General features: G+C 42.8%; 5 protein-coding genes and 2 long non-coding RNA genes across 29 annotated transcripts; 5 read left to right on the forward strand and 2 right to left on the reverse strand.

Moving 5' to 3' along the window:
- Positions 1-654: 654 nt before the first annotated feature.
- ADD3 (adducin 3) lies at positions 655-169,789 on the forward strand. 12 transcript variants are annotated; one of them, XM_039547929.1, is made up of 18 exons: positions 655-824; positions 17,328-17,439; positions 70,139-70,184; positions 100,889-100,990; positions 127,058-127,281; positions 136,833-136,971; positions 140,272-140,423; positions 140,576-140,656; positions 142,196-142,345; positions 143,412-143,555; positions 143,645-143,743; positions 145,237-145,419; positions 148,379-148,636; positions 149,922-150,041; positions 151,630-151,719; positions 158,803-158,926; positions 167,479-167,574; positions 168,456-169,789. In XM_039547929.1, exons 5-18 carry the CDS (start codon positions 127,087-127,089, stop codon positions 168,752-168,754), a joined length of 2,130 nt encoding a protein of 709 aa, XP_039403863.1. In that variant the 5' UTR covers positions 655-824; positions 17,328-17,439; positions 70,139-70,184; positions 100,889-100,990; positions 127,058-127,086; the 3' UTR covers positions 168,755-169,789. The 12 variants fall into 12 exon arrangements, with proteins under 12 accessions (XP_039403863.1, XP_039403865.1, XP_039403867.1 ...); XM_039547931.1 differs by lacking the exon at positions 100,889-100,990; XM_039547933.1 differs by lacking the exon at positions 17,328-17,439.
- Positions 169,790-176,921: 7,132 nt separating this feature from the next.
- Positions 176,922-241,474, reverse strand: LOC120409435. Of its 7 annotated transcripts, none has more exons than XM_039547532.1 (6): positions 241,303-241,474; positions 240,972-241,016; positions 230,832-230,955; positions 220,497-220,650; positions 219,536-219,606; positions 176,922-177,415 (listed from the first exon to the last, which is right to left on the reverse strand). In XM_039547532.1, the coding sequence occupies exons 1-6, from the start codon at positions 241,457-241,459 to the stop codon at positions 177,310-177,312; spliced, it is 657 nt and encodes a 218-aa protein (XP_039403466.1). In that variant the 5' UTR covers positions 241,460-241,474; the 3' UTR covers positions 176,922-177,309. The 7 variants fall into 7 exon arrangements, 5 of the variants coding, with proteins under 5 accessions (XP_039403466.1, XP_039403468.1, XP_039403469.1 ...); XM_039547534.1 differs by lacking the exon at positions 176,922-177,415 and adding an exon at positions 195,196-195,229; XM_039547533.1 differs by lacking the exon at positions 176,922-177,415 and adding an exon at positions 218,304-218,565.
- Positions 185,405-187,632, forward strand: LOC120409436. Its single transcript, XR_005601299.1, has 3 exons — positions 185,405-185,598; positions 187,254-187,347; positions 187,448-187,632. It is a non-coding gene; the product is annotated as an uncharacterized LOC120409436 (long non-coding RNA).
- On the forward strand, positions 221,799-304,746 carry MXI1 (MAX interactor 1, dimerization protein). Of its 4 annotated transcripts, none has more exons than XM_039547529.1 (7): positions 221,799-221,975; positions 225,592-225,756; positions 242,909-243,041; positions 267,124-267,153; positions 298,907-299,021; positions 300,184-300,355; positions 302,841-304,746. In XM_039547529.1, exons 2-7 carry the CDS (start codon positions 225,606-225,608, stop codon positions 303,002-303,004), a joined length of 765 nt encoding a protein of 254 aa, XP_039403463.1. In that variant the 5' UTR covers positions 221,799-221,975; positions 225,592-225,605; the 3' UTR covers positions 303,005-304,746. The 4 variants fall into 4 exon arrangements, with proteins under 4 accessions (XP_039403463.1, XP_039403462.1, XP_039403464.1 ...); XM_039547530.1 differs by lacking the exons at positions 221,799-221,975; positions 225,592-225,756 and adding exons at positions 241,231-241,327; positions 241,861-242,179; XM_039547527.1 differs by lacking the exons at positions 221,799-221,975; positions 225,592-225,756 and adding exons at positions 241,422-241,574; positions 241,861-242,179.
- Positions 304,747-318,695: 13,949 nt separating this feature from the next.
- Positions 318,696-335,844, reverse strand: SMNDC1 (survival motor neuron domain containing 1). Of its 3 annotated transcripts, none has more exons than XM_039481989.1 (6): positions 335,682-335,844; positions 333,576-333,695; positions 327,225-327,367; positions 325,172-325,333; positions 322,260-322,413; positions 318,696-320,483 (listed from the first exon to the last, which is right to left on the reverse strand). In XM_039481989.1, exons 2-6 carry the CDS (start codon positions 333,693-333,695, stop codon positions 320,346-320,348), a joined length of 717 nt encoding a protein of 238 aa, XP_039337923.1. In that variant the 5' UTR covers positions 335,682-335,844; the 3' UTR covers positions 318,696-320,345. The 3 variants fall into 3 exon arrangements, with proteins under 3 accessions (XP_039337923.1, XP_039337925.1, XP_039337924.1); XM_039481991.1 differs by lacking the exon at positions 335,682-335,844 and adding an exon at positions 334,211-334,318; XM_039481990.1 differs by lacking the exon at positions 335,682-335,844 and adding an exon at positions 334,179-334,317.
- On the forward strand, positions 329,577-334,338 carry LOC120369090. The gene is made up of 3 exons (XR_005582924.1): positions 329,577-329,714; positions 329,913-330,050; positions 334,232-334,338. It is a non-coding gene; the product is annotated as an uncharacterized LOC120369090 (long non-coding RNA).
- Positions 335,845-505,676: 169,832 nt separating the features above from the next.
- DUSP5 (dual specificity phosphatase 5) lies at positions 505,677-520,883 on the forward strand. Its single transcript, XM_039482549.1, has 4 exons — positions 505,677-506,366; positions 511,719-511,861; positions 515,124-515,343; positions 519,248-520,883. Exons 1-4 carry the CDS (start codon positions 505,973-505,975, stop codon positions 519,646-519,648), a joined length of 1,158 nt encoding a protein of 385 aa, XP_039338483.1. The 5' UTR covers positions 505,677-505,972; the 3' UTR covers positions 519,649-520,883.
- The last annotated feature ends 21,447 nt before the right edge of the window (positions 520,884-542,330 follow it).

Below are 542,330 nucleotides of genomic sequence, written 5' to 3' on the forward strand. Positions count from 1 at the left end.
TGGTCAGATGAGATATTTCCACAAGCTAAAGCTTTCTGTGTCCAGACGAGGGCAGGGGAGAAATCAGAGGACAGCCACAAAGGGTCTGATCCTCTGAGAGACGAAACACTCTCAGAAGATGCTCAGCATCCTGCATAATGGAGCCCGAAGTTTAGAAGGCTCTTGGGAATGCAGATGAGGTTGCATGAACACGCTGTGCAATCAGATTAAGCTCTGTACTATATATTGTACACACAGACACTTAGGCTTTTGTTTGTTTGCCCTCTTCCTCAGCATCTGCAGCACTGGCACTCCCATTGTTATGCTCTGCCCTGCTTTACTCTACTACCCATTGAATTAATGACCCAAATTGCCCATCTAGCGCCTTCCCATTTCTTTTATTATTTAATTATTTGAGGCTAGTATAAAAAAACAAAAACAAACTAGGAGTCACATAATACAGACCCAGATCATCTAGGAAACTAACAGTAAAAGTTACTGAATTTAAAGCAGAGAGATGAGTTTTATTGTTAGTAGTTGTCGTGGCAACCTGATGTGCTGGAGAGTAATTCATGCTGGGCGCACATTGTTACAGACTCTGACAAGTTCAAGGCTGGTGACTTGCTGCTAAATCTTGTTGCCACGGCAATGCAACATAAGGCTAGAGCCTAGTGAAGTGAATACCATTGACAGCTCATGCCAGCAGGATCTAGCTGATTAAAAGGGAACTCTTTAAAAAAAGAAAAGGGTGTCACCTAAAGAGATTAACAGTAGAAGAGGGGAAAGGGGGACACGGAGATGGGGAAAAGAAACCAAAGAAACGGTGGGTTAATGACAAGAAACAGGTAAAGAGAAACGTTTGTTTTAGAGGAAATGTTACTGTTTGTAATGCTCCAGCCAGTCATACTTATGAAAAACTTGCAATGTACACTGTGAGGATGCAGAAATTCCGATCTCTTTACTCAGTTTTTATTCTTTTTTTACTTGATGTGAATGAGAGTTCTAACTGAGTAGGTGTGTTAGGATTTGTCTCATGGCATTTTTAACAGGGAAAAAAATGTATCCTTAGTCTAGTTCTCCCATGACATGGGTAGTTTTGGCTTGTCTAGTCCACTCCATGGAACAGTTTAGTTAACTTTCAATTCCAAGTTAATTTCCAGTCTTTTTACCGTACTTAATGGCAAAATATCAGCTAGAAAATGTTAATGCTTGAAAGCTGGTCAAATCCTCATAATTCATTAAATGTTGACAATCTGTTTAGGACAGAGTAGGAGAAAAGAGCTCTGTCCCAGGCAAAGTAGATAAGCAATAAACAACAACTCAGAAGCAACATACATTAATCTCATCTAGTAGTATGAGACTTTACTGTATAAAATCTAGAGCTAAGATAGCAAGAAATAGGTGTTTCAGAAATACCTGAAATAAATAGTCATGTCAATCGATCATGTTGTCTTGTTTTTTAAATCTGTGATGTATAGCATAATGTGACTTATATGGGTGACAAAGAAGGTATTTGTTTGGCTCTGACTTACATCCCGTGTATCATAGATTTTCATGGCAAGTCAAGGGAACAAAGTGACACTACCATAGTTTTTTGCTCAGGAACATTTCGGCTAAATTCTGACATCAGAGTCATGTGTGCATCTTGCACTGAAATTATAATGGGATATTGTGTATCTGAGGACAGCATTTGGCCCACTCTCAGTATTTGTTTTCCTGGATTTTGCAGTGCATTGTGGGCAACTTGTCAAGTTTGCAAGCATTTTGTGCTTTTTAAAAACTGGCTGGAGAAAACAGGAAATGGGAAGAAGCTTGCCAATTGCGATGAAGGTTTTTATGTAAGATCACGAACTTAGTTGACACAGGTTCATCTCTAGTTGTTCATTTTAAAGAGGCCCTTCATAAAGCTATCACTAATATTTAAATATTGAAATCTTATCTATGAACCAGAGGTTCCTAAACTGTGATCCATGAAGCATTTGCTGGTGAACTGCGAACAGCTGACTAGTCACATGCTACTGGCTCTCCCTTTTCCAGCTGTTAACTTAGAAGGGTTAGAAGGGACCGCAAGGGTCATTTAGTCTAACCTGCTGCCAAGATGCAGAATTTGTTGTGTCTGAACTATCTAAGACAGATGGCTATCCAGCCTCCTTTTGAAACGCTCCAGTGAAGGAGTTTCCACAACCTCCCTAGGCGTCTGTGCCATTGTCCTACAGTTCTTACAGTTAGGCAGTTTTTCCTGAGATTTAATTTAAATCTGCTCTGCTGTAGTTTGAACCCATTGCCTCTTGTCCTGCCCTCTGTGGCAAGAGAGAACAACTTTTCTCCATCTTTTTTATGAAAACCTTTCAGGTATTTGAAGACCGCTATCATGTCTCCCCTTAATCTCCTCTTTCCCAATCAAAGCATATCCAGTTCCTTTGCTCATATGGCTTGCATTCCATCTCTTTGATCATCTTTATCACTTGTCTCTGGATCCTTTCCAGTTTCTCCACATTCTTTCTATACATTGGTGACCAAAATTGGACACAGTACTCCAGCTGAGGCCTATCCAGTGCTGAGTAGAGCGATAATACCACCCCCAATGACTTGCATGCTACGCCTCCATTAATGCAACCTAAAATTACATTTGCTTCTTTTGCATCAGCATCACATATCTGACTCCTGTTGAGGCTGTAATCCACCACAACTCCCAGATCCTTCTCAGCAGTGCCGCTGCCAAGGCATTCTGTATTAGTGCATTTGGTTTTTCTTCCCTAAGTGTAGCAACTTACATTTGTCTTTGCTGAATTTCATTTTGTTGACTATAGTCCAGTTCTCCAAAATTATCAAGATCCCTCTGAATTTTAGTTCTATCCTCAAAGTGTTGGCAACTCCCCCAGCTTTGTCATCTGCAAATTTGATCAGTATGCTCTCTATTCCTACATCCAGGTCCTTAATAAAGATGTTAACACCCGGCCCAGAACAGATCCTTGTGGAAGCCCACTTGAGACCTCCTTCCAATCTGACATCATTCCATTAATAGTTACTATTTGTTTGCAGTGGTTTAACCAATCGTGTATCCACTTAATGGAAGTTCCACCAAGCTCGCCTTTCCCCAGCTTACTTAGCTTTCTTTACTGCAAGGAATGACATTCTGATACAACATAGTCTGTTCTTTCCTACTACTACATTTCTATGTAAGTGATGGCTGTAGTTGCCACAGGAATGTTATGTGATTGTAAATGGGAGAGAAGGTGGTTCAAGAGAATGCCATTATTAGGATGTGGTCCACTCTACAACGAAATTTGAGAACCCCTGTATTATTAACATTTTCTTTGATTATTAAAGCAGAAATAAAACTCTATTTTTAGTCTCTGTTGAATTTCTGTACTGGTGGTGTCACTAATGGCATCCCTTCTTCCTTATTTCTCCAGAAGAAGGTTTCAAAGTATCACTGAAGATCTTTACTTGACTGAGGGTAGGATATTCAAAAGCACTCAGCAAGCATTGACCTAACTCTCTGCTCACACTGAAGTTAATGGTAAAACTCTCATTGACTTCAATGGGAGCAGAGCTATGCCAAATCTGAGTGCTTTTGAACATCCCATCCCGAAAGCCTTATCATTCTAGCACCGGGGTTCCTAACGTGGTGCCCGCGGGTGCCATGGCGCCCGCCGGGGCGTCTAAGTGCGTTCGCGTACTGGCCAGCAGACGAGCATCCACCAAAATGCCACCAAAATTCGGCAGCATTTCGGCGGCGACGCCTCTGGATGCTGCTGCTTGTCGGCAGCATTTCAACGGATGCTCGTCCGCCGCCACTGTCCTCCGTGGCTCGTCATCTGGCGCCCGCCAGATGAAAAACGTTGGGGACCACTGCTCTAGCATAAAAGGTGCATTTTTATAAAGGTTTGCCTCGAGCAGGGAATATTTGTTTAAATACAACAGCCCTCTCTACACTAGAATTCTGAAATGTGTTAGTTAAACTAAAGCATGTAATCTACTGTTTTAAAAGTTCATCCTAGTGTGGGCAGTCCCTCAGCTGGATAGCATTATAGTTGAAAGATGGGAAATTTAGTTAGTATTTATAATATTTTTTTCCTGAGCGTTTAATTTTGATGCTCTTTTTTCTCACATGTAAATGCCCTCAGGCTGTGATGATAGTGAAAGGAACGGCATAGTGACTACACAATACTCTCTTCTACAAAAATGTTTGTGTAATTAGTCATGGAGGCTGTTTTTTCAATTAGAAAAATTGTCTTACAATTTTTTTAAACAAAATTTCCTCTTCTGATTGAAGACATTTTGAAAGATAAATGCACCAATGCCCAATGCACTAAAATTTGGATGCCCATTAGGGCATGTGTTTTAAAGTTTAACAAGTCCAAAGTGTTTCTGTGCAGTAGTGGATTCATACTTTAATTCCCCCATAAGGTCCCCCTTACCTGTTTTTCTTTATGGCCTCTGTGGAATGTAGCAAATGGTTATAGGGGAATTACTAGATCTTGGCAAGACTTGTTAACACATTAGCAAAGACTTGTTAGGGACCAAGACATCAATTTCAAGCTATTTTCTCTGACACCTCATGGCATGTACGGTAGCTTTTCAGGCCTGTGTCAACAGAACCTCTTTGACTGACACAAATGAAAGCCACATACAAAGAAAAACAGCTATGAGAATACAGTTTTTAGGACTGACTGCTAGGGAGCTTTTAAAGAAAACTGAGGCATCACAAATGTTAGAAAACTCAATGACAAATCAATCATAACATCCAAATCTAGTGCAGGATAATGGGACAGAAGAGTACAAGAAGTGTCAGACAAGAGTATCAGGTACTGCATTACGACTTGAAAGTTTTTCTTTATATTAAATCAGTATGGGCATCAGATGCTCAGTACCTCTGAAAATCAGCACATAGGTGTCTCAGAATGTGAACCCAAGTCAGTGGACAAGTTTTAGCTAAATGACTTGCCTATGGTCACATAGGAAGTCTGTGGCAGAGGTAGAAATAGAATCCAAGTTTCCCACACCTATTCCAGTTTTTCAGTTCAAAACTATCATTCCAGTACCACTGTAAATTTGAGAGTGAGCATCATATCTGCAGCTGGATTTGTTTGCTAGGCATCTGGTTGCATAGCATGGAAATACTTTTGCTAGCATGTTTTGAACTACTGATAACAATGTCATAGGTGAAGTGTCCATGCGCTGAAATAGGAGTAATCACCTTTGTGTACATAGGTCCTGATTCTCCATTCTAGGGTGACCAGATGAGAGACGTGAAATATCGGGACACAGTGGGAGGGAGGAGGGGTTGCCAGCAAAGCAACAAAAACCAAGAGCCGGCGGCAGAGGAAAAAACAAAAGCAAAAAAAAACAAAAAAAAACCACCAAGAGCCGCCGGAGCATAGGAAAAATTGGTGGGGGCTGAGCACCCACCGGCAGCTCCACGCCCCGCCCCTCCCACCTCCGCACCAGCTCGCCTTCGCTCTGCCTCCACCTCCCCTGAACTGGCTGCTGTGTCCTGCTTCTCCCCCTCCCTCCAGTGCTTGAGTCACCAAACAGCTGATTAGCACAAGCCTAGGAGGGAGGGATGAGGAGAGGGAATGCCGCGTGCTTGGGGAAGAGGTGGGGCCAGGGCAGGGATTTGGTGAGGGATCCAATGGGGGAGGGAGGGGCGGAGTCGGGGTGGGGTCAGGGTGGAGTTACGGTGTGGGGGCGCGAGCCCCCTCCACCTGTGCGCCGGAGGGCAAAATATCAGGGCAATTTGCGTCCCGACCAAAAATTGGTCGGGACATGGGACAAGCAAATAAATATTGGGACAGTCCCGATAAAATCGGGACATCAGGTCACCCTACTCCATTCACATGGGTGTAAATCAGGAGTCGCTCTATTAAAATGTCAAAGGAGTTGCACTGGTGAAAGTGAGAGGAGAATCATTTCCATCGGCGGCAGACCATGAAGCAGATTCATCGCCGTGCTGGTGAAGGAAGAAAGGGCAGTTCCCCGAGGGGAAAAGGGGGCTATTGGGGCAAGCTGTGCAGGTGAGGGCAGCCTTGAGAGTTGCCCAAACTTATGCCCGTGTCCCAGTGGTTCCTATGGGACACTGCAGGGATACAGAATTACTAGGACACAGGACCTCCCCACCCAGGCCTACTCCTGTCCCCCCTCTGCCTCTCCCTCCTTCAGCCTGCCCTCCTCTCCCTTAGAATGGCCACTGCACCAATTGGAAGGGCCTCTGCAGAGATGGAGTAGAACCACTAGAACTGGCTGCGTGCCTGATGGGATCAGGGGCCCTGTTACACAAAGAATTTACTAGGGAGGGTGGGTGTGTGTGTGGGGGGGGAATGCAGTCCCTTTCTGGTCACTTTGCACCATTTTTGCAGTACAGGGGTGAATTTCCCCTTTCCCATTATTCTACCATAGCAATATTATTCTATGGCACACAATCCAAGCTAGCATTCCAGGACACCTGGACCATCTCTTTGAACCTCACAACTTGGTACAGAGTGAAGTGCAGCTGAGAGAGACTAAGCAGTTTTTTTACCCAGAAATGCAGTTTGTTGTGAGCAGCAGCAATGCTTCTTCAGACACCAGGTGTGGCTGGAAAAACCAGTTCTAGATAAGAGTATCAGGCAGACATTCAAAAATTCCCAGTGGACTAAGAGCCCCTTTGCTGGCCTGCATCCTGGCTGCTTTACACTATTCTGTTGTTGTCAAGGGGGAGGAAACCAACCAGAACTTCCCCTCCTTACACCAGGAGCGTGACCCCTCCTTACACCAGAAGTGTGCAAAGTCCCTAACATGCAAAGAGGAAGCTGAGCTGCAAAGTCTGGATCTGGAATCAGATCTAGCCTTTCAGAAAGTTCAGGAAGGAGTTTGGATCTGGGGTTCTGGGTTGGCTCATTATAGATAAGGGACCAGCTGTAAAAATCCAAACTTACTCCAATTTTCCCGTACCCACTGAAAACCCACTGCATGTTTCTTATGTCACTTCACAATTGTGTCCTGCTGTACGTTCTTAGTTGTATTTGTGTAGCTACTGCAGGGGTGAAAGTAACTTACAGGACTTACCGGTACTGCGGCAGTCCTGAAAGGGGCGTGGCCTCATCCAGAAGAGGTGTGGCCTCAACTGGAAGAGGCGGTGCCTCTCAAGATTTAAAGGCCCTGGGGCACGGCTGTGGCTGGGAGCCCCCAGGGTCTTTAAATCAACCCGGGGCTCCCAGCTGAAGAGGTGGCTGGGAGCCTCCAGGGCTCAGGGGCAAATTAAAGGGCCCAGGGCTCCGGCCGCCAAAGAGCTCTGGGCCCTTTAAATCCTCCCCGCAGCTCCAGCTGCCGGAGCCGTAGGCGGGATTTAAAGGGCTCTGGGCTGCCTGCAGCCACGGGAGCTCTGAGCCCTTTAAATCCGGCCCCAGCCCGGCTGCCGGAACCACAGGCGGGATTCAAAGGGCTCTGGGCTGCCCGCAGCTGCAGGAGCTCTGAGCCCTTTAAATCCAGCCCCAGCCCAGCCGCCCGAGCCGCAGGCGGGATTTAAAGGGCTCTGGGCTGCCCGCTGCGGCGGGGAGCCCAAAGCCCTTTAAATCCCCGCCGTGGAAGCCGGAGCGGTCCGGCACGGTGTACTGGCTCTTGCCGGTACACCGTACCAGACCATACCAGCTTACTTTCACCTCTGAGCTACTGAAGCCTAACCTCTCTTCACAACGCTATCTAATTTCTGTTCTAAGGAGTGGCAGCATAAACTGCAGTCTTGTACAGTACCATTTGGTGTCACCCTACTTCACACTTTTGGCACCAGGAACTATACCCAGGTCCCAGTTCAGCAAGGTATTGAAATCCCATTGGGACTACTCACATCCTTTAAGTTAGGCACATGCTTAAGTAACACTGAATCCAGACTTAAATGTTTAAATATTGATAAGTGCAAGTGTAGAAGGAAGGAGAACAATTTAAACAAAGATACACAAATAGACCAGTTCTAACTGGCTGATTGATAATCCTCTGGATACATGCAACAAGGCCACAATAAAATTCACTTTCCTGCTGAGAAAAATAAAGGTCATCACCTCTTGGGAAACAAGCATTCATGATCAAAGAATCTCTGTAAAGTAAGCAAGCAAACAAAAAAAATGGTGTGTATATAAATAGATATACACAATACTCATGGATTTATGTGACATGTTGCATATGTTCATGCCAGTCCATTCCTGTGTGTGGAAACTGAGGGTGAAACCCTGGCCACAGTGAAATGAATGGGAGTTTTGCTATTGGCTTTAATGGAACCAAGATTCCCACCTCAGAGATTATCAAAGACAAGCTTCTTTTGAAGCCTGCTAAGTATCCACTAGCTCGACCTTTATCACTAATCAAATCAACAGTAAATATATGCACATTTTCTATTTTAATCTAGGACTTTAACATTTTTCTAGATAGGTTACAAAACTATAATAGGCCAGATGCTCGCTGATGTCAATCAGTGTAGTTCCCTTGAAATCAATGGAACTATGCCGATATTTACTATCTCTTCACCTCCCTTCTTTAGATAAACATCAGGAAATTCTGGATTTTCCTGCAAAAATCAGTGTTTGTTTCTCTGTACGTTTTTGCCACCTCCCCCACTACACTGAAATTATGGGTTTTTTTAAACTTTTGTCAGATGATGTGTTTTGTAGCATACAAATTATTCACTTTAATACTGTAATTATTGTTATGGGAGGTGTTTAATTCCCCCCTCCCCCTCTGCCACCCATGTCTTATGTATTCTACTCAGTTAAATGGCTGCATCAGTTATGTCCGGTGGGTGGATTTGCGTGTCTCCTCCAAATGGGAGCTGTGCAGCTCATTTGAGTTACAGCATCTTTGGAGCTGGATTAGGATCATTGTTCTACTCCCAATGAGGGAAAGGATTAAGTCTGAGCATGGTTACTACACATTTTAAAAAATTACTTGGACTTGCTGGACAAAGCAGAGCAAAGCATTTTAACTGCACGCATGCACACATACACCTTAACCATTGATTTGCTCCGCTGGAGTTTCCCTCTCCCAGCCCCTTAAATTGCCTGTTTGTGGCCGCATTACCCTCCTCTTCCTACTGCCTGAGAGCAAAATGAAGACGTCACTCAAGGAGATCCCAACATCACTTAAAAGTTATTCACTGTGGGCTTGATCCTTCAAAATGCTGAATGCTCTGGCTCTAATTCAGTAAAAAAGTTAAGTGCAAGTATGTGATCACGCCCATTGACTTCCTGAGAATGACTTTGGATGGTTATCTGAGTACGTGCGCAGTGACTCCTAAAATCTGGACCTATATTAATCTGAGCACGTGCTTAAGTTATTGCTGTGACGCAGCCAGGGTGCTTGGCACCTAGCAAGACTGAGACCTATTGGTCTGATCCTGCACCTCATAGAATTTTAATGACAAATCTGACTTTGGCGGTACAGGTTTGAACTCTAACTAGCTGAGAAGGAATTCACCCCTGACATTGACATTCACTGGACACATACTCAGTTAAACCCATCAAAAGTCTGTCTGGAGATATAGGGCCCTTGAAACTGTGATGAGCTAATGATCCTAGGTTGTGATTAGTAGATTGTAAAGGAAACCGCACTGGGGACCCCTGTGCTAAACATTCCTGTGCCCCTTCATGCTTCAGCCAACATTCCAGAGGACATGCTTCCATGCTGATGATGCTTTTTAAAAAAATAGAGCATTAGTTAAATTTGTGACTGAACTCCTTGGGGGAGAATTGTATGTCCCCTGCTCTGTTTTACCCACATTCTGCCATATATGTCAGGTTATAGTAGTCTCGGATGATGACTCAGCACATGTTTATTTTAAGAACACTTTCACGGCAGATTTGACCAAACACAAAGAAGGTACCAATGTGAGATTTCTAAACTTAGCTACAACACTCAACCCAAGGCTTAAGAATCTGAAGTGCCTTTCAAAATCTGATCGGGATGGAGTGTGGAGCATGCTTTCAGAAGTCTTAAAAGAACAACACTCCGATGCAGAAACTACAGAACCCAAATCACAAAAAAAAAAAAAAAAGTATGTCAGTCTGCTTTGTTTTGGATCATTATCGAGCAAAACCCGTCATCAGCATGGACACATGTCCTCTGGAATGGTGGTTGAAGCATGAAGGGCATATGAATCTTTAGCACGTCTGGCACATAAATATCTTGTGATGCTGGTTACAACCGTGCCATGTGAACGCCTGTTCTCACTTTCAGGTGACATTGTAAATAAGAAGCGGACAGCATTATCTCCTGCAAAATGTAACCAAACTTGTTTGTCTGAGCGATTGGCTGAAGTAGGACTGAGTGGACTTGTAGGATCTACAGTTTTACATCGTTTTCTTTTTGAATGCCGTTATTTTTTATACATAATTCTACATTTGTAAGTTCAACTTTCATGATAAAGAGATTGCACCACAGTACTTGTATTAGGTGAATTGAAAAATACTATTTCTTTAGGTTTTTACTGTGAAAATATTTGTAATAAAAAATAAATATTAAGTGAGCACTGTACACTTTGTATTCTGTGCTGCAATTGAAATCAATATATTTGAAAATGTAGAAAACATCCAAAAATAATTAAATAGATGGTATTCCATTATTGTTTAAGAGCACAATTAATCACGATTAATTTTTTTAATCACACGATTAATCACTATTAATCTTTTCAATCACTTGACAGCCCTATTCCAGAGTTAGCAAACCTGACTGCACTAGAATCATAGAATATCAGGGTTGGAAGGGACCTCAGGAGGTCATCTAGTCCAACCCCTACTCAAAGCAGGACCAATCCCCAACTAAATCATCCCAGCCAGGGCTTTGTCAAGCCCGACCTTAAAAACCTCTAAGGACAGAGATTCCACCACCTCCCTAGGTAACCCATTTGAGTGCTTCACCACCCTCCTAGTGAAAAAGTTTTTCCTAATATCCAACCTAAACCTCCCCCACTGCAACTTGAGACCATTGCTCCTTGTTCTGTCATCTGCTACCACTGAGAACAGTCTAGATCCATCCCCTTTGGAGCCCCCTTTCAGGTAGTTGAAAGCAGCTATCAAATCCCCCTTCATTCTTCTCTTCTGCAGACTAAACAATCCCAGTTCCCTCAGCCTCTCCTCATAAGGCATGTGTTCCAGCCCCCTAATCATTTTTGTTGCCCTCTGCTGGACTCTTTCCAATTTTTCCACATCCTTCTTGTAGTGTGGGGCCCAAAACTGGACACAGTACTCCAGATGAGGCCTCACCAATGTCGAATAGAGGGGAATGATCACGTCCCTCAATCTGCTGGCAATGCCCCTGCTTATACAGCCCAAAATGCCGTTAGCCTTCTTGGCAACAAGAGCACACTGTAGACTCATATCCAGCTTCTCATCCACGGTAACCCCTAGGTCTTTTTCTGCATAACTGCTGCCTAGCCGCTCGGTCCCTCGTCTGTAGCAGTGCATGGGATTCTTCCATCCTAAATCTCCCTAGAGGGGAGTCTTACCGCTACAGAAGGCAGATGGTGATTTCAGCTGTCTCCTATGTTGAGTTTCTACAGGAGGCAGGATTAATTTACAGCAAACTCCAATACAAGCATGCTAGTATGAACCTCCTCATAGAGCCACTTAATCAACATACATTCCACTGCCCTGCTCATGACCTTTTGCACCATAGACTTCCCATGGGCACCCTGCTCCCCAGGTGCAGTACTAAATATGGCACACCCTTATTATGGGTGTTGCCTTTGTTCAGAATCATAGATCTCTTTCGATAGGTAACTGCTAAAATGGTTTACTGTTCAACTGATATGAACTTTTGACTGAGTGTACATGTGCTGTGTTCATCAGTGTGGATTCCTGGATGCAAAAAGATGTATTGTGCTCCTAATACATTTATTGAATAATCTGAATCCAGGATTAGAGTTGCCTTTAAAAATGTACTTTAAAAATGAATTTTTTTTGCCAAAAATAACTACTATTTTGCTTGCATTATTAGAACAACAGGATGTTCTGTCCTGCCCTGAAGGGACAAAGAGGAAATGAGAACTATGTTTTTCTTACATGATCTGAGATACTATTCTTTTGGGCCAGTGCTGTGAACTAGTGGTACTGCTTTGAGAAAGACACAGGCTTGATTTTTTTTTTCAAATCTTGGTATTTTACTCCCTACGGGTCTGTTTCTGATTCTGCTCATACTGATGTTACACCAGCATAACTCTTTTTGACATCGGAAGGATTGCTCCTCATTTACACCAGGGTAAATCAGATCCTAATTAAGACAGGAGGCATGGGAAGCACTGTAGAGGCAACATGCTATATTCTTCCTTGAAGAGAATACAGAATAGCTGTTTCAAATTTATAAAATGCAATTGATAGACGACAGTGGAAGCAAGGGGGCATCCTTCCTGTCCTCTTTATCCATAGGAAGGAGTCTGTGGAAATGTGAAAGTAATGATTTGTACATTTGTGGTCTGTTATACTGAAGTTTGACAGGAAACACTTAGGACTTGATCTGGGAAAAAGTAAATCAGCTCTCTATGGTATTTAAATAGACCCCCTTAATGTAGTATCTGAACCCCTCACAGTCCTTAGTGTATTTATCTTCACCACAGCTACGTCTCCCCAAAAGCCCAGGAAGAAATCTGGGCTCTGCAGGAGCGGGGAAAGGGAGAGCTTGAGCAGCAAATTCCAGAGTCAAAGGGCCTTTACCAGAAATAGCCACTATTTTTCTTTTAAACCAAGAAGACTCCAGATAAAGGAGAAGCCATAGATCTCAGCTGTGGCAATGTATGATGGGGAGAGAGGCAATCCCTCAAGTAACCAAGCCCTTAACCATTTAGTTTTATAAATTAAACCCAGCACCATGAATTCCACGTTGAAGCCTGTTGGAAACCAGAGCAGTGTGTAATATGCTCTGAGTGCGAAACTTCATTTAATAAGTGATCTACCAAATGCAGCACTAGCTGTGATTTCGGAATGACTTCCACACAGAGCCCATCCATAGCGCATTACAGCAATCTGGTCTCAAAGTGATAAAGGCATGGATCATTCTGGCAAGATCTCACGCTGGACAATAGTGGTTGTATACTTCTCAGCTATAGCTATTGCTGGTGCTTGGGTGTCTAGTACTCCGCATCCAGGAAACGTAATTCGGATTTGGCTAAAAGAACATGCAGTGGTTTGTAGAAGCTCAGTGTTCACCTGAGAGACATCTCTCACATCCCCTTGACGGTGGCTGCCTTTATATGACCATTAGTAATGACGTCAGGAGAGGGATCATGCTTGGGGAGCTGTTGAGGTCATTTGTGCAGAGAAAACACACAGCACCGTCACTGTTTGACAGTTTGCCATACGGCTGTTGAAGCTGTAATGACTTCAAAAGAAACCAGAAAACAGAAGAGATGGATTGAGGACACAGTGCCCTTGATTGGGAAAAAAAGGCACCCAAAAAACCTGATAGTAATTTCTTTTTAATTGTACTAGAGTAATTCTGCAAGAATGTCCCCTGAGCTGCCTCCTACACCACAGCTGTGTGAGGAATTATCCAGCTCTTTGCTGAAGTAACTCTTTACAAAAATCCATGTAGGTCATTAAAGTGCTAATTTTTTTTATATGAATCTCTGAGTAATGCTCTGATTATCTCTCCATGGGGAATGAAGAACTCAACATGAGATCTATGCCACTCCCTCCTTTTTTCCTGGAGCACTCTCCAGACTGGCTTGGCATAAAGCAGAGAAGCAAATATATGTGACCTGGCCAAGTTTCTAATGAATAGCTCAGCTAAGTCCACTGATTAGACGCATGGCCTTGTACAGTGTGAAAGGGTTTCAGCACCACATAAAGTGGCAGATTATTCCTAAGAAAGGTGAATACTGTAATTGCCTTTTGGATTTTTTTAAAATACATTTTGCTGAATACAGAAAATGTGCCAGGAAAGAATGTCACTGACAGCAAAAAAAATAAAAATAAAAAGGAGAAATGGGAGTTAACTCCCAAGGAAGTCTTACAGCTGTATTTATTTCTGACTATATTATCACTGGACTCTGTGATGATATGCTGCTATCTCAGTCTACAATGGTTTTGATTTGTTTCACTTGTCAAGGTTTTTGAACTTTGAGTCTGAACCTCAAAGAAGATCACTTCTGGGTGGAAGACTCTATTACCAGTTCCTTTTATTCTGGATCAAGCTGTTGCATTTCCCACACAAAGTCTAAACAACTATTTTTCCTGGTATAATACATCCCTTCTATCCTCCAACTGGACAGAGATAGCTATAAAAGATGTCTATTTACTGCATCACCCAAAGGATGCATTGCATAACATGGAACTTGCTAAACTAGAATGGGTCAAGTTTAGCTAATCTGTGTTGCCCTGTGACAAATCCTTATATGGAAGGAGCAAAACCTCCATAACATAACTAACTGTGAAATACTATACCATGCAGGGAAAGTTTCTTCTTGGGCTCTGCTTATAATCAGCCTATGTCCTGAATAATTAGCATTGGTCATCCCTGTAACTTTGTTCCCCAACTAATATAACTGCAGAAGCTATCTTATGCACAAGAGATGCAATTTTGTCCTACAGTAAAAACCCAAGCAAGGACCTCCACAATACTAAAACCCTGCTGTGGGGCTGCCTACATGTGAGAGGGATGCCTCTGAAAATCAGTTCTGGGGGACTTGATCAAGGTCACACAGGAAGTCTATGTCTCAGCCTGTAATATAATCTGATTCCCAGCCTGCTGCTTTAATCACAAAACCATCCTTATACTCATAACCATGATTGAACTTTTGCATTTCTCAAGTTTTTCATGGTCAAAGTTGGAATTTTAATATTTTATGAACATAGGAATTTGCAGTTGATTTATTTTATTTTTAAAGACAAAATAAAAAGGGAGGAAATAAATGTGCAAGATGCGGTGATATGATTTTGCACAATTCCATAAATTTTACACTGCATTACTCTATGAGTATGCAAAACCCCTCACTACTTCAAAAGTGTACAGAACAGCAGGTGAGCTCTATATTGTATACATATATATATATTTACAGTCCATGCCAAAAGTTGATTTTACTTGCTTGTAACTTTAACATATGTAAATGTTTTATATTAATTTTTAAATATATAAAGTTATTTTAAACATTTCAAACTTCTCTCTGTATATTCATTGTATTTATATGCCCCATTAATGCAGTATCTTAGCATCCCATTGAGATCTAGCCACATGTGAAATTAGAAGTTTTTGTCTTTCATCCTACAGTTTTGTATGTGAGTAATTTTACACATGAACTGTCCCATTGATTTCAAGGGGCACTTGTGCATGTTTGCAAGAATGAGACCTTTAAGAGCAGCTATTTTTATGTCCCATATATAAAAGTCTCATTTTTTAAAAACATGAAGAGTATATATTTTCCACCGCTCAAAATGGCTGGTGGATATTGCTCAAACTTTCAAAAAACAAAACAAAACAAAAATTTAGTTTGAGAGACATCATAGACAATTTCAGCCCCAAACTAGAATTTTGAGAAAGTTATAAGCAACTGAAAATGGGGTTATAGTAAAGGCTAAATTACCATTTCAACTACAGAGCCTTTTCTATAATGAAAACATTCACATATGATGCACATTGCTTATACATTTAACCACTCTGTCTGTTTTGTGTGCCTCCCCATAATGTCACCACTTTTGGTGCCAGAGCCTTCCCCTCTGCAGCTCATTCCATTTGGAACAGCCTTCGGCTGTCTTTCAGCTTCATCAACTCTCTATCTCGTTTCAAATTTCATCTCAAAACTTTTCTCCCTATGCCTCTTAATGTCTTTCTCTCTTTACTATTGTGTAACACAGTGTTTCTCAAAGACCAGTCCATGGACCGGTGCTGGTGGGTGCTAGCTTCCTTACTGGTCCCAGAGATTTCCCTGACACAGTTTAGGAAGGCAGCAAGTGAGACTCTGGTATCAAAAGGCTGAGAAACACTGTAACATATTGCAGATCACATGTATATTACGTAGGTAACTATTTTTATTATTAAATCTATAATTGCTTATGTCCATAAGTGAGGCCTTACCAAATTCACGACTGTGAAAAATGAGTCACAGACCATGAAATCTAGCTATCGAAGGGGGCGGGGCGGGTCGCAGTATTGCCACCCTTACTTCTGTGCTGCCTTTAGAGCTAGGTAGCCAGAGAGTGGCAGCTGCCAGCCAGGCGCCCAGCTCTGAAGGCAGCACTGCCGCCAGCAGCAGCTCAGAAGTGGGAGTGGCATAGTATGGGAGGGGTCATCACTTTGGGGGGCCCTGGGCCAGCCTTATGAGTGGGCAATGTGGGCAAGAGCCCAGGATGCCTTGGTGGGGGGGGTACCATGGTCATCCCCCACACACACAGCTAAGGGTCCTTTAACCCCTGAGCACTTTCCCTGGAGCCAGGGAGGGGCAGGGCTGGGGCGCCCCGGCCATGGGCTCTGTCCATGCACTGGGCTCCAGCTGCTAGTCCTGGCTGGACTGGGAAGGGACAGGACTTCCTCTTCCCCTGAATGGGTTACACGCACATCCGGGAATTCCTCCCAGCGGCACCACCACAAGCAACAATGCAGAAGTGAGAGTGACAATATCATGTCATGCGATGCCACCCTTACTTCTGTGCTGCTGCTGCCGCCTTCAGAGCTGGGCTCCCGGCCAGCTGCCGCTATTCTCTAGCCGCCCAGCTCTGAAGGCAGCACCTCCATCAGTAGCAGCGCAGAGGTAAGGGTGGCAATACTGCAACCCCCTTATAATAGCCTTGCAACCCCCCCACAACCTGCTTTTGGGTCAGGACCCCCTCGGTTACCACATCGTGATATTTCAGATTTAAATATCTGAAACCATGAAATTTAAGATTTTTAAAGTTCCATGACTGTGAAATTTATCAAAATGGACTGTGAATGTGGTAGGGCCCTACCCATAAGGCAATTCATTCATATGGAAGATGCTACATATTATTGTTTATTGTTATTCCCTGGAACTGCATTGCACTGTCACTATTCTTTACCCATACACAGTATTTAACAAGTAAAGATGGCAAGGAACATATTCAGGCAGCATATATGGCAGTTTATAACATTGATCTGAAGAGCAGCAAAGATTCTTTTGAAAGTAGCTTTTCATTGAGTCATGGTCAATCTTTTACTCAATTACTCGCTTAATATTAACCTTGACCTCCTCTGTTTATGCCATTTTCCCAGTCCAACTTCCTACCGCTTCCCTATTTTGGGAAGAGGCGATGGGGGGGGGGGGGGCGAGCGGAGGAGAATCATGTCTCTTTAAGAAAAATGCTTCTTTGCTCCTGCCAGCGCCTAGTGGTAATATAGAGCCTCTCTAGTAAGTAACACACTTTACTATCCTCCAGCTTTGGAGCTGCTGCAGTGTGTCTGTGCAGCACTGCAGAATCCCCACCTAGAGAAGAAAAAAATACACACACACGGACATTGGTCAAACAGGAAGCCCAGGGCGGCCGTTTGGTAAGTACACTAGCAAATCTTGTATCCATTTCTTAAACAAATATGTAAAAGGTGGGACGGAGGGGGGATGGGAAAGGTTGTTCACACACATTTGAAATAGATTATGCTGCATGCTGTTTTCTGCCGCTCTCCCTGTGTCTCTCAACTGCTGGAGAGACAACTCCCCCTTGTCTGCCCTCAAGGCACTTTTTGCTGTGTTAATCAGCATAAACTTTCATGCAATAAGGAATTTGGGAAGAGGGAGATTTTTTTTTTAAAAGAGAGAAATATCCAGCTTTTTCCTCCGATCGCAGAGCCAAACATGGCAAGTCAAACGACATAATGCCATCATGTGGCTGGCAAAATCTCCATGTCCTAAAGCATCAAAAGGATGTGCTGATTTTTTTCCTTCAATTTTCTGAAATAATCTGGGCGTGAAGGAGAGAATAAAGGGGAGTTGAGCTCTATCTACACTCCCAGATTTTAGGGTGAGCAATCGGAGGGGCGGGGAAGGGGGAGAGAGAGAAGAGAAACTGGGGGAAGATCGGTGTGCCAGGACAAGCCTTACGCTTTCCTCCACCCCCCAAAATACAAGAGGGTTGGGGGAGTTTGCACCATCCTGTGAGGAAGGATGGAGCGAGTAGTGAGTGCTGGGGGAAGGAAGTATGGGTGTGCCGGTGTCTGTGTGAGTGGTAGCTGTGCAATGGGGAGATGGAAAGAGTTGTATATGGAGGAAATGGAGTGCAGTGTGTGTGAGCAATAAAATAGCGAACGTTATTTAGGGCGCAGGGGAGAAATGGATTGAATTTGGGGGAAGGCAGAAAGGTGCCTGGGGACATCATTCGAATTGTGGGCAGAGGCTGGACGGTGCCTGGGTCAAATGGGTTGAATTTGGAGACGGGAAATGAAGTTTGTATAGGGGAAATGAAATTAGATGGGCTGGGGGGATTGATTTAATATACGGAGCTAGAGTGTGAATCGGCGAAATGGAGAGAATTTAAGCGAATTGATGTCAGGGTGAAAGCTGGATTGAGGAACTGGAGAAAATGGGATAACAGTGGAGTTTTTAGGGGGCATGGAGTAAGCGCTAGGAATAAAATGGGTTGGGGTAATTGAAGGCGGTGTGCAATGAGGGGTAGGAATTAATTGGGTGGGAGTAACTGCAAGGGTTGCGGGGGGAGGGAGGGTTAGGAATTAACTGGGTGGGGGTAGCTGCAAGGCCAGGGGAAAGGAGGGGTAGGAATTGACATAGGGGTAATGGAATTAAGTGAGTGGTATGGGTAATGCAGGGGATGGAGAGGCAATAGAGGGGTAGGAATTAACTGGTGGTAGGGCAATGGAGAGGCAAGAATTAATAGGGGCATAGGGGCACTGCAGGGGTGGAGAGGGCCTGGAGGGGCCATGCAGTAACTGGGGGGGCAATGCAGGGGTGGAGGGGTTCAGGCAATGCAGGGGCTCGGGGGAAAATGCAGGGGTGGAGGGGTTCAGGCAATGCAGGGACTCGGGGGCAATGCAGACGTGGAGGGGTTCAGGGGCAATGCAGGGGCTCAGGGGGCAATGCAGGCGTGGAGAGGTTCAGGGGGCAATGCAGGGGCTCAGGGGGCAATGCAGGCGTGGAGGGGTTCAGGCAATGCAGGGGCTCGGGGGGCAATGCAGGCGTGGAGGGGTTCAGGCAATGCAGGGGCTCGGGGGGCAGGAAGAGCAGTGTAGTGGTGGTGAAGGGATTGGGGCAATGCCGGTGCAGGGCGGGGGGAGCTGGAAGAGCAATGCAGGGGTTGGGGCAATGTGGGGACTGGAGGAGCAATGCAGGGGGTGGAGGACCTGGAATTAACTGATGTTAAGGGCAATGCAGGGGCTGGCGAGCCTGGGTGTGGGGGGGGAGCAGGAATTAACTGGTGGTAAGGGCAGTGCAGGGGGTGGAGGTGCTGGGGAGGCGATGGAGGAGCAGGAATTAACTGGTAGTAAGGGCAGTGCAGGGGCTGGAGGTGGTGGGGAGGCGATGGAGGAGCAGGAGTTCACTGGTGGTAAGGGCAGTGCAGGGGCTGGAGGTGCTGGGGAGGCGATGGAGGAGCAGGAGTTCACTGGTGGTAAGGGCAGTGCAGGGGCTGGAGGTGGTGGGGCGATGGAGGAGCAGGAGTTCACTGGTGGTAAGGGCAGTGCAGGGGCTGGAGGTGCTGGGGAGGCGATGGAGGAGCAGGAGTTCACTGGTGGTAAGGGCAGTGCAGGGGCTGGAGGTGGTGGGGCGATGGAGGAGCAGGAGTTCACTGGTGGTAAGGGCAGTGCAGGGGCTGGAGGTGCTGGGGCGATGGCGAGGTAAGAATTAACGGTGGTGGAGGGGTTGGGGCAATGCACGGGGGCTGGAGGGCCTGGGGTGGGGCAATGGAGGAGCAGGAGTTCACTGGTGGTAAGGGCAGTGCAGGGGCTGGAGGTGCTGGGGCGATGGAGGAGCAGGAGTTCACTGGTGGTAAGGGCAGTGCAGGGGCTGGAGGTGCTGGGGAGGCGATGGAGGAGCAGGAGTTCACTGGTGGTAAGGGCAGTGCAGGGGCTGGAGGTGCTGGGGAGGCGATGGAGGAGCAGGAGTTCACTGGTGGTAAGGGCAGTGCAGGGGCTGGAGGTGCTGGGGAGGCGATGGAGGAGCAGGAGTTCACTGGTGGTAAGGGCAGTGCAGGGGCTGGAGGCGGTGGGGCGATGGCGAGGTAAGAATTAACGGTGGTGGAGGGGTTGGGGCAATGCACGGGGGCTGGAGGGCCTGGGGTGGGGCAATGGAGGAGTAGGATTAATGAGGGGCAGGGGTAATGCCGCTGGCTCAGGGAAGGACGTGCGGCCACTAGGAAGCCGCTCGCCACAAGGCTGTGGAGGGGCGAAGGCTCCAGCGATCTGCGGTGGGTGGGGAAGCCTGTGAGGGGTCAAAATTATCGGGCTGGGTAGGAGCCAGCGGGGCGTGGGGGGGGGGAGAAGAGGCGGGAGCGAGGGGCGGAGCAGCCCCGCCCCGCAGGCTCCGTCATTGCAGAGCCCCCGCCTCCCTGCTCCCCTGCCGCCGGCCGACGACAACAGACAGCCCCTGCGCGCCCCCGCCCCGCCTCGCTCATGCGCGCCCCTCCCCCCCAGCCCGGCCCGGGGCGCTGAGCCGGGAGAGATTCAAACTCGGCCGAACGTTGGCGGCGCCCGCTGCGGGGAGAGAGGGGCGGGCGCGAGCGCGAGCCAGCGAGCCAATGGGGGTGGGGCCGCTGCCAGATAGGGAGCCGCCAGCGCGGGCTGCGGGAGGAGGAGCCCAGGTGTCCCTTCCTGCCACATCCGGAGCTGAGCCGCCCCGCCCCCGAGGTGCGCTGTAGCCGAGCAGCGGCGGGGGACGCACAAAGGCGGGCGCGCTCGCTCCTGAGGTAAACAAACGTCTCTCTCCTCCCCCTGTTCCTGGGGGGCAATTCAAGACCCCCTCCCCCGCTGGGCTGGCTGGCCGGCCGGGGCGCCATGTAACCCCTCTCCCCGCCCCCCAGCGCATAGACGTATTTCCCTGGGGGATGCTCCCGCTGCTGGGCTCTGTGTGGGGCGCCGTTGGGAGGGAGTCACTGGGGTAGCGGGGGGGCGGGATGAGGGCTGCTGCTGCACTATCACCGCCCCGTGCTTATCCCTCCCCCATCGGCGGGGGCGTTCACGTTGTTACACGCCCCGCGTGGGAGACGCTGTGCCCACGCTCTGTGGAGCTGGCGGGGGGGGGGGTTGCCTGGGAAGCCTGTGGGGCTGGGGGGAGCGTTTCAAGGGGGGCGCCTAGGGAGGCACTCACATTGGTACATCCCACCACGTGGGACATGCTTCCCCCCCAGTTAGCTCTATGGGGTGTTTGCCTGGGCAATCAGCAGGGCTGGGGTGCGGCTTTCATAGTGTGAACCGGTGAGGTGTGATTTATTGGGCGTCGCATGTGGAGATCCCCTTCACGAGGGTGTGAGTCAAACTCTGCCTGTCTCTTTTCCATCATTCAGTCCTGGGAGCTGGTTGCTAAAATCCAGCTGGGCTGTGTGTCCTGGGTGTATTTTGTGTTTTGTTGGGGTGGATGCTTGGGTGAGAAGGATGTCTTTTGGAGGGGGGAGAGGAGAGAAGTGGGGCTTTATGGCTCATCAAAATTTAGTTCAAAACTTTGGCTCACAACCCCACTTGGTTCAAAATTAATGTGAACAAGGATGGTTTGTTTGTGGGTATTCATCTTCGGGTGGGTGGGATTGTTTCTGGGGCTGTTGCAAGATGTTGCAATTTGAATGAGGAAATCCTAAATAAAAAGGAGATATCTAAATGTCTGAAACATACCTAACAAGCTTCCTTTGCATTCCTTTATAAAATAATCTAACCTCTGTTTCCTTCCTGTTTCTTCCCAATTGAGTATTATGTTTGGATAGATCTTATGCAAGCATGTTGTGTTTACATGTATATGTGCACCTTGTTGGGCTTGGGGCTATGTAAATAAGTGGATTGAAGGGATTACTTGATGCCAACAGTATTTAGGGAAAAAGAGCATATCACTGTGACTTGACTGATCTAAGTTCCCTTGCAGCCTTTGTAATTATAAAACCTTTGCTCGCTGTATTGCTTCCATTGAGGCACCTTGTAAGTATAAGAACCTAGTAGTTGCCCATGGCCATAGCCATCACTTTCACAGGTGTGAATGAATCATTTTCCATCCATATTCAGAAAAAGTAGCGATATTCACGTTGGTCCCTTGCCCATTCTTGTTAGGCTGAGTAATATGCTAGAGGTTGAAATGCAGTTGTTACTTTCATAGATATGAGTGCTACAGGGCTAATGTGGTACTTTATCTCAGTGAGGGAGTTTTCCCAGACAGGAGCTGCCGATGGAAGTGTCTTTCTCTCTTCACTGCAATGCTGTTCCAAAAAAAAGTTTAGGATTTAAATAAAATGTCATCTGTGTTCAGGAAAAAATGTGGTCTCAATATTTTGAGAGGCTTTGGTGACCCCTTTCACATAGCAAGCCTCGGAGTGTGACCCCCTCCATAAATTAAAAACACTTTTTTATATATTTAACACCATTATAACTGCTGGAGGCAAAGTGGGGTTTGGGGTGGAGGTTGACAGCTCGCGACCCCCTATGTAATAACCTCATGACCCCCTGAGGGGTTCCGACCCTCAGTTTGAGAACCCCTGCTTTAAACTATAAAATATTATCTTGAAAATAACTATAGAGATGGGTAACTTTGGAGAACTTCTAGGTCTGTATCTAGGAGAAGCTTTTCTAAACCTATGTGAGTAGTAGTTCTTATTACTTAAACTTAGCAGCGACTTTTTCAATGGCATGGATACAGAGATCTTAAAAATTCTGTTCTATTATATATAGGTTCTAATACTCATCACCATAGTATCTGAATGCCTTCCAGTAGTGCATTAAGTGTGACTAACATCTGTCATGTATGGTTCATTCTCTCTCATCCCCTCCCCAGGGGGAGAACTGTGTGTGTAGAGCAGTGTTTTGGTAGGGTTTGGAGTCTCATTTATTTTAAACAGAGAAGGAAAGGTCAAAGTATGCCTGACATTTGGAGTGCAAAGTCGCAAGGTTTATGATGGTCCTTAGTTCCTGTAGGGGTTTGTTCCACAGTCTCAGCTTGGACCCCAAGAAAGCTCTGTCTCCTCCAGGCCAGAAGTTTCACTGTGCCTGAGGAGTGGGTATGTCCGCCAGGGTCTTCATTGCAGCGCTCTAGGCAATCTCTTTTAAATATGTTGGGACCACCAGCCCATTGAGTACCTTTGAATATAAATACGGAGACTTGAACTTGACCAGAGATTCTATGGGAAGCTACTCTAGAGCACTCCTAAAGTAGGAACTGAATTGGCCAGCTGTGGGTGTGTATCTTCAACCAAGGGAGACTGAATAGTTTACAACTATGGTGCAAAATGTTTTCTTCTGCCTACTAGCATCATGTTGTCATATTCAGCTCCATCTTCTACCAGCTCTTTCTTCATCTGTGATCTGATCTTGTCCAAGCACTGGACTATCTTGGTGGTAGTGCTAAGGTTGTGTGGGGTGAAAGAAAGGTAGAGCTGTGTGTAATCCACTTAGTGCTGGTACTGTAGTTTATGGCATTTTACCTGTTCTTCTAGTGGCAGGATATAAATGTTGAATAGGACTGGGGAGAGAATTGATCCGTGTGGGACTTGACAAGTGAAGGGTCTAGTGGCAGAGGCATAGTGACCCATCATGATTCTTGGATTTAAATTATTTTAGTGTATTCTGCTGGACCTCTGCCACCTCTCTTAAGTAGGACAGCTGTTTCTTACAGTCAACAGTGTTGAGTGCTGTAGAAAGGTCCAGGAGGATGAAAATGGATGGCTGCCCATCATCCATTAACAGCAGGAGATGAGCCTTCAGTGCCACTAAAGCTGTTTCTCTCCCATGTCCTCGCCTGAATCCAGATTTGTGCCAGTTCTATGATATTGACTTCAACTAGCTGAGCTTGTAGTTGGCCTTTGGCTTGATCCTCTGAGCTTGCTCAGAAATTAGTTTGATTCCGGGCAGTAGCTAGCTAGAACTGATGTCTCTGTATGGGTTTCTTCAGTGTTTGTCATGCTATTGCATGTTTGAAGGAGGAAGGGAAGATTGTTTCCCTAAATGAGGCATTGGCTATTTCAGCCACAAGTGCCACTGATTGCTCTTGACTTTCCCCTTTTAGGGGAGGGGTCGGCAACCTTTCAGAAGTGGTGTGCCGAGTCTTCATTTATTCACTCTAATTTAAGGTTTCACGTGCCAGTAATACATTTTAATGTTTTTAGAAGATCTCTTTCTATAAGTCTATAATATAGAACTAAACTATTGTTGTATGTAAAGTAAATAAGGCTTTTAAAATGTTTAAGAAGCTTCATTTAAAATTAAATTAAAATGCAGAGCTCCCCGGACTGGTGGCCAGGACCCGGGCAGTGTGAGTGCCACTGAAAATCAGCTTGTGTGCCACCTTCGGCGCCCATGCCATAGGTGGCCTACCCCTGTTTTAGGGTATTCACAGGTCTTGGGTTGAGACGCCTTTATTGTGTCCAATATTTCATGAGGAATATGAGAATGCAGACAAGTTGGTTGCTGGCTGGTAGGCTGAGTGGAGCCATGCTGTTTGAAAAGCCTTCCTGTGTGTGTGATCTGTTCAGTGAAGTAGGATGACAGATTCTGTTGTGGGCCATAGGCACTCAGGTTTCGTGAACTGGTTTATCATCCTAGGATAGCTCCATAGGTGGGATTTGGCAGCTTCAGTGGAGTGATAGGAAGGTTATGTTGACTGCTGTAATACAGCCTCAGCATAGGCTTCCAGAAATGTATATTTCAACCTGTCTGTTTCAGCCTTTGATTTCAGTCCTTGAGTTTCTGACCCTCTCTCTTCACCTGGTGCAGGGTGTCAGAAAACCAAGGAGATCTATGTGGGAAATGGTGAGGGAGGGGCTGTTTTGGGGGCCAGTGTATTGATGGTTGAGGCTAGTGTAAATAATAAATAATTCACTAAATCCTTAATTCTTTGTCCTACAAGGAAAGTTCTCCCTGTCCTTTAGCATGCTTTGGAATTTGATGAGTGGCTAAGAGCCTTCACGGTCTAATCCGAGTCATTGGTCTTGTTGCCTGTTTGCTCAGAGAGCTCTGACTACTGTTTTTAATGAGGTGATAGGGTGATGAGTCCAAGACAGCGTCCCCTGTTGACATTTAATCCAAAAACCAGGTCCAGACTGTACTGGCTATGTTGGCTGGAGCAGAGGTAACCCATGAAAGTTATAGGAAGGAAGCTGAGTCAGTGAATTGCTGGGTTTTTGCATCTGCAGTATTGTTGGGGTGAACGTTGAAATCTCCGAGGATGATAAGCCTGGGATATTACCTTGTCAGCTATGGACATGAATCAATGAGCCCCTTTGTGAACCCTTTAGTCTTTGGTGTTCTGTAAATGAGCACAAAATCTTAGCTATGGTTCTGTTGTTCAATGGATACATTTAAATTAACTTTTCTTACCTGAGGCACCTCTTTTGGATGTTTGACGAGAAGATGAATGCGGTGATTCTTGCCTTTTCTGAGTCAGTGATAGGCTGAGCAGCCCAATACTACTCAATAGTCATGAACTAGCACAATGATTCTAGCCTTGAATTGCAAATGATGCAGGGAAAACCTTTTTAAATCCAGATGTAGTTGCTGATTTTTTTTTAAATTTCATTAGTGATTTTTTCCCCTCATTTTCATTTTGTTTAAAAAAAAGCTTTTATCTTAACCTACCCAGCCATGACTCATTTCCATTGAATCCAGCCTTTAAATGTATGTGTGACTCACCTGCTGGTGCACCCTCTGTTGGCTGGGCATGGTGTAGCATGCTCTCCTCCTTTAGCATACCCTGCTGACAGCCCTTCCAGCCCTGCGGTGGTCTGCTGCTTCTTGCAAGTTGGCCTTCTCTCTGGATGTCACAGAGTTCCACCCCTCCTAGCATACCAATAGTCCGACAAATAGTAGTCTGTCAGCTTCACATTGGCCCTTCAGTCTGAGTCCGGGCTCACTAGTTCCTTACCCCCATGGTACTGGGGTGGGGGTGGTTTTCGCTCAACCTTTCTTGGTAGGGGAACCCAGGGTTTCCCTCTCGACTGCCTATCTAAGGTTCCCTGGACAAGAAGACAGTGAATGCCTGACTACACCAACCCCATCTGCCTCTCTGGACCACTTTCTACTTTGCTGTTTCTTGGACTTTTGCCTTAGCCTGTTTGTGGGCTCCCTATATGCTCTGTGTATGCCTCTTCCAGAGCTTCTTAGCATTTTCTGCTATCCAGCTGGTTCTGTTGGAGGGCTGTTTTCTCCACTCATCTCACAAGACAGCCCCTACGCAGCAGGAGTCTTCTGCTCCCTGTATGTCCTTCCACCAGTATAAAGAATCCTGGGGGTAACTGAGCGAGGCTGATTGTGGCCACAAGCTCTCATTAACCTCTTCAGGCCTAGTGTGAGGTTGGTACACCCCATCACAAGACTGTTCAGTTTTGTGTAGCAGGAAACGACAGGTTAAGATAGTGCCTTATATCCCAAGATACACTACAAATTACAGATATATAGGAATCTTTTCAGATACCAGTGAAATATAACCACTGCTGGAGGGAAATACTGCAGCTATTTAACATTCTCCAACACCACTACATAACAGCATAGAGCAGAAAATTGAGAAATCTATCCATTTGAAGTTACAATGGAAATTAGGGTCCCACGCCTACAAACTGACCAAGTGGCCAGACTTCAGTTTTGTCTTTCTAATTCCTGGAAAAGTACATTTTAACTCTAATCAGTCAAATGTAAAGGCAATATAGACAGTGTGCATAGTGATGCATATTATTATTTATACGGCCAACCAGGTCTGGGACCTATTGTACTAAATGCTGTACAGATTTATGGTAAATGACTGTCCCTGCCCCCAAAAAGTTTACAATCTAAATGCGGTTGTATGCGTATTTTCCTTTATAAATGGTATGGTCACTGCCTTATAACTCTCAAAGTTGTACTCTTTTGGTTCAAATTTGGTATGCTTGCTCTTTAGCAGGAAGGGGTTCTTTTAAGTTTAATCAAAAACAGTCAAGCCCTTTTCAATATAAAGTAATCCAGAAAATGCTTATTTTCTTTGCAGAAAAATACTTTTGAATTTAACAGCCCTATCATATCAGTGGAAGTTCATAAACGTGACATTTGGTAGTGATATAATCCTTAAAATGTAGATTTGCCTTTTGTTGGTCTAAGGATGATTTTGCCAGATTATAAAGGGCATAGAAATGTTACTTCATATATATTAATTGTTACTCTTAATATTTGACATAATTCAGTCTCCCAAAGTTTCTTGGCAGTGTGTATACATATGTATATTAATGCACAAAATATGATGTGTAAGGTTGCTCTAGGCATAACATGCCTAACACACAACCACCAAAGCAAAGAAATAAGAAAAAGTTTTAAGGCATCTAACATGACATAATTTACTCCTCCAGCCAGACTCTCACTTTAACACTAGAATAACCATCATGCAACATGAACAATAAACTGCAGCTGTAACTCTGTTATAGTAGGGATGCCAGCCTTCCAGCATCCCGTATCCCAGACTGCCTACCACCATAAACAGCCAGTTTTCTCCCCTGTTTTGCGCTCTTCTGGAAAATCACACTTGCACATATTTGGGAAGGGGATGGAAAGCTGGCATTCTTACTTGGGCAGAGTTCAGGTATGTTCTAGTGGTGACTGCTCTCATGGAGCTCCTGGTCTCTGACAAACCAACTGTTACTTCAGTGGGGACCATGGGCACTTTGAAATTGTTTAGTGGGCTCAGGAGCCAGCAGAGGATCTTGGTGAAGCTGTTTAACCCATTCAGTAGTACATCTTCTAATCCAGTTGAATGGTTTCCCCTAGATCCTGGTCTTCAGCAAAACAGCTGCTGTGTTGAAGAACCTGGTCTCATGGACTGAAACGATTCAGATAGTTCAGGAACACTACTGAACTCACTGAACAGTTTCACTGAGCTCCTGGACAATGATGAGCCAACAGCAGCTGCTTCATAGAAGATCTACGTTGTTGTAAATCATAATCTCCCTCAGCTAAGTGTGACACAAACCAAGTTGTGATGTAAAAACCTAATTATTTTGTTAATTTATTACATTACCCCAGAGAATCCAACAAATTCTCACAATGTACATTTTTTTTAATGCTTTACAGTTTGCGATTTTTTTTAAATTAGTGGGGTTCAAAAATTTTGAGACTCAGGATGTGAGCTTCTAGGAGGCCAGTTTTTAATTGACTAGAATGCAAACCAATTGTTTAAAAAAAAAAAACCTTCAGAAAATGCAAGCTTTACTCAGAGATAGTGGTGGAAATTTGGGGGCAGATATTCTGTGATTATTTTTTTTCATACAAAGAGCTTGAACTTCTGCTTTAAATGCAAAACTGAACATAAGCTTAAATAAGGTGATGTGTTGGCACTGCTATAACAGGAAAAAAAATTCTGAATAGATGATGATTTGGTATAATGAGGTCTTTGATGGTTCTTCCCACAGGGAGGACCTGACCATGTCCAGTTGTCTCCAGTGGGTGATCCCAGCATAAGCTCAATTTACCAAAAGGGGGCGGAGGCAGGGGTGGCTCTGCCCTTGGTAGGCCTCCTTAAGTTTCTCCAGATAGGTGATCAAAATGAAAGTCACAAGCACTAATGTATTCAGGGATACTCCCTCCCTGTGACTCCAGCAAGGAGGGGGCACAGTGAGTCTACAGTGCTGCCTACAATTCAGCTCCAACATGGTGGGAGATGGAGTGGGTTGTTGAAGTTGCTCTGGCTGGGTCTCTGAGTCAGGGTCAGTGTCCGTTTTATCCTGGTAGTCTGTTGTACTGTCCTCGGAGTCTGGGTGAAGGTCTCATGGGTAGGAGTTCCCTCCACAGCTTCAGGAGTCTCTCCTGCGGTCTGCTGCTTAAGACAGTTTTGCTCTCTTTCCCGTGACTACTGCTTCCTCCCATTTAAAGGCCTCTTCCCTATCATAAAAGATTGACAGGGCTGGGAGGCAAGGTGAGCTCTACCACCAGGGCCTCTCTGGCACCTTTTGTGTCCAGTGGGATCTATATACCCCATCACACTTGGGATTCTGTTGGATGCACATGTGTTAATAAAGTAGACTGAAATTTCAGGTTGAATGGGTATTATAGTGGTGCCCAGAAATTAGTATAGTCCAGTCAAGATTGAAGGTTCCATTGCATTTGGTGCTATACAAACACATACTAAAAGATAGTTATTGTCCCCAAAGAGCTTGCAGTCCATCAAAACCATGCTGCACAGTTCTAGAAGCAGATGTGATTCTTTGGGATTTCATATAGCAAGAATCCTCAAATGCATCTTTAGACTTGAGTATATACACACATAGAGACAATGTTCTTCTAGTGATTTAAAATCTGTCATTTTCCTAAATCCTGCAGGATGGAATTGAGAAAGTTCACTGTCTACAATATTTGCCTGTCTAACTGCAGAAGATATACTCTCCAAAGGTGATTCTAAAATAAAATTATCATGCAGAAATTTATGCTGTCTTCTATTCTTCATTATGTAATCTCTGCCACCATCAAAAATTTAAAATGATTTTTAGGGTATGAAAGAGTATATCTTTTCCATTTGATGGATATTATGGTGAATACAAGTTAGAATTCTTACTGGCCTGCTGATGGTATGGATTGAATATTTAAAACTTGTTAGTCTTTTATACTTGATGCATGGCTGGCTTGGCATTCAAAGAAGGTATTCATATTCTATGTTCAGTATCTTTAAAAGACTGAAAGAGCGCAGTTAAAATGCTTTGCAGATCTCTCCAACTAAACACGTATTTGGAACAAAGAAAATTCAGTTTGTAAGACTGAAGACCAAATGTGTAAAGTACATCATTCTAGTAAAATGTTCATTATTTTTTTTGTAATAAAAAAAGGACTCGAGCAACTGATTACGAAAAACTATTTCCAGATGTTATATATTTTCTTCTGCAATAATGGGCAGTGCCGTGCTTTGAAAAACAATTGGTAAGAGACAGATCAAAGTACTCCTATAGCCAGCAAAACATGTTTTGTGAGTTTTTTTCTTAGCAACATAATCAAACATCAAATAATAAACTAAACATTTGAGGGAGGGGAGCAGGGAGGAATCAGCGAGTATATCAGTTTTTTATTTTGTTTTTGACATTCGTAACTTCATTTATATTATCTTCAATGCATTTATGTTGCTGGGCTCCAGATAACATGATGAAGGGATACCTTTTGAAATAAAAGGCATGCTGTATAGATCCCAAATAAAAGCTTCCTGGTGAGGTTTTGCAGTATGTGGGGATATTGTTGTGTATTTAAATAGTGTTCTATGATGTTGTGTACCTGAACACAGCAATATAGTGCTAGTATGAGAGAACCATGAATGAAAACTGACTAGAAATAATATTTGAAACTAAACAGTGTGGCTTTCTTGTCCAAGCAGAATGAAGCGCAAATTATAAACAGCATAAAGTAATTTCATTTTTTCAAAGTCTTAAGGTTTTGGTGTTGCACTATTCAGATCTAAGAATCTTCCTGTATCCTTAAACAGGTGGCATAGTGGGAACGTGGATTCCATTTTTACATCCATTATCTTCTGAGCCAACATACTTGGAAAAACTGAAATATTTGATTCTGTTCTTCTCTTCCCACTTAATATTGACGTTTTTGTTGTGCTTTGCTTAAAGCTATGGTACTACTATAAATATTGGTCTGCTACTAATTAAAGTAATTTAATCACTAGAGGAACTTAAATTCATTGTCAGGTAATATCTGATCTAGTTCATAAGAGAAAATATAGCCTGCAGCTTTGCATATATGTGTTATGACACCATTCATTTTCCAAACTGGCAATACTGGTTGCCCTAAGTCTGTAGTACTACTTACGCAATAATCCACCTGTGTAATATAAATCTAATGTTGGTGCCATTCCCAGAGGTTAAATTGAATTTCACTGACTCCCATTTCTACCTGTGCCAACAAAGGTTTTGTTTAAGTATACACGCAAACAATAAGGCTCTTTTATACAAGGTGACCTTTGGTATATTTTGGCTTCAGATATCACTGGGACATGTTGTAAAGATTTTAGTTACAGCTCCCACTTAACTGTACCATGCCAGTGGTTAGCTGTCAAAACTAGTTTGAAGAAGAAAGTAAAATAAGTTTTATTTGCCTGTTAAGGTTATGTAGAGGTCATTTGTTAGGAGTTTATTCTCCCTATAATATACATGCAGCTCCCATTGATGCTAATGGTTACAACATGAAATATACTTGACCAGGTTCATAATTACAGAAAATAAATGAGTTCAAAGTACAGAACTATCAGGTGCAATATTTGTATATCTATCTTCTTTTTAGACTGATCTGCTTATTGATTAACGTGGGGCAATGTGTATGATGCCTATATTTTAAATGAAAAACTGTCAAGGGTGACGTAGCACAAAATGCAACACTTCCATTCCCATCTCTAACTCCCTTTCCTTTCCCCCATTGTCCCCCAGTAAAAGAAACTAAACAACATTAATCCTATTAATTTTTGTTCCAGAAACTTATTTGCTCTCAGGAACAGAATGGGCAAAGAGAAACTTGAAAATAAGATTCACAATGTCAGTAACCCAGAACTTTTTTTTTAAGTTGTCCATTTTAATTCTGGAATTTCAGCAGCGCTAAAGTCCTTTCACTGAAAGAGCTGTTAAAGGTTTTTGTATCATCATTGGAGCCGGAAAGGTTTATTTTACCAGTTTATTTTAAAAAATATTGATTCTACCAATCCTTAGACTATACCTTTAAAGTTGCTACTCCATGTCCCCCATCCTGAAATCAGATACACACAAGCACAAGGGTCTGCCTGCATAGATAAGATTGTAGGACTGGGATCATAGTTTGTGAATATAAGAATGTATAGAGATCAGTTGGTTAACTGTAATAAAGATTAAGCCATTTTTGTGAACCCCCCCATAATAAGAAAACAGTCATTGCTGCATGCAGTTTGGTAGATTTTCAGTTAAGAAGGGCTTCCAATAGTGGAAAAGCCTGGCCACTTACATGAGGCTTTGAGATGTAATATGGCAGCTGTTTGGTTAAAGTTGTTCTTGGTACAGGATGCTGACAGGCTGTTTTGGTAGTGGTAGCACTTTTTAGTGGGTCCATGTGGATGAAAGAACCCCCCCCCCCCACACCATGCAGAGGCAGTTTAATTGATTTCCCCATAGTTTGAAAATGCAGCATGGTGACAGGTTTATCAGATTAGTTAGTTTGGGACAAATGTGACACTGGTGAATCTATGAAGGTTTGAGATTACTAGAGGAAAATCCACAAGGAGACACATGGCAGCTTTGAGGAGGCTGAAAGAGAGATGGCACTCTCTTGCAGAGTTTGAAAAGCCAATTCTGCTGTCTGAGTTTTTCAGGGCTTGGAGAGGAGAGTCCATTCCCTTGGAGCACTGGGAATTTAGGGGGAAAGTTTTTGAGAGAAGTTTTGGTGGGCAAAAGGAGATTCAGGGACTGAAGAACCTATATGTATTAGCACCAATGTGGGCAGAAGATAAGGAGTGGTAAAGCTGCCATATCTATAGTAGTAAGTGAAAGCATGTGAACTGGCTTTATTATAGTCCTTTAGCAGTTGTATCTTTTAATGGTTGTCTTTTTGCTTTGAAGTTTTCTGTATTTCTAAAGGACTTGAACCAGGAATAGGATCTGAAATATATTTTATGTTTATTCTGGAAAATGTTTGGTTTACTTTGCTTCTCTTCCTCCCCTCTTCCCCCCCCTCCCCCCCGAATTGGAAAGAGAGTGAAGTCTTTCAATAGAAAATGAGCTACAGTAAACTTTCTCCAGGGTAAGAACACCATCCTCAGTGGAGAAGTCCATCAGAAGTTTTGTAACTGTGTACCATTCATTCAAGTCTGTCTATACAGGATCTTCCTTCATCCTGATTAGTATGAGGGCAGGTAAAAGCACCAGAAAGTGGCAGTAAAAAAATCAGTCCCTTCTTACTATGAAATACTGTAGAAGAGAAGTGTGTTCATTACTTTCATAAAACTGTATAGCTTGTTAGTGATCCTGTATTTCTTGAAAATTCTGCCTGAGTAGATGGCAGAATCAGACCCTCATCTGACTGGTACTTTGCGTGCTTGATATCTTCATTTACGTGTTTGTCTTGAAATTTTGTGTCTGGTTACAGCCTGCTGACATTTGCTGCAGTGACACTTCAGAATATATTTGTGTTTGGAAGATGATGCTGAGAGATATTGAGCTATCACATGTAGATGAGCAGATTAGTAGCTTGCATTAGAACTCCATCAGACAGTTCAAATTGCACAGGAGTTAAATTGACATGGAAATTATAAATATACATTTTCAGATTCCTTTCCTAACAGATTGCCTAATTCTAGTGAAGAGCCTGGATACCAGAAGTTGTGGTTTGCAGTGGGGATGGTCATTGTCAACACTTTCTACAGTTCTGGATGATGCAATTGTGAGAAGTTAGGATTTAAAGTTTTTGACTATTATCACTGGTATTGAAATTTGCTTTTTTCATAAGTAGATGCAATTCCACTCAAGTAGTAAGTTAATAGAGCACAGTGAGTCAAACCTTGCTCTAAAGAAACTTAAGCTCCTGTAAAGATTTATGCATGTACTTATCTTTTAAGGAAGCGAGTAGTCCCATTGAACCCACGTCTTGGCAGGATCAGGATTATTATCTTTTGCTCATTTTAAAGTATGTATAATTAGAAAATATAAACAGTTTTGAGACTGGAAATCCAGTGTAAAAAGAAATGGTAAGAATGATCTGCCTCCTTTCCATCTTCCCTCCAGCTTGGAAAATGAAAATTAATGAAGCTGGTTTTACATCATTTATAATTTGATTTAACTATCAGGTTCTTCGTGCAATTTTTTGGTTGCAAATACTGCAGCAGAATGTTTTAAGAATTGTTTACATCAGATTTTTTTTAAGTCGTGGAATCATTTCTATCATTCTTGCATTTAATAGTAGCTTGTTCTTGCCTAAGTTAAAGGTAGGGCCAATTTTAAGTTGATCATATCCCTCAAGGTTTTTAGAAGTTGTCAAATTTGTCTTTGTTTAGAAGGATATGGACATCATGATTTTTTTTTTTAAAGTATGATTGTGCCCTTTAAATAGTATTTTCTTTTATTTGTAGAGGTATTCTGCACCTCCTGATCATAAGGATCTTTTCACAAAGGGAGAAACAGACTTCACAGGTGACACTGCCTGTGTCAAGTGTGCAAAGTAAAACTTGAAAAATAGAAGGAAAAATTTCTCATAACTCCTTTCAATTATACTAATATTTTATGATACTTGTAACTAATAGGTACAAAATTTTTAGACAGATATGTGATTATTTTTTTCAAGTTGATACTGTCTCTCTTGGGGGGAGGGATAGCTTAGTGGTTTGAGCATTGGGCTGCTAAACTCAGGATTGTGAGTTCAATCCTTGAGGAGGCCACTTAGGGATCTGGGGCAAAAATTGGTCCTGCTAGTGAAGGCAGGGGCTGGACTCAATGACCTTTTAAGGTCCCTTCCAGTTCTAGGGGATTGGTATATCTCCTATTATTATTATTATTTTATTATTTATTATTATTATAATATTAAAGTTCTGGGTTTTATACTACTGTTAGTAATTGGATTGCCCTATTAACAAATGTGGGTTTACTCATAAAATATATTACTTGCTAACTCAAACATTGGAAAATGAAAGATCTTAAGGGGAAAAATATTTGCTGGCCTCTATTTTCTTGTCCAGGCTTTCACCATTTGTCCTGATTGCTGTGGAATGGAATTAAATATATAATTTAGATAGTTTCATAACCTTAGGGTGTTTATTTAGAGAACCTTTACTTTTTAAGTGCAGACTCTGTTCAGTATTTAGTTGCTTTGTCATAACATTTGTCAGTTAAACAGTACTGCATGAGCAGTGAACGGCAGGTTGATTTTTAGGATGGGTTCAAATCCTAAGCATTTATGTAGAGCAACCAAATATAGTAATGATGATGAGCACATTACTTCCCTTTTTATAGAAAAGGTGCAGTTACCAAATTTCTGCATTCTGCAAGAGGATCTCAAAACATTTTTTAATAAAGAGGTGAAGTCACTTGCCCACACAGAATCTGTGGCAGAGCTAGGAATAGCATCTAAGTTTCCTAACTGCCATCAGGCCATTTTAAATTTCAATTTGAGTAGTTGCTGTGGGAAAACGGGGGGGCGGGGGGGGGGGAAGTGTCTGCTAAATGCTAGCAGTCAAAAGTGGGAGCAGTCAAAGTTGCGGGATGGTCATGTCACTATTCCATGTAGTTCAGTTGTTTCCTCTCTCCAGAAGTTGGATGCAACTCTTAACAGAGTATGGATAAGACTATTATTCATTATTTAAACATCAAGGATCTGCTATAATTTAGAGCCATAAAAATGTTAACTATTACCCAAGGCAAACAGAATATAATTACACAAATTGGAATTGGTTCAAGACACCGGGGTTAACATGTTGGCTCTTGCAAAACATTCTGCGACTAAGGTAGCAGCTGCTCTTTTGAAATGGGCATAACTCATTTCTCAATCATACTGGACAAAACCCATTTCAGAGTAGTAACTGAACCATTCCCAGAAATGCAAGTTTTGGGGCTGGAATTTAAATGTTGTGTTGGACCACTGATCTCACGGAAATCACAAGCCAACTACCTAGAAGTAGTTATTTGAAGTGGTGAATGAGTTTTGTCCTCAGTAAGCATGGAGAATTAGTTTCGTCTTCTGATCTAGTTCATTCACATTTCTGAGACAGTGATTGGGAGTTGCAAATAGGAAAGGTAGACTTCCTGTTCTAGACAATGAACAAAAGGCAGGTGGAAGATCTAGTTATTCATGTTCTAGAAAACCTAATAAACTTCCACTGGAGTGCAAAGGACTGTGAAGCTCTCCTAGTGCCATCAAACTGAGATTTGGCAAATATTAGCAGTACTGTTATAGTCTATCTTCTCTAGCCAGTCTTTTATATGCTGTTTAATAAAATATAAGAAGTACAAGTTGCAAGATAGTTGCATATGCAGTGCATGTACTCCTCAGTACTGGAAATGTAATCTCATAGATAAGGGTAAGGTAGCAGGTGGTTCTGTATTCTGTCCTTCTGTTGTGGCCAGCAGTGATAGCAGTTCATGTGCACAGGGCCACAGACTACATACTGGGCCAAATATCTTTTTTTTCCCACAGAACCCAGTTTGCTTAAAAGTGTGTTTCCCAGCTCTGTGGAGGCACCAGTGGATGCCCCTCTTGAGCAGCATGTAGCTTCCTGTTACGTGAGGAAGTGAAGATTAAATTAAATATATGGAGATATACCTATCTCATGGAACTGGAAGGGATCTTGAAAGGTCATAGAGTCCAGTCCCCTGCCTTCACTATAATGGACAAAGACTTACAGAGCTACCAAGATGCAACAGAGTTTCACTACAGCAATAGTTAGCCTGTGCTTCTCACAAATGAATGTGTGCAACAGAGAGGAAAGAGGACATGATGCTGTGTATTGCTCAATAAAGAATAAAAACAAATCTACAAAAGGAAAAATAAATTACGTACACTGGTAAAGACAGGTAGTAAAATAAGAAAGCTAAGAATGGGCTATTTCAGTAAGAAAATTTACCAAGGCAATCAATTATTTAGTTAGACTGTACAGTCTTCAGTGTAGTTACTTAAGGAATATGTCTAAAATAAATACTGGTTCAGTCAAACAAAAGATGCTTTAGTTAAATGGACTATTGCTTTGTCTTAAAAATAACAGCTCTGTCCATGTCAGCACATTTTACAGCTTGGGACAATCTGCTACTGACTTCTAAGGGCAAGAGCTGAAAATTGTTTTATGTTCTGTCATGTGTATTACCTACAGTAATCATGCACTTGTTTTCTGTTGGTAAGCATTTGGCACTAGTTGAGTCAAAAAGGCAGATTTTGAAAAGTCAGACACTGTTGACCCACAGTAGGTGAAATATGCCAAGAACTTGACTAGATTGATACAGATGTGGCCTAAAAGAAAACAAGGAAATGCCAAGTTATAAACTTAATACAGTGACTTAATACACTTTTTTTTTACATGTTGCCTTTTTTACATTAAATGAAAAAAGTTGATTTTAATAGTCATTTTCTTTATGGTTAGGTGTAAGAATTACTTGCCTTCTTGAAAGCATAATACTGAGAGGAAGAGAGCATAATAAAATACAAGTTTAAAAAGCAAATTTATTGCATGTTAACTAGCTAATTAACTTTAACACAGTGAGCCACAGTTGACTTATTTTTATAAAGTGAGGTAAGCTGAAACACCTTTCTAAAACCCAATTGCTTAAAAGGTCAACAATTCTTAGTGGTGGAGTGTTGCTTTGTACAAAGATACTGTAGATCTATAACCATCAAATACCTTTAAACTACAATTGACAATATTTTATTCATCTTGCATGCTAGAGGATTTCAATTTTTGAAGGTGTTTGGTGTTTCATAAGCAAGGGGAAGACTTAGAGGAGTATTTATCATTTTACACAAAGAAGACTACTTTCCTTTTTGAGATGTTTTCTTTGATAAAATACTCGTATTTGTATATAACTGGATGGTAACAAGGTATAACCTTTTTAGATGGAAGTCACTGCCATTGTTTTCAACTAAAATTGCATTTTTAAAGAAGTCTGGACACTCTACTAAGACAAGTATCAGAGGGGTAGCCATGTTAGTCTGGATCTGTAAAAGCAGCAAAGAATCCTGTGGCACCTTATAGACTAACTTATGCTCCAAAACGTCTGTTAGTCTATAAGGTGCCACAGGATTCTTTGCTGCTTCTACTAAGACAGCAGTTTTTTGCTTTGGTTACTAGACTGAATGTAGCCCTGGGGATGTTGATAGAGCCAAGTTTTAGGGTGGAAGTTCCATTTGCAATGGAAGGTCACCCAATCAAACAGTACAATACTCTCCAATAAATATGAGAAACGCACATACTTTGTATCAAATCAGTAAAATATATTGATAGAAAGTTGTGTGAAACAGGAGGCCAGCATTAGCAGCAGAAAGCCTGCCAAACAGTCAGTGGGTCCAGTGGATGATTGAGGCACTAAAGGAGTGCTCAAGGAAGACAAGGCCATTGCAGGGAAACTAAATTATTTTATTTTATTTTTGGTGTGTGTGTGGGAAATCAGTTTTCACTGCAGAGGATATGGGGGAGATCCCCACACCTGAGCCATGCTTTTTATGTGTCACAGCTGAACTGTTCCAGACTGAGGTGCCAATAGTGTAGGATTGGAACAAACTGATGAAAAGTAATAAGTCACAAGGATCAGGTGGTGGTCACCCATGAGTTCTGAAGGAACTCTAATATGAAATTGCACAACTATTATGTAACCTATAATTTAAATCAGTCTCTGTACCAGATGACTAGAGGATAGCTAACATCATGCCAATTTTTAAAAAAGGTTCCAGAAGCAATCCTGGTGATTACAGGATAGGAAGCCTAACTTGAGTTTCAGGCAAATTGGTAGAAACTGTAGTAAAAATAGAATTATCAGACAGATAGATGAACACAATATGTTGGAAGATTCAACATGGTTTTTGTAAAGGGAAATCATACCTCCCCAATTTGTTAGAATTCTTTGAGGGAGTATATGTGGGCTTTCAGAGAGCCTTTGACAAGGTCCTTCACCAAAGACTCTTAAGCAAAATAAGGAGTCTTAAGATTAAGAGGCAAGGTCCTCTCATGGATCAGTAACTAATTAAAGATAGGAGACACAGGGTAGGAATGAATGGTTAGTTTTGACAATAGAGAGAAGTAAATAGCAGGGTCCCCAAGGATCTGAATGCTACTTATTTGTAATACAACATGGTTGGTGGGAAACCCCAAACTGACTAATATTCTCCATGTTGAACATTAAACTGTTAAATACAAACCACTTTCAACTTAAGTAACCAAGAAATGTTGAACTTCACAACTCTAATATATGCCAAGCACTTATGATTATCTGGCATCTTTGCCACTCTGTAAGTGGATTCACATTTATTTGATCTTATGTGTGGTTTGTTCTCTGTTGCTTTCCATGGTCTTCCCCCACCCTACTGGTCTTCTTGATGGTGGCTATAGTACAGACATAATGTGGGTAGTGATGTTGCCTGAGCTGCTGTTTTTCTTATGGCCATATGTTTATCTTTCTACTAGGGTGTGGGTGGTGGTAGAGGGGGGAGGGTAACAGTAGATAACAAATTTTCTCTAGGCACACTTAGTGTACTGTTTTTAAAATAAAATATGTTAAATATTTATAAATAACTCTTCTGCATGAAAATTATTTGCTTTTCAAATTAAATTTTGATATCTGTGTAATAGTACTGTTAAAGGGGTGACTGGCCCCTTTAAAGAGAATCAGGGCCCAGTCTCTCTTCTCAAGGCCCACCTGGGCGTAACGTACAGCTCAGGTGGCTACTCAATGGTTAATTGGTAAACACGTACCCTGGACTTAAGAAGAAGATTGCCTACCTTAACCAACCCTAAGGTACTTTCAGGGAGAAGGTGTTTCTAGAGAAAAGGCTCTTAAAGACGGAAGGTGTTGGTGCCATAGGGTAGTGGTCCCCAAACTTTTGATGTCACATCCCTCCTTACTCATAATGTAATCTGGACTTGTTTTTTCAAATTGCCATACTTAACTGGTATTTATTTATGATCTTCTTGCTTTGTTCCTGAAATTTTGGGCTTACATGTCACATTTTTCTATCAAGCGGTAGTGTATTAAGGTCACTACTATGGAGTAGCTTTTTATTATCAAAAGTAGTTTTTCTTCTTGCCCAATGCAAATAGAATGATTACCTGCTGTTGGACTTTCCAGTAGTTTATTTTTAGATATTCATTGACTTTGCTTTAAGTGTAGATTAAAACTGAAAGCGGTGCCAGTGCCTGCAGTAAGTTATTGGGGGAAGTCCAGTGGCAGCCAAATCTAGCATTACTCCCATCAGTTTATGTGGCATCATTGTATCATGTCTTTGATGCTTGTTCATTATACTCTAATTTCCATCTTACTTGGGAAGTCTCTACCATGTAGATACCCAAGGAGCAGTAAATTCAACAGAAGGCATTCAAACTACAGTAATACCTCAGTTACGAACACCTTCAAAATGTAGGTTGTTCGAAACTCTGAAATGTTCATAACTCTGAACAAAACTTTATGGTTGTTCTTTTAAAAGTTTACAGCTGAACATTGATTTAATACAGATTTGAAATTTTACTATGCAGAAGAAAAATGCTGCCTTTTAACCATCTTAATTTAAATGAAACAAGCACAGAAACTAATAATAGGAGATATACCAATCTCCTAGAACTGGAAGGGACCTCGAAAGGTCATTGAGTCCAGCCCCCTGCCTTCACTAGCAGGACCAATTTTTGCCCCAGATCCCTGAGCGGCCCCCTCAAGGATTGAACTCACAACTCTGGGTTTAGCAGGCCAATGCTCACACCACTGAGCTATCCCTCCCCCCACAGTTTCCTTACCTTGTCAAATCTTTTTTAAACTTTCCCTTTATTTTTTTAGTAGTTTGCGTTTAACACAGTACTGTATTGTATTTGCTTTTTTATTTTGTCTTTGCTGCTGCCTGATTGTGTACTTCCTGTTCCAAATGAGGTGTGTGGTTGACTGATCAGTTCGTAACTCTGGTGAGATTCTGTTGTTGTCACAATGATTGCATATAATTGAAACCAGCCTACAGGATATGGCTATGTCTGGAGTCTTCATAAACTTACTCCCAGCATTCCATTTGCACTGGACAAGAAGAAATTCTATATTCTGGAATAGCATTGTCTAGGAGTTCAGTTGCAATAGATTCCTGCTTTATCTCTTGTTTGTTATAGATGTCAATAAGCCATTAAATCATCTCTTCCACTGTAGTACACAATATCATATTCCAGTGCATGTTTTAAGATAAGCGTAGAAACATATAAATCATACTTCAGGGTGTAAACAGATTGTGGAAAGGATCAGTAAAGGGGTGTTGGGGTTTTTTTTGGTTTGCTTTTCCCTTATGTAAAAGCACTGCATTCCACAGTAGGCTAAATGTAATCCCTTCCCTTCCCTCACCACCTTCCTCTGAAGCATGAGATTGGCCACTGGTGGATGAAGGAGGGTGGATCGGTTGTCTTTGTTGAAATGTTCTTGTGGCATTGCAGGAAAACTTGACTTGCTAAAGTGAATGATGTGTATCTTCAGCCTCTGTGGTGGGGAAAAGTCAATTCCCAAGAGAACTTTTGAGACAAAGATTTTATGGGCCTAAGCGGCTATGAACTGGGATGGAGTTCAGCTAGATTTGAGTAGAGGATGTATGAATTTTAGAAGCACAGTAAGGCTGTTATAGTTAAAATCACTGGTGCCTATCTGTTCATGTCTTTCTAATGTCCTTTAAATACCATCCAGAATTTCCTTTTGGGTACAACATTTCTCATGTTTAGTCTTAATCCAAAAGAGGCTTTTGTGTGCATGTTTCAATAAAAACAAGTGTAGTGTCTTTGTTGTAAAATGTATACATTCAAATCCCAGATCCATCCTCTGCACAGAAGCCTCAGTGATTTCCATCACTGAAAATTCTAGCCAGTGGCTTTACTGATTCCCCCTCCCTTTTTTTGTGGGTGGGTTCGTGTCAAACTCTATAACTGCCTGCCCTGAAGTTGAAACTTGGAATGACTCAGTCCTGCAATGAGCACTGTGCAAGTGTGTGATTCTGTCTACATGGAAATCACTATAGGATGTGGGTCTGAGTTAAAAGAAGGCAGTATGGGGATAGGTAGGGAGGGGAGGGTAAGTATGAAGACATGTGGGTCGCTTATGGTAGTGCCTGTGCTGATGGTTACACAGATTTTATAGCTTTTTAACTGTTTTTTAAATTTGTAGTTCGCCTCTTAAATTGTGGTGTGATCCTGAAAAGAATAAATTAACTCATTTGAGTAGTGATTCAAATTGACAGATACTCTTAAATGTTTGCAGGATCTTGCCCTCTGCTAACAGTCAACGTGAACCTGTTCTCTGGGCATAAATTAAATGAATATGCTATTGGCGCAAACAAGAATCGGCTTTTATTTAGCTTTTAATTAACTTGGTTAAAGTGGTGCTGTATACTCTGCACATCTTGATTACAAATTGGTTTGTAAAAATGGATTTCTCAGTCTTTCACTTGTAGGAAGATGATGAGGTGTGTTCATTGTGCTTGTGGTCCAAGCATTTTGGGCTGGGATCCAGAATTCCTGAGCATGACCATGTCTTTCTTTGGCCAAGTCTTTTTCTTATGTCTCTGTGCAGCACCTTGCATAGTGGTGCCCTCATCCTTGATTTGGAGTCCTAGCCCCTACCATCAGAACAATAGTAAGTTACTAAAATCCTGTGTCTATATCCTTGTTTAGTATAATTCAGATCAGTATAATACTTAACTACCTTGCATAGATGTTGAGGATTGATTAACATGCCCTCTGTGTGTGTAAGATTAGTATTATTTAAATGCTGAATTATATTTGTTTTCTCAAAAGAAAAAGCTGCAATGATTTAAATAGAATCTGCCAGTGCTCAGTAGCTTTGCACATCAGAGTACCCTTAGTTACATGTCTAACTTTATTGGGGCCAGGGATTTCACCCTAGGTGCCCAAAGTACGATAGTAGTGATGCCATTGGTGTTAATGTAGCCTTGGTTTAACCCCTAAATTTCAAATGTGACCTGTGTCAATCTGATCCATTCCTTTGATTAAAAGAAGTAATCCTCTAAACTAGAAGTAAGCAAGCAAATCAAAGTTTGAGCTAGACGTACAGTCACTCTTCAGCGCAGGAATCAGTCCTTCTTGCGTACCTGGAAAGCATCTAGCAAATTGGGGATACTACTATAAACAAACAATAATTGCTAATACCCATTTCTTGTTGGGCTTTATGTCTCTGAATGAAAATGTATCATCATTGAATTAAACCAGAATTAATGTTTAGTCATTATAGAGCCAGTATTTGGGCAAAGTCACTAGCCTGCATCAGATGTCCCGGCTGCCCTATGTGTTTTTTTTTTTTTTTTTTTTTGAAAAACTTAAGGCTTGAATAACTGCATTGTTAAGGATTAGCATTATACTGCCTGAACAGTCTGCCTCCAGTTTAAGTAACTCTTGTTTTACAGACCTGAGACACATGCTTCCCTCAGCTCCTCCAGTGAGATTTTTCTGATTTGTTTTTTTTTGTTCTAATGTAAATTCTGCTTCTGAAAGCACATCTAAAATCAGTTCTCCTAGTCATGATTAAAATTAATATGATTCCACCACTAAAACAAAGAATTCTTTAAAATATATAGTTATACATCTACTGGCTCTAATTTTGAAATATTCTCAAAACTAGGCTGTTGAACGTCCCATCTTGAACTTTCTATTTACCTAGAAAATTTCTTGTGGGATGAAGAGGTCTTTTTAGGACCATAGCAGTGGGGATCTTAGAAAAGAGGATGCCCAGTAGGGAAAAGAATTCCCTACACAAATAGAAGAAAATTCTCTGGTAATGATCATATTCAACAATACAGGGTCCAAGTTAGGTTAGTGTGTGTCTATTTAAAAAAAAAATTGTGTGTGGTGTGACTTGAATCATTGTTAGCCTTTCAAATATAAGACTGACCTTACTCCAACTAATTTTTCTTCTAATTATTTTAATATTGGCCTTTTCTTCCTGGTGCTCATAAAAGTAGTTTTTATGTAATTAAATTATTTAAAACATTTGCTTTGATCCTTTATAGCATGCTCTTAGTGATTCACTTTAAAAAGGTTACTTGATTTACTACTTTAAAGGCTCAAATAAAATATAATTGCTCTTGTTTTAACTGCTAAATTAAGTGATGTAGTTGTGGCAATTTACTGACTTATCTGCAATTATCTTAATCAAGTTAATAGAATAAATACTGGGCCAAGGCAGTAACCTCAAGAATACAACAACCTTCTCTTTTTTTTTTTCATTAAGCATTTAAAACTGTCTAATCCAATTTGGAAGTGCCCTGGTTTCAGATAAGGATAACAATCTTAAATATTAAGTACCTGGATATCAAATATAGTGAAAGCCTTCTATTTTTAACTGTTAAACCCTATATACAATCTTACTCTGCTGTCTCTTCTAGCATGATGTCAAGGCATAATATAATTAATTTATCAAACTTTATGAATGTTATTTGAAAATAATTGCTGCAAAAATTGTTGATTGGTCTGTTAATGTTTGCTAATTACTGTATAATATTAGAACATTGTTTAAAATCAATTTCAGAAAGAATGTTTATGTAATAGTTTCCTGTAAGAAAGATTAATAGGGACAGGTTAGCCATTTTTAGGACTGGTCTGGTTTTTTTAATGTTGTTTCATAATCCAGAATTCAGAAGAAGAGAGTAAACGAAGATCATATTTTGAGTTATTTAGTTTATCAATTAATCAAATATTTTCAGCTAATGTTAATCAACTTTTATCATAATGTTCTTATCTACAGCTAGCAAATGAAGTTTCATCATGTGCTTAAGATTTACTGTTGGCTTTTTTCATGATCACTGATGATAACTGGACATAAGTTTTTAAGGGTTACAAGATTTCTTACTTTCTATGTTTAATTAGAAAGATTTCTGTAGGAAGGGCCTTTCTAGACTGTTACTTCAAGGTTTTAAATCCTTTAGTTATTTTTTAATTTAAAAACAGAGACTTATTTTAAGAAAAAAATTTTAAATATTCCATTAAATAGTATGGAGATAAAATAAATAAATATTTATTTAAAAAAAATCCATTTTGACCTTTGTTTCCATATAGACTGAAACATCTCCTTGTCGTAGTTGATGATCTGAACTGCAATAGAATGCCACTTCTGAAATACATGCTTAGCTTTTCATAGGATGGTGTTTACTTCACCATTTACATGCTCTTTGGACTGATATATGAAATGGCTGTTTCTTTGACTTGACTTTAGTTGCAGGAAATTCACTGTATTTTTATGTTTAAGAAAGAATTAAAGAAGAGATGGGGAAGAGTGAAGGGATTATATTGAGTGAATGTTTTGTAAACACTGGATATAGGATGTAGACCACATTTGTAGTAATGTTCTTAGAAATCAATCCTATTTTAAATCAAATTCTCTGCCAACAGCATCTGGCTGTACTTTATATAAAAGTGTTTTTTTTTGTTTTGTGGGGAAAAAAGCAAACCATGTGACACAATCACTTTTATCTGACTGAAGTTTACAATAATACTTCTGCATTTATTTATGCAGCACCACAAGATGAAATAGGTTATCATCTGAACATCTCAAAGTGCTTTATAGTGGTGAGCAAGTAGTATATCCATTTTACGGATGAGCAATCTGAGACACATTATGCCTTTGCAAAGCGACATTCAGTTAGTTCAATGGTTCTCAAACTTTTGTACTGTTGATGCCTTTTCCCACAGCAAGCCTTTGAGCACTTTTAAAATATATATAACACAATTATAAATGCTGGAGGCAAAGCGGGGTTTGGGGTGGAGGCTGACAGCTCACAACCCCCTCATGTAATAACCTTGCAACCCCCTGAGGGGTCCTGACCCCCAGTTTGAGAACCCCTGAGTTAGTGGCAGATTTGGAAGCAGAACCCAGATACCCGAACAACTAGACCAAGTGAAACAAGTTCTGAAGTAGCTAGTGCAGTGCTAAGAAGATGCACAAAGTGTCATGTGGCCTTAAACAGTAATCTTTCCAATGGCAAATATTTGTGATAACTTTTTAGGATTTACAATAAGCCCCTGGTTTATTACTCATTAGAGTTGGGGGCAGTTTCAGAGGCTGTAATCTGTTTTTAAAGAGATGTAGGTTGCAGAACAGTACCTCAAGTGGATTGATGTACCAGGTTAAATATTTAATCTTAGTTTTTTCCCATTTTTATTCTGTGTAGTTTGCAGTTTGACAGCACTCTAGACAGTGAGAGATTTCTCCTAATCCACAGATCCTGGAGCAACACAAACAGTTTGTGAGGAGACCCAGAGCTCCTTCACCCTTTGAGACTGAAGCAGGTGGCAGCAGCAGGGGGAGAGGGGAGAAAGTAAGTCGCATACATCACAGGAAGGATTCCTGTGGCAAAAGTCACATGACTGTGATGGAACCAGGGAAAAACATGTAGATATCTGTCATTGTAGTGTTTGTCAGCACTACACTTCTTCAAGATTGACTATCTCTACCTTCTTAGCATACAAAACATGAGCAGGTCATTGTGTGGTATGGATTGGAGCCAAATCTTTTCCAACTTGAGAGTAGATGATATACATTAGAGGAGAAACCTGTGAGTGGAATAAAAAGTCAGGGAACATACAAGATTTGACTTCTGTTTTTTTTTTCTACATGAGCCTCTCTAGTAGGAAAGGGGCTGAGGGAAGTGGGCTGTGGCATTAGGAAGAGCAGTGAAACTTTTCCAAATATATGATTTGTGGGGATCCAAAGAAAAGAACACTTCTAGATCCACAGAGGCTGGAATTGCTCTTGTGTGAGGTTCTACGTGCTGCTTCCTTGCTTTTGGCAAGAAAGAGTTATCCTGCTATTGATACTGGAGGGAAAACATGAGGAATTAATACAGCTCCAAGCTGTGGTGTTCTTGACTAGATTGTCATGCAGGCATTACAGAGAAAACTCACTTCAAAAATAGCCAGTCTTGTTCAAGCCTGGCCTCTAAAGGCACATCTACACTGGAGTGTAAGACCCTGTAGCATGACCACAGTGGACTCAGGTCAGCTAACTTGAGCTTATGGGGCTCAGGCTATGGGAGAGAGGGAAACTGCAGTTTAGAAGCTCGGGCTGGAGCTAGGGCTCTAGGACTCTTTCCCCCCTTGTGGGGTCCCAGAACTCGGACTCCAGCATGAACCAGAATGCCTGAACAGTAGTTTTACAGCCCTGCAGCTTGAGTGCTGCGATCCTGAGCTAGCTGACCAGGACCAGCTGTGGGTGTTCAGTTGCTGTGTAGATGTACTCTGGAACACCATGGAGATTCTACAGAGGGCCTTTTGTGGTGTGCCGAAGGGCTATGTATGGGGAAGGGGGACTGTACAATAGAGCTGGCACTTGCATTCCCCCAGGAAGTCACAATCCTCATGTAGAAGTTTTCCATCATATGTGCCCAGAATGGGCAATCTGTAACTTGACTTCTAGATGTCATATCTTCTTATAGTTGAGTGTCCTTCTTTCCACTTCTAGTTTTTTGTATATTAAAATCTAATCAAGGATGCTGGTAATATGTAATGTTGCACAAAGGAGTGTGGAACAGTTCAATTTTAGCTAACTGGGTCAACTACTCAAAAAGAATACCATATGGCAACTTCTTTTCATCCAGTGTTGGAGAACAGACTTATCTGTTTGTATGGGGGTTTTACGTACAATATTTGCATGGTTTTAGTCCATATATTTCAATCACTGCCATGTATGTGTTAGACCCAGCAACATTTGGTATCCAGAAAATAACTTTAATAGATTGTCCAGTTATCAGTCAGATGGAAACAATGTGATTCTTTTGAATACATACTCATTTCACACATTTGGCTAGCCAGAGATTTTCAGCCAAGTGCCAGCTTTTTTTGGGAGTGGCCACCCTTTAAAATCCTTTGAGACTCCATCCAACTGGCAAGTCCGCATTACTGAGTAAATTACTGGACAGCTGAACTCTACTGCTCACCCTGTGAATTCTTGAAATGTATAGAGATCTGTGAATCCAAACAAGGAGAACAAATGTAAATATCTTTTTAAAAGTGATGTTTGTTAGAGCATTTCAAGTTAATTGTTGTGTGTTTTAAGAGAGACTTGGCAGGGCTGTTAGGCCTAATATTAGCCTTTCCAGTTTTTACTTGGTTTGTGGGTACGTGCCCATTATGCTGTCTCTTGGTTTCGTTTTCCATTCTTACAGGTTCAGGTGTCATTGAAATGTACAAAAATTATGCTGTCCAAGCACTTTGGAGACCAGGAGTGTTGTATAATTCAGTGTTCACAAGAATGAAGCAAGTAGGGTGGAGGGATGGTCAGGCTTTATAAAAATGCCCACATTTGCCAAGAAACACACTGCCTCAGGTGACTGAACAGGTCATCATTGCTGAGAGGATAGGATTTTTATTTTGGAAAATGATGGTACTAAAAAAGTAAGTGACATTTTGGGCTTATTGACATTACATTTCAATAGTACACACAACTACTGCAGTTTTATCCCCTCTAGAACCAAATATTTTTGATGGGGAAGCATGTATAATAATAACTTAAAAGATCAGTGAGCTCTAGACTCAAATCACAGTTGCCAACTTTTTCGTGGTGGTGGTGGTGTTATCCTTTGTGACCGAAGATGGTGTTGATTTATGTCTTGTGAGTGCAGTTGCAGCTAAAAAGGCTACTGGATGAGCGGCAGTCTTTGCTGTGTGAGGAGCATAGGTAGCTCGATGCCTAGGAAGAGATTACAGCAGTGGTGGGCAACCTGCAGCCCATCAGGGTAATCTGATTGCAGGTCATGAGACATTTTGCTGATGCTGACTGTCCGCAGGCACGCCCCACCTCCGCCCCGCTGCTCTCAGTGGCTGTGGTTGAACCTCAGACTTTCTTCATACCTTTTGCTTCCTCTTGAGTTTTACTGCAGGAGACCTACGAGTTAGGTCTTGATGATAATTGCCAGGATTTCTCAAGTAGCATTATTTTTATTAAATCTAATAATGCCTCAAATGTGTGAGGAAGATGCTTGTTTGAATAAATGTTTCAGTTTGAGGATAAAATCTTCCAAATAGATACAAGATCCACAGTACTGCAAGAAGACTTGTCCTATCATGAACCTGCAAACACTGTACAAGAACCAAAAGACAATGCATCTGACTGCTTCTCAGGAGAGTGATTGACCAATCAGTTAATGCATCATTATACAGCACAAATCTAGGGTACCAATGAACATGTAGTAATATCTTTGTTTACATCTCTGAAACTGCACTGAAGAGCCAAATACTGCTAAAAATAAACTGCAGTTATTTTTAAATTAGAAAAAGATATTCAAGGTTAGAATGAATTGTTAATTATTTACTTGTCTGGTAGTTGAATACATTTTGGTAGTGGTGAATTAGTTCTGTCCCAAATTTCAAAACACCTGTGTGTGCACACTTTCACGTGCCCGGTTTGATGCACAAATTGCCTGATGTGATAGTATAATGCATTTAAAGAACCTGTATTTTAAAGCAACATCCCAGAAAGGTACAAAAACACTAAATATTGAACATGGGCGTACATGCCAGCCGTATGAGTGGTTTATTTTTATTTTAAATACAGTACAAATATTATATAAATGTTGTATGTGGGAGCTCCTGTTTTTTTCACTGCTGGTATTGCAGTGGTAGTGATTTGTTTGCCTAGATCAGCTGGATTGAAGCATTTGTGTGGATTTTGTGGTGGAGGTACCCAAGGAATTTGAAGTTAATGACATAGCTATCCAGGGACTTCCAAGTTACACAGGCTTCTGGAACAGATTTCCTATGGACTTATGTGGTCACTTTGTGCAGAACTGTCTGCTTAATGAGTGCAGGGTTTCTTCAAATATTGGTTCAAAGGGGATCAAAACTTTAAGCAGTAGATCCTGGTAGCAGAAGTTCAAAATATCTTTAGAGGGATTGCTATCGGGGCAGAGGAGAGACATTGCATGGGTTGATTCTTCTTAACCTGCAAAGGTCAGGAGGGTGTGCTTCAGCCCTCTTTCCCCACAAATTAGGCATCAATCCACCTTTCTTAGAAAAGGAACATAGGCACCCCTACAAATCCCTAGTACTATTATGAGGCTTTGTTTCACCACAGGCAATCACAAGGATGTGATCTTGTTAAATACTGTTTCTCCTGATACTTGATTTAGCATATTTCACTACAGAAAGTATTTTTTTGAGTGTTAGATGTATTCTGCAAAGCAGGGCTTTAGCTTATTACTAGAACAAGTAGATTTGATAGCCTTTTGTTTATATTTTCTATAATTAAGGCCCTATCAAATTCACAGTCCATTATGGTCAATTTCCCAGCCACAGGATTTGAAAATTGGTAATTTTCATGCTTTCAGATGTTTAAATCTGAAATTTAACAGTGTTGTAACTGTGGGGGTTCCGACCCAAAAGGGGAGAGTGTGTGTGTGTGTGGAGGGGGAGGGCAGTTGCAAACCTGTTTTAGGGGGTCATGGGATTGCCACCCTCACGTCTCTGCTGTCTTCAGAGCTGGACTGTGAACACAGCAACCGCGGAGCTTCTTGCAGCCCCAGGAGGTTCCTGGAGGTGAGTCTGAGGTCCATCCCCTGCACAGCTGCTCTTGCGGGAGAGAAGTCCTATCCTTCCCCAGCCCAGCTGGAGCTAGGAGCCCCCTTGGCTGGGGTGCTCCTAGCAGCAGGAGGAGATCGGACTCACTGCCACAAGACTCTTCCAGCTGCAGGAATTTCTGGGGCTGCTGCACAGTCCCAGAGCATCTTGCAGCAGGGGAAGGCTTCCGGAGGTGGATCTGATCTCCGTCCAAGAGCGGCTGTGCAAGGGATGGGTAAGTCCAGTCCCTCCCCAGCCCATGTGGAGCTAGAAGCCCTCTGACTGGGGCACTCCTAGCAGCATGGGGAGATCGGATTTTACAGGGAAGGGCTTATTTCACGGTCCATGACGCATTTTTCACTGCCGTGAAATTGGTAGGACCCTGTGTATAATCCAGGCAGCCTGTGAAACCACCGCTTTATGTATATCGTTTGTAGTGATTCCATAGCTTCTTAAAGTTTTGGGAGAATTTTAATCCCTCTGATAATTTGCAAATAGGAATTACAAAAGGACTGATCCAAATTGCTTCATCATCTATAGTGGGTTTTGTTGTAATAATTATAGATGATGAAGCAATTTGGATCTGTCCTTTTGCCTCAATGTGGCCACATCAGCTAGACAAAACTCTGCAAAGTCATTGTGTTTGCACTGAACTGGGCACTAAACCTGTTTTCATAACCAGTTAGGAAGTTGTGCACTTCTGCTCTTGTGATAGTTGTTTATGGCCTTTTTTCCCTTTGTATTTAATCTGACTCAGGATTGAATTCATTATCTCTCTACTCCCCTTATTAATATTTCTCATTCTCAGGAATTGATTATTGAGATTGTTACAATAAAGAAAGATATACATACTGGCTCCACTATACCTAGAATAGCGTCTGTAATTATGTGAATAATTTTAGAATTGAGTTTCTTTAACTTTTTTTATAATGTATTTCTTAATTTTCAGAGAAAAACAGACAAACTCAGGTATACAAGTCAATAAAAAGACTAACGATAAACACAACACCCAGTTACAAATAATCGTTGCTTCATATCTAGTTCTTCAGTGGCCTATGTATTTCCATTTGTGAGCTGTGTTGCCCTTTCTATTGAGCTGTGGAACTTCCTTAAAAAATTTGTCCTCTAAGAGGTGCATCTGAGATTCTGTGCATGGGTGATATCATTGCCTGACTTCATCTAAGAGTGTGCAACGCCCAAGCACCTCATCTTTTTCTGCCACCACAGAGAGAACAGAACTCACTTCCATGGCCTCAGGTTAGATTTTTCCTTCATATAGCTTATTTTTTCTTATAAATAGTGTGGAGTACTGTAGGATAGTTTAGCATACATAGCATCCTCTTGTCCTAGAAGCCTTCAGCCCCTCACTGGAAAAAGGTTGGGCCTGAGCCCTATTATGCACCTTCTGCTCATCAATCATGCTGGAGACCAACACCTGCATCAGGTACCTTCGATGACTGGTAGAGATCTGCTCAGTAATCCAGTGTGCGTTTTCTGTGCCTTTGCTCACTATGCTAGGAAGGAAGACAAGCCTGGAGCCTCAAGTGTATCTGGCTTCTCACTATCTACAGCTTGTTACTGTGACTGTTCCATAGAGTACCAAGGCAGACTCTATGCCAAGGGCCTGTGACACAAGCCTCAAAACACATTTTGGCACTCCAACCTTTTTGCTGCCTTCTGTCATGGGCCTAAGACAGGCATCTCTTTGGCTTTGTACTGGGAGTGAATCCTTTACCTGGCACCACTGGGGTTAGCCAACCTATAGTGGCACCAAAGACCAAACCAACGCCAGCTATTCCAGCTTCAATAGCCTTAGGAAGGGCCCGTACTAGCACCTATTCCTTATTTGGCACCATTGCCCTAGGTGCTGACTCTGGATCTATCATCTGGCACCAGCACTTCTGTCTCAGTACCACAAGTCCACCCAGCTGCCTGTAAGGGTAAAAGGAAGGCGGAGAATCCTAGAAATGTAGGGTTGGAAGGGACTGTGCTCTGAGGCAGGATCAGGTAATAATAATAAAAAAAAAAGGTAATAATTGGAGATATAACCAATCTCCTAGTACTGGAAGGGACCTTGAAAGGTCATTGAGTCCAGCCCCCTGCCTTCACTAGCAGGACCAATTTTTGCCCCAGATCCCTAAGTGGCCCCCTCAAGGATTGAACTCACAACCCTGGGTTTAGCAGGCCAATGCTCAAACCACTGAGCTATCCCTCCCCCCAAGGTATACTTAGAAAAAGCAGTAGATCTCCACACAAGAAGGGGAATAAGAAAAAGATGCGACAGCCACTTCTCCTTTGTACTCTCTTGACCCATGAAGGTCTCAAAGACCATCAGCATAACAGTCATGCTCCTCCACATTTCTCTAGAGGTAGATGTCTTGGCACTGACTAAAGGGATCTGAGCTGGTAAGAAGTCCAATAAGACTATCAATCTCTCTGTGCCTGAGTTGGGGTCCACTGACAAAGCTGTTGGTCACCCCACACTATGCTTATCTATGAGCCTGAACTGACTTCTCTGGCCCCAATCCAGAACTGCCTTGAGGTACTTTCAGAGATGAAACTAGAGGGTCTCCCAACCTGACCTTGAAATCCTAATCCTCTTCCCTCACCTCAGATTCACTCGTCATGGAAGGATGTTATGCTGGGCCCTCTTCAGCTCTTCATGTTGCCTTACAAGATTCCATGGAAAACCCTGCTAGAGTCTGCAAGACCAGCTCTGGCATTGACACTAATACCCCTTCCAGCACTATGTCCTCCTTTGGTAACCATGCCTTTACAGGCACCTATTCCTTACCTGATTACCACAGAAGACTGTCTTCACTCCATTTCCATTGCAGTATTATGGCTCCATTAGAACCTTTTCAGCCAATCTTCTGCTACCTCACTTCCCCTATCCTTGGTCTGAAGGAGCTTTAAGACTTTAGGAATGGGTGCAGCAGTTTGCCAGGTGATGATGCCCTATAGACTGGCTATGCCCCTTCAAAGTCAGTGCCTCAAACATATAATATCATAGATATGATACTGCATCAACACATTTATTTATTTAGGCCCTCGTTTTTAGTGGGCTTGCCACTACTCTCAGGCAGCCACACAGTGGGGAGTAGGTGATGCAACCTAGTGGTCAGAACAGGAGTCTGTCCTAGTGATCGGAGCAGAACCAGAGGGCAGAACTGGAGACGTGATTAGGAGACAAGCCAGTGGTCAGAGTCAGGAGTTGTGAGGAAGATAGGGACTAAAGATGGAGATGAAGCAGGCATTGGTTGGAGCAAGGGTCAGTGCAGGAAGCATGTCTGGAACACATTTGTAGGGATGAACGCATTGAGCAGCCACAGTTCTGCTGTTGCTATAAGGCTTAAATAGTGATCCATTGGCCCTCTTGTCCAGTCAGGGAGCAGAGTCATGTAGTGAGCATTTATTGGGCCCAGACAAGCTCATTGGGTTGCTAAGTGACTGTGCCCAGAGCCAACTGAGTTCCTGATAATTTCTTAGGGGATGATTGGCCCCTAAAGAGAAACCTACCATAGGTCTGCTTTCAGTCAAGTTAGAATGTGAAAAGTACTATTGTTCTTCCCTGCCCCTCTTCCAGCCCAGGAGCAGATTTGAGCCTTTAGGATAATCTTCAAAGTAAATCAAGCGTATAATTCAGTAATTTTGGATTAGACAAGGTTTGTTTATGTATTCAAATTGGACTCAAAAGAAAGAGGTAATACAAATCTGTTTATTTTTTTCGTTAGCTAGGTAGTCAGTGAACAATAAACAAATCATCTTAAGCCTTTAGCGTCTCAAATATATGCTGTTGAAACACTTGTCTTCTTGGAGCACTTCATCATTGATTTTTTTTTTTTTAAATCTATACACACAATGATTGTCAAGTACTTTGAAAAAACTAAATACTGTACTATAAGTGCTAAGTATTAGTCATATTGTCAGGATGTATACTGTAAGTGTACTTACATAGCTTCATCAAAGCTACTTTACCCAGAAATTACTATAAGACATTGGTATTTCTATTTAAAATTTATCTTGTAAAATGTTTTACGGTCATTTCACGGCAATGAAATAGAGACCACACACAGAAGACATTAATATGTACTGCTGGACTGATCTCATTGTATGTTTTTTTGTATTTTTACTTTACTATTTTAATTTTTTTAATTGGGCATAGAGGTCGGGATTGGGATGGAGGGAGTGGGTGAAAGAGTTAGTAGGGTGAGAGAATAGAAAGAGGGATAGTCCCAGCTCATCACCTGCCTAGCCACCTGCAGGCAGGTTTTGTAAACATAGCAGAGGTGAGCATTTTCCCTCGTGCTTTAACACCAGTGTAAGCATGAAGGTATTTAAGAGAGAAGCTGACTAGTGCTCTGTAAATGCTGGCACAGTTGGCAGAGTGAAGCAAGCTTTGACTTTGCAACTGGATCAAATAGATAAGCTATTAGATCAGCTAGGGTGTGAGGCTAATTTATGAAGAACCTTAAGGAGCTTGTGTTTGATGTAGTGGTAGGGGAGCAAAAAAAACACCATCAAAGTGCTTGGTGTTGTCAAGATAAAAAAGACAGGAAGCAAGATTTGGCAGCAGCATTTTGAATGGACTTGAGGGGAACAAAGTTGCAGTAATAAAGGTTCGGAAGGAGGAGGTTGTGCTCCTCAAGATGTGAAATGATTTTATGAGTTTCAACTGTGTGTACAGACAAAAGGTCAGATTTCAGTTATGCTGTGTAGGAAGAAGTGGAAAGATTTACACATAGTCTGTATTGTGAGTCTAGAGAGAGGGCTGAGTCAAATGTGTCCAAGTTATAGGCTTGAGTGTTTAGTAAAATGGCTGTTATCCACAGTGATGGAGAAAAGGAGTATTAGAGAATGGAAGCTTGGGGAATGGAGAATGAGAATTAAATTTTGACCATGTTGAGTTTGCGATAACTACGGACATGCCTTTTTAATGGCAGAGAGGTAGGTCAAAGTACTGGATTAGATGCATGAGGCAGCTCATCGCTAGGGAAGTAGATTTGTGAGTTGGCTTAAAGATGGTAGTCAAAGCTATACTTGTGGATAAAAGTACCAAGAGATAAGAGGGGAGCCAAGGACAGAGCTACTGGCGACATCTATAGAAACAGGGAGTTAGGACTATGACTTACCAGATAAAACACTGAAGGAATAAGAGCATGAAGTCATGAAAGCCAACATGTCAGGATTTCAAGAATCATTGACCACTTCAAAAGCTGCCAAGTGGTCTCAGATTGAGAATGGAATTTGGAAATGAAAAGGGTAGAAGAGAGATTGTATGGTAGTTTGAGGCTGAGGCATTGAAGGATTATGTGTGTGTTGGGGGGTTATTGGGGGGATGGTGGTTGTTTTTAGATGTGGGGAGAATACAGAATGCTTGTACTGAGAGAGGAAAGAACCGGTTGTGAGAGGCTCAATAGAAAAGTGAGATGGGGTGAGAGTATGGGTATGGAAGGCTAGGAGATGTGCAGTCAGAGGAGGAGAGAAGTCAGGACGTCTCTGTATTAGTGACGGGGCTGTTTTGACCATTTTTCAGCAGAAATTAAAACCAGAAAATTGTTGGTTCCTGAAAATCTGGCAGCATTGCGTAAAGGGAGTTAGAAAAATTAGTACTGGGATGCTTCCAAATTTGTTTGGAAGTTTACTTTAAACTTGAGAGCCAAAAGGATTAGTTAGTGTTTGTATAGCACTTAGAAGATGTAAAATACTATATGAGGTGGTCTCTGTGCTCCCAATTTTACTTATTTAAATCTGGATAAATATTTGAAGGTATTTGTTTAAACTTAGTATTTATGTATCTATGGTGTCCCTAGCCTCTGTTTGTCAGAGGATGGAGATGGATGGCAGGAGAGAGATCACTTGATCATTGCCTGTTAGGTTCACTCCCTCTGGGGCACCTGGCATTGACCACTGTCGGTAGACAGGATACTGGGCTAGATGGACCTTTGGTCTGACCCGGTATGGCCGTTCTTATATTTATATTGATTTATTTCCCCTTAAACTAGAATAAAAGGACACTCAACCAATGCTCTGGGAGCCACTGACAATCGTTACAAAAATACACTAATAGAAGTTGGTATATTGCATATCTAACACTTGTCATCTAGGGATCTCAAACCACTTGACAAATATTAATGAATTAAGCCTGACCAACCCGCCCCCCCAAATCAGTATTAATCTAATTTTACACATGGGGAAACTGAGGCATGTGATATTCAAATGATTTGGCCAAGGTCACATAGAAGGTCTGAGAGGTGCAACTAGTATCCATTTTCTTAAGTTCCAGTGCTGTCCTGTTCACACACAGGCCTTTTCAGTCAGTCCCTTTACTGAATTCATACTGTATTTATACTCAAGAACTGTATTAGTTTGGTGTAATAATGCATTATTACAGAATCTTGCATCAGAACATTTACAAAATCTAAGTCATTTTATTGTCCTAGATTTATAGATTGAGTCCTCACTTTCATGCCTAATAATGTATAGTGAAAATTATTGAGCTCAGAACACATATATCAGTAAATTTGGCTGCTTTTAGAAATGTAGCAACTTGAAACATTTTCAATATTTAGAGTCTGATTATAAGCTTGACAACTTATATCAGTAATATTTAATTAAAACACTGGAAAAGGTTCATTTTGATGCAGACTATCCCCATGAAGATACATGGTTTCTTGCAAGACCTTCCAAAATTTCCTTCTTATATTTTGGAAACTTTTTTTGCATCAGCCACTTACTGCACACTTTGTCGTCATAGTGATGTTTCATTACAATGGTCTTTTTTTATAAAAAGTGTGGAATTAACAAATTTAAGATGAAACCTTTTATTCTTTTACTTCAAGATAACTTATCAAAATACATCCACTACCTACTTTCCATTTTCTAATGTATGTTTAATTCAGACTTATTCTACAACGTTATCGTCTTTCTGTAGCCCATTACATAGGAAAAATTCAGTTGTATCCAAGAAAATAGTCAACTTGTATGACAGGCACAGTGTATGTTAGAAGATTCTGCCTCAGTGCATGATTGTACTGTGCATCTCTAGAAATTACTGTTTTTTTCTGAATCCATAGAACCTTTTTCAGTGAAATCATATGCATTTGAACAACTTAGATTCAGTTCATTTTTTGACCAAACTCTTAGGATGTGACAGCTTTAGTAAATGTTTGAGATAAATCTTCAAGTATTATGTTCAAAATGAGATAATCTGTTAATGTTTATGATCAAAACATTTTAACTGTTTGTTTGTTTTTAACAAGTTTTTAAACAGAGATAGAAAAAATAATCTCTAGCAAGTTTTAAAAACTGTTCAGTATCCTTCTATAATTTTTATCTCTCTAAGGGCGAAATTGTGTGGTCTGTAATTAGGAAAAACTTCCACTGATTGCAATGGAAGCTTGGCCTGAGTAAGAATTACAAGATTTTGCTTAAGTATATGTTCAAAATGGCAAGAAACTATAACCTGGTGCAGTGGCTCAGTAGAGGAAAATAGTGGGGGATGAATTGAAATGAAACCAGCAAGTCGTTTTTGTGTAGTTTTCCATTATCCAGCCCTCATTACAAAAATATGTGGTGTATTCTAAATACTGCCTTGTTTTAAAGCCTGCATATTTTGTGTAATCTAAAACTGAGTAATCCTCTGTATGGCATTGTCAACAAAATGAGATTGAAAAGCTTTAGTAAATGCTTTTCCTAAGATATTGGTATTAATCGTAAGACTGTTAAGAAGAGAGGTTATAATCACAGTTGCCAATTTTCACGCAGTAAATAAGCACCCTGACTTCCACAATAAGCCAAAAATCAAGCTAATCCCATTTCAAAACAAAGCCAAAACAAGCCAATCCCTAAGAACCCCAACACTCTGTGACTAGATCCCTCCAGCGTGCAGTCTGGGACTGTGGTGGATCCACTGTGCACCCCTGACTCTCTCCCTGCTTGACACCCACCCCAGCTCCTGCTTGCCAGGAGCTGATTTAAAAAAAATAAAATAAAAGATACTAGCCAATAAGCAACTCACAATCCAATTAAGCCAAAAACAAGCCCAATTTCTGCGTTTTTTTTTTTCCGTGGATTTGACATGTCTGGTTATAATCAGTGGGTTTTATATCCGTGTACAGTGCTTTTGCTGATTAGGTGGTGCTTTGTTACCTTAACTATATAGGAAAATAACCAGAAAAGTACTGATGATACTTTGGTTTGGCATTAGATATCTTAATAGCTATATTCTGTTAAAGTGTCTCTTGCATTTATTACTAGCTTGGGACCTGTGGTCTGCAGAACAGACACTTGTTGTGGGTCTCCCTCCCACCCCCCTCACGCACTAGTAATGGAATCGGTCCATGCCTCTCCTCCGTTACTGCATAGTTGGCTCAGTAGAGGAGGTTGGACTGAAAGGGGAGCTGGAGGCAGAACTGGAGAAGGGGGAGGAGCTGGGGCTAGAGGCGCAGCTGGCCTGGGGGTAAAGGGGGGGGGGGGGTTAGAGCTGGGACTGGGGGCGGAACTTTACTCTGTCCCCACTCAGTGGTTCCAGAGTTTAGGGACCACTGCACTAGTGTGTCTTGATGATCCATATTTTAATAAAAAAGGTTCCAAACCTTCTAAAGTTTACCAGCTATGTGTGTAACGCAAAACTAACTACTGCCCCTCAATTCCTAGGGCTGCAGAACAGAGATCTTCGCTTTCCTCAGTAAATTTCCCTGTCTAACTCTAGTAAAGCTGTCAAGTGCCTGGGAAAATAGTAAAATATCAAGGGACGGTAAATAGAAAACGAAAGGTAAAAGTGGACAGAAAAAATGGAGTCTTCTCCCGGGAAATTGTAATCTTCAGGGGCCCTATCAGACGTGATATGTGTTCTCCTCTTACTCTGGAGATCCAGGTTTGGGCTTTTTGCTTCTTAAGCAGCTGTGTCATTAAAAAAATGTTGAGAAGGCTGGGAATCAAATGCTCAGCTCTGGCATGCTGTACTCCTTTACAGGGTGAAATGTTGTCAGTCTGTGCTTGTGATTTCTCCCTCTGCACCCACAGACGCTTTCTGCCTGCCTCTCTCCTCGGCTAATAGAATGCCTTGCAGTTGTTCTGGCATGGTGTCCCCCTGCACCACCTTAGTTAAGCAGTAGTTTAAAAACCACAATGTAACCCTATATCTGAAGGAATCCCATCAGGCCCCTACCCTCTGGTGTGAAACATAATAGCTCTACCTATTGTAATATCAAAAGATCTAGGAGAAAACACACTACAGAAAGCTTTTGAAGTTTGACAATTGGAATCTTAAACCAGAATATTACATGCTGATAAAAATTTAGTAAATTTTAAATAGGGTGAATATACTTTTTTTAAGTCAATGCTGTTAGAGTACAATACATGTTCTTTTGACAGAAGTAAAGAGCAAGAAATCCAGAAGTTTAAACAAATTTCTGAATGTTCAGTTTTCCTTTTAATAACCTCTAGCAAACTGCATCTCCTATTTCACCATTATTGCATATATGGAATGAATGCTTTTCCTGTTATCCAGCAAATTAGTATACAGTGCATCTTTTCATTTGTAATAGTAATCTTTGTCTTCCCAGGCATCATCAGAGCATAAGTTTCTCCCTAATCATACATCTCTATGCTGATATAACGCGACCCGATATAACACGAATTTGGATGTAAAGCAGTGTTCCGGGTGGGGTGGGGGGGACTGTGCATGCCAGTGGATCAAAACAAGTTCAATATAACGCAGTTTCACCTATAATGCGGTAAGATTTTTTTGGCTCCCAAGGACAGCCTTATATCAAGGTAGAGGTGTATTTTAAACTCTATGTGGAAGAACATCAGAGCTGCACTTTCATTTGGTTTTTGGAGAGAGTCAGGAAGAATTCTTCCCTATCCCTGAACACTGCTAAATGGGTAATACAAAAATTTCATATAGGAGGTTTTAACATTTCCTTTGGCTATCAATTAAACTCACACTCTTTAATTAGATTGGGAGCCAAAACACTTTCATACAACTTACTTTTAGGTAGAAATAGTATTTTTTTGTCGTCCTTTTCTGGCAAATAATAGCTATATAATTGCATGCACGCACACCCTCACCTCCAGTCTCTTTCCTTCTGAGACTTGTTTGAATCCCTTCCTGGCAACTTTTCTCCTCTTATTCTGTTTCCATCTGTTTTCCATTCTGTAACCCTGTGCCCTCTCTTGTCCTGCAGGTGTGGGGGAGTGAATATTGTATATTTGCAGTCGTGTCAAGCTTTGGCACAAAGAAGCACTGCAAATCTGTAACAACAAATGTATGTTAAAATACAAACAATATATCTTTCCCCCAGCTGTTCCCTGTTTCAATCCTGATGATGCTCCCATTTGACCCCAATTTACATTCCCTCACTTTCTTCCCATGTCAGAACCAGCACTGAGTGTCATCCTTCTAGTGTAGGGGTGGCCAAACTGTGGCTCTTTCATAGTTAAAATGCAGCTTGTGGATACCCCCTCACCCCCCCCCCCCAGTCTCTACTAGTAGACTCTGGGGGTGGGAGGGGAGCTTGGGACCTCTGCCTTGTGGTGGGGTAGGGCTTCTGCCTAGCGGTGATGGCGGGGGGGGGGGGGTTCACATGGCTTCAGCCCTGTGGGGCGTGCCTGTTGGGGCTTCAGCTGGAGTGAGGCTGAAGCCCAGGGCCCTGGCAGGTGTGTGCCGGCTCTCAAACTTCTAAAGATTGTCCTGTGTGGCTCAGAGGGCAATAAGTTTGGCCACCCGTGGATGACAGCTGGTTGAAACTCCCTTTATTATTTTCAGTGACATGTATTAATTAGCTTCTAAAAAGATGTCTATTGAACCGTGTAAGGCACTCCCTATACCAGTCCTCTTTACTGTTTTTGAAGTGGGGGCCACTTTGGCAAAAAACCATCAATGTGAGAGCCACATCAACGCGACACAGACGGTTGAACACTAAGTTCTTTGTTGGTTGATATGGTAATATTACCATTATTGGTAATATTGCTTGGGGTGCAGGATGGGGCATGGAGGGTTGGCTCTGAGAGGGGGCTTAGGGATGGGGCAGGAGATATGGGGGGTTAGCTCTGGGAGGGGCTCAGGACTGTGGGAGGGGCTTGGGGTTCAGGAGGGAGTATGGGGGTTAGCTCTGGGAGGGCTCCGGGCTGGGGCAGGGGCTTGGAATGCAGGAGGAGGTATGGGAGGCTAGCGGCAAGTTGGATGGTGGAAGAGCTATTCAGAACCTGCCTTTGGGCAGCCCTCGCCCCATGCTGCTCCTGGAAGGGGTCAATGCGCCCCTGCAGTCCCGGGGGGGGGAAGGGGGTGGGGCGGGGCGGGGCCTGGGGTTTTGCACGCTGCCCCTGCAACTCCCATTGGCCACAGTTTCCCATTCCTGGCCAATGGGAGCTGCGGGAGCAGTGCTTGCAGGCAGGAGCTGCGCACAGAGACCTCTGCTCCCCCCTTACTCCCTGAGGCCGTGGGGGAGGGGTGTGTGTGTGTGTGCTGGCCCCTTCTGGGAGCGGCATGGGGCTAGGATAGGCAGGGAGCCTGCCTTAGCTGCAGCCCTGCTGCCACCCCACTGCGCCACCGGAGAGTGCGATCAACAGGGAGCCGCACTTAGGGTCCATGGGAGACATCACTGGCTCACAGGCCTTGCAATGAGGAACACTGCCCAATACCCTGGTGGCAGCTGACTTGCCTTTCCTCTAAAACGTTTTTATCCCTTGTGTCCTAGTACAGGTATGAGAAATCAGGAGGCTAACCTAGTGTCAAGTCCCCCTGCCCCAACATAAGAACGGACATACTGGGTGAGACCGAAGGTCCATCCAGCCCAGTATCTTGTCTACCGACAGTGGCCAATGCCAGGTGCTCCAGAAGGACTGAACCTAACAGGTGATGATCAAGTGATCTCTCTCCTGCCATCCATCTCCACCCTCTGACAAATAGAGGCTAGAGACACCATTCCTTACCCATTCTGGCTAATCCAGTTCTCTTTTAAACCCTGTTATAGTCCTAGCCTTCACAACCTCCTCAGGCAAGGAGTTCCACAGGTTGACTGTGCGCTGTGTGAAGAACTTCCTTTTATTTGTTTTAAAGCTGCTGCCCATTAATTTCATTTGGTGGCCCCTAGTTCTTATATTATGGGAACAAGTAAATAACTTTTTCCTTATTCATTTTATCCACACCACTCATGATTTTATATACCTCTATTATATCCCCCCTTAGTCTCCTCTTTTCCAAGCTGAAAAGTCCTAGCCTCTTCAATCTCTCCTCATACGAGACCCATTCCAAACCCCTAATCATTTTAGTTTCCCTTTTCTGTACTTTTTATAATGCCAGTATATCTTTTTTGAGATGAGAAGACCACATCTATACGCAGTATTCAAGATGTGGGCGTACCATGGATTTATATAAGAGCAATAAGATATTCTCAGTCTTATTCTCTATCCCTTTTTGAATGATTCCTAACATCCTTTTTGCTTTTTTGACTGCCGCTGCACACTGTGTGCACGTCTTCAGAGAACTATCCACGATGACTCCAAGATCTGTTTCCTGATTAGTTGTAGCTAAATTAGCCCCCATCATATTGTATGTATAGTTGGGGTTATCTTTTCCAATATGCATTGCTTTACATTTATCCACATTACATTTCATTTGCCATTTTGTTGACCAGTCACTTAGGCCTGGTCTACACTGTGGGGGGGATCGACCTAAGATGAGCAACTTCAGCTACGAGAATAGCGTAGCTGAAGTCGATGTATCTTAGGTTGACTTACCTCGCGTCCTCACGGCGCAGGGTTGACTGCCACCGCTCCCCCATTGACTCCGCTTTCGCCTCTCGCCACAGTGGAGTACAGGAGTCAACGGCAGAGCGATTGGTGATCTATTGATAAATCGATCCCCGATAGTTGGATCACTACCCACCAATCCAGCGGGCAGTGTAGACATACCCTTAGTTTTATGAGATCTTTTTGAAGTTCTTCACAGTCTGCCTTGGTCTTAACTATCTTGAACAGTTTAGTATCATCTGCAGACTTTGCCACCTCACTGTTTATCCCTCTCTCCAGATCATTTATGAATACGTTGAATAGGATTGGTCCTAGGACTGACCCTTGGGGAACACCACTAAGTTACCTTTCTCCATTCTGAAAATTTACCATTTATTCCTATCCTTTGTTCCCTGTCTTTTAACCAGTTCTCAATCCATGAAAGGATCTTCCCTCTTATCCCATGACAACTTAATTTACATAAGAGCCTTTGGTGAGGGACCTTGTCAAAGGCTTTCTGGAAATCTAAGTACACTATGTCCACTGGATCCCCCTTGTCCACATGTTTGCTGACCCCTTCAAAGAACTCTAATAGATTAGTAAGACATGATTTCCCTTTACAGAAACCATGTTGACTTCTGCCCAACAATTTGTTCTTCTATGTGTCTGACAATTTTATTCTTTATTATTGTTTCAACTAATTTGCCCAGTACTGATGTTAGACTTACCGTCTGTAATCGTCAGGTTCACCCTTTTTAAATATTGGCGTTACATTAGCTATCTTCCAGTCATTAAACAAAGAACAAACATTCAGCTATCACCCAGCCCTCAAAAACTATATACATGTGTGATGTTCTTTGTGCCCAGGAGGTAGTGTTTGCTAATGTGGTGAGTTTGCAGATAGCCTGAGAGTATAGCTCTTTGAATTCTGAGACCTAATGACAAGTTCAGTAGCAACAATACTACTCTTTTGCTGTCAATCACTGTCAAACATCAAGATAATGATCTTATCCATTGTAGGATGCATTGGAGATATTTGTATGAGAGTGGTGGAGCAGCTAGCTACTGTTGCATTCTGCTGGAATGGAAAACGAGGAAATCAAGTCTCCCCCCCCCCCCCCCAAAAAAAAAAAAACCCTCTCACCCACTTACTAGAAGGAAAGGAGAAAAACATCATCTCACCTATATCATAAATCTCATTTACCTCTTGGGGGGCCAAAAGCCCCATCTGCCCCTACCAAGTTGCCAAAATCTTCAACTTCCTCCTGATGGCTTCTATAATGTTGACAAAATGTCCACAAAATTTGCTGCAAACAAAAAAATTTAGGAGAGCCTAAATAAATAAAATTAATATTAAAAATAATGCAAGTGAGACTGTATTAATGGTGGGTGCCACTTTTTATACTTATTTCAGTAACAATCTATTTTTCATTCAGTGATTCTATTACAGAATTTCATAGAATATCAGGGTTGGAAGGGACCTCAGGAGGTCATCTAGTCCAACCCCCTGCTCAAAGCAGGACCAATTCCCAACTAAATCATCCCAGCTAGGGCTTTGTCAAGCCTGACCTTAAAAACCTCTAAGGACAGAGATTCCACCACCTCCCTAGGTAACCCATTCCAGTGCTTCACCACTCTGAGTGGAAAAAGTTTTTCCTAGTATCCAACCTAAACCTCCCCCACTGCAACTTGAGACCATTACTCCTTGTTCTATCATCGGGTACCACTGAGAACAGTCTAGATCCATCCTCTTTGGAACCTCCTTTCAGGTAGTTGAAAGCAGCTATCAAATCCCCCTTCATTCTTCTCTTCTGCAGACTAAACAATCCTAGTTCCCTCAGCCTCTCCTCATAAGTCATGTGCTCCAGCCCCCTAATCATTTTTGTTGCCCTCTGCTGGACTCTTTCCAATTTTTCCACATCCTTCTTGTAGTGTGGGGCCTAAAACTAGACACAGTACTCCAGATGAGGCCTCACCAATGTCGAATAGAGGGGAATGATCACATCCCTCAATCTGCTGGCAATGCCCCTACGTATACAGCCCAAAATGCCTTTAGCCTTCTTGGCAACAAGGGCACACTGTTGACTCATATCCAACTTCTCGTCCACTGTAACCCCTATGTCCTTTGCTGCAGAACTGCTGCCTAGCCATTCGGTCCCTAGTCTGTAACAGTGAATGGGATTCTTCTGTCCTAAGTGCAGGACTCTGCACTTGTCCTTGTTGAACCTCATCAGGTTCCTTTTGGCCCAGTCCTCTAGTTTGTCTAGGTTCCTCTGTATCCTATCCCTACCCTCCAGCATATCTACCACTCCTCCTAGTTTAGTGTCCTCTGCAAACTTGCTGAGGATGCAGTCCACGCCATCCTCCAGATCATTAATGAAGATATTGAACAAAACTGGCCCCAGGACCAACCCTTGGGGCACTCCACTTGAAACCAGCTGCCAACTAGACATGGAACCATTGATCACTACCCGTTGAGCCCGACGATCTAGCCAGCTTTCTATCCACCTTATAGTCCAATTATCCAGCCCATACTACTTTAACTTGCTGGCAAGAATACTGTGGGAGACCGTGTCAAAAGCTTTGCTAAAGTCAAGGAATAACACATCCACTGCTTTCCCTTCATCCACAGAGCTAGTTATCTCCTCATAGAAGGCAATTACGTTAGTTAGGCATGACTTGCCCTTGGTGAATCCATGCTGACTGTTCCTGATCACTTTCCTCTCCTCTGAGTGCTTCAGAATTGATTCCTTGAGGACCTGCACCATGATTTTTCCAGGACTGAGGTGAGGCTGACTGGCCTGTAGTTCCCTGGATCCTCCTTCTCTTTTTTTAAAGATGAGCACTACATTAGCCTTTTTCCAGTCATCCGGGACCTCCCCCTTTCGCCATGAGTTTTCAAAGATAATGGCCTTTAGCACCCTTGGATGCAGCGCATCCGGCCCCTCGTTTTCCATTCTGTCTGTGAAGGGGCTAGGAATGGAAGAGGATGGAACCTTGTTGGGTTGTTGTCAGTTGTTTCCAATGAAGAAATATTTCCTTGGTGTAGTTGTTTGCATTTCTGTGGTCAGTGGTATAAGGAAATACCACGTTGTAAAAATTTCCAATTGTTTCCTCAAGGGTTCTTCTCAATTGCACAATCCTTTGATGTTTTTGTTTGTAAAAAAAGAAGAAATTAGTTTTTAGCTCATTACTTTGAAACTCAGAATTCTGTAATGTCTACAGGTTTTATGTTTGATTTTGTAACCCAATGTCAGGAATCAAACCAGAGGTAATGTGTCTCTTTATACTGATCAGCCATTAAATGCCAGTGGCTGTAGGATTTCTCCCCTCCCCCCAAATGTTTCTCTGTGAGATATTTCCTTGTGCCCCTGAATATCTGGCATCATGACGACTCATCATGGTTGCCAGATGAAACTCTAGAGAACTAGGCAGTGTTGCTTTGCCCAGTTTTTATGGGAGAGGTCACTAGAATAGCAACCTCTGTTGCATAAATATTATTCATCAGGAGGAACAGGCTCTTTGACCAACAAATCCTTTCTTGCCATTGAGTGAAGTACTTCATAAAAAATTTCATTTACAGGCTTATTTTTCATTTCCACACAGTGCTAATTTTCAATAATGAATTCTTAAATCTACTCCTATTAGAATTGTCTGTATGAGTTTTGAATGAAAGTCTGACATTTCTTGCCCAACTTTGATGTGGATGGTGTCTTTCACAAATCAACTGACATTTAAACGTGCATTCAAGTTTAGGCGTTAAGTCCACTGGTGATCCAGTGAATGTGGAGGAAAATATCATAAGTCTGCCAAAAGTCAGTGGCTTGCTTAAGAGAAAATGAAAATATTTAAAGATATTTGCTTAAACTTAGGTCTTATCTCACAATTTCTTCAGATCTTGAATCATTTTTATGGCTCTTTCCTGCACCCTCACCAGTTTTTCAAAATCCTTTTCCAAATCTCCCTACTCTTACCCTTGTTTATGTATCCAAGGATCATATTAGCCTTTTTTTGCCACAGTATTGCACTGAGAGCTCTCATTCTTGTCTGCTGTGATCCTTAACTTCTTTTCAGAGTCACTGTTCTCCAAGATACAATTTCCCGATGCTGCAGGAAGTTCCTGCATTCTTAGTTTGATGTGTAATTTTTCATTTGACTATATTAAAACACATTTTGTTGGAATGGACCCCCCTTACTAAGTGAACCTGATTTCTAGGTGACTGTCCTGTCTTCATAATTATTTACAACTATGTCAATCTTTGTGTCTTGTGCAAATTTTACCAGCAGTGATTTTTATATTTACTTCCAGATCATTGATTAAAATGTTGAATAGCACTGAGCCTAGTACCAATCTCTGTGGAATCCCAATAGAAACACCCACACTTGCTGATGCTGATGGTTCCCTATTGACTACTACTTTTTGAGATCTGTCAGTTAGCCAGTTCTTATGTTTTAACATGTCTTATGAGCTAGTGTAATACTAATTTTTAAATATGAATGTTGTGTAGTCCTAAATCAAATACCTTACCAAAGTCTTAAGTCTTCTACATCTGCTCAATTACTGTTTCCACCAAATTTATAATCTCATCAAAGAATGAAATCAGGCTTATTTGACGAGACCTATTTTCTGTAAAACCACGTTGACTGGCATTAATTATATTCTTTATTAGTTGAATATCATATCAGTTTTCCTATTATTTTGTCCATGATTGATGCTAGGCTAACTGGCCTATAATTACTTAGATCATGCTGATTGCCCTTTTATGAAGAGTGCCACATTAGGACTCTTCCAGTCTTCTGGAATTTCCTTAGTATTCTAAAACTTATTAAAATTTAACATCAATAGGCCAGAGATCTCCTCTTCTAACTCTTTTAGGACTCTTGGGTACAATTTATCCAGGCCTGATTTTAAAAATATTTTTAAAAGTGTATCACTAGTAAGGTATTTTATATCCTCAGTTACTAATGGACCAGTGAGAGTACTTCATTATCCTGGCAAGAGGAATACATCATTCTGCCTCATTCCAAATACAAAACAGATATTTATTGAACAAACATTGAAGCCACAGTTAGCTGTATCAGTAGAAACTGCATCTTATAGTGGCTTTTCCTGTCTGCTTTGGGGGTTTGCCCTGATGCAGCCATACCAATGGCTGGCCAACAATTTGTGAAGTCCCCCCACTGTAAATGAGGTCTGAATTTAGAAGCAGGTGAGTAACTATACATTGAAGTAGCACTCTGTTGTGTCTTTGGCAATGTGAAGTGATCAGAGAAGAGTGAATTATACTCACTCTTAGGCTAGACGGTGACCTGATAGTTTTTATACAATTTCCTATAATATAGACTGCTCTTTTTAGCATTACATTTCTCACTTGTCAGTCTTACAAGTAGAAAGAGAATAGATGAAGTTTTAAAATGACTTGCTATGAGATATGCTGTCGGTCCCAATATATAAACGTTACAAAAAAAAGTCACATTTATTTATTCAGAATCTTGCTGTGTCATTAAGTATGAAGGCAAGGAATTGGTTTTATCCAGCTGAATAATTGTGGAAAACCTATTTGATTACGCACGTAATAATTGAATTTCATAATTATTTAATCACATGTCCTTTTTTAAAAAAAATATTGTTATGCTCTTGGAATAACATGTTAATAGTAAGCTTTACCTGACTCTGTGTACATAGGGTTTTTTTATATATGTACTTAAATTTTGCTTTCCTGGAAGACCAACTCTTAATACAACTAAAATTATTAGAGAACATTGGACTGACCAAGAAGTAGTAATGGTGGGGTTAGGGCTGTCTAATACAGTTGAAAAACAGTGATGCAAGAAATGTGTGTAGCATACCATTGTAGAGATAAAAATAATATTCTGGGAGTACTCTAGCCAATTTGTGAAACAGTATGAAGGAAAAACTGGTCATGGCTGGAATAGGTTGTGTCAGCCTTATGAATAAAAATTCCATGGTTAATGAGAAATGTATATACCTGGATTGCTCTGTACAAACAGAGCATACTGGTTTCATAATGGTAAACTCTTTTATATTGCTAAGTTTGAATCCTATAGATGTGCTCTTGCTGTTTTGTGGGGTTTTTGGTTTGTTTTTCTTTTCCTTCCCCTTCTCTCCTCTCCCCTTCCCCACCCCCACTGTAATCTGTTATATATGGCATGACTTCAGAATGTGAAGAATGGTTTTGATTTGTTGGGAAAATGGTAGAAATACTCTTTGGTTTTTTGCCCCCGATGTGTTGCGTACAGAAGAAGAGATTTTTACTGTGGAAAATAGTTCATGCCAGAGAGAACAAACACAGGGATTTTTTGGGGTACTTTTTTTCATACATTTTATTTAGGCATTTCACTTTCACATGAAAAGGTTAATTGGAGGCAAAGGGGAACTTAATAGCATCTAGGCTGCCTTGAAGGGCTGGGTTGAAAAGAGGCAGAAGTTTCTTTATGAACTTTGACACTAGTACAGTACTTACGAAGTGGGCACACTTCAAAGAGATGTTCCTCCTTCTCTTGTGTCCCACCCAGATTATGGTCTGCTCACTCAGCTACATCTCAGAGGCAGCAGGGCTACTTTTTTTGTTGTGCTGAAAGAAGAGTATGGATCAGATTTACTTAAAATGGCGGTGACACTTTTAAGTATCTAATATTTTTATTGAATTTTGGATTCAGAATTGTGAGAATTTGGCAGAATGGCAGGATTCATGTACTAACACGTTCCTGACTAGATACTTATCAACTTTCCCCCATTTTAAGGGCTCCCCTTTTCCATGACTGATGCGGTATAATTAGAGCCTTACAAATCTGCGAGTATCTGTATCTGCGGATGAGGATATCCACGGACCATGTTTACAGATTGCGGATTGGATGTGGATATGGATTTTGTATCCATGCAGGGTTGTATGTATAATTCATTCATTCATTCATTCATTCATTCATTCATTCATTCTAAATCTACATACATCTCAAATTTCCTAGTGAGCTTTTACATAAATATTTTGAAGAGTTCAAGAAACCTTTTGATAGTCTTGCTGTTTTTAGATACATATTTAGAAGTAAGTATACAGTATGCTGAAAGGTGACACAACACAGTTCCAACAATACAGAAACCCTCACAGGAGACAATGATCCTTTTGTTTCACTTTACAGGTTAACTACATTAATAGAGCAAGGAGAATTGTGAAAAACATCCCAGGTAATTAAATGTTTTAAATTCTATAGCAATGTGTTCTTGGAGGCAGTTTAATATGATGGTCTTGACAGTATTGGCTAAAAATTATGGAGATTTATTTTAAACACCTGAAAAATTATTAAAATTGCTTTAAAGTGACAATGTGATACATTTTACGCCTCTGCCTATCGAACTCACTCATATTCTCTTGTTATATAATAAAATACTATGGTAGGAAGCAATCTTGCATTGTCTGGGGATGGACTAGATGATCTAAACACATCATATAATACTCTTATGGCACCTTTTTATATTTGAGGATCTCACAGTGCTATATAAACAATAATTAAACCTCACAACACCACACTTAATAGGAAAGTATTACCCATTTATAAAAATAGGATAACATAAGTCACAGAGCTTAAGTGTCAGAACGCTTAGCAAGTGTTTTGACCATGATGTCTCACTTTGCTAAATTGAAATAATTACTATAGTCAGCTTTAGTATGTGTTAAATTCTGCTATCTATTGTATTCATCTTGAGTTCTTTTCCAAGAGAGTCTTTAGGCAGCGGAATCTGAGCAGTTGCCTGTGTTTTAGATACAGGGTGGCTGTTGCCATTTATACCTTCATCCCCTCACAGCCTGATTTATTTGCTGCCTCCTGGAAAGCTGCCCTAGGGAGATGGTATGTCATGGGTTTTCATTTTCAGGCTGGTAGGCAGCAAATACTCTAGCAGTGTAGTGGATAGTGACTCTTCCTTTCCCTAAAACCTTGTTTCCACTGAAGGTGCTTCTAATTTTAGATGCCCTAGATCAGTGGTCACCAACCGGTCAATTGTGATTGACTTGTTGACCCTAGAGGATCTCCCAGTAGATCACAATTTCCAGTGGCACAGTGTGGCTGCCACTAAGGCAGACTCCCTGCCTACCCCAGCCCCATGCCACTCTCGAAAGCGGCCAGTGCGGGTGGGGGAGAGGTCTCCCTCTGCACACTGTTCCTGCCTTCAAGCACTGTCCCCACAGCTCCCATTGGCTGGGAGAACTACGGGGAGGGTGCTTGTAGAGAGGGGCCATGTGTCGCTCCCCCGGCCCCCAGGGGCTGCTGGGACGCGTTGGCCCCTTCCAGGAGTGGTGTGGGGCTGGGGTAGGCAGGAAGCCTGCCTTAGCCTCACTGCGCCCACAGCTAACCAGGAGCCGCTGGAGGTAGGTGCTGCCTGGTGGGAGGCCACACCCCAACCCCCATCCCTGAGCCCTCTCCCAGAGCCAGTACTCTATACCCCTCCTGAACTTTCAGCCCTGAATCCCTTTCCAGAGCCAGCACCCCGTACCCCCTCCTGCACCCCAACCCCCAGCCCTGAATCCCCTTGCAGAGCCAGCACCCTGTACCCCCTCCTGCATCCCAACCTGCTGCCCCAGCCCTGAATTCCTTTCCAGAGCCAGCACCCCGTACCCCCTCCTGCATCCCAACCTGCTGCCCCAGCCCTGAATCCCTTTCCAGAGCCAGCACCCCGTACCCCCTCCTGCATCCCAACCTGCTGCCCCAGCCCTGAATCCCTTTCCAGAGCCAGCACCCTGTACCCCCTCCTGCACCCCAACCCCGCCCTGAATCCCCTTGCAGAGCAGCACCCTGTACCCACTCCCGCTGCCCCAGCCCAGAGCCCCCTCTTGTACCCCAACTCCCTCCTAGAGCTTGCACCCCTCACCACCTCCCACACTATGAACCCCTCGACCCCAGCCCAGAGCCCACACCCCCTGCCGAACCCCATCCCCCTGCCCCAGCCTAGTGAGTGAGGGAGAGCGAGTGACTGAGAGATTGGGGGGTGGGTGGGAGGATGGCGTGAGTGGGGCAGGGCTTTGGAGAAGGGGCAGCGTAGATCCTGGGTTGCCCTTAGATTCAAAAAGTGATCTTGGGTGTAAAAAAGTTGGATATCACTGCCCTAGATGAAATAAGCCAAAACACTTCATTATCTGTCTTATGTCCCGATGCTTAATGTGCTGGTAAACCAGCTACTTTAGAATATATCTTGCTGTAGGGCCTATCTACAGCTGTACTCTTAGCTCGCTACTCTTGCTTTGTTACTCGGTCACCTGTGCCTTGAACAGCCCGCTTTTGGTTTGCTACATGTCTTTGTTCTCAATATTCCAACTCTTTCCTGCCATCGCTTGCTATGTTATGTTTAATTTAGAACGTGAGCTCCTCTGGGCAGCTTATCATATGCTTCTGTGCATAGAATGCAAATCTGTATGCAATGACTTACCTGTCCTTCCTAAGCTTTGTCTCCAATAGGAGTACCATGCCTGTTCATGGAGAGATTGTAAAACTCAGAATTTTAATTATTAAAAAATGTTTTTGGATGATGGATGACTATTTGATTTCATTAAAAGTACCAATAGTGATGAAAGCTCTTCTTAAAAAAAACAAACAAAAAAATCTCCTTCACTAAGAATACCTGAAATTGTGACTTAGTAATGATAAGAGAGGCATTATTGTTGAGCTTCATGCTGTATGTAATAGTTTTTGGATAAGTATCTAGATTTCAGCTATACAGATTGTTGATGCAGATCATACAACATCAGCTTCATGTATGTATGTAAAAGAACCTTATTTACATATAAATAATTTTGTCTAGCATGAGTAATTGGTTTCCATGGGATTTACTTTGGTGACCAGCCTTCAACTCAGTACAACTGGTATATCTGAAGTGAGTTGGATATTTGGATTAGCTATGTTTTAGGATGTATGTTTCTTGCCTGCTAAAGTGACATCAAACCAAAGTTGTTGTTTTTTTCATACGTTTGGATGGGATGGGGTGGTAGGGAACTCCCAATCCTCACTATTTCTCTTCATTATTTAGTAATCTTGAGTTTAGAGTCTCCTTAATTAACAAGCTTCTATACCATTGCTAAAACATGATTTGACATCTAATTTCCCCATTTTCCTGCTTTCCACCTCTTAGATCTCAGTTCTTGCTATAGTGTGGAGAGTAACAGTATTAATACTTTGTTCCTGCCTTTTGCTTTCCCCCCCCCCCCCCCCATCAAAAGGTGTGTCTCTCTGGAACAGTTTCTCCAATGTACAGGAAATCCACATGAAAAGGCAGACAATCTTATGGGGCTTATATGTACGGACTATGCCCAGACTCCTGATCTCTTGGTGAGTGTCTTCACCGAGGCTAGAGGTTACACAAAGATTCCCTTGTAAGTCACTTGTGCAGACTTAAGAAGTCAGAGGAGAAAATCTTCCCCAGAGCTGGGGAAAGCGTTAAGCCCACTATCAATAATATGCTTTCCCACTTCTGGAAGCAATAGAAGTATATAGACTCTGTTTTGAAGTAATTCCTGCTGTCTCTTCCACTTTTCTTGATAAATTCGAACCTTCTGAGATGCCTGAGGTTGTCAGAAATGCAAGTCCTTTTCCTTAGAATTTAAGGGCCTCTGATTCCCAGCACTCCCTTCAATTCACTCTGGAAATTACCTCTTGCACAGCCTCCCGGTATGATAAGAAGCTGGCAGGAGATCATATAAAGGAATTATTACATCACTGAAAAGAAAGATACAAGTGAACCTCAACCTCACCAGCAATGGAAAAATTCAGATGAAGGAGAGATTTCTGTCTCCTTGCCTAATATGGAGGAAAGGTATTGCTCCAGAGGCTTTTTACCCCAGGAGACCGTCCCTAACAGTGCAAAACCCTGTCAGATTCTTTTCCTGACACTTCTGCCTCCCATGCTCGTCTCTCAAAAAGACTTTAAAAGAGATTTCCCATATTGCAGAGGAAGACCAGACATGGCCTTTCCTACTTGCCCTGCAATTGAAGCATTGATAAGTAACATGTGTCTGGCTCCAAACAACAAGCTTTTCCCTTTTCCAGCCATTTAAAAAAAACACAGTCCAGCTGAAAAGTTTGAAAAGGAGAAAATGTAGGGTTAGTGTTTCTCCTGTGTGATTGATCAATTGTTTTTTGCATAATATAGCTCAACATTAGTTATTCTTTTCTGTCTGCTGTAGAGATAGTATCCGTAATCAAGTGAAGGAGTTCACTATGGCTTTCTTCCTGGTTCATGGACATGGTTAGAAAATTTAAGTCAGTTTCTCTTTTCTGTAGTGTAGAGGCTGTTTCTTTTGGGAAATTTCACAAAGCTACATTGTGGAATGCCTGTGAGAGACTACATACTTTACATTGCTTAGAATTGCTGATAACCATTTATTCTTTATATTTTCAATGTATTGTATCTTTGGGACTGTAAATGAAAAGCGGATAAGAATATCTTCTAACAATTTAAGGGGAAAAACTAATAGTAACCCTCTTCTGGGAGGAGAGGTGGCCATTACAATATGAGCAAAGATAGGCTATAATATTTGATATTCAAGCAAGTTTGAAAAGAGCTCTTAAAATTTACAGGAGATAGGCACCCAACTTATTAATGTAGGGAAACTGTGTTCTATACAATGGTAAATGAAATGAGAACTGTTCTGCAGGTATTGTAATGGAACAGGGTAAAGATTAATCTACCTTCTAAAACAAATTAGATGGGCAAACATCAGTATTCCCAAAGAGAATACTGTCTGCAATGCCACAACTAGTAGGTTCATACAAGGTGTTTAAACTTGATATTAGAGGAGAAAGGGTAGGGAATACCTTGTTGATTGGGATAGTCAGAGGTAGACATATAGCAGATCACTTGATACTAGAGGGAAACCTTTGACATGCTGTAGTGATACAGGGTAGACAAGGTCTCTGATAGCCTGAGGGTGAAAAGTGAACACTGTATTTTTCTTTCTTTTTTCTGGTATGATAGGTTAGGGAGCCTAAAAACTATATGCATATTTGTGCCATCTCATTTTGTTTAACTTTTTTTCTAATTATTTTCTTTAATGCTACTGGCTCATAGACTTTTCAGGATATTCATTCAGTGCCTCACAAAAAGGAAATGATGTTTCAGCATCTGAGGAGACTTAATAAAAGCGAGTCTGGAAACTAAACCCACTGAGGGTCTCTGAAGGTGGTCCTGTACCATAAAATGTAAGAGCAGAGTTCACTTAAGAGGCAAAGCTGGCAATGCACATATCCCAAAAACGGTTAGGGGATTTCTCCAGTTCATTCAATAAACCCAGTCCAGAATATCTCCTCTAATTTCAAATGTGGTGGGAGAGCAGATTGCGTCAATCTTTTGTTCTGTTCTGTTTTTGGAACAGGCAGTGGGCAAATTGCATAGCAGAGTGATAACATGGAAGATCATTTGGGCCTGTGTTGTCCAGATTTATTACATGATTTCAGAAGGAATTGTCAAGAATTGGGACTAAACAGAGTATTGTCCATAGTTTCTCAACCCAATTCATTAGAATTCAATGTCTGACTATTCACATCCCACAAACTGCAATCTCTTTCCTACACGCTTTCTTTCCTGGATTTTTTTTTCTACAGTCCATAGAAAGGAGAATTCAACAGCCTTAAACTACCTTTGAAGTAGTGTCAGTGGGCCCTTTGTCCAAAAGTCTCAGGAGTCTACTCTAGTTTATTATCCCAGTTATATCAGTGATTACTTTTATTAGATTAAACTTTTAGAGTGGTGAGTCTCATAATGTACCTTGTATATAATCAAGCACACCTTGGAGCTTAATAAATGCTCCCAATTATAGATTTAAAATTGCTGCATGACTCTCTTGTGAAGGAAAAGATGAAAATGGAGTTGGCAAGAACAATTGCATAAGTATTTTCACAGTTCACCAATACCAGAAAGTTCCTGTAGGCTGAATACTTTCTGTATGTGCTAATAGAATGATGTACTCATGAGTTTCTGAGGTTTTTTTGGTTGTACCCTGCCATTAGTATTTTTCTCCACCCTGAAGATCATAACAGAAAAGTAGTTGCGGTGGTATCGGCATGAGACAGTGGACATGCCCTCCTTGCAAAGATGGCTGTCATAGCTTCAGTGGAGCTCCTCCTTTTGGACACATACCAGGCCGCTCTGTTTGGATCCCAACACACTGGACCCTGTGCTTTACAACTGTGCAGAGTCCAGGCACTGCCTCTGGTTTTGGGTTTTTATGTAGTCTCAGGGGGCAGATTTTCTTTCAAACACCCTCTTATGAGAGCTGAGACTCCATGGTTCGACTAACTAACTAGTGTCTACTTCCCCAGAATCCCCACTCGTTTCAGCATACCCTATCCCAAAGCTCTGACCGTATGGGCACTTCAATTTCCAATTGACCTCTTGAGGGACATGTGATTGTTGAAGCAAACAGGCGCAGACTTAAAAAAATAAATAAAAAAAAAATTCTGATACAAATTGCTCTTTAACATAGATATCGCACGAGAGTTTACAGATCTAAGTAATGTTGCAGAAATTTCGCATGTTGTCTACACTGGTTATTTGGGAGTCTTCCACCAGTAAAACTGGCAGTGTGGGAGACTGTGTGACTTAGTCTGATAATGAATTGGCCCTTTAAAAGAAAGGAGGAATTTTTTAAAATATGTTGATGTAATAAAAGACTCATCTTAGGAACTTAGGTGGTGAGCAGGAAGATGGATTCAGAGAAAGAAAAAACCCTTTTTGTACTGCTACCTTTCGGTCAAGAGGATAGAGTATAAATCTTCCATTCTGGGTTGTTACTCTGAAATGCCATTACAGATAATAATTCTTTTCTCACCATAGTTACATCCTGTGTTCGTACAATTTCTTCTTTGTAGTTTGAAAAGATGGAATTGTTACAATGCTGTAAGGACAAACTGTTTTTGTGGTGAGATCTTCTATGGAAAAGGAGAGACCAATATTTTCACTTATTAGATTAGTTTCCTGTTCAGCTGAAGAAATTATTCTGTAACTTAGCCCATATTTGCTAGAATGATCACAGACGTATCCTGTGGTGTGCATGGAAATGATTTTATATCTCTCATCCACCCACCCAGTTTTCTGTGCTGATTGTGCTAATGTGTTGAACTGTACTATTTACTATAGCAAACTATGTCAAAGGATTGGAGCTCATATTGTGCAAGAATGACATTCACATACACCATAGAAACAAAAGCAGTGTAGGCTTTGTTAAAAATGCATTTCAACATTTCTCCATTATGTGCAAAAAATAAGAAATGCCCCCTTTTTAAAAATACAATACTGACTAATGTGTAAACTGATTTTATTCTATTAGGAATGTGAAAAATTGGAAAATGTATATTTTGCATCCTCAATACCCCAATTTTATGTAGAAAGGAGGAAGCCTTTAATTAGACAACACATTAGAAAAGCTTCAGAGGAGACACTCTTTAATATTTTTATTACTAATTGAAGGAGCCACTTTAGAGGCAGGATGGGTCACCTTTTAAAGAACCCACCAGTTCGATTCCCACACTGATTCCAAATTCCTACTACGAGAGAGTGAGACTCTTCTAGCAATTGTCCTTCCTTCAAGGAATGTCAGATCAAAAGGTTCTGGGAACAACAGGTCCAGGTTTGAGAACTCAACAGGGTATTCCATTTTTAGTATGGCCAGTGTCCACTTGTTCCTCATTATAGCCAAAGCCTCTGTTCAAAAACAAGATGTATCCCCTGTGAGAAAGCAGGAACGGGAGAGGAGGAGGAGATTGCTAAAATGAAATGGTCCGAATGTGTTGTTCTGGAATCTTCTATGAGCTGCTTCATGTTGGGACTTACTGAACCAAAAGAGTGATAGAGGAATGGGGTGCCTTCCTTTAAATTCTTGGAAGTGAGGGAGGGCTTCTCCAAAGGCAGGCTGCCTTTTAGGCAAAGAACTGTCAGATTTATACATCCCCATTCGTTTCCAGTATGTTCTCTTTGTGGTTGTAGGTATTATAATATAGAAGATGAATTTGTGTCTGTCAGTGCTGTTTCACTAAACTGTAAGGGTGTTCTGACTTTTCTCCCTTACCTTTTTGGAGGCACGTCTCATGGTTTTAAATTAATCAAACGTTGATATTACTCTTCTTGCTAGCATCTGGAGAGTGTTGAAGAGTGTTTTTCCCCCTCCTCTTTCTAAAACCCTATCGTGGAAGCAGTTTTCTGGCAGCAGATAAACTTCCATATCACGTTCACTGTCAGATTCCTGGTCTATGAGATAAAGCAGTTTCATGCTAGGCAAAAGGAGGAGGATGACATTAATGTAAAGCTTCTCATTGACTTGTGGGTCAGAAAAACTAGGCTGTTATTTCAAGATGGAATTATGCAGATGTGAGCTGTGCTTGTTATAGTGGGGAAAAGTTCTGGATTTTCACCAAACAGAAAATTGTTAATGCTTTTTCAGGTAAATACTAGTGGTTTGTTCAAGGTTAGTAACACAGATGTGTGTTCTCTTATTCATGTAATTATGAAACCATGAAGAGAAACTCTTAAGAAGCAAAGGATAAAGGATAACTTAGTTGCAGCAGTTCCTTATTTACATACTGAACATTGTTTCCAACCATTTCTAAATAACAGTGCAATGTATGTAGAAAATGCTGATTCGGAGCTCTAGGCTGGAACATGTTAACTTGTTAACATGGCTGATTGCTTAATTTTGCCCTTTGGAGAAAGTATTTGCATTTTAAATATGTATTGTGTTTTAACTAAAATTATGATAATTATCTAAATTGGGTGAAAAATGGACCCAAGTGTATTACCACCACACTATATTTTGATTTAAAAATTGCTTAGTGGTTTTACTGTCTGGGAAGCAATTATTTTATGTTTGATTACAGTACTTACAAAACAAATCTGTATCAGTAGAAACGAAACTGCAACTTAATGTGCAATAGCACAGTGCTATGATATTGGACTGGGGATTGTTTTTTCAACCTATAACTCAGTCTGGTTTATTCAGTCTTATAATTGACAGAATGTGGTGAATGAAAAATAATTGTTTAAAAATGACTTTTTTCCAAGGTATTGTCATAAGCCTTAATTAAAGCTTTCCATTAAATAGGCTGTTAGTCTGTATTCTTAGGCTTTTTTTCCTCCATACCTATTGACATGTCGCTACTAGTGATGACCTCCTTAGCAAATGTTGATATTTAGAAAGGAAGTTTTACAAACATACAGCTTTTTGTTTCCTTTTGTCAAAACAGATTTATCAGTAACAGTTATGCAATTTTCATAAAATGAGGATTTGTGTTTTTACTGCTGGCCAATAGCTGTGTGTGGAGAAAAGTTTGTGTTTAACTTTACTAAAAGTGGAATTAGCTTAAATATTTGTTTTAGTTAAATATCTTGGCCTGTGAGCCTAAAATGATGTCATTTTTGTAAGCATTGTTCAGTAGATTAAGTCACTTACCGCTGGATGCCTCTCAGTTCTTGGTTTTCTGTAGCATTGGTTTACAGACTTTCTCTAGCTTTGTTTCAGTATTCCAGTGGTGTATTTATTCACTTTTTGGATTAGAATAATATATCAATCGTGTGGGGTGATATGGAGGATCTGGTGTTGTTGCAGCGTATGATCTTAAGGCTGCCGTAACTTTTTTTTAAAGGAAAAAAGACACTAACCTATTACGTATTTCAGAAACACTTGAGTAAATGTGAGTATAATCACGTATGCCTTGTCTACATTCCAGAATCGCCTCATTTCCACAATTAGTGGCCGGCAATCGTTGTTGCTGCATCAGTGCTGACACTCAATATAGAAAAGAATGTGCAGGGGTTGTGTTGATCAGCTCAGTTGCACTGTATTTGAAATAAACTCTGATTGGCTCAATTGGTGTAAGCTTCAGCTTGCCCTTGTTTATACTTCAGCGTGAACGCTGGTGCAGCTACACAAATTGCTGGCTATTGAGTGCTTAATCAAGTCTATTCCCAAGTTCTCCTACGAGTGATTGTGCAGGAATACATTCCACTTCAGGTGTATGAGTGCCAAGTACAATTGACTAGGAGACTTCTGCCGGCAGTACTACCAGGTGGCACGTGTGCCTCTGCTCTCCTAGTGCATTGAGCCAGTGTCATAAAATGGGCATCTCTACCACCTCCCTCTCTTCCTTCTCACTACCCGGGGTGAGAGTCAGAGCTTCCCATAGCTATTTGCTTCAGTTAGCCAATGTGTTCTGAAAAACTTTGTATCTACTTTAGATCGTTTTTAATGTTTTAGTTAATTAGTTTAGTATTCTGTGTAGATATCTAGGGATTTACTATTTAAAAACAAACAAAAAACAAACAAACCAGGTTTCAAGCAGTGTGCTATGTTCAGGGTGGTTGTTGTCATGGACAGGCAAAACAGCTATTTAAACTACCTAGGGGAAGAACATGTGAGGTACAAATTGTATATTTGTCCATCCTTTCCTACCAGAACAAAAAAGCAGAGGGCCTGCCACCTAAAAGTTCGCCTAATAAAGGAAACCTTGTATCCCGCATCAGAACTGGATCCTGAATGTGAGGTGACAGAAGATGACTGATTTCAAACCAACAAAAAATGCCCCTTCAGCTGCCTACAACTCGAAGTGCAAGCCAGGAGAAAAACTTTGCTCTTCCTCCTCACAGTTGACCTTCTTAAAACACCCTAAAGCTTTCCAATGCTGATAAACATTCAAAATCTCTGTTTTCACCAAGCCAGCCTTCCAGTAATTCCTCTGCTACCAGTTCGAAGCATTGTAAACACAAACATGTACTGGCTGTGTCAGAGGCAGCACTGTTAACTCTGGCTCCTCCGAAGCTGATGAGTCTGGTGCCTTTATCTTTACCAGGCCCTTCTTCATCTGTACAGCCAATCCAGATCATCTTGGCATTGTCAGCACTACTAGCTCCACTGGAGCTGCATGCACTGATAGTACAGCACTTGTATATCTCGGTACCTTCATCCCCTTGAGTTGTCTTGTCTGCAAGGGATCTCGTGTCTCCATTTACCAGGTTCTCCATTACTGCTGCATCCAGCTCCAATATTGACTGGTACAAGGTCTTCGGCACCATCAACACCCTTGATGTTGTCAGTACAGTTGACACTGGTGTTTTCAGTACAGTTGATGCACCCAATACCCTTGGTGCAGATACTTCTGGCACTGCCAGTGTTTTCCCCATACCCGACTCATCAGGCACTGTCAGCTCTGCCAGTGTGATCAGCACCACTGAAGTCTTCAGTGTTGTCAGTGCAGTTGGCTTCAACGCTGAGAGTAGTGATTACCTCATTGGCCTTCAGATCTCCTTGTTCTATACTATATACTTACCCGAGGATGGCTCCCCATCAAAACCCTCACATACAGGAACAGCCCCTCTGTTTCCTAAGAAATTCTAACTTTCCTCTTCAGACTTGGAACTTGAGGGACACATGTTGTAGGAGCAGGATTTTATAATGTCCCATAAGAATTAATGTATGATTTGATTTCATCCTGTCAGCCACCCTTTTTGAATAGCAGAAAGGAATGACAGACCAGAACAATCCTTATGACTGATTATGGTCACCGTTTTGTTTTAGGATAAGTTATAATGTCTACTATGGTTTCCTGTATGTATTACAAATCTAGTTAAATGCACATTTTTGTTTTGTTTTAAAGTTTTAGTAAGTAAGAGACAGGATCTTGTATTGTATCTCTGTTAAGGAGATTAGAGGAATGTTGAGGGCCTGAAGCCCCAGCGTGAATTGTTCTAGTTATAAGATTTAGCAAGGCTTGATTTACAATGTATTCTGCTAAATATACAATACTACTGTCTGTATACCTTTGAAGGTTTCTGTAAGAGATTTTGTGTGAATGAGGAATGCATGCATCAGGAAAGTGTGCAAGCCATCACAAATATCCAAATGGTCAAGAAGAAGTAGGAAACTTGGAAAGACCAGAAGACAATCAGAAAACATCCATTGTATCCAATGCTAAACACGTTCTCAGCATTGACGACCTCAGAGGTGAGGCAGGCACCCCCGAAGGCAAGACAACAAATAGGAGATAACGATGGAAAGCCCGACAATAACCATCAAATGATAACGCCACTTAAGGACTAATGATTACAGGATGACATTGCAAAATGCATGGACTCAAATGGGAATTTACAACTATAAAGCTGGGGTGTTTTGTTATGGAACTCTGGGTTCAGTCCTGTAAAGCCTTGGAGCATCGGATCGACCGACAAGAGCCCAGCTCCACACTTGTGCTCAATCTAACTGGCCATTAGATTGACTCGAGCTACAACAGACTGGTAACTATAAACATCACTGGTGTGTGTGTGTGTGTGAGACACTAAAAAGCATATGCTAACTGTTGTATTCTCAATAAATGCTGTGTATTTGCCTTCTCCTGAAAAGATCCCGTGTGCTTTGTATGAGTATAACAGTCTGAACTACGGGCTCTCACCTGTGATCCACCCTATTCCATTTTTCATAAGGATAAGATTCAACCAAGGCCTCACCCAGCCTTTCTGCCAAAAGTGATGTCCTGCTTCCATGTAAGCCAGGATATCTTCCTGCCGGTTTTCTACCCCAAACCGCATGCTGACCTTCGGGAACAGCATCTCCATTCCCTGGATGTTAGAAGGGCACTCACTTTCTATATAGACCAAACAAAGCTCTTCCGTAAAACAACCCAGTTATTTGTTGCCATCGCGGAGCGAATGAAAGGCACTCCAGTTTCCTCTCAGCAAATACCTTCATGGATCACCAGGTCACGGGATTTATTCGTGCATGCTACAGCTTGGTAAATGTCCCTCTGCTTGCTGTCATGGCTCACTCCACGAGGGCTCAGGCATCGTCAGCTGCTTTTCTGGTGCACATTCCGCTCCAGGAAATCTGCAGAGCCGCCACGTGGGCCTCCGTTCACACCTTTACATCCCACTGTGCCATCATTCAGCACTCTCAGGACGATGCGGCCTTTGGCAGAGCGATCCTCCAATCTGTGGTTCCTTGACTCTGACCCCACTTCCACGGTAAGGCTTGGGAGTCACCTAACTGGAATTCATATGAGCAATCACTCGAAGAAAAAATGATTACTTACCTTTCTGTAACTGTTCTTCAAGATGTGTTGCTCATATCTATTCCATTCCCCCCCCACCTGTCGGAGTAGCCGGCAAGAAGGAACTGAAGGGGGGTCGGGCCGGCAGGATCTTATATAGATCACCATATCGGCTCCACTCCAGGGGGCTCCCCAGCCGGCCTGACGGGTAACTGCTAGGGAGAAGTTTCCGACTTCCGTGCACGCGGCATGCGTACACACCTAACTGGAATAGATATGAGCAACACACCTTTCTGTAACTGTTGTTCTTCGAGATGAGTAACCGTTTTTCCCTTTGGCTTACTGGACCTAAGGTCTAACAGTCTTCAGGGTGCAGTGCAAGACAAATTTGTTTGTAACATTTTAGTGTTTTGTTGTCCTCGTTTTATTGAATTTAATGTTTTCTTTGACTCTGTAAACAAGTACCTCACTGCTATGGTTATAGAAGTTTACAAAATAAATAAAATAGATCGTTTGTGGTCCCAAATCCATTTACATATGTACAAGCTTTAAAATTACAAAATTACAATTACAAAAAATAAATAAATTTAAAGGAATTTAAAGGCCTTTTACCATTCCAAACAATTTCTGTTTTTCCTGCAGCTACTAATGACCTCACTACATTAAAGCAGGGAGGTTAATGACACTATTGGTTCTTTCAGAGGGAGCATGAATCCCTGAATCCCTCCAGGTTTGGCTAAGTAGATGGAACTGATTTTCAAATACTTGGTTGTAAATGTTTTTGCATTTAAGGCTTTGTGTCTCATTGAACTTGATTCTTGCACAATTTTTAAAGTGTTAAGTGTTTCATATCACTGTTCTGTAGATGAAAACAGCAGCTGCAAACACTTTGAGAAAGTTGAGAAACTCTGAGAAAGTTGTGTATGATACATATGCAAATTTTATAGTTCATCACTGTCTTTTAACTTTTAGTCTTGCTGACTCTGCAGGAGAAGAGCTCTATAAGGCTGTACATAAATGGAGGCTATAAATTCATGGTGATGGTTTAAAAATTCTCTGCAACAGAGTTGTGGATTAACGCTTAAAACCCAGAGTATATTTTCCAGTAGCTTTTAATGGTTTAAAATTATGTCCTATATTGGGGTCTCTTTGATAATTTCTTCTTAAATCCATGTAAAACAACTGTTAAAATAATATTGCATTTGTCTTAAACTGATAGAAATAATAGAAATTCAGAATAAGCGCTGAAGTGGTTTCTCCTCTTTTGTTGTTTTGTCCACAGCCAGTATTGTAGTTAAGATGCTGAACAATCTGACCTGTTCTCAGGTCCCCTGATGTGGGAAAAGATCAGTTACAATATCTGCTCTCACTGAGGCAATTGTAATTGCATGCTTAACCCTGAGTTCTCTAGTTCTTTTTTTCAGCCCCTTAGTATTATTTGATTATAGTTCTTTGAATATGTTTTGGGGGTTTATAATGTGAACAGAAACTGAACTATTCTTTCATAGGCTTTAAAACAAACTACAAAGGTTCTATTTTTGTTCCCCTCCCAGTGTCATCTTTCCATGTGCGCAGAGTTTCCATTTGACTTGATTACTTGTAACTGAGGGTCAAATTGGATAAGTAGTATTTGCTTTCTGTACCATAATGTGTCTATGTGCCCTAGAAGCCATGTAATGCAAAGTTGATATTTAGAAGCAAATACAAACTGTCATTAAAGTGTGTATTTAGAGACTTCAGGAGTGCACCATATTTGGCAGGTAGCTGATGATTGCTCTGAAGACCATCAGTCTTTTGGATTTTTTTAAAAAGATATTTCTTCTAAAAGGGGATTGTTTAACGCTGTAGATCAGCAGTTCCCCAAATGTGGTCCACAAAACACTTGTTAGTAGACAGCTTGCTGGTTACATGATGCTGTATTTTCTATATAAGTGGTTGAAGTAGTTACTGGAGGCTGGGTGTTAAGTTGCTTATGGCAGAAAAATAGTTTTAGAAAGTAAAAAGAAGTCTTCTAGACAATCTCTCCAAAATGTAGTCCATCCTATGAAAATGTTTGAGACTTCCTTCTGTAGACGATAATGGTTGCCTGGGCACAACAGCTCTAATCATTTACTACGTGGGGAGGTTTATCACACAGATATGCAAGATCATAATCATACTTTGGAGCAGTTAGTGTGCCATTGTGCTGTCATATATTCACTGAGACTATGCATTATAATGTCCTGTAGTTAGCTGGGTGTCTGTCTTTTTTAAAATTATATTCTAAAATTCATATGACAAGGTGTATCTGACATTTCAGGTTTATTCTCTTAATCTTTAGAGGATATACTTACTGTTGAATGTAGTTATTCACTAATTAGCCAGGCTGTGGTCCATAAACAATTTTGTATTTAATTAAGATGGAATGACCATAATTAAAAGAGACTATAAGAAATAGTTGCCTGAAATGAATTGTTACTCTATTTGGGTGTATTTATCTTCCCCAGCCCCACCCAGGATCAATTCTTCCATAAGCTCCGAGCTGACATGGGTGAAGGCTCCTTCAGTATTGCTACAGCTTTGATGCAGGAGATTTTAGCTAGTAATTCACCATATCATACTTGGTCAGTATTAGTGAAGAGTGTGACGTGGTTAGTACGTAGACACACATAATTAACCTTTTGGCCAAGTTTGAACTTTCTAGGCGCTTCACCCATGATGACATGTTGCATCTGGAGTGTGACTTCTTTTGGGCTCTCTTAGTGAGGCTGCAAGACAAATGTTCAGCAGCAGTTTAAGACCTACAGTATTCCAAATAAAATGAATAAAGCATGAGTCTTTCTCTTCCCACTATAAACTGAGCCTAACTTTATCCAATGTGCTCATAGTTTATCGGGTCTTTGCAAAGCGTCTTCCTAATAAATTCAACATGCTACTTCAAGACTGTGTCTAGGTTAAAACATTTGGAATAGGCTGTTGTAATTTGTTTTCCTCTACTTGAGAGATTATAATTATGGAATGAAAGAAGATAAGATATGTGTTTGTGAAATACAAGATTTCAGCAATGAAGAAAACAGCTGATGAAAGCAAGAGCTAGCCCTATATCCAATCCCATGTACTTTATTTACATAGTATCTTTCTTCAAAAGATCAATAAGGCTATTTGCTAGGAGTTTATTTTTAAAGTTAATTATCTTACTAAGTAGCTGGAAATTGTATTTCATTAATGTATATAAAGCAGGATATACCAATAGCATACAAAGAAATTTATAACAGTGAGGAAAGACTATATAGAAAAGGACTGTTTTAAGCTGTCAGGTTTTTCATTGGCAAAAGACATGTTTGACCAAAATCATCCACTAGGCTTCAGTGGAGTTACACTCTGCATCAACTTAGCCCTTTCTCTTACTATATACAATACTATATACAATACAACTTAGCCCTTTCTCTTACTTATTGTAACTACAGAATTTGCTACTTTGAAGCAAAGAGATATTTGTAGATGGATATTATAGATTGGCATACTTTCTAAACAATTCATTGACTGCACAAGGCATTCTGTAATTTATGTATTCATATTCAATATGGGGGCTGATGGAGTATTTTCCATGAATCCTGGAGCTAGAACCAAAAAGACCTAACTATGATTAAGGCTACGTTTTAGTCATGGGTATTTTTAGTAAAAGTCAGGGACTTGTCACGGGCAGTAAACAAAAATTAATGGCCCATGACAAGTCCACGACTTGTACTATATACCCCTGACTAAATCTTGGGTGGGGGCACAGCCCGGAGGTCCCACGGGTGCTCTGGGTGGGGATGGCTTGGGGAGTGCTGCAGGTGCTCTGGGGGTGGGCAGTGGCGCACAGCCCGAGATCCCAGCTGGTGCTGGGGGCATGGGGGTTGGTGGGGCTGGCAGGGTCCCTACCTGGCTCCTCGTGGCTCCCCCCAGGCAGAGGTGTGGCCAGATGGGTCTGCACGCTGCCTATGCCCTGAGCACCAAGTCCACAGCCCCCATTGGCCAGGAACCGCAGCCAATGGGAGCTGCGGGGGTGGTGGTTGCGGGTGGAGCCATCTGCTAGGAGCTGAGGGAGAGACATGTCACCACTTCTGGGGAGCCCCCCTGAGGTAAGCGCCGCCCAGAGCCCCAACCCCTTTCCCACCCAAACTCCTGCTGTAACTGGGGAAGGGGAGCGCAGGGGCTGCCTGAGCTGCAGAAGTCACAAAGGTCCCGGAAAGTCCCAGAATCCGTGACTTCTGTGATCTCATGAATAACAATGATGTAATAAGTTAAAAGGAGCTGTTCTTAAACATAGTTTCAGTCAATGTCTAAACTTCATTTTAATATGTGTCAAATTTTAACATATGGACTAGCCAGTAATTTGAACAAGATTCTTTTATTTCTTTATATGCCATGAGAGATATAAGAGGCATTTAAGTGGTGCATAGGCCTTGGGTGGGCTCTCTGCATAGGGAAGAATTTCACGCTAAAGGAGGAAGGGGTAGGAAATCTATAGGTGATAATTAGGGCCCTACCAAATTCAGAGTCCATTTTGGTCAATTTCAGTCATAGGATTTTAAAAATAATAAATTTTATGATTTCAGCTATGTAAATCTGAAATTTCACAATATTGTAATTGTAGGGGTCCTGACCCAAAAAAGTAGGTAGGGGTGTGTGTGTGTGTGTGTGTGTGTGTGGGGAGAGGAGTCTCAAGGTTATTGTAGAGGGGGTTGCTGAATTGCTACCCCTAATTCTTCACAGCTGCTGGTGGTGGTGCTGCCTTCAGAGCTGAGCAGCGGAGAGCGGCGGCTGCTGGCTGGGAGCCCAGCTCTGAAGGCAGAGCCGCTGCCAGCAACTGCACAGAAGTAAAGATGGCATGGTATGGTATTGTCACCCTTACTTCTGCACTGCTGCTGGCGGGGCGCTGCCTTCAGAACTAGGCGCCCCGCCAACAGCTGCCAGCCGCCCAGCTCTGAAGACAGCACAGAAGTGAGTGTGGCAATACTGTGAGTCACCACCCCCCTAAAGTAATCTTGTGACCCCTGCAACTCCCTTTTGCATCAGGACCCCCAATTTGAGAAATGCTGGCCTCCCCTGTGAAATCTGTATATTATAGGGTAAAAAGAACAGATTTCACGAAGGGAGACCAGATTTCACAGTCCATGATGCGTTTGTCATGGCCATGTATTTGGTAGGGCCCTAGTGATATTACATGATTACTCAGTAAGACACATACATCTTGATGGTGCCACTGAATTTTTGCCACTTCTTTGCAGGTTTTAACTCTTGCTATGAAATGCATACTATACCACTATCTTTATTTTTACCATATAACTGTTTTCATATTATACTGCATGCTATTTAAAAAAAAAAAAAACTTTTTAGTGCAAGATTGAGGTTGAAAAATTAAAGAACTCACACCTAAGGCAACTCCACCACCTTGTGAGTAATTACAGTAAGTCCTCACTTAAAGTCGTCCCACTGTTTCATCATTATGTTCTCTAATGGATCAGCAACCTACTCGTTTAAAGTCAGGCAATGTTCCGTTACAAGGTTTGTTTGGCTAGCCCCATTCCGCCCGCCCGGCACTTCTGCTGGGGAGCGGGGTCGGGGTGCACGGCAAGCCCCCGGCAGGAGCACCGGGCGGGTGGAATGGGGCAAGCTCCCATGCCCTGACCCCCCCCCCCTCCCCGGCTGGAATGCCGGGCGAGTAAAGTGGGGTAAGCCCCTGCACCCCGACCCCGCTCCCCAGCAGAAGTGGCGGGCGGAATGGGGCAAGCCAAACAACCTTGTAACGGAACATTGCCCGACTTTAAATGAGTATATTCTCTAATGGAGCAGGGCAAGCCCCTGTGCCCCGAACCCAATACACCCCTGCCTCAACTAAGCTTCACAGACCTCACTGGGGAGTCCAGTATTAAATTGTTGGTTTAAAATTATTTAAAACATATACTGTATATGTATATAATGTCTTTTGTCTGGCAAAAAACAATTTCCCTGGAACCAAGACCCCCCAACCCCAATTTACATTAATTCTTATGGGGAAATTGGATTCGCTTAACATCGTTTCGCTTAAAGTAGTATTTTTCAGGAACCAAACAACGACTTTAAGCGAGGAGTTACTGTACAGGAATTTAAAACTTTGGTTAAGCCTTTTTGGAAATCTGGGATATTGTAACTTTTGATAATGCTTAACCTGGGCACAGCTGGGGAACCATTGAAAGACTTGCCAGAAACAGACAGGAGTGGAGGAGCTTCGTTTCTGCCCTAAACTCCAGAGACATAATGGTAACATGATGATGATGATGATGATGACAACTTCAGAGTTCCCTCAATGTTTGCATAGCTACTTTTGACTTCGTATTTTGGTATTTCTGATCAGTCTAGCATTTGTTTGCATTACAAAACTTCCAGTGCACAGAACTAGTAACCCAGTTTCTTTCAGACCCAGTTTGTGCTTTAGAGTTTAGATTTCATTGTGATCTGTCAAACCAGTCTGAACGCAATTAGTACCACTGCTATTAAGTTAGGCATGTGGAACATATGGGAAACAAGGGTCTTAAAGTTTATTTTTACATACACAACTCAAAAATGGCCGTAATTTTTAACCTGTCCAAAAAAAATTATCTGGCGGGACTGACCCGAAGCATAGAAAAAAATCATCTCCAAAGGAATTTATTTAAGAAGATTATGAGCAAATTAAAACAGTGGAGGTGGGACCAGTGGCATGCAATGGATCTTGCTACTCATTAACTGTGGGGCCACTCCTGCTGTAATATAGTGAGATCATTTGTGATTACAGGTATTGAATAATTTAAAGATAGATTAAATGTTGCTCTCATTCACCTACTATTTTTTGACTGATTTGGCTTTAAGGGGATGAGAAGGGAAGGTGATATAAACAATTCATTCTTTTTCTGTTCCCCACCCCATCCCAAGTCAGTTATGTAGACTGATTAGATCCCATGAGAGACTGTAAACGATTGAAAGTTTAAATGATTTTGAAGTTTCCCAAGCTAAGGTAGCCCTCCACTCTCTTGAGTGTTTGAGACAGTGTCAGTTGTCTGGAAGCACATGTCTGAATTGTACAAAAACTCCCATATAGAAATGTACTCTTTTAACATAGAATAAATTTTGTATTAATTAAAGTGAAAGTGTATTTTTTATGTTACATTCTTTGTTTCCTCTGGCACAGACACAATGATACAGGCTATACAATTTCTAACAATGGACATCTTTGTCATTTGTATTTGGCTGGTCTGATTATCATATAAAGTACTATCCTCATGGTGAGTCCTAAGGTCACTTGAAACTGCTTGTAACCTTATTTTTAGGTTATTCCCTGTCCCACTTCTGCAGAACATATTCTCAAACCCACTGGCACACCCAGATGTAGTTTACCTAACTATGAATCCAGTAAAACATACAAGCTAGTACCTATTGACATTTTAAAATTAAAGGGCACTTCTCTCAAATTGAGAGAGCACATTTTGACAATTACTTCTTACTGCTTGGCATTGCCCCTTGAAATTGTGAAAATGAAGTATTTTCTTCCTGCCAACAGTTTGTTCTAGGCCTTCTTCTCATGAGTAATAGCACAGTGTGTACCTCTCCTGAACTCTGAGAACCCAGGTTATTAAATGAAAAGGTACACTACGTTTAGAGCATAGTGAATTTGTTCCAATGGGACAAAGTATTGTTTACTGTGTATAACATGGCTGTGTATGCTAACCAAGAGAACCTGCATTTTCATGGTGAAAGTTCTGGTTCCACGTAAACTTCTGTACTGTAATGAGATGTCCTGGAATCGACCAGTTTGGCAATGAGCTATAAAATACTAATGTCTTGGCTGAATTTAACATGCCATGGACATGTGGATTCCTGAGAATGTTGCACCTTGTCTTTGCCAGTAAATCACAATAGTGTCCATTCTAGACACTTAATCTGACTTTGCTGGCAATTTTCCATTCTTATCTGGGGGAATGGAAGGAAAGGGATGGGATAACTTTATCTTAATGTAGATATGCAATATGTTGGCAAGCTGTAAAGAAAATCAGATCTGGATTTCATTTCTTCAACTTTGTGTGATCTAGTGCACATTCCTAACGTGTTACAAACAGCTTGTGTCTCTGAAAGTGCAATATCAGTTTTCAGTGGCAAAAGTCCCTAAAGGAAACAGGCTGATTCTTCTATGTGCAAACAGCTGGGCGGTTGTGGATGGAATTAATTGCTGATATATACTGACTGTGTGGGTTTTTTGTGTTTTTCCTTCTCTTGTCATTTCCTTTGCAGCTGTGAAAGGCAAGTTTTTTAGACTTTGAAAACAAGAGACTTTTTTTTCAGCAGTAATAATTCAAGATTACTGAAATTATATATTTATTTGGCTAGAAATTCAACATACAAACATCTCTCCTGAACTCTCAGAACTCATGCTATTAAATAAAAACTGTAATGCAAAAACTCTAGCCAAGATTTTCAAAGCTACCTAGTGACTTTTGGGTGCCCATCTTGAAAAACCTTAAAGAGGTTTGACTTGCAGAGGGTGAGCACTCAACACTTTCTTATAATAAGACAGCTTTAGGATGTCTTGAGTTGGGCATCCAAAATTAGTAATTAGTTTTTGAAAATCATGCCCCTACATTTGTAGCTTTGAAGCAGTAATAGCAATGGGATGACCCTATTACATTCAGATATGATAGTCACACAAGTTTAATTGTTTAAAGTCAGGAATGCTCTGCACTCAGAGAGCAGCCGGGGGATTTTAATATTATCATGGGATCGGAAAGCCGCACATTATCAACAACATTGCGTGACAAACCAAAGGCTTGTCAACCCTCTCTCAACAGATCACAAATCAAAAAGTGGATTCAAAAGCAGCTTCCAAACACTGAAGGTGTGAGAATCTGTGACGTGCTGATTTCGTGTTAAAATTCAGTGGAAAAATCTGATATGTATTGTAAGGACAATATTTTGCTAGTTTCCACCCTGTAACTCCCAAAAACACTTTTCCCACTGTCTATAAAATTGTTTAAATTAATCTTGCAACAGAGGGATTTTTAGGCGTAGTCTACATTACAAAGGCTTGCCAGTATGGGCTTATTCTTGTTTCCCAAATGAAATAAGCTATACTGGCAAAAACATTTTTCATGGTAAAATTGCATCTATGATAGAATACCTAGTGTAGATGCACTGTAGTGCTGGTATGAAATGTAATTCTTTTTTTTTAAATTACCCCCTCCCTCAACTGACATTTCTGTTCAGAAAATAGTTTCTAGTGTAGATCTGGTCTTATGAATCTGAATAACTTTTAAGCTTTATAAGCATTTCACATTAGAATATGTCCCCAGCTGTTTGTGTTGAGTAGCGCCTTGTACCACAGGAGGTCCCATTGGGACTGCTTGAAGTGTGAGGTACTCCTTACTGTGAGTAGGGGTGGCAGAATTTGGATCAAAATGTTTTTAAGATTGTGGAAAATTACAGTAGGATTAAGAATGTCCAGGTTAGTAACAGTAAATAGAATAAACCTTTTTTTAAAAGTCGCAGCAAAGTGAATTATCTGTGCAAAGTTAAAGTCCTTATGTAAAACAAGCTTATGTACAGATACAGAATTATTTTATTTTAAACATGCATATATTTTTGAGCCTGCTGTAGTGGATATCTCATGTTAAGTACTTTTTTGGCAGGTAATAAGAGTTATGGAAACAATTAAAATTCTTACGCAACATTGGATCACTTGTTTATTTGGAAGAGTGGGTGGTGTTTGGGAAATAAAGAACAGTTCTTTGCTTTAAAACAAAAATTGTTTGCTTTGGAATAATATGTATCTGGGGAGTTTTCACCAGAAAGCTTTGCCTTTTTTTTGTCTTGTTTTATGTGTTCTTTTTTTATAAACTCCTATCAGACAATCCTGAAAATAAAGAATAGTTTGATTTATTATGTATATTTTGTGTGATAAATACAAATACTGTATGTTGCTTTACTGGTAAGTATTAACATATAAAAGAACTACTGTATTTATTTTAGTTGCTGGTAACATGTTTGTGTTCCTGTTGACTTGAAGGCGCTACAAAATTTTGCAGACAAGATGAAATTTTCATTGCAGCGAAGGGCATGTGAAACCTGCAAAGGCCCAACTTAGAAATGGACCAATTTCTGTGCAACCTTCTTGTCAATCCTTTCCCAGGCAGTTTTTTCTTCTAATGCCCTACCTGCCTAACTTAAAGGTTTAAAGGTGGGGAAATGCACTTCTCTTAAGAATTGATGGCGGTTATGAGCAAAAGCCCACATTTTTAGAAGGGGAATTTTCCAGTGTCCTGGTGTGCTTGCAGCTGAATGTTCCTGTAGATCACATCAATACTTGGTAGCATTATTTGCCTGCCAAGCTTGCAGATGAATTTGTATTCTGAGAGTCTTGTAGTAGTGGGTTCTTCTCCTGAAAGTGCTCCACCCTTGCTTTTTTGCATATACTTTGGATAGCTTGAAAAATCATCATAAAGGTCATCTTTAGGGCAAGGTTTCTTCAGAATTGCCACACTACATGATATCAGTTTAAACTGCAGCTCTATTATATTTTTGTATTTTTTTTAAGCAATGGGATGTCTGTTGCAATGTGCTTCCGTATTAAAAAAAAACATAGGTAGTATACATTTGTTAATTCTATGGCAACTGTAAACCACACAAATGATTAAGACTGTAGTTGGGAGGAGTCTGTGGCTTTGTATCTCAGTAAACTCGGTTTCTCTATGCAAGAAAGTGGCTCTGAAAGAGAGAACTGTTTTCAGTTAGTAGAGGTGAAGCTCATGTTTTGGGGGGGGGAAAAATAGAACATTGTAAACATTTTACTGACTGCTAAGTATAAAATGCTAGTATCTTTTTAATCAAGTACTTAATTACAGTTTAATTACTTGATCCAATATAGACATTTTGTACATACTTCAGATTGCTCTGTTTGTAATTTACCAGAATTAGCAGACTGACAACTCCCATGATCTGGCAACACTGAAGCTTGAGACATTGTGGCATGAACTTTGTGTAAGAGTGGGTTCATTCAATAAAAAATAAAAGGAGCATTTAAAGAGCCTTTTATTCCTGCCATAAAGATGCTTTTGTGCTGTTGCTGCTGTGTATTTCACAGGGCAGTTGGGAAGGGATGCAGCAGAAAGTTGTTTGAAGCATATTTTGATTCTCTTCTATTTCAAACCTTTTTGTTTCATCCTCGATGTAGTTAGGTGAATGGTGAGTTGAATTTTTGTATCTGAATTATTATTTTCCCCATGCAGTCAGTATTCAGTTAATCTGTTTACCTCTTCTGCTAAGATTTTTTTCTCTATTGTTACTGTTCATTGTGGGGGGGTTGGGAACATGGCGCCTGCTTGTGCTTCCATTTCAATCAATGGAAGCTTTTACTTCAGTAGGAGCTAGATGGGGTTCTTGTTTCGGAGTACATTAAGATGTGTATTTCCACACTATATGTTCAGAAAAGGATTTAGTTGTGATATGATACAGTGATGAGTTATTGAAGCTACCTTTAAGATTTACAGTTGAACGATTATAAATAGATGGATGTGTTTAAAACTGAGTAAAACCAGAATATATCATGAATTAAATCAAAATTACATAGTACATGGCACTATAAATAGGGACTTATCAGAGGGGTATGTTTTGATTTAAAACTATAAGAGAAAGTTATATGTAAGGAGGGTTTTTTAATAGCCTTGAGTGTTGTAAGTAATATCATGCATTTATATTTCCTTAGTTCTTGGGTCATGAGCAGATTCTAAAAACAATTTTTTTAATGTCTTTTAAACTAGATTTTCTTGTAAAACTGCATTTAAAATTTACATATTTCTTTGCAAAAATATATTTTAAAAGTATTTCCTACAGGCAAATCTTGTTTCACCATCTGGAGATAGGTTTTACTTTTTATATTGCATTTTTTAAACTTTAACTTTTATGAAGTCAGTCATATAAAGCTGAGCCTGGAGTTTGATACTCAGTTTTGGCATAGTTGTTTAGCATTGTTTCCACAGTCTAGCACTCTAATCCATTTCCTTGCCTCATTGAGCACCGAAAGTGACATAAATTGACATAACTAGACTTTGCTGATTGGTGCTGAGGAAGCAGCCTGAGAGGTGAACTTTACCCTACCATCCTGCCAATACATTTACATGGTTACAGAAGCAGGAATTTACATGTCATGAAGTTTGCTGTGGGGTGAATCAATTTTTTAAAATAGACAGTGTGTGTGCATTTGTAATTGTAACTTGTAGGATTGCCTGAAAGCCCAGAGTTTCACCATTTGGTTTGATTAGCCATAATTTCATCACAAAACAAAAGCTGCATAGGAGTGTCTTCGCTACCCAAAGGTCTGAGGTTCTAAACTGCAGTGTAGGTAGAGGACACTGATTTGGAATCTTCTGTGAAAGAATTTTCTCTGTTATAGTTACCTTTACTCCTGGGGAAATTCTCCGCCAAAAGATTACAAATTCTACTCACGATATTTTAAAATGCTGCATATTTTTTTTTGTCAAAAAACACAATATAATCATGTGCAGTTGGGGCTCCTGCTGTCAACCCCGGGTGGAAAAAACAGAAAAAGGAAGAATTTTGGTGGAAATAATAAATTCGGGGAGGGGGGGAGAGAAGAAATTTGCAGGAAACACTAATTCTGTGCAAATTCTGTACAGCTCAGTGATGCAGAATTCCAGCAAGAGTATTATCTTGCAAAAAGTTTGCTTTCTTTAGAAGTCCATGCTACATCTCAGGCATGGTGCAGTTTACTTACGCAATCTCCTGGAGTTTATTCTGCCATTAATTGCATTTTCCTCATTCTCATTAAAACTAATGAGTCATGTGTGCATACCAATGGGAGGACAAACCCTTAAAAATGTTTCTGGTAAATTTGATGGAGACAGAGCACATTATTACTATATTATGGCAGAGAGTCAGATGTCTTGTTAGCAGGATGTTAATTATCTTTAAAGTTCTTGTTAATTGGAAGAGAGTATATGATTTGTAACAAGCAACTTTTTTGATCTTATCATAGTTACTATACTGTTGGATTAATTTGTCTGTTTAGGTATTTATTCCATGCCCTGCATCATGTCTGAGCACTTACCTACAGCATATGTTACTTGTAATTTATTACAGAAGCAATGTTACCTACTAAAAAGGCACACCATGAATGAATGAATAAATGCTCTTTAGTACCAATAATTTCACTAACTTTGATGCCCTCTAATATTTTAACTTCCTATAAAGGATAGCTGACGATCGTATAGAAATAATTTTAGGCTGAGAATGATTGTCACTAAATTCTAGAAATAGTCAGGTCTGAGCTTAATCCTGAGATGTAATAATATACAGAGGATAACTATCAAAATGCATCCCCAATTATATGTTAATTAGGGCTGTCAAGCGATAATTTTTTTTAATTGCAATTAATTGCACTGTTAAACAATACTAGAATAGCATTTATTTAAGTATTTTTGGATGTTTTCTACATTTTCAAATATATTGATTTCAGTTTCAACACAGAACAAAGTACAGTGCTCACTTTATATTTCTGATTACAAATATTTGTGCTGAAAAAAACAAAAGAAATAGTATTTTTCAATTCACCTCATACAGGTACTGTAATGCAATCTCCTTATCGTGAAAGTTGAACTTATAAAGTAGAATCATGTACAAAAATAACTGCACTCAAAACAATATAAAACTTTAGAGCCTACAAATTCACTCATTCCTACTTCTTGTTCAGCCAGTCACTCAGACAGACAAGTTTGTTTACATTTGCAGGTGATATAATGCTGCCCGCTTCTTATTTACAATGTCACCTGAAAGTGAGAACAGGCGTTCGCATGGCACTATTGTAACTGGCATGGCAAGTTATTTACGTGCCTGATGCACTAAAGATTTATATGTCCCTTCATGCTTCAACCTCCCTTCCAGGGGACATGCATCCATGCTGATGACGGGTTCTGCTCGATAACGATCCAAAGCAGTGCAGACTGACACATGTTCACTTTCATCTCTGAGTCACATTGCCACCAGCAGAAGGTTGATATTCATCATCATTATTATTATTATTATTATTATTTGGTGGTTTGGGTTCTGTAGTTTCTGCATCGAAGTGTTGCTAAGACTTCCAAAAGCATGCTCCATACCTTGTCCCTCTCAGACTTTGGAAGGCACTTCAGGTTCTTAAACCTTGGGTCAAGTGCTGTAGCTATCTTTAGAAATTTCACACTGGTCTTTTCTTTGCATTTTGTCAGACTTGCAATGAAAGTGTTCTTAAAATGAACAACATGTGCCCGGTCATCATCTGAGACTGCTATAATATGAAATATATGGCAGAATGTGGGTAAAACACAGAGCAGGAGACATACAATTCTCCCTCAAGAAGTTCAGTCAGAATTTAATTAACACACTTTTTTTAACAAGCGTCATCAGCATGGAAGCATGTCCTCTGGAATGGTGGCTGAAGCATGAAAGATGCTGAACATTCATATGCAATCTGACACGTAAATACCTTGGAATGCTTGCTACAAAAGTGCCATGTGAACGCCTGTTCTCACTTTCAGGTGACATTGTAAATAAGAAGCTGGCAGCATTATATTCTGTAAAATGTAAAAAAAAAAAAATAAAAAAAAAATTGATTGTCTTATTTCAGAGTAGCAGCCGTGTTAGTCTGTATCCGCAAAAAGAACAGGAGTACTTGTGGCACCTTAGAGACTAACAAATTTATTTGAGCATAAGCTTTCGTGGGCTACAACCCACTTCATTGGATGCATGCAGTGGAAAGTACAGTAGGAAGATAGACAGACAGACAGACAGACAGACACACACACACACACACACACACACACACACACACACACACACAGAGCATTAAACAATGGGTGTTACCATACACACACTAACAAGAGTGATCAGTTAAGGTGAGATATTATCAGCAGGAGAGAAGAAAACGTTTTGTAGTGGTAATCAAAGTGGTCCATTTGCAGCAGTTGACAAGAAGTTGTGAGGAACTGTGTGTGTGTGGGGGGGAAATAAACATGGGGAAATAGTTTTACTTTGTGTAATGACCCATCCACTCCCAGTCTTTATTCAAGCCTAATTTAATGGTGTCCATTTTGCAAATTATTTCCAATTCAGCAGTCTCTCTTTGGAGTCTGTTTTTGAAGGTTTTTTTTTGTTGTAATATTGCGACTTTTAGGTCTGTAATCAAGTGACCAGGGAGTTTGAAGTGGTGTTCGACTGGTTTTTTAATGTTACAATTCTTGATGTCTGATTTGTGTCCATTTATTCTGTCTGGTTTGGCCAATGTACATGGCAGAGGGACATTGCTGGCACATGATGGCATATATCACATTGGTAGATGTGCAGGTGAACGGGCCTCTGATAATGTGGCTGATGTGATTAGGTCCTATGATGGTGTCCCCTGAATAGTATGTGGACAGAGTTGGCAACAGGCTTTGTTGCAAGGATAGATTCCTAGGTTAGTGTTTTTGTTGTGTGGTCTGTGGTTGCTGGTGAGTATTTGCTTCAGGTTTGGGGGCGGTCTGTAAGCAGCTCACCTTAACTGATCACTCTCGTTAGTGTGTATGGTAACACCCATTGTTTCATGTTCTGTGTTTGTGTTTATATATTATCCTACTGTATTTTCTACTGCATGCATCTGATGAAGTGGGCTGTAGCCCATGAAAGCTTATGCTCAGATAAATTTGTTAGTATCTATGGTGCCACAAGTACTCCTGTTCTTGATTTTCTTAGTCCTATTTCTTCAATCACTGAGTGAACTTGTAGGCTCTAAAGTTTTACTTTGTTTTGAGTGCAGTTATGTAACAAAAAAAAAATCTACATTTGTAAGTTGCACTTTCACAATAAAGAGGTCGCATTACAGTACTTGTATGAGGTAAATTGAAATACTATTTTATCATTTTTACAGTGTAAATATTTGTAATAAAAATATGAAGTGAGCACTGTACACTTTGTAATTGAAATTAATATACACCTCTACCCTAATATAATGCAAATTCGGATATAATGCGGTAAAGCAGTGCTCCAGGGGGGCAAGGCTGCACACTCCGGTGGATCAAAGCAAGTTCAATATAATGCGGTTTCACCTATAACGCGGTAAGATTTTTTGACTCCCGAGGACAGCATTATTTCGAGGTAGAGGTATATTTGAAAATGTAGGAAAACATCCAAAAATATTTAACAAATTTCAGTTGGTATTGTTTAACAGTGCAATTACAACTGCAATAATTGCAATTTTTTTAATTACAATTTTGAGTTAATTGCATGAGTTAACTGCGATTAATCGACAGCCCTAATAACTTCTTTCAGGATTGGTAGCATAACTGTAGTTGAATGGTAAGTCATGCAGAATACAATGCAATTTGCATCTTGAGCTGCAGTATCCATAGACTACATATTTTGTTTAATAAACAAAAAACATGATTTCTTTGTCATTCTGCAATCACAGAAGAGAGCTGCCACTCCTTCTGTGAAGCAGATATCTTTGCTGGAGTCCTGTGACACACAGTGGGAATTCACTTCCTGTCAGGAAATGCTCTTTTTTCAATGTTTTATCTTGCGGAGACAACCAAGAGTGAACAATAGGCTATTAAAGTATTAGAACAAGTGTCATAACTAACCCAATATGTACTACTTTCTGAGTATTATCCTGAAAGAAAGCATTGGCTAGTCTTCAGAATTAATTCAGTAATCAGTAGCAATAGTGTGTAACAGCCTTAACAATTGTTTTTCAAATATTAAGCAAAAACTTAGTTTTGTGTTGAACTTTGAGAGCTTCCTGTCATAGTTTCCTGTAGTAAAAATGATAAAAATAACTTAGTAATTCAAGAGTATTGGCAAAGAAAAGGTTTTTTTTTTTCCCTTTTTGACAATCTAAATTCATCATTTTTTAAAATAAAACACACTAACTGTTTTATGGAATTCTCATTGCATTTTGAAGAATGACACTGACTACATAAATGGTGTAATGAGATTTCATTTTTGGTATCGATACGTAATTGAGTACATTTAATACTGAAATCAGAATCTCTTCTAATTACCAGCCCCTCAAATTCCACCTGGGACCAGAAAGTCAAGCTGAATTCTTTCCATCTCATGCACCATTACCAGCAATGAAGAGTCTACAAGGCTAATTACTCTTACACTTTTTACCCTGAAGAAGTCACATAATCTTTAATGACGTTGCACAGACACAAATGAGTGGAATTTAGTAAACAACGCTGATGATGCACCAAAAGGAAAAGAGTTCAGCTTGCTCTGCCTATGCAGCCTCACAAGGGGTAAAATGTAGTGAAAGCACATTTTAGTCCAGGGGTAGGCAACCTATGGTACGCATGCCAAAGGCAGCACATGAGCTGATTTTCAGTAGCATTCACACTGCCTGGGTCCTGGCCACCGGTCCAGGGGGCTCTGCATTAAAATTAAATTAAAAATGAAGCCTCTTAAACATTTTAAAAACCTTACTTACTTTTAAATACAACAATAGTTTAGTTATATATTACAGACTTATAGAAAGAGACTTTCTAAAAATGTTAAAATGTATGACTGTCATGCAAAACCTTAAATTAGAGTAAATAAATGAAGACTTGGCACACCACTTCTGAAAGGTTGCCAACCCCTGTTTTAGTCAATACAATAAAGAGACAGGGACTCCACATTATACCCATGTGAAGTAGATCTCTTGAATAAAAAGATGTCATTTTTATATAGATGCTTTCTTCAGGGTAGAACTGCTCTTTAAAGACATTTAAAGTTGAAGCTTGTTTCACATTACAATCTCAGTTTACACATAGACACTTACCCTTAACTAACAACAACAAAAATAATCCTCCTGAAATTTCATACCACATCTCCTTCCAGGGTAGAATTTTTCTGCCTGCATTGTGGTGGAATGAACAGATCTAATCCATGAGTAATGTCCAGACCAGTGGATGCCTTCCATTATGAGAAATAAAAATTAAGGTAAGGAGACTAGTTTTCTGTCTTACATTGTGTGTGTTTGGCATACACATAATAAAAAAATTTGTTGATCTTCTTTTTTTGCAAATATTTAATATTGTGGGATTGCTAGATGTAGTTTGGGTTACTATCCACATACTAATACTAAGTTGCTCACTTAGGCCCTAATCCAAAGTCCATTGAAGTAAGTGGGAGGTGTTTCACTGACTTCTATGGGCTGTTAGAGATCAGTTCTGAAATGCTGGGACTTTCCCAATTGTCTTCATGGGGAGCAAAATCAGGCTCTTGATGCAAGAAAAGGTATTTAAAAGTCACTGTGTACATCATCTTCAATTCAGTATGGGCATATAAAACAAATCTATAGCTGTAGCTAAACCATGAGATACAGTGTGTCATGCCTCTGCTCTATTGGGCATAGTGGAGGTCATTCTAATTTTATTAGGTGGTTGGCACTGGTTGTGGGCCTTTTTCACAAAGGAATTTCTGTTCAAAATATAATGTAACGAGTACATTCATATGTTAGCAGCAGATTCCCATGGAAACTTTGTAAACTGATGGTAACAGACAGAAGCAAAGGTCTTACTATTGTGGGAGACCGTCTATATTTTCTGTACATCTTTCATAGTAATTTTCTGTTGTGCTATTCTAATTCTGCATAATCTTAAGACTTTTTTTATGATTTTCTTTAGAGAAGGGGCACTAACATGCTTTTTGAATGCATGGATGATGGATTTATTGTCATTATTGCAAAATAAGGACTATCTTTCAGTTTCTTGCTTAAGACCTCTCTTGGGTATAATACATAAAGTATCATAGAATCTCAAGCTTTGAACTGGTTACCTTCATGTTTAGAAGCTATAATTTAGCAAGATACAGCCAGAAACCTTAGAAATACTTGTAGTTCAGTAGGTAGCTGATCTTGTTTGAGGACTGGTCCCTATATACATTCCACTCATGGATATGTATGTGCTCCATGCACCTGAGACTGGAGATTTATAGCAAGTAGTGTCTGTTGGCCCATACATAAGCAGTTGCTCTCCTCGTGCTTCAAAATAAGAGCATAAAGGGTCACATGGACCAATGCCTCTCTGGTTCCTTCTTACCACCGCATGGCCTGAGCTGGAATTTGCTGCATCTACTATGATCGTCTTCTACTTCTATACTTGTAAATACATATTGTAAGTAGTTTTTAGTAAGTGTAGACTTTATGTTTTAGTGTTGTTATAGTTAACATAGCTTAGTCTTCTTGCCTCAGGAAGTTTCTCCCCATGAAGGAGGACTATGCCAAGATTCCTGGGGTTTAAGAACTGTCTTGTGCCCCTGTTCTTTCTCTGTCAGTAACAAACACCAGTGCTGCCTTTATTGCCTTGGGGAGGTTCATATTGCCACCAAGTATAGCATTTGCTGTTCCTCTGTAACATACCAGGTGTGATACAGCGGGGCCAGAGGGCAGCAGGAGAGTGATAGATGAGTGGTATATAAGCCCTAGGATCATCAGAACCTTATTCCTTGTGGACTAAGGAGAGATTACTACAGGGTAATTAGAGCACCTGGAGCCAATTAAGGCCCCTCCTGAGACCTAATAAAAAACCCCTGTTTCAGTCAGACCAGGAGAGGAAGGAGAGTTGACTAGAGTTGGAGGAGTACTGTTGTTAACTGGAGTACCAGGGGATGGGAAACCTTCTCCAAGCAGAAAGAGGGTAAGCAGTCCGCAATTCTGAAGGGGCTGGGACCTAGAGTAGCGGGTGGACCCGGGGCCCTTCCCCACTCCTCTCCCTCCCCCACCGGGGGCAAGGGGTGGCACTCCAACCCACCACACTAACGAAAAGCACGGGACCCACCACAGTAGCGTTGGCCATTTGCGACACAGCGTACAATCCAGACTAAAGAGCAGCTGTGTCACCTCTGCCCTGAAACCTGGGATTCTTTACAATGCCTTGCTGAAGGAGCTCCCGCCTGTGCTGTTCACAAACATCCTTCCAGCATGCAAGCCATATCCTGTGTGTAACTGCAGCCTGCCAGCTACACTTGTTATGCTCTGGCTCTTACCAGCCTTGGTTGGACCCGCAACACACTCCCAGTCTTAAGTTCTCCCCACCCCAGAAATGTATGTCCTATATCACCTAGCCCTCTCCTGGACAATAGAAGCTGTATTAGGTACATTTATTTCTTTAATAGAAATAATATGCACACAACTTGCCACCCCAAATGGAGTTTCCCAGACACTTCAGTTTAAACACCATTGAAGGAAATAGCTGAGCAGGCGGATACCTTGTTTAATGTCCTGTCAGCCTCTACCCTGGCCTGTGTCGCACTACCAGTGCATGACAGTATCCTCAAAATTGCCACGGCCCTCTGGCAAACTCCTTCATCCATCCCTCCCTCCCATCTTGAAAAGGGCTGAAAAGAAATACTTTGTCCCAACCAAAGGGTTTGAGTACCTTTACACCCACACTCCCCATGGCTCACTGTGGTCTCTGCAGCCAATGAAAAAGATAAACAAGGGCATACCAGCTCAACTCCCAAAAATAGAGGCCAAAAAATTGGACCTGTTTCTGTTAATCTCCTAGGGAGATAAATTTCGACTTATGATGCTCCCTCCGTAAGTTCAAGAGTCCCTCCCACAGGGTTTTCCCCAGGAATTCAGCACGCTGGTGGAAGAGGGCATCACGGAGGCTCAGTATTCCCTCCAAATGGTATGGGACACAGCTGACTCAGTGGCTAGGGTGGTTGCGTGGGCAGTGATTGAGGTGCAGCTCCTGACTTCAGACCACCAGCCTCTCCCAAGATATGCAGACCTCAATCCAAGACCTCCCATTCAATGGGATCAGTCTTTTTTCAGAGCAGATGGATGCGAGGCTGCATGGGTTAAGACATTAGGGCCACCCTTTGCATGTTGGGCATGTATACGCCACAAGTCTGCAAGAAAGCAGTTCTGGCTGCCGCCGAGGCCTTGGCAGTCTCGTCCAGGGTCTGCAAGGAGAAGGGACAGGGATGTTAGTTTCAGCTGCCGCTGCCCTTCCTCCTCCCACTCAACTGTGCAGCCTGGCCCAGCAATGCACCCTGGGGGCCAGAAGCACTCATTTTGAGCAACACCCCAGTCATCTCCCAGGATCCACCCTGTTCTTTTCTCAGCTGTCTTCATCCCTACCGTTTGGCCTGGTTGCAGGTCACCTTGGACCACTGAGTGCTGGAGGCTTTTAAGAGAAGGTTAGACAAACACCTATTGGGGTGGTCTAGATAACACTTAGTCCTGCCATGAGTGCAGGGGACTGAACTAGAGGACCTCTCGAGGTCCTTTCCAGTCCTATGATTCTGTTCTATGATCCGAACATATTCATCCCCTGGACAGTAAGAGGGCACACTCTACGAGATCATAAGCAACTTCACCAGTAGCTGTTTGAGATGTTCCAATACTGGTGGACTGGTAAGGTGGCTACCTGGAGTTCCATCCACATCTTTATGAAGAATTACTCTCTGGACCAGGCTTCCTCGGCACATGCAGCTGTGGGAACAGCAGTGTTAGACATTCACGCCAACTACATTCTCGCACCCTCCTCCTATTTGAATACTACTTACCAATCACCAACATGAGGAATTACACATAGGGGCCTCTACTCAAACAAGAAATGGAGGTTAATTACCTGCAATTGAAGGTTTTTCAATATGTGTGGTCCCTATTTGTGTCTTTCTATCCACCCTTCTTCCCCTCTGTTTTGGATCCTATCTGATTTGCTGTAAAAGAAGGAACTGGAGAGGCATTAGTCTATGCCACCCTTTATTTCCTTGGTTTGGAGCATAAGAGAAGCCAATGCAGATGTGCGGACCAACAGATACTACTTGCTACAAATCTCACTTGGGTGCATGGAGTGCATGTGTACCCATATGTGGAATACAGATAGTAACCACACATCTTTAAGAACCTCCAGTTACAGGTAAGTAACCATTTCTAGTAATCGCCTGTTACACTCCCACTTGTATACTCCCTATTTTGTTCAACACTACAGTCAATCCAAGTAGGATTAACTCTTCTAGATCAACGCCCAATGGCAATTGTTGGGAGTTTTGGGTGCTTGTCATCCTTCAGTCTTAGGCCCTTAGAAAGTTGAGCAGCTATGCTGTTTACTACAAATATCAGTTGTACAACTACTTTTCATTTGCTAAGGGCTTGGCTACACTCAAAACTTCAAAGTGCTGCCGCGGCAGCACTTTGAAGTGTGAGTGTGGCTGCAGCGCCAGCACTGGGGGAGAGCTCTCCCAGCGCTGCACGTACTCTGCCTCCCTGTGGGGATTAGCTTGCAGTGCTGGGAGCCGCGCACCCAGTGGTGCGGCACTGTTTACACTGGCGCTTTACAGCGCTGTATCTTGCAGTGCTCGGGGGTGTGAAAAAAAACACCCCTGAGCAAGAAACTTGCAGCGCTGTAAAGCGCCAGTGTAGCCAAGGCTTAAGATTGTCCCTACCAGCCTTAAATTTGTTGTACAGATTTTAATTCCTTCATATATTCCTGTAAAACACCTTCTTGCATTAAATTTATGAAACTTTCCCTGCACAAGCACAAAATCTATTAGATAATCTTTATCGTAACAATGATACAACCTCTTAGCCATTTTAACGAGATATTTAGGTATTTGAAACGCGTTTGGCAGCTGTCCATGTTTGAAAATTTAGCCCAGCATCCTTTGTCGTATGTCAGACTTTATTGCAGTTTCTTGAAGAGCCTTGTAAAAACATGTACTACTTTATTTCCACTGAAAAATATTTTTCTTGTTTAGGATCAGTCTATAAAAAAATGATTTCACAAATGGTCCTTATTTTAAGCAAAAAGTATCCCACATTTACAAGTACCCTGTGGTACAGATTGTTGAAAACGAATATTAGAGATTCAGGAATTAAAGAAAAACATTTGTAATGATTCCTTGAAAAGAATTAGGAAATGGAGGGTTTTTTTTGTTTGTTTTTTGTGTGTTTTTTTTTTTTTTGAGAGAGAGAGAGAAACATTTAGTTCTCCCGTAAATTATTATGGACTAAATTCTGCCTTCAGATGTGTGCACATCTACCATTTACTTCAGTCCAAATTACAGGAATCGGAGAACTGTGCATGGCTTGTTGGATCATACGTTAAAATCTAATGTGTTGCATAGGGGCTCAATAACAAACTAGTTATCTTGGAGGCAGGGTTGTTTGGGGTTTTTTTTGTTTTGTTTCTCTTCCCACCCCTCCCCCTTCCTACAATATTTAGCAGAAAAATATTGTGGAAAGTAGTATTCTTGGATGGATATTTTTGGATGGATCGGTTTTGGAAACTTGGGCTGAACTCTGAAGAGAAATTCCATTACTTTACTCATTAAATTTCTTGATCAGACTTGCAAAATTGCTTTTTTGATGTAAATTGCCCGGGTATGTATCCAATTTTTTAATCCGTCTCAAAGAAATGGACAACTTAAACCATTTCTAGTTTTTAAATGGATTTAAATTAACTGGAAGACATTGCACTTCAATTTGGAAATGATAGTGTTTTGAGGCTATTTTTCCTGGTTATGTCTCAAACCTCTTCTGTATATGAAGAAGGTTCTTTGTGATCTATAGATAAATAACTTCTTTAAAGCTTGCAACATATTTGCAGTTGTGCTATTATGCTTTACAAAAGGTCCACCAAGATTTTGTATAATCAGTTACATAAATAGAAATACCACAGTGACAGATGCCTTAGAAATACCTGAGATATATTATCTATAGGTGATATTTTCTGTGTCACTCTTTTTATTAAGAACTTCTAACTTAACATAGCTATTAGCTGATACACTGTTGGGCCATTAGAAGGCCAAAAGACTACCCAATAGCCCTGGGTATTCTCTGTGATGGAGTTAGGGAGAATGGGTGTCTTTGCCCTCATCTCTAGTTATTTTTAATGAATTCCCTTTCTGTCTCTTCTTCCAGTCCTTTGGATGATTGTTTAAGATGAGGGACACTGCACCTTAGCCTAATAAACTTTCATATGGCTTTAGTATTGGTCAGCAGCGCTACATAGTGGCTTCAGGAATCACACCTGAATGCATTCTCTATGACCAATCATCTGCCTTGTGGAAGGTTATGACAATTTGCAGACCGTATGTATGCAGTTTGCACTAACAGTCCAGACCAGACACAATGTTATGTGTATCCCAGAGCAACACTTCTCTCCTGCCAACAAAATTAAGTCTAGCTGCACATAAAACTGTTGCCAGAATGCCATTTCTTTTTATATATTAATGAGCGAAAAGAAGTTGGAGCTTGAGAATATAATGTGTATATACCCTGTAATTCTACCTCTTCCTCATGAAAATAGGCTAGACTGAAAATTGTTTTGAATGCTCTCTTTATGTACAAATATTTTGAGGGTTGTATACATTATCCTCACCAGCATACCTGATATAGGTCACTTCATGAACCTGCAAAGCAATAAAAGCCTTTTCTACTTTCCAAATACCTTACGTTTCATCAGGCTTTCGGGGGATAAAGATCTATTCTAAGTCTATTAATTAGAATTAATACAAAAATGAATGACTCAAATACACTGCAAACTTATCAGCAAGTGCCATGCAACTTAATGGTATGCCTACACTTGTGATGCAAGGGTTTTGTGTATGATGTTTGGAGTGTGTTTTATATTTGGTTTCTGGCTTTTGAGGTTAAATTGAAAATGCATGGAAAAATATCGGTCAGTCCACATAGAGTGGAATTTAACAGGCTTCTTCTCATCTGTGTGGCTCCTTTGTAATCCCAATCTTGATCAGTTTTGAGTAACTTCTAGCTAAGAAGGTGAATAAAACTGATGAGACAGGTAGAAATCTGGATGGTGCAACTACTACAATTTAAAAAAAACCCAAAAACCTGATAACGTTAGCTATTTCTTTCCAATATACATTCATTTGTATCCAAACTCAAAGTACCGCCCAGTGATCAAAACCGACAATTGTAAACTCCCATTCCCATCCCAAAAATACAAACACAATGAATTGCCAAGCTAGGGACATACAGTTTCAAACTAACACCACCAATGAACCAACATCCATACTCCTTCCAACAGTCTTTAGCTTAATCCGTAAACCAGATTCTCTTTACAGGTTGTTCTTTGGAGTAAAAAGTATTTTTTAAAAGCATACAGTGCACCCTCATTATTATGAAAGAAAAGCCTATGGCTTCCTTGATTTGATGTGACTGCAGTCTCCCAAAATGCTTATGGGGCCTGTTATAAATGTGGCTTCTAATTTGGGGTGTTTTTTCCCCTAATAAAGAGACAACAAATATCTTTGGCAGGCATCTGTCACCATCTATTCTACATACTGTAAATGGTCTAATTTTTTTTGCATGTTCTTAGGCTAAGGTGGACATCTCTAATTCTATGAAAAAGTAAAAGCAATGTTAGATTTTTCCAGAAGTACAAAAAACAGATGCATTAATAGAATAATAGAGTAACAGAGAAAAGATCAAGCATGCTTTCTTCTTCTGTAAAGCAGACAGTGGTATGTGCCCTCGAGCTTTGATGACAGAGCAATGTTTTCCTCCTTTATGCTGCAGCTTAGAGGTGGGCAAACTTTTTGGCCTGAGGGCCATATTGGGGTTCAAAACTGTATGGAGGGCCAGGTAGGGAAGGCTGTGCCCCCCAAACAGCCTGGCCCTGCCCCCTATCTGACCCCTCCCACGTTCTGCCCCATGACTGCCCCCCTCAGAACTCCTCCAACCATCCAGCCCCCACCCTGCTTCTTGTCTCCTGACAGCCCCTCCCCCAGAACCCCTGCCCCTAACCACCCCCAGGACCCCACCCCCTATCCAACCCCACCCTGCTCCCTGTCCCCTGACTGCCCTGACCCCTATTCACACCCCTGCCCCCTGACAGGCCCCCTGGGACCCCACCCCTATCCCAGGGGTAGGCAACCTATGGCCTGTGTTCCGAATGCAGCATGCGAGCTGATTTTCAGTGGCACTCACACTGCCGGGGTCCTGGCCACCGGTCCGGAGGGCTCTGCATTTTAATTTAATTTTAAATTAAGCTTCTTACACATTTTTAAAACCTTATTTATTTTACATACAACAGTAGTTTAGTTATATATTATAGACTTATAGAAAGAGACCTTCTAAAACATTAAAATGTATTACCGGCACGCGAAACCTTAAATGAAGACTCGGCACACCACTTCTGAAAGGTTGCTGACCCCTGCCCTATCCAATCCCCTCTGTTCCCCCCTACAAACCTCCTTTTAATGTGCTTGATTTGCGTTTCCTTGTGGAGAGACTGTGAAAAATCCTGGAATATAAATGCAGTTAGTTCACTGCATGTAGTAAAGGGTACCCATTTGTGCCACCCTGGCTTTTAGGAGGATAATTATATCCCTAACACATGGTACAGGCTTCCCTTCAGCTGTGTAGACATGCTTCTGTTTGTTTTTCCTTTAAATTGAATAAGTTCAGGTGAGAGAGAAGACAGTTTACATCACAGGAAAAAGGTTTGTGAAGTCAACCTAGTTTTGCATCCTGAAAAACATTTGAAATCCCTGCAATGTCCACAGTGTTTTGCTTAGGCTTTGGCTACACTTGCATTTCAAAGCGCTGCCGCGGCAGCGCTCCCGCGGCAGCGCTTTGAAGCGCTAAGTGTAGTCAAAGCCCCAGCGCTGGGAGAAAACTCTCCCAGCGCTGTCCGTACTCCAGCTCCCTGTGGGGAATAACGGACAGCGCTGGGAGCCGCGCTCCCAGCGCTGGGGCTTTGACTACACTGGCGCTTTGTAGCGCCGCAATTTGCAGCGCTGCAGAGGGTGTGTTTTCACACCCTGCTGCAGCGCTGCAAATTTGCAAGTGTAGCCAAGCCCTTAGTGTATCAGGCATGTAGCTCATGTGGTATGCTATTTGTGTGGCTCATTTCAGAACATCTTTTGTTTTGCCCAGACATGAGGGAGAATTACAAGAGAAAACAAGATACGGTAATTCATGAATCTCGCTGGAAAGCAATAGTAACTTTCACCTGTAGTGTTTTAAAATGCCTGAGGAGGACAATATTATTACTTTCCCTCCTTATAGCTGATTGATTGTCTCACTCATTGTTTGTGTTCTAGCAAGGCTTCTAACAGTAAGCCTTCAGCAGTTGTTCAGAATTCAGAGATACGTGTGCTCATTGGTTTGGGCTACTGATCATTCTGTATTCTCCATTCACTACACTGGCTGCCTCTAAACTGATAATTTGACTTTAAATTGCCTTCCTTAAGAACTAGGTTAAATGATCTTCTATTATTGAGGCTTATGAGATTCCAGAACACCCATTCAACTCTTAGTAGTATTTACATTTGTAATCACTTCAGTGGAAGGCGTTGCCCCGGGGAAGAAACCAGGTCAAGCCCTCTAGTACAATGCATCAGTAGCTCAAAACTTTGGGATTCATATGTACATTTATGTAAGTAGAACTTGATCCAGAACAAGAAAAGGTGAGGCTTTCTTAAGGCATCCTGTGTTGCTTCTGAACTTACTAGTTAAAGGGTTTTTTGTTTTTTTGCTCTTAAATGATTTGAGGAAACCTTAGGAGGTGTGAATCGACCACAGAAGAGGTAGTTTGTGCACTACCATCAACCCTCAGGGATTCCACTGAGGAAGACAAATTTAATCTGCAATAGAAGGCTCAGTAGTACTAGGAGTCTACTGGTGAAAGATGGCTCTTCCCTTTCCGGCAGTGCAGCCATGAACAAGAGCACTTGTGAGTACTTTGAGCAACTACAAAACCCTCTGAGTGGCAGGTTTCAGAGTGGTAGCCATGTTAGTATGTATCAGCAAAAACGAGGAGTCCTTGTGGCACCTTGGAGACTAACAAATTCATTTGGGCATAAGCTTTCGTGAGCTAGAACCCATGTTGCCCTAGGAGAAGCAAGCCAACCACTTGCTCAGTCAAGAGAAATACATTACACACCAGAATGTTGTTACTCCTACTTACCTAACGTTTTTGTTCTCTTTTATTGAGAAGGTAGCACAATGTTGTTCACTGAATTCAACTGGCACAGGCTTAGGAATTTTATATTTTAATGTCATATTTGTGTGACTTTTTGTCTTTTAAACAGGATGCTTCTGTTTACGTAGTGAAGCAAGATGTTTTGAACTATGAAGTTATGTCAGTGGTTTTTGAGCAGTTATTAAATGTCAGCATGTCCACTATAAATCTTGTCTACTATGGTTTGCAACTTACCTATCAAAATCCCATTCTGTGTCTAAAAATGCATCCCAGTTTCAACAGTGTCTTCTAAAGATCATAGAAATGTAGGTCTGGAAGGAATCTTAAGAAGTCGTCAAGTTCAACCTCCTGCTCTGACATAGGACCGGATAAACCTAGACCATCCCTTACCAGTGTCTGTCCAACCATTTTTTAAAAACCTCCAGTGTTGGGTATTTCACAACCTCCCTTGGAAGTCTATACCAGATCTTAACTACCCTTATAGTTAGAAAGATTTTCCTAATATCCCTTGATGCAGGTTTAGCCCCTTACTTTCCTGATGTTGTCCTTCCCCACTAAGTACAGGGCCTATGCTTTCTTTTGGCATGTTGATCAATATAAAAAGTATATATGCAAAAAAAATGGGTTTTAAGTTTTTGTTTCCTCCTTTCTGCTGTCTCTGGAAGGAACATTTCTCAGCCCAGTAGAAGGCTAGTGTAAATGCTATGAGGCAGAGAGTTCCAAATGATCTACTCTGAAGGGATGTGTGGGGGTGGGCAAAGGTCACTGGATCTGCTTTGTAAAAATCTGCTGTCAGGGAATCTACATGTAGGAGCACAAAAGGACTCAACAGTGCATCTCTACATCCTGCACTCAGGTGGGGCATTGATTCAGTTCCCCTCAACCCGCACTGAGTTCCTTCCTCCAAACCTGTTTTTTCTGACTGTGCTTGGAGGAGTAAGCTGCATCTCTATAGAAGCAATGGAGAGCATATTGATTAGAAAGGTTCTACAACACATCACCAAATCTCCTTGGGTTCAGTGAGGGTTGTTCATTGCCCTCCTGGAAAATTCTTCACCACCTTGTCTGCTAAATTCTTGAAACACTCCAACGCATAAATAGATTTAAGTTCCATTAGGGCAAATATCCATTTTTACAAAATATTTATGTATTAACATGATTACGGTTTTTCAGTTGGTGTTTTAAATTAGTAATTTGTGTTAAAATATGTATTTACAAATACAGTAGTTGGTAATGTTAAAAAATATGTAGAATAAAATGCTTCACTCCAATATAGAGAACAAGTCCAAGTTCACCTGCACCGCTCCAAACTAACCATTGGCTTGTGTATGGGGATAGGTGGTGGTGCCAGCACTGGAAGTGGCATTCAATCACCATGAAATAGTTGTGCCCCTAAGGGAAGCTACAGGGTTTGGATCCAATAGCCCAAAAGTAATGTTTTGAACTACAGTTACAAACCTTGAGTCATCCTTAAGTCACCTTTCCTTTTCTTATTAGTATGAGTTAAGGACATATAATTAATCATTTTTACCTTAAAATGTCTTAGCTTTTGGCTAGTTCAGTCAAAATGTAATGTTTTTAAATATACAATTATTTTGTATATCATATGTAATTCAGCTTCACAAGATGCTCAAATATATTTATATTTGCAGAAACATGTTCCAATACCTCTTTGCAAAAGAATGTGACATTTTACCAGCTTAAATTTAGATTTTTCATGAATTTTCTTCATATTTAAAATTTATAATACAGCAGTATTCAGAGGTCCCCCTCAAGACTGGAGACCCATTGTATGGAGTGCTGTATAAATACACATGAAGACACAATCCCTTTCCTGAAGAATTTATTATCTATGACTTGTTGCAATTTTATCTTTGTTACAGATCTCCAGTTACAAATGACCCTTGTAGAATACACTGCTGGTTGGGTTTCCAAATCCTTTCTTCGGGAACATTTAAACAGTTGAGTTCTATCTCTAAACTGTCAATAGGTGGCAGTGTTTAAAAAAGCATTAGTGTTACCTTTAGTTGGGGCATGAGGTTGCTAAACTGGTAACTGTTAAAGGTTAGTATTGCTACTATGTTATGAAGCCAAGATGTTCCAGAGGTTTGGGCTATAAAAAGAACTGGCCGCATATTGCAGTGTGCAAGATCAGTTGTTCATGTAAACATTTGTAAAATGAACCAGTTGCTTCATGTCTGTCATTTGGATTGCCCAACCGTCACAACTTTTGACCCTTCATTAAACCAAAGGAGCAGCTGTTTCTGCCATGATGTTTCTAATGATAATCAAGGCCACCATAAAATCAAAGACTTCTGATGTGATGTGGAATCAAATAGAAACTTCCCTAAAACTGGAAGGAATGCATCCAAGTAATGAAGTAGAAGAACTTGTATAGTTGCATCCGACGAAGTGGGTATTCACCCACGAAAGCTCATGCTGCAAAACGTCTGTTAGTCTATAAGGTGCCACAGGATTCTTTGCTGCTTGTATAGATTGTCTATTGTATCCTTCCCAGTTCAAAATGGTGCCTTTTTAGGGGGACATATGAAAATCTGTAGGATGTTTGATTAACTACTATAATAAATGCAATCTTTTCAGCATGCCAACTGTGCACATTCACATGAATATTAAAACCCTCTCTTCTGCTACAGAGTGGACTTTGGGGTGAGCCTGAAAAACTTGATATTGCAAGAGGCTGTTAGGAGGCCAGAAGGTACTAGAGAGGATATATTTGTAAAACAGAATTCTTGGCTTCTAAGAATGATCTTCATAATTAAAACCAAATGTATGGTAAAACTTGTTTCTTGCGCTTGTCATAGTTGTATCTCGGTGCAATCTTAGATACATTTCACTGCCCATAAGGAAGGGAAATTGTTCTGTGACCGTTTACAGATAGAACTGCGAAGAGAGATAACAATGAATTATGTTCTGTTCAAAGTTGAATTAAAGTATATAACTGTCTATCAAGGTAATTTTAGCTACATTCAATTATATAATGCAGCTTGTCAGGTTAAAAATAGTACTTTTAAAAAGACTTATCTTTTAAATATTTTATAGATGCAGAATGAAATTAGTGAAAGAATAAGATAACTCAGAGTTGGGTCCAAGAACCTTCTCAAACTAGATCAAGTTCAAAATCTTGGGCTGGATCTTATGTCGGCCTGTCTTTCCCGCTTTCCCTTTTTGCTGATGCTTGCTTTGCTATTTCACTCAGTTTGGACAATGAAAATAAATTAGGTCATGAGAACCAAAAATTGAAACTTTTACAATGCTGCAATGTTTGTGTTGCCAAGACTGCATCAGAATCCTTAAAACCAAACAAAGAAAAACAGCTTTTTATTAAAATGTGAGTTTTTAAAAATGTTTAAGATCTTTCTATTGGTTTGTTTTAAAAAGTTTTTCTAAAATGTACGTTTGGGGATAGAACTACCTGACATTGTTCCGAGACTACTTCAGCTTTGACTTACATAAAATAAAAATCACAGAAGTTGTATGATCTATAATAGAGGATACATAAGAAACCCATTTTCTCCTCTGCAGATTTGAATACATCTATTATTAAACCAGTGACAATCCATCAAAATAGCAATAAGTCATTTTGGGGAAAAAATTAAGGAAACTTGAACATTAATATTCAGTAAATTACTTACGTAGATCATAGACAAATTCTGTATGTGAAATATTAAATCACAGTACTTCTGTTGCAGGGATCTCAGTGCATTTACAGGGATGGGTAAGTAGTAGTATCCCCATTTACAGATGAGAAAACCCAGGCATTGAGAGGCTAAATAGATTGCCCAAGGTCATGCAGAAAATCCACCACAGCCAGAGTAGATCCCAGCTCTTGTGAATCAGGTCCCTATTCAGGAAGGTTCTTAAGCATGTGAATAATCCTATTGAAACAAATGAGATGCTTACTCACATGCTTGAAGTTATTCCCATGCTTAAGTATCTTCCTTGCGCAGAGCTGTCTGCTCTTCCATGCTGCCTTAAAATGGTAATGTACTATAAATGTGCTTATTGTAATAAAATATTTCTTCAATCATATTGGATTTATTTTTATTCTGTAAAATATAATACCTAGGACTTAACATAGTGTTAGTAAAATGATCTTCTTTAATGTTTATTGGGTTTTAATGATCGAAACCATTTATATATATATATATATATAGTATGTATGTGAGATTTTGATTCCATTCTGTACAAAATCAAGTAGTTAGGTTATCTAAATGCCTGCTGGAAATGGTGCAAGAGAATTCTGCATGAAAACAAATGGCACTGCTGACACATCACTTCTTTGCTTAACCTGTCAACAGTTTCATAAAGCAGAGGGAGTAGACTTCAGCACTCCTAAAAATGGTGCTGGAAACTAATATCGGAAGACTTAACCATTTGATTAATGGACATTTTGTAGCAATTCATGCCACAGTGTTAATGTCAGATTCTTTTGAATGCTTTTGTTTGCTTAGCAGAGTAAACTTGGGAGTTTAGCTGTTCAGTATTTGTGCCTGAGCAGATTTCTCTTCACACCGCCATAGTGTGTCCACCTCTTTTCCCAAGCTATCCCAAAGTCATCTCCATGCTTTATTCTGCATTTAAAATAATAATCTTGTGTTGACATCAGTGTTGTATAGAAATGAATGATAGAAATCTAGTATTAGGATTTCACTGCACAATCACCTACAGTAGGGAAGAAAAGAGGCTTAGTAAGAGGAAAATGTTTAAAAAATTATGTAAGTCACAAAGAGAAATTGGCACTCAATAAAAGTGTACTAAAAACTATGTTATGCTGTGAACTTGAAAGTATATATAGGTATATCTCCAATTATATCTCCTAGAACTGGAAGTGACCTTGAAAGGTCATTGAGTCCAGCCCCCTGCCTTCACTAGCAGGACCAATTTTTGCCCCAGATCCCTAAGTGGCCTCCTCAAGGATTGAACTCACAACCCTGGGTTTAGCAGGCCCATGCTCAAACCACTGAGCTGTCCTCTCCCCCCATGGGGATGAGGGCATCAAGAAGAACAGAAGAAAATGGTTCAATAGAATAGTAGCAGTGTTGTATGCATTATTGCAAATTACCGTTCTAAATAAAGTTTTTGTAATTTAGAATAAATTGTTTACCTTTTCAGATGCTTTTAAGCTTTTAGAGAGATGCATTTGAAAATTTGCATTCAAAACAACACTGTGGTATATAAAGCAATTACATAGCAACAATCACCTTAGCATCTAAGCACTGACATTAATAATGACATGCAGCTTAGAGTGCAGTCTCCATATACAAATTACCTTCAAATTATTTTTTTTTTCTTGTAGTATCCACTATGTGCCAGGTGCTTTCCAAAAAGAAAAAGGCAAAGTCCCTGCCGAAAAGAGAAAATATTCCTTTTTAAAAAAGATAAAATTTGAAAGGGAAACAACAAACTAGTGAGGTAGCCATGTGGTGACTGGCCACTTCTTGTTAACATACAGTTTTAACAACCCAATTTGTTTAGTGTTTAATAGGTCATCCTTGAATTACAATGGCATGGTGAAAGGGTCATTGTGGTAGAGGGAGCAACAAAGTTCAGTAGCAACAAAGAAGGCATAGAGATGTTTGTTGGAGTGGACAGATGATCTGTTAAAATAACAGGAGTACTTGTGGCACCTTAGAGACTAACAAATTTATTTGAGCATAAGCTTTCGTGGGCTACAGCCCACTTCATCGGACGCATAGAATGGAACATATAGTGAGGAGATATATGCATACAGAGAACATGAAAAGGTGAGAGTTGCCCAACCAACTCTAAGGCTTTGGCTACACTTGCATTTCAAAGCGCTGCCGCGGCAGCGCTCCCGCGGCAGCGCTTTGAAGCGCTAAGTGTAGTCAAAGCCCCAGCGCTGGGAGAAAACTCTCCCAGCGCTGTCCGTACTCCAGCTCCCTGTGGGGAATAACGGACAGCGCTGGGAGCCGCGCTCCCAGCGCTGGGGCTTTGACTACACTGGCGCTTTGTAGCGCCGCAATTTGCAGCGCTGCAGAGGGTGTGTTTTCACACCCTGCTGCAGCGCTGCAAATTTGCAAGTGTAGCCAAGCCCTAAGAGGCTAATTCATTAAGATGAACTGTTGTCAGCAGGAGAAAAAAAACTTTTGTAGTGATAATTAAGATAGCCCATTTAAGACAGTTTGACAAGATACTTAACATGGGGGAAATAGATTCAATGTATGTAATGGCTCAGCCGTTCCCCGTCTCTATTTAAGCCTAAATTGATAGTATCTAGTTTGCATACTTGATCTGTTGTGGCTTGAATCTTGGAACTTTCCCTTCCCCTCCTCTGATATTATCCACGCTCACCCATTTCTCACCACAAGACTACATTTTTCCACTTGTCTTTTCACTGCACAAATACCTGTTTTACTTCAGTATGCTTATGCATTTCAGCTTTCCTTCCTCTTACTCTTCTTCATCTCTGCAGTAATTTTGCCTATATGACTGTTTGTTCTAATCTCCTAAGTGTTTTATATAAGAACATAAGAAGGTCAGATCAATCATACATCTAGCCCAGTATCCTGTCTTCTGACAGTGACCAATACCAGGTGTTTCAGAGGGAATAAACAGAACAGGGCAATTATCAACTGATCCATTCCCTGTCATCCACTCCAGCTTCTGGCAGTTGCAGGTTTAGGATATCCAGAGCATGGACCCACATCCATGATCATCGTGGCTAATACCCTTTGATGGAGCTATCCTCCATGAACTTATCTAATTCTTTTTGAACCCACTTATACTTTTGGCTTTCACAGCATCCTTGAGTTCCACAGGTTGACTGTGTATTGTGTGAAGTACTTCCCTTTGTTTGTTTTAAACCTGTTGCCTGTTAATTTCATTGGGTGACGCGGGTTCTTATGTGAAGGGGTAAATAACACTTTCTCCACACTATTTGTGATATTGTAGACCTCTATCATATTCCCCTCCTTAGTAGTTTCTTTTCCAAGCTGAACAGTCCCAGTTTATAGACCTCTAATCATGTTTGTTGCCCTTCTCTGTACAGTACCTTTTCTAATTCTGTATTTTTTAGATGGATTCCCCAGAACTGCACACAATACTCAAGGTGTGGGTGCATCACCGATTTATATAATGGCATTATGATTAGGGCTGTTGATTAATTGCAGTTAACTCATGTGATTAACTCAAAAGAATTAATTGTGATTAATCGCAGTTTTAATTGCATTGTTAAACAACGACTTGCATCTGAAGAAGTGGGTATTCACCCACGAAAGCTCATGCTGCAGAACGTCTGTTAGTCTATAAGGTGCCACAGAATTCTTTGTTGCTTTTACAGATCCAGACTAACACGGCTACCCCTCTGATACTTAAACAATAGAATACCAATTGAAATGTATTAAATATTTTGGATGGTTTTTCTACATTTTCAAATATATTGATTTCAGTTACAACACGTTACAAAATGTATAGTACTCACTTTATATTATTTTTATTACAAATATTTGCAGGAGTTTGCATGGCACTGTTGTAGCCGGCATCAGAAGATATTTACCTGTCAAATGTGCTAAAGAGTCATATGTCTCTTCATGCTTCAACCACCATTCCAGAGGACAAGCGTTCATGCTGATTACGGGTTTTGCTCGATAAGGATCCAAAGCAGAGCAGACCGATGTGTGGTCATTTTCATCATCTGAGTCAGATGCCACCAGCAGGTTGATTTTTTTTTTTTTCCGGTGTTCAGGTTCTGTAGTTTCTGCATCGGAGTGTTACTCCTTTAAGACTTCTGAAAGTATGCTCCCCATCCCGTCCCGATCAGATTTTAGAAGGCACTTCAGATTCTTAAACCTTGGGTTGAGTTCTGTAGCTATTTTTAGAAATCTCACATTGGTACCCTCTTTGCGTTTTGTCAAATCTGCTGTGAAAGTGTTCTTAAAATAAACGTGCTGGGTCATCATCCGAGACTGCTTAACATGAAATATATGGCAGAATGTGGGTAAAACAGAACAGGAGACATACAATTCTTCCCCAAGGAGTTTTATCACAAATTTAATTAATGCACAATGTTTTTAACGAGCGCCATCAGCGTGGAAGCATGTCCTCTGGAACAGTGGCCGAAGCATGAAGGGGCATACTAATGTTTAGTATATCTGGCACATAAATACTTTGCAACGCCAGCTACAAAAGTGCCATGTGAACACCTGTTCTCACTTTCAGGTGACATTGTAAATAAGAAGCAGGCAGCAGTATCTCCCGTTAATGTAAATAAACTTGTTTGTCTTAGAGATTGGCTGAACAAGAAGTAGGACTTAGTGGACTTGTAGGCTCTGAAGTTTTACATTGTTTTGTTTCTGAGTGCAGTTATATAACACAAACTACATTTGTAAGTGACTTTTTCACAATAAAGAGATTGCACCACACTACTTGTATGAGGTGAATTGAAAAATAGGATTTTCTTTTATCATTTTTACAGTGCAAATATTTGTAATAAAAAATAATATAAAGTGAGCACTGTACACTTTGTATTCTACGTTGTAATAGAAATCAACATATTTGAAAATGTAGAAGAACATCCAAAAATATTTAATACATTTCAATTGGTGTTCTATTAACAGTGCGATTAATCGCAATTAATTTTTTTGTGTTAATCAAAATAGATAATATTTTCAAATCAGAAAGTTATGGTCATCTACAGAACCGTAGCAATGTGCTAGAAAAACCAAGAAAACATTTTCATGAAATATGTCATGGATTTTTGCCTTCACAGAAGACTATTTTTATTTTTCTACCTTAGTCTTCCTCTTAAGAACCCATTCAACAAGAGTTGTCACCATTGGTATAAGCTTTCATACAGCACTGCAATTTTATTCTTTGTCACATGAAAGGATGACCCCAACTTCCATAATAGTCTTGGCATATGTAGCCTACTGTGCATGGTCGCCTCCCCTCTTTTAATTTGAAATGTTCAAATATCATTTATGGCTAGCTTGCTGAGCACATTGTACAAGTCAGCATGTTAGCTGTTTTTCAATTCAGTGGGAGTTGTGTTGCTAAATCCCCGTGTGCTGCACTGAAAATGTGGCCTAGCAATAGCTGCACCTGCAATGGATTGTTGCTGTTGCTGAGGTAAAGTGACAGGCACTGGATCCACCATAGAGTGTCTCCCTCAAAAGACTAAGAATTTTACACCCTCAATTAAAGGGGCAGATATCCTCATATCCACTAAAGTCAGTTCAGTGTCATCTGGCTTGAACCACAACTAGTCTTTGTCTGTGCCCCAGTTTCAACCAGACACTGAGTAAGTCATTCAGTCTAGCCTCTAAAGTAAATTTACTTAAGTTACTGTTCTTGTTTTCAGGGTAGGTTGTCCTGCTAGTTATAATGAAGACAGATGATTTGATTGTTCTTTACTGTAAAGTAACAATGGTTCAAATACTTAACACAAAAATACAGTTCTCCAGGTCCAATTTTTATTAATTCTCTCATTACTTAAAAAAAAAGGGTAAACTGTCATACAGTGTCTGGTCTGTTTTAAAGTGGAGTCTCAGAGGTGAAGAAAATTATTCCATCAGCTCAGTTGGTCTAAGTGGAAAAGAACTATAGGAGATGGATCAAATATGCAGCACTATATTAAGCTATTCTGTTAAGTCCCAGTCATTAGTTTGCCTCTATTTACCTGTATACCAAAATCTGGTTTTATATATTTTCTGCAAAATATTCATGGAATTATGTTGGTCTGTATTGACTATATATTGGCTAAACCAGATGATATACTTTTGAACAAATGATAACCTCCCTCTAATATTTCATAGATCTCTCCAATTCCACAAATGATTTGGTAAAGAGATGATGCTTGGCCATGTAATTTATTCATCTTGTTGATGTACAAGAGATTTGGTGGTGGCAGAACAGACCAGCTGTAACATGAGAGAAATCACATCACCTGACTGTTGGAGAGAGGTTTAGTTCTCAGTTAATTTTTTTTCTCTTGGTCAGGAAATCAAAGACTTACTGAATTCTGTACCTTTGCTTAATTAGATTTTGTTATGCTCTGAAACAAAGCTAATTATAAGGCATACATCACCATTATGGTTAATAATCAGTCAGATTGGATGTTAATTCAAAGCACTTTCAAAAGAAATCCAAAAGTTTCAGTAATAGCAGTGGTTAATTTGGGGTACTGAAAAATTTCAGAGTGGGATTTGTGCTGCATCGAGAAAGTGAAGGTGCCTGATGGTAATGAACAGTTTGATTCAGAAACTTGTTCTACTAGTATCCTAAAAGGAAAACAGGCTTCATTCAGAGTGGTAGCCATGTTAGTCTGTATCAGCAAAAACAACGAAGAGTCCTTGTGGCACCTTGGAGACTAACAGATTAATTTGGGCATAAGCTTTTGTGGGCCAAAACCCACTTCATCAGATGCATGGAGTGGAAAATAAAGTAGGTAGATAGATATATCTCAGAGAGAGAGCATGTGCGCGTGCGTGTGCGCGCGTTATCCCCTAGGCCATGCTGAGGGATAGCTCAGTGGTTTGCGCATTGGCCTGCTAAACCCAGAGTTGTGAGTTCAGTCCTTGAGGGAGCCTGTCATAGGTTTGTTCCCCACTTTGAACTTTAGCGTCCAAAAGGTGGGGACCTGCATGTACCCTTCTAAGCTTAAATCCTAGCTTAGATCTGATAGCTCTGCTACCAACCAAAAATATAGTGTTTTGGTACACTTTCCATTCCTCCCAAACCTTCCCTGGGAAATCCAAGACCCAAACCTCTTGGGTCTTAACACAAAGGGAAATAAACCATTCCCCCACCTTCCCCCCCTCCCAGACTTTCCCTCCCTCGGTCGTCTGGAGAGACTACCTTGATTCAACCTCCTTGAATCTAAACCAAAGAAGGATTCACCTTCCCCCCTCCTCTGTTCCCCCCACCTATCCCTGGTGAGTCAGACTAATCCCCTGGGGTCTCAATCAGGTTCTTAAAAAGAAAGGCTTTTATTAAAAGAAAGAAAAGAAAAGAAAAACTAACTCTGTAACACCAGGATGGAAAAATATTACAGGGTCTAGCTATAAAAAACTAAAGGAACCCCTCCCCCCCCCCCCAGCATAAGTACAAGTTACAGCAAAGAGGTAAAATATCCTTCCAGCAAAATACACATTTGCAAATACAGAAAACAAATAAAAGACTAATCCGCCTTTTAATTAATACTCACTATATTGAATAGAAGAGACTATTTTAGGAAGCTTGGAGAGCCTGGATGTACATCTGGCCCCTCTTAGATCCGAGAGAGAACGGACAACAACGCAAACGGACTGGCCTGTCTCCCAAAGTCTGAAAGTGTGGGGGATCATCCTTCAGGATATGTTGTAGATCCTTGATGTGCTGGAGAGGTTTTAGTTGGGGAGTGAAGGTGATGGCTAGTGGCGTTCAGTTATTTTCTTTGGGTATGGCTACACTTACAAATCGGCAGCGCTGGTAGTTGCAGCGCTGGTCGTCCAGCTGTGCAGGGCCAGCGCTGGTGTGTGGCCACACTCACAGCTACCAGCGCTGCAGTGTGGCCACATTTGTAGCATTTGCAGCGCTGTTGGGAGTGATGAATTATGGGCAGCTATCCCAGCATTCAAGTGGCAGCAACGTGCTTTTCAAAAGAGGGGGGTGTGGGGCAGTGTGACAGGGACGGGGCGGGAGAGAGAGAGAGAGTGGATTTTTGGAACCGACACTGGGCAAAATCAGAAAATTTTCCCACCCCCTTACTGTTAACTGCAAACAACCTGCATCCAACATACTCTTTCCCCCCTCTGCCCCCTCCCCCCGTTTCTCTCAAGCAAAGCAAACACTCAACCCCTGTAGGGGTTATCTCATTTCATTGTTGACAGTAGTTACAGATTAATGACAGCAAACAGGAGCTATGTTTGAAGCAGCTCCCCGTGCGTGCACAGAGCCCGGAGCTCCGAATTGACAACAAAACAAAGAGAGGCTGCATAACAAAACAAAGGGAATAATTTAGTTAAAAGCATTCTGGGATACTCCTTATACCCTGGAGGCCAATAACAGCGCTGGTGAGTGTCCACACTTGATGACCAGCGCTGCAGAACCAGCGCTGCAACCCTTATACCCCAAGCAGACCTGGGTGTACGGCCAGCGCTGCAGCCAGGGAGTTGCAGCGCTGGTTGTGCCCTGCAAGTGTGGACAGGGTGTAATTGCAGCGCTGGAAAGCCTCTACCAGCGCTGCAACTTGCAAGTGTAGCCAAGCCCAATAGGTGAGTTCTGGGTACTCTTTCAGCTCTGTCAATCTGTTTCTTCACTTCAGCAGGTGGGTATTGTAGTTTTAAGAACTCTTGCTAGAGATCCTGTAGGTGTTTGTCTCTGTCTGAGGGATTGGAGCAAATGCAGTTGTATCTTAGAGCTTGGCTGTAGACAATGGATTGAATTATGAGGTCTGGATGAAAGCTGGAGGCATATAGGTAAGGATAGCAGTCAGGGGCTTGTTCATCTGCACATCTGCCAATATATATGCCAGCAGTGCCCCTCTGCCATGTACATTGGCCAAACCAGATAGTCTCTCCACAAAAGAATAAATGGACACAAATCAGACGTCAAAAAGTATAACATTCAAAAACCAGTCGGAAAACACTTCAGCCTCCCTGGACACTCAATTACAGACCTAAAAGTGGCAATTCTTCAACAAAAAAACTTCAAAAACAGACTTCAACGAGAAACTGCAGAACTGGAATTAATTTGCAAACTAGACACCATCAAATTAGAACTCAATAAAGACTGGGAGTGGATGGGTCATTTAAAAAACTAAAAACTATTTCCACAGGCCAATTTTCCCCCCTGCTGTTACTCACACCTTCTCGTCAACTGTTTGAAATGGGCCACCCTGATTACCACTACAAAAGTTATTTTTTTTCCCCTCCTGCTGATAATAGCCCACTTTAATTGAATGGTCTCATTAGAATTGGTATGGCAACCCACATATTTTCATGTACTCTGTGTGTGTGTGTGTGTGTGTGTGGATCTTCCTACTGTATTTTCCACTCCATGCATCTGATGAAGTGAGTTTTAGCCCACGAAAGCTTATGCCCAAATCAATTTGTTAGTCTCTAAGGTGCCACAAGTACTCCTCGTTGTTCTTACATTTCAGTGTATAGTATATAGAGCAGGATAAACAAGTCATTGTCTGTATGAAATTTGAGTTTGCGCTGACTTCGCTATTGCTTTTTATGTAGCCTGTTGTAAAACGAGGTAAATATCTAGATGAGCCGATGTACCCCATTTATCCACCCAACTTAGGCTGCATAGCATGAACAGGAAACAGACTAGCTAACACTATTCTGAAAGATACTTAACTCCACTTTCCTTATTTTCTGACCACCAGTGGAAGAGTCAGGAACCAATAGCAGCACAGCAACTGAGCAACTGACCTTGCTGCTCGTTGGGTTAAGGACCCTTATATAAGCTCAGAGAGAGGGAACCCCCTCATGCAGCTTGCCCAGTGGGTCATGTATCTTGGGTCTGGGTTTCCTGCAAGTCCCCAACTTTTGTATCCTTTTGCTAAAGGGAAGAGGATGAGGCAGTTGTAAGGATCTAAAAACCATGCATGTTTGTCAGTGTGTCTGTCTTCACTTTTTTATTCAAGATGGGAAAAGAGGAACTGCTGCTTTCTATTTCTAAAGCATCTGTCAAACTGGATAATATAGGAGCCTTGCCTTTTGCCACTGGAAGATAGCCATCTCTGTGGGTGGAATGTGGGAGTTGCTTAAGAGTGCAAAGCAACTTCACACAAGTTTAGGACAAGGTATGAAATCAGTTGTACGGTGCAGTTTAAAATGCAAGCAGAATGTAATTTTCCCAAATGTCTATTTGGGTAAATTATAAAATACTGAGATTAACATGCCTACTCTGTGAAAAATGCCATGGAATATTCAATAATCACAGGTGTTCATGCCTTCAATTTTATATCCATGTGAAAAATGGCACCTCCAGTACCATATGGAGAGTATTAGTCTGTTAGTGACTCAGAAGGAAGATTGACAACTATTAAGTCACAAATGACATGTCATGCAGCTGCCTGTGTTTGAAGTCTCCCATGTAAGTTATGGCCCGAAATGATATGCTGCAGGCACTGTACACAGACAGTGCATATGTCTAGTTGGAGTTCCAAGGTTTAAATGTTACAGCCTTATTGACTAGGCAACATATTAGAGAGAGAGAGAGAGAGAGAGAGAGAGAGGAAGAGGAGTGAAGAAAAAAGTGAAGTTTCCTGCAATTAGAAAATATCTCTTGGGAAATCTAGGTATTGCCAGTCACACATTTGATTCTTTTCTTTTTACAGATGACTAGGCTTTACTGTCACCACAAGCATGTATTGTAAAGTAACAGACTAGAACTAATTATATCTCATAGACCTTTTAAAATGTTAAAGTATGACTTGTGTGCTCAATTTTTTTCTGAGACCAGCCAAGTGGATTAGCAGCAGAGCAACAATTTGCTACTTGGTTACCAGGGTGCAGGAGCATTTTAGGAAATCTAATTCTTGTGGATAGTGCAGCTCATGGGAACAAAAAAGCAAGTACAGAGTGAGAGTTATAGTTTGCCACTCTTTTTCAGGATGGGCTGTTGCGAGCCAATTAACAGAATAGCTTTGGAGGTGATCTCTGAGGCTAGTTTGCTGAACTCATCCTTTGGCCAACCATTTTGGATCTGTAGTAAAAAGAAAAAATACAAGGGAGCAGATCCTCAGCTGAGTGTGTGTATAGAGAGTCTGATGTAAATCTGTTGTAGTTAACTTTGTGTTGTGGAAGGGATTAAACTCGTATTTTGAGAGGGAGCCTACTGTGTATTTTTTTAATCCTCTATTTATCTAGCACAAATATAATACATAAGGATTTTTAGAAATATTAGTTTCTTTTCCTGAACGAGAGGACAGGGAAGCTGAAATGGGATGAATACCTAGCTCATTGTAAGCCAGTTTGTGCCCTTGCACTTGTCACAAGTCCCAACATCCCTCTATTTCAGTAATCTCAATCATGAAATCTGGAGTTATTTCTTCAGAAATAACACAAAACTGAATAAAATCATCATCACCAATAAAACATCACTGAGTACTCTACTCTCCAGCTTGAAGAATAAGATTCCTGAATTTGTGTCTGAATCTGGATCTCCATGAGTGGTGATTCAGATTTCTGCTTAAAACCAGTTCTACAGCATTTTCACAGATACTCTTATGAACCTTTTAAAATCATATTTTAAAATCAAGCTTACATGAAGTTTTTTCCCAATACAATTTATCAAATTTCAGCTTGGGCAACAAAGTATCTTATAAAAACACACAAGTGGAGGAAAATTAGCACTGTGTATTTATTTTTAGTGAATATTAAAGCTGCAGTCCTGGGGAATTGATCACATGATCTCTTCCCCTCCCTCCCAGCTTCTTCAGTTTTTGATTATAGTCTTCTCAGGGTTGAGGCACCATCTGGAGGGCTGTAGAGATCTGCTGGGAATCTTTAATGCGAACAGAGCTTAATCTTCCCTCTGAAGTTACAAGACGGCTTGGAAATGCTGTAATTGAGAAATTCCCTTACTTCCTTAGTTAAAGTTAAGCAGTGAGCTATGAGTGTGTAGTTATTTTGTATACAAAGGGTCCAATATTGTAATAAGATTTAGCCGAAGTTCATTGTGTCAGAAAGTGGAATTACACAGGATGGTGGGCTGGAGGCCAGAGAGTGAATGAATTTTTATAAAATGTTGAGGGGGAGATCTGTCAAAGTGCATTATGCACATTCCCAACATTAACACTTGTTTTGTTGAAATGACTGGTGCTTTTTAAAAATTTGAATCAGAATAATTGAGGATTATAAAATCATAACTGACTGCTTTAAAGGCTTTAAATAAATAAATGGTTGTGTTATGTAACTTCTGTTTTGTGTGTTAATTTTTTTGGTACACAGCTCCTCCCACCCCTGACCCCCCAGTTGCTGATTGTGAAGTTGCTGCATTTTAAGCAATGGTCATTTGTCTTCCTGCTGGGGAGGAGAGAGGATTGTATTTGTCCAGTTTTGTAAGGACTATTTGATGTCCTGTTTTTAAATGGCATTAATTCTCTCCTGCCCTCTTATTGTTCCAGGTGACGAGCATAATCTGCAGCATTGAAGTATGAGTGCTGATGCCAGTCAGGGGGTGATCACCACCCCTCCTCCTCCCAGCATGCCTCACAAAGAGAGGTATTTTGACCGCATCAATGAAAATGACCCAGAGTACATCCGTGAGAGAAACATGTCTCCTGATCTGAGACAAGACTTCAACATGATGGAGCAAAGGAAGAGGGTCACTCAGATACTGCAGAGTCCTGTGAGTAGGATTAAGGAAACAAGATTTTTTCCCCCCTTTCCAGAGATTAACTCAAAAACAAAACAGCACAAAAAAAAACTTCTAGCTGTGATGCAGTCTGAGGAAATATCTCAGGCCATGAAATTTTTCATAAGAACAACCAAATACTTTTTGTTTGCATAGTGTTAGTGTATGAACAAACTGCCCATTATTGGTTTTCAAATGATGTTTTCATGGTGTAATGCTTCATTAAACAAGTACAAAAGTAGCTAGCTGGTGACAAGACACTTGATTAAAACTTAGAAGCAGGGAAGAGAGTGATAGTCACTAGCCAAATGTGAACAAAGACATTTACACACACATCTGCATTACAATTCTATTTTGAATATTTGACTTACCAGTTGCATCAGCAACACTTTTACCTTAAATAAATAACATTTTTTAAATTGTGCTTTCGAGGTGAGTTTAAAAGCGAAATTGTTCTTTGGGTACTTGGAAGGAGTAATATGCAGACTTTATAACACTCGCATTCATGTGCACCTCATGTAAATTCAGCACTTGTACAACTGGGCATACAGGTCTGTTAATTCCATCAGAAGTCCTGGTGAAAACAAATGACTCCATAGTCTTGGAGTTAGTCTTAATTTATGTACTATTTGGCATTAACCTGGTGAGTACTCTTGAAAATCCATGACATGTCTGAAAATAGCAGTGGTGCCAAATATATTCTGAAGCAATTTTTCTCTTTTGAATCTGTTTTGTTTTCAAATTTTCTTTTCTCGTCTGTTTTTCTATAATTAGGGGGAGGGATTTAATTTCTTGACCTTTTTCCATGCATAATGAGATTGCAAACAGCTGTTAGTAATCACCATTTTATAGACACTCATGAATAATAGGATTGTTCACTAAAATGTTACCTTGGAGTGCCTTTCAGATTCTGCTTTAGGGTGACCAGCCGTCCTGATTTTATAGGGATAGTCCAGATATTTGGGGCTTTTTCTTACATAGGTGCCTGTTTATGCCCCCCCCCCCCACCCCTCTGTCCCGATTTTTCACATTTGCTATCTGGTCACCCTATTGTGCATATAGATTTGAATCTATGTGTGCAAACCCCATGACTCAGGAATTTATTATGTTCAAGTAACTTTGTGCAACTTTAGTTTTGCAACCAAACTATTCAGTATTCAGGAAATACACTAAGAGAGTAATGCATAATCATACGTTGTTAGAAAAATAATTCGGTTCTCAGAGATAATGATTGGACTCTGACCTATACTACTAAACCATTCACAAACAAGGGGAAGTGCATATCCCAAATTCTTAAACAATCAGAACAAACTCACCAAATTTTCAGCTGGCTGAGAGGGATAAAATGAGATGCAATAAATTACACTGGGCCAATATGGTTTCTTACACAGTGTTCTTATATTAATTTAAATGCAAAAAAAGTGCTGAATCTCATAGGCACTAACCTTAGCCTTAATGGATGAAAAATTGTTTGCCCAATTTGCCAAATGTAATCGACTCCTGTTTGTTGTGATCACACTACTTTAGATATGCAAGGTCAGCCTGAGGATTTAGGAAGGGTTCGGGAGATAGTACTCCCAAGTTTAGCTGACTTGTTTAATAGAAAATTGGAAGACACAAGAACCTAGAGGTTACTATCTGCTTCCTGCTGTGGGAGAAGCTGAGCCCACAGCTGGAGCCAGGAACCATTTATAGATGCCAGTATTTTAAAGTTGGCCAAATAAGCTAGGCGCTGGGGCTGCTAGGCCTTGAGATGCTGAAGAAGAAAACTACACTGTGTGTGATGAATGTCTGACAATCTAGTCAAAAATGAGAAGCTATGCTTGACCTACAGACATCTGTCAGACCTGAATCCCCTTTCCTTGCTTCCCTGTTTCATTGTTGAAATGGGGAATATTTAGATATCTCTGCTACAATTCCTTCTCTGATGGAATAAACAATTGTTAATATAGTGTCCAGAGGAGAGAATGTCCTTAAAGCAAATCTCTTCACAGATTTAGGGACAGTGACAGAATTAAGTTTCTCCATGGCTATATCAAGTGGATTACTTGAGATTTAGCTTCAGTTTCTTTTGGGTCAGAAATGAAAACGAATTGGTCCCTTCTGAATGTGTTGTCGCAAAAATACCAGAAAGCTTCTGTCCTATTGCCAGTCTGCTCAGTATAGGTCCAAGGTTGGAATGACCTGGGTATTGCAGGTGATGTTTTTGAGATACACTGGAAGTTACCTTATGCAAGAAGCTTGCAAGAGCATGCCTTTATTTTGTCTGTCTGGTGTCTCTAGGTTATTCCTTTTTGTGGGTACTAAATTCTTTTTAGGAATTTAGAAAAATGAGAAAAATATATATTATATATATATTTTTTTTAAAAAGGCTTTTTTGCTGGTAAAGTTTTAAGCCAATTCTAGCATGTCAAGCAATTAAAATATATTCAGGTTAGAGAAATATAGTCTTTAACTATGAAGCGAAATATAGTCTTTAAAATATAAAGCTTACGTGCGCAGGATTGGGTTGTCCAGACATCCCTGCTCTTTCTGAGGGAGGAATTTTGGATTGCAACATAAAGGTGAAAGGATGATAATCTAGGTCGTGCTGGTAGAATCTCCTATGCAAAACACTACAAAGTACTGGGGAGCTCAGTTATTCAGATTTTATCTTCAGAACCAAGAAATCTCTTACTGCTTCTAATTGGAGAATCCAATTAATTTAGTAAGAAAACAAATTAGAAAATGTTTCAGAATCTGCTAAGGATGTACGTTTTTTGGGAATGATGCAGTCACCACCACAATGTTTTGTCCAACACCTGATATATAGGGACTCAAATTTTAATAGGAGTCTTTGGATGCCATTGAAGTGGAAGTATTAATAAAAGGGGCCTATCCGGTTGTCATCTTCTCAGAGGCTTTTTTCTTCTTGGCATATCATTAATTCTCAGACAAAGATAATCATTTTATACTGCAGGTTTATGCCAATGTTTGACAGAGGCTAGAAACCTGTAGAAAAGAGTGACTCATGACATTCATTGGCGAAGGTGCAATGTGCCCAGCCATTGAATGGCATCATCAGCCAGGTGGAGAACTGGTAGCCCACCGCTGAAAATAAGTCAGTGGGCACTCGACAGTGATATGCAATGTAGTCTGAAGTTGACCACAGCTGCATCGTGGGTCATTAGAAAAACCCCATTTAAAGAGACTGGCCACACAGTTGCCCTGTCCTGTTCAAAACTAGTTCAGAGATGACTACAGGTGCCTTGGCCGATCAAAACCTGGTGGACAGATGGTTGGGCCAGTGATGAGAGAGTGATTAATGACTGTCGTTGACCATTCATTGCACCAGGCAGATTCCAGCGTCATGTCCTGTGGTGGCATAAATGACCATAAAGGACTTCTAGTAGTCAGGCGAGCTGACGGGTGGTCAAAGAGGTCTGATATGACATTACTTGACATGTTAACCTATGCCATTCCTGCCTGGTGAAAGACACACCAGATATTCAGCATTTCCTTTGAAGCGCTCTGTATGTGTTCTTGATGCATTATTGCCTGAGTGGTATTAACAACACTAACATTGGATGCAGCCAGCCTCACTAGCTGCAATCTGATATTCAATTTCCAGTTCCTAAGTAAAACAACTGAAGCTACTGAAAAGCCATCTTTATTACACCTGCCTTTTCTCAATGTCCTGCACCCATCCTGATCCAGTTTTAGATCAGGAGATAGCACAGAAACGGATTGATTATGCTTCTGAATGATCTCTACTTGGCCATGGACAATGAAGAAACATCCTTCCTTATTCTGCAGGATCTTCACAGCAGGTGATGCTGTTTTATTTCTGGACTGCAGGAATGAACAGCAGTTTTCTGAGATAGAAGCTGAGATGTAGAAGAATATAGCTCTTCTCCATTCTCTTCCCCCATTCTAGTCAATAGATATGTCAAACCTCTAATGGAGACCGTGGGACACCAATGGCTTAAATATGCAGTTGACACACAGCAAAGTATCAGATGTCAACACTGTTCCCCCCAGACTAAAGAAACTAAGTAGTGTAGAACATACTGACTCACAAGGGTGCTGTTAGTATATTGCTCCAACTACTGTGTTGGCTAGCGGTTACATATTGGATTGGGTGTAAAGTCTTGGTATTTGATTTTGAGAACTCTCAAATAGACTGAACCCAGGATATCTCAGAAACCACTTCTCCCTCCATGGTAGCTGCAATCCTGAGAAACAATAGAATTCTCAATGGCCAGGTTGATACTAGTGAGAGCTGAATTCAGAGTCTTCTAACACACAGCTGTGGAACTCCCTGCCACAAGAATTAGAAACGATCAGAAAAGTGGCCACCTTAAGAAAAAAAATGCAAAACACAGCTCCTTTCCACTAATAAACAGTTTAAAATTTTCTTCCCATTCTTAAAGTAAGGGAGTTCAGAAAATTGTAGCTTTGTGTAGGTAACCTATTTGGAGTGATGTAAAATTCTAAGATTCTTTTGTGACAATCATGAAATAAACATATATGCAACTATGTAGGAAGGCTAGCATGCTGCGGTTGGCATTCTCAGATCAAAATTATTAATCCATATTTGCTAAAGATTGACACTTATTGATGCTACATGGAAAAATGTTTGGAAAGTTGGAAGGTTGAAATTAAGCTAGGTGGTCATCTAGAACCCCCAGAACAATGAAAGCTCCTTAACAAGCTTCCACTACTTTACATTGCTTTAAAATGGAGAACATCTGCAAAGTTGTAGACCAGGAAATAGGATCATAGTATCCTTAGGAGACGTTTCAAACTACTTGATAACTGTTTAATTATGGTTTACAACTCAGAGGTTTTCGGGTACAAGTGGTGACAGTATAAGCCATCTGCACTCCATAAGAATATTTAAGGCCTTGAATGTTACCCGCTGCCACCTATTTGAAAGTCATAAGAAAGTTACGATCAGCTAGGTCTCAGTCCCCTACTAGCACCTCACTGTACTACTGACAAACTCTTAATCTAAAACTGTTTGAATGTATTCCAACAGTACCCACAAGATTACCATTGTAAGGTTCAAATAATCTCTGTGTCATTAATTATAAAACTGCCAGGACACTGTGCTTGTTTGAAACTGCATCTTTATACCTAAACAGATTTTGTTGCTTTGTGTTGTATGTGACACCCGCTCTCTTCTATATTACATTAAACACAAAAAAAAGTTGGGGAAAAAAAGGCTTTTGAAGCTGAAGAGTCAAGTACTCATAAATTAGGGAAATCCAGACTCAAGGTTGCCTGTAGAAGATTAATTTGATCCCCTTGTGCACATGCATTATAATTACAGGATTGCGCACTATTTTTCCCATAACACACCTGCTTCATTCAAATTTTTTTTCATTCAGTCTGTTGCCTCAAGCCTTATTTAATGCACATCATCCAGCTTCTGCACTGAATACAAAATGTATTCATTTTCTTTTGGGTGTTTCTGTGGCGCTCTCATAATATTTTCACAAACAATAATGAATTCATCTTCACAACACACCTGTAAGAGTAGGTGGTATTAATGTCTGCATTTTACAATTGAGAAACTGAGGCACAGAGATTAAGGCTAAAATTTTGGGACCCCAACTTGAAACACCTAGGGTTTTCAGTCTATATAACATCTTTATTGTATAATGGAGTATACTGTGTGTTTTACATCACTGTGTTTGAAGAAAAGCTGAAAATTTGAAGCCAGTACTGACTACGGGAGCTAAGATAGGTGGAATGTATGTGTTTATGTATTTGGAGAGAGTTGGTCTTGTGTTGAGATGACATGAAGTATTTTAAATACTTCAGGCTTATTATAAAATGTTACCCCGATGATCTAGTTGAGATCATTGCAGAGACCAGAACTAGAGGATATTTTAAAATTAGTATTATACAAAGGTTGTGAGGAATAAATGGAATGAGTGGATTTCCAGGTGAGGTGATGAGAATAGTAGTAGTATTGTATGTAAGCATAACATTGTAGGAGTGTATGCAATTTAATAAATTAAAGGGGTTTTGTGTTTAGGAGTAGCCGAAAGCTGCTATTGTAGTCAGTCAAGATTTTGCTGATCTGTTTGCTTTTCTCTTAGACATGGGGGATTTTTTTGTTGTTGTTGCTGTTTTAAACCAACACAAGACATTTGTTTGTGGGATTTTGCTTTAATTTTATATTGGATACAAAGAGCAATTATCAAAACATTCCAGATCTGAAGGGCTTGCAGCCTGATTCTGGTCCTATGCTACTGTTATATAACTAATCCAGTTTTAGCCCATCTGTTCTGCAAGGGCCTTTCTTTCTCACATGTGTAAAAGTGAAAAACCTGTTTTTCCTCTCTCTTGTTGTGTGCTTGTATCCTTCTCTCCCTGCCAGCATTGTGGCCAAGGAATGGAGGCAGAAATGGCAGTCCCATCCACCAGCCAGTCAGCCCCAAAATGCAGGACAAGCAGTTTTATTTGATAAAGAACAATGTCTAGCTCTTTAAAGTAACTGATCAGGAAAGCCTTGGTAATTCTGTAGCAAGCATTATCCAATCTGTCTTTGGGCCCTGCCGCTGCCTCAGTTTACTTTCTGTCTTGAATCAAACCACCACACCTGGTGTTTTCACAATATTATTCACCTTATGGATTTGGTTTGTTATCATAAAATAGTAATCAAAACCTTCCAGCCTTCTTCCCTGGGTTCAGTTAGACCTCTCAGTTGATAATGGGCTTCAGCATCCAAACAGCCCTACTTCTAGGCTCAAAGGTCTTTCAAGTCCTGCCAGGGCTTCCCTTTGCTTACAGCCCTCCCACCAGGCTCACAGTCCTTCATAACTCTTCTAGCTGGGGCTTCTCATCCAGGAGGCTCCTGCTTTCTGTAGGTCCCTCAGCTGAAGCGTATCTCTCTACAGGCTCCCATTCTTAGGTCTCTCTCCCAAAACCTTTGCCTAGGACCTCTGAAGAATTGTCTGCTGAAAAGAAGACAGGGCAGATGACCTGGCTTCTAGTCACATGCTCCCATCACATAGCTCTTGGTGTCATTCCTTTCACCTGGGGAGGCAGGCTAAATTTGGCACAGGTAACGATAAGCCCCAGTCCCCTTGCAAGGGGTGACTTACTATGTGATAGTCCCATGTTGAGAACTGCAGAGACACTCCTATGGATGCCTCAGAAGCTCAAAATTTAAATCTAAGGAAGCAGTCACCTGGACTGGTGCCGCATGAACCTAAGGGGAGTAATCCACAGACATGTATGTCTTGCAGAAACAAGAACTACAGGTACCCAACTACCTTTTCTAGAGGCATTTACACCAAGGTGGTATAGAGGGAAATGCTCATATTCCTGTCCTGCCACATGTCTATGCACATGCAACACAAAATTGCACTGCCTTTTTTTGCTGCCATGTCATGTTACAAACATATCTAATTTGTTGTCCACCATTAGCTCTTATGCCTCTTTCAACAGTGAATTGTAGTTTTACATTTATTTTTCACTAGCTATACTAGTTTGATGTTTTTTGAACATAATATTTCAAAATAGATCATGAATGGTCTATAATGTACTCATGAATTAAAACATTATAATAGATAACTGAAACAGGCAAAAAAAAAAGCCACTTGCGCTCCACTCCTGCATAGGCAAACATTTTCATCTGCAGGGATCCAATTGCAAGATGCCCCAGTCAGTAATATTGGGCTAGGGCTTATGGGAATTTGTGCAATAAAAAGACAAAAATGTTATCAGGGTCTCATAAGAAGTATGCACTCAAAGAAGGAAAAAAAAGCTACCTACCTTTTGTAACTGTTGTTCTTCGAGATGTGTTGCTCATGTCCATTCCATCTCCTCCCACTCTGTCGGAGATGTTGGCAAGAAGGAACTTAGAGGGCGTAGGGCCGGCAGCACCTGATCTACCATGGCATGAGGGCACCATAGCCAGCCCTACAGATACCGCTACAGCAAAAGTTTCCGACAGCTGTGTATGTGTGCGCGCACACACCTAGAATGGAATGGACATGAGCAACACATCTCGAACAACAGTTATGAAAGGTAGGTAACCGTTTTTATGTGATAAAATTATGCCTTTCATTTTAGACAGAGTCAAGAACGATCAGAAATAGCACAATTTTTTTGAATTTATAGAATCTTTATCTTAAAATATATGGCACACCACCCCCAATTAAAAAAATACTGTAAATTCACAACAGTGGTGGGATCACATGAGAGTCTGAAGGTAATGAAGATATCCATAAATATGTATGGAAAAACTTAGTTGAATGAATCATTACAAGCTTGAATGTGCATGACACACAGCAACTTCTAGTTTACTAAAAAAGACGTGCTTTTTGATATTGTGCATTTTGTACTTGACTGTGAAAATCACATGCACACAATCACCTCTATTTCACAAGTTGTAATGAAGATGTACTTTCTTCAGCTGCCCACTCTGGCTTTTACCTATTCTGAGATTTCTTGAAATTAACAGTGATTCAGTTTTTTAAGGACACTTTCATTGAATAATAAAACAAGAAATGAATTAAAGGATTATCACAAATCTGTTGCCACAAGGATAAGCAGTAGTAAGTGTGAAATATACTATTTCCAGCACCAGACAGCAAATTTTAGACAGACAACACCAAAGTGAAAATAACCCCTCTGTACTTCAAAACAGAATGGAAACTACACCAATGAGGTATAAAACAGACTTATGTCAGTATAACTGTGTTTCCCACGAGCATGGAAACTCCAAACTCCAGAGCAAAGCAATTATACTGACCGAACTCCTGGTGTAGACATAGCTGCCACCTCTCAGGGAGGTGGCATATCTATGCTGACAGGAGAAGCTCTCCCATCCACATAGGTAGCATCTTCACTAAGTACTACAGCAGCTCAGCTGCATCACTGCAGCTGTGCCTTTGCAATGCTTTGTGTAGACAAGCCCTTAATCTGACCATTCTATATCTGAAGCAGTTTAATGAGGAACAAAATGAAGATACAGTAAATTTAAGCGTGGAAGAGGGGTTGTAACATTGCTGATGGTTTTTAAAATGAGTTTTAATATAAGGGCTATGGGTTTACCAGAATATTACATATTTTGAGACCTACTGTACTGAAATTATTATGATTGCTCTCATCAAGTTAGTATTGGTAGGTGTTTTCTTCCACTGTTTTTTAAGCTTCTTTCAAATAAATCAGTTAGATAAAATTGCCTCTTGTCCCTAAAGTAACTATATTTTAATAGATTGCCATTCTTGAGTTCATGAACTGCTGAATAGGCTCATAGTTCTGAACTTTTAAGCCATCTCTCTGGTGAATAGCATGTTCCTGCCCAGGGATGATCTTGTGGCGAAAGCAAAGAACTGGAAGATCTAGGTTCCTTTTTCAGCTGTGCCACAGACTTCCTCTGTGACGGTTAAAGTTTTTCAAAGTGATGAGCAACTAAAATAGGATCTTATACTGGGAAGTGTTGGTTAACCTTAATAGGTATTGATACCTATACCCTGCATATAATAATGATCTCACTACTATTGAGGAAAGTTTATCCGAGTGATTCTCAAATGTTTCTGCAGGCCTTCCGAGAAGACCTGGAATGTCTTATTCAAGAACAGATGAAGAAGGGCCGTAACCCAACTGGACTGCTTGCATTGCAACAGATTGCCGATTACATCATGGCAAGCTCTTTTGCAGGTTTCTCTTCATCTCCACTGAGTAAGTGAACAATGTGTATAATTGCCAATATTTTTCTAAAATTCTGTCTCTGTTTTACCAGGTGCTGGGACCTCATCCTTTCAACAGAATTTTTGCCATGTTTTTTTTAATCTGTAAAGCAATACAGATTGGGGTCTTTAATTTTACTCTTACATTTTCTCCCTCTAATATTTGGTATCAGAAAAGTAATAATTTCTAGAAACTGCTAATAGTCAATAAGTTTTGCAACTTATTGCAGCAAAACTAATATCCAATCTCATTATCATTTTACTATGATTCACATAAATAGTAACGACAACTAACCTAATAACTTGGCAGCAATTTACTGTAGCACACTTGCCTTTAAATTTTGATAGGAAGGAGGAACCTGTTCAAATGCATGATTAGATGTTACTTTCATGCTCCTGGCAGCTGTGTGTTTAGTAAATAGCAAAGTGTAGTTATATTTAAAAAAAAAAAAAAAATTCTTGACAGGATCATGCAGTCAAATTACAGCCTTCACAGAAAAAGTCCTATGGCTAATTTCCAAAGACTTTAATCATTGAACCCTTATTAAAAAATCATATTAGTGTTAAACGTTCATAAGAATGTCTGAGTGTAATAGACAAATCTGTCTTGCTAGACTGTTCTCTGCATTGCCTGCAGACTTAAAGGTGCAAATGGGATAGCCACCTTCATGAAGTGATTTAAGATGTATGGTCGAGAACATAAGAATGAGGGTGCTTGTTAGACAAAAATTAAAAGAAGCTAAATGCCTGCAAGCAGCAGGAGGACTATGTAAAAACACCTTAATAGAGGCTCAGATTAAATGTGTACCCCAAAATCCGAAGAGACAATAAGACGGCCAAAAGAATGCCACCGTGGCTAAACAGAATGGAGGCTGTTACAGGCAAAAAGCGATCCTTTAAAACTTGAAGTCAGATCCTAGTAAGTATAACAAGAAGGTCCACAAATTCTGGGATGTTAAGTATAAACGAATTTGAGAAGCAACTCGCTAAAGACAAAATAACTATTAGTAAGAATATTTTAAGTACATTTAGAAGCAAGAAGCCTGCCAAACAGGCAGTGGGACCACAGGACACCTAAAGTGTTAAAGGTTCATTGAAGGAAGACAAGACCATTGCAGAGAAACTAAATGAATATTGTGTCTTCACTGCAGAGGATGTGGGGGAGATACTTAATCAGAGCTATCCTTTTTGGGTGACAAATCTGAAGTATTGTCCCACATTGAAGTGTCAGTAGAGAAGCTGCAGACAAATGCAAAAAACCTCCAGGGCCTCTGCCCTTCTGACCCAGGGGGAAATTCCTTGCCAACCCCAAATACGGTGACCATTCAGACCCTGGGCATGTGGGCAAGAGTTACAGGGGGATCTCACAAAACTGGGTGACTGGGGGCAACAAAATAGCACATTGATAAATGCAAAATAATGCACGTAGGCAAAAATAATTCCAACTACATGTATATAATGATGGGTTCTACATTAGCTGCCACCACTCAAGAAAGATCTTGGAGTCGTCATGGATAGTTCTCTGAAAATTTCTGCTCAATGCGCAGCAGTAGTCAAAAAGGTTAACAGTACTTTAGGAATTTATAAGAAAAGGGATTGAAAGTATAATGCCACTACATAAATCCAGGGTGCACCCACACCTTGAATACTGTCTCGTTCCTGTCCCCCATCTCAAAAAGGATATAGTGGAATTGGGAAAGGTTCAGATAGTCAACAAAGATGACCACCAGTATGGAACAGCTTCCATATGAGAAGAAACTAAAAAGACTAGGGTTGTTCAACTTAGAGAAGAGATGATAGAGGGGGGAATATGATCGAGTTCTATAAAACCAGGAATGGTATGGAATAAGTGAATACAGAAGTGTGTTTTACCCTTTCCCACAATACAAAAAGCAGGGGTTACCCAGTGACATTAATAGGCAGCAGGTTTAATACAAAGAAGAGGAAGTACTTTTTACACAGAGCACAATTAATCTGTGAAAACTCATTGCCATGAAACTTTGTGATGGCCAAAAATATGGTTGAGTTCAAAAAAGAACTGGATAAGTTCATGGAGGATAGGTCTATTGGTGGCTATTTGCCAAGATGATCAGAGATGGAACCCCATGCTCAGATGACCCTAAACATCTGACTTCCAGAAGCAGGGGGTAGAAGACTGGTGGATCACTCCAACTGCCATGTTCTGTACACTCCCCCTGAAGCTTTGGTACTGGCCGCTGTCAGAGACAGGATACTGAACTAGATGGACCATCAACCTGATCATGTGTGGCCGTTCTTATGTGTTGTGTTCTTAGGGGCCTGATTTTCAGCATTGTGAGCAGTTGCATCTCCCACTGAAATCCAGTGCGAGCTGATAATACTCAACACTTCTATTGTGTGACTTTGGACAAGTCACTTAAGGTCCAATTTACAAAGTGAGTGGCAGAAAGGAAAATAGAACCCAAATCTCCTGACTCCCAGTCCTGTGGACTATCCACTAAACTAGATGTTCTCAAACTATTGTCCTTGAACCATTTGTTAGTGGATTCTGGAAAGGTGGCTGGTCATAAGGTACTAACTCTTCTTGTTTCTATCTGTTAAATCATATTAAAACATAGTATTTAATGTATTTTTAACTTTCCTAATAGTAACTTCCTATGTATTCAGATGTTGTAGTTGCCATAGGCATATTATGTGTTTGTGAAGGGGAGAAGGAGTGGTCTTCACAGTCATAAATGAGCTAGGAGGTGCTCCTTGATATAATTTCCCTATTAAAATATGTTCTGTGCTATTAAACAGTTCTACTGCAAAAGTTCTCCGTTCTTATATCCTTCCTCATGACATCTCTAGAACTAACTACAGTGACTCAGAATGAGAAATCTAATCAAATGGCTATTCAAGTCTGCAGAGCCCTGTAGGAGTGTTATCAAACAGCCTGTAAATGTAGCTTAGCTCACCAGTACAGGAGGTCTTAAAACACTGGAATCTGTCCAGAAGCACATTATCTTGACACACAGGATAGTTCAAATCTGAGTGGTGCTTCAAAGTAATCCTCTATCACTAATTCATCCTTCCTTTCTTCTCTCAAAATTTGGAGACTTTCATATTTTAGGGTATGGCGTCTAGGGCCTTATATTATAAAGGTTGCTAAGGCAGTCCTAGAAAACTTTACACCTCTGCTGCAAGCCTAGTCTAATGCTATTATCTTTTGGCCAAAGCTGAGATTCTATACTACAAATTTAAGTGTACTGCTTTTGGAGAATCACAGAGAATTTAATTGTCCTATTTGCCACCTATTTTTTTTTTCTTTCAGGCCTTGGAATGGTTACACCCATCAATGACCTACCTGGAATAGATACCACTTCATTTGTTAAGGGAGAAAAACTTACTCGTTGTAAGTTAGCCAGCCTGTACAGGTTGGCTGACTTGTTTGGATGGGCACACTTAGCAAATTCCTACATCACAGTGAGTATTTTTAAGAGTAAAAATGATTACTTGCTTCTGTGTGTTTTCACCTGTATGTTTAAAATTAAACCATACAAAATTAGAATTAATTTTCCAAATGTTATTCAAGTAAATTCAATAATAAATCAGAAATCATTTTTTCTCCTTTGCAGGTAAGAGTAAGCAAAGAACAGGACCACATTCTAATCATTCCAAGAGGTCTGTCTTTTTCTGAAGCTTCAGCCTCCAATTTGGTATGTGCTTCACTTACACTAATAATAATCACTGAAGCTTAGATTGTTTTCTTTAGTTTTGCAGCTGATGAAGTAGGATAGTGGCACCAGGTTTTTGTTTACCCATTCTGAAATTCATATAAAATCATCTAGTGAACAGCAGATTAATTTTTGGGATTATAAAATCCTGTGCTCCTGAACACTTCTGTCCAGATTTCCGATCCACTTTCACTGCTTTGGTTCCACTAAAGCTTTAATGTTGTCCAGCAAGCTTTTTGCATTTTAGCTGGGCTCCCACCTGATCCACAAAAGCAAGTCAAATAGAATTTGTCAGCTACTTTATTAGTATAACAGCAACCTCTTATGAGTAATCCATAGTGCTTTGATCTTCAAAGCACTTTGCATGCATCAATCCACATGACATCCTTGTCAGGAGTGAGGCATGTATTATTATCCCCATTTCACAGTTGGAAAACTGGGAAACAGCAAAGTTAAGTAATTTGTCCAAGAACAAAAAGGTAATTGGTATAAGGGCTCTCTTAATTCAGTGTCTAGACTACCAAATTAGGCATCTCATGGTATGAAAGAACTGTGAAAAGTTTGTTACCCAAATCGTCATATCTACTGGTGAGTCTTGCTGACAATTATTGGAAGGGAACAGAAGGTAGGTAGCACAATATGGTCAACTTCCAAAAGCAGAGCCAAAAATATAACCATGAGAACTGGATCTTGTATGCTGCTTTTCTTGCCTCTGTTACTCGTTTCTCTCCCCTCCCCCTCGCCTCCTCCCTAACAGTTTGGGGATTTTTTTTATTTTCATGACTCATTTAAAATGCTTTAATGGCAGTTCTGAGATTGAATCTTTGTTTTCACATTAAGTTGAATTAAATTTTCAAGTTCAAATATGAGAAAATAGGAGGTGTAATTTATAATATAACACACAGTACATTAATAGTTTGTAAAAATATGTAGTTCATCTGAAATGTTCAGTTTTAGCATCTATTGCTCTTAACCATTTTAGTTTGAGAATTTATTATCTGTATGATAAATATATATATGCTGGTTGTGCTTTGAACAGAAGCTTGTTATTTAAGGCTTTCACACAGGCTTTCTACTCCAATTGACTCTGCTTGGTGTGCTACACTACCATCTCTTCCTTTAGCTAAGGGGCAGCCAGATCAAAGAGGAATTTCTTTCTGTTTATCAGGATCTGGCCTTTTTCATGGCTATTTCCACCATCTGGCAAGATCTTTAACAGCAGGAGGATTTGTATACTTAGTCCTGGCTTCCCTAATACTTCTAACTGTTATTTTACTGAATGTGGTAAAAAGAAAATCTTAGTTTGTTTAGGAAAGATCAAACTAAGCACAAGTTTAAGATCAAATATGATAGCTGCTAAATTGATTGTTTCCTCTCCCCCTCCCTCCCGTGATGGTACCTACTGAACTATACGGTTTTTTGTTTTGTTTTGGGGGTGGGGGGCAGTTCAGTTGATTCATGGCCACTTAGTCATGGCCAACTTACAGTAGTTCCATGAGTTTCCTTTGTTTGATTTTCCAGGTTAAATTAAATATCTTGGGAGATGTAGTTGACCAGGGGAGTACCAATCTGAGCATCGATAATGCAGGATTCAGTCCACATGCTGCCATCTACTCCACGCGCCCTGATGTCAGATGTGTGATACACATACACACCCCTGCAACTGCAGCTGTAAGTCTGTACCGTTCCTAACGTGGCCTAAAGAAGAAACCGTTTCAAAATATGAAATATATTAAGATGTATATTATGAATGTAGATCTAGTATGTATGGATCAAACTCTCCTCTCCACAGTTTTATACTTATGTAACTCCACTGACTTCAGTTCAGTTACTCTTGACTTTCACCAGTTTAAGGGGCTTATTCTTCGAGATCCTGAGTGATCCGAGGGTACTGAGCACTTTGCTGGAATGAGCCATTCATAAAATGAGGATCGGACCACCTCAGTCATAGTGAAGGAAGAATATGTACAATTTAGGCCAACGCTTATTTTAAATCATCTCAGTACTACATAATGTATTCTAAGTCATGATGTAGATGACACTAATTGCATTTTTAAGAGGTTATATTATAACACTATTCTGGGTATCTCTCAAAGTTATAGCTAAACTAGAAGTTCAAAAAAGGGCAAAAATGAGTAAGAGGCTGGACTGAACTAACAAATAAAAGAAACAAGGAGATAAATCTGTATAGAATGGCTAGAGATGAGAAAAGGAAGACATGACTGTGTACCAATATTTGAAGAGTGTAAACATCAGGAAGGAAGAAAAATTGTTGAGGGTTGATGTAGAGTGATGGGAATGAAGTGAGGAAAAGATGCATTAATATCAGTTGCCAGGGAAAGCTTGCTTATGGTGCCATCTATTATGTGGCATAGTCCCCCAGGTGAAGTGGTAGCAGTGCTCTCACCATATTTTAAACTGGATAAAGCACTAGAACAGTATCTACTCCATATTGAGACTCCTCTTATCTAGCCAGCATATAGCCAAGACTTCACTTTCATTTAAGAATATAGGTGAGACCGAGTGGTCGTGATCCACAGGTAGAGAACCCATGTACTGGAAAAATTCTATAGGGAATAATCTACCACTAATATGGTGAATTTCTGGATGACCTAATAGTTTAGTTATAACTTTGGAAGCTTAACCAGGAAACGTGTGGAACAGGGCACTTTGTACAGAACTCTGGTTTAAATGTTTGTTTTCAGAATCTTAAAAGGGATCAATTTTCTTGAAACAGGTTTCATCTATGAAGTGTGGTATCCTTCCAATCTCTCAGGAGGCTTTGATTCTGGGAGATGTTGCTTACTACAATTACCAAGGATCTCTTGATGAACAGGAAGAGAGAATTCAGCTTCAGAAGGTTCTTGGGCCCAGTTGCAAGGTAGTCAGCCTTTATTCATGTTTTTCATTAATCATTTGCATGTACTGTACCAGTTTCTACCATTTAACATGAGTGTTTTCATTCACTAGGTTCTGGTCTTGAGAAATCATGGTGTGGTAGCCTTAGGAGAGACATTAGAGGAGGCCTTTCACTATATTTTCAATGTGCAGCTTGCCTGTGAAATACAGGTAAGAGAGATGCTTTGTCATTATTTAATTTCTGAAGGAAATACTTATGCCATAACGAGTTATTGCAATGGATAGACCTGACTCCATAGGGAGGAAGCTCCATTATTGCAAGGTATTCTACAGAACCTCTGCTATTAGACACAATATTTGACTACAATAGGTGGATCAAATCTGTACCGCCGGACACTTTTGAACAGACACCAAAATCTTTTTATTTACTTATCATTATTATTTTTTTATTTTCTTCTTTGGAATCTTAGCTTTGCAATACCTTGACCAAGAAATTTGGACCTTGACAAAAAATAGACTACCCTGGTGTAGAAGTTCTGTGGGCTAAAGAGGAGACTTGTTTCTATTATAGCGTGAAATTCAAAGCATTTTTCTGTTTACTTCCTTCTATGTGCACAGTTAGCAATATCAAAACCACTCTGGGTCTGAACGTTAGTTTAGGCATCATGTGTTGGCTTTGCTGTAGAGCACATTGTCTTCACTTGAATCAGTTTATCCCATAGGATAGTATCATTCATTAGAAAGTCGTCCTATTGCAGTGCAGCATTGCAACGTGATACCATTTCATGAAAGTTATTTTGGGAGCCATTAATGCTTTGCCAACTAATCTGTTGAAAGCCAGTCAATCTGGGGGGAAATGTAGATGGATCTGTAATATTACAGGGCAAATCTGGAGTCCCTCTTCTCTAAACACAGATTATCCATGTGAAACTGTAACAGTGCTTTCCACAGTGGACAGAGTAAACTTCAGGAGCCTGTGTCCAGGGGTGCATACTTCTACACCCTACAGAGCATAGATCCATGAACGTTCCCCACAGGCTGAACACAGTGACTGGTAGAGGAGCAGGAAGGAAACAGATCCATCACTCCTTACCCTGCATAGAAATAGGACACAAAGTCTGTGGATACCACTAGATCCTCTGTGGTCTGATTGAAGAATTCCTTCCCCCCCTCCACCCTCTGTCCTTGTGGAGATTCATAGCGCCCAACTCAATTATTCAAGCTCAGTGTTGGGATGAGAAAAAGAGGATTTTCCACTAAGAACACAAAGTGGAGGAGAATGGTGTATTACAAAATAAATTAAGCAGAATCCAGAAATCACTTGTTAGTGTCTTAAGTAATTCATCAGACATACAGTTGCCTTTCTCTCCAATGGTAGGGTACATCTGTATCAAGATTAAAGATATTTCTCTGTCTTCTATAGCTAAAAGTACATTGAGCATGTAATAAATAATTGAAGTTTATTGCATTTACTCCTTTTAGAGCCATAATTATTAACTGATACTGACATTCATACAATAGGAATCATTCTCTGCATGTCTTAATGTAGTTGTCATCATTGTAGTGAGAAGAAAAGTAACCTGAAAATATAATTGCAGCAAATTTTATGTTTACAGTTTTCCCTTAAATTCAGACAAGCTGAGAATTCTACACCCAAAAAATTATCTATAAAGAAACAAATTACTGTGTGTATATTGTTGCAGGTTCATGCATTAGCTGGCGCAGGTGGAATAGACAATCTTCTTGTACTAGACCTGCAGAAGTACAAGCCTTTCACACACACTGTGGTAGCAGCTGGAGGAGTTGGAGTTAATATGGGCTCCCAACAAAAATGGAAAGTTGGGGAGCAAGAGTTTGAAGCTCTCATGAGAATGCTAGACAACCTGGTAGGTACACAATTATAACAATACAAATGAAACCCTTGAGAGTTTGAGTGCCTTTTACTCAACTCTTTGTGGGATTAGGCCATAAGTAAAGGAATTGTCTGTCTGATTTTCTTTATAAACTTGAAAATGAAATGTGTAAATGAAAAGTAGTTTTTATTGAATATTTAATATCTCCTGTATCTGAACATTTGACTTAGTATAGAATATTTAAAGAAAAGAAAAATCTTTCCATATCTGAGGCCTAACACAGCAGAATAGTGAGAGCTGGTTAAGCTAAAATTTCTGTCAGGACATTGTCACAAAGGTTTATCGTTTCTCTGTATAAAGCTGTATCACTACAACATACATTTTCTAATCATCACCTTAGTAAATATACTTGGAAGCTTTCATTTTTATTTTGTTATGAATTGTAGTGTTTGTTTCTATCTTCGATCAGGTTTTATCTCTTTAATTTTTATGGACTTGGAAGAAATGACGTTCAGTACTAATTGTTGTTCAATGGCCTCCGCATGTCCATGAGATGGCCATCATGGCTCTTGCTCTCCGGGTTCTCTAGCGAGGCGCAATCTTCCATGCAGGATCTCCTGTTTGATGGGAAAGCTCTGTTCACAGAGGAAACAGATACAAGGCTGCATGGCATGAAGGACTCTTGCATGAGCCTCCAGACACTAGTCTCTATGTCCCGGCTCTGGCAAAACCTAAGTTCAAGCCACAGCAGACTCCGACCCCGGCCGCTCTCCCGAAGTACGAGGCCGCCCATAAGAAGCAACAGGACTATAAGAGACACCCTCACAGGCAGCCTCAGCCTGCCCCCCAGCCTGTACCCTCCAAGGGCAAACAGGCGGGGAAAAGGCAATTTTTTGACAGGACGCGTGGGGGCAACCCGCCAGTCCTCATCAGGGATCCAACCCCAATAAAGCTTCCCTTCTCCAACCGATTGTATGCTTTCCTTCCAGAATGGTCTCGGCTCACTTCGGACCGATGGGTCCTCGACACCATCTCCTGGGGTTAGACCATCCAGTTTACCTCCTCCCCACCCAACCACCCCCCGCCCCGTCCCTCCTGGGGGACCCCTCACACGAAGCTCTGCTCAAGCAGGAGATGGGGTGGCTCCTAGGACTAGGAGCAATAGAGGTGGTGCCTGAGGAGTTCATGGGCAAGGGGTACTACTCCCATTATTTCCTTATCCCGAAGGCCAAAGGGGGTCTCGGGTCCATACTGGACCTACAGGGTCTGAACCAGCACGTGGGGAAGCTCAAGTTCCGCATGGTCTCCCTGGCCTCCATCATCCCCTCCCTGGATCCCAGGGACCGTTACACTGCCCTCGATCTACAGGATGCGTGCTTCCATATCCACATATTCGAGGGGCACAGGCGCTTCCATTTTGTGGTGGGACAGAATCATTACCAATTTGTGGTCCTCCTATTTGGGCAGTCCACTGCCCCCAGGGTGTTTACAAAATGCATGTCGGTGGCAAGGGGGTACAGATATTTCCTTATCTGGATGATTGGCTTGTCAAGGGCACCTCCCGGTCGCAGGTGAGGGATCACGTGGCGCTCCTCCTGTACACGTGCACCACCTTGGGCATACTGGTAAACAACACCAAGTCCACGTTAGTCCCGGTCCAACGTATAGAGTTTATCGGGGCACTCCTGGACGTAGTGTCGGCCAGGGCCTCTCTCCCGCCAGACAGGTTCGAGACCCTGAAAGGTCTCATCAACTCAGTCACAAGGTTCCCGGCGACAACAGCCAGGGTTTACCTGCAGCTCTTGGGTCATATGTCGGCATGGATGTACATGGTCCATCACGCCAGTCTGAGGATGAGGCCCCTCCAGCTCTGGTTGGCCTTGAATTTCTCCCAGGCTATGGACAGGATGGACAAGGTCCTCACCATGCCAGACGCTGTGGTTACCTCCCTGTGACGGTAGTCCACCCCGAACAACGTGCTCCAGCGGGTCCCGTTCAGGGACAGGGCCCCATTCCTGTTATGAGCTGGTGTGCATTCCTCAGCCACCCATTGTGAGGGCACACTCAACCCGGGCACAGGCCTTGTCGGCTGCCTTCGTGGCCCACATCCCCATCCAGGACATTTGTAGGGCTGCCATGTGGTCATCAGTTCACACGTTCACCTCGCACTATGCGATCGTCTTCCAAACCAGGGATGACACTGGGTTTGGCAGGGCTGTCCTCCGTCCTGGGAACTTGTGAACTCCTACCCACCTCCAACAGATATAGCTTGGAATCACCTGTTGTGGAATACACATGAGCAATCACTCGAGGAAGAAAAACCAGTTACCTTTTCCATAACTGGTGTTCTTCAAGATGTGTTGCTCATGTCTATTCCATGCCCCACCCTCCTTCCCCTCTGTTGGAGTTGTCTGGCAAGAAGGAACTGAGGGTGGGGGGAGCACGCAGCTCCCCTTATACCGTGCCAGGCAGGTGCCACTCCAGGCGCTCCCCCCTACGGGTACTGCTAGGGGAAAAACTTCCGGCACCGGTGCACGTGGCGAGCACTCACACCTATTGTGGAATAGACATGAGCAACACAGCTCAAAGAATACCAGTTAGGAAAAGGTAACTTTTTTTCCATCAGAAGGGAAAAGTTACCTTTGTTGGCTCTTGAATGGAGGAAGGAATTGACCATTGTAAACTTCCACAGATTATTCTTAATCCTTCCGGATTGCACTGTTCATAAGTGGAAGTGGAAAGACTGTCAAATATGTGAAAAACTGCAGTTATGTGAAATTTTGATTGTCTGCTATGATGCTGACTGTAAAGGTTTTTTTATAAATCAATACATGGAAAAATAGTTTGAAGACGGATACCCCAAACCTCTTACTTGGATGAGTGCAGATAGTTCATTTAATACATACACAGGGGTAAAAACTTGCCATAATTTCTTATTGTTTGGGGATTATTGGTTGATTTATTTTATTTTTTTTTCTTCTGAACTCCTCAGGGATACAGAACTGGCTATGCTTATAGGCATCCTCTTGTCAGAGAAAAACCCAGGCACAAGAGTGACGTTGAGATCCCAGCCACTGTGACTGCCTTTTCTTTCGAAGATGATACAGTTCCACTTTCCCCCCTCAAATTCCTAGCACAAAGACAACAGCGAGAGAAGACAAGATGGCTGAACTCTCCAAATACATACTTGAAAGTGAATGTGCCTGAAGAGTCTTGGAATGGAGAGACTAGTCCCAGAACTAAGATAACGGTAGGAAGCTATTTTTGGTAGTTGGCTTGTTCTTACTCTACCTGAGAGAAAGTGAATTATACAGAGTTTATAGCACTAAATCTGGCCCACTTCCAAAATCCTTTTTAGCTGGATTATCTAATTAGTTAAAAGCTAGCAAACAAGAAGACAGGCTTGTCTGAGATTGAACATGGGAATAGCTGCCGCACTGATATGCCCTTTCTGTTTGGGGGAATTTTGGTGATAGAAACAGAGAGAGCTTTGTTATCCAGTCTTTGATGGATTTCCTCTTCCTTATTGGTTCTTGTAATAGGAGCTTTTTTGTTGTTGTTGTACTGCATCTAGCATGCTAAGAATTACCCATGCATCAACTGTAGTGTCTCATTCCCCCTCCCCCACATGTTGGGGCCTCTCTATCCCCACAGGAGCGCTATCTTTTTCCAAGCTAAATCAATCCCTCCATGTTTGTTGAGTCTAGGTCACTGTCACGATCTTTGGTCAAAGACAACTGATCAGGACTTTCTTTAGAGCCCATAAACGCCACCTGTTAACATATGTCTTTGAATGATGTGCAGGACTTCCTTCTCCCAGGACTAAGTATGTTGCTTCCACCACATTCCCAACCAGCTAGGGGAGAGATTAGGTCTCTTGCAAAGTGGTGCCTAGTAGAGGTATCCCATTTGCTATACACCTGATCCCAGTTGCATAAAACATAGATTAAAAGCAGCAGCACCACCTGGTGGTAGTTAACCAATTTCTCTGTTCCTTTAGTTTGGTAGATATATCAATGGCAGGCTTATGTTTAAAATTTGCTTAAAAAGGAAAAATCCCAATACAAAACCTGCAATTAGCAGAGGTAGGAAATTACAGTACAAATAGAGTAAGAGGAAGAGAGAACCAATTCTGGAGCCATTAGATGCTGCATTAATGGAATAAAAAGTTCAGTGTTCTTTATCCCTTTTATACAGGATTTTTGGTAAAAGCAATCCTTTCTAAACGTAATCATGTTAATATCATGTTGTAGCTCTGTATCATTTTTCAAGTGAGCTTTTCAATTTTTCAGTCATTTAGTTAAACCTGCCTTGTGTGGATATTATGAGGTAAGTATTGCATACATTTACAAGTTTGTAAGCTGGGGCACAGAACGGTTTAATAAATTGGCAATGATCTCTTAGTGAGTGACTAGCAGAGCTGCAGACAGAACCTAGGAGTCCTTGCTCCTCCTCCTAACCACTAAACCATGCTCTTTGCAATGGCCACATTCTCCCCCTTTTTTTCGCCTAACATCTAAACATTTTTCTTTAAGTGGATGAAAGCTGAAGACTCCTCCAAGATTAGTGGAGGAACTCCAATCAAAATTGAAGATCCTAACCAATTTGTGCCTCTAAATACAAACCCAAGTGACGTGTTAGAAAAGAGGAATAAGGTAGGAAAGGATTAATGAACAAATCTGTAACAATACCTTGAATTGTTTACAGGTACCAAATATATATTCTAAGTCAGCAGTCAAGTGATCATTAGAAACAGTAATAAAATGGTTTACTGAAAATATCCTGGCTTTACCAAAATGTCTTTTTTTTTAATTCCACATGCTGTTGGAATTGAATAATAAAACTGGTAGCACCTTGATTATAATACTTCGTTGGATGATCAGCAGTTACTCTGAGAATGACAAATCAGAGATGGCCCCAAACTGTAACACTTGGCTTAGCATAAAACTTAGGCCTGGTCTACACTGGGGTGGGGGGTCGAACTAAGGTACGCGACTTCAGCTACGCGAATAGCGTAGCTGAAGTCGAACTACCTTAGTTTGAACTTCTTACCTGTCCAGACGCCGCGGGATCGAAGTCCGCGGCTCCCCCGTCAACTCCGCCACCGCCGTTCGCAGTGGTGGAGTTCCGGAGTCGACAGGAGCGCGTTCGGAGTTCGAACTATCGCGTCTAGATTAGATGCGATAGTTCGAACTCCGAGAAGTCGAACGCTACGCGTCGACCCGGCAGGTAAGTATAGACCTACCCTGAGTGGAAGTTTGTATCTAGAGCTGAACTGAACAGCTCTGAGCCATCTCTCATTTTGTAGGTGCCCTTTCTCAAAAAACTGCAGAAATACTCATTAAAATGTTGCATAGGTAGTTTCTGGGAATTAATATTTATTTTAAATGTACGTAACTAATAAATACCATGAATGTGAAAAGCAGCCATTTTCAGAAAGCTGACCATACTCCACCCCAGGCATGATTATTTTGCTAGACATGTAATGCTGTTTCTGTGAAATTATGGGATTTACTTAGAGTCTTTTAGGGGTTAAAGGGCCATATTACCATCCCTGAGGACTGAATATGATTCAGAAGGAGCAACTCCCTTCCTCAAAAAGGATAAATAAAACAATGCCCTGTAATCACCCAGACACTGATTTATACTACTGTTATCAGTCCCAGACACTAAGCTTGCTCTTCCCAGGCAGATTCACAAGCCTTGCTGTCTCAAAAAGAGAGGGGCAGGAGTCCTAGGGTGGTTTTTTGTTTGTTTTTTTAATTAGTTAAATATTGACAGTGTGCATCATTGCCATGTAGATAGGGCTGCTGGTTGAGGAAAGCAGCAAATTATTCAAGTGGGGCAAATTCTATCAATACTTCTGTTACCACACGTTGTATTGACCCATTGGCAACTGAGCCTGTGTGATTCTACCTCACAAGGGAGGAAGGCAGATTCAGATGGCGTGCAGTCACTGTGCAGAGCTCACCTCCACCAGGGTCCCATACATGGTGACTCACAATGGGTGCAGGTGGCTGGGGTTGGGACCAGGGTGAATCTTTAGCGGTGCCAAAGTGGTGTCATAGGATCATTAGGTAGTGTGAAGTCAGAGGCAGGGGGCACCTTATCCCAGAGTAGAGCAGTACAAAGTCCAGTGCTCCATTGCCCAATACATTGGTCATACAAAGTTGATGGTGGGAAAGGGGTTTGCTATATAAGGACAATAGATGCTTTAAATAACATTTGTCTTTTTCCGTACAGATTCGTGAGCAAAACAGATATGACTTAAAGACAGCAGGACCACAGTCTCAATTACTTGCTGGGATTGTTGTGGATAAAAAGCCTAGTCCAGTAAGTGTACATCATGACTTGGGTTTAATTCACTGCCTTAAATGGGTTCTATCAATCTTTCTTTCAGACTTGAAGGTTTGGTCTTTTCTTTTTAAATGTTTTTTGTTAAATGGACATGAAAATACTATATCTAACCTGGGAGAGATTTTTGTCATTCGCAATACAAGTTTTTATCTACAATGTTTAAAAAAAAAAAAATCTGGGGGGCTTCTAGTTACTCAGGGTTTGTCTACACCTAAAACACTACAGCAGCACTGCAGCAATGCTGCTGAGGTGCTACAGTGTAGACTCTCACTACAGCAACAGGAGAGGTTAATCCTCTTCCCCGAGAGGTGGTAGCTAGGTCAATGGAGAACTACTCATAGCTCCTAATAGGACTGTGAAACTCATTGCCATAGGACATCATTCAGGCCAAGAATTTAGCAAGATTCAGATAGGGATTGCACACTTGTATAGCTAAAAAGAGTATGCAATGTTGTTCTAGCTAATGCTAACGAGAAGAGTTTTTGGAAAGGCCTGGTCTACACTGGGGGGGGATCGATCTAAGATACACAACTTCAGCTACAAGAATAGCATAGCTGAAGTTGACGTATCTTAGATCAACTTAGATTGACTTACTTTGTGTCCTTGCAGCGTGGGATCAATGGCTGCTGCTCCCCTGTCAACTCCGCTTCCACCTCTCGCCCTAGTGGAGTTCCAAGGTTGACAGGGTGTGCGCTCGGGGATCGATGTATCGCATCTAGACGAGACACGATACATCAATCCCTGATAGATGAATCACTGCCCGCCAATCCGGCGGGTAGTGCAGACATACCCGAAGAGAGAGAGAAACTCATGTTTCAGGATCGAAGACTGTCCCTAACTACTAGTGATTAGGATGAATCCTTCATGTGGTGACAGTGTGGTGGGGTCCCCAGCATACAACTGGGACTGTGGAGCCCTCTGTCCCACCAACCTGGGGTATCCCTCTCACCCTGTGATGTTGGTAAGCTACAAACCTCTGGCAGGCACTGCACTCTCACAGACTCCCACAGGCAGGGACACACCCAACTGAGTTACATGAATGCTTCTCCCAGTCACTCATGAACCAACCAATAGAGAGGCTCCAGCCAATTCTCCCCAGCCTCACTGCTCCCCACAACTCACCACCTGGAAACACATCTGGAGAATAAAGACTTGGAACTGGGGAGAGTGGTCCCAGGCTGGAAGGCAGTTCCAGCCTGTGTATTGAAGATCTGTGACCCATTTATACCATTTGTCAGGGAGCGGCACTGCTTGATTCAAATCCTTCTTAGTTTGTAGAACTCAGACTGTGAATTTATTTTATTTCTTAGGTAACCAGCTTTGATCTCTGTGCTTGCTACTTATAATCACTTAAAATGTCTTTCTGTAGTTAATAAATCTGTTCTATATTTTACCTAAAACAGTGTGTTTTGGTTGAAGTGCTTGGGAAATCTCAGGTCAGTTTAGAAAGGCTAGTGTGTGCCCTCTCCATATCGAGGGAGGGGCAGACTGGGTAATGAACTTACACTGGCCAGGGTTCTGACCAGTGCAAGGCTGGCGATCTGTGGGGGAATTGGCTGGAGCCTCTATTGTTGGTTCATGAGTGGTTGGCAAAGTGTTCATGTAATTCAGTTGGGTATGTCACTGCCTGTGGAGGTCTGTGTAAACGCAGAATCTGTCAGAGGTTTGTAGCTTGGCAACAGCATCACAGAATGAGAGGGATACTCCAGGTTGTGGGGACGGAGAGCTCAGTGGTCCCACAGTCCAAGTTGCACCCTGGGCCCCATCAGACACATTGCCCCACGATGGCCTACTTTAGGGTTTCTTCAACCTCCTCTGAAGCATCTGGTGTTGGACCCTGTCAGAGAGAGACTATTGGACTACATGGAATGCATGGCAATTCCTATGTCCTTATGAATTCAAACTAATTTCACGGGGAGGTTCTGAATGACAGAAAGCTTCAACATCTTGTTCTTTTTCCTCTCTCAATTCATTTACTTTACAGGGCTAATCAGTTTACTCATGATGACAAAGAATAACCCCCTTTATTCCTAGGGGAATTCTTCCGCAGATTTCTTGGCTGCCCTGCAGAAAAATGGGGAAGCAAAGAAATCCGTGGGGAACATACGCCCCTTCTGCAGCAGTATCCATTTGGTGTTCAGCTTCTTACTGCCTTCTCTTTGGACATGGGACCCCCTCATATTCTTGCTACTCATACATACCTGTCAGAAGCTCAACACTAGTAACCAGTCTAGATGGAGGGGCTACTTAACAGCAATGTGGCAGTAAAGCGCAGCAGGCCAGGATCCAGACTCGAGGACTCCTTTGCAGAAATAGGTCCAAATCTCTTCCTCAGTGAGTGAATAACTTTTACTGATGCTACTTGTAAGAGCTCACATGATCTACATAAACAGTGAGATGGAAGACTAACATTAAATACACTTGTACTATAACCAAGTGCATAGATAGTGTGAGCAGATTATATATATATATATATATATATATATATATATATATATATATATATATATATATATATATATATATATAATTTATTTTGCATGGTCACTTTTCACTTCATCAAAACAGTAGAGATGCGTAGCTCTCCATTTGTCTGGGTACGATGATTTTGTTTCGTGGGTGATAGTTTTCTTTTCACTTTTTATAACTAAATTTATAAACCAATCAGACCCAGAAATAGAAAGCTGTCGTACATATCCGTAATTTAGTATCCTATTAACCATATTTGTAGCTAGTAGCAATGTGATAAATTACAACATTGGCCTAATTTATATAAAATTAGCCACACTAGAAGTCCTCACAATTTTGTTTCAGTTGTTCCCAAAATACATATAATAGATACAGTTACAATAAAAACTATTTATGGAATCTCCATCATTAGGGATTTTTAAGAGCAGGTTGGACAAACACCTGTCAGGGATGGTCTAGATAATACTTAGTCCTGCCATGAGTGCAGTGGACTGGACTAGATGACCTCTCAAGGTCCCTTCCAGTTCTGTGATTCTGTTCTATGATTCTATTTGCAACAATGTATATGATTAAGGATTTGTAAATGTGTGATTCTAGTTTGTTCTTGCTACTTCTTATTTTTGTATATGTATTGTATATTTATATTTTAATCTCTGAAAATTGTTGTTAAAAATTAAATGCAAAAAAGGACCAAATGTTTACGAATAGTGAGGTATTGCCATGAGGTTGGACAAGATGGTCTTAATCATTCTTTTCCACTGTAACGTCTGTGATAACAAAAAGAGTGTGAGATTAAAATGAGTAAGACTCACGTCATCGTATACAACTGTAGTAAAGAAATTTCACGAATCATAGAACATTAGGGTTGGAAGAGACCTCAGGAGGTCATCTAGTCCATCCCCCTGCTCAAAACAGGACTAACCCCAACTAAATCATCCCAGCCAGGGCTTTGTCAAGCCAGGCCTTAAAAACTTCCTAAGGATGGAGATTCCACCACCTCCCTAGGTAACCCATTTCAGAGCTTCACCACCCTCCTAATGAAATAGTTTTTTCTAATATCCAACCTAAACCTCCTTCGCTGCAACTTGACAGAACAAGAAGCAATGGTCTCATCTGCCACCACTGATAACAGCCTAGCTCCATCCTCTTTGGAACCTCCCTTCAGGTAGTTGAAGGCTACTGTCAAATCCCCCCCCACACACACACACACACTCTTCTCTTCTGCAGACTAAATAAGCCCAGTTTCCTCAGCCTCTCCTTGTAAGTCATGTGCCCCAGCCCCCTAACCATTTTCATTGCCCTATGCTGGACTCTCTCCAATTTGTCCACATCCTTTCTCTAGTGGGGGGGGGGCCCAAAACTGGACTCAGTACTTCAGATGTGGCCACACCAGTGTCGAATAGAGGGGAATAATCACTTCCCTGGGTCTGCTGGCAATGCTCCTACTAATGCAGCTCAGTATGTCATTAGCCTTCTTGACAACAAGGGCACACTGTTGACTCATATCTAGCTTCTCATCCACTGGAATCCTCAGGTCTTTTTCTGCAGAACTGCCGCTTAGCCAATCGGTCCCCAGACTGTAGCAGTGCATTGGATTCTTCCATCCTAAGTGCAGGACTCTGCACTTTGTCCTTGTTGAACCTCATCAGATTTCTTTTGGCCCAATCCTCCAATTTGTCTAGGTCACTCTGGACCTATCCCTACCCTCCAGCTTATCTACCTCTCCCCCCAGCTTAGTGTCATCTGCGAACTTGCTGAGGGTGCAATCCATCCTATCATCCAGATCATTAATGAAGATGTTGAACAAAACCGGCCCCTGGACCGACCCCTGGGACACTCCACTTGATACTGGCTGCCAACTAGACATCAAGCCATTGATCACTAGCCGTTGAACCCAACGATCTATCCAGCTTTCTATCCACCTTCTAATCCATTAATCTAATCCATACTTTAACTTGCTGGCAAGAATTCTGTGGGAAACCGTATCAAAAGCTTTGCTAAAGTCAAGATATATCCCATCCACCATTTTTCCCCATATCCACAGACCCAGTTTTCTCATCATAGAAGGTAATCAGGTGGTCAGGCATGATTTTCCCTTAGTGAATCCATGTTGACTGTTCCTGATCACCTTCCTCTCCTCCAAGTGCTTCAAAATGGATTCCTTGAGGACCTGCTCCATGATTTTTCCAGGGACTGAGGTGAGGCTGTGACCGGTCTGTAGTTCCCCAGATTCTCCTTCTTCCCTTTTTTAAAGATGGGCACTATATTTGCCTTTTTTAAATCGTCCAGGATCTCCGCCAATCACCAGGAATTTTCAAAGATAATGGCCAGTGGCTCTGCAATCACATCAGCCAACACCCTCAGATGCATTACATCTGGACCCATGGACGTGTGCATTTCCAGCTTTTCTAAATAGTCCTTAACCAGTTCTTTCACCAATGAGATGAACTTTGTCAATAAAATCAGATACTACTTTTCTCCACTATCTATAGTAATGCATTTGTAAATAAGATAATTAATTTAGAACCATGCATCAATTGACCATGTTTAGGAGCAAGAAAGATTTCCAGTTCTGTAGTGATAATTTCTTACCTCCTTGCACATACCTCTGATTTTTCTTCAGCACAATTGTATTTATTTCTGAATTATACAGATAGCCGTAATTATGCATAATTTTGCATGCCTTGGTAGATAAACATAGAAAATCCTCTTATTCTGACAATGATCTCGTCTCATTTTTTGAGAGTGCAGCTGTCCCACAATGTTTGGGGTTATTCCTATTTCCTCACTTTTGTTACTTATACTCTTGAAATGGTACTCCTTTTTTTTCTTCTTTTGTTATGTAGTGTAAGTTAATGTCATCTTATTTACTTGAACACTGTTTTCAGAACAAAACAACCACTCAGTTTCTCTATCTCTTATTTCATAAAATGGAACTTGAGAGCAGTTTGCTTGCTGTAGAACAATCATAAACTGAAAGAATAAAATTATATTGAAGTGTAGATGGAGGAATTATGCACATCTTATTGTAGGAATTGTAATAAGCAAGGTCTGAATAACTCAGACTCCATATTCCTGTAAATTACTGATGTAAATCTAGCCTGGGTTGATAGTGAAGTCCTGCTATTTTGATCGCTGTCAAGTGGCCAGTGTAAAATAAGTTAGTCTTGATTAAGCTTTCTGTGTAGAGAGAGGTCCCCATTTCATTGGTGCTTTTGTTAGAATTCTCAGCAGAATGAGCAAAAATTAACTAGATAAAGAGTTATCACTCTTAGAAGTGGACCCTACAGAAGAGAGTTTGGGCACTGTGGTGAGAAAGGAAGAAGGAAGCTTACAAAGCTTCATTGTCTATAGGCAGGGGTCAGCAACCTTTCAGAAGTCGTGTGCCAAGTCTTCATTTATTCACTCTAATTTAAGGTTCCGCGTGCCAGTAATACATTTTAACGTTTTTAGAAGGTCTCTTTCTATAAGTCTATAATATATAACTAAACTATTGTTGTATGTAAAGTAAATAAGGTTTTTAAAATGTTTAAGAAGCTTCATTTAAAATTAAAATGCAGAGTCCCACCAGACCGGTGGCCAGGACCCAGGCAGTGTGAATGCCACTGAAAATCAGCTCGTGTGCCGCCTTCAACACACGTGCCATAGGTTGCCTACCCTGGTCTATAGGTGTTCTGTAGATTAGAATTTTGCGTGAGATTTTCAAACATGCATACATGATGGAGGAGTACAAGTTCCTGAAAGTCAGTGCAACTTAGTCTTGAGTCACTTGGCATTTTTGAAAATCTCACCCTTAGCATCCAGTCGCTATCAGACATTTTTCTCAAGCATTAAAATTCACTTTTTTAAAAATGAATTATGAGATTTTAGATAAATCCATTGATTGAAATGGACAAAATGGCCTTTTCAAAAGAGCATAGATATTTGGACAACAGTTCACCAAAGCACTTATGTATGTGCTTAAGTGCTTTAATAAATTGGCACCTTGGTGGCTAATCTGAGATCTTATACAATAAGCCACTGGTTCTCAAACTTTTATACTGGTAACCCCTTTCACATAGCAAGCCTCTGAGTACAACCCCCGCCTCTACCCCCCCCCCCCCGCCTTATAAATTAAAAACACTTTTTAATATATTTAACACCATTATAAATGCTGTAGGCAAAGTGGGGTTTGTGATGGAGGCTGACAGCTCGCAACCCCTTGAGGGGTCCTGACCCCCAGTTTGAGAACCTCTGCAATAAGCAATCAATTAATGCCTGTTGCCACTTTATATCAACAACAATAGATAAGTCACTTTACGTCTCACCTAGTAGTTACTTGAAGTAAATCACCACAAGTAAACTTTCTGATTATTTGAAAATAATACCCAAACCCACAGTATTTAAATAAGCAAATGTTTATAATATGCTTGGAAGCAAATGCTTATTAATTGAGGCAATTCCAATTTTATTATTTGTTTTTGTATTCCTTCCATCCATAAAGCTCTCTTTCTTGTAGGTCTGTTGTCCCCAAACCTTGGGGAAAGAAAGGAACTGAAATTGTAAATATTTTCTGTTACTTACTGTGTCTGATTTTTTTTCTTTTTCCAGCCCATGCAGTTTGAGGAAGATGAGCATGCACCACCAGCCCCTCCCAATCCATTCAGTGATCTTACAGAAAAGGAACTGGACGAGTACAAGAAGACAATTGAGCGCAAGCAACAAGGAGTGGAAGGTCAGTGGTCTAAACTGCCCAACAGGGGTTAAGTTTGAGGTGAATGCTTCTTAGAACCTATTCTGAAATAATTAACCACATATGAAGTGGTTGAGATTTTTAATAGTAATTAGAACATGAGAACATAAGAACAGCCATACTGGGTCAAACCAAAGGTCCATCTTGCCCAGTATCCAGTCTTCCGACAGTGGTAAATGCCAGGTGTCCCAGAGGGAATAAACAGAACAGGTAATCATTAAGTGATCCTTGCACTGTTGCCCATTCCCAGCTTCTGGCAAAATTAAATCATGGTTGTTTGTTTAAAAAAATCTACTGTAATCAGTAGATTAAACATATCATATGCAAAATCAGAAATGAGAAGCATATTCATCTTATTGCATATGTACTGAATCTCATTACTCCCTTTCTAATGTCAGGTCTCTTGGATGTGTTGTATTGGAAGCATTTTCTTTATTGAACTGAGGAAGCTGGTGATATTAAAATGTGATATTCTTTACTATTCTAAAGAAGAGAGTTGCTAGGGAATTATAGTGTAGTAAACGTATCCAAAAGAGAGAGAACATTTCATAGAATAATTCCAAAGCAGCTGAAATATTACACTCTATTGGTGTCATATTTCTTTGACAGGTTTATTTGCAATAGTCATGCTGTCCTATTTAATTAGGGCAGCTAACAGTCAGAGTATGTTTAAAGATTCCCCAGCCAAACAAACCACAAGTTAAACTAGAATATGGCTGTCGTTAACTGAAGTGCTATTACTAACGATAATGAAAGGGCACTACATCAACAGGAATTAATCTAAACACTCATACTTAAATATTCTGAGTATTATTATTACAATTGGTTTATTATTTGTATTGTGGTCTCACCAAGGAGCTCTAATCATGGGCCAGAACCCCATTGTGCTAGGCGCTGTACAAACACAGAGCAAAAAAGACAGTCCTGTTGCAAAGAGCTTACAGTCTAAGATGACAACCGATTGATACAGACAAACTGGGAGTACAAGGAAACGATGAGTCAGTATTGGTCAGCATGATAGGCCACTGTTTCAGTACACCACCAGCCTAATCATTATCAAGTTTGGGGGGGTTGGTTTTTGGGTGTTTGTTTTTTTGAAGACATCACAGCAGAGGAGGGATTTGAGGATACTGAGTGGGTATTTATGGAGAGCTTCTCCCAGTTGTGAGGTGCAGCATGGGAGAAAGCACAGAGGTGCTTGTTTGAAATTTTAACCCGTGGGCAATGGAGACTGACCGGAGGCAGGAGTTGACCCCTCAATTAGTGACTGAGAGGTGATCAGTTGGGTGGCATAGTGTCGAAAGAGCCTTGAAGGTGAGTACAAGTCGCTTATGTTTGATTGAATAGAGAAGGGGGACCCAGAGGAGGAATGCAAAGAGAGGCGATGATATGTTTAAAGCCACAAGCTAGGGAAATGATCTCTGCAGCACCAGTCTGAATGGATATGAGTGGTGGTGTTTTTGTTAAGAAGGCTTAAAATAAAACAACTAACCCTGCTGGAAACTGCTTCCCTGGATTCTGTGAGAGCTCAGACAGAATTACCCCAGGGAGTGAGCTGGCTCAGTAAGATCAAACCTTTATCTGGTAGGAGGAGGGCACTCTAAAATAGACCTCAATCATTTACAGGGACCAAGGACAGAGCCCTTCGAAAGTGGGAGTGGGAATGAGAAATTAGGGAGGTAGGAGGAGAACCAAGAAAGGAGAGAGTCACAGAAGCCCAGGGGAGGACAAGATTAGTGTCAATGGCAGCTTGACAGGTCAATGAGGATGGAGTACTGGTTGCGAAGATTTGACTAGGGAGTGGTCATTAGAGACTTGGTGAGAGCAGTTTCAGTGGAGTGCAAGGGATGGTGAACAGATTGGAGAAGGTCTAGGGTGGAACTGGAGGAGAGGAACAAACATACATACAAATTATATCCAGAAAATATATGAAAAATCTCCGATCTTACAGTCTGCATTGAAAGCTTTGTGCATCATAAGGCAAATAAGGCGTGTCTGTCTGAATGAATTTCCAAGGGGGTTAGCTAAAGCTTTTCAGTGGTATGTTAGACACTCAACATAATAAGAAAAAAACATTCTATAATATACTTGAAAGATTCATTTCACTCTGGAAACTAATTTATCATTATTGTTGTTAATTGATATGTCTCAACAATGGAAAATTTGAAATAGTACTTTTATTTAAAAGGCTCAGCAACCAAGTTCATTTGGATTATTGTAAATTTCCAAAAGGTCAGTCCCTGCCATTAACAAAGCAGCTTTAACATGGCATCTGTGCTAGACTCAAACTGACAGCTGATGGTGGGGGTGTGGCAGGACAAAGCGGGTGTATTAATTCTTGTGAACACCGACCCAGTTCTGCTCCCACTGAAGTCAGTGTCAAAACTCTCAGCTTCAGTGGGAGCAGGAACAGCCCCTAAAACTAATATTGAGACTTGAAATTTGAAGTTAAGCTTTAGAAAGGAAAAACTTATAATAATTTAATATAGCAGGTCAGTTAATTGCTAATTTTTATCTGAACAATTCTCTTGTATTAATCTGACAATAAAAGGACAATTAAACTAAAACACAATTTTAGAAGCAAATATGATATGGTCTGGTATAAATAGAACATTCTATGTGTGGAGTTTGGCTATACCTATTTGTTACCGGCTATGACACTGGAATTGACTAACTCCTAGTGACTTTTGAAATACAAAGTTGTGGGGTTTTGTCCACTTTAACTGTAGACATCAAAATAAAAGATGGAAAAGGCCAACTAGATTCTGTCTCCCTGCAAATGCAAGATCGTTGCATGTGCTTAGACACTCTTTCTGTAATGCATAAAAATTCATCTGAAAAATCAAATTCAAATGACCTAAAAGACCAATAATAGACACTGCTGCATCAAAAATATAGACTTATAGAAAGAGACCTTCTAAAAACGTTAAAATGTATGACTGGCACGCGAAACCTTAAATTAGAGTGAATGAATGAAGACTCACCACACCACTTCTGAATGGTTGCCGACCCCTGGTCTGTACTGATGGCAGCCAAATCTCAGAGCAACAAACTATGTGCTAATTGTTCCTTGTTATCTGACTGCAACAGGACAGATGCAATTCATAGGGGAAAGTAGCAGAATTCTTTTCTCTAGTCAGATTCTTGGTGCAAGTCCAATATTCATGATCATTATTGTTTAACTGTTCTCTTCAAAGTAGTTAGAGAAGAGTAAGTAGTTCTTATTAATTAGCTAAATTGTGGAATTCAGTTTCAGAGATTAAGATCCTGATCAAACATTGAAGTCCTCCTATGGAGAGAGGCCCGTGGGAGGTCATAAGGGATTACAAAGGAATAGCTGTATGCAGTGTTGTTGTAGCCTTGTGGGTCCCAGAATATTAGAGACACCAGGTGGGTGAGGTAGTATCTTTTACTGGACCAACTTCTGTTGGTGAGAAGACAAGTTTGTGTATCTCACCAACAGAAGTTGGTCCAGTAAAAAAGATTACCTCACTCACCTTGTGTCTTTTATAGAAATGGCTGATTCACTGGCCACCTTTGCCTGCTTGACATAAGAAGAAATTAACCCTTATGTTAATAGCAACGGTACACCAATTGCCCAGGACTGTTGTGATCTCCCCTCCCTCTCCCCCCCCCCTCCACACACACTTTTTGTTTGGTGCTTTGATACCCAAGTTACATAGGCTATATTTATGCTATTTATAAGGTGCCTATACTGGCGTAGAAGGACCATCAACATCTAAATCTATTGACAGTTGGGAAAGTATATACATTTTTCTAGATTATAATTATTCTTGCAGACAGAGAGGCTGCCTAGGTATTACTTAATCTTGTATTCCATTGTCATTGCAACTAATTCTACTTACTCTTACAATTTGTGGTACACGCAGAAACCCTGGTTTAATAACTTAATTATCCATCTCCATTTATTTTGCTGTGTACTGCATATAGTTAAGTGTAGTTTTATAAAAGCCCATTGAAATGAATGACAGAGTTGTTATAAATTTACCACAAAACCACAAATTTCAATTTAGAACTGCAGTTCTTTGGATCAGATACTGTCCAGCCAGTAAATTATTTCAAGAAAATTGTGTGGTTCAGCACTAGATGCTCAAGAGAACCACTAATTGCTTGCATCATTTTTGGTGCCTTTTCCAAGCATTTTAAATCTTTCATTATAAGGCTTTTGTATTTTTGCACATTTTCCTTTTAATCTGAAATAGTGGAAATGTTTTTCACTTAAAAAAAGTACCTGTACAGTATGAATCTTTGCTTTTGATTTAAATATGGGACAACCTCCCTTAGTTGAAGTAGTTGGTTGATTGTAAAACCATTGTCATCAGTCTGTACTAGAGCTCCACTAGTTCAGCCCTACTGGATTTGCCCTTAGGGGAGGACCTTTCTACAACAGGAAGAGTCACCTCTGGTGGAGCACATTTCAGTACAGCGTGGCAGTGGTAGAGTAGTGGCAGCTATTGCTAGGTTTAACATTAAAGGAGAGTTTTAACAGTGAAGAGGAATTAAAACTAAAAACTTGTTTTCTCAAATTTTGCTATTTCCCTAGCTAATCATTTCTACTTCTCCACCCTGATTGACTCCCATGGCCATTGTCCTAGCCACCTGTTCTCCACCTTTGACTCCATCTCCCCACTTCCCACCCTGCACTTTTTCTCTGCAAAATACCTTGTTAACCTCTTTTAAGAGGAAATTGACAGGTTCCAGCATTACCTCCTGCATCCCCACTTACCACCCTTCCATCCCATCCTATAACGTGCTCTCTTCCACCTCCCCTCCCAGTGACCCACAAGTTTCTCATCTGTTCTCCTCTTCTAACCCTTCCATGGGCCTCAATGAGCTCATCCCATCTCTGGATCTTACCTCCGCTCCCATTCTCTCCTTTACCCTTCTCCTCAGCATCTATCCCATTGCAATGCACGCATGCCTGAGTCTCTTCCATCCTTATCTCCACTTGCCTATACTGTACAACTACTGCCCCATCTGGATTCTCCCTTTTATCTCTAAACTGACTGTGTCGTGTACAATCACTATCTGAAGTTCTTCACCAATCCAGCTTCTACCTTGCACTCCAATTCAGTGTCTCTCACCAAGCCTCTAATGACCTTTTCCTGGCCAAAGCAGATACAATATTCAATCTTCAATCTTCACTCTCCTCAGACTGTCCGCTGCCTTCAACCAAGTTAACCATTCTTGAAATTGTATCCTCCCTCAGCTTTCATGACTGTCCTCTCCTGGTTCTCCTACCTTTAATTGCTTCTTCTGCATTTTATTAGGAGGATTTTCTTCATTCCCTACCAACCTTCTGTGGGAGTTCCACAGGGCTCTATTCTTGGCCCCCTCCTCTGCAGCTTGTCTCTGGGCAATCTCATTTGTAAATGACATTAACTATCAGCTCTCAGCTGACAACTCATGTATACCTATCCAGTCCTGTCCGGTCCTTTCTGTATACACTAAAATCACTGATTCAGATGTCTCCTTGTGGAAGTCCAGTTATCTTAAGATAGAGGTGGCCAAAACAGAGCTCTTAATCTTCCTCCCATTGTCTCCCCTCCTCTCTGTCACTGTGGAAAACCTCCTTATCTCTGTCACACAGGCCTATAGGTGTTGTCTTCAGCTCAACCATCTCTCTGGATCGTCACATCCAGGTAGTGTTAAAATGCTGCTAGTTCTTCCTGCTTAACATCTCTAAGGCCTGATCTACACTGGGGGGGATTACAGGAGTCAACCAGAGAACGTTCGGGGGTTGATTTATCGTGTCTAGACTATATGCGATACATCGACCTCCGCTGGATCGATCGCTCCCTGCCAATCTGGCGGGTAGCATAGACATATCCTAAGCTATGACCTTTGATGTCCATCCACACAGCTACATCTCTTGTCCAGGCCCTGATTATCTCACGTCTCATCCAGGGCCGCTCAGAGGATTCCGGGGGCCCGGGGTCTTCGGCGGCAGGGGGCCCTTCCGTTCCGGGACCCGCTGCCGAAGTGCCCCGAAGACCCGCGGCGGGGACCCCCCCCGCCGCCGAATTACCGCCAAAGCGGGACCCGCCACCGAAGTGCAGCCTGGTCTTCGGCGGTAATTCTGCGGCAGGGGGGCCCCCGCCACGGGTCTTCGGGGCACTTCGGCGGCGGGTCCCGGAAGGGAACGGCCCCCCGCCGCCGAATTGCCGCCGAAGACCGAGCTGATCTTCGGCGGCGGGTCCCGCTCCGTCTTCGGTGGTAATTCGCCAACGGGGGGTCCTTCCGCCCCGGAGCGGAAGGACCCCCCGCCAGCGAAGACCAGGAGCGAAGAAGCTCCTGCGCCCGGCCCCACAAAACTTTTCCGGGGCCCCCAGAGCGAGTGAGGGACCCCGCTCCAGGGGCCCCGAAAAACTCTCGTGGGGGCCCCTGTGGGGCTCGGGGCCTGGGGCAAATTGCCCCTCTTGTTCCCCCCCCCCCCCCGGGCGGCCCTGGTCTCATCTACTGCAACCTATTCCTCTCTAGCCTTGATAGATGCAATCTTTCCCCACTTAGATCCCTTCATAACACTGTTGCAAAGATAATTTTCCTGGGTTGTTGCTTTTGACCATGTCACGCCTCTCTTTGCATTTCTTCAATGGTTGCCCCTTCTCCACTGCATCAGACACAAACTACTCATCTTCACTTTTAAGGCCCTTCATGCCCGATCTCCACTCTACCTCTTGTATGCTTTTGAGATGTCAGATTGCCTCCACTCTGCCAATGGTTCCAGCCTTCAGCACCCTTTTGTTAAACTTTCAAACAAGCACCGTTGTGCTTTCTCCCTCGGTACCCTCATGCATGGGAGGTCCTTGTAAATATCCTCATTGCCCACCTTTAAATCCCTCCTTAAAACTCCTTTGCCATGATCCCTACCAAAAAAACCCAACCCAATCCTGACTCTGTTGGTTAGCTAGTGTAATGAGACCTCAGTTTTTCATGCTAACCAGTGTTTCCTTGTGCTCTCCCAGTCTCTCTTGTCTCTGCTTATACTGAGGGCTTATCTAGATGAACAGTAAATTTAAGGTAAGATGGGGTGTAAATCTACCACACGTTAGTGAGCCAGTCACTAACAGTCCCTCTGGATGGACCCTGTTACCACACATTAAAATTTCCCTAGTGTGCTTTGATCTACTCTGCTTTGAAACATGACTAGGTCAGTGTGCACTAGGGAACCTTTAGTGCACAGTAGCAGGATCTATAGGGACAGTTAGTATTCAGCACACTACAAACCTTTAAGTTCTGTGGGGCAGGAACTGTCTTTTGTAATGTGTTTGTACAGCTCCTAACACAATGGAACCTTCACCCACAATCGGGGCCCCTAGGCACTACTGCAATGTAAATAATAATAATAATAAAAAACCAATGTGGAGTTAATTGGGTTGACAAACTGGAAAACAGTAAGTGGGTGACCTTATTGAACTTTGATTTATTGCATTATGGTCATACTGCCATTGTTATGTTGGGGCAGGATAGCACATCTTGAAACCTTGCCATGCTATAGTTCTTACTCTCACATGATAACAGCAAGTTGCAACCATCCTGGGAAAACTTAAAAATGATTGCTCTTTGAGAACTGTAGAATTTTATCTTAGTTGATTTTACTTTGTATAGGAACTAAAGCACCAGAAGACTTGCACAACAATGGAAGTCAAAAAAATACAGTAACATGTTCATTTTGTACTGTCTTCTGATACTGTGTATTGCAGATAGGAATAGTTGATCCTTTGAAAGGAGAGATATGTCACCATAAATTGGGAAACATACCAAGAAATAAAATTTTAAACATTTACAGGTAGATTTTTTTTCCCATCAATACAGATGATAGGAACAGAAAGTGAAAGCCTTTGAACCCTCATTTATCAAAAATAATATTCTTAAATGGTATAGTTTTCTGTTTGCTATAAACTTGGCAATATCATTGGCAATGTCTTAACTCTGAAATGCCAGTATTTTAAAGCACACCTTTGTAATTTCTTATTTTCAAAAGCTTAAAGATTCAAAGGTAAAAACATTTTCAGTAATCTTTCCTATATCCCCAAGATTTTCATCCACCTCAGTTAAAAGCATTTTATAACTTTTTTATATTGCTACTCCTTATCAGAATTACTAATTCAGTATTGCTTAACAATAGCATTTTAATGCATTCTCCTGCACTAATACTGCGTGGTTGACTTTCATAGTTTAGACTTTTTAAGGGTATGAATAGTATCATGATTTCTTGTATGTCACATAGTTAATGGTGAGATGAAGCCACATATGCATGGGCTGCCTGCTCCCTTGTGTTCAGCCTTGTTTTTAATTATTTATATAGAAGAGCTAACATCTGATAATTGTTAATGGATGATGACTGTAATAACTTCCTAATAATGTGTTTAAGCTATTGTATGTTAACTTCTTGACAACATTAGCATGAACAGTTCAATGTTAGCAGAGCTGTAAATATTGTATGTACTAACACTGATAATCTTGCTCATTTTTATTTTTGCATGGCTACTAATTCAAATCTTGTCCTGCAGATGCTGAACAGGAATTAGTCTCAGATGATGGTTCATCTGTGTCACAAATTCAGTCACAAACACAGTCCCCGCAAAATGTCCCTGAAAAATTAGAAGGTATTAAATATAACTTCCTATAAAACGCAAAGAGCTCTAATAACCTGGGTCACTGATTGTTTCATTATATCCTTTAAGGAAGGTGCAGTATAGCCTGCTTTCAGTATTTTAGAAACTGGAATTTAAGTATTTCAGTACGAGATTCTTGCTTCTTACAACCAGTGAGTTCATGAAGCCTGCATCTTTCCAGACTTTACTCAGTTTAAATGAAAAATTGGAATTGATAAGACACATTCTCAAAGTCAGGTGGTCAAAAACTGACCTAGTTAACTATAGTGTCATGGGTGAGTCCGTCTTAGTCATCACTGAATTATTTTCCCCAATAAACATTTTTCCTGTTGTGAAATCCACACAATAAAATCACACATTAATAAAATGGGAGGCAAGTATGTTGTCTATTGCTCCCTGTAACGTAGCTATTATATTTTTTTGTATAATAATGTTCCAGAAGAGAGCCTCTGTTAATACATAACCAACAGAAACAATACAGCATAGTTTTAAAGGTTTGTATTCTGAAAGTTACCCTGCATAGTGGGTGCATCTCCATATGTTGGCCTAGTGCAGGCACAAATAATTCTAACTGCACTTTCGGCTGTTTAGTCTTCTAAGTACTTGACTTACCTGGGATACGAATGGGCTGAGAAATGGACCCCGTGTCCTTTAATGAAATTTGCACACTATTACTGTTGTTTCATTTGACAAAAACACACTAAAGAGCACAGAAGACGGGAAAAACCCACATCTGAGCACCTTAAATTTTGCAGCAGTTCATATCTGAATCCAAACCCAAACTTCATATTCCAGGCCCATTTCTGATTTTTTTGCATAGTCATTGCTCACAAAAATAAGAATAATAATAGTGGAACTCTCCATTTTCATAGAAAACCATGAAGATATGTATGCCCAGAATGCTAACCTCATCTCCACAGAGGTACCTGTTGTGGTGGTGAATGGCAAGGAAGATATGCATGACGTGGAAGAAGATCTCACCCTGCGGGTCAGTCAGTTAACCACTAGTACTGTGGAGAGCGTAGAGATTACAATTAAAACTTCTGAAAAGATTGAAGAGACCCTGTCCCCTGAGGGCTCCCCTTCCAAATCTCCATCAAAGAAGAAGAAGAAATTCCGCACTCCATCTTTTCTGAAAAAGAACAAAAAGAAGGAAAAGGTGGAAGCATAACTGCAGCTCTGTTGCTAAGAGAAGGCATTGCACATTTTAAAAACCACATTTAAGTCTAACATTAACAAAGTAGTGTTAGGGGTGTGCAGTAAACTGGACCTTAACCTATGAACAGAACTGGAAAAGGTTTTACTAAAAACAATCTTATGTTAAATAAGAAACTAATTCATCTCTCACTTAGTGTCCAAAATTACCAAGGGTTTGAAACATTCAATAGTTTCACATAGAGCTACACTGGCAGGTGCTTTAATACTATCGTAGTGAGATCAGATACCATTGTAGTACATTGTTGTGGCAAGTTACACTTGGAGTATTTTGCAGACCTTAAAATCTTCAGCACAGTTGAAGTCTCTAATAGAGTTACTGTTGAGTGATTGTATGAATTTTCATTTTTAAACTGCTGCCTCACTTGGTAATCATATAATACTTTTTTGTATTGTGATTCAGACCATATATTTTGTTTCTGTACCCTGCTTCAGTGGGTGCATATTAACAGCACACCTTTAAATCTTTTAAGGTTAGATTATATAGAATATTATACACTGGCACATATTAGAAGAAAAACTGTAAGAGAAATTTTATTTGGAATTATACAAAATGTGTAAGAAGTCCATTCATCAAAACTTTTTTGCCAAATATTTCATTTTAGTGAAATATAATTTTTGAATACTTCTTTTTTATTAGTTGGAAAAAAAACCCTTATTTTTCAATAAAGGGGATTTTATACACTTAACATAACTTAGTTAAACTATGGCAAAACAAAATAAGATTTTATATGTTGAAATGTTTGTATACCATTTAGTATAAAAGTATTATACGCATGTAAACCAAGCGTCTAACAATAGAGTGTATTTAAGGATGCTTGGTTTAGAGTATACTTAAATATAATTCAGGAATCCAGGGACTCAGCTATCAAAGGATTAAAGCATATAAAATTAAACTGGATTCATGTTTAAATCTTACTGTGTTTTTTCCCTCATGGCATTGCTAATGAATGAAGAAAAATAATCTCTTAACAAAACCAAATGAAGGAAACAAAACTGTTAAAAGGGAAAGTGAAATAGTAAGAAAATAGAATGATGCAAAGAAAGTATAAGTTTGGTGATTATTTTTTATTAAATATATGATATGGATTGTGAGGTATTTTTATTAAATCAGCAAAATCACATTTCCATATTAGAAGTTAAAATAACTTACATGGTTTCACATGGAGATCTACTCTTCTTTCTCATTTTCATTTGAATTTTAAAAGGGTCTTATTAATCTGTGTTGTATCCTTCAGACAAACCCAGAACAAAGTAGATCTTAGTGCCATGAGTAGTGGCAGTAGTGCCGCTTACTCTTTTTTGCTGATATTTTCATTTTTGCTTTTTACTGTATTGTAAAAAACAAGCTAAACATAGAAATTAACAAGGTTTTTTTCTTCTCAAATTTGTCACAGTACATCAGTTATTGCAGTAGCAAATAAATTTAAAAGATCAGTGTGATTCCCAGATTGCCAGTTGAAATATATACAATATATAGATTAAGTATGGCTGGAGAGTGGTTTGGCATGCAAAAATGTTGATTATAGCATGTTCTGGGGCTGGTTAGCTTTGACCGTGTAAGTGTGACAATGCAATGTTGGAATGGATCCTGGAAATGATATTCTAGTTATCACTAAATACTGGAAACAGTGTTTTTAATCTTAGTGGAAACTTCCAGTTGCTTAACTTGGGGTTTGTTTGTTTTTTTTTAAGTTCTACATTATTTGTGTTGTATTACAACATATGTAGAAACAGTAACCTGTGAACTATGCTTTTCATAACTTTTTTTAAAAAAATATCTAAATGAATGCAATGTGCATAAATATTTTTTAAAATGCAACCATGAACTATTTGCACCTTTTGCTAATGCCTCTATTTACTTGCTTTGGCATAAAGAATGAGCCAGCCAACTCTGTGTCCTGTGGAAAATATATAAATGTTATCTGAAATTGCTCATAGATGTAATGCTAATTAATGTTAAATCACAAATAAACAGTATTTTAAATAGATGGATTTTGCACTACAGTCTTTCATTATGTGTTCATTTGCCTGTCAAATGTCATTTTATTTTTGTATGTTACTATAAAGATTACATAAGACAGTGGGTTTTCAAACTGCGGGTCGTGACCCAGTACTGGGTCACAGAATGTAAGGCACTGGGTCATGGTGGCTCTGGTCAGCACTGCCAACCTGGCCTTAAAAGTCCCATTGGCGGTGCTGCCCAGCTAAGGCAGACTAGTCCCTACCTGTTCTGGACACCGCGCTGCGGCCTGGAAGCAATCAGCCCCCATGCCTAGGAGCCGTACCTGCTGCTATGTGCCCCTACCCTAGCCCTGAGCCTCCCCCAAACACGGAGCCCCTTCCTATACCCCAAATTGCTCATCTCTGGCCCCACCCTAGAGCCTGCACCCCCAGCCCAGAGCCTTGATACGCTCCCGCACCCCAACCCTCTGCCCCAGCCCAGAGCCGCCTTCCACACCCTGAACCCTTTATTCCAGGTCCCACCCTGCAGCCCTCACCCCCGCACCCCAACCCTCTGTTCCAGTGCTGAGCCCCTCCCACACCCCAAACCCCTCATCCCCAACTCCATTAAGCATCAACAATTTTCTTCAGCTGGGTCGCCAGAAAAAAGTTTGAAAACCACTGACCTAATTCTAAGGGAAAACTGCCTTAATTATGACTTCAACTCTTCTCCCAGCCTGCCCCTTAAAACCTGCAAGGAAATAACGTGGGCTTTAGAGATTTGGCTAATGTTTCTGTCATTGATTTGTAGGCCACATTGCGGGGAAAAGTACAGTTTTGCCACCAAGACACAGGACTGGTCGCCAGAGTTCTCTTTCCAGCTGTGCCACAAACTTCCTTTCTTTCTCGGGCAAGTCACTCCATCCCTGTGTTCTCATTTCCTTCTCTACAAAACGAGCTTAATAATACTGACCTCACAAGTGTGGTGTGAAGTCCTTGAATGGAAAGTGATCTATAAGTGTACAGTATTCCTGTTTGTTAGGTTATATAGAAATATCTTACATAAATTAGCTTCCCTTCTTTTATGAAACAAAGTAACAAAGAAGGCCATTGCCTACAGTTCTTCATACATAGTGATCTGTGTCATGTTCCAGCAACCTACAGCTTACCTCAAAATCTCTGCCAAGTTGCCAGAGTTCAAGTGCTTTTTATGGCCTGGGCTGCTGTAGAGAGCTGATGAATGGTGTTGAAACTTCCTGTAGCAGACTGTCTTCCACAAATCTGCCTTTGACACTTTCTTTCCATGAAGGCCAAATCCAGGCTCTTCGTAGTTCCAGTGATCGTTCCATGAACTATATCGATCTCAGTCTAGCAGATAAATTGCTGCAGAGTCACAGATCTTAGATTGGGTATCCATACCTGTCATCTTATTATTTATCTCTTGTGCTCAGTCATGTATAAAGACAAAAGAAGGCATGAAATCTGCCCCAAATAGCTTATTCTCTAAATGCTTTTGTTGGTTACTAGGAATCTCCCTTTGTTTCAGGATGTCCATGAACTATGGTCCCTACCTATCTTGTTATCTAGAGCCAAATTCTTCCACAGAGTTACAAAAGAGTACAATTCTGTGACCCTGAACATATAAAATAAGGCAAGTGTAAGTCAGGCACAGAGGATGTGCAGTCCACAACAGTGTTGGTAGGAAGCTAGGAACGCTGAAAAACCCAGGTTGGACAGACTGGTAGGAAAGCTGTTTGTTGGCTCAGCAGACAGCAGAACCAAAGCAATAAGAGAAAAAAGTAACCTTGCCAGCTGTTCAAATCACCATATGCAGGAGCCCTACAGAGGATATCACAGACAGTGCAGCATCACCATAGGGCCTAACATGTGCAATGGAACATGTTTTTAACATATCGAGTACTATTAAATGAATATTGTCAATACTGAAAATCTTGTAACCTTCTTACATGTTAAGTGCTCAAACTATATTGAACTGTTTTACATCCTCCTATTAAATGCTTTTTGATACCATGGCAGGATTGCATTAGTAGAATTTTCCCCTTAGCTGCCCTCTTTACGGCTGGCTTCCCATCACGTGCTACTCTCTCAGAATGTAAGTGCAGTTAGATGCCTTTTTGCACTGCTGCAGATTCCCAGGCCTGTGCAATCAAACTTCATTTCCATCAATTTCTTACCCCAGATGTTTGGTTTATACTTAAACTAGTATGTGTCTTTGACCTTACATTTGTATTTTTTCTTAAAATGTGGGTGCTCATTTTGAGGAGCTATAAAAAAAAACAAATTGGAATCATCAGAGAACCAATGTCAATCAACCTGGAAATACTCCCTTCCTCATGAGGACTTCAGCGGTTTGACTGTGTGAGTATCACTGAGTACACATCACTGCAGCTATGAAATTATAAACCATAATCATGTTTCATGTGTGTTCATCAGATGGGATTTTGGCCTGTACAGAAGGGAAAAGGCTGAAGCTCATTGAATGATCTTCCACGAATTGTATGGAGCCAGAAATCAGTCAGAAGACCAGTCATGAAGGATCTGTAGCCTGTGCCCTTTGAACCAGGAAACTTGAATGAATAAAGCCTATAGTAATTGGTCTCTGAAGTGGCTTTGTTTGCTCTTTCACCTTGATAAGGTATGTAATTCAGTTTAAGTTTCATACCATAATTCCTTAAATAATTTCCATTTAAAATTTTATGGGTCTTACTCAACTTGTCACACGTACAAGAGTTTTGTGCGTTCTGTCTCATGATGTTCAAAATATATTAACATGTGCAATTAAGAATTTAAATAGAGTACTGCATATCCAATGACTTGCAATACAAAAATTTTCCCATTGATTTCAGTGGCAGTGAAATCAAGCCCAGACAGAAGTTATTTTAGATGAGTGTGCATCAGTGTTGCTGTTGCAGTAGATTAGAGCCTTTCACCACTGGAGACTTTAAATCCTGGCTTAAATTGTAAGTGAAAGGTCTCATCTTTGTCTCCATATTTCATATCTACCACAGACTTTGGCAGAATGGACCGTCTCTGCCTAAGGGTCGTGCAGAGAAGTCTGCCATGTGCCAGCCTCCCTAGAAAACACTTCTCAGCCCCTCAATTTCTTGAGCACTAAAAACCAGGTGTGACTGATGTTAGTCATACTACTTAATGTACTACTGGAAAGCGCTCGGATACGATCATAAGAGTTGGTATAAGAACCTATGTAGATTATTGCACACAAACTGTTATAAGAACACTAATAAGATTGCAAAATTAAGTAATCAAAAGTTAGGAATGCTTTTGCAAGCTACACACACACACACACACACACACACACACACACACACACACACACACACACACACACACACACACACACACACACACACACCCCTTGTGCATGCACATTATGACAGTCTTTAATTCCATGATCACATTAATTTTTTTCACAGGACCCCTGCTTCCTTCAGTACACAGGAGGGACCTGCTCTGGGGATGAATTACGGTTATGTGGTGAAAAAAGCTGTTTTCTGACCCCTGCCTTGTTTGCTGCAGAAGCTGGAAGGTGTGTAGTGATTGAGGCAGGGGACTGCAGGAAGAGAGAAAGTGATCTCATAGTTAAAGTAGTTAAATGCTGCCTTGGAAAACTGTGTTCTGTCCCTGCCGTTGCCAGCATTCAGTCACTGGACACTTGATGTTGGACAAGTCACTGGATACCTGAATCGATATGCAGAGGTCAGGTTTGTTGTGTGCGCTCTACACTTCTGCTGCAACTGAAGTCAACGGGAGCTGTGCTTTGAATAGACTAAGTGCTATGTAATGCTAAGTACTCTGAAAAATCAGGCCCTTGGTGTTTCAAATTGGGCACCCAAAATGAGTGGAAACTTTTGACCTTACTCTTGCTGTCTCTCTTCTTCCCTTCTGTAAAAAGGGGATAACATCACCTCATCTCCCAGGGATGCTGGAAAGATAAGTTCATATTTGTGAAGCACTCATGTACTGTAAACAATGAGCATGACAGAAAAGCCCCTAAGGAAACTTAATATAATTCTGTTTTATGCTCTGAATGAGGCACAGATCCTGTGGAAAAAATAGTATGGGATTAAAGACTATCATGATGTATAGGCAGTGCCTGTAATTATCCTGTCTAACGTAACTTTGGTGGTTGTTCTTCTCCATAGGATGTCTAACCCTTTTAAAAAATCCTTCTATACTCTTGACCTCAATAATATCTTGACAGTGAGTTCCACAGGTGAATTATGTTGTGTAAAATGTTTTCTTTTCAGTTTTAAATGTGTTGCCTATAGTTGGACTGTTCCTTTTTTCTTATACTGTCCAATTTACTTTTCTGTAACTATAATTATTTCATATACTTCTATCATGTCCTTCCTTATTAGTCTCCTCTCTAAACTAAACACTCGTAATCTAACCCTGAATTTCCATAGGAAGAGACTATCTTTGGAACTGAGACCAAACTATAGCACAGTGTCTTGTAGCTGAACATGCAAATGGCCATTAGGTGGCATCTGTCAACTTTCACTTTTGAGACATTTGTTCTACATTATTTGAAAGCCATTAGCAAACAGCCTTCAAAGAAAGTATTTTGGTGGAGATTGTGTGGGCATGATTCCAGCTGCGTGGCAGAGAGATGAAAGCAGACATCTGGCTACAGAACTGATTTCATTATCAGTTCAGTTAAAAACCCTGAAATGGAATGTGGACTCTGGGAAGTGAGCTCCATCTTTTTTTATTCAGTTTTTCAGACGATTTCCTCACTTTTCCAACCAGCAACAGGTGCAAAAATGTAGATATGAATATTCTTAAAATTGTACCTTCTGGAACAGAGGATTATATAAGTCTCGTATTCAACTTCCTGCCTTCCAGGAACTTTCCTCCCATCAAAAAACCAAAACATGCCAATATCACCAAAACCAAACCGGTACACGAAATGCTTCTGTTTTGCAATGACTTGAGTTTTTATGATTCTGATGATCCTGTTGGATTGCAATCCAGTGTGTCAGTGTCTTGGCTCACTGGTTCATGAGCTACAAATCATATGTGCACTGCAGTGTACTACCAGTGCTGGTACAGACTCCATCCTTCAGATGTGATGTTAAACCAGCGCAAAATGACCATGAGGTGTGAGCACAGGCACAAAATGTCTTCACATACTATTACTAAGATTTTTAGCATGACAAGAACCCTATTGGGTGTTAGTTGGAAGGTGCATGGTGCATCTTCCAGGTTGGTTGGTTTGTGTAAAAAAAAAAAATATTGCCTTCCATCTTTTTTTAAACTATTGCTTTTGAATTCCAAGTATGCCTTTATGCTTATTTCATGGGACAGAGTAAATGGTAATTCACAACTAGCCTTCAGAGGCCATTCATTAATGTATGCATTTCCTCCTACATGTCTCATTTTCATGCTACTTTGTTCTACTTCAGATTATGTCTACACTACAAGAGCTAATCTGCTGGGCAATCTTGCTACATCACAGTAGTGCCACCACAGGGTTCAGTTTTTTGTCTTTCTTTTCTGGGATGGGACCTACCCATGTTTCTGACTCAGGTGCTGCACCTTGAATTTTAGCAAGGCTGTAGCATAATTCAGTGAGAAGATCCCCCTTCTCACAGCCCAAAGATCAAATCATATTTTAAACATGTCAGGCCACTATTCTGTTGTAACCAGGGGCCTCAATATGGTGGTAGTTATAGTTTAGGTATGACTGGAGAAATCCAGTCACTCTACTAGCCAAAGTGAGGAGAATGACCTTAATCACTTGTATTAATATTTCTAAGAACCTATCACCATATGCAAGTGACGTTCCTGAATTAATCACAAGGCACCTGCCCTCTCCATGCTTACATCCCGCTTAGGGCTGGTCCACACTAAGAAGCGGGGTCGAACTAGGGTACGCAAATTCAGCTACGTGAATAGCGTAGCTGAATTCGAAGTACCCTAGTTCGAACTACTCACCCGTCCAGACGCCGCGGAATCGAAGTCCGCGGCTCCAAGGTCGACTCCGCCACCGCCTTTTGCAGTGGTGGAGTACCGGAGTCGACCGCGGCTCTTCCGGAGTTCGAACTATCGTGTCCAGATTAGACACGATAGTTCAAACTCCGAGAAGTCGAACTCACCGCGTTGACCCGGCTGGTAAGTGTAGACTAGCCCTTAGACTCACTTCTGCTGTGCTGCCTATACTGAATCTTGTTGGTCTGTATATAAAATACCTTTTATTGTTCCCTTGCCCTGATTTCTGCCTGCTTGTCTCTGTCCTTAGATTTTGGGCTCCTTAGGGTGAGGGGTGTTCCTTGGGATCTGGAAAGTACCAGGTATGTTGCGGGCATTGTCTCAAGCAAATAATAAATAGGATTCCCATGTTTGTGTCACTAGCTGGTGAAAGTCCTTATGAGAGAAAGATGATGGACAAGGCAATGGCTGCTCCAGATACTCTCCAGAAGTGGGGAAATTGTACATTTTAACAACCTGTCAATAACCTTTCAAAGCAAGTCAAAGTGGATCAGTCAGACACCTTTTTCACTTGGGATTCAATTATAAATGAAATCAAGTTAGAGGAGAACAATGGCTGGAAGTCAGAACTTTCTTCTTGGCCAGTCTTGCTCGGAATTTTCTTCTTCTTTTCCCAGTAGGCTTCAGACCTGTATCAAAACTGGAGAAGGAAAATCAAAACCGAGAGAGAGAGTCATTTTTATTCTCTTTTGGATTTTATGCTTATACATGAACTACATCACTTTCTGTAGTATGAATGTGCTTTTTTAAATCAAACCACATGATGCCCAAATCTATTGGTGCACGCAAGCTTTTGCTTATAGTTTTTTTTCTTTCAGGCTACAGTACATTTCCCTGGCACAATCCTAGGTTTTATTTAATATAGGCTTTGATAGTACAACCTGTTAAATAAATGAGGTCACTGTAACAGCTTGCAGAGCTAGATGACTCAGGAGTGAGTGTACAGTTGCTGAAATCAGCAGAGGCAGGCACCATAGAGATAAGGTGCTGTTTACCCTGGTGCTCAACTGTCAGTCGTAATCGCAAGTAGTCTGTCCCAGCAAGATAACACTATGGAAAAATGCATCTATTCTTCCTCACTGCTCCAAATATAGATTTTCTCCCCCTACCTGCCAGATACCACCTGATCTGTTGTCAAAACCAACAGTTTCTCCAAACGTTATTTGCTCGTGAAGTGAAAGCAAAGGTCAGAGACGACTGACCGTATCAGAGACCAATAAACTTCTCAGAGCTAAGCTTTCTGAGTCCTCATCCTTGTCAAACAATACTCAGGGAGAGAGACTTCCACAAGCCAATGGGTGAAAATAACAAAGTGGATGGTTTGCTTTTAACCAAGCTGACCAAATATTTACTCAAACAAAAATGTATTTTAACCCATGTTAACACCCAGACCACTGAGGCTCTCTGCTCTTCCCTTCTGAACCACGTGGTTCCTGTTTGTTAGGGGACTAGATGGACCCAAAGGGTTGATAACACAATATGGAGTCTTTCGTTTCCCCGTTACGAGTTTTGAATCCAGCTCAGGTTAGTAGTGATTGAAAACTGTGACTATGTGAACTACGTTAAATGAGCTGATGGCTTCGGTTCCTAGTGGATAATCTACCCACATCAAAAAACCAGCTCCTTTGTCTTTGATGGATACTTGGTTGCCAGTTTCAGCAGAAATGCCAAGGAATGAATGGACCAAGGATTTCCAGGTCAGGAATGTGGCATACAGAAGCACTGGGGCAGTATGGGGAAGCTACCCACTCCCATAGCTGTATTGTGAATAAATTAAAGCCTCAAAGCTGTAGTGCTGTTGACTTGGCAATTTCTCAAATGGGGGCGGGGGAAGTGTCACTTAAACTTCTGATGAGAGAGCTCATATTTTCTGATGCGTCTGTTCTTCAGAGCTTTACCTTAATGCTCCAGCCCCAAGGACAAGGGCATTACGCCGTCCCCATTTTAGCCAGTGGTTCACCTCAGTAGAAAGGTGAAATTATGTCCTGGAGGAGGTAGCTTATAAGAGAGTTTGAACCCATAGATTTCCTCCCCTCACCCTGCCACATCTCAGTTATTTGTTGCCATTTCATCCAGTGATCCGTCAGTTGCGCAGTACTGAATCTGCATGGCTGGACACAATACCTGCTGTCAGTGGTAGCGGAAGCATCAGCTGGAGAAGAGCCAGTGCCCATTCATGCATCTAATTCATGATTGCATGCAGACACCACAGTCATTGGCTAAACTGCACACTTGCTGCTTGAGGAAGAGAACTCATGAGTTTCAGCTTGATGGAGTAAACACTCCTTTGTGCCTCTGTGGCAGAATGCACCCCTGTGTTCACACCCTACACGCTATTGTAATAATCTTTGTACAAAATATGCCTTGTAAGGTACAATTGGAAAATTCGTAACTTACTGGTCAATAATAAACATTATATGTAAAGTTATGAACATAAGCTGAAATCATGACTGAAGTGTGTTCTGACGGGCTGGATCACAGAAACCCTCTTGGGCGCTGCCACCCAATGTGCCCAGACTACTTCTATGCCTGCCTTCCCTGCCAGCTCGGGACCCCAGCACCCTGTCCTGCTGAGCCAGACACGCTCGTCTGCTCCAACACAGACCCAGGGTCTGAATTACTTGCCCCAAAGCTGCAGGTTTACCTGAAAACAGCCCACAGAAGTGCGCTTGTCTTTAGCACTCAGATGCCCAGCTCCCAATGGGGTCTAAACCCAAATAAATCCGTTTTACCCTGTATAAAGCTTATACGGGGTAAACTCATAAATTGTTCGCCCTCTATAACACTGATAGAGATACACAGTTGTTTGCTCCCCCAGGTATTAACACATACTCTGGGTTAATAAGTAAAAATTGATTTTATTAAATACAGAAAGTAGGATTTCAGTGGTTCCAAGTAGTAACAGACAGAACAAAGTCACCAAGCAAAATAAAATAAAATGGGCAAATCTATGTCTAATCAGACTGAATACAGATAAGCTCACCCTCAGAGATGCTTCAGTAAGTTTTTTCCTCAGACTGGACACCTTCCAGGCCTGGGCACAATTCTTTCCCTTGGTACAGCTCTTGTCCCAGCTCAGGTGGTAGCTAGGGGGATTCTTCGTGATGGCTCCTCTCCTCCCTTTGTTCTGTTCCACCCCTTTATACATCTCTTGCATAAGGCAGGAATCCCCTGTCCCTCTCTGGGTTCCCACCCGCTCCCTCTCAATGGAAAGCCACCAGGTTAAAGATGAATTCCAGTTCAGGTGACATCACATGTCACTGCAAGACTTCATGGCCCACTTGCCAGCACAAACCTATACAGGAAGACTTACAGGTAAAACACACCTATCTGCAGACAATTGTCCTGGTTAATGGGAGTCATCAAGATTCCAAACCACCATTAATGGCCCACACTTTGCATAATAACAATAGGCCCTCAGTTATATTTCATATTTCTAGTTTCAGATACAAGAGTGGTACATTTATACAAATAGGATGATCACTCAGTAGATTATAAGCTTTGTAATGATACCTTACAAGAGACCTTTTACATGAAGCATATTCCAGTTACATTATATTCACTCATTAGCATATTTTTATAAAATTATATAGACTGCAACGTCACATGTGTTCCCCAGACAAGTTTGGGGAATGAGTAAATCTGTTGCTCAAAAAAAAAAAAAAAAAGGTTGATGCCCCAGCCAGGTGTTACCAATGCTGATGGTCCATCACCTATCAAGTGGCCATTCTTTGGCCAGGAAGCGGGACAGGAACAAACAGATCTGCATCTTAGCAAACAACAGCATAAACCTCTCCCCCACCAGACTCCTTGTCTCCTTGCTCAGCTGGAAAGAACTTTATCTGGGGGTCACTCTCAGGACAATGCATTTCAAAGGGTGACTGAACTATAAAAGTGAGGGGCAAAAACACGCCAAGTTATCTTTCCGTACCCATCTCTCTCTCTCTTTTCACCTAAGAAGAAAAAAAACAACTGTTGGACTTTGGAAACAGATCCTGGCCTCAGAGTTTGGTCAGCAGTGTACTGAAAATATGTGGTAAGGGATTTCATCTTGAACCAAGTCTGGGTTAAGTTCAGGAAACGTTTTATCTTTATTTATAGATAATGGCACAGAGTACACTTATAAAGTTTGCGGATGCTACCAAGCTGGGAGGGGTTGCGAGTGATTTGGAGGATAGGAGTAAAATTCAAACCGCTTTGGACAAACAGGAGAAATTATCTGAAGTAAATAGGATGAAATTCAATAAGGACAAATGCGAAGTCCTCCGCTTGGGAAAAAACAATCAGTTGCACACATACAAAATGGGAAATGACTGCCTGGGAAGGAGCACTCCGGAAAGGGAGCTGGGGGTTATAGTGGATCACAAGCTAAATACGAGTCATCAGTGTCACAATGTTGCAAAAAAAGCAAACATCCGTCTGGGATGTATAAGCAGGAGTGTTGTAAGCAAGACATGAGAAATAATTCTTCCACACTACTCTGCGCTGATTAGGCCTCAACTGGAGTATTGTGTCCAGTTCTGGGAGTCACAATTCAGGAAAGATGTGGATAAATTGGAGAAAGTCCAGAGAAGAGCAACAAAAATGATTAAAGGTCTAGAAAACATGACCTATGAGGGAAGATTGAAAATATTGGTTTGTTTAGTCTGGAGAAAAGAGGACTATGGGGAGGACCAAGGTTACAAAGAGGAGGGAGAAAAAATGTTCTCCTTAACCTCTGAGGATCGGACAAGAAGCAATGGGCTTAAATTGCAGCAAGGGATGTTTAGGTTGGACATTAGGAAAAACTTCCTGTCAAGGTGGTTAAGCACTGGCATAAATTTGCCTAGGGAGGTTGTGGAATCTCCATCACTGGGGATTTTTAAGAGCAGGTTAGACAAATGCTGTCAACAGGGCCAGTGCAAGGATATTTTGCGCCCTAGATGAAACTTCCACCTTGTGTCCCCCCTCCGATGTCCAGCCCCCACCTTCCTACAGCCAAGTTCCCCCCAGGGGCCCAGATGTTCACAAAGAGCAAGGGGTATGGGGGGGAGCTGCAAAGAGGGGGGTCATATGGGGGCTCTTCCAGGGGGTGAAGGTGGCAGAGAGGGGGGGTGCATGGGATTGTTGCAGGGGGTGGAGGGGGCAGGAATGTAGTGACAGGGAAGAGATTGCACGGAGACAAAAGGGGCTCCTTACAGGGGGTGCAGTGGCAGGGAGGGAGTGGCACAAGGGAGAAGTGAGCCGGAGGAGGTTGTTGCAAGGGGCTGGCAGGCGGGGGGGGTGTCTGTGCCTAGGGTTGTTGCAGGGGGGTGAAGGTGGCAGGGAGGGGTTTGCACAAGGGAGGAGTGGACAGGAGGGAGATGGTAGGCAGGGGCGGGGTCCCGAGGTTGATGCAGGGGTGAAGGTGACCGTGGCTGGCTCGGGGGTTGCCAGGTGGAGGTTGTCCGAAGGCAAAAGTGGCAGGACAGGGTGGATTGTTGAGGCGGTGGGTGCACGGGAGATAAGGTAGCTGGTCAGTGGGTGTTGGAGGGGGTGGTGCTGGCTGGGGGAGGGGTGCCCAGGTTGCTCCCACATACACCATTCCCCAGCCCACCCCCCGGCGCTCCGCGGGCCCGTGCGGCTCCCTGCAGCCCGGCTAGGTACCTTGCAGGCGGAATAGACACCCAGCTTCTCCACCCGAAGAGCAGAGTGCAGCTGCGCCTTCTTCCGCGGGCCGAGCCGGCCTCCCCGCCGCCCCGGGGCTCTCAGCGGTGGCACAGGCAGCCAGCCCCCCCACACCCGAGCCTGCTGCCCCCTCTATATCTAACCCTCACCCTCACCCCAACCCCCCATCTCATTACACTAGGGCAGGCAGACTACACAGGCCTGCCTACACTCGAAAAATGTGTTGTCAGCTCTGATGACATCACTGTAATTCAGTGACATTGTGTGTCAGATATTCCTTCCCTGTGCAAACCATGCACATGCAGTGTCTGCCAAGGCACTTCAGGAAACTGGCTCTGCAAAAGCTGCTGCCTCAGGACTGCTCTTTATTTGTATTTATTTATTTATTTTTATATACATTGCTTCTCCTCAGACTGAAAGTTAAGAGAAAAAATATTTTTTTCTTTTTAATTGTATGAGAACTGTGTGTATCAATACAAAAAAAAAAGAGAGAGAGAAATTAGGGGCTGAATTAGCAGCTGGCATGCAAACAAAAGCTTTTCACTCCAGTTGCTTCTAGGCCCGACAGTTTTCACAGTTGACATGTGAGTGTCTCTTCAAACCGACTACATTTTTTTCACCATTAAAATGCTGCCAGAGTTTCTGAGCAGGTTTTTGTGATTCTAATACTGGGTGCAGTCAATGGCTAAACAGTTAAGGCCGGATTCTGCCCCTCATTTACACCAGTGTGCTGTAAATCCAGAGTAACCCCGTTAAAGCCAGTGGAGTTACTCTGCCTGTACACCAATGGAACTGAGAGCAGCGTTTAGCTCCCGGTTCGTTGGCTGTTTCTTGATTAGTTCTTTCACTTTGGACTCATGTTTGAAACCTCAGACTCTGACCTAGATCTCAAACTCCTGCTGTACCAACGTTATTGCATGAAAATGCCCTTGGACTCTGCTGAGCTAGTATTTTGCTAAACTCCAGCAGGAGTTTTTGTTTGAAAGTCTTAAGGGCTTTAATAAGTGGATTTGTTGGCCTAAACTGTGTGCATGTGAGGCACATGATATTCTGCTCTTGAACTATTGCTGTGCATTGGCACACAGCTAGCACTGATTGGGTGTGAGGAGAGATTCACCCCCATCCTCTTCATTGTTTCATTGTCTTCCTAGTTTTTAAGTGCATGTTATAAGTCAAGGGGATCTAGGTAGTAAAGGGATGCAAGGGAGATGGGTCAACTGCTCTGAGGTGTAATTCCCAGGTCTGCCATAGGCTACCAGTGTCACTTAATCTCCCGATCTGTAAAATGGGGATAATGATTAATATTTGTGTTACTCACATCTGGAGGCCCTACCAAGATTCCTCTATTTTTTCTAGGAGCTCTATGAACGCTCTGTAAGAGACCATCTCTGCCACAAAGAGTTGACAATCTAAATAGACAGGCTAGTGGGTGGGGTGAGCCTATTTCACTCTCCTGTATCTGCAGGGGCAAGAGGAATAAAAGCTAGTTTGTGTCACCTGACCCAAGGTGAGCCAAGAAAGTGCCTTTACATAGTCACCTTGCTGAATACAACCTCCCTTTAAATGCCTGATTTTTGCATACCTCTCTGGAGTCTCTTAGAAGTGGAAAATGCAGAATGCACTGAAATGGTTGCCGTAATAAGGGCCAAACTAAAGCAGATGCTCCCAGCACTTGCCAACTCACTGCTGTTGCATCCATGCACTTCACAATATCCCACACGCTCAGGATAGGCTCCTTAAGCCTCCCAAACAAATGAGATCACTGCAACAGCAGATCGCTGCCTTTCACCCAGTCCTTCTAGCGTCAGAGATCATAACCCCTTTGCTTCATAAGAGGCCCACAATGGGCCTTTTCATAAAATATAGGAAGTCAGTGACAGAGAATAAGCAAAACACAAACAGTTTGGGTTGCGTTTACGGTTTGAAGGTCTCATGAGGATCAGGTTTCACAGCTAAAGTTCTGGTGAGTGAGCCCCACTTGGGGCTAGGGAAAGGGTGATTGTTGTGGATGGCTGATTTTCTATTTCCAATGTATTGAGACCAGCTAATTGACAGTTAGTAAACATGCCCAAAGAACCTTGGGCCCTGTGTGTGGATGAGGGGCAGGGGGGTATCGCTAAAGGAGCAGATGGCACTCTGCCATGTTCTGTATGAGTGGCTCTGTATCTTGTCTAGCTATCTACATTAACCTTGCAGCAAAGTGCAGCCTTTACATCCAAACAAAGACTGCATATGAAGGGGAGAGGAGTGGGAGGAGGATGCTACTCTGAACTTTGTGGCAGCCAGATGCAGGTGAAGGCACATGTACGTGGTGGGCATTAGCAAGCTATGAGCAAAAATTCCTTTTTTAAACTCTGGCCCAAAAGAAAATCCTGCAGGTTGGCTTCTGGGTCTGTCTCTTGGGGGAGCATACTTTGGCTTGGATACGTATCTGGTATCTCATCTCTGCTCTTCTTTTCTCAAGAGTGCTACTGGACTTTTTTCAGGCCTACGTTTGTAGTGCTCTTTATTTTCTCCCTGCTGTCCCCCTAAGAAAGGCCGAAAGTTCTAATGACAGCGCCAGGGCTAGCTCTTGAACGTCATGCACGTTCATGTTTAGCACAGTGAGGTGTAAAAGAGAGCCGGGGGCTTTTAATTCCCATGCCAACTGCCACTGCCATGGCTGCTGAATCTGTTACTATTCTAGGAGAGATTTCAAAAAGCTCTAAGGGATTTAGGACCACAGACCCCATTGACAATGAACAGGACTTGTCCTCCTAATTTCCTTAAGTATTTTTAAAAATCCCACCTCTAAACTATAATAATAATAATTAATAATAATAAATACCAAATTTCTTATATAGTTCTTTAGACAGGGCTGGGACTATAGCTGAGGTCACTCTAATTTGCATGTTGTTCTATTGGCTGAAGTAAGTATCAAGAGGGTGACAGCACTGTATGTGTGTTAAGAGTTTTTTCATTGGCAGATGAACTGTCACTGCTCTTTAAAAGTTCCACACCCACATGCTACCTTTGCAGCTTTTCCTTGTGACAAAGCTCAGAAGGGAGTTCCATTCCAAAGGGACAGATCACGTTCATTGGAGCAGGACTCCAACTGAGCAAGGTGAATACCTCCCTCAGGAATAAGGGGGGAAGCATCAGTTGGGGGATATGAGACACCCACACCCACCCCTGCAGGTATCTCCCCTTTGTTCCCCTGCTTCCATTTAATTATGTATTCAAAATTAATTAAATTGTCAATGAGGAAAAAAATTAAGGCACCTAAACAACCTTAACTCTGCCTTGTAGTGATACTATGCAATAGCTATATTATTATGATTAAGCATTTTATTGTCTGCAAGCCCATATTAGATTAAACTGACTTTTGAAGCAAGACCAGGGTTCATTTTTCTCTATTTCTCTCCTGGTGTCACTGCAGGGTAGATTTAAAGGTGTTTGGGTGCCTTACATGAGTATTTCCTCCACCTGTAAAATCAGGCATCCTTAGTACCATGAACCCAATCATATGGACCTTAGAGAGAGAGAAATTACAGCTAATACATTTTAGAAAACTCTAGAAAGGATCTATGCTGCAAAACATCTGTTAGTCTATAAGGTGCCACAGGATTCTTTGCTGCAACCACATTATTGGGATTTTAATGTTCAGTATCTCATGATTTGCCAGGGCTAGGAATACAGACAGATTCCTACTTCCTTGTCCGTGATATCTGTTTGTAGCTAAAATGGATCATGGAGTTTTTAGCGTGGCACTTAATCATCAAGGACTGTTGCCCACCCAGTACCACCAGGTAGTGTAATTTGGATGAAAATAAAGATACGTGTTTCTGGCAGGTTGACTTTTCTGCAGTAGTGGTAGCTGTTTGGAAGCATAGAGTACAAGTGATACCCCAGGCAAATAATAAATGTCCCTTATCACATGGCTCTGAACTTTCTCATGTGAGAATCCTTTCACATAACATGGTGTATATATGTAAATGTTGGCAGTGTGTGCAAATATAGCCTTTTGCCCAAGGATCTCAATACTTTTGTAAAAGTTGGTACATGTATTATCTCCATTTTATGGATGGGAAAAACTGGGCGATGGAGAAATGAAGTGACTTGCCCAAATTCAAGCAGCAAGACAGAGAAGTTCGAAATAAAAACCCCAGAAACTTTAAATCCCAATTCTGAGCTCTAATGCCAGTAAATTACATTGCTTTTGTGTTGTACAATAAAATATATTGTATGTTAAATCTTAACTACTCTCCTGTATGTGGGTATACAACAATTTCTCACATAGACAATTATGTCTTACACATTTAATTGTAAGCCACTGACACTGAAAGCCTCCTTTCCCCGACTGTTTTTTATTTTCAGCTGTAAAATAAAATTAGAGTCGGGGCACAGATTTTTTTTTTTTTTGTTCAAGCAGTGTAGGACGATATTGTGCAAATACTTACAGATGAAATTCATAGATAAATAGATTAATAGATTCCAAGGCCAAAGGGACCATTGTGATCATCTAGTCTGACGTCGTGTATAACACAGGCCATAGAACTCCCCATAGATAATTCCTGGAGCGCATATTTTGAAAAACATCCAGTCTTGATTTAAAAATTGACAGTGATGAATCCATCATGACCCTTGGTAAATTGTTCCAGTGGTTAAGTACTCTCACTGCTAAAAATGTAGGCCTTATTTCCAGCCTGATTTTGAATCTTAAGCAGAAGTATGAATCACTATCTGAAATTATAAAGCTACTGAAATGTAAGAGTAATAACCATTCATTTCTAGCCCTCTACTCTTCTCTCTTCTGGTATATTCTCAAAATAATTTCATTCTCCTTCATCTAGACTAGTCGATCCTTCCTGGATTTGATGAATCTGGTTACATCCTGACATTACCTGAAAGGAGCAACTTGGGAGACGTTGTTCTGCGTGTGTTCGGGTAATTTGAGAAGCGAACCTATCTTTACTCAAGTGGCTTCTGATAGCCAGATGCTACTTGGGGCTTACTTAAGCTGTACTGAATGTGCATTAATTCCTAGGCTGTAGGTTCCTTTATGATTGAGAGATCCTGACTGTCCAGTATGAGGATGGAAACCATGAAGAGCTTTGCATGCTGACTAGTTCTGTGCCATCAGGACAGCACAGCACCATGCATACCATTTAGTACTGAAAGAGCAGCTATATGTTTTGTTTTCATTGAATCTTTATTAAAATTCAGCAAGTACCACAATGCAGTTTCTTTCTTTTCTGTTATGTTTTTAAACAAACAGGGTGTGGGAAGGAGGGAAATGTACTTGTCAGTTGTCCTACATCAGCCCTTTTTAGATTTAAATGCAATTCACAGCTAGTAACGAAGTCTGATTGTTCTTGTCCTTTCCTTTCAGTCTTGTCCCCCACCATATAACTTAAACTGGAGAGACAGTGGCTTTTAAATTCTGCCAAAATCCTAGTTATTGTCTGAGTGGTGAAGTGGAAATGTTAATTTGATTATTTATATTATAAATCGTGTGTAAATGAATACTGTAGTCTAGATAATTTAAAAAACGTTTCCCATGCCATAATAATTACATTACATACAATATATTATATGGCCCCCACCCACAAACATGTATATGGATGGAGCAGAGGGGTTGTGCACATGTTCGTGTGTGTATATATAGTGATAACTTCTTGCTAAATGGGAAATTGGATGTTAGCAAGAGACAGCAAGCAAAGCAGGCTAATAAAAGAGAGAAAATTTTTGCCCAAGGAACCAGTCTGTTTTACAAAGGGGATCAGCACCTTTAATCTGCATGACAATAATCTTGTCTGAGCTCTCCCTTGACCCTGCTGAGTTTGTGAGAGTATCCCAAGCACTTGCGGACACAGTGCAGTGCATTTCAGCTGTGGATCCCAATACATCTGCAGCCCCCTACCATCTGCACTCATTGTCTGCTCTGCGACCTCACCGCGCATGCATGGCTAAGCTAACGAGTTCTCACTTTGTGCTAAATCACATGTGTTGGCTTTAAAGGAGACCACAGTACAAATGGCCCTTTTGAATGAGCACCTTTTTAAAATGAAATTTTCTTTACAGCTGTGAATCGAGCTGACAGCCCGACAGAAATATATCGCTTTTAGATGGAACCTGTTTAGGAATGGGCAAGAAACAGTAAGATAGATCACAGTCGAGGATCAGAATTTTTTTTGTTTTGCCAATGACACGGAGATGCTGTTTTGGGGTTAATGAGTGGGGAATTAGTTTTGAAAATTGTTCTATTTCTGCTTGGGAAATGTCTAGAGAGACAAAGTGGGGGAGGGAATATCTTTTATTGTATCTACTTCTCTTGGAGAGAAAGACAAGCTTTCGAGCTTACACAGAACTCTTCCTCGGGTCAGAGTACGCTCCAAAGCTTGTGCCTCTCACCAACAGAAGTTGTATTACCTCACCCACCTGGTCTCTAATATCCAGGGACTGACTCGGCTACAACAGCACTGTGTACAACATGGAAAAGGTCTGTCACTTCTGTACTGTTCGGGGCCATCTTTCTGTTATAGTAAATCCTCTTGGTCAATTCACTCTCTGCTCAAAGCTTAGTCTTAGAACAGACTTGTATAATCTTCATAGTTAACCATATTAATGCCACTTTTTCTAACATTGTCCGAAGTCCATCCTGAATGTCGGTGTCCTAAAACGACTAGGATTCATCTTCATAGATTGTAAAGATCTCTCAGAGTAGCGTTCTGAGCGAGGGACCATCTTTTTGTTGTTTGTCTGTCCAGTGTACTGGTCCATGGCTGAAGCCCCGGCCCTACTGCAGTACAAGTAATAAGTAGGAATAATAGCATGGTCTAGTGACTTGAACACAGAGCGGGAATCAGGTTCTAACTTTCCTGTGCCATTAACTGTATGAGGATTTGGGCAAGTCACTCATGGCATTGCCTCCACTAGGACTGGGACTGGGCTTTGAATGTGTGTGTGCATTTTGCTACCTGGATATCGTGACTAATACTGTAAATCCTGGTCCCGCAGTCACATTCACATGTGGTTAATGGGTGGGGAATTACTTTTGAAAATCGTTTTACTTCTGTTTGGTGTAGTGGTTCAGTGGTCATCCCTCTCCGTCAGGCTCAGAGGGAGGCCACTCCACTTCACTATGTCAAACCGCAAGCAGTCAATTAGCAGGCATGGGCTCTGGCCCTCAGGTCAGGCAGAGTAGCACACAGTCTATTGTCCAGCCTCTGGCTTGGGCAAACAGCAATTGACAGTCTAGGGGTTCTGGCCCTCTGGGTGGGGCAAAGCAACAAGCAATCCTGAGGTGCAGACTTCGGGCTGAATCAGACAGCAAACACAGTCTGGGGCTTTGACCTTCTGGCAACAAGCCATAAAAAAGGCACAGGCCTTCCAGCCTAGGGTGACCAGACCACCTCCCCAGGGATGGGGTTAGTGATAGGGGGACCTGGGCCCACCCTATTCCACCGGGTCCCAGTCCAGGGCCCTAACAGTGGTGGGTGCTACCATCAGTGGGGAAGTCATTGGAACATGTTGACTCATTTCCCAGCAACACCACTGGACTAATGACTGGTTCCCCTGGGCCACTTCTGACCCCCCTTCCTTGGTGTGGCTCCATAATTTTTGGGTCCTCAGACTTCTTGGAGTAAACGGTAGACGGAAGTCCCAGCAACTCCATTCCACACTAGGTCTCCTCCAGGGGCAGGGTGCTGCACAGCTCGGTCCCTGGTCTGGAGTTCCGCAGCGAGGCAGAGATATCTGCCTCCTTCCCTGGCTCCAGCCCAACTGAGCTGGAGGACCCGCCTCTTATACGTCCTGTCCTGCCCCTTTGCTTCTGTTGCAGTGGGCGGGACTATCTTGGCTCCACCCACCAAGGGCTGTGGAGTGGTTACTCCCCATCAAGATTGGAGGGAGGCTACTGTGCCTCTCTACACTTGGAAAATGTCTAGATCAGGGGTTCTCACAACAATTTTTTTGGTGGCCTCAGAATGCGGCCGCCATCTCTTGCTGGTGGCCGCTCTGATAATTTTTCCTAAAATACTTAATTAGCTTTAGAAAAACAAATAAATATGCACCTATCCATGTCCAAATCATTGTAATTAATTTCATCATCATCATGTCCCTATTACACTTCTGGCATTTAGGGCAGTGACAAAGCTCCTCCACTCCTGTCTGTTTCTGGCAAGTCTTTCAATGCTTCCCCAGCTGTGCCCCAGGTTTTTCAGCTTGTCTTCCACAGCTCTTCACCATGTTGTTTTCAGGCGGCCTCGTTTTCGCTTGCCTTCAGGTGTCCATCCTGTTGCTACTCTGGTGATGGAATCAGTTTCCATCTGAAGCACATGACTGATCCAGCTCCACCTTTAATATTGCCTCCCCATCACCAGTACGGATAGAGGATCCTGATCTCACCAATGTAGAAACATTCACATACTTGAGCAGCACCATCAGCCAGGATGGTGGAACAAGCCAGGACATCCGTAACAAAATCAAGACAGCCAGGAACATCTTCAGGAGCTTAAATACAGTCTGGAAATCATCAAAATACAACACCAAAACCAAACTCAAGATTTATCAGAGCTGCGTACTTTCAACACTACTTTATAGTGCAGAATGCTGGGGAATGAGGAAGTATGACGTGTCCAAACTGTCTTCATTCCATACAACCTGCCTCAGAAAAATCCTCCGTATCTTTTGACCCAGAACAATTTCAAACCAAGATCTTTTGACACCGTGCAGCCAAGAGGATCTGAGCACCATCATTGTAATTTATTTATGCAGGATTTTTTTTGCAGCCTCAATAATAAAAATAATGTACAGTTGTGTCTATTCTTTCCTGGACCGAAACAGAATAGAAACACAAATAAGGTGCTTTGTATGTTCTTGACTTTTGCTTTTTTTTTTGGTTGCTTTTTTTCCCCAAGATGTGCTAGTTACTAAGTCTGCTGTGAAAAGCAATATTAACAAACGTACACATATATCACTTTTCACAGCAGACTTACTCAGCCCTGGCAAGCAGGGCTGGCTCCAGACCCCAGCGCGCCAAGCGCGCACTTGGGGCGGCATTTTGCCGGGAGGGCGGCAGGCGGTTCCGGCGGACCTTCCGCAGTCATGCCTGCGGGAGGTCCACCGGAGCCGCGGGACGAGCACTTCTGGCGGACCTTCCGCAGGCATGACTGCAGAGGGTCTGCTGGTCCTGCGGCTCCGGTGGACCTCCCGCAGGCACGCCCGCGGATGCTCCACTGGAGCCGCGGGACCAGCGGACCCTCCGCAGGCACGTCTGCAAGAGGTCCCCCGGAGCCGCGGGACCGCCGTGCCGCCGTGCTTGGGGCGGCCAAATTCCTAGAGTCGCCCCTGCTGGCAAGCCCTGGATGGGGAGGTGGATATGGAAGCAGCGGGGGACAGGGGCACTGGACGGGGAGGAGGGTGACCTTGGGGCCAGAGCCTGCCACCGTACGGCCAGGGAATGGAGCCTGCCACCCGCCACCCAACGGCTGAAGCCTGACCCCACCAGCCCTGGGAAGGTGGGGAACCCACTGGCTGCCTGCTCCTCCAGCTTTTGTCTCCAGAGATGGGCAGGGCCCAACCCCTGCTGGCAGCCCTAGGGGAGGAGGCTGTTGCTCCCACCCTCCACTCCCTGCCCCACATCACAGCCCAGGAGGCTGTGGCTGCAAGAAAAGTCCCTGGTGGCCACATTTGAGAAATGCTGGCTAGAGAGACTAAGTGAGTGAGGTAATATTGTGCTGAGTTCCATCACAGTGATTTCTCTGCAAGAATTGATTAGCTGGTGGTACCACCTAAAGCAAAGCTGCCGCCTCTGATAAAAGCAGTCCATGCTCTCATTTGGATACAACTGATGCTATCAGTGTTTTCTATGTACAAGGCATATTCTTAAGGGAAAACAACAAAACAAGAAAGAACAAAAGTAAATGTCCAGAAATAAAGGACAGAGTGTGCATCTCCTCTGTAAAAGGCTGTACCTGAACTGAACACAAAATGGCATTTGCCTCCAGCAGGCTTCTAGAAATGTAAAGGTCCAGTATGCAAAACAATTTCATAACAAATACATAGACCACATACACCACAAAACTCTCTGCAGAGGAAGCACAGAACCTTGCAATCCAGTCTAGACACGTAAGTGAATTAGATATCTATTTGCAAGTTTTAGACCATCAACCTACATTGTTCCATTACTAATTTGTGATCTTAAACAGTTTTTGAATTTTTTTTGTAATGTTTGCCTTTTGTGTCTAATGAAATCTGCAAATGAGGCTCCACTCACTGATTATCCCAGTTCAGGGAATTTTTGAGAGAGAAAAGTAGTTCTTGCTAGTGTTCAGTGACTTTGAGCCAAGATCTGTGATCTGTAATCAAGCAAAACTTTGACTGACTGCCAAATATGACTCAGGGATGAGCTGGGTGAATAACTGATTTTTTTCAAGTTCCTGGCAGTTTCAAAAATTAAAAAAAGTCTATTTTGGGTCAAACCAAAATGTGTGTGTGTTTTTATTTTTTGGTAAACTGGAGAATTCAGGTCAAACAATGTTTTGTTTCCATTTTGAGGTTTTGGGCATTTTTATGTTTAATAAAATTGAAGAATATTTCACAAGTCATCTTGAATCAAAAAAATTAAAATGCTTTGTTTTGAAACTGTCAAAATGAAATTTTTAGGCTCTTTTCAGAATTTTTTTTTAGATTTGTTTTTACCAAAACAATTTGACGAAATTGGCATGAATCTGCAAACTATGGGGGTCAACCCAAATCTGGATATTTAATCCCAATAAAAATGTTTTGCCAAAAAATTTCATCCAACTCTATCCCAGAGACATTGTCAGTAGGGGCAATTTTCAGGAAATGTAGTATCAGTGCAGCTCTGCTGGTGATAGCAATGGTGGGAGAGCTAGTGTAGACACGATGCCAGCAAATTTTGTTCAGATCCGTTCTTTGTAGATGATCTGGTTGTAAAACACCTGTGCCACGTTAGCAGTTCTACTGCTGGACTGATGGGAAATTATTACAAAATTGTCAGTGCAGACACAGTTATAGTGTCTCATAGCTGAGAAACTGAGGCCCTGACTGAAAATGTGTTTTAGTCCCGCAGAGGTTAAGCATATGCTTAAATACTTTGCTGAATATGGACCTGAGTAAATACAGAAAAAAGTGGGTGAAGCTAAACTGTATGATTCTACTCAAACGTATAAAATCCGTCTTAAAATAAAACTATTTGGAGATGTTTATCTCCAGTATCTCTAGAACATAGGCTTAAATCTGGCCCATTACTGTATGATGGAATTTCAAGACATCTTCTCCATGTGCTGCTGGAGCTACATTGCCCTAAAGGTGTGTCTCCATCCTCCCCCCATGTGATGCTTATTGCATTGTTTGGGAGTTAGTTTTCAAGTTGGGTAGTTTTGTTGTCATTACTGCCAGTTATAGATCTCCTGGATAAATCACGAGGAAAAATCTTGTAAGGAACAACCTCCTGAAGCCAGACATGATTTTTTTTTGTCCATCTTCTGTCTATTTTCCACCCTTTTTAAATATGCTTCCCCTCTAATATATTTTGGCAGTCATGCTTAGAAGATCTAGGACCAAATTCTGATGTGTTAGTATCTTTCACAGTGCAATTATCATCGTAGTATCTGAACACTAACCATAGGTACTTGCCAGAAAACAGGCAAGCCCTGAGTGGCATAGGGTTGGGTTTTTTTGTTTGTTTTTGGCAGGAGTGTGTGTAAATGGATTTGGGAGTGGGTTGTATGCTCAAGGAGCTTTTAAGCTTACATCACCTGACCCAGGAATAGCTATTATGCCCTGCTTCCAGATATGTGCTCTTGGAGGAATCTTCTGTATGGAGAACATGAACAATGAGCAGTCACTGACCAGACTACAGATACACAGTAAGGATAACTTTGCAGTATACATCTGTGTCCGCTTTGGGAGCACGGGCCAAACTATGTCCAGTAGACTTAACTTTCCAAACTAATTTTTTAGCTGGATTTTAAAAGGGCAAATTCATCAGACCCATGGTTTGGGTCTGGCCAGCTTTTCATTTGCCAGCCAAGCCCACAAAGACAATTCTCCCTGCCTTAACTCAAATTTCTGAAGCACACAACTGGCTTAATACCCGGAAAATTTAAATTAAACGTGGCAGCATCCCATAAGAAGAGAGAAGAAATTCTGGTATGCATGGAGCATTCCTCCATGTTAGTCTGTGTCCAGCATCTGATTAAAGACCTTTGTGTTGTGTGGACTCAGCCATGCTCTCACTGAGGCATTTGAGTGTGTTATTTTTTGACAGCTGCCTCTAATTTGATAGATGTGATTAAGGGATTGATTTTAGGATTAGCCATCATTACTTCTCTGGCCTAAAGAGAATTACAATACTCCTTAACTCTCTTTGTTAACCAAAAGGCTGTCAAAGTTGTAGCTAATTTAGCCCTTTATTCCTGCTATCTGTCTTCAGCAACCTAAAAGGACATTTCTACTGGCCAGCCAGCTGCATAGACTTAGGAGCTTGGATCTAACAATCTCACACATTTTCTGGGCAGACAGAGATAATGTCGGTTTCTTGACAACTCCTTTTATCCCATTACTCCGCCGTTGTGTTGCATCTATTTTCTGTCTGTATGAATTACCTTGATAGCCTAGTTAATTCTGTGTACTATTTGCATTCACTTGGTTACAATTGCTGGAGCAATTATTTAAAAAGAATAGTAAAATTAGGACATTTTTTCACCTTCTAGAATTCTTGGTTAATTCATCAAGCTGCATCTTTGCAGCTCCCACTTCATATTATTTCCATCAGGTTTCTCATCTCCATCAGCTGTTACTATTGTTTAAAAAGAAATTTGTTTTTTGCATAAGATTTAAAAAAAAAACCACCTCTGATATTTTCAATGCTGCATTTAAGAAAATAAAATTAATGCCCTGGGTGATTAGGGCCTGGTATTACAACCTTTCCTCACTTATGCTCCAATTAGCAACATGTTTAAGCATGTGCTCAACTTTAAGCTTGTTGTTGACCTGACGGAAGTAAATGGCACTACTCACATGCTTAAAGTTAAATATGTATTTAAGTACTTTGCTAGACTGAGGCCTTGAGTCCTGATTCAAAAAGCATTTAAGCAAATGCATAAGTCCATTGCTATTCAGCAGAATACTTAAAAACATACACCTCTACCTCGATATAACGTGACCTGATATAACACGAATTCGGATATAACACAGTAAAGCAGCGCTCCGGGGAGGCAGGGCTGTGTGCTCCGGCAGATCAAAGCAAGTTCAATATAACCTGGTTTCACCTATAATGCAGTAAGATTTTTTTGGCTCCCGAGGACAGCATTATATCGGGGTAGAGATGTACTTAAAGTTAAGCATGTGCTTAAGTCTCTTTGATTTAGAGACCATTTCTTAATTGATAAATATTTTGTTATATAAGAAAGTCCTGCTGTTCTCTTGTATTCACCATCTAATCTAATTTTTATTCTTGTTGATATGTTATCTCTAAATTACAGTCATGGGTTGAGTGTGGTCTAGTAGCTAAAATACAGAACCTAATCCCAACCTAATCCCGTAGTGTAGACATACCTAAGGTTTCATCCAGCTCATAATAATATATTTTTAAGATCTAATTATTCCTGCTCCAGCTCAGCTTGGTTCTGGTCTTGGGCGATCTGTACTTGTCTGTTAACCCCTTTTTATATTTCCTATCTCAGATATGTTTCAGTCAAGTAACTTTTTTCTGTATTCTCACCACGTTTGTTACAGCTGGAATAGCTCATGTCAGTCTGTTGAAGAGGTAATTTTCCTTTCTCTGAGTTACCTGCTGCCTGTTCCTCTAAGACACTTGCCTTTCAGATGCTCGATTGTGTTGTATGTGGGTGAAAATCCGGCACCACTAAGGGCATAGGAGTCTTTGTTGTTATCAATTTGTGTTAGGGTAAGGAGGATGGTTTTGTGGCTAAGGCACTGGACTGAGACTCAGGAGACCTGAGTTCAGTTTCCTGTGCAGTCACAGACTTCTTGTGTGACCTTGAGCAAGTCATTTAGTCTCTCTGTGCCTCAGTTCTGCATGTGTACAGTGAAGATAATGGCCCTGCCCTACCTCACAGGGACTTTGAGGACAAAAGCTACTAATAATTAGAAGAGGCTTTGATACCATAGTAAAGGAGGACATGTGGGTACCTAGACAGATAGGACGAGACCCTAAGTGCAGGGAACCCAAGTACAAGGCTGGATGGTTTTTTAATATAAGCCATGCAGTGTAAGAACTCTTTTAAGCAAACCCATGAACGGAAGCCAGAGCCCAGGACAGAGATTCTTATCACATTTTTCATCATTTATGGTTTGTTAGAATTTTTTTTCCTACTCCCCATTGTTTGCAATGACTCTCAGGGAGGCTTAAAAATAAACGCTATTTCCCCACTGGCTTTGTTCTCTTCCATTTTGGCAAGCCTTGATTTCCTGCTCTTCTAGAACAGCCTGAGACAAAAGCGACCCTTTTTCTTTGTTTATTTACTTCCTCCCTGTGTTCAAACATCATTTGGTAACATCACCTCACCTCTGGGAAAAGGGTTTAATAAGTAGCTGCTGCTGCAGTACTAGCAGAGGGTACACAAGAGCATAACATTATTTTCATAAGGGCCTACATAAATTAACCTTTTGTTTTCGGGGTGTGTGTGTGTGTTTTAATAAATATTAATGAATGAGTGGTGGATTTTACCATGCATGGGTGACATTAAAATGAAAATGCGAGATTATGGTGCAGAATAGCCTAGGGCACCTAGATGATTCTGGGGCACTGGGTTGGAAGAAAAAGGATACCTCTACACAGCAATCAAAGACCCACAGCACCAAGTCTGAGCCTGGGTCAGCTGATTCTGGTTTCTGGGGCTCCGGCCACAGGGTAGACCCTGCAGCTGAGCCTAAACCTGTACATCTTCACTGCAATTTTTAGCCCCGCAGGTCAGCTGACCTGGGTGCTGGGGATACATCTACACAGCCATTAAACACCTAGAGCTGGCCTGGACCAGCTGACTTGGGCTCACGGGGCTGTAAAATTACTGTGTAGATGCTTGGGCTCTGAGGCCCCATGAGGCAGGAAGATCCCAGACCCAGGCTCCAGCTTGAGCCTATATGTCTACACAGCAGTTTTTAGCCCCATAGCCTGAGCCTCAGGAGCCTGAGTCAGCTGATCTGGGCCAGCCACGGCCCTGCCACAGATGATTTATTCCAGCATAGACATCCCTGGAGGATCAGTGTTGTGGGTATAGCTATATCCTAAGAGATCTGTAACCTGGCTCTGCCACTGACCAGCTGTGTGACCTTGGCCAAGTCAGCTCCCCTCTTTATGCGTCTGTTTCCATCTCTGTACAATGGGGATAAACTATACTTACGCTTCATTTATAAACCGCTTAGATCTCTGGGATGGAAAGTGCTATGGAAGAACTAAATATTTGCAATTATTCTGTAGATCAAATTATGTCCCTTTCTAAATGAACCCTAAAATATACACAGACAGTTGTTTTAAACCAGATGACTCGTCAATGAATTTCAGCAGCAAAACCTCTTGCGTTTGATTTGTTTTAAGGCTTATTTTGATGTTGATATCTAAAGTTATTTAAAGTGACACTGACTAACAACTTAGAATGTGTAAATATTTAAGGAATATTAAAATCCATACAGTTATCTGTGCAACCATGTTTACCTCTATATCCGTATTGGATGTGTGGCTTCTACCTTGTTACTCATGGTGGCATTATATAAAGTTAGGATGTAAAAACATGTTCACTGAAAAGGGAAGGGCATAGGCACATGAAGCTTTTTATACTGCAGGGCATTTCACGCTGCAAGGAGGGATTAATTTTTAACTACCTGGCCCTTATTTATAACATCTGCCTACAGTCCAGCTAACCGTGTGATGGGAACCAGGTCTGGGAAGGTGAAATTCGCCCTACAGCCTATGACAGGGAGTGGGGTGACAGCTGCTATTTTATCCTATGGTCACAGCCCCTCCTCAGTCAGAGCCCTCCATCCTCCCCAGCCTGAGCCAGTTGCATGTGATGTTAGAGCCACTGGATTCAATATCCACCCACCCCAATGTCACTATCTCAGAACCTGCCCCAAAGATCCCAGAGGGTAGAGTCCCCCCCGGCCCCAAGACATGGGCACAGCTACTCCTCTCAGTCCCCATCTCTGGAGAGGTCAAACATGGGTTATAAGTGGGAAGAGAACCTCCCATGATTATCTCTGGCTACTCTGCATCCCAGGAAACCTTCCCAAGTTTCCCCTGAAGTTGTACACTAGTTCAACTTTTCACAAGGGATTGCCTGCCTCTCATGTGACCTTATTCAGTTTAACACTCTCTTCTCCCCTTCCCATTCTGCCAGGACAGACTCCAATGCTTCGGGGCCTAGTGACATTCAGGACCCTTCCCTCTGGAGACCTGACCCACAAAGCAAAGAATCATGAGTGCTGTTTAGCTCAGTCTGTGCTTTGTTGCGTGTCTGTAATTCAGAAGAAGTGGAAGGATTTGCTGAAGACAGAGTATGCCCCTTATGCATAAGAATCTAAGAGGGAGTATAAAGACTTAAAACCAGAGGGAGCAGCAGGTGTTTGTGCATGATGGCAAACTTCAGGCAGGTGACGCAAAGCCAGCCAAACCTCCAGCAAGGCCAGTGCTTAGACAGAGGAACCCAACTTACTTTGACTGTTGTAATCTCCATATATAATGAAACCATCCTTCCATAAGCCACCTTGTGCTGCTGCCCAATCCACTAATCAACCACTGGGTTTCTAACGACCTGATTATTCCTGCTACCTTCTTGCCATTTTGCTTTTATGAATTTAGTTTGAGTTTAGCTAGCTGGCCAGCTGAGCCCCTACCCCACTTGTTAAGCAGCCCTCCTTTGCCTTTTAAAGAGCTGAGTGTCTCGCAAATGCAATGATTAATAACATGATTGAACACCCAGTGGATATTCTGTATGTGACTAATAGAAGCCAAGGCACGTGTCATTCATGCTCTCTGCAAGTGACATGGCTTTCCTTTTCTCCAGGATATTAGCTTAAAGATTAATCTTTATAAAAAGCAAATACATTTTAGTGAGGGTGAAAAATATACTTTACACATTGGAATTTACCTGTCTGGACTAGATGCATAGAATTGGTTAAATTATAGAGTCTTGGTCCTGATATGTTTATCATACTGTCACTTAGTTGCATTTTGACAAGCCAAGTTAATTAATCACACTCAACCTGACTGAAAGGTCACCTGCAAAATCAAACAAAAATTGGGTTGGGTATCTTTTATGTGCCTCTTTATGGTCCATAAAGAAGGACCAGGGAAGATTTTTGTTTGTATGTTCTATTTTTAACCCGGATTGTTTTGAGGTTTTTTTCCTGCTTACAACATAAGAACGGCCATTCTGGATCAGACCAAAGGTCCATGTAGCCAAGTATCCTGTCTTTCAACAGGGCTAGTGCCAGGGGCCCCAAAGGGAATGAACAGAGCAGGTAACCATCAAGTGATCCATCCGCTGTTGCCCATTCCCAGCTTCTGGCAAACTGAGAGAAAAGGGACACCATCCTTGCCCATCCTGGCTGACAGCCATTGATGGACCTATCCTCCATGAATTTATCTAGTTCTTTTTTTGAACTATGTTATAGTCTTGGCCTTCACAATATCCTCTGACAAAGAGTTCCACAGGTTAACTGTGTGTTGTATGAAGAAAAATTTCTAGGGCTGTTGATTAGTTGCACTTAACTCATGTGATTAATTAAAAAAAAGAATCACGATTAATCACACTATTAAACAATAGAATACCAATTGAAATTTATTAAATATTTTGGATTTTTTTCTACATTTTCAAATATATTGATTTCTATTACAACACAGGATACAAAGTATACAGTGCTCACTTTATATTATTTTTATTACAAATATTTGCACTGTAAAAATGAAAAACAAAAGAAATAGTATTTTTCAATTCACCTCATACAAGTAGTGTAGTGAAAATGTAACTTACAAATGTAGTTCTTTGTTACATAACTGCACTCAAAAACAAAACAATGTAAAACTTTAGAGCCTACAAGTCCACTCAGTCCTACTTCTTGTTCAGCCAATCTCTAAGACAAACAAGTTTGTTTATATTATCTGAGATACTGCTGCCTGCTTCTTATTTACAATGTCACCTGAAAGTGAGAACAGGTGTTCACATGGCACTTTTGTAGCTGGCATTGCAAGGTATTTGCATGCCAGATATGCTAAACATTCATATGCCCCTTCGTGCTTTGGCCACCAATCCAGAGGACATGCTTCCATGCTGTTGATGCTTGTTAAAAAAAATAGTGTGTTAATTAAATTTGCGACTGAACTCCTTGGGGTAGAATTGTATGTCTCCTGTTCTGTTTTACCCACATTCTGCCATATATTTCATGTTATAGCAGGCTCGGATGATGACTCAGCACATGTTCGTTTTAAGAACACTTTCACAGCAGATTTGACAAAATTCGAAGAAGGTACCAATGTGAGATTTCTAAAAATAGCTACAGCACTCGACCCAAGGTTTAAGAATCTGGAGTGCCTTCCAAAATGTGATCGGAACGGGGTGTGGAGTATGCTTTCAAAAGTCTTAAAAGAGCAACACTCTGATGCAGAAACTACAGAACCTGAACCACAAAAAAAAAAAAATCAACCTGGTGTTGGCATCTGATTCAGATGATGAAAATGAACATACGTCGGTCCACTCTGCTTTGGATTGTTATCGAGCAAAACCTGTCATCAGCATGGACTCATGTCCTCTGGAATGGTGGTTGAAGCATGAAGGGACATATGAATCTTTAGCGCATCTAGCACGTAAATATCTTGTGATGCCGACTACAACAGTGCCATGTGAATCCCTGTTCTCACATTCAGGTAATCTTGTAAACAAGAAGCGGACAGCATTATCTCCTGCAAATTGTAACCAAACTTGTTTGTCTGAGCAATTGGCTGAAGTAGGACTGAAGTAGGCTGAAGTAGGATTTGTAGGCTCTAAAGTTTTACATTGTTTTATTTTTGAATGCCGTTATTTTTGTGTACATAAATCTACATTTGTAATTTCAACTTTCATGATAGAGATTGCACTACAGTACTTGTATTAGATGAGTTGAAAAATACTATTTCTTTTTTTACTGTGAAAATATTTGTAATCAAAAAAATAGTGAGCACTGTACACTTTATATTCTGTGTTGTAATTGAAATCAATATATTTGAAAATGTAGAAAACATCCAAAATATTTAAATAAATGGTATTCTATTATTGTTTAAGAGCACGTGATTAACTTTTTAATAGTTTGACAGCCTTTTGTTTGTTTTAAACCTGCTGCCTATTCATTTTATTTGTTGACCCCTAGTTCTTGTGTTATGAGAAGGAGTAAATAACACTTCCTTATCTACTTTCTCCACACCAGTCATGATTTTATAGACCTCTATCATATCCCCCCTTAGTCGTCTCTTTTCCAAGCTGAAAAGTCCCAATCTTATTAATCTCTCCTCATATGGAAGCTGTTCCAGGCCCCTAATAATTTTTGTTGCCCTTTCCTGAACCTTTTCTAATTCTAATATATCTTTTTTGAGAAGGGGTGACCACATCTGCACACAGTATTCAAGATGTGGATGTACCGTGGATTTATATAGCAGCAATATGATATTGTCTGTCTTATCTATCCCTTTCTTAATGATTCCCAGTATTCTTGATTCTTCTATTAGAAATTCAGAGCTTCTTTACCCTGAAATATTCTATGGACCACCAGAGAACTGTTAGGAGTATGACAGCGCAGAACTAAAGTGTGAAATCAGTTTAATTGAGACAGGAGATAATTTTTAGTCAGGATCTTTAGAATTCTTGGGGTTTGCTGCTTGTACACTCCTGTTTAACGCAGTTGCCCAAATAACTCTTGAAACAAATATTTTTGCTAAAGAATCAACACTTTGGTCCCTTCAGCCAATGGAGCTTTTAATCCACATCTTTGAAACTACCCCTACTCCCTCCCAAGTCCTACAACAAAAGCAGGGAAGAATAGGCTTGACATTCCTTATATTGCTAAGGTGAAAAATATGCCCTTCGTATGTGATAAAGTAACAATACATAAATAATGTAATAAAAAATCCCGTTTTTTCTTCCCTTTTGCGGATCTTTGCTAAAGAGGATAAACTGAATTATACAGCTATAGGGTCAGATATTGAGCTGGTGTAAATCAGTATCACTATGGCAACTGAAATGGAGCTACACCAATTTACAGCAGCTGAGGATCTTTACCATAATTTTTGTTTAAAAGTTTTTCTTCCGGTGTTACAAGTTCTTTCCTACAACTCTCAGAAACATCTGAAGATGTGATGTCAATACAGTGGTGTCCCACCCTTGTCTGGAGCCACTAACTACAAAGGACTCTAGAATTAGACAGAAACGATTCTCTGCTCTGGTAGCTGTTTGTGTAAACCTTGCTTATCACTACGATCTGGCCAGCAATGTTAAATTACACTCAGTGTAATGTATAGTTAGGCGCAGACAATTAAATACCAGTGAAACTGGTATCCCAGCCAACAGGGCTAAGGAGAAGCAGCCATAATCCACGTGGCATCTGGGAGAGACAGGCAGAAAATATTAACCTTCTTACTTATGGCTTTTCTCTCAACTCCATTTTATCTCTGTCTGTCTGTCTTGTCTTGCCAGCATTGTCTGCACGGCAAAACTTAAAACCCTACTGAGCACGACTGCCAGTAAGTGATCTGGCTGAATTGCTACTGAGCATGCTAAAGACGCAGGTAGAGACACAGAGAAACTGTGTTCAGCTATTGTGCTGAAACCCAAATTCTAAACATGGTCCTTCCTCATCCCCACTCAAAGCCTGACTGCACTCAGGACCAGTTTATGTAAACCAAAGGTTGACAACACAATTAGTGGTCCCTTAATTTTACAGTCCAGACAAGTCCTCTGGCTTTGATTGGTTTCTAGCATGAAAAGCCCACTGGGCTCCTCATCCCATCCCACTAAAAGTCTGAGTGCCAAGGAATGATAAAACTAGGACTAAAGGGTCTGATCCAGTGTCCACTGAAGTTAGTGGGACTGTTTTCAGTGAGATTGGATCAGAGCAAGAGCACAAGCAGAGTTGCACTCCTACTGAAGTCAATGGAAAAGTTTTGTAAGGCACGTCCTATCAGTGATCAGAGTCCACACATGAGGTTTGATTGCTAGGAGGTCCAATCCAAGGGCATGGGGCAGCGAGGCGGCTGGTAGGGTTAGGTGTGGCAGCAACATAAGGTCAGGAGTGGTGACAAGGCACGGTCAGGTGGGTCTGAGTAGCAACTAGTGGGAATTTGCTTGTTGCTCAGACAAGTCCAGAAAGGAAGAAGGAAGTTTATATATAACCACTAGCCAATCAGGGTCAAGACTATGTGGCCAATCAGGAAGTGAATTGCAGAGCCCTGGACGCTGACCTAGCCAAGGAATTTGCTGGTAATCCAATGTGTCGGGTGTCACAATGGCCACTGTTGCTTCCCAAAAATGCGGTGGGCCTGGGTTTGAGACCAGGGTCCTGACAGGTTTCCATTGACTTCAACAGATGCTGGCCTTTAAGCCTTAGTTGATTTTCATTGGGAGTGCCAAACTCATTTAGGCCCTCTGGAAAATCCTAGACCTAAAGCCATTTCCTGCATGAAAGTTCTCTACATTATTAGTTCTATGGTTTCAGACCCAGATACTCTGTGGGCATCAGGAATTTAGTTGTGTTGTAAACTAATCAAGAATTGAGACCATCCATGATCGTTCGCCTCCTGTTGGAGCCAGGGTTTATCATTGGGCTGAACTTTCACATAAGAAAGGGATGTGAAGGCAAGCGTGTCCAGTATTTCCCCAAGTATGATTTCCAAATGCATGCAATGCAGTCTCCTCTTCACCAAGCCCCAACCTATGTCACGTTCAAGTCCCTCCTTAAGATTCACTTCATGTCTCCCCATTACCCATAAGAAGAGAACTGTGCCAAATATTTTAAGACATCAAAACCCTCCTGTGAGTTTTCTTCTCGGCTTCCCAGTAAATCCCATCTTCTCCATATCTTTTAGACCGTGAACTCTTTGGAGCAGGGACTGTCCCACTCTGGGTCCTCTACAGTGCTGAATATTTTACTGGTGCTTGACAAATGCCGAAGGACTGGAGTCATGTATTCTCGGAGGCTGGTTTGTGCACAGGGTGAATTGGAGCTCTTCTAAATGACATAGTTTAGACTGGGCGCTAATGAGCCAGGCTGATTTAGGCATGTTACCTGTATAAGTGGTGTTTACAATCAGACAAGCATGATGGGTTATATAAACCCCACATTGAGCCTGAGGGCATTAAAAGGCAATGCTGGGTCTCCGGGCCTGCCAAGCATGCTCTGACTGGAAAAGCAGGTTAAAAGGGATCTCAGAAGCCCAGACAAAGGGTAGTGGACAGGGTGCAGGAAAGAGGAGTCCTCCTCCAGGAAACCAGACAGAAGATTGAGCCTGAGAGGGGACTATAGAGCAGATAAGGCCTACAAGCAGTTCCGTCTCTCACCACCACCCCTTTTGAGGCCCTGCTCCTTTAGACTTTTGTGTGGTTTGTTGAGAGACTGCTTGTTTGGCCATGCCCCAAACTGAAGGGACCTAATGGTAGGAAGTAACCCAGGGAAGTGAACTTGGACTTGCTGCATGGAAGACCCAGCCAGTATTGCTTCTGACAGGTCCCTGGGCTGAAACTGGGTGTAGAGGGAGGGCCTGGGTCCCCCTACAACACCACTTAAGAGCCCAGGTCCAGATGCTGGTGGAAAACTGAAGATTCCTGGCTTAAGGCCAGGAACAGGCACCATTACCATCCTGAGAGAGGGGCGCATGCCAGAAGTCGGGTGTGCTAACCACGAGGCTACCCGGCCTTCTAAACCCCCTATCACAATGAGGTTGGCTAGAAAGTGTGCTCTAGTGGCTGAAACAAGGATAAGGTAACAGAATTCTTAAGTCTTAGTCCTGTCTCTGCCACTGATTTTCTGTCAGGCCTTGGCTAAGTCACTTCTCTGCATCTCAGTTCATCAATCTATAAAACAGGGGGAACCATTTGGATCCATCTCTACCGTAGGTCTTTGGAGGTTTAATGCATTAGTGTTTATGAAGTACTTTGCAAGTCTTGAACGAAAGTGCACAAGATATGCATAGAAAGTTACATGAGCTATCAAATAGTGAATAATTCTTAGCAAATAATGTATTCCAATTCTGTCTGTTTACAAATTGTCCATAACCAGCTGCTGATTTTCTCAAATTGATGTGTTATTGCTAGTTAATGTGACTGACTTGCCCCTGGCCCAGAGAGTGTTCATGAGCAAATTGTTGTTAAAGTCCAGTGTTTGAATTATAAGCCATGCTGGTTGAGCCTGACCTATGTGCTCCTTAGTGCTGACTCCAGTTCACATATTCAAAATTCACTTTCTGTGGATAGTTACTTAAAATTCACCACCTCCATGTACATTTCATGCCTGCAAACTCATTCACTAGGAGAATTACAGAAAGTGAACGCAAAAAGGGGGCACAAGTGTATCCAGAGCGAATTCTGCTTTTTATTTCCAATATGCATGGAAAACATTTTTCAGGTACTTGTCCAGTTCTGCTACCAAGTGCTCATACAAAACCCACATCCCACTTCAGAACATCTTCCACAGAACCAACTCTGCATCTTCTGGAGAGGCCCCTACACCAAGGTTATATCCCACGAGGAGACTTCTGATTCCCAGTCTGTGGTCACTTTATGCCAGCGAAGCTGATGCAAAGTGGCCACACCCCTGGATGCTGTACCTCCATCTGTCACGTTATGATGATATTTGCCTATTCCATTGGATGCTGTGAGACTCAGTGCACTATAAAGTGTTTTGAGATCCTTGGAAGAAAAGTTGCTATAAGTCACTGAACCGTATTTTATATAACAACATATGAGCCCACCACCATGTTTCAGGCCCTTTGGTGGCCTCTGTGGGAGACATCAAGCCTGCTGCGAAGGTCTGGATCTATAGAACCACGGTTGCATCAATGCTATCATACAGCAGTGAAACGTGGGCATGGAGGAAGGTGAAGAACACCAGATTGTTTTTATCATCTTCCTCAGCTGCTTCATATTAAATGGAAGGACAAGATCAGAAATGAGGATTTTTGTAGCCAAACCCACCTCCATCAGCACTCGCTCAGTTTCAGTGGCTTTCTTGGTACAGGCATATTACTAGGATGAAAGACCAATGAATTCCAAAGCATGTCTAACAAGGAATGCGGCTCCATGGCCGGTGAGCGGGGATGTGTTCACCAAAATAAAATTCCAAATGATGGACATTAGATGGTCTGGCTGGATTTTCAGTTTTAAGGACCTAACCAGAGATCGACCTGCATGGCATTTGATCTGCCAGGAGGCTATGTCCCTTTGGGATTTGCCAAGATGATGAGCTACATAATCTGAAGTAACCAGACATAAGCAAAATAGTATCCAAACCCTGCTGAACTTTGAGGGTTCTGATTAAATATACCTCGGATCTGAAGTATCCCTTGTTTCACCCGTCTCTACAAATAACTTCAGCTTGGGTAGATGGGGACACATTAAAATACAGTATCATGGGCCTGATCCTGCTATTACTGAAGCTGTGTTTCTTTGCTGTTCCCCAGCAGGTGCTGATAAATACTTTATCCCCTTTGGGTCTGAAGATGCCACTTGTGTAATGAGAGGAGATCCAATTACAGGGTTATCCAATTTACCTTCCCAAAAGTAAGTCCTGTTGAAAATGACATAGGAGGGCTGCCTGCTGCTGTGACCAGTTCCTTGCATAAAGTAAGATCTTGGGAAGATATTTGTGTGGGGGTTTTCTTCATTGTGTATTCCCACAGCTTGGACCCCAGTGTGCTCTGAAATAGCAGGGAGCTACAGACACGTCATGTGGCAGCAGGGAGCGTGTCCTCTCTGATCACTAATGAGCAAGGAGCCTCTCACAACCATTACCACTTGCACCCAATGCTCCAGGGAAGGACTATATATTGGCTGTTGGGGATACAGAAAGGAGAGGAACTGCCTAGCCCTGTGCTGAATCCACAACTGGGCCTATCTTGACATTATCCTTTAAAGTGAGCTCTGGTCCCTGTGTTGTGTTTCTGCCACCTCAGTCTCCTAGCTTGCAGGGCCAAACCCAGACCCTGGCTCAGAACACTGCAAACTGTGGAGAAGTGTAGACTCGGATCTGAACCGCACAGCTGGCAAATGAGCAGAACACCCAGAACTCTCCGCTTCAGTGCTGCCACAAGAAACACTTGTTAAATTGGAGCAGGGTTTTCCGAGGCCAGGTAGGTAACCACACATATTCCTTTATCTTACTAACACCGCTCTGAGCCAGGAATGAGGTCAGTTTTGGGGGCAGAGTTCAGTTCCATAAAGAAACAGAAGCTTCCAGACTTATGGCCTGCCAAGCACAGAGCATTTGTATGACGTGAATTAGTCTCTTCCTTGTCCTTCATAACTGGTAACTGTGGAACATTGGGCCGTAAGGTCTCTGGCCAGTATATTATCAGGCTTCCCCTAATGGTACTTTCCACACCTTGATTGAGGTGGCTTATTTAGCAATATTATCATTATTATTTGACTTCCCGGAGCATCTAGAGGCCTCCAGTCAGGATCAGGGCCCCACTGTGTTGGATGACGTTGAACAAATAAAACAGTCCCTCCCCCAGAGAGTTCAGTCTCAGAACTCACGGCCGCCTTCTTCATCTTGAAATCTCAAAGGCCTCTGTTGTCTGGAGAGACAGAGGCCATTTTATGTTTAAAATTGGCGTAATGTGCCGCACCATTTAGGTCCTTGCTGAGCTGGACAATCTCCTGTGCTGTCCAGCTGTTGCTCACGAAATAAGGAGGAGCAGCAGTGCAGGTCAGGGAAGGAGGAGCTACATTTCAAAATTCACTTAAAAGCAATATCAAAAAACCTGGAAAGGCTTTGATCTTGCTAAATATTCCCTTTGTTCTGTCATTTGGCAATTCCTGTGTGCTTCAAAGGTAAGATAACAATCCGCTCTCTGTACTCTTCCCTGAGCTGTGGTCATAAACTCACCCCTGAAATACAGTTTAAATAACCCAGAGCCCTACAATCTTCAAATCAAGTAATGAAGATCTTCCCACTGTTCTTTTTGTTAGATTAATAAAAGGCTACACATTTCCTCAAGGCTCTCTCCTTGTGGTTCTTTCTCCCTGTGATGTAGCATTCGCTGTGCAAAGACGTACTGGGACATTTCCATCAGTAAATAACAACAAAGACATTTTGCTGCCTCTAGCCATAGACAGCACTGGCTTGGGCCTAGCTCATGCTGTCCACTTACTTAACGGTAACAGTGCAGCATAGGGGAGACAGAGTAACACCTCTGCTTTAGCGTGGATTATACCTTTAACAAAATAATAGTGGATCGCTCAGCCTGGAGGTACTCTGGGGAATGGTAGCTAAATCCAATGAGGAAGGAGTGTTATCTAGTGGCAAATGCAGGGGACTGCAGATCGGGGAATCTACCACATTCCCCGTGCGTGAAATTCAGCCACCAGGCAGGGGACCCCAGCACAAGACCTATGTTTAACCCCTCTTTTGAGGACCTAAGTGATGTATGAGCCTTGTGTTGGCCCTCTGCATGGGGTGAATGTCTCTCTGTATGACCTTGGGCAAAACACTTAACCCTGTGGTGAAATCGGTGTGTGAAGTTGTTTGTGGGCGCGTATACAGGAATGTGAACACTAGTAAAGAGACAGGTGATTTCCTTAATCAGGGAGGCAGCGTGGCTTAGCAGATAGGGCATTGAACCAAGCCTCAGGAGATCTGGGTTTGGTTCCCAGCTTTATCACTGGGTGAGCATGGCCAAGTCCCTTCTCTGCACCTCATTGTCCCTGTCTGTTACACAGGGATGTGTCCGACGTCCTTTGTAAAGTGCTTTGAGTTCCAGTACTATAAGTAAGCCTTGTTATTTTAAACGAAAGCTGCCAGAGAAATGTGTGTTGTTTTATTAGTATTTGATTGAAATAGAAACTTTTCATTAAATCTTGTATTTCCCATGGCTGTTCTTTCCTCTCTGAGAAAGAAAACAAGCCAAACAAAGCGGCCTCACCAATGTTAGATAAGAGGGGTTTAGCGGGAAACGCTGGTAAGAAATGAAGGAAATTAATACGCAACAATAATTACACTGTAAGGCTTCCAATTTGTATTTCAATATGTCATTTACATAATAACAAAGCGGAACCATTTGGTAGCTAATGACACAGGCTGATCTCAAGGTTTTGTTTTCTTGTAAGTTCCTTTCAATGGAAGCACTTTGATGTCTGTCAGCAACACACGCTCTTTTTGAGACAGTCTCCTATTTAGTTATTGACACTGTGTCCAAGGGCTGTTTTCCCCCTTCTCATGCTTAGATATTGACAATATGTCTAAGAACTCTCTTTTCCCCCCTCCTCTCGTCTCTTCTCTATTCCCAAGGCCAAACTTGTGAGCCAATAATGGTAACTGGGCCAGAAATGTAAAAATTTGAGTCTAGGTACCTCATTGGGCACGATCCTGTGTGGTGCTGTTACTGAGAGCAGACGATTTCTCAGCCCTTTGCCCCTCTGTTGGACCCTGTGCTGCAATATTGTTTCATGGGTGCAGCTTAGGAATCAGAAAACATGAATGCTGTTCCCAGCTCTGCCACTGACTGATCTGCCACGTGACAAGTAAAAATCACATGACCTCTCTGTGCCTCGGTTTCCCCATATGTACAGTGGGGATAATATTTGATTTGGTAAAGCACTTCAGGATCTTTGCATAAAAAGTGCTCGGAGCATTAGGTGCTGTTATTGGCCCAAATCCTGAGGTCCTTTCTCGCTTTGTATTCAGTACTTACTCAGACATAGTTCCCTTTGATTTGAATGGGAGTTAGTAATGATGACTGCCTTATTCAGACTGTTACTTGCTCGCTGTAAAGTCAACAGGGCAAGCACACAGCTTAAAGAACAGTTGCACTTAAAAACGGTTTTTAAAAAAGAATAGAGGCTGATGAAAATGTGGGGAGACAGGTTACTTCCTGAATATCTGGTGGGGATACCCTCGCTTAGTTCTTGCATCTCAGCAGTAACTCTCTCCCATAGGCTCCTGCAATCTTTCTTATGGGATCAGGCATTGAGGAAATCTATGCTGTCAAAGGAGATAACTGAATTCCTAGCTCAGGATGGCTGCGGTATCTTCCTGACTACAGAAAGAACAACTGATGTTGAAACTTGGATGGCCAAACTATGGGCCACATGAGTCATGGAAAACCTGATCAACTCGGAAAGTCTACATGAGGGAGACAACCTCAAACTACTGTTAAAATTAAGGAAACACAAACCATGCCCCGTCATTTTACTGAAGCCTTTACCCCTTGGAAAGACTTTTAATTGTTGTTGTTTGGTTGATTGATTGTATGTTTGTTGTGTGTTTGTTGGATTCCTACTGACTTTATAACATGAGCTTGAAAAACAGATGCAATGCAGAGAGATGGGTAAGCTCTCAGGGGCAGGAACTCTTTGCATGTGTACCGTGCCTAGTACAAAAGGGACTTTAAGCATGGTGCGGGGGTTCCAAGAATTACAGTACCTAAAAAACAGGAAACAATACGAACGGATAAACTAGCAGGTGAATATGCTTTCACATTAACTATGCTCCTGTCATAAATGCAACCCACCACCAATAAACTCCTGCCACAACTAGAAAAACAAAACACACATGAACAGCAAGATGAGACCATCTGGATTACTCAAACTATATGCATACAATTTGAGGGGAAAATCTCTAGGTTGTGGTTCTTTTTCTGTTTTGGGGTTTAATTTGTTTGGTTTTTTGCACAATCCTTGTGCCAGAGTTCATGTGCCCGATTTCAGATTTCTAGTGACAACCAACACAAACTGATGGGTGACCCTTTCTGATTTTTGTTTGATCAAGCTGGATACAGAGCAAATACAGCTCCTGCATAGGTTCTAAATAGCATAGCCAGCCATGTGCACTAAGGGATGTTTGTAAACCCTGCCCAGTGCCAAAACATCAGTTGTATATGATGTTAACAGCAGAGCATTGCTGGGATTGTCTAAGTATGTTTTCTTCTGAGAGAACTGCTGCCTTTTCTTTCTATAGATTGTTTTTCTTCCCATCATCACCAACTACCTCAGAGAGAGACAAGGTCCAGTCTGCCTCGAATTAGGGACTGAAAGAATGAATGAGTCACTTAAGTTTTATATGTGGATCCTCAATTATGAGAGGTCAATGTGAAAAGAAATAGCTTGGGCCAAATTCATCACTCATTCAGTGGAGTTACACCAAAGATTCATCAAAGAATCCTGTGGCACCTTATAGACTAACAGACGTTTTGCAGCATGACTTGCATCCGAAGAAGTGGGTATTCACCCACGAAAGCTCATGCTGCAAAACGTCTGTTAGTCTATAAGGTGCCACAGGATTCTTTGCTGCTTCTACAGAACCAGACTAACACGGCTACCCCTCTGATACTTGACACCAAAGATTCATGTGGCCCCTTGATGCTGACTTCGTCTTTGGGCTGTGGTGAGGCAGTGCATGTTTCTGCCTCAGTTTCTCCATCTGTAAATTGGGCAGAACTAATTGTGAGGATGTTACGTAAAGCTTGTAAATGCTTTGAAGGTGAAACGTACTGAACAAGAGTGATTTCAAATCCTAATAGTACGCTCTACTCCCTTTTCTCTACGGATCAGGCACCATTGTACAAACTCTATCATACTGTATCAAGGTCCAGGCCTCTAGCTCTTACTCATATGAGTTGTCCCTTTAAAACGTGTGTGTGTGTGTGTGTGTGTAAAGGGTGTGGTTTCAGACCTAGCACTGTATATAAAAATAGCTGGGTTAATCATTTTAGCAGCAGCTGACACAACACTGCAGTCACCAGGGCTCCACGCTACTCCTTTAGTCATAAAGGAAACTTGGTTTAAGAGGTTGGCACAGAGTCTCAGTCATCATGGAACTCCAACCAGGAGGCGATTTGATATGAAATCAGTTGGGGTGGTCAGGTAGTCAAAATCAGAAAAGGCTCTGGAAATGAGTATCTACCTCTGGGGTAAAAGCCATTCCTTCCACACTTTCACCTGACAACCTAATTGTGTTCCAAATGATTTCCTTGTGCATTGTAAAGCCTCCAGGAACGCCTCTTTTAATAACCCCTTTGCTACTGGCTCTTCAGTCACTTATCTGTTGCTGGTGCTCCCTGGGAATCAATTGAAATTGGTTATTTGGATCCATGGCAGCCCATGGAAGGTTAGAGTGAAGGGTGGGCAAGTTACACCTTGTACCACTCAGTATCTATATTACGGTGTATGCAAAACCTTAATATATCATGCACAGGATGATACATAAAGCAGGAAAACTCTTCTACATTCCAATAAAAATTCAAAAATTCACTGCAAGGCATTTTTTCCAAACTATAGCAATTCCTGAAAGTGTTACTTAAAATTTTATGAATGCCCAACCATATTTGAAGGGGCAAATTCAGAGCTAACGCTGGCTTATCTTACTCACCCGAGCAGGTCCCTTGTCTTCAGTGGGACAACTCGGATGAGTAAGGCAACTGGACTGGCTCTAAGGCAGTGCTGGATGCAGTGTGTGTTTTTTCTTCCTTCTCTGCCTGCTAAGGAATGAATTCTGCTCCCATTAGAATTAATGTGAGTGGTAGGTGTAAATCTGATGGCATAATTTGGCTCTTAGATGCATGGATGCCACAGTGATTGGGCTTGATATAAGAACTCAAGTACATTGTATGCAAAATTGCTTGCTGAAAATAGTCTGGGTTCTTTCTGCACTGATAATGCCAAATGACCACCTCTTTAGCAGCCAGCCTAGACTTGTTTTTAGACAGTGGATCAATCAATGTATTCCTAAGAGTGGTGTAAAATTCACATTTCAGTGGCTAGAGAACTAGATCCTCCATTTGGCCCATCCCACCAGGGACATGATCTCAGGACTTTTGATGTGTCATTCCATCTACCTAAAAAGATAGCTGATCCCATCTGTGCCATGCAGAGCCACCCAGACCTGTCTGGAATATCCAGCAGCTAATCCATCCATGGAAAAGATGTACCTCTCCCCTGCTGGTGCATAACAGCATGAGGCTTCAGTTGTGCTTTCCCTTTAAGGATGGAAAGAGGCACGTTGTTGTTTATTATCTATATTTCAGTAGTGCCTAGCAACTCCAATCAAGGATCAGAGCCCAAAGGTGCTAGGCACGGAGGACCAGTAATAAAGATAACAGTACCTGAGTCTAGCGAAAATACCGTCTAGGTGTCAGGACAAAAGTGAGACAAATGGGGGTGGGGAATTAAGTAAATGAGGTAGCCATAAAAAGAATTTATCATAAAAGAAGAAGTCAGTTTGCCACATGCTTTACCTGTGCCAGACAGGAGTGGGTTTGGGGGCATCACAACAGAGGTAAGTTTCAAGGAGAGATTTAAAACATACTGAGGTTGCAGCTTTACCGATACTGCTGGGGAGTTTCCCCCATGTGCAGGAGTGTTAGAGGGAGAAGTGGACAGGTGAGCAATTGAAGCTGCCCTCTGTCAGAGTGAAGGCAGAGCTTGGTATCTCAATAAGCTAGTACATATAGGTTGGGTAGGGCTAAATGCAGGCCTTGAAAGCATAACCAATGAGGGAACACACAGTGTGGAGTGAGGTGGTCAGTACAAAGAGCAGGGAAACTGAACGTACCAACAGCCTTTTGAATGGACCTGAGGGGAACAAAGTGGCTGGTTACAAGGCTAAATAAGAGATTGCAGTAGTTAAGGGGAACAGGACAAAGGCCTGAACAAGAGCCTTGGCAGTCCATATAGACAAGGCTAACGCTGAGAAATGTTACACAGATTGAAGGGGCAAGACTTGGATGTGGGCTGGACGTGTGGGTAAAGGGCCATGTCCAAGATGGCACCTGAGTAACTGGGAGGATGGTAGTGAGGGAGGGATGGAGAAGGAAAGGCCTAGGGGGATGGGGATCAAAATCTCAGTTTTTGTCCCTGATGAACTTAAGTTTCCAGCTGGCCATTCCCACAGACGTCAGCTGTATCACGGTTTAAGACCACACAATTTCAGAGTTAACATGACAACCAACATTTGTGGGCTCCACTTCTGGTTTTTGGAGACAACCCCTGGTAAGTTTTGAACTGCACATAAATCACTCAAACCAAGAACAACTTAAGGTTTCACGTACAACTACGATGGGATGAAAATGAAAGTAATATAGCCCAGCATCAAATTCATCTGTGCCACAAATCGTATTGGATGGTTGAACGTGTCAGTATGAGGAGGGGGGTACTTTGAAAGTATTTCTTAGGGGCAATTAAACAGAGGAAAGACTAATTACTCTTGCAGGACAACTCAATTCATTGGACTGTAGGTATGCTACAAACCACTCAGAGTTTCATGTCAATCACCTGCCTCGGGCTAGTAGACTCGGCCAGATGCCAGGACTACTCACCCAAGTGAGGACTAATCTCATGAGTAAGGGCTGCAGGAACAGACCCCATCAACTTTACAAGCAAAAAATCCAAAAGGCCCAGGGGTTTAGGTGAAAAAGACCTGTCCATTCACCTCTAGGGCTGCAGTTCAAGTTCACCCAGCATTGAGATTCTAATCATTTGCATTACATTAACACTCTCCATAGTGTGCATTGTCACAATTTGGAGTACGAGGGTGATCTTTCTCTGCTCTTCAAAATGCCCAGGAATGAGTCATGATGGAGAATAAATTACCTGTCACTCCCTGAAAAGACGTTTCCTCCAGACAATGGGCTGAGGTCAGTGTTGTGGCAGAGTGGAGGAAAGCTGATGGAGGGGCGGGGGGCGAGGAGGCAAACTTAATTTTCCAGGACTTTATGTGCTTGTAAGTTATTTTTGAAAGCACTGACATTCCTATGGTGAGAAAAGAATGTAAATCATATGCGCTAGAGTGAAATGCTTTTGTGCAAGTTGAAGATCGTCTCGTGACATAGGACCAGATCTGGTGTAAAGTTGCTGCCACATCCTTGCAGTCAATGGAGTTGTGCCCACTTCTGCCTGGGCTGCATTTGCCCCAGAAAGAAAAGAAAATGAAAGAACTCCTATATCATTTTGAATGAGTCATTGGCAACTATACCTGATCTAAAGACTTCATTGAGTTTTGGATCAGGCCCTCAAAACCCATTATTGCATGAAGTTCTAAAAATCACCCAAATTCCGTTTAATTTCTTTAAAAAAAAATTTTTTTTTTCTTTTTTCCATTGGAATCAGAAAAGAGCTTGCAAAAGAAGTTCCTGATGTCACCAAGTATCCAAGGTGAGGAGACTGTTATTCGCTTTACCCAGAAATGCCTATGAGTGACATTTTGAGCATTAAAGAAAAGAGAAAATAGCATTGATGTGAGCTTGTAGGGTCCTAAAAAATAAGGATACAAGAAACTACAAAGGAAAACCACGGCGTGCCAATAAAATAAAGTTTCAGGAGTATCAGGTAACGGAACAGTTGTTTTGTCATCTATAGATGAAATTCATTGCTGTGCAGAGGGCTTATACACCACTTAAGTACCACTTAAATCATATTTTGAGGGCTTAAGCAGGATTGAATTGGCCTGTATTGGCCCGCTGTACAGTATTACTCAAATCTTGTCTACACTGTGAATTTCAGCCACTGATGTAACTTCATGAGGGAAACCCCCAAGTGTCAACAAGGAAAGCTGTGATTGGTCCTCGTGAATTTATTCCTGCCTGCTACCAAGATAAATTCCACCAGTGCAAATCCTGCCATCCCTTGCTGACACTTGGGTATTGGCACAAGTGGAAATGAGCCACATTAGTGGGTGGCAATCGATTGTTGGATTTGGGGCAGAGTTCCACTGTAGTTAAGGCTTAAGGGGGGGGTGGGGGTGGGGGTGTGGGTGTGTGTGTGTCACTGAGCAACTTTTAATAGCAAATTTCCAAAGGGACCTTTAAAATCCCACTTGCTAACTCTTCTGCCAAGTGGCTGCCTGTGCAAAATGTAAAAAGAATGAGGAGTCCTTGTGGCATCTTAAAGGCTAACAAATTTATTTAAGCATGAGATTTCGTGGGCTATAACCCACTTCATTGGATGCATGCAGTATTCCTACAGTATTTTCCACTGCATGCATCCGATGAAGTGGGTTTTAGCCCACAAAAGCTTATGCTTAAATAAATTTGTTAGTCTCTAAGGTGCCACAAGGACTCCTGGTTTTGCTGATACAGACTAACACGGCTACCCCTCTGAAACCTGTGCAAAATGTGTGGGTTCAGCTTTAGAGGCTGAGTTGGAAATGTATCCCTAAAGGTTTTGGAAGAAATTGAATGAATACCTTTTAGAAGAAAAGTACATGATGATAGTGCTGCTCTTTTATGTGTTTCCCTGGTTAGAGGTGGAAAATATTTGGGTTTTATCTGTGCTTTTTTGAAAAAAGAGAAAACAGCATTGATGTAAACTTGTAAAAATATTCTCTCTATACCTCTTATTAACTCTAAATAAATCACCTATTTACTGTTTGTTCCTACTTTATGTTCAGCAGCCTTTCCAGATTAACAAGGGAAATAAGAATATCATTAATAATATCATTTTCCCATAAGTAAACCACTACTGCTGTGGTAGCGTTAGTAGAATAGACTGTGTCACCAAGATGTAATGTGGGCTGGGCTGCACAGGGTTAAAGGGCCAGCATGGTCCTGAGTATCTTGGAAATTCCCACTCTCTTTGTGCACCACCATGACTCAAGACATCAGTCGTGGCACTGCTGATAATAATAGTCTCTAGGGGCCCATGGACAGGGTGCCCTCAGTGGACGGCCCTTGACTCTGGAATTCATTTCTTCCACTGGTCTGTCAGAGCCCAAGTCTGTTGTCATTTAGGGCACAGTGTAAGTTTCATCTGCTCCTGGTCCCATTATAATCAATAAGCGTTTTGCCATCGACTTCAGTAGAGCCATGATTTGGCCCTCAATGTCTTGTGGGAAGGGGGTGTGAGATTATTTAGACCCCAATCCAGCAATCCGCTCTGTGCCTGTGTGGACCTGCACTGAGATCAAATGGGACTTCATGTGGGCACAGGGGTCTGCTTAACATGCAGCAACAGGCAGGTTAAGGGCCATAGTCTGGCAGTTCTATGAGCCAGAGTGTCATGTGTCATCCATGTTCAGTACAGTGGTAAGCACAATTGGATTTCAGCAAAAGATGAGGCTAACAATGAAGGATGTGGGATGGAGACTGAGACCCAGAATCTCAAAGATATTGAGAGGCTTAGCTGCGATGAAATCAATGGGAGCTGAGGATCCAGGCCTGAGTTCATTTAGTGTGACATTGCCAATGAACACTGTGTCTAGACAGTAAATTTTTGTATACATGCTCAGAACCTCTTGTTAGAAACAGAAAAATAAAATAAAGACATCGATCAATTTGGAAATGGAAAGGCAGAAGCTACAGTGTAACCAAGTCCCAGAAAAGAAATGCTTATCCTGGCTATTGTTCTTAGCAAATAATAACAATGCTTTCAACCTGCTGTAGAGTCAGCTAAGGTCACTCTCCCCCTACTTTCCGTGTTGAAGTGGTATGGGCCATATATGCAGGGTCTCCTACATGCACAGATCAGTTCTTTGGGGTAGGGACCATCTTTTTGCTCTGTGTTTGTACTGTGCCTAGCACAGTGGGGTCCTGGTGCATGACTAGATGTGCTTGCAATACAAATAATAATAATGGGAGCATGATCAGGCCATGCACTTAAAGGTCAAGTGAATTTCTGATCCCTTTAGGAGTCACTATACTTCTGTCACAGATTGATGTTGGTAAATCATCAGAGTGAAGTTTATTTCAAAATAATAGTAGCAGTAATAATACTCTATCACCACATGAATACTAATGTATAGAAAAACATGGAAATAGATGTCACAGCAACCCAAACCAATTCTTTTTTTCATCTTAATATTATCACTATTCCATGGAGTGAAATGTCTGCCATTGACAGATGGTCAGTATAATCATCACTAGAAAAACAGGTCCATCCTTCAAAAAGGGCAGCAACAGACTTTTAAAGGCAGGTGAAATTTTTAAAAAGGATTAGAATGGGATTATCCCTGTGAGAGAGAGAACAGGTGCATCAAAGATCCTCTGCTGACAGAAAATCCACAGTCATTTTTAATTACATACTTTAAAATATTCCCTTCAAAGTCTGCGATTTGTGTTTCAGACCAGCAATTTACACCCAAGATGGCATCAGTGAGGATCAGGAAGTTAGAATGGCTGCCAGAAAAACAAGTGAATATTCCTAAGTGGAATACTTTGCATGCTTGCTTTCATTCTTTGAATGAAAAATACTACAAAGGTCTGGAAGCTAAGAGTGGGGAGAGCTTTCCACTATTCCAACTAGAAAACAGGCTCAAGTGTAGCCCCCGCCTTCTATTTTTTTTACAGAGCTCAGACACCAGCGCTGCTGCCTGGCCCTCCGTGAAGAAATTATTTTAAAAAATACAAATGTTTGTTCTGAATGTTCGTGCCCAGTGAACAAACACCACCACATCTATCACTGCTATTGCACTGAATAGAGCTTTATGCATGCATTTGTTGAACTGGATTAAAAACATCTGTGGTACAACTACAGATGTTGGGAAAGATCCTCAGGTGGAGTTAGGTCAGTTTACCCCAGCCACTGACCTGGCCCAATATTTTTGCTCAAATTGATGGCTTTGTTTTCATTTGCTATGCATGATTATGCAGTAGGATATGAAAAAACAAAACCACAGAACAGTAAAGCATGCCATTCAAAATCAATATAGGCACACAATAATCCTTGGGTTTCTAGATCTCGTGGTGTCTGCTAGATTTGCACTTAAGAACATATTGTCCTGTACTATTAAACTTTCTAAACTGGCTAGAGTTATAACAAAGACACTTTATGTTGTTGTTTTATTTATTGTGACTCTCCCCTGGAAACTTACCACTTACGTGATATGTTCCAAAAATATTGAGCTTGGTTCCCTTTCCACTTACACTGCTGTAAATTGGGTGCAACCAATTTTAATTGATGTGCAGAGGAGTAAAACTGACCTTGCTGAGAGGAGAGACAGGCCCTCTGATCTTAATCTCTGATCTTCAGTTATATAGGAGCACGCTCCCCTCTGTAGCACAATACGGAGGGAAACAGATGGGCACAAGTTGTTGCTCAAAGGGACCCGGAATCTCCAGCACAGATAAGTAATGGCGAAGCAATATGCTCTCTGAACAGGATATGTTCCAGTTAGGCAGCAGAGCAAATGCTCTGTCAACACAGTATTGCCAGCTCTCACGATCTTATTGTGGGTCTCACAATATTGGGTGTTTTTCTGAGCATCCCAGCTGCTGGAGTCAAGGGAATGCATGCAAATCTCAGCTTTCATTTTAGAAAGAAGGAAGTTTCTAGCCTCCATTGCTGTGGAGAAAGACTTGAAAACAGGGTCCTGGTGAGAGCTCAGAAACTAAAAGGCAAATAAAAGGAGCCCAACATTTATTATTTTTTAAAATGTCATGATTTTAAAGCCAATCTTGTGATTGTGGGGGCCTGACTCATGATTTTTAAACACATGATGTTAGCAGTGCTGTAACACTTCGTGCCTTAACAATTGTTTGCATCTGTGTTGTGGTTATAGTGTTTATGTCTTCAAACAACAGTATCTTTTCCCCCAACTTGTATCTTTCTGCTTTCTTGCACAGTGCCCCCATGCCTGTAACACACTCCTGATGTCCGTGTGCTACATGCCTACTCCTTTCTCCTCCAGATCATTCTCCCCACATGCTCTTTCTGTTGAGTCTTCCCATGATTACTCCAATGGTACAAACATATATGCATTTTTTTATGCTTCAGTCCCTCTATGTCAGAGTGCCCCAGAATCTTTACCATTCAGCCCCATTTTTATCAAAGCAGATGGGCTCAGGCCTAATTTCCCCATGCCCTGGGCACACAGTTTTCCTATGGGTCAGCTGTTAATGAAGCACTAGACAGCTAAGGTATATGCAGCTGTAGCAGACTTACCCACACAGGTCCCAAGAGGCTGGATAAGTTTGTCTCTATGCTGAGTTTAGCCAGGTGTGGAGGGACTGAGCCAAACTGGAGCTGGAGGGTGACCAAGGAATCCTTCCCCCAGGGGAGCAGTGTTCCACTGGCGGGTACAGGCTGGGGAGGGTAGCTGAATGGGGGTACAAAGTAACAGGCTTTTAAGGGGGGGTCCCTCATCCCCAGCCCATCCCACTATTTGGTCCCCCCCCTCCAGTCTGATCCCCTTGACGACCCCAACCCCCATCAGCCCATCCCCACCACTGGGTTTTCTCTGCCTGGTGGCCAACCCCTGCATTCATGCCCCCTGTTGGCAAGGCCCCAGGGTTACCCATTGGCACTGCCATCACCCACCCACAATACATGCTGGTCAGTATCAGCACCACAGCGATGCCTCCAACATCCAGGCAGAGTCCCTGCAGGGGAATCCCTGCTCACTCCCTGCACCCTGGCTGGGTATCAAGGAGAGACTGCAGGTGGAGCCAAGTCAGGTGCACAGGGGAGTCCAAAATCCTAAGAAGCCATTGGCATTTTCTTTTTTTCCAGGTGGTAAATACAAAGGACAGAGAAGAGTTATGGGTCCTTGCAGACACTGCCCACAGCGGAGAAAAACCTGCTCTATATAATGACCTGTGTCTGATCTGTTGTCTTTGGTTTGTCTCTTAGATGATAAACTTCTTGGGGCAAGGACCAGGTGTATATAATGCTGATGATAGTGTTGGTGCTCAGTAGTTACTTTTAATAAATACAGCCTTAAATCTTCAAGAGTGACTAGTGATTTTGGGCACTTCCATTTTTGTGTGCCCTGCTTCAGATACCTTAAAAGGGTTCTACTTTCAAAAAGTGCTGAGCATCCACCATCTGATAGTCGGAGCCCTTCAAGGTGTCTCCAGTTGGGTTCCCAAACACTGAGGCACCCATAGTCCCCTACTTGTTGTTGAAAAAATATGCCTCACAATCCAAGTTTCTTGAGGGACATCTGGACCCTTTGCATAATCTGAAATTTGCATGAACAAAATGCGTTTTCTCTAGGAACTTGGGGATGAACTTTTTGGGGGATAATTGGAGTTTGGATCATTTTGTTTTCCCTGTCATAACTTCCATGAATCACAGCAAAAATTGGACTGTGGTCAGATGAGATGTAGGAGAGCCAGGGTCACAATTATTATGGTTCTTTCTTCACACCTGTGGATGTTACATTGGGAAAAGCAGTGTAAATTAATGATCCCTGAGTCAGCACTGATTCACCCAACATGCCTTTAAAATCCCAGTGGAGGGGGAAGCTCAGGTGAATGCAGAGAACCAACAGCTGTGATGAAGGTGGGAGTGGGCTTGTGATCTGCTGTAAAAGGTCTGAGGCTTTCTGCTGTGGATCTTCACAAATGTTCTTGCCTTCTACGGAGAGAGGGCCCAAGATTTATAAGTTCTATGATTTCAAATGAATAGAATATTTTCCTGGTAGGTACTTTTCCTTTGCTGTGTTCCCTTTAATCCTCCTTCAGTGATGGAAAACTCATTTACTGAGTTTGAACAACTATAGTAAAATTCCTTAATATGAAGTTGTCTTCAGATTTACTAGTGTGTTGTATTCTTCTGTGTGCTGCTGAGTCTTAGGCTGATGTTGATAGTGCTGGATCCGAATGGCAATAGTCTGATTCCCTCTTACTATTCAATTCATGCTGTGGTTGGAAAGCAATAGTCTCTGTGACTGATGTATTAATGTGACTGTTTTTCAGGGCATGTTTGTAAAACAGGGACTGGGTCTTATCTCAGTCAGTGCAGCTAATAAAAACTACATTTTAAAAACCCTTGGCATGTTCAAGTGGGTTTAATGACACCTCAAATGCAAATTCACCTCTCATGTCTCGGTGGATGACTCACATCTACCTCTCCATTCTGGACCAGTCTCCATCTGTCCAAATTAAAATCTCAGCCTGTCTCTCTGACAACTCCTTGTGGGTGTCCAACTGCCAGCTCAAGCTAACCATGGCTAAAACAGAGCTCTTAATTTTTCTACCCTAGCCCTGCCTGCTCCCTCTTCTCAGTCACTATGGACAATACCACCATCTTCCCTGTTCCTCTAGCTCATAACCGCGGGTGTCATCTTTGACTCAAACCTCTCTCTAGATCCTCACATGCAAACTGGGTCTAAATCTTATGGATTCTTCCTGCATAACATGAATGATAATTGGGAGTAATTTAAGAGCATCCTACTAGATACTCCAAAAGCCCAAATCCCACAACTGGTTATAAGCTGATCTGGTTTAGAGGGGAAGTGAAGGCAGCTACAAAAAATTAAAAGAATATATAACAAAAGGAAGAAGGGAGAAGTTGATAGTCATGAACATAAATCTGATGTTGCAGGAAATTGATAAGGGAAGCAAAGGAACACACGAAGAAATCTATGGCTAGCAGAGCTAAGGACAATAAAAGGGAGTTTTTAAAATATATTAGGAACAAAAAGAATCCTAACAATGGTATTGGTCCACTACTAGATGGAAATGGTAGAATTATTAATAATAATGCGGAAAATGCAAAAGTGTTCAATAAATATTTCTGTTCTGCACTTGGGGGAAAACATTATGTAGTCTCATCTAATGGTAATACATGTTAAACAGAAGGTACTAAAGTTAGACATGTTTAAATCAGAGGTCCAGATAACTTGCATCCAAGAGTTTTTGAAGAGTTGGCTGAAGAGCTTGGTAGACCACTAATCTTGATTTTCAATACATCTTGGAGCACTGGGGAAGTTCCAAAAGACTGGGTGAAAGGTAATGTTGTGCCAATTTTTAAAAAGGATAAACAGGATGACTCTCCTAATTAGAGATCTGTCAGCCTGACATTGATCTCAGGGAAGATAATGGAGCAGCTAATAAGGGACTTGATTAGTAAAGAATTAAAGGAGGGTAATTGGTGCATCATTGTTTCCTTGTGGTCCCCTGCCTGTCTGTATCCACCTTTTGTCTTATACTTAGTCTCTGCCCTAAGGAACTCCCAATCTATCTTTTTGTTCTGTGTTTGTACAGCATCCTGCACAATGGGACCCGGGTCTATGACTGGGGTTCCTGGGGCTACCACAATACAAATAATAAAATAGGGTAAATATTATGCATAAATTTATAGAAATGAGATTGGAGAGACACATTAGATCACAGATCTAGTGTCTACTGCCATTGCGCAACCTTTATTGTATATACTAGTCTCCAGTGCTTTGTCCACTTGTGTATGGCCCTTCAATGACACTGTAGTGTTCTGCATAGCCATTACTATGTAGTAATAGCAAATCTTTTAAAAACTAACTCCCTTAGTCTCTCAGCAAGGTACTTAAACATATGCCTAACTTTAAGCACATTACTTCAATGGAACTTCTGGCATGTGTAAAGTTAGGCATGTTCCTAAGTACCTTGCCTAATCAGCCTGAATTATCAGGGGGCAGGTTTCAGTTAACTGGATAGCTCTACAGCTGTCAGTAGTGTCACTGGGTGCATAAGTGTTTGAATGATTGTGTCTTGAGAGGGGTTGAGTCTGATCTTGGCTGCTGAGCACCTAAAAAGCAGGCCTTAAATTGGACACCCAAAAATGGAGGCACCCAAGATCACTAATCGCTTTGCAAATGTAGGCCAAGCTGTTTTAGTGTGCTTCTGTACAACCCTTTTCCCCCCACTTAACAAGTGTGGTCTCAGTTTAGTCTCTAGGTGATGTTTGTCTGTAAAACCCAACATAAAACTATGAGAATAAAAGTAGCATCTAATCAGTGGAGCCCAAATCTGGAACAGCAGGTGTGTTACTGCCCAGAACTAAGCTGTGTTAGCAGAGGTATCAATGAAAGAAAGAAGGGAGGTGCCACTTGCACACTGCCTATCTGTTCTATACTTCAGTCAGTTTCGCAAACAATTTTTTCAGGTTGCTTCAAGATTAAAAATAGTACAATGGAGAGGGCACATATGGAAACATTGAAAGCTAAGAATCCTTTTGCTTACAAAGCACACCCTAACATGCTTCTCCCACTATTCTAACATTCTTCTCACTATAAATTATTATAACATGCTTCTCACACTATATAAATCATTATTAATCTTTAGTTTTATTGTGATAGCACAAAGAAGCCACTGATGGATTGGAGCTGTATTGTGCTAGCCACCATACAAACACCATTCGAGTGCGGGCAGCTCTGGGATGGAAAATACACAGTTGGTATGTAGTACAGTAACAGGATACTGGAGGTGCCAGCTGAGACCAGAGTACCAGTGTGCTGAACACTGTATAAAGACATAGTAAGAGTCAGTCCCTGCTCCAAAAGCCAAGACAAAGGCGGTAACCTTAGTATCCATACAAAGAGCAGAAGCAACTGGGAGGGTCTGGTTTTTGTAGGTTTCATCAGAATGTATAAAGTGCTGTATATAGCTGGCCCAGTGGGGAAAATATTTCTTCTCTTTATTATAACTGTATGAGATGGTAGCTGAAAACCTCAGGGGTTTATATAGTGAAACGTTATCAATTGGCAGAACAAACAACTTTGCAGTTGAAAAGTGAAGCCAGAATATGTAGGACTGAGAAAAAGGATGAGGCAGCAGTTTTAGTCTTCCATAGTCAAACTACAAGATATTCTAAATTCACCCCATCCCAACATCTCCCACCCCCCTCAAAAAATAGCTGTTTTGATTGGAAGCAGGATTAACATTGTGTAGTCTAACCTGAATTTACAGGGCCTGATGATGTACTTACTATCTGCCCAGGCAAAATGTCCATGAACTTAAATGGCGAGTGAAGAGCAGTTTAAATTAAAATAAAACCAAGTCACCCTTTCCATTCCCCTTTATTGTTTAGAACTCAACTAGCACTAGGACCACAGCGGAATCTCAAAGTCAGGAGGTTCCTTGATTCATTCAATCTCTCTCTCTCTCTCTCTCTCTCTCTCTCGCACACACACAAACTGCAACAAGGGCAGAGGAACAAGAGAAGTCGAGGAAAGAGCTTTAAATCTTAAAGTTTGAATTTCCAAAAGCAATGGGGAAACGTGGCCGGCCGAGGAAAGAACTGAAATGCGAGGGTGATGTTTTGGATCCTTCTTTAGGTCAGCAGCAAGAAATGCTAGCAGTAGATATGTCCAGGTGCCCATTCAGTGACATTTTCAGCAGTAGTGGGGACTCCATGGAAAAGATCAACACTTTCCTGCAGAATGTGCAGATCTTGCTAGAAGCAGCCAGCTACTTGGAGAAAATCGAGAAGGAGAATAAAAGTAAGTTTTGGTTTGGTTCCCTCCCCCCTTCTGTTTTTCCTTAAAGAGGAAAAAGGCAGGAATGTTTGATGACAACAGAAAATGCGTATGAAGATGTAACAAAGAGAGAGAGCTACTTGGGCTCTGATTGCCAGACGAGACTAAACTGTTAGTTTCATGACAACCACCAGACAGTGATATTCGGAGAGGGGCCGTGGGACCAACCATTTAAAAATGCACCGAGTTTCTTCATTTAAAATCATGTGCTTAGGCTAAAGTTGATTTGGTGGTTCGGTTTTTTTTAGTTGTTTTTTAAGAGACCCAAGAATAGTGGCCCACAATATTATGTGTATCTATATCGAGAGAAGCATGTTTTCATCCCAACCATAGTCCGATAAATACAAAGACAAGTGTAAAATGCATCAAAAATGGACTAAACTAGTCTTTGAACAGAGGGGTCCAGTTTGAAGCAAACTTTATGATCAAGCAGGGAGCCAAATTATAAACAGTTCGAGAGCTTAATTAAATATCTTGTGCATATTTCAACTCTCCCCTAAAGCTAAGCGAACGTTTTTATTTTCCTTTTCCAGATTTTTTTCAAAGCAGTCTGATCCGAATAACAAATTAATATGGGGGGGGGGGGAATAATTATATGTAGTAAGGGATTTCCACCGCTACCACCTTGGGTAGTACTCGTCAGCAAAAAATAAATAATCCAGAACGATTCACATGTTTGCAACGTCTCTGAGCACAACTAATAGACAATAACAGCAGGAAATAAATAGCCTGGCTGGTGTTTAATCTAGCCTCACAACACTGAAGGTCAGCGAAGGAAGAAAATAAATGATCAGATGCACCGTGTCAGCCTCCGCAATAAAAAAAAAAAAACCCTAATCCAAACCTTAGCTCCCTTCCGAATTAAGTTGTTGATCTGTATTTAAGGGGGGGAATTGTTTGGTTTGGGGAAATGTTCCTTAGATAAAGTGTCGTCGTCGTCGTCCCCCCCGAAAAATGATTTTTTCGTATTTCAATCGCAATTAAATCAGCCAAGCCTTTGTTGATCGCAGTCTCTTTTATAGTGGAGTGGGGGAAGTGTGTGTGTAAATAGAGGATTGTTTCCTAAAAGGATGGTGTAATAGGGCTTTTTAAGAAGAGGGGTATCAATGGAATCAATGGAAGCTTGATGCTGGAATCAATCAATGGAATCAATGTTAGCTAATGCCTTGGCATCAATGGAAGTAGTTCTTGGGGGGGAGGGGAAGTGCATACAAAAGCAGTTTCGTCTCCCAAAACAAGGGGTCATATATTGATCCAGGGCCGTTTCCCCAGTTTAGGGGAGTCACTAAACTGGGGAAGGATAGTGTAGTTAACTGAGGGGCACGTCCTTGTTTTCCTTTCTCTCTCCCCTACGCATGGGGACAGTCACGTAGGCAAGAAGCAAAACTAGCCAGGTTGCCAGCAGAAAAACGTGCGAGGTGGATGTCGCTATAAAGGACTTGGCTAGAGCGAGGTTAATCACTTTATTGGTCACCTCATTTCATTAGCGCAGGTGGTAGTGCAAGTAACTAGAATAACTGGATCAGACCTGCCTCCCAGTCTCTGAATCAGGGCAAATTGCATGCAGTTCTCTACAACACACATTAAATATCCACCCAGACACTTATTTTTGACCCTGTTTTAATTATTCCTCTTTCTTCATTTTGTTATGACTGTCAAAGCATAATGGGAGAGGCACAGACTGAAGAAGGATCGATACATTTGTGCAGCTAGGCTCCAGAAATATGGACTTGAGATACAATTGAAGCGACAGAATCCCCTCTGATGATATTCCTTCTCTGGTCTCTGTCTCTCTTTCTGGCATACCATGCAAAATATTGCTACAGCCGCTGTCTGCTGAGAGATCTGGTGCATCTCCTGAAGGGCTGTATGAATTATCTAGTATTATGCATTTGAAATATTAAAATGTTAAACTGCAGCCAGAAAATTCCACCTCCATCCCTAATACCTCTCTGGAGGGGGGAGAAGGTAGATCTCTGCAGATAAAGCCTGTATTAAAGAATTAAATGTATTCTGCATGCTATGGGGAAATGGCTTGCTTAACATCCTAATATGTGGCTTAAGTTTTCAAAAAATACTTTTTTATAAAAAGGAGCCATTCTTTTAAAAGGGGGCATTGTTGAATTAATAATTTTTAAAAATACACACAAAAATCCCCTCTGTATTTACAACTGCAATCAGTACCTATGATTTAAGAAAACCCAAAGCAACTACCCTTTGTGTCAATAATGCCTCAGATGATGAAAAGAGAGCAAATTGTTTTTTTCTGTGGTTGGTTCACTCTTTGCTCTGTTTGCTCAGGTTGGACATTAAATGAGGCTGGCCAGTTTCACTGCTTGCTCCTGATGCACTAGCCCGGTACAGCAAATGTTTGGGGTTGCAAGGCTCCCAGGGAAATGTTTTCATCTACACCGAAGTCTAGGGTCACTGAAACATATGTGTATATATTTTTTCTAAGCTGGAGGGTTTATTATTTTTTAAAAAGACATAAACATTGGGCCTCCACTACTTGACTGTGTCCTTTCTTGTCCTACTCCTTTCCCAAAGTTTATTTTGAGGCTACAATCCATCCTGCTGCTGCCGCCCCAGGTGTACTCTATCTCCCTGCCTGTATCACACAGCCTGCTCCCCTCATCAGTTGATCATAGGCTCCTCCTCCCAATAGGAGCCACATGGTTTCCACATGGAGACAAACTCCTCTCATCTGACTGGACATGACCGAAATTAGCAGGCGTGGTTCAGGCTAGCCTTTCTGCCAATGGGAAGCGCCTGTGTCCTCCCTGACGTCACGCGTTGCTGAGCCTGGTGTTTAGGGGGTGGCACTAGCAGCAGAGCAGGATACTTGCTGGAAGTATCGGAGCGTAACTATGTTAATCTGTATCCACAAAAACAAGGAGTCTGGTAGCACCTTAAAGCCTAACAGACTTATCTGGGCATAAGGTGCCACGGGACTCCTTGTAGTTTTTGCTGGGAGTTGTAGTCAGATGTCACAGTCGCTGCTTAAAGTGGTAGGCACAATCCTGGACATTATACTGCTAAGTTAAAGTTGGCTTTGTTGTCAGAAGGGAATGATGGGTGCCTGCCGAGGTGTATCCCAGCCCCATCTTGTTCTGTACAGCGCGTTGGGACCGTCATGATCTACTTGGGCCTTCATAATAGTACAAAACAGGCGACGAAATGCCTTTTGTGGTACAGCTGGCCTGCGTCCTTTTATGCTGCTTGTGCAACAAATCGTGTTTATACACCCTTTGTGTGTGTGCAAATGGTTCTTCCTCAAATGCACGCTGTTCTTGTACTTCCGTTGGATGCGTTTTAGGGGGAGGGGAGAGTGAACCAGTTACGATTTTTCGCAGAGAGAGAAAAATAGAGCACCCATCTGGTTGGAGTCTTTTTCCTCTCTCGTCAGATATGATCAGGAGAGCCATTTAGGGAGGGCAGAGGGAGGGGGCACCTGCCCCATCCTCCCCCTGAATTTCGTACCACATTTGGGTGAAGTTTGCAGGAGTGAAGATGCTGCCCCTCCCCTCCGCCCTCCTGCGCGCCGTCTGCAGCAGCTCTCCCCTCCCCCGCCGCCGCTGCTGGCTAAGCAGCTCTGACCAGGAGACTGCCTCCTGATCTGCTGTGTAGCGTTGGTGTCCCCCTCCCCGTACCCAGTCTCCGCTGGGGTGGGGAGACAGGGAGCCTATCTGTGCTGGTTGCTGCCTGAGGCTCATGAGTGGGTGTTGGAGGGGCTGCTATACTGAACAAGCCTTCAGACTCCTGAGAACTCAGCTTAAAGAGACAGTGCACTGACACACTCAGACACGTACACAATCTGCTTCACACATCCCTCCACTCTCTCTTTCACATATAGTCTCTCTGATACTCTATACACACACACACACACTGTTGTTACTTGGTACTATCTGTCAAAATGCACAATGCAATTTATTCTCTGTAACAGTATTCTTTCAAAGTTCGTTAAGGATTACAGTACTGTTATTTTTCTGACTGGTGTGTGCATTTCATAATTTTATTTCTATATTATGTTTAAATTTAATTCTTTGAATAGTCAGTTCTAAAATGCCTAACCTGTCCTGGATGGAGTAATTATTATTACTTTTATTACCATATTGTGCTTTGTTGTTCATTATTTAAAATGGTACAATCAAATAACAGTATCTTTCTAAAATGTAAATTGAGCTTGTAATCACCTTAGCAGTACCAGTTTAAAAAAAAAATAGCTAGTAAACACATAACTTTAGACACTGTGCAGGTGGTTGCTTATTTTCAAATTGTAGATGTAGTTATATCTGTAAAATAACTTAAAATTCATACAAAAATAAATGTGGTTCCAAGTCTGATACTAATAGTAATGATGGAATCAAATGTTAGTGAGTCACATGCATGATTGTGATTGGTAAACATACATGCCAAAATAATTAATAAATTTCCATTCTTAATAAAAGAGGAAAAAACCTTAGAATCACAGAATTATGTTAAAATTAAATAAATATGTTTTTAGTGGAATGAAAAACAGTTGATTAAAATAGAGTATATAATGGCAGTAATGGAGTGTGTCTGTTAGAGAAAGTAAGCAGATTTTATTTATTTCTACTAAAGCTAATATACAAAGTATCAAACTTAGGTTTCTGATATCTGTAGTAATGATCCAAAACTGGTATCTCAAGGCTTAGGAATATCTTGCTATATTATCTCCTGATTGTTCTAAATTTACATATGAATTTAAAATATGGCTTTAATTGGTGTTTATATATATTTTCCTTTCCTTATATAGGAATTAGATACAATGCTCCTGTCCGTTAATTTCTAAGTTGTTATCGGGAAAAAAACTACAGTTTTTGGGTGTCTAAGTAGCCCTTGGAATCATGGTTAAAGTTGCCCGCCTCCACTCGAGTGGTGCGCCTGGACATGATCATCATTTTAAGACTCAAAACTAAAGTTTTTCCCCTCTTTACAAAATCTGCTGTGCTTTCCGTTTGTTTTAATTTTGTGAAGCCATTACAATGCTTGTGAATGGAACTATACAAATGAATTACCGTATATCTTCGTTGAGAAGACTGCTCTTATTAGTGGTCACTGTCATTGAGCAGCTGCACATTTGCCATGCAGTTTTTAATATAGGATGCCATTGTTTAGTAGGCACAGTTTTATCCATATAAGCTGCAAAAGAAAATGATCATGTTTCAGAGAAGCTGCCTTTCTATCAAAGCCCCAGGGGGCATCAATTGAAAGCTGCAGCTTCTAAGTGCTAAAATATGGTTTTGCTAATAATAAATGAAAGAACAAAGTGCATATTCATATTTTAAATAGATAAAATCACTTCTTTCTTTACATGTCTCTACAAATGACAAAACATCTGGATATATAAACAATCTAGATATCAAATAGAAAAACCTACACAGTACCTTGCAAGAACAGTTTCCTTATGTAAAAAACCCTGACCATGACTATTATGCTGCTTTTTTAAAAATAACAACAAAAAAACCAGGATCTATCTTAAAGGGATACTGTCAACATTACATATTTTTTAAACAGAGATTTCCTTTCTCTTGTGGCTCATAAAACCTAGTGGTTTGGGTGTTTTTTGTTCCCCCCCCCTTTTTTTTTTTTTTGGTAATTCTTATCAATTTCCTTGTTTAGTTTCTGCATTTCACTCGGCTGGGAACATGAAAATGGACAGGTCAGTTTCCCTCTCTCAAGCACCAGCTTGACACAAAACTGGAGGACATAGGTTGGAGGAAATCTGATAGGGAATATTTATATCCAGACAAAAAACAAACACAAACCAACAACCAAAGGAAAAAAATCCTCTGTTTTCATTGAAATTTTCCATAATATTAATAATCATGAAAATATTTCTACCACTAGTAGTAGGTTTTGCAAAAACTTTCCATTTTTTATATTTAAAATATTTAAATTTCAGGCCTAAACTCCCTTTCAACAAATGGTTCATTATTGAAGAACTGCAACAACCTTGTGCTGTATTCTATTTGCAGTTCAAAATACGACTGTCATAATACAGCTGGATTGTGCAGTTAGTGTGTTGCTCTCAAACAAAGAAAAATGCTACCTGAATTAGGAGATGAACTCTCAGCATTACAGGCCCTAGTATACTAAAGAAGGGGTGTAGCAGGAAGAGATGTATCTAAAACTATATTCTCAGTCTTATTGGACAGGAATTTATGGTCTCAACTCATATTATTGCACCAAAATGATCCTATGCTCTTTAGCCTGCCAAAGCAGGAACTATTACTCTGTGCACCCTTTGCTGATCAGCTGACAAAGGCGTTGGTGATGTCTGCTCATGTATCTTCACAGCCTATACACACCAACCAGCAATAGCATAGGTGAAAAGTGCAGAAAGTGTGATGCTAATGATGGATATTGCAGCAAAACTCAAGGTAATGAACATTAACATATCTCCCCTTCCCTGCATTATGCTGATGTCACTGGACCTCTTCCACTCTTTTTGACCAAATTGTTATTTAATGGTTATATTATGCTAGCCTCTAAAGGACAACTAGGTCATAGCCCAATTGTGCTAGGTGCTGTACAAACATATAGAGTGACAGTCCCTGCCCCCAAAGAGCCCACCCACTAAAAGATTAGGCACAGCAGATGGTTGAGACAAACAAACAGACCAGAGTGAGTGAAGGAGATAGGATAACAAAAAATAATAGGAATTCTTAGCCAGTTGGGAGCAGTAATCACAACTCACCATCTACCTAGCTGTTATCAGGTGGCAGTTTTCTCTGTGTTATTGCAGAGGTGCATTTTGAGGGGTGCATGAAGGAGGGTAAGGTGGTGGCTTTATGGATTTTGCTGGGAATTTTTCTCATGTGGAAGGGGAGAAAGTGTGATGGTGCTTTGTGGGAGAGGTGGAGAGGCAGGTGATGGAGGCTGGCATCATGGGCAGAGTGAAGGGCAGGAGTTAACCTCACAATAAGATAACAGGGCAGATAAGAGAGGCACTACACTGTGAAGGGCTTTGAAAGTAATAAGACAAGGACAAGAAGTTTGCATCTGCAGTGGAAGAAGGGAAGCCAATGGAGGGAGTTTAATAGAGGGTAGCATGCTCAGAGCGCGAGCCAGGAAGATGACCTCAGCAGTAGCAAGATCAAGTTTGCCAGCTATTCTTCTCTGTCATCATCTTCTCTGCCTGACATACCAAGCTAATTGGTGCTTAACTAATCATTACATGGACTTAAAACACTGTCACAAACTTTCTTCACAGGGGATTAATAATTCAAGGGTATGGAGCCTTTCACCTGTAGGACAGGTTGGTCCTATGCTAGCAGTTCAGTGGCCTATGAGAAATGAGTTGATGGTTTCTCTGCAGTTCCTCCTAGACATGTTTATAATCCCAGACACCATCACCATGGTTGTGATTAATAGCCGAGGAGTCAAGGATCAAATGGGCCATGTGGAGACGGTACTGCCTGTTTATTCCCACTGATGATCTTTTCAGGTCAGAGATGAGGTGTCCATGGAGCAGTACTGAGATGTTGGCATCACCACTACCTGAGCTGCACATGTCCTGGGGCTAACCAGAGAGCTCCACGGTACAGCACCTGTCACCAGCATTAGAATCCCTTCCAGTAGTTAAATTCACTTTACCTTATCAGAGATCTTAACTCTCCACAAAACAATGTGCATGAGGCAGCCATATCAGAGTGTGCTACTGCTTCATTAGAAAGATCTGTTTATCCATTAAAACACTGTATTTGAACTAGTGAATATAATTGAGCTGTTGTTTTCCAACTGGGCTTCGGGAAATGAGTCACACTGCTGACTGGCTGTTTGGCATAGTTCTCACTATACCACCACCAAAAACTCAGGACCAACACATCTCGGTATGGGTTTCAAGATGACCTGTTCCTAGAAAAAAAACAGGAGTACTTGTGGCACCTTAAAGACTAACAAATACTCCTGTTTTTTTTGCGGATACAGACTAACACGGCTGCTACTCTGAAACCTGTTCCTAGAAAGTTAACCCTGGTTTGAAAGGGGCAGAAACCTTCTGTGAAAAATGCCAATGGCTATTTTCAGAAATCAAAGGTCTGCTGAGGGCAATCCTGTTGGCATATTGTAAACTCTGGAACTCTATGTTAAAGACAATGACAACTGGAAATAAATTGCAGCACCCAAAAGTGGCTGAAGGATTGAGGCAATAACTGCTCTGGATTGTGGAATAAAAAGACCGTTAGAAGGACATAGATCATTTTAATTCACTCTATGTTCAACAACATGGGCCCAGCTCTGCACTAGCATGTATACATGGGACTCCTCCTGGTGTCAATAGGAGTCGCACAAGCATGCAATGACCTCATTTGATGTAATGTCCACATATGTAATAGGTACAGAACACAGTATATACTATGCTTATTACACAAATGGCTACCTGTTGCCCAGCTCCTTTTCAAAGGCTTGAGTGCAAGTGAACACTTTTTTGGGACACTAACGTCCTTGTTTGGATGCCTAGCAGAGGTATTCATTCATGGGACAGTTGACTTTATCCTCTGGCAGAAAATAACTACAACTTACTATAAGCCTAGCTTTCAGTTGCTAGCTATGTTTACTGACCTTGCATGCTGGGAATGGCTAACGAGTAACCTTAGAATTGTCCCTAGCTATTGAACAGCAATTTAAGGTGGAGGAAAATTGATCCTTGAAGGTGAATCAACACCATCTTTTTAATGCAACTCCTCCCACTGGCTGTTACTCCTTTTATCATAAAGAGGTAATGATGCAAATACGTATTGCCAAGCTGTACTTAGCAAAGACAGAATTTTTAACTTCACTGTGTGCACAACTCCCACTGAATCAATGAGAGCTTTACATATGGATCAAGGGCAGTGAATGTGGTCTTAGAACTTAAAGCAATATAGTCAATGGAGTAGTACAGAGCTCTTCTTCCAGCCAGCTAGGAAGGAGTCTCCATTCATTCCTCCCAGATTTTGATCTGGCCACAGTGATTTATGCATTGGTCACCTCCAGGTTGGATTACAGTGCCTCGCTCTGCCTGGGCCTTGTAACAAAGTTCATGAGGAGGCTACAGCAAGAGAAATACAACAGGGCACTCAAAGGTAAAATCCTAAACCAAGAAGACCACTGCAAATTGATACTTCTCAATGTTAAAGCATTTTGAGAACCTCTAAAGAAATGCCTTATTTACTCATATTCAGAGAGGTTAGCTTCCTTGCATCTTACATTAGGCTTTCTCTTCTTGGATATAACATCCTTTTTTAAGCAAGATCCTGCTCTTACCTAGCTTTGCAGTTGGATCAATCAAGGCACAAGTCAATCAAGTGACTTGACCAAAGTCATGAGGTGAGTCATGGACTCATCTTGGAATAGAATAACCTGTGGAGGAGTGCAAGTCTGAAAGCAAAGCATCCTTCTCCAAACTACCTGAAAGTGGCAGCTGAAAAGCATATCTGGCTTTGGGGGTTTACTTACTGACCTGCTGTGAGATGTCTTATTGACACTTTGGCCTGGATCCTCAAAGGTATTTATGCTCCTAACTTCCACAGAAATCAACCTTTGAGGAGCTGAGCCTTTCTGCCTTTTCCAGTCAAGCTGTACAGAATTAGATTTCATGTTTAGGTCCAACAGCGTTGTTTTTTTACCTCTTTACAACTGCAGCCTGTTGGAGGGACAGAGTATCACAAGTAGTGTAACTCAGAGGAGACTCAATCCTCTTCTGAGAGGGAGTTCAAACAGATCTGGTGAAGGTGTTTGTGTCATGCCTTGCAAGAGAATGTTCAAGAGTGGAAACACAAACCATATTTTAAGGGCACCGTAAGTCCTTTCTTGAATGCACTGCAACAACTAGAGGGGTGCAGGTAGCAGGCTGTGCTTGGAAAGTCCTCCAGTCAGGTGAGAGAAATTCTGCCTCATGCAGTGTTCAAAGCTATCAATAAAAGAGTGGTGACTGTGTAGTTATGGTCCTCACTGGCATGCAGGAGAATTGGATGTTAGTCCTCCTGGCCTCTTCTTCCACAGGCTACCAAGAGCTGTAAGTGCTACAGAGCTAAGCCCCTCAAACATTTTGTGTTCAAGCCCTATTGATCACCGGTGACCCTTCTGGATTCTGTCCACTCCTCCTTGGTCACAAGGATGGTGGTTCTAATATAATGCTTCAAAGGCAGGATTAAAAATTGCAAAGGACTGGTAGGAGCTCCAAATATTACCCCTTTACTCCTGCAGAATATGTATTGTTAAAATACAGCGGAATAGTTGTATGTTAGCTATGGCAAATGAGAGATGTACATATATAATGTTGCCATTTCTGTGGTCTTTCTGGAGATTGCAATAACTATGGGGAGAGAAAGGGTTAATAAAATAAAAAAATATTCAGGGCAGGGATGGAACACCAGTTGATTTTAATAAAAAAATAATAGCCCATGTTTAAGATTTATTTCAGGTTTGCAAAGTACTGTATTTTCTAGGGCCTGGGGTCTAGTGGTTAGAGCCAGGGATCGGGTATCAAGCTTCATGAGTTTTATTCCTGATTCCATTACTGGCTGAGTGTGTGACCTTCAATAAATCATGTAACCCTTCTGTGCCTCAGTTTACCCATCTGTAAAACGGGGAGAAGAAAATCTAAAGCCATGGGATCTTTTGAAGCTTAATTAATTACTTATTGTAAAGCACTAAGAGAGTCCCTCATGGAAGGTGCTACATTAGGTCAAAGTATTAAGTATTATTACTATAAACTACATCTATTCTATTTGATTAAAATAGTAAAGCAGTGTTTCAGATGTAAATATTAACTGATTCCTGCACTGCAGATTTCTTCTTGGATTTAAATTGTTGCTAAGGAGGCGGGGAAAGGCCACCAGGGAGATGAACAAATCCATTATTAAGGCTGGAAATGGAGGGCTGCCGAAGTGCCATTTAATAAAATGTAAAAAAACCCTTTCTAAAGGGTGAAGCTGCAGAACACAATGAAAGTGAATCACAGCTGCCAGAGGAGATGCCAAGCAGCAAGCACTTATAACTAGAAAACTGTACTTATAGATCATCCTGAGCAACTAAATTAAATGATCTCACTGTCCCCTAAAATACCCTTTCCTCTTCCCCTCCCCAGCTTTGCATATGTATTGCTTGATTACATTTTAATTTGACTTTGGATTTTTAGTTGGTATCAATGTATGTGACATCAAGCAGCCCTAACCCTCTCAAGGAAGCTGCCTCTTGTCATTCATTTCCCACCCACATTTGTCTCCATCTTGTACATATCTGGCATTTTGTAGACTGACCCTACCCACAGTAGAGCTTGAGATGACAGCTGAAATACTCTTCAAATGCTGCTGTAACACAGCTTGCTTACTTCTCGAATGCTCCTCATTCTGAAGGATGTCCTGTGTTTTTAGCCCCAAATTTACCTTTACCATGCACAGATCTTCTGTGGTCTTTCTCTCAGGTTAATTTTAAGTTATTAGCATTAGAAATACTGTCTCATGACACTACTGCACTCTTTTGTTTCTCTTATTTCGTCTTTGCTCCCACTTTATGGAACATGGATTTCAAGTGATTTAGAGAGAAGTTTGTGTCCACACATGCCACACTACCCCCTTTGCAACCCATCACTGGCTCCCCATTTTAATTCAACAGTGTCCTCTTAGAGGCACTGTAAGTCCCACCTTGGGCAATCTGAAAAGCTGCTCAGCATGAATGATGATAAAGGCCTGATTCCTGCAATCAGACCAGTGTAGGACGACTCCTGCACTTGTATGGAACCCTAATGAATTTTGCATAGATATAGGAATCCAGATTAATGGAACAGATTTCAGGATCAGGGCCACAGAAGGTGAAACTGGGCGTGTTATTTGTTTCTTAAGGGTCCTACCAGCAACCAGCTGAAGTGATCAGAGGAGCTCTGGGGGCACAAAACCAATGCAAAATGGTATGGGAAAAATTCTCCTAGATATGTTTAGACAACCAAGAATCAAGATGCTGAATTATCTGATACAGTGAGATACTTTTTTAAAAAAGAGTAATATTATTTAAAAAGTCCTGATTTTGGTCATGCAGTAGAGGGTCATAGTACAAGACCATAATAAAGAGTTAGATCATTGAGGTCATATGCTTGTGAGATCGAGGATGTAATCACCTGATGGAGGAACCCTATAAGATATTGAATTGATACTACATTTGACCTGAGGCAAAAAAACTATTTCAAAGTCATTTAACAGAGAAACAACAGAGCCCTTTCCCCTTTAGATTTTGCTAGACTTATTTGGAGGTTAGGGAACAATATGATAAGTAAAACGTGGCACTGCCTAGCTCAGGAATGTTGATGGGTGAAGAACATTTTGCTAACTCTCATGATATTTGCTGTTTTTGTTATAGCCCCAGCTCCTGGAGTCAGGTGATGATGTGAGAATCTCAGATTTCATTTAAAAAATGAAAGGCTTCCTGGTTGTGGAGGAAAGCTTGAAAATGTAACTTAGATGCATCCTAAAGACTCAGAAAGCAAATGAAAATAAGTCATTAAAAAACAACATGATTTTTACACCATTCTAATTGGGGGGGGGAAGTGTCAGAGTGATGACTTTTGGATGTTTGGGGTTGGCAATACTGCATCTGCTCTGTGCCATGTCTCTCATTTTGGGTCTTTGTTCAACTTCTAAGGCTGGTGTCATACGTTCAGTCATTAGCAGGTTTCAAGCTCCAGCATAGTAACCTTAAAAGATGCTGACAGAGTTTCAAGTCCTGCACGCTTACCATGATCATTTGTCACTGTTTACAGAAAAGGAAACACTAAAATATATATTTTTAAGTGCACTGAGTATAATAGAGAATGGGCTGCAGAGCCTGTGCAGCAGTGACTCTCTCCGTGGTCTGTTTCACACTGCTATTTAGCATTTGTATAGCGCTTCAAATGTACAAAACACTGTAATATCGTTATGTAGTGCTACTTTGCTCTTCCGTGTCACCTTTTATACATGGATCTCAAAGAACTTTACACACATCAAAGAACTAAGCCTCTCAGAGCTCTATGTGGTAGGTAAGGGCCCTTGCCTATTTTACAAATGGGAATGAGGGACGGAGCAACCAGTTTACCAATGTCATGCAGCAAGCCAGTCGTATCAGAGCTGTGGCTAGAACCCTGATATCCTGACACACAGACACGTGGGCTAAACTTGTTCTGTATCTAAGTAGCAGGGAAGCTGAAGGGTATGAAGAAAAGGGCTATTAAAAAACACCAACAACAATAAAAAACAACCCTGACGGGGTCCTGCATCTTTGGTTCAGATCTAAATTCCTCTTATTATAAAACACTAGATCAACCACTCTTGGCCTGACTCTTCATTGTCTTGTACCTTGCAGTATTTCAGAGCTGCCCAAAGCAGATGTAAAATGCTACCATTCTGATTTAGTAGCATTCTGAACCCACTTTGTACACTCTGCTTTAGTGGTGTTATAGCAGTTGGCCTACTAATGTGCAACACTTGGAGTGTTTTTAAAGGCAGGGACATGGTTGCCTGAAAGTCAGTCCTGTCTGGTGTTTGTCATGTGGCCTATGTGAAATGAATTGGTGATTCTTAGTCAAATTTTGCAATGCACAAGAAGAGCTATGTTCCGTTCCTTGCTCTAACAGAGGCTCCCTGTGTGACGTGTCATGTAAGCCTCTACCTCGCGAGCTGCTTCGTTTCAGCATAACCCTGTGTCTGCGTGGATCCCTACTAGGCTCTGCCCATTCAGAGCGGTTTGAAGGATCAGTCTTAGCCCTGGTCTACACTACGTGTTTAGGTCGAATTTAGCAGCGTTAGATCGATTTAACCCTGCACCCATCCACACGACAAAGCCATTTTTGTCGACTTAAAGGACTCTTAAATTGATTTCTGTACTCCTCCCTGACGAGGGGATTAGCGCTGACATCTAACCTGCTGGGTCGAATTTGGGGTAGTGTGGATGCTATTAGGTGGTATTGGCCTCCGGGAGCTATCTCAGAGTGCTCCATTGACCGCTCTGGACAGTACTCTTAACTCAGATGCACTGGCCAGGTAGACAGGAAAAGCCCCATGAACTTTCGAATTTCATTTCCTCTTTGGCCACCGTGGCACGCTGATCAGCACAGGTGACCATGCAGAGCTTATCAGCACAGGTGTCCATGGAGTCCCAGAATCGCAAAAGAGCTCCAGCATGGACCAAACCGGAGGTATTGGATCTGATTGCTGTATGGGGAGATGAATCCGTGATATCAGAACTCCATTCTAAAAGACGAAATGATTGAGTGCAGCCAGACACCAGGGCGGTTAGAAGAGCGCAGCAGGGTGCGCTGTGCATCAGAGAAGCTTTGAAAACTAGTTTAATAACTGGCCAGACTACGGTGTGAAAGTTCTGTTTGTTTCTTCTTGATGAAAACCTGCCCCCTTGGTTCACTCTACTTTCCTGTAAGCCAACTGCCCCCCCCCACTTTGATCTCCGCTTGTCATTGTTTCAAATTCATGCATTCTTTATTAATTCATCACACAAATTAGGGGATAACTGTCAAGGTAGCCCGGGAGGGGTGGGGGAGGAAGGAAGCAGAGGGGTGGGGTAGTTGTAGGGGCACCCCCTAGAATGGCATGCAGCTCATCATAGAAGCGGGATATCTGGGGCTCTGACCCGGAACTGCTGTTTGCCTCTCTAGTTCTTTGGTAGGCTTGCCTGATATTCCAGGCAGGGCTGAATCACCAAAAGTCAACGCTAGTCTCGGTACTGTGGACGCACTCCGCCCACTTAATGGTCTTAAGTGGGGACACACACAATTGACGGTATCAAATCGATTTCTAAAAAAATCGACATATTAAATCGACCTAATTTCATAGTGTAGACATACCCTAAAACACTTTGAGCCTCAGTGTCCTATCTGTACATCCCTTCTCCTACCCTGTGGCCCTCTTGTCTATTTAGAATATACACTAAATGGATTAATTTATTTGGGCATAAGCTTTTGTGGGTAAAACCCCCCCTTCTTCAGATGCCACCGGACTCCTCACTGTTTTTGTGGATACAGACTAACACGGCTACCCCTCTGATGCTAAAGAGACGGAAGATCTCTTACTTGGTGTATGCTGCACTGCCAACTCCATTCATGCACCAGACTCCCCCACCCCTATGACACTTGATTAAAAATCACAAATGTTTTACAAAATAAGTGGTGGGGGGGGGGATTTATTTACCTTTTAGCTTTGAGGGCCCATTTTCAAACTCTTCTCTTCCTCCTCCTGCAGAAGGGCCAGATGCTTTTATTTTTTAAATTAAAAAAAGGCAAATTGTGATTCTCACATAATCCCAGGACTCCAGGAGCTGATGCTTTAAGAAAACCAGTCAGCCCGGCCGGAGTCAGCCCCGCCCTTCCGCACACAGCCCCTAGCGCGCCAGGCAGCTAAACAATGCACTGTAGGGAGAAGGAGGTTTTACCTTCTCGCCCGCCTCGAAGCGGGGCTGCCTGAGGCCCGTCCGTGGGGTGGCCCTGCCGGGGTGGGCCCGCTCCACTGGCACCGGACTAACCTGGGATTAAAGCACGCGACGGCCGGTAAGGGGCAGCGCGCGCCAGCCTCCCCTCGGCAGGCGCGGGAATGCGCAGCCCGGCCAACGGCCGCCCGCGCGGGTCTGACTCCGCCCCGAAAGGCTGGGGAGAGGCGGGAAGAGACACGCTTCCCACCATGCATCGCGGCGCCCTCCGCTGCGGGGAGGAGGCGGCCGGGAACTACATTTCCCAGGCGGCTGTGGGACAGAGGGGGCCGTGTGTCCCCTCCCCCTCCCGTGGTCGCTCGCCGGAGGTAAACAAACTGTGAGAGGCCGCCGGACGCCGCTGCAGGGCTCTGCTGCGGGGCGCCGAGGGGACGGGTCAGGGCGAGGGCTTGGAGCAGAGATGTAGGCGCAGCACCGGGGCGGGGGCAGGACCAAGTCTAGAGAGGGGGCAGAGTGGGGGGCAGGAGCAGGGCTAGGGAGGGCAGAGAGTGGGGGGAGGGGCAGCGTGTGGGGCAGGAGCAGGGGGGCAGTGTGTGTGGGGGAGGGGTATCTGGCTGTTTGATTCTCTATTATTACACGTTGTTCCTGCCCCAGTGGATCTCTGGAGGCAGCGGGAGACGGACTGTCCCCCCCCAAATCCTGTGTGGCTCCCTCGTCCTTCCCTCCCTGATAGAGGCGCATCCTGGGGACGCTGTCATTGATGTGAAGAGTCCAGATCTCGGGGAGAGAAGGAGCTCTGCCACCGCTCCCCTTGGCAGCTCCGGCTGCCTCGGGTGGGGGTTTGGGGTGTGGTGGTTCAGTGGCTGCAACCCCCCTCCCCAAGCCACCTACCTGGGGGCCATGGAGCGGGTGCAGATGATCAACATCCAGCGGCTGCTGGAGGCGGCAGAGTATCTGGAGCGAAGGGAGAGAGGTAATGGGGGGAGGGATGCTGGGGTGACAGCTTCCCAGTGGAAGGAGTGTGGTTGGGGTGAGAAGGGAGGGAGGGTTGTGGTGAGAGAATCCTATGTATGGAGGGGAAGCACCCTGGGGATTGGTGGTGAGAGATCCCCATAGAGGAAGGGAGATTGAAGAGGTGGGGATAGGAGTGAGGGGCTTCCATGGATGTTGGGGTTGGAGATCCCTGTAGAGGAGGAACACTGGGGGGAGAGAGAGAGAGAGACAATTGAAGGGGTGGAGATTGGTGTGAACGGTTCTTGGGGATTGGGGTGAGCTCCCCACAGAGAGAGAGGGGGGAAGGTCTGGGGCTGCCGAGAGCCTGAAAACACAATGGAAATGCCTATTTTACACTGTGTCCCGGTCACACAGCTTGAGCGAGGACCAAAGAACCAAGCTGCCCAGGCCACTATGTCAGCTTTCAGTATTTTCTGGGATCTGGGGTCCTCTCCCGGGTTTACAGGGGCTTAAACCGCCTCCCCTGGTACTGGGTTAATAGTCCCCATCTCCCACAACGACATGGCTCAGTCTAACCCCTTTCTCCCACAGAGTTCTGCCTCCCTCCTGCTTATAGCAGGTCACTTGTTCCCCCTCCATCCCCCGCACTGGGTTATTTCATGCCTCTGGTCTTTCTTCCTTAGGTCATTGGGTTCAAGTAAATGAACCTTTCTTCACTGCTTTCTCTCATCTGTTGCTTTTTGTGCAGAGTGTGAGCATGGCTATGCCTCAACCTTCCCCTTGTTACCAAGCCCTGGACTGCAGGATCCAAAGCCAATGCGGAGGCTGAGCCGGGTGAGGAAACACAGCAGCGGGGGCAGCAGTACAAGCACGGCCAACAGGTACCACACTGGGAGGCAGGGATGGGAAGTCATGGGGTGCAATGAAACCCAGGGCTGGGGGAAAAAGGGGAGATGAGATGAAAGCCCCTGGCTGGAGACAGTGCCTGCTACCGAGAGGTACCCTGCTGGAAAACTGGGGGGAGTCTCAGCACAGGGGGATCCAGAGCTGGTTGCTGCTATGCTGGGGACCTGATGCTGGGAGCAGAGGAGGCACAGAGGGGCTGTAGGTGGCTTGGCACTGCCACCTGATTCCACATCACAAACTTGAAGCAGGAAAGAGAGGGATCATAGTGAGATCTTGGGCAGGGACAGCAATACTAGTATGGCCAATAGGTGTCCCCTCTTTCTTCTCTTATGCTTTATGCTACCTTCCCATCTCAGAAGTTTGCTGCATTTCAGCAGGTAGATAGCAAGTGTAGCACTTTGGGATTGTAATAAATGTCAGCCAAAGGAAGGAAACGGCATCCCCAAAATGGATCTGGATATTTACTAAATCAGCATCTTGTAAAATGACAGAGTGGCGTAACTGGCTTCTATACATGACACACTAAACTAGATACTAGAAAATCTCTGGCTGTCTTTCACCCAGATTCCTGGCTCTCAGAAAGTTGGAGTTTCAGTCCCATTTCCATAAGGAGCTCCCTGCTTTCTGACTGCCAATCACAGAATTTGAGTTTAGGATTTTTTTTTTATAGGAAACCATGTTGTGTTTGTTGCTGGCCTAGTAAATTTAGGAGAGAGAACCAGCAGCAGCTCTAACATGTTGCCTCTGATTCCTTTCTGCCACCTTCTCTTCCTTCCAGCTGAGATTTAATGCCTCTTCTGTTACTTTCTCTCATCCCTGAGAGGGTGGACCATTTTCACTGGGACCTCTTGGGTTGAAGATGCTACAGAAATGTAAAGAATTATTATTAAAACAGGAAACTTCCAAACTAGCTATATATTCTTCAAACAGAACTCAGCCTTACTACAACGACGCTTACATGATATGTAAAATGAAGGAAAGCTCTTCAAGGGATAGAGCTTTCCGTAGAGCATGACAAAGGGGTGGTAGATTAGAGTGCTCTTGTGTATTCTCTTCTATTTTCCCCACTCCACTTTCCACATACTTGGTAATAATGTGGCTGGGAGTAGTGTTGGAACTACTTGCTACAGAGAAAGTTTCCTCATCAGGATCAGCATCATCCTGGACTGTTTCCTGTGGTTGAGAGAGGAGTATGTTTTAGTTTGCTGCATTGCATAGTTGCATGATCTTTTCCCTGTTGATTTCAGAGCAGTTCTGTTCATGTTTTTCTGCCCATTGATCCCAATCCCAGATCTACGGTAACTACTGTGTGTGCAGGAAAATTTATTGTGAGTGCAGCATTAAGATCTGTTTTCTACCTGGCATAGGATGGGTGAGTGGAGCCCGAAAGTTTCCCCTCAGTTTTTTCCTCTTGCACCACTTTCCTTCTAAGGCCTTTGTTATGGCGACCTTGCCTCTGACGAGGGGGGCTAGAAGTAGATCCCTTGGGAACTTCTTAGCACCAGTGTCTGCATCTTCTATAGAGTTATGAAAAGCACTCCCTCCCCCGGGGGGTCTGAATGCGCTGAGTACCCTGCCAGTACAGAGCCCTGATATGCAGCCTCATGTGGTAGCATATGATATTAGACCAGTATGCTAGTGGGTAGGACATGTACAAAATAAAAATCTTCGAGGCCACAAGAAAATAGAGACAATGTTTTGTAACCTTATTTAATACCTCCTTTGTATGCTTAGTACAGAGGGTATAGGCTTTTTTTTTTTTTTTTTTTTTGGTTGTGGTATTAACATGAAGTATGTTGGCGCTCTTTGATTTTTGTAAAGCTGTTGCATGCATGAGAGCTTGTCATGAACTGGCTAGGGTATGTGTCTAACAGTGCCCTCTACTGGATGGAATTGGACCTGCTTAACTGTATGTCATAGGCCTTATACTGCTGATGGATAGGCTTGGCAGAATTTGATATTTTTTTATAATTAAGATGAATAATAGCCATGTTTATTTTTAAGCATTTTTTTCAAAGTTTATCTAGTCAGATTTTCACAGTTGCACAAAATTATGGGTTTTAAGCATTTTTTAATTTTTATCAATTACAGTTTTCACAGTTGCAGGAAATTATGGCAGTTCAGACAGTTGGGCGGCAGAGAATATTTAATGACAGCAGATGTTGAGATACAAAATGTTAAAGCTTTATAACCATTAAAACACAAATTGTCAAGATCATATGTCAAAATATATAAATTAAATAGCCTTAAATCAAACTAAAGCACCATATTCCTTATTTTGCCTGTAGGTAAATTTCAGTGATCATTGCTGGAAATATTTTTTTCATCAGTTTGTCTGTGTATGGTGAAATCCACATTTATCAATTTAAAAATCTAGTCCTTCCAAGCCGACTTATAGATAATGGAGATTCACTTTTAGCTCAAGTCATAGCCAGCCAGTGCTTCTGGAATGAGATGATCAGAGTTCTGAATGGCTATGATGTGCAGTATGGTGACAACTGTGCAGTTCTAGGGGACCCCAGATTTTCTAGAATCTGTATTGCATGGCTTTGTGAATGCAGCATGAGCACTAGTTAAAATAGGGTCCATTGAGTCCCTTTCTGTTAAAATCAAAGGGTCACTTCAGTAGTCTGTGTCGAGTAACTGTCTAGTCAAGTTGTCTAAGCTTTGGTATTCAAAACCTGGTACTGGTTTATGGGTTAAAACTGAAGTTCTGTGGTGGTAGTTTTTGTTTTAAAGATTACACATCTCATGAGAAAAATAATCTATTTATTGTAACAAAAATATGGGAAGTCCTGTAGGTGAATGCAAAGTGTTACATTTTGAAATCTAATGTACAATTGACAAAAAGTTCTCTCAAGCACCTCTAATGAAATACACTGAATTTGTTTTGCTTACTTTGTGTGTCTTTAAATTGGGACACTTTGGTTCATTTAGAAAAAAACGTGCAGGGCTAGATGGCTACAGATCCTGGATGTTCTTGTTTTCATTGGAGAAAAAATACATATAGTTAAAATCCAAACATTTTCCTGGAGCATCTGCAACCCAGACATCGCAGCTATTTCTTTCCAGCATGTTCCATCCTGTCATGGCACAGTTACTAGAGAAACACAGAAGAATGTAGAGCCAGCCTATAGGAGTGGTGATGCAGTCTCTCTCTTTTTTTAAAAATGTGCAAGTTCTTCCAAAGTGTGAGAGAGTTTTTTAATGTTCCACCTCAAATGTAAATAAAATAATGAAGAAAAACATTCTCTCTATATATAATGAAACAAAAAAGGGAACAAACAAAGGTGAGATTCTGTGGCCTCCTGAGCCACTTCCAGTGGCAAATGTGAGGGGACAGTGACATCATTTAGAGTTTGGGGCACTGCATTAGCATTGCAGCTGTATAGCTATCTGGCTGTGGTGGCAATGGGAGTTGTTGGACCTGAAAGACATGAAGTCCTTTTTTAGATGATAATATATGAACAACCCGATTCAAAGCCCATTTCAGTTAGTGGAGTTCCTCCCCTAATTGAAGTGTGTTTTGTTTCCACCCCATTGTGTGGAAAGCCCCTTGTGGTCGACATGAAGCAGTGATGTTCCTGGAATTCAGTAGTTTATTTCTGAATTGCCCTGCTTGTCTAAGGTGTGTCTTATGTGGTACTATGTGCTGTGCAGAATACCACTTTCAGTGTGTTGCCTCTCTTCCCAACTTTGGCTCTGATCCTGTAGTTGATGGTACACAGGCAGATTACTGTGGCTGTGGGGCAGTCCCTCTAAAGTTAATGTTTCTTGGAGGATTGGGGCCTATGTCTATTTTGAATAGGTATTTTAAAGGTTGTCTTGGATCAGTGACTTGTAATACACCTCTACCCCAATATAACGTGACCCGATATAATACGAATTCGGATACAATGTGGTAAAGCAGTGCTCTAGGAGGGCGGTGCTGCGCACTCCAGCAGATCAAAGCAAGTTTAATATAATGCGGTTTCACCTATAACGCGGTAAGATTCTTTTGGCTCCTGAGGACAGAGTTATTTTGGGGTAGAGGTGTATATAATAATATCCCACTACTCAAACATCTAGACACATGATTAGTTTTACTTGCATAGTTAGTCCTGTTAAATTCAATGAGACTACTCGCGTGCTTAAAGTTAAGCACCTGTGTAAGTATCTGCAGGTGAGGCTCTCTGTGCTGCAGAACCTATAACAAGGGAGAAGTTTAAAAACAAAGTGCCATGATGCTTAACTCTTTCCTTTGCTTTAGTTAAATCCCCAGCATTTTTTAACATGGAGGGTTTTTTTTACACATTCTTAACAAGATTAGGTTGATTTCAAGTTCTCTATGAAGGTGAAAAATAGTAATTTTTCATGTTCGCATGCAGTGTCATTTATATAATTTACCATGTGTTAGGAAGCAAACATTTGTGGGACAACAGTTGATTTCTGAGAACTTGTAAGAGGAGAGTGAAATACACCATTGGAGGTTATATTTGTATTTATGTGTCAGGAGGTTACTGTCTTTGGTATTACTGGGAGCTACTTTTGTGGATCCTCCACATCTCAGTGAAAGTGATTATACCCTGATTATGTGAAAGGTATGTTATACTTAAGGCCTGACATGTCTGACTTTTATTTATAAATTTTGAAGAATAATATCAAAGGTTTTTTTAATCAATTTAAATTGTGATATGAACAGGAAATAAAGTAAGCATGGATGCTAACTGGGATTTTACCAAAATGTAATCAGTTTAATGACGTTAAGACTTATTACAGATCAGAAATTAAATTATAATATTTGATCACCATCATCATTTATATTTGTTTTGTGATTTCCGAAGCACGCTGCAAAGCCTTAGGTATCTTGGAGACATTTAGGGGCTGATACAGTGAGGTGCCTCATATCATATATATCATGTATATTGCCTCTAATCCATGGTACACCCACATCTTGAATACTGCGTGCAGATGTGGTCATCACATCTCAAAAAGGATACAGTAACTCCTCACTTAAAGTCGACTGGTTAACATTGTTTCATTGTTACACTGCTGATTAATTAGAGAACATGCTTGTTTAAAGTTGTGCAGTGCTCCCTTATAACATCGTTTGGCAGCTGCCTGCTTTTCCACTGCTTGCAAGAATTGCAGCCCGTTGGAGCTAGCTGGTGGGGGCTTGGAACCAGGTTGGACCGGCAGCCCCCCTATCAGCTCCCCTAAATTCCCTGTGCAGCAGCCACCCAGCAGGCTATCAGTTGCTGGGTAGTTCAGGGAGCCTGCTGGTAGCAGCTGCTGTCTCAACTTGCTGATCTACTTAAAAACATCTGTTAGTCTATAAGGTGCCACAGGATTCTTTGCTGCTTCTACAGAACCAGACTAACACGGCTACCCCTCTGATACTTAAAAAGGCAGTGTACTTTGAGTGGGGTCAGTGTACTTAAAGGGGCAATGCACATCTCTCTGTGACACACACGGTGTGTGTCTCTGACTGCCATGCTGTCTCCCCTCCCTCCATTCCTGCTGCCTTGTAGAGTGTGAACCTACATTAATAACAATGTGTTAACCCTTGAGGGCTCAGCAGTTCTCTTTCATCATTTAGTAGTAAGGCATTCCCTAGAAAATAATATCCCACCCTCTTCCACCCTCTGACTTCACCACCTCAACCAAGCTTCACAATCATCATCACTGTGTACCAGTATTAAATTGTTTGTTTAAAACTTATGTATATGTGTGTGTGTGTGTGTATATATATATAAAAATTGTGTGTGTGTATTATATATTAAAATATAGTCTTTTGTCTGGTGAAAAAATTTCCCTGGAACCTAACCCCCCCCACATTTACATTAATTCTTATGGGCAAATTGGATTCACTTAACATCGTTTCTCTTAAAGTTGCATTTTTCAGGAACGTAACTACAACGTTAAGCAAGGAGTTACTGTATATTGAAATTGGAAAAGGTTCAGAAAAGGGCAACAAAAATTACTAGGCGGTATGGAACAGCTTCTGTATGAGGAGAGATTTAAAAGATTGAGACTTTTCATCTTGGAAAAGAGACGACTAAGGGGGGATATGATCGAGGTCTATAAAATCATGGTGTGGAGAAAGTAAATAAGGAAGAACTAGGGGTCACCAAATGAAATTAATAGGCATCAGGTTTAAAACAAACAAAAGGAAATATTTTTTCCAGGGTGGATTTGATTTAAATCCTCAATACATATTCTTCACAACTCAGAGATAGATGTAGGTTTCATTTTTAGAAGGTACACACTGGACATTTTTAAAGTGATTTTGAAAACTTTTCAGATTAGCTTTACAGCTATATCATAAAATGAATGATTGTTTGGTTATTTCACTTACCAAAGGTAATTGAAGCAGATATTTATGAAGTCATTGGGAAGTGAACTATCTCCAGTTCAACAGCTTAATCATTAATATTTGGAGGATTTTCTTGCCATGCTGTATTAGGAGGAGAACATCACCAGACAGGCATTTAAATTGTTTTATTTAACTATTTCTCACCTCCATATATCTATTTATTTAAAACATTTTTGCTGTTAACAAGCATGTTTTCTCTGGAGACACAAATCCACAGTTTGAAAACTGCGAAACTAAGCATCTCTGATGGTATCTTCTAGACTAAGCACTGAGTCCCATTGGGTAGATAGAAAGATTAACCTAAATAATCTATACAGGAGCCCCTAGAACCCCATAGGATTGGGTCCCTAATCCATGAACTATTGGAACTCATTTACAAAACTTTTCTTAAACATTACATGAATATATTGTCTCATACTATAGAATTAGAAATTATAATCCCTATTCCATGATGAGATATCTTTCAGCTATAATGTGTCTTAATTAAAACTATCTTTAGATAGGGTTTTTCCCCTCAAAAAGCATTTTATCAAAAACATCTGATTTAAATAAAAAAAATCTGATTTTTTTTTAAATCATTGATTTTTATCCACACAACGCACACAATCCAATTTATCCCTGATTTTTTCACACAACGCACAATCAACCTGTGGAACTCCTTGCCAGAGGATGTTGTGAAGGCCAAGACTATAACAGGGTTCAAAAAAAGAACTAGATAAATTCCTGGATAATAGGTCCATCAATGGCTATGAGTCAGGATGGGCAGGGATGGTGTCCCTAGCCTCAGTTTACCAGAAGCTGGGAATGGGCGACAAGGAATGGATCACTTGATGATTACCTGTTCTGTTTGTTCCCTCTGGAGCACCTGGCATTGACCACTGTCAGAAGAGAGGATACTGGTCTGACCCAGTATGGCTGTTCTCATGTTCTTACCTGTTCTGCTTATGATCTGAAATGAGTTTGTTGTAGTACTTGACTCTCCATGTACAAGGAGAGGATCTGAGACCACTGTCACAGGAGGTCACTTTTTCTTTTGTCTCACAACCTTCGCATGGTCCCCTTAATTTCCAAGCTCTGTTAGAAACAAAGAAGCTGATCCTGCAAATGGGAGCCAGGTGGATACTCTGGTTTCCCACTACAAACAGATCCCTTTGCAGGATCAGGGAAGAAAATCATGATTTGTCAAATAGAAAAGGACCAGACTGTTAGGAAAAGCAGCCTTCTGTTTAAGGCTTCTAAGACAGTATGGTAGGCTCTAAAGAGAACAGCCAAATGTTTACAAGGGCTTTTCTTTAAGCAAATTATTTTGAATCTTCTATTCCGAGAATGGGTTGTTGATTTCCCCCATCCTCCCCTTTCCCTGATGTAGTTCAACTTGGCCAGACTGGTGTAAATTTCGCCTCTGACTCTGACATGATCAAGGAGAGAAGATCTAAGTTTTCAGTATTGGAGGTGAATTCACTCTCTGGTGGAACCAACTGCATGTTAGTACAGGAGTGTGGGTGTCCTCCAGAAAATGTTTTGCGCTATAATACAGTAATATGGCACCACTAGTGTACATATCTCTGTACAGTAGGTGAATGTGCACAATGGGCCAAGTGATTCCTTCCTGTAATACCATTGGCTTTGACAGACTTACACTGGGGATTTTGGTGGCTGATCTCAATGGATTAACAAGTGTGAATGTCTTCAGAATCTGGTCTTTGAGGCCTTGTCTACCTGGTGATTTCCCCTCATTTCATGTGGTTGCCATCAATACAAACTGCAGGTGTAGACATTTACATTGCTAGAGTGCTTGAAACCAGGGTAAGTTCCACAGATGCAAGTTGTTGCTTTCCTTGTCTACACTTGGGATTTGCACAAGTGGCTGCAGCCTGATAGCTGACATTGGAGATAATTCCCAGTATAGACAAGGTCTCATACACGATTTGTTCTGAGCAGAGTTTAGTGTTGTTATTCTATTATCTACAATTGTCATGTAAATGGGAAAAATACATAAAATGAGAGAAGGCCCAGTAAAAGTCATTCGGGAATGTAAATCACAGTACAGAAAAAGTAAATAGACCTGTTATAGGTGAGATTAGGCTGGATTTAGTAGGGTTTCCAATTGCGAGACTTGTGATATCCTATATCATCTTGTTCATTTTACAACCCACCATGTGGGAGAATCCTGCAGAGTTTCAATGAGTGCTCTTCTGGTTGTGCTTTATTATTAATATGCACCATAAGTGTACACAGCCTGTACAATAGATGAGCTATTCCAAACACGCAATGGGCCAAATTCTTCCTTGCTGTAATTCCATTGGTTTGAACAGAGTGACACCAGGAATGAATCTAACTAACTTAGTGCTTTACCCTGCGGTTCAGGAGCCCTTAGAAGCTGATGCACACTGTTACCAGCACCATAGGAAAAACACTACTGTGCAGTAACACAGCAGGGATATTGTTGACTCTGTGCCTAATTGTCATTTATACTAAGGCACTTAAGTGGGTGTAATATCATTTAAGGCTCCTGCACACTAATGTAGTATAAAGGGGCCCTAATGTAAATAAGAATCTGGCTCATATGTTTGGTTTGTGTATATAATTCATAGCGCTGTGCCTACCTTCTATAAATTATTCTTCTCTGTGGCCAAAGGCCCATTAACCCACTAGGAACTTAGGTATGTTGGTCATTTTAGCAAAACATCCCGTGCTTACTCTAGAAGTGGCACCACGCAGCAGGTGCCATAGCAAAACTGTTAGCAGACAAGACTCGGGCATTCTTAGCACCATGTTCTCTAGCCCTGCTCGTGGTTAGAGGAGCATGTTAAAACCACTAGTGGCCAATTACATTGCTTACACTGGGGAAGCTGCACTGGTGCTAGAGCAGGGGTGAGCAAACTACGGCCCAGGGGCTGCATCTGACCCTCCAGACATTTTAATCTGGCCCTTGAGCTCCTGCCAGGGATCAGGATCGGGGGCTTGCCCTGCTCTGCGCAGCTCCTGGAAGCAGCGGCATGTCCTTCCTCTGGCTCCTACGCATAGAGGCAGCCAGGGGGCTCTGCCTGCTGCCCCTGCCCCAAGTGCCGCCCCCGCAGTTCCCATTGGCTGGGAACCACGGCCAATGGGTGTTGCAGGGGTGGCACCTGCAGATGGGGCAGTGTGCAGAGCTGCCTGGTGGCATCTCTGTGTAGGAGCCAGAGGTGGGACATACCGCTGCTTCTGGGAGCTGCTTGAGGTAAGCATCCCCCAGAGCCTGCATTTCTGACCCCCTCCCGTGTCCCAACCCCCTGCCCCAGCCCTGATCCCCCTCCCGCCCTCTGAACCCCTAAGTCCCAGCCTGGAGCACCCTCCTGCACCCTCAAACCCTCATCCCCAGCCCCACCCCAGAGCCCACACCCCCAGCCGGAGGTCTCACCCCTGCACCCCAACCCCCAATTTTGGGAGCATTCATGGCTTGCCGTACAATTTCCATACTCAGATGTGGCCCTCAGGCCAAAAAGTTTGCCCACCCCTCTGCTAGAGCAATGGCGGATTTCAGTAAGTGTTTGTTAGCTTCGTGGCTTTTTTATATCCAGCACCTGCCGCTGTGAAGAATTAGTGCTCTGGGACAATGGAACTGATATTTTGGCTAGCCTATGTTGTTAGTTTCTGAATTCCTCTTTGTCTGTTTTCTCATGTTTCCACAAATAAGTATATATTGTGTACAGCACACAGTAGATTCCGTAGTTTTAATTAGTATTCCTTGTTCGTCAGTTTTTTGTCTCGCCCTCATTTCACCCCTGCTGTGTCTACTTCTGTCTGAAGTGCTTTGTCCACAGCTCGAGTTTGTGTTAACTCCGTTTTGCTGTCTCTGAAGTTTAAACTTTTGCTTTAGCACAGACTTGGTTGATACCTCTAGAGTTGGCTCCACTGGCTGCCATGACTCTTAATGGTTTTATCCTTTTCCTCGTTATTGAAGGCAGTGAAGAGAAGCGAGTGTACTTGCTTTACCTTTGGCTCCTAGTTGAGCTTTAAGATCTGATTCTTTGCTGGCCTGAGCTTCCAGTCCATTTTTTCATATCAAGCTGCTGAGCTAATTGTCTTGTTTTTTGGAGTTGCCACTGTTCGTTATCTACCAGGCCCGCCTGACAAACTTGTGCCTAAATTCAAAGACTAGCTTCTTTTTTTTTTTTTAAAATCTTTCTGGGAAACGTGACTCCTCCTTCTCACTGCCTTTGAGCCAACAATGTGTTTTTGTTGTTGGCTATTTTGGACTCTCTCTTGATTGGAAATTGGAGGTTTTCAGGGCTGTGCACTTGGCTGGCCTTTGCCCAGATCTTGAGACACTCTCCTGTTGATCTTGTAGGGAACAGTCATGCATTTTCCATCCCTCTGGATATTTTCCCAACTCTTATTTCTGTGGTTTCTCCTCTACATCCATTCTTTGGTTCTAGTTTGATTTTCATAGATATTTTGTTTCAGTCTATGTTGTTTTACCATTCTAGGTTGAATTAATCTGGATGATTTTAAACATGATCTTAATCTGTTGTTTTGTATCATGCTTTCTTCTTACGAAGCTGGCATGGACCGAGCTTTAGAATGTTGCTCTTTCTGCCACATTGATTAAAGTTGCTCTATAAGATTCTCCCCACCCCACCCTTTTTTTTTTTAAGTAATGCTAGGCCAAATTCCTCTGTTATGCCATTGTAAATCTGCAGTAACTGAAAGCAGAATATACGTGTTTCTTTGCCTTCATTTTCTATAGGTCTCCTGAGCACTCCTGTAGATAGTGCTAAGGCCTAGGAGTCAGAAGACTTGGGTTCTATTCCTGACTTTGTCATTGGCCTCTGGTGTGACTTTAAGCACATCTGTGCTTTTGTTTCCCCAACTGTAAAGTGAGGATGATGATAGGTATCCTTCTTTGTGATGTGCTCTGAGATCTAGAGTTGTAGATAACATAATGGCTAAATAGTTCCAATGAGACAGGCAGCTCACAGTTCTGAGCAGAAATGGAAAAAATCTTGTCTGATTGGAACAAAGTTGTTTTTAACCAAGTGGCATTTTGAATCAAATAGCCCCATTTCCAGCTCTCTCTCAGGGGAAATCGCCCTTGTTTGGGGGAACTTCCCAAGGTAAGAAGCAGTTCTCGCAGTTTGAGCATGGTGAAATATGTTTTTCATTGCAGTGGACGTTTCTGAGGCTATTTCTGGACGTGACTGGGAGTCTTGAGTGCCATTCCTGACTCTGCCACTAACTTGTTGTGAGACCTTAGGCAAGTCATTTAACATCTGCAGATCCTGCCATCTAGAAAATGAGGACAATTGGTAAAATTTTCAGAAGTACCAGTCCCATTTTCAGAAGTGACTTATGCACTTAGGAGCCAGAGGGCTCATCTACACAAACATTTAGTTCCAGCAAAGTGGGGTGTAAATCTACCCCGCACTAGCCTATTGCTCTCTAAGGGTCTGTGTGTACCCAGCTGCCATGTACTAAAGTTCCCTGGTGTATTTTGATCTACCCTGCTTTGAACCTATTGGTTCAGGCCTTAAGTTGGTTTCCAGTGCGCTTGAATATTCAACAGCCAAAAGAAAAACTTGGTTGCTGTTTCATGACTATTAGGCTTGAATGGTCCAAAATATTTGGATTATTTGGCTAAGGCTGGTAATTACTTTATTTCTGCAAATCTTGAGGTCTCTGATCTGTTTTCATTTTACTTTGTCTAGCCAGGAGTCTTTGACACAAGACACTAGAATTGTTGATCATAAAAATCCTTAGACATTATTTAGCTTCTGTGGTTTGGCTTTCAAGATTTACCGTTCAAATGATTGAGGTCCATCCTTTCTGCTCATTTGTTTCAGTATGTGAGCAGAATCCTCTTTAGTTGTGATTTAGGAGGATTCCACTGAGTTCTGTTCTTGGATACTTATTGCTTTTGTACTCACACCCTGTCAGGGATTTTAATAAAGCCATGACGATGCTGCTGCCCATGTCATAGATAAACAGAGCCTCTTAGCTTCTGGAACTGGCAGTTTGATACCTTTCAGCAACACTAAATTCACTTAAAAATGAAACCAACCATAGCTAAAGACTTACTTTTGCTACCTACTTCTAGACTTGTTTTGGTTTGCTTGTTTTTAATCTTTCTGTTTATCATATAGTGAAGTTTCGTTGTGTGATTAGTGTAGTGTACACTTACACAAGCTGATCTCATCCTTCTGTAGGAGGCTCCCAGTAGAGATCTGGAAAGGGAGTGTGTGACAATGTTAGGAATGTGCAGGAGAGATGTTTATCTCTAGTATTGACCATTGGACTGGAGGATGACAGAGATGTCTTGACCTCTTCTGAATATATTGTAGGTGAGGCTAGTAGCACTGCCTATTTTAAGGTTGCCTGATATTTCCCATTCTAAAACCTTGTTTTCAGTTACGTGTAACTTTGCCAAACTTTAACTATTTGAAATAAAATTGTCTGTACTGGTTGTCTTTGTCAAGCTGAATTTTTCTTGAAAGTTTCAGCCAAATGGTTCAGCGGTTTCCAAGAATAAGGCTAAAGAAAAATGTTGTTTTGCCCCTCCCCCCATTTTTTTTTTTTAAATTTTCTTAGGACCATTTTTTGAGAAGCATTAATACCCCCATGCTTTGCAGCATGGACTTGAAATTAGTCAGGGTATGGCCTTAATGTTGGAGGTATCTTTTCTTGTTCCTGTGAAAATCTGTTCAAATTTGGCAAATTTATAAGACTTAAAGTTTCAGTTCACACATGCTCAGTTGAGACTTGCAAGAGCTTTGCTGCCCAAACTTTGAAGATTCTGTTTTCACTGAACGTGTTCTAGCCCCTCATTGCTCTTGCGACTCGAGTTCACATGCACCACCCCCCACAGAGCACCGAAGCATGCATCATCCCAGGGCTATGCGATAAATCCAGATTTTCCTATAATTGCTGTTATGACTTTAGCCAAGATGGTCAGGGATGCAAACCCCACGCTCGGGGTGACCCTAAGCCAGCCAGAAGCTGAGAGGGGGAGATCATTCTAACTGCCCTGTTCTGTATACTCCCCACTGTCAGAGACAGGATAGTGAGCTAGATGGGCCGTTGGACTGATCCAGCAGTTAAGATCTTATGTTCTGGTTCTGTATGGCCAAATCCTGCCCTTTCCCCGTAGCCCAGGTAGAATGGAGTGTCTCTTTTACAGATATTGAGGGCAAGATTCTAGGATCAGCACCCTTTATCTGGAGCCCTGCATCCCAGTGTGTAAGCTTGTAATGGATTGGTTACATTGCCATACATACCATCTCTCCTGTTAGTGCTGAGTATAAGATGATGCAGCATCACCGCAGCTTTGGCCTGTGACCCCTTGGGATACCCTGGCTTCTGTGCTAAAAACGGGGCTTGAAATATCCTTTAATTCTATAAAGCTGGGATCCAATGTTACTACAGGCCTTTAAAATAAAGTCAGTGGAGTTCCTAGCTGTGATTTGTGGTATGCTTTGTCCCAGAAGGACACTGTTTAAAGTGTCTGTCTGAAGACTTTGCTATCCTGTTCCCTATTGAGGGTCTCTTCCCCATTGTCTGTCTTTCCCCTGATTAGTAGCTGAGACCATCTGCATGGCCATTGCTTCTTTTGCAAGTACGAGTAAATGGTAACAGATGCCAGTGACTCTGTGTCCCCTGCTCTGCTTCTCTGTTGGAGACTGAGAATGTGAACTCTGGAAGGGGACTCGTTTGGTCCTGGGAAAAAGGCTTTGATCACTGCCTTGGAAGGATTCTGATGTCAGTCTAAGAGTAACAAAGGAACCAGCCAGAACTTGGGGCCACATTAATGTGGTGCAACTCCAGTGACGTGAACCCTAGCCTATTCTGCCTTCTCAGTTTAGTCTCTTGTAGAAAAACATTTTCTTCAGATACCAAGGCCAGCACATCTGTGGGGATTGGAAAATAATGTTGGATGAAAATGCTGAATAAGAAAAGAACCTATGGCTGTTACGCTACCCACCAGAAGGTGTTCGGGTTCACTAATAAATAAAGTTGAGCTGGGACTGTAGTATGTGGCATTTGTGACTTTGGACTGTGATTTTTTTCCAAAGAACTTTTAGATCCACAAATCTCATAGAAATTCAGTGGGAATTGGGCAGCTGACTCCCTGAAGCTTCTTTGAAACTCCTAGTCATGAGCTTCTCCAGCTTAACCAAAGATTTGGTTGTTTCATGCACAGGCTGTATTATTAGTATGATTTGCATTACTGTAGCACCTAAAGGCCCCAGCCAAGATCAGGACCCCATTGTGCTAGGCGATGTACAGATCCATGGTAATAGATAGTCATATGAACGGCCATACTGGGTCAGACCAAAGGTCCATCTAGCCCAGTATCCTGTCTACCGATAGTGGCCAATATCAGGTGTCCCAGAGGGAATGAACAGAACAAGTAATCATCAAGTGATCCAGTCCCTGTCACTCGTTCCCACGATTGTTAGTTTATGGCACAAAATATTAGATCAGTTTTCAAAGTCATGGTTGCCTGGTTGCACTCTCTCTGTATGTCCAAGGGAGATACTTAGATTGCAAGCTCCTAAGGGCAAGGGTGGGGTCTTGTTTTATCTGTGCACAGAGCCTAGCGCAACAGGGCTCTAAATCCCCCTGATTATGGCCTCTAGGCACTACTGCTATACAAACAGTAAATGGTAAGACAGAGGTTAAAAAGTCCTATCTAAAACATGGAATTTGTGAGGACATGCAGTGTGTCTTCATGGATCGTCTAGCCAGCAAGCTCTCTTACATCCCCCACATACTGCACCAAGCATTTTATCATCTGATATAAGAGGGCTAGCATACTATATTAATGAACTGCTTCTAATCTAAGACAAACTCACTGCATCTTAGCTGTTGGAAGGAAAGGGGGATGGAAGATGAGGGTAACATTTATAGGAAGTGCACAGGGCCTGATCCCGAACCTGCTGAAGTTAATAGGAACCCTTCTTTTGACTGTAATGGGCTTTGGATCAGGCCCATGTTTTCATAGACTAGTTATGAGTTTGATCCACTGCCTTTGGAAGCCAATGGAAAGATTCTCATTGACTTCACTGGGCATTAGTTCAGGATCTGTGTACACAACTAGGTGACTCTGGATCAATTAATTTAAAAAAATAGAGACAATAAAATAACCATTGAACGTTCCAACTTTCCATCTGCCTAGCCACTGTCAGTTGGCACCTTTCCAGCAGAAGTAAGTTTGAGGAGAGATCTGAAGTAGAAGGGGTCAGCATTTGATGTACTAGTTCTGAGAAGATGATCCATGCTCACAGGGTAGCATGGCAGGGTGCGTTGGAGGAGTAGATACACAGGTGATCAAAGGTTACAGTAGTTGGCAGAGCCAAGGGGTGGCGCAGTAGAATACCAGCAGGGATAAGCATTTGGGGGGTAAGTTGTGAAAGGCTGTAAAACTAAGAACAAGAATCTTATATTTGATGTTCTAGAGAAGGGACATAGGTGGAGGGACATAAAGAGGTGAGGGTGATGTGGTCAGAATGACAGGTCACTGGCAAGACAGATAGGGCATACAGGCAGTTCCAGTATCTATCAATATTATATTATGGGATTTCCTAAACTCAGTCAAGGTAACTATATTATGGGCTAGAAAAATATCTTTCATTATAAGCCTCCTCATGGTAAAGGGAGGGATGAGTAGATTTTTGTCGGGGTTGCTGAGCAAGGACCATCTTTTGTGTTTGTACAGCACCTAGCACATCTGGTCCTGGACCATTGTGTTCTTAAGTGCTACAGTAATACAAATAATAATGCGAATTTTGCAAAGCTGAGCTATATACTTTATTTCTTCTAACAGCCCAAAATTGCTCCCTGAGGATGAAATTCCCTCTACTGTGAAGGCACAGTAGAAAGCTAGTTGTATGACCTAAACCTCATGGCAGAGCTGTGTGTGGGGCTTAGGGTAGAGTGGTGGCACAGTGAACCTTTAACCCCCCATAAGCTGCGGAGGTAGTCTCCTTGCCACAGCAGAGTAGTCTAGGTTGAAGGTCCGTGCTTATACAGATTCAGAGCCCTAAATTTCCCCATAGGAGAGTCAGCTATTCCATGGGATAATCTCTGTCACAGCCACATAGCCTGCCTGTGGATTGGATCTGTGGGCAAATTCTATCTTCTCTACCCTAACCTTGCTTTGTTCACTGCATAAAACCTAATTCCTCAGTTTGTGTATTAGAAGTGACTTTTTGCCCAGAAGGACTAGAATTTTGCATTCGTGTATTTTGTTTAAACTATTATACTCAGAGGATTGCAGCCATTACTGTAATTTCTGCTCCTGTGAGAAGCTGGGATGTGATGCTGTTCAAATGGAGATGCAACATGTATAAAGAAATCCCCGTGATTTGTAATGAATTCCCAGGAAAGCAATAAAGCTGCTATACTATCAAGCATTTCTTGCTGTACATCGGTGGGTGTTGAAAGCTTCTCCCTTTCACCAACAGAAGTTGGTCCAATAAAAGATATTACCTCACCCACCTTGTCTGTTGGTGTTAACCTTAGGCATTCATGAGACTGCTGATTTGAAGGGAGTTAATAGGCATTTACTTTTCCAGGTTAATTTCCTATGCCATGAGAAAACATATTTTATTTAAATAAAACAACTGGGCTAAGCCGATGTATTATTTACTGCGTCTCACTCTTAGAGAGAATTTGGTGTAGCTTAATATTTCAATAACACATTATTAGAAAAGGTCTGGGATGACAAAGTTGTTTATAGGAGTGTAGTAGCTTATTGTGTATTAAACTATAGTGGATTATTATTGTCCTTGTTTTGCATGTTTTCTATATGGACATAATGCTTTATTATTTTTTGCATCCAGCTGCAGACATCTATATGATGAAGGCTTTGGGATGCTCTTATTTCAGTCTCCATTTCTGGTTTCATATTAAAAACAAACATTGTGGGGAACTGGCTAACTGCTCCTTTATTTCTGTCATATAGTTTCCTGAACTTCTCGTGCTTTAATCTTTTAAAGATAACTCCTGATCTCTTCATGAGTTGTTTCCAAAATATCTTACATTGGGTCCTGTTGTATTAATTTGATGGAATATATAGGCTAAAGGTGTTAACATAACCCAGTCAGTGTCCAACATTAAACTTTATTAAACTTTATTAAACTAGGTCTGGGGTTTGGTATACAGAGACCTCAGCCTACTTAGTACTAAGGTGCAAACACCATTTAAAAATCCTTTTAACCTTTAATTAAAGACACAGAAAAGAAGGAAAAACAGTTAAAGCATTTGAAATGTTAAGTATTAAATAAGACTTTCATTTGAACAACATCGTGTTTTCCTTTAGCTGTAGACAATTTTAGTTAGGAAAAAAAACCCTGTTGTTTGACTGTCTTGTAGATGGTATCAAAGATGGTAATAACTGTCCTTTTTGGGGAAAAAATAAGTTATAACTCCAGTGTCTTGTATTTAACTGTGATACTCTTTGTACTTTTCCCATATCCTGGGACCATCACGGCTACAACAACACTGCATACATGAAGAGGTTGGCATACTGGGGAGCCATCCTAGTAGTCATGGCTGTTCCCATGGTTTGGACAATGTGTTTTTGTTTAATGTAAAATTGTTATGGATGAGTTTGGCGATGTGCTTGCGGTGGATATCTGTCCACTGGGCTGTCCACTGTCTTGTAATATTTGAGGCAGGCAGCTATGCTATCATTGTGAGTGATGTTGGTGTATAGGGAGGTGACATCAATAGTGGCAAAGATGGCGGTCTGAGGGAGGTTGTTAGTGTTGCGGAATTTGTTGATGAAGTCACTTGTATCTTGGAGGAAGTTAGCCCTTTGTGTGTTGAGTGGTTTGAGGATGGTTTCTAAGAGACCCTATATTTTATGATGGGTCTGCCTGGCTTCCCTTGTTTGTATATCTTGGGAAATATGTAGACGGTCCTGGGGTGGGTTCGTAGAGGATGAGTTTGTTGCATTTCTCTTGGAGTTGTTTGGGGAAGGATTTGATATCCTTAAATTCCTGGGTAAATTGTGGGGTGGGGTCGTCTTTGAGTTCTTTATAGTAGGTGGTGTCAGAGAGTTGTCGGTTGGCCTCATTAACATAGTCATAATGGATGAGGACTACTGTGGTGTTCCCCCTTTTGTCATCTGGTGGTTAGGTTACAGGGACAGTATAGCTGTCCCCTTAGTGGTGGAGCGATTGTCACAGATGTGATGTTTAAGGGTTTCACGGTCAGTTGGTGTAACGTTCAATAGCATGGTTTCGTCCGCAGTTAGAGTGTATTAAAGATAGTAATAACTGTCATCCCAGGTGGTGGTTGGGATTCAGCTGGAGCCAGTAGGGGTGGCGATGTCATCTGGGTCACACTCTCTCTAGCCCATTTGGGCCATGAGATCTCTCAGAATCAGGAAGATGAAGTCCTGGGGTTCCAGGATATGGTGGGGGATGGCAACCATGAAGGTAAAGCTCGCTCCAGTAGCTTCTGTCCTTTCAGTCTTTGTTTTGTTCTTTCATTCTTTCCCCACAAAATTTTTCTTTTAAGTACCCAAAAAGGGAGTCATGGGTGGAATAACCTATTATTTTGTTCGCCAGTTAGGCCTAATACCTGGCATACCAATTTTGGCTTATTAACTTCCAGCTCCATGCCTCCTATTTTTAAGAAACATACAACACAGTCCTTGAATCATATCAGTGTGGCCTTTTTGTTTAGACTAATTCAGTTATTCTGTCTCTTTTGTACCTTTTGCCATTAACATTTGTTGTTATAGGTTATTTTGACATTTTATGAACTTACACATACTCTTTAGAGTTGAGCTCATAATTAGAGTAAATTTGTAAGCCCAATTATCACAAGTCCTTCCATTTATGTGACACTTTATTAAATTTAAAGGCACACTGCCAATTTTTTTCCCAATAAATGATTAATGTATAAAACAAATCACCTTTCTGATTGAGCCCACTTTGAATAGGATGTCCTGGATTTTTAAATTTTAATGGGCTTTTTCTCCTCACCTGCTGATGCTTAGAAAGGTCTTTTTGAGCAGGGGATATAGCACAGGTTGAGAAAAACAATAGCAACCATGCTCGGGCCCTCCCCTTTCTCTCTCTGATCCTGCCTCTTCAGTTTCAGCTTTGCTCAACTACTGGTAAACACCCTCCGGCATAGCCTGGGTGACAGCATGTATGTGAGCTCCCTCAGATCGGTGCATGAGAGTGATGTCCTAGTGCGGGAGGCACACAGTACAACAGACCATCAACAACAGTGAAACTGACTGTATACAAAGTACTGCCAAATATAGAAGTAAAACAAAAATTCGAGAGAAATATGGCTAATCTCATTGGTGTAACTTTAGGACTACTTGCAACAATTTACAAAATGTTCAGATTTTCAAGTGGATGGTATCTCATGTACCCATGTTGTTGGATCAGAAAGTTGATGATGATCTATAATTCTGAATATTTAATCGTCAAAGTAAAAAGCAGTCAATAGCTTGGTTTATGTCCAGATTCTGGTTGATATTAATCAGAAGAGAAATGAAGATTTTTTTTTTTTAAGTAAAAGTAGCAGTCAGTTTAGACTGAATATTTTGTGGCTGATTTTTGTCGGTTATTTTTTTTTAAGTTGTTAGAAAATTTAATATTAACAGACATGGTCATGAATTTTATTTTTTCCATTTCAATGGCAATGGTGTCTGTCTTAAATCCAAATAAATCTTTGTAATATTTGCAACCCAAAGATAGAAAAATCATGCCAGATGCAGAAAGTGAAACTGACTATAAAGAGAAGAGAAACTGCCTTTTCTATTTTTATTGTCCAGTCCAAGTAAATATAAAAATGCAAGCGAGTCTAAATGATAACGAGGATATCAGACTTTTGAAAAATGTTTGTAGTTAACTTAAATGTAGCTGGTGCTAATAGCACAGGTAACAACTTGGCAGGATCCATTTATGTTTGCTGAGCTTCTTTTGTTCGAATTCATCTGTGCTGGGAAAGTTTTTGCAGGCGATATGGTTAAAAGTCACAGCATAAATTTCCTGACTTGATGAAAAGACTGTGACCTCTCAGAATTGTGTTGTTCATTGGAAAGAAGATAGGTAATAAAGAGTTTCCTGTGTGAGAGGAATCGCAGGAACCTGCTGTTTTAATTTTGTTCACAGCGGTGAGCCAAACTTTGTTCTTTCTGTGCTGGCCTTGATAATTGGCGCAGTATAATATAGGAATTCAATTCATTGCATATCTTTGGCTTTATAACTGTTAATGGAATAGCCAGGAAGAATGCAAAGTCTCCTGCAGAAACATACAGTAAATAAAACTTGTAACATGTTCCAAAGAATTTGGGGTCAGATTTTAAAGGGGCCTTGACCCAGTCTCTGGGAGATTGTTTTTTGCAAATCGTTAATGAGCACTGTCATTTGATGTGTAAATGATAGAATTTACAGTCCAGTTGTATGAGCAGATGAGATTTGCTGGTTTAAATTATCACTTGCATAAAAAAAGAGTGCAAGCCACTTCACTCTCACTCACCCAACAAGTAATCGGGCTTCATGTAGGTGAAGTACAGGGGACTCAAATGGTGTGAGAGCCCCTTTACCTAGGGCCAGGGCACAGGGCTGGAGTGCAGTTGCTCTAGTCTGTGAAGTAATTGGCAGACTTATGCCCTCTGTGTCAGTTACAGAACCTGCTAGGGTCACTGTATCCACGTAATTATGAATCTGTCAGCTCCTTGTCTGTCCTAAATAGTGCTGCTCTCTAAGCCAGCCTACACTGGGCTGGCACAGAGACCCCTCCAAGGCAGAAGTTTAAGTAGTATGGGCAGCTGCCACTTAGACTTGCACTAACTGTACACATGCAGGTGACTTGCATATCTACAGTCACACATGACCAAGTGGAGGCCACATTTTGAAACTTGGTCCTTAGTGTTTAGGTTTATCAGCTGTCAGAAGATGCATGTAAAAATAAAATAAAAAATGTGTACACAAGATCCAGCATTAGTTGCTCATTTAACCAGGAGAATAAAAAGTTGCTTCTTTTCTTTCACTTTGAGGGTGACCCCTTTTTAGGGCTTTGCATGATGGGGAAATTAAAACAGTTACTGTGGGAGCTTGTCTAGCTTTAGGAGTCTGTGTAGTATACTGTGCCTTTAAAGGTACATCTGCACTTCGAGCTGGCGGCACAGGCGCCAGCTTCTAATTTTCCCCCAGAGGTACTCAACCTCCGCTCCACCCCATACCCCGCCCTCACTCCACCCCTTCCCCTAAGCACCCACCCCTGCTCTGCCTCTTCCCACCCCTACTCCACCCCTGGCCCTGCCCCACTCCACCCTTTTCCCCCAAGGCCTCACCCCCACTCCACTCCACTTTGCCTCTTCCTCGCCTCTTTTCGCCCCCTCCCCCAAGCGTGCCCTGTCCCTGCTCCTCTCCCTCCTTCCCAGTGCCTCCTGCACGCCGCCAAACAGTTGTTTTGCAGCATGCAGAAGGTGCTGGGAGGGATGGGGAGGAGGTGGTCGGTGGCTGCCGGTGGGGAGGCGGCAGGGGAGCTGGCTGCTGGTGGGTGCTAAGCACCTGCTAATTTTCTCTGTGGGTGCTCCAGTCCTGGAGCATTGAACAAGCCAGCCTGCTAAAAGTAGAGTGTAGCTGCACCAATGCAAGTGGGCATGTGCTCGTCAGGTTAGTGCAGGTGTATCTCCTCAAACTGGAATTTACCCCTCCAGATTGAAATGCAGATACACCCTGAGAGACCTGTGTCCAATACCAAATCAGGCACATTCCACTGACATGCCTTAAAGATTTTGTCCATCTATTTATAGGCTGTAATCTTCAGGGCTTGTTTCTGTAAAATTGTTTTATTTCTCAAATGTCTACAGGTTTAGTTATGGTCTTTATTGAACTCCTAACACCCATTCAGCACTTTTTTTCCCTCCTTTTTTGGGAAGCACCTAATTACTAGAGGGTTTCCTGTGGAGCTGTGAACCTTCATTCAGTTCCCTAACTGGAGAATTGTCTGCAGGATTCTCCAGATGGGGGATAGAGGATAATCTTCTCAGAGCTCCGGAAGAAATGTGATGCCAAATTACAGAAAATAGATCCTTTTTATTAAGCTCTTGGCTCATTTATTCCTATTTTAAGATGACCTTGTATTAAAGGGACATGTTAGATTAAAATTTGTATATTTTAAAATAAAATTACGTGGGCCGTTAATAACAGATCATAAACACTTATGAAAAGACACTAATATGTAAGGCCGTGAAAAAAACACCCCCGTGAGCAACATAAATTTCGCCGGCATAAGTGGTAGTTTGCACAGTGCTATGTCAGCAGGAGAGCTTCTCCCACTGACCTAGTTATTGCTGCTCATTAGAGATGGTTTAATTATATCGACGGGAGATCTCTATGGCTACACGAGAGATCTTGCAGCAGCACAGCTGCATCAGTACAGCTGTGCCTCTGTAAGATCTCAAGTGTACACATCACCTAACTTTGTCTATTCACATTGTCATCACACAGACAGTGAAAATAGATTAGTCGATTTCCATTTTGTTTCTACTCGCTTTAATTTTCCAATTGTGAGGGCAGGTCTACACTACGGGGGAAAATCGATATAAGATACGTAACTTCAGCTACGTGAATAACGTAGCTGAAGTCGAAGTATCTTATATTGAATTACCTACCGTCCTCATGGCGCGGGATCGATGTCCACGGCTCCCCATGTCGACTCCGCTACCGCTGTTTGGGTTGGTGGAGTTACGGAGTCGACAGGAGCGCATTCGGGGATCGATATATTGCGTCTAGATGAGCCGCGATATATCGATCCCCAAGAAATCAATTGCTACCTGCCGATACGGTGGATAGTGAAGACGTACCCAGAGTTATTGTTTGAATAGCAGTGGTGTGCTTGATGGTATACAGGTATAAAGACAAGAACACACATTTTCAGATGTTTTTAGTGATGTAAGTGTGAGGCTAAGTACCTTTTTAGGGTACAGATGCTCTACTGTGAGTCTTGTGAGGGTGCTGGTATCCCCAGTTGTGAGAGGTGCTGGCGGTGAGCTGGGGAACCATATTTGAATCCCACAGGCACTGCCTCAACCCCGTAGTGCTTGCAAGCATGGTAGAGGAAGCATTCCTCTACCCCTGTCCCTGTATATACATCCCACCTCCACATACCCAAATGCTGGGCAAATTTTTGGCTCTGGCAGCAAGTGGGAAAGATATTGCTAGTGACCCTTTGGATGATTTGTCCAATGTTGCTTTACAGAGCAACTTGCATCTGAAGATCTCAAAATATTTTAGGAACATGAATGAAGTCTTATAATAGCCCTGTATGGTAGGTTGTATCAATATTCCCATTTGACAGATGGGCAAACTGAGGTACAGAGAGGTTAAGTGACTCAACTGTGATCACACATGGAGTCAGTGGCAAAGCCAGGAATTGAGTCCAGGGCTCCTGACTCCCAGTCCTCTGCTCTCACCATTGTCTCAATTCTGGGTTTTGGACGTTTTTAAATATCTCATGTAAATTTACAGTAATGCATCTGAGAACAGCAGGTAAATATAGACCTAGCATGGGAAGTGTGTCTCACAGCAAGAGAGAGTGGAGAGTTATGGCCGAATATTTTAATATATACGAATAGTTGACTATATGCTGAGTTGTACTGTTGGAAATGTTTATGGCTTGCAGCAGTTGGATTACTGTGCTGTGAGGCTGAAGGGAGCTAATCCAAATTTTTGTTTGTCTTCCAGGTCTACACACAACGAACTAGAGAAGAACCGGTAAGTAGCTAATGAGCTGAATTCTAATAAATACAAAGCCCAGTCAATGTAACATGCTTTAACATTACACATGCAGGTGTGATTTCATCAGCTCAGACAGCTGGGGATTTCCACCCTGCACCAGGTAGGTTTAAAGTCCAGGCAAAGACTCTAAAAGATTTGAAAAAGAAACCTCCCCACCCCCCCACCCCCTCAAAAAAGGCAAGAAGTGACCCAGTTTTGCAACTAATCTATATGCAGAGTAAATACTGTTCCTCTTCTCCTGACACTGAAATCTGATTGGGTCATTGTCCCTACATGAGGTTGCTAAGGTATCTGGTTTCTCGGGCACTGGTTAATACATGTTACCATGAACTGAAGGGCAGTGCTTTGCTTCTCCCCCCACCACTTTCTTGGCAGGACTGTAATACTCTCTACAGCATAAAGAAAATGCCATTGTTTAGTGGATCTGAAGTCTGGCTAACAATGCTCCTGTGGAGTCTTGCTCTCGTAACCTGTTTTAGGACAGAGCCTGTTTATCCTTGAGTCGGAGTTTTAGCAAGCCCTGCAGTTTTGTTACTTGGCTAGCTCTGCTATATGACTCAACCCTTTTGTAACAGGAGTTAAAGTAAGATAAATACCATTGAGACGATGGGAGTTAGTTCACACGCAGATCAGATTATAGCATTGCAGTCAGGATGCTATAGTTAAGGTTGTGTCGGGGTTTCCATTATAAATTAATCTTGGTTTTTTGTCAGTTGGATCAGAAAGTGTCTTCTAGGCTAGCTGCTCCTGTCCTGTGGAAAAACCCACATGGTAGGTTACTTTGAGTGTACAGACGAGTTCTCGTTGCTGCATCTTCCCTTTGGTTCATGGGGGAGGGCATGGGGGTGAGGTATGGTTAATCTAGGAAACTCCAGCCCAAGTTTGTGTCGCAACCAGACCTATAGAGATGACATCCCCCCACCTTCTTGGGTCCCTTGTAGGGCCACCTCACAGTACATACTGCCCTTGTTTCCTTCCCCTCTCTTTATCTACAGAATTAATTTTCTTTGTTCTGTAAATCACACGCTGGTTTCCTGTGGTTTCACTCAAAACTTCCTTATTGCCCACTATTCCACCTTTGTAGGGCATGATCTTTGTCACCCCCGTTCTGCTATGCCCATAGTTACACTCCGTATTCCCCATCTCCCCTAGGATGAAAGCTACCACCATAATAAAATCAGTCTTTTCTGAAAACCTACTAATAGTGTTTCAACTGTTTCCCTAGTCAGTGCAGATCAGGGCTGCTCGTGTTAGAAACTCAAGCCCCATGGTTTTCCTCTTTTAGAGAGAGAACCATTGAAGAATGGCCTTGTGGACTAGTGCACATAAGCAAACTCTGAGCAGGCCCTCCTATATGTAGCTGCCACCATGCTTTGTATGTCTCTTGTCTGCGGTGCTTTGTATGTCTCTTGTCTGCGGTGCTTTGTACATCTCCTGTCTGTGGTATTTTCAGTTCCTGTGAGAACCTTCTGAACTCATGAGAGAGCCTATTCCCCTAGAAGTTGACACTGAGCTAGCAATGGGCCACTTTTTAATACTGTCGTAATCTATGGTGGAAGATGCAGTGATGGGCAAGTTAAAGGACACATGGATCGAGAACACCCATTTTAAATATTAGTGGCATGTAAATTGTCACGAGGAATGAAAACTGGTGCATGTTTATTTAGGGGCTCCTAGTTTCTCATTCAGGTAATGTTTTTATTCAGTGACATACATATAACTGGGTATCCTTTAGATAGCTACAGATATAGAAAAACTAATTAGCAGCTGTCATTGCGTCCCAGTATATATTACTGAGAATAGGACAATGAGTTTCATGCTGGAAATATATATTTCTGGGCTCCAAAGCAATGGTTTCTGAGAGAAGAGGCTCACTTCCAGTGTAGATTTTCAACACATTCTATTTGCTGTGTCTAAGTTTGTCATGTCACTACCTCCAGACTTAGCTATGGCAAAGGTAAATGCCCTGGTACTAATATCTTTGTTGCTGACAGTTGCTATTTTTTTTCCTGTTATTACAGATTATTCCTTTTGAATCTCAGTGTTCTCTCCCATTATTGATACATACTATAATTTTCAAAATTGTCCACTATTAGGTCCCTTACTCAGGTTCTCTGTCTAGCATGTGGTTAAATTTTACTTTAACCCATTCAGCAATTAAACAGAGTTGCTTTCAAGTGCGGACAGGAGTACTGGCTGAAAAAAAGAAAACATTTACTAATCCTTGCATTTAAATACACTGTTTTTCTCTAGCTCAATTTTTGCAGGGCTGAGGACATTAGACTATATCTGGATTATAGTCTTGTTCCTCTTTGATGTCTGAAAGCATTTGAATGTTAAAAGCATAATGAAAATATTTGAGCTAGGAATGTACGTTACTTTATTCTGGAAGGGTGAATGGTCCAAAAATACCACAGAGATTTGATAAGGAGGCTGTGGATTTGGTACCCAAATAAATAACACTGATGCTCAAGTGACCTTTGCCTTCCTAATGTTCTTTGATTTGGGTTTCTTACGTAAAGTGATTGCACTGAAGTTTGTCAGGGTGGTGGTGGTTTTTTATTTACAAAAGATTAACGTTAATTTGTAGTTACCTGTCTTTAATACTCATGTTGGAAATATTTGTGTTTGTGTGTTTTTATTTAATGAGTGAGTATTTTTGTTTCTCTTTGAGATGAGTCATATCTTGCATATAAAGTGGAAACCAGTTACTGTTTCTTATCTGCAGCAAGGTTCAGCCAATAGAAGAGTACATCTTACCCTCAGATTATTCAGTGGTAAGGTTTAAAAGCTGTAGAGAGCATGCAGCGATGGTAATCTTATGGTATAGTTCAGGGGTAGGCAACCTATGGCACGCGAAAGCAGCACGCGAGCTGATTTTCATTTGCACTCACACTGCCCAGATCCTGGCCACTGGTCTGGAAGGGCTCTGCATTTTAATTTAATTTTAAATGAAGCTTCTTAAGCATTTTAAGAAACCTTCTTTACTTTACATACAACAATAGTTTAGTTATATATTATAGACTTATAGAAAGCAACCTTCTAAAAAAGTTAAAATGTATTACTGGCATGGGAAACCTTAAATCAGAGTGAATAAATGAAGACTTGGCACACCACTTCTGAAAGGTTGCCAACCCCTGGTATAGTTGTTTTGGGCTTCTGTAATATATCTGGGTCTTAGGTGGCTAGGAAACTTAAAGAATCCCTGTCTTTAACTATATGTAGGGCTGTCAAACAATTAAAAAAATTATTTGTGCAATTAAACAATAATTGAATACCGTTTATTTAAATATATTTTTGGATGTTTTCTATATTTTCAAATATTTCAATTACAACACAGAATACAAAGTGTACAGTGCTCATGTTATGTTTATCTTTATTACAAATATATGCACTGTAAAAAAACAAAAGAAATAGTATATTTCAATTCACCTAATACATGTACTGTAGTGCAGTGTCTTTATAATGAAAGTTGAACTTACAGATGTACAATTATGTACAAAAAATAACTGCATTGTTTTATTTTTTAATGTAAAACTTTAGGACCTACAAGTCCGTTCAGTCCTACTTCAGCCAATGCTGCCCACTTCTTGTTTACAGTGTCGCCTGAAAGTGAGACCAAGTGTTCTCATGTCACTGCCGTAGCCGGCATCACAAGATATTTATATGCCAGATGTGCTAAATATTCATATGTCCCTTCATGCTTCAACCACCATTCCAGAAGACATGCGTCCATGCTGATGACGGGTTCTGCTCGATAACGATCCAAAGCAGAGCTTACTGGTGCATGTTCATTTTCATCATCTGAGTCAGATGCCACCAGCAGAAGGTGGATTTTCTTTTTTTGGCTGTTCGGGTTCTGTCATTTCTGCATCGTAGTGTTGCTCTTTTAAGACTTCTGAAAGCATGCTCCACACCTCATCCCTCTCAGATTTTGGAAGGCACTTCAGATTCTTAAACCTTGGGTCGAGTGCTGTAGCTTAATTGGAGTTCAAGAAATTAATAATACATAATCAAATCCTAAATTCCAAATGTATGAGGCCTTGAGTCAGGAAATACTATAGAACGTGCACAATACCAAGCATTTTGATTTCAGTGGGACACACATATATGTTTAAGTGTGTTTTTGATTGGAGATGTTTTCCTGAATTAGAGCCAGAGTAAAGAGCTCAGGAATTGGCCCCCAGGCTGTCAAATAGTGAAGAGTATTTAAAATAACTAGTCCACTTCCAAAAGGCTGTGCAATGGAAGTGTGAAGAGATTCCCAGTGAAAGCATGTTGATGTCAAAAGAAGCATCCCCTTTAAAGAAATAAGAATGCATAGGTTGTTATTTTAGAAGCACACTTTAGTTCCTTTATTTTTTCCCCTAAAATTCTGGCCCCTGAGGAAAGCTTGGTCATTTGCAGAATAGAAAACTGTTGAAAAGCTGACTGTTGAGCTTTGAAGTTTATTAGGATCCAGTTGTGAAAGTACGTTCTCTGTTTCTCAGACTTAAATATAAAAAATAAACTAGATTTGCTTAGTAGTAAGTCTAATGTTATAAAGACAGCAGGTGTAACTGACGTTCTACGTTTTAAACATTCTAGTCTCTCGAGTTATTGGAAGGATGTGGTTGCTGTGGTATAAACGAACGATTCATGGCTGTGAGATGACTTCCTTGCTTTTTTGTAAAGTGGCAATTTTGGTAAACCAACATGGTGTTATCATTATCTGTTGGAACATCTATGTCCTCATCTGTATAGAGCAGTGGTTCTCAAGCTTTTTTTTTCACGGACCACTTGAAAGTAGCTGAGGGTCTCAGCGGACCGCTTAATGATCTTTCCAGATGTTGTTTGTATCATTAGCTAACTATTGTAAAGCGTGTTGGATAAAAGCGCTATATAAAGAAAACCTTAATAATCATTTTTGTGTTCTACAAATTAATTTTTTTAATCTCGATTAATTTTTTTGAGTTAATCGTATGAGTTAACTGCGATTTAATCAACAGTCCTAGGTACAACAAATACCCAGAGAGTAAAACTGAGAAAGTGAATGGGGAAGGAATTGTTAACCATACTTTGAGTTAAATAGCTGGTAGCAAAAATAAACATCTGACAAACGGGGAAGAAAATACATTTTGGTGAAACATTCAGTAACCCCACCCCTTTAAATTGAGGCCTTCTGAAAGGTTCTGCACCAGTTCTCTGATCTTCCAAGGAGACTTCCATTAAAAATGGGGAAGGTGAGATTTGATGTCACTGATGCTTTAAAAGTTAAAAGTAAGCAAAAACATGAGCGCGCGTGTGCTCTCTCTCTCTCTCTGGGGAACCTTTCAGGAGTTTATTATACATCATCAAGGACAAGGAGCAAATAAAGCTATTGACTAGGAGATTCCTGATTTTGGCTCCTCTTTCCTGAGCTCTTGCACAGCTGCTTCCATCTCCTTACTGAATAATGCACAGAACTTGGGAGCTAGAGATGTAACCTAGAGCACCTGCCTATGGCTACAGTTCTCCCAAATCCTAGATGGAATCTTTGTGATTAGTTTTCCAAAACAGTAATTGTAGAGACCTGGCTTAGATTGCTTCAGGTCACCATCCAGAGATACCGAGCCCAGACTGTCAAGTCAAGGCAAATATGTAGAAAGAAAAGTTACCACCACTTCCTTAGCACTCCTATGAGGAATTGGTGTAGAAAATATATTAATTCCTCTTTTGTGTCCCAAAAGTGAGCCCACACATTTGGAGGAAACCTGCAGTTCTAAAGCAGGAACCTCCTATGGATTGACTTCTTGCATTCAAAGCGCTCTAGATATAATTTCTGCTGCAGTCAATAGAAGTATGAAATGGTGGCTTGCTGTTTGTTCATTGTCTTAAGGGGCCTAGGAGAGGCCTGGGAGCTGTGTAGAGAAAAGTGGAAGACATAATCTGTACCTAGATGGTATCTAACCTGGAATGCACCACAGCCAGCTCTGGATCAAGAATCTTGAATCTCTGCCGAAACTTGAATCTTCAAGTTTCCATTTCAGCATGTTGCTAAGACTTTATTTTAGGATGACTCCTGTCTTTGCTACATTTATGGATGGGCCTAAAAATGAAGACCAAGGCCAAATTCGTCGATGGTGAACCCTCACAGAACTTGGTAGCATTACACTAGGGAAGTATTTGTCCCTAGATACACAGATGAGCAATCTGCTTTCCAAGTGTAGTTTTGCAAGCACGCAAATAATACAGGAAGGCAGGCTTCTCTTCTGGCTCTCCCAAATCTGTCTCCAGAGGCTTCCCAGGCTTTTTCCTCTATATAGCTTGAAGTGCTGTTTGTTGAAGTGTTGAGAATCAGAGATTCTGATGCAATGACTTGCCATGTTCAAGTGAGTAACATTACTCATGGGTCCATAAGCAGCATTAGCTAAAAACCACACGGGGAACTCCTGCCTCAGAGAAGATGAAGTAATGAACATAATTTCTGAAATGGGCTACCAGTTAACTACAACTTTAAGGGCTTTGTACACTCTGACAGGAGTTAGAATTGCCTGCTACTGTTTATAATAAGAGCAGCACAGAACAAAAATGCCAGGGGAAATTGTAATATCTCTAATGCAGCTACCCCACATGTATGTGATAACAAGGGGATTTAATTTAGAATAGAAAATGTAGGCAAGAAAGTTTTCTCTCCTTTTGTTTTATTCTATCAGAAGTGCTTATATGGCTTCCATCACCATAGTGTCTGAGCACCTGACAATCTTTCAATTGATCTTCACCACACTGCTGTGAGATAGGCAGTGCTATTATCCCCATTGTACAGATGGAGAACGGGAGCACAGAGACACTTAGGCTATGTCTATACTTAAAATACTACAGCTGCAGTGCTGCAACTGTGGGTTCTTTGTCGCTGTAGTAAATCTACCACCCCAAGAGATTGTAGCTAGGTCAGTGGAACAATTCTTCTTTTGACCTAGCACTGTCTACATGGGGACTTAGGTCAGCTTAATTATATCTCTTGGGTGTAGATTTCTCACATCTGTGAGTGATGTAGCTGGGTTGATCTAATTTTCCAGTGTAGACCAGCCCCTAAGTGACTAAATCGAGGTTGCACAGGAAGTCTGTGGTGGATCAGAGGTTGAGCTCTCATGTCCCAGGCTAGCACGCTTACCATAACTGAACCTTTTCCTTTTCTCTTTGTTACATATCTCTCACCACCACCACTGCTCCTCCCTCTTTAAAACATTCTCCTTTCCTCATTATTTTCCTTCTCGTTCTCTTCCTGTACGAGGAGAGACTAAAAAGATTAGGGTTAGCTTAGAAAAGAGATGGCTAAGAGAAGGGGATGTGAGGGAGATCTATAAATCATAAATGGTTTGGAAAAAGTGAATACAGAAGTGTTGTTAACTCATTCCCACAATACAAACACCAGGGTCACCCAGTGAAATTAATAGGCAGCAGGTTTAATACAAACAAGAGGAAGTAGTTTTTCCACGCACTCAGTTAACCTGTGGACCTCATTGCCGTGGGATGTTGTGATGGTCCAGAGGATAACTGGATTCTGTTAGTCTTTAAGGTGCCACAGGACTCATTGTTGCTGGATTCAGAAAAGAACTAGATAAGTTCATGGAGAATCAGTCCATCGATGGCTATTATCCAGGATGGTCAGGGATGCAGCCCATTTCTTGAGGCGACCCTAAACCCCAGCTGTGAGGGGAAGACAGGGCGGATCACACCAACTACCCTGTTCTGCACACTCTGCCTAAATCTCTGTTACTGCCCGCTGTCAGAGACAGGATAGTGGGCTAGATGGACCACTAATCTGACCCAGTATGACAGTTCTTATGTTCCTCCTTCGTCTCTGTCTGTCCCCTGAGTCCCCTTTCCTCCTTCACTACCAGGGGCCACAGGGCTACAATTGACCCAAAGACTCCCCCATCTTCGTGCTTCCTGAGTAGTCCTCCATCCTATGTGCCTATTTTAGCTGTTCCTGGCCATGAGTGGACACCGCTTCTTTTCCTGGCTGAGAACGAGTATGAAGCCTCTGGGTCTAGATGCTAGAGCTGAGCTGGCCCTCTTATTAGGGGGCCAAAGAGTTGGGTGGTTTATGCATCCCGTGAGCTGTGGTATCTAAGCAAACTCTCCCTGTAACTGAGATTCTTGGAATAGTGCAGGAGAGGGGAGTAACCTCCCCTTAACATTATTTTAGTCTAGTTGAGGTTGTTTGGCTGTGAATAGCTCTGTCCTTCCCTGATCTTTGTCTCTCCATATCACCACCTGCAACTCTTCCTTGCACAAAAGCGGTTTGCACAGCTGTGGGCAAACAGACCCTACGGGTTGACTCCCAAACAACACATGCGACAACAGTAAAACAATTAAATGGGCAATGTGCAGCTAGGGGTCAGGAATTCTCCTCCCATCCCTTAGTGCCGAGGAGACCGCCTGCAGCATTAGCAAGGGCAACTATCCGATAACACAGGCCATACCTATACCAGTGCCACATCCCCACCTGGCGTTCAGCAGAGTGTGATAGGGAAGGCTGATGGCTCTGTAACTGCCTGTCTGAGATTTTATTTGTCATGTATTATCACTTACCCAGTGCTCTTTATCTTCAAAGCACTTAATAAATCCTCATGATGCCCCTGGGAGGTTGGTATTGTCCTTTTTTTTACAGAAGGGAAGCTAAGGCACAGATGTGGTGAGAGTTGCCCAAGCCTGTGGACAGTGTTAGTTTCAGAGCCTGGATAAAACTCGGGACATCCTGGATCCCAGTGTTGTGTGTAGACCCATGTGTGTCTTCCAATGTGTGTTGAGTTTAAAATATTTGTGGCAGCCTTTCAAGCATGGCCTGTATCAAGTAGTTTACGCTGCCTGAAATTCACTATGATTGTAAATAAGTTTGTTTTTCACCTGTTAATTATTTATCTTTGAGAGAAAATACATAAAACAGCATGCATTATTTTTAAAAAAATGCTCTTGCAGGCATCAGATGACTTTGCTGTTACTCTGCCCAGGAATCTAGGTTGAGGACCTAGCTTCTTGAGAGAGGGGCTGTGGTGAATGGGGAAAGTTGCGAGACTAGCTTTAGCACATACGCTTTTCCGGAGGTGGGGGGTTTATAACCAACTTATAACTGACTGTGTAATGCAACCCTGTGGCAGGACACTTGGATTGATAAATCAATAGAAGTAAAGTTAGATAGCAAACACACTAAAAGCACCAATGGAAACAGGACAGAAGCTTGAAATACAGTGTTGCCTTCGTAGAAATAGCTGCTGTGAATTGTATCTTTGGGTTAACACAAGTTCCACTTCTTCTAATAAATGCATTTTCTTATAAGTTGCTATGTTACTTACTATAATTGTAGGTAATAAACATTTGCATTGAATCTAGATATTAATGTAAAGTCAAGTAGAACCTACTATCTGTGTGTTTAGACCTATTATTGATCTAGGGTGGGCTTTTCAGAGCACCTAAGTCACTTAGGATACATCTACACTGCAAAAAACAACAAACAAACAAAAAACCACTTGGCTATGACGCAGGCTTGCAGGGCTCATGCTAGAGGGCTGAAAACAGCACTGTAGATGTTATGGCTCGGGTTGGCACCCAGGCTGTGAGACCCTCCCCTCTCCCTGGGTTTCAGAGCCCAGGCAAGAATATCTACATTGCTGCTTTTAACCTTGTAGCATGAGCCCTGCAAGCCCAAGTCAGACGACTGGGCTCTGAGACTTGCTGCTGTGCCTCTTTTCTTGCAATGTAGAAGCACCCTCAGGAGTACGCATTCCACTGACTTCTGACTGTCACAGGGATTTATGCTGCTAAATCACGTAGGCACTTCTGAAAACTACATGCCTGTTATTTATACAGCACCATAGTTATGCCTGATCCTTCTCAGACCGCAGACGCGATTCCTGCCCCAAGAGCTTACAAACTAGCATGGGCAAGGAAGGACATGACATGAGAGAGAACATTGGTCTGGGGGGCCATAAAAAGGGAAAGGGAGTGGCTTGTATTCTGATGTGTGTTTTAAAATGTGCTTATATTTAAAGTAGCCATGTCCTGTATGTTCAGGAATACCTTTTTCTGCTGTTCTTTTTAACTGCACAATTCTTCCTAATGGGAATATGCCTTAATTTAAGCCAGCGGTTCTCGACCAGGGTATGTATACCCCTGGGGGTACACAGAGATCTTCTAGGGCAGGCAGGGGTGGGCAAACTGTTTGGCCTGAGGGCCACATCGGGGTTCCAAAACTGTATGGAGGGCCGGGTAGAGAAGGCTGTGCCTCCCCAAACAGCCTGGCTCCCGCTCCCAATCCTCCCCCTGACAGCCCCTGACCCTAACTGCCTTCCCGGGACCCCACCCCCTATCCAACCCTCCCTGTTCCCTGACTGCCCAAACCCCTATCCATACCCCCTCCCCCTGACAGGCCCCCTGGGACTCCCACGCCTATCCAACTCCCACTGTTACCCCACCCCAGGCCGCCCCCCCCCGAACCTCCGCCCCATCCAACCGCTCCCTACTCTTATCCAACACCCCCGCTTCCCCCCTTTACCATGCTGCTTAGAGCAGCAGGACTGGCAGCCACGCTGCCTGGCCAGATGTGGCCCGCAGGCCATAGTTTGCCCACCTCTGTTCTAGGGGGTACATCCACTCATCTAGATTAGACTTCCTCAACCTGGGGGTCATGGGATGGGTTTTTGGGGGGGTCGCAAGTGCAGGGCCAGCATTAGGGGGTGTCAAGCAGAGCAATTGCCTGGGGCCCCATGCCACGGGGGCCCCACAAAGCTAAGTTACATGCTTCAGCCCCAGCCAGTGGGGCTCAGGCCTCAGCCCCGGGTGGCAGGGTTTGGGCTTCAGACTCCTGAAAGGGGTACAGTACTCTGGAAAGGTTGAAAACCACTGATTTAAGCCTCTGTCCAGTGAAGTATTGAATGGTTTTCTTGTATAATGTATGTATATAGCACTTTGTTTCATCTGTAGATCTCATAGCATTTTACAGAGGTAGAGATTGTTACCTCCCAGAAAATGGATACAGATCAGGGGAAAGTGAGGCAGAAAAGGTCCCAACATTACACTGTGACTCAGTGGCAGAAGCTGGGGATGGAACCCAGATCTACATGTCTTATCTTACTGCCTTCCCATCCCCAATCTCTGAGTTGGTGGGATGTGGCCATGTTGGGAGAGGACACTGTTGGTGTAAGGAAGGGGGTGTGCTAATTCTGAGGGGGAATGCGACCAGTGTTTTGTGGGGGTGAAGAAGAACAGAAGTCTGTGCCAACCTGACTGGCTGGTTGGGGAAGGGGAAGAGTACTGATACCTGTAAGGACTAACCCAGGTCTGATTTAAGTTTCTGAAGGTGTGGGGGGAGTTTGGGGAGATGTTCAGCTATGGGCTGAGAGGTAGGAAAGGGAGAAGACAACAGGAGGCGCTTTGGAAGCTAGCATGCCTCCACAAGGGGAATTTGTAAGTTACTCAGAACTTGGAACAGCTGTAACTAAGCAACCACTATGTTTTGCAGCTCTACCAAGGCCCTAGAGCAGTGCTCTTTGAGGCTCTCTAGGCAGCCAGACCTCTCCTTTGATGCATAATCGTATTTACTTTCCCTTCCCCGCACTCGCAAATACAGATATGTTGTGGTAGGGAGATTGCTTGGCTCTCCTAGCAACATGGCACTTGGGAGACTGATGGATGGTACATTCTGCACTACCTCCTCCCAGGAGAGACATTTCCACACTGCTTAAATACCCAGCGCATTGAGTCCTTTGCTCTGCGTAATACACTGGGGTTGGCTCAATAGTGAGTGTGGTTACTAGCCAGTTCCTACGTGGGGACTGCCGAGTCTCTGAATTTCAGGAAGGAGTGAGTTTGAAGAAGGAAAGGTAGGAAATTAATATAGTTCATTGAAAAAAGGTTATCTGGTCTCTTGGGTCTTTTAGTGCTTTCTCTTGCTAACTGTGACTTGCTCCCTGCAGAATATTTACTTGTGCTTTGTCCAGTCTGGTTTTAAATGTTTTTAGTGATGGCACTTCTTCTGCTTTCCTGCTCTTCCACAATCCAAGAAGATCTCAGAAAATATAATTATTTTCCACTGTTTCAGTAGCACCTTGAGGCCCAGCGGACCCATTGTGCTGGGTTTATTGTACATCGGTAAACTACTGGTGGCCTGCAGAAAACTTGCTGGTGGTTTGTAGAGAGCTGGCCGGTCACATGGTGCTGGCTCTCCTTTGCTTCCAGCTGTTAAATTGCATTAAAAGAAGCTTAAAAATACACAAAATACTTTGATGTAACCAATTTCTGCTCTTCCCCTGGGGACATTGTGCAATCACAGATGGGACGGGGAGTTGGTCTATGTGATCATGAATGGGAGCAACTGGAGAGGGACATTCAGACACTGATGACGTCATCAGTGTCCAACTGCTTTTTTCGGTTTCTACTCTAGATGTTTTTTCCTCTGTGCTGATTGGGTGTTTGCTCCAACTCAGAGTTTCTTCACTTCAGTTTCACTCTATCTAGCTCCCCACTCCAGTGTCCCCTCTCTTCCTTGGTCTCTCTTTAGCTAATCCCATCCCAGCAAAATCCCACCCAGAAAATTTAAAATCCTGGCACTAATGTGATGTTCACAAACCATCCCAGTGTTCAGTTTGCTTGTGTGTCATATCCCTTCCACACAAAGCTTTGTCTGCCTTGTCTGTTTAGGTTGTGAGCTTTTAAGGGCAGGGATTTTCTCTTAAAAGCTGCATCTAGCATAAGGCCTTGAAAATCTCCTCTCCCCCACCCCCCTTACTTCAATCTCCCTACTCCCATTCATGCATCATTGCTTTCCAGCTGTGGGAGGATCAGGTGGAACTCCCTTTCCAAAGTAATCATTTGCCTCTCCCTCAGTCAGTTGGTGGGGTCACAGCTGAGTGATGCAAAACTGTCCTTTACTTTCCAGAGTCTCAGCAGGCTGCCTTTGTAGCACTTGCAGATCCTGTAAACTAGATGGAGAAAGGGAGGCTCTGGATTGAGCTGGATTTTAAAGTTTGCACAATGGTTCAGTGAGAGAATGGCTTTAGCATTGCTGGTTATCAGGCTAAAAATCAACCTTCCGTATGTCTTTCGTACCTTAAGAGGAAAGGTCTGAATGTTGAGCAAATTTAATTACCTTTGAAGGATGAGTGTGAATGTTCATTTAGACACTGAAGATGGTTCACAAAACACAACATCCACCCCCTGCTCCTTCCCCTCCCCACGCCTCCCTTGATGCCTGAAGAAGTAGGAATCCAGATCAGAAGAACAGTTTGTCCCTGTAGGATATTCTGGGTAATATGACCCTCTTAGGAAATGTGCAGTGACTGTGCTCTCCAGCGTGACCCTTTCTAAACTTTTCTTGGCTTGGAAAAGCAGCTTACAGGCTTGATGTTTGCTGGATAAAGCACATATGGGGATACATTTCGGCAAAAGGATTTCAGGAGGGAGGGCAGCCTCTATTTGCTGTGATATGATTTCACAAAGCCTTGATAAGGTCCTCTTGAGTCACACACTCAAGTTGGGGTTTTGTTGATGGAAAGTTTTTTTCCCAGAGATCTGTGGGAAAACTTAGTATTGTGGGCGTAGGAGGGCTTAAGCTGTGGGCTGAGCAGGGTTGTGAATAATCAGCACTTGCTAAAGCAGCAAGCTTTCTGAAAATGCACAAAGCAGAAGCAGTGGATTTCCATAAACCTTCCATACCGGAGTCATTGGTGTTTAGACTGTGCTATCCAGGAGTGCTGCCTAGTGACTCATCCCTAAATCATTCTGGGTAGCCAGATTGGATTTTCCAGTTTTTAAAGAATAAAATAAAGAGCATTTGTTAAAACAATTCAGGGATTTAAAATGAAGATAATGTCAGTGTTGCCAAGTCTCACATATTTATCTTAAGTCTGATATTTGCTGCTTTTATTAAAGATCCAGTGCCTTAAGTGAGAAACTCTGCTTTCATATTTAAAAGAAAAAAAAAAAGTTTCTTGCTCTCATGGCTTCAGAGAAAAGCATAAACACATGACCCAAAACCCAGAAGGAAACTAAAAAGATCCCCACATCTATTATTTTCAAAAACCATGTGACTCTCTAAGCCAATCTGATCATTTGAGATGGAGATGACTCATTATTTTTTGGACAAAAGGGGTTGGCATTAATGCAGGGAAGACTGGTAGTTTAAAGAAGAAAAGCTCTGTAAATACTTATGGTTGCTGGGTCAGCAAAATCAGCCTGATCGTGCAGTCCAGACTGATCCCTTGGACTTCAGTATAAATTAAGTATAGCCTGCAAGAAGAGGTTTTTCAGAGGTTGGTATAGTTGTGTGTGTGTTTTTATAGTGTTAATTGGATTCGATCTGTTAAAACTCATGCACACCCAGTGCTGGTTATTAACCTGGTGTGTGAATACTGAATTAAATAATTAACACTTCAAACCATGCATCTCTCTCTTGGTGCTTTATACATGGCCACCATCACTGTACTGTCTGAGCATCTGACAGACATTAATGGATTAAGCTTCACAGCATTGTTGTGAGGTAGGGAATTTGTATTAGCTGCATTTTACAGATGGGGAACTGAGGGACACAAAGGCTAAATGACTTGCCCAAGGTCCCATAGGCAGTCTATGGCATAGCTGGGAATTGAACCCAGTCCCCATTCCACTAGATCATGCTTCCTTCCTAGACATGCAGTTAGCTGAAAATTCTGCTCTTTGGAGTTGCCACTTTACATGGCCTAAAAACACATCAGAATGCAGCCAAACAGGTCAGACTTTTGCTGGGAAAGGCTATAAATCTCCACTCAGAGATTAGTTATTTGTTTTTCATGATGGTAAGCCGCACATCAAACTGAATTAAAAGCCATTCCTGACTGGATGACTTTCAATCAAAATTCCTTAATGGCATTTTAAAAAAAAAAAAAAAAATCAGAGAGTTAGTTGATACATGCAGGGAGTGGGTGTAGTGTAGGCAGTGCATGGAAATGGTAGTGTATGGAGAGTCATTTTTGTGTTCCAAATTAACAACACTACTTGGAGATTCTCCTGAGCAGTACAGAAGTATGTAATGTGCTTTGCCAGTGCCTTACTTGTACAGGGTGGGTGTAATATGTAATGCATTGTTATTGAAGATAGTACTGTAGTTGTAATTTATGTGGCTTTGTTTGATAAGTTCTACCCCAGAGTTTGATACTGAACAAGTAGAAACAGACGTAAGGACCACATGTTACAGCTCCTTTTTTTATTTTGTCCCCTCTCCAAAGTCGTCTCCTGATTTATTCCCAGATTGAATCCTGACCCTTCCATTACAGGATGGGTACTGAGCAAGTGAGCACGTGGCAGCTAATCCTTCCACAAATGTTAGTGGTGTGGACTACAGCTGTCCTTGTTCTTTAGAAATTAGAACCGTGGCCTTTCGCTGTATCACTTACTGAGACAAGGGCCTTGAGTAACCTTATACAGCAGATCTAGGGTTCAACTAGCACGAATCTGTTCTTAATAAAGTGACTCCTTGAATCACATGGGAAGGATTGTTGAGCTGAAAAAACAAAGTCAACACAACTGATATTAATTTCCCATCAATACATTTGCTTTGCTTGTTGCCCAAGAAAATGATTCCCAGATGGTCAGTTTCACGTATTTCCATTGTTCCGAGGCTGGAGCAATGGTAGGAGGCAGCCTTAGTCCTATTCCTTTGGCAGGTCAAAGGTGCAGAAGAAGATGGGTGTTAAATAAGATAGAGCTTTACTTAGATCCACATAGTTCCTGACTTTCTTGGTGGCAAATTCAGCTCTTTGGAGTACTGATCCCATTTGCACCAGCACCCAGATCTGAAGCTGGCTCCCACGGAATAACAAATAAGTAATGTGCATTTTTTGATCCACTGGGCCAGATTCTGTTCTCGGTCACAGGGGTTTCTATCAAAGGCATTACACACTTTGGCACTAGGTCCTGATCTCCTGTACAAGTGGTGCGATGTACACTACTTTGCCACTGATGTGTCTTTTTTTTTTTCTGTTTGGCTTCCCCTGTTGTATAATATGCACAGTAACTTAACATCAGCACTGAACATGGCACCCAGTGTGAGGAATTTCCAGATTCTTAAAATAAAGTATCAGTATTATTTCACTGATTTAATTCATCTACAGAAATCCATAGCTAATAGGAGATAATAGTATTAGGGTCTCTTTAAATCCCTTTGCCCAATTACAATGCTGTTTTTCAACCACACGTTTGCTATATTTATGGTGCTTTTCTCTTAATTGGTAACCTTTTTTTTTTTTTGCTCCTGGGATGGCTCACAGCTACAAGATTAGATTACATGCACTGCTTCGTCTGTTCCAGATGCATGCCCTCTGTAGCTGAATGGTACAGTAGATATTTGATGGCTACCTAAATATTTCTGACAGTGTGAAGAGGCGTTGGATTAAGAGCACATGCTTTCCTTGTGGTATAAAACCCTGTATGTAAACCAGGGGTTCTCAAACTTCACAAAAATTATTACACGATCCTAGGGGGGGAGGGGCTGAAGCCTTAGCCTGCCCAAGCACCGCCGCCACAGGCGGGGGGGAATAAAGCCAAAGCCCAAGCCTCATGCGCCAGGCAGAGGGGGAAGGGGAGGTATGTGTCAAAGCCAAAACCCCACAGCGTCAGCCCCAGGCAGGGGCCTGTAACCTGAGCCCCACCACCCAGGGCTAAAGCCCTCAGGCTTTGGCCCCAGGCGATGGGGCTTGGGCTTTGGCCCTGGGTTCCAGCAAGTCTAACGCCAGCCCTGGTGACCCCATTAAAACAGGATTGCGACCCACAGTTTGAGAACCGATGGTGTAAACAGACTTTCCCAGCTGCCGCATTTGTAGTTATTTTGATCAAACAATTGTGATTTTTTTTCATCCCCCCAATTGAAGATGACCAAATATGGTTTCATAAAAGAAGGGGTAAATCTTGAGTCTCATATTAATGAGCATTAACAACATCTTGGCTTTCAAAGTTGTTGATTAGCTTTGTAATTTAGAGAATCGCGCAACTTTTTTTTCCCTCATGTTTGTGTATATTACAGACATTGACTCTTAATACAAGGTCATTATATAACTGTGATACTCTGCATATTCCTTACCTGTAATTTTACAAAACAGGAAATATATTTGAAAATATAAATACACCCAAATAATTGGCTGATAGCATCCTTTATTCTTTCATCAGCAGTCACATATCTATTCTAGAGCAAGTCCTTGCTGCTTAAATTGATTTTAACAATAATATTATTTTAAAAGTCTGAAATTATGTTTGTGTTGTGTGTGCTTTGCTTCTGGCATGTGTAGTGTGTGTTTTCTATATGTCTATGCATAAAACACCAGGATCCATTTGATAATATTTTTAAGAAAATGAGACTCTAACTAGAAATACTGTGTGTGAGAATACTGTGAGAATACAGGATGATAAGCTGAGAAGTGTTGTGGGTTTTGTAGATTTTGCAATGTTTGGGCTTTTTTAGTATGGCTGAGTAAGCGTGCTCCGGAAAGTGACTAATAGCATTGACTTGAATCAGTTATGATACGCACAGGTGCTGTTCGAGCCTCTCCACAGATCACCAATAATAATGTGTTTCAATTCTGAGAGGCAACATGCCTCTTCCAGTCCCAGGCTCCTTTCAAAGAGACTGCTGGTTGTACCAAGCTAGTGGCCTCTTCCTTGCCCAAATTGGCAGCCACCCCACAGAGCTCATCACCCAAGATTTTCAGAAGCAACTAGTGATTCTAGGTGCCACCTTAAAGGAGCCTGATTTGCAGAGGACTGGGGCTCAGCACTCTCTGAAAATCAGGTCTCTTTAAAGGCTCTCCCCAAACAGGCACCCAAAATCACTAGCTGCTTCTGAAAATCTTGGCCACTGTCACTTGGGACCTCATTGAGGCAGTAAAGTTGCATGTCCAGAGGTGACAGAATGGTTTGTTAATGAATGTCAGTTCATCTTTGCTCAGATTTGGCAGCGTTTTGTAGAATTGCACAGATGCCTTGCTGGGCAGTTGGTGGAGGAGAGGTGTAAATTCCTGCCGTTTGTGAGTGTTTGTTATGCTTTGCAACTAACAGCACTGAGTGCATCCTGAGGAGAGTGATTATAATGGGATTAGCAAGAATGAGGGTATAAAACAGAGTTGGCTATTTAAAGAGTGCTCCTCTTTTTTTAACGTAAAGGCAGAATTTTATTAGTCTAATCTTGGCTTTGTAATTAACGTGGTTAGTGTCCATATTGCCTTTTAATGCTTGCTTTGCAAGATGGTTTGTTTTTAAGGATAAAGACCTCTACAGCATATAAAGCAGCCATATGCCTGGATGTAACTGTATCATAGTTCCAGAATCTTGCTGGAAAATGTTTGCGTTATCAGAGGAGTGCATGACCAAGGATTAGTGCCACATTGTCTTATCTAGGATTTACCAATATGAACCATACCAGCAGGAACTGGGCCTTGTTTTCAGGTCAGAAAAACAATATGATGTAGTGAGCATTTAGAGCCAATGATCACTATAGGGTTTAGTATACTGTAATAGGCAGCTGAGCCTAAAAGGAACTTGTAACATCATGTATTGCACCACACCACCATACAATAAAGTTCAGTTAATCAGAGTAAGTGATTAAAACACTCGGCGGCTGACGGCCAAAATCATCATTAGTAGACCCTCAATATACAATTTTAGGAAAACATTTAGCCAGTGATGAGCTGCCAAAATATTAACAACCAGTTCCCTCCTCCCCCCCCGGGGGGGGTCGTGCCCCATCCAACCCCTCATGTTCCTTGACACCTCCCCCCCCGGGGACCCCTGACCCATCCCCCCTTCCCTGTCCCCTGACTGCCCCTTGTCGCCCCACCCAACCCCTCCTCTCATTCTCGATGGCCCCCCAGGACCCCTACCCCATCCAACCACCCCTTCTCTCTGTCCCTGAGTGCCCCCACCACCTCATCCAACCCTGCTCTTTCCTGACTGCTCCCCGGGACCCTTGCCCCCATTCATTCACCCTGTTCCCTGCCCTCTGACCGCCTGACCCCTATCCACCCCCCCCCACAACCCACTCCCTCCCTGCCCCCTTACCACACTGCCTGGGGCCGGGACCAGGTCCACTCTGCCAGGACCATGACCAGCGCTGCGGGGCCCGACACCCCGGGCCGGCACCGGGGCCGAGCCGCTCAGCCGCGGGGCCCGACTCCCCGGGCCGGCACCGGAGCTGGTGCCGCTCGGCCGGAGCCGCGGGGCCCGACTCCCCGGGCCGGCACCGGAGCTGGTGCCGCTCGGCCGGAGCCGCGGGGCCCGACTCCCCGGGCCGGCACCGGAGCTGGTGCCGCGGGTCCCGAGCTGGGCTGGGTCGGAGCCGCTCAGCCGGGACCAGACCTAGCCGGGGGTGCTTGGCCGGGACCGGGCTGGGGAGCTTGGCCGGGGCCAGGGGAAGCCGCTCAAGTGGAGCTGGACTGTGCCACGCGCGCCATCCGCCCCGCCCGGCTTACCTGCCTGCTCCTCGTTTCAGGCTTCCCGCGAACATCTGATTCGCAGGAAGCAGGGGAGCGGGAGGAGAAGGAGGGCGGAGCGTTCAGGGGAGAGGGGGAGGTGAGCTGGGGCCGGGGCTGGGCAGACAGCTGCCCGAGCTTTGTTAAATTTAAAAACTTTTTAGAACCTGGTTGTCCTGGAACAACCAGTTCTAAAAAGGCTTCTAAATTTAACAACCGGTTTGCGCGAACCGCTGCAAACCGGCTGGAGCTCACCACTGCATTTAGCTTTGGTATTAATAGACTCCACTCCAGAATGTCCACTATAATGTGCTGTTTTTCTCCAAAGCCTTCCAGGGATGTCCAAATTCCACTGCGTCCAAAGAGAAGAGGAAGCACTCTTGGGGGACATGGGGGAGCGAAACTAAACCTTATAGCTAGGCAAAAATTTTCAGCAGCAGTTTTTTTTCAGCAAAAGATGCAAGATTTGGTGACCCTGAAACGTTTCCAAAATTCATGCAAACTTCACTGAATTTGGTTTAAAAAAAAAAATCTAAATGCAAATCAGAAAAAAAATAAATCAGGTTTTGGGAGTTTTTTTATTCAAAACAATATTTTGCTTCAAAAATGTCCTTTGCTTTTTAATAACATTAATCAAAAGGTTTTTCAATGGTCAAAACAAAATGTTTAGGCCCAAAACAAATTTTGTTTAAAATTTTTTGAATGATCTGTGAACCAAAAAATCCATTATTTATACACCTGTAACACTAAGCATTAACAATTTTATACTAGAACTGAATGGAAAAAAGTGTTTTGTTTTTGTTTTTTTAAAGTCACTAACTTCTTTGAGTCTTCTCCTTTCTAGATGCCCACTTGCACTGAGCTATTCACCTTCTGTTTGTGAAATGTGCAAAAATACCTGGCCTTCTCTAGTGAGTTGAAACTAAATTTAAGTTTCACATCGTTGTCTCTAAAGAGAAATCAAGTATAGTAAAAAGCATCAGTGGTCATATTACTGCAGGTAGAGAGATTCATTCTGGGATAGGGCACCTCACTTTAGGATTGTCTTTTATTATTTATATCATTTTTGCCCCATCTTGTGAGTTTATTATGAGTCTTGCAATTTTTTTGATGTATTTTCTGCAAGCCTCAGCTGCTGGAATCCTGAGATTGCATGAGAATTTCAGCTTTTATTTAAGTGTCAGATCTTCTTGGCTATGAAGAAATTATGTTGCCAGAATCAGAATCCACAAGGCAAATAAAAATATCCCTTAATGTATTTGAAAACAGTCTCATGTTCTTTAAGTTAATACCATGGCTTTTGGGCAGGGCCGCCCAGAGGGGGGGGCAAGTGGGGCAATTTGCCCCAGGCCTGCGAGCCCTAGCCTGGCAGCGATCTGGGTCTTCGGCTGGCATTTCGGCAGTGGGGGCCCTTCAGTGCTGCCGAAGACGCAGAGTGACTGAAGGGCCCCCCGTCGCCGAAATGCCCCGCGAGCACTGGCCCGGGTCTTCAGCAGCAGGGGGCCCTTCAGTGCTGCCGAAGACATGGAGCGACTGAAGGGCCCCCCGCCGCCAAAATGCCGCCGAAGACCTGGACCACCGCCGGGTGAGTACAAGCGCCGCAGCTCCCCCGCTTTTCCCCAGGCCCCTGAATCCTCTGGGCGGCCCTGCTTTTGGGTCCTGACTCACAATTTTTGAACAGTTGGGACTGGTAGTGCTGTTGTTCTATGCTAGAACTGAGAAGCCTCTACTAAGATCTAGGCACTGCATGTACACATGGTAAGAGTCAGACCCTACCTTGAAGAGTTTCCAGTCAAATAGACAGGACAGACAAAGTGTGGGATGGAAACAGAAATGCCAGGAGATGATGTGACTTGCCCAAATCACCCAGCAGGTCAGTGGTAGAGCTGCAAATAGAAGCCAGGTCTCCTGACTCCTGTCCACTGGACTGTGCTGCTCCTCGCCCTGGTGCTGTCTCCTGAGCAAAGCAGCACAGGCTCAACCCAGAGAGCAAAGCAGTCTTTGATCTCAGACATATGGGTGCCAGAGCCCTCCGGAGGAAGGTAGGCAGGCCTGGCACAGGACTATTGAGTTTGGTTTGGGGACTGTTTCTTTGATTTACTATGAGGAGGACTGTTGGGCTGTCTTGGACAGGCTTACGGGGCCTAACGAGACTGTTGCAGAAAACCCAGGCCCAGGGGCAGTGTAGGGAATTGCCTTGATAAACGTCCTGGACATTTGTACCCTACTCAGGTCTGCCCTGGGGTTTGTCTTGGACCCTGAAAATCATGGTCACATGGGTATAAAAACATGTGATACCAGACTAGGGTTGCTAACCGTCCAGGATTGTCCTGGAGTCTCCAGGAATTAAAGACTAATCTTTAATTAAAGATTATGTTGTGTGATGAAACCTCCAGAATACATCCAACCAAAATTGGCAACCCTATACCAGACAGATCTTCGAGTTGAGGAGAGACCTGCATGAGAATGGATAGAATGTGCATTGTTTCCTAAAATGTACTAATAGATTGTTATTACTATTGGTATTTCGGTAATATCTGGAAGTCCTAACTGAACTCAGGGCTCTGTACAAATAGAAATCTCCCTGGTAGGCTTAATGTTACTCCTAAAAAATAAGAGGGAAGTCACAAGGCCTGACTTTCATCGACTGGCCACTTCTTTTGCACTTAGCTTTACCCTGTCCCTGAGATGCAGTTACAGTCAGGGATGTACTCATCTACATTGATTATTTGTGCATGCAAATGAGGTCTGGTTAAGACCAGGCTGAAAATTTGGCCCATGGAGCTGTTTTATTTGTGTCCGGTTTAGTTTTTGTTTTTGTACAACAACAAAAAGCTTTTATAAAACATAAGACCAGCTGTTTTATTTGTGTCCGGTTTAGTTTTTGTTTTTGTACAACAACAAAAAGCTTTTATAAAACATAAGACCAGCAGATATATAGCTATCTATATATAGATATATACAATTTGCACACTCTCCTGGGGAGTTTGCAACCCAAACACATAGCACCACTGTTCATAATGCATGGGAGCCAGTAAGTGAAACTGACTCGAAACAGAAGTGAAATTGACTAAGTCTGTCTTCCTTGTCCCTGTTTGAGTGAAACACAGAAGATAAACAGTCATTGTGAATAGTGAGAAGTAAATGAGGGTTTTTTAAAATCTTTTCTTTTGGTTTAAAAGATCTAGTAACACAGGTGAGGATTTTTTTGTTTTGTTTAAGTATATCCTTTGGAACCAGAGTCTCTTTTAAAAATATATATCAAATGTAGGGTAACGTGCCAGCAGCCATCATGTGGAATTGTGTGTGTGGAGTTACTGAAAACTGGCTGTACGCCATGGAAGCTTTACTGTGCATGGCTCAAGGGCTTGGAGCAATTACATAACACTCTGCAGCAAAGAAAATACAGGCCCCAGCACTTGACTGCCTTCAATTTCTGATTTAGTTACTTGGCAAAATCTTAGATTTCTTCTTTCTTCTGCTAAAGGATGAATCATCCAATAAATAGGAGCTCTGAAACTGCACCAGCCGATAGGTGTTAGGTTGTTGGGGCTGTAGCGGGAGGGATAGTTCTCTTTTGGGTTAGAGGCAAGAGTAGAGGAAAAACATTGTCATGTGATGGCTATAAAAGATAAGTAGGCATATGACCTGTGAATTGTTTACAGAAAGAAACTCTGTTTCCCCCGTCCCCAGTTTATGCCTATGCTTCTCGGTACTTCTTCCCGAAATCATTGTCTCCTGATGAATTATTGATACGAGGTCACTTCCATTTTCCTGGAATTGTTTTCTTTAAACAGTGATCTCTCTTTGAATTTTTTAAACAAGCTGGTAACTGTGAAATCCAAGGAAAGTTGCTGGTTTTGAATTTCAGGGTTAAATTAGACCCAACTTATTTATAAGAGGGGGGATAAAATTAATTTTTCACTTCCACATGGAGAGCCTCCTTTTTTTTTTTAAGGAGCAAGCTCCTGATTCAACCTCAAAAAGACTTAAGCATGTGCTTAATGTGAAGAATGAACTAAACTGCTTTGTTGAAGTAGGGCGTTAGGGATCTAGGAACTGACTTTTTCGTTTATCCCTGTTGTCTAATTCTTATCAAAAGAAAATGCAATGCAATCCAATCCAATCCAATTTGGAAATACTTTGCTTTCTAGAAAGTTACTCCTTTGCTGGCCCCTTTCCTTCCATGAGTGAGATGTGGTTTTTCCATGGAGGTTTGCCTGTAGCCTATTCCAGGTCTCTCTGTTTATTGCAAGAGTTTAGATCCTGGTTTAGCAAAGCATAGAAGCATATGCTTAACTTAAAGCATGAGTAGTCCCATTGACTTCAATGATACTGCCTGCAGACTTAGAGTTAAGCATGTGCTTAAGTGCTTTTGCAGGATCAGGGCCTTAATGGAGGAGAATTTTATTCTGTTCATTTCAGGTCTCGTCCCGCCCCCCCCCCCCCATCTGTAATGAAAAGGAAAAAATGAGCACAAGTAAAGGCGAGTGTATCTACAGTAAGGGCCTGACCTGTCTCCCAGAGAATTCAAAGGGAGTCTTTTTGTTGACTTCAGTGGGAGTTCAATCAGGCCCAACTCCAGGAGCTCATCACAGGGATGTAGATGCCTGATATAGCAGGTTGCCTCGCTTGTCCATATCACATCTGCACCGACACTCTGGTTTTGATGGAACCGTCCACATGTACCAGTGCATTCTGGGGTTTCTGAAGCACCTGCCCTCATAGCGTCCAGTAGCTTTCAGAGTGATTTCCAAATGGGAGGCATGGAGTTAGATGTAGCTGACCTGATGTATCTGCAGCACTTACGGCTTCCAGGCCATGCCAGGGGGAAGCTATTACCATCTGCGTCAGAGCCCCGCTGAAGACCTCGTGTTAAAAGTCCAAGCCTGGCTCTTGTGGGTGGAGTTGTACAGGGGTTGCAAGTAAAAGATTTTCTTGCAGCCCATTTTTGACTAGCTTAGACTAGGCTGAAAGCTGGGTCTGCAGGTTCCAAGGTGAAATTCAGGGGCAAGCCTGATGTGTCATCCACCTGCCCCATCCCTGCCAAGTGTCTGCCATGACTAGTCCATTTGAAATATTCTCTTCCGGTTCCCGCAGAGGGAAGCCTCCTTTTCCCTTGCAGTGGATGCTGCCATTGTGTTTACCCCTGTAAGGGCAGGGTCATGGGCCATGTCTCAGCAGACTTGTAGCCTACCCGTGGGGAAGGAGGATTGTTCTCTAGTGCCCACATGCTTTTCTGTCTGCATGCACAGAGCTGGAGCAGGGTGGAGGTGAATAACAGGAGCATTTCTGATCCTGGCTGCCTGCTCTCTGGGTGGAGTGGGGAGTTCCCTTGTGTTTGGCCCTCAGTCCCTCATGTATTTGTGTGGGACAAACTGGTCTCACTGATCTTCCCTGAGGGGCTTTTTGCAGAGTGCCAGCTGTCGAATTCTATCCCCCACCCCTCGGGGTATCAGCAAACACACCCATTCCCTGAAACCTGGAGACTTGTGCCCCCAAATCTCTGTCCCACACTGCGGTCTGGGTCAGGGGAGGAGGGAGAAATGACAGAGCAGTTCTTGTGGCAGGACTTGGACGCATCTTGTACAGCAGGATGACTGAAGCTATGAAGCAAACACACAAATAAATATATGCTTCCCACCAGAGCTTTATGTAATCAGAGACAGTGATGTCACTGGTAACTGCAAAGAGCAGGCTCTGAAATTACAGCCCTCAGCAGAAGGGCGAGCGCTCTCTTAGCGTCTGGAGGGGGTCGCTTAGAATGCGGGCTGACTTGTCAGCAAAGCAGGGGGTAGGGGGTTACCCTGAGGGTTTAGTGCTTGGAGAGGAGGGGGTGAAATACCAATCCAAATGCAATCAGCCTTGAGGGTGAAACTCTCCCTGCCTTTGTGAAAGCCACTTAACGAAGGGGGAAGGAATGGGACTACGTGCGCATGCACACTGCTACCCCTGTATTGCAGCCCCTCTGTGGTTAATACTCCCTCCAGTAGGCTGCAGTAACATATATGCAGGGCTTTGGAGCTTGACTGGATTTGTTCCTTGGCCCCTCCTCTTCCTCCTATCCAGAAATCTCTGCACCGGATAGTTTGGGGCGATTGCATATCTCCCCACTAGTGCCAGCCCCTCCAAGCTGGGGTGAATTTCACTCTTAATGAGTCTGAGAGAGGCACTATCCTCTGACTCTGGCATTCCCACTCCAGCAGCACATCCCAGGCCAGGCTCTTGATACTTGAGCCCCAGCTATTCCATTATTCGCTTTCTTTGCACGTAACAGTTGCACAAGAGTACCACAGTGGGCCAGCTTCAGCCCTGATGTAGTCGAGTGCAGCTCCTCTGAACACAGCAACAGTAGAGTCTGTTGAATTTAGTGGAGTTGGACTGTCTTCTGCCAGGGCTGAATTTGACCCAACATATCGAAAGGGAAAAGCTAAGGCAAGCAGCCCCCCCTCTGTGGGCTGTAGCTCTAACCAGGCCAGTGTTTCCAGCCTGCCAAGTAAGAGGCAATGTTGCCCTGTGCTTTTTCCTCAGCCCTCCCCGGCGTCGTGGGTTTTGTGTCTCCAGCCAGACAAATCCAAACCACCCACTGGCTGTCGCAGTGTGAGACAAGCCATTGCACCCTGTGGGCCTTCCCGGGTCCCCCAGAATAGACTGGAATGAAGGGGAGAGGGCCAGCTGGTTAAGGAAGAGTAGAAAGTCCCCTCCCTCTCATACTCATGTATTCATCTTGTCACAGGGTCAGGGCTTTTGCATGTCTATTACCACGTCTCATGCTCAGAGAGCAGAAACCTCTGTGGTAGCCCTGTTTTCTGAAGCATCTTTCCTTCCTAGGGACGGGAGTGACTATGAAGATCCTGCCCCCACTTCTCCACTTTTACCTGTCACTCCTGCAATGAGTGCACATGTGCTCAGATCTACTTTGAAACTGGCAGTCCCTAAAAGCTGATTCATCTCCATCTTCTAATGCCCTAAGGATTCCCTCTGATTGTAAATTAATTCTCCCTTTATAAAGCTATAATGCTTCTAGACTTGTTTTTTCCAGTTATTAGCATGATCCAGTGGTCTAAATGGAAAGTCGTGTGGCTTTCTTGTGTGATGTTTGGGCAGTGTTGGTATTTTCGCTAAGTGCCAGGGAGCCTGAAGCTATGTTAAAGCCACCTTACAATAAAGCACCAGGTAGATTAAGGGGAAGGAGACGCATAACTTTGTCTAGACTATGGGATTATAACTGCCAAGGTAAAACTCCAGGACTTTTTGATAAGGGACTGTAGATTGGACAGTGACACCTGTAAACTCTGTTTGACCAGCTGAGATAAAATTCCTTGTCAGTTTCCTGCTTTGATAAAAGTTGGGCTTTGATAGAAGCTGATTTCTGTGTTTTATTTAGCCTCCCATCAATGCATCAGAGCTGCTTTCACATTTTGTCTCTTAATTAACATCAGTGATCAGCTTGACTTCAGCCCACAGAAGCCAAAAATACTTAACAGGTTACGCACCTGCCAGCATTTGGAAGCTGAAATGCAAGATATTTGGGGAGAAAAACAGACACGTTCTTTAAACCCCATTAAAAGGTGCTGGGTTAGGAGAGGTGGGCTAGAGTGGGAGAAGTGGTGAATACTTGGTTGAATAAGTGGGAACAATTGGCCTGTTGAGACTAAGGGCTTGTCTACATAGGGGCAGCTGCACAGTGTAACTTAAATCAGTTTTTAAGTTGATTTAGGCCTTGTCCACATGCACAAACTGTAGTGCTTTAACTGTGCTAGTATGTAGTGCAACCCACTCATGTGATGCAGCAATATAGGTATTTAGGTGCTTTACACCAAGATTACTGTTCCCATAGGAAAGAGGGGAATAAACTATGCTGGTATTAGCAATGTTTTACCAGTATAAGCGCATCTATACTAGGAGTTGTACTGGTTTAACTTTCAGTTCTTCTGGTACAAAACCTGTGTGTCGACCAAGCCGGAGTTAAATTGGAGCAAACCAATGTGAGGCTGCTCTTATGTTGATATAAGAGTTCAGTTAAACCTGTTCCTAACTGACTCAAGTTAAAGCAGAAGAAGCCAGTTTTAAAAAGACCTGTGAACCTTTTGCACCAGTTTGAGTCTGTTGCTTTACATTCACACCCTCTACATTATCCAAGTGTAACTTTTTTCATGTGGACAGGTCTTCAGACTGCTTTATCCCACATAAGACCTTGTAAAGGTCTCCAAACAGCAGTTGCTTTCATTTGTGTTCCACCGTTCTTAGGCAGAAAGAAATTAAAAAGTTGGCATCTGAGTGTCCATGGCTTTGAGATTTTTTACATTGCTTAATTTTGTGTAATTCTTTTTTTCCCCCTGCTAACAGCCATGGTATATCCGTGCCAAGGCCTGTTTGAGAGCTCCTGAAATTCACTGGTTATTGAGAAGCCAAACATTAATATCCTGTTCCCAGCCGTCAGCGGTATCTGGTATTAAGGCAGTTGCCTGGCACATGTTCTAAGTTTGTGTGTCTACACTCTTCACTGGTTCCTAGCACAGTTCTACAGTGTTTTCCTAGGTTCACCCTGGCAATAAAAAAAAAAAAAGATGGGGCGGGGGGTTAGAACACAAACTTCCCCAGGCGTGGTAAGGAACGATGCATAGCACAGAGTTTGTGTGGCAACCTGGACAGGCCCACCTGTGCGTACTAAGCTGTGGTGGGAAAACCATCTAGAACATCCTTGTTCTGGGACAGTGACCTCAGGTTTCTGTTAGGAATGGAACTGGAGGTGGTAGCAGTTGGTGTTACCTCAATTTTGATAACTCCACATACAGTCCCCACCAAGATTGGGGCCTATTTGTGCTAGGCTCTGTACAGAGACATAAGGCGAGAGAGGCTGGATGTAAACTACAAAGGTTTTCCTGCATAGCTATGTCAGCACACTCCCCCCACACACCACCACGTAGATGCAGCTTATACCAACAAAGGAGTCATTTTGTTGGTATAGCTTATGTCGTTTGCGGAGATGGTTTACCTATAATAGCAAAATAACTCCTTTTGCTGGTATTATCTGTATCTCCATGAGGGGCCTTTGTTGGTATAGGTGTACTGGAAAGGCCTTTGACATGTAGACTAGCCCATAGTCCCTGGCCAGAAGAGCTTACAGTCTGAATAGATAAAGATGAGTAAAGGATGGGAGAAAGGAAGTAGTATTATCCCTGTGGGAAACCACAGAGAGACCTGCCTTCACTGCCTTGTTAGCTTAAGGTCTGACTTGAGTGTTGCCCCTAACCTGATTCCCATCCACACATGCACATCTCTCATTGGTGCTTTAACCTCAACCTAGCTGTCCTGTTGGGGGGATGGACTGAAGCTCAAGTGCTGCTGATGTTGGAGCTAGTACTGCAGTGAGGACGTGGCTACTAGGTGCTGCTAATGCAAACACTCTGCAGCTCCAGGGTCATTTTGTAGTGGGCTCATTCTCAGTTGAACTAGGCTCACTTGAGAGGAGTTAATTCAAGTGTAGATAACTCAAGCTAACAGTACAGTGAAGACAAGGAGGAATCAACTCTGTCTCCCCTGAGTCCAAGTCCAGTGCCTTAGTTACATAAAGAACAGGAGTACTTGTGGCACCTTAGAGACTAACAAATGTATTTGAGCATAAGCTTTCGTGGGCTACAGCTCACTTCATTGGCTGCATAGTATGGAACCTATAGTAAGGAGATATATATACACATACAGAGAACATGAAAAGGCGTTATAAAGCCACCCTTCCTTTCTGGTGCAGTGGTGAACTGCTATGAGAGAGGCCATTCTGAGCTTTTCCAGCTGTAACAGGAAATGGCAGTGGTTGACAACTCCTGAGAGGCTGGTATCTTGCAAAATGTCCAGCCCAGTTTTGTGGGCTCATAAACAATTTGCAGGAGCTTCAGGTCAGAATTTAGACTTTTGGATGCCAAACTAAACCAAAGTCCAGTTCCCAACCTGTTCATGTCAGGATTCTGGACGAAGGTAAGCAGGACTAGTGGCAGGAGTTCAGAAGCCAAGGGTCAGGGCCAGGCATGTAGTCAAGAGTTAAGCTGAGGAATCAGGCTGAGGGTCAGTACCATGTATCAGGATCAGTGTTGACTTTCCAGGGGTCAGTCGGGAGTCCAGATACAACTTGGAGCCGAGGTCAATACTGGGAGCTCAGAGGCAGAGATGCGGGGCTGTCATGGTAGCTATCTGGGGATCCACATTGTTGCCTGAACACTTCCTGGTCCACCCCATAGACTTGTGTAGGGGATTGCTAAGACAACTGTCAGTCAGTTTAGCTCGAGGTGGAACTTCCTGTGGTGGTACAACCTCTGTGGGTCGCTGGAACAGTCAGGTGAGGTTACAGATGGTGGCAGTGTGAGCTGCCTGCAGGCCCAGCTTCAAGCCCCGCCGATCCTTACATTGCAGGTTTGCCCAGCATTGGGTTGAAACGTCCTTGTAATGTGCTTAGCAGAGCACCTGTTGCTGACCATGCCCAGAGCTGTTTATCTACACGAAATGGCTGTCAACTGAAATTGGTTTTCCCAAGTAGTGAAAGCTCTTAGTCAGCAATAAAGATTCAATGCCAGCGGGTTTCATTGTAGAAAAAGCTGAGCGGGAGGGTGACATTGACATGGTTTGGTTTTTTTATGTTTATGACACTTTTAAAATCAAATCTCTTAATAAATATTTCATTAAAAACACACATTCCTCAGCCAAAGCCCAAATTTCAGCCCTGAGGCAGTTACTGCAGCTGAATTATAGACCTTTTGTAAGAGGTTTTTATAATGGAAACACTGACAAACCCATAACTATAGTGGTGCTAGTGGGTGCTGCTCTTGTACTGACAGTTCATCAGCTAAACCCCTGACCCTTCTACCCTTAATCATCCTTGCTTGTCAGTGACATAATTGTATGATTACAGACTCCTCTCCTCATCCCTTTCAAACTGCGAACAATAGTGAATTTCAAATACAAAATGTAAATGAACCGTCCAAACTAATTTGTTTTTCTGCATTCAGATGGACTGAGTTTAGATTCTGTCCCTTTGTGTCTGAACAGGGCTGGTAAAGGCTTTCAAGAACCTTTGCACTGGGATACCTTGAGTATAGACTGATCGTCTGATGTCATTGTGCTATTGATTGGGATTACAAATTCAGACATAAATCATTAATGTAGGGTCTGGAAAAAAATAACTTTACGGTTTTCCATAAATCTACTGTTAATTCCTGAATACATAATACAGCATGGGAGAAAACAGAACTCGTTTTACTGCAGTATGAGTGGGGTTATACTTTGAGATTGCTCTCTGAGCAGTTTCCCATATTTAAAAAACAAAACAAAAAACTACAGTGTTCTGTAATAATGGTCCAAAACAAAATAGTCACAGTAGTACTGTACTGTTCGGGGTTGTTATAGTAGAATAAATTGCCTAAGGAGGTTGTGGAATCTCCATCTGTGGAGATATTTAAGAGTAGGTTAGATAAATGTCTATCAGGGATGGTCTAGACAGTATTTGGTCCTGCCATGAGGGCAGGGGACTGGACTCGATGACCTCTCGAGGTCACTTCCAGTCCTAGAATCTATGAATCTATGAATTTAGTGCAAGGGCTGGAAGCAGAAATAGGCAAAGGGTCTCTGCTCCCAGAGAACCTGTGTTGACAGCAAGATTTCAAACACTGGGCTAGGAAATATGCAGCCCTGTGTTCCTTGCAGCCAGAATGCCCAAAGAGTACGGATCTGACCCTTTAATGAGTGTGATGTGTAATTCAGTCACTTTGTGGTAAGGAGTTTGCTGCAGTCAGTTAGGCTTCCTTTTTGCCTGATGTGGCTGGAAAAAGAGGAAGATGGGCAGTGAATGTTACATAGCTCAATATATAAAGTTAGGTTTTTTCCTTAACCAGTAATGTGCTAGTGTGTAACACCATTCGACACTTGAAAGTGCCTTGATATAAAACTCTACACAGTGTAGTAGACTGCAAATAGCTGGCAGCTTGAAGTTATGTGAAACCAAGCAGACTACCATTGCCTCAGTGCGTTTTTTCTCCCCAAAGTTCATCCAGCCGAGACAGGTTATCAGGTGTGAGCACAAGGAAATAAAACTGTCTGTCAGAGGTTAGCAATAGGGCTAATGTTGTTGAGTGACTAGTGTTTGCAGTGTAAACATTTAATGGCAGGGCATAAGGTATCTGAGGGAAACAGGATGATGCTGGAAAATCGAGCCTGCCTGGGGAGAAAATGAGTTTGATTTTTGTCCTTTATAAGGCTGCAGCTCCTAATCAATGTCTCTCCCCCTCCAGACGTGCTCACCTACGCCTGTGCTTAGAACGTTTAAAGGTTCTGATACCACTAGGACCAGACTGCACCCGGCACACAACGCTTGGGCTGCTTAACAAAGCCAAAGCACACATCAAGGTAAGCACCGCTTTTCCCAGGCTTCCCAGACGCTTTCCATCTGGGCTGTTTCTAACTGCACCAATCACTCACCCACTGTCCAGAGGTAAATCTGCTCTCACTGAGACTAATACCTCTCAAATGCATTGCTCCTTCGGTTAAATCATCCATCATTATTACAACATGGGTTGTTCGGAGAGTCCATAATAAACTCTGTTAACTCTGGAAATGATTGATTAGGGGAGCAGGGAACCTGTTCTGTGTTGTGATTGGGGGAAGACAGTAGCAGATCTTGCTCTTTTTTTTAAAGTAGAAACACATCTAATGTGATTGAAGGGCTGCAGTTTGATGGAAAATGTAACTTCTGTCACTCCTGTGCATTACCCCTGCTGACAAATCAGTATAGGCCTCTAGAGTGAAACAGGGTTGACGTCTTATTGTTTCCATAGTCTTTCATCTGTGGTTCTCCCAGCTTCCCAAAGCCCTTCGTAGATTGCTTCTGGCAAAGTAAAGTGTAAAAAGAAAATCCAGTCTTGTAGGGATCAAGAATATACCTAAATCCTTTGTTGCAGCTCCGGGTTGGTAAGGGAGGGAGCCCTGCTTAAAGGGAAGTGTTAGCCTGAAATGACCCCCATCTTATGCAAATGGTTGGCCATCCGGAAACAAAGAACATTGGTCTGGTAGATTTCCCTGCTGTGATCAAAGGAGTCTGTAGCAGGTTACATAAATTGCTATTTAAATGGGAAACTGCTTCTGAGAAGTACCTACTAAACCAAGCAACAAGAAAGCCAAACATCCCAGGATAAATTTTTGTGTTACAAGTGATCATAACAAATACAGAATCTGTTTGATTAAGGGAATTGAGGCCCCCTGGTGGATGAACTCAGTGATGCAGTTTATTGGTTAATTTCATGTTTATAAAGAACAACAATTTTAAAAAAATCCTGTATTCATTCTCCCCCCCAAAATCCTCCTTGTACAAATATGTAAGATCTAGCAAAGGTGTAAACCAACAAAGACACAAGTAGACTTCATTTCTACTAGTGACTGAAGGGCAGTGTGGTCCGATACTTATCCGAGCATAAATCCTTTCAGAACATGGGAAAATCTGAAGTAAAGTATATGGCTGTGCTGTAGAAAACAAGAATTAAAGTCATAATCAAGTCATATTTTGTCATGTCAGAAACTTGAGGAGGCTGAGAGGAGAAGCCAACACCAGCTTGAAAACCTGGAACGAGAACAAAGATTCTTAAAGAGAAGGCTGGAACAACTGCAGGGTCCTCAGGAGATAGAACGAATACGAATGGACAGCATTGGCTCAACCATTTCCTCTGATCGCTCGGATTCAGAGCGAGGTAGGTGTTCTAATGCATCCAGCTTAATTAAAATACTTTTTTGAAAAGATCTGCTATAGCTCAAACAGGAATTAATTAGGGAAGTCTTATGGCCTGTGTTATACAGGAGGTCAGATGAGATGACCACAGTGGGCCCTTCTAACCTTAGAATCTGTGGATCTACAAAAAGGGATGCATCAGGATAAACACTGACCTCTCCTGAAAATTTGAGAGAGCGGTCACTGATTCCTTCCTTCCATTGTGCTCTTCCTGTTACTTGCCTCTTTGCTTTGCCATTGAATGGGTCTCTGTATTTGTCGAGCAAAAGATGTGTGCTTTGTCATGTCATTCTGCCTCAGTTGTTGGTCAGTCTTGCTTAAGTTGAGGAAAGGGGTCGTGATTGTGGATTCAGGTGATTCTTGTGGCATTTGAACTTGACCGCTGTATTTGAACAGTAGTCTGAAGTCAGAATGCAAAAGCTTTGTTTTAAAAACAATGATCCATGATCCCAAGTCAGTAACCAGACACAGGCTTCAAAATATAAACATGGATTGTGCTCCTCCTCTTTATAATGTAAAAAGAAGGCCTAGAAGGAAGTTTCAAAAATCAGGGTTCCATTTTCTTCTTGTTCCTGCTATTTCTGAGTTAAGGACTTGTCTTTCCCATTTTATTGGACAATTCCTCTGAAGGATTTGCATATGAAGCAAGTGCTTTCTCCTCCCTACACTGAAGAGAGGAGGGAGGGGAGGAATGTTGAATCTTTCACAGAGATTGTTTTTCTCCCAACTGTGTGTCAAGTGTTAGAGTTAAATATGTTTTTAACAAAACCATAAAGTTTTACTCAACCACTTGCTTGGTATCTGTGATGATATAATCCTACTAGTGCTCTAACTGGACATAAAAGTCTCTCTCAGGAAAAAAAAAAGGCAGAGAAGACTTGGAGGTGTGATGTTAAGATGAAGCAGAATTATTTAAAAAAAAATCTGGTTTCCTTTACATATCATAAATAAGGCTAAGATTTTGTCAGGGTTATTTTTAGTAAAAGTCATGGACAGGTCACAGACAACAAACAAAAATTCAGGGAGCCTATGACCTGTCTGTGACTTTTACTAAAAATAACCGTACAAGCCATGTGGCAGAGATGCACAGCCCTGGCTGCAACCCCCGCTGCAGAGCAAGAGCACACGGCCCACCTGGGGCCCCCATAGCGGGGCTATGTGGGGAGCATAGCCACGGCTCCTGCCCCAGCCATGGCTCCAGCCCTGCGGGAAGCTGAAGCTGAAGACATCACGGAGGTCCGGTAAAGTCACGGAATGTGCGACTTCCATGACCTCCGTTCCTAAATCATAGCCTTAGCCATAAAGAACCAACAAAGAGCACAGAGATTGTCCATCTATTTGTTAGTGATCTGTGAGCTTCACTGTTTTACCAATATTTTTCATTTATTTTTTAGTGGTTTAGTTGTTTTTAAGGTCTGTGGATAAAATTTTCAAAAGCATTTCAGTGACTTGGGAGCCTCAGTCTTATTGACTTTGATGGCCCAAAGTCACCGAAGTGCTGTTCAACATGGTACCCTGTGTCCCTATAGAAACACACTACAGTGCCCTATATAGCTCCTGTCTCAGCTATCACAACCGTAAGGTGTCCCCCGGTGCTGCTGTTTGTCACTGTAGTCTCCGAAAGACCCAGATCTGTGTTGCGCTAAACACTGTGCAAACACAGAAAGTGACAGCCCCTGACCTGGAAGAGCTTATCATCATCTTGGTATCTGAGTTGCAGAGGACATTGAAAGTAGTCCGTTCTCATGGTGATAAAGTCAATCCAAGCTTGGGGGAATGCTCAGGCCTGCAGAACCAGGGTGGCAATGATGGCAAAGTAGCTAGACTCCACGCAGGGAGGGCTGAACGCTGTGGTGCTGCTTAACACAGGTTCTTCCACAGCCCTGCAGAGCAGAGCCACTGACTAATGATGAATCCAAACTCTGCTGAGTTCTTCATCTTAAGAACATAAGACTGTCCATACTGGATCAGCAATGGTCCATCTCATCCAGTATCCTGTCTTCAGACAGTGGCCATAACCAGATGCTTCAGAGGGAATGAACAGAACAGGGCAATTCATCCCCTGTCATCCAGTTCCAGCTTCTGGCAGTGAGAGGTTTAGGGACACCCAGAGCATGGGGTTATGTCCCTGGCCATCTGGCTAACAGCCATTCATGGACCTATTCACCATGAATGTGTCTAATTCTTTTTTTGAACCCAGTTCGTAGCTTGGGAGTTTGGGGTTGGCTGGCAGCAAAAAAGTTTAGTAATGCCTTTGAAACACATTGAGACAGCATCCTCCTTGCTGAAACAGGCACTCTGCCCCTCCCCCCATTTGGAAACCATTGTGAATTGTACTGTGTGATGCTTATTTTATACCTGGAGTGTTGATCATTTGTGGATTGTAGAGTTCAAGGCGTAGCTGCCTGCGATGACACTAACCTGCGTGTGTGTCGTTTTCTTTGCAGAGGAGATTGAAGTGGATGTTGAAAGCACAGAGTTCTCCCATGGAGAAGTGGACGATATCAGCACAACCAGCATCAGTGACATTGATGATCACAGCAGCTTGCAGAGTATTGGAAGTGACGAGGGTTATTCCAGCGCCAGCGTCAAACTCTCGTTCGCTTCCTAGAACAAAGTGAGACAACAACGCAGGGCAGATTATTCCACTGGAGTAATCTGAGTTCAGACTGGGTTCTAGATGCAGTATCCTCTTTTAGAAATGACACGTCAACAGCTAGACCGGAACAGACCTATATATATGTACCCCTTGGGCAATAGGAGGCCTCCATAGGAACCCATGTATGTCCATTGGGTCATGTTGCAAAATCCTGGTTTCCCCTAGTGTAGTGAGACTGAACCCTGGCCCTTCTGAAGTCAGTGACAAAACTTCAGTTGGCTTCAGTGAGACCTGGATTTGGCCCTTACATGATGAATTACTTTGCTTTGACTTTGTTTATTTGAAAGAGGATACTGGAGATTCAGCCCCCTCTCTCTTTCAATTTGTCATGAGATCTGAGAAATGTCCAGGTTTTCTCATACTGCATTCAGATAGAACAACTTGGTTTAGACCCTTCTGGAACTTTCCTGGTCCTGAAATGAGACTGTCCTAATATTTGATCACCATCAGGCATTATAGTAACATAGCAGGAAGTCACAGCAGCTTGGCCATGAAGACGTATCTCACAACCTATGAATAATAATAGGTGTTCAGTTCATGCCCAGAGAGAGAGGCAACAGTGAAGATTGTTCAGGAGAAATCACCATTCAGCTCAACGTTCTATTGGACATAATTTAAAGCAAGTACCTTTATCACACTGCTAGCACTAGGGTACTAAACTGTAATCTACCAGCACGTGGCGGGCTGCGTTGTGGAGTCCAACAGCACTGCTCCCCTGGAGAGAGAGAGAGAGAGAGAGAGAGAGAGACACACACACACACACTCGCGCTCTCTCTCTCTCTGACAGAAAGAAACCACCATGTGGAAAGTCATGCCCAGATACTGAGCCACTATGACCTTTTTTATTTAAAGATCTTTTGATAAACGTTTGTAAATGTGTTGGGAGTAAAAACACTCCAAATGTGACACGTCTTTTTAGATGTCTTTTATACTGGATTAACGCCACTGAAAAGGTATCTGTTTTGATGCAGCACTTGACCTGATGAAACACAAAAATGCTCTTTGCTGTGCACAAAACAAACAAGGTCTGTGCTGGCTTGGAAAGGTCAGGGTTGCTGGGTTTTTTGGTTTCCTTTTTTTTAGTCATTCCCCTTGCAAACTTTGAAGGCACCTGATCCCCTACAGTAGTCACAGTTCAATAGTTAACATAGTTAAGCTCAGCACTTGTCTCATCTTAATGTAACATTTGGCCTGCGCACATCCCCGTGCGTATCCGCTATCTCACCTGTGCAGGTGCTGTTGCTATTGAGAGCTATTGTATCGAATATTTTATAATTTTCTTGGAGGTGAGATTTCTAACCTGCACTTTGAGGGCTTTGCTTTCTTGTTTTGTCTTTTTTTTTTTTTTTTTAATGGTGAGAATTATATTTTTGTTTTCCAAGTTAAAAACCTTCTTACAGAGACCTCACCAATGGCATTGTTTGAAATTTTGTATACCTTTAAGTAATTTAACTGCCCCCTCATTACTAAGGAAAAAAAATAAAAGGAAAAAATGCTTTATAAAATTCGTAACTTATTGCTGATTTGAATGGGTTGTTAATTTCAGTCCTGTTTTTATTTTATTGTTTTTAGGTAGGGCTGGGCAAAAAAAAAAAAAAAAAAAATGAAGACAGCCTTATTTAGCAGTGCAGTAGAATTGTGTTTATATGTTAGAATATGGTCCCACATTAAAGTAGCACTTTAACACCATTAAACATTTCTGGATCTGAAATGAATTGTGTTCCTCCGTCTTGGTTGCTCATATGACTTTAGCATACACATGTTCATTCTTGTGGTCGTCTTGTGCCTGGAGGGGAAAAAAGTGTATTCCCCTTTAATCCTGTGAAAAGAAGATCCTGAATCATTCTAATGTAGATTTTGTCTAATTTCTGTAAATTGCATGTGTTTGAACATTCCTATGTTACCAGATCCCCCTGTGATATGACGTCATACAGTATGAGAGACAAAATCCCTCTTCATGGAGTGGAGGAATAATCTTTCCATGCTTTGATGGCTGTCCTCAGCAGCAATACAAACCGGCCAGTTAATGGAGTTATTCCTTTAGCTGAATTGGTTGGGGATTCTTTGTTTTATTTTCAGGCTGCATATCATGGAATTGATCCTTGATAACAATTCTAGAACCTGTATGTAGGCAGCTATGGATTGTTACATGTAGTTATCAGCTTAAGTTAATGGGGCTACTCACATTAGTAAGAAGAAATCAAGTGAGTAAAGATTGAAGGATCACGTGTGAACTGATAATCATTGACTGAGCCTCTACAACTACCAATTTTTGCCCATACTAGAATGATCAACAGCTGGAATTTATACCTGACACTGTTCAAATGAGCTCTGATAGCCACCATTTTGTGGCAGTCTCACTGCAGCAATGAAATGGTGGAAAAGAACTTAACACAGAGAGGCTGATCTCCAGTTACTATCGGTGGAATCTTGTGGTGTTCAGCTTCTTTGGAGATGAGTCCCACCATTCACGATCACTAGGGAACTCCAGCCATCCTGGACAACCCCACCTTCTGGTTCTTCTTCTTTTGGCTGTGTATTTTTTGGATCAAAAAGTACACGTGGGCGATGGTAAAAAGGTTGCTTGGCAAAAAAAATCACATTTGAGAAATATGAAAGTTAGAGAACTTTACGAAAAAAATTAAAATAGATAAAGGAAGAAAATCAGTGTTGGGCAGTCGTAGCAGAACAGGGCTATCCCAGAGTTGTGTTTTTGGAACCAATTTTTCTGAAAGGCTTTCCAGTAAAGCCACCCATTTGTATGCCTTTTGGGATCACTTTGATATTGACTGTCATCTTTAGGAGTGCAGTCAAGGGTCTTGAAATGTCTGGAAATTTCAATTCCAAATACTGCAGCTGGAAGGGAGGGAAATGTAATCCAGTTGGTAGCTTCCATCTACCCTGTCTTACTTGCCGATCCATTGGGTGGGTCACTTATCAGTGTCCTAGTAGAGAGAGCCTTTAAAGGACAAACACAATTATCCTACAAACCTTTATAATAGTAGTTAATGACAAAAGTTGGCTGCTTATTGGTGATTGGGTCCCTTCTGGGGATTTCATTGTATCAGTTCCTTTCACACCTCTGGACATTAGTGGAAGATCTGCTATGTGAGATAAATGTTTCCACAGCTGCTTTGTGATGTTGGTTCAATCTCTTTTTCATTGCTTTAATACTGTATTGTTAGCACTAGCTTTTCTTTATAGGTTCTTCTAAAAACTAAACTAACGTTAGTTATTTTGTTTTGTTGTTCTAGCCTTTTGCATCAGAATGTCCAAGATAGCAAATTGGCCCAGAGAAGCCACCGTAAATGATTGAGCAGATCATAATAGCTAATTGGCCTATACTATGTAAATCAGATTAGATGACGGTCCCTTCTGGTTATAAAACATAAAAATCAAATTAATCGTCCCCTTTGTGATAAGCCAGAATAGTCTAATGTTTTGGATGTGCTTGAAGATCACCACCAGCCTTAAAAAAATCAGTTGCTGTTAAATTCCCTTCTGTCTTTTCAAACTGAGTCAGCAGCTTGAGATGTAAATCCAAGGAAGCATGTCTGATCTTGTTTTCCCCAGGAATTTAAATTAGGGGGGTGTTTGAATTTACGGGGGCGGGTGTGTCAGGGATGATAAGGGGTGAATCCATGAGGGTGAAGCTGGGCTGTATGGCACCATAGTAAAAACTGAAAATTGTTTCATTACCATTTTATTAGATTTAAGTCATGTTTTAAAATCATCACACAAATTAAAGTTGGCTACTCAAGCCTTCTATGAAGCACTACATCTACATCCTTCTTGGTTTCTTGTTATAATTTTGCACAACTCTGGTAATGAACTTCTTGAATGCAATGCGTTCATCTTTGGTGGCTTCTCATGTGTCCGGTACTTCCAGTCCTTCAATTGATATGCTCATTAGTTCATTCATAGGATCAGGCAGAAGGTGACTTCGTTCTGAACACAAAATTCTATTCAATAATGAAAAAGAATGCTCAACTGTAGCTGTTGTGACCGGGAGTAGCAAGAGATGAATTCCTATTTCTTTCATCCCAGGAAACATAGCATAAAAATTGGGTTGAAGTTGAAGTCAAATCTTCATTCATTCATCATATGATATTCCATTCTGTGTTCAAATTCTCTCTTCTGTCCTGAGCATATCACTCCACTCAACTGTTTGTGTTTTATAGGACAAGGATCTGTAAAAGTGACATAGAGGTTGAGTAGAATCTAGAAGTCGCTATTGTAGATTTTTAAGAATCAAGTCTGTGTACTTTTTCAGTTGTCAACAAACACTTCTTGTCCTCTTCACTTAAGGATTCAATATAAATGCCTTCATTAGTCAACTTCTGGACTGAAGTCTTTGCTTCTTCCAGTACTTTTTCAATGGATAGCTCTCTGATTGATCCAAATGTAGCTTCTATTGTCTGACAAAGATCTACTATTTTTGTAGCAGATGCCTGGATGGCATTGTTTAATGACCCAAGTGGTTTCAACAGTAGACTTACGAGAGAGAACGAACGTAGTAGTGAAAGTAATCCACCAGCCTCGCTACTTAGATCCATCCCATCTTGGTAGATACTTTCCAAAGCCAGTGATAACGGCTGGAGTAATTTTAAGACACCAGCCAAGGATCATTCATGAGAATGCCAGAGGATTTTCCCAGGTTGGACTAATTTGAACTTCAGTACCAGTGTATCTTCTATATTTTCCAAGATACTCAGTCTTTATATAGAATATAATGAAGACATTACATTTATAGCTTTTTTAAATGTCTTTTGAAGAGTCTGCAGCTTGTACTAGCAGTAGTTGGAATAGATGGCCTCTGCAATGTGTATAGGAGAGATTAGGGTTACACTTTTCTCTGAGCAAAGTTTGTACTCCACCATGTCTTTCAGAGAAGGTTGCAGCTCCATCAAATGAACAAGCAGCCATCTGTTTGGGGTCCAATTGACAAGCATTTAACTCTAAGATGTGGGTTGTCACAGATTCTTCTATAACTTGAACATCTAGAAATGCATCTACTGGCCTACCACTGATATCAAGATAACGTACACAATGCCTTAATAATTGATGCCTATTTGCATCAGTGCATTCATCAGCCATGTATGCAAATTTTTTGAATGTGGTGAGAGAGTTCTTCACTTTTTCAACTGTTGAGTCTTTCACTGTTGCACCACATGCTTCTAGCCAGTCAGCTGAGTTTCTTGCAGAAAGATAGCATTTGCTGGTCTTGTTCGTTGTGAAGTTGAACACTGGTTCTGAACAAGTGACAATGCACTTAACCACACACTAAAAACTGGAGGCCAATGTTATCTCTTGCTTAAATAGAAAGTATGATGCCACAGCCATGTTTGTTTGCATGAACGGTGTTGTGTCTCCAGCATTCTTAACAGCCTCATTAACACTCACTGGTGTTGTCCTTGGTCAGTGGAGACTCAGAGTTCAGAGGTGCTTTCTCCTGAATTGACCTCCCAGGTAGGGGCAAGAAGGCTTCTTGCTCGTTCCTCCAGCTGCTCACTGTTCACTCTAGCCACTGTTGTTCGTTGTGCCACCGTTCACTCCATCGCTCTCTTACCAATGGCCCTGCACCGTCACCTTCTGCTGCCATCTGCCACTGTGACCTCTGTGAGTTGGTCTCTTGAGGTTCCACCCAGCTCTCAGTGATTTCAGCTGAGCTCTAAGTGGGGGAACCTCGCTGTTAGTGCAGACTGGGCTGTCTCTTCCACAGAAACCACTGTCCGCTTAGACCTGATTATCAGTGATTTTAGCTGTAGTCACGTAACAAAACAAAAGACTATCTATGGAGTTTAATCAGCTCTGTCTTTAAACAGTGGAGAGGGACAGGTCAAATCGTACTTGTGCTTGATGGTCCTCCTGAGTCACAACACCTGATCCCACCCTCTCTCTTGATGCCCTCAATCAGCACAGGCTAAGTACAGTTCTACTGCCCTTTACTCATACAATAAGAATAACAATATTTCATTACACCCCACAAAAGTAATTTGTAACCCAACCCCAGCCAAAATCTATCACTTGGGGAACACATCTGTTTTCTGGATACCTAGGTAGATTAGGTGTGACTGTAAATATAATCTGGTCCTGAAGCCTTTTCCCCAGCTCATCACTAGCTGTCAGGGAGAGCTCATTTATACCCTGCTTACAAATCATAATTTGAAATTATTAGGTTGGCCAACATCACCAAAATGAATGCACTGACATTGTCATAAAAAACAACAGCTGTATAAGGAAGCTAGTCTATGTTCATACTTTTCAAATCTATTATAATTTTTCAGATACACATATTTTATCATACACTGTATATGCTTTTAAAGTGTGTATTAATGTTTCAATTGCCATTCAAACTTCCCAACAATCACTAAATTGGCAACACTGCATGTAACTAGTTCACAAAACGGGGTGGGGGGGGGAGGGTGTGTAGAGAAATCCCTGGTTCCACCAAAGCACTTAGCTCGAACAGAACTAGCAAAGCAAGTCAAAATTATGCATCTACTTCTCCCCATTCTTCAGAACTGAGAAATGCCCCCCAAAGCTTTTGATTTTCGTACCTACTCATGTACTATTCTGCTATTACTGAGAGAGCAGTAATTTCTTCAGCTGGCTTATGTAATGCAGTTCTTCCTGAAAGGCTCCCATTTGCTGTCTTAAGACACTTCATCCAAAGCTGAAACATTTGAGCCTTTAATATTACCCGTCTGTGCTAGCACACTTGGATGGAACTCCATGACTAGTTACTGTCCCCTGAGAATCCACTATGTCAACATAAGTCTGGGATCAAGGCTTTTATGTGTGTTGACATCCTGATTTTTTTCCCCTCTGTCTAGTTTTCTTCATTTTAGAAATCAGATCCAACCCCTGAAAGAGCAGGATTGTTCTTTGTGCAAGCAGCTCTTTTTTCCAAAAAAAAAAAAAAGAGTGATTGGAGGACATTTCAGATATTATCTACACACTTAGAAGCATAGAGGAAGATGCAGGAATTTTGACGGGTCCATATAGTTTCCATAGGTTTGTTAACCAATATGGTTAAGTCCAGTTGAGAAGCTACAGAAAATCCATTCCGGAATGAATTTCTGCAACATAAACCTCCTTATGGCATTGTCTTAACTCTGTCCCAAAGGTACTTTCCACCCCAGAACACCACTTTTAGTTATACCCACTCTCCCTTTGAGAGTTGGGTAATTGAGGCCCTGAGCCTGGAAAACTCCAGAGTTTCAGTGCCCAAGACTGTAACTTGGGTACATGCAGCTCCTTCCAAAGAGTTTATGTGAATGATAATCGCCACATGGCAAATTATTAAGGCATGTTGGTCAAGTATAATCTTAGTTTATGGCTAGAGGTTCTTTCCTCATTGGAGCATCAGATGAGGGTGACCTTTGACGCTACTGAAACATGTATAAGTGAGAGAGGATGCAGCAGAGTAAGATACTTTTACTCTTGGGCTTAGAAGATGTTGTCAGACATGTATGTCTTGAGGTATTTGAATTACAATAAGATGAGCAGGAAAGTCTCATTAGATGAGCTCTTGCCTAACAAAAAAGTTGATAATGAAGCTACATTTACTTCCTTCAGACTTACTTCAAAACCTTCTGTGCTTTCCATGCCTTAGAGTTCAAGGATCTGTGTGTCTAGGTGAGGATGTATCTCTGATGCATGTGGTTCAGTGTTGCCTTTTGAGCTGGTGGTGCATCCATTTGTGATCAGGAATTCTTAAATTGTAGATTAGTAGCTTGGATTGGGACTTATGCAATTTTGTTCATTCCTGAGAGGTCAGGCACCAAATGGTTTGGTATGTCTGCAGGGGAATCCATGGAGTCAAGTGAAGGTGCAGCTTTGACTAGAAGATGTCATTTATGCTATAGGCCCCCTTTCTTATGATGCCAATCACATAGTCCCTTATTGTCCCTATAAACAACTGCATCATTATCTCGTTTCTTCTAAAGCCTTATCTTAGTCCCTTAGAAGCAGGGAGTGAAACTCTCATCAACTTTAGTGGGAACAGAATTGAGTCCTTTTTATCCAAAGCACTTTATTCCCACTTTAATCCATTTAGCGGCAATATCAGCTTTCTGCTTACCACCACATGGCAGACACGTTTCCTTTTCCTCTATCTAAACTTGCCTATTCTCATCACATAGTTTGTGACGCAAAGTGCTATCTCTTTGGTCCTCATAAAATTGATGAGCCGTCCTCCTTGATGTTTTTCCAGGCTTGTTTCCTACATAAGGTTATTTTTTGTTGTGGCAGTTACTTGGGCTTGTAGATTCCGTGAACCACACAGTCTCTAGTGCAAGCTCCAAATCCATCCTCTAGTAAGTTTTACATAAATAAGGTGGCTTTCCTTTAATCATCCCATCCGTATTACCCTCCACATATGCTGCTTCCCCCAGAAGCTCGTCCTGGTGAGTCCTCTACACATAAATTAGGTCTCTAAAAGGTACTTGTGCTACAGAAAAACCCATTAAAAAGACTCATAGACTTTAAGGTCAGAAGGGACCATTATGATCATCTAGTCTGACCTCCTGCACAATGCAGGCCACAGAATCCCACCCATCCACCTCTATAACAAACCCCTAACCTATGTCTGACCATCCAGTATTTTCCTTCTTTTGACACCAATATATTACATCATGTCATCTTGTGTCCGAGAATGAGGTGCGGGGGTGGCTGGCTTGCTGCATTTGGTATGGTTACTCTTTGGAGGACGGTCATTTGAAAGCCCATTCCATTGACAGAAGGTAGCCTCAAAGTGATCTATCTTATGAGACCTGTAGGTCGGGAAATATGGGGTTAACTTCCATTTTTGTAACCAAATTTTATCCTAGACATTCGTGTGCAGAGGAATTTAGTTCTGACCTTCTTGTTTGGCAAGGTCTGCTTCTGAGCTGCAAGCTCCAGCAACTTCTTGTCTGGTCTTTTCTTAGGTTGCTTGCTGCGCTGTATGCATAGACTTCATTTGTGCTGCTCATTCTTTGAACTACCTTAGGACCTGGGCTGCTCCTACTGAAATGAATGGGAGTTTTCAAAATTAAATTAGTGGGAGCAGGATAGGCCCGTAGTTACTTGCTCTAAGTTGATAATATTTTTGTCAGGATCATAACTTTTGTTATGTTTGAGTTCCAGTATTTCCCTGGCACCAGGCCACAGTGAGGGGAAACTCCCTCTCCTTGAAACCTGGGAGTAGCTGCAGTCCCCAGGGGTGATCTCCTGACCCCATAGAAGTCAACGGCAAGGGGACCAGGATTTCACCCCAAGAGTAGAGATGTACATGAGAAGATCACCATTAAAAGAATAAGTAGGCTGCTTACTTGAAGCTAATACAATGACTTTGATCCAGATTTCTGTGCACACCTCCCCTTGAAAAACGGGCTTTGCCGTGTCTTACTAGTGGGACAGAGAGATTGAGGTTCTGAGGTAGCATAGAGGGGTGTCTACACAGCAAAGAAAAACCCACAGTGCCGAGTCTCAGAGCCCAACTCACTTTTCTTGGGCTGTGGGGCTAAAAATAGCAGAGTGAATGTTCGGGCTTAGGCTGGAGCCTGGGCTCCGAAATCCTTCCCCCTCATTGGGTTTCAGAGCGCAGGCTCCAGCCTGTGTGGGAATATCGACACTGCCGTTTTTAGCCCCACAGCGCAAGCCCGAGTCAGTTGACTTGGGCTCTGAGACGGTGCTGTGGGTTTTTTCTTTGCAGTGTAGGAACTGTAGACATAGGGTATATTAAGTTTGCTCCCTCAGGTGGAGAGTTCTAGAAATGTTGACCTGGGGCCAGACAGTGTGCATCTTGTGTGCTGGAAGGCTGTGATAACTAGGACCCTACCAAATTCACAGCCATGGAAAACGCATCACGGACAGTGAAATCTGGTCTTTTGTGCGCTTTTACCCTATATTGAACAGATTTCACGGGGGAGACCAGCATTTCTCAAATTGGGAGTCCTGACCCAAATTGGAGTTGAGAGGGGGAGTCGCAGTATTGCCACCCTTACTTCTGCATTGCCTTCAGAGCTGGCTGGCTGGAGAACAGCGGCTATTAGCCAGGTGCCCAGCTCTGAAGGCAGCGCCCCGCCAGCAGCAACACATAAGTAAGAATGGCAATACCATACTATGCCATTCTTACTGCTGCTGGTGACGATTCTACCTTCAGAGCTGGGCTCCCGGCCAGCAGCCGCCGCAGCAGCAGCAGCATCAGCAGTGCAGAAATAAGGATAGCAGTACCGCAACCCCCTCCCTACAATAACCTTGTGACACCCCCCACACACACACACGCACAATTCCTTTTTGGGTCAGGACTCCTACAATTACAACACCATGACATTTCAGATTTAAATAGCTGAAATCATGAAATTTACAATTTTTAAAATTGTATGTCTGTGAAATTGACCAAAATTGACTGTGAAGTTGGTAGGGCCCTACTGATAACCCTACCAGTGCTCTTTTTTCTTTTTTTGATAGCACAGTAGAGAGAGCCCAACACACATAATCAAAAAAAAGCTCTGAGACACTCAAACAACTCTGCTGAGCAACTTCTGATAAACTCGGACAAATAGGTTGCTATGGAAAAGCTCCGGTGATCTTTGTTCTTGTATATTGCAATATCTTGCATGCTCTGTGAAACATAGCTGGTAGGATGAATTTCATGTTTATGAGCCTGTACATTGTCCTTTTCTGACCACATCTTTCTCAGTTGGCGCCTAGAATTCTACACCCTTCTGATGGGTGGATGGAGCCAGGTGACTGCTGATTCCCTACTGCTGTAGGAAACAGGATTGATGGGATGTGAGGGGGGCCAGCAGACATCGAAAGCATTCTGGTTTTGAAAACATTGTTCAATGAATTATCATTTTACAAGAACGGGACCTTCCTGTTTTAGGGAGGGATGTACCTCAGGTTCCTGCATCAGAAATTAATCTTTTTCACCTACCTACCCTTTGGTGCTTCCAGTTAGGAGTCTGTCTTTATACTTCTCTTTTGCTGTCATTTAAGAGCACTCCTCTTGACTTTCTTGGTACCACATAATGGTGGAAAAGTTCCTTAATCTGTTTGTTCCACTGCAGATGAACATCATGTTTGCTAAAAGGAGGTTGCATGGTCTAGTGGATTGAGCACGTCACTGACTCTTTTGATCTTGGGTGAATCACTTAACCTGTGCCTCAGTTTCCTGATCTGTAAATATAGATAATATTGGCCTGCATCGCAGTCATGTGGTGAAAATTAAGATAATTTTTGTACAGTGCTTTGAACATATAAAGTACTACTCGGGGGGGCGGGGAGGAGCGAGCGCTAAATGTTACTTAGTCTGTTCAGCTAGTCAGGTGACATTGATTGGTGTCAGCATATTTCTAGGTGATTTAGAATCCATACTGCGAAACATCCGGTAGCTATTATGGGTTTGTGAAGTGTACTCGGAAATGCTGGAACAATACAGAGTAAGTGGATCAAAAATCAAGGAAGCACAGTAGAAGAGAAGAGTAAGAACTGATGAGTCCCATTAGTTCAAACTCTAGGGGCAGTAGTGGTGTGGAGTTTAAAGCATACGGTTATATGGAACTTCCCTTCTTCAAGCCCTAGTTTATTGACCTAGAGGACACGTTCCCATTTCCCAGTACATCTGACCAAGCAAAGGACCCAAGATGACAACATGGCTATCTTCAGACCAACCAGATCTTGTGTTCTTCTCTGTTAAAAGAAATGTTACTGAGACAGAAGAGCCATTTTTCTAAATGCACAATAGGCCAAATTCATCCCTTCTATAACACACCATGGAGATTAACATTACAGCAGGGATGGATTTGGCCCAGCCAGATAATTGTGACCTCCAAGAACATTTGCAGACTCTCCCATTTAGCTGTAAAGGAGATGAAAGCCAAAGAATGGACAATAGAAGCTGATCTTCATAGTTGTTTTAACGTCACGATCATGGTTTCAGCTTCCACACAGACTTAATGGTAATAGATCATGTAGAGAACATGCTTTGGGATAGTAGTATTCTAGCAAGCAACTCATAGCATTCACTGTGGTTATATTTAGAAAAGTTTCCATTTAACCCTCTCCTCAAAACAGTAAGTTTCTGAAGTCCCCCCCCCCCCCAAATTTGTTTTGGGTGTAAGTTTCCAAACTTGATTTCTCCCTACCGGTGGCGTGGTGGTCAGATGGTTGTTTTGAGGGTCTTTGTTTTTTGGAAGTTTTGAGAAAAATCCCTCCAGCTCCTCCAAAGTGATGTGAGGGTGCAAAAATATACACTTATTGCCTTGTAAAAAGAAACATTTGAACCACACTTTAACAGGGTTGCAGCAAAAGCACTGCGAATTTGAAACTTAGCATGGGCAGTCTCACTGAGGAGTAGCGCCTTTGCTGAGTCTGGGAAGAGGAAGCAATTTTTAGACCAAAGTGTTTGAAAAATTATTTCCAAGCATGTTCCATCAACAACAGTTTTCGTAGAGCTTTGCACCTCCTCTGATAAAACATTCTCTCCGCCTAACTTGACCAAGTGATCATCGTAAGGTAGGTTAAATATTGAGCTTTAGCTATGTGCTAGTGTCCCGTTATAAAATGACACACCATCTCCATGGGTTTAGTTTTGTGTTGATGTTTTTACACTAAAAATACATTGCTTAAGCAGATCTCTTGTTAACAGCAGGATGACAGAAATTCATATAATTTAGCATATTACACAGAACACGATGGCAATATTGAGTTTAAACTAACCCATTTAGAGATTAAATAAAATATTTTTATAAACAGGTATAAGAATGGCCGTAATGGGTCAGACCAATGGTCTATCTAGCGCAATATCCTGTCTTCTGACAGTAGCCACTGCCAGATGCTTCAGAGGGAGTGAACAGAACAGGGCAATTTGAGCAATCCATCCCATCATCCAGTCCCAGCTTCTAGCAGTCAAAAGTATGCAAAGAGCAATATGAGCACCAAGTTATCTATATTCTAGCATGACTTGTTTGAAGGGAAAGAGAAACCCTATTGTCCTATACTTACTTACTATTTCAGTGATCGAGACAAGTGAGTTAGTTTCACAAGATATTTCTAACCATCTAAGTGCCGAATACAACTGGTTGAGAAATGTCAATGACCAATAAACATTTGCCATCTTTTTCCAGCCAGCTCTAGTGCTGAATAGTAGTAAACTTAATTATAAGCTGAACAAGGTCCTTCCTTGTATTTACAGACCTCTAAGTCAAGTGACAATCAAACTTTGGCATAGTTAGAAAACAAAGTAACGGATGCGTATCTGGACCATAAAATTTACAAAGCCAATATGATTCCCCTAGGGCCTCCGTGCTTTGTTCTCGATATTTGAAGCATCTGACAAAAATACTTTTTATTTTTAAAAATCTAGCTGACGTGAGGATAGTATTGTCCTCTACAGAATTTAAATTTGCTATTCTTTCCAAAAACCAGTGATGCATATAGAGCCAATGGGAGTTTTTCTATTGACTTGGAAGGGAAATAGAAGTGGGTTCTTACTAATACAGCATAAATATTTCACTTTTTTCCCTATGTACAGAGCCATCTCTCTGATTTGTGAGTCAAGTTTGTGCTGTTACAATTTTCCCAATAGGTTACAATCTGCATGTTAGAATCTGTTTTAGCCTGTATTAGATTATGGGTTTCCTGTAGCAATTTGTGCTTTAAGACGGGAAACATACACAGTCCCTTATGTGTCAGCATAATGCTATCTTACTATTCTGGAGATGCAGTCTGGAAATTAAATATTTTTCTAAGGTGTATCTAACAATGTGAGTTTATTTGTGATTGTTGCAGTGTACATGAGGTTTTTTTTTCTGAGCTCCTCTGAACATTTTATTTTTTGTGCTGTAACTACACAGGTGCTATAGCCACTTGCTACTTTGAGAAAAAGACCACCCCACAATTGATTGGTGCTGACTCATAAAAGCCAGTCTTTGAAACAAAACACAACTGCTGACTCCATCTCTGTTTATAACATGGGGATGGTGCTGCAAAGATGTTGCATTTTTCATGATTTAAAAATAATTTTGTTTGTGGATATCTGTATTAACTTGTTTAAAACATACAAATAAATTTTATGAAATTTTATTGAGACCCAGTAGGTTTTATTACCACTCTGCATACCTCAACCCAAGTTTAAAGTCAGAAATACATTAAGATTAATTAATTAAGACCAGGGCTGGCTCCAGGTTTTCTGCTGCCCCAAGTGGTGGTGATGGGGAGACATTGGCAGCATGCACTGCTCCATTCGTCGGTGGCAGGTCCGTCACTCCTTCTTTGGCAGCAGCTCAAAGAGGAAGAGAGGGACCCGCCGCCGAATTCCCACCGAAGACCTGGCTGCGCCACCCCTTTGTATTGGCTGCACCTGCTTCCTTAGCTGGTGCCTGGAGCTGGCCCTGGGTAAGGCAGGACTTGCCAAAGTGGTGACCGCTCTGATATTTACTAGCAGTGCTGTCCTGGTCAGTTCTAGTTCTATTCTGCTTATTTCAATTCCCCCCCCATTTCAGCTTGCAACCATCAGAGTCCAGGAGTGATTTATAGCATTCTGCTTGCAGAAGGATCCCACGCAGTTTTTTAAACAAGACACTTATCTGTACTGATACAGATTGATAGCCCAGCCAAGTGCATTAAGGCTGTTGAGCTTGGGACAAGCAGTCATTAAGAGCACATTGAAGGGAAAAGGTACATTACCTAAATGCAGTTCCAGTGATCAAGAATATATCACTTTCACATAACTCATGTGGCCTTCCAGTATGTCAATTAGTTTTACCTTTTAAGGTCCCATGAGACAAGCTAGCTTTCATTGAGGCAGGGGTGTTTCCTACAGTAATGGTGGATCAGCCTGCACTGTTTCATTTTTGGCAGCCCTCTGCCAGACATTCTCTTCAGAGAAAATGGCTGGTGAAAAAATGCTTTTATGGTGGGGACTTTTCTTATACTAAAAGGGAGAATGGATTTGCCATTTAAAGTTTGGCTAATGACATACCCTAATATCTAATGCATCATGTTTTAAGCCCTTTTTTAAAAAAAGGTGTTTTCATTCACATCAACCACAGCACTGTTAAGGACAGTATACCTGGGCCACCCTCCCCAAGGTCAGGTCCTGCATGTTTTATAGCAGAAGTTCCAGTCTCTGTTCTTCCTCACGCAGAGAAAAATAGCTGCTTTCATCAGGAACCATTGCACCCCGGACAAGTACAGTTTTCCATGGAATGATAGACAGATGCCTCATTACGCAGTCATCTCACTATGCAGCAGAACCAATGTCCTTTCTAGTGACTGACAGGTGAATGGGTCTTTGTCAAAAGTGCAGGCTGTACTGGATTTCTCTGACATACACACCACTTTTTAAAATGGCTGTTTTACATTGGGGGTGGGGCTTTCCTCCTTGCACCAGCTTACACCCCATTTTAGATTAAGGTCCTTCTGCAGGCAGCAAAGTTTATATCCCTGCCTCAGGTAGGATATATCTTAAACTAGGCAAAACATGCTTAGAGCATAATGAAATTGAAGCACTTTCAGTGTCTGTTTTCCCCTTCACTAATTCGTTTCCTTATCTGTATCTGACAGTTCTTCAGCATTTTGTAGAAGTCCTTACAGGGTGCTTTGACCGTGCCCAAGCATTGTGTATTTTCACTTTTCCAAACATCCCCAAGAAATTTTAAACACTTTATTTAATAAAAGTTAAACATACAAAACTGAAATTAACACACTTTGTATTCATAAAAATCACTTTCTCCCATTAATAGGAAGAATCTTTTTCTATGCATGGATTCTACACTATCAGTTGCAGAGTTTAGCTTGAGTTGTGACTCAGGTAACTGATGGACATTTCCACCAATCAGTGCATTATCAATTGCTGACATGACCTGATCTAATTAACAAATTACAAAATGAGCTACATTAACATAATATACAAGGGAAACATGGTCAGGATTAATGAACAAGAAATACACTTGAATTATTTACTGGAGGAAATAGCCAAAGTACTCCTGTTCATTAACTCAGGCCTAGATTTTACAAAAATAATATCTACATTGTATACAGGGCTATACATTAACTTTTTTTTGTTTTTTAAACACTTTACGGATTCAGAGGTGGTACCAGTACCGTAAGTGGGAGACAAGTAACAGAGGGAAGCAATCACGTACAAAAGGCAAGAACTTTTACAGGTGGTTTCCTGAATAAAATTGAAAGGGCTCACTGACAGTGTAGGGCTGAAATTACAATGAACACTAGGGCCACACCAGGATTATAGCAAGGCAGAAACTTCAGACTAGCCTTTACTCATTTCCAACTAACTAAATAGGATCCAGGCATTCTTATCTAATGTGCTTCAGTTCTGTTTAAAAGGATGGAGGAAAAAAAACCCACAAAGGCTGCTCAATAAGTTGGGGATTTAGTGTACAGTTGTCAAGTCCCACAACCAGCCCATGGAACCCAGCAGTGCATGGTGCAGAAGGGCTGAGAACATACTTTGCAGATCATGTTATTTAAATTTTCCCAACACTTAAATCTTCACTTTTAAAGTGCAGTTTGACTCTGAAATCTGACTCTCTAAAAATGTCATCTTCGGGTTCCCTGGTTGTGTCTCAGTGACTTCCAGTTTAAATGTGCTCAGCATCCATGTAAGGAGATTCCTCCCCCTAATTTCCAGCCCTGCAAATTCAGTCTGGAATCTCAAAGTGAAGTTGTATTGTTTCTAGCACATGTATCATCACACTACTCATATGTATTCTGTGGGTCACATTCTGCCCTCAGTTACAGCTGTACAAGCTGACTGTCTTCAGTGAGATTGCAAGAAAGTAACTTAGAATTTTATTAACAATTCCATTTTATATACAAGCTAGGATGGAATCCAGCTAACTTTCCCAGAGCTGTACTGGCTCTGTAGTGCTAGTGTAGTTTGTCACTAAAGCAAGAAGATAGGACTGTGAATACAGAGGGAATGAGTAGCTTTTAAAGGCGCCATTTTTACAGTCATTTTTCTGACCCTACCCCTGGCTAAAAGTATGAATGGAAGATTCTGGAGACCAGCATTTCAGCGTAACTGCAAACAGCTCACAAAAACATCTGGCTGCAGAATTTTGCTTTAAGATGACTATATAAAAAGTTTAGTAATGATGAAGGGAATCAACTGAATAGCTGTAGATTTCTTTAAGGCTCACATCAGCTGAAGCCAAGTGATGGTGACAAAATGAACTATTCACTACATGCCAACAAATAATTTACTTTTAGAAAAATATAATGATAAAAAGATAAGTGTAAAGCCCTGCAGAGATGAAGTTTAGCCTTTCCCCCCTTCTTACTGAGGCATCAAATGCCTGACGTTATATTTAGAGGTATCTTGATATTGTGTCATGGGTTTATCTGCAATTCCGCATGTTCCAACCCCGACTTTGCCAGTCACGCTCTCAGGGGAAGCAAAAATACTCCTCTTTACCTGAGAAGGAAACAAAAACACCATTCCTGATTAGTTAGTTCAATACAGTTTGCTAACTGTGAATACATGAGTACTGATTAGTCAGGTCTCTAATCCTACAAACAATCCTCAACACTCTACTTTATAGATCAGCGGTCAGCAACCTTTCAGAAGTGGTGTGCCGAGTCTTCACTCTGATTTAAGGTTTTGCGTGCCAATAATACACATTAATGTTTTTAGAAGGTCTCTTTCTATAAGTCTATAATATATAACTAAACTATTGTTGTATGGAAAGTAAATAAGGTTTTTAAAATGTTTAAGAAGCTTCATTTAAAATTAAATTAAAATGCAGAGCCCCCCCGGACCGGTGGCCAGGACCCAGGCAGTGTGAGTTCTACTGAAAATCAGCTCACGTGCCGCCTTCGGCACACATGCCATAGGTTGCCTACCCCTGTTATAGATGGCAAACTGACACATTAATGTACTTACCCAAGGGCACAGGAGGAGTCAGTGACAGAGGCAACATTAGAAATGAAATTCCTGGCACCCAGTCCCATGCTCTAATCATGCCTCTCTGTGAGCACTTATAGCCAAAGTTCAGGACTAAAGGCCACATTACTTATCATAAGACTGTTTTGTGCTAAGTGCTCAAAAGGACTGACGTTTTAGCACTTCGCCAGCAGTTCCACACTGCCCCTGGGTGAGTGGGAGGAAACCAGAGTGGGCAGCAATACAGGAACACTTCAGCCTCCCCACCACCTCCACTGAACTATGGCTACTCTACAAGACATGTGAAATGGCTGCCAAGTTGGCCACACACCAGATTTTCAGGCTCTCCGCTCCAGTGGACCCCAATCCTCGCAGTCTATGCTGCCACCAACAGTGGACCCAATGCTCCAGCCTGGGCAAGTGCAAGCTTGGTTTCAATAGGGAAAACACCTCACCATGCTAAACCAAGGCCAATCAGAAGGATTTATTATGGGCTTGTATTGTATTTTTTTACATTTCTTGTTTTTTCATAATAATGACTAGCAACAGCTTCCAATTCTTAAAGTCACAGACACGCGTACCTCACGTATAGATAAATCCCAGCACACACCCAGGCATAGGTCTTCTTACAGACCTAGGTTGTGGCAAGAATTCTTTTCCCTGAATAACTTTGACAGAATGTGTATCACTGTATTTCTACACAATGGCTAACATTACCATTAGCTTTGTCAATGGTAGTGAGCTCTCTCAACAGTGGCATGAATGTATGTTAGCAAAAACCAAACTACGCACAATTTGAGGAATAGTCCTACCACCTATCACTGGTATTTGTTCTAGGCTTTTCCTCATCTCCTGCACAGTTATAACAGCCACGAAAAGCTATGTCTGCTGGGTGTATAAGAGAGCCAATCACGCACTTGCCAGCATCAAGGTCTCACAGCAGTTTCCCCAGTATATGGCATGGTGTGGAGCAGTTTGGCCGCGCCTCCAAATGCAAACTTATAGTTAATTTATACTAACAACAATTTAAAAGGCAACCCCAATTCTTGCATAAAAGTGACCAAGTTTCCCAGCCTACACAAGCAAAGGCCTAAGACTTACTTTTCATATTTAGGCATGATCACTCAGCCTATCTACAGCATCAAGCTACCCATTTACACTTACTCTGTTTTGCGGCTGGGCTGCCTCAGACTGTGAAGCTGAGCCATTTGCCCTCAAAGCATCATCTGGGCATGGTATTTTTCCTGTAACTAGTAGGTCGGACTAGTCCTTTTGCTAACTGTTCACACACTGGTAGCATATACAAACCTGGCCTTTTTTGTTTTTAGAATAGGCTCTGTTGTTGAACTGTTGCCACTTGACTTTCTGGTCCTCTCGCTCCTGTTCAAGTTCTTTGATTCTCTGGGCTTTTTTCAAAGCTTTCTTCTTTTTATATTCTCGTTGCTGCGCAATCATCTCTTTTCTGTAAGAAGGAAGGGTAGCCCATGATTATGTTTGTGCCTCCATTTCCTCTTCATAAGGCACGCTGAGGTACACTAAGTACCAAGTAAGAAACTAAATGTAACTATTGTAAGCCATTAGATGTGTAAAACAGGACTCTCAAACAAGCGATTACCCAACCAAGTCAGGACTATGTAAGCTTATGAAGACTACTGATAAACCTTCCCAAACAAGCTGTACTCCATAGATGCAAGAGCAAAGCTGTGAAGTAAGTTATGTGTAACACATGGGTACCATGGTGTGATAGGATCATCTTAAGCCTAGTTTCATCTGCTGCCTGTACAGAACAGATTCATTCTCTGATTCTAGAAAGAATATTAAGTCATTTCTTCTGTAAGGCAGTCTATCAATTGAGAGTATCATTACAGCATTACACTCCTGTAATATTTATCATATAGAATCAGGAGCAATAAAAATGCCCCAAGCAGGTCATTTCAAATAGAGCAATCCTCAGAGCTGGCACAGATGACAAATTCCCAGTTTCACAAATTCTCAAATGGCCCTTTCAAATATAATCAAATAACATTTCTGAATGTACATGGCTCTTTTCCAACATGAGCCAAATCTCACCATGGTGATCTCCCTAAGAAGAATGCCCTTGATCCAGGACTCCTGCACTGATCAGGTAAAAATCAGCAACTGTGGTGGGGATTAGGCACAGGGAAAGGGGAATCTGCAAATAACTTGATAAAACCCAAATTTGTATTGCCTTTTTCTGCAGCAGCTTTCTTTAACACTGTGGCACCCCTTTTGGCATGGAAGGGGTGTTGCAAGAACAGTAGACTGAGGAGAGGTGGGCAGTGTGGCTCTAACAAAGCCATAATGCCAGGAACCAAGGGAAGGGACATGAGTGCTGGGGAGCTAGGACAGAGGCATAAGTCCTTCATACTAATGTGGCTCACAGGGGATCTGTATGTGACAGGAACCACATGCCAGGCTTCTTCCAAAAGGGGAGGTATTAAGCACACACACACCCGCCACCCCATCCCTTAAGGATCATATTAGTGTCCCCAGTTCGGTAAGGCAGAGTCAGTACATCCTAGGACTTTCTCCTACAACCTACCGTAGGCTGGAGGAAGGACGCAAGAGCTGCTCCAGTACTTGGGTCTCCAAATAGACTGGTTCCCAAGATGTAACCCCTCTACATTTTGGTTTCTTATCAGGAAGCTGTGAATCAGGAACCTCTTGGTGCTAGCTGGCAGAGGGCACAGAGAGTGCCTAGAGTTTTACAGGGATCTCCTGGGTCAGATACATGCACAATAATTCACTATAAGGTGGCATGCAAAGTCTCTACCAAGAGCCAGTAGCCCACTGGCCATCATAAACACTGCGAAACACGTGTATAGATAATATTTGAAGTGCTGTGTGTCTGTGCTGAGAATTATGTTCTTAAAGCAGGTAATCAGAAGGTGAAGTGCCTTGGACAGGTTCCTTTCAAGCAGGAGGTAACAGACACTTATCTCTCTGTCTGGTCATATGTGTATTAGGCACTGTATGTCTCACAATGGATGTCTGTTTCAATATTGAGCCAAGTTTATCAAGAAACTGCAAAATCTTGAAGAGAGGAAATTTAAAGGAAGGAATAAACAGCAGGTGTGAATCCTGTTTATGAGTAAAGACAGTGGATTCCTGGGGTATATCTGGGGGTGCAGAGGTACAGACTGGATCCTTCACTGAGAAAGCAAGTTAGCCGCATGTTTGTCTTATGAACAAAGAGTCAGAGCCAAGCCTGCTGTAAAGTGCTGGAAGGACTTTGGGTGAGCACTGATCTATAAGACAGGAAAGTATCTAGTTAAGCCTAGGTTCTAGAATGCTTATATGGTATAAGTAACCATTTGTTTCCAATACTTTACTTGCTACTTTGTTAAATAAACAGTTACTTGTTTTTACTATAAATATATCTAAGTGGTGTGTGTTAAACAGAACAATAATCTGAGGTGCAGTAAATTGGGGTGTGCTGCTTCTTTGGCAGTAGCAAATCTGTGAATACTGTCAGCATCCACTGGAACAGGGAGAGGACACTCCAGGGAGATGCTCGGGGGCAGGAATATGCCTAGCACTAACCTGAAGCAAGAGTGCGGGACCTGCCGAGGCTAAGAGGAGTGCTTGTGTTGCCCGTGGACAGTGAAGTCAGAGAGCTGACCTATGGCAGGCACAGACCAGGCTTCCTCATGCTAAGGGCAGTGGGTAATGAGGTGCCTCACAACTCTGGGTACTCCCATAAAGAATCAAAGCAGTTTCACTTTTTGAAGCTATTTTTTCATTCCTCCAAATGAAAACTTGTCTATGCAACACTTACAATTTCAAGCAGGAGCTCTGAAAAGCTTCTGCTAGACTACAGGCATCTACCACTTCTTTAATCAGTAATTTATAATATATACTCACTATTTCATCACACACACAAGTCTCTATCTTCTCCTGAAACACAAATTGTAAGCATCATCTCCATATTGCATTCCTCTTTACCTGATCATGATTTGGAACCTACATTGTTTAGAACTGGCCTCTTTGCTGGCAATGAAAGAATTCTACTTTTGTATCTCACATTAATATCCTTGATAAATATGACATCAGAATTGGTCTAAGAGTGAGATGCTAACAGGTTGTTTTACCAGAGTATGTTTCCTTAAGCAAATTCCATCCACCACACGAACATAACATGCTTGGTTGGCCTAAGTTCTTTGTTAAAGTACACATCTAAGGTTATACAAGTCACTTACTTGGACATGGGTTTGTTGCCACTGTCCTCTTTTGCCTTTCTTCCCTCTTCTACAGGTTTGAGGTTGAGCAGAGGCGTGACTTCAGCATTGCCATATCCAGCAAACGTGATTGCAGCAGTACCATTCTCCTCATCTATCTCTTCAATCTCAGCTTCGTAACACCTGTAAAGATATCATGGCTGTAAGCATGTGAGTAATGGTTTAATACTCAGCCCTACAACACCTACGCTGTTATTCAGCTACTAACATTAAGTTAAGTATTTGCTACCAATCTGCTTCATTTTTTGGGACAAAATACAAATCAAGCTGAGAAACAAATGCCTTGTGAAACTGCAAAGTTAAGAATCTCGCTTTTTTTCCTAGTTGATAGGTCATGCAATATCAGATTGTAAAACTATAGCATTCTAGATAACACAGATTAGAGCTAGTCAGGAATTTTCTGACTGAATGCTTTTTCCACCAGAAAATGCTGATTTGTTGAAAATAAAACTGTTCACAGGAAGGGCTGGTTTTGAGTTTCACAAATCTTCTGATTCAAATTTTTTAAAAAAGAAAGTTTCAAAATTATTTAATTGTCCTGTTTTGTCATTTTTCTAGTTCAAAACAACTTTTTTATTTCAAACCTCTAGTTATACTAAAAACTTTTTAAAAGGCCATACTAATTCTTTTTGGACCATCTGTTTAGAAAGGTTTTGAGACTGACTTTTTGTTTTATTTAGGACGAAGAAAAAAATCTGAAGTCTCAATCTCCCGCCCAGCTCTGCTACAGAAGCTAGAGACTATACTTACAGATATAATTCCAATTAACACCTTCCTACTTTGTTTTGATATAGTCACCATCTTGAGAGAGACTTGAATTGAGTTAAAAACCAATGCTTTATACTGTGTGAAAACTATGGGGAACCCCAGCTTTTGTGTGGTAGGAAGCATTAATCTCTAGCTAGCACTTCTTGAGACACTGGCTGCTTAAATCATGTTGCAGCTTTAGTGGAAAGAAACAAGATAGTAATCCAAGTGAGTAAGGTCCAATACCACTTGACCTGCTAGAACTAGAAACATTTAAGTGGACCAGTACAAATGCTTTCAGATCCAACAAACTTATCATTCTGATCACTGGTTTAGGCCAGATCTTGGGACCCAGTAGTGACCCAAGAATTTAAAAATGTAACATTTATGATCTTAGGTGAGAAAATATTTCAGCCATCAATGCCTAGCAACAGAAGAAGTGTTTTTATTTTTGAAGTTTGTTTTCTACATGAAAGTATCAATAATTCTGCATCAATGCATATATTTGGTTTTCACTACATTAGCAGCTCCATTGTACAAGGATTCAACTCTTTTCTAAGAGAAGGAAATGGGATGTTTACTCAATCTGAACAGTTTGATTAGAAAAAATTCAGAAATGCTTGTATGTTACAAAATAAAGGATAAACTATCATTTTGAAAATATATATATTTGTATTTCAAAGACTACAAGATCAGACTAAATTGAAGCAACCTCAGAAACTCTCAATAACATTAGCCGGGGGAGTCAAAACCAACTATTTTGGTACAGCATCTCCGGAGCATGGTCCAGCCAAGTATCAAGCCCCTAAAGACAGAGCAATATTGCAATCGCAATAGAACTACAGTCAAATGATGGTGTTCCAAGTTAAATGCACAGACTTAAATCTCTCAGTCATTTTTCATGACAATGAGTAAATGTAAAATACATAAACAGAATGGCAATTACATACCCTGGTACATTTGACAGGTACTACACTAATGATTATAACTAGTTTATGAAAGTGTATGGTTTTTTTAAAGTTGTATGTGTTATATTTCTTTTGAGGGTGGTGACAAGAAAAGGTGTTTTCAGAATCACCGAATATCAAATTTGCTTTGTCTATAATATTCAACTTCACTAAAAGGAAATACAATGGTTACTTAATTGCTCTTAGCTATTCTTTGTTAGAATGACTCAAATGGGGCAGTTCAAGCTGAATGAAAATCTCTTACCATTGTACTGTATTATTTCATGTAACTGTTAGAGAAGTTTGTTTTCTACACTTACTGTCCATCTTCACTCCATATTGCCATACATTTATCCCCAACCTTCCAGGAGTGACTGGGTAGGGCAGAAGCAGAACTATCAGAACTTGCAAGGGCTTCCGAAGGTTGTGTTGAAAGGAGATCTTTGGTTAATTCTATAACTTCCTGGAAAAGGAAGAGGCAAAAAATACACTTTCAAACACCATTACTGTGCTTTATTTTTTCCCCAAGTTGACAGATCTTTTTCTAGTAATGATTGTATTAAACGTATATCTGATGTAAAGCAGACTGCGGGCTATTTACCACTAATTGCAGTGTATTAGCCTTAGACATCACATATGTAGAAGAAAGCAATGTTATGACTGTATGCTATATTGAAATGAGGCCACTTCTCCACCCTTGGTCAACTTTCAAAATGCCCCAATGTTTCCTTTTTACAGCAATTATTTCTAGCTGAACTGCTTTTGCATAGGCTCAGAGACATAGCCAGCTATTCACGTGGAAACAATCCTTGATGTGACTCTCTTTGCACATGTGTGCTGCACATGATCCTCAGTTTTTGACTGAAGAGCACATCACAGCAATGGGGAGTGAGCAGCCAGTGTTACATTCACTGCTCATAGGGAAGGCAAGGGCTAAATTAATTCAAATAAACTTTAAGATAGATAATTGTGAATGATTTGTTTTTCTGCCTCAACTGCAGTTTATTTTTCATTGGTGATTATTTAAAAAATGATTGGTTAGCCCAGAAATTACACATTGCATAGTTTTAGAATACTTGCATATAAAATAAGCGTACTAATGATAAGCACCTCTGAATGAGAGGTACCATTTATTCGGTTCCTTTGAAAAAGTGGGGATTGGCTGAGCTGAAGTATTCACAGAGATATTAAGGACAGAGGAGTGTCTCCTTTTTGAGATCCCAGTTTAGGAAAGTATCCCATTTCAGGAAAGCATTTAGGAACATGCTTAATTGCCTTCCTGAATAAAGATGGACTTAATTATGCACTTAAGTGATTTCCTGAATCAGGGCCTCAACGTGTGGGGGCCGAACCTCCTCATTTAACCTGACAGAATGACCTGAACAAGAAAAATGCCAGAAGAAAATATATATTTTTTCTATTAATTGATTTTTAGTGCCTTTAGACACTACAGATTGAAGTCTTACGTATTCACAGAGCAGATACAGCACAGTACACAGCAATGCAAGTTTCCACCCCCTCCCCTGCCATTGTGATTGGACCTGGAGGGACCACTTCTATGGGTAGGTGTTTAGTTCAGTCTCAATGTTACCTATTTTAAAACAAACTAACTTCCCCAATTAGGTAGCCACCATCTTTGATGACTCAGGAGCCAAAGTAGGTAGGCAAATTTCTAGGTTTTCTATAAACTTCATAAACCAGTGGAAGAAAATACTTAGATGGTTTAGAGGGTAAGAATTTGAATGCCTATTTTTCACCTTAATGAGAAAGATATTTAATGTCTACTCCTTTTATTGCAATGTAGCAAATGCCAATTGAATCGGTGCTATATTCTTATTTGCCAGTGTGAAGACTCTTGATCATAGCTACTGAAAAAAATACGTAGTTCAACAACTAGCAGATAAAAGCAAAACATCAGCACTTTCCTACATGAGGAAAGGCAACTCCACAATTCATAAACAAGAAATGGTGTTAGGCCTTACAATATCCCAATATTTTTATCTGATGCAAGTCACAAAATTAAGGGCAAATAACCCTGTCCTCTCCACAGATTCGCCCCACAACACATTATGTCTATGCTGCTGCTCCCACAAATAATACTGCCCAGAGGCAAGGCCAGCGACAGGATGATTTGGAAGCAATTTTAATCCGTTTTGCCAGAGCAGAAACGGCACGTGTTGGCCCCGCACAGGCACAAGCATTCTTTGCAACTACTGGCTGTGGGGTGATTTAAATAAAGAAACTGTACTTGTGATGAGGAACAGCCTTTTTCAAAATGGATTTCCACATTAGCCCATGAAACAATACAAAGCATGAAGATTCCATGTTCCTGACCCCAATGTTTTCCTTAGTCAAGATCCAAGATGAGAAGTACTTTTGGTAAGTGGTACACCCTAAAGAAGATTTGAAAGGCCCCAAAAGGAACTCTCTATAGTCTTGATAGACTCCCCCATGCCACTTTTCTTAATAAATGGAATCAACAACTATCTAGAGAGTGGGACAGGAAGGCTGCAGGACCCAGCAGGGTTCCTCTCTCAGCTCAGCAGAGATGAGAGAGAACAGCTGAAGCCTGATTCACTAAACCTCATCAATAAGGGCCTATAAAGAGAAGGAAAGCTCAAGGCAGAGAGAAGGCTGCTCTTCATTTCTCCAGAAGTTTGAGGATTCTATTCCCAGAGACCAACCCCATAAAGTTTTTAGTTTTCTTATATGTTTGTCTGAGTAGCTAGCACACAGGCACAAAGGGCCTGACAACTGGACTGTCTTTTGTTTGTCAATATCTGAACCAGTCAGACCTCCCTAACAAGGAGGTTTGTTTTTGCTTTAGAAGACCCTCTGGTGATTTTGTGGCAGGGACTGGAACAGAGGATATGGCCACAGTCTACCTTTACAATAATCTTTATTTTGCAGAATATTGCATATGGGCCAACACTGATTTTGATATTTAGAATATTTCATTTGAGGGAGCTCCTTGGAGTACATACCATTAATTACTTTTCCTTCCCCAGGTCTGAGCTCTAACACTGCTCCTTCACTCACAGAGCGGGTGGTAGTAGCAGTAATCTGCAAATCCAGGAAGCATCATGACTTGTGATATGTGTATCAGCAGGTCAAATAGAGTACAGCTGTGCACTGATTACCTGAAGGTAAGCGTTTCAGATATACAGAAACCACTGTAATTTGAGACAGTTGACTTACTCCTGCCTCCTTCATAAGTCGTTTATCTATTAAGATAGCTTATTGTAGAACTAGAGTGAATATGCACACAGATTACTCAATCAACAATTCATTGACTTTACCAGTTGTTTAAAGGGTAGGCTATAAACAAACTTGTGGTAAAATCTTATTTTGCCTACCTATCAATACTGGACACACATAGTGGATAGAAACTTGAACCATATACAGCATGTGTTGAATTGGTTAGAGTTACAATACATCTGTTTTGTTGTTCTAACATATAGCATACTATAGTGTTAGTGAGAACACAACTGGAGTATTGCACATAGTGGGGGGCATCACATTACAGTAACAGCTGAGGAACTGGAAGGTGCAGATAAGCGCCATTAGGTTTATGCAGTTTCAAGGGCTAGAGCAGGGGTCAGCAACCTTTCGGAAGTAGTGTGCCGAGTCTTCATTTATTCACTCTAATTTAAGGTTTTGCGTACCAGTAATACATTTTAACTGTTTTAGAAGGGCTCTTTCTATAAGTTTATAATATATAACTAAACTATTGTTGTATGTAAAGTAAATAAGGTTTTTAACATGTTTAAGAAGCTTCATTTAAAATTAAATTAAAATGCAGAGCCCACCAGACCGGTGGCCAGGACCCGGGCAGTGTGAGTGCCACTGAAAATCAGCTTGCGTGCCGCCTTCGGCACAAGTGCCATAGGTTGCCTACCCCTGGGCTAGAGAAACTAGATTTGTAGAAATAAGGGAATGGGAGGAAAAAAGCGAACTCTATCCCATAAAATTCTTAAAGAAAGTAGCAAGTTGAAAAAACGTGAGGGCACCAACTGAAACTAAGAACAGGCATTGAAGGAAGTTGAAAACAAGAAGTTTATTTAAGCAGAAAGTAATGTGGTACCCACTACCAAAGCAGGAAGAGAAGCTGCAACTGTCATGTATTCAGACGTCAGACCGCATTTATGGGGGCGGGGTCTCTGGACTCTAGATAGACTAGCTCATGAACTACATTAAAATAACACTACAGAAAGGCTGAATGGCTCATTTTTAAAGCAAGATTTGTGGGGAAGAGTTAGAATGTGCTGTTACTGCCTACTATAGCAAAACTTCTAATTAGGGTAGCCACATGCAGCCAAATAAGCTATACAATGTGACTTGCTGCCACCTTCCTGTTACATGGCGATGCAACCTGTGGAGACTACAGGTCCCAGCATGCAAAGATCCATCCTTATGAGAGTGGCCTTTCACACAAGTCAAGATGGAGCTCTGTATTGTGGAGTGCATAGTTTCCACAGCTTGTAACATCATATTAAAGAGGAGGCTGGTTGCAATCCACTCTAGTTCATGCAAGTTAGATTTGATCTTTGGTTACATAGGTACCTTGCTAGAAGTCCCTCAGTAAAGTAAAAGACGGGGAGCCCATTATTTACATGAAAATATCTTGGTCAAAGCTGAGCATGCTGTGTATGGTAATGATGGATGCAATACTGAGATAAAGGATTGTTTCAGATACATAACTGAATCTTTAGAACAAACAGGAAACAACAATTTAATTGAGACACTAAAAAAATATAAAGTTAGATTTTCCATTTTTAAGGTGGACTGTATGGGTAGCAAACCTTTTGGAGATGGGAATTCAAACATCTTCCCTATTCTGTGCAGAGCTTTTATTTAAAAATGTTTTCCAAGTTGTCCATTCACATCAATGATTTCCACACATCAAAGCAGACCTGATATTGGTATTAGAAATATGAGTTTTGCTCCGGATTTTAAAAATATACACATGCTTTTAAGAATGTGCAACAAAGTACATTCTCATTATACAACAAAATTTCCTGTGGACACAAGACCTTTACATTTAAAAGGAAATCTAAAGCTTATTGATGGGAGACATTGATTTAGCTTGTTTTTGAGTTGTATTTTTATTGTTACCATTTCTTCAAGCAGCAGCAGCTACTGAATGCTGCAGTGGGCAGTTTTATCTACTTAAGTTTGTGAATAATAACTTTGCTGCTATAGTGCTCTCTCTCTCTCTAGCAACAACAAAGTAGTATTTTGCACCCATACGCTAACATTTAAGAAAACATTAAATACAGGCATACTTATGTGCCAATTTTGTTGCCTGAAGTGATAAAAAAAGGCCTTTGTAATCAAGTTGAAGGTGTTCATGCCATTGTCCAAAGTGGGTCTAATGAGGACTTTGAGTAGCTTTTATCTATCAACAAAAAATAACTTAGGAGCTTAAGTATAAACATATTCCAGGTGGTGGCACATTTGACATTTCATAACAAATCTGGCATTCCTTACATACCCAGACTTCTATTAAAAAGTCAGCGGGAGGCTAAGGTGTGCCAGGATTTCAGACTTATGCTGTAAAGATATTTCAGCTATCTTTATAGATGTGAAAACAACGAGGAGTCTGGTGATACCTTAAAGACTAACAGATTTATTTGGGCATAAGGATCTGAAGAAGTGGGTTTTTTACCCACAAAAGCTTATGTCCAAATAAATCTGTTAGTTTTTAAGGTACCACCGGACTCCTCGTTGTTTTTGTGGATACAGACTAACACGGCTACCCCTCTGATACTTGATTTACAGATGTGATTGAAAGTGTGCATAATGTCTAATTTGATTTATTCAACACAAATGTATGTGGAGAGATTCAGTGCTCAGGATAGTCCAAATGCTGTGACAAATGGAAATAGCTACATAGTTTAAATGGAGCATGCAATGGCTTTATTTAAAAAAAAATGCAGACTTGAGTGGAGATTAGATTCAATTACAAGGTGATAAAATTTGATGCCTACAATTTACTGGTGTATTATTCTAATATCGCAAAAAGGCCACTGATGAAGATTGGGAAAGGTTGTCTTTGGACAAAGTTTATAAAAGGTACAAAAATGTGTACAGTACAAAAAGACTATTTGCATAGTTTTTCACAGTTCTCTCTCCAATTCTTTGGAAGCTAAAAGGGTTCTTTCCGCAAATTTTGTTCTTCCTTCAGCCTGCACGTGCAATGCAACAGTGTGGTCACTATCAACTTAAGCTAAGACATGAATTTTTTTAGCCTTCTCTTTTTTTAAAGGGAGGCAATATTATTTAAGTATTTCAGCCAATGCCTTGCACATCTCAAATAAGAATGCTTTTTTCTTCTTTATGGTGAGGTACTAACATCTTTTTTAAAAACAAATCAAATAGCAGTGACTTTTTTTTAAAAGCACATAAAACAACATGAATATTAATAAACTTAAAAAGACAGGCCAAACGTTGGGACTGCCAGCTATACCACTGTCCCTTCAAGCAATCTGAGATCTTAAAACAAACCTTTAACTTACATTTTGTAATAACCCTGACAAGTATTTATTATTTTTGTTGAAGTGCAAATACCCAGCAACAAGCTATGTCTCTGCTTGAGAGAAAGTGACGGCATTTTTGCTGACATTACTCATGATAGAAAGATCTCAGTTTCTAATTCCCTCAATCCTCACCTGTAAATCTTTTTTTAATTTTAGTAAGTCTTCATTTTCTCCATTCCCAGAAAGAGCAGCCTCAACTTGCTGGAGCTGAGCTTTATAGCTAGCTAGCTGTTTTGCAAGATCTTCTGACATCTGTAAAAAGAAGTAAACCTTAGAACAGAAAGGAGCAAAACTGCTTTGATAAATTCTTTTGTAGTGAAAATAAAATAGAACTTGTAACTGGTTAAAAAGATGTTACAGCTATCATAGATGGACACCTAACACTAATTTTTAGTATTACGCTATTTCAGTGGATAGCCACTCACCCACTGTCATACGAATTCTGATCAAAACCAACAACAAAATCCTTGAAATAAGTAATTTACAAGTTGTATGTATACAATAGTGGACACTATATAAATGAGTAACACTATCTTTAACACATAGCACATAATGATTCATATCTTCAAAATATTCTGAGGTCCCAGGCATTATAATTTTGCCTTTCCACTTATAAACAGCATCATCTTCACATTCTCAGTCACTCTCTTTAGATGTGTATACACAACTCTTACCGCCTCACTTAATATTCTATCATCTTGTTTTAAGCCACTTTTTATATAATAAAACACATACTTCTTTTAAAGTTAATGTAATGTTAGCCTTTCCTTCTAATGTCTTCTGCATAGGGCATCACATGATGGAGACAAAACTAGCCTTTTGTCACAGATGGATTGGTGAAGACTCTTTGGGCCAGGGACAGTCTATCTGTTGTGTGCTTGAACTGCTAGGTGACAGAATACAAAGAAAATGGAGAGGCTGACATACTAATTCATAAATTCGGATCAGTGCAATTTTAACGGACTGTGCCTTCCTCTACTTTCACAAGTAATACTCCTGCATGACAGTTTGCAGCATGCACCTCCTTCCTAACCCAGGGATTGGGGCTAGGAGCTGGGGGAAGAAGAGGTAAATGGGAACTCTGAGCAGACAGTGGAAGGGGGATGGAGGGGGAAAGGTCAACGCTAGACTGAGGAGAGGGGAGAAAGACAGGGGAGGGAGGGCTGGCAGGACACAAGATGGTTGGCTTAGTCTATGGAAGAAGAACAGGAGTATTTGTAGCACCTTAGAGACTAACACATTTATTTAAGCATAAGCTTTCGTGGGCTACAGCCCACTTCATCAGATGTATAGAACGGAACATATAGTAAGAAATATATACATACAGAGAACATGGAAAGGTGGAAGTAGCCATACCAACTGTAAAAGGCTAATTAATTAAGATGAGGTATTATCAGCAGGAGAAAAAAAAACTTTTGTAGTGATAATCAAGATGGCCCATTTTATACAGTTGTTAAGTGTCTTCACACCTTCTTGTCATGGGGAAATAGATTCAATATGTGTAATGACCCAGCCACTCCCAGTCTCTATTCAAACCCACGTTAATGGTATCTAGTTTGTATATTAATTCAAGCTCAGCAGTTTCTTGTTGGAGTCTGTTTTTTGAAGCTTTTCTGTTGCAAAACTGCCACCTTTAACTCTGTTACTGAGTGACCAGAGAGCCTCTTGATTAGCCTCTTACAGTTGGTATGGCTACTTCCACCTTTTCATGCTCTCTGTATATATATATTTATTTCTCACTATATGTTCCACCCTATGCACCTGATGAAGTGGGCTGTAGCCCACGAAAGCTTATGCTCAGATACATTTGTTAGTCTCCCAGGTGCCACAAGGGCTCCTGTGCTTTTTGCAGATACAGACTCACACGCTGCTACTCTGAAACCAGCCCATGGAAGGTGAATGGAGCAGACGGGGAGCGGGGGAGGGGCTAGGGCGTTGGGGGGTGGGGCTACGGCCGGTGGGGGCGTGTGGGAGCGGACAGGACCGGCGGGGGGGGAGTTAGGGCCTGTGGAGGTGAGTGGGGCGGGCTGAGGGAGGATGTGGTGGGCCTAGGCCAGAGGAATTCCGGGCCGGGGGGGGGGGGGTGTCCCGCGACCCAGCCTGCCAGGCGGGGGCTGAAACCTGAGGGGCGGGAGGAGAAGGGGTCGGGCCGGGGAGCCTCGGAGCCGCCTCCGGTGGGAGGCGGGGCGGTGCCGGGTCCCGGCTGCGCGGGAAGGGTTAATAGCCGCGTCCTCTCACCTTGGCCGCGGGAGGGGGGGTCCGCGCCGCGCTGGGTCCCGTCAGGCCTGGGCCGCTTCCTCCTCCGCGCGACGCACGGAGCCAGGAGCCGCGGGCACCAACAATCGCGAGACTTCCGGTGGAGGGGGGGGGGAAGGACGAGCCAGTCACGTGCCCGCCGCTGGTCAAAGGGCACGAGACCGGGAGGGATCCGCGCTGGGTGGCCACGTGACGGCAGCGAAGAGCGCGCGAGAGCTGGTTCATCCGGGCACCTTTGTGGCGTCAGCGGATGAGGTAGAACGCCGAGCCCCGCCCCTCCTGTGTAGCCTCGTGCGGGGCGCTACCTGAGGCGCGTGCTCGGACCGAGGTAGCGACATGACGCCTGAGGGGGTCTGCCCCGCCCCTCTGCAAGGCAAGGGGAAACTCTTCGCGTCTCGGCTTCCCAGCTGGGGAAACTGAGGCACGGCGAGGTGGCGGCTAAGGTGGCCGCTCCTCTCTTGCCACCATAGTGGACGTGCTGGGTCTTTCGGGAACGGCGTGACCCTGCCCTCGCCGGTGGGACCTGGGACTCACGGGTCCCTGGAAGGGCAGGCTGGGGGGGGTTCAGCCTGACATGGGTCACACTGTTTGGGGTGGAGCGGGGCGCTCTTCAAAGGGGCAGCCCCTGGCTGAGACCGTCCAAAACCACGTCTGGTTTTGCCCGAGGAGGGGCAAACCCTAGAAAAGCAGGATGGTCTGGTGGCTTAATAGCGAACAAGTGGTCTGCTTAGTTAAGACCCAAGCTTTCTAAGTCAAGCACCCTAAACCTCCCCCCATTTTAAGAGGTTTTAGGTACCCCCGTTTGGAGGGGAAAAAAAAAGTTGGCCGAGGCTAGCCTGAAGAACAACTCTAAGCTTGTCTCTTTCCCCAGCAGAAGTTGGCCCAGTAAAAGGTATTCCCCAAGCAGCCTTTTTCAAACATTTAAAACTTTCTCCTCAATTGCCCCTGGGGCTGATATTTATCATACAAGTTTCATAACATTCAATTCAGCTGTTACTGAGAGCGCCAAACCTGTGGAAACTTTGCTAGATATTTTTTCATAGACCGCTTTGCACTCATAGCTCAGACTTGATTTTGTAAATTATGTTATCAAGTTTGAAGCATGTTGCCAGAGTGAAATGCATGGAGGAATTAGTTCTGTAAACTGTAACAGAGCATTAGCTTTCTCCTTCTGAAAGTTAATCATATGTGGCTGCTTTTAAAAACATCCTGGGTATAGTCTTCAGTAATATGTGCCTAATGTTTGCACACACCCACACAGACTGCCTAATAGCAGCATAATGTGCATGTGTACACATGTTCAAAACACTATATTCCTGGTACCCTCACAACGAAATATAATTACCCCCCTACGTATAGGGAAACTGAGGCACAGTTGTGCTTATTATTCCTGGGCATCTATATATGTGGCAAGAGTCTCAATAAACAACTAAAGACAATCACTTTATCAACAAGTTTACACTCTAAGCTCCTAACCATGCAATTTGATCTGTGCAGATTGATGTTTACACTGGCATGAAGTTCTGTTAAAGGCATTGGCTCCACATGGGCAGATTAAATTGCTGTTTTAAGGGAACTTCGTTTGTGATAACTTGTACAAGACCACACAACGAATCAGTGTTAGAGCCAGGATTAAAATGTTTCATAAACACTGGCTCCCAACCAACCCTCTGCCCATTTCTCTACCAGGCTACTTCTCCGAATATTGAGTCCCTTGTACTTAACAATTCTTCCCCACTCGGTCCCTAACCAAATGGAAGAAAAAGTCAAAACAGCCCCTCTATGTAGTAAGGTGCCACAACAACCCCTCAAAACAACCCTTCTACATAGTAAGGTGCCACCCATCACCTTGCACATGTTAGTTCAATCAAAACAACCCCATCCATCATATTACCCTTTTGCCCCTGTCTTTAGGATGGGTCGGCATGTTCCTTGTTATCTGTGTGGAATGTGCTAGTATCGGAATGTTCTGGTACCATCCTGGCATATGTTTATATCTCTAGTGTCCAGTACCTTTTAGGTATGTGTGTTTTTTGCAACATCAGCCCTCTCCTTGCCAGACTCTGAGCTGGGTCTGCCTCTTGCTCACAGCTTAACTTAGCTTTATGTTAACAAAGTCTTGACCATTACCTTCGTTCAGGCCTTAGGCATCATACCAGGCCTCTGATACAAGGGTTTATGTTTCAGGGCCTGATCTAATTACAGTGACCGCACAGGGAATCTTAAAGGATTAACGTCAATTGAAAAGCATTAGCTTCAGCAGAATCTGCCTGCTTAGAGTAAGGCTCAGCTGTTTCTTTGTGGAGGAGTGATTTGAAATTCCAGGAATCTGACTTACAGTTAATTATAAGAGACAGCAGGGGTACCTGGACATGGTGTGCACATAAACTATAGCTCTACTAATTTGTTTCTTCATACTCAGACATATAGTATTAAAAACGTGTCACTTCACAATACTTTATCAATCAATAATTATACAGCTTTTCATACCAGTGTGCTATGGTGCCTTTCAATCATGCAGGAGTGCAGTCCGATTTAAAAACACTATATCAGAATCAAGCCACCACTTCCCCCACCCCCAACCCTCACACACCCACCCTCCAAAATTCAGCATCAAACAGCAATTTAGAACGGGAAGTGTGTGTTTGGGGGGAGGGGTGTCATATTTGTTTTTGTGAATCTAGCCCTTCATTTCCTTTGGTTTTATTTAAAAAGATAAAAAATGCCCCAAATCAAAACATTTAATTTTGAGTCAAATGAAACATTTTATTCAACCCAAAACAAAATTTTCCAGCTTTTTCTGATTCACCAACAATTCCAAAAAGTTTTGGTTCAACCTGAACTGATTTTCTTTTCTGTAAGTTTATTTTTTGGAACTAAAAAATCACTTCTCCATGCAGCTCTACTCCTTAATCACTAAGATGACTTTCTACCGCTTGCTGATTATTTATACAAACACACATACCTCTCAACTGTCCCACATATCAAGAGGCATTGCTCTCGTTTTGGTCCCAAAGTTACATCCATTTCACACAAATTTAGTGTCCCCTCATTTTTATTTTTTAAAATTGTTTCCATAAGAAAGAATCTTAAAGATAGGCTCATGCAAAGTTATTTTTAATTACATTAATGGAATGAAGCCCACAGCATTTTTAGTTTCCTGCTTGAATCATTTTTCTGTCTCTGCGTCTCCGATTTAAACCGTGGTAGATTCAAATATATGGAAAATACCTAAATGATTCTCACTAAATCAACTGACTGAACTCGCAAGTTATAAGTGTAACACTTCTGCCAGGCCGAAACGATAGCAGCAAGGGCCTGGTTCAATACATAGGGGTCCCTTCCCTACAACGTAATGCAAAACCAGCTCAAGCCCCCACCCAGTGACCTGGGAAAATCTTACACACACCCCTGGGCGCCTTGAGGAGGCAATACTTCCCCTCTCGCAAGCACAGAGTCTTGGTGTAGCAGAAAAGGTTTAATTAAATGAGATAAATCACAAGCATTAAATTGGGAAAATACCTCAACTAGAGTTCATAGATCAAACCGTGAGCAAAGACCCACCCCAGGAAATTGGGCCGTGTCCTTCCCTCTGGTCTCTTGAGTCCAGCAACCCCCAAATCGCCCACAGTCCCAAAAGTCCCACAATCCAAAAGTCTCTGTCCCGGGTCAGTGCAGCCCCAGAGTTCGAGAGTCTATCTGCAGAGGTCCCCCTCCCCAGCCTGGGTAGAAAGGGGCACCTTACGTGGTTTGGGGCCAACTGCCCTGCCTCTTCGTGGAGTTCTGCTTCCACCAGCCGTCCCCGCAAACTGCTCGGCTCCGCTTGCTCCGTGGGCCGCTCCACCCGTCCCACAGCTGCTCCGCTCTGCCAGCTGCTCTGGTACATAAGGGTACGAAACAGTCTGCCAAACCTGGGCATCTTCTAAAGATCATTCATTTCTTTAGTCTATTTCTGTTGTTGCTGACCTTTTGAGGTCTGTTAGTATAGGCTTTGGCCTCCTGGATAGTATTAACCCCTACTCTCATTTAAAATGGGAAGGCTGACCATCAGGAGTTGCAAATTACCACCGGGGACAATGAACAGAGAATTTCTTATCCTCTAGCACTATCCACAGGAAACTGTACAGAGACAGCAGACGCCTCCCAGTGGAACTCTGCCCACAGAAGTATGTTAGTGCCCCCAAAACATAACTCGAGTCAGAGACCTATGCGCACTATACTCTGCTTCTACTGCCAGTAGCAGATTTACATGTAGGCCCAGAAACTTAGTGGAGCCACTTACAAGTTGCCCCAAAATAATAGGGTGATGGGAGAAATGTAACTAGAACAGCTACAGAAGGGGGTTTGCAGGAGACAGGAACAACCACTCTAGTCTGGTGCACAAAAGACGGGCATGTTCCACTGAAAGACAGGCATCTTTGACGCACTGCAGGTGTTTACTTGTGTTTGGGATTCTGTTGTAAAATATTACATTCACATCCTTGGTTGGTCTCTACGTGAGGCTGATACACACAGGCTTATCCCACTGAGGACTGTCACCCTGGAACATAACATAAAATGGTCAGACCAAAGGTCTGTCTAGCACAGTATCCTGTCTTCCGACAGTGGCCAATGCCAGGTGCCCCAGAGGGAATGAACAGAACAGGTAATCATCAAGTGATCCATCCCCTGTTGCCCATTCCCAGCTTCTGGCAAACAAAGGCTAGGGACACCATTCCTGCCCATCCTGGCTAATAGCCATTGATGGACCTATCTTCCATGAATCTGTCTAGTTCCCTTTTGAGCCCCGATGCACAATCATCTTTAGCTTTAAATACTTGGATCTTCAGACATATCGTTTTTTAAATAAATCCTTCAAAAGACCACCCTTGTCTAAAATACACATTTTAATTTTAAATAGTAAAAAAACCTTGCTTCCAAAGTCTTCCTGTCCTTTCTGTCCATCCTTTTCTCCCTTCACCCCCCACCACCTTGAAGAGAGCCCTTAAAGCAGGGGTCTTAAACACGCGGCCCACGAGGTTATTTTCTGTGGCCCGTGAGCTCCTCACGCCCCCCCCCTCCCCCAGCGTTTACCTAGAGTGGCTCTGGCCTGACGCGCGCCGGGGGCAGGGCAGGCTCTGCTCCCGCTTCGCTCTGGGAAGCGGCTGGAACATGGGGGAGGAGAGGTGCAGGGGTGTATGTTATTGTTGCTTCAGGCACCGCCCCCAGCAGCTCCCATCGGCCGCGGTTCCCCGTTCCCGGCCAATGGGAGATGCTGGGGGCAGTGCCTGAAGCAAGAGCAACACACACCCCTGCGCCTCTCCTCCCCCATGTTCCAGCCGCTTCCCGGAGGGGCAGGGAGGGGACGGAGTTGGGGTGGGGATTTCAGGGAAGGGGTTGGAATGGAGGCAGGGAAGAGGTGGGGCAGGGGTGGGGCCTCATGGAAGGGGTGGAGTGGGGGCAGGGCCGAGGGCGGCGGGAGGGAGGTGTCAGTAATGTGGCCCTCGGGCCAATGTACTAGTCCTCATGTGGCCCTCGTGGTCATTTGAGTTTGAGACCCCTGGACTAAATCAAAAATTGGCTTTCCTCTTGTGGGTTCCAGGACTAGCTGCTCCAAGAAGCAGTCATTTAAGGAGTCAAGAAAATTATCTCTGCATCTCTTCCTGAGGTGATATGTACCCAATCAATATGGGGATAATTGAAATTCCCTATTATTATTGAGTTCTTTTAGTAGCAGGAAATTGTCTGATAAATGGCAGAATAGTTGGTGGGAACTGCGAGAGAAAAGATCAAGAAAAATGGAGATTTGATCAATACTAAAAGCTTTTTTCATGAAATACCTGTATTGTACGTTAGGGGGCAGTGCCGCTGCACAAAACTGCCTTATTTTCCGATGCTGTGAGAGTTTTTCCTGCAAGCTTGTAATACAAAGCAGCCTTTTGTAAGATGTTTGATCTTTGTGTTTACAAATTATTGTGATTTTTTTGTATATGTCTAAAGCTGATGAGAATAATTTCTTGCAGTTGCCCTAGGAAACAGCTGAAATTCGGCAAATCTTTTAAAAGCTGCTATCTCCTCCCCTTAGGTGCAGGCAAACAAGCAGTTTTCTCTATCCTTTAATGTTAACTACTGAGGCTGGTTAGGAGTTGTCGTGAGAGACAAGATAGGTGAGGTAATCTCTCTTTCACATATCCTGTGCCCAACATGGCTACAACACCACCCAAGCCAGGAGTTGCTGTGTCACATGACAGGGGACTGAAATCTCTATGACAGTACATCAGCTTAGTAGTAAATACTGCCCTAGAGGTTACTGTATCTGAATAGGTTTCAGAGTAGCAGCCATGTTAGTCTGTATCCGCAAAAAGGACAGGAGTACTTGTGACACCTTAGAGACAAACAAATTTGTATCTGTATCTGAATATCCTTAAGCCCCAATCCTTCAACATCGTGCACACGATAGGACTGCTGTGGCAGCACTGAGCCCCCGTCACTGAAGACAATGGGTCTCTACACGGGCACGGTAGTCTGTCACCCTACAAGAAGTTGCATGAGTGAGGCCTTTGTCGTCAAAGTGTGATGCAGGGATTTTTGGGCTTTATTAGTAGGACTTGCTCCTTGCCTAGACTGGTCTGGCTCTGTGGCAGCATATCAGTCTTGAAGACTGTTGATAGATTTGGTTGGCTTGGACCTTCAATTAAATCGTTTTAGATTATCACAAACTTCACTTTCAGATGTTGCAGGTTTTCTTGAGGCTAGGTTTTCTTTCTTTCCTCCTGCAGGTGGTGCTGTCTCAGCCAAAGTCAAACAGTTGTTTCTATCATTTGTTTATTCATATTATAGGCCGAGCTGGCAGTGCTGTCTACAGTTAAGATTGCCAAGCGTTATCTTGTTTTCAAGTTGCTTATAACTTGGCCAAATTTTAACGGTTTGGACTGATATTTTCCATGCTGAGTGTCTGCCCCAGGCTGACTGGTTTTGGAAAGCTTCAGCAAAAATGGTTTGGCCATTATCAAGGACAAGGTTAGAGAAAAATGTGTTTTCCCCATGATAAAATAATTCTTACAACTACTTCACCAGGAAGCTGTAATGTCTCCATGTTTTGGTGCAGGGACATAACATGTGGTATGGGGTTGTCCTGCTGTCAAGGATATGTGTTTTGCTATTCCCGGGGGGGGGGGGGGAGACACCTTAATTTGGCCAAGTTATAAGCCTTTGAAATATCTCTATTTGCACATGCTCAGTAGAGGTTAGTTAGTTTGGCAGCTAAATTTCCCAAAGATTCCAGCCTGGTCTACACTTATGAAAAATCTACCCCTCTGAATCCTGTAGCTATGCTGCGCGAATCCCGCAGTGTAGATGCAGCTAGGTTGATGGAAGAATAGTTTCACCTTGCTTGGTGAGCTGGTGTTGCTACAGTGATGGAAAAAAACCCTTCAGTTGCTGCAGTTTGCATCTATACTACAAGTTGCAGCGTCATAGCTATGGTGCCGTAGTTGTGCTGCTGTAGCACCTGTAGTGTAGACATGGCCCCATCTGCAGTGGGCATACTCCAGCCTAGGGATATGGGGGCTGAGCAGGTCTGTCCCAGTAGCCAGGTGCAACTGTGGTGTTGGGCAAGGAAACCAAGAGTGGTCAGACTCTGTGCTCTGCACTCTCCCCCTGCTGGTGCCCAGGCAGTGTGGAGAAGGAGAAACAGCCTGCCTAGAATGACAAAAGCTGGATAAGAAGTTTAGAAATGCAAGAGATTGCATGCAAGTTTTGTGAGTTTCACCATTCCTCTGCTGTCAGCAAATATCTGTGAAGCCCTCTTGCGAGTGTGTCTTCTCCCTTCTAATGCTGGTCCACATACAAAATGACAATTTACCACTGCTATTGGCTACTCTGTTAGCTCAAATAGAAGAGGTCTGTGTGGTGAATCTAAAGGTTCAAACCCTGTGGATGCTAATATGCTCTACATGATGGAAATTGTCTCTTTCAGTTTCAGAAGAATATTAAGGTTGCTAGGTCAAGCACTCAAATTAGGAAATGCTAGAATTAAGGTTGCCTGGACAGCCTTAATTTGGGCCCCTTCTGTGAATGCATATGACAGAGTCTTTAATCACATGACTACTTAACCTTTTTTCCACAGGACTCCTGCTTCATTCAGTGCAAAGAATGACTGAGGTTTATCTAGTGAAAGGCTGTTGTTGGTGGGTCTCATGCCCCATGTATTGGAGGAGAAGTTGAAAGGTGTGTATTGAATGAGGCAGAGAGAGGACTGTAAGAAGGGTCTCATGGTTAAGGCAGTTGAATACCGCCCTGAGGAATTAGATTCTATCCCTGCCTCTGCCACAGTTGCTGTGTTATGTTAGGTGAGTCGCTTCCATCACTGGCTGTGTTATTGATTTTCTGATTGCCCAATTTGAGATTATGGCATCTGATTTGCAGATGTGCAGAGTACTTACATCTGCACTTGAAGACAACGGGAGTTGTACTTTAAAAATATGGAGTGCGATATACTACTAAGTACTCTGAAAAATGGGCCCTAAATGGTCTCAAAATGGGCACCCAAAATAGTGGAAACTTTTTACTTTAATGTGTCTGTGCCCTAATTTCCCGTCTGTAAAATGGGGATAATCCCGCACCAGCTCAGAGAGGATTTATGAAAATAAATAAATGTTTGTGATACTAAAGTGATGAGTGCCATAGAAAAGCCCAGAAGGAAACTATAAAATTCTGTTTTCATTGCAGGGTTTGAATGGTGGACTGCAACTGAGGTATGGTGGGGTGTGGGGGAGTGTCACACATTGAACAATGAGGATAAAGCAAAATATTGAATAGCTGCTCAATAGTGAGCATCGTCCATACTGTGCACTGAAGGAGGCCTGGGTCCTGTGGAAAAAAATAGTATGTGATCATTGTAATTAAAGACTGTAATATAATGCATTGGTGCAAAGGGGCTGAATTAAGGTTGCCCAGGCAACCTTAATTCCGGCATTTCCAAACTCTTGAGTGATGGACTTTGGAAGTTTAACGTTCTTTTAATATAGTTTTTTATATCTAATATAAAATCAAGTTTTTTTGGGGTGTCCTGGTGAGTCGTGTTGACACCAAATCTGAAGATTGAGTGTCTAATGCCAGAGCAATATCCAAAGGCTAATTAAGTGTGGCTTTGTCGTGCACAGTTTTCCTTTCATCCTGTATAGAAATTACACAACAGAATTACTTTAATGCTGTATTATGAATATTGTGGGTTTTGTTTATTAGTTAACTAATCACAGTTAAATTAGCTTTTAAGAATTGAGTCAATTAACTGCAGAATCTACATATGATAGTAATACTTTCTTTGCAAACATGTATGTAAGAAGCACATGCACAGCCTACATAAATATCCACAACATGAGCGTACCTGTGTCAAACCTTTAGATCCTTTATTTCTATAAGAAGCTTTGAGACAGAATTCCTCTGAAATGAGAGAATTCCTACAGTGTGTAAGAAGTGGGGAGATACAGCAACCACACATCCTGTTACATGAATAAACCTGTTAAATCATCTTCCCTGGATCATATTAGTCACCACTCTTTGTGGGGTGAGACTGGCTTCATGTGGTTTAGCATCCTGATGCTGGTAACCAGCATACTATCTCTTATTTCTTTCAGCGATGGTCTCTTAAGGAAACAGTCTAAAGAAGGGACTCCAGTATTTTTTTGTACAAACAACATGGAGTTCTCCTACACTGATACATTCTTAAATGCCTTTGCAGGTGTTTCCAAATGAAGATGTTTTGGTGGCTTTACAGCTGCTGATGTCAACTGAGATGTTTACATAGAGGGCATTTATAATTTTTTGCCATGTCTCCTTATATTTCAGGCCAGATGGAAGAAAAAAATTACATGCAGCTACAGGAACATGTTGATATGCTTTTTTTTTTCTTTTTCTTTTTTTTAACATTGAAAGTGGGAGCTAGAGGTACTGCAATATCCACATTACTAGGATGAGAGAGAAAAAGATGGATAGCTAGGTGGCTACTATGGGTGTCCTGAGGTCTCAAGAAGAATTAAGGTATGTCTACACAGCCAGTGGCAGGAGCCTCCAACCCTGGGTCAACAGACTTAGGTTTGCTGTACTGATGCTAAAAATAGCATCTTCTTCCTAGACTTGAGAGCCTGAGCCACAACATCTACACAATTATTTTTAGTGTGGTAGTGCAAGCGAGAGTCTGTCAACCCGGGCTCCGATGTTTGCTGCCACAGGCTGTGTAGACATACACCATGATGCTTAGTTACAGCGATTGTTGCTTGCACAAAGTGGGATCACCATTCGCGCTACAGTGTATTGGCTAAGAACTCTGAACGTCTTTCGGAGCATTCAGTGGTGATCTGTTCTTAGTGTCTAAGTGCACGTCTATGTCCGCATCTGGGAGCGAGTCTCCCAGCCCAGATCCACAGATTTGTGCTGGCAAGGCTTGTGCTCTAGATATAGCTGTGTAGATGTTGTGGCTCAGGCAGGAATTCGGGCTCCGAAGCCTGGGGGAAGTAGAGTGGGCTTGAGTGCCAGAGCTCCAGCCTGAGCCGCAATGTCAAAGCTGCGTCTTCACAGCTATTTTTGGAGCACCGGCACAAGCCCTGCAAGCACTGAGCTGTGGACCTGGGCTTAGAGACTTGCTCCCTGATGCAGTGTAGAGATGCCCTAAGGCATATTGCAGATGATCAACTTCCTCTGCTTTCAGGGATGATTGATAGACTATACTACTGTGCTCCACCCCGTACTGGAATTTTGAGAACCTTGATGCCAAAATCTCAACCCCATCGTTTGCATTATTGTGAGCAGGTCTCAGTTCTTCATTAGATGGGCCTGAGCTGCAAAGTTTGGCTCCAGTTTCAAACTTTCCCCCAAAGTTTTAGAGGTCTGATAGGAGTCAAGTTTTGCTTTGTCCAATTAGATGTAGGATTGGGCACCAGTGATGTGGTCAGAATTAGATCCAGACTTCTCAAGTTTGGGTATGGCTGAATGTGAGACCATTTCTACCACTGGTCTCCTCCTATGCAAGAGGAGGGAGAGGAAGTTGTTGATAACATTGAACCTTTGGCTGCTATGTATAGGCCAGAGATCAACATAAAACCCACCCATTGTTTGAGAATGAAATTGTGGCATTCCACCAATAAATGGTGTAAATAACCATTAGAATCGCTCATATAAAAGCTAATATGTCATGTTAAGTTCTATCGATTTGATTTACCAAGAAAAATGAAATAGAAATGGCTCTGTTGACAAGGTAGAGCTTACTGGTTTCAGCAGTAAGTCGAGTAAGGCCCCAACCCTCTGTAGGTTACCAGTGAACAGCCTCAGCCTCTCAACTGTTGTTCCTCCCTTCTACCATCACCTACACATCAGCTACTGCCCCAAACCCCCCTACTAAAAGAAGTTAAAATTTTGTTTGCGATGACCTGTTGAACCGATGTGGTCTTCAAATCTTTTTGGATGAGGCAGAAGGGCATACGGTGTAATATTGATTATTCAGACGCAAGCTGCGTCTGTGCAGGCTTCTAATTTTGTAGTAGGCCAGTAACATGCTATACCTATAAAGGACAAGGTTGAGCAGCAGGGATCTGCCTGGCTACTCTTGCTGCCTGTTGTAGACAGTATAATGTGATCTATTGCTTTTAATTATATAATGTGCCAGATCATGTTGTGAAGGGCACATAATGAATTGCTGTATAAATAATGATGATGGATAAATAATGAGATATGACACAGCTGAAAGTTGGGCCTCCCTGAAGTCAAGGATTTTTCTTTCAGCGTCATTCCCTGTATCCCCTTGGGATTTGCACGTTGTGCAAATCTCCAGACTGCTAGAAAGGTTTTGTGGGGTGTTCAGGTTGAGGGATTTGTTTAGAGACTGTCATGCAGATGTCTCATGTATTTGAAACTCTGATCCCCATGAAACTACTCTGAAATGTGGGATGGCCACATACCAGAAGCTGGTGTGTTAACTAACCCACTGCTGCCTCAGGTATTAATTTTGTATATCTAGATATGACTAATAAGGGAGTTGCTTTTTTCAGTGTTAGCGAATGACCAATTTGTACTGTTAGGAGGAACAAAGCTAGAGGAGGTCGTGTTACCCAGAAAGCAAGCACAATCCCCACAGTGAGTCATGAAGCTTATACATTAAGCCACAAGGTGATAAACTGGTAGCAAAATTCTAACATAGCTGTGCCAGCTTTATTTCTTCTGCCTTTTGTTAGAGATGGTTCCAGGCAGCAAAGTTTTGTTGTGGGTTTCCAACACCCATAAAGTTAAGGGGGTGTTTGGAATTAGCATCTAAAGTGTGAAAACCTAAGGGAAATGAGGAAAGTAACTGCCTTGTGCAAATCATAAAGGATATCAGGCAGAAGAAGGAATTTTGCATTTTCCCCAGCTCGGATTTCATAGTATCATTTTTTTATTTCTACTGGTGCCCTGTGGATCACAGTGCTGCTTAGGACTGGGTGATCCACATATTAAAATATCAGCATTCCAGGAGTGGAGAGGGGAGGGCCATGAGGAGAAGGGCATGAAAAAAATCTGAATTATGAATAGAATTAGTGATACCTAATGCTGGTGAAAGGCATCTGACAGACCCCCTTCCCCTGCTAAATGGACTTTAATCTATGCTACCACTGTGGCTTTAAAAAGCCGTATGGGTGCTATTTTAACCATTTTCTCAGTTTTCAGCCTCTCTTTGTCCCTCCCCTGCTGACAATTCCCTTACAAACAGATGTTGTCTCTTCTCAAATCATTAAACATTCTTCAAAATGCTTAACCTGGGTAAAATATAAAACCAGGGATTGGGAATCCAGTTCCAATAAAATATAAATGAGCCTCCAAATCCAGATGAGGTTCAGATTCAAGGCCAAATTAAGGTTTGGGATCCTATTAACAGGCATAAACCTAGCAAGCCATTGTTATGAAATGCTGGCCTCAAATGGCTGAAATATCATTAGATTGGCTGTTTTTAAATGAGAATTTTTGACATGTTGGAATTAAATCTCTCAGACTTCCGCAGCATCAGAAAAGGGTAGCTCTGAACAGGGAACCAGAACTGTATTGAGTGGGTTTAGATCTTAGTATTAATATGTGGCAGCTGTGTCTGGCTGTCTGAATATCTATCTTCTGTATGAACATTGGTGATTTTAATAATTAGTGATCTGTAGTTTTTCTTCAGAAGAGATGTATATCTAGTAACACCTTTACAGGTCCCTATCTGCATTAACATGATAATGAAGCGAGTTCAAAAAGTACTGAAGACAATCAATGTGCTTAATGAGATTATATGCAAACCTCCTAAAACAACTTGCCTAAGTAATCACTGAAAGTGAGGGGGGAAACCTTTTATTAATTGCAAAGCAGTATCTCTCTTAACACTGAAATAGCAACAGAGGAGAGATTTAACATAAGCCAATAAAAGGCAGGAAATTAGCTTTTGTTTCTATGCATCTCCCTTCCACCCCTAACCCCCAGTGTAATCAAGTTGAGTTGCCTGTGGAAGAAGGAAGGAAGAAGTGAATTGTATTATATATTGACTCAAGTATGCACCCCACAATGATGTATTGAGCTGAGTAACACCTCACATCCACTTCACAAGAATCAGAACTTTGGTCTTAGGCTCTCTGGTATGCTCTTAGTAAAGAAATATGCACCACCACATCAGGGCAGTTCAAACGACTGCAAACATCTAGTGAAGATGTGCTGCACCAACATAGAGATCTGGTTTTGACCTGCCACGTCATCTTTGCATAAAGCTCAATCGCTTCCAATTTGGAGTGGTCAGATGCCTTGCTAAATACTGTAAGTGGGGCCTTTGCGACTTTGCTGCTGTGGCCAGTTAGAGGTAGTCTACATACTTGCAGGATGCACCCAGGGGCAAGGGCTGCCTGCTTCCCTCATGGACTTGCACAATACTTCCCTTACTTATTGAATGGTTAAAATGCTTAGATTGACATGCTTTACTTGACTAGACTCTTAAGATAACACTGTTGGGCAATGAAAGGAAGGGGATTCTCATGGACGAGGCTGTATAATGAAGCATGATGACCAGTTCTCTAAGAATATAGAGCAGCTGAGAGTCACAGGAAAGGCTTCCTAAGGTTACGTGATTATCCGAGAATTGGATTGAGCTGTTTAGAGGCTCTTTCTGCAGTACTTTGCTGTTCAGGTACGGTTTTGTAAATTATCAACTGCTACTTCATGCTTTTTCTTTGTTCTGTACTTTGCCATTAAGGTAGGCATCTATTTGAGACAATCTTAATTGTGTCCTAGTCGTCTTAGTTGAGGAAGATCACTGATATGCATCTTGGAGAGAAATTGAGCTCTGACCTTAAGGGAAGCAGGATTAGTGTCCATGGGTAACATAAGGGCATGTGCAATAGTGGTTGGGATTTCCATCCCTAAACAGTGTCATGGGGATGAGTTAGTGCAATACAGACCGGGAAAGAGCTAAATGACCTAAGGATTCAAGGTTCTGGTGCAGAATCCAGACATTTTTAATAAAGTAATGTTGGATGAAAGTGCACTATCAAATATCGAGCCTTTGAGACTTGGTGACAGCTAGCTTGTGCATGCCAATGCCTCAAAGAAGAGTTCTTTGTGTGGCACAACACAAGTCCAGCTGGAACCAGCCAGTGCTGAAAACCTCACAAGAGAGCCTGATTTTTCAAGATCATAGTCCGGCTTCCAGACTGAAGAGTTTTGAGCCACGAATCCAAATGTTGGGAGGCTTATCCCAGGGAAAGCATGTGACTGAGGTTCATGGGGTTCAAAATGATCTGGACAAACTGGAGAAATGGTCTGAAGTAAATAGGATGAAATTCAAAATGCACAAATGCAAAGTACTCCACTTAGGAAGGAACAATCAGTTGCACACATACAAAATGGGAAATATTATAGACTAACAGGCGTTCTGCACAGCGAGGTAGCATGAGGTGAATTAGGTCTTCTTCAATCAGGGGTGGTTTAGTGTTGAAATTTAAGCTTATAAGCAGATAAGAAGGTAGCAGAAGCAGGTTACAGGTAGAGAGATGTTAGAGAGCTAGGATGATGAGTTGAAATTCTCAAAGGAGAAACTAGTTCAAGGACAGAGAGCAGGCAGGTAATTCTTTGTTTCAAGAAGAGCTGATGGTGGGTGAAGCTAGTCTGGAGGATGAGCCTGTGAGTTTTGTTTGGAGTCTGAGCTTTCAGTTTTTCTTCCTGGGATTTTTTGGCTGTTTCTCACTGGGTCTCTGTTGTTGGGAGGAAGTGTTGTTCTACCAGTTTTTGCTATTTTTTATTTCCATTTATCCTTTTGTAGTTTTTTTCTTTTTTTTCCTTTTTTGTGGCCTTGTTTTTTTTTGCTGCAGAGGGCAGGCATGCATATTGCTGCTATTATATTGGCATTGTTGATTGGTGAGGTGTGAGTGTGTGGCTGTGTGATGATTTTTCCTGATGTGGTGTGGTGTGTCCTGTTATGCAGTGGTGGCAGTTGGTGTGGTTAGGGTTGGTTGGGTGGTTTGTTGTTGTGCTGGGTGTAGTGGTGTGGGGTTAGTGGTGTGTGAGGTGGTGTTACCTGTGATGGTGTGCTGTGTGTGTGTTGGTGGGCAGCTGCACACATGCCAACTCTGCCCACATCCAGGTTCTACCACAGACCATCACAGCCACCCCACCTGTGCAGATACCATCACATGCTATTCACCCTGCTGGCCCCCCAATATATATATATATACATGCCTGCCAGCATGCCCTATCTGCTCACACAAACAACCAAACCACACAGGACAAGGGAAAAGGGACAATATCACAAGTGTCATATATCATATGGCAAATAACAAAACCTATATGCCTGCAATGCCCAAGCAATATCTACATAGTAGCAATGTGCAAAAAAAATAAAAGGATAAAAAACAGCTTCAAGACCAGAAAAGAAAACTGATGACCAGCAATCCTACAAAAAAACAAATTTGACTCCATCAGCTCACAATAGCAGATCTTAAGGTGGCCCAGAACCATTCCAAAACTCCCTTCCTCCAACTCCAGAACAAAGCGAACACAGGGCTCTCCCTCCTGATTGGACTAACCCGTTATCTCTAGCTTGTCTTCTGCTTGCATATATTAACCTTACCTAACAGAATTTCCACCTCCTTTTTTCTGAAGAGGTATTCACCCACAAAAAGCAGCCTGCTGCACTGAATTGTTAGTAGTATAGGTGCCACAGGATTCTTTGTTGCTTTTACAAAATGGGAAATGACTGCCTAGGAAGGAGCGCTGCGGAAAGGGATCTTGGGATCATAGTGGATCACAAGCTAAATATGAGTCAACAGTGTAACACTGTTGCAAAAAAAAACCAAACATCATTCTGGGCTGTATTAGCAGGAGTGTTGTAAGCAATACACGAGAAGTAATTCTTCCGCTCTACTCTGCACTGATTAGGTCTCAATTGGAGTATTGTGTCCAGTTCTGTGCGCCACATTTCAGGAAAGATGTGGACAAATTGGAGAAAGTCCAGAGAAGAGCAAATGATTAAAGGTCTAGAAAACATGACCGATGAGGGAAGATTGAAAAAATTGGGTTTGTTTAGTCTGGAGAAAAGAAGACTGAGAGGGGACACGATAACAGTTTTCAAGTACATAAAAGGTTGTTACAAGGAGGAGGGAGAAATATTCTTCTTCTTAACCTCTGAGTATAGGACAAGAAGCAATGGGCTTAAATTGCAGCAAGAGCAGTTTAGGTTGGACATTAGGAAAAACTTCCTAATTGTCAGGGTGGTTAAGCACTGGAATAAATTGCCTAGGGAGGTTTTGGAATCTCCATCATTGGGGATTTTTATGAGCAGGTTAGACAAACACCTGTCAGCAATGGTCTAGATAATACTTAGTCCTGCCTTGAGTGCAGGACTAGATGACCTCTCGAGGTCCCTTCCAGTTCTTTGATTCTGTGAGGTCAAGGTTCTATTCTTGGCTCTGTCAGTGATTTGCTATGTGACATTGGACAAATCACTTAGCTTTTGTTTCCCTAGCTATAAAATGCGGATATTTACCTATTTCACGGGGTGGGGGCTAAGGCTTCATTCGTGGAAGTTCATAACGTCTGAACTTCTCAGCCAGAAAATGTTATTGAATGAAAAAGTATGATTGTTTATCCAATTCTAACTGAAAGGTGTGTGGTTTTCCCATTGCTGCTTAAAACGGTGTGAAACCAGCACCGGGCACACTGTACTCTTTTGTGACATATGTAACATATGCCAAGATACAAGCTGTGATCCCTGTCCTTTTCTGTAACGTGGCCATCAGATGTTGCCCTTTTTGTAGGCCATCGCAGTCTGATCATTGTCTAAATGATGCAGGTGAAATGTATGTCACTGAATACTGAGGTGAGCCATGTGGTGTGACACTTCTTCTTAGCATATGCACAGCATGCCCCAGGTGGCACATGACCAGGATTTATCACCGAATTTGGTCTGCAGGTTGGATCATTAGCTTCTCCAGTACGGTCTGGGTACTGATGGGGAGTGCGATGTGAACACTGATCCATGTCCTTCGGTCTGACACTGAAGAAATAACAGACCCAGAAGGCTTTGAAGTACATGACTTTAGATAATTTTAATGACTAAAAAAAAATGAGGATGGAGCAGGTAAGCCTGTCAGTGTAAATGAAACTGTGGGATGCATATCGCACAGCCATGACTAATTCGGTACACTGTGACTCAGCCAGTGATGCATTATCAGGAATCTCTGAGACCTTCTGGCCTCCCAGTTAACAAAACAATAAATAAAAAAATTCTATTTTATATGACTAATTGAATCCTTGAATCTAATTGTATTGCTCCCAAACTACCAAATGACTAAAGCTGTGCAAAACAGCGGGTCTGATCCACAGAGTCTTCTGTGAATGCTTTCTTGGGTTTAAATTCCCATGGGCTTGTGCCTCTTGAGTATTTATCTGAGTTCTGTTCAAATCCAAAGCAAAACTAACACGTTTCACTTGGTTTAATCACAAACCATATGTTCGGCTCAGGTTAGCTAGAAAGGGCAGCAAATCATAGGGATCCTTAATGAATCTGGGTTGAACTTCAAGTTTGTACTAAGACGAATAGGGACATTTTCCATGATTTCGGGCTTGAAGCAAAAGTTTTGCAAAATTCTAGACTTACGTCCACATTTGGCTTTGTATTTATTTTTTTTACGCATGGGCCTGAACCATTTGCTTAAGGCCTCTTCTGTATTTTTTTTTAACTGCATTTTTTTCAACAAAGTATTTAATCTGTTTGTTTTTCAGTTGCATCAACTGCAGGACAGAAATGACATGTTGACAAAGTCTAATCAAAATGTGGGCATGGAAGGGTGGTCAGCAACCAAGGCACTGGATTGGGTCTCTGGAAATCTGGATTCCTCTCGTGGCCCTGCCTCTGATTTTTAAGTTAAAAGATCTGTCTTTTGCTTTTTGAGCTCTCCCTGCCCACCCCCCAAAAGTGTATGACATTTAGTGTTGCCCAGGCTCTCAAATAAATAGAGCAAGGTGACCCTTGTCCCTGCTGCAGGAGCTCTCATTGGCTGCCTTATGGTGCAGAGCTTCCGCAAAGCCAAAAATTCTAATTATGCCCCCCCAACCCTACATCTGCTTATCCCCTAGCCCAGCAATTATTTATGTACCTTCACGTCCGTTCTGGCCCCTCAGCCCAACCTGTCTCCTGCAGCTGCAGAGGTTCTTCACCTCCCTCCCCGAGGTCTAGGGCAGGGGGTGGCTGCAGCAGGGTCCTCCCTCTTCCCAGAACTGGGGAGGGGGCAGCTTTAAGGATTCATCACATCCCCTCCCTTTCCTGTGCCTAGTGTTGCAGGGATGGAGGAGCAGACTGACCCATGGTTCACAGGAAGGCTGGAGGGAGGAGGAAGTGGCTGGGCCCTTTCTGCTCCCCTTTCTCCTCTTGTGACGGTGGGGTGTCAGCTGCCTCTTCTCTACCCTCCCCTCTCCAAAACATCCTCTCAGCTCCCAAGGGGTGGGGGAGAGTTTTTCCTGCCTTCAGCATCCTTGACTGGCTGCTCTTCCCCAAAAGAGGGGACTTTTCCCCTGGGCAGGATTAGAAATCTCAATGGCTGGAACTTCTCATCAGTGTGAGATAGGATTTTGTGCCCTGCTGGAGCCAGTTACTGGGCTTGAAATTGCATGCATCAGCAACTCTGTGCCTCTGTTTGGTACGGAATGGGATAATACTTCCTTCTTCCCACCCTTTGTCTCTCCTGTCTATACAGATTGTAAAATCTTCAGGGCAGTGATGGTCTTTTACTTTTGTGTTTGTACAGTGCCTAGCACAATGGGGCTCTGATCACTGCTCTACAGGCAAAATGCTTCTGAAATAAATGTAGTCAAACTTTACTAATTCTGGGTCACTGAGAACGAAAATGATGCTTAAAATTGTTGATTGGCTCTAGTTTTCAAGATATGCTATTGGGTCAGTATATACGACCCTTGACTTGGGAATAGCGGAGGATAAGTGAGTTATAAAGGGAAGGGATCTCAATTTAAACCAGAAATGTCTAAAATACATCTTTGACTGGATCTATGAATAAATCTATGACTGGGTTTGGACAGTACTTGCTTTTTAGGCAAAACAATGAATGATGCAATCTGAACCTGGTATTGCGTCATACATGATATGAATTGCATCATGTTATTCCTAGAAGTCATGGATGATGCAATCAGAACGAAGCTTACGTCACTCTGCTGAACAAATTGCCCTATATCAGCTCTAGAAATCATACAGTGTCGTGCTCTCTTATTTGTCAGTGTTTGATTTTGCAAAGGGACACATTTCTGTTTAGCCAAAGTGAGCAGAGATGCCTTGTACTTGTGTGAACAGTGCAGATAACTTCTGCTATGTTTGTGGTGAAGTGACTTTTGCATCACAAAAGCACAGTATAACCACTATGGTTAAGAAAGCCTATGACCTTTATTTTGGCTGCAAAATTGGAGATCAGGACAAGAGGTGGGCCCCACACATATGCTGCAACACTTGTGCAACAAATCTTCGCCAGTGGTTGAAGAGGAAAAGGAAATCTATGCCTTTTGCAGTGCCAATGATTTGGAGAGAGCCAACAGATCATACCAGCAATTGTTACTTCTGCATGGTGCCTCCAGTTGGGAAAGGTGTGTCGAAGAAGAAAAAGTGGACTGTGCATTATCCAAACATTCCATCAGCAGTATATGCCCATGCCCCACGGAGAAGGACTGGTTCCTGATGCTTGAGAATCATTCTCAAGAGAGTCAGAGGAGAGAAGAGGGAAACTGAGATGATGAAAACCATCTCCTCCACCCACCCACATTTCCTCCTCCTCTCTCCTCTCCTCCCACACACCTCCTAACAACAGAACTGAATGAGAATGACAGAACTGGAACTACCTAACTAGGAGGCAGAAAGAGTAAGGCAGCTCCAGACACACAGCAGTGGTGGCTCTGGCTGGTAGGGTTAGTGTGTGTTTGTGTCCATGTTCTGATTCTTCAAAGGATCTTCTTTCTTCTCTCTGCCTGGAAGGTGCCTGCAAGCCTGATGGTGTGTGCAGGTGTGATGGCAGCCCTCTCAACAATTCAAATGATTCAAACTGTTAATTGATTCGCCGAAGACGAGTCTTAAAGCTTTTAGCTTTTTTACTGGCAATGCCATCAATGTTCATCAGTCCAGCAGTCCATCATGTCCATATGAATATGAAAATGAAAAAAACAACTTGAGGTGCATAAACTGTGCAAACAACCAACATCAGTCAGTGGAAGTTTTTTTTTTTTTGTTGTTTCTTGCTTCTTGCTGCAGACTGATACACATACTACTGCTTTTTCTGTTTTCTGTGAATGGGATAGTGAGAGAGCCAGAAAATCAAAAAAATTGGCCACCCAGGCATTGGATGGTGCCTGGGGGGAAAAAAAGTTCGCATCCACCCCTTTTGTTGAATCAAGGAAATTTTTTGTACCCACACACACACAGCTGGCTGTCTGATGAAGAACTTTGTCCATTGCACAAAACAACACAACTTTCAAGTACTTCCGTGGAAAATTTCCAAGGTTAAGTGAAGAAAAGATAAAGGAAGGTGTCTTTTTGGTCCCTCAGATTCGTGAACTTCTTGAGATGATGCATTTGACCATGCACTGCATGGCCAGGAAAAGATGGCATGGAAAGCCTTCCAGTTAGTGGCAATAAATTTTCTCGGAAACAACAAGGCAGACAACTACAGGTTGTTGGTGGAAAACCTCCTCAAGGCATACAAAAGCCTTGGTTGCAACATGTCACTAAAGATACATTTTTTGCACTCTCATCTAGATTTTTTTCCACCGAACTGCGGAGCAGTGAGCGACGAGCATGGTGAGCGATTTCACCAGGACATTGCAACAATGGAGAAACGCTATCAGGGCAAATGGAGCCCATCCATGCTTGCAGACTATTGCTGGACAGTGACAAGAGATGCTCCATTTAATGAATACAAGAGACAAGCCAAGAAGCACCAAGTAGACACTGAATAGGACTAAACTACGTACATAATAGTTTTTTGCCTTTTGTTTCATAATAAATTTTAGTTATATAACCCTTTTGCTGATTTTTAAAGTGTTACATAAACAGGACAGGTGAAATATTATCATGTAAAGCAACCATAAACACATGAAAAGACCTAGGTTTACAATTTATGATTAAAACTCTACTATCTACACAATATACATAGACATAAAATGTAAAAACTTAAATAACTTAGAAACAGTATCCAATCAGTTGTTTTAATTGTCATATTTGAATTCAGCACATCAAAATACATAATAAATAGCACATTTTATCTCTGAAGCAGACGACTTCTCAAAAATTGTAGACCAGTATAGCAGTTGGGGCTCATTGTCCTTCAGATCGTTCCATAACATTCTCTTCTGCCACGATGCCTACAATAAACTTGACAACAGTTACGCACCTGCTGTGCTGAGACTACTGCCTATCATCAGGCTGACCAATATGGTCTCATTGCTTCGTTTGCTTCCTCCTGCCTCTCTGTAACCACCTGTTGTCTTGTAAGTTCTTTTGGGCAGGGACTGTCTTGTCCTGTGTTTTGTTCAGTGTCTAGCATCATGAGGTTCTGGTCTGTATGCTATGGTAATATAAATAATAAAACATGCCAGATTTGAAATTTTCAGCAGACTGAGAAAAATGATCTTCTGACCAAATTTGAACTCTTGAATTTCAAAATTTGACACTATGGACATCTTGAGAATTTTGTTTGGAAACAGAATCACTTCTTGAATTTTGAGTTGTTAAACTTGTCAGGTGTTCATTGTCACACCGTCTTTTGCCAGAAGCTGGGAATGGGCAACAGAGGATGGATCACTTGATTACCTGTTCTGTGCCCTCTGGGGCACCTGGCACTGGCCACTGTCGGAAGACAGGATACTGGGCTAGATGGACGTTTGGTCTGACCCAGTATGGACGTTCTTATGTCTGCACATTTGTAATAAAATGCAAACTGATATTACTTTTGAGGCTTTTAGGTTGGCTATAGAGCTATTCAAAATGTTTTCACTGAAACATTTTTAGGCGGGATTGTTTTTCAATCAAAACAGTGTTTACAGAGAATGTTCATTTTGCTTGAACATTTGGTTTCTGGTGGAAAACTAGAAATTAGAAAAAAAAATTGCTTTTTGAGTTTTTTATTGAATCATTTGAGAAATTTGGGGGGGGGCGAAACAAAAAAAATTCAACATTTTCCCATGAAAAATTATTAGTATTTTTCAACCATCTGTACTTGGCTGTGATCACTTTCCGCAGATCCACCACCTATTAACACATTTCCTTGGTAGACACAATTCTTGAATTTAAATATATAGAGAGTTTTTGTAAATCAAGGGCTGTCAGTTGACGTTGTAGCCTATTTTTTTTTTCTGAATCCCTTGTATAAAGAGGGATGACATGAATGACTGTTCTCTGCTAGTTTCACCTAGAAGTACCTGTTTTCTTGTTTGTTGACGTGAATTAAATGTCTCTTTCACTCACTGTTTTGAGTCCATTCCAAGCACTAGTGTTGCCCATAGGTTGAGTTTTCTCATTGATCACTGCTTCATATACAGCATTTTGTAGGTTCTGTATTTATCTCCCCTCGTTCTTTCCTACAAAAGGGCCTATGGGTGGAAATAGAAATTTTGCACTGGCATGAGACCTGCTCAGGAGTTGAAGTGCAAGTTTTACTCTGAGGGGTCTTCAGTGGCGTACATGAAAGAAGTAAATGGGTCTCAGTCTGCATCACAAGAAACCCATCATCATAAGAAACAGTCTCATTGGCAATCTCAGTAGAGAGGCCAAGGAATTGTCATGTAGTCTGAATAACTCACACTATGTGTCACCGTATTCCATATGAACATAGTTGGTGTGTCTCCTTCTAGTGACTGGCCCCAGAAATTAATAACCTGCTACTTCAGCAAAACTATTCACATTCTCCTTTCACTGAAATGGTATAGTCTTGTGCTTTTTGATGTGCTGATGATCCCATTCCTGAACAAATTCCATTGCCGAACATTCTGTCTACATGTCTGTGATCATGTTTGTGGGATAGGGATGTACTAGAAACCCCAAAATGTAGCTGCAAGTCCATTTTTAAGGAAGCTAAAACACCTTGCTGTTAAAGCTGACAAACTTCATTGGCTTTCATGTGTGTGGAATTCAATGAAAATATGGCTGCTGCTATACAAACATTTCAGACCTCAAAAGGCTCTTGCTGAGATGTTTCATTTGAGATAGGATCCCAGCTAGATGGATTACAGAAGAATGGTGCCATTTCAATACCACTTAATATTGCCCAGAGCCTGAGAGAGAGAGACAAATCCCGCACAGAACACCAGCTGTTACTTTAATTGCTTGGATTCACAACTCTTCATTTTTCAGGTACACTTCAGTGCCACAAAACTAACCAGCAAGACTTGGCACATCATGGAATTCTAATGGGTAGTTAAGGTAGGGGCTAGCCACAAATTAACAGCTTTGCTGCCCAGCTGGAAGTGGGGGGAAATACAGGTTTTGCTTGTTTGCTGCTCAGTCCCTGAATATTGTTTCATGTGAAAGTGGCATCCACCAAATACTGAGGCAGCATTTTGATTTTACTGAATGTCTGTTTTTCTCTATGGAATGAATGGGAGGTTTTCCCTGCACACTTTCATTTGGAGTCTTTATGCAGTAGCCTGTCACTTTGTAAAGCAGCTGGGAATTTAACAAGTACAAATGAGAAGCTGTGGATAATTAGGCTTCTGGGTGTTTGAGCATTATTATTTTTTTAAATCAATTAGCTAATCAAGAAAGTGCTATTGAGACACAGCATTTTTTTTTTCTTCAAGCAAAGTTCCAGCTGGGTTGACAGGATAGATCCCGGTAGGAATCCTGTATCTGAAAGGACTCCGAAGACCACACCACTGGGCAATGAAGAGAAGAAGATTCTGATGGATGAGGCTGTATAATGAAGCATGATGTTGATCTGTGGTTCATGCTGACCACAGAGCCTAGCTGAAATCATTCTTTAGCTCTCTGCCAGCTGCCACATACAAACTTCCTACCTGCATGGACAGCCTTTGAATACAGCAAGAATTTATCTCCAGAGTTAGGGGTGTCAGTCTGTCTGACCCTGGAGATAAGTTAATACACCTCTACCCGTTAGAACGTGACCCGATATAACACGAATTCGGATATAACGCAGTAAAGCAGCGGGGAGCCCCGGGCCCTTTAAAGCACCATCCGCTGCTTTACCGCGTTATATCCAGACCACAAGCTAAATATGAGTCAACATTGTGATGCTGTTGCAAAAAAGGCAAACGTGATTCTGGGATGCATTAACAGGTGTGTTGTTAGCAAGACACGAGAAGTCATTCTTCCACTCTACTCTGCACTGGTTAGTCCTCAATTGGAGTATTGTGTCCAGTTCTGAGCACTGCATTTCAAGAAAGATGTGGAGAAATTGGAGAGGGTCCAGAGAAGAGCAACAAGAACGATTAAAGGTCTTGAGAACATGACCTACGAAGGAAGGCTGAAAGAATTGGGTTTGTTTAGTTTGGAAAAGAGAAGACTGAGAGGGGACATGATAGCAGTTTTCAGGTATCTAAAAGGGTGTCATAAGGAGGAGGGAGAAAACTTGTTCACCATAGTCTCTAAGGATAGAACAAGAAGCAATGGGCTTAAACTGCAGCAAGGGAGGTTTAGGTTGGACATTAGGAAAAACTTCCTAATTGTCAGGGTGGTTAAACACTGGAATAAATTGCCTAGGGAGGTTGTTGAATCTCTATCTCTGGAGATATTTAAGAGTAGGTTAGATAAATGTCTATCAGGGATGGTCTAGACAGTATTTGGTCCTGCCATGAGGGCAGGGGACTGGACTCAATGACCTCTCGAGGTCCCTTCCAGTCCTAGAATCTATGAATTTGTGTGGAGCCCTGGGCCCTTTAAATCACCGCCCAAGCCCCTCTGCCAGAGCTCCGGTGGTGATTTAAAGGGACTGAGGCTCCCCGCAGCGGCTGGAGTGCCGGGCCCTTTAAATCCCCACCAGGGCTCTAGCAGCCAGGCTCAGGCGATGATTTAAAGGGCCAGAGGCTCCAGCCGCTGCGGGGAGCCCCGGGTTCTTTAAATCATTGCCGGGGAAGCCAGTTCAGTCCCGATATAATGTGGTCTAACCTATAAGGCGGTGAGATTTTTTTGGCTCCCAAAGACCACGTTATATTGGGGTAGAGGTGTAGTTCATTCTATGTATGTATCAATAATATCATTTGATAAATACAGCCAAGGATTTACAAGATGACTAGTGATTTTTTTTTTGACCAAAACCAAATCCTTTATTCCCACAGCTTTATAATTGTGTTCCAAGTATGTGTGTCCAACACAACCTTTAAAAAGAAACACGCCATTAACAAACTAGATCAGTTCACTGATGGGTATGACTCCTTGATGTTCGGCTTATAGTCACAGTAAAAGACATTTGAGTGATTTTACGTGCCTCTGTTTTGTGGATAACTAACTGAGATCTCTTAAAGGAACCTGATTTACAGAATGTGTTGAAAATCTAGCCTTTTTAATGTGTCTCAAGGTGGGTACCCCAAAACTGAGCCACTTAAAATCACTAACACTTCTGAATGTCTGAATGGTATTTTCAAATGCCTATGTGGCTTAGGAACATGAACCCCATTGAGGGGAAGGGCTTGTGCTCCCAAGTCCCCTATGTGTTTTTGAGAATCCCAGCCTTGTTCTATGTCTCTTGCTGAATACATAGGAAGCTAAATACTAACTGCAACTTTCATGATGACATTGCTTTGGACTATCAGATTGTAACATGCAGTGATGGAAGGCGTATTGGAACCTACTGTTCTCTCACTGTGTGGGCAATTATTCACCCAGCACAACTCCTCCATGCAGTGAAGAGAAGAATAGACCTCTCCATATGAGTCAAGCTGTAATACATATGGTACAAAGCTGGGGTGAGAACTGTAACCCAAGAAGGAGGCTCTGATGTTGACATATGTGACAGTAAAAGAAAATAATCCTTTAAACTTTGCTGCCCTCTTACATTTCACGAATTCATTTATACATTTCTTGTATTTAAAGTGAGTGAATTTAGTGCTCATGAAAATGTGGCTTGAGGCAGATATAGTAAGAGTGGCATGTGCAAACAATTCCTGTGGCGATCTGGTCAATGCCCCTTAATCCTGACTCTCAAGCACTGTGCTATTCTTCTCCTGGACTCTGCCTGAACAAAGTTTACTAGGTCATGCAATGTGTTTGATCTGCCCAAAGACCGCACTCCTGTCCCTGTTCTTTTATTAGTTGTCCCCCGAAATTAGTGGGTTTCTGAGGTCCAGTAGATCCTCCCCTTAGGCTGGCAGGGGGGGATCCTTTAGCATTGTTTCCCAGAAACCCAATAGATACAGGATAGCCCATCAAACTTCATTCCAGGGGTGATCTAAACTGGGATTTGTAGTCAAGTCTCTTGGGTGACAGGCTATTGCACCAAACCACTGTGCCACCAAGCTGATTTTCCCCCATTAAGCAACCTCTGCTGACGTGGTTAGGGGTTAGTGCCCACTCCTCAAAAGTACAACGTTACAAATAGTGCTTTACTTGTCTGATGCCATCCACCCAAGAATTGTAACTCTTCACAACACCCCCATCTTAATTGTGGGTGGACGGGCAGGGGCTGAAAGTGGTCTTATATTAGATCTGAACATGCTGGATTAGATCATTTCTGACCTGGTCCCTGTATATCCCTCCTGCTCCAAAGTGACAGTCATTCCACCCTGGAGGCCATGAAATACAAAGACAGTGAAGTGCATTTACTGCCAATGGGGGGTGGGGGAAGCTAGCATCTTGCTAGACCAGAAGTGAATGTGTCCTAGGGTGACCATGTTTACCGCTTAATAAAATGAGGCCTTTATGGTTTAGAGACTTTTGTGCACCCTCCTTTTGTGCAGCCCCATAGGCTTGCACTGTGCTTCAAGGGTGATGCCCTCAATACTTGAGGCATTGGTTCCACGGCTTGGAATGCAGCTGTGCCATCTCAAGTGCCAGCTTGGGAACATTCATTATACAACAGTGTCTGATATAAGAAGACCAGACAAAAATGGACAGTGTTCCTTTGAGCTTTGCCCTGGCTCTGCTGTGCAAGATAGTGTGGGTACACACATATACCTGTCTGTGGATTTGTCTATCACGTTAGCATGTAAGTGTCAAGCTGCATGACAGTTGTGTATGAAACACTGTCCAGATGGTGGGTGCTTGTCAGGTTCGGCATTAATCTCTCCTTGGTTTATTGTTCTTGGATCGTTTGCATCTGTTTGTTTTATGTGACACATGAGCAGGTGATGGTGAGCGGGAGATGGGAGGTCTCCATGCATTGGAAATGGGAGGCTGTTCCAGGCAGAGGGGTTGGCATGAAGAGAGAGACTGAATCGTGAATGGATGAAGGGCAGGGCAAAGGACAGAAGTGGGCAGAATGTAGAGTCTGAGTAGTGGAAAGAAATAAAAGTTTGAGAGAGATGCAGCGATAGAGCTTTGGAGGAGATGATGAGACAGTGGTACAGAAGATGGAGGGAAGTACCTCTGGCTACAGCTGGCCAGGAGACTGCAACCCATCCTCTGACGCAAACATTACCTCAGTTATGCTATCATCACCTTTTAACTGGACTGCTGTTCATTACCTGGGTCTGCCACATACGTGGGGCTATGTTTTGAACACCAGTTGGAAGCTTCTCATAACATCAGTGTTCTGTGCCTTCCCCTTCTTAGGACCAAGATAGTCACAGGGTCATATTCCTATGTGGTCTAGGGCTTGTGAAACTGCCTCTCTCTCTGTGTCCCATCTTTGTGCGGCACATCTGAGAACTGGTGGGGAGAGATCTCTGAGCTGTGCCTGTAGCGCTTTCTTGTCTTTGTTCTCCCAGGTCCGGAGGTGGGAGAAGAATGGTCATGTGACCAACGCACAGCTCTGGGAGTCAGGAGCTCTAAGTCCTACAGTATTCACAGCTCTACCACAACTTTCCTGTGTGACTTTAGACAAGTCTTGTCACCTCGTTTGTGCCTTGGTTTCACCAGCTGTACATTGGGCATGACACTGTTGTACTGAAATATCAATGTTTTCCAACAGTTGTTAGTTACTACCCTAAGTATAGGAGAAAACTGGTGTCTCTGATACCATTCAATGGCAACTTGGCAAATGCTGTCATTTTAATGGCAACAATCATGCCGTGTAGAGTTGGTGTGCAGTTTAATTGAGTAAGGTATATAAAGAACTTAGTCCCTTCACTGAAAGTACAAAGTGCTCTATTGCTAGTATGTTACTTGCTTGTTTGCCTTTTAACTAACAATCACCACATCAGAGAAAGGAAAATGCATGGCAGATGAAGAGCAGTAATTTTACTGAGCCATCCCTGCGAGTGACTCATGTATTTTTGTATTTGCTTGTTTTCAGTTACATTTATTGGAGGAGACCAGATGCTATGTTTAGATGCCAAAGAGATAAAAACAGTTACACAAATGCAGCAAAGTCTACACTTGAGTTTATTTAAAACAATTTTTAAACAAGTGCTCCTGTTAAAGTGCTACTTACATAGTTGGCTTCTTCCCTCTGGCCCTATAACTGTATCTCCAGCACCTGAGGTGCAAGACCTTAGACTTCTCCATCTCTGTAACTTGTTATGCTCAGCGAGTGTCTCCAATTCAGTGTTTCTGTGGTTAATTAAAGTTTACTGCAGAAGGAGCAGGGAGTGGGTTGAGAGCACTGATGAAGAGATGACTAACAAAGTAATCGGCATGTGATTATAGTGTGGGCTGCCAGGCACCGATTAGCCCTCCTTGGACTCTGCTTTTATCTAAGCTCTACATTTTGAATTAATTCTGTGTTAATGATACCTAGGACTTCTAGCCCATCTAGCGCATCGCATTAGAGCAAACTCAACAAAAGGTCCCCGAATTTCAAAAGCCTCTGATTCAACTCAGGTTGCAGCTGCTCAGATGAAATATGGCAGTGGGTGGTTGGTTCCTTTCTGACTCCCTGAACTCCTTGCCCGGTGGGAAGGACAGTGTGGGAAGTTAAGATGACATTACAAAGTCTTGTCACATTCATTATATGCATCATAGAGGGTTGTCTCAGAACTCCAATGGCTGACAGCTCATGTGAAGAGGGGTGGAGAATGGGTTATGGATAAGTCACCGAAAAAACTTTCCACAAGTAGAGAGAATGTCAAAGAATATAGGCCTAGAAAGATTGTTGTTTTTTCAATTTTTGAAGAACATAGGTTTAAATGAGCTTTTACAGAAGCCCGCTGATGTTTACCTGATGCAAACAAAGAGAGAAGCCAGCTTTAGACATCCTGTGTTAATGCTATTTGTAGATATTTTTATCTGTCTCTGTCCATTTGGGTAGTACCAATATATACCCATCATCCTCTTGCGTAGGTACCAGCTTGATGGGTTCCCAGAGCTCAGAAACCAGCTTAGCTGCTCTGCACTAGCAGTGAACTGGAAGTACTGGGGACTGGCATGTGAGCATCCCATTCTCCTTCAGAACTAGTGTAATGGCCACAGCAGGTCATATTTGGCAATTGGAGCAAAGTTCACACCAGCCAAGTGTGTAGCTGAGGACATATATGTCCCATTAAGAGTTGAGCTGAAGGATATATCTATGACTTAAGGGTTTGCCCAGTGCCCAGAGCCATAACATTTAGGGACTGTATATAATGACAGAGCCAGCACCTGGCTTGGTAGTGGTACTGCACAGCAGTGCTTGTACCTGAGGCTGGGGAAGAACTTGTGAATTTGGCAAACAGCCTCTGAAGGATTTTGACAGACACAGTGAGGGAGGAAGTACCGTAATTCTGCTTGAGCCTAAACATTTAATAGGTCCTGCTCCTCCAGCACAATCTAGACTGAATTTTCAGGTGGTCATCCTGACTTTAATAGTCCTAGTGGGTTAGAAGGTGGTTAGGGCACTTACAGAACCACTCCAAGATTATTAAAGGCTTTATATGTACAACAATACAGTTTGATTTCCCACAACTATCACTCTAAATTGCTACATGGCTTCTTTTCAGCCCTGTTCATGCCCCCCTAGAGCAATGGGATTTTACTGGCAGAAATATGCACAGAAAATGAACATCAGTTACTTGTGCAAGTATTCAGGGAACCAAGCTTTAGATTTGCTCATGCAAGTATGTGTTCCAGAAGTGCTTATGAGCTCATCCAATCAGAGAACAGAAATAATACTGTCTGAATTGCTTGACCACTCTCAGCTAAGCAACACAGCCTGAATTTTGAACATTGGCAATTAAAACACAGAATAAAAAATAAAAGGATATGAAATTTGAGGAACTCTCAATTTGCCCAGGATACAACAGGTGCAAGAAAAGAGTCTGATGTCACTGAATAAATTATTTGATGTGGGTTATTTACTCGGAACTTGATCCTGTTGGGTTAGAGCAGTGCAGTTCCTGGAGGCCCTGTGCTGTTGATTCCCATGCACAGATATTGGGGAGGCAGGCAGCTGTCATTTGCAACAGCTGCAGCTTTCAAATAGTCTTAAAAGAAAGCCCAGGCAGGTGCATATTACAATTATCTTACCTGGTGGTGGGAGAAACCTGAATAGCTGTAGCAGGAAATGGATGGTCTGTCTTAATAACACAGTGGCAATTAGGGTGATCAGATAACAAGTGTGAAAAATCAGAACCCTTGGGGGCAGGGGGAAAGAGGTGTAGTTGCATTGCGTATATAAGACAAAGCCCCTAATATTGGGACATCTGGTCACCCTACTGGCAATAGTTAGTCAAGCTCACTATAATAATATGGTCCTCTGTGTTGACCATAGTTTACCTAAATTTATTTCAAATGGATTCTTACTGAATCAATAAAATTTCCCACTAATGTGATAGTTTATCTCATATTTTAAATGGCTAAAAAATTCATTCCTGGGTAACCCAATCTCGTCAAGTGAATGCTCATTCTACAAGCACTTGTCAGTTGAAATAGTCTCTTAATCATATTCTTCAGTAAAGCAAATAGTGGTGTTAAAAGAAACAGATTCACTCTTTCCATTTGAAAGCAGAGAAGAGATTAGGTGCTCCATACCTAAATGGTGCGTGGGCAGGCTTGCAGCTGAGCCAAACAAGATATAGATCTTGTCAAACATACTATTGTCTTTCCAGATCAAGGTAACTTTGTACTTTTAAAAAAGAAAATGAGGGAAGCCACAAAAACACAGGCTTTGAAAGAGCCAGTAATGAGATGCAAATGACCTACAATCAGAGACCAGGCATGACTGTTGATAGTGGGAGGGGGCACACTTTTTGAGCTGAGCCTCCTCATGAGTTACAATTTTTCATTACGCACCTCTGCCCCCCAACCCGGACAAAAAGAGGTGAGTCAGGGTGGAGATGGTGCTCCCTCCCCAATTCCCCTCCCGCTGTGTGGGGCTGAAGCCTGAGCCCCCCTGAATGTTCCTCTGCTTGGTAAGACAACTCTCATCTTTTCACGTACTGTGTATATATACCTGCCTACTGTTTTTTTCCACTCCATGCATTTGATGAAGTAGGTTTTAGCCCACGAAAGCTTATGCCCAAATAAATTTGTTAGTCTCTAAGGTGCCACAAATACTCCTCGTTGTTTTTGCTGATACAGACTAACACGGCTACCACGCTGAAATCTGATTTAAAGGTTCTGGTTGAATGCAGCAGGGTTCAGGGTAGGGCATATAAACCCTGAAAGAAATCTGGAAGGACACATGACCCCACATGCCCCTCCCACCTGTCACCTCTGCCTACAATCACACTAGGAAGCAAATGGTGATCTGATGAACAGGCCGCTCACAAATCAATTTCATGGGCTTCACATTGAGTTAAAGGTAGCCCATGTTTTCTCCGTCTTGCCCAACTCTTGTGCTTATTTACCCAAATACAGAACTCCAAAGCAATGTCCAATTCAGCTAGATGCTAAATATGCTGACACTGTGCTCTGTTTCACTGTGATATAAATCATAACCACAATAGGGTTTCCCTCCCCCATTCCTTCTCCAGATGCAGGAGAGAGCAACTTTGGGTTTTGGCGCTGGAACTGGGTGTGTCTGGGGATTGCAATGGGCTATCAAGCCTTTCACTTCTATGGTCCTGTTTTATACTGAAGACATTTTTATAAACGGTTATAAAATTGGTTTAAGACAGCCAGGCCTATTCTTGGTTTCAAGACCATCAGTCTCTTCAGCCCATCTTGATCTTGAAGCCAGCGTGGTAAAAACAAGTCAGATCACTAAAGACTTAGAGCTCTAACCATTCTGAAAAACAGTTAAATTCTCCCCCCCCCCCCCCCGGCGTAGACAGGCCCAAAGATTCTGGTGTTGCTCAAAGCCATAGTGACTCAAAGAAGTTGCTGTCTGGTAGCTGATCGGCCTACAAGAAACAAAGCATAGCATGCTGTATCCAACTCAAGTGGAACCCTGGAGCTGGGCAGGTAAAATGTTGTTACCAGAATTGGAATTTGCCCCTTTCTTTCCTATTCAGGTTCTTACACTACAATTACCACTTTAGTATTTGAGCACCTGATCATTAATAGGAGCTGAAAAGACAGCCTTTGGCATGCCAGCCCAATCTCTTACCCATTAGGCTACAGAGTTCAGCAATGTTCTGAAAAGTGCAATGAGATCTAGTGTCCCCAGCTGATCGCTACTCTATTTAAACATGGCACCTTCAGCAGAATCCCAACTTAACCCTATGCTACTGTATCCCTTTAATCCTGATGCTGGAAAGGAAAGATGGCTCTCCTAATTACATGAAATGGTCTGCCTCCTCCATTCGCTCCCACCTTTCTATACATTTATTTTAATTGCAGTTTTGTTTTTTCTAAAGTAGGTTGAATGGGAAAATTTTTAATCCACCTGGCACCTGCATATGATTGAAGCTGGAATGAATCTGGAAGGTAGATATTTTTAACTAGCCTCTTAGTTTTTTGATAGCGAATTTGAAATAATGAGAACAACGGAGAAGCGACACGGCCAAAGCAGAAAACGGGGCTAATGGTTAGGACAAGAAAGACTCCGAATAAAGGAATTTGAAGCTTCACAGTACAGGTTTCAATTTGCCTGGTTTGCAGTAGAGCAGGAACAAAGTAATATTTCTGCAGCTGATAGCATATGAGTCACCAGCTAATGGGATCTTAATGCCTAGCAAAAAACGATGTCATTGCCCATCACGAATCTGTGAGATGAACATGCCTTGTCCAGCATCTAACACATTTCTACACGCCCATTTAGCTGATAGCTGAGCTCCTCTCCCCCTCTATGCACACATCAAACATTGCTTCTGATCAGCTCTGATTTATTGTTATGGGCATGTGACTTATTTGATGGTAAAGTGCTCTTATCCTTTTGCGATGAGTAAGAGCTGTTCTTTGCTTATTAATAGTGACTTAAGAGGGAAACTGTTGGTTAATCAGCAGGCATTATATGCAAGTATTTTTTTAAAATCCCCTTCATGTAGAATACATCCAAGGTAACATGAGACAAATTGGAGGATTGGGCCAAAGGAAATCTGATGAGGTTCAACAGGGACAAGTGCAGAGTCCTGCAATTAGGAAGGAAGAATCCCATGCACTGCTACAGGCTGGGGACCAACTGGCTAAGCAGCAGTTCTGCAGAAAAGGACCTGGGGATTACAGTGGATGAGAAGCTGGATATGAGTCAGCAGTGTGCCCTTGTTGCCAAGAAGGCCAATGGCACATTGGGCTGTATTAGTAGGAGCATTGCCAGCAGATTGAGGGACATGATTATTCCCCTCTATTCGACACTGGTGAGGCCACACCTGGAGTATTGCGTCCAGTTTTGGTCCCCCCACTACAGAAGGGATGTGGACAAATTGGGGAGAGTCCAGTGGAGGGCAACAAAAATGATTAGGGGGCTGGTGCACATGATTTACGAGGTGAGGCTGAGGGAACTGGGGTTATTTAGTTTGCAGAAGAGAAGAATGAGGGGGGATTTGGTAGCAGTCTTCAACTACCTGAAGGGGGGTTCCAAAGAGGATGGAGCTCGGCTGTTCTCAGTGAAGGCAGACAGATGACAGAACAAGGAGTAATGGTCTCAAGTTGCAGTGTGGGAGGTCTAGGTTGGATATTAGGAAACACTATTTCACTAGGTGATGTGATGTTTTTGACTTTTATCATTTTTCTGTGTGAGTTTATTCTAAGGCTAGGCCTACACTTAAAATGCTATAGTTGTCTCATCACTGTAGTTAATCCACCTCCCCGAGATGGAGTAGCTAGGTTGGTAGAAGAATTCTTCTGTTGATCTAGTGCAGACGTGGTTGATGCAGATACATGTCTCAGGGATTTTTCACACCCCTGAGAGATGTAGCTGTGCCGGTGTTAGTTTTCAGTTAGATCAGGCATTACACTTACTAAAGGAATACTGGGACTCCATCTTCAAACCAATCACCACACAAAGGACTGGCTTCCTGCAAGACACTACCGACTTCCTCCAGAAACTCCACAACATCAATAATCTCACCCAGAGCACCCTGTCACCTCCCTGTACACCAACATCCCTCACCATGATGGCATCACTACTAGTCATTAACCTGTTCCCAATGCCTCTCAGACATGTTGGACAATCATGTGACATTCTGCAGTTACTTCCCGAGGATGGGGAGACAGTGGTGAAGGCTGTGGGTATTCCGTAAGAGTGGAGGAAGGGATTAGACTTTGGCACAGTCTGGTAACTTATTTTTTTTAATGCAATTTTTGCAAACCTGCATTTTGCTAGTAGCTGTGTCCTGACAGTTCTGCCTCAGGGCTGGATGTCGTGCTGTGTACCAACTTACATAGCTCACTTTTGACTGTTAGTTTTTTGCAATTCTTTGTTTTTACTGTACTTTTTTAACTGTGAGTGGGAGAATGTGGCCAACTGCCATGAAGTATGAGAGGGCTAGGAGCTAAATAAAGCTCAGATCTAGTCTCTCTCTGTGTCTCTCTCTGGCAAGTTTTTCTCCCTTGCCAGTGCATAGACTATAATAAAAGAACTCTATAATTGATGATTAGCAGAGGGAAAAATAAAGTAGAACAAGTGGCAATAGGTGTTAAATAACAATAAGTATTGCTTGTAAATTGTGGCTGTGGCATCTCAAAGGTTATTATAGCTGCTGTTTGATTTCCAGCTGTTTTTATTAGTGATGTGTAATCTGGCAACATTATGTTATGTAGCACCTAGGCCAGATTTTCCAGTATAGCTGTGGGAAATTCTGAGGTGTAGATGTGCCTGTTACTTAATTTATTTGCTCTTATAATGTTCAATTGAAATGTACAGCGGGGAGCACAGAGCTGGCTGGGAATACATATTCTGTATTTTTTTTTTAAGACGGATACATTTTGAACTGATATAGTGCTGCAGTATGAGACTGCATATGAGAGTAACTAGGACACCATGGAAGTCCAGAGTCACAAGCTGTCTAACACAGATAAGGCTGGAATACTTTGCAGGGCTCCTGTAATGCCAGCATTTGACATTTTGTGGTAAATAATTCTTCAATACATCCTCTAGAGGATTTGTACTAATAGGAGAGAAACTCTGAATTAAAAAATACTGCTAATCATCTTCCAGAAATGCAACATCTTGTCAAGCAGACTACTCGACTGATGAGGATAACATGCAGTAATTATTTAGTCAATCAGCACCTATAATGTTTAAGGATCATGGTACTGTGCCTTTAAAAATAGAAAAGTACTGGTGTGTTTCCTTCTCATTGAATATACCAATTAAGTGATTATAAAAGAAGGCTACTGAGCAAATTGGCTTATCTATAATACTGCTGTTTAGTGCTTTGTCTATAAAGCATTTAACAAACTTTATCTAATTCTCCCAACATCCCTGAGAGGTAGGGAATTAACCTCCCCATTTCACACATGGGCTAATAGACAGGTGTTAAGTGACTCGCCCAGGCAAGAGTGTGAGTCAGAGGCAGAGCTGGAATCAGAACTGGAAATCATTCCTTCTCCTTCATTCTTAGACCAAGCTGCCTCAGCCTCTTTGTTTCTGGTAAGTATCTGGAACAACTCTGGGCATGTGAGTCTGGGCTCTTCCTCTCACCATTCCAGCAGAGAACAAGTGAAAGGGGCCAGCAACAAAAAGGCTGGCTCAGAAGGACGGGAGAAGTTAGCACATGCCTTGCCATAACTCAGTCCAAGCTACCCAGCGGAAAGCTACTGCATTGCAGGCACTGAGCCAGAGATGTCAGAAGTGTGTGGGTGGAGGTGATAGAAATATCAGGCTGTGACTCTCCTCCCGTTCTGGACCAAGAGTGAACGGTGAACTGCTAAGTCAGCAGCCTGGTGCCTTTAAGAGCAGATATTCAGTGCTGGGCCGGTGCACATCTTCCATCTGCAGACAGGGACACCCTCTAGTTTTCAAGGCACCTTTCAACCACATGGGAATGGGAAGCAGAAAAGGGGAAAATATCAGGTTTTGGTTTAGGGCAGGATATACACTCAAAGCCTGGAATCCGAGCAAGGCCCCTCCCCTGTTACCCAAAGCTAGTCACCCAACATGCTGATTATGTGTAATGCACCAGTCATAAAGCAGTGGGTGTATATTAAAAATCAAGGAAGAAATGGAATGGAAGTGCAAGGTGTGGGGGGGAAGGCCTTGGAAATGAATAACCGTCTCCTACTCAGCAAGCCAGCTCTCTTATCTGTATTAGTATTAAAAAAAAAAAAAACCCACCCACCCTAAGAAGTGAACTAAATCTCTCCTTATGTACTAGAAAAATCTGAGAATGATTGCTTACATTTGACAGAACCCAAGTGTATCTGTATAGGATATGTGAGTAGGTGGTGAAAACTCAGCAGCTGAAGTGATGACTTCTGTTTTATTTATTTAATCTGTAACTGTTTTTTTAAACCCAAACAGCAGCCTGCTATGGAAAGCATCTTCCACTCAGGATTCATTAGTTATTATCAGTAGCAACTCTGGCTAATTGCACTTGCACTGTGATTGACAGCCCTTGATTAGACACTGTTGCTTCCCTCTCCTGGGAAAGGAGATCCTTTTCAAGTCAAAGATTAAGTCATTGCTAAATAGGTGATGATTTCATGGTGTGTTATTGAAGCACATAGCTGGACTAAGGATTGCCACTACTTCAATTCCTCCCCCTCCCGTAATCTTGCCAAGAGAGGATGGCCCAAATCCTGGATCTGAGCATCTCCTAGCTTTGGGAAGGTTTGGAACAGCACTGACAACTAAATTCTCCAGCTCAGGCCCATCCCCGCTAGGAACTGAATACAAACTTCAGTGAGTTTATTCTATGAACTCAGTGTTATCACGGTCATAAGACCTTGACTCACATACCTGTCCCTGCATCAGATTAGAGATGTGTACGGGTAGGAGCTTCAAGATGTAGGAGTTTTAGTGATGCGCAAACCTCAAGAGACTTTGAGACTGGGTTTGGTTCAAATAAGCCTCGAGAAATTGGGCAGACTTTATGAAAAATTCCCATGCACACAGTGGCTTCTCCATATAGTAACTAAAAAAGTCCTCCTGAGTTTTCAAAATTCTGCATGGTATCTGGCCACACACATCCATCAGATCCTACTCTACCCTTGGATCCACACGTGGGGCTTCCACTGATTTCAATCTGAGGCCCATGCCTGCATTCATTAGCTGTTTGGCTCCCTGACTGTCATAAAAAAGCCTTCACAATGCTTCGAAGTCACTGAGGACCTGTGAGTCTCCTTGCATCTGCAATCACATGTGTTCACACAGAATTACGTTGCTCATGTTATGCAGTACTCACTTATGAAGCAGGTTCTAAGCACTGTCTGCAGTGTTCATGAGTGCCCTCTTAGACTGTTTGCACTTTCATAACTCCGACAGTGCACTAGCACCAGCGTGGAACAATAATGCAGACTTCCCTACCTGGGATGGTTGGGTTGGCTCCCAAGCTGGCTGGACTGTCCCAGCTAAGGCCTGGTCTACGCTGGGGGGCAATCAATCTAAGTTACGCAACTTCAGCTACGTGAATAACGTAGCTGAAGTCGATGTACTTAGATCTACTTCCCGCGGTGTCTTCACTGTGGTAAGTCGACAGCTGCTGCTCCCCCATCGACTCTGCCTGCGCCTCTCGCTCTGGTGGTCTAGATTAGACGTGATAAATCGCTGCCCATTGATCCAGCAAATAATGTAGACAAGCCCTAAATGTAACACTCAAAATGAAGAAGTCCTTGGAGGAGTCCTCGTTGTATTGAACAGCTGCCCTTCTGACCTCAAACTATCACTTCCCTTATCTTGGGGAAAAACTAGCAATGCCTCAGTAATCAAGCGATGATTATGTCCCTGCAGTAATAACAGGAAAATCTTCAATTCTTAAGAAAAACTTCCTCAAAATAACTACTTCAAACCACAGCCCACTGTGTGTAAGGTTCCGAATAAATCTCAATGGCATGATGGTAGAAACACCTGTAGGTGGTTTTACTCTAGAACTACCATAAGGGAACTGTGCCGGAATTAGTGCAATGGTAAGGAATTAAGAGAAGTGTCAGTGTATACACAGCAAGCTAGAGATTCCCTTCTTACTATTCCAGGGAAAGCATAGAATTGTAGGACCGGAATGGATCTCGAGAGGTCATCTGGTCCAGTCTCCTGCACTCAAGCAAGACTAAATATTATCTAGACCATCCCTGACAGGTGTTTGTCTAACCTGATCTTAAAAATCTCCACTGCCTCCCTAGGCAATTTATTCCAGTGCTTAATCACCCTGACAATTAGGAAGTTTTTCCTCATGTCCAACCTAAACTGCTCTTGCTGCAATTTAAGCCCATTGCTTCTTGTCCTATCCTCAGAGGTTACGGAGAACAATTTTTCTTCCTCCTCCTTGTAACAACCTTTTATGTACTTGAAAGTGCTATCATGTCCCCTCTCAATCTTCTCCAGACTAAAACAACCCAATTTTTTCATTCTTCCCTCATAGGTAGTTTTCTAGACCTTTAAAACATTTTTGTTACTCCTCTCTGGACTTTCTCCAACTTGTTCACATCTTTCCTGAAATGTGCTGCCCAGAACTGGACACAATACTCCAGTTGAGGCCTAATTAGCATGGAGTAGAATAGAATAATTACTTCTCATGTCTTGCTTACAACACTCTTGCTAATGCAAAAAAGCAAATAGAATTCGGGGATGTAACAGCGTTACACTTTTGTTGACTCATATTTAGCTTGTGATCCACTGTGACCCCCAGATCCCTTCCTGCAGTACTCCTTCCTTTTAATCCTATCCTCCAAAGCACTCGCAACCCCTCCCAGCTTGGTATCATCCTCAAACTTTATAAGTGTACTCTGTAGGCCAAAATCTAAATCATTGATGAAGATATTGAACAGAATCGCACCCAGAGCTGATCCCTGTGGGCAGGGGCGGCTCTAGCAATTTCGCCGCCCCAAGCACGGCAGCACGCCGCGGGGGGTGCTCTGCCGGTCGCCGGTCCCGTGGCGCTGGTGGACCTCCTGCAGACGTGCCTGCGGAGGGTCCGCTGGTCCCGCGGCTCCGGTGGACGGGCCCCCGGAGCCGCGGGACCAGCGGACCCTCTGCAGGCACGCCTGCGGGAGGTCCACCGGAGCCGCCTGCCGCCCTCCTGGCGACCGGCAGAGTGCCCCCCATGGCATGCCGCCCCAAGCACTCACTTGGCGTGCTGGGGCTTGGAGCCGCCCCTGCCTGTGGGACCCCACTCATTATGCCCTTCCAGCTTGACTATGAACTAGTGATAACTTCTTTTCTGGGAATGGTTTTCCAACTAGTTATGCACCCACCTTATAGTAGCTCCATCTAGGTTGTATTTCCCTAATTTGCTTATGAGAAGGTCATGCAAGACAGTATCAAGATCCTTACTAAATCCTTACTAAAGTCAAGACATCTACTGCTTCCCCCATCTACAAGGCTTGTTACCCTGTCAAAGAAAGCTATTAGGTTGGTTTGACACAATTTGTTCTTGACAAATCCATGCTACCTGTTACTTATCCCCTTATTATCATCTAGGTGTTTGCAAACCCTGACTTCATTACTCAGGAATTGTTACATTTCCCCTACACAAAGGAAAGTGATACTTTGAGGTCAGTAGCTACAGTGGCTAGTTTCAGCTGATTGTCCCTAACCCTTCGTCTTTGGGTATCATATTTATCAGAGTCAGCCCAGCTGTTCTATAAAACCAAGTGAGACATCTCTCACTATCTGGGGAGGATCCAACTGGACTTTTAATTCTTTTTCTTATTTGTTTGAAAGGGAGTTATAGTGCTCACAAAAAGACCTCTTTAGTTTTGGAGACTGAAGTCCTCTAGCAACTGGACATGCTCTCATGCAGTGTGAGTAATGTACATTTTCCTCACACTGAGCTTCATTCCTGTTCCATGGGGACCATCTTTAAGGGTGAGAGGTTAGTTAGGTCTCCACCCCCTTCCTCCTTTAGATGGTCTGTCTGCCTGACTCTCCCAGTTCTCTAGTGATCATCTAAATCAGGGGTCGGCAACTTTTCAGAAGTGGTGTGCCGAGTCTCCATTTATTCACTCTAATTTAAGGTGGGAAATGGGAGTGAGTGGAGGGGCAGCGGCGGCGGCTCACACTTCCGGGAGCAGCAGAACCCAAGCACGGTGAGGGGGAAGCCGGGAGGGAGGCACGCCTTCCACTGGCCTGGGGTCCTGGCCACCGGCCCCACTCAGTCTTTGCCAGCCTGGGGTTCTGTTCACTCAGCTGGCTGTGCACTGAGCGGGGCCGGCAGCCAGGATCCCGGCTGGCAGCCATGTGCCAGGCAAAATCGGCTCGTGTGCCAAAGGTGGCACAGAGAACGAATGACTGTTTCATCAACCCTAAAGGGGATCCATAGAATCATAGAATATTAGGCTTGGAAGGGACCTCAGGAGGTCATCTAGTCCAACCCCCTGCTGTATAGGAGGGAAGTTGACTGCACTACCCATGGACAGTTCTGTGGATAAACAGGTTTTGGTTTACTGAGGTGTCACTCAATTCTGCTGCCTTTCACTAGCACAAGACTCACTTCACCTTCCTCATAGGTGTGTGGGAAATACATGTGCTTAAAACAGCATCTGGGAAATTTGCAAAATGCTTTGTGAAGCTATGAACTCTGCTTCCCACACACCTGATGCACCATGTAGCGTTTTGCTATGCAAACATATGATGCATCAGCAAGGAACTCTCTAAAGATGTATTCACAAAAATGTGCAACACAGTCAAGAGATTTCTTGGGCAAACTCCCACATAGTTCTCGTTTATTTGCAATGATTCATCTGTCTTTACCTGTTGTTGCAGTACCGTCAGATTCCTCCTCCATGACAGGTTCCCTTCCACTTTGTTGATAATGATAATGCTTCCAGATGACTCATGTCACCAGGCACCCAGCTTTTGCAGATACCTAAACAATGTGAACTAGGTGACTTTGTATGAGACCAATATGCCTACAGGCAATATAGGTAAAAATAGTGGTATATGCTTCACCGCTACCTTCTTCGGCTGCCAATCTACATTCAAGATCGTGGTCTGTAGTCAATGATTTTTTTAACAATGCCATGTTAGCCAGGCCCTGATACAATCATTTGGCACTTTCTAATAATTCTTATATAATTCTATGAGAGAAATAAAACTAGAGATGGGGTCCAAACCAAGACTCTGGGTCTAAGCATCCCAGAATTTTGAGAGTGTTGGAAATCAAAATTCAGATCCCAGTTTGCAAATTGCCCATATCTTTGTAATAAGCAAACACCAAAACCCCAGATCTAACCAACTCTGAACTCTGGTGGTGGTTTACATCTGGGTCCACATTTTGTGACTTGAGCTCATCTTTAAATAAAAAAAAATGAGTGATAGGTGAACTTCAAAATGTTGAGGTTGATTGATTTATTTATAGAGACCTCTATGATGCACATCACATCGTATCTGGATCTGAGCATCCTCACAAGCACCAGTTAAGTCCCACAGTACCCCTGTGTGTTCAGTAAGCATTCTTATTCCCATTTTACAGATGTGGTAATTGAGAAATTTAAGTGCCCATGGTCATAGAGGAGCTGGCAGAGCTAGGAATAGAATCTGATTCTCACTCTGCCGCCTTAAGTACAAACCATCTTTCCTCTCAAACTGAAATAGAGTTCAGAAAGGCCCATGAAAGTCTGGAAAGTTATCTGAACTGCCTGATTCAGCAAAACCAGGCTGGAAATCTCACCAGAACAGTGGTATTTTGATCCTTTAATTTCCAGTCCTGGTCAAAGTACAGAAGTTTCTATTCTATTCAAAGTACAGAAGATTCTATTCTAAGTTCAGAGTTGTGAAAAATATATACATCTATAACCTCAATTTGTCAAACTTCTTTAGAAAAAAGTTGTGCAGGACTTCTTTACCCAGCCTGCTGGTTTAAACGTCCGTGGGCCAAATATATCCACGGTACAAGAGGGTAAAACTCCATGGATTTCAATGGGAGTTGTGCCCAGGTACATTGGAGTTGAATGCAGCCTTCCATGATTAGATGAGAGAATTTTGTTTATAGTCAAATTCCATATCGATAGAACTTGGATTAGACATGGTCAAGCTTTGAGCATCCACAGCTGGTTGCAGCCAGTTCCTTTTGTTTTACAATTGCCCACCAAAGAATGCAATTACAGCAGAAAGATTCTCAGGTTCTCATTTGTGTGTGAAGAGATGAGTGCTGTGCCTTCCTTTGAATATGGCGCTAGTCATTGTTGGAGATAAGGGGTGAAATTTTGGCCCCATTGAAGTCAATGACAGAACTTCCATTGACTTGAATAGGGTCAGGATTTCACCCAGAGTGCCTACATCTGTTGGACCAGACTGCTCTAATCCAGTGTAGCAATTCTTGTGTTCCTACTGGTTTCTCAAGCATACCAGCTGCTGATGTTCAGTGCAATTTTAGATCAATATTGTGGATGGATAGTAAAAGCAAAATTGTGTTAAAACCAGAGATAAGTAATGCCATTGACTTTCAGGTGCCTGGGTGAGCTCTGGCCTATGGTATGTTACACAGAATCAAACATACTAAGAGAGATTCAGATCAAGGAGGGGGGAAAGCCAGGTCTTGTGAGAGTGCTACTTTTAAAAAATAATCTCATTAACATTCCGTTAATGTCCAGGTGTCACATGAGGAATCAGTAGCATTTCTCTGGAGAGAATTTTCCAAAAGAAGTACTCTTCCAGGGGGATTGCCAATTCTTGAAAGGGATTTTCATAAAATCACATTGTAGTTGAAGTTTGGCATGAGCGCTTTTGTTTGTTCTGTTTGTGTTAGATAACCACTACTCTTCTAGCAGGTCAAATCTAGCTTGTCAAAAACTTGAATTCTGGGACAGAAGTGAGCAAATGAACAATAAAGATTTAAATAAATGCCAGTTGCTCATTTTATATCCATATTTCTCACTTGATACATTTTTGTGCCACCTTCTCCTAAATTTATTGTAATTGGGAACAGGACATTGTAATTGGGAACTCACATGCTTCAGTTGCTCTTGTTTTACATTATTTTGTTTGCATTTGAAAATGGCTTACTTGGGCAAATCAGAAGCCAAATCCAATGTTTTTCAGTTTCAAGTCAGTGGAAACTTTATTCTCGCTGTTCTTAAAAATGTGATGAAAATGAGATGCAAAGCTTTAGTGGTAGAGGCCTTGGTTTTCCTTTTCCTTCAATGCACTTTGAAACTAGTGTGCTTTTTTTTTTTCACTTCCTTTTCTCTGTCAAATCTACTTCACAAGAAATCAGGAATACATTTCACATCAAATTCAACAGAACTTCACCACCTTTGAATTCAGAGAAGGAGAAGTCCGTATATAGCATTATTTCTTCTGGTTCTCTATTGAATATTTTTTACTTCTCATTGGGGGTTGATTCTCTTTCCTATGTATCTGCTTTACCTTTTATAGCACCAGTCGTTTGCCCTAGTGCTGAAGCTTCTTTTGGCAAGCAGGGTACTGGCTACAATCTCTTAGGAGCATAAGAATGGCTGTACTGGGTCAGACTGATGGTCCATCTAACCTAGTATCCTGTCTTGTGACAGTGGCTGGTGTCAGCTGCTTCGGAAGCAATGATCAGAACAAGGCAACTTCAAATGACCCATCCCATGTTGTCCAGTCCCAGATTCTGGCAGTCAGTGGTTTAGGGACACCCAGAGCAAGGGTTGTCCCTGACCATCTTGGCTAATAGCCATTGATAGACCTATCCTCCCTGAATTTATCTAATTCTTGTTTGAATCCAGTTATATTTTGACCCTCAACATCCCCTGTCAATGAGTTCCACGGATTGATTGTGAATTGTATGAAAATGTACATCCTTATGTTTGTTTTAAACCTGCTTCCTATTAATTTCATTGGGTGAGCCCTGGTTCTTGTGTTATGTGAAGGGGTAAATACTTATTTACTTTTTCTACCCCATTCATGATTTTATAGACCTCTATCATGTCCCTTGTTAGTTGTCTCTTTTCTAAACTGAGCTGTCCCAGTCTTTTAATCTCTCCTCATCTGGAACCTGTTCCATAGCCCTAATAATTTTTGTTGCCCTTGTCTCTAGCTTTTCCAATTCTAATATATCTTTTTTGAGATGGGGTGACCAGAATTGCATGCAGTATTCCATGAATGGGGATACCAGGGATTTATATAGTGGCATTTTAATAATAGGAAAAGAATAGATAATAAAACGGAAGATGTTACCTAACATTCCGCTAACATTTTTGACTGCTGCTGTTTTGAGAGAACTATCCATGATGACTCCAAGATCTTTCTAGAGTGGTAGCTGCTAATTTAGACACATCATTTTGTATATATATTTGGGATTATGTTTTTCAATGTACATTACTTTGCATTTATCAGTGCTAAATTTCACCTGCCATTTTGTTGCCCAGACAACCAGTTTATGGAGATCCTGTTGTAACTCTTTGCAGTCAGTTTTGGACTTAATTATTTTATGTAATTTTGTATCATATGCAAATATTGCCACATTACAGTTCACTGCCTTTCCCAGATCACTTATGAATATGCTGAACAGCAAATGTTTCAGCATAGCTCCTTGGGGAACTCTCTCCATTGTGACAAATGACCATTTATTCCTACTCTGTGTTTCCTATCTTTTAACCAGTTACTGATTCAAGAGAGGACCTTCCCTCTTTTCCCATGACTGCTCAGTTTGCTTAAGAACCTTCACGGAGGGAGCTTGTCAAAAGCTTTCTGAAAGTCCAACTACATATGCTTGTTGACCCCCTCAAAAATTCTAGTAGATTGAGGCATGATTTCCTTTTACAAAAGTCATGCTGACTCTTCCCCAACATATTGTGTTCATGTATGTGCAGAGGCAGCTCCAGGCACCAGCGCAGCAGGCATGGCCTGCCGGTCGCTGTGAGGGCGGCAGGCAGGTGGCTTTTGGTGGCGCGCCTGCGGGAGGTCCGCCGGTCCTGTGGTTTTGGCGGCAATTTGGCGGTGGGTACGCTGAAGGCACGGGACCGGCGGACCTCCCGCAGGCGTGCCGCTGAAAGCCGCCTGACTGCCATGCTTGGGGCAGCAAAAAACATAGAGCCGCCCCTGCGTATGTGTCTGATAATTCTGTTCTTCACTATAGTTTCAGCCAATCTGCCTGGTACTGAAGTTTGGCTTACCAGCCTGTACTTGCCAGATTTGCCTCTGGAGCCTTTTTTAAAAAAATCACTGTTTCATTAACTATCTGCCAGTCATCTGGTAGAGAGGCTGATTTAAACTATAGGTTACATACCAGAGTTAGTAGTTCTGTAATTTCATATTTGAGTTCCTTCAGAACTCTTTGGGTGAATACCTTCTGGTCCTGGTGATTTATTACTGTTTAATTTAGTGATTTGTTCTAAAACCTCCTCTACTGACACCTCAGTCTGGGACCGTTCCTCAAATTTGTCACCTAAAAAGAACATCTTAAGTGTGGGTATCTATCCCACATCCTCTGCAGTGAATGCTGATGCAAAGAATTCATTTAGTTTCCCTGCAATGGCCTTGTCTTCCTTGAGTGCTCTTTAGCACCTTGATTGTCCAGCGGCTCCACTGACCATTTGGCGGATTTCCTGCTTCTGATGTAACTTTTAAAAATTGCTGTTAGTTTTTGTGTCTAGCTAATTGCTTTTCAGATTCTTTCTTGGTCTGCCTTATTATGCTTTTACATTTGACTTGCCAGAGTTTTTCTTTCTATTTTGCTCAGTCAGTTTGGACTTCCAAGTATAAACAGATGCCTTTTTTACCTCTAATGGCCTCCATTTGTTTCCTGTTTAGCCATAATGGCATATTTTTGTCCTCTTTTTTTATAATTATTATTATTATTTTTGTTTGGGGGATACATTCAGTTTGAGCCTCTTATGAAGTTTTTAAATAGTCTCCATGCAATTTGTAGGCATTTCGCCCTTTTGACTTGTCCTTTTAATTTCTGTTTAACTAGCTTCCTCATTTTTGTGTAGTTCCTCTTTTGAAGTTAAGTGCTACTGTGGCGGGTTTCTTTGGCATTTTTCCTTCCACAAGGATGTTAAATTTAATTACATTATAGTTGCTATTCAGCAGTTCTCAACTGTATTCACCTCTTGGGGAAGATCCTGTGCTCCACTTGGGATTAAATCAAGAATTCTCTCTCCTCTTGTGGGTTCCAAAGCTGCTCCAAGAAGTAGTCTTTTATGGTGTTTAGAAATTTTATCTCTGCTTCCCTTCCTGAGGTGACATACCCGGCCATAAGAGGATAGCTGAAATCCCCGATTGTGTTTTCTGCCTTTGTAGTCTCTCTCATATCCTTGAGCATTTTACAATTGCAGTCACCATCCTGGTCAGGTAAGCAGTAGTATATTCCTACTGCTATAGCCTTACTGAGTAGAACTGTTAGAGTGTCATGCCTTATCTCAAACTAAAGGAGAATCAATAGGTATTTTGTTTGTCTTTCGAAGGAAATATTTTTTGGTTTTTTGGGGCTGTGCGTTTTTACTTGTGCAAGGAAAGCCTGCAAGATTTGAACTGAAATTGTGTTTTGCCCCATGAGTGTTGTTTCTGTTAGGAATAAAGATCCTACCTGCCCCATTTTCCATCTGTTAACCTGTTGTCTCACCCATCAGTTTTTAACCTATAAGTATTGGTAACTACTGATATCTTCCTCCATTTAAAAAAAAACACAGTAGGAAAAAGATGGTTTCTGTGAGTGCCAATGGTGCATTTGACACTGTACCATGCACAGAAGTTGAGAATTCTGCTTCAAAGAACCACCATAACTGACATTTATAGAGAAAGCAAAGTTATTTTTAATGTCTTTTTTGTGCTGGGGACTCTAGCAAATACTTCAGTGATTCATGAGGCTTAAAAATGAAATATGATAAATAGTCTCCTTCCTAACTGCTCAGTAAAGAGTCCACATACCATGTGAAGTCCATACTCAGCCTCTGCATGGGGCTTGGCTCCATTAACCAAGATAACAACAAGGGAATATAAAGATGGAGAGGAGGAAGGAAAGGCCATGTGGTCCAGTAGATAATGCATTGGACTGGGACTTGGGAAGACTTTGAGTCCGTTCCTGTTGCTACCACAGGCTCATTATGTGACTTTGACTATAGTCGCTTAACCTTTCTGTGCCTCACCTCCCCCAGCTGCACAATGATGACTGTGCCCAAAATTTTCAGAAATAGGTGCAGAGCCCCTAAACGGATTAGGAGAGGTGGGATTTAGGAGCAAGTCAATGGGACTTTTGCTTTTAAGCCATTTAGATGTTGTTACCCGAAATCGGGCCAGCTAGTAAGCTTAGGGAGGACTAATAACCCACCAGAGTTTGGCAGAAAGCAGCACGTTTATTATACTGATAGCTAAGCTCAAAAGAAGGTGGGGGTCACACTCACACTCGCACACTCCCAGGACAGGCAAGGCACTGGAGATGTCAGGATCCTTCAAGGTAAGTGTTCCACAGCGCAGTGATGGACGGTGCAATGAAGGTCAGTCTTCCCGAGGCACGATGGAATGCAATGCAGCGAACCACTGGCCAGGTGGTCCAGGCAAAGGACCTTTACGGGAGGTTGTGACGCAGTAGGGAGCAGGGTGGATTGACCTGGGAATGTTGTTTAGTTTTACTGGGACTGTCTGCATAGAGGATGGGAGAGCAGGGGATGACTTTAGGTGAGGGATGGTACCTGAGCCTGTAACCTGAGCCAGGAAGGGGGGTGGGGCAAGTCGACCCCTTTGCCCGGGAAACTGGACAAAGGGAGCGAAGGAGGGGGAGAGAGTCTGCTGGAGGGGTTTTTGGTTTCAGTTTTGGGGTGGCTGGGAAGAGGCAGGGAACCCCAAGTCTGGGGTCTAAGATCATTGTCCACCAGAGGAACCTGGCTGAGGGGTCCTGGTTGTACCTGCAAGCCCTGCTTGGAACCGTGTTCCTGTCGTCTAATAAACCTTCTGTTTTACTGGCTGGCTGACAGTTATGGTGAATCACAGGAAGTGGAGGGTGCAGGGCCCTGACCCCCCACACTCTGTACAAGCTTGTGAGTGCACTCATGAGCGCATGGCCCCTTCCCCTTTTAAGGACCTGCTCCTCATGGCCTGCGACTAGAGATGACTTGGCTGCATCTGGTTGGTCACACTCCACCTTGGGCAGTGTCCATGCATTGGGTGTGTGATCGCTGCCTAATCAGAGTGTCATGGCCTGCGACTAGAGATGACTTGGCCGCATCTGGTTGGTCACACTCCATCTTGGCCAGTGTCCATGCAGTATCCATGAATTGGGTGTGTGAGTACTGCCTAAGTAGAGTCCCAGACACCTGGTCTACCTGGGAGCTCAGCTGGAAGATCAGAAGTTTAACCAGCCCATTCATCCCACAAGCATTCCAGGAGGGAGAGGGGGAGGGGGAAAGCCACTTCATAGGTATTCAAAGAGGGAGAGGAGACAAAAGTGGTGGGGGAAAGTGTAACAGACCTTTTGAGCATACAGATTATACATAGCATAGTCATACAGAGCATACAGATCACTGCTTCTCCTACAACAGGTGCTATGGAAAAATCCCACCTGTAGGCACCTAAATATCGATGTAGGAAATATTACTGGCCACCATTTTAAAAAGAGAAGCCTTTCTCCCACCGTTGGTCAGTCTTGTCTATGTAGAGTGTAAGATTTTGGGAGAGGGGCCGTCTTTTACTATGTCTATACAGTGCCTAGCTCAGTGGAGTCATGATCTCAGTTGGGCTTTTCAATGCTACAGTACTGTTAATAAAAATAAAGATCAGCTGAAATTTTTCTTCCAGTTTGACTGTTCTTACAGTTCCTGCCTCAGGATGGCTCCGCCCATACCCTACAACTTCCACTCCCACCTCTGACATCCCAACAGAGTAACCAGATAGGCCTCAATGAGCCAGCAAAGTCCATTGAACCCTTTCTCAGACAGATCAACACCTAATTGGGTGGGGTGTTCCAGGAACACGTTGCCAGCTGATTACAGCATCTCTGCTTCTATGTCAGTGTATTTTGAATAAATGACTCTTAGTATTGGAGGTTTTTATACATTTTCTGCAGGTGGAAAAATTTAAATTGATGCTAACCCCTTGGAATTATCTATTGACATTCATATATAAAAGAAATCCTTTAAAATCCAGGGCTAGTTACATTTCGTGATAAACTATAGAAATGTGCTGAGCTCAATATGAGATTCAATTTGGAAAATGTTAAATGTTCATGAATCAGGAATAATCATTGCGCAAATATAATGTACGAGAAACATGAGGCAGTAATACTCCCAGAAAAGGGTCTGGGGATGATGAATTGAATGACTCAACACTCTGACATTGTGTTGCAAAGACAGCCACTGTTAACGGGAGACTCATGTAAAACAAGGTAATTATTTCATTGTACTAGGCTGTGGTTAGACATCAGCTGTAGACCTACATTTAGTTATAAGTACCAGATTTTTAAAAGCATACACGAAGTAGAAAATGTTAAGAGAACTAGACATGTGTTGTACATAGCTGGAAACTGTTAAGCCTCTGTCTTGTGCGTGTTGCTCCTTCAAGTATGTAAGAACTCTGCCAGCCTGCAGAAATAACAGCCATTTTGTACTAAGAGGTGCAACAGCTAGTTACATAGGAGATATGTAATCTCAGTGTGCTCATAAATACTTTTTACTTCTGTTTTTCTTCTAAAAGAGTTTCTAGTAGGGTGTGTGTATGTGTGTTCAGTCTAAGAAAATAATGGCAGGGGAGAACAAATGTCTATATAAATACTTACAGATGTTAGAGAGAGTCCTGTGATCAATGATTCTCACTAGTTTGCAAAACCAGAGCAAACAGTAATATCCTAAAGTTTCAAAAGCCATTAGAGACTGTGGATCCCTGGGGGAGGATGGGTAGGAGGAGGGGAAGTGGGGCAACCTGTGGAACTGGTCAGAAATTTTCCATCAGAATGACTTTTTGCTGGAAAATGCAGTTTCTCATGGACCATTGACATTTTCTATGGGGAAGCTCCCAATTGTACTGAATTTTTATTTTTTTTCCATCAGGAAAATTGAAATGAAATATTTCATTGTGGGTTGGGTTGACCTGAACTGGAAAATTTGTAATTTTAATTGAGCAGAAAGTCCTTGTTTTGAATCAGTTTAATAAAACACTAAACTGCATTTCCATCTGAGTGCATTGCTTTATGGGAATTGTAGTTTGGCCCCCATTATCTCCTATGGGCTGAGCTTCCTGGAGGACTCGCATTATGGATTTCCTTCTGACCAAACTCTGCAACGTGCACTGTGGGAGTTGCAGGACTTTGGCTGCATCATGAGAGAGATTTACTCTGGCCGTGGAGCCTGGCCCACAGGGGAACATGGGGGCATCAGGCTTCCAAGCGACAACTCACCACAATGGGAAAATATAGTTTAGTGTTGAACTGACTTGAAAAGAGACATTTCGGATCAGCTCAACAAACCAAAATGAAACATTTTGATTTAGTGAGGCTGGAAATGTTTCATTTTGTTTGCAAACATTGAAATGAAATGTTTTGACATTTCCAAACTGTGTTGTTGTTTTTTTGTTTGTTTTGTTTTAATTTTAGTTCAGTGAAAAATTGTAAAATTTCAGCTTCCCAAATTGGGATGAAAACAAATGTTGGATTTTCCCTTGGGATGGAAATTCTGCATTTTGCTCTATTCTGCCAAACTGTTTCCTTACAGGGGCCTGATATTACAGCTCCCTCCCTCTGAAAACCAAGCCCCTTTGAGATGCCTTATGTTGGGCACCCCATAGTGCCTTTTGAAAACTTAGGCCTGTGGTCTTAAGCTGCAGAAGGGAAAACTTAGCCTTAATATTTATTTATTTTTAAAAACCTCTCATGGGGAAAATTCAGTGCTGGTAAACTGTGACTTTCCCTTATACCCGGGGAAGAATTTGACCCTATAGTTATAAGAACAGGGAAGCAGTGGAAGAAGATGCTAAAGGAGGTTGTAGAGTCGTCATTGCTGGAATATTCAAGGCTGAGACTTGGGGAAAAGATCAAACAATCCTGCCCTTATGCAAAGGGCGGCGAGTAGATAAATGCTTTTTTCCCAACAACAAAGGGTCTGTAATCTGAACTAGTATATCCTGTCCCCGCTTCACCCTTGCCAGTGAGAAGCAACACATCTAACAAGATATAATTTGGTCCACAGTAATAACCTACTTCTAAGGAATTCAGGGGGAAAATCTGTTATCAACACTGCTTTTTCTTTATCTGTGGCAAACACAAGTACAGTGTCCCTTAGTCATCGTGTAACTTCTGAGAAGCTTTCTGATCCTCATCATCTTTCCTGTTTTTAACTGTGTATCAAAAATAGCTGCATGAAGAGAGACAGTCATACAAAAGCCTTATTGTAATCACTCTAATTTATTACTGTAAACAGATTATCTGAACTTTGCCAGTTAATCTCAAGAAAGCGTGCTCTGAAAATGCAGATACACAGGATGGAGGGGCATGGACTTCCATGAGGTGGGGGAAGGTATGGCAAAGGGGTTTCTACTATTGCTTGGCTTCATACTTTTGATAGAAATCTAGGAGAATAAATTAGAAGACAAAAGTGCAGTTTGTCATAAGGCTGGATATGGCAAAAATATCACTTGGGGGGAGTGGATGAATCAGGAGATGGGTTAATACGCAACCTCCACATCATCAGTTCAAGTCCAGCCCAGCTCAGTGCTGGTCAAATGTTATTTATAACTTATATTACTGGAGTGCCTCTGGAGCCCTCCAGCTAAGATCTGGGCTCATTGTGTTAAGCACAGCACACACACAGTAAGGCATCTCTGCCCCAGAGAGCTTACAATCGAAATAGACAAGATAGAAAACGGAGGTTGAGATATAAAGCGACTTGCCCTAAGTCACACAACAGGTAAGTAGGAGGGGCAGGACTAGAACTCAAATCTCTGAGTAGGAGACTAGTGTCCTATTCCCTGCCACATGATACCTCCCTGTGCTTTGGTAGCTGTTCAGTGACTGATCTCTATACATTTATTTTGATCTCATTCCAATTTCCAGTGGGTGGGCGTCTGCATGATTAATTGGCACCCTCCTCTGTCTCAGGTAAGGGCCAAGGAGAGTGAATTATGCTCTCCTCTAAATTCCAGGGCCAGCTGCACCTTTGACCCCTCCTGTTCTCTGCCTGCACCATCCGCTGATGTAAGTCCTCTTGCCTTCCCCAGTTCTGGGGTGGAATCCTGTAATTTTCACACTCGGAGACCATGTGCCCAGGCTACAGTACCCTGTGTACCAACTAGGATGGCTCAGCTAGGTCCAGCTGGGTTTGGCTACCTGTGGCTCTTCCCTTCAGGAACTGTGGACCCCTCCCCATGACATCAGCACTGTGCTTTGTGTCCTCTTTACTATCTGTATGCAGCTGCCACGTGCCTGAATTAACCCATTGTAAACACATAGCAAATGACACAATAACAATCAATGAAACAGAATAGTCAAAATATTACAAGTAGCCTCATCTCCTTCATTGCGATGATGCCTCTGGTTCAGGACTGAGGCATATTGGCAGGTCAGCATGGAGAGACTTGCTTTATCACTGGGCTTATTGTATCTAGTTTGTGACTAAAGAGAAGGCTTCTGTGTCCATGGCTATCATTTTAGTCCCTTTCCATTAAGGCTGAGATGTCCCTTTCATTACCTTTGGTTACATTAGATAGGACTAAAAGGGATATAGGTGATCCTTCATGCTTTAGAGTGACAAGCCAACCCAGGGCCGCCCAGAGGATTCAGGGGGCCTAGGGCAGGGCTGGGTCTTTGGCAATAATTCAGTGGTTGGTCCCTCTTGGAGGGAAGGACCCGCCGCTGAAGAATGAAGCGGCGGGCGGTAGAGCAGCCTAAGTGCCGCCGATAGTGGGGGTTTTTTTCCTTCCCCCTGCCACTAGCGGCGCTTGTACTCACTGAGTGGCGCTCCGAGGCTTCAGCAGCACTTCAGCGGCGGGTCCTTCGCTCTCTTCGAGGCTTCCGCTGCACTGAAGGACCTGCCACTGAAGACCCGGAGCGAGTGAAGGGCCAGCTGCCGAAGTGCTGCTGAAAACCTGGAGTGGCTCGCAGGGCCTGGGGCAAATTGCCCCACTTGCCCCCCACTCCCCTGGAGGCCCTGAGCCAACCACTAATTTGCCCCTAAAGGTAAATTGTTCCTAATTGTTTCAAGTTATTCTGTAGTTGGCCACTATGGTGTTTCTTGCACCTTCCTCTGAAGACTGTGATGCTGTCCACTGTCAGAGATAGGATACTGGCCTATGGATTCCCAGACTTTTTAAAAAAAAATTGAGATCACTGCCTGTCTTGTGTTGAAAGAAAAGAACATACAATCCAAAGCAGCTTCAGTAATAAAAATACATCAATATAAAATCCACACAATATTGTAAAGATCAAAATGAGGCCTCTCCATATGGTGTGTTGATGCTGACAGCCAAAAACACAACATGCCATTTTAAAAGTTTGACTAGGTGAACTTTAAAAAATGCACAAAAATAACTGACGACAGCTTTGTTCACCACAAATTCCTTTTTATTCTCGCTCAGAAAAAGCTGTGCTCCTGCAGTTTTTTCACCTCCTCCTCCCCTTCTGCTTCCTTCCTCAGTTCTGCTTGCTCCCACTCACATGAATAACCTCCATGCCCATCTCTAAATTCCCGGGTAAAAGGCAGGAACAGGATGTATTACAGAAGAAAGAAAAAGCTGCAGCAAGCTGTAATGCAGTGTTTCCTGGCCTGGGCTCCTTTGTGCTGGAGTCTGGGCCCCAGCTATGTTCAGGAAGGGGCAAATGGCAACAGTGATGTGAGGGGAAAGCTGCAGGACCACATAGAACCTCTCCCACCACGCATGCTGTGCAAATAGGTTGCTATTTCTGGAGGTCAAACAGAAGGTGCTTCCTTGAAAGCCACTCACTGTCCCTCCCCTGCTCTTGTGTGGCCCAGGAACCATTCATAGGTACAGGACTGCAGGCTCAAGAAGCTGCCCACCAGCCCTGGCTTCTCGCTCTTGGTACTGTCATCTCCTCCTCCACCACCACCACCACATCAAAACACAATACAAAGTTTGCACAAAGCTCTGTGAGGCAAAACGACTGAGGTTCTCACGCCCACGACCAGATGAGAAGGAGGTGCTACTGAATCACTATGTCATCACCCTTGAGCCTACTTGAGCTTATAATGTGGTAAGGAAAGCTGAAGCCAATTCCTATGGGTAACCTCTTCTCTTTCCTTTAAACAAACCCTTCTCAAAGCTAAGTGAACCGAGGAGGCCAGCTGACCCCTCGGTCCCACGAGTGTGCCACTCTTGTTCCCATGATAGGCTAGTGGACATGAAGGGTACAGAGAGAGGGTATCCAAGTGTGGCATCCTCTTGGAGCATTCCTGGTCCCCAAGAGTGGAAGAGCCCTCTGGCTCACTGGGTGTTCTGAGTTGTGTACTTTCCCTTTGACACGGGTTGCATCTACTCCTACTGTTGCTGGAAGTAGATTCCTTGCAGTAAAATTCCCTTCACCTAAATCTTGTTTGTCCAGGCTCAGTTCACACAAATGGGCAATCCCAAGCTAGCCCCAGCATGTCAGTCAGGCCTCTTGCCATGCTCTCAAAGGCTGTTAGTGTCTCAGGTTCTTCTCTGAAGCTTCCATAATAGCATGGGGTTACAGAAGCCTAGTGTGAGATGTGAGTGTGCAGCCACCACCCTAATCTTGCTACAGCTAAGAGGGGCGACTAAGCTCTATGCATCTGACAAAGTGGGTATTCACCCCCAAAAGCTTATGCACCAAAATGTCTGTTAGTCTATAAGGTGCCACAGGACTCTTTGTTACTAAGCTCTATGTAGCACTGATCAGTGCCAAATGACACAGTGGGTCAGCAATTTCTATCCAACCAGAGGTCTGCCTGCAAAGATCTTTCACTACACCCTAGACTCATCTTGTAGAAAACCTGTAGATTTAACAAACTAGGGCTCCAGGATTTTGCTTGTTTTCTTCCAGAAGATACTTAGATTCTCTAGTGCTATTTGTGGTACAAGATCAGAGAGAGAACCAAAAGCTAATGTTGGTGATTTCATCTGAATAAGAAGTTATGCCTCGATCCCAAGTACATGAGATAGTTGTTAGGAATCAGGATGCTGTGATAGCAGCAGCATTACTGGTAGATGTACAAGTCAGACTGTAATAGAACCACTGGTAACAGCAATATGAGGCCATAAAGACATTGCAGGAATAATAATAAGAACAACCCTTTATGCTACCACCTATTGCTATTCCTGCAATGTCTCTATGGCCTCATATTGCTGTTGCCAGTGGTTTGATTAGTCTCTCTTATGCATCTACCAATACTACTTCTATTGTAGCATCTTACTCTCCAACTACCCACTTCACATGTAACAAGTGCTGCATATTATCCACTGATCTCTTTAGGTTAAAGGCACTTGAATCAGGATGTATTATTGTTCCTTCAGATAAAACCTCAGAGTTGTGCCTGTTTTCAGGTAGAAACCAAACAAATACAGACGTTCACACGATGTTCACCTGAAATCATAAAGCCACCAGGGATTCCAACCTAATCATGTGGATATTTTCAAACACCTCTACGTTGATGGTGCCCAGTTCCTAGAGAGCCAAAATGCGCTTTCCAGCTCAGCACATCCTTTGACAGGAATGGTACAGGATAAAATGGTGGGATTTTAAAAGTCAGATAGAGAGAAATTAATTCTATACTATGTCCCTCTGTTCTCTCTGAGGGCTTGTCTACATTACCAGCTGGATCGACCGGCAGTGATCAATCCAGCGGGGGTCGATTTATCACGTCTAGACTAGACGCGATAAATTGATCGCTGAGCGCTCTCCCATCGACTCGGGTACTCCACCAGAGCGAGAGGCGCAGGCTGACAGGGGAGCGTCAGTTGTCGACTTAGATCTAAGTAGATCTAAGTACATTGACTTCACGTAGCTGAAGTTGCATAACTTAGATCGATTTCTCTCCCCCTCCCCCCAGTGTATGCCAGGCCTGAGGAATTGGTAAAAGATACGGAGCTCTTTAAGAAGTACTCTGATTCCAGGACTAGTTAATATGGTAGAGGACAATGCATAGAAAAAAGTATGGGGGGCAAAATCTGTTGACACTGTGACAGATAAGGCAATTTCCTGCAATATTTTTGAGAGATCTTACTATTATTAAGTATATGTATTATTGTGGGCCAGGGATTTTATGTAATTCCATAGGGGAGCGTGACCAGAGTCCACCAAGAGCTAAGAACAATGAGGGGTGACTAAGCAAATTCCCTCAGGCTGTAGCACCTCCAGAGAGGTACCACAACTTGAAGAGGCTCATATATACTGCTTCAGCTGGATTCTCCAGGGAACAACAGACAAATAAATGATTTTTGGATAAACAGCCTGAGTTTAAACTGATTCAGGGCCTACCTCCAGCAGATGGACACAACCTTCTCCCACCAGTGTAGCTTCTGCCACTTGCGGAGGTGGGTTTTTTTATGCTGACGAGAAAGCTCTCTCCCATCGACATAGCACGTCTTCATCAGATACGCTGCAGGGCTGTATGTATAGACATACCCTGAGTTGAAGCAGCACCACCTGTGTAGTATGGATGCAGTCAAATGGGTATAAAGTTTCTTATATCAGTATACCTTATTCCTGTAATATAAGCACCTTTATAGCTGTGTAACTGCAGCCACGGTAAGGGGTTGTACTGCTTGATATCTTTTTAGACAGGTATAGCTATATTGGTACCAAAACTATGTTGAGGACAGCTGAGAATGATAGTGAGAGAGATTAATTGTTGATGTGAAAATGTGGTAATTATAGAACCAGGGGATTCCCAGGCAAAAGAAGGTGGATCCCATTCAGCATCAGCGGCCCCTGCAGTTCCGATGGGTGTGGTGTTAGAGGTCAGAAAGCAGGAGCCCACCCTACATAAGGGCAAAGGGAAAATCTTTCCATGCCCTCAGCCTCTTTCTCAAACCACATCCCCCAACCTGGGTGGGGAAAGCCAGTGCAACACCATAAGGGGTAATGTAACAATTACTGGACAGACATTGCCAATGGATTCCACACTGATTCAATACTGAGAAGGATGGGCAAACAATACAAACAGCAGATGGCACCCAGGCTATTAGTGTCAAAAAGAATAATTTATATGTGAAGGAGGATGAGGAACCAGTGGTAGAAAAGTGGATTAGAACACGATTGTATTGGGTGAAAAACTGAGATGTAAAATGCAATTCAGGAAACCATGACAGTGCATGGAGGTCTTTTCTTGATCAAGCTAAAATTCAAGAAGGAGAGAGTTCTTGTTCAAACAGCTTGAGTTGATCAGAAAGTGTAAGTTAGATACTAGATGGAAGGGACGATTGCAAGATCCTTGTAGTATTGCTTCGGCATTCATAACTGGGGCCAAATCTTCTTCTCGTTAAAGTCAATGGGATTTTTGCTACTGACTTAAGTGGGAGATGGGTTAAGTGGTCATACCCTAGTCTGTATGTCTAATTTTATGAAAATCTTATACTAGGCAAGACATAAGAATGTGTATGTTCTAGGTGGGGTTTTATTTCCTTCATTTATTAATTGGTTACATAAAAAATGAATATATGTTAAAAGGAGCTGTTGCGTTTCTTACCCGTGATATTTGCAGTGTTGTGTAGATGCTGGAAACTTGGCTGTGATGTACAGCTTTCAGTAACTTTCAGCATCATTCGATGGTGCTGTCAATCACTTCAGTTTCACAAAATTTAGCCTTAGTTAATAGTTTGTGAATGTTCTATTAGTTATAGAACATTTGTGTGTGGTTGTGATAGCCAGGAATTATTTACCTTTTTTCTCTGTGTTAAAACTTCCTTAGGTATTAATGGTTTAGAAAGCATTTCATGGCAGTTTAAGGTTGAAAGAAACAAAGCAGTAAGTCAATGAGAGGACTAGAAAGACAACTGGAGGGGATGTCAGAGTAGTAGCTGTGTTAGCCTGTATCCGCAAAAAGAACAAGAGTACTTGTGGCACCTTAGAGACTAACAAATTTATTTGAGCATAAGCTTTCTTGGGCTAAAACCCACTTAATCGGATGCATGCAATGGAACATATAGTAAGAAGATATATATACACATACAGAGAACATGAAAAGGTGTGAGTTGCCCTACCAACTCTAAGAGGTTAATTAATTAAGAGAAAAAACTTTTGTAGTGATAATCAAGATAGCCCATTTCAGACAGTTTGACAACAGGGTGTGAGGATACTCAACATGGGGAAATAGATTCAATATGTGTAATGGCTCAGCCATTCCCAGTCTCTATTCAAGCCTAAATTGATGGTATCTAGTTTGCATATTAATTCAAGTTCAGCAGTTTCTCATTGGAGTCTGTTTTTGAAGCTTTTCTGTTGCAAAATTGCCACCTTTAAGTCTGTTACTGAGTGACCAGAGAGGTTGAAGTGTTCTTCTACTGGTTTTTGAATGTTATGATTCCTGATGTCAGATTTGTGTCCATTTATTTTTTTGCGTAGAGACTTACTTACTTACTTTCGTAGGGAATTACTTAAAAGCAGATATAAATTACTTAAAAGCTAATTTACATCACCAACGGAGAGTCCGTTCATTTGCATCAGAGGGTATAAAGCATCCAGGGTTTTGGGCTCAGAGAGAAGTGGAGAATTTTGCAACTATATAATCTTAGATGCAGGCAAACTAAAAGGGTGAGAACTGGAGCCAAAAAACCACATCCAAACTTTCGTGCAGTTTTGGAAAGCTCAGATTCAGACCTGAACTCTGCAGCTCCAGCCCATCGCTCACAGCAATAAGTAGAGGGTGCAGGGATATGTAAGGTGAGAAGTATTGAAAGAGAGAGGCAGGGCCAAATGTATCTATGGGATGGGATGAGAAAAATCTTGGACCTATCTGATTCTGATACCCTGTTGCAGGGGAGAGACGTGCATGCTAGCAGTTTCTTTTCCAATCGGAGCACTGCTGGCAACACCAGTGGGAAGAGAAGTGAGGGCTTGTCTCTATAGGTCAGAGACAGCCTGAGTCATCAGTGAGGACTCCCCACTGAATTGTGGGCAGATATTTATACAGTAAATCCACTTCCATGGAAGGTACTGGGGGTGGGAACCATGGCCCCTGCCCAATCCTGCCCCCCAGCTCTGTTAATCAAGTCATGCCAGAAACTGTCCCGAGTAGATGATTAGTGAAAGATTCAGTGTACTGGATTCTCCAATTACTGCACTGTATCATTCAAATGATTTGCTTTTAAAGCCTTCTCCAGTTTCTGAAAATCATGTGTTTAAGAAAAGAAAAGAAATCAGATCAAGTGGCAGGATTTCCAACCCGATGTTATTTGATTAACTATTTCTCAAGCAGCTCTTCAATCGTGTTTTCTTTGCTTCATGCCATATTAGACCGTGTCAGCGATGACACAAAAATGTAATGCTGTATGAAAGGATGTAACATAAGTTGACAAGATAGGCATTCTAATGGCATTATTGCATACCCATTACCCTTGGTCTCCTTAGGCAGAGAGGGAGTATCCAATCCACAGTGGTTTACTGACATCCTTTTGGATGGTATTAGTAAAGATACACCGCTGCTTGGGGGCTTCTAGCTAGAGTCCAATCCTGTACCCTGTTCCTTGGCTATGAAACTGCCAAATTGCAGAAGAACCCAAGGATGCAAGGTGGTAGTGTTGGAATTTCTGGAGTTTGCCTTAAGGGGTCTGCACTCTTGCTGCATGTCGCAGAGCCCAACTTCATGAGGGCTCACCCAGCATCCCTGTCTAGTAGGGTCTGTGAGGGGCAGGCTGTGGAGCAGCCTGGGCAGAGTTTATTGGATCCATTGTTATTGCCCTCATGGGGCAGAGAAGTGGGAGGGATGGTTCCTGCACAACAGAGCCTTCATTCATTAAAGGTATGTCTAACACTGCCGTTGGAGGTGTGACTCCTGCATGTGTAGCCGTATTCTAGCATTGATCTAGCCAGAACAGCTAAAAATAGCAGTGAAGACAAGATGGTGTGGACACACCCTAAGCATAGCTGTTCAGATTTGGTGCATGGGGAGTAGATTATTTTGGGCCACTGAGTTTCAGGCAAGCTAACATCTATCTGCTATTTAGAAAGTGTGGCTACTGCAAGCAAACCGCTATAGGGAAGCCCAAATAAAGCAAAGTATCCTGGTGTATTTCTGTGCTTACGTTCTGTACGATCGATTTTAATATCTCATGGTGATGCTCTCATCTCTTCCATTCTTGGCTTCTGTAGAGCATGTTTAATTTTCAGTCGCCTTCTAGTTCCCAGGGTTCTCTACTGCAGGAGCCACCATCATGGTTGGCATTAACTGGTGCCTTCCTGGCAGTGCCAGTAGAGAGGCCAAGGATGAAATGAGTCAAGGAAACGGAAATAGCTTGTTGCCCTTAAAAATGTTCTCTCCAGATCAGATTTGTAAGCACATTAGCAAGGGAAGCTGGCAGTGCATGCTGTTCCTTTCTTGTGGCTTTGGGCAAGGAAATCTCTTCCCATTGATTTGTCAAGGATTTAGGCAAGTAATTCCTGTTACATTTGATGACTGCTGTGTACCCAAATCCTTTGTGAATCAGTGTGCAAATAGAGAGTGGTATGTAACGTGGCTTTTCTGCATATCTACCACTCATGATCATTAAGGGGAGTAGAGAAATGCATCTTCTTGCATGTATGTGGATTTCCTGTAGAACTCTCTCACCTTGCAGGGTGCTGAGTTCTTACACTTTGCTTGGGCAAGTGTGTATGTACAAAAAACATACCTAGTCAGACTTGAGCAAAAAGATGAACAACATTGCAGCTGGTATTGCAGCTGGTATTGTAAAGTAGGAAGGTTTGTGAACATTAGTATGGGCAAAAGTAATACAAAATGACTTAAGGAGATTAAAAACTTGAGCAGAAAATAACAAAATGAGATTCAGCTTGAAAAAGTCTCTGAAACTGTGGGAGAAATAATCCAAACTCTGTGTGTGTGTGTAAGTAATCTGGAAAGTAGTGATTTTTAAAAGAAATCTAGAGGTGATACTGGAGAGCAAATTAGATGGGAATGAAGGTGCGGGGTTGGAAATTACAGTATCCGAGGTAGAAGCCAAACTTGAACAGCTTAATGGTAGTAAATCAGGCGGCCCGGATAATCTTCATCCTAGAATATTAAGGGAATTGGCGAGTGAAATTGCAAGCCCATTAGCGATAATTTTTAATGAATCTCTAAACTCGGGGGTTGTACCGTTTGACTGGAGATTAGCTAATATAGTTCCTATTTTCAAGAAGGGGAAAAAAAGTGACCCGGGTAACTACAGGCCTGTTAGTTTAACATCTGTAGTATGTAAAGTCATGGAAAAAATATTAAAGGAGAGAGTAATTACGGACCTTGAGGTCAATGGCAATTGGGACAAATTACAACATGGTTTTACGAAAGGTAGATCATGCCAAACCAACCTGATCTCCTTCTTTGAGAAAGTAACAGATTTTTTAGACAAGGGAAATGCGGTGGATCTAATATATCTTGATTTCAGTAAGGCGTTTGATACGGTACCGCATGAAGAATTACTGGTTAAATTGGAAAAGATGGGGATCGAAATGAAAATCCAGAGGTGGATAAGGAACTGGTTAAAGGGGAGACTGCAGCGAGTCGTATTGAAAGGTGAGCTGTCGGGTTGGAGGGAGGTTACCAGTGGAGTTCCTCAAGGTTCGGTTTTGGATCCGATCTTATTCAATCTATTTATCACTGACCTCGGAACCAAAAGTAGGAGTGGGCTGATAAAGTTTGCGGATGACATGAAGTTGGGAGGTATTGCCAATTCGGAGAAGGACCGGGATATCCTCCAGGGAGATTTGGATGACCTTGTAAACTGGAGTATTAGTAATAGGATGAAATTCAATAGTGAGAAGTATAAGGTTATGCATTTAGGGATGACTAACAGGAATTTTAGTTATAAGCTGGGGATGCACCAGTTGGAAGTAACGGACGAGGAGAAGGACCTCGGAGTCCTGGTTGATCACAGGATGACTATGAGTCGGCAATGTGATGTGGCCGTTAAAAAAGCTAATGCGGTCTTGGGATGCATTAGGCGAGGTATTTCTAGTAGAGATAAGGAAGTGCTAGTCCCGTTATACAAGGCGTTGGTGAGACCTCATTTGGAGTACTGTGTGCAGTTTTGGTCTCCCATGTTTAAGAAGGATGAATTCAAACTGGAACGGGTACAAAGAAGGGCCACTAGAATGATCCGAGGAATGGAAAGCCTGTCGTATGAAAGGAGACTTGAGGAGCTCGGTTTGTTTTCCTTAACCAAAAGAAGGTTGAGAGGAGATATGATTGCTCTCTTTAAATATATCAGAGGGATAAATACCAGGGAGGGAGAGGAATTATTTCAGCTCAGTACTAATGTGGACACGAGAACAAATGGATATAAATTGGCAGTCGGGAAGTTTAGGCTTGAAATTAGACGAAGGTTTCTAACCATCAGGGGAGTGAAATTCTGGAACAGCCTACTGAGGGAAACAGTGGGGGCGAAGGACCTCTCTGGCTTTAAGATTAAGCTTGATAAGTTTATGGAGGGAATGGTTTGATAGGATAACGTGATTTAGTCAATAGGTCAATAACGTGCCACCACTGGTAATTAGTACCGAGGGTCAATGTTGGGATATTGAAAGTCTTTTTCCTGAGTGTCTGGCTCGAGAATCTTGCCCGCATGCTCGGGGTTCAGCTGATCGCCATATTTGGGGTCGGGAAGGAATTTTCCTCCAGGGTAGATTGGCAGTGGCCTTGGAGGTTTTTCGCCTTCCTCCGCAGCATGGGGCAGGGGTCGCTTGCTGAAGGATAATCTGCTACTTGAAGTCTTTAAATCAGGATTTGGGGACTTCAACATCTGAGTCAAGGGAGAGAATTATTTCAGGAGTGGGTGGGTCAGCTTTTGTGGCCTGCATCTTGCGGGAGGTCAGACTAGATGATCATAATGGTCCCTTCTGATCTTAAGTTCTATGATTCTATGATTAGACATGAGATTGCAATGGAATATGACAGAAAAAACAATGCAATCTTTCTGTATAAGAAATGAATCCCATCACAAAGTAGACCCACTTCAAATAACTCTGGGGTGAACTCCTGCAATAATGTGTTCAATTCTGGACACAGATTCATAGATTCCAGGGCCAGGAGGGACCATTGTGATCATCTAGTTTAACCCCTGTGTAACACAGGTCATAGAACTTCCCCAAATAATTCTTAGAGCAGATCTTGTAGAAAAACATCCAATCTTGATTTAAAAATGGTCGGTGATGGAGAAAACACCACAACCCTTGGTAAGTTGCTCCAATGGTTAATTACTTTCACTGTTAAAAATGTGTGCCTTATTTCCGGTCTGAATTTGTGTAGATTCAACTTCCAGCCATTAAATCAGGTTATACATTTTTATGGTAGACTGAAGAGCCCATTATTAAATATTTATTTCCCATGTAGGTACTTATAGACTGTAATCAAGTCACCCCTTAACCGTCTCTTTGTTAAGCTAAAGAGATTGATGAGCTCCTTGAGTCTATCGCTATAAGGCAGAAGTGGCTAAACTCACTGGCCCTCCGAGTTACATACAACAATCTTCAGAAGTTCAAGAGCTGGATCACACCTGCTGGGAGCCGGGGCTCCAGGCTTCAGCCCCACTCCTGCTGAAGCCCCAACCCCTGGCAGGTGTACCCCGCAGGGCTGAAGCCCCGAGACTTTCCACCCCATTGGACAGAAGCTCCTACCACACCAATCCACTGCAAAGCAGAAGTCCCTCTCCCCTCCCCAGTCTGGTAGGCAGAGAAGCGGGGGGGCAGAGGGGGTTTGCAACCTGCACTTCAGTGGTAAAACAGCTACATGTGGCTCACGAGCCACAGTTTAGCCACCCCTGCTATAAGGCAGGTTTTCTAATCCTTTAATCATTCTTGTGGCTCTTCTTTGAACCCTTTGCAATTTATCAACATCGTTCTTGAATAATGGGTGCCAGAACTGGACACAGTATTCCAGCAGCTGTTGCACCAGTGCCAAATACAGAGGAAAAATAACCTCTCTACTCCCACTCAAGATTCCCCTGTTTATGCATCCAAGGATCATATTAGCCCTTTTGTATTAGCATTGCACTGGGAGCTCATGTTCTGAAAGATGATGATAAATTGGAAGTGGGGTGCTGGAAACCTAAGTCCAGTAATAGCTATTAGCCAGGATGGGTAAGGAATGGTGTCCCTAGCCTCTGTTCGTCAGAGGGTGGAGATGGATGGCAGGGGAGAGGAGCTTGGGGAGCTGTGGACCCTCCACCTGCCCAGGGTGGGGGGGAGCCTGAGAACAGCCCCCAGCCCATGTCACCACCTTCCATCCCAGGCAGGAGGAGGTGCTGTGGTTGGGTGGCTCTTACCATGGCCTGGCAGTGGCTCCGAGGTAGGTAGAGGAGCCTAGGCTTCCCGGCCCGGCTCCAGTGGATGGGTTGGCTGGGGGCGGGGCCTCGAGGGGGAGAAGAGGTGGGTAGGGGCAGGGCCACAAAAGGGGATGGGACCCCTGGCTCCCCACTTTTTGGGAAGGCTCAGCCCCACTGATTGGAAGGTGCTCTAAAGTCTAAAGAACAATAAAGGTTTTGTCTTGACTGGGAAGTGGTTAAGTTTAGGTCAGGCTTGGCTAAGCTCAACCTAAATTCAGCCCCTTTCCCTAGTCATGACATAGCCAAAGTTACTGGGAGAATACAGGGACTCACTCATGGGCAAAGATTAAAGGCTTATCTATGCACAAAACTCTTACTGGTTTAATGAGAGGTGGGGCTTTTAAATGGATTTCAGTTAAATCTGTGCAAATCTGTATGTGGACAAACAAATCACTTTATACCTGATTGATATTCATTTATCTTTAAACTGATTCCTTACTGGTTTATGCTAAATTGGTGTAAGCCAGTTGTAAACCAATGTAAGTGTGTTCACACAGGGATTTGCAATGGTTTAACTAAATCAATTTTTAATACACCAGCTAGAAGAACTGGTAGTAGAGACCAGGCCTAATATAAGTAAGAATATAAGGAATTAATCCTTCATTGGCAGGATGATGGACTAGATGGCCTAATCTGTAGGTTTTTTCCCACCTCTATCATCAGTGATCGATTCATTCACTTTATGGGCCCATTTCTATTAAATAGGTTCCAATTTTGTACCTGCAATCAACTGCGGTCACAACAAATGCTATCTGGAGACTTTAGCCACCCAGTGCTGTCTGCAGAATAGGTAGATAACTAAGAGCCATTGTTTGTCACTGCAGTTACTTATGCATGCAAGGGATTGCAGGTGCAATTACAGAGGAGACTCTGAGGCCCTTTAAAAATGTGACCTGTCGAGTGTGAGCATTTATATTGCTCATTCTTATGGTGCACCTGAAACAAACTTAAATTGAAAATCTAAAATTAGCTCACTGGGTCAATTAAGCTGATTGGTCCATCATAGATTGATTAAAATGCACTCTCCAGGAAGAGAGAGGAAATTGCATCGCATTGAACAACAGAAAGAAATGTCCCTGAGGTTTCTCGGATAGACACAATCAAGAAGGCAGGCTCAATAAAAGGTAATGAATAAAGAGCACTTCCCACAATTGCCATTCACCTTGCCCCGTGCTGGGGAGATTGTGGTGACCACATCCCAGTCCAATTGTTCAGCAGAGGCTTCTCGAAAGGGCAGCTACAGCCCTAGTCACCTTGTGATGCCTTTGATTCCAGCTGAGTGGGTGTTTTTTAGCTTTGAAACTCCCACACAGGTGAGTGTGTGTAGTCGTCAAAAACCAAATGGAGTGGGAAAAGAGCCTCTTTTTGTCAGTCTCTCTCTCTCATTCACTCACACACACACACACACACACAATTTAAACTCTTCTCCTGAGAACACTAAGAAAATCTTTTTCTCTCTCTTTTTCAAAGTCATGCTCCTGCTTTTTGCTCACTGTATATTTGGCAAGTTGTTTTCTATTTCTATCCATTTCTGAATGCATTCCCCACCCCCACCCCCACCCCCACTGGTAGAATGGCCTCCTATTTTTCCCCTTCTAACAATGCAGCCATATGGTTCTATTATTCAGGGCTCCCTAAACATGTCATACTGTGAGCCTGAAAAAATAAATAATTAGGTGCCACTGTGGTGTATGGGCTTGTGTGATGAAAGGCTTTTGCTGGAAATTGTGGGATGAAAGTGTCATGAATAATTTGCCCCTCCCCATCCCAAAAAAAGTGATATCACAGCACTGAACAAAAAGTCTTCCCCAACAGGCATTTGCACTTTCTTCGAGAAAGAAATGCACAGCATGGTTAGTGTTTTGAGAGGTGGTTAGGGAAAAATCTCCCTGGAAAAATAAAATCTATATTTAGACCCTGCACATGTAGAATAGACCTTAATTCTATGTTGCTAACCAATGATTTACACTCTGTAATCCAAAAACCCTTCTGTGCCCTGTGGGGAATACAACATATGTCCAGCAAATTGGTAACCATATGCTTCCATGGACACACAATCCCTCAGACTTTCTTCCATTCTATTCCAATTAATGGCTCCTTGTTAAAGCTGCTTGGCCTCAGAATGCACTCTGTATTCACATATTCCACACCTGAAGGCTGTGTCAGGACAGAAACAGACTCATGTGGTACTGAATAGCTGAAGAGAATTTGGGTATTTTCAGATTCTATTATCATTAGAAATTCTAAGTCTTGATGTCTTGTTTTTTGCCTGGAGGTTTCCTTGGAGGGCATATGATATAGAAGGGTGGCTTTTTCAGCCCTTGAAGGAAAGAGGCAGGGGTGTTTTCCATAGAGAGCTTTTCTCCCAAATGTAAATTGGGCATTTGATTTAAATAGGTGTTAGCAAAACCAAAAGAAGTGCTGCGTGTTTGTTTTTTTTTAAACACTTTAGGTAAAAATTTCTTCTCATTGATTGGGCTTCAGTCTCTTATAATGTCATAACTTCCTGGTTCTCAGCAGAAATTGGGAATATATGATATTTCTAATGAAATAAACAGACTTTCTTTTAAGTATTTTATGAATGTAAACAGGCTTCTCTTATACATCATAAAGTAGTAGTAAAAAGGGCACACATGCTTTTTTCCAAATGCTATGGTGATGAGTGTGTTATGAATCTATTTAGAAAAGAACAGAATAACATAAAGGGAAGTGCCTTATTACGACAAAGCCCTTGCTAGAGGATAAGTTATTCTTCCTAAGAGGGACCAATTGATTTAGCCTGCAGTTACCCTCCTCCAGTAGGAAAGGTTATCCCAGATAAGCAAGACCAGGGTAATGTTAGACAAATTACCTTGACTAGTGAGCCCTGAACTCTTGTCAGTATCAATGCTCACTGAGTGAAGCAGACCCAGGCATTTTTCCAAGGATTTATCCTCAAAGGGCACATGTAGCACAATCTATTTTGATTATGTTCTATAGACCTCAGCCTGGAGGAGATGTTGGCCTTTTCCCTGGCTGACAGCCAGGTGTCTTTGATGCTTCAAAGACCAGCGTGTCCCTAGAGATGACTACATGGGGACTCATTTTTAACCTGAATAAGTTGGTGTAGTTTCATGAGTGCAACCCTCTAAGGTAGCCATTTTGCACTGTAACTTACCAAGGTAAGTGGCACCAGCAGAGTGTGCCTGTAAGTGGGTTGCACAAGTGTGAATTTTGCTAAGCTGTTTTGGACAGAGAGAGTGTGTACAGCTCCTAGCACATTGAGGTCCTGATCCAGAAATTTCTGTGCAGATTTTATTCTCTGTATATGATTTGAGTCCCCTGATCACTTTTGTGTCAGACGCAACAACACTGAGCACCTTAAAAATAAGATGTATACAAGGATCTGTGCTATCTTCTTCTAACAAGGATCTCTTCCCCAGTTATAGCACTGAATTTCTGGGGGACTCTGTGGCTACAGTGAGTCCATTTATTTTTAGTGGTAATAGCAACTCACTGGGCATCTTAGCTAGAGGTTGAGTCAAGTGGACACGTAAAGTCTGTGGTAGAGGTACTGTGAGGCCTTCATGAACCATTTGATTTAAAAGACAGGAAGCCCCTTTTCTGCCCAAAGGGTGTCTATTGTAAAGAGAGTCTTCGTCATTAGAATTGGTTTGTACCTCAGTGAGTTATGCTGGCTGCTGTGTGAACAAAACTGGAACAAAAAGAAGTGAGTGTGAGCAGCATGACTCAACCTCCCAGATAAAACGGTATAGGATCCTTGGGCTATATGTGCCAGCATTGCAACTGTAACTGACAGGTGTCTCAGTGGACACTGCCCTATAGTTAAAGCCTGGAATCTAGCTTTACTTCAACCAGTTCTAATGTGTGTAGAAATGTTTCCCAGTTAAAATTGTGCAAAGATTTTATACCCCCTCCTGGCTTTCCCTGGTGGGTTTCCTTTCTCTTCCAATTAGTTAATAGGCATTTCTTCAAATGCCAGTTTTTAAAAAGGAAACATGCACCTTAAGTATCTGCAGATACATATTTGAAAACCACCTGCAGTGAGTAATTGATTTTGGATGTGAACCTTCCAGGGACCGTAGCGCAGGGATGGGGAAATACAGGTGTCTTGGTCTCACTTCCTGTCTGTGCACTTCTTGCACTTCTGACATAAAAGAACAAAGACAAAACTTACCCTTAAACTCCAGCAGGCTGCTGGAAAGTGCTCCAGAGATACAGCTCCCTCTGTGAGGTTTTTGGAGGATTTAAGCATCTACGTCACCATGATACCTCAATGGATGTAAGCTAGTATATTCAGCTGGCTAAAGGACAGGCCTGAGAGTCAAAAGACCCCTGCCTCTCCCAAGGACTTCCTATGTAACTTTGGCCAAGTTACTTCACATGAGTCTTCTGTACAATGATAGCCCTTCCCTATTGCACAGCAGTGTTCAGGTTTCATTTATTAAGAGATGGAGCTGAGCTGCAAGGTTCAGGTCTGACCTGAGCTTGCCCAGAGTTTGGACATGAGCTTTGAGTGTGAGCCAATTCATATTTTTAGGTGCTTTTGAGATCCTTGGATGGAAGGTGCTCTACATGTGTAGGGGGAATCAGTGTTGGTGTGGAGCTGGAAAAACATTTCTGCTCCTCTACACCACTGTGCCCCCACCCCTTGCAGCATAGTGGTGGGAAGCAGAATGGGGGCAGGATTAGAAGGCCAGGCTGGTGGGGGTGTTAGGTAAAAAGCAAGTCCTACTCACCTCTCCAGCACCCGAGTTTGTGCGGAGTTGGTATAAGGCTCAGAGATCTGTCAGAGACCAGACAACAATTCGTTGATCAACGGGCTCACACCATCCTTAGCTTAAGAGCCAAGCTTTGGAGTAAGTGTGGCAAGTTTATTAGGGGTGAGCATCAATGTTTATACACAGAAGTAAACAAAGTGATTAACAGATCATAATGGTCATGCATAATCAATCAAGATTCTACAGGATAAAACAGGTTAAAATGCAAATTGGAGAAGACAAAAACGGGAGATGGCTACTTATTGGGGGGGGTGTCATGAGTGGTTCACAGGTCAGAGCTTTGATTAAAAGTTTCAGATAGAGACATCAAGTCTGGGTTAAGTTTAAACTCATAAAGAGTTCAGACTCAACATTCCTCCATTTGTAGCTATTGGGATAACTATTTACCAACAGCTACACCCCATTTTAAAGAGCCAAGGGGCTTGGCAATTTCAGCCTGGGCCAACTCGAAGAGAGTAAGGCCTTTGGCTGAAGTAGAAAGAATAAACTGACCCACATGAGTTTATGAGGAGGGAACACACTGAATACAGCAACACAGTATTATAAGGATTACTATGGCCCCAACAACACCCACCAAGAGTTTTTTAACCCACCCAAATCCAGGCAACCAATTCCATAAGGCTCTCACCAATCATAAGGTGGCTGGCCAGAGGAGTAGTTCTTAGCCATTTCCTTAGATGTTTGGTACGTTGAAAAGTGTCAGGGTAGGTGTCGTTTACAAAAACACAGCATTCTTCATTTATGAGGCACAAGTCCCTCCTTGGGCTGCTAACATTATGTCTAAAGCCATTCGGTTTTGCAAAGCTAACTGGCGCAGCTGGGACATTTCTCCGGCCTGATTCTCAAATAGGGTCGCAGTCTCATTGGTTAAAGATTCTAGTAGTCCCTGTAGACGGATGACACCACCCCTCAAGCTAATAAGACCAGCCCACCGCTGCCACGACAAACCATCACGGATATTAATATCTCTGAAGGTTTCACGGATGTTACGAAAGTGGGGAAAATGGGGGTGAGGAGATGCGAGAAGGTGGTGTGAGCCATGCTAAATAACATGACCCTGCCCAATCAGGGGAGAGAAAGTAATAAGCTTTGGGCCCGCACACCCAGTATGTTCCATACATTGTGTTTCGGGTATTCCATTTCTCAAAGTAGGAGGTAACCCACCACCCGTTGGACCACTGTTCCCCTGGTAATGCAGAGGGGTCGTTGTGTGAACCGCAGAGGCACAATTTGGTAGTGGTGTTTTCAAAGAGCAGTGTAGTACTGCTTGAGCAGTTGTAGAAGGCAATCGTATATCCCTTAGCAATTAGTTGGACACCCTCGTGATCTGAGCAGGGTTTCTTAAAAGCTGACTCAGAAGGCTTGTGAGGGATCCACATATGGGATAAGTGGGATGCAAGGCTTGAAGCCAAGGTTTTACTAAAGGCGGTGCCATTAAAATACATGTTGCATTTACTGGTTCCCACAAAAGTTGACCCTTTTTCTTTAACAAAACACAGTGATCCTGTCTGATTTGTTACCCTGAGATATCTGTTAATTGGCACTCCTGTTTTGTCCCATGTAAGATTGTGTTGGACTGGATCTTTCATTCTAGCCGGTGGCATCCAAGTCATATTAGCAGTGGTCAGGGGAATGGGTGTGAAGGGGAGTCCCTGTTCTGCATTTACTGGAAATTGAGTACATACCAGCAATTACTTCTATTTCCTAAAATACGAGTTTTAACCTCGTGGGAATATCTAATAAAGCATTATCTTCATAAGCAGAAAATAAACTAAAAGGCATAATAAAAAACATACAGTTGTCAGAATAAAAGGTCCTCTCATTTTTTCCGAGTCAATTTAAGTCTGATGTCTGAAAGAGGTAAGCTGGTCCACTGGTCAGAGGCAGTGTCCTCAGTGGTGGCAAGAGCTGCTGGTCCGTCACTGTGGTCCACTACGGCTGGCTTGACGTGGGAGTGGTGGATCCAGGATTTGCGTCCTTCCAGGAACACTGCAGTCTGGGTTGTTAAAAGAACCTGGTGGGGTCCAGTAAACCTCGGCTGGAGGCGTCGCCACGAACGAACTTTTGGCCCAGACGAAGTCCCTGGTTGGAGCGGGTGGATCTGTTCTTCCAGTGGCACGGTCTGGGAAAACTGCGAGGCTTTCCAAAGTACGGAGGCGAGCCTGTAGGGAGAGAAACTGGCACGCGGTCATATGATCCCCTCCCAATAGTGAAACATCAGCACGTGGTAGCACCCCGCCTTTGAAAGGGGATGTCCATAGAGCAGTTCAAAGGGGATAATCCCAATACACGGGTTGGGCGAGTGCGAAGGTGAAACAGGACCAAGGGAAGTACCTGAGGCCACTTTAACCCTGTTTCCTGACAGTATTTAGCCAATGTAAGCTTAAGCTCCTATTCATACGCTCAACTTTCCCGCTAGACTGGGGTGGTAGGGTGTATGAAAGGAGTGTGAAATGCCCAGTCCTTGTTCTAAATGGCCAAGGACATTACCAGTAAAGTGGGGTCCGCGATCTGAATCAAGTATGAGAGGGATGCCAAAGCGGGTACAATGTCTCTAAGGAGGATCTTCGCCACTGTGGCAGCAGTACAATTAGCAGTAGGAAAAGCTTCACCCATGAAGTCAGAGGGCAAACCAAAACAAGGAGGTGCTTTTTCCCAAAAGCCTTTGGCATATCTGCAAAGTCAATTTGAAGATGTTGAAATGGGGCAGCAGGCGGAGGTCTTCCACCCTTAATTTTGTTAAGAGGCGGAGCAGGTCCATTTCGCTGACATGTGCTGCATGCTTTCACTATTGACAGGCAGTAGGGTTGAATGCCTGGAGCATACCAAAAGCGGCGATGGTGTCCACAAGGGCGTGCGTGCCGTAGTGACCCCCTTATCATGGTGCCAGCGAACTGCCACGGGTATGTGGAGTGAGGAGGCAGGCTCGGCCATCCGGCATAAGCCAGGTCCCTTTGACCAGAGTGGCTCCGAGGCTCTCCCACGACTGTAGTTCAGCAGCAGGTACTGGTGCGAGTGCGGTGGAGTAAAGGAGGAGGTCACAATAGCCAACGTGGGCATGGCTAAGGGTAAGACGGCAGCCGCCTTGGCGGAGGCGTCAGCCAGGCATTCCACACGGGTGACGGGCTATCATCTTTAGTATGGGCCCGGCAATGAACTACAGCCAGGACCGAGGGTTCTTGGAGGGCATCCAAAAGCTTGTGGATGAGGGGAGGTGCTGAATGGGTTTACCGGCAGCTGTCTGGAAACCTCGAAACTTCCAGAGGTGGATGTGACAATGCACAACTCCAAAAGCATACTTGCTATCAGTAAAAATGGTAACGGTCTTACCAGCGCCAACTGGCAGGCTCGGGCCAGGGCATAGAGTTCGCGGCTTGGGCTCCCCAGTTGCCTGGCAGTGAGGCCTCTTGAATGTCCCATTCAGAGGTGACTGCATAACCGGTGAAACGCTTGCCATCAACATAGAAGGAGCTTCCGTCCGAGAAGAGGATGCAATCAGGGTTGTCCAGTGGCACGTCAAACAGGTTGTTCCTTATCTGTAAGATGCTATGAACTACTTCCACACAGTCGTGCTGATCCTGGAGGACTGGCAGATCAGGAAGCAAGGTAGCTGGATTAAGGCCCACACCTTTCAAAAATTAGGTTAGTGTCTTCTAGGAGTTCGGCCTCTAGCTGCTGCTGACGATGGGCCGAAAGACTTGGGTTGTGCCCCTCGCAGAAGGGCTGACAAAGCATGAGAGGTCCAGACCGTGGTAAAATGACCAAGGGTCAGGCTCTTTGCCTTTGTGATCAGCAGGGCAGCTGCTGCCAGAGTCCGGGTGCAGGATGGGGTTCCCTGAGCGACAGGGTCGATCTGCTGGGAGTAAAAAGCAAGCGGGAAATGGTGGGGCCCGCTCAGCTGTGTAAGGACGCCACTAGCAATTCCGCCTCTCGTGGACAAAAAGGTGAAAGGGTTTGCTGTAATTGGGGGGGCGGAGAGACATGGAGGAGGCCACACTGTCCTTGAGTAACTGAAAGGCTTGAATCGTGTCTGGGGACCACTGCAAAGGGTCAGGAGCAAGGTTAGCAGTCAGTCGGTGGAGCGGTTTGCTCAACTCCGCATGGGACGGCAACCAAGGTCGACAGAAGCCAATTAATCCTAAGAAACCTCGAAGTTGTTTCTTGGTGTTTGGCAGAGGGCAGTTTTGGATAGTCTTTATGCGGACTGGGTCCATTTGTCTCCCTCTGGGGTTAACAGGAAGCCCAGATATCGGACCTTCTGTGAGACCCACTGAATCTTGTTAGGGTCTACCTTGTGGCCTCTGGTGCGTAGGTATAATAAAAGTGCCTTACCATCGATGCGGAGGGCGGCTTCTTCGGTTACCTAGTAGGATGTCATCTACGTATAGGACTAACGTGGATCCCTGCGGACTGGTGAAGCCTTCCAAGTCGTGGCGGAGGCATTGGCTGAAAATCGTGGGGCTGTCTCTGTAGCCTTGAGGAAGTCGTTGCCAGACATAACTTTGTCCCTCCCAGGTGAAACCAAAGAGATATTGAGAGTCTGGGTGTACAGGAATGCTGAAAAGGCTGATTTTAAGTCAATAACAGTGAACCATTCAGCATCCCAGGGATTTGGCTGAGGATAGTAGCGGGATCCGGCACTACTGCATGAAGTGGGACCACATATTGATTAATAACCCGTAGATCCTGTACAAGGCGCCAACGCATAGGGTCTCCGTCCTTTTAGGAGGCTTTTTACAGGCAGTATAGGGGTATTACAGGGAGTGCGCTGAGGCGGACTAGCTTTTGTGCAATGAATCCCTCGACAATGGGGCGGATGCCTTCCCGAGCTTCCAGCGACAGGGGTATTGGGGAACTGACGGGGTCTAAGGAGGGCTTCACTTGAATCCTTACTGGCTCTGCTGAAAGGAGCAGGCCAACATCAGTGTCAGAAATTCCCAGAGGGTTGAAGGCAAGTCAGTGAGGTCAGGGAGACAGAGGGGGTTTCCCAATTACCCTGAGTTAGGGCCGAATCTCCTAACACTGTCATCAATAATCCTACCCCTTCAGGAGTGCAGGTTAAAGTAGCCTCAAGCTTACAGAGTAAATCCCGGCCCATCAAAGGGATTGGACAAGCTGGGGAAAAAAGAAAACGGTGAGAAAAACATTTATCAGCATAAATAACATTTAGAGGCAAAGTGAGTCCCAGAGACTGTGGATTGCCTTCCACCCCAGTTGCAGTTTTAACCTCAGAGGATAGCCAGGGCGAGGGGCATGATTTAAAAGAGAAAGTAGCTCCAGTATCAATGAGGAAACAGACAGGCAGTCCCTGGACTGAAAGGGTTAGATGAGGCTCTTTGCTGGGAGGAGAAAGTGAGGAAAGAGCCGGCTAAAGACATTAAGGAAATAAGACCATCACATTGTTTGCCTTCGCCCCCGGGGTACCGTCATTGAGAAGGCTGAGTTCGCTGCAGCTGCTGCTGTTGCCCGTAGTTGATCCAGGCCTGAGGAACGGGCTGGGCTGGTGGTGCAGGAGTGTATTCGTCCCTGGTGTAAGTATCTGCGGATGCGACCGGACCCTCTGGGCGTCCCCAGGGGCATTCACGTTTAAAGTGACCGGGTTGTCCGCACTGAAAACAATTTCCTGGTGGCTGGGGTTGCCAGGACCCTCTCCCGAGCACCCTGAGATCCCCTGCCACGGCCACGGCTTCTGCCTCGAATACCACCAAAGCTAAAGCCATCAACTTATATTCTTCCTTTTTCTCTTTCTTTCTGCTGCTTTCCTTCCTTTCTCCCATGCAAAATCAGCTACATCCAACACTGAAGTGACTGACTCACCTCCCCAACCAGGGCGAAACTGTAAGAAATAATCCCTTACAGGGGTTACTGACTGATTCACAAAAAACGAAATAAGAGTAGGGTGGTCTGCTTCTCTCTCAGGATCCATCTGAGTGAACATTCGGGCCCCCTCCAATAGCCTCGACCAGAACTTTCTGGGTGGCTCATCAGATTCCTGCCGAATCTGCATGAACTTAGCCTGATTAGGCGGCGAGCCATTTCTTTGAGTCTCTCTAACAATCGCTCTCGATCTATCCGCAGCTGATTCAGCCTTGGCTGATTCCAGTCTAGGGGATTCCAGCCAGCGGCTTGATCCCGCCTATCCATCCAAGTGGTATTAACCACATTGCTATCCCCCCATGTCCTTTCTGCCATCCACAATCTACTACGTTCCTCTCCGGTCAAAACTCTGCTTAACAACTGATCTACATCCGTATAAGTAGGATTATGACTTAAAAACAATCTTTCTAAAAGTTCAATGATCTTTCGGGATTTTCCCAAAGGACCCTGACAACCGTCCCCATTCTTTCAAGTCCCATTCTAGCCATCCTTTATATTCCACAATATTGGTATGTTGTATCTCACCATTATTGTTCACAAAGGTTGGTCGTGCACCTGTAAAGGCATTTCTCTACTCACAAAAGTTTTGGCAGGGGCAGCCTCTTGACTATCCTCAGGAGAGGTGTGCACCCTGCTGCATCTGCTTGATCTTTTGCCTAGTAACTACTCCTCCCGGGTGTGCTCCTCCATTTCCTCCTTATCACCCTGCAGAGATTCCAATTTGGAGTCCTGCAGATTCCCCTCTGCGCCCTGGAGAGAGTCCCCTCGCTGAGGAATAGGGGCAGGTGCAGTGGGGACCAACTGACGAGTTAAAACACGCCGTGGTTTACACCCTTCATCGAAATAACATGGAGGGGGTTCACTCTCGGAAGAATACCTGACTGCCATAATCTTTAAAGATTTCCACAGCTCTGCTGCTGTGTCCCAACAAAACCAGTAACATAACTGTCCCGGATGGTCTTTTTCGATCTGGCTCCTTACTCCTCTTAAGGCAGCCTGTTCGATAGAGCCATACGAAGGCCACCTCATCTCCGAGTCGGCCAATACCGCGGTATACCCAGTCCAATTCCTTACACACAGTGTGTACAACTTCCTCCTAGACATTCCTGTCTGTACTGGGAGTTTCCCTTCATTCCATAACTTATTTACAATCCCCAGCGGACTCTCAAGAGGCACGCTAGTCCCTTGACCCATGGTGTCTGACAGGAGCCCTCCAACTGGCGTTTATCCTGCTGTCCAGTACACGACCCCTCAATATTGAATTGGCTGGGAGAAATCTCCCGTGGCGCCTACCAATTCGTATATGAGTGGTCTGACCACTGGACAGAGGCACCGCACCAGAAGGAATCCCGGACGAGCCCCCAAATTGTTAGGTAAAAAGCAAGTCCTACTCACCTCTCCAGCACCCGAGTTTGTGCGGAGTTGGTATAAGGCTCAGAGATCTGTCAGAGACCAGACAACAATTCGTTGATCAACGGGCTCACACCATCCTTAGCTTAAGAGCCAAGCTTTGGAGTAAGTGTGGCAAGTTTATTAGGGGTGAGCATCAATGTTTATACACAGAAGTAAACAAAGTGATTAACAGATCATAATGGTCATGCATAATCAATCAAGATTCTACAGGATAAAACAGGTTAAAATGCAAATTGGAGAAGACAAAAACGGGAGATGGCTACTTATTGGGAGGGGGGGGTGTCATGAGTGGTTCACAGGTCAGAGCTTTGATTAAAAGTTTCAGATAGAGACATCAAGTCTGGGTTAAGTTTAAACTCATAAAGAGTTCAGACTCAACAGGGGGATGCTGCACTTTAGGACTACATGGGGTATCCAGTTAAAATATATATATATCTCCAGGCAAGACTATTCCATCCTTTTGAGTTCAGCTCCAATTAGAGCTGGAGGAACAATGTAAATAAAATGTTCTACAGAAATTCCTGGGATTTAGCATTAGTAACTTTTTAACAAAAAGATGATTTTCAGTATAAAAAAACCTATCAAAAATAACCTCGGGAAGAGTTCTGTTGTGTTCATCCATTGTATATTACTACGTGTCTTCGCTTTTCATCTGCTAGCTGTAGAGAGGCACCAAACAAAAGATTCTTTGTCATGAAAATCACCCACCAACCTCTGCCAACTCTCAGTCAGACAAACAATGAGATGTAGAGCCAGATGTGCCACCCACCGAAAGTGTGTGTACGAGGGGTAGGATTAAAGGAAGGAAAGAGAAATCTGCTCTCAATAAGACCCTCTTCCTGCTGCAAAAACAACCCTGCCAGAGAACTGGATTACAACAGGGTTCCATTTTATAAGGCAGGTTGGACCGTCAGCCTTCAATTGGGCTAAAGTTTTGGGCTGTCCTTTGTTTTAACCTGATTATAAGGACTTTCTTTCCAGCAACATGGAAATCATTTGTCCCCTGACCAGTTGCAACACATGTAACTGAGTCCTTGCCTGTCAGAGTAGTAGTGTAGATGAAGCGTAAGAGCTAATTCAGAATGAATTGGGAAACATGGGGGCGAACAAAACAATATCGGAGATGTTCACAGTGGGACTGAACTTTGCAACAAGTTTTGAATCCAGAATCGAAGCGGTGGGAGGCTCAGGGGCATTTCCAGAGGCAACCTCTGTTTGGTTAAAGCAATCTGAGAGCACTTTCCTTCTTAATGTCACCCTGTAGCTCTGGGGATTGATAAGCCCTCATTGACACTGCATACTACAGAGCACAAAACATTTGAAGAGGAGACTCCCACATGTTGGTGAGCAACTTCCATCAAGTAAGTGGGAAGCTGAAAGGTGGCTAGCTACAGGGATTCAGTCGGGAGCAGGAGTGCAAGTAGCCAGTATGCAGTACCGGCAAGAGACTTTTAGTGGGTATGGGGTACCGGAAAGACTTGGGGCTAGCCCCCGCCCCGCCCTTGGGGCTGCTCTCTGCTCCTTAAAGGAGCAGAACGGGGCTAGGAAGGGCATTCATTCCTTAAATGCAGCAAAGAGTCCTGTGGCACCTTATAGACTAACAGACGTATTGGAGCATGAACTTTTGTGGGTGAATCCCCACTTCATCGGATGCATTTAAAGCCATTCCTTAAATGGCTTTAACAGAACAATACATATGCTAACAAACTTAATCAAAGGCTTTGTTTAAGTTTGTTAGCATATATATTGTGCTGTTAGGTTGGTCAGGAGTCCTCAAGAGGGCAGGGGTGGGGAGGACGGAAGGTGTTTAAACAGTGTTTTTTATTCTGTTTCTCCCCATTGATCTGAATTATCCATGACATCCATACTGCATCACATCAAGTCCAAATCATTAGAGGAATGCCTCTGCTTGCACTGACCAGAGGATGTTTGGAGTCTGATGTCAGCCCAGTTCTGCAGCCTTACAGGAATCAGGTGTTGTCCCCAGTGTACCTAGAATTCTTCTTTGCAGCCAAACTAGTCTTACATGCATTTTGTTAACTGGAACTGGAGCAGCAAAATAAAGAAAACAAATGCCTCGTTTTCCAGCTTTGTGGGTGAGAGAACTATAAGTGAAGATTATAATGCAGGACACTGACAGCCTTAAATCAGCTGCCTCAGGAATCTGCCAAGAACTTTGCTGAAAATATGTTCCTCATCTTAGCAACGGAGCTAAGACTTATCACACATCTGCCCACCTTTATTTGAATGAAGCTCCTTCTGATCTGACAGCTGGGGCATTGTCAGTTTCATCCAGAACAATTTACAAACTTGGAACCTAATCCTATGAACCCTTAATAATTTGATTAATCTCATTGAAGACAATGGGACTATTTGCATGACTATGGACCACTTTTGTGGCCTGGTAAGAGTTTCAGGAGTCTGTTCCTATAAAGGAAGTTGAATCCCTGATTGAAATGCAATGTTTGAGTACAATACCATAAAGCAGTTTAGGATACTTAAAATTTGTCTTTTAATAAGTCATACATATGTTGAAGTGGCTCCTCACCCAACTCCCATATTCCATTTAAACAGGCTGAATACTACATACGTGGGAGGAAAGTGAGTAGTTAAGCATGTTGATGTTTATATATACAAAGGGCGATGTCGGAGGGGATGGGGAGAGCGTGGGGGCCCCGGGCTGGTGGTGGCATGGGGTGGGGAGGAGTTACATGGAGGGTCACGGTGGGAGGTTATGTGCCCCCCACTTGTGTCCCTCCCATGAGTGCAGTGCCAGCAAGAAATGATTTTTACTTGCACCACTGGTTGGGAGGTGATTGTTCTGAGTGGGATCCACTTCAGAAGACAGGGGGTCACTTGGGTTATGTCTTGGATGGCCGTGTCTGCTCCAAAATGTGTTCTGGTTAGGTCTGAAGCTGGGGCTGTTTTAGATGAACCGAGCCATTTTCCAGTAGGGCGGGTGTGATGGGTTGCCCCCCTTAGGATGCCACCTGATGTGCCGAGATACCACTGAGCGTTCCTGTTACGCCAACCTGGGCACCTTTTTTACCTGTCTTGCTGAGCCAGGCTATTAAGCTTCCTCCAGCACACACACCGGCAGGGCCACACCAAACTGAAGAATGAAACAGACACTTAGATCAGTTCTGGGAAGGCTCAGCTTAAGGGATTTGCCCCCGCACTCAGGTGTCCACCTCCCTTGGGGTGCAGACCCAAAGATATATTATAAGATCTGCCTCCTCCCTCAGTGTGGAGGAAGGTATGCACAGCCTCTTCCTTTCCCCTCCCCCCCCCCCCATCAATTATGAATTGTACACACGGGGTTATGTTATAAATAAGAACTACGTTTATTAACTATAAAAGGTGAATTTTAAGTGAATATAAGAGATAACAGAACAAAGCAGATTACTGAGCAAATAAACCAAAGTACGCCAGCTAAGCTCAATATACTTAAGAAACAGGTTACAAAATGTAATTTCTTACCCTAAATGTTATTTTAGGCAGGCTGGGGTTCAGAGTTCCAGTTATATTTCTGTTCAGACTGGAGTCCTGTCTCAGTCTGGACTCCTTCCCCCCTGCCTTCCATTCAGATGGCTTTAGCAGTCTTTCTTCCTGGGCAGATGGGCCATAGGGAAGAGGAGTCCTGTTTGCCTTACTCCCCACCCTGAAATAAGATTTACATAAGGTGGGAATCCTTTGTTTCTCCCCTTCCCTTTCAGTGGAAAGTTACAAGAAGTCCCAGATAATGTTTAGTATCAGGTGACAAGACCACCTGACCTAGTAGTGTCACAGTGATGTCTCCCAGGAGGGAGAGAGATTAGTATCTTCAAGGTTTTGTTGTTCCTTCCTGATGGCTCATCAAATGTGCTGGCCTGTCATCTGGTGGGTGTCTTCCCAATACACACCCTGTTGTAATTGTTACATAGTCCATATTCTTAACTTCAGATACAGAAATGATACAGGCATACAAATTGGATAATCACATTCAGTAAAAAATTAAGTGTAGAGCAGGCTAAATATTCACAAATGAAGCCACACAACGTCTTGTGAGGTGGTTGGTTATCTGACTAAGCCTATCTACACGTTTTTTTTCTTTTTGTACCAGTATACGGATGTCGGTTAGGGGTGTGGTTTTTTAATCTGATGGTGTGGATGCTTATAGTGTAGCTTATTCTCCTTCCCATATGGGAATAAGCATACAGAGATACTAGTGCAGGTAATGCTATGTCCATACTAGGAGGTTATACCACTTTGTCCTGGTCTGGTTAAAGTGGTACAACTTCTGTGCGTAGAAAAGGGCTAAGGCATTTTATAGGATGCTTATCAACCTAGTGTCACAATTGTTATATTATCATCACCATTCACAGTGGGGAAAACTAAAGCACAGTGACTTGCCTGAGGGCTGTGGCATGGCCAGGAGTTAGAACCACCTCTCTAACTGGAAGTTCATCTTTCCTCCCCCGTTGGTAGATGCAAGGCCAGTGCTTAATTTGTGCCAGGGCTTGGCAGCTCATCGTCCCAGCACTTCTGGGCCTGGCAGTTCATTGCCCCTGCACCTCTGGGCTTGCTGCATCAGTTTTGAAAGTAAAAAAATTGCCTGAGCCCCAGCACCTAATTGCTTGAGCCCTGGCACCTCTTTCATTACAAATTAAGCACTGTGAAATGCACATTCAAATCCTCTCTAATTTTCTGAAAACACGGTCTAAAGCAATTACATGAGGGAGAACTGGCTATTGGCCAGCAATATTACATAAGGGTTGTACAACTATTGACAGACTCATCAGAGCATCTCTCTCTCCAGCCCGTTACAAACCACAGACTTGTGCTTCCTCCCTCTGCTGTAATTCCCCCTCTCTCTCAAACGAAATTTCTCCATTTTCCGTGATGACTCTGTGGACTGAGCACGGTAATTGGTGGATGGTGATGAGAGAGCAATAATGTACCATTGCTGAAAGAGCCAAGGAACATGCTCCTGTTCCACTGTAGCACAAAGAGCTGCAAGCTAGCCTTTCTAAACCTAATCATGCTTTAGTCATTGTAGCTACATACCCACCCAAAACTGTCTGAGATGATCAAGATGCCAGAATTAGAAATTCAGTGCAGAAAGCAGCATGCATTTAAGGCCACTGCGATATTACAATATGGAAAATGCTGCTGCCAAGCCAACTATCCCTCTGCAAAATAAAGAACATATCTGAACACCAGCCCTTCTGCCTATCCAGGCATAGCTTCATTCATCTACCTTCTTTAAAATTCCAGCTAACTGTTCCCAGCTCTCTTGCTGTATGATTGGTTACTTGCCAATAGCTTTGTAGTACCTGCATGTGCAATACAGATTTCACTGATATGTGCATCAGTGTTCAAGCACTTGCAGCTTTTTCACTCATGTTGCTACCATAGGACGATGAATGGTGTAGCATTTGAGAGCTGTAATAGTGAGACAAATTAGTGGCTGTCAAAGATTTTCTGGCTGTTATGTTGAAGACTGTGGCCACTCAAAACTTCATGGCAACTCAGACCTCCTGCTCCAAGAGCACAGGCTTTTATCACTTGAGCCACCAGAAAATCTCCTTTAGGTGTTCACGGTATCAGGGTTATAATTGATCAGTTTGGATTCTCTGCAGTAGTGAGCAACGGTGCACTTTGCACTAGCCTGTTTATTATATTATAATACATTTTCTTGGTGCTACAGTCAACTTGAAACATGTTCTTAAATTCATAGATTTTTAAGGCCAAAAGGGACCATTTGTTCATTTCCGACCTCTTGTATAATGCAGGCCATAGAATTTCATCCAGTTGCCTCTGCATTGAGCCCAATAACTTCTGTTTAGCTTAAGCCCACTTTCCTTAAAGACCAGGCGTCAAGAGGTGGAGAATACACCATTTCCCTTGGTATTTGTTCCAATGATTAATCACCCTCACTGTTTAAAAATTTGTTGTTTCATTATTATCTTTAATTGTGCAGGGATAACCTCTCAAATAGAATAAATTAGACTGAGGATAGAGGTAACACAGAAAGCCTTTCCTATTATATATAGACCTGCATTTTAAATCTCACCTTAATTATACTCCATTCAGCCACTTTGCCCTCCCAGTTGAAGAAGTCAGAGGACCTGAATCAGCAAAAGTCCATGTAACAAATGCACAGGCAAAGAAAAGTCCCATTTGGAAAAGTTCATGCCATCGTCAAAGTTATGAGCCTGAAGAATTGGACCTGCTGTCAACTGTCCCTTGTAAGAGTGGGTCAGAGCTAGACGTGGACCTGAACCAAAACACCGGATCCAAACACCCTTCAACTTTTGGGAAAGTGTCAACCCAGATCCCAAATTTTTGACTTGGGTCAATGACTAGTTTTTAAAAAAAAATTCTGATAACCTATCAAAATATAAAAATCTCAAGTGTGCAAGTGATTGTTCACTTTGGGTCACCATCTAAAGCTATTGCTTCCTGTCAGTCCAGTGATTTTTTTCTGGATAGACACAATGTGTACGATGGGTGAGAGTTTAATTTTTACTGTGTTTCTTGGGGGGTGAGAGAGGTTTAGCAGTGGCAAAATCTTGCCTGCATACCATAGTTAAGAAATCATTTCTTTGATGGCAGGCCAGGATTGGAATTCATTACCATCTGATGGCTTAATCATGCCCTGTGGTATGCGGAATAAGCTAATGTCCTCCTCAGCTCAGTTCCTGGGGGACAAGTGTCAACATCACAATAAACAACCATCACGCTTAGCACTCTAACCCTTGTTGGCAGTTGCAGCTGGGAGATTGAATGAACCATAGCTGACCCATGCTCCTTGCTAGTGGTTGTCCCTCCGTCAGGTTTGAGCTATGTTGGTAGCACAGCAATGAGTGAAGGTTGCTTGGGCCCCGTCCATGACCTGTGCTGTAGGTAGAGGATGTCAGCATTATGCCTTCACAGCCAGGCACTTTTCATTCATAATTCCCTTTTTTTGCATTTTTCGCTCCTCTGTTTTCAGAGGATAGAGGAGGTAAGCAGGCTTTCTTCTCAGCTGCCTCTCCTGAAGAAGAACTGCAACTTGAGCTACCCGTAGGGTGACCAGATAGCAAGTGTGAAAAATTGGGATGGGGATGGGGGGGTAATAGGCATCTATGTAAGAAAAAGCCCCAAATATCGGGACTGTCCCTATAAAATCGGGACATCTGGTCGCCCTAAGCCACCTGCAGTTTGGTTTTTCATTAGCGGAGCACTCACAGCTCCAGGGGAAGTCACTGGGAGCTCAGCAGATCTGAAAATCATCAGGCCCAAGGTGTCCAAAGCTGGGTGTCCAAAAACCAGTACCCCCCAAATCAGATCACTTTTGAAAGCTTGGTGTCAGCTCAGCTTTACTGTAGTCAGAGCCATCCCTTGGGTAGGGCAAATTGGGGCGACCGCTCCGGGCCTCGCGCTTTGGGGGGCCCTGCAGGCCGGTGCGATTGGCCGGCGTAGTCGGTCCCGGAAGAGATGAATCCGTCACTTCCGCCCCAGGCCCCGCACCCCCCTAGGGACGTCCCTGACTGTAGTGCTTGTATAGAAGTGACTAACAGTAACCCTAAGGCCTGGTCTACACTGGGGTCGGGGGGGAATCAATCTAAGTTATGCAACTTCAGCTACGTGAATAATGTAGCTGAAGTCGACGTACTGAGACGTACTCACTGCGGTGTCTTCACTACGGTGAGTCGACTCTGCCTGCGCCTCACGCCGAGCTGGAGTACAGGAGTCGATGGGAGAGCGCTCGGGGACTGATCGCTTCCCGCTGATCCGGCCGGTAGTGAAGACATACCCTAAGAATGCAGACAACATTGTTTATGCTAAATAACTCAGTCTCTCACCACTTCCTCCACTAAACTTTGTGTAGCCTTCATTCAGGGTCACTGTCCCATGTGAGGGACATGGCTGTCTGAAATGTATTGGTTTGATTTTTTTTTCCAGTGTATATTTTGTGCTATAAAGAGAAATTGGCTTAGTCAGGTCCTTCACAGGAAAGTAAACCACCCTGCCTTAGACTTTTAGTTGCATCCCCATGCCTGAGTATTCACCTATTCTCAGGCACTATGAGCTACATTTATGCTGGGCTGTCTTGGTATAAGTGAATGCTGGTATGTTTTAGTATAAGCAGTACTGGTTGCCTATGTGCAGAGATGGCACAATGCCAATTTTTAGTTTCTTGTGTTTTTACTTTGTGTAATGACCCATCCATTCCCAGTCTTTATTCAAGCCTAATTTAATGGTGTCCAGTTTGCAAATTAATTCCAATTCTGCAGTTTCTTTTCGGAGTCTGTTTTTGAAGTGTTTTGTTGTTGGAGTATTGCGGCTTTGAGGTCTGTAACTGAGTGACCAGGGAGGTTGTGATACTCCAGCAAATTAATTTTTCCCCTACTGTTACTCACACCTTCTTGACAACTGTTGGAAATGGACCATCCTGATTATCACTACAAAAGTTTTTTTTTCTCCTGCTGATAATAGCCCACCTTAATTGATTATTCTTGTTATAGTTGGTATGGCAACACCCACTTTTTCATGTTCTCTGTGTGTGTGTGTGTGTGTGTGTGTGTGTGTATATATATGTGTGTGTGTGTATATATATTTAGTATTTTCCACTGCATGCATCTGATGAAGTGGGTTTTATCCCACAAAAGCTTATGCTCAAATAAATGTGTTAGTCTCTAAGGTGCCACAAGGACTCCTCACTCTTTTTATTAATTTCAAGGTCATCCTAGTACCAAGCCCACAGATAGATTGGCCTGTTAGGAGTGATCTGAGATGTCTGGATTCCATTGCAACCTGCCTCATATATTCTGACTGTGGAGTATGACAAAGGGAAGGAGCGGTCTCCAATTCTGATGAACAGACCTGAACATAACCCTGGTGTCACTTCTCAGGAATTTTCCGTTTGGCTTTGATCTTCACAGAGTTTTATATACACAAACACACACTTTTCTCATTGCTAGTTTCAAATGAAAAGAAACTCAAACGTGAAGTGAAAGCCAATTCAAACCACTGGGTTTCACATATTTTTGTAATATACGAAACTGCACCCTTCACTAAGTCTGACACCCAAATCATTATTGTATGCAGTATAGTTGTAGCTGTGTCAATCCCAGGATACCTTTCCCAGACCTGAAGAAGAGCTCTGTGTGGCTTTGAAAGCTTGTCTCTCTCACCCACAGAAGTTGGTACAATAAAAGATATTACCTCACCCACCCTGTCTCACCAAAACCATTAGACAGCCCAGCTTGGCTCAAGAGGCCCCTACCCTTTAACAAAGCTCTCAACACACTAGGGTTCTGTTTTGAGTCTGTAGCAAAGACAGGTGAGTTTCCTGTAGGTTGGGACAGGCATTGCTAGCTTTGTGCTGCTTTAGTGGAGAGCTTTTCTGAACTTGATTTTCTATTTCAGGTGTGCTGAGGTGCATTGCCTTGGAAATTAGCTAGATGGTGCTGGAGCATACTTGTGTTCAGGGCCGGCTCTGGCTTTTTTGCCGCCCCAAGCAAAAAAAAAAAAAAAAAAAAAAAACCCAACAACCTGCGGGCCGGAGCCAGGGTGCAAACTTTCGGCTAGCAGGACTCCCTGTGCTGCAGACGTGCCCCGGGCAGTGGAGTGCGCACCCCGGCTAGCAGGGGGGAGGGGGAGGGAGCGGGGGGGAGAGAGAGAAGGGGGGCGGCCAGGGCTTCCTTCAGCCAGGGCACTCACCACTCGGCCCCTCCCACCGCGCCGCCTACCGGGAGGGCTCCGCGTAGGGTGACCAGACAGCAAGTGTGAAAAATCGAGACGGGGTTGGAGGGGTAATAGGAGCCTATATAAGAAAAAGACCCAAAAATCGGGACTGTCCCTATAAAATCGGGACATCTGGTCACCCTAGCTCTGCGCCGCTCCAGTCGGCAGGGAGGGAAGGACCCGGGCTGCCGGGCTTGCTGCAGACCTGGCACTGGGTGGGGCAGATGGAGCGCGCAGCCGGCTCCCAGCAGGGCGCTCCTGTCCTCCGCGCCACTGCCCCCTACAGGGCAGACAGAGCAGTGAACCAAAAAAAAGGGCGTCTGTGCCGCCCTAGGATTGGACAGAATGCTGCCCCTTAGAATCTGCCACCCCAACCACGAGCTTGCTTGGCAGGTGCCTGGAGCCAGCCCTGCTTGTGTTGCTATACAAATGTGACTGGACAGAGGGAAGGGACACGGTTTCAGGCTGATCTAGAAAAAGGCATATTTCCTAACAAGGCCCCATGCAGAGCCAGAGAGGCTGTCTCAGGGTATGTCTACACTAGAAACGCTACAGTGGTACAGATGCAGCACTGCAGCTGCATTGCTGTAGTGTAGACACTTGCTGCAGAAACTAAAGGAATTTTCCATCACCATAGTAAATCCACATCTCCAAGAGGCAGTAGTTAGGTCGACAGAAGAATTCTTCCATTCCCTAGAGGTGTCTGCACCAGGGATTAAGTCAGCTTAATTACACTGCACAGGCTGTGAATTTTTTCACAGCCCTGAATGATCTAGTTAAGATAACCTCACTTCCTCCTCTGACCCGGGGTGAGGGCTGGAATGGGTCTGTTTGAGACCTGCCATTAGGCCCTTCTCTTGATTCAGTCCATCTCTGCTGAAAAGGTCTTGGTTGGGAGCTGGTTCCTGTACCTATGCAATGTTCCCAAGTCCTGAGTGGGGGAGACACAGATTCTGAATCATGGCTTTTGGCATCATCTTGGGCACCTATTGCAGTTGAGAAAACAACTCCTTCAGAAAGTCCATGGAGTGAACTGTGGAGGCGGTAGCAATCTATTAATATTGTAATGAACTGGCTATTGTGTATATGCACCACTGCCTTCTACTAGATACAGTCAGAACTGCTTAGCTGTGTGTCAGAGGCCCTGTGTGGCTAATAGCTAGTGGAAATTCTCCGTTAGCCCTAGGGGGCGTTCTAGGAGACGGAGGTAGTGTGTTCTTTCCTTGCTGTCAGTGAGGTTCTGAATGGCCCACTTGAAGCCCACCATGTTGTTACAAGATACTTGGAACTGAGGAGACAGTAGAAAAGAAATGCCCATGTCCTAGATGTCTTTTTTTTTTTTTTTTAATTGAACTAACTTTGAAAATGCTTTTCAGTAGCTGTGTATGGTCACTTTCATGGTGGAGGGTTGTAAGTATTTGAAGGCTGTGCCAACCAAAGGAGAGAAGTGGTAACAGGAAACAGAGCAGAAGGAAAATTCATTGTGAACATCGAAGAAAACTTCTTGTGATGAGAGCTAGACAGCTGAAAGGTATCGCAAGGGAAGTGATTGAAACCCTGTTTCTTGAGTCATTGAAAACTGAATTGCGCAGAGCACTGAGGTATACACAATAGCAGGAAACAATCCTGTACTGGTCAAAGGACATGGACTAGAGGACTTAAATCCTCAGCGTCATTAATTTCTATGGCCCATATCTTCCCCTCTGGGGGAAAATCGTGTGGAAAATTCTACTGCTTAGCAGTCCTGTTTGGTTCCCCACATCTTCCACTGGTTTGGGCAGGATTGCAAAACAAGACCAGCCTTCAAAGCTTGTGTTGGGCTCAGATCTGTAGGAATACCTGGAAGACTCTGTGGATCTGACCATGTTCAGAGATCCTCCCCATTCTGTGCCTTAGGGTATGGCTACACTTACGGTTTGCAGCGCTGGTCATCCAGCTGTGTAGGAGCAGCGCTGGTGTGTGGCCACACTCACAGCTACCAGCGCTGGTGTGTGGCCACATTTGCAGCATTAGCAGCGCTGCTGGGAGTGATGCATTATGGGCAGCTATCCCAGCATTCAAGTGGCCACAACGTGCTTTTCAAAAGAGGGGGGTGGAGTGGGGTCTAGTGTGACAGGGAGCGGGGGGAGAGAGAGAGGGGATTTTTGGAGCCAACACTGTGTGTTAGCTTCCTGACTTGAAAAATCAGAACATGTTTCCAACCCCTTAGTCTTAACTCTTAATTGCAAACAGCCTGCAGCCAACACGACTCCCCGCTGTTTCATTCACTCCCTGCCTGCAATCTCATTTGATTGTTTACAGCCAGGTACAGATGATCACAGCAAACAGGAGCTCTGTTTGTTTTTTAGATAAGCGGCAACTGCAACGGCAACGGAGCTCCGCATGGAGCTCGTTCACAACAAAACAAAGAGAGGCTGCATAACAAAACAGAGAGAGTAATTTATAAAAGCATTCTGGGATACACCTTATACCCTGGAGGCCAATCACAGCGCTGGTGTGTGGCCACACTTGATGACCAGCGCTGCAGCACCAGCGCTGGAATCCTTATTCCCCATGCTGAGTGAGGTGTACGGCCAGCGCTGCAGCCAGGGAGTTGCAGCGCTGGAAGTGCCCTGCAGGTGTGGCCACTTACTAATTGCAGCGCTGGTGGAGGCTTTCCAGCGCTGCAAATTGCCAGTGTAGCCATACCCTTAGCCCCCAGGCTCAAGGGCAGCATGGATAGCAAGGCTTCCGTGCTATTGGTCATTAAACTCCACAGTCTGAAGGACGAAGAGGGGGAGAGAGAGAGCATTTTGTATGGAAACTTCCATTGCTGTCAGAGGGAAACACACAGCACAAGTGCTGCCGGCGGGGAGAGGGTTGTGGGGGGAGTCCTCTCTGGCCCCCTGCCCCAGCCCCGGGGCAGCCTGCCTGCTGAACCCCAAACTCCTCATCCCTGGCCAAACCCCAGGCCCTACACCCCCTCCCGCACCCCAACCCTCTGTCTCTGCCCAGAGCTAGCACCCAGCACCCAAACCCCCACTCAGAGCCAGCACCCAAACCCCCTCCTGCACCTAAACTCCCTCCCAGAGCCTTAGGTGGGGGGTGAGGGGGGGCGGGACTTGGACCCATTCTGGGCACCAGCACAAGTTATACAAACATGCTGCCCTGTCTATGCCCACGGGGGAGAGCTCTCACGTCAACATAATAAAACCACCTCCGGGAGCGGCGGTATCTATGGTTGGTAGGAGAGCTTCTCCCATTGACATAGCACTGGGCACACTGCCACTTATGCCAGCAAAACTTATGTCGCCTCAGGGGTGTTTTTTTCACACTCCTGAGTGACAAAAATTTTGCTGACTTAAGTGGTAGCGTAGACATGGCTTTAGTCACCTTGCCCACCATCCTGCTTTTTCCAAAGCTCCATGGCAATATGGCCTTTTTGCAACCCTCTGCCCTATGATTATAAACTGACTCCGGTAGAAAGGTCACCCAACCTGTGTGTTGGCTTCTCTTTGTCTGTTGGCCTGCGATTGCACCTAAACTTGGTGCCTACAACGAACTAGGCAGGCTTTTTTCTTAGGCCTTGTCAACATGGCGAAAGGTACTGGTACAATTAAACCGCTATAGTTATACTGCTATAACTCCTGTGTGGACACTCTGTTCTAGAATATGAGTGTCGACATGGGGAGTTATACCTGTACAAGTATAAAGCTATCATGATACTGATAATTTTTTCTATGTAGACACATGCTTAGACACTAGTGTTTGTTTTAAGGTGAATAATCATCATCAGCTGTAAACTATTATTTTCCCTGCTGTGCCACAGACAAGCCAGTGTTGATAGGTCCCAAGCTAGTGTGATCTCAGCATACCATCCTTTCACAATCACTTCAATGATTTAAACATCTGCAATGGTTTGCTGACTCTGAGGCTTGGCTGGGGTTTTTTTAACCTGAATTTGGTGACAATCACAAATGAAGTCTGAAATTTCTCCCTTCTGAGAAGCAACCATGGAAGGTTGTCATGCATGTTGAGCCTCAGCTACTGGCCTTTAAAACGTGCAGCCCAGCAGCAGCACTTAAACATTTAGTATTGTCAGTATTTCTTGCAGATGGCAACAGCTTGTTTCACGTATGGGGAGGAAATTTCCTAGTAGGCTGTCTGTATGTGCAGGCTTCACTGAGACACCTTTGGCAGGTCTCTGTCATTGATTAGAGTTCCAGTTCCCTCTGGACATTGATGTGGCTGTTGTTTTTTTTAACGTGTGTAAAAACATTATTCTCAGACATGTCTGTTTGGCAGGGCAAATAAGAGTCACGAGGCACCGTGAAATTCTCCACCTGAGGGGAAAAATGAATGTTGCTCTTCTGAAGGGTTGCTCTTCTCAGCATCCATTGCCTAGGAGAGGATTACTAAAGAAAACAGCTGTGATTAAATAGATTACTATTATTTGTATTAATTAGTGCTCAGGGGCTCAGCTGTGGTCAGCTGTGTACCTATGTAGCTTACCATGGTAAGAGACAACCCCTGTCCCACAGAGCTTGCAGTCAAAGTAGACAAGACCAAAGGGTGGATTGGTATTTCCATTTTAAAGAAAGATTATGTGATTTGTCCAAGGTCATATGGAAGTCTCTGACAGAGCTGGATTTTGAACCTAGATCTCCTGAGTCTTCATCTAATGCCTTGACTGCCAAACCAGTCTTCCTCTCTGTAGAAAGTACTAGCCAAACAGAATATAGTAACTCAAGGTCCTAGCAATATGTAAGAAATCTTTACTAAAGAGACAGGCCACAGGTACAACATTTAGTTCCAGATTTGGATCTTCACTCCTAGTTCGCAGGTATTCATGTCCCAAGCTTTTGTTACATTGGCAGCTGCAAAATTCAGACCCAAATCCAAGTTCACATTCAAAACCCCCTCAAAGTTCCAGAGACTTAGATCTGTGGCTTTGGTTTGATTCCCGCTCTGTGCTCTCGACTACAAAACAAAAGGCAAGGATAGTTGGGGGTGGGGGGGAACCCCACCTCAGCCATAGTAATAATAATAAACAATAGCTATTTCTTCCCTGGTGCAGGTTTTGCAGGATTTCCTGATTACCTTGACATTATTCCTACGGAAGCCACGCTCCGTCCACCCACTAAGTACAGGAAATATGCTGAATGTGTAATCCTGTCCTTCACCTTGTGTGCCTCCAATAGGATGGGGTCTAAAAGGAAACAGAATAGCAGCTGAAAGGTTCACCAGAGAGAGAAATTAACCCTGTAATTTTTCATTTCCTTCCTGTTGTTTTTGGAAGGTGGAGTTGGAGAGACTAAGCTTGAGCAATGTGGAAGAGACAAAAGTAGCTTCCAAACCTAGAAGTCTCTTCTGAGTATTAAACCACTGGGGTTGGCATAGCCATGAATGATACCACAGTACAGTTTCCTACCGTAGCATATAGTCTTCAAGTGTGTGGTACCTGACAAATATATGGAAATGTGGTATGGTTTATTAGTACTATACCTTTTGTATTACAGAATCACATGGAGAGCCCAGTTAGTTGGAGCATCTGTTTGCTGGGCACTACACAAACCCAGAGGTAGAGACAGTCCATGTAGCTAAATAGAGTGACCAGATGTCCCGATTTTATAGGGCCAGTCCCGATAGTTGGGGCTTTTTCCTATATAGGTGCCTATTACCACCCACCCCGTCCCGATTTTTGACACTTGCTATCTGGTCAGCCTATAGCTAAGAGGGTCCAGTCTAAAGTACAAGATGCAACATGCTAGTATAACAAGTGAATGAAGGGAGAGGGTGGATGAAAGAAACAGGGATAGGAACACACAGTTGCAGGCTTGAATTGTCCTTTTTTTTTTTTTTTAAAGATATGAATAAGCAGTAAGTAGAGATCAGAGATCACCTACTGGCTTCTGGCCTAGCCAAGGCTGTTTCCCTTATGCAGCATGGTCGGCGTGGGTCTCTCAAGAAGAAATTTAGAGGAGCACAGTGGCATTATAGTTTGAATGGTGGTTTGGGAGCTTTGCCATTGGTTTCACTGGGAGCAGGATCAGACACTACATCAGGGATGGTGTTCTATGCAGGAGGTGTTGCTTGGGAGAAACAGCAAAGGTGCTTTTGGGAGAAGCGAATGATCTGGCGATGGCAATTGGTGTACTTGGCGGCGGGAGAGGAACATGTAAGATACATGAGCTAGTAAGTAATGACGGGCTATCTTGTGAAGGACCATAGAGGTGCCGACGAGAAGCTTGATCTTGATACAGGGCTGTAGGGGGAGCTAATGGAGAGACACAAAGGGGAAGTGGTGACACAGAGAAGGAAGTTGATCTTAGCAACAATGGTTTGAATGGACATGAGTATTAAATGCTGTTCTAGTTTGTGTTTATAGGACAGTAAGGATTAATTAGAAATCTCCTTAATAATGGTTTAATTAGTACATGTGAATCATTAGATTCTCAATTGCATAAGTGAGGAAATAATTGTTTACTAAGGATGTCCTGACTGGAAGCTCCATAACTAAAGGACAGGAAGAAACATTGAGAAGGGCAAGGTTTAGAGCTGTACTAAGACTTCAGCCCTGGAATGCCCTGCTCAGAACTGCAGATAGAAATGTTCTTCATCCAGCATTTCCTTACCTGAGTGCTAGGAATGCCTGTTAAAAATGTTCAGTAAAAGATGAAATGTCGATCGGTGATTACGTCCCACTGCAGTACATTGACACCAGTAATCTATGTGTAGTTACATGAGGCAGCAGGAAAATGAAAAAATCAAACAAGTTTATACTAGAGTGCAATATATTGCACATGCAGTTTCCACATTATGCAGTATATCATTTCTATAGTAGGTATATGAAGGAATAGGCTGTGGTTTTATATTTGTGGTGTATGTAGCTATGTAACATGTCTTCTGTGTACTGAACCTTTAAATCTCTAAAGATTTAGAAATCCATTTTGTGTTTAGTTCAATGAAAACTGTCTGAGGAGACATACATACTACAGGAGATTTTCCTTTTGCTCCTAATTGTCAATGTTTCTCAGCCTAAAATAAAGGTCATTCTCACTGAAAGGATCTGTTTGGGTTTGCAAAACCCAGCAATTCTTAGTACATTTTTTCACTATTTAATATTGTAAACTTTAAAGTTACTGTAGCATATGTTTGTAATGTAGTGCAACTTCAACACATCCGACATTATGGAAATAAAATGCATTGCACAATATACTTTGCAGATCTGGCCAGAGGATTGTTTTACTCCTGGTGACTGATTCATGCATTTTTGTAATAAAATGCAGTGTCATTCCAAAAGTAACTCAAGATATAAAAATAACTTTCTGTCCCTGTGACTATTTGTTCAGTTGTAAAGTTAGTGGCAGACGTGGTGTTTTCTCACGTTCAGCTTTGTAAATAATGTGTCATTTTTATTCAGCTCTGTTACGTTTTTGTTTTAGTTCTGGGAGGTGCTTTTGCCATTGTTGCAAAAGCAAAAACAACCACAATTCAACCACAGCCTTACTCGGCCTAAATGTAACTTGGTACCTACTAAATTAACCACTATAAACAAGGGTCCCTTCACCACATTTACCACTTGATCTTGGGTGTTTTCGTTCAAACTAAAGTTCTGTTGCACAGCATATGTTAAAGACTGTTTTAGTCATGCCTACGTACTGGTGTATGTTTACAATACACTCACCTTTTTAAAACGTTTTATGTTAGTATAACAATCTAAACAGATCTCTTCTTGCTCTTTATTTTCACCACCCTATACCAGAAACCCACTGACCACTATACTTACCTACATGCCTCTAGCTTCCATCCAGGACACACCACACAATCCATTGTCTACAGCCAGGCTCTAAGATACAACCGCATTTGCTCCAATCCCTCAGACAGAGACAAACACCTACAAGATCTCTATCAAACATTCTTAAAACTATAATACCCACCTGCTGAAGTGAAAAAACAGATTGACAGAGCCAGAAGAGTACCTAGAAGTCACCTACTACAGGACAGGCTCAACAAAGAAAATAACAGAACGCCACTAGCCGTAACCTTCAGCCCCCAACTAAAACCTCTCCAGCGCATCATCAAAGATCTACAACCTATCCTGAAGTACGATCCCTCACTCTCACAGATCTTGGGAGACACGCCAGTCCTCGCTTACAGACAGCCTCCCAGCCTGAAGCAAATACTCACCAGCAACCGCACACCATACAACATAAACACTAACCCAGGAACCTATCCTTGCAACAAAGCCCGATGCCAACTCTGTCCACATATCTATTCAAGTGACACCATCACAGGACCTAATCACATCAGCCACGCCATTGGGTCTTGTTCATCTGCACATCTACCAATGTGATATATGCCATCATGTGCCAGCAATGCCCCTGTGCCATATACATTGGCCAAACCGGACAATCTCCATGCAAAAGAATAAATGGACACAAATCTGACATCAGGAATCATAAAATTCAAAAACCAGTGGAAGAACACTTCAACCTCTCTAACCACTCAGTGACAGATTTGAAGGTGGCAATTTTGCAACAAAAAAACTTCAAAAACAGACTCTAAAGAGAGACTGCTGAACTTGAATTAATATGCAAATTAGATACAATTAACTTAGGTTTAAACAGAGACTGGGAATGGTTGGGTTATTACACTAATTGAATTTATTTCCCCATGTTAAGTTCTCTTCACACCTTCTATGGGTCATCTCTATCACTTCAAAGGTTTTTTTTTCTCCTGCTGATGATAGCTCATCTCAATTGATTGGCCTCTTACAGTTGGCATGGTTACGTCCACCTTTTCATGTTCTCTGTATGTATAAACATCTTCTTTCTGTGTGTTCCATTCTATGCATCTGATGAAGTGGGCTGTAGCCCACGAAAGCTTATGCTCAAATAAATTTGGTAGTCTCTAAGGTGCCACAAGTACTCCTGTTCTTTTTATTTAAAGGGACACTTGCCCTTTATTTAAAGGGACACTGCCTAATAGTTTGGGTTCTAGTCTTAGGTTTTCTGTTCGAAAACAGTTGAACAAAATCTAATACTAAAAATATTTTTGTAAGCTTTTAAAATATGACTGAACACATTTTTGTTTGAATTTAAGCATTCCCCTGAAATATGTGCAACCCAGACATTAGAGCCTTTTCCCATGAAAATGGGAAAATGAATCTGATTAATCTATTTTCACTGTCCAAGTTGAAGGAAAATACAAAATGTCAACAAATTACATATATGGGGAGGAACTTTTATTTTAAAAAATTGGTCTAATAATAGTTAATCATTTTTCTTGTTTTGGGCAATTTTGTAATCTGGAAATAGTTTTCATGAAAGTTTCACACTGGAAACTATGCACATTTTATGTGTTTTCAGTGCAAACTGACTTTGTTTTGGAAAGAAATGTAAAATTTAGAAACATGGTTTCTTTTTGACCCATTGAAAAAGGAACTATTTTGGAAATTTTGCAACCAAATTAAAAAAAAAACTTTTTTTTTCCTAAGCGTTTTGAATTTCACCTGTTTTGCACACCTCTGTTGGTAATACAGGTAAGAAAATTGGGGAGGGAGGAGCATGGGGAGAAGAGGGCTTTGTACATATGATTTTTAACTCGATAGTAACCCTCTAATCCATCAGCCCTGAGTATTCTGGGAAATATACAAGCTAAGCATCTAAGTATAATTCAGCTCATGGGCTAATGTTTGTTTCAGAATTTGTTACTAAGAAAAAAGGGTTTTCAGCCAAAAGGCTGGATTTTTTTTTTTCATTTCAAGGACAACTATATCTGTTTGAAATGTGGTGGTTGTTTGTTTGTTGTTTTTTTGCATTTGTGATCACTTGGTTTCTCTTTCTTTCTTTTTTTTTTTTTCCCCATTGAAGAACTTGCAGGACTGGGAGAACAGGCTCCGTTCTGCCAGTTCCTTTTTCTGACTCAACAGAATGTGCCGGCCGCAAATGTGTGCCGAGCGAGCATGACCCAGATTCTTTTTCTCGTTCTCCTACTCCAGTGAAACAGGAAAAGACAAATTTAGTAGAATCTCTAAAAGAAGATTTGTGAGGAAGTGACGCTGCATGTCACACAATGACAACTTGATGGAAGCATTTAAATTAAGGGTACGTCTACAGTACAAAATTAATTCAAACTTATTTTATTCGAATTTTCAGAAGCGATTTTATACTTTGGGTGTTGTGTGTCCCCACTAAAGCGTATGAATTCGGCGGAGTGCGTCCACAGTACCAAGGCTAGCATCGAATGTCGGAGCAGTGCACTGTGGGAAGCTATCTCACAGTTCCCGCAGTCTCTGCTGCCCATTGGAATTGTAGGTTAATCTCCCAGTGCATGATGGGGTAAATACATTCTCGCGGGTGTTTCTGGGTGTGTGCTGTCACTCGCTCCTCCCTCCGTGAAAGCTACAGCAGATGCCATACTACCAGCAGACAGTGCAGCACGGTGCACCGCCTGTCTCCTGGTACTATGAATCCACCTCGCATGTCCTCTTGTCTTTCTACTCTTTCATCTAACCATTTCCCGCCTTTTTTCGGCTACCATGAACTGAGCTGCACAGCTTCCACCGCTTTTTCCATGTTGTCAGTCCTGGGCTCCCATGGAAGCTACAGAAAGCAACAATTCCCCATCGTTTTTCGGCCATTGTGAACAGAGCTGCACAGCTTCCACTGCAAACTCTGCTCACATTTCCGCCGCAAACTCTGCTTTCCCGCTCTTGCAGCTCTAACGAGCTTCCAGACTCCGTGAAAGCTACAGAAAGCAATCATTTACCGCCTTTTATCGGCCATCTTGAACCAAACGGCTCGTTTTGCTCCCTTTTTCCAGGATTACCCATGCAGGTGCCATAGCGTAGCCAGCACGGAGCCCGCTCAGATCTCCGCTGCCGTTTTGACCATTGTAAATACCTCACGCATTATCCAGCAGTATGTGCAGTACCTGCAAAACTGGGCGAGGAAGCGACGACAACGCAATTACTATACTCATGAGGACATGGACACAGACATTCCTAGAAGCATGGCATGTGGTGATTGGGAGATCATGGTGGCATTGGGCCTGGTTCATGCCGTGGAATGCCAATTCTGGGCCCGGGAAACAAGCACAGCCTGGTGGGACCGCATAGTGTTGCAGGTCTGGGATGATTCCCAGTGGCTGCAAAACTTTCATATGCGTTGGGCCACTTTCATGGAACTTTGTGACATGCTGTCCCCCGCCCCCTACCACGTGGCTCCAATCAGGCTCTCACTCACCAGAAGTACCTTCTCCAGAGTCATGGTCTGGGAGCCCGCCTTGGGAGTGGCGGGAGGCTATTGGCTCCAGCGTTAAGCATAGTTCCTGGCTAGGGGGGAAAACGGATTCCCCACTTGCCGCCTGTGCACTGTCATCGTCATCCTCCTCCTCCAATGACTCTTCCTCCTCTCTCCGTGCAGCTCCCCGCTTGCAAGTGTCCATGGACAGTGGTGGGGTAGTGGTGGCATCACCCCCCATAATTGCATGCAGCTCACGGTAGAAGCAGAATGTATGGGGCTTTGACCCAGAGTGCTTGTTCGCCTCCCTGGCTTTTTGGTACGCTTGCCCGAGCGTCTTGATTTTTGTACGACACTGCTCTATGTCCCTGGAGTAGCCTCTTTCCGTCATGGCCCTGGAGACTTTAGCGTACGTATTTGCGTTCCTTTTTTTGGAACGTAGTTCTGCCATAACAGACTCGTCTCCCCAACATGCAATGAGATCCAGTACCTCCCGTTCGGACCATGCTGGAGCTCATCTGCGAATCCGGGACTGCGTGATCTCTTGTGATGGTGGACTCTGCATGGTCGCCTGTGATGGTGGATTGTGCTGACGGTCACCTGTGCTGATGGTGACCAAACAGAAAATGAAATTCAAAAGTTCCCAGGGCTTTTCCTGCCCACCTGGCTAGTGCATCGGAGTTGAGAGTGTTGTCCAGAGTGATCACAAGGGAGCATTCTGGGATAGCTCCCGGAGGCCAATAACATCGAATTGCGTCCACAATACCTTTAACCTGGGATTGCGATCTCGATTTAAGCGCTACTCCACTTGCCGAGGTGGAGTACAGAAATCGGATTAAAGAGCCCTTTAAATCGAAAAAGCCGGTTTGGTCGTATGGACGGAATCTTTTTTTTTTTTTTCTGAATTAACTCGGCTAATTCTGAAATAACAGACTAGTGTAGACCAGGCATAAGGGTGATTCTCAATTGACCTTGGTGGGCTATTTGAGGCTACTGGACAGGTACAGACATAGGTTTAAATGCAGAATCTACTCTAGAAGGGTCTGAAGGTGGTTGTTTTTCCATGGAGAATGTGGTGAGCAAAAGAAATAGGTTTCCAATTGATAGGTTGTAACATTTTAAAGCAAAAATGGGATGGCTGTGTGTCGAGTTTGGCAAATTGAAGGGCTTACGAGCAGAGCCAAGTGACCTATGAAACTGCTCTGAGATGAACTGAAGCTGAGGTTTTCTGACTCTATGACTAGAGCAGGGGTTAGCAATCTTTCAGAAGTGGTGTGCCAAGTCTTCATTTATTCACTCTAATTTAAGGTTTTGTGTGCCAGTAATACATTTTAACCTTTTTAGAAGGTCTCTTTCTATGTTAATAATATATAACTAAACTATGGTTGTATGTAAAGTAAATAAGGTTTCAGAATGTTTAAGAAGCTTCATTCAAAATTAAATTAAAATGCAGAGCCCCCTGGACTGGTGGCCAGGACCTGGGCAGTGTGAGTGCCACTGAAAATCAGCTCGCGTGCCGCCTTCGGCACCCGTGCCATAGGTTGCCTACCCCTGGACTAGAGAGTGGTTCAAATCAAAACACCAGACAGCAACTCCTCACCCCATAATTTTTGTAGTGAGCTTTTTAGGGTTCCTTATAGTGGGCTGAATTTGAAACCCCAGAGCTGAGCACACACGTTAGTCAGGATGTTCAGATCTAGATCTGGACTTTACCTCTTGGGGCTATCTTGGCTATGGCTGGAACCTTGGCCAACCCCTTCATTCCCCATGAGCTCCAACATGGGATTTAGGGTTTTGATGGAAAACCTGTAGTTTGTGCTGAGTTTCAATTTGATTTTCTGGAAACTCAGCAAGGGGAGAGAGGGAAGTGAAAATCAATTTACATGATAATGAATCATTGTGACCTTCTTGTAAAGTTACAGTTTCTCTCAGACCCACCATTCTTTAGTCAGCCTGAGGCTTGGGAGAGGGGATCAGGAGGGAACTTTTTGAAAGTCATGCTTTCTCCCATGGTGTTTAGTTCAGCCACTTTCTAATGCCCCCAGCTATGCGAGTGGGCCCTCAACGCTGCTTCAGCTTGTCTCTGGGACTTTCTATAGACCAAAACTTTTCTTAACCCCCTCCCACAAACCTCCAGAAGTTTTGATAAACCCAAAACAAGATTGGATCCTCCCATTCCACCCTACTCACAGCTACGAAGAGAACTCCGAAAGATTGCAATGACAAGCCTTGACCTCATGTGTGATTTAGTTAATTTACCACCCAGTGCTCCCAAGACAAACATTGTCTGTATGCAGGAAGGCTCTGTCTTTTCCCCCTCATTGAAGAGAGTTCTCCAAAGTTAAATTGTCTGGTTTTATTTACTGTTTCTAGTGGTGCTGCATATGTGCATCCTGCCTCACCAAACAGTCTATGTAAAGACCTGATCCTGGAAAGGGATCCGGTCATGCTGGTGTGAAGTCCTGTTGACCCGGCAGTGGTGCTCCAGTGGAGAGGAAGGATGTCCAGTGGTTAGGGCACTAGCCTAGGACATGGGAGAGCTGGGTTCAATATCCTGCTCCACCACAGACTTCCTGAGTGACTTTGGGCAGGTCACTTAGCTTCTCTGTGCCTCAGTTCCCTAGTAAAAAGGGGATAATAGCACTGCAATACCTCCCAGCGGTGGAGTTAGGATAAGTGCGTTAGATTGTAGGTGCTCAGATAGTTATATGGCTCCTGTACCTAAGATGTCTCAATAGATGGATCTCTTTCTGTGATCAGGTCCTTGGTTAGCACAAAGGATGACAGGTACAACATAGTGACTAGGGCATGTCCTGACAGGCTGCCTTGAACCCCCAGCGATTACTGGGGCTGCGAAGGGAGTTGAGTTTCCGTATCCCATTCAGTCCTGGGTGCCTCTGTTGAGATATCGGTCCTTTGTTAGCATTGGCGTTAAACCGCGGCTGTGCTCTGATATAGGCACACCAGCTCACTGAGCTCGGACCTCAGACTGCCAATTCACTCCACAGAGGCTACCAAACAGCTGTTGGGTAATAAGTGCTGGGTTAGTACCAACCTGATCTGGATTAGAATTGGCAATTTAGAGATGAAAAGCTCTGGATCCCATTACTTAGACCCTGAGCTCTCCAGTCCCCCATCTGTCACAGCTCATTACGGTGGCAATAAATGTGAACTCACCCACTGTACAACTGCCTTGTCTCATTCTCCAGTCTGGGTTCACATCCTTCAAATACTTGCGGACAGTTATGTTCCCTTGCCTACAGTTATCCGGCCAAGCTGCACGTATTTCTAATCTTTCCACACTAGTCTGTCTCTGCCTTCTCTTCCTGCTCCTCTATTGTTTTTGGTGCCCGTCCCTCCAGCTTTCTTTCTGGTATTAGGGTGCCCAGAATTGCATGCAGTATTCTAGGTGTGGTCTCACTAGGGCTGCAGGGAATATTTTCCCACATTGCCTCTCCGTTATTACTCATTACATGCGTTGCTGAGAGCTTAATTTACTGCCCTCCGTTCCCTTTAGGGTGTAAACAAACAAATCATCTTCCTATTCTCTGGAGCCAGTCTGGAGCATTCACTGCACGGTGCAGGGGTGGCAGGCAGATAATTTTTCACCATGCTCCGGCCAGTCTCCTTTTTCTCGGCTTTTAGAAAGGCTTTATTTAGTTTGACAATGATGGTAATGGTAGCTAGCAGCAGATTCTCATATACTGTGCAGGGTATCTGGAGTGAATCAGACCTCTTAAATCAGCCTCCGCCAGGCAGCCTGGCTACCTAAATTGGTCCTGAAGCAGGAAGCAAGAAATAATTGTATTTGTACTAACATGTCACATTTTATTGGCTGCCCTAAAGTCTGTCTAATCCCTCAAAGCTGAGGATGAATGGGGGCATGAGAGGCCTTTGATAAAGTGATGAGTAGTTTTTTATTATTGTTTATTTATTCCCTATTTTAAAGGGATGCTCTGAAAACAAAAATCATGTGTAGTTTCTTTTCTCATGCTACTACTGGCATCCGAGACTTATTAAAATAGGAATGATTTTTAAAATCGGGCATATGGTACCTTTCATCACCGAATGCTGTTTCATCGTGTTTTGCATTTCGCTCACAGTCAACAGTGAAACTTCCTTTTTCTAGTGAGCTTCACTTTCTGGTTCTCATGCTCTTTAGATTTCCACAGTTGCTGGGGAATGTTTAAATAGGTTTAGTTACAAGAACACCTATGTTTTCAGCCTCAACTATTCAACAGTGTCGCTTTAACCTATGTAGTGGCCAGTGAGGTTGGAGAAGTGCCTGGGTTTTTTTCTCCCCCCCGTTGGATGAAATCTCAGGCACACCCTACACTTTGGATGGAGCAGCCTTTTCAGCATAATTTCCTGGCTCATTTATCTTCCTCACCAGGCTCCCAGGCCATGCTCTCACACTCGGGGCTTGTCTAGTTTAGGATATTTCGTACAACTGGTCAAATATTTTCCCACAGCCGTTCTTTGGTGAAAGATTGCTTTTCAGTTAAACGGAGATTGTGTTGAGAAAATTCCATTTTTGTTTACAATTTCTGTGTGGGTGGGTGGATGGTGGTGGTGGGGGGGGGGTTGGTTAAAAACATAAGAACGGCCATACTGGGTAAGACCAAAGGTCCATCTAGCCCAGTATCCTGTCTTCCAACAGTGGTCAATGCCAGGTGCCCCAGAGGGAATGAACAGAACAGGTAATTATCAAGTGATCCATTCCCTGTCACTCATTCCCAGCTTCTGGCAAACAGAGGCTAGGGTCACCATCCCTGCCCATCCTGGCTACTAGCCATTGATGGACCTATCCTCCATGAACTTATCTAGTTCTTTTTTGAACCCTGTTATAGTCTTGACCTTCACAACATCCTCTGGCAAAGAGTTCCACAGATTGACTATAAAACCTGAATATTTGGGGAGGGGGCAGCCTCAGTATTGAAATTTCAAAGAAAAATATTTCAGTTTTCATAGGAGTTTTTCAGTGTGAGGGAGAGAGGATCATTCCCTCAACCTGCTATTGTACCAATGTCATAAGTACATTGAAGCAAATGTAGACTCATTGCATCAGCAAAACAGGGATTGCACTGGTGCAATTGATCAGGGCAATCACATTAGCGCAAGCCCCATTTTACACCAGTGCAATGTGTTGATGCTGAGGGTGTGGTTACCCTAGTGCGAACAAACCTCTATATGGAGAGAGCCTCAGTCTCACTTTTGTACTTGTGACCTCCCCTCCCCCCCGGGGTGCAACCTGCTCTCTTACTTTTGTACTTGTGACCTCCCCGCTGGGGTGCAGCCTGGAACTGGGGTACTGCTGAGCCCTCTGTCTCACCAGTCTGGGCTTCCTTTCACACTGTGCTGCTGTGGCAAGCTGCAGACCACTTCTGGTCCTGCACTCGCACAAACCTTTACCCAGTCAGGGACATACCCAGCTGCCGTTACATGAAGGCTTCTCCTCAGCCACTCGTGAACTAACAATAGAGAGATTTTAGCCAGCTCACACCCCAGCTCCACAGCTTAGGACCCCAGAGCTGTACCATCTTGCCCTGGTCAAAAGCCTGACCAGTATAAGTCTACCCCTCCCTCAATGTGGAGAGGACAGTTTACCAGTTTTTGTTCCTGAGCAGATTCCCCAAGGACTTCTAGGAAAACACACTAGGTAAAAAATGTACAACAAATGTATTAACTACAGAAAGATAGATTTTAAGAGATTATTCATAACAGTGTAGAGATCAAAGTAGATTTAAAAACAAAAACACAATCTAAATTCTCTAAACTGGTTAGGATATGAATCAAGCAGTGTCTCACCCTGTTAGATAGTACAAACAGTCCACCAAGCTTTCATACACAGGCAGGCTTTTCTTTCCTGCCTGGGACTCCCTTTCAGTTCAGTCTTTGTTCCTTATGTGTTTTCAGGTGCTGTGTTGTAGGGGGAGTGAGGCCAAGTGATGATGTCACTTCCTCCTTTTATATCTTCTTCCAGCTTTTGCCGTGACATGAGTCAAACAGTCTCCATTAGTTCCGTGCTATCTCTAAGAGGTTTCCATTGTACACAGTTCCTGGGGTAATCCCTGTGAGTGTTTGTATTCACCTCAATGAGCCATCAACGTTGGCCTTTTTATTGTTATACCTGAAAGGCTGCTTGTGGGTGTTCCCAACCTCACAACATGTTTCAGTGGCGCACACATAGCAAAACTTCATACACCACGATAGCACATACAACTTAACAGGATATTAATATTCAACAGATTGACATTTAAAATATCTCTCAAGGCATACTTTGTACAAAACATATCATAATTGTATCATAATCATATAACTATGGTGAATGTGGAGTGCAGAGTGTCACAGTACTCATCTATCATCCATCAGAATTAGACAGATCTCATGTCACAGAATTATAGGATCTGATTCTCCATTCCTGGTACCTTTTATTGCATTTTGCACCAATGCGAATCGGGTGCAACGCACAATCATTCTGATCTGGTAGCAATTAGCATTCAGCCCACACAGGGGTAAATGCCTACCCAAGAGGCGAGGCAATGGAGAACCAGAGCCACAGAATCTAAGAGAAAATACCCTATTGGGTCATCTAGTCTATCTCCCAGGTGGCAGAGGACTGGTCTCGGTTGTACGTTTCCTGCTGTTTTGCCAAGTCTAGTTTTAAATGTGGCAAAAGATGGGGTTTCCGTTCCATCCTTTCCTTATTGAAGGACTGCACAGAGCTCACTGTTGGGAAGGTTTTTCTGATATTCAGCCTAAATCTTCATCCCAGTTCTCCTAACTGTACCCCCTTTTATTGTGATAGATCAATCCTCTTCAGGGCTGCCCAGAGGGGGGCAAGTGGGGCAATTTGCCCCGGGCCCCAGAGGGGCCCCCACGAGAGTTTTTTGGGGCCCCTGGAGTGGGGTCCTTCACTTGCTCCGGGGGCCCCGGAAAACTCTCACGGGGCCTGGGCCCCCGGAGCTGCTTCTGCTCCTGGTCTTCGCCGATGGGGGGTCCTTCCGCTCCGGGGTGGAAGGACCCCCCGCCAGCGAATTACCGCCGAAGTGGGACCCGCTGCCGAAGTGCAACAGGGTCTTTGGCGGTAAGTCAGCGTTGGGGGACCCTTCCGTTCCGGGACCCGCCGCCGAAGTGCCCCGAAGACCGGCGGCGGGACCCCCCGCCACCGAATTACCGCCGAAGACCCGGCTGCACTTCGGCGGCAGGTCCCGCTTCGGCGGTAATTTGCCGGCGGGGAGCCCCCGCCGCGGCTCTTCGGGGCACTTCGGTGGCGGGTCCCGGAACGGAAGGGCCCCCCCCGCCGCCGACTTACCGCCGAAGTGGGGGCCCCCTACTGCCGAAGACCCCGGGCCCCTGGAATCCTCTGGGCAGCCCTGATCCTCTTCCTGTTTGACACAACCACTCTTCCTGTAGGATTGTACACTTGCCAGGACCCTGCTCAGAGTCACTGTGCTTAGATACACACATCAAACTCTTTTAGTCTTTCCTCCTACGTCAACCACTTCAGCCCTCTGGCTGTTTTTGTCACTGCTCTCTGAATTCCTTTGGCCTAACTCTCCACTGCAATGTGTCTCGTGGTAATCTACAGCTCTGCAAAGTGGGCCTACGATGCTAGCAAATTGGATTTTTCCACTCACACTCTGGTAGCACTTATACCTGTGCAAAGTTAGTATAAAACTGCTATAAAAGGTGCAAGGCAGTGGACAAACAGGCCTCGTGAGTCTGTCACTTGATTCATGGCATGGATGCTCGAGGGGAGTGTGTTGTTTATGAAGCTGGCAGGCTGTGCAGCCAAGTGAGGTTAAAAATTAACCAAAGTATATTATGACTTATTGACCTTCTGTTGAGTCTGGCAGTTTTGGTGCACTCTTTAAAAGTGAGTTGAAGAGTGGAGGAGGAAAATTGGAGGTCATGTCTTTCTGATGTCTGCTGGCCTTAAAAGGGGTAGTGTGTGTTTCTGTTTGTTTGTTCGTTTGTTTTTTTTAAAGGGTTTTGGTCAGCTCTTCAGCTGGTGGACATTAATACAACTCCACTGACTTCAGTGCAGTGGTGTATATTACAACCACCATGCTGAGGATCTGGCCTTTCATTCCTACCTACTTTTAACCTAGCAGCTCTGTCATCACTGAACTGAACAGTTGGGATGTTTGACTCTTTCATCTATTTGTCAGGTGTTTAACGCCTGACAGATGTTAACAAAAACAAATGGAGATGCCAGAGATTTAAATTCACTTCCTTGATCCAGGGACCCCTTGATGCCAGCTGGCAGAGAGCCCAGGGGTTCATAGGATTTTACAGAGATCCCCAGGGTTGGCTATGTGAATAATAGGGTAACAGGTGAGGTCTCTGAGAACCAGTTGCCAACTGGTTGTCATAATCATTGAGAGATGTATGGAGGGATAATATTTAAGCAGTTATGTATCTATTAAAATTATTTTCTTACGATCTTGGAGTTAAGGCCGATCACCAGGAGGTGCCATACCTCAAAAATGTCCCTTTCAAGTAGGAGGTAACTGATACCTATCTCTCTGTCTGACCTTTTTGTGTATTGGACACCTCACAATGTCTGTCTATTTGTACACTGAGCCTGGTACAAATTGAGAGATTGCAAAATCTCCAAGACAGGTAACCTACAGGAAGAAACCCAGACCAAGGGTTGTCCTGTTTATGGATAAAGACAGAGGATTGTTCTGGTGTATCTTGCAATGAAAAAGAACACATTGGATCCTTCACCTAGGAGGCAACCTGCCCACATACACATCTTATGAAAGAAGAGTCATAGCCTGCTCTTTCCTTCTAGAGCCTAACACTGGTGGTGGTTTCCTCCCATGTTGACTGTGATGCCGTAATATGCAGAAAAGAAATATACAAGGAGCAACGCTGACCTGGGTTAAACCAATGATTTAATGAGCCTTAAATAAAAAAAAATGGCCCAGGGAAATCGTGTGGTGCAATTTGCTATCATTCGATTAAAATCATCCTTTCCTGTTGTGCACCGAGCCAAGTTTCTGAATTCAGGTCTTTACTGGGATGGGTGAGTCATGCACATGATATGAAAATACACCTATTTTTAGGCAGATATAGCAGTTCTATGGTTGCCAAAGTAAACAAATGTTCTATTTCTACTCTTTATGGCTAGTAGCATGGGAAGGTTGCTGGGAAATGGAGCACCTAGGGCCTGATCCAAAGTCCACTGAAGTCAATGGAAAGAGATCCCTTGATTTACAGTGGGCTTTGGCTGAGGCTGTTAGCTAGGGAGGGCTTGTGCCGTGGTTAGGGTACTAGCCTGGAATTTGAGAGATCCTGGTTCAATTCCCATGTTTGCCACAAACTTCCCTTAAGGCATTGTGTCTCAGTTCCCCCTCACTACAATGGGAATAATAGTAGTTCCCATATGGGTTTTGAGGTACTATGGTAATGAGGGCTCTACAAGGCCCTAAGATAGATAGGTGCTCAGTGCTCTTGATTTCCAATGGAAGTTGAGGTGTTGAGTGCCTGGTGAGACTGAACCCAACTGGCTATCCTTTGAAGGGATGGATCAGCAACTTGGACCGTCCTTAAAAATAACAAATAGGGAAGTAGGATTTGTTCCATCTCCTCAGTGTAGAACATCTCGTTTTGTCCAGGGCCAGTCTTAGGGGTGGGTGATGTGGGCGACCGACCAGAGCACCATGGTCAAGGAGGTGCCGTGGTCAACCCTCCTAACGTGCATTGGGCTCCAGCTACTAGTCCTGGCTGCTCTGGGGAGGGATGGGACTTCCTCTTCCTCTGCATGGGCTACTTCTGGGGCTGGGTCAGACCCACCTCCATGAACCTCCCCTGAATGCATGAAGCTTCTCTCTCTCACACACACACACATTCTTACACTTCCTTCCCCTATTGCTCCTCAGCTGTGGGAGGGAAGGGTCACTGTAGAGAGAGTTCTTTCCCCGCACTCCCAATCATCTGCCCAACCTCTGTGCATCTGGAGTCAAAGAAAGGGCGCCAAAATACAAGTCTGCCCAGGGCGAATTCACCCAGGGAATTTTCCCTAAGGCTGGCCCTGGTTTTGTTTCAGCTTAGTGCTGTGGCGTAGAAGCAACAGGGGAGCCCGGTGGGCCCTGCTGTCACTTTACAGGTTAGCAACTGGCACGCTCCAATCCTTGAGCCCTCTAAGCATCTCCCTGAAGTCTCCAGCTGCTGGTCCACTGGACATTGTGTTCACGGATTCACTGCTTCCAAAGAAACAGTACACCCCAGCTGCTCAGCTCCACCTCGGATCACCACTCTGCCCAACATACAACACTTAATTAACAAGGTATTCCCATATCTAACCAAGTACTGCTCATGCAAAATCCTTGCAGTGTTTGACAGTCAGGTTGGCTCTGACCCTCCTTTCGTGAAACAAACACGGTCAGCTTGCCTCCTTGGTGAAGGATCCTGTGTGTTCCTTTGCACTCCAATATACAGTAGAACCTCAGAGTTACAAACACCAGAGTTACAAACTGACCCGTCAACCACACACCTCACTTGGAACCAGAATTACGCAATCAGGCGGCAGCAGCAGAGACCCAAAAAAGGCAAGTACAGTGCTGTGTTAAACATAAACTACTAAAAATATAAGGGGAAGCAGCAGTTTTCTTCTGCATAGTAAAGTTTCAAAGCTGTATTAAGTCAATGTTGAGTTGTAAACTTTTGAAAGAACCACCATTAGGTTTTGTTCAGAGTTACGAACATTTCAGAGTTACGAACAACCTCCATTCCCAAAGTGCTCGTAACTCTGAGGTTTTACTGTACACCAGAACAATCCGTTGTTTTTATTAATAAACGGGACACCTCTCTGCTCTTTGTTTCAGCCTGTAGATTTCCTCTCGTGTAGATTTCACAATCTCTTTTATGTCGCCCTGCCTAAGTATGCAAATAGGCACCCATTGTGAGGTATACAATCCAACATGGCCAGACAGAGAGAGGTGACTGTTATCTACAGCCTGAAAGGAACATTTTGAGGTATGGCACCTCCTGGTGACCGGCCTTAGCTCCAAGACCATAAGAACATAATATTCAGTATAGATACATACATTTCGCAATGATTATGAGGACCAGTGGGATGTGGCTATTGGTACAGACCTCACATGACACCCTTTGTGGAACTAGTATGCATTTTTCCAACCCAGGTGATCCCTGTAAAATCCTATGCACCCCCTCTGCTTGTTGGCACCAGGGGGTCCCTGGGTTGCAAGTATCTCATCACTTGATTTGCCTTCCAAGTCCTGAGTTCAAGGTTCTGTTTTTCACCTGCCTCTGTTGATGGCACAGTCCATACCTCAAGTGCATTTGGGAGGTACACCATAAGCACCTGAAAATACATCAGGAAAGTTCAGGGAAATGCTTCCTGCTGTGTTGTAAGCATTGGTTTCACCACTGATGATTGCAGGGGAATCATGAAATCTGAAGCACAGAGGTTTGGGGGAAAGTGAAATGGGAACTGATGCATCTCACACATTGGAAACAGAAATATGTTTGTTTGGCTCTAAAGGTGAAATCTTGTCCCATGTGAAGTCACGGCGAGTCAGGCCATAGACTTCATTGGAGCCAGGATTTTACTCTGTATTCTGTGAATGAGATGGGATCTTCAATATACACACATTTTGCATTACAAACACACTCCTATTTGTATCACTGTTCATGACCGCAGTGCCTTGGGATCAGCTCTGTACAGACACAGAGTAGTAGACGGTGTCTGTCCAAAAGAACTTTCAATTTAAATAGGCACCTGAGACACAGGGTAGGGGGAAAGGATAGAGAACACAAGCAGAGCCATCCATGTGATATTCCTTTTGTCTTTATTGATTGGTCGGTGGGTGAGTCGGTCAGTCCTGCATTTACTTAAGCACCACCCCTATTTTTTCCCTTTATCCTCCATTCTCAAAAGCTCTGCATTGCCATGTCTGTGTGCTGTGATACAGAGACTCCCTCTGTAATCCATCCACGCCACTCTGTGCAGCCAGGGGCCACTGAGAGACGTGCAAAAGAGAAGCCATCTCTTTCCCAGGAGATAAGCACTTTGCCTCCACACTAGCACCCCCAGCCTCTCCCTCACTGGGAATGAGTGACAAGATCTGGATCCCAGCCTGTAGAAGTTCTGTGTGCCTAGAGTTGCCATGCTGCTGAACACACCCAGGGTGTGTTGTGTAACATGCAAAGGGAAGTTTGCAGGCAGAGTAGCAGGGTCATGTGTGTGTGGTGGGGGTGCCATGCTTTGTTGTTTCACATGCTGAGACACATGACCTCTCTGGTACAGACAGCCTACACTGTTATGTCCTGTACTGCAAGTACAGTAAGCCATAGAAGACATTAATCAATTAATTTTGTACCTGGAGTGCTAGCAAGGCACAAATCATTAGTGAATAAAATGACCAGACTAGCTGAGCTGCCTGTCCATGCAGCCCCAGGTTGGGCTTTTTCAGAACACACAGGGAAATCCTTTTAACTTTAAAAACAGAAACTGGTTCTTGGAGACTGACTCATCGGCAATGCTATTGGCTTCATTTTCTAAAGGTTGCGAGAAAACCTCGGCTGAAGTCTCTGCAGGGTGTGACACCTGCTGATCTAACCAGGTAACAAACAAATCATTCTCTACAAAGGAACCCAGCAATTACCCTGCCATGCAGCTATTTACAGCAGGCACAGTAAGATAAACCTGTTTGTCTGCTAGTGTAAAAATATATATATAATATGCTGATTTATTATCAGACTTCTGCGGAATTTCAGGGCCAGACATGAATTTTATGTCTTCACCGAATGGTTTAATGGATTTTAAAGGGTATTTATAGAAACATCCTGCTAGAGGTTAGAAAACATATTCCCGAATATGTATGCACTGTGTGTATTGCCTCCAAAAAAATCTGTGAAAAGAACATTGAGGTTGCCAAGCCAAGCTCTCAAAAATGAGGAAATGCCAGAATTAGGATTGTCTGTGCAGCCTTAATTCAACCCTCTTGTGCGTTGTACATTATGTTGTTTACATGATCACATGCAACTTTTTCCATAGTTTAGTGCATCTGTTCTAAAATATTGTGCTATTCGGCTGTTATGATCAAAATCAATGTATATTGGGGGGAAGGAGGGAGGGGCAGGTGTTCAGCAAGCGGCTAATGGGCTGTTGAGCCTTTCACCTTTAAGTCACCAGTTCAGATCTACCCCAGTTTGGCAGAAATCAAAAATCATCACGAGCTGGCTATGGACATGGCCTGTGTGAAATGAGTGTGGGGTCGCGTCAAATGCAGTTGGACAAGTATCTCCTCTCTTCTCTCCCCTACTCCTCAGTTGGCACTGATTGGTACCGTTTTGTTGGCATGCTCATCAGAGATGCCGAGGAATGAATGAATTACCAAGCCTGAGCCTCCCTCCTGTGGATCTGGTCCCTTCACGTCATGGCTGAGGCACATTGGCAGGGCAGGGAGAGGGGGGAATGCACTCTTGCTGCATATGCAGGTCCTATGATGTGGATAAACATGAATTTAGCTTCCATCACGATCCGCCTGGCACTTTTCACCAGCACTAGATATAAATCAGGGGAGAAAGGGCAGTATTTGGGGTGGATCTGGTCCAATATCGACAGGTGGATGTTTTTGGCAAATTGGTAGAATCTATTTTGGGAGCAGAAGGGGAGCTATTGGAGCAGAACTCCATGACCATGTACCAAAGCAGCAGCTATTTGCATGGGGTTTGTGGCACAGCCTGAATCCGAGACGAGGGTGAAACTCACTACATAGCCTGTCCTTGCAGAATTTCAAGCTCAAGTTTGGATAGTTTAAGTGAGCATCAGAATTTCGGCTATGCTGATGCAAACCGAGCCTGAGCTCTGAACCTTTCAGCAGCTCAGATATGGCTAGTGGGAGGAAGGAGGACGTGGTGGTTAAAGCATTGACCAGTACTCAGGAGATCTGGGATCAATTTGTGCCTCTGACACTAAGTTTCCGGGGAACCTTGGGCCAAGTCACTTTTAGTATCTCTTAGTTCCCCATTTATAAAGGGGGGATATTGATATTCCCTTTCTCCCCCACTTTGTCTTGTCTCCTTAGACTGTAAGTTCTTCCAGGCAAGGCCAGTCTCTTAACATGTGAATGTCCAGCATCCAGCACAATAGCGCCCGGCTGTCATTGGAAATAAATAACTATTCAGCGTTCTTCCCCATTTATTCTTACATGCTCATTTTCTCTTCCCTTCCCTTTCTCTAGTTGGGCTTTATAGGGATTGTCAGGTTAGGGGTGCAGTGACATCTGAATGCTTTGTGCAAGAGAGCCTGGCTGGAGACAAGAATTTATCCCCTGGGGTCTGTGCTCTTATCAGAGGGGTGAAACATTCCTCTGCTCGGGGAATAATTCATTACACAATACTTTTTTTTTTTTTTCATGTCACATGTCAGTCCCAAAGGAAAGGTCTATGCCCCATGGCTATTTCAGCTTGTTAAAGATGCCTTTCAAAACATGGATGAGTGAGTAGTTTGAATAAAAGATTCAGGATTCTTTGCCCCAAACTTGACATAACCTTTTCTTTTTTTAGAAATGGGCCCCGACTTAAACTCCAGATCTGAAGGATCCTGGACTCTGAACAAGTCTGGGTCCAAACGTTGTGACTTGCCCCTATATCTGCACTGGGCCAAAGCAAGACTTCTGATCCAAAGCCTCCTGAACTTTGGAGCAGTTCAGGTCCAGAGACACATGTTGCCCCTTGGCTCTATCTCCTTCTTTTCATAATGTTCAGAAAATGTCGTTGAATGTCTTATTTTTTGCTGTCCATGTCCAGATGCTGGCTGGCACGAGCAGCATTGTCATGGCATAAGGAAAGTTGGCTGTGCAACCTGACCAGAGGTAGAAAGTACCAAGAATCTCACATAAAACCTTGTTCCTTTGGGATTTCCAGCCAAAGTTTGCAGACCCAAGAGCTTGAGGTCATTTGAATAGGCCGGACTTTGTAGAGCTTCTCTGAAATTGAAGCTGAGTCTGGATGGCAGTTTTGGTATTTGCGTTTTTTTGGATTTCCACCAGTATCTTCAGCTTCTTTTAATCTCTATTGTTCCACCATTTAATTACGTAAAGAATTACCAGGTAGAATGTGTGCCTGCCTCCTTAATAGATGGCTCATTATACAGGGAGGGAAACAGAAAAGACAAAAGCTTTATGTGCCAACAGCCCTGTCAAGATCTTACTGTGCTTAAGGCCTGGTCTACACTGGGGGTGGGGGTGTGGTGTCGATGTAAGATACACAACTTCAGCTACGGGAATACCGTAGCTGAAGTCGAAGTATCTTATTCCGACTTACCTCCCGTCCTCACGGCGCGGGATCGACGTCCGCGGCTCTTCCGTCGACTCCTCTACCGCCGCTTGCTCCAGTGGAGTTCTGGAGTCCAGGGGCGGCTCTAGAGCCCAGCGGGGCAAGCACCCACCTGGAGAGCCGCCCCTGCTGGAGTCGACGGGGAGCATGTTCGGGGGGCGATATATCAATCCCCGATAAATCGATCGCTACCCGCTAGTCTGGATGTACCCTAAGAGATGAAAGATGAGAGTAACCTGTCTGTTCTAATGATAGCCGGATGGTCAAGGTATGCTGAGGCCTGTGCTGGCTCGGGAATTGCAGCGATTGCCCTGTTGATATAATGGCGATGAATTGCCTAATAAAGTCATTGCATTCAGCTGAACAGAAGGAAAACTTTTTTTTTTCCTCCTTCTTTTCCCATTTAAACCCACTTGTATAACTTTCATGTTAAGCTTAGCCTCTCTCTGGGAATTGCTGGCTGAAAGGAGAATTGCTGGCTATGCAGTGATGTATCCGGGTCTACATGCTGCTGGCCTTGAAAGTCAGACATGACGAACTTAATTTCTCATTTTGAAAGTACTGTAACATTGTAGCACTTATGGTATTTTGCCCTATCACTGGAGCATCTGAGCACCTTGCCAGGCTGGAAATGACTCAAGAGAAATCACTTTTACCTCTGGTTCTAGCCAGAACCAGAAAGTCCAGGAGTGAGTGAAAAATTAAAAGGTAAATAGTAGAGATGGACTCATACAAAAACCTCAGCTCCAAATAGCCTTGAAACTTGGGAAACTTTGGATATGATCTTTTGTGTCTGTCCCCCAAGAACCATCGTGGGTTAAAGCAATCCTTTAGATCTGAACACCCCAGACTGTTGAGGACGTTTGCATCGGATCTGAACTTTGTGGCTTGGGCTCAACCTTAGAAAAGAATTGTTTTTTAAAAGTAAACTGTTTTGAACTCCAAAGAGTTTGATTCAGGACCTATATAAACTTGAACCTCCACACTGGCCATCAGCCTTCTGGGCAGTGCTAATTCAGGCTGGGCTCATGCTGGGCATGCTCCAGTACACCCACAAGTCATTGGGCAACATCCCAGAATCACTGGGTGAAATTCTATGGCCTGTGTGATACAGGAGGGCAGACTAGATGATCACAGTGGACTCTTCTGTCTCTCAAAATCTAAGCATCTACGCAGCACTAGTTTCTATTCAGTCCATTATCTGAGTGTCCCTGTTTCCTCACCACCTTTCCCATGGATAGCCCAAAAGATCCTGAGTTGCAAAGTTTAAAATGAACTTTTCCATTCCGTGAGATGATCCAGGCTTTTTATAATAAACTGCACTGCAGGGGGAGGAGACTTTTCATTAGGGTGCAGCCGCTGATGATTTTTAATGAATTCTCCACGTAACATTCTGCTGACTTGTGCCCCCTGTAATTATTTTCGGAAGTCCGTAGAGGTACAGTTCAGCTAACGTTCTGCCAGCTCATTATGTCCCCTGGGTTAGAATACCCAGTTAAAACAGTGGTATCCCTGGTGTCTCAAGAAGATGTACTGGAGATGCCGAAAACATCAGATGTGTTCTCTGAGCATGTTGATGTTTGTGTTTTCAACACTGCTTCAGTTTTCAGATTCCTTGGAGGGATAAGGTTGCTGCTGAATTGTCAGCATCTTCTTAAGATGCTGACTTCAGGTTGCTGCCACTGGCCTCATTATGTTAACGAGAGATATTTTAAGGAATACAAATAATCTGGCATTTACATTTTCAGAGAGTGAATGGACTTACCCAGCAGTTTTTATTTTATGAGACTCTTTTAATGTTCAGCTTAGAAAAAGCTGACCATCTATATCACCCACCGCTCCTTGTCTGGAATTAAGATGGTTATTATTTGTGTTGCGGTGCTGCCTGCAATGTTCTAGTCTCTGCCATGTGCTCCAGCTCTTCAGGGACACAGGCTAAGATTTCCAGTAAACCTCAGCATATCTTTCAAACTGAAATACACAAGCTGAACAAACAAGGGATGGCCAAAGTGAGCCTCAGCCTGAACTATGGGCCTCAGCTTTAATATGTATGGAGAGGATGGAATCCAGCATACAATGTTCCATCTTGAATCTGAACGGCCTCTGAAATGCCTTCTTTGCATTGAGAGACCTGGAACCTCTCCACCTGTGAGTATGCTTTCAATCAGCTCCATGGTCTGCAAACCTTGCCCCTGGGAAATTGCCAGTGTGACCCTTAGTGAAGGAAATATGGACTGGTCACCTAACATAACATCATCATGTTGTTGTATAAATAGAGTTCAGTAACACCCCCAAAATCCCATCCTGTTGGCAGAATTCAGCAGTGAAATGAAGAACCAGTAGCAGGCTTTGCATATTATCACTGTGGGCATTTCACAATCAACAGTATTAAAGACTTAGGGCTAGTCTACACTTACCTGCCGGGTCGACGCGGTGAGTTCGAACTATCGCGTCTAATCTGGACGCGATAGTTCGAACTCCCCGCGCGCTCCGGTCGACTCCGGTACTCCACCACTGCAAACGGCGGTGGCGGAGTCGACCTTGGAGCCGCGGACTTCGATCCCGCGGCGTCTGGACGGGTGAGTAGTTCGAACTAGGGTACTTCGAGTTCAGCTACGCTATTCACGTAGCTGAACTTGCGTACCCTAGTTCAACCCCCACCCTTAGTGTAGACCTGCCCTTAGATGTGATCAATCATTCTTAATTTAATGAGTCAAACTCGTAGCATAATGGAGGTTTCTGAACAGCTCCAAAATTGTCTCTGTTTGCATTGGAGCCTCTAGCTAGCTCCAGAGTTGCAAGATTGCTAAGCAGTTCCATCCTAATTTCTGACATAACAGCAAGCCCTCCTCCACAAAACTGAAAAAGTTTTGAAAATAGTACAATTAAGGCTGAGCTTTTCAAACCAGCTTGATGGAACTGGGTGCTTAATTGCTGTTAAAATGTGTGGAAAATGGGTGGCTAAATCCTCTAGACAATTTTGAAAACTTAAGCCTTAATATGCCACTTTCCAAGCAGTGACAGCACAATTGGACCGTTATTTGATACTGATCCATCAAAGTTAGGGTTAGGAATTCCTTAGCAGAGCCTCTTTTGCAACCAGATGCTGCAGCCTGTTTTGATGCAATTCAATAGCTTTGCCTGCATAAAGACTGCAGGTTTGGGCATAGTAGGAGTTCATAAGGCACTGGCGAGCGTCGTCTTGGGGCAGGCTTTATTACACAGTGAATTTACCTGACTTCCCATCACATAAGGTGTTTATCTCCTGAGTGAGGATTAGCTAAGTACTGTCGCACGTGACAAAGTCTGGTATAGCTGAGTAAGTGGTTTAGTCTAATCCTCCTGAGAGGGATTGCTGTCCTGAAGGGGTTGCTAAGAAGTCTGTCTGCACACACCAGTCTTTTAGATGACTTTCAAGTAGTTTTCTTTTTATTTTGAGTTGTGTGGTTGTTCCAGGACACAATTTCTCATCAAGACACCTGGATAATAATTGGTTCAATGCAGATCTTCTTGGAACGCAGACAGTATGAAAATAGTTTGCTTAATCCTGAGGTCTCCACTGAGGGAAAAAATGCCACAAATGTCCAGACAGGACCCTGTTGGACTTGAGTCAATGGAAGTTTGTCTGAGTAAAGGCCCTTGTGGACAGGGCCACGTTGATGCACAACATCAATGCAGCTCTTTTTTGTCATTTGTGGGTGTTTTTACATGTGTTGTGCAAATGAGTGTTGCCTCTCATCGGACTCTTGTTTTGTATCTCTGGGGCTGGTCTGGTAACTGTGTGATAGGTGCAAGGAATGATGTGGATGCAGCATTCAGTCACCAGATAAAAGGGAGTGTTGTCTAGTGGTTGGAGAAGAGGGACTGGGTGTCAGAATACCTGTAGTTTATAGTGACTTTGGGAGAGTCCTTCATCCTCTCTGTGCCTTACTTTACCTACCTGTGAAATGAGGTTAATAGTCTTGGGAGATTTAAATGTGAAGAACATCAGATTAAAAGCATTCAATCGCTCTATCCCAATCAGAAGTTGTGGACTTGAAACAAGAATTACTAGATGAAATTTACTAGTCTGTGTTGTGCAGGACGTCAGATTACCTGACCATAATGGTTCTTCATGGTCCTGAAATCTGACTGGAAGTTACCAAGCAATGTCTTTTTTTTTTTAGCCAGCCAAGGAGTGATATTATAGTAATAGATAGGGAAGTAAGTCTTGAGAGGTGTGTTAAACTACGAATGATGGCTACAGCACAGAGGGTGAGGGATTTAAAACAGCCAAACGTAGGGGGCTGACATGAACATGCCAGACTCTCCCACGCCACTCTAGTCACCCTTGAGAAACCAAATCCTAGAATTTAAAATACAAACTATTACAGCAAGAGAGAAAACAAACATGAAAATCAGACATTTGGCACTGATATATCACCTTGACAATGGTGGGTAGGCGACTGGGGTCCTAAGATTTGTGTTTACATTCTCCTATTTCTTTTTTTAATGAATTAAGGATGACATATGGGGTCAAAATAACTCAACATCCCGTCTTTGCATGGAATTTCAGTTTTTATGTTGGAAATGAAATGACAAATACTGAGTTATTGGGAAAATGGATCCCTGTGGCATGGAAAAAAGCCACTGAATGTCTAAACACAAGTAACAAGATCCTGTGGCTTGATTGGGTTTATGGCCAAACTGCTGATTTCAACTTTGTTCAGGTTTCTGCAGAATCCAAATGTCCATCAGCATCTACAGCAAACTGGAATGTACAGTGATGCCTATCACAGGATACCTTTCTAAGTTAGCCTTGGGTAACCAGCACACCTGTGACTTGCTTCTGGTACGAGCATAGTACACACGATCTGCTGAAGTTCAGCAATGACGTAATAATAAAGGCGCAAGTGGCAGGCACTGCATGCTTTTGGCTCCCCTGCTTGAAAAGAACACAATGAGACAATTAGGACACGCAATGGCTCTGACAGACTGGCAGGGCCGCAGGAGATTTGTGGAAAATGGAACTGCAGCAGGCAAATCAGAACATTCAGAGCTTCCCTTATGTAAATGGGACAGGGCACAGATACCAGCTGCTCCATGTGCAGAACTCCCACTCACTTCAATGGGCGAGCAGGGTTTTTCACAGGCACCTAGTTACCATAGATTTTTATTTTATTTTTTTTACCATACCAATTTAGTGCTGGATTGAGAACACTGGACTGTGAAGTGCTCTCCATCCACAGAAGAGAGACAGCAGTGCCAGCCTCCCTACATATCGTCTCCTGCCAATATATCTCAGCCCTGACTCAGAGAAGCATGAGAGGGAGTTGAGTTTTTCTCGCCTGTGCCGCCATCGGCTGCTGTGTTGAGACTGACAATAAAGAGGTCAATTAGTGGTGGTTTTTGTGATGTGGACTCTTGTGTGTTTGGAAGAAGAGCTGAGACCAGCTACTAGCCTTTCCTATGTAGCTCACCAAACACCTGTGAGATGGTCATATGATAGCTACCAACCTGGGCTAGACTGGAAGAAGCCATTTATTTTCAAGGCTATACCAGTTGCTCTTCTACTTTAACTATAAACCGGGTGCAATATACATTTCTGGTATCACAGAAAACAAAAGATCAGTTGGAATTATGATGTTTAAAGCCAGAAACATCACTTTCAGTCCTCTCATCATCATCATCATCATCATCATCATCACCACCCATAATACAGAGCTCCTATGTAGCCCTTATCCTCCTAACTGTCCATTGACGTTACATGGTAAGCAATGCTGGCTAGGAAAAGGAACCAGAAGCAGCACAAGGTCTCCTCCTACCCTTCCCTTTCCTAATGACGTACAAGCTTTCATTTTCAAAGCTTTTCAGATCAACGAAACTGACTATTCACAATGTGCCAATAAACCAATCCAGCTGCTTTCAACTGCACTGCCTGGTATTGTATTCAGGGATTTAATATGGGTAAAATTGTTTTGGCAGGTCTGCTTGACAGATCTCCATTCTAATACTCTCCTTTCCCTTCACTCACTTTCTCCCTGGGATCGATACAACAGAGCTTTTTCCAGCTCTGATCTGATCTGATCTGATCTGATCTGTGAGTAGGGATATGCCTCATGTTCCCATGATCCTCTCTTGAAAGTGGAGGCAATTTCCATCACCTTCTATGACACAGTTATTGACGAGACAGGCTTGACTCAAACACCCAGTGAGAGTGATTCACTATTGGAACAAACTTCCAAACAAAGGGGTAGATTTTTCCATCGCTTGATGTCTTCAGTTAAGACTGGATGCCACAGGTTATTGTTGCAATATGGGGCTAATTGGGTGAAATTCTATGGCCTGAATCGTTTAGTTAGTTAGACTGGATGATCTAATTGTCCCTTCTAGCTTTAAAATCCATAGTCCCTTGGACTTGGTGTGAGTTCAGATGTGAACTTCACTGCTAGTTGCCATAATGGACTGAGCCAAAACCTGAGATGGGGTAGAGGTAGATCAGAGGCTTTGGGAAAATGTGGAGCTGAATTTCATAGTTGGTCCTTATTTCTATAATGGGCCATACACAAACCACAAATCTTAAGACATCTGTATTTTAAGAAAGTTTCGCTTTTGGATTCAAACTTTACAGCTCTGGCCCATCTCTTATGTTGATTTATTTTAGCTTTTCATAATTCATCTTCCTAACAGCAGATCTTTAACCCCTCTTTGTAAGGTACTGATAAGGCTCTCCATTAGCATAGTACCCAAGAGCACCAGTCTTTAGTGTACATATCCTCACAATCCCCCTGTGAGGTAGATAAGTATTATCTCCATTGAACAGATGGGGGAACTGAGGCACAGAGACTAAGTGACTTGCCCAAAGTCACACAGGAAGTCTGTGGCTGAGCAGAGATGGAACCCAGGTTTCCCAGCCTGGATCATCCTGCCAAGAATCGATCTGAGAATGTATATCAGGAAGGGAGATCTAGGTGCAGATTTTCTTGGCTCCTTTGTTCTGTTGTTTTTCTATATAAACTTCTAGGAGTTTTCTACATGTGTAGCAGGGAGATCACATCATGGTTAGTATGCCAAATGTCTCTCATGTAGACAAAAACTGAGAAGCAAGATCTGACACGTGGATCAGAAAGAAGAATTACCACTAGTATGATAGTTTATGATTTTTCCCCTAGATGGCCTTATTAATTATATAATAAGGTCAAGCCAAATGGCTCTGCTTTATATAATATGTAAATAAGTTCACAACCTTCGCGAGTAATCTTCCAGCAAAGGAGGAGCACAGTGTGTCCTATTTAGTTCTAATTTTAAGGTGAAACCAACAACCTATTCATTAGCTTGTTATTGTAACAGTCTTACATTAGTCTGTGTGTGTTCCCAGTCTCCCAAACGAATGCATCCTGTCCAGTAGGAATTCCTGACCTCCAGAGTAGGGAAATGATGACATAAGAGGTCTCCTACCCAGATTGTCTAATCTGTTCCTCAGACGCTCCCGGGAGAAGAATGTGGCTGACTGGGAATTGCAAGCAAAGTATTCCTGAGACGCGGCACACTTACAACTCAAAAATGTGACTGGCGCACAGTGATGCAGGAGGGATGTGTTTGGACGAGGCCAGGCAATGACTGTGATCCTTAAAAGTCCCTTTGTAATAGGCTCAGTGCATTCGAACCCCATTTGTTCTTAACAGTTTTGGTGCCATCTCTCCTTAGGCGCTTTCCTGAACTGATTGCCAAATTTCTGAGTACAGTGTAGCTTCCAAGGCAATGGCTGGGGATCTTTACAGAGAAGGAAGAAAGGATTCCAAGAGAAGGAAGGATGTGGGGGTGTGAAGGAAAATAAGTGTGTATCCACACGGCTTTATTACTGGTAGGTGCTGGTACCACCAGAGTCTAAAGCATGTTTGCCAGAAAGGTTGTAATCTAGTCAAATGACATAACAGCTTCATGCTCTAGCTTCTGAATTTTTCAGAATTCCCCTTCTGTGCCATTTTTGTGAATCTGTGGCTTAAAACCCTGTAGGAAGATGTAGTTTTCTCATTATTTAATTACTGGGGATGATCTATGCAAGAGCTGAACAAATCCCAGGGCTCTTCAGTCTATTTGAGGCAGGGGTCTTGTGGGGAGCCAAATGAATATTTGCCAAGATAGACTGGTGGTTGTCATGGAGTATGGGGGAGTCAGGGCCCTGCACCCCCCACTTCCTGTGATTCACCGTGACTCTCAGCCAGCCAGTAAAACAGAAGGTTTATTAGATGACAGGAACACGGTCCCAAGCAGGGCTTGTAGGTACAACCAGGACCCCTCAGCCAGGTCCCTCTGGGGGGCAAGGATCTTAAACTTGGGGTTCCCTGCCTCTTCCCAGCCAGCCCAAAACTGAAACCAAAACTCCCTCCAGCTGGCTTTCTCCCCCTCCTTCGCTCCCCCTCTCCCTTTGTCCAGTTTCCCGGGCAAAGGTGTCAACTCACCCCACCCCCCTTCCTGGCTCAGGTTACAGGCTCAGGTACCGTCCCTCACCTAAAGTCATCCTCTGCTCTCCCATCCCCCATGCAGACAGTCCCAGTAAAACTAAACGACATTCCCAGGTCAATCCACCCTGCACTCTACTGCATCACAGTGGTCTAATATTCTGCACTGGCATGAGGGAGGCAGGTTGGGTTTCTGGCTTAGGTCTCTTTTTGAAAGCCCCCCAGTAACTAGAGAGCATGACAGCGGAAGGAGAGCAGTGTGGCCTAATGGGATCAGGGGGGGAATTGGGTTCTATTTCTGCCTTTGCCACTGGCCTGCTGGGTGACCTTGGGCAAGTCACTTCACTTCCTTGTGCCTCAGTTGGGCTTTGACATCTACTGATGAAAAGTGCTGTATAAGAGTTGGGTAATATTCTTCTGTCTTTTACCACCATACCCCAGAAACAAATTCTGGGTGATTGACTCATTTGGCAGCTGTTGCCTTATCGTGGTTCCCCATTTGAGTAACATTGACAGTTGAAGGCACCTGATTTCATATAATGCAACACAAAGGTACTGTTTTGTGCATCAAACCATATCCCCCCAAAATCCAGTGTTAAATGGGACGATTTGCACAGATAAATAAAACCAACTATATTAGATCACGTCTTATGTGACTTCAAAAAGAAAACCTGCACAATCAGAAACAACACCAACATCCATATAATACATGAAAATATCAATCAGAGCTTATTAAAAATTCTCTTTGTCGACACAATGCTAACAGGGAAAAAATTGCCACTGATTTGCTTACTACCAGGGATTGATAAAATACAAAAAACATTCTTTTGAAATGGTGATAAAGATTCTTTTTTTATACAAAAGAGATAAAATCCAACATGCTCTCAGAAGCTGGAAAATTCTACAATCCAAAAGATAATGAGATAGATCTTCCAGTGCTCCGGATTTACATGGGGAAAAACAAAGATGTGAAGAAACTGTCCATATCTACCTTTAAGGACAGCAGTTTTCATGGTTTGGAATCTTAACTGAACATATGCCTTACGTAAATGAAGATTTGATGATTCATTCAAATACGGTTCAAAAACATGGGCCGTCTTCAAAGCAGAAAACCAAAAAGCAAACTTAGAATAATGAATCATAGTCAGATTTTTCTTGCTGGGTAATATTTGTCTCTCTCTCTGTTTGAGTAGTTGATTATGTTGATGAAAAGGTATGGACAATAAATAAGTAATAGAAAAACCCAGTCTACCTATAATGAAGTGGTGAGTCTCATACTGTGCAAATAAAGAGTACACAGGTTGTTCCTCCACCCAGGGCCGGCTCCAGGGGTTTTGCCGCCCCAAGCAGCCACAAAAACAAAAAACAAAAAAACCAAAACAAAACCAAAAAAACTGCGATCGCGATCTGCGGCAATTCGGGAGGTCCTTCGTTCCAAGCAGGAGTGAGGGACCCTCCACCAAATTGCCGCCGAATAGCTGGACATGCCGCCCCTCTCCGGAGTGGCCGCCCCAAGCACCTGCTTGCTAAGATGGTGCCTGGAGCCGGCCCTGCCTCCACCTCTTGAAAGCAAAGATGGGGCAATCTGTAATCTGGAAGAGTACAGAACTTGGATCAAAACTGAAGAAAAGCTCTACTGCTTTACAGAAAAACACCCACCTCAGCATGTAAAAACAAGGCAGGGGTAGACTTTGGGAAAATTGTCCGTTCAAAAAATTATTTTAAACTATCTCCAGAGTTGCAGTTTGTCCCCTAAAGCAAACTTCAGAGCATCTGCAATCTTATTTTACATTAAAAATTCTTAGCACTGGGGCATCTCTGTTCCCACCATATGAAAGGGTAAAACAGAGCAAAGCTAAATAACACTAGGAGGCAAATAGGAAAAGGAGACGCACAAAGTTTTTAGCTGAGATGGCTAAGCAGAGAGATGCAGTGAGACTGTTCCAGATGGCAGGAGCTGCAAAGCAGAAAGCTCTTGCACCAAACGCTGCGTGACTGTGTGAAGGATGGTGCTATACAAGCAAAGAGGGGAGAAGAAACGCAAGGCCTGTGGAGTTCAGACTTATCCGGCATGTAGTCCTGTGTAAAGAACTAGAGAATAGGCCCGAAGTTTTCAACGGGAAGGAATGAGGGTGGGGAACTGTCTATAGGTAAAAGCAGAGCTGGGTGAAGCTTTTCAATGAATTGTTTTTTCATGGCAAACTGCATTTTGGGGGCCAAATTTTGTCAAATTCAGGTAAAATTTGATTAATCGTTTTGGTTGTGGGGGAAAAAAATCAAAAGTCTAAATGTTTTGGTTTGGCCATTTGGAAACCTTTCACTTTGACTTTTCTGTTCAGACTGGCATTTCAGTTTCAAATTTGTCCAGTTTGTTTTGTTTTTTAAAGTGAAAAACACCGGAAGTGTCTAAATCAAAATGAAAAACTTGGGGGGTGAGGGAGAGGTTTTGTTTTGAGTTTATTTTATTTTTTTATTTTTTTAGTTTGATGAAAAAAATTCCAAAAATGTGTTTAGATTGAAATTGAACCTGATTTTTTTTTTTTTTGGTTTTGCCTGTGAACTGAAAAACTCTGTTATTCGCTTAGCTGTAGGCAAAAGTAACAGGGAAAGACATGCAAACTGGGAGCTGGGGAAGAGGGTGGCCGCTCTTGATCCACACTAGATTTCAACTTTTTAACCCTAGAAGTTAGGCAGTTCCATGGTGGTGCCGACCTGATGATTAGCTACTTTGCAAAGTTACTTTTCAGTGGGAATTGTAGACCGACTCCTCTGATACTCAGGGCTTGTCTACACTACAAGGCTACGGTGGTGCTGCAGCTTTGCCACTGCCACTCCGCAGCATACTCATCCCACAATATCAGAAGATTTTTTCCCATCACTGTAGGAATTCCACCTCCTTGAGCAGCAGTAGCTAAGTGGATGGAAGCATCTTCCGTCAACTTAGCCATGACTGCACCCGGGGTTAGGTCGGCGTAGCTACGGTGCTCAGCGTATGATTTTTTTTTTCATGGCAATCTAAGTTTTTAGTGGAGACCAGGCAACAGAAGGCAAGAATGAGGTAATACTCTAAAATGAGATCAGACGGGAGATGTCAGTGAAAGCAGCTGAGGCTGACAGACTGTTGCTAAGCACATCCCCTGAATGCTAAGTGCTTTGCGTTGCAAATGACGCGGCAGCTCAGCTGCGGCAGATCACTTTGCTGAAAGGAGTAGAGGATGAATCCATATTGTGCTCTGACAGAGAAGAATATCAAGTAATCCCAGGAGCATAGAACACAATGACTTAGCACTGCAGAGGAATATTCCATGCTGCCTCCAGCAAGGTAACAAAATCCATACAGATTGCCAGTTAATGACGCACAGTCTCTGAATAAAATCTGTAACCAGTCATTCAGTCAGAGTGACAGAATTCCAGATGAGTTTCTTAGCTGGGATTTCTGCTTTAATGAATCTTTTAAGCTTTTAATTGTGCTCAATTTCCAGCCAGGCTGAAATGGAACTTAAGTCTACAGGAAATTGTGCCCTCCTATTAGCTGTACGTGGCTATCTTGCAAGGGCTTCATCATATGGTCACCACTGACAGTCCGCTTAATAGCAGAGCTGGTCAGAAACTGTCATTTCCATTCCCTGGGGAATTCCAACATTTTGAAATTTCCTTGTGGTCCAAATCGTAACAAGAATCCAAAATTTTGACATTTCCAGTAAAACCAAAGTTCGGAACAATTTCAGTTTGGAATTATTGAACCGTATTTCCATAATGTTGAAATAGTAGAATAGAATATAAAATATTAAATACATGTTATAATAGAGAACTATACCAATCAATATAGTAATGTAATTTAAAAGCTGAAATTAAATTAATTGAGCAACGAACATTGAAATGAACTTTTTACCGTATTGAAATGAAAAGTTTTGATGTAATCAAAATGAGATGAGAAAATCCAAACTCATTATGACTTTTTTTTCAAATGTCATCAAAATCAATTAATTCATTTCTGTGACGTGTGTTGATTTTGCCGAAACTGCATTTTCTGCCAGAAAACTGTTTTATCAAAACATATTTCATTAGCTCCACTTTGCAATGAGAGCCACTAAGGAGAAATAGGCCTTGAACCAATATCAATCTCTTTGTCGTTTTGGGAAGCCCGATCTGGATTCCTGGGTTTCACAGTTGGTTTCCCCAGCTCTGTAATAGGTGGAACTAAAACCCTGGTTCTGGACAGCCCTCCATACTTTAGGGGCTTATTACATTCAAGTCTGGATCTGAATTTCACATTCTAAATTTACAGGAAGACTTAAGGGGAGCAAGTGACTTGGAGGTCTAGCAAGTGAAGACATTATCCCCAAGTTCCAGGGGAGGGATGCAGAGAAGAAGCCAACAGTCGGCAGACGACAAAAGTACATGGACCAAAATTCTGAAATTTAGGGGCCCAGATTTTTTTGGGTTGCTGGCTTTGGAAAGTTTGGGTGCTTTGTGTCTAAATGGGAGCTGAGCTCATCTGAAAATCTGACTGTTTACTTCAGTGCCAAAGTGGGAGCTGCTGGGTGCTGAGATTGCTTTGGAAAATCTGTCTTAAAGGACTTAAAGCTCCATACTGAACCCCTAAATAAAAGTGATGTGACTTTCAGATGTACTGAACACCCCCAATGGGAGCTGCCAATCCATTGGTCCACTCTTTCTGGGTGTCTAACTTGAAAGCTTTGGTTGCAATCTCCAGTGCTCCTGTACAACAGAATATAACCTGGGCTTTTAGCTTCCTTTCGTCTTACCAAAAGGTCTAAACAAACGGGCACAGAGATCATGGGATTTTTTGTTGGCCGAGAGGATCTTGTTTATGAAGTTAGTTTTTGATGCTCTTTAGATCTTAGGTTTTCCGTAGGAAATAAACTACAACAGGGTGCTTGTGCTCCTCTTGACTAGTAGCTGGTTGTTGAGCACTCATGTGTTCTGTTATAAACACGAGACAGGGCAGCTGGGTGTGGGTTTAACATGAGCGGATGGAGGGAGGGGACTGAACAGCCAAAGGGCAAGGGCTGGCTGATTTACAGGCAAGCTGATGCCCAAAAAAAAGAGGAAGCATGTGTCCTCTGTCCTTGACTTTGCTCATGCATGAGCCTCTTTCCTGCTGTAACAGCCCTGCACAGCTATGGGGTGAGCCAGAATCACTCAGCCAAAAAAAAGATCCTACCCTTGATTGCTCAGGATGCTTCCAACCCTACACAAAGCAGAAGCTGAGCAGTTTGTGCTGTGAACCAGAGAGGGAAACTGCCGTGAGACAGGATTCACTCTTTAGGCAGAGGGTTTGCTATTTGGTGCCAGTATTACAAGATTGGGATTCGCCTTTGTTAGAGATTGGCAGTGTGACTCTCTGGGCAGAATCACTGGAGCACAACCAGATCAGACACGTGCATGGCTACCTGCTTGCTGGGTGTTTGCTTCCTTAATCCTTGACACCCTGCACCATCCCCTGCCACTAGCATCACCCTTCGTGATACCCTCGTCAGGCCCATCTATATCCTCCCTCCTGATGCCTTCTCTCTTGCTTGTCCTGTGTCAGTACCCCCCACCCTTCCTCACACAGGGCCTGCCCTCCCAGTGCCACGGTCATGGCTTCCCCCTCCCATTGGTGTCTTTTGTCTGGTCTATGGTTATATGCATGCACACCTGCAGCTCCAGGCAAATGTCCCCTGTACGCACTATTCCTGCTGTTGGCATGGATAGATGCACAAAAGGGCTGTGCATTAGGCTAGTGTCAGACGCAACAGAGGCGAACATTCACTGTCTGCTCCGCTTTCAGAGGGTGAATGTGTTTCTCTCTAAACATCTGAAATATATATATATGCTAGGCTGCAATAACCTTTCTTCATTAAATAACCTGTCCATCCTCTGACCTGACGTTTGCAAATATAACAGGTCGAACCTTGGTTGTTAAATAGAAACCACTTTTGAATAGAGGGTGATTTAAAAAAAATGGTTGCTCATTAATTGCCTGTGTAGTGCTGTAAATTTACAAGCAAGAGGAGCTAGTCAAATCAGCAGATCTGGCATTTATAGAAGTCCTGTTCTTCTGTGTCTAACTGAGTCACTTTCACTCTGCCCCCAAGCCATGCACAGTCTGAAATAGAGGGAGCCAGAAAAGTTAATCCTAGTGTTTGGGGGAGGGGGGGTTGCTGGGGGGGGGACTAGGCCTAGTCACAAAAACATGGCAAAGAAAAAAAAATTAAATAAATGCCACCTCCCAAGAAAAGGCTGCTCACAGCCAATCTAACTTGTGCTTTAGTTATTTTGTTTGTTCAACATGTGACTTAATGCCACAGTATTCACTAAGCATGGACATTGCTACGGCAACAGTGGTAGCACATGACATGTTGGCTGCCTTTTGAAATGCAGTGTCTCCTCTAACAGACGCTCATGCATGCCCTGGCTGATGGGAACGGCATCCATTTGCACACTGGCTTAAAAATAATGCAGGCAGGACTCAACAGCAGGGCGCGCTTTGCTCTGTTTTTATTGAGGGCACGGCAGGGTATTTTTTTTAGCCTGCATTAAGAATTGCTTAATTGTCCACTGAAAGAAGAAAAGGAGGTGGATTATTTTAGGGATGGGAGAATTTGGGTGCTAGCCTTGATGTGCAGGCTTGGAGGAGGTGGAGAGAGAGAGATGACTGAATCCATGCAAACTCTTGCAACTGTAGGCGCTAGTCCCAATATTGACTAATATCCATGATGACCGTGTATCTTTGGCAGCACTTTTCTATAGATCCATTTTGGTGCTGAGCAGTTGCACCTCCACTAAATAAAAACAGAGGGGGAGGGCCTCTTTTGATTTTAGTTCTGACCCAGTGATTTTAAAGCGCGGACTAGGCTGCCTCCAGCCTCAGTGGAAACAAAACACAGTTGCCTACATCTGGACCAGGTAGTGCCTTAGTGCTAGGTTGCGTTGAGCATCGTTCTTTTATCGCTGGCACTGAGGCCGCTGGGCAGCTCGCGAGGGTGACATAGTGGGTGACCTGATAAGTCTCCTCCAGTGCTAGTCGCAGAAAATTAGTTCTAAAAAAAATCTGAGGTCACCTAATCCATCCTCTGCTTGGCTAGTGGAGGGTTGTTCCCTACAGCATATTCTCCATTGCTTTTGTGTAGCTGGTTTGAAATGTTACAAGCAAAAGGGCTTCTATCGCTTCCCTTGAGCGACTGTTCCGCAGTCTAACAGGTCTCAGATCCCGGAAAGAGATCAGCACTTTCTCATCACAAAGTCATCGTAGTCCAACTTCTCAGCTTCCAGTATGTCAAAGGGGCTCACAGACCATCCTGGGGAGTTTGGGAGGAGAATCTGAATGGAATAGATTTAAAGGATATTCCCTGACACATGCACAACTTTCCTGCTGAAAACACACAACGCTCTCCCACTGAAATATGGGCGGCAGGGTTTGTGTGACGGCCCTTCCCCACTTTGGCTGAGAAAAAGATTCTAGTTACCAGTGCTCACTTTTGCTCAGCCTTGCCCCCAGAGCTCTTTTGCTCACTGGTGATCATTGTGCCATGGGAGCTGTGATTCACTCTCATGAATGCTTTTTGAGAGATCTGATTGGACCATAGCTTGACCCTTTCTATGTGATCTGGGCCTGAACAGAGTAGTATAGCTTCCAGTCTTCTCCCTGAAGTGCAAATCAAGCAATGTTTGCTAACCATGTCCCTCTTCATATGTTAGAGCAGCCATGGAGTCCTCTGAATACACAGAACCCAGGCTTTATTAGTCCTGCACATCATGTTCAGAGCAGCAGGAGTGTCTCCATGGTAGGGTTTTAAGTCAGTTGGCAGCTTTTCAAGCAGAACTTGTGGCAAAGTCCAAAAAGGAGCAGCTTGTTATTGGCATAATCACAGCTGACTTCTAGAAGTTCCATTTCAAATCTATTCCTGGAAATCAAACTGGCAAGAAAATTCCAGAAGATTAAGATGAAGGTTGTCTCGACTGTCCTCTTATGGTTTTGGGGTTTGTTTGCATTCTTTTAATAGCAGAAAACCCAACAGATGATATAACATAAGAATGGCCCTACTGGGTCAGACCAAAGGTCCATCTAGCCCAGTCTCCTGTCTTCTGACAGTGGCCAGTTTCAGGTGCCCCAGAGGGAATGAACAGAACAGGTAATCATCAAGTGCTCCATCCCCGGTTGTCCGTTCCCAGTTTCTGGCAAACAGAGGCTAGGGACACCATCCCTGCCCATCCTGGGTAATAGTCATTGATGGACCTATCCTCCATGAACTTATCTAGTTATTTTTTGAACCTTGTTATGATCTTGCTTTCACAACATCCTCTGGCAAGGAGTTCCACAGGTTGACTGTGTGTTGTGTGAAGAAATACTTCCTTTTATTTGTTTTAAACCTGCTGCCTATTGATTTCATTTGGTGACCTCTAGTTCTTGTGTTTAATCTTGTGATGGGATGTAATAAAAAATCATCTGCCATACTGTGGTGGGTCTGCATATTCAGTTATATTTCCGACCGTCAGTGTCCAGTCTAGACAAGTTGTTGCTTCTTGAAATGGAAACTCCATCAACTGCTGGTTTGTGTTTCTGGCTCACCACCAGTGCTGACAGAACAACCTCCACTCCCTCCCTTCAGCCTCCTTTCAATGCTTGTGACTGCTTTTCAAAAGCTTTAGCAGACACCTTTTTTGATGAACAAGGAGTGAGCCATTTGTCATGACTTCCATTTCGACAAAAGGAAGAAGAAATGGTATCAGTTTTGGTGATTTCCTACAGGAATTATGGGAGTTTCCCAGGGAATTATGGGTATTTCCACAGGATATTGTGGGAATTGGACCTCATTTTCCAGAAGGCCTTTTGAAATTCCCACAGCCCCCTTCTTCAGGGATCTGTCAGATAAGTACCTTGAGAGCAACATGACTGCAATGATGTAATGCCGCACAAAACTGTAAGTGAACGCACAAAACTTAGCTAGGACAAAACTGTAAGTGAAACAGCATGGCTAGTGAAGACACACTGCACAGCTGTTATTCACACTGGTGCAGTCCTACTGGTTCAATGCCCAGTGGTTCAGTTCTCCAGCGTAGGTATGATCTATGTGCACTTTGTACAGAATTTGTCACAAAGTTTGCAAAGTGCTTTGGGATCCTTCAGAATGAAACCCATACTAGAAATGTCAAATATTATTTTCAGTCCCTTCCTGAAGGAGCTTGCCAGAAGGTGGACCCCTCTGACCTTCACTCCATCACTCAGATGTATGTAATATAACGTTCACTTTCGTTGAATGTTGCTTTGCTGGACAATGAAATGACTTCCTCTGCTCTTGGAAAAACAAGAGTGCTGCTTGATGACTATTTCAGTGTAAATTTCTGATGTCTCTGCAACTGCTGGTCTCCTCCAAGCTGTTGCTTACAGGAGCATGATAATGCGTTTCTTAATCCATGATAATGCATTTCTGAAGCACAGATAGGCTGGAAACGAATTCTTTTAGTTCTGTAAATTGCAATCCAGAAATAATTTTCATTTGGCAAGAAGTCAGCATTGCAAGGAGGAAGGTCTTTAAAAACCTAGTAAAGCAACGTGGGTTTTAGCCAAGTACAATGAAATTAATGGGCAGCAGGTTTAAAACAAATAAAAGGAAGTTGTTCTTCACGCAGCGCACAGTCAACTTGTGGAACTCCTTGCCTGAGGAGGTTGTGAAGGCTAGGACTATAACAGTGTTTAAAAGAGAACTGGATAAATTCATGGACGTTAAGTCCATTAATGGCTATTAGCCAGGATGGGTAAGGAATGGTGTCCCTAGCCTCTGTTTGTCAGAGGATGGAGATGGATGGCAGGAGAGAGATCACTTGATCATTGCCTGTTAGGTTCACTCCCTCTGGGGCACCTGGCATTGGCCACTGTCAGAAGACAGGATACTGGGCTAGATGGACCTTTGGTCTGACCCAGTAGGGCCATTCTTACATTCTTATTATGTTCTTTTCCCCTGGAACAGGGACTGCCCTGGTTTAGAGTTCAAATAAGCACAGTTTGGATGATGTGTGTGAACACATATTCACCTCTGGCATAAGCACTGCACCATCATGCCATTGATACCCCTTCCAGCGTGACTATTCCCCCCTGTAGCAGAGCAGCTCCTGTAGGGCCTCCTGGACTTATGTGACCTTAAGGCTTAAGGTGTTTGGGGCTGGATTTACATCCATGATCCCTAAACATTTGGGCCCCATCTCATAGAGGCTTTTAAAAATGGAAAATGTCTGTGACCTTATCCTGAATGCCTCTCACCATTACACTAGGACTGACAATGGTGGGAATGCCAGCACAAACCGACCATTGGTGACTTTACTGCCATGTCACTGAGACGTGCCCTGTCTACACTAGTGGTGCCACTGGTGGAGTTACAATTAGGCTAGTGCAACAATGGGAAATTCCAAGGAAACTGGCATGGTAGGCAAGGACTAAAGGACAAATCTGCTCTCATTGTAGCCAGTGACAAAGCCCTGAGGATAAACTGAACTGATAGTGAGGTCTGGCTCCCAAGGATTTGTACCCTAGTGTGGTGGATGAAATACTTTTATTTCTGTAGAGCGGAGCTGAATTTGATAGAGGTCTATAAAATCATGACTCGTGTGGAGGAAGTAAATAAGGAAGTGTTGTTATTTACTCCTTCTCATAACACAAGAACTAGGAGTCACCAAATGAAATTAATAGGCAGCAGGTTTAAAACAAAAAAAAGGCAGTATTTTTTCAGACAATGCACAGTCAACCTGTGGAACTCCTTGCCAAAGGATGTTGTGAAGGCCAAGTCTATAACAGGGTTATAGATAACTAGATAACTTAATGGAGGTAGGTCCATCAATGGCTCTTAGCCAGACTAGGCAGGGATGGTGTCCCTAGCCTTTGTTTGCTAGAAGCTGGGAATGGGCGATGGGGGATGAATCACTTGATGATTACCTGTTCTGTTCTTGGCCGCTGGAGCACTTGGCGTTGGCCACTGTCGGAAGACAGGATACTGGGTTAGATGGACCTTTGGTGTGATCCAATATGGCCGTTCTCATGTTCTTAACTTTTAAAAATGCATAATTTAAAAGGGAGGAAAAAACCATATGAAAAGTTGAAAACTTATTTTAAATGTCAAAGCATATTAAAACAAGAAAAAGGAAGGAAAAACCTAAAAGCCAAAGTATGATGCTGATGCTCTTTTTCCAGTACACTTGCCCATCGTCAGTCCACCATCAATCCCTTGATATCATGTCTCCAGATGTCTCAGAGCTGTTTAGATGCCCACTGGTGTCCATTTGATTGACTGATTAATGGCAGCCAGTAGGATCATTTGATCCTTACAGAGCTATTCTATCTTTTGCTCAGGGCTCCGTCTAATAGAATTATACTTACAATCCCATTTTAAAAAGAGAAGTTGTGTTAGGGTTTTTTGTCATTTAGAAAAAAAAGGCAATGAGGTTTCAATAATCTTATTAGTTATACCTAATTTTAATTTGTGCTTTCATTGATCATACTGACGTGTGTGAAGTAGATTTATGAATTAGCTGAGCCTGTGTGAGCTGATGGATTGTTAGGGACAAGTGCCCTGTGCAACTCTAGTTGGTGACCATCATAGGAACATGTATAAGGGAGCAGAGAAAAGGTTGGTCTGGCAGCCCAGTGCTGCCCTCTCCAGCTCCTTTGAGTGAGATGGGTGGGAGTATAGTGGAAGAGAGCAGAGTTAAGGTTAATGTGGCCATAGTTGGGTTGCATGTGTGGCAGGAAGGAGTGGGCCAATGGTACATGTGGGCTGCTGTGTGCATCCTTAACTCTAAATACCCTGGCTCATTTAAATTCTGCGCCTCAATGGTGTATTAGCATAGGAGCTTGCCTTGGGTTATATAAACAGTGGAGACCGCGTAACCCACAGGTCAGTGAGTGCTATGTGTACCCTGGCCTACATGGCATGCAAAGCTGCTACTGCCACTAGCTACAGAGCCTGGCTCTTTAGCCCAACCTGTAGGGACTTGTGCTTTCAGTTCTCATTCTCCAGAGCTGGCCAAGATGGCAGACACGACAACAGCACAGGTTTTCAATAGCGCATAGGGAACAGGTCTCCCAGCCCAGGTACTGACGTGCTGCGTGACCTTTGGCTGTCATTTAGCCTCTCTGGCTATTCTGACTGGTGAGACAGAGGATGCCTTGCTGCCTTTTGAAAAGTGGGTTGATATGAATGGATGACAAGCCCCCTCTGAATTAGTGGGAGCGCTCAGGGGTGTCCGGCTGACCCATTCAGGGAAAGATAGGGAGATCTGGACCTATTCTAGGTTATCCTGGGGTTTTGTTTCATTGGGGAGCCAAAGTGGCTGGATGGCAACGTGAGGGAGCCTGTATAATCAATGGGGCCTCATGTCTCAGTTTTCAGAGCTGGTTCCAGTATCTCTGCTGGTTTGTCTCTGTTCGGTAACCCCTTGCACTGCCCATGAAATAGACAGCAGGCTGGCTGAGTCTCCCCACTCATGTGTAATCAGATGGCTCAGAAAGCTAGGAATCTCCAGGCGTGTGAGTGCCATCCTAGCTTCCTGGATGGGTTTACAAAAAACTATGTTTCCAACTTACAAACCTGCTGCCAAGGTGCTTGTAGCCGTGCTGTGGGGCAGGGGGAAGAGGAGGTGGTGTCCTTTCACCCTCTTTTCAGTGTGTCAAAACCCTCCCCATTCACTTTCCTGATCTCCTACCTACCTGCAACAGTGTGTCCAGGATTTGTCTTTGAAAACGTCATCCTCTGAACACCCTCTTTGAGCTTGTCTGCCTCCCGAGGTGCCCTGGAACAGAAATATAGCAGGAAGATTTAGGGCTGTGGACGTTTTCATTCTTGGCCAAAGCTGCCGAGTGAGAACTGAGCAAGCTCTCCTCTGTTGTTTAAAGGGAAAACAAAAGGCTCCTTAAACCTCTGTGCCTAACAGCTTAGTTAAACTCATCGACTATATGCCTGCCACTGCCTTTAATGCTGATTGGAGAGGCTCCCACTTCACTGTGGAAGTGGAAGCAGGAATTTGCTCTTGAATTTGTTCGCCCTGTACCTGTGTGCTGAGGAAAGGCGCTGCCTTAACAACACTGGAGACTGTGTTTATCTCCATGGTTCAGAGCCACTTGGCTGGCAGTTGTACAACCTGCCTCATGCTCCTGTCCTAGTATCCCAGAGGCTGGCCACTCTCGCTCTGTTGAGTGAGTGCTGGATTAATCATAGGACGGGAAGGGACCTCGAGAGGCTCAGTTATGGCTGCCATTGTGCATGGTGCTGTACATAGACACAGTGAGCAATGAGAAAAGATGGTCTTAATGTTGAACTTGTTCCTAGCCTGTATCTCAGAATGGGCAGAGTGGAAGGAGGAATGAGGATCGGTTTGGCTCATGTGCCCCAGCCCTCTTTCCAGTTGAAGCAGGAAGTGGGCATCTTTGAAAGCAACAGCAAGTCACTTTAATGAAATCCTCCTCTGGCTTCACTAAGCCTAGAGAGCTTTGATGTATTTAACTTATTAATGGAAGAAATAGGCTTGTTCAGGTCTCCGGCTGAGCTTGTCCTAATGTAAGAAGCTCTATTTAGGATTTCAAAAATTTGTGCTCAAAACACAGTTGGATCCCAACTCTAACTCTTGGGAGAATATAGCAAACTATTTTTACTTTCCACTCATCCCCTCTCTTGCTGTGTTCCAAACAGGGGGTGAATTTGTTGTCCATTGAAGACAGCATTTGAGACTTCTATCCCAAAATATATTATCCAGAAGAGTTTTATGCACCTGTGTTGAATAGAGCTCCTGGGAATATATTTGATTGACTTATGTCAGGATGTCAGGGAATAAATAGGCAAAGCTAAACTAGGTGTAATTAAAACACTGCACCTTGTGTCAGTGTGTGTTTTTGCACAAGGCTAGAATCAGCCTCTTCTACGGAGTATGTTAATTATTGCCTAAGTCCCTTCTTTTCCTGTAAGGAACAAGCCTTTGCTACAACAAATGTCTTTGAAACTGACAAGTGGAAGAATTTGAATCTTCAGCTCTCTTAATCACTGTCTTTATTCAAGTAGTTGTATGAGAATTAGGCACTATTTACATTGCTCAAACATCTCTCCATCTATGGCCGGGTCTACACTCCAGGGACTATAGTGGCATTACTATGGTGCTGTAGCTAAGCCCATATAACCCTGTAGTGTAGACACAATCTATGTAGAAACATAGCTAGGTTGACTGAAGTCAGTCAAGCTGCATCTACACTGGAAGATAGGTAGACATAGCTACATTGCTCAGGGTTGTGACTATTTCAACCCCCAAGCAATGTAGCTATGTTAATCTAAATTTTAAGTATAGCCCAGGCCTATATACTACGAAAATAACCATGTTAAACACAGGTGACTGATATGGTTGTGGTCAGGCTCTACCCAAGTAAACAGGAAAAAAAAATGCTGCTACCATATTGGAGACTTTGGGTGAAATCCTGACCCCAGAGATGTCAATAGCAAAACTCCCTTTGACTTCAGTGGGGTTAGGACTTACTGTTGTTTTCAGCCTAGTGTTTAAAACCAGGTTCTCTAGTGTGGCTTTTACTGCCTGCACAGTCAAGAATAAGTCACACTAACAGTGCAGCCACAGTCATGGTTAAACATGGTTTCTTTTGTAGCATTGGCTTGTGTATACTACTGAAATTTCCCACTATTGCCACCACTAGCGCAGCTCCACTGACAGAAGGAGCAGTGGAAACCCTAATGTAGACAAGATGCTGGCAGCTGCTGACATGTATCTTTGTATCTTGAGCAGCGGGTAGAAAACATGTCCCATCTTCCATGCTGCCAACACTTAGGCACATTATTAGTCCCGAGGAAACCAATGGGGACTGCACATATGCTTAAAATTAAGCACACGCAGGGGTATTTATGCGGGGGGGGGGATGGTGCTTTGCCCTGTCCCCATTGCTATGGCTATAGGAGTGTGTGGAAGATAGCAAGAGCTCGCAGCCCGGCCACCCAGAGCATTGTGCCTGCGGCGCGGCGAGCTGAGGCTGCCGGGGGAGGGAGAACAGCTGGGGAGGGGCTGGGGTGAGCCTCCTGGGCCAGGAGCTCAGGGGCTGGGCACGAGGGTCCCACGGGCTGGATGTAGCCCGCGGGCCATAATTTGCCCACCTCTGGTCTAACACCTAATGCATTGGTATTGCAATAATGCCAAGGAGCCCCAGTCAGGGACCTGTACCCTGAACAAACCACAGGGCAAAAAGATGGACCCTGCCTTTGTCACTTGGTTTCACTGTCTGAATTTTTAAGGCCATAACACTTACATGCCACAGATGGATATTGGGAAGCTTGCTTTGTGAATGACTGCAAAGGATTCTGACATCCACAGATGGAAGGTTGTACCAATGGGCTCACAGTCCTGTTTATTAGGTGGCTCTTACCTGACTGCTGGCAATCAGATCATTTTCTCCTTCTAAATATTTCTGTCTAGTCCAGATTATCACTGCTGAGCGCTGAACAACCCTGCCTGTCTGCAAGCAGATACAGCGTGAGTAGCAACAGCAGCTGTACAAGCTTTCTCCACACTGCCCTGCTATTAGATCCTGACCTGGAGAGAGTGCCGCTGGAGCTGAGAGACTACCTCACTCTTCATGGCCCATTTGACCCTTGGCCTATCTGCTGAAGTTGTCAGCAGAAGGGCCAGTTACACCTGCCCTTTTCCCTTCTTTTAAAAATAACATTGAAAATGATGAAATCTGGATGTGTGCAGCAATGACGTGTGGGATTCCAGATCTTGCACCTGTAACATCAGACCTAACAGGAGCTGGTTAACTCCTTCCTCTGACCGCTCTGCAGTGCATGCAAATGACATTACACAGGATGATCCCATAACTATTTTCCGGTCGAGCCGCTGCGCTTGCAAAGCCTTTATTTCTCTAACTCTTGTTGTTACAAGACTCCCCTCTTCTTCTTGGAATCCTTTCTGTTATTTTTCCACTTTCCTGTGGCAGGATGCAACATTGGTTGTAATAATAGATCAAACTTTGAGTGGAAAACTGTGCTTTAGAGTTGTCCCAAAGATTCCCAGTTTCATTCTGGTTAGCTGATTTGCAGCCCTGACTGAGACACTCCTCCTCCTCTCCTTACTGTGTTAGCCACATTATTACATTGTGGCTAACAAACCTAGCAGTTCTGTATACATACTAGTAATTAGCTGGTAGGATTTTTCTGCAAGATCCATTCATGTGCAGAAGATGGAGCATGTAGTTTTTAATCTGCCCCAACTGTCTCCGGCCATCATATATTCAAACCTTAACATAATTAACTTTTTAAATAAAAGGATATGAAATAGTCTTATATGACAAGCTGCTGTCTGCTAAGAATAGCCTGTGCATGTGTTCTGTCTCTCACAGCAACCTTCTCTTACAGAGACACCGTAGAATACCCTCCTGCATCTGCAGCTCATATTGATAGAAACGGGACTCCTCCGCATAAACCCTTCGGGACAGGAAAATTAGCTAGGTCCTGTTCTCATATTTATCATCACGTGATGTAGAGAGAAGCTGAATTATGAGTGCTAAGAAAGAGAGATCAGCAATATGTAAAAATATCACTGTTCTCTTTTTATAGTCCCTTTCGTCTGAGGAGCTCAATGCACTTGGCAAATAGTCTAAATTCATCTTCTTGATATACCTATGAAGTAGGGAAATGTACTCCCCTGTGAGGTTAGTATTAAGGCATAGAGGGTTTACGTGACTTGCTGAAGTTCGCACAAAAATTCTGCAGAAGAGGTGAGATTAGAACCCACATCTCCTGCTTGCCATTTCTCCTCTCAGCCACAACATCTTCCACCCAAGAAACATCTGGAGTAACACTTTCAAAAGCATCCAAGTGACTTAGGAACCAAAGGCCCCTTAAAGTTGAATTAGAATTAAGCTCCTAAAGTGCCCAAGTTTACTCTGAAAATAGAACATTGATTACAAAGACACTTTGGTGCTTTTGAAATTTCTGAAAATTTTGCCCAAGCTTTTCCACTGATGAGTTATTTTAACTTCTGTGCCTCAGTTTCCTCATCTATAAAAGGCACTATAAAATGTTAGGTGTTTTTGAAAATCTCCCTAGGGATCATTCTGCATCTTTTGGTGCCTAAATAACTGTAAAAATCTGGCCCTATGTGTTATCAGCAAGTGCTAAATATTATCCAAAGAGATTTTTCTTGTTAGTTTTCAGGGCAGAAAAGCAAAATCTGTGACTTTGTTTGGAGACGGGGTTTGTTTGTTTTTACTTCCTGTTGCTCTTATATTGTCAGCATGAAAGTATTAAATTATGTGACCAATGTAGCCAGTAAGACTAGCCACAGCTATTCTACACTGTCTGGTTGCAGTAAACATCCCCAAGATTCTCTCTTTGATTGCAGTGTCACTGTATCCTGTGTACAGTATGTGGGCTACTGGGCAGGGTTATGTCATGACTCAGGATGAGCCAACATCATAAATGTCAGTTAATGACAGGTGGGATTTTCAAAGGTGTTCGGCATTGACCTAATTCAGCTCCCGTTGAAAAGTTAGGCCAGTACTGAGAGCCTCCTGAAAATGCCGCCCTAAATATTTTCCTGAGTGTATTGGTCCCTTCTTCATTGTGAAGGTGTGGGAGGCATTGTTAACCTACCAATCACATGCATGCACTGAATAAAACTTTAAGGACTTATCCTGCAAATCCTTATTCACATGAGCAGACCTTACTCCGGTAAATAGTCCCATGGGAGTCCTTGGGGTGACCCAGCAAGGGTTTGCAGGATTGGGCTCTTATTTAGGCCACATCTAAACTAGCACTTAGGTTGTAAAAGCTTTTTTGTTGCGCAGGGGTGTGAACAGTTCTCTCCTGTCAGCGTAATGCAGCTACACACGTGCTTTTACAGTGACACAGCTGTATTGATGCAGCTGTGCCGCTGTAAGCTTGTAAGTGTAGGCATGGCCTCAGACAGTGCAGCATCTTGCAGACAATCTTTATCCTAAGAGACTTTATAGAACTAAATAGGAGACGGTCTCATCTGTGTAGTAAGAGGGAGGATTCTTATGCATCCCCAGCCTCTTCTCAATGCTATAAACACCTCGCTATTACCCTAACAGGTCAAGACAAAGCCCTGGCTGGGATGATTTGGTTGGGATTGGTCCTGCTTTGAGCAGGGGGTTGGACTAGATGATGTCCTGAGGTCCCTTCCAACCCTGATATTCTATGATTCTAAGCCTGCTATATCCTGAGTCCCCTCCCCACCCCCACCCCCGAAGCTTGCCTATTTTACACTTGCACCAGGGTGTCTGTAACAAACCAGTAGCCCACCTCAGATGCCTCCCTATAATAAATAGCCCGTGGGCCCCACCCTGCATAAAAAGGTTCTAGCTCGGATACTTCCTTATATAAAAACAGCTTCCATTTCTGCCTCAGGCACTTCCTTATGTTATATTGTTGGGGCCACAGCATCCCCACCCTCACCCCTGCAGAAAAGCAAAGGGCTCAAGTTGATCTCAATGAGCAGGATTTTCTGTGAAAAATGTTCCATGCATCCTCTCTTAAAATATATATTCAGGCAAAAGAAGGGGTGTTGCACACTCTTGCAATAAGCCAGTTCTAAATTATTCTGAAACCCCATCATTCTGATTTTAATAACCGCTTACCTACCTATCCAGCTGTGTATATGTGCCCTTTTCATGATATTGCTCATCACATAAATCACACAGCTTTTAAACAAGTAGTAGTAAAATGATGCATGAAATGTCAAAGGGGTCGGGCTGATTTTTTTTTGCTCTAAAGTGGAGATTTTATTTTAAAGGTTGGATAGGAGAAAGGACTCTTACAAAACCAAATGTTGTGTTTGTTTAGATAGATTGCAATCTTGGTTGGGGCCTCTAGATTCTGACTCCCTGCGCTAGGCACTGCACAAGTACATAGTGTGAAACAGTCCCTGGCCAGAAGAACTTAGTCTTAACAGACAAAACAGACAAAGGGTGAGAGGGGAAGCAGAGGCTCTGAAAGGTAGAATGACTTACTCAAGATAGCACTGCAGGTCAGTAGCAGAGCTGTGAACATAACCCTATACACTAGCTGTTAGTCCTGCGCTACCTGCTAGACCATGCAAACATTATTAATAGAATCAGAGAATTGTTCTCATGAATCTTAAAAGAATCCAATGAAATTGCATATTTATTTATTTCAACGTACCCCTGCAGTGCTGGAAACACCTAATGCCACAGCACTCTGTTCCTGCATGAGAACCAGCCAGTGAAACTGACCAGTCTTGTGCCCCTGTCCAAGCTGAGTGAAATGCCAAGACAGTAAACAAACAGCATGAAAGATGAACAGCAAATCAGACCTTTTTTTAAAAGAATCTAGGGGGAGATTTTAAAAGGTGCCCAAGGGATTTAGAAGCACAACACCCACAGGCATTCCTAAATCCCTTAGGCACCTTTGAAAATCTCCCTCCTTAGGCCATATGATGTACACTACACTCTGCTACAACAGCTATGCTGCTGTCGCGCTTTAGGGTAGACGCTTCCTACAGCAACGGAAGAGGTTTTTCCATAGCTGTAGCTTATCCACTTCCCCAAGCAGTGGTAGCTAGCTCCACAGAAGAATTCTTCCATCGACCTAGCCCCATCTACTCCAGGGGTGGGTTTGGCTTAACTACGGTGCTCCAGGGTGTGAATTTTTCACTCCCATGAGAGCCGTAGTTGTGTCCACCTAATTTTTAAGAGAAGACCCAGACCTTAGATTTTAATAATTTTGGATGTGGCGAAGAGACACAGAAATCTCTTTAAAAAATGAGCGAGAACGTCTCTAGTATCTCTTTACTTGTAGTTTGCAGTTATACAACCGCGAGTAACAACTCCGGGTAGCATTATGGATGACATAAAAGCTTTTAGAGTCTATCTTACTGCTGCATCTGTTTTATTTTTAGTAGCAGTCGCGTAGCAGCCTAGGCCACTTACACAGAGGCTAAAATACTGGTTGCCCGAAGGTTACTGTTAGTTACAGAACAATCCTGTGCTCTACTAGCACAGTTGAGAATACGTCAGAAAGAGCTGAAATGAATAGTACAAATCTTTGTATCTGGGTGCTCACAGACCTACATCTGTCACTGATTACGCGCTGTAGGCGGAACACCTTCCTCAGCTCCGCCACTGAGAAGCCTGCCTGCATCAACAACCCTCGTCAATGAAACAGAGATGGCTCACCCAGCTCTTCTGCTCAGCCCATGGCTTCCTGTGCACAGGAGTGGAAACAACGTTACGGGAGGCTGCATTGTTGTGGTTATCCGCCCCAGTTTAGACACTACTTGAGGTCTGTCTGAGGGCAGAGGTGACATCAATGGTTTGGATACCCTAGAGAAATGAATGCTGTTCCCAAAATGGCACTAGCTGCCATTAATTCCTTCATCCTTGAAAAGTGACCCCCTCTAACAATCGTAGATTGTTACTAAGATTGTAATTTCTTTAGGGTGGGGACAGTCTTTTTGGTCTGGCATCTTTTCCTGAGACTAGATGCTACAACAATACAGACATTATTTATTATTATTAATAATAGTGGTCCTTGGTTTCACTAATGACTCTTCACAACACCCTTGTGAGCTAGGTAAGCATAGTACAAATGGGGAAACTGAGGCACTTGCCCAAGGTCACCCGGTTGGTTAGTGATGGAGCCAGAATTAGAACTCGGGATTTCATGGCTCCCAGTTTTATGCTTCGTTCAGACCATGCTGTGTGGCTTCCAATGTTTTGCTGTCCTGAGCAGCACAAGACTCCTCAGTCCAGCTGATGGGTTTTGCGTACCCTGTTTTGAGTCAGGACCAATATAATCTTTACTGTTGCTGTAAATTAGTTCTGAGCTGGCACCTTTAGGTATCAGTGTTTGTCCTCCTTTAGGTTCCACTGCTGATAAGCTGCCTGGTCAATCAGAATGAGAGCAAGGGCTTTGTGGGAGAGTTACCAGACTATGGGGGTGGCAGAGAGCAAGCGCGAGAGAGTTTTTTAAAGGGCCTCGCATATGGACTGACTTCCTTTGAGAAAGTCCTTGATGTGGGTGTTGTGGGGGAGTCCCGTGGGTCTGGTGTTTGTGTGATGAGTGATCGGTGTCTGCAGACCTGCCCTTGTGCTTCATTTACTGCAGCGAGTGGGTGGGAGAGGAAAACCACTCTCGGTTCTCATCTTACATTCTGCCTCTGTAACCCAGCCCCCCGCCTCCTCTCCACTGTTGTTCCCAGCCTCAGCAGAGCAGCGTCCAGTGGGAAGCCACTGGCGGCATCATCTCAGCAAAAATTCCTCCTTGGCGAGCCCAGATATAGTGTAAACGAGGAGTCAGCAGTACATGAATTTTATCCACCTGAGACCATCATGCAGTACCCATCTGGGGGTGGTAAGCGAGTGACAAATGCTGTATCCCTGAGGAAGCCCCATCTGGGAATTCTTTCCAAAAAGCTGAGCCTGTAATTTGCAACTCGCCAATCCAGTGTAATAGAGTTGGTGTAAAAACAACGTTAACGCTTGGTTATGACCTTTCCACTCACCATTGCTATCATCCCCTGGTCTATCACAGGCAATGGCTGCCGATAGAAGAACCTAGATGGATAGATACGAGACACTGGCTGCATGGAACAGTCTTGCTTGTCCTAGGGCTTTGTGCCTCCATGGGGCACTGTTCTTGACAGAGCTGTTTCGGGGCATCCACATGCATAATGCCTTGCAACTGTGGTTGTATCACTGCATCCTGGGATTCCTGCGGGGCTGTTCCGTAGTGCCCGCTGAGGGCGCTGGTGCTATGTGGAGTAGCTTTCACCCACAAGGCATTCCTTTGTCGAATGCAGTTAGGAGGCCTGGCTGAACCAGTGCAGCTACAGGGCTTGGCACTTCCTATCCACAGTGTGTGCAACAGCTGCCATGGTTACCTAAGGATTGGGGTGTAGCTGCAGAGATCAAAGGTCATCCTCAATCGTGGAAGGTGGGGCACCAGCCTGGAGGGAGCGGCAGGCAGCCAACACCCAGTTCTGGTGGTGGTGGTTTGTTATGTAATGTTCGTGTGAAATAATTTCAGTATTGCCAGCCCAAAGTTTTTAAGATAGAGTTAAAAATAAATTAATATTGAGGTTCTTTTTGGTTTTGTCCAACGTTTGAGCCTTTTGGGGTGGGGTTGGGGGGGTCACCTTTTCAAGCTTCTCTCCACAGTCATGAGGGTATGTAGGTGAAAATTGATATTTTCACATAATCACATGACTCCAGGAATGGCAGCTTGAAGAAAAACGAAATATCGCAAGACTTGAAATAAAATCACAAGCGCCGGCAACACTGAAATAGCTTATATACAAGGTCTCTAAACCTTACTGAGAAGAACACAACACAACACGGGGGACAAATGGTCAGACCTGGAATGACCATCAGGGTGTCTGTATATGCACATGTAACACTGACTGGCAGACCCCAGTCATTAGTGGGTGGGATCGAACCTAGAACCTTTGGAGCTAAATGTATGAGCCTCAAGCCATATAGCTGTTAATTAAGACTAGAGCAGACTCATTAATCTCTCAGTAAGTGGTCTTGGTGCCACTAGATGGGACAGAGTACCACACCCAGGAGGTGTGGGGTTACACACACAAGGTTTTGTACAGGAGCTGCACAACGGTTGGCTGGAATATTTTAACCTAGTAACTTTTTTTCTCTCCTTGCATACATAAGACCTGAGAAGCCATGTGTCATGAAGAGCTGGGCTTCAAATAAACACAATCACAATTTTTTTCTCATTACCTATTGGTCATTAAGCAGAATGTGCAAGGCAGGAATGGATAATAACCGTGGTCAGAGTTGTGTGAAGAGGAACGAAATTGGATTATGTTTTTCAGGGTAAATACTTCAAGCGTCCTGGGGAGGATTTAGGAATGGCTTAACTGTTCTCTTGGCCAGTGATATCACAGAATCACAGAAATGTAGGGCCGGAGGGGACTCAGGAGGTCATCTAGTCTGTCTGCCCATGCTGACGCAGGATTAAATATACCTAGACCATCCCAGACAGATGTTTTGTCCCAAATGATCTGAGAACTTCTATGATGAATGCCTGAGAGGACCTTGTACTACGTACAGACAGTCTTCACAGAGAAACATCTCCACTGTTTAAAGCAAATAGACCGTGCATGACAGAGGCGCTAAAAGAATTTGTAAAAGCTAAAACTTACTTTTGTATGTAATGCTTTACAGCCCCATGAGAGTAGGGTCATTCATGACTTAAATCTGTGCTTACTTATAGAAAGATGCTAAAGGATTCCATATTCTCCAGTGCTATGGATACTTTATTTTTGCTTTTTCTTGCTTTGAAAGCATGGGTGAAGTTCCATTTTCATTTACACCTGTAAGATCCAGAATGAGTCCACTCAGAGAAAAAAAATTAAACGACAATGTGGTGTTAAGATTTTCCTCCCTTTAGGCTGTAAATACAGATAAATTACTTAAACTCCAGTTTAATGATGTGTTTTGCCCATGAATTGCAATTTGATCAGAGTTTTGCAACTGAAACTTGGCAGAATGCTGGTATTGCTGGTGTATTTAGAAAGGGTCATGAACTCCAGAGGATGCATTTGTCGGGACATGGTCTTTGTGTTCAGGACTCTACGCGGTATTAATGCGTCGGTACTTGGGCAGAAAGTCCTTTTACTTCCTGTACCATATTATTATGGAACTGTTTGTACCAGTCTCAGATCGTTACCACTTTAAGTATCCATCCTTCTCCCTTTCCTTGCACCTTGTGTTCCCTCTTTTAATGCCAGATAAAATATTTTTAAACAAAACAAGGAATCAGCACTTTGTACTGATCGGTTAGGTGTTATGAATTAGTTGGCAGGCTTTAGTCCAGCAAAGCCTAGTTAACACTGTCCTTGTGCAGTAAGCTGATTATGATAAATAGGCATGCTGTGTCTTAGCAGACGGCTGAAATCAGATCAGCCAACTGCTGTTAGACTGGCCATGCGACATAGGGGGTTTTTTGTTTTGTTTTTAAGCTCCAGAAGTGGTGACGCTGCACTGGCTTTGCTGAAAGATCTTGCTAGGATTTGGTAATGGCAATTGGCTGCTGGCCACCAGCTGAGGTGGGCTGAGATTAGAGGAGCTTCTGACAGAATGGTTTGGGCTCATGTGGACGCTTGGCAGCTGCTCTCTCTTTGAAGGAAGATGTGCATCCCCTCCCGTGGAAGAGACTAGTCTGATCCTGGAGGGGTGAGAAGCATGAAACACGCCTCGGGAGCGTCTGGGTGAGGGGGGAGAAGTGGGAAGACAGAGCGAGAGACTGACTGGCTCTTACTTCCATAGGACCTTCCATCTGAGGATCTTTAGGGAGTGCGGATTAAGGGGCATTTGCCCTTGTCCATATAATGGGCTAACCCAAAATGCTGGATCATCAGGTTCTGGTGATAGAATTGTAGGACTGGAAGAGACCCCGAGAGGTCTTCTAGTCTAGTCCCCTTCACTCAAGCAGGACTAGGTATTATCATTCTATATTCTCTATAGCTTTACATTTAAGAGAACAGGTTTTCTGTTTGCTGGACGGTAGATCAGAAGATCCCAGAACTGTGTGGGTGGGGCTTGTAACCTAGACAGGCACTTAGTAGTGAGCTATATCACTGAATTTGCCCTCTAAGGGTATGTCAACACTTCAGGTGAAGGTGTGATTGCAACATGGGGAGGCATACACCCATCCTAGCTTTAATAATAATAAACAATAGCAGTGTAGACATGGTGGCACGGGCTAGATCCAGCATCTCTGGGAACCTTGGGTATGTATTCTGGTTGCTAGCTTGTGCTGAAGGCTATGCCACTACATCGTCAATGCTATTGTTACCCATACTAGGTAGATTTACAGCGAACACTCTGCCTACCTGTGCTGCAAGCACTCCGCTTGCCGTGTAGACATACTATAAATGCAGACTCTATAGGGCATGGTGGAGAATAACGCTCCCCTTCTGAATATTGTTGCTCTTTAAGAAGCATTAAAGATTTTTAAAACTCTTGTTTATCAGGAACTAGTCTATCTATATCCATTGCCAATGATAGCCATTGGGCAACATTCAGACCTGGTGTAAGTGCTTGCAATTTATTGATGTCAATAAATTTGCCCACTTACACCAGGTAGATAGAGTATTAACAGACATTCAGGAGACCTGGGTTCCATTTCTGGCTCTGCCACTGGCCTGCTGGGTGGCCTTTGGCACGTCGCCTCTCTGTGCCTCAGTTTCCCCATCTGTAAAAGGGGAATGATAGTGACCTCCTTGGTACACAGAATTTTGAGATCTACTGATGAAAAATGCTATAAAAGAGGCAAATATTATTAAAGGGGACCCACCCCGCTGTGCTAGTTCAGTGAAGGGAAATGTAATCAAAGCAAGAGAGAATAGAGAGACAACTGTCACCCACTGTGACCTGCCAAATCTGCCACCAGCACCAAAAAGCCCTGGAGTGAGTGAGTGGCAATTTGGGGAAAGGAGAGCTAAGTGCGATTAGTGTTAATGCAACAAGCATTGCCCTGAATTGGGATGTGTTTTGTACCCTCTAACTTAGGAGTGCTCGCTAACGTTCCTAGTTCTCTCTTCAGCTCACACTCCCGGCTTTATATCCTACAGCACGGAATAGGGCACATGGCAGGTGTGGTTCATTTGGGGCCTTACCCCCTAAATGTTGAGCTGAAGTCTCAGAGCTTCCTATAGTTCCAGTTCGATGCTATAAATCCCTCCCCATTGCTTTCATGGCACAAAACTCAGGCTGGGCCCCCACACAAACGGGTCACAGAGCTTCCAGGGCATGAATAAATGAAACCATCAGATACTGATTTGGAAAGGCCGCATAGCTCTAGTACCTTGCCTGTTTTCTTTTCTCACTCTCAGTTCTGAGAAAGTACAGAAAACCCAGGAAACTGGCAGGCAGAAATGAGAGGAAGAGAGTCAAGAAAATCTATTAGGTCATTTTTCTCAAAGTTTGCGTTGCGGGGGCCTGTAGCTGACAGCAGCACATTTAGCTGCCAAAAGGAGGGACCCAGGCCTTGACGTTCCTTATCCTGTGGTCAGCGGGCATTCTGGCAGTGAGGTGATTCATACTCCTCCCAGCTGCAACCCGAGGGAAACTGGGCTGCCTGGGTGGCGGATATAATAGGCCAGGGAGGCTAAGCCTCCCCTAGCCCAGGCTGAGGGCCCAACCATGCTCTGTCCCGAGGCCCTGCCCTCACTCCCCTCTCCCCCGAAGCCGGCAGGGACTCAGCTCTGGCCAGTGGCCTGGAGCTCAGGGCTTGGCCGGCTGATGGCCAGGGGTGGGTCAGGCAGGCTCGAGGATCGGGCCAGCCCGTGGCCCAGGAGTCAGGGTGGTTTGGGGGCCCTCAGGGCTCCAGTGGGTGAAAGGGGTGAGTCCTCAGGTAGAAGAGCCAGGGTCTAGCCGGCCCGAAGTGGGGGGTTCTCCCGCCGCCCATGCTGGGCGGACCCATGATTTGTGGAGAAACTCAAGTGACAACCGGTGTTTCAAGTCTGGTTTTGATGTAATGCTTTATAGTGAGTGTAGCAGAGACTACTGTAACTCTCCAGTCCTGTAGAGGACATGAGAGTGCCCACGCAGGAAATACGTGAGAGTACATCAGGGATAGACAATTATTTTTTGTAAATGTCCAGATTTCTTGGTGAAGGCATGGCCAAGGTCCAGACTTCAGAGAAAATTATAATAAAAAATTAATAACAATGATAATAAAGAAATCAAAATATTTCAGGGTCTGTTCAAAAGTGTCTGGTGGACCAGATTTGGCCCGCGGTCCGCCTGTTGGCTGCCCCTGATGTACATCTTCTGTGGTTCTCTAGAGCAGTGTTTTTCAACTACCGGTGTCTGTGGACCAGTGCCGGTCCCTGAGATCTCCCTGACACAGTTTAGGAAGGCAGCAAGCAGGCCCCTGGTATCAGAGGTTGAGAAACACTGCCCTGGAGGATTCTGTAATTGTGCTCTTGCTTACCGCCCGGTCTCCCGCACACAGTCCCGGTGGAGATTTCCCCAAAGTAGGGGGGCTGTGGCCCTGCCTCACCCCTTATGCCTGAGGCCCTGCCTCTGGACAAGCCAAAAGCTGGAGCGGGCCGGGAGCCGTGGACCCTCCCGCTGCCTGGGGTGTGTGGCCCAAGAGCAACCTCCGGCCCGTGTCCCTGCCATGCGGGCCCCCCGCCCTGGGCAGGTGGAGGATTCCCGGCTCCCCGCAGCTGCCCATGTAGATCTTAGGCTGACCTGGCTCCGGCCGGGATACGGGGCGTCGAAGCCGCAGCCTGGCCATGGTACGAGCCGGGCGGCCAGGCAGCTGTGAGGAGCCATGGACCCTTCACCTGCCCTGGGTGGGGGGCCCAGGGGCAGGGACGTGGACCGGGAGGCTGCTCTAAGACCCCCTCACCCTCCGGGCAGGTGGAGGGTCCGTGACACGGTGCCCTCCGCTGCCTAGGCTCCCTGGCTGGGCTCCACCTGCCGGCCTGGCTTGGGGGACGGGGGCAGAGATAGAGGGGCCCACGGCAAAAAGTGGGAGGGCCATGGCCCCCAGGCACCCCCATTCTGGCACTGATGCCTGCACGTCATAAGATGGAAGCAGTAAATGTATTTTCTGTCTGCACCTGTGGAGCAGGGAAGGCTGGGGAGCTTGGCAGGAATCCCGGGGCAAGCAGAGCATCTCCTGAGCGATAAGAATGGAATAGCTATGGGAACCCAAACCAGAGCCTTATAAAATACTGTATCACATAGAACCTCAGGCCCTCCCAGTGTCCCATTGAATCACCGGCTCTCCCAGACTTCGCTTTTCAGGTTCACATTGTGAGGCGTTTGTCAATCTCAGCCCATGTGAACATGGGCAAAGTTTGTTGGTGCACCTTCACTCCCTCATCGGGCCTTGGGGACACACCACCTTAGCCTAGATGTTTTTGGAACAGGGTCTGTTGGGAGGAAGGAGGCTATACCCGTATAGAGACATCCCTTACTGAGGAAGGGTACTCCGTGTGGGGTGTCCCCTGGGAGGTTCTCATTTGTCAAACTGAAATCAGCAAGTGTTAATTCACTTCCACTTGCTGCAAAGCAAACTGTAGGGTTCAAACCACAAAGCCTTTCATTAACTGAACCCTGCGGAGTTTCCACAGCCCTGACTTAAATTAGCATCAAACTCTCCTGGAGTGGCTCTCAATACTTTATTAGTTTGTACACACAACTGCCTAGAAACCAGGTATTCACAGTAGCTCAGTAGCTTGTTGGCTTTGTTTTGTTATTCACTTTAGATGCAGAGTTTGAAAGGCAGCCAGCAGTTTCACTCTTATTCTAAACTTTTGTTTACATACCGAGTTCCTCAAGTTCCAAGGATCTGTGTTTTCATTGTTCCTAACCCCATATCTGGCCAACTGTCCTTCAGGCCAAGGACATAGATTCTGGAGGGGGCAGTCAAGAAAGCTTCTTGATGCGCCAAAGCAAATATTGCAGAGAGCAATGCAAGCGCCTGAGATCTCTCCCTCCCACCCCTCTTTTGCCTACGAATGAGGGCTCAAGATCAAGACCTGGACTTGGTTCCTCTGCATTCTGCTCTATCGGTAAGGTGCTGGGTCAGACCTTATTCACACCTCCTAATGAACTGAATACTGGTTCTTTGTTCTGTGTTAGGGTGGGTAGCTTTAAAACACATACACAGAGGGACCCAATCCAGCAGAAGGTAGCTTGTTCTGTAGATGGCAGACAGAGAAATATCACCTAGATGAGATGGGGCCAAAAAACCCCACTCCCAGCTCTGTATGTAACTGTGGAGGAGAGTAACATCTGCCATGCTCTACAACTCCCTTCTCTGATCCATGCCATTTCCACCTTGTTCCATCCCTGATGGACCAGTACTGTCTCTGGGAGTTCCTGCTGCTCTACGGCCTTGGAGCCAGAGCGTTGATTTAAATTACCTGGCTGATAGACAGCTGGTCAGCTAAGGGGAAGCACCAACCCCACCTCACTACTGCGTTGCCCCAAAGTCATTCCTTTGAACCCAAATGCCATCTGATAATCTGCCTGGGCAGCCAGTCTGACTCAGCCCCTCATTGGAGGGTTCTCTGAGCCTGCCATGGAATGCTAGACTACGGGGACACCCCACCCCAATAAAGAACCTCCTCAGATTGCAGATTTTAGAAAGTCCATAATGGGACTGCAAAAGGTGTTCCACCTAACCAGCTTTAAAAGCAATCTGTCACTTATAATTGTCTATCTAAATTTATCAAAGATAAGTGGGGGATGTGTGGGAAATTGACATTAATGGAAACACAGATATGGGAGAAAGACCAAAGTGAAGGATTACCCATGACTTGACTCTCCATGCAGAAATGATGGCTGAAAAGGAAAATGGGGCTCCTTTGTATTTTTAAAAAAAGAACAGGAGTACTTGTGGCACCTTAGAGACTAACATTTGTCTCTAAGGTGCCACAAGTACTCCTGTTCTTTTTGCGGATACAGACTAACATGGCCGCTACTCTAGAACTTTGTATTTTTAGTTTCTTGGGTCTATGGATAATTAACTACTGCAGCAAATGGTGGGGCTTTTATCAGATCCCAGAGGCTGCAGGAGGACTGGGTTAGAAAATGAGGGCTGGATTAACATATAAAGGGAGGCAGCTGAGAGGTAAGAGTTCCTGTTGACTGCAGGGAAATCCAATCAAATTCTTTTCTTCCTTCATGTCTTTGATGTTGATAGGCAAATGTTTAAAACGCTTGTTTGCTCTAGAGCAGTTTGGAGTATTAGTGAGAACCAAGTAGGTAAACAATATGCAGAGCTTCCTCCTACTAAACCTTCATGATGTCACATGCATCAGACTGATCACCAGAGCATGTCTCGTCTAGCTCAGCACTGACTAAACCTGACTTCCTTACCAGAGCTTCCATCACTGGAAACAGGAGCAAAACCCAGGCTGTGAAAGCAGTCCTCCAATTCCTGTTGAAGAATAAAGATGAAGGGGGTTAAAGGCCAACTCACTGAAAACTAAACTAATGATGTATGGCACAGTACTGTGTGTGTAGGAATGTGGGCATTATAAATATACACAGACACAGAGTCACATACTGCTTGTCTAAACAGTCCCACTGATTTCAGTGTGACTACAAATGTGATTAAGGGAGCAGGATTGTTTCTTGCTGTGTCCCTGTGTGTCTTCTATCAGTGTATTTGTGTATATAAAACACCATTGTCATTAACCACTTAATTTAAAGGATTTATTTGTAACAAAAATCGAATCTTGGGGCGAGGAAGTGACCTAATCACTGTAGCGCTGCCTACATATAGATCTGTATGATAAGAACAGGTACAGTTTAAGGTGCTGATCACTCTCAGTTCCAGCTGAAGTCAGCTCTGCTGCAGGCACTCAGCACCTCTGCGAATCAGGGCCAAGATCTCTGTGGTATAGGCGCATATGTGTATCTAATGAAATCACTGCACCATCAGCTCGACATGTGGGTGCATCACGCAATTAACAATGACAAAATTGCTGCTGGTGGCTGGCAGCGAGCCCGATTAATGCTACGTGCTGACTAATTTCCCTTTCCCACACCCCCAGCTTACTGCCCAAATAATGGGAACGTAGTATAGATGAGCCTTGCAGCTTGGTTTGAAAGTCACAAAACATGGTTCCTGCAGGATGCCAAAAGGAAATCCAAAGCCAGGAACCCTTCACCAAGAATTTTCTGTCAGGATTTCAGCCCTACTTGGGACTAATAGCAAGTGTAACCATCTAGACTATGTGGTGGTATGGAATACAGTCGGCGGGAGGGATGACACTCATTTGCCTCAGTTATGCACTGCTTCCCAAGCCCATGGCCATGAAAAATTGATACCATCGCCTGCTATGGACCTGATCTTGCCAGCCCAAACCTTCCACGGAAGGCAATGGGAATTTTTAGTGGGCAAGGAATGGACGATCAGGTTCATGATTGTGCTACATTTTTCTTATTTTGTTGAGGCATTACTCTCTTGCCATTTGAAATATTCTGGTTGTGTGGTTCTCAAAGCATGGTGCATGGACCCCACCTGGGCTCATGGGGATGACTCTCCCTTGTTTCCAGCAGTTAAATTGCATTAAAAGGCGCTAAAATACATGGAGTACTTTCCTAATACTAATTTTTACCTTCTAAGCAGTTGCAGAAGGATGTGATGTGATTGCAAACAGTGGGGGAGACAGTCTGTGCAAATGGGAATGGGAGCAGGGGGAGTTCATGAGACACTCTCAGTATTAAGATGTGGCTGGCCACTATGGCTGCAATCCCATCATTCAAATTCTTCTTGGATTTGCCTTCGTGAATTCAAAGCATCAGTCGTAGTTTTGCTAAATAAAGAAATCTGATCAAAGCCCCTGGCATGGGGAGACCACACATTGTTGTGTCTCAGAACTGAGTTTCCCTCACGTTGGCGCATGGTTGGGAGAAGTCAAAGGTTGGCTCCTGATTAGAGAAGCCAATTAGCTGCTGTGTTTGTATGCTCTGCACATAGTGCAATGGGCATTGTGTTGGTGTTGTGTACTTTCGTTGATGACCAGTTCAGTGTGGGTAGTGCTTTTCACATCAATCTAGATTGCAAGGTGACTTGCAATGTAACCCAGCCAAGCTCTTCACCAGATTTTAAAGTCTATAAACAGGAGCAATCTTTTTTTCATCCCAAAGGATCTCTGTGATTTACCCACATAGTGTGCTGAAGTCTGCCTTAATTTAGCCCTAGTAACTTTGAGTCTTTTGCAGAGGGTGTTAATCAAGGCAAATTAGTCTAGTATGTCAGTGTATGCCTGACCACTGAAATGCAGTCATTTAAAGATGGAAAGTATCCATCTGAAATGTAAGCATAAAATTATTTTTCCCATATATGATTGACTTCATACAATGATTGGTTTTGCTTTTGATATAAGAATGGTCTAAGTGTTTCTCACCAGTAAGGAAAGGATTGCTAAATAATTTTAACTCGGACCCTGACCCAGACACCAATATAAACTAGCAAAGGGAGCTGGACTGGAAATGGAAGATGGATCCTTCTCAGGTTGATAGTGATTGAAAATCACTACCTGGTGGCTTCTTGGTGGCCCATATGAAATGAGTTTGGTGGGTCTTAGGCCAGGTCCCAATGGGCCGATCTTCATGTTACAAAAAATGTTACTATAATGAACAACCTTATTGGCAGTCTCAACAGAGAATCAAAGGGCAGAATAAGCCTGAAGACGGAACTAACTTCTTAGCCCTAGCTGTGTTCTCTCTTGTTTAGAGTGGAAATGGTGAGCTATTGCTGCTTGTGCTGCCTGTGGAGTGGAGAGGATTTCACTCCAGGGCTGTCAACCCAGAGCCTTTCACAAGAACTAGATCCTCTAAAACATTTACAATAGAGCCAGGTGCAAAACAGTTTTCCCATCCCATGAAAACTTCCAAACATTTCAAAAATTCTCCTGTTCTTCCTCAGATGAGCTAGAAACCTTTTGTGGAAAACAAGAGAGAGAACAAGACACCTTGAATAACTGGGGTTCTCAGATCCCTGTTCTGCCTGCCTCTGGACTTGAGCCTGGCTCTCCCACATCATAGGGAGGGCCTGAACCATGTAACTATTCTGGGGTGTGTACATTCTTTGACCCCAAATTCCACCCTTGGATGTGAGAAACCTTCCCCTGATGCATTCCTGTGAAAAGTTTTGGTTTCAATGGACTGATTTTTTTTTTTTATGAAAAAAAGTTTAATTCATAGAATATCAGGCTTGAAAGGGACCTTAGGAGGTCATCTAGTCCAACCCCCTGATCAAGGCAGGACTAATAATCCCCAGACAGATTTTTTCCCCAGACAGATTTTTACCCCAGTTCCCTAAATGGCCCCCTCAAGGATTGAACTCACAAGCCTGGGTTGAAGCAGGCCAATCCTCAAACCACTGAGCTATCCCTCCCCCTATTTGAAGAATCCCTGAGTAGCTCTACAGAACAAAACAGCAAACTTGCTCTGGCCCAGGTTTCATCTCTGCCGTTAGACAGAGAGTGGCTTCTTGTGTCTAACTGTCTACAAAGCCTTTACACCAGATTCAGGGGAATAAGAAATTGCACGGTCCAGGCAGTCTGAAAGCCAGAAGAATGGGGATGCTTTCAGCATCCTAGAGTCTCTTGGAACCACAGGTGTTAAACTGTACTTCTAGGTGTTATTTTTAAGACTAGCCAGCTGTTAAACGACTACAGCTAGGCATGGCATAAGTAAGTGCCTTGTATGCTTCCCCACACAGCTCTCTACTGCACCTGGGTCCTCCTGCCTGTGCAGCACCTGTGACTGGTGGTCTAGTGCGGAGATTCTAAGGGCCTGTGTATGTACAAATGCAATGGCATGAAGGGAACACAGCTGGGGGGCGGGACTGGGGGTGGTACAGCTGCACTGGAGGAGCTGCCAGCGTGGGGCTGCCCAGTGGCCCTACGTTCTGCTCCTCCTGCCCTGTGTCTTTCCGGTACACTGTACTGGCTACAAATATCTTGCTGGTACGGCCTACCGGACTGGACCACCCTACTTTCACTGCTGATAACACGTGTCAGTTTCGATATAAAGACAAGAAGGCCCAGCTGTCTGACAGAAAAAAGTGAGTACATTAAACAGCTGCACAGGGTTAGGTTTAGGATTAGGGCACTGGCCTGGGAGTTGGGGGGGATCCCAGCTCAGCCATTGGACATGCTGGGTAACCTTGGGCAAGGCACTATGGGGACATATGGTCCCAGCCTTTCTTTGTAAAGACCTTTGAGATCCATGGCTGCAGTGTAAAAGCCAATTACTGCAACACTCTTTATTTCACGTCTATCACATGCTCAGTTATTTGACTGGTGAGATTTTTGTCTTGAAAAGACAGCATTCTCTTGTGATCGGAACTCTGGGGTGCCAATAGCCCTTGTCCACTGGTAAACAGCTAGAGCTGTTAAAAAGAACGACTTCCCCCTGAGAACACCTCAGCTCCCAGGTCCAAGGATATGCTACTTCGGGCTTGTCTGCACCGTGTCTTAGTGAACATTAGAAGTGTGAGATTCCAGTGTGCACTAGCACATTGCATGAGTAGTGCACACGGATCCTATTGGCATGCACTAAAAGTTCCCTAGTGCTCACTAATGTAGTAGTCCCATTTCAGATAGCACTATATTAACTCACACTAGGGAACTTTTAGTGCACACCAGCAGGGTCCATATGGGAAGTTCGTACACAACACGCTAGTGCAAACTAGAATGTACATTGCTCTGGTGAGGACAAGCCATGTCTTCTCTGGTTCACAATGGTTAAAAGACCATTTGTTAGTGTTTTAAACACCATTTATTCCCAATTCCAACAGAGCTAGTTTACAGCATGGCTTGGCGGACATATGTTGATATGACCAAGCCATGTTGCATCAGTGTTTTAAAATCATGTTCATAGACACCTAGGGTATAATTTTGCCCTCTTATTCCTGTATTAAGCCCAGTACCTTGTACAGATGCCTTTTTATATATGGATTCCGGTAAAACAGTTTTGCAATTAATCATCATGGAGTTAGAAGATTACTGTAACTGGAAACAAAACCAGCATCCTTCTGCTTTACTTGAACTCTGCTATACCCTGCGTGGAAGAGAAGAAACAAGGCTGAGGGCATGTCTACACTATGGTGCTGCTGCAGCACAGCGACAGCACTGAAGCTATGTCCTTGTAATGTCGTAGTGAAGATACTTCCTACAACGAAGGCAGGGGCTTTTCCATTGCTGTAGGAGGTAATCCACCTCCCCAAGCGGTGGAAGCTACGTGGAAGGAAGAATTCTTTTGTCAACCGAGGTGCATCTACAGCAGGAGTTAGGTTGGTTTAAATCTGGCACTCAGGGGTGTGAATTTTTCATACCCTAAGCACTGTAGCTATGGTGATGCCTAACCTGAGAAACAGGAGACCGCCCAAATGCAGATGTCGCTGTTGCTGCCACTTTGCATGCTGCTGGAGCCATTCCATTTAACAGCAAGCAAATATCAACACACAATCTCTGTTTGCTAATGGGCTTTGTTTCCCATTGAACTGTGCTCAGGTAAAGAATTAACAGGATAGAATTATGTGCCACTGCAATAAAATGCATCTCATAATCCCATGTGTCTGATTCAAATCTCATGATAACCACTTTCATCGTGCCCAAATAAATGCTGAATGGATGCACACGCTGCCCATCCATCAGTGAGTGAGTGAATTAATTATGTGCAGTAAGGTACTTGCCTTTAGTAAACTAGTGTCTACTAGAATAAGGATTTATTTCTGGATGTGCATCCACTTCTTTCTGCGTTGGGCTCAGCATGTCAGACTGCATCCTGCCTCCCTTGATAGGTCTCCACATGGCATTCAGCGTGACAGGGCTCAGTGTACTGCAGCACAGCTTCTCATAGTGTGTCCAAACTGATTTGATATATACTGACAGCTAAAGTACAAGGCAATAAGCATGTATTCTAAACATGCTATCGACAGTCACTGGACTGGATAACTGTCTTCTATTCAGGCATTTCCAGCCCAAGACTCAGGCAAAGAACGGAAGCTGAATAAATGGATAAAGTCGCCTGTTGTGGAAAAATTATGACTGATGCATTCCGGTCTAATTTAAGCTGTTCTGAAGGTCTTTGTGCTCATGCTTTGATATAGTGCATTGTAGTATGGTTGCTAATGCATGGATCAGCCTGATAGGATGAGGCAGTTTTCTAGCCAGTCATAGTTGGAGGAAGGTATTTTTCACAGCTGTAGCTATTTCGAGACTCTATCTAAGATACTTGCATGGTCTCCATCACAGTAATATCTTCGTGCCTCACAATCTTTAATGGAAGAGATGATGGTAGTAGCTAACCATTTTCCCGCTTCCCACTCACCTCTGCTTTTGCTGTGGTTTAGCTCCAGCCAGGTGCTGATGTCTGGAGGTGGAAGAATAAATTGCCCATCAGCACTCTCTAGAGCCATCCATTGGTACCAGTTCAGTGCTTTTCATTGATCCAGTAACGCGTCTGAGAGGATAGCACCGTGCTCTGATCAGTACTATCAAATGCCGCAGGCAGGTCCATGTGTACAGTTATGGGCATCCTTCTCTGCCTCTATAGGGCACTTCTTTGCATAGGTGTTTGGAGGTGCTTCTTAGCACTTTCTTCATTACCTTGCTCAGGAATTGGGAGGCAGGATACCAGGTGTTAGTTTACGAAGTCTGATGGGCCAGGAGATTTCTTGAGAATAGGCTTGAGAGCAGATATAGTACATTTCCAGTATCAAAAGCGGGAAGCCACAGATAGCTTTTAAAGATATCTGACTTCACCTTCACTGTTGTTTACTATGGGGTCCATTTGAAAAGCATGATGGCTTTCATTTAAATGTCAGATTAATATAAAATGTGTCTCTCTAGCTCGCTTTCTTTGTTTGGCATGGCCAGAGTTGTGATAGTGCTGATTAAAGGGAACAAAGAGGGCCAGAGCAGAGTTCCATAAACCTCCCATTTCACCCTATCCCAATGCACTTCCATCCTGATGGTCCCAGAAAGACACATGTGCAGCTAATATACTCCTTTAAAACAGCCTGATTGCACTGAACTCCATAGGGCACCAGAATGCCGGAGTAGGGTCTACTTGCCTCAGGCCTTTTCTTGATTTTCCTACTCTTTTCAGAGGGTAAAGTTGGTTTCTTTGTCTGACCCTGCATCACGTGGCTGGGCTTTCTGTTGGGAAGTACCATGCTGTATTGTTAAGACCCAATCCTGCCAGGTGCATTCTGAGCACTCACATAGTATCCGAGCTCGGGCACTGTCTAGATTAGGATAAAAAGTGTATTCTTAAAACACATCAGCTAACATGTTTTAACTACCATGGTTTAACACTTCAGTGTAGACAGGGTAAGTTGCATTTTAACATGTGAGCTGGTCAGGGTGAACCCTAGTGAGGAGCTTAGGCTACCGTATAACCAACTAACATGTTAAAATACATCTTGCTCTCTGTGCACTTTTAAATGCACCTATTGTCCTCGATTAGACAAGCCGTAGGTGTTAGCAGTGTTGAGAAAGCCGAGTGCAGATGGGCTGCAGGCTGCTGAGACCACTTTAAGCACCAAGTGTCTGCAGAACTCATTAACTAGCTCTTGCTTGGGAACCCCAACTGTTTGCGTAAGGAAGCATTTGCCCTGGGGGATAATAGTATGCTGATTTGTCTAGGTAGGATGTAAGCTAAGTGAGTCTGCATTATCATCAGACAGATGATAGTCTCTTCCCTTTGCATAATCCATTAGGATAACCTAATGCCAATCAGAGTGAAATCCTGGCCTGGAGTTTCTTACCTATCCCAAAGGTATTGTCGCTATGCCCTGAGCAAAACCTGGTGTATAATCTGTTATGGGCAGGGCTTTAATTCTCACAGTATTTCCGGGAGTCCCCCATTTATCACCCCACATTCGGGGCTCAGGGTTTCAGCCCCACTGGGCACGCCAGATCTCCACGCTGAAAAGCTCTGGCTGAATTTAAGCCCTGGTTATGCGGGAAGATTTAACTCACCTGGCTCCAGCTGTGGTGACTAGAGAACCACGGTTACCAGACCTGTTTGTAGCCACTTCAGATTTACTCTGCCTAAAGACAGTTTGCCCAACCAGTAAGGATTGAAGCAAATATTGAACCCAAATTTGGGAACTGCTCTGGGACAATGTCAGTTTCTTTAGATCCTAAAATATACAGGTATTTCCTATGCAGTATCCCTGCAAGATGTGTGCTGTTTTTCTCTCCTCTTCATATACAGAATCAGTAAATGGGGGGAAAAAATGCAAATACAAAAGCTTTGTGCTTAGCTTATGACAAGGAGGAGTGGTCAATAAATCATGTAACATTTATGATTATTCTGCATGTCCAGCCATAATTCTATGGGTCACTGTCCGCTCTGTCAGTGTGTTTTTGCAATGGATCTTTTCATCCCCTTTGTCCACTAAAAGAAGGAAATGGAAAGAGGGAAATGACAGGAAACTCCATTTGCTGTACACTACTCGCTGCCTTCAAAGGAAACTTGTTTTCAGATGAGTTATGCTAAGTAAAGTTGTTTCACGGTGAGAAATCTGTGATCTACTGGTGATGCTGGGTGGCTACCAGTGCACCACTCTAGCAGCTATAATTATGTATTTGTGTTATGATAGCATCTAGAAGCCCCAGACAGGTGAGAGCACTATTGTGTGTAGGTATTGTAAACATATAGAGGAGACAATCCCTGGTCCAAACATTGACAAGCTAAGTGCAATACTAGACACAGCAAGGGGAAGGGAGAATGGGCTAGAGCAGTATTACAAGTATATTTTTAATAGGCAGGCTTTGTGCAGTGTGAGGGTAGCCAGTTTGATTTTGTTAATAAATAAAATAAACGTGAAAATCAGCCGTCACAACAACTGTGATTTGTGGACACAAGCTGTGTTACAGGCGTGGTGGGGTTGTGCAATGACAAAGTTCTCGCGCATAGACCTTCCTCGGTTGATGTTTTCAAAAGCCAAAGCTGCTTTTTGACATCTACAGTTTCCGAGGTTCCAGATCAGTTCAAAAGGACATTTTTTTTCCTTGCCAGTGGATGTACTGTAAGGATTTTCAGAAACTTCAGTGTGTGGGGAGAACTTCAGTTGGTTGTTTAGTAATCCACACGCAACATTGCTGAAGACCCAAGCCATGTTACGGTGAAGGTGTGTGTGTGTGTGGGGGGGGCGCAGACTTTGTGTGATCTTCCTCAAAAGAAGGTAAGGCTGTTCTGAAAGGAGGCTGTTAGGTTGAGCCTATCAAGGTTGCTGCCCGTTTAAAATATTCCTGTTACTGGTCTCTGTTAGGGCTGTGGTTCTTATGGTAGCTTCTGCAAGAATCCTGTGGGCTGCAGGAAAGGATATAGGCACATTTGTGACACACACGTGTGAGTGAGTAGAGCCTTGGGAATGGCAGACTATAGAGTCTCTCTTCACCCCCATGTCCCAGACTGTGTTTCTTGGTCATGTCTGAGAGTTGAACCAGGGACATACAGCACCCACCCTGCATCTGGCTCTAAGGCAGGGTCAGATAGAGCGTATCATTTGGAAATGCCTGTGGTGCAAAGAGCATACAAATGCCCTTGTATGAAGTGCAAACTGAAGGTCTGAAATCATGTGATTTACAAGCTATGTAGCATGCTAGCTACAATACCAGCTTGCTGTGCTCGGAGGATGATATATTCAAGTGAGGCAGTGTTAGAGAAGAGGGAATAATGGGGGAAATCTTTAATAAACATTTTGGCAAATGCTGAATCGCTTCCCAGTTAAGCTGTGTTCCCACTGCCTTTTTGGTTCCCTTTTCCTTGTGAATAGATTTTTGTTCATACAAATGTTGGGAGAATGGCCATTCACTGCACGAATATTATTGGTATTAGCGTAGCATTTAGAAGTCCCAGTCCTGTGCCAGGATCCCATTGTGCTAGATGCTATACAAATGCAGAACAAAAAGATAGTCCCTGTCCCAGAGAGATTATGATCAAAGTATAAGACAAGAGACAGCAGATGGAGATGGACAGACCCGTGGGGGGTGTGTGGGTGTGTGTGTGTGCGCGCAGAGGAAACAATGAGACAATACTTGTCAGCATGACAGGCAGTGATCTTAATATCCCAGCAGCCTAGCACCCATATTTTCAGGCCACTGACGGGACTGGTGCATTGACACCAGCACTTGCTATTTGCGCCAGAAGCTTTCCTCCCCAGACACAGTTACAAACCTTCAGACATCCAATCGGGGAGCAGAAACGATACCATGTGATTTCCCTCCCCGCTCACAAACTATGAATAATAGTGACAGTAGATGCCCATAATTTGCAAACAATCCCTAGGCTGAATTATTTGTGTAAAATATGTTTCTGATTCTACAGGACCTCAAGGCCTGTGATGAAGGCAGTTTAGAATGAGAAGGAGGGACCAGTCTAGCTGCCTCCTCTAGACACTGCTGCTATATAAGATGCCAGATTTATAGAAATGTCATGTGTGTGCAGATAACCTGGAAACAGAAAGCAAAAGCTAAATTAATTGGAAAAATGGTTTATTATGAATATTTACCCAGGGATACACACTATTCCTTTTCTGTAGAACTTGTGGTAGCGCTGCAGCATTGTTACATATGCAGGGGTATTTCCCAGATGGAATTTGAGAAACTCAAGCGGGTTTTTTTTTTATGACCGCAAATTTCTTAATAAATCTGGAAATCCCTGTCAAGTTTGGGACACCGTATTTCCCTTCCCCTCCCAAACCCTCAATTATCGGCAGAGAAGTTACATATGAAGTTACATATTTCCCTAACTTCCCTTGAAGTTAGGGAAATAGAGAAGTGGGATTTTAAGGGCTTGTCTACTGGAGAAGAGTTATACCAATACATACTGCAGTGTGAACTTAAACCAGTATAGTTATACCAGTATGACTCCCCTCATGGAGACTCTTATTCTGGTATAGGAGTGCCTATTTTTTTTTTTAATTCCCTTATGCTGGGAAAGGTGTGTAACCTAAACTGAAAAAAGCTAGTTTTATGCTGGAGTAAGAGTGTTCACACACAGTATAACTATATTGATTTAACTACACCAGTATAACAGGTCAAACATTTCTGTATAGACAAGCCCTTAGTCGTGGCCTCTGTTTCCCAGTACATATGTGAACTAAACACATGCCTAAGAAGTTACCCTTCACATTTTAAATTACCCTTCATCCTCTTTTAAATTATAAGTTACTTTTATTATCCTTGCACATTCACATTCGTCTAAAGCATCTCTAAGTGCTTTACATAAACTCTGATTACTTCACCCATCAATGAAATGTAGCCACTTCTGGAGTGGAATGCAAAACTTCTTAGCACCACACCAGTTAGAGCACAAAGTGGAAAAATATAACTAGCTGAAAGTGCACGGGGAGGGGGGTGAGAGGGTGACTTATTTTATAAAGCTGTTCTAACTGGCTATATTATCAAAAAGATACAAAGTACAAGCCTCATCCTGCCCACTGGCTAATCTATAAAATAGCTTTCAGTGTTTTCCCTTGGAGCAATGGCTTTAAATTTTAATAAGCTGTAGTGTACTTTCACCGGATGTCATAAGCTGATACAAAGTTTACCTGGGGTTAAGTAGGTGGGAGCCTTGGAGAAATGAGGAAAGCTAAGGAATGCAAATTATTTTCTACTCTTTTATAAGTTTCTTTCCCTTCATGAGAAATGTGTGTTTGAGATTATTTGGAACTAAATGCTTTTAAAATTCTGATGATTTGATTCCTCCTTTTAGATGATTCAAAATGTCACTGAGGGAAAAACCTTAGAAATACTAATAGAGCTACTGGAGCAATGGAGGTATAATCAGTGTAAGTTACGTCCTGGAAATTTATGGGTTCTATTAGTAGGGTTTTTCTATAATTTGTTACATTACAAGAATAATCTACCAAGAAAGGGTCAAAGGTTCTGCAGAAGATCATAAATAGCTGCTGAAATCAAGATTATAGAATGTAGAAAAAGCCCTAGGTCTTCTTGCCTATCTAGGCGGAAAAGTGTCTTTCCAAAGACTGTATGGTAAAAAGTTCAACTCATGATGGTCTAGAAACAGCAGGTCTCAAACTGTGGTCTATGGAGCACTTAACACTTGTGGGAAGCTGGCTGGTCCTATTGTTGTGTCTGTACAAAGCCTGGGGATCTGTAAGACTGCTAAGAACAAGGAGCGGGAGCCAGCCTACCTGCCTCTGCTAAAGGCTGCTGCTGATACAAGAGGCGGATGCAATATTTTGATTCCTGTATTGGTTTTGTTTGCGTGTATGTTCGCCACCAACTTGGTCATGTCTGAGAGTTGAACCTGGGACATACAGAGCCAAAACCATTAGATTCTCCATCTTGAGCTAAAGAGCTAACTCCTTTCGGCCGGAACTGGACTAGCCTCATTCTCTGTGGATCAGGCACAGAGAGGGACACGGAACGCATTCTGTACAGTGGAGTACACTTGCATGATTATATTCTATGGACATCAGCTTGGCACAGATGAAGCAATTGAGTCAGAAAGACCAAGGCTCAGAGAAGCAGCTTTAGTGTCTGCTTAAAAGAAAGCACAACAAAAAAAAACCCAATCCCCCCACTAACTTGCACCATACTATCATTTCTCCAAGATCTAATTGCCTATGCAGTCAGTCAAACAGAACATGTAAAACTATAATAATGTCATCTGCCAACTCCCTATACTATCCTATAGAGAGGAAGCAAAGACCACCCACAGGGACTGGGGCCACCTGAAGTAGACAAATGTTCAGGGAAGACTAGAAAGAGATGGCCAGGCTGTATGTCCAGGGAAGTATGAATAAAGCAGACAGAGGCGGGTGAGTAAGGGAGACGGGGAGCATGTGCTGGGGGAGAGGAGGATTAAACTACTGTGAAATACATCCAGGAGAAAAGGAAGAGATTGGGAACAAGTGGCAGAGAAACGTGCTGAGGAGTAGGGGCAGAGAGAGGAAAAGAATAGATAGGATTTGAAGAGTCAATGAAAAAAGCAAAAGGGCTTTATACCACATTGAAGACAGCTAAAATATACAGATACTCCTCCACGTATGCAATTGTGTAGTTGCATCAGGGATGTTATGGGATCAGAAATAGGAAGACAGGTGAGATATGCACTCATGATTGGTAGGAGAGATGTTCAGAAGATACTCTATTAACATCAATGGTGAGGGTTTATGCTCTGTGAAGTATGAGAGCCCCTGGCCCAGAAGTTAGTCTGACTGTTAAATATATTTGGAATGATTGATTATAAAATTTGTTCTCCATTTAAAGCCACAGGTGGAAGTAATTACCAGCAAGTGTAACTGAGAGAAGAGCAGCTTCTAAATTAAGACAAGTGGCATGATTCTCCATTTCTACGGCTGTAAATCAGGAGTTACTTCACAGCTATCAATGAAGTTTTGTGAGTGTAAGCAAGATGAGAATCAGGCCTATGGTGCATAAAACCACTGGCTCATAAAACTAGACTCAGTGGAAGCTGCAGGTGCTCACCACCTCTGAAAATCAAGCCCTATCTGTGTTATCAGAAACATTTTCAATCCTCAGATCTCAAAGCACTGTGAAAAGTGATTGTTGTTATGCCCATTAATGGGTGGGGAAACTGAGGCACAGAATGGTTATGACTTGCTCAAGGTCAACAAGCAAGTTAGTGGCAGATCTGGAATAGATTCCAAGTCTGGTACACTCATTCTACAATAAAACCCCAATTCCATCAGCTGGTTGGGCCTAATTTTACAATATGTTGCATCCAGTTTTGCATAATTCCTTGGCAATAGCCATTTACGATTTGCTGGAATCTACATATGCTGCACTCAAAGATCGACTAACTCAGTTTATCACAAATGCATGTGCAATTACTAGTCTTCAAATTAGCAACACCTTTCTGAAAAGAGGGTCAGATTCAACAATGAATCACACTGGCGGTGCCGTTAAGCAAGGTGAGAGATTGTAATGGAATGCAGAGTATTTATCTTTGATTGCATATAGCAATAAAAAAAATCAGAACTTGACAATGTTACTATATTCAGACTGAGATAAATTATAATGCAGGGATCATTAATTCATTATTTGCTCTGTTTTATTAGGATTATGAACAGTGAGAATTAGAGTTGTCAAATCTCTGTGTCCTTAACTCTCCAATCTTGTTTTTGTTGTCTTCCAGCCATCCCTCAATCCCAGGTATGTATTTACCTTCATTTCTAGACCTCAGTTTACCAACATCACTGACACAAACCTGCTATCTCACTGCTTGCTGCTCTGTGTTTGACATCAGCAAGTTTGAATTTAGAAAGGGAGATTATGGAAAACTTCATGTGCCTTTAAAGAAATGTCAAGCCGTCTGCTCGGCGGTTTTGTCCCTCATTTTGAGTCTCTCTCACATTTGAAATGTAGCTTCACAAATTGGGGCCAGAGCAGCGTAAGGACTTTGCTTTGGGAAGGATGATTTTGCGGTTAATGAACTGGTCCAGCTCCCATAGATTTCCATGTGTAACCACAGACAAGTCACTTAAACTCTCTGTGCCTCAGTTCCCCATCTCTCAAATGCGGCTAACAGCACTTCCTTTCTCAGTATTATCTATTTAGACTGTCATCTCTTTGAGGCAAAGATTCTCTTACAAGGGGTATGTACAGCACCTAACACAATAGGGCCTTTATACGCAATGATTATACTAATAAACACAACAGGTGGTCATGGAAAGCTGGCTGATCACGTATCTCTTCCCTTTAAAATATGTAGTGCTCAAAGGAGCAGTGTTTATTTATTTGACTAAGCCTTTTTAAAGCTGTTTTTTAATTATATTCTTAATAAAGGCACGCTGGGTCTGTTAAGAGGCAGCATATTATAGTGTACCCTGGATACTGCACATGTGGGAGCTTTTACCTGTATTTACAGTTAAGCTTTGTTCCGACCCTTTTCTCTAGCGGGAGCCAAGTGCCAGCGCGTCTGACACACAAAGGAAAAGTTTCTCATTGTTTCCCAAGAACAAGGAGAAACAAAGAGTCTCGGGTTGTGGGGGAAAGAATGAAATAATTTAAAGGAAATAGTCAGAAATAAAACGAGAGAGACCATTTGCTCTGAGAGAGCTGATAAAAAAGCCCAGAACAGTGGAAGAAATAGCCAGAGAGATTAACAAGGGGGAGGAGGGGAGAGAGAGCACAGCAGCTGGAGGTAATGATGGAAGGTGAAAGAGGGAGGCAGAACGGGGGAGGGGAGTTTCCTACCTAAACCAGGGTGGTTTTTGGCTTGCTCAGCCACTTCCCTTTACAAGAATCCAACCCCCTTCTCTCTTCTCACTTTGAGCACCTGCTAATCACAAAATAAAGGAACCACACCAATGCCTCACACCAAACTGAAAAAAGCCTGGGTCCAGTCCTGCAGCCCTTACGTGACTAACCCCATGCACTCAATAAGTTACAGGATCAGGTCCTGTATTGCTGACGTATTCCTAAACGTGAGAGGGGTGTTCTAGGAAAGAGTCCCTGTCATTTAACACTGTAACCATGGGCTTTGTCAGATGGCTGGGCTGGGGAATGGGGCAGTCAGGCTCCCTCCTCTACCCCCTCACTTTTCTCTTGTGCTTTCATCCTGAGAGTAAGAGAAGACATCCTGTGACTGGTTTCCCCCCTTCTTGGGCAGGAGAACTTTGCATCTTCTTTCCCATATCCTTCTCTTCCTCTTCCATTGTGTTCTGAGGACGTGAATAAGGAAGGATTAGTTGGAGAGGGTGAGTTCCCTTGCCTGGTCTCCAAATTTCCCCGCTTCACACCCACTGACTGGTTCAATCAGGGGGAGTAAATGTTAAGGGGGAAGTCTCTCCAAGGTCCACTCTCTACAGTTGAGATTCCCTGAGGGGGAGGAAGAGTGGTCCATGGCTAAAGCCCAGACCTGGGAGGCAGGAAATGTGGGTTCTGATCACGCTGAGCCTTAGACTTCCTGTGCCTGAGACTTCACCTCTCTGTTAGATTCCCCACCTGCAAAATGGTAATAATAGTTACCTCCCTCAGGGTTAGGGGTGAGGCTGTTCTTTGAGACTGTGGGGTAGCAGGTGCTATGGGAATACAAAGCATGCCTACATTCAAGCTGTTAGAGGTAGCTGAGGCATGTAGGCTCTACCCACCCACCAGAGACTTTCCTCATCATTGGTAACATCTGATTGGCTGTTTTGGTCTCATTATGAGACTGGCTGTTTGGGTGGATGGAGCAGTCTGGGGCATGTGGAGAGATTACAAGAGGCAGGGGAAAGGGGCACTATAAAAAAGAATAATAGCATGTACCTAATGCCACGTCGAACATTTTCTTTGCACGTTAGATTTTACGAAGTAGACAGACATCTTCTCTACGTATCAAGAACTTCTGCTATGAGGTAGGTCAAAGGACCAGTTTGATATTGGAGGCTCAGTTGGAGCCTTCTTCCTTAAGGTTCATTCTGAATATTCCTGATACCTGGAGACGACCTGGTAACAAGACAGTGTTGTTCCAATGTGCAGCTTTTGTCGCTAAAAAATTAATGCTACACAATGGAAAAGGTGATTTCCCCCCCCCCCCACCATTGACACGTGGCTTGGTGATATGGCTGACCTCACAGCTAACGAACAACTGGCATTCCGCAGAAGGAGGAGGCCTGAATTTGGGCTGACTTTTGGGTTGACTTTTCAGAGGTGTATGACTAATACAGACCCCCTGGAGATAGATATATCGCTTCCCCTCCTGTCCCTTTATCATAACCCTCTTTACTTATTTTGTGAGTTAGGATGAATCTTGTACTTTGGTATATTTGTAGTATTTGAAAAAATGAAGGTAGATTATAATTTATTATCTATTTAAATTGTAAGCAATTTGGGTTAAGGACAGCATCTTCAGTATGTTCTGTGAGCTGCCTGGAACACTTTTGAGGCATCAGCTAAATGATGACATATATACATAATGTTTTGAATTAGGGCCAGTATGATCTTTAGTGGCTGCTGTAGTTTGGTTCTGAGCTTATGCTTTCGTGTATCGGTTGTGCCGACCTTTCAGGTATTGCCAGTGTCCACTTGGTCATTTTACAAATCATATGTACAATGAAATAAAATGTCACACCAGATGCCCTAAGTGGTGCTTATTAGTTGTATTTGGGTAGGTCCCAGTTAGGGACAGAGGCCCCATTGTGCTAGTCAGCGGTTCTCAATCTGCTGCCCAATCAGCACACAGCTGCAGCCCATGTGACATCCTCAGGGCTGTATAGGTAGTATTGGATGCGGCCCACATAACACACTGTGGGCCTAAATAGGTTGAGAACCACCATGCTAGATACTCTCCCCACCCACACTCTCTCAGAGGGTAGATCTAGGTACCTAATGATTCTTATAGCATCCACAAGTGTACTAGGTAATTTGCAGAGTGTAAAATAGGTCCCCTGCCTTAAAGAGTTTATAATCTAGAATTTAGACATGATATAAGTCAGAGTAATAAGCAAAAAAGGGGTTGATGGATTTCAGGACGTTTCCCACGTCATACCCTCCCCTACACCATCTCCTCCCACTTTAAAACCTATTACCATGGCAAAGCTATCCTAATTCTCCTTGAATGTTACCCTGTGTTTTGCCAGACTGTGCTGTATCTTAGGCCTTGTCTACACTGGGGAGCTGCCTTGCTTTTAGCCACCATGGTGGCTGGAACCCCCTGGTGCAGACAGACAAATCTGCTCTTCTCAGGAGGGTCATGTATTCCTCCTAGAAATGGGGGTAAAGTGCAAATTCTAGCCCTTTTGCCTCTGCTTTAGGGCTCTGCCCTGATGCCTGTAGCCAGGGCCTTGCCTGTGTTTCCTGTCGATTGACACCCCAGTCCGCATCCTTAATCAGAAGCCTCGCTAAGGTTTTAACACCAACCCCAGGAGGTATCTGCAGCCCTTTGAAGCCCCCGCCTTCTCCGGGGGCCCAGGTTCTAAGGAAGGTGAGCAACCCCTGCCCTTCCTCCCCCCCGCTTCCTCCTCCCCCATCGCGCTTCCTCGCTGCCATTACTAAGCCGCCGGGGCCCGCGGTGATGAGTGAGCTGAAGGAGGCTGATGACTGGAGAATTTTTGAGGCGTTCTTCAACTTCCTCTGCTCGGGGCTGACTAACTCTGCTGAGCAGCGCCTCTGCCTTCCCCTCTTCCTCCCCCCGGGCGCTGCTCACGGGGTGGGGGGGGGAGGGGCTCGCTTCCCTCCCCCACCCCACCTTAGTGGCCGCGGCCCCGGCGTGGAGGGGGCGGGGGTTGCCCATATTTAGAACGCTGGTGGCGTCACTCTCCTTATATGGGCAGTGCCGTCAGGAGCCGGCGTTCCATTCAGATAAATTTCCTCCCCGGCGAACGGAATCCCCTGCTGCTTCGGTGGAAATGCAACGGCGGAGCGGGGCGCGCCGCAGCGGCAGGCAGGGGGGATTAGGGGACCAGCTGTAACCCGCCCAGTTAAGCTCCCGGCCCCTACAGTACAGGGGATCCCCCCTCCCTCCCTTCCTTCCCATCCTCAATTTAAGCCACGCAAAAGCGAGACCCCTGTTCAGTGCAGCCGGATCCGCCGCCGGCGACGCTCGAGGAGAGGGGGCCGCGGCCGGGGACAGCGATGAAGAAGGTGACGGCCCTCGACTGCCGCCAGCTCCGGAAGCTCCTGCGGAAGGAGCCTTCCCGCTGCCTGGTGCTGGACTGCAGACCCTACCTGTCCTACTCGGCCTCCCGCCTGCGGGGAGCGCTCAATGTCAACCTCAATTCGGTCGTGATGCGCCGGGCCCGCGGCGGCCCCGTGCCCCTCAACTTCGTGGTGCCGGACGAGGCGGCCCGAACCCGGCTGCTGCTGCCGGGGGAAGGCGCGGCCGCGGCGCGGCTGGCGGCGGTGATCGTCCTGGATCAAGGCACCGGGCACTGGCAGAAGCTGAAGAAGGAGAGCACGGCGCAGATCGTCCTCAACGCGCTGCTGTCCAGCCTGCCCGAGACCGGGGCCAGGGTCTGCTTCCTGAAAGGTCAGGGGGCGATGGGAAGGGGCGCCTGGGAAGCTGGGGGGAGAGAGAGCTCAGTGGTTTGAGCATTGGCCTGCTAAACCCAAGGTTGCCCGTTCAATCCTTGAGGGGGCCACTTAGGGATCGGGGGCAAAAATCAGTAGTTGGCCCTGCTAGTGAAGGCAGCGGGCTGGACTCGATGACCTTTCAGGGTCCCTTCCAGTTCTAGGAGATTGGTATATCTCAATATATTGTGTTTTTTTGTGGGGGGAAGAAATGGGGGCTTAGAAAGGTAGTGAGAGGTGGGTAGAATAGAAAACAAAGGAGTGGAGGGGAGAGATGAGCACGCAGTGAAGCGGGAGCCCAGCTCAGTTATTTATCGACAAAATGAGATAAAAGCCTCCAGCCAGTGGAGCCAGGTAACAGCTGCGATCCCCGCAGAACAACATACCCCACAGAAAGAGCAGCATCCACCCCTGGGCTGGGGACATGAGCCATATTTTACACACAGGAGGTCACCCCGAATCATAGAATCTCAGGGTTGGAAGGGACCTCAGGAGGTCATCTAGTCCAACCCCCTGCTCAAAGCAGGACCAACCCCCAATTTGTGCCCCTAATCCCTAAATGGCCCCCTCAAGGATTGAAGTTTCATTTCATTTCTTTTCCTCACCCTGCAAATCACCCCCGGTAGACCCGAGCCTGTCTGTCCCTTGGCCACTAGACCTGGTGTTAGGGTGGCCGAACCCACCTTTAAGGAATAAGAGCTGAAGTGTGTGTGTGGTTCATTACCATGGAACCAGGTGGCTTCAACATGGAGATGAATTAGAGCCATCTGCAGGGTTAATGAGTCATGCAGGTAAAAGTATGCTGGGCTGTTGTTGCTAACCTGAACATTGATGTTACCTGGGCAGTGTGGGCACTATTTAAATGATGAATTCCTCTTTCTGCCAGTAAGGGAATAATGGATTATTTCACTTGGCAGTGTTGCTGAGTGTCTGAAATCCTCTAAAATGGTGGAAATTACCTCAATCAGACATGTCATAACTCCTGCGTATAACTGAAAATCCAAGTAATCTGCTCCTGTGTTCAGCAGAGCAGAGAACACCTAAGTAATCTGGGAAGAACAGTGCTAAAAAGACTTCTCTGGGGCCACAGTAATTCACCAGCGTGAGAATCCAATGGCCGATGGCACCAGTACAGTACTCCCAATGACTATTTATAGCATTTTCATTGCTGGTTTTTGTTTTCCTTTGTGTAATGTATGGGTCATAAAACAATAAAAATGAGCAATCAGCCCTTTCTTCTGTCCGCCCTGCTCACCCTTCTCCTTCATTTCTCCTTGTAACTCTTTTGTCCTTCTAGCCTTGCGTTTTCATTCCTTTTTTTTTTTTTAAAAAAATCCTGCTGCCTGTGCTTTTAGCTGTTAGTAAAGGGGAGTATAGGGGTGGTGGGGGAGAAGGGGGAAATCCGTGTAAAGAAACAGAAGCCCTGTCCCATACTTTTTTCAGTAACACTTCATCTTGTGGTCTTGCAACTCTTAAGCTGCAGTTTTCTATTCCAGGAAATAACAGAAGATTTTATTCCTGAAAGGATTTTAAAATGTAAAGTGGAAATTTAAAACAAAGAAAAAGGCTTCAATCCCTCGCAATAAACAAATAGATTGTAGCAATGCTGGGAAAGTAGGGCATTTGTAAGTGAGGAGAGGAGAAGTTGTAAATCATAGGTGGTTTGTGTGAATTACAAACCTGAGAATATGTCCATTGATAAGCATGCATGCAGCGTAATCTTTTAGTGACCACAGGGTAATTTGATCAATTCTTCTGTTTGCATAGTCTCATTGCAATTTGTGCGTCATATAAGGAACAACACAAGAGAGAAGAGTGTAGTTGCGTGAGATGCAGGTATATATTCCATGGTACAAGGCTGAAGGAAGGCCCCCATCACCCGAGATGGGAATATGTAGTAATATTATATCCTCTTCCCTTGGATGAGCTCAAAGCATTTTCCAAATGCCGAGTTAAGCTTTTCAACCTCCACCTCACAGGGGTGTTAAGTGACTTGTCCAAGGTCACTCAGGAAAAGCTGGGAAAAGATCAAGATCTGCTGATTCTCAGTCTGGTGTTTTAACCACGGGACCATCTTTTCCCTTGTAATGCACTGCCCCTCACTTTGAAGTTGTGTTTGTGGGATATGTAATATAGCAGAGGAAGAGTGACACGCAGGGGTTTTATTGCAAAATGTTTTATATCCACTCAGTGTAGAAGTACTTTCCCTTAATTAGTAAAACTACAGACTCTCTTCCCTTTTTCCCCCCCAGCCCCGTTTCATTTACGGTAAACACACTGAAAGCTTGAGTCCACCAGAGCAGGAACATAAAACGTGTAGCAGCATTTAGGAAATGGTGCGGTTTGAAACAAGCCAGGCTGACTCAGTGGGCAGCTAGGCTGACTCAGTAAGGAGACAGACCCCTCGAAGTCACTGTGGTTCCGGGAGATGCCCTCTTCTGAAATGCCAGAAGGAAATAATCACTTTCGAAACTCTCCGATCACTCATCAGAAAACAGTTTAATTTTGTTTTCTGTAACATTAACATTGCTGCCTAATCCCAGGTACATGAAATGGATCATCCTGTTGATTGTTGAAGGGTATTTTTTCCTGGAAGCTGTTGCTGACTTTGGTAGGCAGGCTGTCCTAAAGCCGCAGTCTGTGTTTCGAATTGTGTTAAAAATCATCTGACTGTAGAGCGAGGACATAAACACAAAGAGCCATAAGAGAGCCAGTTTCTCCCTGTCATCCTTGTTTACCATTCAAGGGGGTGGTGTGAAGAGAGGGGGCACTGGCTACAGGGAAAGTGTGGCTAACTGGGGCCTGACCCAGGCAGTTATGATGAGATAGAGGGATGAGTCAGAACTCTTGTTGGCTAATCACAGTGCCCTGTACAATTCTATAAAGAATTGCTTTTAGTACTGAGCAGCAAAGAATCCTGTGGCACCTTATAGACTAACAGACGTTTAGCAGCATGAGCTTTCGTGGGTGAATACCCACTTTGTCGACGAAGTGGGTATTCACCCACGAAAGCTCATGCTGCTAAACGTCTGTTAGTCTATAAGGTGCCACAGGATTCTTTGCTGCTTTTACAGATCCAGACTAACACGGCTACCCCTCTGATACTTTTTAGTACTGAGTACATCATGCCTGTTTGGGTGGGTTGTTGTTGGGTTTTTTTTTGTTTTTGTTTTTTGTAAGCTTCCCTTAATTTGTTAGCTCTAGGAGTTCAACATGTCAGATCTTCCATGAGTGGAGGTGAACTGTGAGTGAGAGAGAGAGAGTGTGTGTGTGTGTGTGTGTGTAGGGAAAGGGGTCATTGAAGGGTAGAACAATAAATGACTTACTGCTGGGTAGTGGTATTAGCTTCATATAACAAGAATTACGTTAATTATTGCTGAAAATAGAGATCTGTACTGTGCTTCAATGTAATGAGCAATCTAGTATTTGCAGAAATAACCTCAAGGACGTTAGGTTGTGTGGGGAGGGGAAGGAGGAGGGGGGGAGAGATAGAGCTGGAGGACCAGATGAGACGATGACTCATTTTAAGAATGGTCTGCAAATATCTTGATCCCCAAGGCTTAACCATTTGCCTGCTGCATACACAATCTGCCCAAGAGAAATCTGTGTCTCTGTGGAAGACAGATCTAGATTTCTCTTGGGCAGATTTCTATGCTTATTCAAGAGTGAAAACAACAATATGGGTCATAAAAAGCTATAATGGTTAAAATATATAAATAACATAGATTCTTCCTACGCAATGCCAGCAGGAAGACAAGGAAGACTGATCAAAACCTAGATGGAGTTTGGGGTGTTTGAGAGGCAATTTCAAAGCATGGTTGTGAGTGAGTTGGAGGGCTTGTAATACTTACCTAAAAAGCCAACACTATTTGCCCTGGATATTGTTTTATTAGCCCCTTGAAAGCCCTGTATTTTATTTATTTATTTGCCTCCTGACCTAGTGACTTTCACGGCATACTCACTGGCAAAGGGCTGCACTGGCTTGCAGTAGGTGGAAAGATATGCTTCTGAATTATGAATGGATGGAATTCCTATCCTTCTAGGGCCTGATCTAAAGCCCATTGAAGAAAATAGAAAAGAGATTGCAACTCCAGCACCCCTGTTATTAAGAGCAGCATGAATTTCAGCATATGTCCTCTCAAACGCTGCGTACTGAGGCACAGGTTAAAATGTCAGCATGACTGTATCTTTATTTGGGTAGCGAATATATCCAGTTTTCTTATGCAGTCATTCAAAACTTTAGGACTTCTGTTGTTCTTGAGGAATTCCATTAATATGATACCGTGCACTGACACAGTATAGTGGTATTAAACGGTTGCGAGTCAGCTAAGCATATCTTGCATTTATTTGGTCAAGGGGTCTTATTTACTGTTGGGCCACGCTCCTAAGGATTATTAAATTTACTGTTAAGACTTATTCTTCCTTTTTTCTTTTACTGGAAACTCACTAAAAGGTGCAATTAATAAATTACAAAAATGGCTTGTAAATGGTTTCTGTTCCAACTGTTGTTCGCATTCACACTTGAAAGTGATGTGCAGAATATTCATGGTGGTGAAATAGATGTCAGTTTAGCTAATGACAAACTTTGAGTTACAATGTAATAATAGGATTAATTCCTTTTCATTAGCAATGCAGTGACTATAACACTGTACGTAAACCGGTGCAGAATAGCTCATGTGGGGCTATCCAGTTGTCAAAGGCTATCACAGGATTTCATTAAGTTTTATGGCTGTTATTTAATGGATCGATTTCATTCAAAACATCTTCATTAACTTGCAATCCCTGGTGATTGTGTAATTAATCATCACAGTGTAAACACATCCTATATGCTTATACTCGTATAAAAATGCAAATATATGGAATTCATTTATGTTATTTATTTATGTTGTCACAATGCATAGAGTAAGAATTGACATAAAGAGGATGAAAACTGTATGTAGAAAAGGAGATTTCTATCTCAAGTGCTAGAAATTCTGATCATTTATAAAACACATTAAATGTTTAGTCCTCAAAGTTAATATTTGCCAGCTCCAAGAAATTTACATTCACAAATGGTTTTAATCTGCATCCATCAGTTTATTAGCAAGTTAATAATTGTTAGCGGTCGCACAGTTTTTCTTTGAGAGCACAAAGCCTTTTTAAACAAACACTTTGACTGAATGGAACTTTCTTTGTTACTGAACACCACATGGGCCTGGTCATTTCTTACGCAGTATTCTGATTTATTGGAAGCTTAATTTGTGAGCCAGCTTAAGTAACTAAATGTTCAGAAACCTGAAAATTCATATTTCTCTCTCTGTTTTTTTCCTAGGGGGATATGAAACCTTTTACTCTCAATATCCTGAGTGCTGTGTCGATGTAAAACCCATTTCCCCAGAGAGAAATGAAACGGAGAGAAACCTCAACAGCCACTGTGAGAAGCAGAGCACCAACTACAAACCGGCTTATGATCAGGTGTGTTTAGGGGAAGTTGTGAATAATTCTCCCTGTCCCCTCCCCCACATAGACATTTTCCAGGGCTTCCTGTTATAATTGACTATTCACTCTGTTATTTTCATCTGGTGCTTCAATTAAGCTGTCAAAGAATGGGTCTGTGTTTTTTCCTGTTTTCCTGGGGTCGTAAGTGCTGAAGACTTGAGATTAGGATTGGAGCCAGCAAATACCACTTAACAGAGCAAACAAATTCAAAATGATCTGACAAATGCTATAGGGGAAGGGAAATATATAGGGAAAGGGAAACAGGGGTAAGGAGAACATAGCATTTGCTGCACCTCTGAGGTTCAGATTAGTTGTAGGTTATTTCTTAGGGACTTAAAGGGAAATAATTGGAGATATACCAATCTCCTAGAACTGTTTGAGCATTGGCCTGCTAAACCCAGGGTTGTGAGTTCAATCCTGAAAGGGAAAGGCACTCGAGGAATCCTCTGTCCTCTTTGCAACGTGTTGCCCCCATCTCGTGCAAAAGTCCAAAAAAATTTACAATCTGGTTACCTTAGAATCTAACTATTTATTATATAAAGTGTATGATACACAATATTTTCACAGCAGCCAGCTTCTGCTCCCATTAACTTCCATGGTACAGGACTGAGCCCACAGAAAGAGCTTTCACTTATCCCAAGCAATAGGAAAAAAAGCAAAATACCATCTGTCTTATTTTTTTAAAATCCATAATTACAGATGTGCCAGATAGTCTTTGTGGTATCTTGGGACAACAATATTTGTACATATCTGATTCCCTCCCCCCCCTCCCCCCCGGCCTCGCCCCGCCACCCCAATTGAGAAATAACCAAATCTTGATCTGAGAAACTGCGGCAACTCTTCTGGAGGTACTGACAGCCAAAGGAATCATGATGCCTCTTGAATTAAAGCCCCTAAGTAGATCACAAATGATAGCTGCATCTAACTTGTGAAATATCTGCATACCACTGCTATGCAAACAGCCCTGGGTACTAGTAAAAAAGCCATTGTAGTGTGAATCACAATCCACATGTCAAATAAAGAGCCCTTCCAAATACTGCTCAGTAGTACCTTGTACTAGTGTTTTCAAAACAAGGAAAACCACAAACCAGCATAACTAGCACAAATATTCTATTTTGTTGACTTTCTCATCACACTGGCAGGTACATCACAGTCAGCAAAAGGAGACTTTCCTTTTCAAAATCCTTAAGCAGCAAATGTCACTCTAGGGGACTTAAATCTTAAAGCAGGGGCAGGAAAAGAACTGCCACATGTATTATCAGCCATTAAGGACTTACGCACCTATCTACCTTTGATCTCCAACGCTTTTCACTCCCCTGTATCAGTGGTTCTCAACCAGGGGTACATGTACCCCTGCGGATACACAGAAGGCTTTCAGAGGGTACATCAATTCATCTAGATATTTGCCTAGTTTTACAACAGGCTACATAAAAAGCACTAGTAAAGTCAGTAAAAACTAAAATTTCATACAGACAATGACTTTTTTTTATATTGACCTATAGTCTATACACTGAGATGTAAGTAGAATATTTATATTCCAGTTGATTTATTTTGTAATTCTATGGTTAAAATGCAGAGCCCCCTGGACCAGTGGCCAGGACCCGGGCAGTGTGAGTGCCACTGAAAATCAGCTCACATGCGTGCCATAGGTTGCCTGCTCCTCTGTTAGAAGCTGGGAATGGGCAACAGGGGATGGATCACTTGATGGTTACCTGTTCTGTTCATTCCCTCTGGGGCACCTGGCATTGGCCACTGTCAGTGGACAGGATACTGGGCTAGATGGACCTTTGGTCTGACCCAGTATGGCCGTTCTTATGAGTGAGAGTGGGAGGACTAGGTTCTGTGACTAGATCAATTTCTCTGTGATGAGGACACACAGGGTAGGTACTTCCTCTTTGTGGCATTTCCACTGGGGAGATCCTCATAACCTGAAACACACCCAGTGGAACACTTCTGTTTACAGCTCTCACTCTGGGATCAAGATGATTTCGTTCAGTAGGGTTCTGTTTCTTGAACCTGGAGGCCAGTTTTGTCCTGAGCAGGCTGAGCATGTTCATTCCTTTTTACTGCTGAACAAAACATTTTCTAAAAGGCACTCTTATGGAGCGTGTCTCTAGGTGACTTGTAAAGGGAAAGCACTCGGATTCCAGCCACTTTCCCATTATGTGCCGAATAACAGCATTAGTAGCCAGACTAAGGCAGGTATTCAGCATAGTGCAAATGAAGGCTGTGCCGTTCAGCCTGGTTGCTGTGCAGTGAGCGCACCATGGGAAAGTTACCTGCCGAATTCAGTCACTTTGAAATGCTTCTCTGTCAGGCTGTGTTTTGGGTTTTGTTCCCCTTCTCTCCCTCCTCCCCCGCATCTAGTCTTTACTTCCTTTCGTGGAAGAAGGAACAGAGATTACATCTCTGGTGGCAGAGAGCTGTGGGTGGCCCAGAGCAGCAGGAGTGAGTGTTTGGTGCATATGACGTGGCAGAGTTCTGTGCCTCCGTGTTACTGCTGTTAGGCGGGCAGGAAATGGAGGCAGCTAAGCTAAGCTTTGTCACCAAGGTCGGGGGAGGCTCTGCAAACAGACACCAGCTGTCACTGTGCAAGTGTGGGTGAAAAAGGTGCTTTACTCCTCAATCCATTTATGTTTTCAGGTTTGCTTTCAAAGCAGCCATACAATCAGCACACACACATATCTAGGCATTCGGAAGTCTTTGGGGGTGGGGGGATTGTTTGGTTTTTGTTGTTTTTTTTTCTTGGTTACAAATTAAGTACCGTGAGGTTTCTTGTTAACATACTTGGTGTGCGTGGTTTCCAAGCCCTGCATTCAAAGCACTAACTGGCCTTCTGGGCACACCTTTTGTGCACTGCTTTGAAATGGCACCACCCTTTTTGCCTCCGCAAAAACTCCAGGGAAATTAGCTTCACATATGAAAGCAGTTTGGGTGGGTTCTAAGGGGAAGCACTTTAAAGAAAGCAGGAAACATCATGCGCACGAGTGGGCTGGAACTGATTTCGGACCTTACAGATGTGGACGGACAAGAAAATGAAAGCTTTTTTCTGTGTGGGCTCTGCCATTAACTATGATTCACTGGCCAGGATCTAAAACCACCAGACAGGGGAGTCAGCACCCACGCTGGCTCTGCTGAATTTCTCTGTTCAATGATTCTGCCATCACTTAAGACAAAGCTCACTTTGGGGGGGGGGCAAAAAAGCAAAATAACATCTATTTTTATCTTTAACTTCCAGGGTGGTCCAGTTGAAATCCTGCCTTTCCTTTACCTTGGCAGTGCCTACCATGCTTCCAAGTGTGAGTTCCTAGCCAACCTGCACATCACAGCCTTGCTCAATGTCTCCAGGAAAGGTTCAGAGTCCTTTAAAGAGCAGTATTGTTATAAATGGATCCCAGTGGAGGACAGTCACATGGCAGACATCAGCTCTCACTTCCAGGAAGCCATAGATTTCATTGGTAGGTATAGCTATTCTCCTGTATCTTTAAAAAATATTTAAGAGTCACTGAATTTTTAAAAATCTGGAATACTCTGTACTTCTATAGCATCTTTCAGCTAAGGAACTCAAAGCGCTTTTCAAATCATGAAAGGCCCATGAGGTGGTCAAGGGTTATACTGATTTCACATAAGGGCAAATTGACATATGGAGCAGTTAAGGATTTTGTTTAAGGTTTCATAAGTCAGTGGTAAAGTTAGGAATAAAACCCAGCAATCTGATCGCCTTCTCTTGTTCCAACCCAATAGACAACAGACCTAAAAACTAGATCTACATCTGTCTGAATATGAAAATCACTGTTTAAATACTAAATCTAGATCTATGTGCAAAATCCATATGGAATTGGCACACAAATTAACTTTTGAGAGGGAAAACTGCATTTAACCATTCTGTCTTATAAATGGGATTCATTTAAAAAAGATCTCTTCTGGCTAAATGTGGCAACTAATTTACACACATTCCCAGAAAAGGGAAAGCACAAATTATTTTCACGCATTCCCAGATGTCATTGCAAATGCCCAGGCTTACTGTAATCATGTATAAAATGAGATGGATAGTTTTTTTTCTCACCATCAGAGGAATTTAAAGCAGGCAAATAAGGAAAATGTGGACTAGGAGCATAGTTTCTTCCCGGGTCTCTTTTCTAGATTTGTGTAGAGAGCAGAATTTGAGGACAAATGTGATTTATATTCGGGTTTGTCGGGAGAAGACCGAACAAGGCAACTCAGTGGCATCAAGTTGCACAGACTACAGGCATACGTAGGGCAGGGGCAATGGAACGGTGCTGGAGATAATTGAGGTTTCTTTAGGTGTCTGTAAGACTGCAGCAAACACGCATGTAATTTCAGCACAATAAAGGAATGTTTCCAAAGACAACAGTCTTCCTTCTAGCTTTCGTCTGGGGGTGTCCTCTGCCCATCGGTCCTTGTCCAAAGCCTACTAAAGTTAATGGAAAGACTCCCACTGGCTTTCTTGGCCTATGGACAAGGCCCATGATTCCTAGTGAATACAGGGTTAGCTTAGTATTTGTTTGTTTGTTTGTTTGTTTGTATTGCAGTAATGCCTAGGAGTCCCAGTCATGGGACCAGAACCCCATTGTGGCAGGCGCTGTCCCCATTATTGCAGAGCCATTTTGGCCTTGCTTTTCCTTTAATTCCTTTTGATTACTAAAGCCTAGTCTACATGAGAAAATTAGGTCTATCAACTATCTCAGTCAGGGGGGTGAGAAATCCACATGCTGAGGGGCAGCATTAAGCCAACCTAAGTCCGGGTGCAGAGCTAGGTCGACAGAAGAATTCTTCCATTGACCTAGCTACTGCCTTTCGGGGAGGTGGATTACCTACGCCGATGGGAGAACCCTTTCCGTCGGAGTAGGCAGTGTCTACACTGACATGCTACAGCTGCATTGGTGCACCTACGCCACTGTAGCATTTTACATGTAGACAAGTGCTTAGTAACTTAGGGTATGTCTACACAGGGATAAAAGACCCATGTCCCACCTGCGGTGGGCCTGGGTCAGCTGACTTGGGCTCACTGGGCATGGACTGCATGGGGAAAAATTACTGTGTTGACTTCTGGGCTTGGGCCAGGGCCTCAGCTCTGGGACCCAGGGAGGAGGGAGCATCTACACAGCATTTTTTCAGTGATGACTGTGAGCGCAAGTCAGCTGACCAAGGCCAGCTAAGGGTTTTTTATCCCTCTGTAGACACACCCTTAACTTTTGCTTTAGAGTAACCCTGTCTTGCATAAAATTGGGAGGCCTTCTGAAAGATCCAGACCTCCCCTCTCACCCCCAGGATATTGGCTAGACCTAGATGGGGTTAATGGCATGGCAGTTAACTGTGTGGAGCACTACAAAAGGAAGGCACAATGTAAAACACAGAGTAGATGGGTGTAACCCTGCATGGAGACTTGTGCTATTGATCATCGTAAAAGGGTGGCTGTCAATAACATTTGAAAGGAAAACAGAGGAATCACAAAGTTAATTGTGAAGTCTCTTCTTTCTGCCTCTCTGTTGCTGGTAGTTTAGTTCGGACGTTCAAATTCAGCTGACTCTTAAAAAGCTAGGGGTAGATTGCAGGTTGTAAAATACATTTCTAGCCCCTAATTGCTTTCTGGTTCTGATGACTTATGGGGCTTTTTACATTTTTATGAGGAAACTCCCGTGCACCACAATCAGTAGGGAGTTTTTTTATTATTCCCCCCACCACCTTTCTGGTAGATGTTGAGTCACTTCGAACTCTCCAAACACTTTGAGGATGGTGTAACGTTTGGTTTTCCTTTTTATTTCTAACATGGTGGGCACTCTAGATTTCTGTGGCAGTTCAAGCACATCGTTTATTTTGTACAACAACTAAATTTAACCAACTGCTGTGGATTTGGTCCTTTGCCAGGCAACAAAAGAGGAAAGGAAAACGAGAACGTGTTCAGCTTTCTATGTTGTTTCAGGGCCACGTATAGAGCACACACTCATGTTCTATTCCTCAGCAAACTCAGGAACATATTTCTCAAGCCAGCCTGACCAGAGAATTTCTATTTTCAAACTAGATTTTTATGGAAGGAGCTTATTTTAAGCATTTTTCTTTGATCTAACAACAATAATTGTGTTGTGTGAGTAACCTCAGTGCCTCCTGATGTGGAAAATGGTAGTTTGCACAAGCCATTTATATCCTGACTTAAGTCCAAGTATCCTTTAACTGGGCTATAGTTAGAGACTTTATACTATTTATTGTGCACATTGTGGTGGAAGCCGCAGGAATCAAGGTTGGCATCCCCACACTACTGTAAGAGTGTGTGTGTGTGGGGGGGGGATGTCATACTAGAGAGATCCAGGGCAGGGCACAAAGATGGTATTTCACATTGGCTAGAAGCCTATCTTAGCAGTGGTGAGAGACCTTGCTATTACATAGCAGTGACCCAGCCATGTTATACAGCAGTTCTGCCCTACAAGCAAACAGGTGCATGCTTTGTTACAGCTCTGTTACGGTGCTGTATTTCTCCTCAAGTTTTGTGTTATAACGGTCATTTTTGCTATGTAGATGAACCCTCAATTATGTATCTTCACCCACTGCGCTCGACAGCTCACTGGGAGACTTTCAAAGATGGGTTGAGATACTTGCCCAGTGCAAACCTAATAACTGTCTATCGTCCAGTTTGGGACCATTTAAGAGGGTTTTTAGGTTGGTGTTTTGGGGGTATTTTTGCAACACAGCTGTCAAATGAAGGCAAATACGTGTAATGTTGTCTCTCAAAACCAAAGTGAGGTTCAGGTTCATCATTTCCAAAAACACTAGTTGCCCAAGTGAACTTACCCAATCAAACTCTGCAGTCCTATCCCACGTGAAACTCCTACTGAATATGACGGCAGCTTTGTCCAGTTTAGGACAGCAGAACTGGCCCCATGCATTGATGACTTTGAGCACTAACAAAGAAAATGTTATGCTAGCTAGAAGGGCAGCATCATACAAATGCCTGTTGGGTACCAAACTCTGTCCCACAAAGCTGAACAAATACAACATTCTGCTTACTATGGAATTGCTTTCCATCTTTTCTTTGTAGGAAAAGAGAATTTGTTTAATTTTTTTTGCAGAAGACAAGGGAAAAAGACTTCTTAAAATTAGCGTTGGGACCAAAGGGACAATTCTTAAGCAGACCCCAATCAGTATTTTGACTCAGGCCCATCTCTGCTTGATTATGAATTGTTTGTGTATCTAATAAGAGGGGGACTCACCCTCCTCCTGGATGACTGGACATGTGGCTTCGACTAGATGATGCATTTTGTTTTCAGTGTCACTTGAAATGGCTACTGCAGCATGCTTCCTGTCCGCAATGAGAACTAATGTCTGTAATGAATTATTTCTTTCCAGATTGCGTGAGGCGAGCTGGAGGCAAAATCCTGGTACACTGTGAAGCCGGAATTTCACGCTCCCCCACCATCTGCATGGCTTATCTCATGAAAACGAAAAAGTTCCGCCTGGAGGAGGCATTTGATTACATCAAACAACGTAGGAGTCTGATCTCACCAAATTTTGGATTCATGGGCCAATTACTACAGTATGAGTCAGAGATCCTGTCTTCCACTCCTAGCCCCCCTGTTGCCTCGTGCAAAAGGGAAGCTGTGTCTTTTTTTGCAGAAGAACTGACTTTAAGCAAAAACTTTGAAGGCTCATGTTACACATTTCCTACCTCAGTCTTGAGTTCTGTGCCCATTCGTTCTCCTGTCCATCAGCTAAAACTTAGTCCGATTACTGCATCTTCATCATGCTAAACCCTATTGGAAATGAGAAATAATATGTTCCTTTGATACCAACTGTGATTCCAATAAGAACATTTCATGAACGTGCAATACAGAAGGCCTCACTGATTTATTCCAAAACGGAATAGTCATAGTTGGTGGTAACTTGTGTATATGGACACTGACTACAAACAAAAGTGATGTACGCAGGGCTGGCTTTCTAGAGATTTAATGTCCTCTTTAAAAACAAACAAAACAACACTGCTTTTCTAAGTTTTTAATAGAGTGCAACCACTACTGTACTTCCAGATCCCAATGGAACCCCTTCCACGTAAAAGGGTCAGACCCATACAACTGTCTCTCGGTTCCTGTCTCTTTGAAAAATTGTAACAGCCTTGTTTAAAGTGTAAGCAATAAACAACTGTATCAGGAAAGAGCAAGTCAAATGAAAAGCACAATCCTTGAAATGACAGGGAGGGCAAGCACTCTAATACTCGTTTTGCCTGTTTCCTTGCTGTTTGTTTCATGCGTCAGGGATTAAGCTGATCTGAAGCTGGGGTTCGGAAGAAACTTCCCTTTGTGGTTTTATTATTGCAGAATCAGGGGCATTAGAGGGGGTTTTCACCTTTCTCAGAAGCATCAGGCATTGGCCACTCTCTGTGACAAGATATTTGATTACATGGACCATTGATCTATTTAGGTGTGGCGTTTCCTGTGTTTCTGCACTTGCCGTTGTACTGTATGTGCTTTTACCTAACGCAGAGAACCAGGGACTTTAAATGACGTGATCAGGCTATCCTGCTGAGCTACTATCTCATCTGTTATTTAAGAACTGCCCTGTAATACTTGAACATCTATCTAACCCTCCTCAAAGTCACTCTTCCATCCATTGAAACTGTAATTGGTGGAATTTAGACTAAAAGTCTCAGCCCCATCCTCTGACCTCTTCAAAGTGTTACTGGTTCGTACTATGTGGAGAAAAGTGGTCGTCTTCAGTGTTACATGGCTTGCTGTCATATGTATGGTCACTCCCACCTAATGTTTCTTCTGGTAAAATTGTCTCTCACAAGGGGACTGACTGTCTTTTGTGTTGAGTTTCTGTGTCTGCAGGGAGTTCGGTGTGTGCTGCTGCTTTGTCCGTTGACTTTTTTTTATTGTTTTTTTTTAAATATGGGAAATAGCAATAATTCCCTGAAGATCTTGTGAATGTGAAAGAAAAACTGCAATGTTTTTATGGAGTGTAAAATAAAAGAAAAACTGTTGAAAAATTCTGCCTGCTTTGCTTGCAATAAGTCCATTAGGCTCATGAAAAGCTTGTGCCACGGAGAGAAGTGAAAGCAGTCTTGGGTCATGGGAACCTCAAAGCAGGTATATTGAAAGAAGAGAGGGTAAAAGCAAGTGGGCTACCAGAGAAGGTCCCAGAAGTATTTATTTATTTTTATTTTAAAAAGACTGAACCACAGGAAACCCGGTGGCTTATTTCCAGGTGGTGTGTGGGAACGCTCCTGTGTGACAGCTGCCATTTTGTTTGTGAGCAGGGACTGAACTGGGGATTCCCAGAGTCAAACCATGAGCCTTTTCCATCTTGAACTGAATGACTTAGGTCCTCTGCCTGGGAGCTGTAAGAGTTCTGTGAATGGAGCCCAAAGGGGTGAGGGGAGGGACATGTAGTGCACAGCCAGCTGTGGGGGTGTGATGTTTGGAACCCGGAAATTCATGTGACATGTCAGAGTGTCTGAGCCATTTCTTGTCCAGGAACCAGCTGCAAGTGGCAATTGTGATGTTTCTGGCTCAGCACTACACCCTGTTCTCTCCAAGGTATCCGAATGAAATGTTTTGGCTCCTTTGCAGAACCTCCAAACGCTGTGTGATGGCTCATCCATCTGTAGGAGAGGCTAAACTAAAGGGACAGGGGGTGAGGGACAGGGCGCAGGGGAAGAAGGTAGGCAAGCCAGGTGTGGCGTGAAGAGAAGGTGAAGAGATGGGGAGGGTTGGAACAAACAGCCAATCAGCTCAGGGCAGAAAAAGCCAAGTCCAAGCTCTGAATGTCCAGAGATCCCTGCCGTGGCTGTTTCTGCTCCTTCCAGCTGGAGTCTCTGGCTGGCTCCAGGGGGCAGCGGGGAGCCACCACCTGGGTCCTAGTGGTCTGAGAGTGGGAGAGGTCTATGGGTCCAGTGGGGTGCTGGAGAAAAGGGTGACCCCAGCTGGGGCTCTTTATACCCACGCTTCCCTCCTCTGGCTGCTTCTGTCCCGACTGCCTGGAGTGTCTGGCTCTGGCCTTAATGTAAGTACTAGTAATAACTCTAGGCCTTTATGGCAGCTTTCATCAGAGGCAGGCCGAATGCTTTACGAGAGAGGGGCCAGAACTGTTCCCTCCAGCTGAGGAAACTGAGGCCCAGAGTGTTAAACTGGTTGGAGGTCACCGTGTGTGTCCGTGACGAAGCTGGGAATAGAGCCCGTGCCTCCTGCCTCCCATTCCTGTGGTTCCCCTATGCCAGGCTGCCTCCCTCGCAAGCTCTGCAGTATTAGCCATCATTTGTATTTCTCCTATCTCAAAACAACGCATGGCTCTAGTACGTATTTTTTGTGCATTAGGCACTTTGCTAAAGGCCACTTTCCCCTCCTTCCCCAGTGACTCACATAAAGAAGATAATTTTATGTCCCCCAGTGAAAGTGTGATGTCCAATCCGAGCTACTAATGGCAAATGCATCTACAAGCTGTCAGAAAAAAGCTACGCCAAGAAATTGTTCTGTCCGCTATTGTTCTACAGCAGACGCAAGAACAACAGCACAGCAGTTGTCTTCCTCTGTTTGCTGCTCCTCTCCCACCCCATAATCAATCGATTGGCTTCCATACTATTACCTGGTTGACTCTTCCACAGCTGCTGCGCTGCTGTAGACACAGCTTTCTAAACCCCAGAGGTCCCAGACAACTGTCTCACTCTCTGCCTCTATCCCATCCTCCAACACTTTCACCGGCTTCCTATCCATCTCCAAATCCTATTCACGCCCCGTTCACCCACACTCAGCAAGCTCAGGCCTAGGCTGATTCTCTTGACTCTCCACAGCCAAAGGCTACTATTTCACTGATGCTGTCCCATCTGTCTGGAGCTTTTCACCCTTTCTGAGTCACAGCCTCTCTCCAAATGGCACTATCAGACTTCCTTTTCCTCTTTGGCACAGCAGGGGTTGTGTGAGGCATTTTGTGGCCTGGTGGGAGAAGGATCCTTAATAAACATAAGCTGTTATCTTCTAGAGCCATTAATCCTCACTTCCAGTGTGACGTGGTACCAGTAAGGAACAGTCGCAGCTCAGGAGGTATACGTGTTAATCCCCCTGAGAAGCCCGGATTTAGCCCCTGTTAACAGTGAGTCAAATCAAGTCCTGGCGTAAGCAAGTGCAACACTATGCTTACCCCCACCCCCGTTGAGCTTGGTCTTTGAACCTTGCGAGCAACAGCTATGTTGAAAAGCATTTGAGAACTGTTGTTTGACTTGCCAATAATGGTTTTTTTTTTTTCCTATCACAAGTCACACTCTAGCAGCTCCCCGGGCTTTTAAAAGGGTTAGAAGTCTGACTATGGAGAGAGGTTGGTGAAAGTTCATGCACCTCTCGCACTGATGTTCATTAACTGGTTTTAAGGAAGGTCTATATCGTTCTGTGGTGATGGCGGCAATAGATTTTTTCCCTATTTTATATGATTACGGGCCTTCGCATTGCAGAAGCTACTCCACTGAGGCTGTTTTCACTAAAAAACAGGTGTATTTTTACAGTGAGTTAGTTTTCTCAGTGTAAAATCCTAGTGGAGATAGGGCAATGTAGTTTTTACCTTGACTAGCTACCTTGAGGTAAACATAGGGGTCTAGAGTTAAACTGGACTAGCTACATCAAGGTTAAAAATTACCTGCACTTGGTTTCCACTGGGATTTTACATCAAGTTAACTATAATTCCACTCTTTTTGCAGTGAAACCATAGCCTGAATGTGACCTACTTTAGTTGTTTATTTTTTAATTTCCCTTGGAGACAATTTTCAGGAGACAAAAACTGAATGAACATGGTTCTCTGCCAATATTGTAATTCGTATGTTAAAAATAACACTCAGGGCACCGAAAATTCAAAGGACCAAATTCAAACTAGGCATAACTCAGTGAAAGGCAGTGGAGTGCCACCCAGAAGGAGTTTGACCCCTTGTTCATGGGGCTGTGCTAATTGGAAGGGAAAGACAAAGTCTTCTCATTCTTTTGGGAGGAAAAGCAAGAATGAATTTATAGAGCCACATAAATCTGGAAGTAAGATTTTTGGCAGGGGAGGTGTTACCACCACCACCACACATTACACTTCCCTGACATTTGCTTTATCACATTGCAGGCTTTCTCTGAGACATGAGTAAGTCCTCTAAATAAGGAATATGAAAAATAGCTCATGAGATAGGTTGAGTCATCGAAGTAAATCAAATGAAGTGCTGGTACTTGAGTTTCAGTTGTAAAGTCCCACTTTATTTCATATTCATATTATAAATGATGGGGCCATTTCATGCCGATTCCATCTCAACTTAAAAATTGTAAGTACTCAGCCATTCATGAGGCATTAAGGATTATGAGATAAATTCAGTTTTCCATTACCAGTTATGATGCATTTCTCTGCCCTGGCTGCATACATAATGTACGAAGTGTACAGGTACATGCAACGAATATAAAGGCTACAGAACAAAACAGCCTCTATGCTCATGTCCTAAACGTTCAGCTGTTGTTTCAACTTTGTTCTCATGAGGGTTTGTGTCAGTAAAATATCTCTTTAAGGTGGGGTTTTCAGAAGCAGTCAGGAGTGGCCTAACCGCTCATATTGAAATCAGTGAGAGGGTTTTTTTATTATTAATTATTTGCATTAAGAGCTCTAATCATGGACCAGGATCCCATTGTGCTAAGTTCTGCGTACACAGAACAAAAAGACGGTCCCTGCCCCAAAGAGCTTTCAATCTAAGTATGAGACAAGAGACAATAGGTGGATACAGATCAGCAAAGGAAGGAGCACATGGAAACAATGAGACAATAGTGCATGATAGGCAGTCGTCTCCGTATACCAGTTGGACAGCACATCATTAGTTCTTCCAGTGGGAGAAGAGTTAGGCCAATGCCGAACAGGTGAAAATCCCACCCTTAATATACTTCTCTCTCCATTTGCCTCAATTAACTTTTCAGCAAAGTACGTTATGTGGTCATTGTTCCCAACCTTGAAGTCCCTGGGCTACTCGTGTTAGAAAAGTTACTCATGTGTGTCCCCAAAGCAAAGCTGGATTGTGGGTTTTTTCCCATGTACCGGTTCTTTTTGTTAAACAAATGACTTGTGGTTTATGCCTGTCATCAAGTGACACTCAGTTTCTGAGCTTTCTGTGAAAGGCTGACAGCATTGGATAACGAGTCAGCAATAGTCCTTAAACTTACACTGGATTCCACTGATAGGACCTAACCCAAAACCCATTGTGAGCAGTGGGAGTCTTTCCATTGATTTAACTGGGCTCTGGTTAAGGCATATGGCAAAAGAATCTCACCCCATCACCCGAATAGCTTTACTTTAAAAGTGGGTCCCTGTAACTGGAATTCCGATTTGTGCTGTATTTCTAATTAGTTATTTTTATAGAACCCCGACTAGAGAGAACCACACCCAGGAACCACGGTTTTTTGAGTGTCTACATTAGCACTTGCAATCATGTTAATTAAGTCAAGCTAATTGGAAACCAATTCACTGGATTTAAAATATAACCAAAAGCTGTGGCCTAGGCAAGCCTGGAGGGGACTACTTAAAGGAGTGATTTAATAAAAAAAAAAAGGTTGCTTAAGCATGGTAGATTTCAAACTTGTGCTTGTTACTTTTAGGAAAGCTTTGAATCCTAAGAACTGTGGTCTCTTGTGCAATGTTCACAGTGCCCTCAAACAATTGACAAAGAGGGAGGATGTTTCTGTGGTTAACGTACAGGGCTAGGAGTCAGGTGAGCTGGGAGCAGTTCTGGGTTCTGCCACTGATTCCCTGGGCAAGCTTGGGGATCTCATTCAGACTCTGTTCTCATCTCATAATAGTGATACCTATTTCTGAGCGGAGCTTTGAAGCTTTATTCATAGATTATAAAGCCAGAAGGAAACACTGTGATGATCTAGTCTGACCTTCTGTCTAGCACAGGCCATAGGACTTCCCTGAATTAATTCTTGTTTGAACAAGAGCCTATCTTTTAGAAAAACATCAATGTTTGCAAAGCACTTTGAGACAGAAGGTGCTATAGAAGTGTAAAGTGCTATTATTTATTAAGTTCTGTCCTCCCTGAACCCATATGTTCAATAAGAGATAAGATTGTTAATGTTCAACTGATTTTGTTTCCAGTATATGTTTTACTTCAAATCAAAAACATCAGGCCGCACTTTATAAAATAGTTTACTAAACTACAGGGCATGCCAGCCACTCTACCAGTAAGTCGACAATGCAAAGCCCTGAGTGGGTGGTAAAAAGTCTGTGGGCTACAGAGTGCTAATGCCTGGACATGGTTCAGCTTCCTTAATCCAGCTGTGAACAGCAGCTGTTTTTCTGGCTGCCAGCATGACATACGCAGGCGGATATGCTTCGGCGCATTGATCAGGGGGCCACTTGTAGGGGGGAATTAAAATGGGAGAGCGTATTAGTCTGCGTGCTATTGAGCTTGAAGTGGCTTCTCACGGTTCTGATGACTAAACCCAGCTGTGAAGAGTACTTGCTTTTCTGGCGTTTAGCATGACGGCTGGTGAGGATGTGCTTCAAAAAAATGTGTGTGAGAGAGAAAGTGTGCATGTGGGGTGGGAGGGGGGCAGGAGGAGGTGTCAGGAAACCTGCCAGGAAGAGAGAAATTGAATGCTTTTGAGTAATATTGCATTGCATTGCCTGAATGTCTGACTTGCTGGTGTGTGGGAAAGGGTCACCAAGACAAGTGAGAGGTGTCTGCAGACATTAGTAGAAAGGTGCCAAGTCTTCCACCTCAGATGTTTTCCCCATCTTGGCCTCCTTTCCCACTTCCTTCTCCTTCAGCCCTCTCCCGAGAGCCAACAGAGAATCCCCTTCTGTGGAAATTCCTGCTTCAGGAAGGAGGCTGGGAATTTTGATGGAGGCAGAGAGGAAGGAGGGGTGGGGTGGGAAAAGGGGTTCAGGAAACGAGGCAACAACAAATGACTAAAACAAAGTAAGAAGACAAAGCTAGCAATCCCTGGCTCCCTGAAATGCTCTAGCTCAGCAGAGAGACAATTCCTGTAGGCTTCATCAATGGACAAGAAAACGATATTGAGATGACAGAAAGTATCAATAGCTCCACTGTAGACTACAAAGGTGACCCCCACTGAAATCGGTGTAAAAGAGGGCAGAATTTGGAGCGAACACCTTTTGATTTCTGTAATTTATTACCCAAATACTGCCTTGTCCCAGTTAAGTCTGTAAAGCATTTTGAGATGCAATTTGTGTGAGAATCTTTCTATAAAATAAAGCTGCGTTACCAGTTAGCTATAGAAAAATGTACAAACGCATGGTGATTGTGCTAAGTCACTTCCTTGCAGAGGTGAAAGAGTGACCAGAAAAAGTAATTTGGATGCCTATGATGAGTTGGATTGAATGAAACTTGTCACTTTCAGCAGTACTAGTAAGACAGAGGCAATGTTTACAAGATAAGGGTATGTCTACACTACCCGCCGGATTGGCGGGTAGCAATTGATTTATGGGGGATCAATATATCACGTCTCATCTAGATGTGATATATCGATCCCCGAACGTGCTCCTGTCGACTCCGGAACTCCACCAGGGCGAGAGGCGGTAGCAGAGTCGACAGGGGGAGCTGCAGCCGTTGATCCCGCGCCGTGAGGACTGGAGGCAAGTCGAAATAAGATACGTCGACTTCAGCTACACTATTCCCGTAGCTGAAGTTGTGTATCTTACATCGACCCCCCCCCCCAGTGTAGACCAGGCCTAAGAGAGGAAGTTGCTCTTTCCTTTGCCTTCCATGGGAAGGAGTAGTGAGATAAGAGTGCTAAGTAATGTTGCCATCAAGGCTCAGGGAGACAGAGGACCAAACCGCTCCCAGGTGTAACATTGGGGTAGTTAGCTGCCAGGATCAGACTGCAACTCATCTTTGTTTCCCTTTGATCTTCAAAAGATGAAAATAAATTTCACTCATTTTGAGGGCCACTCAGCTGCCCATAAAGGATGCTGCTGTCTGTGGGATCCAATTAGTGCCAATTATAAAACGGCGCCTCTGCCTTGGCATTAAAATGCCTAACAAAACTTCAACTGCCATTTCAAGATGCTGATTTTGGTTCCATCCATGTGTTTGATCTGGGAAGCTTGTGATTTTATGGATCTGGGTGTATGATCACCACTTGATCAAAAGGGGAGTTAGATCCAGGTAGAATAACATGATTCCAGATGTAATGTAGAGGCCAATCTGACATTCTGGTGGATGAAAGAGGGTGACCCAAAATTGGGCTTGAAGTGGAAACTCAGAACATAAGAATGTCCATACTGGGTCAGACCAATGTTCCAGCTAGTCCGGTATCCTGTTTTCCAACAGTGGCCAGTGCCAGATGCTTTAGAGGGAAGGAACAGAATAGGGCCATTATGGAGTGATAAATCCCCTGTTGTCCAGTCCCAGCTTCTAGTAGTCAGAGGTTTAGGGACACCCAAAGCATGAGGGTTGCATCCCTGACCATCTTAGCTAATATCCATTGATGGACCTGTCCTCCATGAATTTATCTAATTCTTTTTTGAACCCAGTTATAGTTTTGGCCTTCACAACATCCCCTGGCAATGAGTTCCACAGGTTGACTGTGCACTGTGCGAAGAAGTACTTCTTTATATTTGTTTTAAACCTGCTGCCTATTAATTGCATTGGGTGACCACTGGTTCTTCTGTTATGTGAAGAGATTAAATAACACTTCCTTATTCACTTTCTCCACACCAGTCATGATTTTATAGACGTGTCTTCCTTCGGAGTCGTCTCTTTTCCAAGCTGAACAGTTCCAGTCTTTTTAATCTCTCCTCAGAGGGAAGCTGTTCCAGACCCCGAATCATTTTTGTTGCCCTTCTCTGTACTTTTTCCAATTCTAATGTATCTTTTCTGAGATGGGGTGCCCAGAACTGTACTCAGTATTCAAGGTGTGGGGTTATAATGGATTTACATAGTGGCATTGTGATATTTTCTGTCTTATTATCTATCCTTTTCCTAATGGTTCCTAACATTCTGCTAGCTTTTTTGGCACTGCTGTACATTGAGCAGATGTTTTCAGAGGACTATCCATAATGACTCCAGGATTTGTTTCTTGAGTGATAACAGCTAATTTAGACCCCATCGTTTTATATGTATAGTTGGGATTATGTTTTCCAATGTGCATCACTTTGCATTTATCAACATTGAATTTCATCTGCCATTTTGTTACCCAGTTTTGTGAAATCCCTTTGTAACTCTTCGCAATCTGCTTTGGACTTAACTAGCCTGAATAATTTTGTATCGTCTGCAAATTTTGCAATCTCACTGTTTACCCCTTTTTCCAGATCATTTATGAATATGTGGTCCCACCCAGTGCAGATCCTTGGGGAACCCCACCGTTTACCTCTCTCCACTGTGAAAACTGACCAATTATTCCTACCCCTGGTTTCCTATCTTTTAACCAGTTACCGATCCATGAGAGGACCTTCCCTCTTATCCCTGGGTGCTATTTGCTTAAGAGCTTCTGGTGAGGGACCTCAGATTTAACCTTAATACAAAAGTTTCCTTTCAAGGAACCAATGAGTGGGCACTGGGATGGGAAGAGGGACTTTTCTGTGTTTCTTAGCTTCCTGTGGAAGTCAAATGCCCTGTTAGCTGAATCAGTAAGAAATGAGCTGGCATCTGAAGACAAACAAACAATCAAAACTCTGCCCTTTAATTATATGGCACTGGTTGAGCTCATGCACATAAACTTTCCTCCTCCTCCTCATCCCACAGCTCAGCTTACCACACATGACTCTCCTAGGGATTTTCAGACACTTCTCTGTGGCAGCATGCTGGTTTCCTTACAGGCTGAGGTGTCACCACAGCCCATTGTTAGAGCATATCCCTGCGCAGCCAGGAACGGGGGATGGGGTTTCAAAATATCTCTTAGGTTAAGCAGCCCACTGGCTGGTGGATTTGCAGCTGACATCAGCCCAGAGGAGACACCTACAGTACCTGGAAATGTGCATGTCCTTCCCTCAAATAGTTACTGGATTTCCCACAGGCCTTCACCCACCATTCCACAGTGTCTAAAAATGAGTCTTTTCCAGACACGGTTTCAGTGCAAGTGGTGATCATGCAGCTGTAAAGTTTTCATTCAAGTTCACTGGTTCTCTCCTTTATATCAGGAAGACTTGCAATTGCTTGTTCAGCTTGCTGAGCATCTTGGTGTGGAGAAATTCTCTGTAAGTGAATAAGGCTACTGTTAGCATGATTATTATTATGACAAGGAACAGCTCATCCCCATTCCCACTCCCCGGGGCACTCCCTGAGTACACTCAAGTTAATGGCAGATGTACAGATCCAATCTCCAGAAATATAGGACCTGTCAGTAATGCGGATATTTGCCTTGATGCAGGTACACTGCTGCTAAACCAGCGCAACCCCCGCCACCTTCCCAGGCAGAGGCTCTGCACCAGTGTAACAAAGTGCTTATACCACTGTAGTACACTCTGGTTTGAAACCAGGGTTAGTCCCTGCCCTTGGTAGCCCAATTTTACACCACATCTGCATGGGGGTTTGCACTGATGTAGCTACCCTAGTACAAATATCCCCAATATAGACAGGCCCTTAAACTAGGTCCCAGGATGTACTTCACCCTGGAAATGGGAGTAGCATGGAATGCCTTGCATTGCCCTCGGCAATCACCAAAGTGTATGCACCTGAGCCAAGGGACATTTTTTTCTTGTAGACTCTGTGATCACAATGTGCCTCAATGATTGGGATACCCAGAAAGTTCCTTGGGGCAGCCAGGGCCGGGGGTGCTTGTGTAGGAGAGCTAGCTAGAGCAGTGGTTCCTGATCACTGGTGAATGCATAGATACATCAGTCTTTTGTGCATGTTGCTCTAGGCTCCTCCTCTCTGTCTGAATAATAGGCCCCTGGGCAGAGCTCAATGCACTGCTGCATGCCTCCCATCAGCTACCCATCTGTAGTAGAGGCACAGGTCGGTGAGGTGACTTGCCCCAGGTCTCATAGCCAAGCTGAGAATACAACCCAGGTCTTCTGAGTGCTGGTCCTGTTCCCTAGCCACTGGACCGCACTGCCTCTCCCATGAGCCATAAGTCTTGCAAATGGCAGAAGAGGGGGTTGGCGCAGCCCAGGCTCTGTCGTCGGGAGACACAATGAATGGGAGGAGGGAAGGAAATAGCTAGTGCCGATGCAGTCCTGGGGCATGTCTTCACAGCAGCGTTCACTTGGCTATGCTGTGAAATAACACTAGAGCTGCTGGGGCCACACTGACTGTGACACTAGAACACATGGGCACAACCCATGGCTCTTAGCTCTGCAATAAGCTGAGCCGCTTTATGAATTCTTTCCCAGGGAACTGTGAGAGAGCTTGTCTCTCTGGTCTAGCACACAAGAGGAACTGTGGTAAGGTATTAGAGTAGTGTATCTATACTGAATGGTTGTGCTAGATCAGGGGTCGGCAACCTTTCAGAAGTGGTGTGCTGTGTCTTCATTTATTCACTCTAATTTAAGGTTTCGTGTGCCAGTCATACATTTTAACATTTTTAGAAGGTCTCTTTCTATAAGTCTATAATATATAATTAAACTATTGTTGTATGCAAAGTTAATAAGGGTTTTAAAATGTTTAAGAAGCTTCCTTTAAAATTAAATTAAAATGCAGAGCCCCCCAGACCGGTGGCCAGGACCTGGGCAGTATGAGTGCCACTGAAAATTAGCTCACGTGCCACCTTCAGCATGCGTGCCATAGGTTGCCTACCCCTGTGCTAGATGCTGATGAGTGGTGCCCACTCAGGTTTTAGCCTGTAACCTTCTTGGGCCAGGCAACTTGAGTAAAAAACACCACCGCACTTGAGCTAAGAAGTTTCAGGTGTGGGTGGGCCTCATGTTAGGGGCAGCCTCTCAGTTATAACGCAAGTTATCTTTGCAGTGAAGCTAAGTCCTCAGTCCGATCATCTGCTAGAGATGACTGAAAAGATTGAGAACCACTGTGTAGGGGCTAATACTATTTGGATCCGATCCAGTGAGGTGCTGAGGATCTTGTGTATACTCAATGCACTATCATGTTGGGGAAAGTGGGGGGGGGGGAGGGAGGGGAGGTTAGTCTGAACATAGCAGGATCTGGCCCTTCACTTGTTTTTTTTTAGAGAGTTCTAGGTGGAAATAAATTTCTCTGGGTCAAAACTTGGAGCAATAGCTTCTCCTTCACAAAAGTTGCAAACATTTTGTCCGTGTTTAATTTACAAGCCTAGAAAAAATTATAGAAACTCCTCTGGTTTTTGCCAGCTAACATCAGGCCTTCTAATGTCCTTTAAACATCAACTTTGTGTAGTAAATATGCTGTGGGATTTCACCTGCGCCACCTGCTGGTAGAAATCCATTACATGTGTTCAGAATTATCTCTGAGCTCTGTATTTAATTTCTTATTGGTATACGGTTTGCCTCAGACAATTAGGGAAACATGCAATCCTTTAATTGAGCCACAAGCCATATTTTATTGATATGTGTTGTGTTGAAAGGCAATGAGCAGAAAAATTGCCTTCCCCCTAATAAACATTCAAAACATGTGGACGTCGACAATACAATGTATAATTTTTAAAGTAACTATTTCCCTAATATGTAATTGATTATTATTATTTCAGCCCCCTCCCAAAGTATACAAAATGCTATTACAAATTTTGTTTAAAAAGCATAAGAAGTAAATACTGGTGTAAGCAGAATTGGAACCCAGGTAATCCCAAACCAGGGGGAATAACTGGGAAGACACTGCTCGCACTTGCAGCAACGCAGAAAACCACATGAGGAAATTCAAATTAATACCAGCCCTGTCTGTTGTGTGACCCATTGCCACCTGATGGATGGTGGTTTTAAGTCTGCAGCGCAATAATCTCCACTTTTTTTCAAAATATACTTGACTTCCTGATGTCTAGGGCACTAATTTAACTACACATGTGAGTTCATACGTATATACCCAGCAGGGAAGAGAGAAAAATAGTAGCGTTATCACTAGTTTTCATAGGCACACGAGTTTCTGTGCTGGAAAGCACTAAACAAATTGCTGTGTGGAGACCATTTTCTGAGGTTTTTACCAAGGGAGGCTGCCACAGGAAAGAAATGTGAAGACTTACCCTGCCATTAAACAGTCAGCTGAAGAAAAATGTTGTGATGGGTTGGGCTAAACCTCATTGAAACTCAGGGGTGCAACAACCACCTTTCATGTAGGATCAGTGTAAGAAACTGTTAAGCTCCTTTATGGAACCAGATAGCTGAAACAAATAGGAGCCTCTACCCAAAACAAAGATACAGTCAAGGCACACACCTGGGCGGAGGGGGTTTTATTGGGTAGTGTTAGTAGAGGTGTGTATGAGAGAGAGAAACCATGAGAAACACCATAGAGACAGAGATAAAGAAGGAGTAGAAAACCAAAGACCCAACCTGAACACGCAGAGCATGGCCCTGAGAAAAGTGGAGAACTTTTTGGGCTAAGTTCTGGTTAAAAGAGGCTTGGAGGAACTGTGAGCAAAGAAACTGTCTCTTGTTGTTTGATTCCTCTTGTGTTAAGGGAAACAGGACTATGAACATTTTTATTGTAAATAAACAGGAGTGCATCAAAGATATCTGTCTCCATCATCAATTTCTCCTCCAAACCAAAACAACCCCCAGCACCCCAAATTTTGGCAAAATGCTCTGGACAAAAAGGACTAACTGTAAACTATATTCTATGAAAAATTAACAGAAAGTATGAGTCCCACTATGGATATTAAGAAGCAGTTAGAATGAGAAGACACCTTTGTATACCGGGTTATTGAAATGGTTGGGGAGAATACCAGACTATTGTTTAACAGCAATCTTAAGGGCAATTTTCGTAAGTATTCTTCAGCAACGTGTGCTTCAGTGGTCTGCTTGCCATTTTAGAAGCAGCAGCTCCTGGAGGAAACTTTTAGACCTTTTTTTCCCATCGTGCATGATAAATGGTCAGCAATGATGCCCCATAACAGTGCTGTCAATCAAGCTTCACTGTGGTAATGTATTCAGATATTTAACACTCTTCAAAAGGGAGACTTTTCTATAATTATGGAAATTGAATATTTCTATTTGATCATTTTAATGAGACCAATATTGTGCTCTTAAAATTTTGTATGTATTTTGCTAAGTTTTCTCTGAATAGTGTTGAACTGCAGATCTTTGCTGGCCAGAGTTGGTGGCTTGCACACTGAGAATCTTAACTCTTTCTGTATCAAGTGCCTACATGGGGTGATGAATTTCTAAAACTAATCTGTTGTTAATGAAGAAAGAGAAAGCAAGATTGACTAAAGACTCCCTTAAAAATATGATCGGCTTTAACAAACTTGAATAATGTAGCCTTAATCCTTTATATTGTTCAGTGACACTATTAAGTTCTGACTTTTAAAATCAATGTTTTAAAATAACAGTTTAATATCTTAGGTAGTTTAAAATGTATGAATAATGAATTTTGATGGCTTTTTATCTAAATACACACACACACAAAATCCACTGTTTTTATAAGATATTTACTGTGTCTCAAAAATTTGACAATAAAAACCAGAACTGGGAAGAGAATAAACATAGGAAAAGAGAAATCCTATTATATTCCTTTGCATTGAACTTGATTGGTCGAAGGGATAACTAGTGTATGTTTTTCACTTGTGGAATCCGAATGAATTAAATCGCCATGCCTACTTCCTGTCCCCTTTCTAATGCTAATGTTTAGTTCTAGTATATTTATAGAAAACCACCACTTAGAAAATAGGGCCATGAAAAAAGATGTCTGCACTGCAGCACGTATTGAAAGAGCTGCATTGATGTGAACGCCACATGTAGTAAGCACTGATTATACGTTTGCAGGTACTTATTAAAGTGTGGTGTACTATGAGCTGCCATTTTGCTGTACTCCTACAGCAACAGCAGCACGACAGAATAAAGAAGTGACGCATCACACTTCAGTGGGGAGGGGGGACATTTCCAGCATGCTCTGCAAACAAAATGTAGTCACAAACCTCCAGGTCATCTTAATGCGAGGTGTGTAGCTAAAGCTCCATGCACTGAACAGAAAAATTATATTCCCCAGGTGTTTGAAGCACCCACCACTCCCTTGCTCCAGTTAGCACTCCTCATGCTCTTTTACAAATAGGGTGATTTTATAGCATGGGATGTTTGTCTCTGACCATCTTGGGTAATAGCCATTCATGGACCTATCCTCCATGAATTTACCTAATTCTTTTTTTAACCCAGTTTTTGGCCTTCACAACAGCCCCTGGCAACGAGTTCCACAGGTTGACAGTGCATTGTATGACAAAGTATTTCCTTATGGTTGTTTTAAATCCACTGCCTATTAATTTCATAGGGCGACCCACTGGTTCTTGTGTTATGTAAAGGGGTAAATAACATTCCCGTAGTCACTTTCTCCATGTCGTTCATGATTTTGAGGACCTCGCATATTCCCCCTCAGTCTTCTCTTTTCCAAGATAAACAGTCCCAGTTTTTTTAATCTCTCCACACATGGAAGCTGCTCCATGCCTCTGACCAGTTTTGCTGCCCTTCTCTCTACTTTTTCCAGTTCTAATAAATCTTTTTTTTGAGATGGGGTGACCAGAAGTGTGGGCACACCATGGATTGTCACACCCGCGCGTTCTCGTGGCGACAGCGAGATTTATATCGATGATATATCGCGTCTATATCGATACGCGATCGATCGATATCTATCGATATCGATCGACTCCGCCACACCGGCGGTGGCGGTGCGGCGTCGATATGGAGAGCCGGATCGATCGCGCGCGTGAGGCGGGTAAGTTATCGACGATAAGAAGATACGACTTTCAGCTCGTTATTTTCGGTAGCTGAAGTTGCGTATCTTATATCGATTTTTCCCCTTAGTGTAGACCAGCCCTTATATAACAGCACTGTGATATTTGCTGTCTTATTAGCTACCCCATTCCTAATGCCTCCTAACAGTTAGCTTTTTAGATTGCTGATCCACACTGAGCAGATGTTTTCAGAGAACTATCCACCACGACTCCAAGTTCTCTTTCTTGAGTGGTGACAGCTCATTTAGACCCATCATTTTGTACGTATAGTTGGGATTATATTTTCCAATGTGCGTTACTTTGCACTTATCAACATTGAATTCATCTGCCATTTTGTTGTCCACTCACCCAGTTTTGTAACATTCCTTTGTAACTCTTCACCAGTCTGCTTTGGACTTAACTGTCTTGAGTAATTTTGTATTGTCTGCAACCTTTGCCCCCGCCCCCCGATCCCAACCAGCTCTAGTGGTGTATGATTATTGGGCTGATCAGGGGGTTGGGATCCAAGACTCTGACACTGACCTCAGGCAAAATCTCTTAACCTCTCTGTAGTTCAGTTCACACTTCTGTAAAATAAGGATTAAAAACTATTGTAGCACTCACATACCTCAGAGAGGTGCTGAGACTCTGAATTTAATAATGTACGTAAAGCCCTTTGAAATCCTAAAGTGAAAGGTGCTTCCGCAAGTGCAACTTGTGCAAAGTTAATTTTTGCTTCTTAGTCCCATTGATTTTGGTAGTAATCTGAGTGTGTTAGCAGCATGTAGTGCAGAGTGTGCTGAGTATGTCTGTAAACATCTCTTTCTGTAATTGTTCGTTCTTTGTTTATTGTGCAATGTGTTCTATTTTCTGCAGAAACTGCAATAGACAATTTCTTTTAAAGGAATAGGTAAAATGTACTTCTGATGGATATTCATTAACAAACACTTTATTAAGGGGGAAATTAAGATGGCTAGGTGCACTGGGGATGTTGACATTGATCAGAGGAAGTAATTTACCAGACTATTATTCTAGGAGAGGCAGGAACCAGCCAATTATGTTTTGAACAATTTTTCATTAATGAGAAAGCGGATAGCAATAGGGATTCTATTATACTGATACTTTAATTTTGATAACAGTTATAAGTTTTGAAGGGGCACAGTCAAGTTGAAAATGACATTTCCTTCTGAAAATCCCCTCCCCCCCACTATTGTTATAAGTGACGTCTAAAATTACTGTAATTGAAAGAGATTAGAAGAAAACTATTTTCTCTTTCTTTGGTTTGTTTACTTTGTGCATTTGACAACACTTTGTTGAGTGGATCATTTGCTCTTTGGGAGATAAATGAGTGGGTATAGACTCAGGCTAGTCTTGCCTGGTCTATTTTTCCCAAGAATATGCACATCATTCCTGTTATTGCCTTGAACAAAGATGGATTAATAGCAAATGCTGCAGCAAAGCCAAGCGTGCTATTCACATGTAGAGCTTCAATTTCAGAACACTAGTGAAAGCAAATATGTTTGAACATCTTCAGTTAACCAATCTGGTTATCCAAACTATTGAAGGTCACTGCTTCCAGCTCTGAGTGTCTTAACCCCCAACACATTAAAAATTCTTTTCTAAGAATGTGCACTTGGACTGTCTTTCAAAACGCATAGGAGTTACCAGATCATATTCTCCATTGCTTCTCAGTGCACAACTGGAGGACCATGAATGTAGAGCTAGCCTAGCTGGCTAATGGAAGATCACTCCTGTGTAGGGGATCCTCTAGTGGATAGAGATGGTGCAGCAGCTTCTAAGCCAACTCTTCTCTGGGATGCTTAAGTACTGTAATGTGTGTGGCTGAAGGAAAGGGGGCATGGCCAGGGCTTCCCTATCCCTAGCAGCGCTTAGTTGCTGTATCAGTTCCTCTAAGGTTGTGTTAGCAGCGTGCATAGATTATACTGTTCTAATTTATGTCAAGGGAGCTGATCCAAAATGCAGCTGCCCAGGATCAAGGAAATGCAAAGGTTAGTTTTACAATATCTTTACACACACACACCTGCTGTTGTATTACTGTTCTGAAACTTGCTAGTATAGCTGCAGCCATTGTGTAACTAAGACAGGGTATATGGATTGTTAGTGCTCTGGGGAGGAGGTTCCAGTCCTGTTAGTCCCCACACCACTGATCCAGACAGCAGCATGTTTTAATTTTGGGGGGCTGTGTGGGAGGGTAAATCACAGCAGGGGGCTAAGGGCTTGTCTACACTTGGAGCTGTTCAGGAGCAGCTCTTCCTGAATAATTCCATGTGGACACCCTTATTCTGGAATAAAGATGCCTTGTTCCTGTTTCGCTTAACACATGTAGATTGAGTGAAACAGGAGCAGGACAGTCTTATTCTGGAATAAGAGTGCCCACACATGGAGTTATTGAGGAAGTGCTGGTCAGTGTCTCAGCTGGGAGTACTTTCTTCAGCTGAATCAATCAGGTGCAGCTGTGACAACTTGGACTCAATCCTTTAAGGCAGTGGAAGGTGAGGGTGGAGCTGAATTATTTTTGATGGGGGATTGGGGATTTGTTGGCCTGGAGGGAAAGGGAGCTGTGGAGAGCTAACAGCTGTCTGGCATATGTTGTCTAGTTTTATATTGTTTGTTGGGAATATAAAGCCTGTTGAGATGCATGAAGTGACTATGGTTACAGTCAGACTTTGTTTTGTATTTGGTTTGACAAGAATCCTAATACATCAGAAAGTTCTGGGGGAGAGCTGATCTGCTTGCGCTGGGCCTCCTCTGGACTTTCTCTTTAGCCATTCTCCTAGCCTTGCTGTAGTAAATATTTTTAAACTTATTGCATTAAAAAAAGGATTACTGGTTTTAAGAACCCAAACAAGCCAAAAGGCCTGTTTTAAAGAGGCTCTTATCCTGCTTCTGTCACCATGGCATTGGAACAACTTGAGTACCGCACTTAAGACTTGGGGTAAGTAGATGCAATCCCAGAATAGTTAATGCTGTTACAAAGATCTAATTAGCCCAGAGAGTCTGATTTCTTGGCGTTAGTGCTAGTATTCTCAAATCAGAAGTTGCAAAACTTCTAAATTTAACACACGAGTCTCTGAAAATGTATGATTACTTTATTCCAATTTTTGAAGGGAAACTGCTTACAACTACAAGCATTTAAGAATGGCCATACTGGGTCAGACCAATGGTCCATCTAGCCCAGTATCCTCCTGTCTTATGATGGTGGCCGCTGCCACATGTTTCAGAGGGAATTAACAAAATAGGGCAATTTATCGGGTGATCCAGCCCCTGTTGTCCAGTTCCAGCTTCTAGCAGTCAGAGGTATAGGGGCACTCAGAGCACTGGGCATGAGCATCCTTGACTGTCTTGGCTAATAGCCATTGATGGACCTTTCCTCCATGAATTTATCTAATTCTTCGTCGAACCTAGTTATACTTTTGGCCTTCACATCGTCGCCTGACAATGAGTTCCACAGGTTGCCTGTGCATTGTGCGAAGTACTTTCTTGTGTTTGTTTTAAACTGCTTTTAATTTCATTGAGTGACTCCTGGCTCTTGTGTTATGAGAAGTAAATAACACTTCCCTAGTCGTTTGCTCCATACCTTTTCATTATTGTAAGGATCTTTATCATATTCCTCTTCAGTCATCTCTCTTCCAAGATGAACAGTCCCAATCTTTTTAATCTCTCCACCCATGGAAGCTGCTCCATACCTCTAATCAGTTTTGCTGCACTTATCTCAACCTTTCCAGTTCTAATATATCTTTTTTTTGAGATGGGGTGCCCAGAACTGCACGCAGTAGTCCAGGTGTCCAGGGCATACCATGGATTTATAAAGTGGCATTATATTTTCTCTTATCTATCCCTTTCCTAATGGTTCCTAACAATTCATTAGCTTTTTTTTGATTGCTGATGCACATTGAGTGGATGTTTTCAGAGAACTAAGCAGAATGACTCCAAGCTCTTTTTTTTTTGAGTGGTAACAGCTCATTTAGACTCAGTGCAGATAGCAGCTCCACCAGTAGGTGGTGCTGTATCTTTCTCTTAGTGTTTAGATATCATGATTTGTGATCCAGATGGCAATTCCCTGCAATATCCTTGAAAAACCTGATTGAATTAAGTTGAAATATCTTTGGGGGTACATTGTATTAAAGGCAAAGTTTATGTATTATTGTGGGCCAGGATAATATGTAATCTCTTTGGGGGGGGAAGATGTGATCCAAGGCCTGGAAGTTCAAAGGTCTATATCAGGGGTCTCAAACTCAAATGACCACGAGGGCCACATGAGGCCTAGTACATTGGCCTGAATTACTGACACATTCCCCTCCCGCACCTCCGCCGGCCTTGGCCCACCCCCACTCCACCCCTTCCATGATGTCTCACCCCTTTCCCCGAAATCCCCACTCCAACTCTGTTCCCTCCCTGCCCCCAGAGGGAGCAGGAGGGGGTGTGGGGTGTGGCAGAGACTCAGGGAAGAGAATTGGGGTGTGGGGTGCAGGAGGGATGAGGGGTGTGGCAGGAGGTAGGGTGCGGTGGGGGCTCAGGGCAAGGAGTTGGGGTGTAGGAGGGGTGTGGCAGAGGGTCATGACAGGGGATCGGAGTGCAGCAGGGGGCTCAGGGCAGTGGGTTGGGGTGCAGGGTGTGGCAGGGGGTTCAGGGCAGGGGGTTGGGTGCAGCAGGTGGCTCAGGGAAGGGGGTTGGGGTGCAGAAGGGGTGCAGGGTGCAGCAAGGGGCTCAGGGCAGGGGGTTCAACTGCAGGAGTGGTTCAGAGGGGTGGGCTCTGGCCTGGCGTGCACCGGGGGCAGGGCAGGCTCCCTGCCTGCCTGTCTGTCCTGTCCTCGCTCCGGAAAGCAGCTGGAACATGGGGGAGCAGGGGCACAGGGGCATGTGTGTTGCTGTTGCTTCAGGCACTGCCCCCAGCATCTCCCATTGGCTGGGAATGGGGAGCCTGCACTGCCCCCAGTGCGCATCAGGCTGGAGCCATTCTAGGTAAACGCTGAAGGAGCCCGTGGGGCCTGCAAGGAGCCCGTGGGCTGCAGAAAATAACCTCGCGGGCTGCATGTTTGAGACCCTTGGTCTCAATTGAAAATGTGAGACAAGGTGGGTGAATCTTTTATTGGACCAACTTCTGCAGTGAGAGAGAGCTGCTTTTGAGCCATACAGCTCTCCTTCAGGTCTGAAAATGTGGTTTAAAATATTGAAAATGTAACCATCAATAATCGACTTCTGGAATAATACATGGTAAATGGATTTCCTGGGGAATATCTAGGGGGAGGTTAATGCAAATTCCCCACCTCTGGTTAGGCAAAAATCCTGCCTGTTGAAGCTACACCATGAGGAGAAGGTCTTTGCAGATTACTTGTTCCTAGAGACTGGAGATCAAAGGCTTGAGATGTATAAAGAAATGGATGAACTGCTCAGCTGCTTGTTCTGGTTCTGAATCTGAGCTAGTAATGAACTTGGAACCATAGGGAAAACTCAGCTGTGGGTTTTGAACACCACCTACCAGAGCCCAAGGCTGAAACTGGGGTGACTCCTGGTAGCATGCATGGAGGTTCTTTTTAATGTTTTCCCTGTAATGCTTTCATCTTAAGAATCTAAGTGCTTGCTTAGGAAGACCTGTGTGTAACTTGTAATTGGGGGTAGTTATGGTGCATAGCCTTTGGAGAGAAAGCAAAGTGCAGACGCTGGCCTGTTTAGGCAGTCAGGCTTACTGGGAATATCACAGTGTAAGCAGGGAACTATGCAGCCTGGAAAAACGATGGTTGGGAGGGAGTCTCTGCTGAAGAGAGGTGATGGCTGGGAGCCGTAAACCTTTAAATGAGTTCCCTGGTGGATCATGGAGGAGGAATACAGGTACCATAAACATAATGATGGCCATACTGGGTCAGACCAATGGTCCATCTAGCCCAATGTCTTGTCTTCCAACATTGGTTGGTGCCAGATGCTTCAGAGGGAATGAACAAGAACAGAGCAATTATCAAGTGATCCATCACCTGTCATCCAGTCCCAGCTTCTGGCAATCGGAGGCTTAGGGACACACACAGCAGGGAGTTGTGTCCCTGACTATCTTGGCTAATAGCCTTTGAAGGACCTAGCATCCATGAACTTATCTAATACTTTTTTTAACCCAGTTATACTTTTGGCCTTCACAACATCCTACGGCAATGAGTTCTACAGGTTGACAACGTGTTGTGTGAAATACTTCCTTAAGTTTGTTTTAAACCTGCTGCCAAATAACAATGCTATTAACCTGTGACATTGATGTCTTGCTTCAGGGGGGCTAGGAGGAAGTTCAGTCGTGCCAGCATCTGCTGGAGTTCTTACTTTCAGTGTCCCAATAAATGTTTTGATTTCTGTAAGTATTACAATGGGTGGCAACATCTTCAAGAAGGCAAAAGCACTTTTTGCCTAAGAAGATATTTACTGGTCCTAGAGATGAGACGGGAATCTGAGTACTTGACAGACTCTGAGCTATTCCTCTCTCTGAATGAGAGGACGGAGGAGAAGACAACACAGTACTGAGCTTTTCAGATGCATGAATGCACCAGGGATGTTTCAGAGGGTAGTAAATGGTCTAGCCCAAGTTCAGAGGAATGAAGACATCCTCATGAACTTAGATGGCTTCATTTATTTCTATAAAACACAGGAGGAACATCTACTAGGAGTGGAAAGGATTCTAAAGCCTTTTAAAGTGT

This window comes from Mauremys reevesii, linkage group 7 (assembly GCF_016161935.1).
Source record: "Mauremys reevesii isolate NIE-2019 linkage group 7, ASM1616193v1, whole genome shotgun sequence".
In the NCBI taxonomy this organism is placed as follows: Eukaryota; Metazoa; Chordata; order Testudines; family Geoemydidae; genus Mauremys; species Mauremys reevesii.

What these genes read in the sequence shown, in the direction of transcription:
- DUSP5 (XM_039482549.1), top strand. Translation starts at nt 505,973, where the DNA reads ATGAAGAAGGTGACGGCCCTCGACTGCCGCCAGCTCCGGAAGCTCCTG. An exon ending in ACAAACCGGCTTATGATCAG is followed by an intron (nt 511,862 to 515,123) that starts GTGTGTTTAGGG and finishes TTTAACTTCCAG; the next exon opens with GGTGGTCCAGTTGAAATCCT. An exon ending in GGAAGCCATAGATTTCATTG is followed by an intron (nt 515,344 to 519,247) that starts GTAGGTATAGCT and finishes ATTTCTTTCCAG; the next exon opens with ATTGCGTGAGGCGAGCTGGA.
- MXI1 (XM_039547527.1), top strand. Translation starts at nt 241,458, where the DNA reads ATGCATCGCGGCGCCCTCCGCTGCGGGGAGGAGGCGGCCGGGAACTAC. An exon ending in AACGAACTAGAGAAGAACCG is followed by an intron (nt 267,154 to 298,906) that starts GTAAGTAGCTAA and finishes CTCCCCCTCCAG; the next exon opens with ACGTGCTCACCTACGCCTGT. An exon ending in TCGCTCGGATTCAGAGCGAG is followed by an intron (nt 300,356 to 302,840) that starts GTAGGTGTTCTA and finishes TTTTCTTTGCAG; the next exon opens with AGGAGATTGAAGTGGATGTT.
- ADD3 (XM_039547929.1), top strand. Translation starts at nt 127,087, where the DNA reads ATGAGTGCTGATGCCAGTCAGGGGGTGATCACCACCCCTCCTCCTCCC. An exon ending in ACACCCCTGCAACTGCAGCT is followed by an intron (nt 142,346 to 143,411) that starts GTAAGTCTGTAC and finishes TTCTTGAAACAG; the next exon opens with GTTTCATCTATGAAGTGTGG. An exon ending in TGAGAATGCTAGACAACCTG is followed by an intron (nt 145,420 to 148,378) that starts GTAGGTACACAA and finishes TGAACTCCTCAG; the next exon opens with GGATACAGAACTGGCTATGC.
- SMNDC1 (XM_039481990.1), bottom strand. Translation starts at nt 334,229, where the DNA reads ATGCAGAAGACATTAGAAGGAAAGGCTAACATTACATTAACTTTAAAA. An exon ending in TTACATTAACTTTAAAAGAA is followed by an intron (nt 333,696 to 334,178) that starts GTATGTGTTTTA and finishes TTCTTTTTACAG; the next exon opens with ATGTCAGAAGATCTTGCAAA. An exon ending in GGCAACAAACCCATGTCCAA is followed by an intron (nt 322,414 to 325,171) that starts GTAAGTGACTTG and finishes TCCTTCTTACAG; the next exon opens with AAAAGAGATGATTGCGCAGC.
- LOC120409435 (XM_039547532.1), bottom strand. Translation starts at nt 241,459, where the DNA reads ATGGTGGGAAGCGTGTCTCTTCCCGCCTCTCCCCAGCCTTTCGGGGCG. An exon ending in TGGGCCCTCAAAGCTAAAAG is followed by an intron (nt 230,956 to 240,971) that starts GTAAATAAATCC and finishes TTTCTTTTGCAG; the next exon opens with CTTATATGGATAAAACTGTG. An exon ending in GCCTCTTGGGACCTGTGTGG is followed by an intron (nt 219,607 to 220,496) that starts GTAAGTCTGCTA and finishes ATTGTGCTACAG; the next exon opens with AGGGGAGCGTGCTCCTATAT.